We start from the raw sequence: 576,716 nt of genomic DNA on the forward strand, positions 1-576,716 counted from the left end.
TTGGAGCCAGAATATGAAGAAAACTTCAGCCCTTGACAAATTGAGAGTTATTCAGTGTATAACTGCTTCAGTTCAGTTCAGTCGCTCAGTCGTGTCCAACCCTTTGCGACCCCATGAATCGCAGCACGCCAGGCCTCCCTGTCCATCACCAACTCCCTGTGTTCACTCAGACTCATGTCCATCGAGTCAGTGTTGCCATCCAGCCATCTCATCCTCTCATCCCCTTCTCCTGCCCGCAATCCCTCCCAGCATCAAAGTATTTTCCAATGAGTCAACTCTTCGCATGAGGTGGCCAAAGCACTGGAGTTTCAGCTTTAGCATCATTCCTTCCAAAGAACACCCAAGGCTGATCTCCTTCAGAATGGACTGGTTGGATCTCCTTGCAGTCCAAGGGACTCTTAAGAGTCTTCTCCAACACCACAGTGCAAAAGCATCAATTCTTCGGTGCTCAGCCTTCTTCACAGTCCAACTCTCACATCCATACATGACTACAGGAAAAACCATAGCCTTGACTAGACGGACATTTGTTGGCAAAGTAATGTCTCTGCTTTTGAATATGCTATCTAGGTTGGTCATAACTTTTCTTCCAAGGAGTAGGCATCTTTTAATTTCATGGCTGCAGTCACCATCTGCAGTGATTTTGGAGCCCCAAAAAATAAAGTCTGATACTGTTTCCACTGTTTCCCCATCTATTTCTCATGAAGTGATGGGAACGGATGCCATGAACTTTGTTTTCTGAATGTTGAGCTTTAAGCCAACTTTTTCACTCTCCTCTTTCACTTTCATCAAGAGGCTTTTTAGTTCCTCTTCACTTTCTGCCATAAGGGTGGTGTCATCTGCATATCTGAGGTTATTGATATTTCTCCCAGCAATCTTAATTCCAGCTTGTGTTTCTTCCAGCCCAGCATTTCTCATGATGTACTCTGCATAGAAGTTAAATAAGCAGTGTGACAATATACAGCCTTGATGTACTCCTTTTCCTATTCGGAATCAGTCTGTTGTTCCACGTCCAGTTCTAACTGTTGCATCCTGACCTGCATACAGATTTCTCAAGAGGCAGGTCAGGTGGTCTGGTATTCCCATCTCTTTCAGAGTTTTCCACAGTTTATTTTGATCCACACAGTCAAAGGCTTTGGCATAGCCAATAAAGCAGAAATAGATGTTTTTCTGGAACTCCCTTTCTTTTTTGATGATCCAGCAGATATTGGCTATTTGATCTCTGGTTCCTCTGCCTTATCTAAAACCAGCTTGAACATCTGGAAGTTCACGGTTCATGTATTGCTGAAGCCTGGCTTGGAGAATTTTGAGCATTGCTTTGCTAGCATGTGAGATGAGTGCAATTGTGTGGTAGTTTGAGCATTCTTTGGCATTGCCTTTCTTTTAGATTGGAATGAAAATGGACCTTTTCCAGTCCTGTGGCCACTGCTGAGTTTTCCAAATTTGTTGGCATATCGACTGCAGCACTTTCAAAGCATCATCTTTCAGGATTTGAGATAGCTCAACTGGAATTCCATCACCTCCACTAGCTTTGTTTGTAGTGATGCTTTCTAAGGCCCACTTGACTTCACATTCCAGGGTGTCTGGCTCTAGATGAGTGATCACACCATCGTGATTATCTGGGTCGTGAAGGTCTTTTTTGTACTGTTCTTCTGTGTATTCTTGCCACCTCTTCTTAATATCTTCTGCTTCTGTTAGGTCCATACCATTTCTGTCCTTTATGGAGCCCATCTTTGCATGAAATGTTCTCTTGGTATCTCTAATTTACTTGAAGAGATCTCTAGTCTTTCCCATTCTGTTGTTTTCCTCTATTTCTTTGCATTGATCGCTGAAGAAGGCTTTCTTATTTCTTCTTGCTATTCTTTGGAACTCTGCATTCAGATGCTTATATCTTTCTTTTTCTCCTTTGCTTTTCACTTCTCTTCTTTTCACAGCTATTTGTAAGGCCTCCTCAGACAGCCATTTTGCTTTTTTGCATTTCTTTTCCATGGGGATGGTCTTGATCCCTGTCTCCTGTACCATGTCACAAACCTCTTTCCATAGTTCATCAGGCACTCTATCAGATCTAGGCCCTTAAATCCATTTCTCACTTCCACTGTATAATCATAAGGGATTTGATTTAGGTCATACCTGAATGGTCTAGCAGTTTTCCCTACTATCTTCAGTTTAAGTCTGAATTTGGTAATGAGGAGTTCATTATCTGAGCCCCAGTCAGCTCCTGGTCTTGTTTTTGTTGACTGTATAGAGCTTCTCCATCTTTGGCTGCAAAGAATATAATCAGTCTGATTTCAGTGTCATCCATCTGGTGATGTCCATGTGTAGAGTCTTCTCTTGTGTTTTTGGAAGAGGGTGTTTGCTATTACCAGTGCATTTTCTTGGCAAAACTCTATTAGTCTTTGCCCTGCTTCTTTCCACATTCTAAGGCCAAATTTGCCTGTTACTCCAGGTGTTTCTTGACTTCCTACTTTTCCATTCCAGTCCGCTCTAATGAAAAGGACATCTTTTTTGGGTGTTAGGTCTAAAAGGTCTTGTAGGTCTTCATAGAACCATTCAACTTCAGCTTCTTCAGCATCACTGGTTGGTATAACTGCTTAGTATAGCCAATAATATATCCTGGACTTGCCTGTGGGTGTCCAGAAGTCTCCAGTGGAGGCATGGGTCGGTGGTGGCCTGCTGCAGGGTTAGGGGCACTGATTGTAGCAGTACACGCATGGGATCTTTTGAGGGAGGTCACCATTATGTGCATTACCACAACCATAGTTTGGCTCCAGGTAGATAGCAGGGAGGGAGCACAGCTCCACCAGAGAAAACCCAGCTGCTCCATCAACAGAAAATTGGATTAATGATTTACTGAGCATGGCCCCACCAATCAGAACAAAACCCAGTTTCCCCTTCAGTCAGTCTCTCCCACCAGGAAGCTTCCATAAGCCTCTTATCATTTTACATCAGAGGGCAGACTGACTGAAAACCACAATCACAGAAAACTAACCAATCTAATCACATGGACCACAGCCTTGTCTAACTCAATGAAACTATGAGCCATGCCATGTAGGGCCACCCAAGATGGACAGGTCATGGTGGAGAGTTCTGACAAAATGTGGCCCACTGAAGAAGGGAATGGTAAACCACTTCAGTATTCTTGCCTTGAGAACCCCATGAAAAGTATGAAAAGGCAAAAAAATAGGACACTGAAAGGTGAACTCCCCAGGTCGCTAGGTGCCAAACATGCTACTGTAGAAGAGTAGAGAAATAGCTCCAGAAAGAATTAAGAGACGCAGCCAAAGCAAAAACAACACCCAGTTGTGGGTGTGACTGGTGATGGAAGCAAGGTCCGATGCTGTAAAGAGTAATACTGCATAGGAACCTGAAATGTTAGTTCCATGAATCAGGGCAAACTGGTAGTGGTCAAACAGGAGATGGCAAGCGTGAATGTCAACATTCAGGAATCAGCGAATTAAAATGGACTGGAATGGGTGAATTTAACTCAGATGACCATTATATCTATTTCTGTGGGCAAGAGTCCACAGAAGAAATGGAGTAGCCATCATAGTCAACAACAGCCTGAAATGCAGTACTTGGATGCAGTTGCAAGAACAACAGAATGATCCCTGTTCATTTCCAAGGCAAACCATTCAACATCACGGTAATCCAAGTCTATACCCCGACCAGTAATGCTGAAAAAGCTGAACGGTTCTACGAAGACTTACAAGACCTTCTAGAACTAACACCCAAAAAAGATGTCCTTTTCGTTATAGGGGACTGGAATGCAAAAGTAGGAAGTCAAGAAACTCCTAGAGTAACAGGCAAATTTGGCCTTGGAATACAGAATGAAGCAGGGCAAAGGCTAATAGAGTTCTGCCAAGAGAACGCACTGGTCATAGGAAACACCCTCCTCCAACAACACAAGACTCTACACATGGACATCACCAGATGGATGACACTGAAATCAGACTGATTATATTCTTTGCAGCCAAAGATGGAGCTCTATACAGTCAGCAAAAACAAGACCTGGAGCTGACTGTGGCTCAGATCATGAACTCTTTATTGCCAAATTCAGACTTAAATTGAAGAAAGTAGGAAAAATCACTAGACCATTCAAGTATGACCTAAAGCAAATCCTTAATGATTATACACTGGAAGTGAGAAATAGATTTAAGGGACTAGATCTGGTAGACAAGAATGCCTGATGAACTATGGATGGAGGTTCCTGACATTGTACAAGAGACAGGGACCAAGACCATCCCCCAAAAATAGAAATGCAAAAAAGCAAAATGGCTTTCTGAGGAGCTCTTACAAATAGCTGTGAAGAGAAGCAAAAGGCAAAGGAGAAAAGGAAAGATATACCCATTTGAATGCAGAGTTCCAAGGAACAGCAAGGAGAGATAAGAAAGCCGTCCTCAGTGATCAGTACAAAGAAATAGAGGAAAATAATAGAATAGGAAAGACTAGAGATCTCTTCAAGACAGTTAGAGATAGCAAGGGAACTTTTCATCCAAATATGGGCTCAATAAAGTACAGACATGGTATGGCCCTAACAGAAGCAGAAGATATGAAGAAGAGGTGGCAAGAATACACAGGAGAACTGTACAAAAAAGATCTTCACAGCCCAGATAATGACGGTGTGATCACTCACCTAGAGCCAGAAATCCTGAAATGTGAACTCAAGTGGGCCTTAGGAAGCATCACTATGAACAAAGCTAGTGGAGGTGATGGAATTCCAGTTGAGCTATTTCAAATCCTGAAAGATGATGCTGTGAAAGTGCTGCAGACAGTATGCCAGCAAATTTGGAAAACTCAGCAGTGGCCACAGGACTGGAAAAGGTCCATTTTCATTCCAATCCCAAAGAAAGGCAATGCCAAAGAATGTTTAAACTACCCACAGTTGCACTTATCTCACATGCTAGTAAAGCAATGCTCAAAATTTTCCAAGCCAGGTTTCAACAATACATGAACTGTGAACTTCCAGATGTTCAAGCTGGTTTTAGATAAGGCAGAGGAACCAGAGATCAAATAGCCAATATCTGCTAGGTCACCAAAAAATCAAGGGAGTTCCAGAAAAACATCTATTTCTGCTTTATTGACTATGCCAAAGCCGTTGACTGTGAAGATCACAAACTAAAAAATTCTTCAAGTGATGGCAATACCAGACCACCTGACCTGCCTGTTGAGAAATCTGTATGCAGGTCAGGAAGCAACAGTTAGAACTGGACGTGGAACAACAGACTGGTTCCAAATAGGAAAAGGAGTACGTCAAGGCTGTATATTGTCACCCTGCTTATTTAACTTACAAGCAGAATACATTGGCTGGAATTAGCACAAGTTGGAAACAAGACTGCTGGGAGAAATATCAATAACCTCAGATATGCAGATGACACCACTCTTATGGCAGAAAGGAAAGAAGAACTAAAGAGCCATATGATGAAAGTGAAAGAGGAGAGTGAAAATGTCAGCTTAAAGCTCAACATTCAGAAAATAAAGATTGTGGCATCCGGTCCCATCACTTCATGGCAAATGATGGAGAAACAGTAGAAACAGTGGCAGACTTATTTTGGGCTCCAGAATCACTGTAGATGGTGACTGCAGCCCTGAGATTAAAAAGACGCTTACTCCTTGGGAGAGAAGTTATGACTAACCTAGACAGCATATTAAAAAGCAGAGACATTACTTTGCAAACAAAGGTCCGTCTAGTCAAGGCTATGGTTTTGCCAGTAGTCGTGTATGGATGTGAGAGTTGGACTATAAAGAAAGCTGAGCACTGAAGAATTGATGCTTTTGAACTATGGTGTTGGAAAAGACTCTTGAGAGTCCCTTGGTCTACAAGGAGATCCAACTAGTCAATCCTGAAGGAAATCAGTTCTGAATATTCATTGGAAGGAGTGATGCTCAAGCTGAAACTCCAGTACTTTGGACACCTGATGTGAAGAGCTGACTCATGTGAAAAGACCCTGATGCTGGGAAAGGTTGAAGGTAAGAGGAGAAGGGGACGACAGAGGATGAGATAGTTGGATGGCATCACCGACACAATGGACATGGGTTTGGGAAGACTCTGGCAGTAGGTTATGGACAGGGAGGCTTGGCGTGTTGCAGTCTGTGGGGTTGCAAAGAGTCAGACACAACTGAGCGATTGAACTGAACTGATAGCCAATAAAAGGACAGAAAAAAACTCTTCTGAGAATATGTGTAGGGCATTCCTGAGATAGTTTAATTAAGAACATTTAGCATATTAACTAGAAGTTGTAATGTGTTTTAATTTTCACATTCCTCAAAATGCCACCTTGTTCATGTTATCATCTGTCTAGACAGCCCAGATTAGAGCAGTACAGAGGGTTTCCAGACAGACATGTCCATGGGGAAAAAAGGTGGGGATTATAGGTCTAATTATTTTAAAATGATGTCTAAATTTAATGTCTAAAACTGAAAAGCCAAGAAATCACAGCATAAACATGTTAGGTAGAAATTCAGAAATAATATCAGAGGAAACAAAATTTCTGAAAGTGCATATATCTGGGGAGCACGAATTAGGGATGCAGGAAGCTACTTGATGTTACATTTGTCTGCTCTGGAGATGGAGGGTATAACAGATTTAAACATCGCCACAGATTCTGAACACTCTTTGCACTGAGACATGAGCATTTATGTCCCCTCACTTTTGAGTCTCGGTTGGCTCAATGTCTGTTTTACCCTATAAAATATAGTGGAAATAACTCAGCCAGTTTCTGGGCTAGGACTGAAGACGTCTGCTTCCTGCTCCTAAAATAGGAACAGGAAGAAAATTAATTGCTATGAAACTGAAAGTTATGTGGCTATACTGTGAGAAAACTAATGGATAGGCACTGAGTGAACAGGCCATTTTAGAAGTGGATGCTTCAGTGCCAGCTGGGCCACTCCCATGACATACACGGAGTAGAGATGAGCAGGCCCCCGAGTCCTGAAAAAGTGGCTCATCTGTGAGGAAAGTGAACAAGTGTTAATAGGATGACTTGTTATGCAGCAATAGGTAAGATAGTACAAATATAATCAACAACAAGAAAAGGTGCAGTTATTTTTCCTGCTGAGAGGTGGCTGCCATTTTTCATGATGTCCGAAGCCTTGGAAACAGGAATTCTGAATGACTCTTCAGTTACTTAGCTCTTCAGACCCTGTTTACTGAGCACCCAGTTAAAGCCAGACATAGTTCTAGGTAGTACCAACCTAACAGTTAACAAATCAGGTGATATCCCAGCCTTCACAGAGTTTATATTTGATCAAGATGTAAATCAATAAATATGAAATTTCAGATACACCCACTATGGTTCAGTGATAATCCCCTGGGACTTTATTATATAAAGCATACTTTTGTACAGAACCCAGTTTGATAGGGGCTTATCTATCTTGAATCCTAGCCACATTAATTTAATGAGGTAGTAAATCTGTTTTCTTATCTGGACCCAGGGCACTGCCTCTTAACTGTGACTATGTTATCTTTCAGGCATTTCGATTTTTCAAAAGCTTCTAATCTACCTAGAATTTGGGATTGATGGGTCTGCCTCCATAAATTCCTGGAGGCTAAGGAAAGGAAAACTCTGCATTTAGCATTTTCTGGTCCTCACAGAACTCTCCCATGAAAGTTGGTCTGAAATGTCCTGCATTTCAGTTAGCTTATTCATTAGGACACAAATACAGAACTCAAAGTTGACTTGTATTCAACCTCTTAGAAAAAAACCACAAAATGGAGGTAAGGTATATTTAATACAATCAGAAATATTTCAAGTATAATTTACATGAAACATAACTTGGAAAATAAAAGTGCTCTGATACATATATTTTAAAACCTCATGTCAAGAAATGTCCACTAGTTATTGAAGATGGAGGGCAAATATATACAAAGTATTTTGAGGGACTATCTTCTGCTTCATTAAAACAAATGTTCAGGTTGTTTGAAGTAATTAGGTAAGAACAAATAGGAAATCTATAGAAAAAGAAAGCAATCAGAATGATATCCCCCAGATAAGATTTAGAATATTCCTTCATTCTGAATTCTTTGCCAGCTAAAATCATTTTCTAGATCATTCCAATTTCCATGGTGAGACTTCTTTACATTATCAAAACTAATGATGACGTTTATTATTTTGGCTTCACTCTCCTTTTGGCATCTTTATGTTTCTTCCGACAGTTCTAGAAAAACATAAAATCAAAAGCCCTTGTTAGGTGTGGCATGGCAGGTTTATAAATAAGACAGAGTGTGCATATTGTTATTTTGAGAGTACACTCTTCAGTCAAAGTCTCTAATAATTCCCTCATGTTGTTTATATTATTTCTTATACTTGCTCCATTTTTCAATAAATTATTGGAAATTTATGAAGCCATAAAATTAAAAAAAAAAGTCTTTGTTAAAAATAAAATAACTTTCACAGTGTTCAGTAACTATATAAAGTAAAATTTAGATTATTCAGTGACTGGGTTGTGGAAATCATTTTGGAAGTGCTCACTTGTATATGGAATGTTCAGACTTTTGGCTTTAAGTGCTTACAATGGAAACTGTAATTCAGTCTTTGAAATATTTCATCATTTCCTGTTACTTAATAAGCATGACGAGAACTCAGATCAGTCACTCAATGGGCACATGGGTGGATTGAACTAAACAATTAAAACTTCCCTTCCAGCAGTATTAATTGTGAGCATTTAAATCATGTTTTCAGTTATCTCAAGTTTCATGCCTTCCTATATTCCTACACCAGGCAAATATCAACACAAAGGTAACATCATATCTATTTCAGGAGACAATTAACATGGCGATACTCACCATACGCAAATTGTTTGTTCTGATCTCCCAAGAATTCCTGCTAATATTACTTCCCACTCCTCTCCAAAATAAGTCAGAACCTAGAAGGGAAAATAAAGGGCAAAGCGGCACAGTAATATTAAAACAGACAATATTTTAGTGCTGGCATTATCAAGGTCTTCAATTCGAGTTAACACAATTCCCCACCCCCAGTTTATGCTAATTTTCAAAAATATTTTATTCTTTTAGAAAATGAAAATGTAGAATTGCTAGGATTTTTACTGTTTATAAACCATTTACTATGATGTAACTTAGTTTCTGTTTTTGTTAGGCTTCAGAAATGAGTTCAACAGCCTCAGCATTTTCATGTGAACTTTTTTTTTCTATTTTTGTTTTACTGAAGTATAGTTAATTCACAATGTTGTGTTAGTTTCAAGTATACAGCAAAGTGATTCAGTTACACGCATACATTCTTTTCAGGTTCTCTCCCATTACAGTTTATTACAAGATATTGAGTATACTTATGTGAACTTTTTAGGGTACTAAAAACTTGCGAATTTTGTATGTCTAGCATCTCAGCAAGCCCCTGGAACAAAACAAGCCCTTGCTGAGGATAGCGAGTAAGTTGACGTGATGAATGGGAGCTTTCAGTTTTCCAGAGCTTCATAAATCAACAAGCTTCTGTCTAACAAGAGGGGGCTAAAGCATATCACATTGCAAAGGATCAGAATTTTTCCCAATCAGTTCTTACTTGGATGCATGTTAGTATTAATGTATCAGAACACATTATATGTAAGTAGAGATGTACTATATATACCATTTAATCAAAAAACTGACTTACCATGAAGTCTCTCATCATTCTTAGAGAAAAAGAAAAATCTAGTAGTCTCTTTCTCAGGTAATGATACTTCTCTGAAGTGAGAAAGACAAAATTGGCCACTTAATTTCAACATTTAAGAAATGTTCAACTGTAAATTTAAATGAACTATGCCTTAAATATCTGTGCTTTCTGTCTTGCTCATTTTTACCCTGAGTCACAGTAATATCACCCTTTCTCTATTCAACATTCTTTGCTTCTACCTGTAACTTTGGTAACAAAGATTTAAGTACAAGCTCTATCGTCCCTATGCTGATTGTTAATGCTCACACCCAACCACTGCTACCCATTTTGCCAGTTTCCTGTGGAGTAGCAGCCAGCTAGATGAAGCATCCTCTTCCAGACCAGGGACTTCAGCAGCAGGCTTTCTTTCCTATGCACAGCATATCCCCCACCCAGTGCTATCCAAATCTCAAGGAAAAGAAACACGCTCCCAATGACAAAAAGACTACAGAACTCTGTAAAGGAGCCAAAAAACGAAAACTGTCTTGAAAAGCTAAACTTAAGATAATTCTATAATATCTCTAAAGCATGTCTAACTCAGATTTTATAAATTATGAAATATATCTGGACAGAAACACATTACTTACTCAGGGCTCTGCTTTTTGTCATCTGTTTCTTCAGTAACATCTTCCTCTTCTGAACTGCTGTCTTGGAAACGAGGGTCTCCCTGCCAGGCGATCTTCCCAGGTTTTACTGCTTCAACTCTGTAGGTCTCTATGTCATCAAAACAATGAAAGATGACACAACGTAACCTAAAGCCCAAGTATTTATGGACACATTCAGTTGTTTACTTTCACCATGCATACATATTTCTACATTTTGAATATCTTAATCATTAATTCAAAATATATAGTATCTTTTTGATTTTCAAATATTGAGAGAAACTTTTATTTTTTGGCATTGCTACAGTGATCTCATAAGGAATACAGAAATACTATAAAAAGATATAAAAACTGAAGGTTTATAAATGAACAACACAATTTACAAGAAAGAGCAAAATAAGTGTGACACCTGTGCTAGCATTGAGCAGCCTAAGCTATAACATGATGCAGTGAAACCCGTTTGCCTTCCTGGTCATTCATAAAGGAGAAAAGGAACATATCTTTACGTTTTCAACTTCCCAAATTTCCTTCCAAAACTGCTGAAAAAGCTGCTGCTAAAAGATGTGGATGATCACCTCACAAGTCCTCATAATTTCCAAAGCACATAAAACACATGTCGCAGGTTGCTCAGGTGTCTTAGCAATCATTTCAAGGCCAATTTCTCACACTTGGCTCTCAAAGTTAGAAAAATTAAAATATCTGTATCATACCAACTCTATTCAACAGTTTAGGACTGACCTTGGTACTCAAATGGACAGCATAGGCAAGAGAATGAAATAAGCAGACCAATGATATAGTTTGTCTTATTTAGGACAATTTTGGAAAAACTACTTGATTGTTGTACCTCCTTCTGTAGTACCACAAAGCTGGAATCTAATATCTATCTGCTAAACACGAGGATGCTATTTTAACTGCTGATCTTTCAAGTAGAACTTATTGTTAGGTGTATTCTGTATAGGTATACCTTGCTTTTACAGTGAACTTTCAGAAAAACTACACTTACATCTTAAACACTAGGTGAGAAGCAATTTCCTAAGGAATAGGTGTTTCAAACTTTTAGACTCGTAGGACTTCAGAGGTAAACCTCCTGAAGTGGAATGGAAAATTGTATATACCAGTGCTATACTTTTCTCTAGGTTCTGGCAAATCTCTAAGGATAAAGTTTGAAACAGCTGGTATATTGATAGCACAGCTATCTGTTTAGAGCCAGGCTTGCATATCTCTTCTCCTAACAAATAACACTGGCTTTCCTGAAGTTATAGCTTCTTCAACTGCATCAAAGATGTAAAGCTATTTAAATATATGACTTCTTAAACATTTAAATATATGACTATTTCTACTCAACAGAAGAAGGAATGTTGCATATTTCTCTGGCTTGCCTTCATATGGCAGCTACCTAGAAGTTTGCTTCCAAATTCAAGAACAATTTCTTACTGTGTTGAACACAGCTCTAGGCACATTACATTTATGGTTATGTAATGCTGACTGAAATACTATTTAGATAGAGAAGAGAATACTGCCTTCAGCTAATGTTAAATCATCATACTTACAGTAGACTCAATTAAATTCAAACTGCATGAAATGAAAAAGTAAAAACAAACAAAAATGTACCTTCCTTTTCATCCTTGGCATCAGACTCAAAAAAGGAAAATGTGAACCCGCCAGTTTGCTCATCGCGAGTCATCAGAGCTGGAGCGTCCCGGAAAACCTCAGCTTTCTCTCCATCAGAGTCCTCATTCCAAGGTGTGTTATCTTCCTTTTCACTAGTATCTTTTACAGTTTGGAATATTTGTTTCAAATCCGTAGCAATGTTATAATACATTTCCTTAGACACCTCAGGTAGTTTCTCAGCTTCCTCCCTTTTCTTCTTTCGTTTTGCTTTACTGCATTGACATTATCAGAGATCACAAAAAAGTCAATGTTTGGAAAAATTCCAGAAATCAGGAAATAAAAATACCTTGGATAACATTAGTCCCATTGTTTCAATCACCAAGAGGATCCACACATACAACTCATAAGACAGAATCTTAATGAAAAAGCTTTTAATACACAAAATTATTTCAAACAGCTCCAAGTATTAAACATGAATCATATTGTCCTCTCTTTTATCCTCTGAACTACACTTCAGAAATTACACCTAAGATATCAGCTATGAGTAAGAAAATTACTTAACTGCAATGGGCCTCAGTATCCTCATTTACAAAATGAACCAGGTTAAACCACATGACTTTTAATACTCTATCAAATTGTAAAACGGTGAGTTTTATGATAGTGGCATTAAAGGATTTAGTCATAATTCTGTTGTAGAAATGCATTATAAATATGTCTGGGATGAAATGTTTCCATTTCCATCAAACCTGCTCTATATTTAGGAATATGTTTTTGTTTTTGGTCTTAACCAGAGTTACACAGCAGTCTCCAATACTGAGTTTTTAGACAGGAAAAGATTCCTCTTCCAACAACACAAGAGAAGACTCTACACATGGACATCACCAGATGGTCAACACTGAAATCAGATTGATTATATTCTTTGCAGCCAAAGATGGAGAAGCTCTATACAGTCAGGAAAACAAGACCAGGAGCTGACTGTGGCTCAGATCATGAACTCCTTATTGCCAAATTCAGACTTAAATTGAAGAAAGTAGGGAAAACCACTAGACCATTCAGGTATGACCTAAATCAAATCCCTTATGATTATACAGCGGAAGTGAGAAATAGATTTAACGGACTAGATCTGATAGACAAGAGTGCCTGATGAACTATGGAATGAGGCTCGTGACATTGTACAGGAGATAGGGATCAAGACTATCCCCATGGAAAAGAAATGCAAACTGGCAAAATGGCTGTCTGGGGAGGCCTTACAAATAGCTGTGAAAAGAAGAGAAGCCAAAAGGAAAGGAGAAAAGGAAAGATATAACCATCTGAATGCAGAGTTCCAAAGAACAGCAAGGAGAAATAAGAAAGCCTTCCTCAGCGATCAATGCAAAGAAACAGGAAAACCACAGAATGGGAAAGACAAGAGATCTCTTCAAGACAGTTAGAGATACCAAGAGAACATTTCATGCAAAGATGAGCTCGATAAAAGACAGAAATTGTATGGACCTAACAGAAGCAAAGGTATTAAGAAGAGGTGGCAAGAATACACAGAAGAACTGTACAAAAAAGATCTTCAAGACCAAGATAATCATGATGGTGTGATCACTCACCTAGAGCCAGACATCCTGGAATGTGAAGTCAAGTGTGCCTTAGAAAGCATCACTACAAACAAAGCTGGTGGAGGTGATGGAATTCCAGTTGAGCTATTTCAAATCCTGAAAGATGGATGCTGTGAAAGTGCTGTACTCAATATGCCAACAAATTTGGAAAACTCAGCAGTGGCCACAGGACTGGAAAAGGTCAGTATTCATTCCAATCCCAAAGAAAGGCAATGCCAAAGAATGTTCAAACTACTGCACAATTCCACTCATCTCACTTGCTAGCAAAGTAATGCTAAAAATTCTCCAAGCCAGGCTTCAGCAATACGCGAACCGTGAATTTCCAGATGTTCAAGCTGGTTTCAGAAAAGGCAGAGGAACCAGAGATCAAATTGCCAACATCTGCTGGATCATGGAAAAAGCAAGGGAGTTCCAGAAAAATATCTATTTCTGCTTTATTGGCTATGCCAAAGCCTTTGACTGTGTGGGTCACAATAAACTGTGGAAAATTCTGAAAGAGATGGGAATACCAGACCACCTGACCTGTCTCTTGAGAAACCTATATGCAGCTCAGGAAGCAACAGTTAGAAATGGACATGGAACAACAGACTGGTTCCAAATAGGAAAAGGAGTACATCAAGGCTGTATATTGTCACCACGCTTATTTAACTTCTATGCAGAGTACATCATGAGAAAGACTGGGCTGGAAGAAGCATAAGCTGGAATCAAGATTGCTGGGAGAAATATCAATAACCTCAGATATGCAGATGACACCATCCTTATGGCAGAAAGTGAAGAGGAACTAAAAAGCCTCTTCATGAAAGTCAAAGAGAAGAGTGAAAAGGTTGGCTTAAAGCTCAACATTCAGAAAACTAAGATCGTGGCACCTGGTCCCATCACTTCATGGGAAATAGACAGGAAACAGTGGAAACAGTGTCAGACTTTATTTTGGGGGGCTCCAAAATCCCTGCAGATGGTGACTGCAGCCATGAAATTCAAAGACGCTTACTCCTTGGAAGAAAAGTTATGACCAACCTAGATAGCATATTCAAAAGCAGAGACATTACTTTGCCGACTAAGGTCCGTCTAGTCAAGGCTATGGTTTTTCCAGTAGTCATGTATGGATGTGAGAGTTGGACTGTGAAGAAAGCTGAGTGCCGAAGAATTGATGCTTTTGAACTGTGGTGTTGGAGAAGACTCTTGAGAGTCCCTTGGACTGCAAGGAGATGCAACCAGTCCATCCTAAAGGAGATCAGTCCTGGGATTTCTTTGGAAGGAATGATACTAAAGCTGAAACTCCAATACTTTGGCCACTTGATGCGAAGAGTGGACTCATTGGAAAAGACTCTGATGCTGGAAGGGATTGGGGGCAGGAGGAGAAGGGGATGACAGAGGATGAGATGGCTGGATGGCATCACCAACTCAATGGACATGAGTTTGGGTGAGCTCCAGGAGTTGGTGATGGACAGGGAGGCCTGGCGTGCTGCAATTCACGGGGTTGCAGAGTCGGACACGACTGAGCGACTGAACTGAACATCCTTTTTTTCTATTAGAGTCTATTTTATTTATTAGGCCAAATATTCTGTTTTACCTAAAATAATAATGTCCTAAATGATCATCTTACTGGTGGAGACTATCTTATACAGAGAAACTTTTAATACTTCATTAAATAAACCATAGGCTATAAGACAAATAAGCCTCCTATGAAACTGAGCTCCATGATCAATGAAACACAAGGTAGTGGTTTTAAAAGTGGTCCAAAGGTCCTCTGATACTTCAAGAAGTGGAAGTTAATTCCTCCATCCCTTTCAGTGTGGGCTGTTCTTAATGACCTCTTCTAAGGAACAGAATAAGGCAGATGTGGATGTGTACAACTACTGAAACTAGGACTATAAAGTGTACTTGGCTTTCTCGTTGCTCTCTCCCCTTCCCTAATCACTGTCTTTGGGAAAAGTCAGACACCATGTTCTGAGAGCACCCAAACACCCAAAAGGAGAGGTTAACAAAGCAAGGAACTGAGGCCCCCTGCCAGCGGTCAAGTGTGTGAACCATCTTGCAGGCAGGTTGCAAACTTTCAGAGACTATTGCCCCAGGTGACATCTTGACTACAACCTCTCGAGAGCCCAAAAAAGAACTACCTGGTGAAGTGCTCTGAAATTCCTGACCAACAGAAATTGATATTTAATAAATTTTTAGTTTCAAGCTCTTTGTTTTGGGGCAATTTTTAACATAGCAATACCTAACTGATATATATTTTGGTACCTAGAAGTGGGGTACTACTATAAAAGCCCAAAATGTAGGAATGACTTCATAGCCCACACAATAAGCAGAAGTTGAAAGGTCAGTGAGGAGGGTGTTAGCAAAAGCATGAAAACTCCCTGAAGAAACTGTTAGTAGAAACAACATGCCAATTGAGTCTTCAGGTAAGGCCTTGCAGAAAAGTGAAGTAAACACTACTGGAAAATGGGGGAAAGGAGATCATTGTTATATAGTGGCAGGAGGCTTAGCAACACTGTCACCTTTATTAACTGGTAAGTAGAAAAGGCACCTAATGAATGGGTGATCTAGCAATGGAGATGTCCAGAAAAGTGTTGAAGGTATTTTATGATTTCTTCTTGCTGCTTACAGTAACATGTAAGCAGAGATGGGAGAAGGCAATGGCACCCCACTTCAGTACTCTTGCCTGGGAAATCCCATGGACGGAGGAGCCTGATAGGCTATAGTCCATGGAGCCACTAAGAGTCGGACACAACTGAGTGACTTCACTTTCATTTTTCACTTTCATGCACTGGAGAAGGAAATGGCAACCCACTCCAGTGTTCTTGCCTGGAGAATCCCAGGGACAGAGGAGCCTGGCAGGCTTCCGTCTATGGGGTCGCACAGAGTCGGACATGACTGATGCAATTTAGCAGCAGCAGCAGCAGCATAAGCAGAGATGGTGAAACTAAAGAAAGAAGTTTTTTTTAGTAAGGAACTAGGACCTCGTGGTTTTGAAGACTCCTATTCTCTAGAAGGCAAATAACATAAAATTTAAGAAATATCTTCTAAGCAAGAACAAATCTATTTTTTCAGGAAAATATAGTGTAAAGCAGGTTTTGGCAAAGTACACCCATGGATGAGATCCAAGCCGCTGCTTATTTATGTATGGAGTGCAAGGTAAGAATAATTTTTGAAGGTTGAAGTGACTGGACAAAACTATATAAAAAGATGGCTTCATAATATGTACAGATTACATGAAATGCAAATTTCAGTGTCCTGAATAGTTTTATTAGGACACAGCCTGCCTTATTCATTTTATGTATTATGTACGGCTCTGTTTCTGTTATAAGGACAGAGAAGAGTCACTGTAAGAGAGACCATCTGGACTGCAAAGGCTAATACATTTACATTTACTATTGTACTCTAAAGAGAAAAATTTGTACACGAGGCCAATTATTAATATAAAGCAAAATCCTTTGTTGGGAGCCTAGATATAGCTCAGAAACTCCAACTGTTCAAACAAGAGAGCTTCTTATGAGTTTAAAGGTATTATTCCTCAGCAGTCCCAGCTGAACACCATGGTGGAAAAAAAAAGTTTACCTTACACTGAATTTTGGCTTTTGTCTAATGAAGTGAACCCCAAAAAGATTCACAGGCGACCCAAATACTTTAAGACAATTAAAGGAACAGAAACACCACTAGATTTGACGGGTAGGTACAGAGACATTCCACAATGAGGAGGCTCGTATGGTCTGAATGTGATTCTTTTTAAAAGAAACTTTTAATTTTGGAATAATTTTAGATTTACAGAAAAACTAGAAATAACCTTCACCTAGTTTCCCCTCATAGTAGCATCTTACATAGATATGAAACAATTGCCAAATCTAAAAGATTAACACAGGTACCTTACTAGTAACTGTAGCAGTTTACCTTTCTTTTGGTTTATCATCCTGCTTTCTTTCGTAAGTGGCATGGTCATGCCTTGTTGGATCATAATGTATGATGTCCCTATTTAAAAAAGGAGAGTGATAAGTTGGAAGGGACAAATCAGAGTATAAATTTGAAAAACTAATAGCAAAACATAATGCAAAACCAGGACAATTCCACTTTTGAGCAAGACAAAGGAATAAATATCAAGTAAGTGTATTAGGAGCTCCTTATAAGCAATTATATTTAAAATTACCCAGTTCTGAGGGGATCTTTGAAAAATTTTCAAATATTATTTTAAAACAGGAAAAAATATATAGATAAAATGATATACTGTTGGGATTTGTATAAAATATTTCAGTGGGGAAAGTAGGGGGGAGTGAGTAAAAGTATAGAAGAGAAAACTGGTCACATGTTAGTGATTGGAGAAGTTGGGTGATGGTACACAGGGGTTTCATTATACTAGTCTTCCTAAATTATATATTTTCCATAATAAACTGTTACATTTATTAATATTTAAAGTTATCCATTTTTTCAGTAATAATAAATACAGAAAAAATTTTAGATTAGTTTCTTGAAGTGAATCACTAGGTAAGTATAATATTAAGAGTCTGATACATATTGCTAACAGCTCTCCCCAAGAAGTTGAAAATGGCCTAATTTTGTGGCAAAGGAAGAGAGAAGTGTGAGATGAAACAAGACATACTTAAATTTCTTAGCAGCTACTGATCCTTTGCTTGTAGAATTGCTTACGCTGATTTGCAAAACGCTCTGCACAACATTCAGGGCTTTCAATTTTTCTGCAGCAAGCTCTTCCTCCTCAGGAGTTTTCTTTTCATTTATTTCTTCGAGGGAAGAGGATAATTAGTAATCTTTTGGCAAACATAACTTGAGAAATCTCAATAATCAAACGTTTAGCAAGAACTTAAACATGTACAAAGCACATTAAGATAGGAGGAACAAAAGTTAAACCTTGTTTTGCTAACCTCTCTGTCCCTAAGCCCCTGACGTCACAGTGAATCCAGAAATTGCATGACCAGCAAACAAAATTCCCATTTCTACTTATAATTAAAAATAAAATATGAAATTAATGGCTTTCAGTGGCGTCTAAGTTTTTAAGGTAAACATTGACAAATGTAATAGAGCAAGATAGTAATTACAAAACTAAAGTGAATAGAGATTCTTTGATTTTTCGTAACAATATAGAAATTAATCTAAATTACATGTAAATCTAAAAATGAAAGACAGTGAAAGGTGGTAATTTTATTGACTATTAACATGATATGTTAGCAGACAGTTATTTAGCTTTTAAACTCAGTAATAAATATCACAGGAAGAGAGCCTACACACAGGGCACTGTGGAATCCTATAAGCTGGCTTTCTTATTTACTAAAAACAGACAAATATCAGTGAACAAAGTTAAACATTTAACAGCCAGTTTGGATTATAAGCGAAAACATAGAAGAAGTCTGAGCCTTAAAAGACCGTTTCAAGTTACTGTAGGATATACACAACTACATAACAGAAATTAACAGAATAAAACACTGATTTGCATAAGTTTTCTATAGAGATGGCCCCAAAGTGTCTAAGGGTTCAAAAGAGGTAGAGATTATGTTCAGCTGGAGTAAGAAATGTTTTACAAACCAGGTACAGTCTAAGGTAGGAAAGACAAAGTAGTCCCCTGAGGAAGGAAGAGAACATGCTAGGAAACAAAATGAACACGTACTGAAATAAGAAACTGCAAAGAGTTTACACTGCATTAGGCTAAACCATATGAAACTGCTCATATTCAATGATTTCTGACTTCAAAAAGTGGCAATTTTAATTTTATCCTAATATTGACAATTAGGAAGTAGAACAATGTTAGAAAGGGCTCAGTGTATTGGTAAGTTGCTTACCTGCAGGACAGTCTTTGAGCAACACACAAAAACTCAGTCTCAAAGGTTCCCAAGGAACCTCTGATACAGGCTCTTCCCAAGATTCTGTAACACCCTCTGGCTTTAGCCTTTTTTTATACATGAATATTTTCCAAATGTGGGTCATCTTTGCTCCTGACTATTCTGCTGAGCTCCCAGTTATTCTTTCCTCAATGCCTGGTGGATATTTCTCACAAGGGTATCTAAAGTTGACAAGCAGAATAGCCAGGACCAACGATGACCCAGATTTGGAATATATTCATGTAAAAATGAAGGCTAAAGCCACACAGACTACAGAATCTTGGGAAGAGCCTATATCTCAAAGCAAAGGGAAAATTTAGGAACCAAGAATTATGAAGAAAACAAGGAAGTTTAAGTGCAATAGAAGCAAAGGGAAGAGAACATTTCAAGAAGGATGATCAACAGTAACAAATGCTATAGGCAGGCTAAAGAGTGAAGCTTGAGAAGATGCCACTGCATTTGGTAAACCAGTTATTCACAGCTTTGAGGGAACCCACGCTAAAGAGTTGTAAATATGAGTCAGACAAAAGTGGCAGGAGTTAGAAAGCAACATCTATAACTTCTTGACTAATCCCAAGGTTCTATCCATTCCTATGTTATCAACATGGAATTCTGAGTGAAAAGTTCTGAAACAATAAGTTGGTATGGATCCTGGAGAATTTACTCTCGGAATACTTGTTTTCAGAAATGTATAATATACATAATAATCACCTCAAAGAATTGAAAGTATCATATCCAGAGACTGTACTTTCAATAAAATCAACTGCTTCTAAATTAGATGCAATTTATTTTTTCATTTCAGGCTTAGAACTGAAAAAAAAAATGGGAATGGCAACTTAAAAACTGGCAGGGTTGAAGAATGGCTTTTTGAACCTATGAGACTGAACTATGTCCATAGAAAGAACGAAGAGATAGAAGAAAGTTAAATGTGAAGATGCAAATGAGAAAGGAGGGAACAGGAGGTATAAATGGAGAAGATCAAGATACAGATTAGATAAACTCAGGAAAGAAGGAAAAAGAAAGGACAGAGTAGTTCTGAGATTGGAAAGGAAAGCAGGGAGCTACCTGAAGTGACCATCCTCTTGGTCAAGTAAGAGGTGAGGTCTTTTGCAAAGGATAAGAGTAGAAGATCTTGTAAAGAAAGTTTGGAACCACTGCCGATGCTTCCGATAGCATCAGTGCTGTTAAATATATTCAAATAAGAATGAATTTAAGTATAGTGACATTCAATGGTACATTGCTTTGAAAAATCTGCACCGAGCATGAACATTTTCTTTAAGTAAACCAAGTGGGATATATCTGTCTTACACAATCTCACGAGGACCTGTTGACCTTCTGCCAGGTAGGGTCCTTGACTTCTAACACCAGGAACGAGATGAGGGAAAATGGTACCTTTGGCAGATGCTACTTATTCCTGTCTTTTCTGGCAGCTTCAGGAAATTAAAATTTTATAAATAAATTAATACATACAAGTGTTACATGTACATATAACACACCATGTACACATAACACTGTATGTGTTATATATACATAAAACACTTCTCTATGTGTTAAGTCAAGATGCTAGACGAGTTGATTCCTCGAGGTATGCCAGCTCTAACATCAGGACTGTTTGTTTGGACAATGAGTCATTTACCTTCATGTTCATCTTCACTATCACTTTCTAGAAATCGGGAGTCCATGCGAAATCTGTCATCAGTGCCAAAGTGAGACTGCAAATTCATGAGCTAAGACAAAACACAAAGACAACTGACAGTCTCATTCCCAAGAAATTACTTATAAACAAGGCCCTCCAAGTATACTTCCCATGCTGTGAAATTTACTACATTAATGTTTGCATAACCTCACCTACCCATGAACCAAACAAAGAGGGCCATGGAGGACTCAATCTCAAAAACCTTAATGTTAAGAGTTTGGGCAAGGTCTGCCTTCATTAACCTAGATTTAAGGACTATGTTGAAAAAATAAGAGCGTGTTGCAAATTTTTTTACACTCAGTCTTCACTAACCTTCTGTCCAGCTCTGCCCTCAAACTGAGGTTTAATTCTGAACCTGTTGTTATCATCTTCGGAACAAGATTCCTCATCATCGCTGCTGTCAAAGAGCTTCCCAGAGGCTCTACCCATGGACTCCTGTTACATAAGGACAGAAATGTTTATTAATAACCAAGACAATCAGTATTCCCCTCATTATGCAATTTTCCTCCTTACACTTTAGAAATGACTCCAATGCATATCCCAGGAAACAGTGTAGTGGTTACAACGGAAACTCTTGATTCAGTGATATTTACGTGGCCCCTTGGGTCTCAGGAGGCTTCTAATGCAGCCTGAAAGGGGGGCAGTTATTGTATGTAAGAACATTTTCTGCATGGTTTCACTAATATTGATGTCACTTTGCAGAGGACAGATTTATGTGGGAGAAAATCTTTAAGGCACCTGTAGTATCCATGCTTGGTGGTCTGGGGAGTTTTGTGTTTCACTGTGGCTCCCAGAGCAAATTTTATGTTGAGCCCAGCAGTTGGGGGCAGGTTTTGGTATGCAATATGCAGAAATGGATCTGCACAAGTAGAGGCATGCCCATATGGACATCTTAAGTTTCTTACTTTTACCAGTTCCTCTCCTGGATGGCTTTGCTCCCGTGTGGATGTCTCCTCTGTTTCACTTTCACTATTGGAATCAAAGATGATGTGCGTCGGCTTGTCCTCTGGATGACCATCCTAGAGTGGTCATCAAAAGCATTACCTGTAAGACAACCTCTCATCTCCTTCCCCAAGTCTATTTCCCACCCTATTTTTTCTCTAGTGAATGCCGCCATCATCCCAAGATAGAAACTTCTCCCTTTCTATTTGCAGTTGATCACCCAGTCCCATCAGTTGGGCCTTCCTGCTATTTTAAAAATATATTCCCACAGTCACTGCCTTGGTTCTGGCTCAAAACCTCCCAAAGGCTGTCTATCCTTGTTCCCTTATTTGTCCCATTTGATTTATTGTTCTCACCACGTCCTGAACCATTTGCCCCAAACATAAGTTGGCAAACTTCCTCTGTCAAGGGCCAGAGAATAAATATTTTAGGCTTTGCAAGCCACATATAGTTTTAGTTCTACATTCTTCTTTTTCAAACTCTTTAAAAATGTAAAAACCATTCTTAGCTAAGAGGCTCTTTTAAAATAGGACATGGGCTCGTTTGCCAATTCCTGTTCCAACACAACTAGTCTTTACTCCCTTACTTTCAGTCCTTTAGACTTAAGAATAAACTCCAGCCCTGTAGCCTACTTATCTCTCTCACTCCTCACCACCTTGTACTCTATTTAGTCACTTATTACAAATATCCACTTTTGTACAAACTGCTACCTTATCTTATAATGCCTTTCCTCTCTCTTCCTACCCTTTTGCCTCTGCCAAACCAATTTCTACTGAGCCTTTCCCACTAGACTCAGGTCAGCTAGGGAAGTACCGACTCCCCGGCAATGCCAACAAACTGGTCTGCTTCCTGTCAGGGCACATAGGTATACTTGTTTCCCACTGCATGGAACTGAACTGTGACCCTCTGTTCACCACACTGTGAACCAATACTGCCTGATAGTGATCATTTCTATAAATCGAACACTTGCTGTGAAGGCCTGGAACTTTGTAGGAACTTAATAATTCTTGAAAAAATGAATAAGGTCCCATTATAGTAAATCTTCGTAAGACATGACTCATTTGACAGGTGATATATATGGCAATTGAGATGTATTAGTACACATCACTTAACTATATCAGTAATATCTTCTAAAGCAATATCCAGATATACTATATAGACACAAGGACATAAAACACATTCAGCTCTAAAGGGGCCTGCCTACATTTGTGGGAAAGAGACTAGACCTGGAGAGAGTTCTTGGTAAATTCCTAGACTGAAAATATACTCACCAAATTTGCCAGAGCATTGTGAACCAACTTCTTTTGGACTTCTTTGACTTTCTGCCTTGCCTCTAAGGCTGCCAAACGTTTCTGATTATCTTCAGCATGCTTATCCTTAGCATTAACATCTGATGAACTATTAATAGAAAGTGGGAAGTCAGTTTTACTTTCCTGGGAGTCTCTCCTTGAGAAAACCTCTGGTGATTTCTCAGGGGCCTTGGAGCTGCACAGATCAGGCCTCCTTTCAGAGCCCTCTCCTGACCTTCCAGTCTTGTGGCAACAGTCTTCATCAAGGCCTCTGCTGGGAGTCTTAGCACCACAACTTGAAGATTTCTTATCTTTCAGTGGCAATGGACTAGAAATAGGATTTCTATTTCTCTTTTCTGAACTGTTAGGGGACACCACTTTGTGACCCTGGCTCGCAAAAGGCTGTCTCTTTTGAGGCTGAATTTGGTTTGAGTCATTTGCCGCCTTTGCATGTTGGAAAGGAGTCTGTTCACTTGATAGGCCATTAGCACACAGGGACCAATTTCCTATGGAAACATTCCTCGGTTCCTCAAGTTTCAAGGAAATTTGATCTTTATTAATATTATTAGAGGCAACACTCTCTTGCAAGGATTTTTTCACTGATTCCTTTCCATAGAGACAGCCCACTCCTTTGAAAGCCTGAAATTTTGGCTTTAAGGTATTTTCCTTTGTTTTCTGTTTTCCACGTGGGTTCTCTCTCTCTTCTAAAAGAGAAGCCACAATCTCCTCAGGATGAATACACTGCTGGCCTCTGCGGAGGTCACCTGGGGTACTTTGGCTCTTGGAGGCCCTATCACACTTGGGAGTGGTTTCCTGGCCATTGCTTTCAGTCTCTTCTTTTGGAGCCTCCTGATTACCACCAGCCAACTGTTCCAAATCAGCCAAAGTCAGATTCACACGGAGACAGTTTTCCATCAAGGTGTTATACTCCTTATCTCCTTCACACTCAGTTGATTCTGATATAGAATCAGCATCTTCACTGCTACTGGACTCAATCAGAGATTTACAACTAAGAGGCTTAACTCTGTGACTGAGGGCTACCTCTACTTTGTTTTTTCTTTTTTGTTCTTTAATATAGTCATCAGAAAGATCATACTTTTTTCTGCTTTTCAAATAAGTCTTCTTGTACACAGACTTTTCTCTTTGTGAAAAATCTACACCATTTTCGATCTTACCAGAACTTTTTTTCATTGCAATGATCTCATCTGTATCTCCTGAATCAGAGTCACAACCATTTTCTGTAACATTACTTTCACCGTTGAGGAAAGAGACACTGTTTTTGAGGCCTAAACCTGTCGAAGTATGAAATTTGTGAAAATCAGATTTAAAATCATCCCTTACAACTTCAAAGGGATCATTTTCAAATTCATTTGAGGACCATGTAGTTTTCTCTAAGTTTTCCTCTCTTGCAATCATTAGTTTTAATTCATCTTCAGAATCAATATCATCGTCAGATATGCTATTTCTCTTTTTGGTAGTTTCTAAACCAGAAGTCTGAAAAAACACATTTTTTAATTTCTGATGATCAAATTCAGTTATATATGGTGATTTAGGAGTAATGGAATTATGAGGTGCTTTTTGTGCAACCTGTTGTATTAAATGTGGACTCTCCATTATGCTATTAGGTTTTGATCTCATAGAATCCTCATTCTTCTGTATTTTTATTATCTTCTTGGCAGGGGTGTGAAAGTCAGAGAATTCTCCTCGCCGTTTCTTACTCATGGGATCATTCCCTCCTTCCAGTTCCCAGGTGAGGTTGGATATAGGAACAGCATTTGTGAAATCCTCCCCTATCTTCTTTAAGTTGTGGCAGTATTTTGAGGGATCATACTTTATGATGTCACCAACAGTCAAGGAACAAAAAAAGGCACTAGGTTTTAGAAAAACCTATCAATCTGATTAAGCAAAAGAATACTGTTTATCTTAGCAAATCATTGACTCATTTTACCCTCAGTTTCCAATCAAACAGAAAAGGACTTCATTAGGTAACTGAAGGTCTTTGGAACTGACATGTCCATGGCATGTCCAGAGTGAAAACCAACGATCATCACTATTAACTGGAAGAAATTACTTGGGTTGTATATGTATATTACAACAAACTGATTTAAGATTATATTCTAGGTACTTTTCTGTATGTCTGAGAAACCTATTCACTAATAACATCATAAAGCAGAGTATAGAGGGGAAGTCAGAGGGGGAACAATTAGACACTGCGTTGGTTATCTCAAACCTGAGAATCAAAGATTCTCCAACATTTTGACCACGCCTGTCTTTTCAATGCTGGTTCATCCTAGACCTGATTCTCTTAGCTCAAACATCCACTTCACATTTCACTCACTCTCTGAATTTTTGCAGGTCTTTCTTAGAGGGCTAATACTTATCAGATCTGTTTTGTTGCTAACCCTGTCCAGAAAGATTCCAGTCAACGTCAATGGCATTGGCTGATTTCCTAAAACATACAAATAGCCAAGTATAAGTTGCTTGAATGGCTCACTCCTGAAAAGTTCCTTTGTTCACTTAGTAACTACTGAATACCTAGCTAATTATATGTGAAGTGTGTCAAATATTGTCTATTATCTCTTGGCTTTATACTGTCCTTCCAAATCCTCCTCTCTGCTATCAAAAGGCTACTTTTATGACTGCACTGTGTTCCCTTGTCCTTCCTTAGTTCCTCTGGAAATGGCTTTGAATCCATGTCAAACGAGAGGAATGATATATAAATTAGTAAGTAAAAGTGCTTGCCTAACAAGCATCATTTGTATCACTTACTTGTATAAAACGTCACTACATTTTCTTGTCCTCTAATTGTTTCATACATGTAGGTAAGTGGATCTTACCTTATAGAGAAATTGGGAACATAAAAACTCTTAAACATCTAAAGATTTACTGACAGCAGCAGTGAAACTCCAAAGATACGAAGTTAACTTCTGCAAGTATCCATCACTGTAGTCAACAATAATTTCTTTGAAAGGCCAACTGCTAAGGATATTTTACGTTTACGTTCATTCTTTAGATGAAGGACGGGTAAGACTCTTCCAAATTTACTCACAACCCAATTCTAAAAGAAAAAAAAAAGGATATATTTATTATACTTGTCACAAACCGAAAAGATTAACCATTCTGCATAAATATAACTTAAGAAAAAAAGAGTATAGAAAGAAGAAGGAAAATTGAGGCAGTTGTTGATCCCATATAAATCACATAGGATGGTACAGAAATAACAGCCATTAAAAAGGCAAACTTGGGACCTGATTGGACTCCTCACCACATCTATTTCCCTCAGGAGGCTTGCCTCCATGTGGGTTTTTATTTCTCTTTCTAAAATGGGGGAAACCTGTGCTTTCCCAAGAGCTGTAAATGCACTTGGAAGATCATAAGCACTATTCATGTTAACTGCTTCAAAGCAAGAGAGAAAAAGCAATTGCTTTAAACATGATGTTCATGGTCATTTGGTCTCAGGAATTGGTTCCTAGACTACTTAGGCTACCAGGGGTGACTTACTTTGTGCCCTGGTACTTCTGTTCCTGGCACAGCTTTCGCATGGAAATCCACTGTTTTCATCTTGTCTAACAAGCTGGTGTTGCCTGTTGTTGATTTCCCTTTCTTTGCTCTTGCTTCTTCTCTCTCTTGGGCCAATCTAAATCAAAGAAAAAATATAAATAAGAGAGTTAAAATAACCAATCACACTATTAACCATGCTTCTGTCTTGTTTTTTCATACTATAAAGCTGTTTAACTTCATAGGTTATCATTTGGGGTCTCTCAGCTTTTCCTTTCAACTTATGTACTTTTGGTATTTTAACTTATTCTTAATCCCTTCTCTTTGTTATGAGGAAAAGGTCTCTTCTTTCAGAGTCTAATCTGCTCAATCTTGAATATTACTACTCTTATAATGAAGAGAATGCAGAATAGAATGCCAGCTAAATCTCCCAATTCAAACGCCCTATCTGATTCAGGCCTGGTCACCTGTGCTGACCAATTCTCATTGGCCTCTTTGCTTCTGGTGTGGCTCTTTTCTGAGCACTGAAGAATTGATGCTTTTGAACTGCGGTGTTGGAGAAGACTCTTGAGAGTCCAACCAGTCCATTCTAAAGGAGATCAGCCCTGGGTGTTCTTTGGGAGGAATGATGCTAAAGCTGAAGCTCCAGTACTTTGGCCACCTCATGCGAAGAGTGAACTCACTGGAAAAGACTCTGATGCTGGGAGGAATTGGGGGCAGGAGAAGGGGATGACAGAGGATGAGATGGCTGGATGGCATCACCGACTCGATGCATGTGAGTCTGAGTGAACTCCGGGAGATGGTGATGGACAGGGAGGCCTGGTGTGCTGCGATTCATGGGGTCGCAAAGAGTCGGACACGACTGAGCTGAACTGAACTGTGGCTCTTTTACATTTCAGCTTCCAAGATTCATACTCCACAGGCAGATGTGCATAGGTACTCAAAGGCAGCAGCACTGTGTGCTCACCCTGCTCAGGATGAGAACCCCGGTTCTTGCCTATAATAGGCACAAAAGTACTGCTGAATGAAAATCTGATCACTACCCTGTTCACAGAGGCCCACAGCTGAAGAACAAACTCCTCACCTTTGTCTCCAGGCTATATCCACAAAATTTGATTTAGACCTTATTTTTCCTTGTGGCACTTCTTTGCTTGAGAACAGTCTTAAAACTCTCTTGGTCACTTCATCTGTACATTCTGAAAATGTCTCCTATTTTGAAAGCACCCAAACGCATACAATCTTTTCTCCCTAAGGATACTTTTAGGATCTTAAAATGCTTTAATAGTTTGTACATTGCCTTGTTCTTAAATCTTAAGCATAATTAATCTTATGCGTCTCTTACAGGGATCCCTATTATCTTTAAGTTTTTGTATGACACTTTCATTAACAGTTTAAAGTTAACATAAGCAATTTGGTATCATCTATTAAAATTTTAAGTGTGCTTAATTCCATGACATAGCAACTCCTTTTGTTGACATACACACCAGAGGGACCCTTGTACATATATAGAAGTTATCTTCAAGGGTCATCTTTTAGCAAGAGGAAGTGGAAATGGTCTAAACCATTTAGACCAACCAGTGGGGGATGATTAACTAGACTGTGGCACATTTTCTAAAATAGTACTAAATAGGTATTACAAAGAAGGGGGAAGACCTACATCATCATAAAAGGTTGTGTCTAAAAAGCTGCAAATAAGTACATATTTTTATAGGTTAAAGTATACATATATAAGAGCATTACATTATCTTCTTTGGTGGGGTCTGGGGTCATAGGGAGTTTCAGTTAAGAAGGATTTTAGCTCTACTTATAATGTATAAATTTGTTAAAACTGTAATAATATGATAGTTTCAAATCAATTAAATTAACATATAAAATCATGTACAATATTAAGAAATTAGTGTGTTAATGTTTGGATTAAATCAAATACAGCAAACCTTACCTGTGCAAAAAACTTTCCTTTGCTAGCTGAATTTGCAGTGTCCCACCTTTCCATTTTGTTTTATTTAAAACAGACATACCTATAAAGCAAAGAATTAGTACCCAAGTACATAGCAATACAAAAATATATTTCAGCATGTGCTTTTACTAATTAGTACCAAAAAAAGAAAACTTATTTATCACAAACACACAGAGGAAAGAGAATAAGGAAAGTGAGACCGGAAAGAGGAGGCTTAGGTCCCATTCTTATCTTGACCACTTATTAGATTCTTATATTCCCTATCGTCTCATGTAACTGGAAGATTTAAATGAGGTAAATGTGCAAAACTTTAAGCAAAATTTGTCATTTGTTTATAAAGTAATATCAGAAATCTCTGGCAAATGGTTGGTATTTATTTAACATATCACTGTTATTTATCATACTAAAACTATAGAATATTAATGTAATTTTCTTAGGGAGAATCAGAGGACACTGGAATCCTACAGCTACTCATTCTTATTTATCACCTCATACTAATTATCACTGCATAACTTGCAAACATATCAGCACAAGCAACTAAACTGTGTTTGAACTACTGTACTCTAGTAGCTGATTTTTCTCAGTATCTGCTATCAGCTTCCTTAATAATTATCACTAAGAGAAATTTCTATGAGACAGGTATTATGCTAAGTACAGAAGTATTATTCAACTTCATATTCACAGTAATGTTATGAGATAACCTATATCTTGGTCATATATCAGGTAAAGAAACTGGGTCTTCTACTTTAAATAAAACTGCTAGGTCACACAGCAGAACTGTGTTCTTAACTGCAATGTACTTGTCATATGTTTCCCAACAGGACAGTTGATATTACAAAAGGCCAATGGCCTTCCTTCTCTGTTAGCATGTTTCCTACTCAGTGTCTTTTGACTTTTCAGTCTCCAAATAATTAGAATGCATTTCTACATTAGTGGCAGTATGAATTACCTCTCACTCTTCACTGAAGGCCACAGCTGGTCCTCAGCTTTCTTAAACTTATTAATAGATATTTCATAATTTCAAGAATACGATCTTATAAGGGCATAATGTAAAGCCCTCTTCTAGTAGCATTTATTAACAAGAATTATTTACCTGAGAAATGAACACCCTGAGGAGTGAGGTATGGCATAATATCCAGTGGGATATAGGTAACATGCAGTTTCTATTAAAGCATGGTCCTTTGTCCACAATATTTGAGAATGCCACTTTTGAGCAAACTTATTGGTAATGTGCTACCATATGTCATGCATTATGGAATCAATCTAAATCTCAAACTGTAGAATATCAGAATTCTATTCATCATGGTTGTCCCTCTCAATGACATAAAAGAGATTTAGAATCAAAGTTATTCCAAATTACATAGTGACATGAAATGGTAAATAGTATAGAAAACATTCATTACATTTCTTCAGGTCTCCTTCTGTTACTCTGATGTTGATATATGCAAAGACTTTCTGTGGGTTTCCTAAAAAAAAAAAAAAATTTAAATTCTTACCCAGAGAATAATGTAAAAATGACTTCTAAATTTAAAAAAGACCTCTTAGAAACTTACTCTTTCAAAGAAAAACCTTGTTTATTTTTCACTGGATACAAAGATTGCAAATTTTTAAGCATGATTATCTAAATATTTTAAAAGAAAATATGTACGAGAAAAATGTCAAGCAGTCAGTTAAGGAAACATTTTGCATGTTTATATGTTAGTGGTATTCTAACAGGACACTTACTAATTATTAGAATTTTAGCTCTGAAAATTTAAAGCAACATGTTTCAGAAATTGGATGTTTGGGAATTCCCTGGAGGTCCAGTGTGAGACTTTGAGCTTTTACTGCAGAGGGCAGATTCAATCCCTGGTCAGGGAACTAAGATTCTGCAAGCCACATGTTCCCTCCCCTCTACAAGAAAGGGGAGAGGGGATGTTTGGGAATTTAGAATTTTTTGATTTCATACATAACACCTCCAGAGCATATGTGCTGGGATGGGGTTAGTACTATACTATCATAATGAAATAACATCGCTTTCAGTGTTCAGTGCTAACATTCATCTTTGGGGGTTCCTTTATTTTGTGATATTTGACTTGAGTTATATTTGCTTTAACTACCCATGAAGAACTCTAAATTTACCTTGATCATCTTTCCGAGTGATGATCTCCACATCAGAAACTTCTCCAAATCTGCCGAACTGATTCTGCAGGTCTGCCTCAGAAATATTCTGCCCAAGACCACCCACGAAAAGGCGTTTCATTTCTCTGTTGGCTTTCATCAAGGCTGGACAAACACTCAGGGTGTTCTAGTGGAAAAAAACTTCTACCTAGAGTTCTTTCCCTTAAATCTAAAACAAACAAACACAACAACAAAAATAAAACCAACCAACCAACAAACGAAAAAACCCTCAACTCCTTTCCCTGAACCTCCCATGCCAATTGGTTGCCTGGATTTGTGCTTCCCTTCCTATTGTACTGTTCCCAATTTTATTCCTGAAGACTCTGTTCACACACTACATGCTTGTTCTTCATGAATGCATTTTGGAACAGAACCGCTACAAACAGACACAGGTGCAAGTGGATATTTTTCCCTCTAAATGACCACAATATACACTCTACTCTCCCTGAGTTTACTAATCCATATTGTTAGGTGTTTCTCCTTTATTCACTCACTTTAATAAACTGACAGAAATGGGATGGGACATATTAACATCCACGGGATCTTCCCAACCCAAGGATGGAACCCAGGTCTCCCACACTGCAGGCAGATTCTTTAAGCTCTCCATCTTCAAGCTTCTCACAGTCAAATGAGAAGTAAGCAAATGCTGCAATTGCAATACTACCTTACAACAGAAATACATACAAAGTGGTTTTCAGGCACAAAAAGAGCAATGGATATCAAAACTAATACAGATTTTTTTTTTTCAACACTACGCGCCAGCATTTTACGTAGTTTCCAGGCACCTTTTTTTTTCAGATTAGCAGGAGAGGTGAAGTCACTTTCCCAGTGCCATTCAGGGAAATAGCGGTGAAGCTAAGATTATAACTCAAATCTAATTTCTGAACCCGTAATTCTAACACTGTACTAGGGAGGGTTTTGGAATATAAGGGACTCAGGAAAACTCTTCCAGAGATACTGGGATTTAAGGCCTATAATGCGTGTCTCACTTAGTGCCCAGCCAGTGCTCAGCTCCCAACAAGCCCCTCCCCCCAAGTTGACAGACTCCGCACATACGGAACCCCAACACAACGCCAAAACGCCGGAGCATGGGTCGAGATCTAGGGGTGAGCCACGGCCTATATCTTCCTGGTAGCTTCCTCAGTCCCAAACCTACCCTCTCCATCCTTCTTTCTCTGAGAAGACTTGAACACATGCACGGAGAAGGTAGGCCAATTAGCCCCTTCCCATCCCAGGCCCCAAGCCCCGGGCTCACCACTTCTTTTTCTACATCCAGCGCGGCGTACGGTCCTAAATTCTAGTCACGTGTCCCAACAAGTACCCTACCTCTTTCTTCCTACTGGATTTCCAACCCAGCCTCCTCAGGTTCCATTACTACTCTCAGTTTCCCAGTGTTCTTTATTTCGTTTCCAGTCTTAAGGCAATCGCGATGACCCCGTCCCCTGCCTCTAAGTCCGCAAAAGACCCCAAACAAAAATTCCCTAATTCATACAGAAGAGGGTTACGACCTTATATCCTGGATACGGTCGGCGGAAATGAGGAAGGGGAAGAAATACAAAGAAGCTCCCTCTTCAAGTGCTCGTGGAACCGCCTCTTCCGTGACTGGGGCTCCAAGCTGCCACCCGGTCGGGGTGGATAGCTGCTCCCTTGGGCTTCGAGAGGGATATCAGCTCTCTTGAAGCGTACGGACTGCTGGAGGACAGCTGTGGAAAAGTGCGCAGGGATGGCAACTAGCCGGAGACACTTGCGTGACCGAGTTATAGGCGCGGGAATTGCGCGTGTTTCCCTTGCCTCCCCCTCCCAGTTCCGGAATGGTTCGCTCCAGGAGCGCGCGAGGCTTGAAGAGCCAGACCTGGCGCGCCCAAATCAGGCAGCTAGCTTCGCGTTAGCACAGCTCCATGGATTCCCAGCGGGCGAAGGCCCGCGCCTTGGAAGCCGAGATCACTGCCTTGAGGCTGGCATGCATAGAGACACAGGCGCCTGGGGACGACGACTCTCAAATTCGGTACGTGGCATTCCTCAGACCTGGTGAGGTGGGTGACCCCCTGGACCTCCCCACAAACTTTTCCCGAGCACTTGACGTGTACTGGAACTTATCTGTAACAACAGGGGTGAAAGTGATAAGCCCACGCATGGACCCCGTTGTAAACATAGTACCATATATTAATTGATTAAATCTCAGTCATTTCATTTCAAAGTATTCTCTTTCTCTTACTAGTAACACTCAGGGTGAAAGTCTTCGTTGTCTCCTTAGAAATCTTTAATTTACTGATGATGAGCAGTATCTAGTTGTTGTTCAGCCCCTCAGTCGTGTCCGACTCTTTACAGCACGCCAGGCTTTCCTGTCCTTCATCAACTCCTGGAGTTGGTTCATACTCATGTCCACTGAGTCAGTGATGCCATCCAACCATCTCGTCCTCTGTCCTCCCCTTCTTCTCCTGCCTTCAGTCTTCCCCAGCATCACGGTCTTTTCTAGTGAGTCAGGTTTCTCATCAGGTGGCCAAAGTATTGGAGCTTCGGCCTCAGCATCAGTCCCTCCAGTGAATATTCAGGGTTGATTTCCTTTAAGATTGACTGGTTTGATCTTGCAGTCCAAGGGAGTCTCAAGAGTCTTCTCCAGCACTACAATTCAAAGACATCAGTTCTTCAGCGCTCAGCCTTTTTTATTGTCCAGCTCTCACATCCATACATGACTAGTGGAAAAACCATAGCTTTGACTATATGGATGTTTGTAAGCAAAGTGATGTCTCTGCCTTTTAATATGCTGTCTAGGTTTGTCATAGCTTTTCTTCCAAGAAGCAAGTGTCTTTTAATTCCATGGCTACAGTCACTGTGCGTAGTGATTTTGGAGCCTAAGAAAATAAAGTCTGTCACAGTTTCCACTGTTTCCCCATCTATTTGCCATGAAGTGATGGGACCGGATGCCAGGATCTTCATTTTCTGAATATTGAGTTTTAGGCCAGCTTTTTCACTCTTCTCTTTCACCTTCATCAAGAGGCTCTTCAGTTCCTCTTCACTTTCTGCTTTCAGGGTGGTGCCCTCTACATATCTGAGATAATTGATATTTCTCCTGGCATTCTTGATCCCAGCTTGTGCTTCATCCCACCTGGCATTTCGCATGATATACTCTGCATATAAGTTAAATAAGCAGGGTGACAATATACAGCCTTGACATACTCCTTTCCCAATTTTGAAAATTGCTATTTTCAAACAATAATCTGTTGTTCAGTGTCTCGTTTTAACTATTGCTTCTTGACCTGTACAGGTTTCTCAGAAGGCAAGTAAGGTGGTCTAGTGTTCCCATCTCTTGTGAACCACACAGTCAAAGGCTTTTGTGTAGCCAATCAAGCAGAAATAGATAGTTTTCCAGAATAAATAGTTTTTCTTGAATTTTCTTGCTTTGTGTATGATCCAATAGATGTTGGCAGTTTGATCTCTGATTCCTCTGCCTTTTCTAAATCCAGCTTGAACGTTTGGAAGTTCTCGGTTCACTTACTGTTGAAGCCTGGCTTGGAGAATTTTGAGCATTTCCTGGTCAGTGTGTGAAATGAGTGCAATTGTGTGGTAGTTTGAACATTCTTTGAATTGCCCTTCTTTGGAATTGGAATGAAAACTGACCTTTTCCTGTCCTGTGGGCTCTGCTGATTTTTCCATATTTGCTGACACATTGAGTTCAGCACTTTCACAGCATCATCTTTTAGGATTTGAAATAGCTCAACTGGAATTCCATCACCTCCACTAGCTTGGTTTGTAGTGATGCTTCCTAAGACTGACTTGACTTCACACTCCAAGATATATGGCTCTAGGTGACTGATCACACCTTTGTGGTTATCTGGGTCATGAAGATTTTTTTTGCATAGTTGAAGATTTTTTTTTTGCATAGTTTTGTGTATTCTTGTCACCTTTTCTTAATATCTTCTGCTTCTGTTAGGTCTATGCCATTTCTGACCTTTATTGAGCCCATCTTTATATGAAATGTTCCCTTGGTATCTCTAATTTTCTTGAAGAGATCTCTAGTCTTTCCCATTCTATTGTTTTCCTCTATTTCTTTGCATTGATCACTGAGGAAGGCTTTCTTATCTCTCCTTGCTATTCTTTGGAATTCTGCATTCATATGGACATATCTTTGCTTTTCTCCTTTGCCTTTAGCTTCTCTTCTTTTCTCAGCTATTTATAAGGCCTCCTCAGAAAACCATTTTGCCTTTTTACATTTCTTTTTCTTGGGAATGATTTTGATCATCACCTCTTATACAGTATTATAAACCTCCATCTATAGTTTTTTAGGCACTCTGTCTATTAGATCTAATCCCTTGAATCTATTTGTCCCTTCCACTGTGTAATCATAAGGGATTTGATTTAGGTAATACTTGAATGGCCTAGGGGTTTTCTCTACTGTTCAATGTAAGTCTGGATTTTGCAATAAGGAGTTCCTGATCTGAGCCACAGTCAGCTCCCCGGTCTTGTTTTTGCTGACTGTATAGAGCTTCTTCATCTTTGGCTGCAAAGAATATCATCAGTCTGATTTCAGTATTGACTAACTGGTGATGTCCATGTGTAGAGTCTTCTCTTGTGTCATTGAAAGAGGGTGTTTGCTATGACCAGTGTGTTCTCTTGGCAAAACTGTGTTAGCCTGTGCCCTGCTTCATTTTGTTCTCCAAGGCCAAACTTGCCTGTTATTCCAGGTATCTCGTGACTTCCTCCTTTTGCATTCCAGTTCCCTATGATGAAAAGGACATCTTTTTATGGTGTTAGTTCTAGAAGGTCTTGCATGTCTTCACAGAACTGTTAACTTCAGCTTCTTCAGCATTAGTGATTGGGGCATAGACTTGGATTACTGTGATACTGAATGCTTTGCCTTGGAAATGAACAGAGATCATTCTGTCATTTTTGAGATTGCACCTGAGTACTGCATTTCATTCTTGTGTTGACTATGAGGGCTACTCTATTTCTTCCAAGGTATTCTTACCCCACAGTAGTAGATATAGTGGTCATCTGAATTGAATTCAATCATTGCTGTCCATTTAGTTCACTGATTCCTAAATTGTTGATGTTTTCTCTTGCCACCTCCTCCTGTTTGACCACTTCCAATTTACCTTGATTCATGAACCTAACATTCCAGTTTCCTATGCGACATTGTTCTTTACAGCATTGAACCTTACTTCCACCACCAAACACATCCACAACTGACCATTGTTTCAGATTTGGCGCATCCTTTTTATTTCTTCTGGAGCTATTTCTCTGTTCTTCTCTAGTAGTGTATTGGGCACCTCTTGACCTGGGGAGTTCATCTTTCAGTGTTATATCTTTTTGCCTTTTCATACTGTTTGTGGGATTTTCAAGGCAAGAATACTGAAGTGGTCTGCCATTCCCTTCTCCAGTGGACCATGTTTTGTCAGAACTCTCCACCATGACTTGTCCATCTTGGGTGGCCCTACATAGCATGGCTCATAGTTTCATTGAGTTAGACAAGGTTGTGATCTATGTGATCAGTTTGGTTAGTCTTCTGTGATTTTGGTTGTTTTTCTCTTTATGACTTACTTCGCTCTGTATAACAGGTTCTAGGTTTATCCGCCTCACAAGAACTGACTCAAATTTTTCCCTTTATACTTGAGTAATGTTTCATTGTATATATGTATCATGTCTTCTTTATCCATTCATCTATTGATGGACATCTAGGTTGCTTCCATGTCCTAGCTATTGTAAACAGTGCTGCTCTGAACATTGGGATGCGTGTGTCTTTTTCAGTTATGGTTTTCTCAATATATATCCAGTAGGGAGATTGCTGGGTCATGATGGTTTCATTACTAGTTTTTAAGGAATCTCCATGTGCCTAGTCAAGGCTATGGTTTTTCCAGTGGTCATACATGGATGTGAGAGTTGGACTGTGAAGAAAGCTGAGCGCCGAAGAATTGATGCTTTTGAACTGCGATGTTGGAGAAGACTCTTGAGAGTCCCTTAGACTGCAAGGAGATCCAACCAGTCCATTCTGAAGGAGATCAGTCCTGGGATTTCTTTGGAAGAAATGATGCTGAAGCTGAAACTCCAGTGCTTTGGCCACCTCCTGCGAAGAGTTGACTCATTGGAAAAGACTCTGATGCTGGGAGGGATTGGGGGTAGGAGAAGAAGGGGACGACCGAGGATGAGATGGCTGGATGGCATCACTGATTCGATGGACGTGAGTCTGAGTGAACTCCGGGAGATGGTGATGGACAGGGAGGCCTGGCGTGCTGCGATTCATGGGGTCGCAAAGAGTCGGACACGACTGAGCGACTGAACTGAATTGAACTGATACTGTTCTCCATAGTGGCTGTATCGGATTACATTCCTACCAACTGTGTAAGAGGGTTCCCTTTACTCCACACTCTCTCTTGCATTTATTACTTGTAGATTTTTTGATGATGGCCATTCTGACTGATGTGAGGTAATACCTCCCCGTAGTTTTGATTTGCAGTTCTCTAATAATTAGTGATGTTGAACATCTTTTCATGTGTTTATTGGCCATCTGTATGTCTTCTTTGAAAAAGTTTGTTTAGGTCTCCTGCCCATTTTTTGATTGGGTTGTTTGTTTTTCTGATATTGAGCTATATGAGCTGCTTATATGCTTTTTGGAGATTAATCCTTTGTCAGTTGTTTCTTGTTTGCAATTAATTTCTCATATTCTAAAGATTGTCTTGTAATCTTGTTTATTGTTTCCTTTGCTGTGCAAAAGCTTTTAATTAGATCCCATTTGTTTATTTTTGGTTTGATTTACATTATTCTAGGAGGTGAGTCAAAGAGGATCTTCCTGTGATTTATGTCAAAGAGTATATTACCTATGTTTTCCTCTAAAAGCTTATAATTTCTAGCCTTACATTTAATTCTTTAATCCATTTTGAGTTTGTCTTTGTGTATGGTCTTAAGAAGTGTTGTAGTTTCATTCTTCCACTTGTAGCTGTCCAGTTTTCCTGGCACAAGTTATTGAAGAGGTTGTCTTTTCTTCATTGTATATTCTTGCCTCCTTTGTCAGAGATAAGGTGCCCATAGGTGCTTGGGTTTATCTCTGGACTTTCTGTCTTTTTCCATTGGTCTCTCTCTCTATTTTTGTGCCAGTACTAGACTGTCTTGATGAATGTTGCTTTGTAGTATAATGTGAAGTCAGCACGATTGATTACTGCAGCTCCATTTTACTTTCTGAAGATTGCTTTGGCTATTTGAGGCTTTTTGTGTTTCCATACAAATTGTGGAATTTTTTGTTCTAGTTTTGTGAAAAATAATTTTGTATTCTAGTTCTGTTGGTAGTTTGATGGGGATTGCGTTGAATCTATAGATTGGATTGGGTAGTATAGTCATTTTCACAATATTCATTCTTCCAGTCCAAGAATATGGTGTATCTCTCCCTCTATTTGTGTTGTCTTTGATTTCTTTCATCAGTGTTTTATAATTTTCTGCATACTGATCTCTTGTCTGTTTAGGTAGACTGATTTCTAGGTATTTTATACTTTTTGTTGCAGTGGTGAATGGGATTGTTTCCTTAATCTGTCTTTCTAATTTTTCATTGTTAGTTTATAGGGATGCTAGGAATTTCTGTGTGTATTAATTTTATATTCTGTGCTTTTACTAGTAGCTCTAATAATTCCAGTTGAGCTATTTAAAATTCTGAAAGATGATGCTGTGAAAGTGCTGCACTCAAGACAGGAGAAGGTCAGTTTCCATTCCAGTCCCAAAGAAGGGCAATTCAAAGAATGTTCAGACTACTGCACAGTTGCATTCATTTCACATGCTAGCAAGGTAATGCTCAAAATCTGCCAGGGTCCAGCCCCGGTGGATCCAGGGTGATTCGAAGGTGGGGACGGAGTCGGCGTTCTTGGAAAAATACATATTTAATTACAGATATATAGAGAGATTAGAAACGGATAGTGTAGTAGGAAAATTAGTGGAAAAAAAGAGGCTGAATAACTTGGTTTACGTGGAATAGCATCCATGCTCCAGATGGGAATTCAGCCAGAAAAACGGGGAGCAAGAAAGAAACGACATGGGGGAATCAGTCTTTCTGGAAACTGATCCAATTTCTTTATTTTGGGGTTTGCTTATATACCTTTTGTTACACGTAGGGATGAATACAGAGTCATGCGGGGGTCAGCAGTCCTGACCTTTATCAAAATCAGGTACTTCTCATAAAAAGGTCTTAGGGATTTTACATCATCTTCTGGACATGAGACCTGCTGACATTTTATGATCCTTTCTTTCTGATAACCAAAAAACTTATTTCTTCCAAGGGTGTTTTTTCTTAAGCCAGGCACCACCCTCCAAATAAAGTTGCATTCCTATAGGGTGAGGGTGTAGTGAGTTACAATCAAGAAAGGAATTTATTTAACCCAAGGTTAACATGATTAATCTTAAAGGTTTATACTTATTTCTCCTATATGCTTAAAGGTTAATACTTATTTCTCCTATATGCTAGTTATATTCATTATAAGAGCAGGGAATATGGAGATTTAGCAGCAGACATCAGCCCAACAAATGAAAATCCTTTCACCAATGCTCCCCTTAAGATCTATTTAGTCTTAAGATAGTGATAAAGTTACATTTTTATATAGCAGGGACACAGTGATTTATAACAAAGTACAGTGATCTATTACAAAAGAGAAAATTCATTAACTCAAAAAATCTAGTATTGCTAACCTTAAAAACTACTATATTTCCTTTTCTATGTTCCAAATACATTGATTAATATATTCCCAGGTGCCTAAGGATATGGAGGCCTAGCGGCAATCATTAACTCAACAATAAGAAAAGCCCTATGCTAATACTCCAAACTCACTGTGCTGTTTATGGTTGAGAGGTTGTCACACAAGCTAGTCTGTCTGTCAGCAGAGAGGTTTGACCTGAGACACCCTTGTCATACCCAGGGCAGGGAATTAGCAGTGATTATTGGCAGGACAAATGAAAAAACCCTTCACCAATATAATTTCTAATCAACTCACTATACTATACTAATAATTTTCTAACTTCTTAAAAGAGTCTGTATTTAGAAAGTTTTAAAGCATCTCGTGCCTCTCAAGGTTGGGAGGCTGTAAATAATCACATGTGGCCGGATGAACCTGATCAGGGAGGCTAGAGGACCTCCAGAGGAATTTCTAAGTTGAAACACTTGTCACGCCTAGGAATTTTTATTAACTTGGAGCTGCAAGTTAACTCCTTCTCCGAGAGAAATGGTTATGGGGGAGAGCCCCCCGTAAAGTACTCTGGTTTTGGGGATAGATGCTCGGGAACAGGGGGTTTCCTGAGGCCTGATCATGCCTTTGCATATGCCAAGCTTCCTTCCTCATGTCCTTTGCCATGGGCGGAGTTCCTCACGCTGGCCCCCCGGCAAAAATCCTTCAATCTAGACTTCCATTGTACACAAACCGAGAATGTCCAGATGTTCAAGCTGGATTTAGAAAAGGCAGAGGAGCCAGAAATCAAATTGCCAACATTCACTGGATCATAGAGAAAACAGAATTCTAGAAAAACATCTATTTCTGCTTCATTGACTACACTAAATCCTCTTACTGTGTAGATCACAACAAACTAGAAAATTCTTAAAGAGGTGGGAATAACTGACCGCCTTACCTGCCTCCTGAGAGAAGCAATAGTTAGAATGGGACATGGAACAACAGACTGGTTCAAACTTGGGAAAGGAATCAGTCAAGGCTGTGTACTGTCACCCTGCTTATTTAATTTCTATGCAGAGTACATCATGCAAAATGTAGTCTTGATGAAGCAGAAACTGGAATCAAGATTGCTGGGAGAAATATCAATAACCTCAGATGTGCAGATGATAGTACCCTTAAAACAAAAGAGGAACTACAGAGCCTCTTTATGAAAGTGAAAGAGGAGAGTGAAAAAGCTGGCATAAAACTCATTCCAATAGATGGGAAAAAAGTGGAAACAGTGACAGACTTTATTTTCTTGGGCTCCACAATCACTGTGGATGGTGCTTAGCTATGATATTAAAAGACACTTGCAAAAAAAAAAAGATCGAAAAGATACTTGCTCCTTGGAAGAAGAGATATGAGAGACCTAGACAGCATATTAAAAAGCAGAGACAGCTGTTTGCCTACAAAGGTTTGGACAGTCAAGGCTGTGATTTTTCCAGTAGTCATATATGGATGTGAGCATTGATCGTAAAGAAGACTGAGCACTGAAGAATCGATGTCTTCAAACTGTAGTGCTAGAGAAGGAAGACTTTTGAGAGTCCCTAGGACTACAAGATCAAACCAGTCAATCCTAAAGGAAATCAACTCTGAATATTCATTGGAAGGACTGATGCTGAAGCTTCAATACTTTGGCCACCTGATGTAAAGAACCAACTCATTGGAAAAGACCCTAATGCTGGGAAAGATTGAGGGCAGGAGAAGGGGGTGACAGGATGAGCTGGTTAGAAGGTATCATCAACTCAATGAACATGAGTTTGAGCAAACTCCAGGAGATGGTGAAGGACAGGGAAACCTGGTGTGCTGCAGTTCTTGGGGTCTCAGAGTTGGACATGACTGAGCAACTGAGCAGCAACTAGTAATTTTCTGGATCCTTAGAGTTCTCTATGTATAGTGTCATATCATCTGCAAACAGTGAAAGTTTAACTTCTTCTTTTCCAATCTGGACTCCTTTAATTTCTTTTTCTTTCCTGATTGCTGTGACTAGGACTTCCAAAACTATGTTGAATGATATTGACGAGAGTGGGCATCTCTGTTCCTGATCTTAGAGGAAATGCTTTCAGTTTTCACCTTTCAGAAAAATGTTCGCTGTGGGTTTGATGTGTATGGCCTTTATGATGTTGAGGTATGTCCTTCTGTGCCTATTATCTGTAGAATTTTTATCATAAATGGGTGTTTAATTTTTTCAAAACTGTCTCTGCATCTGTTGATGTAATCATACGGTTTTTATCTTTCAGTTTGTTAATATGGTGTATCACATTGATTGATTTATTGTGTATATTGATGAATTCTTGCATGCTCAGGATAAGGCCCTCTTGATCATGATATATAATCTTTTAATGTCTTGTTGGATTCTGTTCACTAGACTTTTCTTGAGGATTTTTGCATCTATGTTCATCAGTGATATTGGCCTTTAATTTTCTTGTGGTGTCTTTGTCTGGTTTTGGTATTAGGGTGATGGTAATGACACCCCACTCCAGCACTCTTGCCTGGAAAATCCCATGGACGGAGGAGCCTGGGAGCCGCAGTCTATGGGATCGCTAAGAGTTGGATATGACTGAGTGACTTCAATTTCACTTTTCACTTTCATGCATTGGAGAAGGAAATGGCAACCCACTCCAGTGTTCTTGTCTGGAGAATCCCAGGGACGGGGGAGCCTCGTGGGCTGCCGTCTCTGAGATCACAGAGTCAGACACGACAGAAGCGACGCAGCAGCAGCCTTGTAGAATGGTTTGGGAATTTTCCTTCTTCTGCAATTTTCTAGAGGGTTTAAGCAGGATACATGTTAGCTCTTCTCTAAACTTTTGGTAGAATTAGGTGAGATTTTTGAATTCATGTCACTCATCAAATATCAACATTTTTCACCATTATTTCTTCAAGTGGTCTCTCTTCCCCTTTTCCTCTTGCTTTTCCTACTGGTACTTCCACGATGCATACATTGGTCCTTATGGTTGTGTCCCCGCTAGTCCCTTGAGCTGTGTTCGCTTTTCTTCAGTGTTTTACTTCCTGTTCCTCAATCTCTATATCCATTATCCTCTCTTCAAGTTCACTGATTCATGCTTCTCTACTCTTAAATCTGCATTTGAATTCCTCTAGTGAATTTTTCATTTTGTTTATTATACTTTTCAGCTCCTGAAATTCTTTTGGTTTCTTTTTACACATCATTTTCTTAACTTTCTCCAGATCTTCCTCTATTTCTTTGAGTACCTTTAAGATTTCTATTTTAAAGTCTTTGTCTGGTATATCGGCCAATAAGTCTTTTAGGGACAGGTTCATTTGAATATTTTTTTTCCTTTGAGTGTGCCATCCTTTTTTTTTTTTTTGGAATGCTTTGTGATATTTTATTGAACACTGGACATTTTAATTTAATACTGTAGTATCTCTGGAAATCAGATTCTCCCCCCCTTCCCCAATATTTGTACTTTTTTGTTATTGTTTTAACTTTTTTTTATTTGTGCCTTATACTGTATTGAGCCATATCATTAAAAAACATAGAATGCCTCACAAATTTGTATGTCATCCTTGTGCAGGGGGATTACTAGTCTTCTCTGTTTTGTTCCAATTTTAGCATTTGTGCCACCGAAGTGAGCACTAATTACGTCTTTTCTGAGCTTTCCCTTCAGTATGTACATCATTTTCTAATTTTTCCCATATATTTAGTTGGATTTTTGCATGTCTTAGTCTTTAATGTCTGAATCCTAAAAAGGAGATAATGAAGATAGGAAACAAAAAGCAGCAGCTCTTTTAATATCCTTAAAGTTATCTCAGTCAGAGGGTAGGGGCTTGAAACAATAACTCGCCTCCTCTTTGTCTGCATCTCTGTGATCAGAAGCAGCAATCAGCAATTGGAGCACATGTACCCAATATTGGGGGGACAGTCCTTTTTGCCCACCATTGCTCCCCTAAGCTGTATGCAAACTGCTCCCAGAATATGTGCATAGCACCCTGCCATGTTTTTTGAGTAGGCATAGCTACTTACTGTACTAAGAGCTGAAATTGCCCCAAATTTACTGTATTTACATTTAAGCATTTTCTGTGACGTTGCAAGCATTCAGCAGTCTCCTGAGTTCTAAAAAAGTTATATTAGACAGATTCTGCCTTGCAGTTGCTGCCTAACTGGGGAGTAGATTCCTGGTTCTTCCTACTTTGCCATCTTCATAGAATCCTAGATCATTGACTTTTAAACTGAAGTCTTTGGGTAGATTTGCTTTGAAAGAAAAAAAGCTTCTTGTGAACACCTAGTTTTGGGCAAAAAATATATGCTACTAAGGCAAATATTGGAGAAGGCAGTGGCACCCCACTCCAGTACTCTTGCCTAGAAAATCCCATGGATGGAGAAGCCTGGTGGGCTGCAGTCCATGGGGTCGCTAAGAGTCGGACACAGCTGAGCAACTTCATTTTCACTTTTCACTTTCATGCATTGGAGAAGGAGATGGCAACCCACTCTAGTGTTCTTTCCTGGAGAATCCCAGGGATGGGGGAGCCTGGTGGGCTGCCCTCTCTGGGGTCGCACAGAGTAGGACACGACTGAAGCAACGCAGCAGCAGCAGCAGCAAGGCAAATATGCAAATAATAAATTACAAAACCATAAAGCCTATAACCCCAGTTCATTCAAAATAACATCATTAATTGCAATGGACCAATGATATTTTGTTCAAAACAAATTACTATTATGAATGAGTCTTTTTTCAGTTCAGTTGCTCACTTGTATCTGACGCTTTGCAACCCCATGGACTGCAGCACGCTAGGCTTCCCTGTACATCACGCTAGACTTCCCTGTACATCACCAACTGCCAGAGCTTGCTCAGATTCAATGTTTTGGATGGTGATGCCATCCAATCATCTCATCCTCTGTCGTCCCCTTCTCCTCCTGCCTTAAGTCTTTCCCAATATGAGGGTCTTTTCCAAGGAGTCAATTCTTCACATCAAGTGGCCAAAATATTGGAGCTTCAGCTTTCTCCTTTCACCACCTCTCCCACCTGCCTGCTCCTGTGTCCTTCTCACCAAACTGTCTCTGCCTCTCCCCAGAGATTCCAGTTGGGCTAGAGGCTGACCCCCTTTGGGAACAATGTTTAAGGGAATGTGAGCACAATGCAAAGTGTCTTTAAAAGCGTGTTGTGATGTACACATTTTGTAATTACCTTTTTTGTTGTTGATGTAACAACAATTTGTAAAAAAACATTCCAGATAATTCTGTAGTTCTGAAGCAGCAGTCTTATCCCGTTCTCACTTTTGGAAGGTAACGTTTTGGGTTAATGCATATTGCCTTCTCCAGAGAGAAAGGGAAAAGGTTTGGGCCTGCCTTACTGAAAGCCTAGCAGCCCAGAGAAACACTCCATTTGGGGAAACCTCATTGCTCTGTAAAAAGTACCTGCCAAACCAGAAAGATGATTCCAGGAGGAGTTAGCCCCCCCTCCCCCAAAAAAGAAAAAGTGCTATTTAGGTTTTCAGCTTTATGGTATCTTTGGACAACATTTTTTTTTTTTTTTTCATCAGAAGTGACCAAACAATTAAGATGGTGAAACCTCTGAGACCAAATCTTTGTCCCAGCTCTACCCTGTTCCCAACTGCTCACAGAATGGATCATGTGCTCCTTATGTTGAAGTGACCACTTATTTGCTCTCCTGCCTCCTTGGAAGAAAGGAAAGAAAATTATGTTTTGCCACTGATTTAGCCATATGAAATTCATCTCATCACCCTTTTCTTGGTCTGAAGCTGCTGTCTCTAAAAGTGCCATCTCATTGTGCTTTGTATCGGTTAGTGCTGGAGAAATCTTGAAAAGCTTATGTACAAAACTTTTAAAATTTCATATTATTTTGGAACTTTGCTTCTTTGGAGTTGAGGCACACTGGTCACCCCTCTGCCTATGAGAGCTCTGTACAGTCTGTGGGCTAGCAGTGTGCTGATCTTTTATAGTTTCTTTCCCTACCCAATCCCCCTTTTTTGATGAGGTTTCAGTGAGGTCTGTTAGGTGTGCATCCTGCAGCTTAATTGGCTTAAAATGTTCTCTCCTTTGGTGTGGTCTCTTTGGGGACCAACTGGGAGAAAAAAAAAAGCCAATAGTGTAACTGTTTTGATACTGAAAATTGATAAGTGTCTTTTTGAAATAAAGAACCAGTCCATCCATCAGCTTCACCATCAGTCCTTCCACTGAATATTGAGCACTGATTTCCTTGGACTCACTGGTTGGATCTCCTTGCAGTCCAAGGGACTTACAAGATTTTTCTCCCCACCACAGTGCAAGAGCATCAGTTCCTCAGAGCTCAGCTTTCTTATAGTCCAACTCTCACAACCATACATGACTACTGGAAAAACCATAGCTTTGACTGGACAGACCTTTGTTGGCAAAGTAATGTCTCTGCTTTTTAATATGCTGTCTAGGTTGGTCATAGTTTTTGTTCCAAGGAGTAAGCGTCTTTTATTTCATGGCTGTGGTTAACCATCTGCAGTGATTTTGGAGCAGTTTGCCATGGAATGATGAGACTGGATACCATGATCTTAGTTTTTTGAATGTTGAGTTTTAAGCCAGCTTTTTCACTCTTCTCTTTCACTTTCATCAAGACGCTCTTTAGTTGTTCTTTGCTTTCTGCCATAAGGGTGGTGTCATCTGTGTATCTGAGGTTATTGATATTTCTCCCAGCAATCTTGATTCCTGCTTGTGCTTCATCGAACCCGGCATTTTGCACGATGTACTCTGCATTAAGTTAAATAAGCAGGGTGACAATACACAGTCTTTACGTACACAATTCCCAATTTTGAAACAGTCTGTTGTTCCATGTCAGGTTCTAACTGTTGCTTCTTGACCTGCACCGATTTCTCAGGAGGCAGGTAAGGTGGTCTGGTATTCCCCATCTCTTAAAGGATTTTCCAAAGTTTGTTGTGATCTACACAAAGGCTTTGGTGTAATCCATAAGGCCAAAGTAGATGTTTTTCTGTAACTCACTTGCTTTTTCAGTGATCCAGCAGATGTTGGCACTTTGATCTCTGGTTCCTCTGCCTTTTCTAAATCCAGCTTGAACATTTGGAAGTTCATGGTTCACATACTATTGAAACCTGGCTTGGAGAATTTTGAGCCATTACTTTGCTAGCACGTGAGATGAATGCAATTGTGAGGTAGTTTGAGCATTCTTTGGCATTGGGATTGGAATGAAAACTCACCTTTTGCAATCCTGTGGCCATTGCTGAGTTTCCAAATTTGCTGGCATATTCAGAGCAGCACTTTCACAGCATCACCTTTTAGGATTTGAAATAGCTCAACAGGAATTCTGTCACCTCCTCTAGCTTTGTTGGTAGTGATGCTTCCTGATGCCCACTTGACTTCTCATTCCAGGATGTCTGGCTCTAGGTGATCACACCATCGTGGTTATCTGGGTCATGAAGATCTTTTTTGTGTAGTTCTTCTGTGTATTCTTGCCACCTCTTCTAATATCTTCAGCTTCTGTTAGGTCAGTAAGATTTCTTCCATGAAGATCTTTTTTGTATAATTCTTCTGTGTATTCTTGCCACCTCTTCTTAATATCTCCTGCTTCTGTTAGCTCCATACCATTTCTGTTTGGTCTTTTATTGTGCCCATCTTTGCATGAAATATTTCCTTGGTATCTCTAATTTTCTTGAAGAGATCTCTAGTCTTTCCCATTCTCTTATTTTCCTCTATTTCTTTGCATTGATCACTGAGGAAGACTTTCTTATCTCTCCTTGCTATTCTTTGGAATTCTGCATTTAGATGGATATATCTTTGCTTTTCTCCTTTGCTTTAGCTTCTCTTTTTTTCTCAGCTATTTATAAGGCCTCCTTAGACAACCATTTTGCCTTTTTGCGTTTCTTTTTCTTGGGTATGGAATTTATCACTGCCTCCTGTACAGTGTCATGAACCTCCATGCATAGCTCTTCAGGCCTTCCATCTTTCAGATCTAATCCCTTGAATCTATTTGTCACTTCCACTGTATAATTGTAAGGGATTTTATTTAGATCATACCTGACTAGTCTAGTGGTTTTCCCTCCTTTCTTCAATTTAAGTCTGAGTTTTTCAATAAGGAATTCATGATCTGGTCCATAGTCAACTCTTGGTCTTGTTTTGCTGACTATATAGAGCTTCTCCATATTCGGCTGCAAAGAATATAATCAATAAGATTTCAGTATTGACCATCTGATGATGTCCATGTGTAGTCTACTCTTGTGTCTTTGAAAGAGGGTGTTGAGAACCAGTGCGTTCTCTTGGCAAAACTCTGTTAGCCTTTGCCGTGCTTCATTTTCTATTCCAAGGCCAAATTTGCTTGTTACTCCAGATATCCCTTGACTTCCTCCTTTTGCATTCTAGTCCCCTATGATGAAAAGGACATCTTTTTGGGGTGTTCTACAAGGTCTAGAAGGTCTTGTAGATCTTTATAGATCCGTTCAACTTGAGGTTCTTCGGCAGTACTGGTTGGGGCGTAGACTTGGATTACTGTGATTTCCAATGTGATATCTTTTTTTTTTTCCTGGTATTATATATAATATAAAACTTGCCATTTTAACCCTTTTATTAAAGTATATAGTTTAGTTCATAGTATTATACAATCATCCATCTCTAACATGATTTCACTGTCCTGAAGAGAAACTTTGTACCCTTTAACCAATAACTCGCTAGTTTTCCTTTTCTCAGCTGCAGCTTCTTTCTGGAGTTCTGCATGTGTGTCCTTTAATGTGATTACTTAGTTCTTTTTATCAGTTTTCATTCATAGTTTGCTGTGATGTTGTTTAATATTCACTTGGAAGGAACTCATTTATATGCAGATTACCTCTCTTCTTTTTTCATTAGCTTTATCTATTTAATTTTTAGAAATCAAACAATGATAGTAAATACAAAAGAGAGTCATTTCAGTTCAGTCGCTCAGTCATGTCCGACTCTTTGCGACCCCATGGACTGCAGCACGCATAGCCCTCCTTGTCTATCACCAACTCCCGGAGCTTACTCAAACTCATGTCCATTGAGTCGGTGATACCATCCAACCATCTCACCGTCTGTCGTCCCCTTCTCCTCCCACCTTCAATCTTTCCCAACATCAGGGTCTTTTCAAATGAGTCAGTTCTTTGCATCAGATCGCCAAAGTATTGGAGTTTCAGCTTTAGCATCAGTCCTTCCAGTGAACACTTAGGACTGATTTGCTTCAGGATGGACTGGTTGGATCACCTTGCTGTCCAAGAGACTCTCAAGAGTCTTCTCCTGCACCACAGTTCAAAAGCATCAATTCTTCGGCACTTAGCTTTCTTTGTAGTCCAATTCTCACATCCATACATGACTACTGGAAAAACCATAGCTGTTACTAGACAGACTTTTTTTGCGAAGTAATGTCTCTGCTTTTTAATATGCTATCTAGGTTGGTCATAGCTTCTTTTCCAAGGAGCAAGGGTCTTTTAATTTCATGACTGAGTCACCATCTGCGGTGATTTTTGAGCCCAAGAAAATAAAGTCTCTCACTGTTTCCATTATTCCCATTCTATTATCTTCCACTATTTCTTTGCACTGATCACTGAGGAAGGCTTTCTTATCTTTTCTTGCTTTTTCTTTGGATCTCTGCATTCAAATGGGTATATCTTTCCTTTTCTCCTTTGCCTTTCACTTCTCTTCTTTTTTTCAGATATTTGTAAGGCCTCCTCAGACAATCATTTTGCCTTTTTGCATTTTTTTTTTTCTTTTGGATGGTCTTGGTCACTGCCTCCTGTACAATGCCATAAACCTCCATCCATAATTCTTCAGGGTCTCTGTCTATCAGATTAATCTCTTGAGTCTATTTGTCACTTCCACTGTATAATCATAAGGCATTTGATTTAGGGTATATCTGAATGATCTACTGGTTTTCCCTACTTTTTTCAATTTAAGTCTGAATTTTGCAATAGGAGTTCATGATCTGAGCCACAGTCAGCTCCCAGTCTTGTTTTTGATGACTGTATAGAGCTTCTCCATCTTTGACTGCAAAGAATATAATCAATCTGATTTTGGTATTGACCATCTGGTGATGTCCATGTATAGCTCTTAAGTTGTTGGAAGAGGGTGTTTGCTATGACAAGTGCATTCTCTTGGCAAAACCTTGTTAGAAGCGAAAAAGAACTAAAGAGCCTCTGGATGAAAGTGAAAGAGGAGAGTCAAAAAGTTGGCTTAAAACTCAACATTCAGAACAGTAAGATCATGGTGTCCAGTCCCATGACTTCATGGCAAATAGATAGGGAAACAATGAAAAAAAAAAGAGAGAGTATTCACTCTCAAATGACATAGTCCTGTTTTCCCTTAGAAAAGAAGAGAAGCCAAAGGCAAAGAATGGGAAAGATACACCCAACTGAATGCAGAGTTCTGGAGAATAGTAAGGAGAGATAAGAAAGCCTTCTTAGGTGAACAATGCAAATAAATAGAGGAAAACAATAGAATAGGAAAGCTAGAGCTCTCCAAGGAAATTGAACATTTCATGCAAAGGTGGGCCCCTTGAGCCAGACATCCTGGAATGTGAAGTCAGGGGGTCCTTAGGAAACATTACTATGAACAAAACTAATGGAGATGCTGGAATTCCAACTGAGCTATTTCAAATCCTATAAGTATGCTGTTAAAGTGCTGTATTCAACATGTCAGCAAATTTGGAAAACTCAGCAGTGGCACAGGACTGGTAAAAATCAGTTTGCTTTCCAATCCCAAAGAAACACAATGCCAAAGAGTGTTCAAACTACCATACAATTATGCTCATTTCGCATCCTAGCAAAGTGAAAGTCACTCAGTTGTCCAACTCTTTGCATCCCCCATGGACTGTAGCCCACCAATATCCTCTGTCTGTGGGATTCTCCAGAAAAGAATACTGAAGTGGGTAGCCATGTTCTTCTCTAGATTGGTTTCTTAAAAGGATCATTAACCTAAATTTCTGGTTAATTTCTCCAGGCCACATACTAGAGTAGTAACCATTCCCTTCTCCAGGAGATCTTCCCAACTCAAGGATCAAAACCAGGTCTCCTGTGTTGCTGGTGGATTCTTTTCCGTCTGAGTCACCACGGGAGCCCAAAAATACTGGAGAGGGTAGCCTATCCCTTCTCGAAGGGATCTTCCCAACCCAGGAATCAAATCAGAGTCTTCTGCATTGCAGGCAGATTCTTTACCAGCTGAGCTACCAAGGAAGGCCACATGCTAGTGAGGTAATGCTCAAAATCCTTCAAGCTAGGCTTCAGCAGTATGTGAACTGAGAACTTCCTGACATAATACTAGCTGGATTTAGAAAAGGCAGAGGAACCAGCGATCAAATTGTCAATATTCATTGGATCATAGATAAAGCAAGAGAATTCCAGAAAAACAGCTACTTCTGCTTGCCAGTACACATAGAAGTTTCACAGGTTTGATCCCTGGGTCCGGAAGATCCTTGGAGAAGAGTATGACAACACACTCCAATATTCTTGCCTGGATAATTCCATGGGCAGAGGAGCCTGGTGGTCTATAGTCCATAGAGTTGCAAAGAGTCAGACAGGACTGAAGCAACATAGAACTGGAGCACTCTGCTTCATTAAGTACACTAAAGCCTTTGACTGTGTGGATCACAAGAAACTGGAAAATTTTTAATGAGTTGGGAATACCAGACCACCTTTACCTGCCTCCTGAGAAACCTGTATGTAGGTCAAGAAGCAACAATTAGAACCAGACATGGAACAACAGACTGGTTCAGAATTGGGAAAGGAGTCTGTCAAGGTTGTGTATTGTCGCCCTGCTTATTTAACTTAGATGCAGGGTACCTCATGCAAAGTGCCAGTCTGGATGAAACGCAAGCTGGACTCAAGATTGCTAGGAGAAATATCAGTAACCTCAGATATGCAGATGATACCACCCTTATGACAGAAAGCAAAGAGGAACTGAAGACCCTCTTGATGAAAGTGAAAGAGGAGAGTGAAAAAGCTGATTTAAAAACTCAGCATTCTAAAAATGAAGATCCCAGCTTCTGGTCCCATCACTTCATGGCAAATAGATGGGGAAACAACGGAAACTGTAAGAGACTTTATTTTCTTGAGCTCCAAAGTCACTGTGAACATTGACTGCAACCATGAAATTAAAAGAGGCTTGTTCCTTGGAAGAAAAGGTATGACTAACCTAGACAGCATGTTTTAAAGCAGAGACATTACTTAAATCAGTCCTTAGTATTCATTGAAAGGACAGATTTTATTTTTTCTTGGACTCCAAAATGACTGTAAATGGTGATTGCAGCCATGAAATTAAAAGATGCTTGCTCTTACATAAATCATAGCAACATCCTTTATGACCCACATCCTAGAATAATGGAAATAAAAGCAAAAATATATAACTGGTAGCTAATTAAACTTAAAAGCTTCTGCACAACAAAGGAAACTATAAACAAAAAGGCAGCCCTCAGAATGGAAGAAAATAATCAATATGAAACAACTAACAAAGAATTAATTTCCAAAATATACAAGGAGCTCATACAACTCAGTAGCAGAAAAACAAACAACCCAATCAAAGAGTGGGCAAAAGACCTAAATAGGCATTTCTCCAAAAAAGACATACAGATGGCTAGTAAACATATGAAGAGGTGCTCAACATCACTCATTATTATAGAAATGCAAATCAAAACTACAATGACATATTAGTTCAACCCAACATTGGAAAAGACCTTGATGCTGGGAAAGATTGAGGGCAGAAGGAGAAGAGTCTATTAGAGTATGAGATGGTTGGATGACATCACCAGCTCAATGGCCATTAGTTTGAGCAAACTCTGGGAGATAGTGAAGGACAGGGAAACCTATTGTGCTACAGCCCATTGGGTCACAGAGAATTGAACATGACTGAGCAACTGAATGATAGCAAGTTCAATCTACCTTGCAGAGAGAAGAGAGATGATTGAAAGTCTGATTTACAAGTACTGGCCTGAAAGAGCTGAGATTAATCATCAAACATTCTTCTAGAATGAGAGGATGCATATTTCAAAGAGCAGAGGCAAGATTGTGAAGATTTTCTTCTGACATTGGAGACAAGGTGCATTGATAATGAGAGACCCAAGATGTAAAATGAGAATCAGGATAATCATGCCCCAGAAGGCAAGGAAAGTGTGTTGTAAGACAGTGGACGTCAACAGTGTAGAAATGTGGCTGATAAAGGATTACAAAAAATAAAATACAATTTAATGCAATTATTTGCTGAAATTTTACTCTTTTTCAAGGAAAATAGAGCTACATCTGATTACAGTGTTGTTTAGAGATCATGCTGTTACTCCTCTGGAATTTTACCCCCGTAATCTTCAATGTCCCAAGAATATCTTTCTTAGTATAAAATACCCTGTGATACTCCACTTGTTTAAGAAGCTAAAGATTTATTATTTCATCATATCTTTTTAAATAGTTTGAAATGTCCTGGGATAGCAGATACTTAGGTTAGAACACTTAAAATATTCCAACCTAAACAGACATTTTAATTCTGCAAAGTATTCCTATTATAATTTATTTTATCAGTTCAGTTCAGTTACTCAGTTGTGGCCGACTCTTTGCGATCCCATGGACTGCAGCACTCCAGGCTTCCCTGTCTATCACCAACTCCTGGAGGTTACTTAAACTCAAGTCCATCGAGTCGGTGATGCCATCTAACCATCTCATCCTCTGTCGTCCCTTTCTCCTCCTGCCTTCAATCTTTCCCAGCATTAGGGTCTTTTCCAGTGAGTCAGGTCTTCCCATCAAGTGGCCAAAGTTTGGCATTTCAGCTTCAGCATCAGTCCTTCCAATGAATATTTCCTTTAGGATGGACTGGATGGGTCTCCTTGCAGTCCAAGGGACTCTCAAGAGTCTTCTCCAGCACCACAATTCAATAGCACCAATTCTTTGGCACTCAGCCTTCTTTATGATCCAACTCTCACATCCATACATGACTGTTGTACAAACCATAGCCTTGACTAGATGGACCTTTGTTGGCAAGGTAATGTCTCTGCTTTTTAATATGCTGTCTAGGTTGGTGATAGTTTTTCTTCCAGGGAGCAAGCATCTTTTAATTTCATGGCTGTAGTCACTGTGCACAGTGATTTTGGAGCCCAAGAAAATAAAGTCTTTCACCATTTTCAATGTTTCCCCATCTCTTTGCCATGAAGTGATGGGACCAGATGCCATGATCTTAGTTTATTTTATAGCTTTAAAAATTTTCTTTAGTTTATTTTATAGTTGTTTCTAATATGTAGAAATATGGCATTATAACTTGGATCAGTTCAGTTCAGTCACTCAGTTGTGTCCAACTCTTTGCGAACCCATTAACTGCAGCATGCCAGGCCTCCCTGTCCATCACCAGCTCCTAGAGGTTACCTAAACTCATGTCCATTGAGTCAGTGATGCCATCCAACCATCTCATCCTCTGTCATCCCCTTCTCCTCTTGCCCTCAATCTTTCCCAGCATCAGGGTCTTTTTCAGTGAGTCAGCTCTTCACATGAGGTGGCCAAAGTATTGGAGTTTCAGCTTCAACATCAGTCCTTACAGTGAATACCCAGGACTGATCTCCTTTAGGATAGACTGGTTGGATCGCTTTGCAGTCCAAGGGACTCTCAAGAGTCTTCTCCAACACCACAGTTCAAAAGCATCAATTGTTCTGCATTCAGCTTTCTTTATACTCCAACTCTGACATCCATATATGACTACTGGAAAAACCATAGTCTTGACTAGATGGACTATAGTTGACAAAGTAATGTCTCTGCTTTTTAATATGCTGTCTAGATTGGTCATAACTTTCCTTCCAAAGAGTAAGCATCTTTTAATTTCATGGCTGCAGTACCATCTGCAGTGATTTTGGAGCCCCCCAAAATAAAATCAGCCACTGTTTCCACTGTTTCCCCATCTATTTGCCATGAAGTGATGGGACCGGATGCCATGATCTTAGTTTTCTGAATGTTGAGCTTTAAGCCAACTTTTTCACTGTCCTCTTTAATTAAGAGGCTTTTTATTCTTCTTCACCTTCTGCCATAAAGGTGGTGTCATCTGCATATCTGAGGTTATTGATATTCTCCCAGCCATCTTGATTCCAGCTTGCACTTCATCCAGCCCAGTTTTTCTCATTATGTATTCTGCATATAAGTTAAATAAGCAGGGTGACAATATAGAGTCTTGACGTACTCCTTTTCCTATTTGGAACCAGTCTGTTATTTCATGTCCAGTTCTAACTGTTGTTTCCTGACCTGCATACATATTTCTCAAGAGGCAGGTCAGGTGGTCTGGTATTCCCATCTCTTGAAGAATTTTCCACAGTTTATTGTGATCCACACAGTCAAAGGCTTTGGCATAGTCAATAAAGTAGAAATAGATGTTTTTCTGGAACTCTCTTGCTTTTTCCATGATCCAGCGGATGTTGACAATTTGATCTCTGGTTCCTCTGCCTTTTCTAAAACCAGCTTGAACATCTAGACATTCACGGTTCACAGATTGCTGAAGCCTTGTTTGGAGAATTTTGAACATTACTAGTGTGTGAGATGAGTGCAGTTGTGTGGTAGTTTGAGCATTCTTTGGCGTTGCCTTTCTTAGGGATTGGAATGAAAACTGACCTTTTGCAGTCCTGTGACCACTGCCGAGTTTTCCAAATTTGCTGGCATATTGATGGCAGCACTTTCACCGCATCATCTTTTAGGATTTGAAATAGCTCAACTCGAATTCTATTACCTCCTTTAGCTTTGTTCATAGTGATGCTTCCTAAGGCCCTCTTGAGTTTACATTCTAGGATGTCTGGCTCTAGGTGAGTGATCACACCATCGTGATTATCTGGGTCGTGAAGATCTTTCTTGTACAGTTCTTCTGTGTATTTTTGCCACCTCTAACTTTAGGATGTTTTATATTGAGATTAATGGCTGCAGTGTTAATAACCACACTGATTTTAAGAAAAATCCTACTAGTGTTTTAATGGGAAGAGAATAAGAAGGATAAAATGGGAATGATTTGAAGAAATTTATAGATGTTAGTTGAAACACTTGTTAGTAGTTTCTTCATTGGAGTAATTATCTGTGTTTTTTGCTTTTTAGGAAATCGTTTCAAGAAACACACCAGTCAGATTCTGAAGAATGGGGATTGTCAAAAGATCTGAGAAGTCATCTTGGAAGTTTAGAATCCGAACTTCAATTTCTAAGTAAACTTAGTGGTATCAGTATAAGAAATTACTGCAAGAACACAGAAGACCTAACTAGCACTGAGATGGCGGAAAAGAGTAAGCAGTTTTTTTTTTCTTTTGGCTTCACCAAATGGCTTTCAGAATCTTAATTTTAGTTTTCCAGCGAGGGATTGATCCTGATCTCACACCAGTGAAAGTGTTGAGTCTTAACCATTAGACTCCCAGGGAATTTCCAGAGTAAGCATTAATTTCAATCAGGAAGTAGTATTGAGGTTTACCTCATTATGCATAGAAAATTAGTTTTCTTATCATCGAAATAAATTCTCCAAGGTAACGATTTGAATGTGTGGTTGTGGTTAACTTGTTTGTCAGGTGTCTATTGAACTTTACAGTGTGTGTAATATTCTTAAAAGCTGCCTGACATAGATATTAAAGAAGACATGGTCTCTCATTATGTACCTGAGTAGTAAAGTAACAGATTTAAGTGATTTTAAGGAAAACAACACTACTAGTTTGTAAATCTTAGCTATTGTTCACTAGTGATATGAGAACTGTGTCATCTCTCATACTCAGATATTTCAAGAACTGGATCATTTGGCAGAGGAGGGTTTCTGGTCCCAGTGACTAATGCTATATTACTAAGAATCTGTGATACGCTAACAAATAAAGAGAAGCTAATTCAGCTCTACAGTTGTATGTTGGGATCTTTGTTTAGAAGAAGGAATCAGTTTAGGAAATGCTTCCTGATTCCTACGAAAATAACTCTCCTGACTGGGGAGAGGGAGAGTGATACTTCAAAGGTCATGGACAGCTCACTTCAGTGGAATTACATGTAGAAATGAGTGATCAAATTTAGACACATCAGGTACTTGAATAGTTGGAATACAGAGAGTATGGAGAGTGAAGTTTTACTGTGCGCAAGTCTGTCTTTCTATTTTGAGTCCCATGTTTACCCTAGAAGATACCTAAGTGGTGGTGCCCATTCAGAATGCCTTTAAAAAATTTTTTAAGCTCGTTTCTTTCTATATTTTTGACTACACTGGGTCTTTGTTGCTGCACGTGGGCTTTCTCCAGTTGTGACCAGCAGGGACTACTCTCCAGTTGTTGTACATGGACTTCTTATTGCAGTGGTTTCTCTTGTTGTGGAGCACAGGCTGTAGAGGGCATCAGCTTCAGTAGTTGAGGTACATGCACTTAGTTGCCCTGTGGCATATGGAATCTTCCTGGACAGGGATCAAACCTGTGTCCCCTGCATTAGCAGGTGAATTCTTTACTACTGGATCACTGGAGAATTCCCAGAATGTATTTAGAATGGGCTTATTTCACAGCTTTTCCCATTGCTGGCTTAGATTTCAATTTTCCTGGCTCTGCCAGGTTAGTTTCAATTTTTCACATAATATCTGGCTGATCCATCTGATTTTCAGCTTGTAAAATTACTTTACTCTCATCTTTTTTCTCTTTATCCTTGTAGAGTTGTACCCTCCTGGTAGAAAGGCCAATACAGGTAGATTAAGAGGTACAAACTATTAGGTATAAAATAAGCTATAAGGGTATATTGTACAACATGGGGAATATGGCAAATATTTTATAATAACTGTAAAGGAGTATAACCTTTAAATATTGTGAATCACTATATTATCTATCTGTGACATATATTGTATAGTACCTATACTCCAGTTTCAAAAAAGAGTGAATTGTGTCCTTCTAAAATAACTTCATTAAAAAATATAATAAAGTCAAAATCATGGTTATCTCCTTTCTGAGAGATATTATATAACTTGGAAAAGGCATGAAGGAACTTTATGCAATATGTTAAAATTTCTGTGTCTTGATCTTGGTGGTGGTTACTGGGAAACACTTGTAAACATATATATATATCTCTATATATATCCCATGCTGTATCGGAAAAGGCAATGGCAACCCACTCTAGTACTCTTGCCTGGAAAATCCCATGGACAGAAGAGCCTGGTAGGCTGCAGTCCATGGGGTCGCTAAGAGTCGGGCACGACTGAGCGACTTCACTTTCGCTTTTCACTTTCATGCATTGGAGAAGGAAATTGCAACCCACTTCAGTATTCTTGCCTGGAGAATCCCAGGGACAGAGGAGCCTGGTGGGCTGCCATCTATGGGGTCGCACAGGGTCGGACACGACTGAAGTGACGTAGCAGTAGCAGCATGCTATATACTTAAGAATAGAGCATTTTATGAGTGTATTCATGTTATACCTAAAAAGTACTTTTGCTATCATTTTAGTAATGTTTTGAGAGTTAGCTGAGATAATTGCATGGATTTAATTTATTGTCTAACTGGAACCAGCCAATGTTGAAAATATGAAAAATTCAAATTTGTCTTGGGTTATACTATCATATTTCTATTTCTTACCTTAATCTTTGGTATCATTGAGAACTAGAAAATACAAGTTATCTTTAATCATATTTCTCAAAGGTGCACATCCTTCCAGGTATTTTCAACGCAAATGCTAACACTCTCACACATAAACCCATATGTATTATAGATACCCACACAAAATTAAATGATTGATATTTAAAGAAAATTGTTATTTGCAAACAAAAATCTTTGTTTTTCTGATTTATAGGTATTAAAAAAGTTTTGCAGAAACACAGATTATCAGGAAATTGCCACATGATTACGTTTCAGCTTGAATTTCAGATTCTGGAAATCCAGGTAAATTAAGGAACATGTTGTGGTAGATAACAGATTCTGCTGCTATGAAATAAAAATACCCCACACCCCTGTCTTCAGTAGTGGCTGAGTTGAGGAGACATTCCTGAGCAGGACCCCTTGTAGCATGTTTGTACAAAGTGGTACCATAAAAATTTTTTTTTCTTCTAAATATGAATACCCTAGCAACTTCATATGGTAGTATTATTGATGAGAGCATAGTCTTTATTGGAATAGAGGTAATGAGATGTTTGTGGGATTCCAGCGTGAGCCCTGAGGTCATGTGAACCATCTTGGATGCCCTCAGTAGTCAACTAATATCTCAGTCATCAATCATCTGTTAGTTATTTATTGCTGCTTAACACTTTCTCCCAAATTGAACAGTTTAAAACAACAAAAACCATGTATTTACTCACCATTTTCTATGAGGCAGGAATTGTGAGTAGCACAGTTGGTGTTCTTCCTCTGGCCTCTCCTATAGTTGTGGTCATCTGGGATCACCACAATCTGAAGACTGTTCAGAGCTGAAGGATTAGACTTTAGGATGGTCATGGTTGTACCAGCAAGTTATACCGGACTACTGAGGCACAACACTGGAGGAAGATACTCTTGGCTAGGATTTTCACATAAAATCAGAAAGCAGACAGACAAAATGTTAACATGCAACCCCTGGCCAGAATAGGGAGAACAAGACTCAGACATCTTCAAAGTCTGGCTCCAAGAAGAGTTGGATCCAGGCATAATTTTGAGAACTAACCAAGTCTGGACATGTGCTGTGATAGCAAAAAAAACAATTTCAGTCAGTTTGTTTTATGAGTTTGGGCCTATAGGGAGAATGTATAGAGGAGAGAACAGATAAGGACAGGCAAGTTGCCTTGGGCTCAGTTCATCAGATAACTAAAGTGAATGTAGACCAGTTGTCACAGCCAAGTCACAGGGATAAGCTGCTTGCTTGCACTCACAGTACTGTGCCTGGATTCCTCATGCTTATCCTCAGCCACAGAAATAGCCTCAAGTTGTCCCTTTTTGTATGCGATAGGAATTGATGCCAGATATTAGAAGTTACCCCCAACTAGTCATGAGTGATTGGGTCTAGGTATCTGCACTAGAAGTTTTGCCTCTTGAGAACTCTTTGCAGTCTATGTCCCTGGTTGTCACCGCTGACCCTGGCAGGCTGAGAACTGACTAGGTCTCTCATCTGATGACAGAGTTTCCAACTTGCTTCCACCTCAGGGTATCTCTCTTTAGTTTGTCAAAGTGACCAAGAACATCCACAGTGTGGCATTACCAAAACCAGTTGAGCAGGATGTCAGGTACATGGGTGATGAGTATCCTTGGAAATACACTGCTGGCGGGTTGGCACCAGACCTTGAAGCCATGCAAAATTCTCAGGATGATACTATAGTTCTGCATGACCTCAAAGATCATCTGCTGAAGACTAGAATAAAATATGGACCCAATTGAGTTGATCTCGTTTATGGTGAACAGCCCGTTCCAGGACTCCAGATTCCTCAGAATTCCTGGATGTTGTCCCATTGCAGAAAGATGCATAGTTGGACCAACTGCCTTTTCTTTCTGGCTAGTGTGATCCTAAACTCAAGAGTGGTGATATACCAAATGCTTACTTGCTTTCTTGCCTCTATTAATGGTCAGGCCTATAGATTGTGTCAGGTTGGCAGAATCAGAGCTCTGAGATCTAGTTCTATGTCTTAAAACATCTGCACTGTCAGTGTATACATGTCCAGGAAACTGCTCAGAGACATCCTATTAGGTTGGTGCAAAAGTAATTGCAGTTTTGCATTGTTGAACTTTGCTGCTTGATATTGGAATGCATTCTTAAATATGGTTATTTTATACATCATTTTAATGTGCATTTCTCACTATGTTTCTTTGATAATTACTTATTACTTGCTGTTTATTTTATATTTATTTTAGACTATAGAAATGATATTAGACAAAAAGCAAATTTGAGGAGTTTTTTTATTTGCATTAAAAATGGTCTTAAAGCAGAAGAGGCAATTCATAACATCAGTAACACATTTGGCCCAGGAACTGCTAACGAGCATACAGTGCAGTGGTGGTTCAAGAAGTTTTGCAAAGGAGATGAGAGCCTTGAAAATGAGGAGCCTACTAGCTGGCCATCGTAGGTTGACAATGATCAACTGAGAGCAATCATCGAAGTTGACCCTCTTACAACTACATGAGAAGTTGACAAAGAACTCAGTGTCAACCATTCGGTGGTCATTTGGCATTCAAAGCAAATTGTAAAGGTGGAAAAGCTCAGTAAGTGAATGCCTCATGAGCTGACCAAAAATTTAAAAACCATTGGTTTGAAATGTCATCTTAGCTTATTCTGTGCAACAACAGTGAACCATTTTTCAATTAGATTGTGATGTGTGATTAAAAAGTGGATTTTATACAACAACCGACAGTGACCAGCTCAGTGGTTGGACTGAGAAGAAGCGCCAAAGCACTTCCCAAGGCAAACTTGCATCAGAAAAAAGTCATGGTCACTGTTTGGTGGTCTGTTGCCCATCTGATCAACTCCTGCTTTCTAAATCTCAGCAAAACCATTGCATCAGAGAAATATGCTCAGCAAATGGATGAGATGCACCAAAAACTGCAACACATGAAGCCAATATTGATCAACAGAATGGGTCCAATTCTGCTCCACAACAATGCCTGAATCCATGTTGTACAACCAATGCTTCAGAAGTTGAACGAATCAGACTACGAACTTTTGCCTCATCTGCCATATTCACCTGACCTCTTGTCAACTAACTACTACCTTCTCAAAGCATCTCAGCAACTTTTGGCAGGGAAAATGTTACCATACCCAGCGGGAGGCAGAAGACGCTTTCCAAGAGTTTGTTGAATCCCAAAGCGTGAATTTTTATGCTACAGGAATAAACAAGCTTATTTCTCATTGGTAAAAATGTTTTGATTGTAATGGTTCCTATTTTGATTAATAAAGATGTGGTTGAGCCTAGTTATAATGATTTAAAATTAGCGGTCCGGAACTTCAGTTACTTTTGTATCAACCTAATAAGCAGCCTTGGGCTTCTACAGGCTTTTTCTTCCATTGTTATTCACTTTTTTATAGTCACTTCCTGGGTTATCTGGAGAGAAGCCAGATTGCTGGTAAAATTAGGCTCATCCTTGGGAAGTTGTTGTTGTTCAGTCACTCAGTCATGTCTGACTCTTTGCAACCTTGTGGACTGCAGCGCACCAGGCTTCCCTGTCCTTCATCATCTCCTGGAGTTTGCTCAAACTCATGCCCATTGAGTTGGTAATGCCATCCAACCATCTCATCCTCTGTCATCCCCTTCTCCTCCTGCCTTCAACCTTTACCAGCATAAGGGTCTTTTCTAATGAGTAGGCTCTTCACCTCAAGTGGCCAACATATTGGAACTTCAGCTTCAGCATCAGTCCTTCCAGGGGATATTCAGGGTTGATTTCCTTTAGGATTGACTGGTTTGATCCCCTTGCAGTCCAAGGGACATGTATGGGAAGCTGTACATGAGTCCAGTTGGATAAAAGGCGATACTCTGAAGTTTGAGATGAACAACCCACTTGGTGCAGCTGTACATTCCAGGATAGGCTGTGGCCAAAAGTTGATTGGTGTACTCATTAGTGGGGCTTTAGTCTGAGAGAGAAAATAGAATAGAATGTTTTAATTTCATTTTGTTGAAGTTGCATACTTGTGGTGACTTTAATCCTTTGAAGGAAACCATCAAGTGGCAATTTGATCACATCAGAAGTCAGATCACACATAAGGTTTTAATTTAGGGACATTTTTAAAAATAATGTGATGTGCTTCTGAAGAATGGCTATTATTTGACCAGAGGCATTCCTAGCATGAACTGGTACTGCAGTTCCCATAGTGGCTTGACTTGAATGGTCCTGGGTATCCACCATGAAGTCACATAGACAGGACCAGAGCCATGTGGGGCCTGCCATACAGGGCCTGCTACCCATACTATAGTGACTACACTCCCTACCTCCTACCAGACAGTAGTGACACCAGCCCAGACCTCACCCCCCTATCAACAGTACTTTAAGCTAATATTCTGATCCTCATACTACCAAAGCATGAATGAAAATTTTGTAATCATTTTGTAATGACCTGCAGTTACACTGTTAGCTCATATGCTTAACGAATTAAAATTAGTTGTGCTCCATATAATAGAAAATTTAATAAAAAGGAAGATTCAGAATACTAGAAGTTTATTTCTCTGTTGCTTAAAAAAAATTGCAAGATCCGTTTTCAAGGGCTAATATGGTGGTTTTATGATCATCAGGCTCTGCCATCACCCACGTGGCTGCCACATTGTGGTGCAGTTATCACTTCAGCATTTCAGACATTGGGAAAGGGCTGGGCAAACAGGGACTCACCTTTTCCATTGAACAGCATTTTTTAGAAATTGTAATACCCATCATTTTCACCTGCATTCTAATGGCCAGTAAATAAGTGCAGGGGAGGCTGGAAATTTAGTCTTCGTTATGCATGGCCATGTGGCCAATGGAAAAATTGGAGCAAGAAAGAAGTCCACATATTGGGGACTACCAGGAGTTTCTGCCCCGTATACTTCAGGAGATGCAGGAAAAAAAAATCTAAGGAGAAGAACAATTTATACAATTTGAAAGACCTAGAACTCAGTAATCACTGAATCTCTAAAGGGACATAAGTTGTTATTATATACATTTCAAGTAGGTAGACGGAGGAGCCTGGTAGGCTTCAGTCCATAGGGTCACTAAGAGTTGGACACAACTGAGCGACTTCACTTTCACCTTTCACTTTCATGCATTGGAGAAGGAAATGGCAACCCACTCCAGTGTTCTTGCCTGCAGAATCCCAGGGACGGGGGAGCCTGGTGGGCTGCCGTCTATGGGGTTGCACAGAGTCAGACACGACTGAAGCGACTTAGCAGCAGCAGCAGCAGGTGCTTTTGAACTGCTTGGTTTTACGTAATTTGCTACAGAAAGAGCATGCTGTCCCAAGCTATGTTAAGAACACTCTGTTTCTCTCTATACCTTAGAACTGTATCTCTAGTGGAATCGCCAGGTTAAAGGAGATGTACATGTAAATTTTGACTGATAGTGCCAAATTGCCTTCTAAAATACTTTTACCATTTTACATGTTGGGCAGATTTTTATAGTTGAGACTGATAGAAAAAAGCAGTGGTAAAGAAATAGCTATATTTTATGTTCTAAAACATTTTTAAAAAACAAAATTTCCACTAGAGGGAGATGTTTAGCTATCAGAAAGTTTAAAAGTAATCTAACTAATAAATCTATCTTACTTACAGAATATTGTTATTATGAAATCATGGTAGTACAGTGTTAGAAACCACAGGTGACCTAAAATCGTATAAATAGGATGCTGGGACCAAAAGTAAACTGATATAGATTATCTGGCTCAACGCTCTTACTATATAGGGAAACACCCAGAGTGTTTGAATGATTACCCATGTTGGCACAGTTCTTCTTGTCATATGCAATTGGAGCATACAACTCTTTTCTCCAGGTTTACTGTCTGATGTTGTTAGTGTTGTTGTACTGTTTGTGAGGAGTTGCAAGAATATTAGAATTAACATGTATTAGCATTCATAGTCCATGTAGCACAATAAATCAAATGGGTGGCAGTTCATGGAGTAAGAGACAAATTGAATGTATTTTTGTAACTACTCTCCCTGGAACCCAACGAACTGGAAAAAATGATCCAAAAATAGGGAACTTTTTAAATTAAAAAGAATATTTGTATTGGTACAAGTTCAGCTACTGGGAGCTATAAAAAATAAAATTGACAACTTGGGTAATCACAAAGTTATGTGAGACAACCAAGAACAATGGCAGGGTTGAACAATAAGGTTCACTTCCCACACAGAGCCAGCCCTTCAAACCTGAAGAGGTGGCTGTTTCATCTAATGCATAGAAACAAAGACAATCAGGTAAAATGAAGAATGAGAGTAATAGTTTGAAACAAAAAAGAACAAGCTACACCCTCAGGAAAAAAACCTTAATGAAGCAGAGATAAGTAATTTACCTGATGAAGAGTTCAAAGTAATGGTCACAAAGATGCTAACCAAACTCAGAAAAGAATGCATGAAGACATTAAGAACTTCAACAAAGATATGGAAAATAAGGTCCAAACAGAAGTCCCAGAGCTGAAGAATACAATAACTGAATTGAAAAATACGTTAGAGAATTTCAACAGCTGACAACATGAGAGAGAATAAAAGATCAGTGAACTCAAACACAGAGCACAGAAACTCACCAGATCAAAGCAACAAGAGGGAAAAAGAGTGAAAATGAAGGTAGCTTAAGGGATTTACGGGATAAAATGAAGTATGCTAACCTTCACATTATAGGCATCCCAGAAGGAGAAGAGAAAGGTACAAAAACATACTTGAACGAATAATGGTGGCAATTTAACTTCCCTAAACTGTAAAACAGTTCTTCAGATCTAGGAACCCCGGAGAGTTCCATGTTAGAGAAACCCCCTAAAACCCCACATAGAGACACATTGAAATCAAAATACCAAAATTTGAAACCAAGAAGAGACTCTTAAAAGCAACAAACAAGAGAAAAACAATTGTTACATATAAGGGAACTCCCTAAAGACTTTCAGCAGGTTTTTTAGCAGAAACTTTGCAGGTCAGAGGAGAGTGGCGGGATGTATTCAACATGCTGAAAGAAAATAATTTCCAACCAAGATTAAACTTGGCAAAGTTATGATTCAGAATTGAAGGAAAAATAAGAGTTTTGCAGATAAGCAAAAGCTAAAGGAGTTTATCACCACTAAACCAGCCTTAAGAGAAATGTTAAAGGGATTTCTTTAAGCTGAAAAGAAAGGTCAGTAAATTGGTAACAGGAAAACATGAAAGTATAAATCTCACTGGTAAATGTAAATATATAATTGTTATTGTTCAGTTGTTCAGTTGCTAAGTTGTGTTTGACTCTTTGCGACCCCCATGGACTGCACAGGTCAGGATAGGTAGTGAATTAATCACTTATAAAGCTAGTATGAAGGTTAAAAGAAAAAAGTAGTAAAAACAACTGACTACAATAATTATTTATGGGAGTATGGCTGAGTCCCTTTGCTCTCCACCTGAAAATATCACAACATTGTTAATCGGCTGTATTCCAGTATCAAAGATATGAAACCCAAAGATAACAGAAGGAAGGGAATAAATAACATAGATCAGCAGAATTGCCTGGTGATCTAGTGGTTAGGACTCTGCACTCTCACTGCAAAGGGCCTGGGTTTGATCCCTGGGAACTAACCCCACAAGCCATGTGGTGTGGCCAAAACAAGGAAAACTCTGAACATAGATCAGAGCAGAAACAAATGAAATAGAAACTAAAAAGACATTAGAAAAGATCAATGAAACTAAGAGCCGGTAATTTGAAAGGATAGTCAAAACTGAATAAACATTGAGTTAGACTCACCAAGAAAAAAAAAAAAAAGAATTAAAAATCAGAAATGAAAGAGGAGTCATTAAAGCTGCTACCGCAGGAATACATAGGATCATAAGAGACTACTATGAACAATTATGCACCAACAAATGGATAAACAGCTAAAAACAATCTTCCAAGGCTGAATCAGGAAGAAATAGAAAATCTGAACAGACTAATTACTAATAGATTGAATCAATAATTTAAAACCGCCCAACTAACCGAAATGCAGGACCAGATGGTTTCACTGATGACTATACCAAACAATTAAAGAATTAATACCAGTGCTTCTAAAACTATTCCAAAAAGCAGAGGAAGAGCACTTTGAACTCACTGTATAAGGCCAGCATTACCCTGATACCCCAAACAGACAAGGGCACAAGGAAGAAAATCATAACCCAATGTCCCTGGTGAACATAGATGCAAAAATCATTAATAAAATATTAACAAATTAAATTCAACAATGCATTAAAAGGATCATACATGATGATCAAGTGAAATTTATTTCAGGGGTGCAGAAATTGTTAAAAATTTGCAAATCAATTGATGTGTACACCACATTAACAGAAAAAAATAAGGATAAAAATTAATATGATTATCTTAATACATGCAAAAAAGCATTTGATTAAAGTCAACAACCATTTAGCAAATTTAGCCATTTAATCATTTCAACAAAGTGAGTATAGAAGGAATATACCTCAAGATAATAAAGGATATATATGGTAAGCTCAACAGTGAAAATAACCCTTCCTGTAAGATCTCACCAGAGTAAGAAATGACAACCCACTCCAGTATTCTTGCCTAGAGAATCCCATGGACAGAGAAGCCTGGCGGGGCTACAGTCTGTGAGGCCACAAAGAGTCAGACATGACTGAAGTAACTTAGCAGTAAGATCTCAGATAAGACAAACGATGCCTACTCCTGCCATGTTTATCCAACACAGTATTGGAAGTCATAGCCAGATCAGTTATATTTTTTTAAACAAGGACTTTGCTAGTGGCACAGTGGCTAAGAATCCGCCTATAGTGGGCACAGGTTCTATCCTTGGTTCAGGAAGATTCCATACGCCACGGAACAACTAAACCCATGAGCCAAAACTACTGAGCCCATGTGCCCTAGGGCCAGTGCTCTGCAGCAGGAGGAGTCACTTCAATGAGAAGACCACCCAACACAACTAGAGAATAGCCCCCACTTGCTGCAACCAGAGAAAGTCCACACGCAGCAATGAAGACCCAGTGCAGCCAAAAAATAAATAAATAAAATTTAAATAATAATGAAAGGCATCCAAATCAGAAAGAAAGAAGTAACAATGCCACTATTTCATAGGTGATATATGTTATTATTTATAGAAAACCCTAAAGGCTTCCTCCCCACCAGAAAACCGTTAGAATAAATGAACAAATTCAGTTAAGTTGTGGGATACAAAATCAATTAATCTGTTGCATTTCTATACGCTAATAATGAGCTACCAGAGAAATTAAGGAAACAATTTCATTTACAGTAGCATCACAATGAATAAAATACCTACAATAAGTTTAACCAAGGAGATGAAAAGCCTATGCACAGAAAGCTATAAGACATTGATGAAAGAAAGTTTAGAACAGAAGTAAATAGAAGGATATTCCATGCTTGTAGATAGGAAGAATTAACATTGTTAAAATGTCCACACAGCCGAAAGCTATATACAGATTCAGTGCAATGCCGACCAGAGTTCCAATATGTTTTTCACAGAACTAGAAGAAACTCCTACAATTTGTTTGGAAGCACAGAATATCTCAAATAGCCAAGGCAGTCTTGGGAAAGAACAAACCTGGAACCATTACACATCTTGATTTCAAATTGTATTACAAAGCTATAGAGATCTAATCAATATTGTCTTGGCATAAAGCAGACGCATATGTCAATAGAACAGAATAAAGGATCCAAGAAATAAACTCATACATATGAGTTAATTTATGTCTGCTTACCTGATAACTCAGTTGGTGAAGAAGCCGCCTGCAATGCAGGAGAGCCTGGTTCAATTCCTGGGTCAGAAAGATCCACTGAAGAAGGGATAGGCTACCAACTCCAGTATTCTTGAGCTTCCTTGGTGGCTCAGCTGGTAAGGAATCCGCCTGCAATGAGGAAGACCTGGTTTTGATTCCTGAGTTGGGAAGATCCCCTGGAGAAGGGAAAGGCTACCCACTCCAGTATTCTGGCGTGGAGAATTCCATGGACTATAGAGTCCATGGGTTCACAAAGAGTCAGACACAACTGAGTGACTTTCACTTTCACTTTATGTCAAAAGAGCCAAGACTATAGAATGGGGAAAGGATAGTTTCTTCAATAAATGGTGTTGGGAAAACTGGATAGCCACATGCCAAAGAATGAAACTGGACCACTCTTACATCATACACAAAACCTAACTCTAATTAACAATTAACAATATTAACTCAAAATAGATTAAAGAGTTGAATGTAAGACCTGAGACCATAAAAATGCTAGAAGAGAACATAGGTGGTAAGCCTCTTGACATCACTCTGGCAATGACTTTTTAGATTTGACACCAAATGCAAAAATAAACAAGTGGAACTATATGAAACTAAAAAGTTTCTGCACAGCAAAGGAAACCATCAACAAAATGACAAGGCTGAATGAGAGAAAATAGTTGCAAATCATATCTAATAAGGTATTAATATCCAAAACATGTAAATCGTAGGCTTTATAATGACAAGATAATTTGCCTTTTCTAGTGGGTAAAAGGCCAAAATCCAACACACACACACACACATAGTCAAACAAAGACAAGATATTCCTCTGGGATTTTTTTCTTTCCTTTCTTTTTCTTTTGTCTGTGTGTGTTATCATAGCTTTATATGAGATGTAGTTCACATACAATATAATTCATCCATTTAAGGTATACATTTAGCAGTTTTTAATCTATTCAGATTTGTGCAACCATCACCACATCCAGTTTAGAACTTTGTTACCTCAAAGAGAAACTTCATGTTCTTTATCACTCCTCATTTGCCCTTCTGCCCAAACCTAACTTATCCGTATCTTCTGTCTCTATAGATGTGCCTGTTCTGGGCATTTCATAAAAAATGGAGTTACATAATTTTTGGTCTTTTTTTGGCCAATTTCTTTTACTTAGCACCATCATTTTCAGGATTCATTCATTCATATTACACATGTATTGTTACTTCATTCTTTTTTTCTAGCTGTGTTGTGAGGATATATCACATTTTGTTTCTTCATTCATCAGCTAAGAAACATTTGGCGGCTTGTTTTTTTCCTTTTGGTTATTATGAATCACACTTCTGAAACTACTCACATACAGGTTTTTTGGTGGACATATGCTTCATTTTTCTTGTGTATATCTAGGTAGAGAATTACTATGGGGCTTCCTTGGTGGCTCAGTGGTAAAGAATACACCTGCTAAGCAGGAGACTGCCTGCAATGCAGAAGACTTGGGTTCAATCCGTGGGTTGAGAAAATTCCCTGGAGAAGGAAATAGCAACTCAGTTTAGTATTCTAGCCTTGAAACCACATGGACAGAGGAGACTGGTGGGCTACAGTCCTTAGAATCACAAGAGTTGGACACAACTTTGCGACTAAACCACCACCACCAGAAAATTACTGGGTCAGATGGAAGTACCAGATATGACTAGTATGTTGAGCATTTTTTCATAAGTTTATTGGCCATTTGTATTATCATCTTTGATGAAATGTATGTTGAGATCCATTGCCCAGTTTTTAATTGGGTTATTTGTCTTTTTATTTTTGAGTTGTAAGAGTATTCTGGAAATTTGTTTCTGATTGGATATGGTAGTAGATGCCCACAGTCTACTTTAACTACAGCTGCTCCTAATAATTTCCACTATATTCTTGAGCAGCTGAAAAACTAAACAAAGATTATAGGCCATTAATACCCATTTCTACAGCAGCTGAAAATACTGAAAAGTCAGATACACCCAGACAAATGGGGAAGAGTCATTCATTTATCTGCTCATCCTGTATCCTTAGGAAATAGCAGAAACTGCTGGATCTACTCCTATAAACAAAAAAGATCCACAGAGTACACAGCACAAAGATGGTACAGAGTTTGTTCATCATCATTTAGGATTTTTGCCATGAAAGGAATTAGAAAATAGAGTTAAAGTCTCTTGGAAAGAATGAATCCAGGAAATGCAAGAACATGCTATATTGTAACTGTTTACATTCTCAAATGAAAACATTCAAAGAAAACTGAATAAAAGGGAAAGGCAGCTGAGAGAAAGGAAGGAAGGAAGAATAAAATGATTATAGTGCTGAAAGCTAAATTAGGAGTAGCTAGGAGCAGAATATAGGAGAAGGCGATGGCAACCCACTCCAGTACTCTTGCCTGGTGAATCCCATGGACAGAGGAGCCTGTTGGGCTGCAGTCCATGGGGTCGCTAGGAGTTGGACACGACTGAGCAACTTCACTTTCACTTTTCACTTTCATGCATTGGAGAAGGAAATGGCAAACCACTCCAGTATTGATGCCTGGAGGATCCCAGGGACGGGGGAGCCTGGTGGGCTACCATCTATGGGGTTGCACAGAGTTGGACACGACTGAAGCGACTTAGCAGCAGCAGGAATAGAATATGGAGGATAGGCTTGAGAAAAATCACAAGTACAACTGAAAAGAAGAAAAATCTGAAAAACAAAATGAAGATTTGTGTGACTTTCCCAAAAAACAACCAAAAAAATGAAACAGAAATGATAGGTAAATATATAGTATGAGAAAATTTACTAAAGAAGAAAACCTTGATTTTGCACATCAAAATATTTAAGTTTATTTAACAATCCTTATTATTGTATATAATAGTTTTGTTTTAGATTTTTGTAGTAAGGAGCTGTTAGGCTTTGTCTTCATTTCATATTTCTTTAAAATACAAATTGGTGCAGATGGTAAAGAATCTGCCTGCAATGCAGGAGACCAGGGTTTGATTCCTGGGTTGAGACTATCCCCTGGAGGAGGAAATAGCAACCCACTTCGGTATTCTTGCCTGGAAAATCCCATGGACAGAGAAACCTGGTGGGCTACAGTCCATGGGGTTGCAAAGAGTCAATGATATATTAGAATTCAAATTGCTGAGGCAGAGTATAAACTTTTTAAGTTATGCATTATCAAAATGATGTTATAGATTAACATGTCATCTCATTGTTTTATATTTATATTTATCCTGTCAGAGGGAACATTTTTTTTCCATGTAACTTGTCATTTACCTCTAAGTTTTTAGTTCATGTTCTTTGCCTTTTTCTTTTAAGTTTTCATATCTCCTTGTCATGTTTATAGAACAAATTTCCTTGTTTATTACTTTTCTTTTAGTTATATCATTTTATATCAATAGTTTATATTTTTATGTAATTGTATTTGCTATTTTGTTGTTGTTATTGAAAGTTCTTTCTCACTCAGTAATCAGTTAAATGTCTATATTTCTTCCTAATATTTTATGGCTTCAGTGTTTACATTGAAGTAAGTAATTCACTCAGCGTTCATTTTCATTTTGTTTAGGTTTGGAGTGAGGATCTGAGGCATTCTTTTAAGAAATACCCAGATCTTCCCTAGTAGCTCAGTGGCAAAGAATCTGCCTGCTAATGCAGGGGACACAGTGTTGATCCCTGGCCTGGGAAGATCCCACATGCTGCGGGACAGCTAAGGTTTATACCACAACTACTGAGTCTGTGCTCTAGAGCCGGGGAGCCACAACTGCTGAGCCCATGTGCCACAATTACTATAGCATGAATGCTCTAGAGCCTGTGCTCTGTAGTGAGAGAAGCCAACTCAGTGAGAAACCCATGCCCCCACTTACTGCAACTAGAGAGAAAGCCCATGCAGCAATGAAGACCCAGCACAGCCAAGTAACTAAATAAATAATATTAAAAAAAAATAAGTAACCCTTCTGCACAGTAAAGAAAATCATAAACGAAAAGATAACCCACAAAATGGGAGAAGATATTTGCCAATGAAGCAACTGGCAAGGGATCACTCTCTGAAATAAACATACAGCTCATACAACTCAATACCAAAACATGGAACAACCCAATCAAGAAGTAGGCAGAAGATGTAAATAGACATTTCTCCAAAGAAGACTTAGAGATAGCAAGAGGCATATGAAAAGATGTTCAACATCACTAATTATTAGAAAAATACAAATAAAAACTACAGTGAGGTATCACCTCACTGATGATTCTGGTGATGGTCAGAATGCCCATCACCAAAAAATCTACAAAAAACAAATGCTAGAGTGGGTAGAGAAAGGCAACCCTCTCACACTGTTGGTGGGAATGTAAATCAGTACAGCTGTTATAGAGAATAGTATAGAGATTGTTTGAAAGGATTTTTTATTGTTCAGTCACTAAATTATGTCCAACTCTTTGTTTTTTCACTCTTTCCACTTTTTCCCCATCTGTTTACCATGAAGTGAGAGGATGGAATGCCATGATCTTAGTTTTTTGCATGCTGGATTTTAAGCCAGCTTTTTCACTCTCCTTATTAACCATTTGAGAAGGCAATGGCAACCCAATCCAGTACTCTTGCCTGGAAAATCCCATGGGTGGAGGAGCCTGGTAGGCTGCAGTCCATGGGGTTGCTAAGAGTTAGACACGACTGAGCGACTTCACTTTCACTTTTCACTTTCCTGCATTGGAGAAGGAAATGGCAACCCACTCCAGTATTCTTGCCTGGAGAATCCCAGGGATGGGGGAGCCTGGTGGGCTGCTGTCTATGGGGTCGCACAGAGTTGGACACAACTGAAGCAACTTAGCAGCAGCAGCAGCAGCAGCAGCATTAACCCTCAGCAAGAATCTGTTTAGTTCGTCTTTGCTTTCTGCCATTAGAGTGGTATCCTTGAAAGGATAATGTACCCCAGTGTTCATTGCAGCACTGATTACAATAGCCAGAACAGCTTCACTGGAAGCAACTTCAGTGTCCATCGACAGAAGAATGGATCAAGCAGATGCAGTACAGTGGAACATTACTCAGCCATAAAAAGGGGGAATAATGTCATTTGCAGTTACATAGATGGACCTAGAGATTGTCATACTGAGTGAAATCAGATAGAGAAAGACAAATGTAGATCACTTATATGTGGAATCTTAAAAAAAATGGTACAAATGAAGTTATTTACAAAACATAAGTAGAGTCACAGATGTAAAAAACATATGGTTAATAAGAGGAAGGGGGAAAGGGATAAATTAGAAGATTGGGATTGACATGTTGTTGTTTAGTCACTAAGTTGTGTCCGACTCTTTGCAGGCCCATGGACTGCACACTAGGCTTCTCTGTCCTTCTCTATCTCCCAAAGTTTGCTTAAACACATGTCCATTGAATCAGTGATACCATCCAACCATCTCATTCTCTGTCGCCTTCTTCTGCCCTCAATCTTTCCCAGCATCAGGGTCTTTTCCAATGAGTCGGTTCTTTGCATCAGGTGGCCAAAGGATTGGAACTCCTACTTCAGCATCAGTCCTTCCAAAAAATATTCAGGATTGATTTCCTTAAAGATTGACTGGTTTAATCTCCTTGTTGTCCAAGGGACTCTTAGTCTTCTCCAGCACAACCTTTTGAAAGCATCAGTTCTTCAGCACTCAGCCTCCTTTTTGGTCCAGCTCTCACATCCATACATGACTACTGAAAAAAACATAGCTTTGGCTATATGGACCTTTGTTCGCAAAGGTCCTCTGCTTTTTAATACACTGTTTATGCTGTTAGATTTGTCATAAATTTTCTTCCAAGAAAAAGTGTCCTTTAATTTCATGGCTGCAGTCACTGTCCACAGTGAGTTTGGAGCCCAAGAAAATAAAGTCTTTCACTATTTCCATTTTTTCCCTGTCTATTTGCCATGAAGTGATGGGATCAGATGCCATGGTCTTAGTTTTTTGAATGTTGAATTTTAAGCCAGCTTTTTGACATGTATAGACATTTTACATATAAAATGGATAACTAATAAGGACTGTAGCACAGGGAATTCTACTCAGTACTCGGTAATGTTCTATATTGGGAAAGAATCTTAAAAAAAAAATGTGGATGTCTGTGTATGCATAACTGATTCACTTTGCTATGCATGTGAAATTAGCACAACATTATAAACCAACTGTACTCCAATAAAATTTTTTTTTTAAGTAACCCATATTTGCAGTACTTTTTATTGGTTACTTTTCCTATAACTTAGTGACATTTCATTTGGTGTATTTTGAAAGTAGTTTTTTCTCCTTATTTAAAAGTTGACTGTGCTTTGATACAAAAAAAAAAAAACCTTTATTTTTTTGTTCTTATTTTAGGATAAGGAGAGTTTATCTTCTGTTATTACTGACCTCAGCATAATAATGGAGCCCACTGAATATTCAGAATTAAGTGAATTTGTGTCGAGGTAAGATATTTACTTCTTTTTATAAAGATATTTCTTTCAGCTTACAATTTTAAGTTTACCTGTTCTTTTTCTTGATAAGTAAATATCAAACTATCTCTAAAAGCATAACACCAGTTTTGGTCCTGATACATAGGCACTGTGCTAAGGGGGAGCATAACATCTGTGAGCAACTGACAGGAGGGCAGAGTGACTGGGGGAGTGCGGGATAAGATGCAGTTAGCAATGTATGTAAGGTCCACATTATGGATTTTGGAGCTTGACCATAGTCCAATGACAAATGTGAAGGTATGGAAAGATTTTAAACAGAGCCTGAGTGAGGCAAAATTTTGACATCTGGGAAAGGATTGTTCTTGATGTTGCAGGGAGATGGGATTTAAGGGGTGCAAAATTGGATAAAGGAGGATCAGTGACTAGCCCATTAAAACAGTTCAGGGAAACAGAAGTTTGTAGTTTGGACTAGACTAATGGTGATTGGGATAGAGGACTGGGTAGATGGGGTATATTTAGGAAGCACCATTGAATAGGCATGATATTGGTTGAAAAAGAGGGGTCAGGAATCACTGACAAATGATAATTCCTTGATGATGGTGATTGCATTTGTTGAAATAGGAAAAGTTGCAAGAAGAGCATGTCAAATGAGATTGTGGCTTCAGTTTGGACATGGTGAACATAAGTGCCTTTGAAACACTAAAGTAAAAATAAGAAGTAGGCAGCTAAGAAGAGATGTAAGTAGTAGATATAAACACTGGGGTTTTCTACCAGTGGGTAAAGTTAAAACTTTGAGCAAGAATGAGATTGGCTGTGGAGAGAATATAGAAAATAGGGAAAGGGCTGAAACTGAACCTTGAAGAATTCTAAAATGTATGTTGAATAGATTTGAAGGATCCTACAAAGGATTTAGAAAACTGAAAGATGGGAGAGCAAACCAGGAATTTATTGTTGACCTTTGACAATTGGATTGACAATTTTTCTTACACATCTTTAAGGAAATCCTTCCAGTGTCTACTGGAGTACATAGGTTGTGAAAAGAAGTCTGCTATATTGTTTTTGTGTGTGCATGCATTTTTTGGGCTGCTTTCATATCTATTAATTTTTTCTTGACAGTTTGTGCTATTTCTAGGGAGTGTTTATGTGAACATTTCTAGCCATATCTTTTCAGGTACTTTTTCTGTCCTGTTCTCTTTCTTCTTCTCCAACTCTGATTACTTATATGTTAAAACATTTGATATGTTATCTTCAAGTTCTGAAGTCCAGTCTGCAATGAGCTCACTGAAGGGATTTGTCATCTCTAAAGTAATGTTTTTTTTTTTATTTCTAGTGTTTTCATTTGATTCTTAATTTTTTCTCTCTGCTTAAATTCCCTATTTTTTCATGAATATTATCTAGCTTTCTTACTAGGTTTTTTAATCTATTAATCATAGTTATTTTTCTTTAATGTCTTATTATGGAAATTTTCAAATATAGGTTCCTACTGCTTTCCAAAAATAGAGCATTCCTATGAAACTTTTTGTAAGCCAAATAGTGTAAAGCAAAGAAGCTGTTACCTCTGGACAGTTTTTGCTAATAGATGTGCAGAGTAAATCAAGATATAGCACAGATAGTCACAGACACAGTTCAGAGTTTGATGCTGAGATGCTGAGTGTGATTTCTGGGGAAGGAGCTTGATGGTACCAGTCTCGCTGCTCAGGGTGCATGTTGGCTTGCTGCAAAACAAACCCTGAATGCTGTTTTCACTTTTCACTGTTTTTCGTAAAAGTGAAGATTCTTTTCAGATTTTTTTTGATTAGCAAGAAGAGGTAATAATGTAGGTGTTTGGTAGAAGTAAAGTGGTGTGAGTCTTCCTTGCTGGCTCAGTGGTAAAGAATCTGCCTACCAAAGCAGAGACATGGGTTCTGGTTTGGGAAAATCCCACATGCTGTATAGCAGCTAAGCTCGTGCACCACAACTATTGAGCATGTGCTCTGGGGACCAGGAATCACACCTACTGAAACCCATGTGCCCTAGAGCCAGTACTCCACAAGAGAAGCCATTGCAATGAGAAGTTACACACTACAATGAAGAGTAGCCCTTGATCCCTGCAACTAGAGAAACGCCTTCAGAGCAAGGAAGACCCAGCACAGCCATAAATAAATGACAAGTGAAAGTGAAAGTCACTCTGTTGTGTCCGACTCTTTGCGACCACATGGTCTAGGCCAGAATACTGGAGTGGGTATCCATTCCATTTTCCAGGGGATCTTCCTGACCCAGGAATTGAACCGGGGTCTCCTGCATTGCAGGCAGATTCTTTACCAGTTGAGCTACCAGGGAAGCCCCATAATTAAATAAATAATTTAAAAATAAAAAGTAAAGTGGATTGACTCAAACTTTTGAGAATTGGAGGGATACATGGATCTATAAAAATAATAACATAATTAACCTGCAGCTACATTACTTTGCCAACAAAGGTCCGTCTAGTCAAGGCTATGGTTTTTCCAGTGGTCATGTATGGATGTGAGAGTTGGACTGTGATGAAAGCTGAGTGCCGAAGAATTGATGCTTTTGAACTGTGGCGTTGGAGAAGGCTCTTAAGAGTCCCTTGGACTGCAAGGAGATCCAACCAGTCCATCCTAAAGGAGATCAGTCCTGGGTGTTCATTGGAAGGACTGATGCTAAAGCTGAAACTCCAATGCTTTGACCACCTCATGCGAAGAGTTGACTCATTGGAAAAGACTCTGATGCTGGGAGGGATTGGGGGCAGGAGGAAAAGGGGACAACAGAGGATGAGATGGCTGGATGGCATCACTGACTCGATGAACGTGAGTGTGAGTGAACTCCGGGAGACGGTGATGGACAGGGAGGCCTGGGGTGCTGCAATTCATGGGGTCGCAGAGTTGGACATGACTGAGCAACTGAACTGAACTGAACCCATTAGGCACTTTCAGCAATTATAAATATTTTGTGACTCTTATTTTCATCTTTCTTACATGTTTTAAACTTTGAATTTAGAAATAATTATAGACTCACAAGAAGTTGCAGTGAGGGTAAGGAGACTGAGAGTCATAGCATCTTATATAATTGTAGTATATTATCAAAACCAGAAAATTGATATTAGTAAAATTCAGAGAGCTTTCGCAGATTTAAATCAACAGTTCAGTGGTATTAAATACATTCATAATGCTATACAGTCATCATCACTATCCATCTCCATGACTCTTTTCATCTTGTTAAATTGAAACTCCATACCCATTAAACATAGCTCCCCATTTCCTACTTTGCCCAACCCCTATCAGCCACTGTTCTTATTCTTTCTCTGTGATTTTAAGTCATAGTTATTTTAAAGCCTATATCTGATATTATCAACATTTGAGTCATCTTTGAGTTCAATTCTGATGACTACAAAACTATTACTATTAGTTACCATTAACTAATAATAATAATATTACTATCACTATGTTACTATTGTCACTATGAACTATTGTCTACAGTAGTTCATCTTTTCTTGAATTTGTCTCATAATTGTTTTACTGACTGATGGACATTTCAGTAGAGACTGAGACAAATAGTATTTATGCCCAGAAATGGGCACATTTCACTTATCAGGCTGTTAGTATGGGGTTTAATTCAAGGTAGTCAGCAGTTGAGCTGGTTTGGGATTTTTATTTCTTTTATTAACTTTAGTCACTAAAGATTTCAAATTCTTCCAACAGTGAATTCAAACTAAACTTCAAATTCAGTTCTTCTTATGTTCTTCTTATTTAGTTCTTCTTAGGTTTTCATCAGTGTTTTAGCCTCACTCTCAACTTTTAGTAATTCCTATACATCTGTATCTCAGAGGGGAATGTTTCTCCCTGCACTTGACACTCTCCAGCAGTAGGTGTTGATGCTTGTTACCTGGTGCTAGGCTCATGGTGGAAACAAAGGGAGATCTATATTAAATGGTTCATCCTTAGTATTGGGCAGATCCTATGGACCTGTACCTTCAGTTCAGTTCAGTTCAGTCGCTCAGTCATGTCTGACTCTTTGCAACCCCATGAATCACAGCACGCCAGGCCTCCCTGTCCATCACCAACTCCCAGAGTTCATTCAGACTCAGTCCATCGAGTCCATGAGATGCCATCCAGCCATCTCATCCTCAGTTGTCCCCTTCTCCTCCTGCCCCCAATCCCTCCCAGCATCAGAGTCTTTTCCAATGAGTCAACTCTTCGCATGAGGTGGCCAAAGTACTGGAGCTTCAGCTTTAGCATCATTCCTTCCAAAGAAATCCCAGGGCTGATCTCCTTCAGAATGAACTGGTTGGATCTCCTTGCAGTCCAAGGGACTCTCAAGAGTCTTCTCCAACACCACAGTTCAAACACATCAATTCTTCAGCGCTCAGCCTTCTTCACAGTCCAGCTCTCACATCCATACATGACCACAGGAAAAACCATAGCCTTGACTAGACGGACCTTAGTCTGCAAAGTAATGTCTCTGCTTTTGAATATACTATCTAGGTTGGTCATAACTTTCCTTCCAAGGAGTAAGCGTCTTTTAATTTCATGGCTGCAGTCACCATCTGCAGTGATTTGATTGGGAAAACTGGTTTTCCTGCTCTTCCCAGTGCAGCCAAACTCAGCCTGGGTCTGGGGTTGGTCTTGGGTGGGAGAGAGTTCCTTGTCCTCCCCACCCCCATTCCTGTGGTGACAGGATTATGCTTGGTTTTAGTGTAGGATCCTGTACCCCAAAGGTTTTGTACCCCTCCCATGGAACAGAGGTATTTAATTTCTGTCCTTCTTTACAAAGCAATGGATCTTTCTCTATGTAACCTGAGTGTTTTCTGCCCTTCCCCCAGGGTCAAATGGGTTTGACTTTTATTCCTCCCTTGGAAAAATGGATTTTTTTTTTTTTGCATTGCTTTCCTTCTCCTTCTTTAGCAATTTAGAGTTTTGGCTTCCTACCAGAGAAAAGTTCTGGCTTCATTTTGAACCCCAGCAGCAGCTGATCACCTCTTTGTGCCTGTGCCACTGAGGGCAGCTCTTGCTGAACTCCTGCCATGATCTTTCTGGTGGAGTCCTTTTGTGCCTGGGGTTCCCATCTGTTCCAAAATGACATCCACCCCACAATTGTCCTTTGAGAATTCACTGAATTTTTAGCTAATTTCTTGTTACCCACTTGTATGGTGGCTCCTTCCCTCCCCTGTGTTTAACCAAGGGTGAATAGTTTATGTGTCCTGCTTCTCCTTTGAGGAAGAAAAGTGTTAATTTATTTGGTTGCCTTGTGATTCAGGTCTTTGATGGGCTCAAGAAAGATTATGATTTTATAGATTATTCAGATTTTCCATGATTATGGACCTCTCTGCAACTTTTTACGTTTTTTGTAGAAGTGGTTCAGTTTTAATTTTCTCTGATTCTCAATCTGGAATTTGGGATATACTATGTTTTTATCTTCTGTATCCATCTTACTCTTTATATTTTCTGTCCCTTCATATCTTTCTGCTTATTTCTGATTGTTCCTCAGATATGCATTTTGGTGCAGTAATTATTTCTTCATTTTCTGACTAATCTTTTTTAAAAAACAATTATTGGAGTGTAGTTGATTTACAATACCAGGCTCTTCTGTCCATGGGAATCTCCAGGCAAGAATATTACAGTGGGTTACCGTGCCCTCCTCCAGGGAATCTCCCTGACCCAAGGATCAAACCCACATCTCTTACGTTTTCTGCATTGGCACTAGTATCACCTGGGAAGCCCATTTTATATATAGTCGTGTGTATCTCCTGAGAAGGCGATGACACCCTGCTCCAGTACTCTTGCCTGGAAAATCCCACGGATGGAGGAGCCTGGTAGGCTGCAGTCCATAGGGTCATGAAGAGTCAGACACGACTGAGCAACTTCACTTTCACTTTTCACTTTCATGCATTGGAGAAGGAAATGGCAACCCACTCCAGTGTTCTTGCTTGGAGAATCCCAGGGACGGGGGAGCCTGATGGGCTGCCATCTATGGGGTCGCACAGAGTCGGACATGACTGAAGCAACTTAGCAGCAGCAGCAGCAGCAGTGTGTATGTCAATCTCAGTTTCCCATAATCTGCTCTTAAACCCCTGTCCATTGAGTCTTTTTTAAAAATTGAAATATAGTTGATTTACAGTGTTAAGCCAATCTCTGCTGTATAGCAAAGTGACACATTATATACATATATACATTCTTTTTTATATTCTTTTCCATTATGGTTTATCATGGGGTATTGAATATAGTTCTCTGTGCTATGCATTAGGACCTTGTCGTTTGCATCTACTAACCAACTCCTAGTCCATTCCTTTCTGCCAGGGTCCTGCCCTGGTTGGATCCAGGGTATCCGAAGTGTGACGGCATTGGTGAATGAATGAGTGAATGAATGAGAGAGGAAAGAATAGAAGCTGATATTCTTTGGTTTACACAGAAAGCCAGTAAAGTCCCAGACAAGGGACTTGCTCTGTTCACACAGGCCGCAGGCGCCCTCCTGGTCTCCCGAGGGAGTGAAGACGCAGAGTGCCTTCCCGTTCAGATCTTAGAAGCCCAGGCAGGAAAGTGAACGCAGAGAGCCTCTGTGCTCCAAGGGATCAGCCTGAAAAAGAGAGTAAGAGAGAGAAAAAAGAAAGACATGGGGGAACCAGGCTTTCGTGGAAACTGGTCCTGGTCCGTCACTTTATTTTTCAGGGAAGCTTTTATACCTTGACTTGCACATAGAGGGAAATGAAAGATGCAAAGTCATACAGAGTCAGCCCAAACATTACATCTGTTTTGTCTTTATCGAATCCAGGATTTTTTCTGCATACCTTTCCCATAAACAATGCTGTGTACATTATCTTCTGACCTTGGAGGCCTGTGGACATTTTATGACCCTCTTTTGATAAAGCCTGCTCAACCAGAAAACTTATTTTCCCTTGAAATGTTTTTTCTTTATATTTCTAATCTATGTCAGCCTCAGAAAGTATTAAACAGAGTTACATTTCTCACGGAGCAAAGATGCAGTGAGTTATAACAAAGAAAGAACCAATTATCCCAAAGGTCTGATGTGGTTAATTCCAAGGCTATTGCTTGTTTTTCTTAAATTCCAACTACATTAACTATTGCACTCCCAGGTGCACAGTGGATAAGAGATATGGGAACTTAGCAGCAAGCATTGGCTAAACAGTGAAATCCTACACCAACACTACTCTAATAGCTTTTAACTCTTTGAAAGGCTCTATATTTTTAGAATGTTTTAGGCTTCCTGTGCCTCTCACAGTTGGGAGGCTGTGAATAATCACATGTGTAGCTTTAAGAGTCTGGATAAACCTGCCAGGCAAGCTAGAATGCTAACAGGGGGGTTTGAATTGAAATACTCCTTTCATGCCCAAGAGACTTATTAGCTAGAGCCCTAAGTTGATTTTCTCCAGAGAAAGGTGGTCAGGGATAGCCCCCTGTAAATGTCAGAAGAGTTGGTGAAAGGCACAAAATAGTAAGACAGACAGATTCTGGTTTTGGGGTAGATGCTTGAGCAGGTCCAGGGGGTCCCTCGAGTCCTGATCGGCCTTGCTCGTCAGGTCTCTTCCACATGACCTTGTCATGGGTGGGATCTCCTGTGCTGGCTGCCGGCGCCTTTCCCTCCCATCTCCCACTTGGCAACTGCAAGTCTGTTCTTTATGCTTGTGAGTCTGTTTCTGTTTTGTAGATAGGTCCACTTGTGCCATATTTTAGTTCCCACATATAAATGATATCGTGTGGTATTTGACTTTCTCGTTCTGACTTACTACACTTAGTATTATGATAATCTCTAGTTGCATCCATATTGCTGCAAATGGCATTATTTCATAATTTTTTGTGGCTGAGTGAAGCAAATGGCAACCCACTCCAGTGTTCTTGCCTGGAGAATCTCAGGGACGGGGGAGCCTGGTGGGCTGCCATCTATGGGATCACACAGAGTCAGACACGACTGAAGCGACTTAGCAGCAGCAGCAGCAGCAGTACTCCCTTGTATATATACATCGCATCTTTATCCATTCATCTGTTGATTGATATTTACATTGTTTCTGTGTTTTGGCTATTGTGAGTAGTGCTGCTATGAACATAGTGGTGCCTGTATCTTTTTTTTTTTAGATGCATTCTCATTTATTTATTTTTGGCTCTGCTGTGTCCTCACTGCTGTGTGCGCTTTTCTAGTTGCAGCATGCCAGTCAACTCTCTAGTTGTGGTGTGCGGGCTTCTCATTATGGTGGCCTCTCTTGTTGTGGAGCACAGACTCTAGGGTGTGCCAACTTCGGCAGTTTTGGCTCGCCCATTCTAGTGCACAGGCTCGATAGTTGTGGCACACAGGCTTAGCTGCTCCATGGCATGTGGGGTCTTCCCAGGTAAGGGATCAAACCCATGTCTCCTGCATTGGCAAGCAGATTCTTGACCACTGAGCCACCAGGGAAACCCACATGTATCTTTTTTGATTATAGTTTTGTCCAGGTATATGCCTAGGAATAGGATTGCTGGATCATATGGTAATTCTATTTTTTGTTTTCTGAGGAACCTCCATGCTGTTTTCCACAGTGGCTGTACCAACTTATATTGTCACCAACAGTGTAAGAAGGTTCCCTTTTCTCCACACCCTCTCTAAGTTCTGTTATTTGTAGACTTTTTAATGATGGCCATTCTGTCTGTTGTGAGATGGTACCTCTTTTAATTTTGATTTGCATTTCTCTAATAATTAATGATGTTTGAGCATCCCTTCATATGTATTTATCCATGTTGTTGTTTAGTCACTAAGTCATATCTGACTCTTGCAACTCTGTAGCCCACCAGGCTCCTCTGTCCATATTCTTGCTGGATTTCCCAGCAAGAATACTGGAGTGGGTTGCCATTCCATTTTCCAGGGGATCTTGCTGGACCCAGGGATTGAACCCACATCTCCTGCAGTGACAGACAGATTCTTTATCACTGAGCCACCAGGAAAGCTCTTTGCTTATTCATTGAGTCTATAATTTCATTGACAGTACTTGTCATTTGTAAAAGTTCTATGTGTCTGATTTTCAAATTTTCTTATCTTTTTTAAAAATAACCTTTTTTTAATTACTGCTTTTCCATGTAATTATTCTTGGTGATCTCCTCACTTGTATATTCCAGTAAAGGAGATAATTACTGTTTCAAATTGTCTAATCAAGTATTAAAGCTGTGCACTCACTGATCTTTTAACCTTACTGTCAGGACCAGTCATTCCTCAAAAGTTCTCTGTGTGACTTCTTTCATAATTTTTCTCTTTTCTCTTCTTTTCTTATTTCCTTTTCTGTCTTTCCTTTTTTCCTCTCCTTTTTGCTTCCTTCCTTCTTCCTTCACTCCCTCCCTCTCTCCTTCCTTCCCTCCTTTTTTCTCTTCTTTCGTAATTTTTTTAGTACATTTCAATTATCATGCAATAAAATTGACTTTCTGTCATAGAAGTCTTTTCAATTTAGCACAAATGTAAATTCATAAAACTGTCACTATAATCAGAATAAGGAACAATTCCATAATACTAAAACACTCCCATGCTGACCTTTTTAGATATGACCATTACTCCTCCTCCTAGGCATTGACTATCTTTGGTATGTTCTTCATCAGTAGAATTTAGCCTTTTCCAAGTGGAATCACATGGTATGTAAACTTTTGAGACTAGTTTATTTCACTAAAGCTAATTCCACTGAGATTAATTCATATTTTTGTGTGTATCAATAGCTTTTTCTTTTATTACTGAGTAGTATTGTATTACATGTATATTCCACAGTTTATCCATTTACTCACTGAAGGACATTTGGGTTGTTTCTAGATTTTGCTATTATGAATAGAGATGCTCTAAACGTTTGTGTGAAGGGTTTTGTGTGAGCATAAGTTTTCATTCCTCTTAGGCAAAGATGGGCAAACTTTGATTCACAGACCATTTGCTTATTCTTTTTTAATAGTCAGGTCAATTTTATTTTATTTGACTGTGCACTGTGCAGCTTGCAGGATCTTAGTTCCACAGCGAGGGGTCAGACCTGTCCCCCCTGCACCGGAAGTGTGGAATCTTAACCACTGGACCACCAGGGAAGTCCCCAGCTACCTATTTTTATAAAAGAAGTTTTATTGAAACTCAGCCATGTCCATATCTTAAGTATTGTCTGTAGTTGCTTTCATTGTAAAATATCAGAGTGAATTAATTTTACAGTGTTATAATACAGACCCCATTGTCTGCAAACTTGATGTATTTACTATCTGATGTTTTAAGGAAAGTTTACTGATTTCTGCTCTAGGATGAATACTTGAAAGTTGGACTCTTGGGTCACGTGATAAGCACATGTTTTGTTTGTTTTAAGAAATTGTCAAGCCATTTTCCAGAGGCTTTTACCATTTTGCATTTCCATCAGCAATATTTGAGAGTTCCTAGTGCTGTGCATGGTCTCCAGGACTTCGTATGCATGTGTTTTTTAATTTATCCATTCTAGTAGAAGTGTAGTAGAATCTCATTTTCCTGCACGTTTTTTTTTTTCTTATATTGCTTCTTTAGGTTGTTTCTCACTATTGTTTTGAGAGTTCTTCATATTTTCTGCATACCTGCATACAAGTCCTTTATCATTTATGAAATTTCTAAACATTTATCCCATTTCCATAACTTGTCTTTTCATTTTCTTAACAGGATCTTTCAAAGAGCACAATATTTTGGTTTCAAGATCACAGTTTGCCTTTATTTATTTATTTTTTTTGCTCATGTTTTGATATGATGTCAGAAAACTCTTTGCCTAACCTCAGGTCATGAAGGCTATCTTCAAAATCTTTAGAAATGTTTATATTTTTACCTTTTACATTTAAATCTTTGATTTATTTCCATTTAAGGTAATTGTTGATCTGTTTGGATTGGGCTCTACCCAGCAGTTTTTGTTCTCTTTGTTTTTTTCTTGTATTTTTCCCTTCTGTATCTTTTCTGGATTCTTTGAATACTTTTTAAAATTCCACTTTAATCTGACTTTTTTCTATATCTCTTACATATTATAATAATATATCTAAATGTGTATTATGTGTATAATATATATTATATATATATATAACTGGTTGATATAGGGATCACCATCTACTTAGAATTAATATTTTACTATTTCAAATAGAAATTTTGTACTAAATAGGTCCCTTTACGTGCCTATCTCTTCATATTATAGACATCATTTACTTCTACATACATTTTAACCCCATCAGATAATATAATTATTACTTTCTGGGTTTTAATATATTTTAGCAATCTGATATATCTAAGCAGATTTTTATGATTTGGGTTGTTTTTATTTATTTCTCTTATTACCAGTTTCCCTCTAGCATCATTTCCTTTTGAGTAGGTTGAGTTGGACAAATTCTTTTCATTTTCTAAGAATATCATTATTATACCTTCATTTATTAAAGATATTTGCACTAGATATTGAAATCTGAATTGACTTCCTTCTGGCCTCCATGGTTTCTGTTGAGAAATGTATTTTAATCTTTGCTACTCTATGTGGCATGTGTCTGTTTTCCTCTAACTGATTTATGAAGTTTTCTTTTTAATATTCGGTAGTTTGGTTATGATATATTTAAGTGTGGATTTCTTTGAGTTTATCCTCTCTGTGGTTTTTCTGAGCTTCTTGAATTTGTAAGTTTGTATCATTTTACCTAATTTGGCAAGTTTTCAGCCATTATTTTTCCAAATATTTTTTTCAATCAACGTTTTTTCTCATTTTCTTCTGGGTCTCTGTCAACATGAATATAAAATCTTTTGGTGTTGTCCTACATGTCCCTGTGGCTCCATTAATTTTATTTAATTTTTTCCTTCTGTATTATTATGATTAGATGGTTTCTGTGTACTCACTACAATCAGGATATTAAACACTTCTATTAATGCAAAAATTCCCTTATATTGTTAACCCATAGCAAAACTTGCTCTGATCTTCATTACTACAATTTTTCATTTTATGAAATGTCAAATAAATGAAGTCATGTAACCTTTTGAGATCAGCTTCTTTCCTTAGCAATGCCTTTTAGATTCATCTCTTTTTTCATTTCTGAGTAGTATTTTGTTGTATGGATAATATTTTATTTATACATTCATCTACTGGAGGACATTAAGGTTATTTCCAGTTTTGGTGATTATGAATAATACTGCTCAGTAGAGGTTTTTATGTGAATTTAAACTTTCTTTTTTCTAGAGTAAAAACCAGAAGTGAGGTGGGTGGGTCATATGATAAAAATATGTTTAAATTTCTAATAAACTGCCAAGTTGTTTACAAGAGTGACCATGCCAATTTGCATTCCCAACAGCAGTGAATGAGAGTAACTGATAGTATTTTAGTGAATTAATTTCTGATAATCATTTGATTTTAGACCTAGTATCGGGCACCCAAGATGGACGGGTCATGATGGAGAGTTCTGACAAAACGTGGTCCACTGGAGAAGGGAATGGCAAACCACTTCAGTATTTTTGCCTTGAGAACCCCATGAAAAGTATGAAAAGGCAAAAAGATAGGACCCTGAAAGATGAACTCCCCAGGTCAGTAGGTGCCCAATATGCTACTGGAGATCAGTGGAAAATAACTCCAAAAAGAACGAACAGACGGAGTCAAAGCAAAAACAAACCCAGCTGTGTGAATGTGACTGGTGATGGAAGTACAGTCCGATGCTGTAAAGAACAGTATTGCATAGGAATCTGGAATGTTAGGTCCATAAATCAAGGTAATATGGAAGTGGTCGAACAGGAGATAGCAAGAGCGAGCATCGACATTTTAGGAATCAGTGAACTAAAATGGACGGAAATGGGTGAATTTAACTCAGATGACCATTATATATACTGCTGTGGGCAGGAATCCCTTGGAAGAAATGGAGAAGCCATCACAGTCAACAAAAGAGTCTGAAATGCAGTACTTGGATGCAATCTCAAAAACGACAGAATGATCTCTGTCTGTTTCCAATGCAAACCATTCACTATCACAGTAATCCAAGTCTGTGCCCCGACCAGTAATGCTAAAAAAGCTGAAGCTGAACACTTCTATGAAGACCTGCAACGCATTCTAGAACTAACACCCCAAAAAGATGTCCTTTTCATTATAGAGGACTGGAATGCAAAAGTAGGAAGTCAAGAAATACCTGGAGTAATGGGGAAATTTGGCCTTGGAGTAAAGAATGAAGCAGGGCAAAGGCCAACAGAGTTTTGCCAAGAGAACACACTGGTCATAGCAAACACCCTCTTCCAACAACACAAGAGAAGACTCTACGCATGAACATCACCAGATGGTCAGTGTTGAAATCAGATTGATTATATTCTTTGCAGCCAAAGATGCTCTATACAGTCAGCAGTAACAAGACATGGAGCTGACTGTGGCTCAGATCATGAACTCTTTACTGCCAAATTCAGACTTAAGTTGAAAAAACTAGGGAAAACCACTAGACCATTCAGTGATTTGACCTAAATCAAATCCCCTACGAGTATACAGTGGAAGTGATGAATAGATTCAAGGGATTAGATCTGATGGAGAGAGTGCCTGAAAAACTATGGACAGAGTTTTGTGACATTGTACTGGAGGGAGTGATCAAGACCATCCCCAAGAAAAAGAAATGCAAAAAGGCAAAATGATTGTCTGAGGAGGACTTACAAACAGCTATGAAAAGAAGTGAAGCGAAAGGCAAAAGAGAAAAGGAAAGATATCAGCATCTGAATGCAGAGTTCCAAAGAATAACAAGGAGAGATAAGAAAGCTTTCCTAAGTAATCAATGCAAAGAAATAGAGGAAGACAATAGAATGGGAAAGACTAGAGATCTCTTTAAGAAAATTAGAGATACCAAGGGAGCACTTCATGCAAAGATGAGCACAATAAAGGACAGAAATGGTATGGACCTAACAGAAGCAGAAGATATTAATAAGAGGTGGCAAGAATACACAGGAAAACCATACAAAAAAGATCTTCATGACACAGATAACCACGATGGTGTGATCACTCACCTAGAGCCAGACATCCTAAAATGTGAAGTCAAGTGGGCCTTACGAAGCATCACTATGAACAAAGCTAGTGGAGGTGATGGAATTCCAGTTGAGTTATTTCAAATCCTAAAAGATGATGCTGTGAAAGTGCCACACTCAGTATGCCTGCAAATTTGGAAAACTCAGCAGTGGCCACAGGACTGGAAAAGGTCAGTTTTCATTCCAATCCCAAAGAAAGGCAATGCCAAAGAATGTTCAAACTACCACACAATTGCAGTCATCTCACACATTAGCAAAGTAATGCTCAAAATTCTCCAAGCCAGGCTTCAACAATACGGGAACCATGAACTTCCAGATGTTCAAGCTGGATTTGGAAAAGGCTGAGAAACCAGAAATCAAATTGCCAACATCCGTTGGATCATCGAAAAAGCAAGGGAGTTCCAGAAAAACATCTACTTCTGCTTTATTGACTTGCCAAAGCCTTTGACTTTGTGGATCACAACAAACTGTGAAAAATTCTTCAAGAGATGGGAATACCAGACCACCTTACCTGCCTCCTGAGAAATCTGGATGTGGGTCAAGAAGCTACAGTTAGAACTGGACATGGAACAATAGACTGATTCCTAATAGGAAAGGAAGTACATCAAGCCTGTATATTGTCACCCTGCTTATTTAACTTATACGCAGAGTACATCATGAGAAATGCTGGACTGGATGAAGCACAAGCTGAAATCAAGATTGCCAGGAGAAATATCAATAACCTCAGATATGCAGATGACACCACCCTTATGGCAGAAAGCAAAGAAGAACTAAAGAGCCTCTTGATGAAAATGAAAGAAGAGAGTGGAAAAGTTGGCTTAAAACACAACATTCAGAAAACTAAGATCATGGCATCTGGTCCCATTACTTCAGGTCAAATAGTGGGGACCAGTGGAAACAGTGACAGACTTTATTTTTTGGGCTCCAAAATCACTGCAGATGGTGACTGCAGCCATGAAATTAAAAGATGCTTGCTCCTTGGAAGATAAGTTATGACCAACCTAGACAGCTTATTAAAAAGCAGAGACATTACTTTGCCAACAAAGATCCCTGTAGTCAAAGCCGTGTTTTTTCCAGTAGTCCTGTATGGATGTCAGAGTTAGACTAGAAAGAAAGCTGAGCACCAAAGAACTGATGCTTTTGAACTGTGGTGTTGGAAAAGACTCTTGAGAGTCCCTTGGACAGCAAGGAGATCCATCCAGCCCATCCTAAAGGAAATCGGTCCTGAATACTCATTGGAAGGAATGATGCTGAAGCTGAAACTCCAGTACTTTGGCTAGCTGTTGTGACAAACTGACTCATTTGAAAAGACCCTGATGCTGGAAAAGATTGAAGGCGAGAGGAGAAGGGTATGACAGAGGATGAGATGATTGGATGGCATCACTGACTCAATGCACGTGAGTTTGAGTAAGCTCCAGGAGTTGGTGATGGACAGGGAGGCCTGGTGTGCTGCAGTTCACGGGGTCACAAAGAGTCTGACATGACTGAGCAACTAACTGATTTTTTTTAAGTTTAAAATTTTTATTCCAAATTTTTCTTTGTGCTTACTTTATCCTTGCTTGAGAAAGACACATTTGGAGTTACTTTACTTTTTTGACTATTGCAGTTGCAATTGAAATGCACCACTGCCAACATTTAGTGAAGGAAGTTCATAACATCTGTTTCACATTTAGTGAAGTTTTAACTGTGCTTGGGAAAAATAGATAAAACGCAATAATTCCTACAGCTATAAGAGCCAAAACATGCATGCTCTTTTTCTCTCTCTCTCTCTCACCCACACACACACACTTTCTAAAATAGTATACTATGGATATATAAAATGGGAGTGAGGGAATTGTGACTTAATCCACTTTAAATACAGTTCTTTTAAAAAGTTATGTAACAAAACTATCTTTTTCTTTTTCTCTCTTTCTCCAAGTGTCGTGTGTGTGTGTTTAAACTTTAGGCATTGTAGTTTTTATTTTTTATTTCTTGGCTCACTCCAGCATCACATGATTGAGTGCATATTTTCTCCCTTGCTTGATGAAGATCAAAATGTCTTACCAGTTTGGCCTTGTAAGCTCTAATGAAATAACTACTGCTTTTTATAGGTTTCCCTTGATGGTTCAATGGTAAAGAATCCGCCTGCCAATGCAGGAGATTCAAGAGACTCAAGTTTAATCCCTGGGTCAGGACGATCCCCTGGAGAAGGCAATGGCAACCCATTCCAGTATTCTTGCCTGGAAATTCCCATGGAGAGAGGAGCCTGACGGACTTCAGTCCATGGGGTCGCGAAAGAGTCAGACATGACTCTGTGACTGAACAACAACAAGCACTGTTTATAAGCCTTTGTTCTTTGGAGAGTAATTTCATCTCTCAGACATTAGAAAAGTATTAATAATATTATTATTTTTATTGTCTGTCTGATATATTTTAACTACATAAGGTAACTTTTAACAGTCTACTTAGATTTAATACTTCACCACTACAGGTACTGTCTGGAAATACTTATAGCCATATAGATCTCTTTCTCTCTCTTCATGTTATAGATTTTATATGAATTACATTCATATGTATGCACTGAAAACCCCATCAGACAACGTTATAGTTTTTTACTTTTCAACCATGATTATGACTTAAGGAACTAAAAAGTGGTAGATTGTTATATTTAACCAGGTTTTTACCATTTCATTGTTCTCATAGGTACTTTGGTGTGCAACCTACAAATAGAGGTGTTCTCTTCTGTACTCATAGTACAGTGATTGACTCTATAAATTGACGTTTTTAAAAGTAATTTCTGTTTTTTTGTATTTATTTATTTGGCTGCGTCGAGTCTTAGTTGTGGCACACAGGATCTTTGTTTCTTCACTTGGGATCTTCTGTTGCAGCGCACAGACTCTCTAGTTGTGGCGTGCAGACTCAGTAGTCGCAGTGCAGGAGTACCAGAGTGTCTGCGGGGTTGGTTGCTCCATGGCATGTGGGATCTTAATTTCCCAACCAGCGATCGAACCCACCTCCTCTGTATTGCAAGGTGAATTCTTAACCACTGGACCACCAGGGAAGTCCTCATAAACTGACATTGATATAATACTTTTATCTATTTTGCCATCCATATTTCAGTTTCGTTAGTTGATCTAATAATGTCCTCTCTTGTGTTTTCTTTTCCTCTGCAGTACCTGATCTAGTCTAGGGTCAAATATTCCATGTAGTTGTCATGTCTTATAGATTTATCGTCAGCCAAACTGTTACTCGATTCTCCGCTATATCATCACTGCTTTTTTTCACCTCACAACTAATAGGCAGTCTGTGGGGAGACACTTTATGACCATGCAGATGCTACTCTTCATTAAAATTTCTGCCTATATTTAGCACCACCTGGTGATTCTTACCTGATCTGCTCTTTACTATGATTGCAAACTGATGATTTTTCAACTCCAGCACTTCACTTTACATTTCTCAATAGACATTAGACCTTGCTTAAGAAATAAATCTCCCTTCACCCTGTGTATGTGTACATATGTGTACATATCTATTTATTATAGATATTTTATCATTCTTATTTTTTTAAAGATGTATAATTCCTTACTCCTATATTTTTGAACACTTCCTTACATTTTGGCATAAAAAGACTTTCCAGTCTTAAAATATACCTCTTCTGCCCCAGAATGAAAATTTAAAAATAAATAAATACATATGTGTTGAATGTGTATTATGTACTTTGTTCCATATTAGTCTCTCATAATACAGTTGAACAATATTAGACAATGATAAGTGGTATCAGGGATAATAAAACCATGCCCTCCTCCAAGTAATCTTCCCAACCCAGGGATTGAACCCAAGTATCCTGCATTGCAGGTGGATTCTTTACTGTCTGAGCCACCAAGAAAGCCAATAATAATATAATTGAACAATATTAGATAGCGATAAGTAGTATCGGGGAAAATAAAGTGGGATGGGAAATAGGGAGTATACATGATAAGTGAGAGCTATTCACTTTTAAATAACGTGGTCAGGGAAGGCCTTATTTAAAAGATGTTGTTTTTGTTGTTCAGTCACTTAGTCATATCCAACTCTTTGCGACCCCACGGACTGCAGTACACCTGGCTTCCCTGTCCACCATCTGTTGGAGTTTACTGAAACTCATGTCCGGTGATCCCATCCAGCCATCTCATCCTTTGTCATCTCCTTCTTCTGCCTTCAATCTTTCCCAGCATCAGGGTCTTTTCTAATGAGTTGGCTGTTAGCATCAGGTGGCCAAATTATTGGAGTTTCAGCATCAGTCCTTCCAATGAATATTCAGGGCTGATTTCCTTTAGGATTGACTGGTTTGATCTCCTTACAGTCTAAGGACTCTCAAGAGTCTTCTCCAACACCACAGTTTGAAAGCATCAATTCTTTTACAAGGTGACATATGAGTAAATCAGGGAGCTAACCTTGCCTTATTGTACCTCACTGGTTATCAACTCTAGGTACTCTCTAAAAATGAATCTTATGTTGCCTTGTATTATAATCACCTAGCATGTATATATGTGTGTGTATATATATATATATATGTTATCTTTAGTTTACAAATATGTGATAACAAGGACAGTGTACTGGTATATAACACATTTCGTTGGTTTTAAACTAATGACTAACACCTCTGAATTAGGAAAAATATTTAAACTCTGTGGAGCTCTTTCTTTATCTGCAAAATGAAGGAACTGGATAAAATTATTTGCAAGCTTCTGCCCCATTCCAGAAGTTTGTATGAAGGATAACAAATCAAAGAATAAAAATATTTCTGAGAAATAATGGAACTTATTCGAGTTGGAATAATAGAACTATGAGAAGACCATCCTTAAGCTATTAATAGGTCTCTCGTTTACAGCATGGAATGAGCCAATATTTGGGGAATGCATCTCAGCAAAACTAAAGCTACAGTTTTGTATTCCTCTGGGCCACCCACTCTGCATGGAATTACTTCATCTTACAGATTGCCTATTGTTTGATATTACTTGTGGCATGAATTCCTAAACTCCTTCAGTAAGAATATGTGCCCACCACTATTTACAATACACTCAACTGATCTAGTTACAGGGACTCTTTGAGAATGAAATCTATGTGCCAGATGCCTTCTTCACTTTTTTGCTGTTATTTTTGAAAAAAACAAAAACATAAAAAGTTCTAACTGGAAGAGATTTAGGATAAAACTACTCAGATTAATCATTTTACAGGTAAGCTGAATGGTTATTACATAAGCATGCTCTTTTTTCATATGCCTGAGACGATTTTAGGTCATTTTCCAAGAATCAATTCAGTTAATCCCCATGCTGATTTCCACAAGCTACTTGCTCTATGGAGTTACTTACTATTCCAAATTTTAATAAGTTCACCAAGATTACTTTAAAAGTAGTTTCAGTGATCATTTTTTACTCAGTGATCAAGAGGTGTCCCAAATTCATCACTTTCATAGACACATCACTAGCTTCCATGAAGACTAGTTTGGTGAGATCCCTCTGAGAAGCAGTTCCAGTGTGTTCTTTAACTCATGGTTACAGAGTTATTTGCCTGAATGACCAAGTATGGAGAGAATAAACCTCTCTACTGCTTTTTATATAGTCTCAGTTCAGTTCAGTCACTCAGTCCTGTCCGACTCTACGACCCCATGAATCGCAGCACGCCAGGCCTCCATCACCAACTCCTGGAGTTCACTCAGACTTGTGTCCATCAAGTCAGTGATGCCATCCAGCCATCTCATCCTCGGTCGTCCCCTTTTCCTCCTGCCCCCATCCCTCCCAGCATCAAAGTCTTTTCCAGTGAGTCAACTCTTCGCATGAGGTGGCCAAAGTATTGGAGTTTCAGCTTTAGTATCATTCCTTCCAAAGAAATCCCAGGGCTGATCTCCTTCAGAATGGATTAGTTGGATCTCCTTGAAGTCCAAGGGACTCTCAAGAATCTTCTCCAACACCACAGTTCAAAAGCATCAGTTCTTCAGCACTCAGCTTTCTTCACAGTCCAACTCTCACATCCATACATGACTACTGGAAAAACCATAGCCTTGACTAGACGGACCTTTGTTGGCAAAGTAATATCTCTGCTTTTCAATATACTATCTAGGTTGGTCATAACTTTCCTTCCAAGGAATAAGCGTCTTTTAATTTCATGGCTGCAGTCACCATCTGCAGTGATTTTGGAGCCCCCCAAAATAGTCTGACACTGTTTCCACTGTTTCCCCATCTATTTTCTATGAAGTGGAATCAAAATGTCATAGATTTTTTTAGTTAGGCGAAAATTTATAAGTTTTCTAAAATATGTATTATACATTTATATATATATGTATACAAAAACTTTTCTGCTATGCTTGATAAAGGCTTGAGAAAGAAGATCTGAAAAAAAAAAAGATGGAGAAATTGGAGAACATAAACTGAATGAAATGGGAGCACTGAATATGAAATAGAAAAAGTGAAATGAACTAGATGAAAGTAAAAGATCATCATATAGTCCAGTTGTTTTTAAACCTGACTGTTCATTAGAAACATATCTGGAGCTCTGGAGGAAAAAAGCAATACCTGAGCGTTTGTATTTTTCAAAAAATTTCAAGGTAATTCTGATATGCGTCTGGATTTTAAAAAGTGATTCAGGGTTTTCTATTAGATCCTAGTTTTGGCAGTCAAGACATGACTAAATGACTAAGCACAGCACTGGTGGTATAGAGTTCTATTATTTTTCTGTTGACCAAACATAATATAATGGTATTGAGTAGTAGTCACATAGTCACAATAGTAGAAGATGCTTATTAGTTTTCACAATCAATAGCCAGACAAAAAATAAAAGATAATTACAACTGCAAGCCATAATTGGAACATGATTAACTTAACAATATAAAATAATGAACATATAACTTGGGGTGAGGAGTCAAGCAGAGTGATGTGGTAGGTGGAAATGCATACATGCACATGTTTTCATCCGCTCAGCCAATCTACCCCTTCGGGATTTGCATTTAATCCATTTACGTTTAAGGTATTATCGATGTGTATGATCCTATTACCATTTTCTTCATTGTTTGGGGTTTATTTTCTGTAAGTCTTTTCCTTCTCTTGTGTTCCCTGCCTAGAAAAGTTCCTTTAGCATTTGTTGTAAAGCTGGTTTGGTGGTGCTGAATTCTCTTAACTTTTGCTTGTCTGGAAAGATTTTGATTTCTGCATCATATCTGAAAGAGAGTCTTCCTGGGTAGAGTATTCTTGGTTGTAGGTTCTTCTCTTTCATCACTTTAAATATATCATGCCATTCCCTTCCAGCTTGTAGAGTTTCTGTTGAGAAATCAGCTGATAGCCTAGGGAGAATTCCCTTGTATGATATTTGTCATTTTTCCCTTGTTGCTTTTAATGTTTTATCTCTTCTTTAATTGTCAGTTTGATTCTGTGTGTCTCAGTGTGTTCCTCCTTGGGTTTATCCTTTCTGGGAATCTCTGGACTTCTTGGACTTGGTTGACTATTTCCTTTCCCTTGTTAGAAAAGTTTTCAGCTATTATCTTTTCAAATTTTTTCTCAAGTCCTTCCTCTCTCTCTTTTTCTTCTGGGACCCCTATAATCAAATGTTCGTGCATTTAATGTTGTCCCAGAGTTCTGTTAGGCTATCTTCATCTCTTTTCATTCTTTTTTCTGTATTCTGTTCTGTGGCAGTGATTTCCACCATTCTGTCCTCCCGATTGTATAGCTGTTCCTCTGCCTCAGTTATTCTGCTGTTGATTCTTTCTAGTGTATTATTCATCCCTTTTTATTTGTTCTTTAGTTCTTCTAGGTCTTTGGTAAACATTTCTTGCATCTTCTCAATCTTTGCCTCCATTCTTTTCCTGAGATCCTGAATCATCTTCACTATCATTATTCTGAATTATTTTTCTAGAAGGTTGCCTATCTCCACTTCATTAATTGTTTTTCTGAGTTTTTATCTTGTCTTTTCATCTGGGACATTAACTTTCTGCTTTTTCACTGTGATTAACTTTCTGTAGTGGGGTTTTTGTTTTAACCTCTGTGAGACTGTGCTTGTTTCTTCTGTCTGTCCTCTGATGAATGAGGCTAAGAGGCTTATGTCAGCTTCTTGATGAGAGGGACTGGTGATGGGAATAACTGGGTTTTGCTCTGGTGGGCAGGGCCTTACTCAGTAAAGCTTTAATCCAATTATCTGCTAATGGATGGGGTTGCACTCCCTCCCTGGTAGTTGTCACTCTTTGTGATCCCAAGGACTACAGAGGGCCAGACCTCCTTGTCCCTCACCATCTCCTGGAATTTGCCCAAGTTCATGTCCATTGAATCAGTAATGCCATTCAATCATCTTACCTCTGCCACCCTCTTCTCCTTTTCCTTCAATCTTTCCTGGCATTGGGGTCTTTTCTAATGAGTCAGTTCATCTGCATATCTGACATTGTTGATGTTTCTCTTAGCAGTCTTGATTTCGACTTGTAATTCATCCAGCCCTGCATATCACATGATGTACTCTGCATAGACTCTTTTGTTGACCATGATGGCTACTCCATTTCTTCTAAGGGATTCCTGCCCACAGTAGTAGATATAATGGTCATCTGAGTTAAATTCACCCATTCCAGTCCATTTTAGTTCGCTGATTCCTAGAATATCAGTGTTCACTCTTGCCATCTCCTGTTTGACCACTTCCAATTTGCCTTGATTCATGGACCTGACATTCCAGGTTCCTATGCAATATTGCTCTTTACAGCATCAGACCTTGCTTCTATCACCAGTCACATCCACAGCTGGGTGTTGTTTTTGCTTTGGTTCCTTTTCTTCATTCTTTCTGGAGTTATTTCTCTACTGATCTCCAGTAGTATATTGGGCACCTATCGACCCAGGGAGTTCCTCTTTCAGTATCCTATCATTCTGCCTTTTCATACTGTTCATGGGGTTCTCAAGGCAAGAATACTGAAGTGGTTTGCCATTCCCTTCTCCAGTGGACCACATTCTGTCAGACCTCTCCACCATGACCCGTCAGTCTGAGTGGCCCCACATGGCATGGCTTAGTTTCATTGAGTTAGACAAGGCTGTGGTCCTTGTGATCAGATTGGCTAGTTTTCTTTGATTATGGTTTCAGTGTGTCTGCCCTCTGATGCTCTCTCACAACACTTACTTGGGTTTCTCTTACCTTGGACATGGGGTATCTCTTCACGGCTGCTCCAGCGAAGCGCAGCCGCTGCACCTTACCTTGGACAAGGGGTATGTCCTCACGGCTTGCCCCTCCTGACCTTAAACGTGGAGTAGCTCCTCTCGGCCCTCCTGCTACCATGCAGCCGCAGCTCCTTGGACGTGGGGTTGTTCCTCTCGGCCCCCTCCCCTGACCTCAAGCCTGTGGTAGCTTCTCTTGGCCGCCGCCCCTTACCTCAGGAGTGCAGGAGCTCCTCTCGGCCGCCACCCCTGACTTCAAACGTGGGGTAGCTCTTCTCGGCCACTGCCCCTGACTTCAGACCTGGGGTCGCTCCTCTTGGCCACCGCCCCTGACTTCGGACTTCAGTCTCAAAAACAACAGAATGATCTCTCTTCATTTCCAAGGCAAGCCATTCAATATCACAATAATCCAAGCCTATTCCCCAACCAGTAATGCTGAAGAAGCTGAAGTAGAATGGTTCTGTGAAGAACTACAAGAACTTTTAGAACTAACACCCAAAAAAGATGTCCTTTTCATTAGAGGGGACTGGAATGCAAAAGTAGGAAGTCAAGAAACACCTGGAGTAACAGGCAAATTTAGCTTTGGAGTACGAAATGAAGCAGGGCAAAGGCTAATAGCATTTTGCCAAGAGAATGCACTGGTCATAGCAAACACCCTCTTCCAACAACACAAGAGAAGACTCTACACATGAACATCACCAGATGGTCAACACCAAAATCAGACTAATTATATTCTTTGCAGCCAAAGATGGAGAAGCTCTATACAGTCAGCAAAAACAAGACCGGGAGCTGACTGTGGCTCAGATCATGAACTCCTTATTGCCAAATTCAGACTTAAATTGAAGAAAGGAGGGAAAACCAATAGACCATTCAGGTATGACCTAAATCAAATCCCTTATGATTATACAGTGGAAGTGAGAAATAGATTTAAGGGATTGGATCTGATAGAGTGCCTGATGAACTATGGATGGAGGTTCGTGACATTGTACAGGAGACAGGGATCAAGACCATCCCAATGGAAAAGAAGTGCAAAAGAGCAAAATGGCTGTCTGGGGAGGCCTTATGAATAGCTGTGAAAAGAAGAGAAATGAAAAGCAAAGGAGAAAAGGAAAGATCTAAGCATCTGAATGCAGAGTTCCAAAGAACAGGAAGGAGAGATAAGAAAGCCTTCTTCAGCGAACACTGCAAAGAAACAGAGGAAAACAACAGAATGAGAAAGACTAGAGATCTCTTCAAGAAAATGAGAGATACCAAGGGAACATTTTATACAAAGATGGGATTAATAAAGGACAGAAATGGTATGGACCTAACAGAAGCAGAAGATATTAAGAAGAGGTGGCAAGAATACACAGAAGAACTGTACAAAACTTCAAGACCAAGATAATCATGAGGTGTGATCACTCACCTAGAGCCAGACATCCTGGAATGTGAAGTCAAATGTGCCTTAGGAAGCATCACTGCAAACAAAGCTAGTGGAGGTGATGGAATTCCAGTTGAGCTATTTCACATCCTGAAAGATGATGCTGTGAAAGTGCTGCACTCAATATGCCAGCAAATTTGGAAAACTCAGCAGTGGCCACAGGACTGGAAAAGGTCAGTTTTCATTCCAATCGTGAAGAAAGGCAGTGCCAAAGAATGCTCAAACTACTACACAATTGCACTCATCTCACATGCTAGTAAAGTAATGCTCAAAATTCTCCAAGCCAGGCTTCAGCAATGTGTGAACTGTAAATTTCCAGATGTTCAAGCTGGAAAAGGCAGAGGAACCAGAGATCAAATTGTCAACATCTGCTGGATCATGGAAAAAGGAAGAGAGTTCCAGAAAAACATCTATTTCTGCTTTATTGACTATGCCAAAGCCTTTGACTGTGTGAATCACAATGAAGTGTGGAAAATTCTGAAAGACATGGGAATGCCAGACCACCTGACCTGCCTCTTGACAAACCTATATGCAGGACATGAAGCAACAGTTAGAACTGGACATGGAACAACAGAGTGGTTCTGAATAGGAAAAGGAGTACATCAAGGTTGTATATTGTCACCCTGCTTATATGCAGAGTACATCATGAGAAACGCTGGGCTGGAAGAAGCACAAGCTGGAATCAAGATTGCCGGGAGAAATATCAATAACCTCAGATATCCACATGATTCCACCCTTATGGCAGGAAGTGAAAAGAAACTAAAAATCCTCTTGATGAAAGTTAAAGAGGAGAGCAAAAAAGTTGGCTTAAAGCTCAACATTCAGAAAACGAAGATCATGGCATCTGGTCCCATCACTGCATGGGAAACAGATGGGGAAACAGTGGAAACAGTGTCAGACTTTATTTTTTTGGGTTCCAAAATCACTGCACATGGTGATTGCAGCCATGAAATTAAAAGATGCTTACTCCTTGGAAGAAAAGTTATGACCAACCTAGATAGCATATTGAAAGCAGAGACATTACTTTGCCAACAAAGTCTTTCTAGTCAAGGCTTTGGTTTTTCCAGTGGTCATGTATGAATGTGAGAGTTGGACTGTGAAGAAAGCTGAGCGCTGAAGAATCGATGCTTTTGAAATGTGGTGTTGGAAAAGACTCTTGAGAGTCCCTTGGATTGCATGGAGATCCAGCCAGTCCATTCTAAAGGAGATCAGTCCTGGGTGTTCACTGGAGGGACTGATGTTGAAGCTGAAACTCCTATACTTTGGCCACCTCATGCAAAGAGCTGACTTATTGGAAAAGACTCTGATGCTGGGAGGGATTGGGGGCAGGAGGAGGAGGGGATGACAGAGGATGAGATGGCTGGACGGCATCACCAACTCGATTGACATGAGTTTGAGTGAGCTCTGGAAGATGGTGATGGACAGGGAGGCCTGGCATGCTGGGATTCATGGGGTCATGGAGAGTCAGACACGGCTGAGCAACTGAACTGAACTTAATACAGTGGATGGTACATAGTAGGACTTCAGCCTAAGGAATAAATGAACAAGTGAATTGGCACTGTCCTAATCTCATCTCTGATCTTTTCCTCTTCACTTTTCTCCTCCTACTCCTCACTCTAGCCATTCTGAATACCTTGCAATTCTTTGAACACAGTGTTCTCTTAACGAGGACCAGTCTTTGCCTGTACACCTCTCCTGTGTGCTTCCCCAGTAATGGAAAGTAATGTCATGCCTACTGTGTAGTAGGTATTGTTGTACAACTGAATTCATGGGGTCGCAAAGAGTCAGACTCAACTGAGCGACTGAACTGAACTGAACTGATCTCTGCATAGAGTTAAATAAACAGGGTGCTAGTGTATAACCTTGTCATACTCCTTTCCCAGTTTGAACCAGTTGATTGTTCCATGTCTGGTTCTAACTGTTGCTTCTTGACTTGCATCATGTTTCTCAGGAAACAGGTAAGGTGGTCTTGTATTACTATCAGTTTAAGAGTTTTCTGTAGTTTGTTGAGATCTGCACAGTCAAAGGCTTTAGCATAGTCAATGAAGCAGAAGTAGATGTTTTTCTAGAATTCCCTTGTTTTCTCTGTGATCCAGTGGATGTTGGCAATTTGATCTCTGTTCCTCTGCCTTTTCTAAATCCAGCTTATACATCTGGAAGTTCTCAGTTCATGTACTGTTGAAGCCTAACTTGAATGATTTTGAGCATTACCTTGCTTAGCACATGGAATGAGCACAATTTGTGCTCATAAATGTCCTCACCATAGAAGTACTATACAGTAGTTTGAATATTCTTTGGCATTATGTCTCTTTGGGATTGGAGTGAAAACTGACCTGTTCCAGTCCTGTCGCCACTGCTGAGTTTTACATATTTGCTGGCATATTGAGTGCATCACTTTTACAGCATCATCTTTTAGGATTTGAAATAGCTCAGCTGGAATTCCATCACCTTCACTAGTTTTGTTTGCAGTAATGCTTCCTAAGGCCCACTTGACTTCACACCTCAGGATGTCCGGCTCTAGTTGAGTGACCGTGCCATAGAATTTTCCCAGTCGTTAAGACTTTTTTTGTATAGTTCTTCCGTGTATCCTTGCCACCTCTTCTTAATCTCTTCTTCTTCTGTTAGGTTCTTACCATTTCTGTCCTTTTTTGTGCCCGTCCTTGCATGAAATAATGACTAGGAACTAGTAACTAAGATCAGATATATTCTTTACTATACCACAGATCATCAAATGAGGTATCAAGGAGGATGTGCCATTTGTGTGATAGCTTGAAAGATGGGTAGAATTTAAATATTTAAAAATGGAGAAAAGTGAATTCCAGTCTGAGAAATCACACAGGGGGACATACTCAGAAATGCAGAGTTTGGTATATAGAAATATATCAAGCAAGTAGTGTCAGGTCTGTAAAAAGCAATAATAAGATAAAGCCAGATTGGGGGGGGGGTTCCTTTAATGATATTTATTAATCATAGAACCTTTTATTTCTACAGAGTAGAAGAAAAAAGAGATCTGCTTATGTTTTTCCAAAGCCTACGCTTCTTTGTGGAGTGGTGTGACTATCGTAAGCGCACATTTAAACATTTCAAGGTAGAGTCTAAAACCTTTCAATTTAAACATATATGGAAAGTGAAGCTGATGTCAATTTGGGGATTTAAGATAACATTGTTATAGTTTTCAAACAATAGAAAATATTTTTATTGGCTTCTGGAATTTGCATTTATTTGCAATAAATAGAGGAGGAATGCTTCTGTACAAGTCAGTGAACCATTTTCATTGAAAGAAAAATAATTACAATCATATTTATTTTATAATATACATTTTGAAAAATTAATCTGTCAAGGATACTTGAAGTAAAATGCCAAATGCTAGTAAAGAATATAAGCATAGAAGCCTTATAATGTCATAATGTAATCTTTACATCCTGAATCACTCTCTGAATTTAAGCTTCTTACTTATTATTTCACATTTAACTATTGAGGTCTGATTCTTATAAAGTAATGCTTTTTAGGTCTGATGCAGATACATTCAAAGATATTTTTAAAACTCCCTGTTTTTGTTTCTCATGGCTAGAATTATGTTTGGCTATGTTGTAATCCTCTGACTCATGCTTAGTTGGATAGGATCAAATTATTGACAGCAGGGATTCACACAGAAATCAGTTCTGAAAGAGTTCACATGAATAATATGGCAAGGTTCAGGCTTCCTCAAAATCCTGAGTCATGACTTTTGTCGTGACTATTGTTTTTATGACTGGTGCTAACACTTGTTTATTTTGGGTTCCTTTTTTAAATCTTAGTCATCATCATTTGCATTTTATTTGGTTGAGCTAATCTGTCAGGCACAGAATTTTCTTTAGAATGAAGCATGCCGGTATCTGTAGTGTGCTGTGGTCCCTTGAGGAGTTCTCAGGATTATGTTTACTTGCAGGTGCCCTTGAACAAGAACAGTTAAATAGCTCTTCTTCAGAATTGGTAAAATAGAGTAATGATTGAGGAGCATGCTGGCAGTTATAATAAATCATATCATATGGCCATTTACTTATACATTAGGATGAGTTGTGGGAAATGTGAGCACTAGTTCCATTTTTAAGCTGATTTTCCTCAATGTGTTTTTAAGGCAAGTGTAGAAGTATAATTGGTGTGCTTTTCCTGTAGCAGATAAAGTGCTTATTTGAGCTGGTCTTTGCTGGTGACAAAGTCGTTAGAATGGAAAGAAACAGTCACATGGTTGTGCAGTCATCACCAGTGTTTACAGAATGTTTTATTCATCCCAAACTGAAAACCTTGTCCCCATTAAACACTTAATTTGTCATTCTTCTGTTGCCCAGCTTCTGGGAACCATCATTCTATTTTCCATTTCTGTGAATTTGACTATGGATCTTGTTCAAGCAGAATCATAAAATTTGTTCTTTTTGCCAGATTATTTCACTTAACATACTGTCCTCAAGATTTATTTATATTGTACCATGTGTCAAAATTTCATTCCTTTTAACCCTGGATACTATTCTGTTATATGTACTTACCAAATTTTGTTTATTCATTCAGCTTTTAATAGACACTTAATTGTTTTCACCTTTTGGCTATTGTGAATAGTCCTTCTCAAGTCATTGGTGTACAAATATCTATGCAAGTCTCAATTTTAATTCTTTTAAGTATACATACCTATAAGTGGAATTGCTGGATTGTATGGTAATTCTTTCTTTCGGCTTGTACCACTTTACATCCCCAACAGCAGGGCATGAGGCGTCCAGTTTCTTCACATTTGCCAACATTCCTTATTTTCTGGGTTTTTGTTTTGTTTTTTGTAGCCAAACTGTTGGATGTGACTTAATATCTCTTTCTGGCTTTGATTTGCATTTCCTTCCCTAATGATTAGTGACCTTGAGTATCTTTTCATGTGCTAATTGTCCATTTGTATTTCTTCTTTGGAGCAATGCCTATTCAAATGCTTTGTCCCTTTTTGCATCAGGATTTTTGTTGTTGAGTTGTAGATATTTTTTATATATTTACCTCATCAAATATGATTGGCACATATTTTCTTCCATTCACTGAATTGTCTTTTCATTTTCTTGATAGTGTTCTTTGATGTATACAAATTTTTAATTTTGAAGTCCAATTTAGCTGTTTTCTTTTTTATCCTGTGCTTTTGGTATCATATCCAGGAAATTGTTGCCAAATTCAGAATCATACAGAATTTTCTCCTTATCTTTAGTAGGAGTTTTATAGATTAGCTCTTAAGTTTAGGTATTTAATTCAGTTTGAGTTAATTTTTGTGTATGTTGTAAGCCTGCAGTCCAACTTCATTCTTATACACGTGAATATATCCAGTTTTCCTAGCACCACTTGTTGAAGAGACTGTCTTTTCCTAACTGAGTGGTCTTGATGCCTTTTTCAAAAATCGTTTGATTGTACATGCAAAGTTTTGTTTCTGGTCTCACGATTCTTTTCCATTGATCTATATGTCTGTCCTTATGCCAGTATCACACTTTTAATTACTGTAGCTTTGTAGTTACATTTTGAAATGAGAAAGTGTAGAATCCTCCAGTCTTGTTCTTTCTTTCAAATTTCTTTTGACTATTTGGAATCCCTTGAGATTCCATATGAATTTTGGTGGGTTTTCCCAGTTCTTGAAAATATTACATTGAGATTTTGATAAGGATTGTTTTGAATCTATAAATTGTTTTGGATAGTGTTGACATACTAACTTTTCCATCTTTCATTCATGAACACAAGCTGTCCTTCTATTTATGCATATCTTCTTTAGTTTCTTTCAGGAATGTTTATAGGGTAAAATATTTAAAATTTTAATCCTCTGTTTCTTTCATTATCAGTGTCAAAAATAAAGCATTATCTATTTAAGATAATGGAAATGAGCATATTTTTTACTTTTATTACTTTATTATGAAATGAAAAAACACCAATAATATTTGTTCTGGAAATAGGATAGAGACCAACTTGATTCTAATTTATAATTGATGTTGGAAACAATGTTGGTAATTTTTATATACACACTTCAAACTTTTATTTCTAAAGCAGTGATAATTTTATATGCAACCACAAAAAAGTGTGGAAGCTAAGAATTTTGAATGGGGTTTGGACAAGAGGAAAGTAATTTCAGGAATTTCAGTCTGGCAGCAGTGCCATTATAAATCATCACTATTAGATTAGAGATTAATTCTTATCTTTAAACATATCAGTTAATCATGGATCTTTAGAAAATGTTGCTGAGATGCTTTCTTATGAATATGTGGCCTATTTTCATGAACATGAATATATCTGGGTGGTTGGGAAGGTGGTGTGCAATAGTAATGCCACAGAATTTGCTTTGTGTTCATATCTTATATTTGGATAAATTTATTGATAAGATTCATTCCTATAGTATAAAAAATATTTTGCAGGTATATCATAACTGAAAGACTTTACAGTGGAGAACTTTATGGTTATATTCTGAGAAACAGAGTGGACTTTCAGTTTTTTTAATAAGCATACTGATTTTGATGTGCTTAGCTTCCTAAAATGTTTTGTGGTAGACTTAGAATCTTGATTATTTAGAGTAAATAAATTTTTATACTACTTAACTAAAGCTTTTAATTGTGTAACCACAAAACAGAATAATTGAGCATTACTATATTAGCTGCTTGTTAAGAGAGTAAAATTATGCTTTATTTGGAAAGTTTTGCTTAGGTATAAGACTATACCCTATTTCTCAGGCTAAGTAAAAATATAGTAGCTGCCTTAAAAGAAAGAAAACAGAGTTCCTACTTCATAATGAATAATGTATAAATCATAAAAGAAAGAAAAGTGAGAGATCCTTAGAAATATTCAGCTTTCCAAAGTCTTTGGAACATATGCCTTAAAAGCTTTAGGGATCAAGTGGAAGCCAGGAAAGACAGTGGAAAGTTTCTTGGACTTATCTTTTAACTTTGTAACACTTCTTAATTTGGGGTATTTATATAAAAACATACCCCTACTCTATTACGAACTACAGGGATTTTGTAATTCTGTTCAAATATTTTCACATTTCTGTTTTGAACTTAGAGATTCAATCTTACTTTTTACTTGTTGTTATATATAAGACTATTTTTTAACATCCTGCTTAAAGCATAAGTTCCTTCAATAGTCAGATACAAAATTAATATTAAATATTTATGCTCCTTTAAACATTGTTGAGACAGATTATAAGTATGTGTGTACTTTAGCTATGCTGCATTGATGGTGGTTAAATGTATGACCCTACAGGCAATCTTTTTAAGCAGATAAAACTGTTGGGATGTTTTCCCAGGATGATGGGGTTGCCCTCCAAGCGTATCTCTTCAATGCGGTCCCGAATATAACTGGTGTCATTAGCCTTGCAGAATGTATCATCTGTAATTGAAGTTATGTTGTTAAACTGGAAAACAAAAGGGAAAAATTGTTCATAAACTCCAAATCATTCTTTTGTATGCTGTGTAATGAGGTCTGGCAGAATATTTTATCTGTCGATAAAAAGTGATTTTTTAAAATACTCTACATACTGTATATCCATCTTCATGGTGATAAAAAACCCAGTCTGAGCAATCTGAGCCTCCCTTTTTAAAGTCTACAGTATTACTTTGAAGGAACAGACTACTTGCTTTTTCTAAGAATAAAACTCATGTATGTAACAAATTTCTGAGTACAAATAAGATTATACTAGCTGGAAAATGTATCCTGTTGTAGAGTGTCAACTCAAAATGGGTACTGTGTCCTTGAATGTACTTTAAAAAAGTAAAAAGGACAAATAAGAATTCTTGTGATGGTGAAAGACCACTTTTAGTTTCTTTTTATTCCCTCTTCACTTTTCTATTACCTTTGATCTTGGACAATAAAGTCAGCTGGGAAGTCTCCAAAAGCAAGTGTTTACTGCTATTTGGAGAAAGAAACATAAACCACAGGTCTTAGTGTCCCCTAACTTCAAGTCCACATGTCAGATTAACTAGAAGATGCCAGGTACACACCTGGAGACAAGCCATTCTATAAGAGCAGACCTCATACCTGGTGTTACTACTGATCCTTTGGTTTTGCTCTGAATAGAATTGTGGTTTCTGGGCAAGAGAGAGCATTTGACTAAATATTAATTATTTTGATGGGCAACATTTACATATAAGGAAGTGAATTTCCTAATGAATTGTAAGATTGACCCATAGTAATTTGAATTAAAGTCTGATACTATGAAAGGAGCAATCATACCTGAAGATGAATTACACGCAGACTTTCTGGTAAATTAAGAGGCACAGATTCCAAAGCATTGTGATCCAAGTAGAGGAAGGAGAGGTTATTCAGTTTCTGTAAAAGAAAGGTGCTTTTGCTTGAGTTGACACCTGAGATCAGTGCATTTCTTCACGATTCAAGATATATACACATATATATAAGTATGCATATGTATAAATACATAGATATAGACATGTACCAATACTATTAATTATTGGTATGGTAGTTTTTGATTTGGTGGGATTTTTTGTTTGTTGTTTTGGTTTTACAAGTAGTGTATTTCGGTCCTTTACAAAGGGCAGTAGAACCCTAATGCATCCCCATGTCTGTCTACTCATCTCACATCTGAATATCCAGTCATAGCCAACCTCAGCCCTCATTTCAATTTGTGGGGCTCTTTAAATTTGTCTTTGGAATAGGTGATGATGTTAATGCTTATGCAGGGTTGTATTTGGATCCTGGTACTTCTATAACCCCTCTTGAACCTCCAGAATTTTCCATTTCAGCTCCACTAACTTGTAGTAGAATGAATATTCCTAAGAGATGTGTGTGCTTGTTAGTAAGATATCTTCCAAACCAATGTATTAAATACATGGCTGGGTATGGTGTTTTTTTACCCTCCTAAGGGGTCTACATTAGATTACTCTTCATAAATCAATAACCCATTATTGTGTATAATTCTGTAGTTTCAAGATACAGTTTCCCCTAACAGTAATGTTTTACCTTACTTTTTATATACATCCTGTGACAGAATTTGGATTCTTTTTTTTTTTTTGGATTATTTTGTTGTTATTTTAATCCTTTCTTAAGCATCCTACGTGTATGCTTGGTCACTCAGTCATGTCCAATTCTGTGTGACCCATGGAACCCACCAGGCTCCTCTGTCCATGGGATTTTCCGGCAAGAATACTGAAGTGAGTTGCCATTTCTTATACCAGGAGATCTTCCTGAACCAGGGATCCAACCCAAGTCTCCTGCTTTGGCGGGTAGATTCTTTACCACTGTGCCACCTAGGAAGCCCTGTTAAGTATCCTATGATCCATTATATAAGAATCAAATTCCTGTCTTCCCCAGTGGACCTCTTTACATGGATCAGAGTGACTTGATTTTACCAGCAGCTTTTGCAGCCTTGGGCATTAAGCAAAACTGGAAAATAACTGACTTTATCATTCTGATGCCAGTTTGTCATGAATCCCTTCTGTAATCCATGTGTAAAATATTCAAATACTTCTTTTGTAAATGTTGACCAGCTCCTGTAGGTCTTTAACAAATTGTGTATCTTCAAATTGCAAGCATTTTGTTTGTTTGTTTTTAAAGTAAGTCCAGTTTCTGAAAGTCCCCTAAGAATCCTTAACTTCTGAGGAACTGTTAGGAATTGTCAAAAGGAGCTACAATCCTGTATTTTGAGCAAGGTCTTCTGTTGCTAACCAGTAGCATGATTATCTCAGCCTTTTATCTGGGGCTTCTTCCAGGACTGGGAATGAGTACCTCAGATCTATGGAAGTCCTGGGCTGAGGTGATTACTTCTCTGTAGACTGCATTTTGAGACAACCTGGCTACCTAAATCAAAGTAAATCACCTTCCCCTTTTCCTGAGCATTTATTTTCTTGAATGACTAAATTAAGAAATATATTTAATTTTTACTACATACAGAATTTTGTATTAGGTGCCATCATGGAATTCAAAAGAATATCTCCCTACAGAATTCTATTGTCTAATACTTTTAAGTATTAAAAATAAAATTCAGTCTTTAGAGCATGATTTTTCTGGTGTTTATGAATTACTAATACTGTAGGGAAGAAAAAACACAGGAAAACTCCCATTTTGAGGTTTTGGAGACTCTTGGTACCATGAGTCTTTGTCTATGAAAGAAAGTGAAAATGAAGTCACTCAGTCGTGTCCGACTCTTTGCAACCCCATGGACTGTAGCCCACCAGGCTCCTCCGTCCATGGGATTCTCCAGGCAAGAATACTGGAGTGGGGTGCCATTTCCTTCTCCAGGGGAATCTTCCCAACCCAGGGATCAAACCTGGGTCTCCCGCATTGCAGGCAGACGCTTTAACCTCTGAACTACCAGGGAAGCCCGTCTTTGTCTGTATAAATAAATATTTGCTGTGTGAACAAAGGAAAGAGATGTGACACCAGGTAGTCCCATGAAACAAAGTAAAGTTATTTTAAGTGAGGTATACAGACATAAGCTAGACTTGAATAAGCCTAATAATATCACTATTTATTATGTAATAGTTTTAAAACAAAATTCTAGGCTATAGTTTCTTCTTCTTTTATCATGTTATTATTGGCTGTATAACAATGATGCTATATTGTGCTCAGTCATAGGATAAAATACTTACTTTGAATGTATTTGCTTTGATTCCTCTACTCTTGATTTTGTTATATTTTGCATTAAATAAAGTAAGCTTGGGAGGGAGAACTGGAAGCTTCAGTAGTTGATTTTCAGCTAGTGTAAGTTCTTCTAACAGAGAAAGTTTTGAAAAAGTACCATCTTCTATGTCTTCAATCAAATTTCCCGTAAAATCGAGTCGTCTTAAGTTAGCTTGAAGGAAAAATATACAAACAATACATAAAAAATTTTTTTTAAATACATGAAGTTAAATTCTTAATTGCGTGGACTGAGGAAAACCATTTATTTAACAGGTAATTCAAATTTCTTTTATTTTTAGTGCTTTGCAGAACATGTACAATTAATAGCTCAGTAAGTTTTATTGAATGAATACTCAGCATATACTCAGTGCTTGACACTGATGGCGTTTCTCACTGGAGTTCTAGAATTTCAGGTTTGGAAGGGAACTCTTAGTTAATAGAGTCCTTCCATCCTTTTTTGTTTGAATTCTCAGTATGCTCAAGTAATTTGAAAGAAATTCTTTGTTGCAAATTATGGAAAGCAAGCATTATGTTTGATTGAATAGAATCATGTAAATATTTTTTAATTTCTTGCCATCCTGTTGCATTGTGATTATGGGTTTGTTTTGTTTGTATTAGTTGCTCAGTTGTGTCTGACTCTTTGCAACTCTATAAACAAACTGTAGCCCACCAGGCTCCTCTCCTCTGTCCCTGGCATCCTGTCCAGGCAAGAATACTGGAATGGGTTGCCATTCCCTTCTCCAGGGGATCTTCCTGACCCAGGGATTGAACTCAGGTCCTCCTATGTTGCAGGCAGATACTTTACCATCTTAGCCACCAGGGAAGCCCCTGTGATTGTGGGTATGTTATCTTAATCTCTTCACGCCTTATTGCTTAAAAACAACAAAGGCAAAAATGTTCCCTTATTTGTTAACGTGGTACATATTGAGAGAGAAATTCAAGAAGTGTGTGTATGTATGCATCACTTTTGTTCTGTCTAGGATGATTAGGAGATATGGTCACTTCTCACTATTTAAGGTAGTCATCTATAAAGTCGACACAAATGCTGAATTAGTGAATATGGAACCATTGCTCCTAGGCAATATACGGATTCGAGCCTTTCATCACACATTTTCATCAGCCAATCAGAAAATTTTATGTGTGTTTCTTTTTTAAAGGCATCTTATTTAGTATATATTGTTGCTACATTAGTATTAAACTCACGGCCAACAGCACTGTAACTCACTTAAATGAAGACTACTTAACATGTATTTTCTCTGGAAGGCACATCACAGCTTCTTGCAGTTAGGAACAATATACAGCACTTCAGCACTATATTTAGTGTATGTTTCAAACCGCAAAAAAGCCAAAAAATGAAAAGTGAAAAATATTGCACTAAGTAGACTGTAAACGAGGTACTTGTTTAAAGCTGAAATAAAGGACAAAACATCTTGTTCTACCTCACCTGGATGACTCACATTTTTTGCCACTGTACACATGCCTGTGACTAACCCTGAAAGTGCCAGAAGTATTTATTTTGGGGTTACAAATAAATTTTATAAAGTAGGTGAGTTTGAAAACATAAAATCCACAAATAATGAGAAACAACTGTATTCAATCAGTTGGAAACTACCAGCGACAGCATGAATTCAGTATGGTTAATCTCGTAAATGTGTAGTGGAGCCAGTGTGCATTTCTTGGTATAATTTTCTTCAGAAGCCCTCGACAAGATTGGAATATAGAAAATTTTTCTGGGATGAGTGATCCAGGACTTGGACTTGACTGCAGAAGTAGTTGCTGTGTGTGGCGCTCACAGCAACACCCTCCTGACAGGATACTTGAAATACCCCAACAGTGACTATCCTACATGTGATAGGCCACAGGTACCTAGAAACTTGTGTTTATATGAGTTAAATAACTAACATGAGTTAACACTAATATTTTATTTAAAATTAGCTTACGTATGTCTGCAAAATCTTTGGCGGTCAGCTTTTTAATTTTGTTGAATCGTGCATAAAGATAGGCTGATTCCTTTGGCAAAGGTGGTACAGCATCAATGTCAACTTCTTCACAGTATACAGAGCCACTTAAACAAACACATAGCAGGCATGTGGGCATTTCTGAATTGGGAAACAAAATCATAAAAATCAATCATTTAAAAATATCTGACCTCTAGTATTAAAATTCTTGCTATCATGAATGTTATTACTAATTTAAAAAGATACTTTACACAATTATAGATGATAACAGGAAAGATGTTATGGCCATATTAGCTAGTGATCTATATTGTATCTGGTAACTCAGCATAATTTTATTTTAAATTCTGTAATATACAATCTCTTTTATTCTCCTGTTTTGGCAATGATCATTTAATTGCTGAATTGATTGACAGTTACATTTCTTCATTTGCATATCAAAAAATCATAAAGCTGGACTTAAGGTATTATCACCTGGGGTAGTGCAAACACATTTCTAATGAGTTTGTTGTTCAGTTGCTAAGTCATGTCCTCCTCTTTGCAACTCCATGCACTGCAGCATACCAGGCTCCTGTCTCCTTCACTGTCTCCCGTAGTTTGCTCAAATTCATGTCCATTGAGTTGGTGATGCTATCTAATCATCTCATCCTCGGCCACCCCTTCTCCTTTTTTTTTCCCTGCATCAGAATCTTTTCCAGTGAGTCAATTCTTTGCATTAGGTGGCCAAAGTATTAGAGGTTCAGCCTCAGCATCAGTCCTTCCAATGAAACTAATTAGTAAAATAAACAAAGTATGAACTTGGAATCATAGAGAATTTTGAGTTTTAGCTTCGTAATAATCTCCTCCAATCTCCCTTAAACTTAGATTTAAGTAAAAGTCATTTCCAGCAACAACAACAGCAACAAAAATTTGGAGTCATTGTGGGCACTTTTAGAATCCCATTGCACCCTGTATCATTCATTGCACTTACTTGTCAGGCCTTCAGCCTGGAAGAGTTCCTTAGTATTTGTTTTTCATATCTTTTTACTGTTTTGGAAATTTTTGAATTTTTAAAAAATTTATTTTCAGGGCATTTATTTTGCAGAATGTCTTTCAACTGGGGTTTATAAAAAAGGTTCCTCATTTTTGGCAGGAATACTACAGAAATCAAGTTTCGTTCTCTGTGTCATGTATCTGTCTCATTCCTCACAGTGCTGTCTTGGGTAACTTGGTTCAGTTGGTGTCTGCCATGGTTCTCACCCTGTAAAATTACTGTTTTCTGCTTTGTAATGAGTGTGTACCTTCTAGAGAAGTTCTTTGAGATTCTAAACATCAGGTTTGTTATCAAACTTCCATGTTTTAAAACTCTAGTTTTCATCTATTGAAGAGTCTTACCTGAATCATTTACCACTGGGATAGTTGCCAAATAATAGTTTTTCTGATTCCGTCATTTCTTCTACATTTGTTAGTTCACATTCTTCCATGAGGTGGAATGTTCCCTCCTTATTTATTTTTGTCAGTGTGAACTTATGAATTCCTTATCCCATGGGTCATATGTTACTGTCATATTTATTTTGATAATCAAATTGTCCCAGATTAGTCTGGGACAACTCCTAGATGTGTTTTATCATCCCATAGCTTTTTTGTGGTTCAGTGTTATACAATAAGTTGCACATATTTAACTTGTATAATTTATAAGTTGGCTGTCCATCACCACAATCAAGATAATTAACATATCCATCACTTTCTTCATGCTCTTTGGTAATTATCTCTCCCTCACAGTAACCACTAATATCCTTTCTGTCATTATCTTAATATGTTAATATTATGAGTATATTAAGGACCAGAAACTTAATATATTATTTCTGAAACTTTTATATCAAAAGAATGCAGTATATACTCTTTTGTCTGGCTTCTTTAACTCTGCATAATTATTTTGAGGGTTATCTATTTTTGCATTATCAGTAATTCATTTCTATTTATTATTGAGTTCATTCCAATTTATTCCATTCTGTCAATAGACACAGTTTATACAGTCATCTCTTACATATATTTGGGTTGTTTCCAGTTTGCGGCTATTTCAAAGAGAGCTGCTATGAACATTAATGTATGGACTTAATGCTTTCATTTCTCTTCTATAAATACCTAAGCATAGAAGAGCTGTGTCTTATTATACATATATATTTTACTTTTTGGAAAAAGTCCTAAACTGTTTCCCAAAGTCATTGTGCCATTTTACATTCTCATTAGCAGTACATCTAAGTTCCAGTTGCTCCGCATTCTTTCCAACATTTGGTATGTGTGGTTGGACTTTTTTATTTTAGCCTTTCAAATAAGATGTGTTGTGGTATCTCGTGTTTGAATTTACATTTTCCTAATGGCTAATGTGCTGAGCATCTTTTTATATACTTATTTGCCATCCACATTTTTTTGTGTGTGGTGAAGTGTCTGCTCATGTCTTTTGCCTGTTTTAAATGGATTTTGCATTAGTTTTGAATTATATATATTATATAGATATAAGTCATTTGTCAGTTTTATGTTTTGGAGAAAATGTTTTCTCCAGTTTCTGGCTTTTTTTTTTTTTTTTTAAATTTTCTAATCAATGTCTCTTAAAGAGCAAACATTTTTTATTTTAATGAATAATAATTGATTCCCTTACAGTTCATGCTTTTATGTCATGTTTCTTCTAGGTTCTTCTCATTTTTATATAAATTTTAAACTCAGCTTGTTAATTACTTAAAGCCTGCTAGAATTTTAATTGGGACTGCATTGAATCTACAGATGAATTTGGGGAAAATTGAAATTTTAATGATACTGAGTTTTCTGGTCCTTGAATACAGTGTATCTCTATATATTTAGGTTTTTAAAAATATCTCTCAGCATTATTGTCTGGATTTCAATAAATCTTATACATCTGTCATACATTTATACATATATATTTTTTATATTTTGATTAAAAAATTAAATGTCTCTACTGTTCTTTGAGAGCTTACTTATTTTCTGGCATGCTGAGATGTCCCATACCAGTCCTTGCCCTTTCCCTGCCCCAGGTCTGAAATCAGCTATTACTTCAAGAAGTACTGGTCCATTTCAGTGGAGAATGGTATTTAGAAACCAAGATTTGGGTGTGCATGTGCTCATTGCTACTGGGATCTCATTGTTTCTAGGATCTTTCAGCAGAGGATGGGGAAATGTATTTATTTTTATTTTGCTCTCTTTTCATATATAATACAGAGAAGGAAATGGCAACCCACTCCAGTATTCTTCCCTAGAGAATCCCGTGGACAGAGGAGCCTGGTGGGCTGCTGTCCATACGGTTGCACAGAGTAGGACATGACTGAAGTGACTTAGCATGCATGCATGCATGGGGGAAGGAAATGGCGACCCACTCCAGTATTCTTGCCTGGAGAATCCCAGGGACAGAGGAGCCTGGTGGGCTGCCATCTATGGGGTCGCACAGAGTCAGACACGACTGAAGCAACTTAGCAGCAGCATATATAATACATACATACACACGTATATGTCTTTATACATGGACATACTACACATGTACACACATGTAAACATATATAATATACATGTACTGTATGCTCATATAAAAACATAAACATACCATATGCATATATATACATATATACTCATACAGGGAAGCAAACATGTCTATGTCTTTTTCTGTATATCTGTATACAGACCAGAAGTTGATGCTGATACCTTTCATTCCAGTCCATTCCACTTCATCTCCATAGTGTTCCTTCTAGCCTTCCCCCTTACCATATCTTTTAATACCCTTCTCTGATTATGAGAAACCTGACTCTCCTGATCCACTTTATATTTACTTTACTCAATCCTAGAACACACGTTAAGTAGTTTCATTATTGTTAACCTAAAGCACTATGGAAAACAAACCTACTCATTGGAATTTTAGTATTTGTCTACTGAAAGTATACATTGAAATGCTGAGTTACTTCAGTTAGATTTCCCTTCCTGTAATGTGTTATGTTATTCATTTGAAATGCAATTAAGTTTGTATTTTTCTGTTTGTCAGTTTGGGTTCTTTTTATATTATCTTTGTTGATTTTATTTATGAATGTACTATATTTATTTGCTTATGTGAATATAGTATTGTTCTAAAATCAAATATGCACAGAAGGTGTGCTCAGAGAAGTTCTGCCACCTTTTCGCTGTACCCGTAGTTCCCGTCCCCTCCTTCCACCCCTAGTCCATCTGTAACCCATAGGTAACTAGTCTCAGCTTAATTGCCCTTCTTGAATTTCTTTCACACAAGTGTATCTTCTCTTATATCCCTTTCATTTTTAGAAGAGACAGCATACTGTAGATACTCTTTTGCACTTTGATTTTCTTCACATAATCTCTTCTAGAAATCAATCCATATTCATTATAGAAATCTTCCTCATTCATTTTTGCCACTGCATAAGAGCCTGGTAGGCTGCAGTCCATGGGGTCGCTAAGAATCAGGCACGACTGAGCGACTTCACTTTCACTTTTCACTTTCATGCATTGGAGAAGGAAATGGCAACCCACTCCAGTGTTCTTGCCTGGAGAATCCCAGGGACGGGGGAGCCTGGTGAGCTGCCGTCTATGGGGTCGCACAGAGTCGGACACGACTGAAGTGACTTAGCAGCAGCAGCAGTATTCCCTAGGTAGATGTACCATACTTTATTCAACCACTCTTCAATTTATGAATAATTAGATTGTTTCCAATATTTTGCTGTTGCAAGCAATCCTTCAGAGATTTTGCATATGTATTTTCTTACTTTTGAAGATATATCTTTAGGATAAATTCCTAGAGGTCAATTGCTATGTCACAAAGTAAATGCATATTAGGTTTCATCAGATATTACCAAATTCCTCTCCGTTCTACCAATTTGCATTACTGTCAGCAACATATGTCAGTGTCTGATACCCCACAGGTTTTACCAGTAGAATATATTAATATATTGTCACACTTTTGTCAGATAGGTTAAAAATTTTTATCTCAATTTAAATTTACATGTGAGATTGAACACCTTTTATGTGTTTAAGGGTCATTTTAATGTCATTTTGTGAATTGTCTGTTCAAACCTTTTGCCCATTTTACCCATGGATTTTTTTTTTATCAGTTTCTTTTTCCTGGATTTTCACTTGTTCTTTATAAATTAGAGATATTAACTCTTTACAGTGGTGTATATTGAAAGTATTTTTCTCAATTTTAAGTTGTCTTCGGCTTCATTTATGATGATTTTTGCCATGCAAATGTTTTTCATTTATGGAGTTAAACTTATTGGTCTTTTCTATTATCATCTCTGGATTTTGAGACATCCCACAGTCAAGTTATCTTCTACTATTTAAATGGTTTCACTTTTTACATTTAGACCCTAATTTATTTGAAGTTTATTTTTCTATCCAAGAGGGATATAATTGTATCCCTTTTCAAGGTTGTCCCAGACTCAGTTTTTAAAAATATCATCTTTGGAATTTCCCTGGTGGTCCAATGGTTAAGAATCCATCTGCCAATGCAAGGGACATGGGTTCGATCCCTGGTCTGGGATGATGCTGCATGGCACAGAGCAACTAAGCTCCTGAGCCACAGCTACTGAGCCCACATGCTACACCTGTCGAAGCCTGAGCACCTAGAGCCTGTGTACCTCAGCAAAGGGTAGCCCCATCTGCAACTGGAGAAAACTCACAGACAGCGATGGAGACCCAGAGCAGCCATGCATAGATGGGTAAATATTTTTAAAAATAAAAACATCATCTTTGCTTCAGTGATTAAAGAGGCTCCCTTTGTTATTTACTAAATTTCTATATGTATTTCTTTCTGTCTGTGGACATTCATTCATGCACCAGTATTATACTTATTTTAAGTATGGAGGCTTTAAAGTATGTTCTGATAGGTGATTTCATGCAGATCTGATCTTCTATCTGAACTTGAGGATCAACCTTACCCAACTGTTTAAAAAAGTTTATTGTTACAGATTTAGGGAGAACTACCATCTTTGTAATGTTAAATCATCCTATCCAAAAGCAAGAAATGTCTTTTAATTTCTTCCGGTCTATTTTCACTATGATGCTTTTCAAATTTCTTGAGATATATTTTCTGTTTTGTTTCATTTTAATTTTATTGTAGCACTATAGAAATTAGTGTGTTTTTTTTTATATTGTCACAAAATGATGGTCTGTGAGAGAGCAATAATAAACCAAATAGAAACTAATAAGTAGTACTTTGTAATTTGTTATTTTATGTTTGCTATTATTTTAATTGAAATGTACATTATAATTACTTATGTATATAACCACCTCTCCTGTGAATTTCTTAAAAGCAAAAATAATATTTTATTTACTTTATCCTCAGACTACATGTGAAAGTGAAAGTGAAAGTCACTCAGTTGTGTCCAGCTTTTTGCGACCCCATGGACTATACAATCCATGGAATCCTCCAGGCCAGAATACTGGACTGGGTAGCCATTCCCTTCTCCAGGGGATCTTCCCAACCCAGGGATTGAACCCAGGTCTCCTACATTGCAGGCAGATTCTTTACCAGCTGAGCCACCAGCGATTTGCAACTAATTGGAATTTAACAAGTATTTCTTGAATTTATTTTATATAGATAGAAGCACACACTTTATAGAGGTTAAACCTAAACTGAACTTTGGTTATTCTTGAATGTTCCTGTTCCATGTTTTTCACTCATAATGTGGAATGGCAAATGGTGAAAATTCACAATATATCTGTTTGACTTTATCGTTGGAGATAAAATTCTACTGTTTGGATTTACTGTATCCTGATGCAATTTTGAACAATAACAAATAAAGTTCCATTGTAAGCTACTTTTTAAAGCTCTTTTTAAAAATAGGATAATAGAGTATTCATACTTACCATCATTTTCTTTCTTGGGGGGTAATTGCGTTATACTCTCATCTTTTTGTAATTGAAAACTTTTCTCATCGGGTACTATTATCATAGTTTCTTTTTCCTATTGGAAAAATAAATGTTTATTTACAATTTGGTAATTTTGGTATTATTTACAATTTGGACTGTAAAACTGAGGGATTACAGACAGCATTCTTCCATAAATGTTCTGGTTGAACAGTCCCTCCACTCTCCATTTGTCTATTAAGTGCTGTTGAATTCTGTTCCACTTGACAAATATTTTGGTCCCTGTTTTCATATTTAGAGAGACTCCTAAAGCAATGTAAAGAGAAGCAGAGAACTTTTTTACTTACTACTTTTTAGGGACCAGGAGATTTTGAAAGTATTCTGTAAACAGATTGATAAGATTGAAATCAGCCATGTGAGCCAACAGCTTGTTATAATAGGCCTTTTTTTTTTTTCTAAGCACCTGGGAAGCATGACTATATATACATGTATTTTCAATATATACATATATGATAATAATAATACTAGCATATTAGCCAACTTCATTGAAAGAAATTGTAGTATTAACATTTGCTCATCTGTACTGAAAGAAAAGAATCTATTATAACTGTTCACTCTTAAAATACTTATCATCTTATTTATAGTAAGAACTTTTGAAGGAATCAACATTGTTAAGTATTTGGCTGCATCTCTCATTTTCCATTTTGCGTGTGTGTGTGAGAGACGCATACAGACACACTGTAGGCAGGCAACAGATCCTTATGCGTTGTATTAACTTTTTCTTTGTCCAGTGTTCATTTCTGTGTTCCAGTAAAACCACAAGTAATTACTTAGTCCCGGTACAAGCAGAATATGAAAAATGTGATAGGAAAGTCATCTCTGTAGACAATGACAGTGACAGTTACTTGGTAAAATGATAGAGCCTAAATTGTTGAAATTGATTGAAAATCATGCTCCATATTAGTAGTTTTAATTTTTTGATACTGTGTAGTTGACATAACGTGAATTATTATGAAATCCTGTAGATACGAAATAAGCAGTACTCTTCTATTTATGTACTTGAACTACTTCTTCCTAAAATAATAAACCTTAAGCTGGTAATCCATCTTTATTTCTCCTAATACACATTTCTCCTATTTTATTTTAATATGCAAATAAATGACACTATGTATCATGACTTAAATGTAAATCTCTGCTGATAAGAGATCATCTTTAAATTGAATTTTCCTTAAATTTTATATTTCAAATTTTAGTTTTCCTTAAATTTTATGTTTTGGTTGTTACAGATACTATTTGGTTATCACACAGTCTATTTATTAATTTGGGAAACATGCATACTTTAAAAATATAATTTAGGGACAGTTATTTTGAATTGTTTTGAATCATCTCAAGTGCTTTTCCTTTCTTCTTACCTTATCAGACACATTCAGAAAAAAACAAAAACATGCATTTAAATGGGTGACTATTTTAGAAATTAAATTTAGAGTAGAAATAAAATACCTTAGTACTTTTTCCATCCAGGTATTTATCCTCATAATCTTGGCTAAAAAAGGTTTCTTCAAGATTATCTGTTCCATAATCATAGATAATGCGTGAATCCTGCTGAGATGGTGGTGCTGGCTTTATCAGAGGCACAAACAGGAACAGGAGAAGTGTAGATTGCAGAGTCTTCATTTTAATAGAAATTAAGGTGACTGAAAACTAATAAGCTAGTGGCCTGCTGACTGTGGGACAATACTCTCTTTTTCCCTGGAAATAAAAATGCAGACCATCGAAGCAATATTTAAAAGCTTAGAGGACTTTTTGGCAGGGTATACGCAGCAGGGGCCAGCGAACAGTATTTAACCCTTTGTGATCTTTAATTAGATGCTAAAAGTTTTTATGTATCAGTGATATTCTGAAAAATAGTTTCAGAAATTGGTTTTAGTTCTTTTTCTATCAAAAATCCAAGCAATGTTGATAATTTCAGTTTTTTAATAATTAGGTACCTTGAACAAAGGTATGCAATTGAAGTCTTCTTAGAATACCTGTAATATAAACAGTTAAAATGAAGACCCATGATCCTGTCTCATGTGAGTTAAAAATATCATATTTCAGCTTTGCTACTTTATAAGAACTCCTGATTTGTATTGGTATGAGCAGAAACAAGTTCCAGGAACAGTTTTAAAACTTTAAATTTAACATTATGAAAAATGGTCATTAACACTTACTTTTAGGTGATACAGAATATTGAAAAAGCCATAATTTCAAATTCCTCAGGTTTATAATTTCCATAGATACCATTTTTAGTTAATAGCATTTCTTTAAAATTTAAGGTATGAAAAATGCAAAAATAGTATTGCAGACTAGAAAAATAATAGAACTTTAATCAGATTTCAAAGGAATGAAATGGGAAAGATTCTATAAGGCTCACCACAGGATTTTATCTGGTGGTACACATTTTCTACTTTTTCTTAAGTAACTTCAGACAGAATCACTCAGAATTGCTAGTGCTGCATTTTAGATACTAGTTTGTCAAAAAAGTCAGTGGTTGAAATTAAGCATAACATGGTTTTGTGACTTTTGCAGCACGCTGTTCTTGCCTGTATGGACATTCAAGTTATGCGGTGATATACTTAAGTGCTTGTTAAAAAATAATTGTCCGAGGTAACTGAGACTTAAAAAGATTAAAGATTGCCTTTATATTTACTAAGATTGTTAGATGTCACATTTTTAACAAACAATATTTAAAATAATATGTGAGAAAAGAGCCTACCGTTGTAGCTGTTTTGAAGTTTTTTGTGGTTTTCCTCAATAGATGGTCATGGCTTGCATTAGCCCCAAGTGGGAGGGTGAATGAGAAAAGCTGTGGAGTGATTTCAAACTGTTGAATAGAATTTCAGGGCCCAACAGCTTTAAAAGCAGTTTCCATGTGGTAGAGATCTTTGCCAACATTCTTTCTGCAGGGTGAAATGTAGTGTGTTGTACTAGAGAACTAAAATATTTGTAACTGCTGTACTCAGATTGCTTCCACTGATTATCATAAACTTATGTTATCTTTTACCTTGTGTAATAAATACTCATAGCACAAATTATTTTTTAGTTTAGTCATTTGAGGCCCACTTCCCCCTTTATTTTGTTATATGTAACAAAAACTCAACTGTCAGAATCAGCTTTTTAAATATAAATGTTACAATTTGGGGTTTGATTGTAAAATATGTTTTTGTTTGCTGAATGAAGAAAATAGTATTAATTACCTTAATATTATTTTTTTAGGTTGAAATGGTATTTAGATAACTATGTGAACATCTTTAAAGATTAATTTTATCACTGGTATTTTAGCAATCAAAGTAACCTTTCTTTCTCCTCTCAGCTGAAATTTCAGTAAGTGTGGATATGAATATTTTGTAAAAAAAAATGGAAAGTGAAAGAATTCTGGTTAGTTTTCTTTTCTATTCAAAACTGGCTTTGGAGTTTTTTGAGTTAAAGCTTAAATAAACCAAGACATGAATACTTACATTTTTACTTGAATGTAAATGTTTAAATTTAGTTGTGATATTCTCTGATTTGGGTTGATTTTTTTACTTTAAATTCTTTGAAAATATCAATTTTATGACTTTAAAGTCTTTGGAAATATCTAATAATGAAATAACAGATAGTGGTTTGTTTTCTGTTGTGTGGCAGGTTTAATGGGATGTTGAGAAGTGAACTGAATAGATGTTGAATAGATTTAGAGAATCTTAGAGGTTCATAGTTTACTATGGTATACACAGTTTTGTACTTTGTACTACAGAAAATTATTTTGTGGATTATAACTTTTTTTTCCTTGAAAAAGTATGACCAGTGTGTATAGTTTTATTGGCATTCATTCATTTGTTGTTATCATTCAGTCCCCAGTCATGTCTGACTCTCTGCAACCCCATGGACTGCACCACACCAGGCCTCCCTATCCCTTACCATCTTCTGAAGTTTGCCCAAGTTCATGTCCATTGCATCGGTGATACCATCCAGCCATCTCTTCCTCTGATGCCCTCTTCTCCTTCTGCCCTCAGTCTTTCCCCGTATCAGGGATGTTTCTAGGGAGTCGGCTGTTTGCATCAGGTGACCAAAATATTGCAGCTTCAGCTTCAGCATTAGTCTTTCTGATGAGTATTCAGGGTTGATTTCCTGTAAGATTGACTGGTTTGATCTCGCTGTCCAAGGGACTCTCAGGAGTCTTCTCCAGTACCACAGTTTTGAAGGCATCAATTCTTCGTCTCTCTGCCTTCTTTACTATCCAGCTCTCACAACCATATGTGACCACTGGGAAGACCATAGCCTTGATTATACGGACCTTTGTCAGCAGAGTAAATTCATTCATTTAGTAGAAGTTTATTGAGTGCCACTTCTCTGCCAGTCCTGTAGAAAAATAAACCCAGACAAGCAAAACTCGTTTTCTCCCTGCAAGGAGGAAGAGTTTGTAAGTAAGCAAGAACGGCAGCAAACAAGTAATAGAAGGCACAGTGAGCGACCTGCTACACAAAAATATTCTGCAGTAATCTGGAAAAGGGTAAAGCCACTGAGGCGGCAACAGACTTACTTCTGTAGAGAAAATGAGGGGGTAGTCATGGCAGGAGCAGACCAAGGTAGAATTGCTCTAGGAATAGGAACAGCACATAGGTGGGGAGGATAGATCATTAAGATAATTTATAATTAGTTGTATATGGCTGGAGCTTAGAGGGAGAAAGAGAAGAGGTTAGGGGGGTGGTACATATTAAGAGATCAGACAGGGTACTAGAGGTCAAATTAAGGAAAAGTCTTTTATACATTGCTGTGATGTTTGACTTTTATTTGTATTCAGTGAGAGACCACTTTGAGAAATTTTTTTAAGCCAGCGAGTGACATGATTCTATTTTCATTTTAGAGAGAGCCCTCTAATGTTACATTTCTGAAAAATACTACTAGTTACCTATTTTATTGGTTATTTATTACAGGTATAGTGATCTAAAATAACACACCTTTATTATCCCACAGTTTCTGTGGCTCAGGAGTCCAAGTATGGCTTTGCTTGTGCATGAGTGCCAAGTTGCTTCAGATGTATCTGACTCTTTGCAACCCTGTGGACTGTAGCCCTCCAGGTTCCTCTGTCCATGGCTTTGTTTATATCTCATCTGCAATCAAGGTGTTGGCTAGGGCTGTATCCTCTTTTCAAGGGTCAAGTAAGGTAAAGGTGTATGAGCCCATGTGGTTGTTGGCCACAACTCCACTCAGAATGTGGGACTAAGCCTCAGTCTTGCTTGATGTTGATTGAAGGCCACCCTCAGTTATTTGCAGCGTGGCCTCTACCATTGGGCAGCTCATATTATGGCAGATTTCTTCTTCACAGCCCAAAAGGAAGATTAGTGTTCCAACAAGACAAGCAGTACAGTTTTTGTAGCAATCATGTACCTGTAATCATATATGCCATCTTTGTAGTATTTTGAGGTCAGAGGTCATATCCACATTGAAGGGGAGATGACTGCACAAGAAAGATTCTAGAAATATTCAGAGTTACACCGAAAAATGTGTATGTTCCCTCCCAGAGTTAGCCAAACTAAAGTTTGAGAGCATAGTTCCAAAGACCATCCTCATTTCTTATACCAACTGCAAGTTTGAGAGTTTCCCAAAACCACCCTTACATTTAATAATTTGCTTACAAGACTCATGGAACTCACTGAAAGCCATTATTTCATGGTTATGGTTTATCACAGAGAAAACTAAAGTGAAATGAAGTCGCTTAGTTGTGTATGACTCTTTGCAACCCAATGGACTATAGCCTACAAGGCTCCTCTGTCCATGGAATTTTCCAGGCAAGAGTACTGGAGTGGGTTGCCATTTATACACATAAATAATCACCCAAAGGAAGAGAGGCAGTAGTCAGAGTCTGGGAGGGTTCCACATACAGAGCTTGTATTGTTCTCAGGATGTTCTCATCAATGCCTTCCCAGCATTGATGCATGACAAGGAACATGGGTATTGCCAACCAGGAAAGTGCTACTGAACCTCATGGTTCAGCTTTTACTGGGGCTTCATTACATAGGCCTGATCAACTGAGTATTCCTCATGTTTGAACTCTGCCCCCAGTTTAACTGATTCCACATGACCCATCCTAAACCACATGGTTGTCTTTCTGGCATGGCCAACCTAAGACTGTTGGGTTTGGCCTGTCCCATCCTAAAATCTGTTGTTGTTGTTGTTCAGTTGCTAAGCCTTGTCCAGCTCTTTGCACCCCCATGGACTACAGCAGTCCAGGCTTCCCTGTTCTTCACTATCTCCCAGAGTTGGCTCAAACTCATGTCCATTGAGTCAGTAATACCATCCATTCATCCCATCCTCTGTCGCTGCCTTCTCCTCCTGCCCTCAGTCTTTCCCAGCATCATGGTCTTTTTCCAGTGGCTGTTCATATCAGTTGGCCAAAGTATTGGAGCTTCAGCTTCAGCATCAGTCCTTCCAATGAATGTTCAGAGTTGATTTCCTTTAGGATTGACTGGTTTTATCTCCTTGCTATCCATGGGACTATCAAAAGAATTGTTATTGTTGTTCAGTCGCTAAGTCATTTTGTGACCCCATGAACTATAGTACACCAGGCTTCCCTGTTCTTCACTGTCTCCCGGAGTTTTCTCAAATTCATGTCCATTAAGTATAACCCTCATTTTAAACCAAGATATAGATTAATTCCTAGAAGCTGAACAAAGCACAGACTGCTCTTTGGAGTCAAATTCTTTCAGTGTAAAATATGTTTCAAACTTAGATTGTTTTCTACTCCAGAAAGAACTATTTAACTTTCACTGCACAGTAATGAAAGATGAATGCCATCAAGGCTCAAGAGCAGGTATTTATCCAAAATTGAGAGGGTTATCTCTGTGGAGTTTTTTTTGTTAACCCTACTACATTATCCTTGGTATCTTTGTAGGGTTTTATGTCTTTGAAGGTGTATCAGAATTTTACCTTGTGTAATCATTGCTCCTTCAGTATGGGAAAGCCCTCTGACTTGTTTCTAACCAACATTCTGGGCTTTTTGTGGGACGTCTGTGATTTGAATCTCCATCTCAAATACCTGCTTATACCTAAAGCCTAATCATTTGGTCAAATGAAATAAAGATGGGAACCCAAGTACTTTCTGGACTAGAAGGCTAAAACTTAAAGGGAGGGGAATCATGACTCAATATAAATAAGGGTTAATGTTTAAAATGGATCATATTTGTGATTTTTTCTGAGTAGTATACATGAGTCCCCGTATAATAAGTTTGTAACCTAAACATGCAATGACAGACATATCCAGAAATGCTGTGATATTTACTTGCTGGGCATAGCAGGTTATATTTACTTAGGAAATTGGAACATAAAAGAAACTGGATTTTTAGCTGTTATGATTTAATTTTGTTTCCAGCTGCTGTTATTCTTCATTTCCAAGATTTAGAAAAGATGGATTTGGAATCAGGAAATTGGAGTTTTAGTTCTGGCTTTCCTTGGACTTCTTTGCTACAGTAAAAGTATACAGAAGAAACAGATTTATTTTTTTCAGCTTTCATACCATGGAATTGGTTATGTGTGTTATATGATATGCATATATCTGCGTTTTGGTTTAGTGGTTCCAACTTGAGGAATAAAGTAAAAAATGTATAGTTTTCAGGTTATACTTAAATACATGCTAAACATTCTCAACCAGTATATTGTAATCAAATTTATTAAATATCCCTTATTTTTATTTCCTTTTTAATGTATTTGTTACGCTTGGGTTCATGGTGTCATTTGAATTTATTCATTAGTAGGCACAAAGACAGAAAGTTCAACCTCAGAACTAATATAGCTAATATTTTGAAGTGTAATGAGAAGATTGATGAATTTTCATCTTTTTCTTTCCTGATATATCAGCTAGTTTTTTCTGTAACTCTGGTAGGTAGAACTTTATTCTTCTGTTCTACAGAAAGCAGTGGTGGTTATTTGTTTTGTTTTCTTTTTACTGAGAACTACTTGGGGTATGAGTTCCTCTGCACGTTTTTGATTAATGTAAGATGGTTGTTCATCTGCCTCCCTCTGGGCCCTGCAGCTGGAGGACATTTTGTGACGCATTTATACGTACTTGCCTTTAAAGGGAGAGCAGAGTTGGCCCCTTTGACCTCTTCTACCTAATAGACAAGAAGAGTTTCACCTTACTCTGGCCAGAGGAGCCAGCCAGCCAAATGCCTCATGAAGGGTCTGGGAAACTCTGCTCCCCATCCTTCTAGGCTATCTAGAGGTGCTTTGGAAAGCTAAACCATCAAATAATGACTTGGAATATGTTTGTTGTGGATATATGATTTTAGATCTCTCTTCTCTCTCCCTAATGAAACCTTTAGTAAATTCTCTCTTGTTTACTAATCTTTTGTACAATAGAACCTTGGAAGGAACCTGAAAGATGCAAACTCCTTTCTAGAGGGTCCACTGAGGCATGTGAAGCACAGCTGACAGCTCGGGGCACATAGATCCAGTGGGAGGTTGGGCTGGACATGCTGCAATAATAGTTGCTGCTTGTAGGATACCTGTAACTGGCATGCATGTGTGTGCGTGCTCAGTCGCTCTTTGTGACCCCCTAGGCTGTAGCCTGCCAGCCTCCTCTGTCCATAGGATTGTCTCGACAAGAATACTGGAGTAGGTTGCCATTTCCTCCTCCAGGAGATCTTCCCTACTAGGGATCGAACCTGCATCTCCTTCGTCTCCTGCATTGCAGGCATTCTTTACTGCTGAGCCACAGGAAACCCTTGTAACTGGCATGTGCTTTGTTAAATGCTATGGTATGTATACTATCTCTACTTGTCCTTATAACAGCCCTGTGAGAACCACCTTCCTTACAGAAATGCAGAAAGAGAGACTTCAAGAAGTAACTCACTCAGAGTCATCTTGCTTAGTTACAAGAGTGAAGTCAGGCTTCTACCAAGGTATATCTGATTTCAAATTCCATGTTTCCATCAGGTTTTTTTCTTCGCTAAGCCTGTTCTTAAATATATTTTCTTTTGTCAGTTTAGGAGGAGATAAAAATAGGTGCTCCATAATTCTCAAAATTTGGAGTGTTTTAACTATACAAGAAGCGAAATAACTAATTACCTCATCTTTATGTTAATCTCACCGTGGGACCTTATTTTCTTCACTCCTGCCAGTCAGTCACTACTCACACATCAAAGTACCACCTCTTCCTTGAAGCCTTCAGTTGCTTCACCACATCCTGGCCAGAAGTAAAGTTAATATATCTGTTTTCATATCATTTTTCAGTTACTGCCACATTTTCTTTCTTTCTTTCTTTTGTTAGAATGAGTTATTACATCTTATTTTCTTTGTTAAATTTTTAAATAACAGCTTTATTGAAATAATTCACATCTCATACAACTCACTTTTTTAAAGGGTACAATTCAGTAGCTTTTGGTGTTTTCAAACTTGTACAGTCATCACTACAGTCAATTTTAGAATATTTTCATCACCCAAAAAGAAATTCTCTATCCATTATCAGTCACTGCCTACTTCCCCTGTTTCTCCTGCTCCCCAACCCCAGGCAACCAATAATCTTTCTGTGTCTATAGTTTTGCCTGTTTTAGACATTTCATATAAATGGAATCATGCGATACGTGTTCTGTGACTGACTTTTCACTAGCTAGCATAATGTTCTCATGGTTCATCTCTGTTATAACATGTATTAACATCCTTCCTTCTTTGACTGAATAATATTCCATTGTGTGGATATACCACATTTTGTTTATCCTTTCATTAGCTGAAGGACATTTGGGTGGTTTCTACTTTTTGGCTATAAATGGATAATGCTGCTGTGAACATTTGTGTGCATATTTTTGTGTGACCACATGTGCTCAGTTTTCTTAGGTATATATCTAGGAAGGGAATTCTTGGTTCATAGGTGACTAATTGAAGGACTGCCAGACTGCTTTCCAAAGCAGCTGTACAATTTGACTTCGTCACCAGTGGATTCCACTTTCTGCATCTCCTCATTAATACTTATTGTTTATTTGCCTTTTTGATTTCAGCCATCCAGGGAATGTAAACTGTCTGGTTGTAGTTTTTTATAGTTTGCATTTTCCTGACAGCGCTCATTAAATTTTAAATAGTCTTCTCTTTCTCGTCTCATAAAACATCCACAGTGTTTTCCATATGTTAGTTCATAATAAATGTTTACATTTGTAACCCTGTTTTTTAAAATGTCAGTAAAGGGGGAGATGGTCCTTAAAGTTTTTTACCTCTTTTGAAAATGTGCTTTACCCACATCACTAACATTTACCTCTTACCATCATAGCTGTTGCCTTACAGTGTCACAGATGCACATACCTATTCTGTTTGACGTCTCATTGCTAAGCCCTACATGCCAAATGACTTGATGAATGTTTATTAAGTGAATGAATGGAGTATTGTTCATATTCACTCTGGATTGTTGAGCTAACCCCTAGGACACACAGGTAGTCTGTTTCTGCTAAATGTTAATAACCTGCTCAAAGATATAAATGAGCATTAGAGGCTTCATTTTAAACTGTCATCTCCAAAAAGGTAGACTCATTGCTGGAAAACTGCTTCTAAAATATTGTTCTAATTGTCTGGTCTTTTTGAATACTGTTTAAAAAAAAATTTTTTTTTAGGAGTTTCCTATATAGGCAGTCCCAGATTTATGTTTATTCCTTACCTGAGGAATTCTATAAAATACTAACCTGGTAAATCAAGAAAGTTCATCATAGAAGTTATATTCCATTATAAGGCATACTTAAAATGCTTCAAAATGATATGTGATTATTAAGGTTTTAAAGAAGATATCAAAACCTGTTATTCAAATGTCAAAGGAACTCTATTCAACTTTAGCATATGTACATAAACATTGGCTGATATACATATATGTTTCTAATATATTGTGCTAGGAAAATAGAAGTGTTAATAATGCTGATATACTTTCTTGTGCTAACATTAACTTAATCTTATAAATAGAGCAATCATTTATTAGCAAAGTTTTATGTAACTGAAACCTTTCTCTAGTGAATTTATTATAAAAATATTTATCCCAATTAAAATGGAACATAGAAAAGATTGTGTTGTACAATAGCTGGAATTTGCTAAAATACAAATTATGCTGTTTTTCTGGCATCCAAATGGGCGTCCCAGGTGGTGCCAATGGTAAAGAACCCGTCTGCCAATGTGGGAGACATAAGAGATGCCGGTTCTATCCCTAGGTCAGGAAGATCCCATAGAAGAGAGCATGGCAACCCACTCCAGTATTCTTGCCTGGAGAATCTCCATGGACAGAGGAGCCTCAGTTCAGTTCAGTTCAGTCGCTCAGTCGTGTCCGACTCTTTGCGACCCCACCTGGCCGGCTACAATCCATAAGGTTGCAAAGAATCAGACATGGCTGAAGCATCTTAGCATGCATGCATGCAGACATCCAAATACAAGGTTTAAGTTTTTGTTGCTTTGGTGCTCTGAGAGAAAAGTAAGACGAGTTGATTTCAAAGGCACATGTATCCCATTTTTCACGGCAGCGCTGTTTACAATAGCTAGAACATAGAAGCAACCTAGATATCCACTGAGAGATGAATGGATAAAGAAGTTGTGGTACATATACACAACGGAATGTTACTCGGCCATTAAAAGGGACACCTTTGAGTCAGTTCTAATAAGGCGAATGAACCTAGAATCTATTATACAGAGTGAAGTAAGTCAGAAAGAGAAAGATAAATATTGTATTCTAATGCATATATATGGAATCTAGAAAAATGGTACTGAAGAATTTATTCACAGAGCAGCAGTAGAGAAACAGACACAGAGAATAGATTTATGGACATGGGGAGCGGGGAGGAGAGAGTGAGATGTATGGAAAGAGTAACATGGAAACTTACATTACCATGTGTAAAATAGATGGCTGGCGGGAATTTGCTATGTGATTCAGGAAACTCAGACAAGGGCTCTGTGTCAGGCTGGAGGGGTGGGATGGGGAGGGAGATGGAAAGGGGGTTCAGGAGGGAGAGGATATATGTATACCTATGGCTAATTCATGTTGAGGTTTGACAGAAAACTGTTAAATTCTTTAAAGCAATTATCCTTCAATAAAAAAATAAATAAATTTAAAACAACAAAAAAGTAAGACTAGTTGATTTCATAAATTTGTGTGCCTTGGATCCTTAGTTAAGATAACCTCTTTTGAAAATCAAAACTATCATTCTGTGCTCTAAGTGGTAGGACCAGGGTGGGTAGCTGTCATGGTGATGACAAATAAAAAATATGAAAGCTTTTCTGGAGATTAAATCAAAGGAAATCGTCTATTCCTTAAATGAGTTGCTGCCTATTACATTACTTAACCTCTTGGCATTTAAACACTATACTCATAGTGATTTAAATTACGTGGTTTACAGTTTTTAGTTTCTAATGCTACTTCTTTCATCATTTTTAGAAAAATTATTGTTAATATAAATGAGCATACTTGTTTTTTTTCTCAACATGATAATTTTATGTTCAAAGTGTAGTTTTTGATCCTACTTGTCATTCTAATTTATATTTCTACAAGATTTGTATCATTTTGAGGGAATTCTAATCCTATATAATGATGCAGATGTTATCAACAACCTTAATTCAATCTGATCTTAGTATGCTGAGTACTCAATTCTAACCATATTACTATGAGCTATGCATATTTAGCTAAATTTATATTGAATAATAAGATCTTATGAAGTTATAAATGTATACCTATTTAGTTTCTTGCCATTCTTGACTTCCATAATAGTGAGCATCAATGTTTTCTTCTGTTCCTTCTCCTTCTGGGCCTTCATGGTGATCATCATCATCTTCACTGTCACCATCATCTTGAAATCTCCTGAAAACTTGGGTCTTCAGTTGTATCGTTTGACCATTAGTACTTTGTTGTTCACCATAGTAAATAGTGTGTATATGAGGGAAGCAGGAGAAAATGTATGAGCTTATTGGTGCTTTCAGCTTATTTTGATCTACACGAATGTATGTTAAATGGTGGTAATGTAGTGGATCAACTGATGGACACATCACTGTGACATTGACATCTGAAAAATACAAATTAAAAATTAATCCTTCTGTATTATATCCATAATACTATAATGGATTTTATTAAAATATTTATTAGGTTTAATTATTTTTATAGTAATCAAATAATAAAATGAAACTATAAGTGAATTTTATATTATCTAAATAAATGATGGCTTCATTGGCTATTAAGTAATTATTTAATTATTAAATAAATTATTTAAGTAATAAATTCCTAGCAGAAACAATCTCAGAGAAAAAAAAGTGAAAATCACGTATAGTTCTACTATTCAAGATCTCATATTTCTTTGTATACTCTATAGTATTTCATATTTTTTCATATACTTGGTAGTACATATTCTCAAAGTTCAAAGTGATAACATTTAATAGAAAAGACTATAAACCTTGAAGTACAAATTTCTCTGGGGCCCATTTCTGCCATTTCCTTAGCCAGCTTCAAAGCAACCATTTGTAATTTGTAGTGCGATTTAAAGCATGGGCTTTTAAAGATCTGTTCTTTAAAAGAACAAAATAAGATTTTTTTTTTGTATCTTTAACAGACAATAATGGACTTCCCTGGTGGTCCAGTGGTTTGGAATCTGCCTGCCAGTGCTGGGAACACAGGTTCGATCCTGGTCTGGGAAGGTTCCACGTGTAGTGGGGCAACTAAGCCCCTGCACCACAGCTACTGAACCCACACTCGAAAGCCTGTGTGCTACAGCTAGAGAGTAGTTCCCGTTTGCAGCAGCAGAGACCCAGGACAGCCATAAATAAATAGATGAACAGAATAGGTAACCAACAAGGACCTAGAACAGGGAACATTGCTCAATATTTGGTAGTAACCTAAAAGAAAAGAATTGAAAAAAATAGATATTTATATATATATAACTGAATTCCTTTGCTATACGCCTGACCCTAACACAACAGTGTTATTCAACTATGCTCCAATATAAAATAAAAATTACAAATAAATAGTAAAACACAGACATACACAAAATGAAATTTTACATACTTTCAATTTCATTATTTTCTAGGTATAGGTGTTGTAAATTCCTTGGAATATAGAATGCTTGCTTCAGTTTGTTGTGTCCAACATTGAGCTCTATAAGGCTGGAAAGATTAAAAATATTATATGGAATGTCTTGTAGTTTGTTGTGTGATATTCTTAGCGCATGAAGTTTTGGAAGTTCGTTGAAGTAATTTTCTGGTATAGAAGATATTGAATTATTTTCTAAAGACAGATACATAAGTGAAGAAGGCAAACCAGGAGGCATTGATTCTAATCTATTATTACATAGATTGAGCTGCATTAATTTTTCCATTTTGGCAAGTGCTTTTTCTTGTAACATAGAATCATCAATTTTATTAAAACAGAGATCAAGCATGGTCAAGTTGACAAGCCCACTCACAGCATTTGTCTGCAGTCTGGAGATTTCATTGTAACCTAGAAAAATCCTTTCCAAAGACTTAGGAAGAGGAAACGGAAAGTCTTCTAAATTGTTGTGCTGTAGGTGAAGCTGTAGTAGATTTGACAGTTTAGCAAACACACCATGATCAATCTTTTGAGATTTAATTTTGTTGTGGCTGAGGTTGATTTCTTTAAGATGAGTGGCATTGATAAATGAATCTGCAGTCACAGCCTCAATTTCATTAAACTGAAGATAGACTTGCTGAATGTGTGCTGGAATATTTGGGATAGTCTTTAATTTGCGATTATCACAGTACATTGATGATGGAAAGTTAGGTGGACAGAAGCATTCACTGGCACAACCTAAAGTATGCTGATGAAATGGAGCTTCATAGTTTATATTTAATTGGAATTCTGTTTGGTAGACATCATCTGGTTCTTGGTCATAATCTTCATCCCACTGATAACTTTCATATTGGCAATATACTTTGACTCCAAGAAAGAAGAAAAGGACACATACTGAACTTGAAAAGCCCATGTTCCTTTTTTGTCCTATTACAAGACAAAGGGAAATATATAGTGGAAAAAGTGAGTGAAACATGTAATAATTCTTATATAAATGGACAGTTATCTAAAATGTACAATATCTATGTCTGATTTGAAATATGTAAAAGAACGTCCAGAATTAATGGCTGCTGCTCAGAACAAAATTAATGTTTAAGGTGATATTTTTTAAAAAGCCTCGTACTGCATTGAACCAGATTAAGTAATCATCTTTTTAGAGAATCTCGATTTGTCTTGCTTACTAAACTGTGGATTCACAATGATAGCATGACATCTTTCTACCCCAAAGCTAAGTGCTTTTTCCATATGGATATTAGATGGTCTCACTATTTGGCCCTGTCAGTGATGTTCACTACCTGTGAGAAGAAAGACCCTATGTTTTAGTTACTTAGGAGATTATTAATCCTGACCAAAATTTGCCCACTGTAACTCCTGTTTGCTGATGTTCTTTTCTGTTCTTTGGAAAAACATAGAACACTCCATTTTATGTGAAAGCTTGAGATATTAAAAGTAAATATCATGTTTCCTCTCAGTGTTTTCTGTCCAAGTCTGATTGTCACTTCAAATTTTCCCTGTGAAATCGTTTCCAGAATCCACTTATTTTGTCTCTGACTCTACTTGAATAACTGCATCAAATCCTAGATATACACAATATTTACATTCTACAAAGTTTTAGTTTCTAATTGGTTATTCTATACATTTTTCCTAATTACCCTCCTAGCTTTTTTCTTTCCACTATTTTTTTTTTTGAGTTAATTTCTAGATACACAGGTATTAAAAACACACTCCTTATTTCCAAGGAGTTTGGGTCTAGTGGAGAATCAGACGTGCAATACAGTGAAAAGGAGGGTATGTGTGGGGTAGGATTGTAAAAGAGGGAGGCCCAGCTTGTGAAAGAGAGACAAATGACAACAGTCATGCTGAAACTTGAAGTTGTAGTGAATGATGGGATATGTGAACTGGATGAGGAGCCTGAAAACCTTCATTTCAGTCCTATCACTTATGACAGTCGAGTCACTTATATCTGCCTCTTGCCTCATCAGTAAAATAAGAACTATAATCACTTGCCTGCTTATCTCACTTGGTAGTTGTTATTGTCATAAATGCATATGAGGTATGCATGTTAAAAGTACTTTCCAAATTAGAAAGTGATCCAGATGGAATAAGTATGTTATTTAGGAAAAGTTTTAAAAAAATCATACCTCTTTTATTATAAGGCCTTTTTTCTCTACCCTTCTCATCTAGGATTTCATGAGAAGATTAATATTCTCACAGAATTAATATCCTACATCATTGTATGTAATGAAATAGCTTATCTCCTGTTCATCTAGAATGGTATTATTTTTCATCATTGGATAAATGAAAAAATAGTTACTTAAATCATTTTCTCTGACAGAACCCTCTTTGAGAAAGGGTGCCCTAGATCCTAACAACTTAGTTTCTTAGTCTTTTTTCTTTTCTTGTCAGAATCTGAATAGTACAGAATGTAAATATTCCTCTAGTTTCCCAGGTGCCACTAGCAATGAAGAACCCTCCTGCCAGTGCAGGAGATGTAAGACATGCAGGCTTGATCCCTGGGTTGGGGAGATCCACCGGAGGAGGGCATACCAACCCACTCCAGTATTCTTGAGTGGAGAATCTTGTGGACAGAGGAGCCTGGCAGGCTACAGTCCATAGTCACAAAGAGTCAGACACAATTGAAGCGGCTGAGCTTGCCCTTGTGCACCCACAGTACCTTTGGGTCTTGTCAAAGACAAGGTACTGCAAGTCCTTTGCATGCTGACTGCTATCTCCTGTCTTTATAACTTACTTCATGTAGTAACTCCAACTGCAACAATTTTTACTTTCAATGGGACCTAAAAATTATTGATCCAACTGTTTTTCACTGCTCCTCATTCATACCTCTCAGTATACTCAGGTCCTACCAACCTAAACCCATAGTGCATCATGGCCATCGCTGCACATGCCCTCAGTTTGCTGGCTCCTTGAATCTTCATAGTCCAACCCTGGTTACTCCAGTTCTCCATCCTCCCATAGCCTGACTCATGCAGCTGACAGCAATAGGACTGTGCCAACTGGCTCACTTTAAAGTCATGACCGTTGAAGTGCTGCCTTTGTGACATCTCATTAGTCCATTCCTTTTCCCTTTCTCCTACACAAGCCTCTAAAACCTCACCATTGCTTTTGGATGATGACCCTGCTTCCTTTTTCACTCAGAAACTATAATAGATAATCATTTACTCTAATATATTGTCTTGTATTTAATCCTATCCCTTCCTACAGAAAATGCCAAACAGTAATGATTTGATCTTTTTAAACAGTTTTGCCTTTGAAATTTGTAGTTTCCTTTTGATAATCAGTTAGATTCCATCTGTTGTTCCTTCTTATCCATTTGATCCATGAAGGACATGGCATTTAAATTAGACTTTGAAGGAATATGAAGGTTCTCACAGAGGGAAGTAGAGAAGAAAATTTGCAGATAAAAGAAATGAGCAAAAAACATGTAAAGCAACAAAGGATGAGATGTTTGGGAAGTTGTGGTTAACTGTTGAAATAGCAAAATAAGATTGTACAGCTAATCTGGCCCAGAACCTTGAGGCCTAAATTGTGATCTTAGGAATTTGCATGTTGGGAATGAACACCTAGTTCATTAATATAGTTGAGCCATGATCTTCACACTGCAGTGTTCGTGCATCAAGTAAGAGTCCTGGGAGGGGAAGTGAAAGAGTATGGTCTTATCCCAAAGTAAAAAATATTACTAGTGATTTATTTAGTTTGATTTGGTTATTCAGTAATTGTCTTGAATTTTAGGGGTGAGGCATTGTGATCGGTGGGGAACACAGACTGAAAAAGACATGAAGACATGGCTCCTTCTATAAAGAGCATTCAATTTAGTGGACAAGAGAGTCACAACACAGTGAACCGATTCTCAGACAAAGGGAACTATGGCTTGCAGCAGAGATATCAGTGCTGTGGGAGCCAGTGGCTTAACTCTGCAAGAGTGAGACAGGGAAATCTTTGTAGACATCATTTGGCCAAGATTTGGGGAGATTAGCAGGAATGGATAATAGAACATTCTATACATATTACTCTCTGGTTGATAATATTTTACATATTAAATTTATAGTATTTTATATACTCATTATATCAGTACTATAGCATATCAACTTTTTAAAAAGTACTTGTCATACTTCATTTAAAGTACTGCTCCATGAAGTTGAGATGAAAGTAGAAGCAAAGAGGCAAAAACATACAACTACGCAGGATCAGGCCATGTAGAGGGTCTCAGAGGTTGACTGTTATACAGTTGAACTTCAAAAACAGCACTACTCATTAGAGCTCTGAATTTTACCCTTGTGTTAAGAACATCAGTAATTATCAATTAGTAACCTTATATTTGAAAATTAAAGTTGTGACTATTCGATAGTTACGAGAAATTTGGGGTTGGGGGGAGAGACCTGGATGATACTTTTTAGTTCAGCCTTTACCTTTGACTTGGCATCCAGACCTGAAGATGGTGGCCTTTCTGAAAATAAGGAGATTCTTAGTATTATCTGCTTTTGATCTTTTTGGCCAACTAAGAAGAAAGGTCCTTCCTTGAAGACAGTTTGTCTTCTGAATCTGAGCTCATCCATTGAGCCCTCATTCATGGAAGACCTTGGCTCTATAGCTCAACTTTGTCCCACTCCCTTTTGACTTACTGCAGTTTTCTGTTCAGAAATCCATTCCGTCTTCATGGATATAGCCGTTATTTTCTATTCCTCTTACTCCTCAACTTCACCCCTGATCATTTTACTTGTTACAGTGATCTTATTTCTTTTCATCCAAATTTTTCATTCAGCTAATTGTTTACCAGTCATTTGTTAAGCATATTGTTATTACTTCTACCTTTGATGTTCAGCAATTTATGCCATGTTTCCTATAGGATAAGTCATAGTGAAACATTATAACTCATTGTCAATCATCTCATATCCCAACTTCTAATTTTTGATAGGCTGGAGTACAATGAACATTGTGGAAGTGCTCAAAAATTTGCTAAATGAATGATTGATTGATTGATTATAGATTGCATCTTGTTGGTGATGTTTATTACTACTAATGTTGATTGTTTCTAGGCATTTATTTCACCGCAGTGATTTCTCTAAAAGAACATAGTCACAGAGAACATGGCTGTTTTCTTTTCTATTAAATATTTCTGTCACAATATATTATATTCACTTTTCTATTACCTGGTTTAGTAGAAAAATAACAAATGTGAAACAGAAAGTTTAAAGCAAAGTGAAACATGTTACCAGGCTTTTAAAATTATTTGTTAATGTGTATTTTTCATATTATAGCTAAAAAAGTTTCTATGTCATAACATTTCTCCTACCTGGAAAAAAACACTCATACTTTCATCAAGAAAGTTCTAACTTAAATTACTAATCAAATTGAGATGGAATTTTGTTCTGGAAAGTTTGAAATAATTTGAAAGCTTCATAGCGTTTAATTATTTTAAATACTTGTCTCATTGGTATGCCATAGAAGCTAAAATGTAATGAGACCAACTATTAGTATATAATTCAGAATTTTTTCCAAAGCAGTTTTAAATTTAAGTCTGTAAAATGAAAGTTGTATACGTCAGTATCACACCCAAGGCCTAAAGAAGTAAGATTCTTGCTATGAAAGAAAGTCTCAAGGTTATTTTTAGCCATAATACATTTGAATCTTAGTTAACTGAAACCCAAGAAACTAGATCCTTTAGAGCTACAGAACTTATATTTTCTCTTTGAGGAAGAGGCAAACACATTGTAATATTTGGTTAATAGAGAAATTTTGAGAAAATGTCCAGTGAAATTTATACAAATGCCCATTTCTTTACAACCAGAATCTCTAGCATTGCTCAGATGTATGACTAAAAGGTGTTTGCTGATTTTTTGTCAGCAACTTTTTTTGTCAAAGTTGAGAAAGAGAAAGAAAGAGAAACAGAAAACTACTGTATTAACCTGAAAGTCTTTCATTCAAAGTAAAAAAAAAATCTAAACAAAGATTATTTTATTGGGTAAACCTTAAGTTAGAAAATTAAATTTCCTGCATTACTTCTTTCCCTGAATATTTGGCTAATCAAAATTTAATGTAACTTTTACCAGATATTGCTTACCAAAATTATGCATTTATGGTGGCTATAATCTATTTTAATGTTAAATCAAATATACTTAACTTTTAACAGCAGGAATTTTTTAAAAAATTGAAAATTATTTTATCATCATACCTGTTGAATTTGCTTTAGTTTTCAGGGGCTGATGAATTTGCAAATCCTGTGAATGAATCAGAAATTCCTGAATTCTTAAACTGAGTCTCTTAAAAATCCACAGTAACTGTTGTGTTCAGGCAGGGCTGTCCCTTGAATTGCTATAGCAATTTAAGCAAATATAATCTGCTTGGAAAATACTTAGGTTGAATGAAAATTATGTATTTCTTTTCATTATCTGAAACTTTGTGGACTCTTAATTTAAATGCTTGTGTTCTTGGTCAGATTTATGTGGCTTACTTCTTTCTTTCCCCCTTAATTTTGGTTTGAGGAATGGCAAGAATTTCCTCTAATATGAAAGGCAAACAGAACTAAATGAAACAGCATGTACTGATTACTGTTTTTATTTTCATTTTCATGCCAAAGAATTCTTCAAATTAAGGTTCACAGTAACATGGAGTTCAGTGTCTGGCATTTTAAGGTGGAACTCAGAGTCATCTTGAGACTTTGGTTATCTGATAACCTTGTGTTCTCACCAGTGCTTTCCTTTATTAAGACAAGGAATCAGGATTAGAAATATACAGCATTTCACTTCTAGTTTATTTTTTAAATGAAATAGACTGTCATTTGTGACACAGATTAGATGGTATTTCCACAAAGCATGAGATTGCTTTTCCATAAAAAGAATTATACCTTCTTTTCTATCAGCTTTCTCACTTTCCCCTCAAATATAGCCACTAGCATACCTTCTAATAAAATATTTGAAATAGAATTATTCTCTTTGTTATGGAATTTACTCAGAAGGTATATCTCTGATTTGTCTATTTTTACTAGTACAAAAAATAATTTTATAATATTAAATAAGATGGAGTTAGAAACTTCTGTTGACCAACCATTTTTGCCTTTATTTTGCAGATGTAGGAAATTTACAAATTTCACTGAACAGTCTCTCCTGAAGAGTATCACTTAACTACTTAAATGCTATATTTTTATACTAATGTTCTCATATTTTAAACAGAGAGTTAACTTGTGTCTCTTGGCAGTGAATTTTGAGTTCATTCTTTTGGGAGATTCTTTCAAGCTTGTACAAACTAATAAGATAAAGTGATTCTTGAAATTTGTTTTTGTTTTCTCAAAATAGTATTTTCCATTAAGTTTTTACAAATAACTCACAAGATTTATTTGGTTATACTTCATACTTTTAAAACGTGTACAGTGTTTCAGGAGATGTTTTGGCAATATTATAAAAATCTTATCTGTTATTTGAGACACTGGTCTGTAAAACGTGGCTAATCGTGTTTGGGCCAAGATTTCATCCCGTTACTGATCTTTTCCATATGTTTCCTATTAGTGTTTGTTCTTAAACCTCAGGCTGCCACACTAAGGAAGAGAGAGCAAATCTGTGTACTTTATCCAAAAATTATTCTATATGCCCTGATAGTTCTTTTGGAAGATTAATTTAAAATTAGCAGCTTAATTTTTCTTTAATTCTTCATTTAACTGTGAGATTTGAACTTATGATAGTGATTTTGTTATTCATGTTCTTAACAAATGTGAAAATATTTATCAATAAGTAACTGGAACACTCAGAATTAAAAGTAGTATCTAGGAAATTTAAATAAGGTTGATGATTTCATCAAGTTTTAGTTTGGTAGGGGATGGGAGAGTTGGTTTGAGTCAGACCTTAGAGGAAAAATAGAAGCTGCAAGTAATTGTGATAGTTCACTGTTTTAGTTAGAGTTTATTTTATTTTATTTTTTAATTAGTTAATTTATTTTGGCCATGCTGTGCAGCTTGCAGTATCGTAGTTCCTTTACCAAGGATTGAACCCTTACTCTCAGCAGTGAAAGCACAGAGTCCTAACCACTAGACTGCCAGGGAATTCCCTCAGTTGATGGTTATAATTGTAGCAATTAGGGAGAAAAGTCAGTTGAATTGGTAAAAATCTAAATTACATTCTATGATTACAATTTGATTGAAGTAGATTCAATATCTCAGATCCAAATAATTAGTGCTGGCTAGGAAAGGTCTGACTGAGACTTAGTAATTATGGTAATAAACCATAATAAGCATTTTTAATTAATTTATTCATCCAGCTAATACTTGTTGAACACCTGCTTTATTAAAGGCACTTTTAGCTGCTGAGGACCTAGCAGCTAAAATAGTCTCTTTTTAATCATAGAAGAGGAAGATAGAAAATAAACATATATCAAGTGGTATAGAGTGCAATGGAAAAATGAATGAGCACAGAGGTATAAGTCAGTAGTTCTGACACTACTGTGATGTATGCTGGAAAGGTATGGTACTGCAGCTGTGGCAGAACTGCTGGAAGGAGCTTACAGACAGGCACGTTGAGGTGGTGGGAATGAAAGGCAACAGTTGTTTTAGACCTCATTAACACTTATCTGACTATTTCCCCAATTTATTTGGTATATGAAAGTATTACTTTTGATTTTAATTTCCATTTCCCTTATTACTAAACAGGTTGAACATTTTTTCGAATGTTTTTCAGCCATTTGAGTTTTTTCTTCTGAGATATGCCTGTTTTTTTTCTTTTTTTTTTTTTTTGCTCACTCTTCTATTATGTTATTTGTCTTTGTGATTGACTTTAAGGGTTTCTTTTTTAATATATTATGGCTACCTATCTTTTGTTATATGCATGACTGTTGTCATTTTTCAGTTGATTCTCCTGGGTTTTTCAGGTACATATGAGTCATATGCAAATGATATTGTACCTTCTTTTTTAATATTTTTGAAGGGATAGCTTGTATTTCAAGAAGACATTTTGCTAATCTTTACTATTCAGACAACTGGACTGTTGGTTTGTATTTCTCTTAGTTAACGCCTAACTAAACCACGTGAGATAAAAAATACAATTCAAATCAATAAACCACACAATAACAAAACTGGGAGACACCATAGAAACCTCATCATATAAGGAAGTATAAAGAGAAGAATTTTATTTTTCTTTTAAATTAATTTCTTTATTTTAATTGTAGGCTAATTACCATATTCTGATGGGTTTTGCCATACATTCACATGAATCAGCCATGGGTGTTCATGTGTCCCCCCATCCTGAACCCCCTGCCCCTGGCTCAGGGAATGTAAAATATGTATTTCCACAAAGCATGAGAAATCCAGAGACTAAACTGTTTAACTAGAAATTGAGGGTCAAAATAAACCAAATTCTCAGCAAAAAAAAAAATTTTAAAGGCCAGTATACTATTAGGCACAAATGGCAGAGAGTGCAAAAGAGCACTCAAAGGCTCATGGAGCATCCAGTACTCTCCACCCTCACACAAATTTCCAAAATTGGGTAGGTTCAAGAGGGAGGAGACGTGTATACCTATGGCTAATTCATATTGATGTATAACAGAAACAAAAGTAATGTTGCAAAGCCATTATCCTTCAGTTAAAAATAAATTGTTTAAAAGTCAGCTTGCCAATTCAGGAGAAGCAGAAAAATAAAGTTGTTTATATAATCCATTCAGTGTTTTGTTTTATTTTCACTGACTGCAAATAAAGTACAAAGCAATAGCATTTTCAGATTCAGGAAAAAGTGATAAGATGTGTTTCCCTTTGCCAAATTAATGAGAATTTTTTTTTTTTTTTTTTTTGTTGTTGTTGTTAAAGAGGATGGGATATATGGATCCAAGGAGCAGAATTCCTATTACTTATGTTTATTGAGTTCAGTTCGGTCACTCAGTCATGTCTGATTCTTGGCGACCCCATGGACTGCAAAACTGCAGGCTTCCCTGTCCTCACCAGTTCTTGGAGCCTACTCAAACTCGTGTCCATCAGGTTGGTGATGCCATCCAGCCATCTCTTCCTCTGTCGTCCCCTTCTCCTCCCACCTTCAATCTTTCCCAGCATCAGGGTCTTTTCCAGTGAGTCGGTTCTTCACATCAGGGGGCCAAAGTATTGGAGTTTCAGCTTCATCATCAGTCTTTCCAATGAATATTCAGGACTGATTTCCTTTAGGATTGACTAGTTTTATCTCCTTGCAGTCCAAGGGACTCTCAAGAGTCTTCTCCAACACCACAGTTCGAAAGCATCAGTTCTTCAGCACTCAGCTTTCCTTATAGTCCAACTCTCACATCCATACATGACTACTGGAAAAACCATAACTTTAACTACAGGGACCTTTGTTGGCAAAGTAATGGTCTCTGCTTTTTAATATGTTGTCTAGGTTGATCATAGCTTTTCTTCCAAGGAACAAGTGTCTTTTAATTTCATGGCTGCAGTCATCATTTGTGGTGATTTTGGAACTCCCAAAAATAAAGTGTCACTGTTTGCACTGTTTCCCCATCTTTTACCATGAAGTGATGGGACTGGATTCCATGATCTTAGTTTTCTGAATGTTAAATTTTAAGCCAACTTTTTCACTTTTCTCTTTCACTTTCATCAAGAGGCTCTTTAGTTCTTCTTCGCTTTTTGCCATAAGGGTGGTGTATCTGAGGTTATTGATATTTCTCCTGGCAATCTTGATTCTAGCTTGTGCTTCATCCAGCCTGACATGTCTCATGATGTACTCTGCATATAAGTTAAATAAGCACGGTGACAATATACAGCCTTGACGTACTCCTTTCCCGATTTGGACCCAGTCTGTTGTTCCATGTCCAGTTACAACTGTTGCTTCTTGACCTGCATACAGATTTCTCAGGAGGCAGGTCAAGTGGTCTGGTATTCCCATCACTTGAAGAATTTTCCACAGTTTGTTGTGATCCACACAGTCAAAGACTTTGGCATAGTCAATCAAGCAAAAGTAGATGTTTTTCTGGAACTCTCTTGCTTTTTTGATGATCCAGCGGATGTTGGCAATTTGATCTCTGGTTCTCTGCCTTTTCTAAATCCAGCTTGAACATCTGAAAGTTCACAGTTCACATACTGTTGCAACCTGGCTTGGAGAATTTTGAGCATTACTTGCTAGCGTGTGAGATTAGTGCAGTTGTGCAGTAGTTTGAACGTTCTTTGGTATTGCCTTTCTTTGGGATTGGAATGTTTACTCAGGTTAACAGTTATTAAGGAAATTTTTAGGAGATGGTTATATTGCCAGTGGTAAAGTTCTGGGATGGGTAGGTCTGCCGGTGCAGTGAGTGAATGAATGGATGTTTGCTGGATGAAGTGGGAGTATGAACTAGGAGGGAGCATGGAAGAACCTTCTGGAGTGATAGAAATCTTTTATATTTTGATCTCCTTTGAACAAATGGTGCTAAGACAATTGGGTCACATGCAAAAATTTAGTTAAAATGAAATAAAGATCTAAGTTTTAGAGCTAATACTATTACATTTCAGAAGAAAAATTAGTCATTATCACCTTGGGTTAGTTAGGCATCAGTTTCTTAGATGTGACCCTGAAAGCATAAGAAACGGAAGAAAAATATATAAATTGGGTACCATTAAAATTTAGATTTTTTTTTTCTGTACCAAAAGATACCACAAGAGTGGGGAGAAAAAAACAACACACGTGGGGAAAAAAGTTTGCAAATCATATATATGATTAAGAACTTGTGTCTAGAATAGTTAATAAACTCATACAAGTCAATAATAATGATAATGATGAATTTACAGTGACTGGAGAATCTAAATATATGTTTCTCCAAAGATAATAAATGACCAATAAATACATGAAAAGATGCTTAACATCCCTGATCATCAGGAAAATGTACATCAGAACCACAGTGAGGTGCTACTTCATGCTTTCTAGTAGCTGAAGTAAAATGTATGGACAACTGCGAGTATTCGTGATGGTGTGGAAAAATTAGAATCTATATATATTGCTGATGAAAATTTTAAATGGCACAGCCACTTTGGAAAGCAATCTACAGTTCCTCAAATAATTGAACGTAAAGTTTCCACTTGACCAATCAGTTTTACTCCTAAGTATATAGCCAGGAAAAGCGAAGATATATGTTCACACAAAAACTGTATGCATATATTTATAGCAGCATATTTGTAATAGCCAAAAAGTAAAAACAACTTAAATATCCATCAGCTGACGTATGAATGAATTAAAGTGGTTCTTTCATACAATGGAGTATTGCTGCTGCTGCTGCTGCTGCTGCTGCTGCTGCTGCTGCTGCTGCTGCTGCTGCTAAGTCACTTCAGTCATGTCCAACTCTGTGCAACCCCATAGACGGCAGCTCACCAGGCTCCCCTGTTCCTAGGATTCTCCAGGCAAGAACATTGGAGTGGGTTGCCATTTCCTTCTCCAATGCGTGAAAGTGAAATCGCTCAGTCGTGTCCGACTCTTAGCGACCCCATGGACTGCAGCCTACCAGGCTCCTCCATCCATGGGATTTTCCAGGTAAGAGTACTAGAGTGGGGTGCCATTGCCTTCTCCATATGAAATGTCCAGAATAGGCAAATTGATAAAAACAGTGGATTTGTGGTTACCTAAGGCTGGGAGTAAGTGAAGAGTGATTTTAATCAGGACAGGATTTCCTTTTGAAGTGACAAAAATGTTTTGAAATCAATTGTGTGATGCCTGCTAACCTTGAATATATTAAAAATCTTTGAGCGATATGCTGTTTTTTGAACTGTATGCTTTAAATGGTGAATTGTATGACATGTGAATTATACCTCAAATAATGCTGTTATTAAAAATAGTAATAATGATGAGAGTGTAAATGAATGTAATTAGCTATAAGGATTCCCAGATTGCTTAGTGGTAAAGAATCCACCTGCCAGTGTAGGAGCTGCAGGCGACGTGGGTTCGATTCCTGGGTCAGGAAGAGCCCTGGAGAAGGAAATGGCAGTCCACTCCAGTATTCTTGCCTGGAAAATCCCCTGGACAGAGGAGCCTGGCAGTCTACCATGCATGGGGTCACAAAGAGTTAGACATAACTGAACATCCTTACACACACGTAAGTTGGTCATTTTAAAAATTGAGTCAGAAGTACATGAAAGTTCATTTTAGTGTTTTTCAACTTTTGCTTCCATTATAAATTTTCCTTATTAAAAAAGAAATCTCCAAACCGTAATTCAAAAAGTCACACATATCCCAGTGTTCATTGCAGCACTGTTTATTAGGTTGGTGAAAAAGTAATTGCTGTTTCATATATGGCACCCCAGTCCAGTATTCTTGCCTGGAAAATCCCATGGATGGAGCAGCCTGGTAGGCTTCAGTCCATGGGGTCGCTAAGAGTTGGACACGATTGAGCAACTTCACTTTCACTTTTCACTTTCATGCATTGGAGAAGGAAATGGCAACCCACTCCATTGTTCTTGCCTAGAGAATCCCAGGGACAGGGGAGCCTGGTGGGCTGCCATCTCTGGGTTCGCACAGAGTTGGACATGACTGAAGCGACTTAGCAGCAGCAGCAGCAGCAAGGCTCAGACACGTCTTTATTAATCAAAATAGGAACCATTACAATCTACACATTTTTGCCAATAAAAAATAGTTTTTATGTAGTGTAAAAATCTGTGCTTTAGGATTTGCTGAACTTTTGGGAAGCATTTTCTGTATGCTGCCGGTTGTGGAAGCATTTTCCCTGCTAAAATTTTTTGAGAGGCTTGAAGAAGTAGTAGTCGGTTGGTGAGAGGTCAGGTGAATATGGAGGACGAGGCAAAACTCCTTAGCCCAGTTCAATCAACCAAAGTATTGATTGCGTGATGTGTGGTCGAGCGTTATCATGGAGCATTGAGCCCATTCTGTTGACCCATGCCGGCTGCAGGCATTGAAGTTTTCTGTATATCTCATTGATTTGCTGAGCATATTTCTCAAGTATAATGGTTTTGCCAGGATTTAGAAAGCTATAATGGACCACACTGACAGCAGATCACCAAACTTTGACCATGATCTTTTTCTAGCGCTGATTTGGCTTTGAGAAGTGCTTTGAAACTTCTCAGTTCAGCCACTGAACTAGTCATCACTGGTTGTCGTATAAAATCCACTTTTTGTCGAATGTCACAATCCAATCGAGAAATGGTTCATTGTTGCACAGAATAGGAGAAGCCAACACTTCAAAACAGCAATTTTTTATTATTTTCAATCAGTTCATGAGGCAACACTTCCTGAGTTTTTTCACCTTTCCAATTTGCTTCAAGTGCAGCCCACATGTTGACATTGAGTTCTTCAACAACTTCTCATGTAGTTATAAGAGGATAAGCTTTGGTGATTGCTCTCAACTGGTCATTGTCAACTTCTGATCCCAGTCACTGTGCTCCTCATCTTCAGGACTCTCGTCTCCTTTGCAAAACTTCTTGAACCACCACTGCACTGTACGTTCATTAGCAGTTCCTCGGCCAAATGTGTTGATATTGCAAGTTATCTCTGCTGCTTTATGACCCATTTTGAATGGAATAAGCAAATCACTTGAATGTGCTTTTTGTGTAACATCATTTCCCTAGTCTAAAATACATATAAAATACATTTAATTTATATTATGTGTAATATAAATATAAAGCAAGTAATAAGTAATTAGCAAAAAAACTTAAAGTAAGAAATGCACATTGAAATGATGCATAACATAACCACATTTACTTAAGAATGTATTCCAATATAAAACAGCAAAATTCAAAAATAGAATACCACAATTACTTGTGCACCAACCTAATACAGTAGTCAGGACATGAAGGCAACCTAGATGTCCATCCACAGATGAATGGATAAAGAAGTTGTGGTACATATATAAACAGTGGAATATTGCTCAGCCATAAAAAGGGATGAATTTGAGTTAGTTGAACTGAGGTGGATGAACCTGAAGCCTGTTATACAGAGTGAAGGAAGTCAGAAAGAGAAAGATAAATATCACATACTAATGCATATATATGGAATCTAGGAAAATGATACTGATGAAACTATTTGCAGAGCAGAAATAAAGACACAGGTGTAGAGTATGGACTTGCAGACAGAGCAAGGGAAGGAGAGGGTGGGACAAACAGAGAGTAGCATTGAAATATATGCATTGCCATATGTAAAATACATAGCTAGTGGGAAGTTGCTGCATAACACAGGGAGCTCAGCCTGGTGCTCTGTGATGACTTAGATGTGTGGGATTCCCCCCACTATGGAAGGGCTCATTTTCAAGCAGTTGTCTTTATTATCATATTATTATTTCACCAAGGGAGAGATGTTACTGCTGGAAATGCTTACCTTGTTACAGCACTGTTCAGAGCTACTTGGGTGGGAGGATCTGTTTCTTTTAGAGTTCTCCAGAGCCTGTGATAGACACTATAATAAATCCTTTTGAAAACACTGAATGCATTGATAGAAAATGCCATCTGCCCCTATTTCAGAGTAGTGTGGGACACACAATACATCTGCATCAGGTAAGTATATGTCTGTGAGAGAGCTGCAGGTGGCGGGGCAGGGCAGGGCGCATCTAGGATGAAAAGAAAGATATGTAGGATAAAAAGACATTGCTTTGTTAGAGTGAGGATAAAGGCTTTTTATTTCCTTTCAATAAACACCCTTTGTTGATTCCAGAAGTATGTTTTGAGATAACGAAGTGTGCTACCCTTTGGTGGGAGAGAGAAAAGGGATGCAAACCTAACTAAAACATAATACTGGGCCTTCCTTGGCAGTCCAGTGGTTAAGAGTTTGCCTTCCAACTCAGGGGTTGCTGGTTCGATCCCTGGTTGGGGAACTAAGATCCCATGTGCCTCTTGGCCAAAAAAACAGAACATAAAACAGAAGCAGTATTGTAACAAATTCAATAAAGACTTTAAAAATGGTCCATATTGAAAAAAAAAATCTTAAGAATACAGTGCTTACAATCAAGATATCTACAATTCTCTAGAGGATATGAAGGGGAAAAACCCATATTTAAATAGCCACAAGAAGTTAAGATTGTGATGAGTGCAAAAGAGAAGCATATTAAAATACTGGGAAGGTTCTGGAGATGGGATGTGAGAAACCACATCTGTTTGTGGGAGAATCAGGAAGATGAACTGAGAAGGGTGAACTTTGACACAGACAATTGAAGTTGGGAAAGATTTTGACAGATGCACGTGATGCTGTGTTAATAAAGTCACAGAAGCCAGAAGATACAGAGCATATTTGAGAAATAGTAAATAATTTTCAACTGGAGTATAAAAAGATGTAAACATGAAATAAAAATCTCAAAAATCATAGATAATCTTGAAAGGTGAATTAAGCAGTTTTTGTAATTCTGTGATCAATGGGAACGGTTATAGTCTTTTGATAAAGGACTGATAATCCAGATAGTATGTAAGTCTGTTTGGTTAGTCATAATAGAGTTGAATTGGCAAAATGAGGCCAGGAACTTATTTTGATACTACAAATAGAAAATAAAGTGATTTGTGGTATGGTGAATGAGAATAAAAAGGAAGGAATGGATGCAAGTAACATGGGAGGTAGAGCAGGAATGGCACTTGCTGAAGTTTAAAACCAGACAGACTGGGGGAAAGAAGAGTTCAAGAGGGGCTGTGTAGGTTTGAAAGAAATTGTTTTTGATGTTGATTTTTATTGAATGTTATATCTCCAACTATTTGGGTTTTGAGAGTTCGTTAATCCCCAGTACAATCCACTTTTGAGAGGTGAATTTCAGAGGCCTTACCTAAAACATTATGGCTAATGTTTAGAAATGCATGAGTTTATCAGGAGCAAAGTGAAGAGGCCAAAACAGTATTGAGGAGGAGCACTAGCCATTAAAGAGCAACCTGAAAGGCGTGGTGTGTGGAAGCCAATAGGCGTAGAATCTCCAGGAGGAAGCACTGTCCACTATTTTATAAGGTTGATCTCACTAACTAAAACATTAGTGTTTTATCATGGTTAAAAGCTTTGAGCTAGAGTGCTGGGATCAAATCCTAGATAGGTAAAGGTACCTGCCTCATAGGGCTGTTGTGAGGATTAAATGAATAAATTCAAGTAAGGCATTTGGAAGAATATCTGAAAATGTTCTTAACACACCTCCAAAATAAGACAATTCTTTTACCAAAAACTGGAATTAGAAAGGAAAGAAAAATAATGCTGTAGTTTAAGGAGAAACAAAATTGATTTTTAAAAAAAACTTTTAGCAACTTCAGGTGATTTTCTAAAAGTATTATATTTGTTTTGTGAATTCTGTGATCTTTTTTTACTGTAGTATTTGGAAGGAAATAAAGGTAGATAGTCTCTGAGATTTTTTTTCTACCTGGAAGCCCTTAGTAAACTCAGTAAGTTGCAGTAATTTATTTGCTTCCAAACTTTAACAGATTTTTAGTGGGTAATATTTTGTATTTACCATAAAATATGATTAAGAAAACTTTAATACAGTTTTGGGTGGTTATGCTTTTAGTACTGATTTGCTTTTTGCAAACTTACAACCAAAAATGGTTAACAGCTGTGGGATGAAAGACGTAGACATTAACTACAGGAAATTAATTTTAGTGATTTCAGGAATCGTTTCCAGTAGTTAGAAATTTTTGCTGCCTTTCCTTTTTAAAAAGAAAAGCTTCTTTCTTTTAAGATTTTCTATTCAGATCATAGGGCTCCCCAGGTGGCTAAGTGGTAGAGTCCTCCTGCCAATGCAGAAGCCACAGGAGACATGGGTTTGATCCCTGTGTTGGGAAGATCCCCTAGAGGAGGAAATGACAACCTGATCCAATATTCTTGCCAGAATAATAGCATGGTCAGAGGAGCTTGGTGAACTACAGTCTGTGGGGTCCCAAAGAATCAGACACGACTGAGTGACTGAACAAACATGTTCAGATCATAAACTAATTTATTTGTTTAGATGATTCTAACCTTAGCACTAACTTATAAATTTAATTATTAATTCCCAAAACTGGATTATTACAATTTCAATAAATTTCTACTTATGTTCTCATAAGTGGCATGATGTCACATCTTATTTTTATGATATATTGTAGAAAATGAATTGTATTTGTTAAAACTATTAGAACTTTAGAACATTTTAATTTTAAGATGATTGTCATTATTATATATCCTTTTTTAAAGATTTATTCATTTTTTGGCTCTGTTGGGTCTTTGTTGCATGCAGACTTTCTCTAGTTGCAGTGAACACAGCCTACTCCTTGTTGCAGTGTGCGGGCTTCTCATTGCTGTCGCTTCTCTTGTCGCAGAGCGCAGGCTCTAGGTGGGTGGACTCTAGAGCGTTGGCCCAGTAATTGTGGCGCATGGACTTAGTTGCTTCACAGCATGTGGGATCTTCCCCAGCCAGGGATTGAACCGTTGTCCACCGCATTGCAAAGCGAATTCTTAACCATTGTATCACCAGGGAGGCCCTGTTATGAATTTTTTTTTGCTTTTAAACCTCATAATCTTTCATTTTTCTTGTCAGTAAATTATTATCTGGTATAATAGTTAAGCATATTTCATGAATCTTTATGGTTTGCAGAGCATTTTTCATACACTTTTTTCATTCAGTTCTTACAGCAACCTATCAGATCAGTAGTGTGTGTCATCCCTACCCTTTTTAGATGAGAAGACAGGTTCAAAGAGATAGTGATTAGCTCAAGGCTGTAAATGGAACTGGATTTATGGGTATATATTCTCAACTCAGACCTCTGCATCCCTGGGCTCTTTCTGTTATATCACTACTGGTGGTATTATTTTAATCACACTTTGATCTTGCCCTTGCAGTTTTCAGTTCAGTTCAGTTCAGTCACTCAGTCGTGTCTGACTCTGCAACCCAATGGACTGCAGCATGCCAGGCTTCCCTGTCCATCACCAACTCTCAGAGCTTGTTCAAACTCATGTTCATAGAGTCGGTGATGCCATCCAACCATCTGATCCTCTGTCATCCCCTTCTCCTCCTGCCTTCAATCTTTCCCAGCATCAGGGTCTTTTCCAATGAGTCAGGTCTTTGCATCCGGTGGCCAAAGTATTGGAGTTTCAGCTTTAGCATTAGTCCTTCCAATTAATATTCAGGACTGATTTCCTTTAGGATTGACTGTTTTACCAAACAAAAATAACTATTTTATTTCAGGTTTGCAAACTTGTGCCAGAATTTAGAAATTAAGTAAATTTTCTATAAATCAGTGGTTCTCAACCAGCTACAGTTTGGCTCCACATGGCACATTGGCATGTTTTGGGGAAATAGTTGATTGTCACACTGTGGTGCAAGTGCTGCTGGCATCTAGTAAATACAGACCAAGGAGCTGCCAGACATTCTGGAAAGGACAGGATAGCACCCCTTCTCTGTCCCGCCCCGGCCCCATCCCACCCAGAATGATCTAGCTTACAGTGTCAGCAGTTGGGAAACCTCACTGTGAAGAACAGATCTATTTACTCTTTCTTCATCTGGATATCCCGACCCTCCACCCCTTTTTATGTGTTTGTAATGTACGGCTCTCCCCAGAATTATTTGAAGTCTAGTTTTTGAGGTGGTTTACTATAAAGATGATTAGCTCCCATAGCACAGGTATGATTTGGGTTGTTTCAATACTGTTATTAAGAATAAGCATTAACACTGTACTAAAAGTGTCATATATAAGAGTTTTATCAAAAATAGTTTATTTTTCTGGGTGGAGGAAGAAAAACCAAAGCACAAATATTTTATTTCAAGCCAATATTTTAATGTTTTCCTTATTTTTTTTAGTTTTATTTATGTTGAACACCAAAAAAATACATATGTAAGTATTGTTAATTTTTATACAGAGCTAGTTTCTATTTAATGATCTGCCTATTCAGTTATACAAGATGTGTTCTTCAGAGTTATCCAGTCTGTGCATATTTAAGGAGACAGTTTGGTATAGAGTTGATAATATCCAGTCTCTTCCAACCAAGGTCTTACAAAGGGACATCTTGAAAATATTCGTTAGCATTGAAGTGACAGTGTTATATAACCTAACAATTGACACACTGTTAAAAGCTTATAATAACTGTAATAATAAAAAAAAAAGTGAGATTTTATATAAACACTCACTATGCATTTCTATAGAGAGTTTATAATCAGGTAATAATAATTAAAAAGAAAAGTATGTGCTACAGCTTGAAAAACAGCTGTATGAATAGCATCTGTTTGAGTTGGTAATAAACACTTACTGAAGACTTTATTATAAAGAAGTTTTAAACATAAAGACAGTAAGTCTTGAAGATGTGAAAATTTGAATAAGATTATATCAAACCATACTTCAACATTATTAGAAATATTACAGTAATACCAAAGTTTTTAAAGACAGAATAAGAATAGTATAATGTACTCTTTATATAACCGTACTTGTCAATTTTCTTTTTCTAATAGCAAATGAAAGAACAAAAATTTTGCTAAGTCAAGCATTCCATTTACAGTACAGTTCTTTTTTAAATGCACTTGATAACAAAGTGTTAAATACTGAATGTCTTATTTTTTGTTACTGAGAATGTTCAAGCATGAAATTTATGCAAAATCATTTACATGTAAAAGGAAACTGCAGTATATGCCTATTTCCTTTAATCCTGATGTATCAATAGTTTTGCAAAATTCTGTTGAAATTTATTGTCATACAATAAGTCAGTGGACTTAACCACATGGGAATAGATTTTTGCATTGATGCATAGTACCACCATTATTAATAGAGTTCAAGTATTCCAAATGTAACAATTTTTGAATTTTATATTAAATGTATATCACTAATTACTAATTATCACTTCCTGAAGTTCCCAAGCTGAACACTCATTCTGCTCAAAACACAACGAAATGTTGCAGGTTGTACCTCCCAATACTTTACCGGGTTGTTGGATAAACTTATTGCACTGTATAAAGATTTCTTCATCTTTGGCACTGTTGGGCAGAAATCATTCACTCCCACTTTTGTAATTGAATTAGAATGAAGAAAGATTATCTGTTGTAATAAGGGGAAAGAATGGATTAAAAATTCTTGATAAATGTGAAAAAGAAATTCTGTTTGTAGTCAGCATTTGTTCATAGCTTTGTCTCTGTTTTGAACTGATTTGGATGTATTTTGCGTAAAACATATGTGCTCATTTATACCTGTTAAATATTTATTATAAAGACTCAAGCTCCTGTATTATACAGAAATTGCTGTATATATGAAGTGTGGTGTGTACTCATGCCAAAGCCAAGGTCAGCCTGGTCAGCACATGCCACTCTCCTGTCCCTGTCTCTACATACACACACACTCACACACATACATAGATGAAAGTTTTTTGTCGTACAGTAAAGTAGACTTACCACATGGGAATAGCCTTTTGCTTTTATGCATAGTAATACCCAACTTTTAGGATGTGTGTGTGTAGGGTTATTTCAGTACCATATGCAATAATGTGTTTTTAAAGTATTAGAAATGAGTGGAAGAATAAAATTTAATGCTCTAATAATTAGTTTTACAATATGAATGTGAAGAATTTTTAGCTAGCATTTTCTGTGTTCAAAGGAGAGAAGTGTAGATAGAGCTACTTTTTTGTTTTATAGAGAAATATGTCTATCGATATTTTAAATACATATCTGTAATATAGCATCAATAGTTGACTCTTTAGTTGCACCAATGGACAAAATACAATTTTATCGGCTGTGTATATGTCTTGTTAAATTACTCAGAAAAAAAATGGAAAATATAAGACCTTCCCTTCATTCCCTTTAATAGCCCTATAAATTCCTTCTTTGGACTCTTTTGGCAACTGAGATTTCTAGGAAATAAAAGCAATCTACTTAACTAACGATGTTTTGGCATATTATAAAGAAGGAGACTTTTGCTGGCAGGCTAGGATACCAGTTCTAGCTTTTGTTACCTCTTCATTTTGCTTTGGTAAGATTGATCTGAGCCAGTCCTGAGAACTGTTGGAGTCGCTGCTGCCCTCTATTAATCTTGGGGACTTCGTGGCAGATGCATTATATGGTTTCCTAGGAGCTCAGCAGCAGTGCAAGATGTAGTTTACCACAGCATTGACCTCACTGGGAATGGAAAACAGTGCTGGATATGGGTGTTTTTGCTTTGTGGATGTTCGTTGAATGTATCCTTATGACTATGTTTGTGTTATAATTCTGTTTAATTTTTTTAATGCTAGCAATAGTATGGATAGATTTAAGATGCTCAGAATCTAGGATCAGTATTGTGGAGTAAAGTACTTAAAGACTGGACAGCTTAAAGCAGGGAAGACCCCACTTGTGCCCACTGTTTAAAAAAACAAGATTATACACAACATTTGAAAAAAAATCAAAGCAGAAGTCGTAATCTTAATTGGCAGATTAGCACCTGCCAATGTCACATGCATTTTGATGGCTTCTAGGCCAAAGGGTTCTTTTTGTGTAGTGAACAAAACTTATTTAAAGAAAAATTAGAAAGAAATGTACAAGCAAGTGGCTCAAGACCCAGTTTTGTTCTCAATATGTTTTTCCTTAGACGATGAGGACTTTGTACAGTATATCAAGGAAAGCACATAAGAAAAATGGACTAAAGATGATTGAGATTAAGTAGGGCTGCTTAATTTGAGGTCCATAGATGTAAATCGGGAAGATCTGTGAAATTCCTAAAATTATGTGAAAAGATTTTCTTCATATTTTTCCTTAGAGTATCTAAAGCTTTATCAGATTCGTCAACAATTCTGTGGCCCCTTCTGGCTAGTCAAGAGTTGCCAGATTAGAAGGGAAAGTTTTTCTAATAATTAAGAACAAGAAATGTGAGCCCTTAATGCTCCAAACACTGACTTTTGAATATATATTCTGGCCTGAGGTTTTTGAAAAGCATCCACACTTTTAACTGGCACCACATTGATAGTGAAAACACCTCAGACTTTGTGCACATGCTCTTCCTTCATAAAATGTTTACAGAATGAAAGGTTATATAATCCTGCTTGATTTCCTCCTGACCAGTCCTGCCTTTACATAGTTATTGCCACCCCAGAAACCTGAAATTAGGTGTCAGCACCTTAACCACAATGACCTTGACAGTTTCAGCAGAAGAAGCTGAGGCTTAGAAATGGGTTCCTGAGTGTTCTGGCTGATACCTTAATAGAAACTGGCCTTCTAACACTCTTGCTGCATAAAACATGTTGGATAATCTGTAGGGTCATTAGGGTGTGAATTAGGAGGGTCATTAGGGTGTTAGAGGATGATTAGGGTGTGAAGCTACTTGCTTCTTTGCTTCAGATACTAATATATTTCATAAAAACAAAAGAAAGTATTAATGTCTACAAAACACAAATAGAATGTTTTACCTGGAGGTATTTCAACTCTTGTAATCCTGAAGGCACTTTTTTTAGTTTGTTGTTTTCTAGGTGTATTTCTCTCACACGTGGTATGTTAGCAAGACTTCCATTTTCAATATCTGTGATCCTGTTGTTTCCTAGACCCAGCCTAAGAGTGATATAAAATGCATCAACTCTTGAGTAGATGATATGATTCAGTTAGCTGAAAACACAACTAAGTTAGAAATATTTGTATATATGTTCAGAGAAAGGTATTCCATACTCTCTTTTAATAACCTATTTCAGGATGTAATAGCCCTCTCCTCTACTGTCAGAAAATTTTCTAACCTGTGTGCAACAAAAGGAACATTCGGAAAGTGTCCTTTTACTCATTCCTTCTTTCATTTCTGAGACAGAATGATAGCAATCCATTCTAGTTTTCCCTCAATTTTGATTGTGTCCCTCAACACATTCTCTAAGAAGTTTCATTAATATTGTCATCATATGGACTACCACCTACAAGTTGGATAGGATTTGAGAAATGTTTACCTTTGCAGATCTTTGTATCGTTTAAAATCCTCAAGTTCCACAACTGAAATTTTATTATAATCTAAATGTAGCTCCAGTAAAGTTGAAGGTAGTTCTAATGATAAGAAAAGAAATATGTATGTTAGATCAGGCTAAGACCAAGCCCTATTGATTATTTATTTACTCGTTAAGTTTCACATTATAGACTTAGGCAGTTTTAGGGGATTTGCTTTTTTAAATTATTATTATTATGGAAAATTTCAAACATAAAAAAATAGAAACTAGAAACCTTGCTGGTTGCTCGGCTTCAACAATTATCTCCATTTCTCCAATTTTGTTTCATCTACCTTAGTAGTTATTTATTATCTATTTGCTTTTATTAATTTATTTTTTTGCTAGAGTACTTAAAATCCAATTTCATATATAATGTCATTTCACTTGTAAAGACTAGACATCTCTAACCCCATAAGGTCATCTTTTTTTTCCCCTTACATAATCATCATGTCTGTATCACATCTAACAAAATTAGTAATAATTCTTTCCTATCTTCTAATAATCATTTCCCTAATAACCTCAAGTATATTATTTTACAGTTGATTTGTTCAGGTCAGGATCCAAATAAAGTGTACAGAATATATTTGAGTCTTGTATCTCTTTAAATCTCTTCTTCTGTTACATGCTACCTCCTCTTTCCTCTTCTATTGATTTGTTTCAGATATTAAATTGTTTGAGATACTCATTTGTAGATTGGGCTAATGGCCTCCATCTAGGCCCTTTATTTCTTATTACCTAGTAGAAGAGCTGACTCATTTGAAAAGACCCTGATGCTGGGAAAGATTGAGGGCAGGAGGAGAAGGGGATGACAGAGGATGAGATGGCTGGATGGCATCACTGACACAATGGACATGGGTTTGGGTGGACTCCGGGAGTTGGTGATGGACAGGGAGGCCTGGCGTGCTGCGGTTCATGGGGTCGCAAAGAGTTGGACACAACTGAGGGACTGAACTGAACTGAGTAGTTAGAACTAGAGACCAGATTAGATTCAGTAAATTATTCTTTCATCTGATAGTCTTCACACTCATTCATTGATTACTGCTACTTAGATTTATTATTTCATTAACAGTTGGAAAATGATGATATTCTGATTTCATCATTCATTACACATTTATTAGGTGAGATTCTTCTCTAAAAAATTTTTCTTCATTAATTATTTAGTTACTTTATAATACAGTTTTTATAGAAAAAGCAGCATAAATGTTTGATTTCATTAAAGTAATGAATTAATACAATACCCAGAGGTGTCCAATGAATTTTTTTTCTAATTTTTGGCCACATCCTTCAGCTAGTAATTGGGGACTTAGTTCCCCAACTAGGGATCAAACCTGTGCGTCCTGCATTGATTGGATGGTGGAGTCTTAACCACTGGACTGCTGGGGAAGTCCCGCTGAATTTTTTTTTTCTATATTATTTTTCTGGGCTCCAAAATCATAGTGGGCAGTTACTGAAGCCACAAAATGAAAAGATGCTTGCTCCTTAGAAGAAAAGCTATGACAGACCTAGATAGCATATTAAAAAGCAGAGATGTCACTTTGCCAACAAAGGTCCGTATATTCAAAGCTATGGTTTTTCCAGTAGTCAGGTACAGATGTGAAAGTTGGACCATAAAGAAGGCTGAGTGCCGAAGGATTGATGCTATTTAATTGTGGTACTGGAGGACCTCTTGAGAGTGCCTTGGACAGCAAGGAGATCAAACCAGTCAATCCTAAAGGAAATCAACCCTGAATATTCATTGAAAGGACTGATGCTGAAGCTGAAGCTCTAATACTTTGGCCACCTGATTTGAAGAGAGGATTCATTGGAAAAGACCCTAATGCCGGGAAAGACAGGGCAGCAGGAGAAGGGGACAACAGAGGTTGAGATGGTTGGATGGCATCACCAACTCAGTGGACATGAGTTTGAGCAAACTCTGGGTGATAGTGAAGGCAAAGGAAGCCTGGTGTACTGCAGTCCAGGGGTTGCAAAGAGTCGGACAAGACTTAGAGACTGAACAGCATAAACACAAGAATTTTTGTCCTCTGTTTGATATGTTTGATTCCCTGCAGTTCTGACCCTAGCTCTCTCCATATTAACTGAAGCTGGAATGAAAGAGACTAACCAGAACATTCAGTCAGACCTCATTTCATTAATCCTACACATAATGTATTAGTTTTCAATCAAAATTTCTTATTGCCTAGCTAGGAAATGCATTCTTTTTTTCAATTCTTGCTAAAACATTTCCTTCCTTTATTAGTATAAAGATAATTGTTAAATCCTGTTAAAGATAATTGACAAATCCTTATGAATAACAATATTCATCATGGCTGAATTTATATTGATTTTATAATGTACTTTTATTTTTAAAAATAAATAAATTAGAGAGCAGGAAAATAATTCTAAACTGAGAGCATCCTAATTTCTTGAATTCTGATCAATTGAGCTTACTCATATTTAAAGAATGACTATACTCACATGTAAAAAACATAAACCTGCTTTATGGTTTTTTGCTAATGACATACTTGTTTATTTTATATTTATTTTATAGTATGGAAATAATGTTAGACAAAAAGCAAATTCTCTTATTTGAGTTCAAAGTAGGTTGTAAAGCAGCGTAGACAACTTGCAACATCAACAACTCATTTGGCCGAGGAACTGCTAATAAAGGTAAAGTGCAGTGGTGGTTCAATAAGTTTTGCAAAGAAGACAAGAGCCTTGAAAATGAAAAGTGTAGTGGCTGGCCATCAAAAGTTGACAGCGACCAATTGAGAGCAATCCTCGAAACTGATCCTCTTACAACTAAAAGAGAAGTTGCCAAACAACTCAGCATTGACCATTCTGTGATCATTCGGCATTTGAAGCAAATTGGAAATGTGAAAAAGCTTAGTAAGCAGGTGCCTCATGAACTGACCGAAAATAAAAAAACTCATTGTTTTGAAATGTTGTCTTCTCTTATTCTGTGCAAAAATGATGAGTTGTTTCTCGATTAGATCGTGACATGTGATGAAAAATGGATTTTATATAACAACCAGCAACAACCAGCTCAGTGGTTGGACTGAGAAGAAGCTCCAAAGCTCTTCCCAAATCCAAACTTGCACCAGAAAAATGTCATGGTCACTATTGGGTGGTCTGCTGCCAGTCTGATTCACTATAGTTTTATGCAAAATCATTACATCTGAGAAGTATGCTCAGCAAATGGATGAGATGTATAGAAAACTGCCACACCTGCAGCTGGCCTGGGGCAATAGAATGGACCAAATTCTTCTCCATGACAATGCCCAACTGCATGTTGCACAACCATTACTTCAAAATGGATCGAATTGGGCTCCAAAGTTTTGCCTCATCTTCCATATTTACCTGACCTCTTGTCAATCGACTACCAATTCTTCAAGCATCTCGACAGCTTTTTGCAGGGAAAATGCTTCCACAACCAGCAGGATACAGAAAATGCTTTCCAAGAGTTCGTCGAATCCTAAAGAACGGATTTTTATACTACAGCCGTAAACAAACTTATTTTTCGTTGGTAAAAAATGTGTAGATTGTAATGGTTCCTATTTTGATTAATAAAGATGTGTTGACCCTAGTTATAATGATTTAAGATTAGCAATATGAAAGCACGATTACTTTTGTACCAACGTAGGATATTTCTGTATCTACTCTATAGTCAAACAGGTCTCTATTCCGCTCCACACAATTCCATTATGTAACAAAATTTTCCAATTGAATATGAAGGAAAAACAGTTTTCAGTCTACTTCTTTTTTTTTTTTTTTTTGGTATGGCTATTTTTATTTTAAAGTCTTTATAGTTAACATTACTTCTGTTTTATGTTTTGGTTTTTTGGATACAAGGCATGGGGCATCTTAGCTCCCCAACCAGGGATTGAACCTGCACCCCTTGCAGTGGAAGGTGAAATCTTAACCACTGTTGACAAGGAAAACCACTTTTCATTCATCTTACGTTGTACAGTCTAGTTAAGAATCTTCTGGACCTCTGCCTAATTCACCCTGTTGCAATGGGTAGTGATGATTGAATTATAACATTTAGGCAGTCAGCCTTAACATTTGAGCAAATAAGGCGTAGAAAGAAAAAACTGTCTTTTGAATGTCATAAGGATTTTAGTGTCATAAGCTTCCCTTGTGGCTCAGCTGGTAAAGAATCTACCTGCAATGCAGGAGACCTGGGTTCGATCCCTGGGTTGGGAAGATCCCCTGGAGAAGGGAAAGGCTACCCACTCCAGGATTCTGGCCTGGAGAATTCCATGGACTGTATAGTCTATGGGGTTGCAAAGAGTCGGACACGACTGAGAGACTCTCACTTATTAAGGATCTTAAAGAAGTAGTTATGTAAATTTAGAGATTTGAAATTTAAATTTCTAAATATATGAAATGTTCCTTTAGACTTTGGAAAAATCTTGAGAACTTCATAAGGAGTTAAAACTTCATTTAAAGATACGCTTTGAAATGTGAAGAGAATTACTCTCAGCATGTTTTGTAGTAAAGAAAACTGCTAATATAAATATAAAGATTGATGATAACTGTAAGACCTGTGAGCCACAGCTCTGGGGTGGTGCCCCGCTCTTCTGCTCTAGTACATCCTCTTACCGTCTGCGTCAACTTCCAGCTTATGAAAGTGATTTTATTTAACTTGTTAGGTAGAGTATGTATTTCTGTTGTTGTTATTCTAAAGATTAGATGGTAAATATAATATTTTAGCTTTCTTGTGGAAAAGCAGCCATCTCCTTGAAAACTAAATTAAGGCTGTTTTTAATTGTGTAAGTTCTGAACTAAACTGATTTTTCCTCTACTAATGAAATTGTCTTTCCACTGTAGATGAAATGAAAGATCAGTAATAGTAGCTTTGCTTGATTTTTTAAATTATCAGCCTATGTTTGTTTTGTTAATCTGGATCTACTGAGTAATATAGAAAAGGAGTTAATGATAAAATAGAAGAAAAAAAGATTATTGCTGATTTTACTGTGGATAATGAAAGACAGGGCTGTTTGAAAGGAAAATATGTTATTAATCATAGGGGTTATTTCTGATCCAGGTATTAGCATAGGAGAGAGACTTTGTCAAGGGGGAAGAAGGTGAGACTTTAAGCATGGGCTTGGAGAAAGGTAAATCCTATCTAGTTAGTCATCAGTCTGGGATCTTATAAGTAATACTTTAGAAAATTGGTCCTGGGGCAAACTTAAGAAACATTTTACTTTGAGGCACCAGCTTCAGGTCACATGATAAAGAGCATGGTGCTCATTCTGGTACTGGTTATGTCTATCTTGTAAGAGTTTTTGCATGTGCCCAACATTGTCTTCAGACCTTTCTGTGCATTAGCCTGTTAATGTACACAGCTCAGCTGTAAAAAAAAAAATGAGGTGTAGAGTTCCTTGCCCACCCCTGCCACGGCCAGCATCTGCCGGTCTCTCCTGACAATTCCCACCCTGAACTACTGCTAACAAGCCTGGAGAAAGGTCTCTGACCCTGTGCATCTCCCTCTGCTTTCTTCTCTACAGAATTGTCACCTCTCTGAGACACTTCACAGAATGACAGGTAAAGATGAGTAAATGTCCAGAAAGAGAAAATAAAAACTTTATTGCTTCTTAAGTTTTATTCTCCAGGAATAAAGATCCTGGTTTCAAACTGTCAAAAAAAAAAAAAAAAAACACCTCTACATATGGTTCTTTTTGTGTACATGAAAAAACACTAAATTTCATACTATACTGACCAGATATATTGGTAAAAAAGAATTCTGTGGTTTTGACAGTGTCTATAGCATTACATTTAATAGTCATTTTAAGATGACAGTTTAAAAAATACTATATAAATACAAACCTTTCGGAATTGAGGTCAGTTTTGCTTCTGCAATTCTGATATGGAACACTGTTACCCCTTCAAATGCCCCTGGTTCAATCCCATTGTTATCCAGAGGGTTTGCACTCATTTCTGTGGGGGGAGCGGAATTATATAATTTAGCACACATATGTTGTATATTGAAGGAAACTCAGAATACAGAGATGCATGTCCCTAGCAGTGTGAGCATTATTGTTTTTTGTTTGTTTGTTTGTTTGTTTTAATTTTTATTTTTACTTTATTTTGCTTTACAGTGCTGTATTGGTTTTGCCGTAGCATTATTGTTCAGACTCTTCTTTGCCCAGTGTATCTGTTTCTGTGTCTATCTACTCTCCTTTCTGTTAGTCTCAGATGACAGAATGCTTTGTATTACATAGGCTGGACTATATAAGAGCTTTACTCTTTTGCTTTGAATTACTAAATCAATAACTTATTTATTCTTTTCCAACCATGAGCATGATCAACATTTTGTTACAGTAATACTACATTAGGAAGAAAGACCATCATTCATATCATTCAAAACCTTTGTGTCTTGCAGTGTACATTTATTTGTCACCTAAACTTTAAAAATTGCAAATCAATTAAAATTATTTGTTAACAGAAATATAACTGAGGAAGTACCAGATTGTGAAGCTATTTGGTAAGTGTCTGGCACTTGGTTGAATTAAATGAGTAAATGAATGAGAATATTGGTTAGGAATTTTGAATAGATATTGTGGGGGAAGATAACATGGTTTTACCATGGGTGTTAGAAATAAAATAGTGTGTAAAATTTAAAATATATAGTAAAAATGCCATAGTTCAATAATCTTAAAGAAATAATGAAAAGTTAGCTGTACATTCTAAATAATAACTGAATTAATTTTGTAGGTTATATTTAAGTAGTTTTTACATTAAAAATGACATCTTTAAATTAAATGAGAATAACAAATATTCACCAGTTAAGGTACAGTCAGGAAACAGAAACCACATTAGGGAATTCTTGAGAGTACATGTGTATTTATGTACAAAAGGTGTATTTCTTTAAGTGCTATAAATTTTGTTTGATACTTTAATTGATTTTTGAATGGCTTATCTAGGTAAAGCTTATTAGATTTAAAAAATTAATTTTAGAAATTGTCAGTCCTAAATTTATTAATGATGATAAAGATCTCTATATCTGCATATTGCATATAATTTCAAAATGTCCCATTTATTTGCAAAAACTTACCTAGAACATGTAAAGCATTCATTCCTTTGAATGTTTCCTTTTGTATTTTCTTAACTTTATTGTCATGAATTCTGAGTTCTGCTAATGATTTGGGAAGATTAAGCGGTATTTCACTTAGTTGATTGTGGGACAAATATAGCCTTCGCAACTTCTTTGTGGTTAGAAAGGCTTTTGGGTGAATCTTTGTTAGCTTATTGTTGTTCAGAATCAAAGCCTAGATAAAGCATAAAAAGTTGTACCGAATCAGGAATTTAATTTACCAATATTTGATTATCAATATGCAGTAGTGATTGGAAATCATGAAAATCAATGCAAACTGTGTCATTTATATACTTTATTAACCATGTAAATAATTCTCCAGTCCAGTCTAAGCTAATACACACATGTGTATGCATGCACACACACACACACACACACATTTGCCACTGAGTTGAAACAGTTCAAAGCTTTAACAATTGGTTTCATGCCTTTGATTTATCTTGAGTAGGTGAAGTTTTCCTGTGTTTAAGGTTCCCCTCTCCTATTTCAGTTCATGGAAGTATGAATGGTATTATCTTTATCTTATCTTAAACCTGTTCACTCTACAAAGTTAAGTTCAGTACACACCAAATACATTTTTGCATGATTTTATCTACTCTTAAAACCTCATTTCTGTCTTGTTTACTAATGTATACTGTTTTCTCCAGTATAGAGACTTGTAAGAATAAATTCCTACAATGTGCCCTCAGCATTCTGGCATACTGTAGACACTGGGGAGGTGGTAGTAGGTTCTGAGGAATGACTCAACCCCTTCTCAGTTCTGTGGCTATTTCTTGGTGCAGCGTGACAACACTCTTCAGAAGAGACACAACCCCAGAAAGTAAAAGAACTTATACAGCCTGAATCTGCGTTCCCCACAGTCAAACCCTTTATGACACGTTGAGGGTCTGACTGCAGCCATCTAAGTCTACTGGGGTGCAGAACTTCAGAACCAAAACTGAGAAAGTTCTTGGTACCAGGGCTTGCCAGTCACCTAGTAACTATTTTCAAAACATGCCAGATTTTGTAGAAAGAATTTTCAGTGTTTCCCAAGGGCAATGGCAAGTGGTTTAGCATTCCTAGAATCTACTGGGGCACAGAACTTCAGAACCAAAACTGGAAAAGTCCTTGGTGCTAGGGCTTGCCAGTCAACTAGTAACTATTTTCAAAACATGCCAGATTTTGCAGAAAGAATTTTCAATGTTTCCCAAGGGCAATGGCAGGTGGGTTTAACTTTGCTAGAACTTTTTATTCCTCTCTGCTAATCTAGATCCTCTCATTCTTTTAGGAAGCAGATCTAGATTCTTTCCTTTTGACTTCTGTCTCTGGTACCATTCTACAATGATCTTCCTTGTTTATAGACTGACTTAATATGCCTTTATACTGTTATTTACGTTGTTGTTGTTTCACAGAAGAAATACAAATATTTTGGCAGGTAAAGTCCTTTTATTATCATGTTCACTGGTTTCACTGTAGGCCTTTACTGTCTCCTTTTTCTTACCCTTCTTTCAGACATCACTATTTTTAATAATTTTAACTAAAAAAGGTTAAACTGAGAAGAATTTAAACTAAATTTTGTTACCAGCTGGTGAAATATACTCCTTTCTGTGTGCTGCCAAATTTAGAATGTGTTCTCTTTTCCTTTGGTTATACTGAAAAAATGAGAGGACAGGGAAGATTGAACAACTTGGCCACGTCACTCAACCCCCATGAGGTAAATTTAACAGAAATTATTTCTGTCCTCTTAGTGATGAGGACATGAGCACAGTGAAGAAAAGTGATTTGCCCCCCTGCCTGCCCCCACCCTTCTGCCCTCCATACTTTGCTCTTCCTCTTGTGTGCACTTCCTGTGGGCTGCCACTGTCAGGAGCCCCAGTGGGAATATGGGCCTCAATTAGATCCAGCCATCACAAATGGGATTTTGTGTTTTTTTCCCTCTGGTTAAGACATGCAGTTGTCATACTGCATAAAAGGAAGGATAAGTAATACAAAATGGGGTAAGAATTTTTAACCCTCAAACGCTGCCCCAGCAAGTTGAGTTAGCACAGTGTCTCCATTTAAGCAGTACTTTCAATGTTGGCTTTCACATGAAAATTCCAAACATAGCAGTCACAGAGCCCCAAACAGTGTGGTTATATGTAAGGACAGAAGATGAGAAAAGTATAGTCTTTCAGTGGTAGGACAGTAAGTCTTCATGATGAATGTGTCTGTAATAGCGGGCTGTAAGTGAACTTGGAATATGTGTGTGTGTGTGTGTGTGTGTGTGTGTATAGTGATCTCACTTATTCTCTAATGCTTCATTGTTCTCTGTGCAAGAATCAGAATGCCAAACAAGCAGCTAAAACATAGAGAATTTATAGGATATCTAAAAAATAATTTTATTTCTCTTTAAAGACCAGTGCCATGTAGATGATACTATAATTAAATAAGTGTTTTGAGATATACAACATGCTAACAATTTAAGTATAAAGTGTGCTTTTAAAAGTACTTTACATTCATGCATTGACCAGTCTAGAAACACTAAGCTGGTAGCAGTAATAGCTGACAGTTGGACTCTGAGCACCTTATATGCATTTACTCGTCTAAATAACCATTCTGAATTCCATACTGTTATCACACTTCTTTTAAAACTGAGAGAAGTCAGACTTAGAGAAGTAAGTCACTTTCCCAATGTTTCTGATTCTGTTAGACCAAGATTTCAGCCTGGGACTGCTGAACTCCAGAACACTCCAGTACAATGCCATTTAAAAATTGACTAAAAGAAATTAAAGAGGCCTAAGACAGCTCCTGACACCTTTTCGATTCTCTTTTCTCAATGAATAACTGGAGTACTTTTAGGTTAAATCCCTGGAATACTCCTAAAATATAATAAAATAATGATGTGACAAAGACTTAATGATTCAGCGTTAAATATGGCATTAATGATTGTGGTCATATAGATAAATATAGGTTGAAGAAGTGGTAGAAGCATTCACTATATTTCCAACATCTGAGGGTAGAATAATGGCCTTGCTGTTCTATAAAAGTCTTTGTAGACTGGAGTTAGTGGGGTAGACTGGACAGATCCTGTTATGCTATTTCTGACTGTTTAAGTGAGGCCTCAGTTATAAGATATATATATATATGTTCTTCCATTTGCTCTTTTCTTTTTAACATGGAAACTTTATTATGTATGGAACCCAGAAAATCTGCACTGTATATTTGAAAGGGAAAAGAGCAGTCAAGGCCCCACAAGCCCAGCCATCAGGCAGTGCAAGGGAGAGTATGGCTTCACAGGGGGTTGACTGGGCTTTCTGGTGCCATCCGTGCCAGGCCTTCTCAAGGGGATTTAGCAAGAGAGTTGAGTAAAACACCCCACGTGGTGTCTAGAACACAATCTTCCAGCTGACATTTAAGCACTGGTTTCGTAATGGGATTTGGTAGTCTCCTTTCCCTGCCTGCTAGGGTGGTTCAGCAGGGTTCGTGTGGGTAGAGTGGCCTCAAGCCTTTCAGACACAGGAAGAGAACAGGGCTACATGGATGGCTACATAGCAGGAGACTGCTATGGTCATAATATCTCTCCCATCACCTCTTGGTGCCCTGCAGGTAACAGGTTTACTTTCTTCTCTCCAGCGTAGCATGAGAATGTGGAAAAACAGCCTGGAAGAGCAATATTGCCTTACCACCATAGCCTGGTGCAAAAAAGAGGCTGTTCCACTCTAATATTACTCTGAGGGGAAGAGATGACACCCCATGTCTGTGACAGTGTGGAATCAGGTTCTTCCCCCAAACCGAATTTCAAATAGCATTCAAAATTTTACCTGCTAAAATCTAGAGGCCCAAAATGTTAAATAGAGAAATAAGAATCTTTTAAATTTTAGAAAGCTAAAATATTAACCAATATGGTAAGAAAAGTTCTTTTTCATCTTCAGAAGTCTAGAAAAAAAGCCGTATAGATATATTTAATCAATTATGTATGTTGCACAATGCTGCTCTTAGAGCTTTGTGGTTTCTTAAGTCAGTGGGTTTGCATACTGCTTTTCTTACATTGTACATTAATAAGTTGCTATAAATAATCATAGTTTCATTATTTTAGTGTGCAATGACTGTGATTACTGAAATAATCGCATCTAAGGACCATTTACTTGAATTCTTAGCCCACTGCCTTTCAATGGCCTATTATTCAGTAAACGTCAGTTGAATCAAATTAATAATTAAATTAAATCTATCACTTTTCATTGACTAGAACAATGCAAAATAACAGGATTTTGTCATTCATCACACAGAGTAAATAAAGACTTGTTTATACAAACACAAATACAAGTAATCATTTTAGCAGTGATAGAGATTTTCACTTATATATTTGAAAATAGGAACATGTATTCTTACATAAAGTGAGGTGAGTCCTTTAAAGTCATTTTCTTTGATTTCCTTAATTTTATTGTTTTGAAGGTCAACCATTCGAGTATCAAATGGAATGTTGCTTGGGACGGAGGACAGACCTGAGAAATAAACACATTGCATACATATTATATACTAAAGATAAGATTGCTGATATTAGTGTGCTTTTTAAGAAATTTGTGATTGCCATTAAATAGTAGATGACTTAATGTGAAGCAGCTGACAAAAACATTGGTCTTTGGAATGGCCTAATGATCTTATCAAGTAACTTTATTTTTACAAGGTGTCTAGCTGGGTCTAGCCATCACTTCAGTCATAGTGACATTAAATGGAGCTAAGCTGAAGTGCTCTAATATGACTACAAGGAGGAGACCTACAGTGGAGGCACAGATTCTGCTCATGCACTTTTGACTAAAGAATGTTGATATTCTTTGCAGATTTTCAGGCAGTCATAGTGCTAAATTGGAGCCTGGGGTTTTGATCATTTTAAGAAGCATCAATATGTAGAAAGTTATGCTTAGCAAATAGATAAATAAGTTTATTTTCATGTATACTATTAAAAACCTTACCACCCATTTATTTTAATAATGAGCTTCTCTAATTAGTTGTAAATTATTTGATTTACAAAAATTTATTCAACTCTTTGTGACCCCATGGACTTTAGCCTGCCAGGCTCCTCTGTCCATGGACTTCTCCAGGCAAGAGTGGAGTGGGTAGCCATTCCCTTCTCCAGGGGATCTTCCTGACAGAAATATCAAAACTGGGTCTCCTGCATTGCAAATGGATTCTTTACCATCTGAGCCACTAGGGAAGCCCTAATTAAATTATTTAAAGACATAAATGTCTTTTTTCTTTCTTAAAGAAGCAAAAAATCAGCAGGAGTATATGGTACATTTTTTCCTTACTTTCCTTGTTTTTCTTAAATGGCTGAAAATGTGCACCCCTGATTGTTATCAGACATTCCGTATGATAGTTATGCTTGACGCGCATGGGGCCTTCTTCGTTTTCTTTTATATTTTATTATTAAAACAGTCAAATATACAAAAAAGTTTAAATAATTTTACAGTGAAAACTAATATTCGTTTTTCTCCCATCAACATTTTACTATACTATACTTACTGTCCATCCATACATCAGTTTATCTTTTTTATGTATTTTAAAATGAGTTTCAGATATTACTACACTTTTACTGGCGCCATCCTTACTCCTGAGGAGTGTTGTTTTTATTGAGTCGCTAACTCACATCTGACTCCTTTGTGACCCCATGGTCTGTAGCCCGCTAGGCTCCTGATAAGTAATATTAATACTGTATTTAATAGCCCCAAATTGAAGAATTCAATATTTAAAAATACTATGAATGTCAACATTCTACTTGACAGCCCTCGATACTTTCCCCTTTATACTTTAAAACTGACAATTCTTTGAAGAAGTTTGACATAGTTGGAAAGAGGGAAAAGGGGGTAACTTGATGAGTTACCAAGGTAGCAGCAGTTTTGTTAGGAGATTACTTTGATTTTAGAAAATAAGTGGAACGTCTTGTAGGAAGCTAGAAGTTCTGCAGACAGGACCTGTAACATACATTTTGACAAACCTTCCCTTACCCTACCCCTGATGAATTTGGAACCTTCATTTTCCATGGTCATGGGGTAGGTGACATTTATGCTGCTAACAGTGCCATGTCATTTTAAGATATGTGCTTCTATATTCCATTAAGACTTTCACAGTGATTCTAGCTGATAATAATATCCTCTTTTTCTGGATGGTTTTTGTTCACCTTTCTCATTGTATCCCATAATAACACATTTTTAAAGTCTCTGGAATTCACTGTAATTTGAATATTGCCACAAATGCTGTGACCATGGGAAATAAATCTAAAGCTTGCAGAGGCATTGTCTGCTCATATATACCCTCCAAGTGGCCTTGATGAGCTCCGGGTCCAGTATGGGAAATGTGAACTATACCTTTGGCTTCCCACAGTGGGTCAGGTCTGAGTCATTCTGGGTTTTGGAAACAGCTGACTAGTTTCAGTGTGCATTCCTGTTACACCTCTCCCTGAGTATGCCCTTCTGTTTGACAGCACTCTTATTAGAAGTATTAAAACAATAAAATACTCAGCAGAGAATTATACATTTTTAAGACTTTAGAAAGTGACTTGCATTTCAGCCACTTCTTTTCTAGATAGTTTTAAAACCAAATCATTCAAAACACATAGAGTATTGTCTTTAAAATGTCTAGATTAGAGATTTCACAAACTTTATAACCTATTCATTGTTCTGGACAGACAACTTACTTTGTTATTGTAGAATTTTGCTAGAAAGCACAATTTAAACCAGTTGACACTCTATAAGATGAAACCGCAGTGACATCCATTCTCTCTGAAGGAAATTAAAGTGAAGTACTGATTCAAATTTGGAGAGAGAAGGAAATATTCTGTACATGAAATTTTCAATGTTTTCTTCGGATTTTCTGGATTTTTAAAATAAGTTTGGATGGACTTTGGGGTTTGTTATACTTTTCAAAAATTTAAATGAAAAAATTTCTTTACAATTAGCTGATTTTTTAAATTTCAGTGAGATCTTTCCCTATCCTTTAAATTTTATCAGAACAACATAATTCTTCAAAACAAATTGATGTATGTTCTTACCTAGATCGGAACAGTGTACAACTCTCGAATAGCATTGGCATCCAAATGGACATGTTGAAAACAGATCAAATGGGAAGAAGGGGTTAATTGGCTCTCTTGTTGGGAAGAGAGAATTGTCAGCATCACTATCACCTTCGTCTTCCATGTCCTTCAGCATCAAATTCTTCAGTGTCATGTACGAAGGGTGAAATAATGGTTTAGCAGAGCACAAAGTCAAGAACACTAGAAGCACATACTCCTTCATGTCTTCCTATGTAGAGGACCAATCTAGAAGTAAGTAGACATTGAGGATTAAGTTCAGGTTTAAATAGATAGAGTTCCTGCTGCTATATATTTCTCAGGGCTGGCAAGAATACAACGATATTTGTTACTAATGTGAGAGTAAGTTTATTAAAAGTTTTTGGAAAGCAGTGCAACAATATGCATTGGATGCTTTATGAATATCTTTTTTTTTTCATCTAGTAATTCTACTTTTGGTGTCTAGTCTCAAGAAACAATTCTAATGTGCATAAAGGTGTTCATCACAGAATTATATAATAACAAAAGATAATTTAAGATTATACTAATAGTTAAAGGGAAATAGTAAAATAAAATAGGGTGTATTTATTCCTTGAAATACTTTGGAATTCACAAAATATTTGCAAATATATTTAAAAATAAGAAATGCTGTTTTTTGAAAGAAAATATTTTAAAAATCTATGTGTAGTATACTTACACACACACACAAATCCTGGCATAAATATACCTAATTGATGATATTATCTGGGTTGTAGAGTCATGTCTTTTTTTTCTTCAGTTTCTATACTGAACAATAAGAACTACATTTATACCTAGGAAACTAACGTTTTGTTTTGTTTAAAAAAAAAAACAAACAGGTTATCACATTCGTTTATTCCTAAAATCCTTGCATTGCCTTAATGTCTATGTCACTTTTAAAGTAAAATCCTTCATGTCCCATTAGTACATCTGGAAGTTTTCTTGAACTTCTATCCCACCAGCCTCCCTAGCCTCATTCTCAGAGTTAGTTACTTTTTCTACAGTGCTACTGGATTTCTTCCTTCCAATCTGTTCCATTATCCAAAACATCTGATGTCCAGGCTATTCTTTCTCAACTCATCATTCCACTGAGTTTCCTTTTGTTTAGTTTTTCGGGGGTGGGGGTGCTATCATTTGCATTTTTCTAAAGCCACACAGAACTGGAATGTACAAGTGAGAAACTTCTGAGAATTTATTGTCATATGATGGCAGATCTTCCCATAGGTATGTTTATATATCGTGGTTTCTTAATTATTAACTGTGAAACATACAGTTTTTTTGGTTAATTTTCAAAAAGTAAAACCATTATGATATCATCTAAAACAGACTTATGCCTGTCTTCCCTTTGGGGCGTTCAGCTGGCCGCACATAAATCCATTGGTGAGGCTGTAGCCTGGCAGGGGGTAGTCCACATGCAGCCGGGTCACCCAGCAGTGTGGCTGGACTGCTATGCCTGAACATCAAACAGCACCTTGGCCACAGAGGACTTCTAGAGTCACTTAGAATTTACCCAACCTCAGGAAGACCTGGCTCCCTCAATCCTTGAATTATGCCAGCTTCTTACAATTTTCCAGAATCAGGTTTAATGTCTCTCCACCACCTTGCTATTTCTAGACTTGAAAATCAGAAATGGATTAACTAATTTAATTAAAATATTCATATATGTGTGTATATGTTTTAATCATCAGAGGAAGATTTTTTAAAAAGCCCTACTGTCATCAGTGATTAACCTGATAATTAATATTATTTAACTCTTAGAAATCTATGACATCACCAGCCTTGTCAGATTTCCCTATGATAACTCACACTTAGTTGTGCTAGGTAAGGGAGAATATAGAACACAGAACAGTAAAAACTTTTTTATTTTTATAACCTTATTCTGAATCCCACTTCAGCAACAGTTCTGCCCTCCCATCTCTGCACTGCCTTGTGGAATTGTCAATTCAGTTTATTCTAGATACATCTCTCAGATTAATCAGGAGGAATAGGAAGTACAAAGAGCTTCAGTGGCTTCCGCAAGGCCATATGACCAAATTGAACGAACTTGAGTTAGAGCTCATGTGTTCTGACCCATCCTTGCATCTTCTGCTACAACCCACACAGGAGCACTCTCTTTTATCTTCTTTTAGCTAGTGGCTTCTGTCACCTCTTCCTTTCCAGCCAGTCCACACGTTGCTATCCAGTTTACATCTCTGCATAAAGGAGTGCACTCACAGCTTTCAGAGGGTGGAAATGGGGGTGGTTGGGTAGTCAGATTTGTATAGTACAGAGAGAAATTGTGCTGGCATCTCAAGGCAGCAGCCTGTCAGCAGGTTACCATTCCAGTCACCCTGGAATCCTGGCACCGGCACCTGGTTATGGTCAACTGGGCCTCATTTCCAACATCATTTTTTGGCACATCATTTCTGCTTCTTGGCTGCCTGCCTAACTTTGCTCCATTATGTTTCTTGACCACAGGTTTCTTTGTGGTTCCTGGCTCCTTAATGCTTGGTGCCTTGCCTTGTCTTGATTTCTAAAATTTTCATTCTTGAGCTGATTTAGCTTTTGGTTCTTATCAAAACCAAAGCTTGTCCCTAGTACCAATTTATTCTTTAAGATTGTTCTGCATTGCAGCTCTGTCTTCTAGGTCCATAGCTGCCCCAGCCTTGTTTGACCTTGGTGGAGAAGTTAGTGATGGTGAAGAATTAAATGTCATTTGATGTCCTGTCTCTAGCCTTCTTTGAGGTTGCTGGAGTTTTTCCTTGGGCATTTATCAGTACACAATATGTGCTAGGCACAAATGCGGAATCTGAAATAGAACGTATTTGGATGCTTTCAATAGACGTGTCTCTCCCTATGCACTTCTCCCACGCTTCCTTGCTCAAAAAGCAAAAACACACCTTCTAACCCCTACTCTCAGGTAAGTGTGGAATTATTGTAAAAGCTAATGCTTAAGTGGCAGGTGCACTAGAAAAAGTAAAAAATAAATGCTCAAGTTAGTAAATAGAACTAAACTGCAGGTGGTCAGTGCCAGCTGTGTACACTGTGACTCTAATGTTTTGGAAGAATCTCCAGATGTGTGGTTCACAGACTCTGAAAGTAAAATTCTTCACCGTAAGTCTCTGTACTCCTCATAACCTTCAGTTTACTATCTAAGACCAATAGAAATAAAGACATCAATAAAATATATATATATACAAAAAAATGGTTGAAATAGAATATACAAACCTAATAAAAGGGATAGTGGGATTATGAGTTAAAAGTTATTTTCTTGTCTCTGGTGCATATTTTGTAAATTATTATTGTGCTTTTAAAATATTTTAAATATCAGTCTGCAACAAAATTGTCTTTGCTCTGGTTCTCCATATACTTTTGCTTTTTCTTACCACTTCTATAGCATTAGTCAGTACAGTTAAAGGTTTCCCATATACTACCCCCTCAAAAGTCAACCAACAATGCTTCAAAATAGTTTGGAGCTACAATTTTTGGTAGGACTAGCACTATTTACTCTGGTCCATGGGAGGCAGAAGAATTTTAATAAGGTTATTTTTGAGTTAATTGGTTGTTTGAGTTTCATTGGTTTTTGGTTTTTGTGGGGTTTTTGGGTAGAAACTTAGAGATAAATAGGTTGTAGTTTCCCTGTCTAAACCAGAAAAATCTAACATATAATAGCCTGGAAATATAGACCTAAGAAAACCAGAAATTTTTTTTTAAAAAAAATACATGTAACAAGAGGAATATGTTAGAGATCCAAAGTGGGAAGCCATACCACATCTTGGCCTTTCCCTGTAACCTGGCAGCAGGCCAAGGACTTGCCTTCATTCCCGCAAACCCGATTTCCTGCTGCACTCATGTTGCCCTGTGACATAGAAGAGCCCTGGCGTGGGATGCAGGCTGGGATGAGGAAGAGAAAAGCAGTTGTGACAGACTTAGAGGGAAACTGATGTAAGGAGCAGAGCTGGATGGACACACAGAAGGGTGATGTACAGGTGAAGGAGAGGAAAGAAGCCAGGCATGAAGGGGAGTGGGGGGGCTTGTTTCTCTTTTATGTCTCTCCCAATGGGCTTTTGATCAGCCTACTTGTGGAGTCAGAAGGGGCATCAATCAGTTTCCTTTCCTCTCTTCTCATACTGACGCGCTACATGAGCGCCTCCCTGCCTTGGGTGAGATGGCAACTCTGGCTTGCCAGATGAGGCAGTGGCTCCTCTGTGGTAGTTGGGAAGCTTTCCTTTGGCTGGCTGGTGGGGGCAGCCACCTGTTATGCCTTCCTGGATCCTTCCCATGTGAGTGAGAGAGGAGACATGTGGAAGCAGGAAATGTCATTTAGTTGAATGAGTCCCTCCCAGTGTTGAAGTTTCCTCAGAACATTGTGGACCAGATGGCGTGTCCGCTCTCTGATTGCGTGACTCCAGTGAGAGGACTCAGGGAGCACACCTCCTCAAGAGACATCCAGTTCCACTGTTGTCCATCTGTGGTTGATAGGAAATTCTTTATAGAGACCAAAATTATCTGTTGTCACAGTCTTCTCTCTGTGCTATTTCTGTCTCCTATTTGTCATATGAAATTAATCTGATCTTTTTGCATTCTCTTATCCTGGTTACTTGAAAAGAGAAGTCAGGAGAACCTTGATTCCATGAGGAATTTACCAGTTATTCCCTTCATTTGAAACGACAAAGCCTTGATAAAAACAAGTGATTATAGACCCTAAACCTCTCCCTATTCTAGTTAAGCACTTTTTATCAGTAGGAAAATACTGGAATGTCCAAGAGGGAACACTAAACAGTAGTGTTTTTCTATTCAGTGTGGAGTGTAGAGAATATTGTTTCTCATTTAAATGATGCGCCTTTTAGTTATTTATCTTATTTTGAGATTTTGAGCTTATTAATATGGATCAAACTCTTACTTGTTTAGTTTTGGCAGTATTTAGGTTGTTATTTTTAAGACCTTTTAAAGTGTTTATGTCTTGTTCTCAAGAAAACTCAGTATTTCCCTGATTTAAACCAGTTTTGCCAGAGTTTCCTACTCATAGAAAGCTTTGAATTTTGGTTTCAGGTTTCTCTGAGTAGTATTTGAAATATTATTTCAATGCTACTGCAGTTATTACTAAGCCATGACATATTAGAGCCAGAAGAGGCCTTTGAGACTTTGCTACCGTGCCCTCTTTTAAAGTGGAAGAACCTGAAGCTGGCCTCCTCATTCCTGCATTGTCCACCCTTCTGCTTAGCCTCCTCTACATGGGTCTTACTCTCACAGTAACTTCCAGACAGTAACCAGACTCCCCTCAGAGAGAACGGGGCGAGAAGTTTGGCCACGTTCTTAGGATTGGAATTGTAGCTAAAAAGTGTCTTTCTGGATTTACATAAGCTCCTATTTTCTGCTTAAATGTTCCACAAACTTAGAATGGAAAATCTGTCTAAGTGAAATGGTATTTCCTCTCAGACACTATTATTAGGAAAATAAGTCACTGTGCTTTTAAATCCTATCCTTAAAGATCTGCTTGGCTGAAATGTTCCTATCAATAATAGTTTTCAGTATATAAATGTGATATACCATTCTTTGTGTATTCACAAAAGGAATCCAGACTAAATTCAGCTGTAATCAAGGTACTTGTAAGTGAACAAGTTAAGTCAAACATCCAAACATGCATTTGGAAACTTACACACAGTACCTTTTGGTCACGGAAACAGATACTTTTAAAGCCTATGATTTCCTTAAAGAAATAATTAACTTTACCTCAGAAGTATAAATAGCAGCTGATTGAAGAACTTGCTGGCTGCTTTTCCCTTTATATGTTTTGTCCTCCATCAGTTTTTCAATGCATCCAGCAACCTAGCTGCCTTTGAAAACAAAAAACTCCTACCTCTTCATTTTTCTAATTTTTTCCTATCCTTCCTTAAAACTTGTGCTTGTAAAGTTAATCTATTCTGTCTCAAACCTCAGGTCAGATATCTGAATATTCTTTTTTCATGTAGTAGTTGTAACAGAAGACTGCATATCCCCTCTTCTTTCCACCAGTATCCTATTTTTCTAAATGCTAAAAACATCAAAATGCTTTTATGTATGTGTGGGCTTTTTTTTTTTTAAAAAAAACAACTCAATTCTTAGTGGGATTTTTTAAGTCTTTATTTTTAAAGACATATAGACTCCCTCAGATTTCTTTGTAACTTAATCCTATACCATGTGGCTATTGTTTATGGTTGCCACACCTCCAAATAGATTGAACAAGAAAGAAAACTATGCTCTATTAGATTATGAGAGAGTAGGATATCAAATACATTGTTTAATCTTTTAAGAATTTACTTTGAGAGGGGATAAAGGAAATCTTTATTTTACATTCTGACTGGATTTTGTGAAGTCTCTAATCTTTCATATTGAATATAAAGCTTATTAAAGTTTGCTAATAAATATTCTTTCTTAGACTTATATGAATCTCCATTTTAACTGTCCAGTGCCATTTCATTACATAAGAATAAGGAAGACATTTATCAAGGAAAAACATGAATATTCAAATGTATAAGTAAAAACATTTGAATAACTCATATATTTTTTAAATGCCCTAGAAAATGACATAGTTTCACATTTTGGAAAAAAAAATTTTTACTATTTTCACTTAATGTATTTTTAATATCCCCAAGCTTTTTTTATCATTAATGTTATTTTTTAAAAGAACATATTCATAAACTATTTGTTTAAATGATTTAAGAAATCAGCCATGTTAACTTTTATGATAAAGCATAATGACAGGTTATCATCTAGCTGTTTTAAGCAGTCACAGTTATGTTGAAAGTAAATCCATTATATATAAAACAAAAGCTAGAGTAATATTACATATGTATCTAAGTGCTGTTTTTTAAGAAATTATACAGATAAACTTTATATTATATAATTTACAGGCATTTATGTTAATAATATTAATGTCCTCTTAGTATTGACTGAAATAATTGTACACTAGTGCATGAAAAAAAGACATGAAAACATACCTTGTAAGAAGAGAGTAAGTCCTCTTGAAAGTAGAATTTTCCACCATGTACTACAAATCTATAACGTGAATGTCTTCAGCTACTATTTAAGAAGAAAATATCAGAAGGTATTACATTTAAAAGAAAAACACCCTTCTACAGAGCCTGGTGTGGCTGCACCCTGGGTGACACTGGAATAAGCTGCTTCCACAGATTAGCCCATGTTAGTACTGAGAAGCGAGATTAAAACTTGTTACTGCTCATGTGTTTTCCATCACTGTTTGTATCATAGCCAAGACTTCTAGCTAAACTCTAGACGTCTACTGGAAGATTCTGAAGAAAAAAAAAAAAAAGAGTCTAATAATTCATGGCAACTGGCCATTGAGAGTACAGTCAAAGTCATCCAAGAAATACCTGATTAAAAAAAATACTTATGAAATTCTTAAATGAATGAATACTTAAACATTACAGATTTAAAACTCACTCTATATAGACTGAAAAAATATTTATCAATTTTAGAAAGAGGTACTGAAAGAGTACATTATTGAAATATAAACCCAATCTCCAGATATACCTAAGAAAGGAGCCATGCTGTTAATTTTCTTCTGATGACTGAAGCTATTACATCAAGCATATGTCTCAAGATTTTCTTTAAAAGCTTTTACTCCTGCCATAGGCATGTCAGTGGAACTGCAGACCAGGCCCTATATAATCCTTCTAGCCTTTATACTATGATACAAACATAGACTCAAGGATATAGGTGATGCCTGCTTGGACTTTCACTTTTCAAGAGAATATCACCTATGACCACATAGCGTTTAGGGAGGCTATGGGAGCAGGAAAGCAACATTCTCTGTTACCCTGAGAGAATGCCCAATTTACATCAGTTAAGAGACCATCCTTCAAGAGGACATTTTTCTAAGTCTGGTGAGAAAGACTCACCAGTACTAGGTAACACCAAACCAGCATCTTCATGATGTGCAGATTTGGGGACCAGCCTGTTTGCAAAGTGTGTTTCTAGTAGTTAGCAGAATTTCTTCTCTCCTCCCACAAAGAAAATCTGACTGTTGTTTGTTCCCAATTCCCAGAGAAATGGCACATGTTGAAGCAAGCCATAGCAAGAGTACTGTGCCTCCATTGTACAGGGCAGCCAACCATCAGTTAAATAAAATATCCTTCTGTGGCCCTCACATCAAAGAGTTCCATATGCTGGACCTCCCTCTGCAGAATTTTAGGCCTGTCCTCGGTGCAGCACCTGAGGTTTGGCAGGCCTCCTGTTTGGTTATAATGCTCATGTCCATATTTATTCAGTTATATTTAGTTTAAAACATTTGTCTGTTACCTTGATGAATTGGGACATTGTAAAGGTTGAACTGGATTTTATTAACCTGAGTTCCATCAATGCAGCAACCATAAATGGGAAGCTCCTTGGGCCGAAATCTGTGTCCTTCACAATGTTTTGTTTTTTTAACTTTAACCGGAGGTAAAGTTTACATTCCAGAAAAATAAACATCATAATGGTACAGCTCAATTAGTTTTCACAAACACCTAATCAAGAAATTCCAGCACTCCCAGACCTCCTTTCCGAATCACTCTCTCTTCAGAGGAGGCCGCTGCCTGACTTCAAACACTGTAGTTCCCTGAACTTTCCATGTATATGGGTCATACATTGCGTTCTCTTTTGAGCCTGGATTTCTTCATCCAGCGTTATGTTTTCGAGATCCATCAAGGCCATTGTGGTTAGCAATAGTTTGCTTATTCTCATTATAAGCATACCTTCTTGTGCTTCACTTCATTGCATTTCATAGATCTAGTGTTTTGTTTGTGTTTTTTCATGAACTGAAGGTTTGAGCCAACCCTGTGTCAAGCGAAACTATTGGCCAGTAGTTTCCAATATCATTTGCTCACTTCATGTCTCTGTCACATTTTGGTAGTTTTATCAATATTGCAAACTTTTCCATTGTTATTATATTTCTAATGGTGACCTATGGTCAGTGGTCTTTGCTGTTACTACACTTTACTGATGGCTCAGATGATGGTTACCATTTTTAGCAATAAAATCTTTTTAATTAGGTATATTCTTTTAAAGACATAATGATATCGCATGGTAACACTTGGCTGGGGCTGAGTGGCAGCTTCTCATTGCAATGAAACATGTGCTTCCCACCCTCTACCTTTGCCTCTGTGCACACAGTGCCCCTTTCCCATGTTACTCTTCCACCCTTTCCTCACCTCGCCTCTCCTCTCAGTCATGGCATCTGCCCTACCACCACCCTTCTAAGCTGGGTTCTGCCACCTTGTCTAGAGAACTGGGCGGCACATCATGTGAGATTGTTTTTCTAAAGGTATGTTGTTTCTCTCCCCACTTGTGAGCCCTGAGTTTGTCTTCCTCCAGCATGATGTTGTGATCTTTAATCAGAGGCTTAGGCAAAGAAATAGGCCTTGAAGTATAATGCCAAAATGTGAGTGGTCTTTTTGGCTTATTCACCCTATTCTGCTGACATGGTGACTACAGGTAGAGCCCAGGGCCCACAACCCCTCGCCATAGTCTTGAAGCTGCCAATGGGAAGATGTACCTCACAACTACATAGACAGCCCAGCATGCACAGACACACCGTTTGGATATAAACTGGAGTTTTTTCTCCACACCTTTGCACATTGTCATTCTAGACACATCAGTGTACTTCCTCTTCCCTAAAGAATTGTGAGGAGAATTTCTTCCATTCTTGGTTCCTATGAGGGTCCTCTGAAGGGGACCTATTTCTTTTCTACATGTCTGTTTTTTACTGTTTGGGTTTTGCCTTATTTAAATTTGTCTTGGTCTAAATATTGGAGAATTAGTGTTACTATTTATAGTCTTTAGGAATCGTGAATAATCTGCACATTATTATCTTGTAAACAAGATAAGTTTCAAAATTAGAAAAGCATTATTCACTTTACTTACATTTTATGAGAAGAAGCATTGGTTGCATGTATGTGTATATTCAGTTGCTTCAGTTATGTCCGACTCTTTGCAACCCCATGAACCGCAGCACGCCACGCCTCGCTGTGTCCATCACCAACTCCTGGAGTTTACCCAAACTCATGTCCATTGAGTCGGTGATGCCATCAAATCATCTCATCCTCTGTCGTCCCCTTCTCCTCCTGCCTTCAATCTTACCCAACATCAGGATCTTTTCAAATGACTCAGCTCTTTGCATCAGGTGGCCAAAATACTGGAGTTTCAGCTTAAACATCAGTCCTTTCAATGAACACCCAGGACTGATCTTTAGGATGGATTGGTTGGATCTCCTTGCAGTCCAAGGGACTCTCAAGAGTCTTTTCCAACACCACAGTTCAAAAGCATCAATTCTTCAGGACTCAGCTTTCTTTATAGTCCAACTGTCACGTCATACATGACTACTGGAAAAACCATAGCCTTAACTAGATGGACCTTTACATTAAGTATATTTTAATGGATTGTGTAACGGTCTCTTATAGGAAGGAAGAGACTTCACAAGGAACACTTTGGTCATCCATTTATTCAAAGAATGGTGTTAAACGCAGTGAAAAAAGGCAAAGTGGGGTGGAGTATTGTCAGGGAAGCCCTGAGGAATGTGAGAGGATGTGCCTTGTAAATACCTACTTTAAGAATGTTCTAGACCATCAAATACTAAGATGTAAATAATGTATGTTATTTATGCATAACCAAGTTTGTATATAGCTCTATTCAGTTCAGTCAGTCAGTCGTGTCCAGCTCTTTTCGACCCCATGGACTACAGCACACCAGGCTGCCCTGTCCATCACCAACTCCCAGAGCTTGCTGAGACATGAGTTTACCCAAACTCATGTCCATCGTGTTGGTGATGCCATCAAACCATCTCATCTTCTGTTGTCCCCTTCTCCTCCTGCCTTCAATCTTTCCCAGCATCAGGGTCTTCTCCAGTGAGTCAGTTCTTCGCATCAGGGGGCCAAAACATTGGAGTTTCAGCTTCAGGATCGATCCTTCCAATGAATATTCAAGACTGATTTCCTTGGACTGGTTGGATCTCCTTTCAGTCCAAGGGACTCTCAAGAGTCTTCTCCAGCACCACAGTTCAAAAGCATCAATTCTTCAGTGCTCCACCTTCTTTATGGTCCATACATGACTACTGGAGAAACCATACCTTTGACTAGATGGACCTTTGTTGGCAAAGTAATGTCTCTGCTTTTTAATATGCTGTATAGATTGATCATAGCTTTTCTTCCAAGAAGCAAGCATCTTAATTTCATGGCTGCAGTCACCATCTGCAGTGATTTGGGAGCCCCCAAAAATAAAGTCTGTCACTCTTTTCATTGTTTCCCCATCTATTTGCCATGAAGTGATGGGACCAGATGCCATGATCTTAGTTTTCTGAATGTTGAGTTTTAAGCCAACTTTTTCACTCTGCTCTTTCACTTTCATCAAGAGGCTCTTTAGTTCTTCTTCGCTTTTTGCCATAAGGGTGGATGTAGCTGAGGTTATTGATATATCTCCTGGCAATCTTGATTCCAGCTTGTGTTTCATCCAGCCTGGCACGTCTCATGATGTACTCTGCATATAAGTTAAATAAGCAGGGTGACAATATACAGCCTTGACGTACCCCTTTCCCAATTTGGAACCAGTGTGTTGTTCCATGTCCTGTTCTAACTGTTGCTTCTTGACCTGCATACAGATTTCTCAGGAGGCAAGTAAGGTGGTCTGGTATTCCTGTCTCTTTCAGAATTTTCCACAGTTTGTTGTGATCTACACAGTCAAAGGCTTTGGCATAGTCAATAAAGCAGAAGTAGATGTTTTTCTGGAACTCTCTTGCTTTTCCAGTGATCCAGCAGATGTTGGCAATTTGATCTGGTTCCTCTGTCTTTTCCAAATCCAGCTTGAACATCTGGAAGTTCATGGTTCACATACTGTTGAAATCTGGCTTGGAGAGTTTTGAGCATTACTTTACTAGCGTGTGAGATCAGTGCAATTGTGCAGTAGTTTGAACATTCTTTGGCATTGCCTTTCTTTGGGATTGAAATGAAACCTGACCTTTTCCAGTCCTGTGGCCACTGCTGAGTTTTCCAAATTTGCTGGCATATTGAGTACGGCACTTTCACAGCATCATCTTTCAGGATTTGAAATAGCTCAACTGGAATTTTATCACCTCCACCTGCTTTGTTCATAGTGATACTTCCTAAGGCCCACTTGACTTCGCATTCCAGAATGTCTGGCTCTAGCTGGATGATCACACCATGGTGGTTATCTGGGTCATGAAGATCTCTTTTGTATAGTTCTTCTGTGTATTCTTGCCACCTCTTCTTAATACCTTCTGCTTCTGTTACATCCATTCCTTTTCTGTATATAGTAGGCATTCCCAAAAACTTCTGAAAGATGTGAATTCATGGATTTGATATGACTTTATGGGCTGTTTTGAATGTTCAAGCATCTCTCATGGTGGACTAGGCTCTGTAGGTTATAATGAATTGACTTTATACAGTAGGTCATGACCCATGGGCAGTTTCTAGCCCACAGCTGTGGTTTGTTTGGAGCACATGTTATTTTTAAAAAACAGGAAATTTACATCAAAGGCCAGATTTACCATATTTTAAAAGTTCAATTTGGAAAAGACCTCACTGAATTTCTGTGCCATTCCAGCAAATGGGTGAGCTCTCGGCGGTGGTCTTCTTCAGATGAGTTTCTGGTCCCTGGCTCTCACCTGCCGTTCTTCTATACCCAGTGCTTCTAAGGACTCACTTCTACAACCTGCAAGTTGAGCTACTGTTTAATGTTTTCCTCTAAAAAGGAATTGATGCCATAAGTAGTCATTTTAAATGAATTGAGTTGGATTTATAAGACTATGGGTATCAAATATTTTCAGATAATGATTCATAGGTCAGTTTGCTTTCACGAATGAGTATAAGTAATGGTTTTCTTTTAAATAAATTTTGTGCTTCCTGATGTGATACAAAAGGAAGTACATGATATCACCTATGTGGGATTCTTGCCAAAAATATTCTGCCTAAATCTAAGCAATGAGACAAATGTATATTAGGGGACATTCTACATGGTAGCTGGCTTGGAATCCCTTCAAAAAGTGAAGGAGTGAAACACATAGACTGACAGTTGCTACTCTAGATTACTAGAGACTAAAGGCAAGTGAATTCTGATTGGATCTTGAGCCATGAGATCTACACCACACACAGCGATTTGGACATTGTTGGGACAGTTGGGGAACTCTGAATATGGACAGGATGTTGATACTGAATCAATATTAAATGTCTGGGGTTTGAGAATGTGAGAGAATGTGATCATTGTTTCATGGTTATGTAAGAAAATGTCCGTGTTCTTAGGAGACTCATACTGAAGCACTGGGGCAACATGTTATATCTGCAACTTACATTCAAATAGTCCAGCCCCTGGACCCCACAAATACATATATATGTATAGATATGAATGTGGAAAGAGTGAAAAAGATAGAATGAAGATGACAAAATATTAATTGGTGAATATAGGTGAAAATGTATAGATGTTCATTGTATTCTTTCAACTTTTCTGTGACCATTAAAAATATTGCTAAATAAATGGGGAATAAATGCTAAATATTTGTGGGAAATAAGGGAATAAGTTACCTTAAATTAATTTTAACTCTGATTTATCCTTAACTGCAGTGGAATATTTACATGAAAAATTTAAGCTAAATGATTAAGGTCTTATTCTACATTTAGGGTGGGTTTTATGAGTCTGTTGATACATGGGAAGTGTTTGTGTATTTTTCTGCATAGAAGAGCCATCAGAATCAGAGCTTCAATCATACCTTCAAAGGGTAGGTCCATTCTTCAGATAGTTTAGAACTACTGACCTAGAATAGATTTACAATTTTCAGTGCATTCTTTATTCTGAGTATCACACAGTAGTTAATATCTCAGACAGTTCATATATAAATTTGGTAATTGTGAATGTAATTCTCAACTTATGTAAAGCAAATGAATTTTCAGCAGTTTCCAATTTATAAAAAGATTTTCTTGTATCTTACATTAAGTTGTTCGTTTAATGTAAGTTTATTTGATCACAGAGATTCTGTTACTTAGAAACACACCATGACATTCTAGTAACATGATGTATTCCTTTTCTTTTCCAAACTAATATGTGTTTAGTGCAATCACATGTTATTTTTAATACAGTCTACTTTCCCTTGTGTGGATTCACATTCTTCACATTTTGTGCAAAGGGAGAGACTCTAAGTTTTTTTTAATCCATTTTCTTGTAGAAAAGGAAACAATGTCAAAGAAGAAAGAATCATGCCATTTATTCTTTAGTTGTGTAATCACTAAGCTCTATTGACCTAATTAGAAATAGTCACCTCTTTGCCAATAACAGGGTGTGACAGACCAAATTTCAATGTGACTTATAGGTTCAACTCTTCCTGTTCAGAATGTTGAAGCAAAGACATGTGAGTAATATGTTATAATATGCCAAAGTGTTGTTTAAGACATATAAGATGAAATGTACACTAACTCATAACTACACTATTTACGTAGATTATAGTTCCTCTAAAAATCTTTCACGAGTGCTTCTGGGTCTGTTGCAGTAGGTTTAATCAGAGCTGATGTTCAGAAGAAAAGTAAATACTTAAACACCCCAGAACCATCTGCCCAGAGCACGCTGCACCTGGCCAAGGCTTATACGCAGACTCTTACTATATCCCTGTAGACCAACTTGTGGATTATCACTATGGTAGAAACCCATCTGCAGGACAGATTTTTTGATCAAGTAGTCTTCTCGTTTGGCTATTTTAAATACAGTTTCTCTCTCTCTCTCTCTCTCTCTCTTTTTTTTTTTTTTTGGTTTTATGTTATTATAGTGAATCACACTTGTAAGTCACAATTACTTTTCTTTCCTATTATCAGGATTTTTAAAAATCTGCTTCTAATCTACTCCCATATCTATGACAATAAATAGTTTAGATTCTTTGAGTTCTGGTTTTACACTGCATTTATAACATGTTCTAAGCTGGTTTCATTCTGTTCTGTGCAATGGATGTGAGCATGCACTGACACAGCACAAAGGCCACCAAGCTCAAGAGAGCTACTGACATGGCTGCAGCGTCCCACGTGAGCCCAGCCCTCTACAGAGAGCGTTATCAGACCCCTGCTCTACTGTAACAGGCCCATTCCTTGCTCCAGTATATATCACAACCTAAGGAATCCTTTCCTTAAATTATTAATATCTACCATATTATGAGACTTGGCAGCCTTGAATAAGTCACTGAACTTTCCTACCTTCTGGTTTCCCAGCACCTATCCTTGAGGGAATGGAAAGTCATCTGACGTCCACCCTGTGCTCAGAACTGTCGTGGATGTCACCTTATTTAACCTTCGCAGACATCTTGGTAGGCAGATATTCTCCTCAATTTCATGGGCAAGGAAACTGGAAATCAGAGTCTAAGTAACTTGACCATGTCCACAGCTAATAAGGATTCCAGTTTCAGACCCAAGATACCCATTCTTGTTTTTTCATTGCAAGAGATGAACTTCATTTGTCATAGACTTCTAGGGTTTAAGGCCCCCTGGAATCATCTGGTATAGGTTAGAATTGGCCAGAAACATCTATTTTCATACATGTGTGTGTGTGTTACTCGCTCAGTCGTGTGCAATTCTTTGCAACCCCAAAATGCTTTTAATGTTTTTGAATTTTAAGTTGAATTCATATTCAACTATGGACAAATGAATAATTCAGTCATTACCAATTTGTAAATACTTCTCCTATGAGGACACTTTCTGTTTTCTAAATAAGGGAAAGAGGTGAAATAGATATCATAGAGGGTTTACCCAGTCCTTTGAGGTTTCACTTAAACAGCAGAACTTGAGTATTTTATTCTTTTATGTCAGCATCTATGAACCTAGTAATTCATGTTGTTTAAATGATGGCTTTGGAAAACATTGTCAGTGTTGCTGTTATAGAGAACAATCAGTTGTCAAAGCATGACTTATTTTTTTTATAAAATATACTCTGCCTTCTAATGTCCATGTCAGAAAATATTAATAAGAGAAATTATTCCTTACTAATTATATGACTGTATATAAATCTTTATCACTTTTCCTTTAAAAATCCTTAAATTTTGCACATTTCTCTTTGTTTTGTTTAGGGATAGTATTAATGTCAACTTTGGACAGCTCATGAGCTGATCGTTTAGACTGAGGGATCAACAATTATATTAGTACCTACTCTATACACAGAATATAGGGATTCAAGAAATGAATTGTCTCTTATTTTGTTTTACAATCTTTTAGGAAAACATGGTATACCTTCTACCAATCTACTGTACAACATCCTACATTGCAAATAAATAATCAATGCAGACCTAACTCATAAAACCAGACCTGTCTATCAAGAGGTTGGTGGAACAGATGCCAAGTACTGAAGGGAGGAGGCACTTGCTGAGGAGCTGGGCTTCTAGGCACCGCTTGCCTTGTGCCTTGGAAGCTCCTTGCGGTCAGATCATATGGCTCAAGTCAGATGCAGCCATATAGTAAACTTATTCCCCTTGAAATTGAAAGTCGGTACCCATTAGGCTTCTGCTTATGCCCTTCTCTTCATCCACCCCTCACTGTAACCTTTCCTTCGGATTCCCCTCCAGCTGAGTGCATTCCCGTCCTCCTGCCTAAATTCTATAGTGACACCTCCAAACTTCAGCATATTCTCACCCAAACTGTCTCTTTCTCTAAATTTCTCAGCAGCATCACTGAGACTCAGAGCAGTTTTCCTTTTTATCTGCTTTTCTCTTCTTTGTATCCCTTGCCTGGTAGATGACTATCCCTTTTCTTTTTTTCTTTGTATCCCTTGCATGGTAGATCACTACTTCCCTTTTCTGTTTTCTTTTCTTCTCTTCCTTTTTACAATCAATCAGTTCATTTTTTAAATTTTATTTATTTTTATTTGGAGGATAATTGTTTTATAATTTTGAATTGGTTTCTGCCATATATCAGCATAATCAGCAATAGGTATGCACATGTCCCCTCCCTTCTATCAGTTCATTTTATTTTTAATATATTCTCTATTGGACTTCCCTGTGGCTCAGTGGTAAAGAGTCTGCCTATGATGCAGGAGACACAGGTTGAATCCCTGGGTCAGGAAGATCCCCTGGAGGAGTGCAAGGCAAGACATTCCTGTATTCTTGTCTAGAGAATCCCATGGACAGAGGAGCCAGGCGGGCTACAGTCCATAGGGTCACAAAGAGTTGGACACGACTGAAGCAACTTACCATAAACACATGCATATTCTCAGTTATTCATGGTTCATAATGTCCTTCTGAGATTGAGCCCCTCAGAAGATGACAAATACGGCAAGCTTGCCTTCAGACTTAACCTCCAGCAATGAGAATGTAGGTTTGTTTTTTTTCTCTTTCTTTTTTTCAAAGTCTCTGTCATACGTATCCCTGTTTCTGCTTGTTCCTCCTGTCACCTATACTGAGTGGGTCCCTCTTATTCTGTTTCTAGATTATTAGAGTGGTGGCTCTTTTCCCTTCATTACTTTCATATACCTCTCTTCAGAGTTTTTTGGCGGTGTCCTATATTTCTCACTGCAGTTAAGTATGGTGTCCTCTTATGGGCCTTCCAGGCCACCCCAAGCCTCTTATTTCCTGTATGGTCTCTCCTCCACTGGTGAACCTCAACTATGCTTGGCTCATGCCTCTTTGCTTCAGTCAGTTATTCCCTCCCCTTCAACTGATTCAAATTTCAAGCCCCAGTTTAAGCCTAGGGATCTTCTCCCCCAAACTCAGTGCTAGTTATTTCCTTTACCATATATACCACAGACTTCGTTATTACTCCTGATCTAAATTTGTCAACTCAGGGAAACCATTTTTGCCTATAGCACACTGTGGCACCAGTAAAAATTTGGGATTTTATCCTAATTTAGCTATATACCCATCATCTGTGGCTAAATTTCCACATACCAAATCTAAAATTATCTTGAAACAAGAATTATAGTTAATTATTAACACTTTCCAGTGAACTTAAAGGTTTTGACTACACAGTTTGAGCAGTTGCTGAAATAATCACATTCTTCTGAGTGAATGAGGTGATCATCCTTACTGCTCTTAGTGGTGTCAGTGTGGACTAGAGGCACATTTCAACTCCCGTTGTGGGTGGTGTTTTCCATGTTAATAGAAGAAGTCATCCAACTTTAACCTCAAGCCCAACTCCTAAGGGATGTACGTAGAGTCAGTCACTTGACAGTGAAAGCCGAAGGAGACAGTGTTGTATCTTCTCAATCCTGTTGGCAGCACCTGCCAGATTTATGGGTGCACCTACCCACTCTCAAGTGTCCAGACTTTGCACTTTCGGGACTGCATTCAGCAGATGTATGTTAAGTCCAGGCTCAGTCACATACTCCCTGTTGTCCCCAAATGCCGCATATTCACCCTCAGGGTGTTGCCTGCTCCATAGGGAGTCACACAGTCTGGCAGAGACAAAGATGTGATCCCAATCTCTGCGTGCAGCAGCACTGCCATATTGTCCCCATCATATAGAACATGCACTCACGCTAACTGCCTTTCGGGGTGTTTTAGGTCAGAGGTCAGCAGTCTTTGGTTGTGACAGAGGTGCTCAGGGCTGATCCCCACTATGGTGCTGGAGCTCCAAAGGAACAGATACAGCTACTAAGCTTCCTTGTCCCGGCATACCCAGAGGTTGGCTCTGTTCAGGCAGCTGTAATCCTGGTAACTAAGAAATGTTTCTTCAGGCCAAAGGTCTCCAGTGAAGTTCTCTGAAAGTATAGGAGGTGCTGAGGAGAGGATAAGGACCCAGGACTTTGGCTGAGTGTTCTTTATGACTTTTAGAACTTGATGTGTGATTTATATAGTACCTTGTCTATTGGTTTCAAGAAATAAGGGGAGCTAGGGAGGCAGACAGGAACAGTGTCAGCTAACCCTTTCTGATGGTAGCAGAGCTGTTTTGTCTGAAGGGAGTACACAGACTCTGTGTACTTCCTCTCTCAAGGACGCTTCCTCCCCAGGGCACCATGAACTCCTGATGAGCCATGCTTGAAAACCATTGATGTGTTCCAAGAATGCTGTTTTGTAATTGAATCAAGTGATCTCAGAAAAGTAAAATGACTGCATAATTACTGGAGACCAAGATGGGTACCCAGATGTCCTGATTCTTGGTGTAATTATTTCCTCATAATTCTAGGCCATAGGTTTCTTTAACCACATCATATCTTTAATGCTTTTTATGAAATACCTTAATCTACAATAAGCCAAATCTTAAAATTGAAAATATAGTTAGTATTTCGTGTACATGTGTGCAAAGACGACACACTATTAAATATTTTCAGACCATGACTGGGCCAGGATTTCCTTAGTGTACATCTATGTTAGTAATTACAGTATACTTCTGAAGCCAAACAGAACACCTCTTTGTTATACATTATATAAACATTATATATCATGAACAGTGTTTGCTATATGGACATTTATTTTTAAAAATGAAATTAAAGCTTCTATCCAGAGCATTATAAAATTTCAAAGCAAACAAGTTCAATGCTAGATATATTTTATATTTTAAATTATATAATCAGTAAAAATAAAAGCATCTTCCAACTTAAGAACAAAGCTTCCATCAGTCATTCTGATTTTTTACCTTTCTAGAGATTCTTCTCCCAACAGGGTATCTCTCAGTGCACAGTAGTGTCTCAGTGTGTGCCTGGGTCTAGTGTTACTCCAAGCCTTCTGGGGGGTTGCAGTGTCTTATTGCGACTTTTCTATTTGCACACTCTAGAGACCCACAATCTGGGAATACCCCTAGGCCTAAGGCAGAGGGGCTTTGGGACCCCAACATACTTTATTACATCACCACCCTGTTGTACTGATTTCATCACACTTGACTTGTTAATTTGATTGTCTGTTTGATTTCCTGCTTATTGCCCCTAAAACACCACACATTCCCAGAGAGCAGAGACCTCATCTGATCTCTTCATCCCTTTCTCTCTAAAACAGCATCTGGGACACAGCTGATTAAAATCAGAATGACAAATTAATGCAAGAATGCTTCAGTATTCATCTCTGTTGTCTAGGATGCTAATTCTTTTTACTCACTTTATTTGGTTTGAGTCCCTCTGACAGTAATTTTTTTACTGTTTAAATTGCTTTAAATCATTTACATTGATGCATATATATTCAAACAGCACAAGGGTTCTTGTTAAACAAATACCCGTATCTTCTTGTTATTTGTCCCTTTCATTCAACTTGGCCAATTTAAATTAGTAATGCTTCTACATACCCAAACTGGTTCTAAATCTGAACTTTTTGTTCCATAGATTTTATTTCTCTTCTTAGACACCTGGCCTTTGATGCTTGATTCTAGCAGTCTGTATCATATTGTTATTCTTGTTCATTTTGTGATCTCGAAAGCCTATATGTTAAGAAGGGGGGCTTAGAAATAACGTTATCTTAAATGGAATAAATCAAACTTCTACATCTTGAAAGCTCCCCAGGTAATAATCAACTTTGATTGAATATGCTGTTTACTGTCAATTTTATATGAAAGGTTGGCAATATTAAGTGTACTCACTATGCATATCACACTTCCCAAATACTTTTTATTCTTCTCTGGTTCTCGTAAAAGCCCTGTGAAATGGGGCTGAAAGGCTCTGAGAAATGTGGGAGAACTATTAAAAGATTAAATAACTAAAGTTTGAAAAATTAGAGTAATCTGCCCAATGGGGCCAAGACTTGAAATTAATCTGGTGTTTTAATTAATTAAAAACACCTAATCTGGTGTTTGTCCAAGGTACAAAACTGGGGGTAACAAGAAAAATCAACATGGTTTCTATATGTGTCTTTTAAAAATTATTTTAGAAATAAAGATAAGATATCATTATATAATGAAAATTTTAATACATGATATGATTTTGTTAGGATCTACTACATAATGAATACTAATAGCTTTATGTTGTATTGAGTAAAAAGATACATTTGAGCAAATTAGGACAAAGACAAGAGATGTTAACAATGACCAGAGGAGCAAAAGTTTTTAAATGTATGCATTAGGTTTCTATTTACAAGGTTTAGTCAAGGGTAGTTAACATATATTTTAAGCAAACTCCACTGCTTTCCATAAATCTTTTGATCTTGAGCAAATAATTATGAGGGTGATCTTAAAATACTGTTAAACTTTTTAGACTTACAGAGAAATTGTAAAAATCATACAGAATTCACATATATCCTTCTCCCAGTGTTCCCTAATGTTAATAAGCACATACTTAACCATAGTATAATTCTCAAAACCAGGAAATTAACTTTATAGTAATTATATTTTAATTCTATTCATGTAATTAATAGAAGGAACTAAAGCTAAGCCAATGATTAAGTTTATTTATATCAATAATTATATTATAGGGTCTTAATTACTTACAGAAAATTAATAAATTTTTGCTTTAACAGAATAATAAACAGAACATTAGTTCATAAATTCTACCTATTATTTTTTCCAGCCGTCCACTTCTTGGTCTTGAACATACATACTTTTTTAAAGGACTTAGGGAGTTCTTAGCTAATAGAAATTCTATGGTCTGTTGTAAAGGGCGTATTTAGTTTCAGATTCTCTCAGTCTGCTTCAGCAGCACACAACATCCTATTCTTGTGAGAGAAGTTTGCAACAAGATCGCTTCTTTCTAGAGTGTGAAACTGAAAGCTTCACTAAAACTGTTAAAAGACTAAACCTTGTAGATATGTGTTTGGTTGTCCTGTGCATTGGTGAATCAGGTTGACTAGCATGATATTTTAATATGACATTGTATCTCTTATTGAGGAAAATGCTACTAAAACAGATATATGAGTATAATTTATAAGTGACAAAGAAAAACTTGGAACTACTTGATATTTTGTGGTTTAAGAACAATACTTGAATATGACCTTATGCATGAAAATGCATAGGATGATATTTCTCTTGTTTTAATGTAGTTGTTTTCAAGATGAAGATGTTCCAGATTCGAATCATCTTCTTCTTCAGCATTGCAAATTTGTTCTGGAAGAATATTCCTGAGGAAAAATAGACATGCAGGTCATAAAGGATTGAAGTAATATTCCACCTTCATAATTTAGGAGTTAAAATAAAATTAGATCCTTGTCTCATATACCAGAAAAAAATCCAAATATGTCAAGATCTACATATGAAAAAATGAAGTCATAGAAGTGATAGAATAAAGCATGGTTATACCCCAGGAGGGAGGGAGAAATCTTCCTATGTGTGACTCAAAAACCAGAAGCACTAGAAGAAAAGATTAAAAAATTGGCTACAGTTTTTTTTTTTTAATATAAAGTTAAAAGACAAATCACAAACTGGGAGAAAGTGTTTGCAACTTAAATAAAGGGCTAATATACAAAGACCTAAAAAAATCTAGGAGACGAGAGAAATCAGAAGGGGAAAAAAAAAAGATACCTGGTGACCAGTTTACAGAGGAGAAAATGAAATGACATGTGAACATAAAAGGATGCTTAATTTCATTTATGATAAGAAAAATTAAATTGAAATGATACTGGCATGCCACTCTAACTTATCAGGTTTTTCCACCTTTCCACAGAACAAATCAAAGCTCATTCACATGTTCTGATGATAGAGTTGTATAGGATCAAGCATCACTGAAGGGAATTCAAAACTGTTCAGCCCCATGGAAAGGAATCTGGCAGTATATAACAAAATTACATATTCATTTTATTCCTTTCACTCAGCAATTCCATTTCTAGGGATTTATCCCAAAGTTAGATTGGAAAATACAAAATTATATTTGAACAGAGTTACTTATACGCACAATTGCATTCATCTCACACGCTAGTAAAGTAATGCTCAGAATTCTCCAAGCCAGGCTTCAGCAATACGTGAACAGTGAACTTCCAGATGTTCAAGCTGGTTTTAGGAAAGGCAGAGGAACCAGAGAGCAAACTGCCAACATCCGTTGGATCAGGGAAAAAAAGCAAGAGAGTTCCAGAAAAACATCTATTTCTGCTTTATTGACTATGCCTTTGACTGTGTAGATCACCACAAACTGGAAAATTCTGAAAGAGATGGGAATACCAGACCACTTGACCTGCCTCTTGAGAAACCTGGATGCAGGTCAGGAAGCAACAGTTAGAACTGGACATGGAACAACAGACTGGTTCCAAATAGGAAAAGGAGTACGTCAAGGCTATATATTGTCACCCTGCTTATTTAACTTATATGCAGAGTGCATTATGAGAAATGCAGGGCTGGAGGAAGCACAAGCTGAAATCAAGATTGCTGGGAAAAATATCAATAACCTCAGATATGCAGATCACACCAGCCTTATGGCAGAAAGTGAAGAAGAATAAAGGGCCTCTTGATGAAAGTGAAAGAGGAGAGTGAAAAAGTTGGTTAAAGCTCAACATTCAGAAAACGAAGATCATGGCATCCTGTCCCATCACTTCATGGCAAATAGATGGGGAAACAGTGGAAACAGTGGCTGATTTTATTTTTCTGGGCTCCAAAATCACTGTGGATGATGATTGCAGCAATGAAATTAAAAGACGCTTAGTCCTTGGAAGGAAAGTTATGACCAACATAGATAGCATATTAAAGAGCAGAGACATTACTTTGCCAGCAAAGGTCCATCTAGTCAAGGCTATGATTTTTCCAGTGGTCATGTATGGATGTGAGAGTTGGACTGTGAAGAAAGCTGAGCGCTGAAGAATTGATGCTTTTGAACTGTGGTGTTGGAGAAGACTCTGGAGAGTCCCTTGGACTGCAAGGAGATCCAACCAGTCCATCCTAAAGGTGATCAGTCCTGGGTGTTCATTGGAGGGTCTGATGTTGAAGCTGAAACTCCAATACTTTGGCCACCTCATGCTAAGAGTTGACTCATTGGAAAAGACTCTGATGCTGGAGGGATTAGGGGCAGGAGGAGAAGGGGACAACAAAGTATGAGATGGTTGAATGGCATCACCAACTCAATGGACATGAGTTTGGGTGGGCTCCGGGAGATGATGTTGGAGAGGGAGGCCTGGTGTGCTGCGATTCATGGGGTCACAAAGAGTTGGACACGACTGAGCAACTTAACTGAACTGAACTAAACACGTTGTGGCATTATTTATAGTATAGAGAAGTGGAAACAATCAAAAGTCTATCAGTAAGAAACTGGTTGAATAAAGTCCCTACATAATAGTACTATTCAGTTATTAAAAGGAAAGAGGATATTTTCTACATACTGATATAGAGTGATATTCAGGATATACTGATAATTTTTCAAAGTAAAGACTAGAAAAAAGAGAAAAGAATAATACTTATTATTCTTATTCACAGATGAATAATACTTCTATGTGATAATGTATAATAATTATATACATTATATACATATAATGATATATGTATAATAATTCTGAGGGGTTATGGAATATGAATGTGTATGCTTACAGTTTCAAAAATAACACTGGAATCATCAACAGGAAATTAATTTAAAAAATTAATCAAAGAAGAAGGATGAAATACAGTATAAGGGACAGGCATAGAAAAATATTATGTAGAAAGTAGCAATTCCTAAAAAACTTTTGAACTGTAGCGTTGGAGAAGGCTCTTGAAAGTCCCTTGGACTGCAGGGAGATCAAACCAGTCAGTCTAAAGGAAATCAGTCCTGAATATTCATTGGAAGGACTGATGCTGAAGCTGAAGCTCCAATACTTTGGCCACCTGATATGAAGAACTGACTCATTAGAAAAGACCCTGAAGCTGGGAAGGATTGAAGGGAGGAGAGGAAGGGGACGACAGAGTATGAGATGGTTGGATGGCATCACTGACTTGATGGACATCAGTTTGAGCAAGCTCCGGGAGTTGGTCATGAACAGGGAAGCCTGGTATGCTGCAATCCATGGGGTCGCAAAGAGTTGGACACGACTGAGTGACTGAACTCTAAGCAAACTAAAGACCTATCTGAATATTAAATTGTTGACATACTGTTACAGAGAAAACTGTGCTTAAGCTATACATCCTCCATGGAACATATTCAAAGGACAAATTGAACTACCAAAAACATAATAAACTTAATTAAGTACTTTTGCTGTTAGTTGTAATAATGGTATGCATTTATTACCTTACAAAATAAGTTTATATATTGTAAGGTAGTGAATGTAAGTTATTGTTGGCTACGTAGATTTTCAGCTTAAGATAAGTCTACATCAGAAGGATTTCTCTATAGTGGTAATTTTTTTTGCTTTTGCTTTTTTTGTTCAATTGGAGGATTATTGCTTTACAATATTGTATTGGCCTCCACCATATACATCAGCCTATAATGGTAAATTTGATTTGGGAATATCAGTGTGACCTGTTTTTGTTCTTGTGTGTGTGTGTTTAACAAAAATGCATATTTCTGGCAGTCCACTGAAAGGCCTTGAGACTAAAAATACTTTTGAAAGAAAGATGCCTGGTGCCCAGACTGGGGCCTCTGAACACTATTCCCCAGTGAGAGGAGCTAGGGCTTTTTCAAAGGAGGCTGGCATTGGCCTGTAGTGGGGAATGTAAAAGTGAGCCATCCAAGATCTATGGAGGCCTGTCCAAGGACTTGGGATCCAGCTCAAAGGGCTCCATCAGCTGAAGATGAGACAGTTAAGAACAGTAATTGCAACTGATGGAAACATTCTTTACATAGAAACCCATAAGTTCATATTGAGTCTCCAGAGAAAGAAGGCCAGAAACAAAATAATAAAGCAAAAATATTGAGGCACCAACGTCTTTTTTTTTTCCTGAGACAGCCACTATTAAATTTTTAAAATCTTTTACAGTCTTTTTCATCCGTGGTTAATGCATATGTATATTTTTTTATAATTTTATAAGGATAAGATTGGCATAACATTGTATTAGTTTCAAGTATATAACATAATGATTAAATGTGTGTGTGTGTGTGTGTGTGTGTGTATGGTTGAAATGATCACCACCATAAGTTAATATGTATCACCTCACATAGTTACAAATTTGTAACCAACTTCTTACCATGATGGCAATTTAAAGGAAAGAACAGAGCATTTATCTTACCTTTCAGAGTAAGGAACTTGCCCTTGCTGATAAGAAAATATTATTTACAGAGGAATGTGCTTAGTCACTCAGTCATGTCTGACTCTTTGCAACCCCATGGATTGCAAAGAGCCCATCAAGCTCCTTTGTCCATGGGATTCTCCCAGCAAGAATACTGGAGTGGGTTGCCATTCCCTTCTCCAGGTTACAGAGGAATTCCATTTAACAAATGTGGAAAGAATGACAAAAATAGAAATTCATCATTTTGTTGTCCCTAAGGAAATAACAGATGCAAGCAAGAGTCATCATGAGTAAAATAAAAAACCATTGGTTCAGTGGTGGAGGAGAAAGGTTATGATGGAGATATCACACCATTGCCACCTATATCCCACCAAAAGTGGGATATTTTATGCCTCCTGATGAAACACAATAAGAACCATATGGCACAACCTAGAAATTATCTTAGCCACAAAAATTATACTCTGAATATTTTAAAGCCCTCCCCATCCCCACCACATCCCCTATAAACTTGACTCTTTGTTTTATTTTTTAGAAGTTTGTGTTTGGAATTTTAGAGATAGGTAAAAGAATGAAGAATATAATCTTCAAAGACAGGACCACAGAGCTCAAGGATCTGTTACCCTCATTGGCTGCACTAAGAAAGTGTCCCAGGTTAATCTTGAGACATTCATACTTTTTAGGCAGCGGGGATGACTCAGTCAGCAAACAGAACACACACAGAAAAATGTGTCCTCAGAAGTGAAGAAACTGAGTTTTAATAAATGTTTTCAGAATTTTGTTTTCAGAAAAATCTAGATAGACACAAGCAATTTTAATGTTTGCATACACTTAAGTTTTGTGCTCTACAGATCAGTGTGTTTGAAACCACATATGGAGGTAGGAACAGCACCATAACCTGTGGCCTTGAAGTCTCACTTGAAAGTGTCTCTAAGATTCTAGATATTATGTAATCATACTCTATTTTTTTAAAAATTTACATGGAAGTTTTCAAACATAGAAAAGTAGGGAAAAAACTATAATGAATCCTTAGTACTTATTATCATGCAACTTCAACAATCATTAACAATTGCCAGTGTTGTTTGATGCAACCTCTTGTCAGTTTTTCTTTAAATTCCAGACATTATGTCATGATCATTTAATCGTATTTTGTCACCCATGACAATTTAAATGGATACTTGAGAAAGTGAAAATTTACCGTATCTTGTTGTTGTTCAGTCTCAGGAAATGTAGTGCTTTCATTTCTTGTACCCCAGGTGGTATAGATTTTAATTCATTATGATCCAGAAACAGCTCTCGCAGAGAATGGTAAGCTCCATAGAAGGAGACTCGGTCTATGCCATCATCCACAAGCTTATTAAATGACAGGTACAGGTATTCCAAGCCTGGTTCCATGTGACCAAACACATAGCCAGGGATGCGTTCGATCTGGTTCCCGATGAGTACAAGGTGCAGCAGCGACTTGGGTAGATAGGAGGGGACATGGTAGAGCTTGTTGTACGAGAGGTCTATCGATTCTAGATTTCTAGGAGAGAGTAAACAATGTGGGTGCGTCAGGGCAGTGACTGTTAGCTCCAAGTTTTGACAAGCCAGTCAGGATGCTTGTCTGCTTTCGTGCCAGTGTTTAGTAATGATTCCCAGTAGAAGTGTGGCTATATGGTGGCTAGCTGCAAGGTTAGTGCTCTTACCTGGATAACAGCTGCTTGAGTTCTTGTCTTATGGAGAAGCACCAGAGTTGAGAGAGAAGAAGCTCATATCCTAGAGGTAATGCTGAGACCCAAAGAGGGCCCACAAATATCTCTGAGGCATAACTTATATTGGAAATAAAGTCCAAAGTTCTAGCTGACATCAAAACCCTATCCCTACAATCATCTTTGGTTCTAGCAAGGAAATAGCAGTAAGAGGTTTGTGCATTCTTCTTCCACATTGATCTGATAACTTGGGATCTGGGACTTGAGATAAGAATGAGGGATCTAGAAAAAGTTAATAACCAATAAGAAGATCTGGGAAATGTGGTGAACTCCCTAGCCTTTTTCAGAAGCCTCACCTGCAGCTTCTGCCCACCGCATGAAGATTTTTCACTTGCTGAAGACTCAGTTGCCCTGCCATTGCCACATCCTGCTAAACTTAAAGGGCCCTCAAGGTCTTTTTTCATCTCTGTCCTGCTTCTGAAACATGCCTATCCCCACGATGCTACTCAAATCCCTCATTCCCTCACGACATGACTTCAGATCTGCTCTGATGGCACCTGCTGCCGGGGCTTGACCCTGCTTCCCTGTGTAGCTAATCATCTCCCTCCTGACAGGCAAGGCCTCGACACTTTGCACTTCCCTGAGAGCTACAGCCTGAGACCATTGATTCCTCTCAAGGAAAGTGGGCTCTGTTTTTTGCTTCCTCTATCAGGTCATGCATTCTTCAGTCTCTTTTGTAAGACTTGAGATAGAGAAATAGTATCAAGGAATGAAGACAGTGTGGTATGGAATCTAATGGTGAGGGAGGAGAAAAAAGGAGAAGGGCAGCTTCCTTCCTTACTGTATTGTTATTGTTGTCTCTGAGTCATCTCTGACTCTTTGTGACTCCATGGACAGCAGCACACCAGGCTTCTCTGTCCTTCACAATCTCCCAGAGTTGGCTCAAATTCATGTCCATTGAGTCAGTGTTGCCATCCAGTCATCTTATTCTCTGTTGTCCCCTTCTCCTCTTTCCTTCAGTCTTTCCAATGAGTGGGCTCTTCACATCAGGTAGCCAAAGTATTAGAGCTTCAGCTTCAGCATCAGTCCTTCCAATGAATGTTCAGGGTTGATTTTCTTTAGGATTGACTGGTTTGATCTCCCTGCTGTACAAGCGACTCACAAAAGTCTTCTCTAGTACCATAATTTAAAGCATAAATTCTTTGGAGCTCAGCCTTCTTTATGGTCCATCTCTCACATCCCTACATGACTACTGGAAAAACCATAGCTTTGCCTATACAAATGTTGGTTGACAAAGTACTGTCTCTGCTTTTTAGTACGCTGTCTAGGTTTGTCATAACTTTCCTTCCAAAAAGTGTCTTTTAATTTTCTGGCTTCAGTCACAGTCTGCAGTAATTTTGGAGCCCAAGAAAATAAAATCTGTCATTGTTTCCACTTTTTACCCTTCTATTTACCTTGAAGTGATGGGACTAGATGCCATGATCTTAGTTTTTCAGTTAGAGCTTTAAGCCAGCTTTTTCACTCTGCTCTTTCACCTTCATCAAGAGGCTCTTTAGTTCCTCTTCACTTTCTGCAACTAGAGTTATATCATCTGCATATCTGAGGTTGTTATTTCTCCCAGCAATCTTGATTCCAGCTTGTGATCCATCCAGCCTGGCTTTTCACATGATATACTCTGCATGTAAGTTAAATAAGCAGGATGACAGTATACAGCCTTGACGTACTCTTTCCCAATTTGGAACCAGTGCATTTTTCCATGTTCAGTTCTAACTGTTGCTCCTTGATCTGCATCCAGGTTTCTCAGGAGGCAGGTAAGGTGGTCTGGTATTCCCATCTCTTTAAGAATTTTTCACAGTTTGGTGTGATCCACATAGCCAAAGGCTTTAGTGTAGTCAATGAAGCAGAAGTAGATGGGGTTTTTGGAATTCTCTTGAGTTTTCTAAGATCCAACAGATGTCGGCAATTTGATCTCTGATTACTCTTCCTTTTCTAAATCTAGTTTGTACATCTGGAAGTTCTCAGGTCACATACCGTTGAAGCCTAGCTTGAAGGATTTTGAGCATTACCTTGCTAGCATGTGAAATGAGCAAATTGTATGATAGTTTGAACATTCTTTGGTATTGGAATGAGAAACTGACCTTTTGCAGTCTTGAGGCCACTGCTGAGTTTTCCAATTTTGCTGGCGTATTGAGTTCAGCACTTTAACAGCATTCTCTTTTAGAATTTGAAATAGCTCAGCTGGGATTCCATCACATCCACTAGCTTTGTTTGTAGTAATGCTTCCTAAGGCCCACTTGATATCACACTCCATGATATCTAGCTCCAGGTGACTCACCACACCATCATGGTTATCTGAATTATTAAGACCTTTTTTGTACAGTTCTTTATATTCTTGGCATCTTCTAATTTCTTCTGCTTCTGTTAGGTCCTTGCTGTTTCTGTCATTTATTGTGCCCATCTTTGCTTCAAATGTTCCCTTGGTATCTCCAGTTTTCTTGAAGAGATCTCTAGTCTTTCCCATTCTGTTGTTTTCCTCTATTTTTTTGCTTTCCCATTCTGTTGTTTTCCTCTATTTTTTTGCATTGTTCACTTCAGAAGGCTTTCCTATCTCTCCTTTCTATTCTCTGGAACTCTGCATTCAGTTGGGTATATCTTTCCTTTTCTCCTTTGCCTTTTGCTTCTCTTCTCAGCCATTTGTAAGTCCTTTTCAGACAACCACTTTGCCTTCTTGCATTTCTTTTTGGGGGAATGGTTTTGGTCAACACTTCCTGTGCAGTGTTACAAACCTCTGTCCATAGTTCCTCAAGTACTCTGTCTATCAGATCTAATCCCTTGAATGTATTTGTCACCTCCACTGTATAATCATAAGGGATTTAATTTGCATCATACCCAAATGGCCTAGTGGTTTTCCCTACTTTCTTCAATGTAAGCCTAAATTTTGCAATAAGGAACTGATGATCTGAGCCATAGTCAGCTCCAGGTCTTGTTTTTGCTGACTGTATAGAGCAAAGACTATAATCTTCTCTGCGGGTAGAGGATTATCAAACAGTTCATGACTGCCTGTGAGGTCAACAGACCAGCACAGTGATCAGACCTTGGGTCATGCTGCTTGGGCTTGGCACTTGTATATTGTAGGTTATCCATAGCAGCAGTGACCATAGCTATCCTAACATCAGTTATATCCTGAACAGTTTGAACTCTGCAAATAACCAAGTTTTTGGTAGGGGGAGGTTCACTAAGAATGCTGTCATCTTCCTCACTCACTCATTTTCATACCCTGTTTAGTAATGGCAAAGGAAAAGAATTCATCTATGAACATCAAATTAGCATGTACTTACTCTTGATTTATCCAGGCTAAAGGAGCAATTCTATTTTCTTCAATTTTATTATAACGTAATCCAATGACATTTATCTTTCTGGTATGATTAAAAGAAATTTCAGTTATTTCTTCAATTTGGTTATTTTCTAGGTATAATTCCTATAATTAAAAGAAAATACTTATTTTTCTTCATATTACTTGATATGATAAATATATTCAATTTCACAGAATTAAAATATATTGTTTCACAGAATTAAAATCATATTATCAACTATTGTCATTAGTGTTAGTTAATGAGAGAGTCTTGCAGCTCTTCCAAATGAGTTAATTTTTTACATTGTCAGATTTTCTAGCTAGCAAAATAGTGTATTGTCTGTCCTGGTTATGGAATTAAATGAATTTAATTATTTTTAACTATAAAATGATATGATATAGCATATCATGATAATTGCATAAAGCTTTCTAACTTACAAAACTTATTCACATAAATTATTTCATTTGGGCTTCAAAGACCTAGAAACTAGAAAATAGGTAGAAATTACCCCCATCTAGTAGTGAAAAAACTCAGGCCTGGAGAGATGGCAAGGTGTTTGCAAAGTTAAACAGCTGATACATGAGAGAAATTCATGCTGGCTGGCCCCAGCTTAGAGTCATCCTGTTTCCTGCCAGTCCATGCTGTCTGTAATTTTTTTAGGCTCACATTTTTTAGGTTTGTTTGTATTATAATTTCTTTAATTAAAAGTTCGTTAAGAGCCTTCATTTAACATCAAGGTGAAGTTAGAACTATTAGTAAGTTGTCAATAGCTAGCTGCCTTCAAGTTAAATTCATTTGACTTTGCAAGGAATTTGTCACTCAGAGATCTTGTTGGAATTCAGAAGTATGATTTGTGTATATATATTTGGAGTAATTCCTATTGTAGTAATTTCCTCTCTTTGTCATTTAATTTTGGTGTTGTTGGAAGTGTGTAAAGTAAATTTTAGTGTTCTGCTTCATACCTATTTAGGGGTGAACTATATTAGTGGCTCCTAAACTTGATTGTAGGTTAGAATCACTCATCAGCTTTTTAAAGTATAAATTCCAACTTAAATTAACAGCACGCTCATTTATACATTGAAACTGCAGGTGTGAAGTGGTGCGTTGAAAGTGTTCAGAGTGTATGTACATGCATGGACAACAGCTCCCAAGAAGCTAGTAAGAGGGTCTCTGGAAAGAGAAACCAGGGATGGGAGTGTCAGACATGGAATGGAGACACACTGCTCTTTTGTACTATTCAAGTGTTGTGTGTGTGCATTTTACTGTGTGCATGCATTATCTATTTAAAATTTTATTTTTAAAAAACCCAATAAATTGTTGACCCCATTCTCCAAAGAACCTGATTTAGCATGTCTGGTATAGGCCCCAACATCTGTATTTGTTTAGAATCCAAGTAATTCTGAGATAAAGCTAGGTTATGAGTGCAACCGCAATTTTTACAGTTTTGGTAACTTCTAAATGCCTGTCTTAATCTACAAATAGGAGGAAGAGGAAGCGTGGTGGCTGTGTAGCAGCAGTATCAGATTGAGATTGATGGTCCTCTTTTGGCTCACTGGGTTCACAGCCATATGAAGCTTCGTCCTGCTGGCTGATTGTTTATGGGACAAATATTGAGCTCAGAGGAAGTAACCTAAGGGTCACCTTGATCTGCTAAACCTCAGTTCTTAATGTGGAAAGTCAGGGTGTACACTTAGCAGGGAAGTCCCCACCAGAGTACCCCCATAGTTAAGTGTGTTCTGTGTTGTAGCAAGGGAGACCACACACTTGGGCCGCAGGAAATCCATCCAGAGGGCACGGACACAGGACAGTGTTAGTCAAAACTAGTAAGCTGTGAGAAGTGAGTGAGGAGTGGACTACTGGCACAGTTAGCAGCCTTCTTTGCAATTCTTATCCATCCTTACAGGGTCACTGCTAGCCCAGGTGGGCCTCTGAGTGGAACAGACTGGGATGAACATCACATTTCCAGTTTGAGATAGTTTAAACTACTTTGCAAATCAAGGTGCTTTTTGCAAGTTGTACTTTCTGTTTGAACTTTCAGTTCATCTTCCCTATTCTCTCCCCAAGAGCTGTCAGTAAGACCAATTTTCACTTTACCAAGATTCTCTACTAGTAGTAATAATTCTGACTCATAATTTTGTATTGTTTGAAAACAGTGCCCAAATTTTATTTATAGCACCAGAACTACTCAGTTTAATATGCATCACGATAATCTTTTAAAATATATTGTTTGTTTTGTCATTGTGTGCTATATTTAAAATATAAAATATTATAAGGAAAATATTGGTACCTCAATAGAAACAGGAAGACCTTGTGGTATAATTCTAAATTTATTTCTTCCCAGACGCAGGTAGGATAGGCTCTTCAAAGGTTTGAAAGCTAAGGAATTGACATTGGTTTCACTGAGACTGTTTCCTTCCAATTCTAAAGTGACCAATTGATTTAAATCTATAAAAAAAAATTATTGTGATATTATGATTTAAAAACATGCAGTTTCTATAGGGTTTCAAAATTTCATGTGAGATGTTCACTTTATTTGGATGACTAATGTTATAGCTTCTTTCTTTGAATCCCTCCCATAGAGCCTTTTCCCAAGTACTCTTCACATTTGCACAACAAATGTTCAGTTCAGCCAGGACTCAGTGCTGAATGCATGGTCCAGAAGAGACAGGCCTGTCGAGAAATCACTGTTGTGTTGTATGATGAAAGTTTGTAACCCTCATACAAAAGCCAAAAAACACCACCAAAAAGAAAGAAAGAAAATTATAGGCAAATATCACTGAAAAACATATGCAAAATAACTTTAACAAAATACTGGGAAACCAAATTCAATAATATATTAAAAGGATCATATACTGTAATCAAGTGGGACTGTTTCAGAGATGCTAGAATGGCTTAATAGCCACAAATAAATCAGTGTGATACACCACATTAACAAATTGACAAATAAAAGTCATATGATCACCTCAATAGAGTCAAAAAAACTTTTGACAAAATTCAATATCCATTTATGATAGAGACTCAACAAAGTGGGTACAGAGGGAACATCCCTCAACATATATGACAAACCTACAGCCAATATCATACTCAACAGTGAAAAGCTCAAAGCATATCCTCTAAAATCAGGAATAAGACAAGGATGCTCAATCTTACTGCTTTTATTCAACATAATGCTGGAAGTCCCAGCCATAGCAAGCAGACAAGGAAAAGAAAGGAATCCAAGTTTGGAAGGAAGAAGTAAAATTGTCGCTGTAGACAACGTGATACTATATATATATAGAAAATTGTAAAGACTGCCTCCAAAAAACTATTACAACTAGTACGTGAATTCAGTAAAGATTCAGGATACAAAATTAATACACAGAAATCTGTCAAGCTTCTATACACTGACAATAAACTTTCAGAAAGAGAAATATTAAGAAGACAGCCCCATTTCCAGGTGCATCAAAAAGAATAAAAACTTAGGAATAAATGTAAACAAGGAGGTAAAAGACCTGTACTCAGAAAACTATGAGACACTGATGAAAAAAATGATTGAAGGCAACACAGACAAATGGAAAGATATGCCATGTGCATAAACTAGAAGAATTAATACTGTTAAAATTACTATACTGCCTGAAAAGACAGTCTACAGATTCAGTGCAATCCCTATCAAAATACCAATGGCATTTTTCACAAAACTAGAACAAATAAGTGTAATATTTGTATGGAAATGCAGAAGATCCCAAGTAGCCATAACAATCTTAAGAAAGAAGAACAAAGCTGGATATATCACACTCCCTGGTTTCAGGCTATAGTACAAAGCTACAGTAATTGAAACAGTGTGGTACTACCACAAAAACAGACCCATAGACCAATGGAACAGAATAGAGAGCCCAGAGATAAACCCACACATTTATGGTCAATTAATCTTTGAGAAAGAGAGTTAAGAATGTACAGTGTGGAAAGGAATGTTTGTATAATGAACAGAAGTCAAAAGAAGGAGGTGGGGGAACAGGACACCACTCAGAGGGCCAATGAAGTATTTGCAAAGACAGATAGGTATGAAATGGTGGCATAACCAGGGAGGTCCAGGGAGTGTAATGCACTGGGTGGTTCCTTTTTGCAGGACACAGAGGGAGCACTCTTGCCTGGTAAACCCTCAGTCTTTGAACAAGGGAGTTACAGCAGTGAATTCTCATTGCAGTGTTCACTTCCTGGCAGAGTGAAGCCAGATGGACATTTTGAAAGAATGACTAAAAATTCCACAACATTCAGATTGAGCTACCAAGAAAGGCCTTTGTACAAACAAGTTTCTTTCTAAATTGTTTCTTCAGGTCTCTGGAATGGTATGACCAAATCAATTGAAAACTTAGAGGAGAATGGACAGCTCAGCAGTGATGATACCCAGAGGCATCTGAGTCAGACACTCAGGGTGTAACTTTGGAGTTTGTTCAGTGGCCAAAATTTTCAGAATAGCGGATGTTTTCATATTTAATTTGGGTCATGGATATTGCACTGATACGCTCTGTGCAACTTAGATCCTACTCTTAGGCATACAGAGAAGTAAGACATAGTCTAAAGTGAAAACAAAAGACACTGCCATCACAAGTACCTCATAGGTTTTAGAACATGACAAGGAGAAGATGGCAGTGTAGACTTGAGGGGTACGGAGGTGTGAGTGGGGCTAGACTCTCAAGATAGCATAGGTAGAAATGGGAGGGTGAGGCACCCAGGTGAACACATGGAGGTATGAACCCACATGGTTGTGCTTAGGAGTAGGAAAGAGATCAGCTCTAGAGTGGCCCATCTGTAAGAGAGGATGAAGGTTGTGGAGAAGACAGAGGTAGGCTGGGCAGGGCCTTCATGCACCAGAAAATAAGGTCTGACTTTCCTTCTGGGCCACGAGAAGCGTCTGAACAGGGAACAGCATGACAGAATACTAATCTGCTGGTATTTAACATCAGCTGAAGGGCAGAGAGGAAGTATGGAGGCCAATTATTAAATTATGATACATGATTCTATTTCTTTATATAACCAATTCCACAACTAAAGATACTGAGAATCCAAGCATATTTATCTAGAACATAGCTGAGGTTTTGGAATGGAGAATTTTTTTCAGAGAAAAATAGGTAATAGAAGTAGACTTGTGGTTATTACGTGACCTCACAAGAGAGAGAAACACAATAATGCAAATTCATGATCTTATGCATTAATTTACAGTTATTCTGAGTGGATAGCCACACACCATCATTGCTAGAAATGACACCATGATCATGGATTTTGGTTTGTTGTCATCATTAATACAGATGGGAACATTTTTTAGCATGTCTTGTTTTCTTTTGCTCTCCCCCCCTTCTATCTTCACCTTCCCTTTTGATGTTGTTTAGTCACTAAGTCATGTCCAACTCTCTTGCGATTCCACAGACTGTAGCCCACCAGGCTCCTCTGTCCATAGGATTTCCCAAGCAAGAATACTAGAGTAGATTGCCATTTCCTTCTCGAGGGGATCTTCCCAACCCAAGGGTCAAAGCCATGTCCCCTACATTGGCAGGCAGATTCTTTACCACTGGGCTGCCAGGGAAGCCCCACCTTCCCTTTTAAGACCTTCCTTTCCTCTAGAATGGGTATGCAGGTCTCCCGGTGGATCCTGGATGGCCTCCTAGCACCTTGGCATAGCGTGTATAGCTCTCCGTTGTGTGGTTCCTTCTCATCTTTTCACATCATCTTTTGTTCTTCACTCCTTATCATAGCCTTGCATCTAAGATTTATGAAACTGAATGTTTTTCCCATAGCATCCAGATTGTTTTGTTTTTTACACTTTAACGTGTATTACTTTCCATGAATTGCTGTCTTTCCCACTTCCCTGGAACTATACATTAATATATAAAACCTGGAAAGGTCATGAGGGAGGTAACAGAAGTGCTGCAGGCCACTGATAGTCAAGCCAGGGGCTTCCAGCCAGGAAAGCAGTGTCACAGCGCTGGCAGTGGCCTTTGTTTTGGGCTTGCCTTGCTCACTGCCAGCCAGCCTGACCATCCACAACAGTGGAACTCACAGGAGCTGAGGAGCTGCAGTGGCTCCAGCAGTTGAAAGAGAACTCAGTACCAAAGGCGCCAACACTGGAACAGAACTAAGAAGCCAATACTGAAGGACCAGCACTGGAGTGGGGCTAAGAACGCAGGCTAAACAGAAGAGGAGCCTTCAAGATACAAAGCCTGCAGAGGCTTCTCTGGGCAAGATGACAGTGCAGAGCCTCCTCACTGGCCACTGCAAAGAGGTGAGGCATATGAGGTACTCAGACTGTGGAGATGGGCAGGGGAGGCCAGGCCACCCTGGACCACAGTTAGCCCTCTGGGAATACGGAAACTTTTTCATGAGGGAGAGGTGCATGTGAGTGGAGAAGCAGTTAGTTACAGGAATGTGAGAGAGTACTTTCCAAACAAGGACTTTTAGCATGCCATTTTGACAGCTCTGCTAGAAATACCATCTCACATGTCGTTCACATGTAGCCCATTAGTACACTTGTCCTAAATTGTGTTCCTTTGGTCTGTTTCACCTAGCAGCTAGAAGTTGAATTTTCTTATGTCTTTTCCATATGGAAAAAGCCCTTCAAATTTGGTTTGTTAATGTTTTTCATGTGTACCCTGAAATCCATCTGGAAATAGAATATTTCCATAACTCTGTCATCCTCAGATTTGGCAATTTTTGTTATTGTTTTTTTCCTATCACCAGAAGTGTTTTGTCCTTATGAATTTTTTTGAGGAGTAAATTCCCCATTTTAAAGGAATAAAGGTTGGGTGATCAACACTAACATCATAAGTATAGTTCAAATCAAATAAACAAAAAATGTTAAGCACTATACCTCTATACCTCAAGAGCTACACTAGATTGTTAGGAAGATAAAAAGAAAAATTAGACAGTCTTTGTCTTAAAGAAGCATATAATCTAATCAACAACATTAGCTAGAATTCTTGAAAAGGCAAATGCTACCTTATTTATCTTGAGTTCATAATATATGACATCCTCAGTTATCCAGCTCAGTCCAGAAATAGTCTTAAGAGTAAATTCCAGTTGTATCAAATGTACAAAATGTGGGGCACCTTCACTTCAGCCCATCCATGGGAAATCCAGGCTGACATGGCAGCCACATACCCATGCACATCATTTGTCTTGCCTTGTGTGGCACATGTACCTCGATAACACACAAGTGCCAGAAGTGACAGAGCAACTCTCAGGGGAACAAGACTATTAAAGCCAAAGTGACTGCCGTATATAGTGCATGTGCTAAAGTTTATGTTTACTTTGATTTTAGAATAGCCCCTCAAAACCTCACATAGTATCCCCATTTACTTATATTTTATATATGATTCTCATGTGCCAAACCATGACATGTTAAAATAGCAAAATGTTTGGATGTAGTGGAATTGTGGATGGGATATATTGAGCATCTAAGGGTGATAAAAGAGACCATTTAAACAAGCCATGGTATTATCACCATTAACACCATTGTGTTATCACCAATACCAAAAACTTTAGTACAAATACAGGATGAGAGCACATGGCTATTTGGGGAATGTTAGTATAACTCTTAGGATATTATGGATTTGTAGTTCAGTTATTGTATTATAAATGATGAAAACCTGAAATCATTGAAAGTTTATTTATAGAATACTTTTTAAAGGCAATAGGCAGTTTAAAATACATTTTTTAAAGTTTCACCAATCAATAGTAAAAATAAGTTTTATCAACTTAAATGGTAACATGAACTAAAAAATTATTAGCTATTCATTTAGCAATATTGCAAATAAAATTTCCATACAACTATAGAAGAAAGATTATAAGGACACATGTCATAAAGTCAAATGTTAAGTACCTGATAAACTTTCTTCATCAATAACCTGCAGCTTGTTCTCATTGATTTTGAGTTCTTCTAATGTAGACGGTAGTTCTGAAGGAATCGTTACCAAATTGTTTCCATCCATATTTAAGCGCATTAAATTCTTTAGAAACTTAAATAAAGGCAAATCTCAAAATTACTTTTTTATTTTGCCACAGAAATGCAGTCATATATATTATTTAATAGTCAGTTTGCAGTAGTTACTAAAGTGTCACAAACTTTCAGTTTATTCAGGCTTAGGCATGAATCCCCAATTTTCCCTTCCAGATAGATGTTGATCCTGTTAACAGCATTTATTCCCTGGTATTTTCAGCAAACCACATTTGGTGATTTTGTATCATACTCATCCATATTTTTACTATGACTTTAGTAATCAGGAGAAAGTTCCTATCACCACTGGACCAGCCATATTTTCCTAGATCTTATGTTTTCACCTTCTCAGCAGTAGAGTCAAAATTTATTAAATCATGCAATAATCTGAATCTATCATCAATACTAAAAAGATAGCAGTTTTAATCCTTTCAATGTGTTTGTAAACCTCAGTTTTCTATCTGTACTAAGCAGAAACAGTCATGAAATAGCACTAACTATTGTGGAAATTTATCAAAATTAAATGCCACAAATATCACAAACTATTTCTATATGGTACCCAAACTGTTTTGACAGTCTGGAGAGTGTATTTCCACATTTGTAGTTACATGTTTGTTGGCCAAACTAGCCTCCACTACCAAAGTTGCAGAGTGATTTACTTCAAAGTTGCTCAAAGTCAGTTTCAGCAGTTTGGAAATGAGGTAGAGAATCCCAAAACAAACAAAAAAAACAAGTTATTTCCTACAATGTCCTCTTTTTTGATCAAATAGAGAAAATGTACAAGTCCCAACTATTGTTCTATCAGAAGGACAACTAGCATGAAGCAGGACTCCAGGTCTTTCACATGAATGTGGACACCAAGTGTCTGGAACTCTCTCGTCTGCAGCCCAGAATGTAAATAAGAACCAGGACCTGAGCTTGTAAGAGGCCAGCGACTTATCCAAAGAGTGGAAGAAAACCATCCAAGGGGATAAAGTTTGACTTCCTGGCATGTAACATGTTTTACTTGGGCTTCTTTAACCACACACAATTTTGAGTATTTGTTTGCACATACAAATTCCTCCTTTCTTCTGCCTTTATTTTTCGGAAAGTCCTTGATACTCTCTTTTCTCCCTTTTAGAAAAAAAATTTAGTTAAATCTGATTCTTTCCAAAGTTTACTCTATGCTTTTCTCTTTCCCTCTCTGCCCAACCTATCCCCAAGCTAATTTTCTTCTGAGCCTCTTTGTTCTTGCAGAACCCCACCTGCTGAAGTATTCTTTTCCAGATTTTGCAGATTGCACAAAATAAGGAAGCTTTGTTTTGCTGGCCTGAAAAAGTTAACAGTTTCTAAATAAGCTCTCTTTTTCCCCCAGAAATACCTCGCGTACTAAGAGACCATATTTCAACATGTTTTCAGGTACTTGGGAAGAAACTCTTCCATAAATTCTAAACATTATTTTTGTCATTGATGCTACTGTGGGTGCGTTAAGGACAAAGCATAGAAAAAAACAGAAATTTGTAAAACAACCAAGTATATTCAAGATACAACTTGGATACAGTTTAGGGATATCAGAGAAGAAACTTTCTTTGACAAAAACTCCTTTAAAACATTTTACTGGGACTTCTTTGATGGTGCAGTGAATAAGAATCCACTTGCCAATACAGGGGATATAGGTTCAGTCCTGGTCCAGGGAGATCCCACATGCTGCATGGCAACTAAGCCCATGCAACCACTGAGCCTGTGTTCCAGAGCCCACAACTTCTGAGCCCATTGCTGCAGCTGCTGCAGTTGGCATGCCTACAGCCTGAGCTCTGCAACAAGAGAAGCCAGCACACCACACAGAGTAGCCCCTGCTCACTGCAACTAGAGAAAAGCCTACATGCAGCAACAAAGACCCAATATAACAACAAAAAAGAACATACATTTCTTTCCTTCTCCATCTCCACCCATTATCAGTGCAATTAATGAGAAAGCCATCCAAGTGGACTTTTAGAAATCATAGAACATATTTACCTTGAATGCTTTTGGACCTATGCCTGAAGAGGTGATATTATTTTTGCTCAGATCAAGCCTTTCCAAATTTGGTAATCCATTAAATGCTTCATCCGGAATGGAGGTGATGGAATTGCCTAGGACACACAGCAATTATGTATTAGGCCTACGTGCCTGTAAATACATATATACATGTACATTCATAGATAGCAAAAGAGAAAGCTTTATCTGGAGGAAAACACAGTCCTTATAGCAAGGACAATGTTATATAATAAATGAGGATTTAGGAAAAAAAAAAAAGACTGAGACTAGACTATTAGATACGGTCAAAATTTTCACTCTAAGGACCTGTCTTGCTCTAGTACATCATGTTTAGATGAAGCTGCTTAAAACAGCCAGAATGTGGTTTGCCAGACAATTCTGTTAGCAATATGCATTTTACAACAAAGATGTGTTATGGAAGGTACTATAGAAACTGAATTTTATAGTTCTTCATATTTTCCTATTGACACTTCTTAGACCCTGGACCAGAAATATTTTTTAATGAAATCTCGGGCAAGTAACTTACCTTCTCCAAGCATCAGTTTGCTCTAAATAAGAAGTTTGGGGAGATTATTTCTCAGATTGCTGCCAGATCTAATGTTAAAATTGTATGACTTCAATCTATAGAAGTACCTGCAATGCTTTAATTTATGGGGTTTTGTTTGACATTTAGTTAAGTATAGTAGTCAGTGACTTTAAACCCAGAGAATGAGCTTAACAGAAATGGTGGTGATTTAGTTGCTAAGTCATGTCCAACTCTTGTGACCCCATGGACTGTAACCTGCCAGGCCCTTCTGTCCATGGGATTCTCCAGGCAACAATACTAGAGTAGGTTGCCGTTTTCCTTCTCCAGGGGATCTTCCCAACCCAGGAATCGAACCCATGTCTCCTGTGGCTCTTGCATTGCAGGTGAATTCTTTACCACTGAGCCAATAGGGAAACCCAAGAAATGGTGAGTACTATAAAAACCATGTGGTAGCTTTCTTATAAAACCAGGACAGTGTAACTGAGCACACATCATCTTTCATAAGATTTTCAGCCTTCACAGATTGTTTGTCTAATGGCAGAACACACCTAGCAGGCAGGCTACAGAATGAGGGGGCGTTGCTGAAAAAGGAAGCTCTCGGCATAAGAGTAATTCCTTAGGAGATCATATAAGCCTGGCATCAGGAAGGCCATAATACCTGAGGTGTCCTATTGTAGACTGGCTGTCCTGACTAAGGAGTCAGGCTGTGTCAGTTGAGTATTTATATGATCATTTATTATTTCTGTGGTAGTTTATTTCTGTTACTTCTCCCAAGACACATCTGAAACCCCACTCAGATTCTCTCAGCCCTCCATCTTAAGAGCCATCCCCAGCATGGGCCTTATTGCCAAGACTCATTCACTGTCCCAGTCTCCACACCAGCCAGCCTCACACACATATCTGTCCTGCCAGTCCTGAGAGGTCCTCAGAGCTCTTCTTGACCCTTTAAGAACATGAGCAAATGGTCTGGATCACGTCCTGCCTACCAAGTAGCTAAAACCAGGGGGAAAGCAATAGGAACGCTGTGTTATTGCTGGAAGGAGTCTCACAGCCATTTTAAGGAAGTCTGGCCATTTCTTATAAAGGTAAACCTGCTTTTACTGTATCGTTCAGCAATCCACTCCTGGGTATATACCCTAGGAAAAAGAAAACTTAAGTCCACACAAGCATCCATATATGGATCTTTATAGCAACTGTTGCATAATTGCCCCAAACTGAAAATAATCCAGATGTCCTTCACTTGGTACATGTGGTCCATCCAGACAATGGAATACCATTCAGAAGTGAGGAGGAGCAAGTTGTTGTTAATAAATGCAACAACCTGAATATCCCTCAGGAGTTTTTAAGGTAAGTAAAAAAGTCCAACTGAAAAGGCTCCACACTGTATGCATTTCTGTGACATCCTAGAAAAGCTACTCTAGAGACAGAAAACATCAGGGCTGGTGAAAGAAGGGACATGAGAGAATTTGGTGAGGTGATGAAAATGTTATACCTTGAATGTGTGACTGTATGACTGTATGCATTTGCCAAAACTTAAAGAATAACACGCTAACAGTTTTTTTACTGAATATAACTTAGACTTCATAAAGCTGATTTTAGAAAAAAAGTCAACGGGACATCATGATTTGGAGGAATTTGCATTATACCTGATGGTGCTTTTCTGTAGTAAACACTTATCTCTTCTGCAAAGTTTTTATATTTGAAGATTGTGAAATTAATCTGTTGGGGTCCATTTATATTATGAAATTAAAATATCACATTCATAGGGCAATGAGAGGTAACCACAGAATCAAACAGACATCCACATCTTACCTATGAGCTCCAGACTTGTTATCTCTGGTGCTGTTAGCGGTGGTATTTGTGTGAGGTCAGCGCTGATACAGGAGATGGTTTTGTAGGACAGAGAGCAACTGCTTGGCAGAGACGGTATACCTCTAGGGGTAGCTGGGATTGGGAGTCGAGGGGGCATCCTGAACGTGTCTCCTCTGATGGTCTCATCCTCATCCTCATCTTCATCGTCTTCCTCATCTTCATCGTCTTCCTCATTCTCCCTTGCTGGGTTTCTGTGTTGATGGGCCGGCGTCCCCTCCTCTTCAGGCCTCTGCTCTTCCCCTTCTCTGCTCTGTCCCTCATTGGTAGGTCTCCCCAAGTCTCCAGGTCTAAAAGTCTGTTTCTTTTGCTCCCTATTTTCATCTTGTTTGACTTCTTCTTCATCCTCCTCAAATTGAAGTTCCTCTTTTCTCAGTGCTCGATTCATTTCCACCCAAGGAGGTGACTGTTGCTTATGAGGTAAATTGGTAGGTTCTCTTTGTTCTGAAGAATCACCAGAAAATTCAGTTCTATCATTTAATGCTGTACCACTGAGTAGCAAATAGGAGGCTACTGACCACAAGAGAACACAGCAAGGGCAAGTTGTGGTATTAATGAAAGGAAAAATCATAGTGAAAATTAGGTTAGTAAATATTATTCCCTCCAGGAATATGAGTGCAATTTAAACATGAAATGCATCTTGTAGTTTTTGCTTGAAAATTTTAGTAGAAATAAATAAACTTTCTTTGTGTTTTATAAGATGTTATAGGCAATTCTTGTTTGCTTTGTGAGCCTTATTTTACTAAGGTATCATGCTATCTGGTGAATAAAGAGGGAATAATATTACCATATGTTACAAAATGGTAAGCAGTCCTATTGTGATATTATAAAATAATCAGATGTAATACCTTTATAATAGATACTGTTCAGTTAATTGGGGTTATTAATAATGTAAGAATTTGTACACTGTCAGACATAAAAACATGAAGCAGGTGTATATTTTACTTGTTTATGATAATGAAACCAGCTTTTATTATATTTGTCTGATTTTCTTTCAGCTCCATGTGCCTAAAAGTATCCTCTGAAATTCAGAATTATAGAAAATCCTCCTCTCTTTTCCTCCCACTCTGTACTTAAATCATTTTTACTGCTTGAGATCTATGGAAGATGTCCTGTACTTAAATGATATTTTCTTAACCTAGACATATGCACAGAGTATTTTTAGTATTTCATGATGATAATATAATATATTATAGTAGAAAATTTATCTACATTTGTATTTAACTGTTATTATCTTTGGCAGAGAGCAGGGAAGACTCGACACAGACCAGACCCTCTGAATGAAGAGTTTTTTAGGGAAAAATAAGCTCAGTACATAGATTTTCTTTCATCAAAATATAAAAATTTACTTAATCATTTCCATGATTTTATTTAATACCATACATAAATCACCCCAAAAAAGAACTCAAAATATAATTATTTGAAATAATTACTTGAAGTTTCAATTCAGTATATATTATAAAGTCTGTGAGTTATTTTTTTCACATCTCTTGACAAACATGCAAAAGGAGAATAGGAAAAAATTAGCAAAAGGAAACTAAAGCTATCATATTGAAACATTTAAAATCTTTCCTGTGTATCCAAGTTTATTTTTCCAAAATAACCACAGTATTTCAAGAATAATAGTTCAAGTCCTTTGAAAAATATCTGAGAATTTCTGGATCTTGCTTTTATAAACCTTGTGTTTCGTCTCCCAAGGTGCCAGTTTCATTAAACACTTTTATTTTCTAACACCTTTTTTAAAGTTATATTATCTTAGTAAAACAGTTGGTGCTTAGTCACTCCATTGCATCCAACTCTTTGCAGCCCTTTGGACTGTAGCACACCAGGCTTCTCTGTCCATGGGATTTTCCAGGCAAGAGTACTGGAATGGGTTGCCATTTCCTCCTCCAGGGGAATCTTCCCAACTCAGGGATCAAACCTGCGTCTCCAATGTCTCCTGCATTGCAGACAGATTCTTTACCCAATGAGCCATCAGAGATTCTCAAAGCAGTTGGTATTCTACACCAAATACAGTTCCTAAATGTCCTGAAGTTCTTGGAAGGAGACTTCCGTGGATAGCTACCCTGTGATCATCCTGTGTGTGTGGAAACAGTCTACCTTAATCATAGGCAACAGAAAACATCCCTATTCCCTATCCCTTCCCATCAAATTATCTAACACACATTTATTTCATAAGCTACTGACCAGGCTTTTCTTGAAGGAATCCTGAGCCTCCCTCTTGAGAGTCCTCTATCCCATCAGTCTCATAGGATAAGGGACAGTGAGCTGCCAACAAAACCTCATAGCATAATCTTTCTCTGCACAGCAGTACCACAAAAGAAAGCCACTGCTCTTGGGCCATGGCCTTTATTTCCCAAGTATTACCTGAGCAGTCATAACTGCACATAGACTGAGAGAATTGGGCTTTATCCTCTCTAGATGCAAGCCCCTCCCCCCTTCCTTCACCTTGAGTTCTCTATTTGGGTTGATAACTGTAAGTGCATTGAGTTGAATTGAGACAACGCATATAAGGAACTAAACAGAGCTCTTCACACCTACTAAGAATGTGGGAGCTGTTTACTGTGTAAATTCTGTCACTCCATCTGTAATGCTGAGAGTCAAATGTGAAATGTGATCTGGGCTAAGTTCAAATTGAGCTAAAACTCTAAAACCACTGTCTTTTATTTCTCTCCTCTGATATAATCTCCCAAGTAATTTCCTTGTTTATCATCACTGTGCCAATATTTAAGTACCCTGCTGACTAGTTTATCATAATTTAAAATTTAAGATAAGGACTTTTGTGGTGGTCCAGTGGCTAAGACTGCACTCCCAGTGCAAGGGGCCCAGGTTTGATCCCTGGTCAGGGAATTAGGTCCCACACACTGCAACTAAGAGTTTGCATGCCATGACTAAAAAAGATCCCTCATTGCAGGAACAAAGACTAAAGAACCCACCTGCTGCACCTAAGACCTGGCGCAGCCAAATAAACAAGTACTTTTTTAAAAAAAGAAATATCCTTTAAAAAAATAAAATTTAAGGTAGTGATGAAATAAAAGCAAATGAAAGTTAAAGACTAAGTCACGTGTGATATTTTGTTTGGGCTAAATATTTGTACCAGTATCAGAGCAGACAGGGCAGCATTCTCCTTCAGGTATAATTGTTTGGGGGCACATCTGAGGGTGGCACTTGGTCTCATCACAAAGGACTTTTCCATTCAAGCAGAGACAGGTAGTACAGGGCTCTGGAGACCACACAGCTTTGTTATACATGATCATCCCATTTGCCAAACAGTGTCCTTTCTTTCCTAGAAGAGAACAGTAACATTTAAATTCCTTGTCTGATCACTAGCACCTTTGAATGGAAGTGAGCCCAACGTGAAGCCCAGAGTGATAGAGCCGCACAAGAATAACATTATATGTTCATTCATACATAGGGTAAAAGTATCTTACACATGTAACCCCTTGAAGTGCTTTTCACATGTACTCTCAAGCCCTCTTACTTCTCTGAGTGGACCTCCTCATGGTAACTTGACTCTAAATTGTACTTTCCATCCTGCATCTGTCAGGATGGCTGAGCTATATAATGGCAACAAATAACCCTCAAATCTCAGTTATTTCTTGTTCATGCTGGATATCCAATGTAGATATTGTTTGTCAAGACAAACGATAGGCTTTGTCTCCAAGCAGGCTACCCTGATGGCCACAGCAGTGGGAATGTGAGATTGCAAATAACACACAAGCTCTAAAAGTATCTAATTACATTGAACCAAGGCAAATTATATGGCTACATCTAACTTCAGAAGAGACAAAGCAGTATAGTTCCATCACATGCCAGACAGCGGAGAACCAGAGCAGCACTAATGATGAGCCAGCCCACACTGTACCCTTCCCAGTGTGCAGATGGAGAGGTGAAATTAGGCTATATGCTTGTGGTGCTTCTGGCATTGAAGTCTCAATGATACATTGCAGCTATCTCTGTTTTAAGAATTGTTGTGTTGTTGAAATACAGTTCTAATACCCTTTTAAAGTACACAGTACGGTGGGTTTTAGTATCTTATTCTCTCTTCATATGTGGATAAGTGTGTCAACTAAGCAGGCCATTAGACAGCCAGTTTGAATATTAGAGGTGATGTTTTCCTTCTAATCCTAATGTTAGTCCTGACAACTCTTCTCCATTTGATGAGTCACTGTCCCCTCAAGTGAGAGCTCACATCTCTCTCCTTCTCTCCCACACCACTGTGTTAGCCCTATTCATCTCTAGGTTTATATCCAAGGGAACAGGGATTCAGATAGAAACTTGTATACAAATATTCATAGCTGTTCTATTCACAGTAGCCAAACGGTGGAAACAGCACAGTTATCCATCAGTGGATGAAAGGATAAACAAAACATGGTGTTTCTCTGCAGTGAAATATTATTTGGCCATAAAAAAGAATGAAGTACATACTACATGAGTGAACCTTGAAAACACTAGGCCAACTGAAAGCAGTCAGACATAAAAAGCCATGTATTATAGGATTCCTTTCATATTAAATATATAGAATAGACAAACTCATAGAGACAGAAAGATTAGTGATTGCCAGGGACTTGCTGGGGAAGGGTGGGTAGGAGAAAATGGGGAGTACGTGCTTTATATGTATGCAGTTTTCTTTTAGGGTGAAGAAAATGTTCAGGAACTAGGTAGTGGTGATGGTTGTACAATATTGTGAATATACTAAATGTCACTGAATTGTACACTATATAATGGTTAAATGATAAGTTTTATGTTATGTGTATTTTATCACAATTTTTTAAAAGTCTGTTTTCTAGACTACTGAAAAACATTTTAGGACAATTTAGAAATGTTTAGTATACATTGTCTATACTTTATACGCATCACCCTATATTGTATATTTTCAAAACAGATTTGAGATCACATTATCCATACTGCTTTTCAATCTTTTTCTTTTCTGTTACTATAGCTTAGATATCTTTCCACATAATTAAAGAAATTGACTTCATCATTCTTTAAGAGTTATGGGTACACTATAATTATCATTTTAGATTCCCTGCCTTGAGACTCTTTCTTCTCTCCAATCATGTTGTAAATATGACCTAAATTGTCTATTTTCATCATAATTGTATGTTATTTCTCTTAGCTTCATGGAAATAACATCATTTAAAAGTATTTGGTTCTCTTGAGACAAATATGAAGTACTGGTCACAGAACATTATGTGGTAATATTTTCTTTTGTCTTCTGAGACTTTTATGTAATGATAACATACATATAATATAATTACTTTTTCCTTCCAAACCTGGAAAAATGCAGACCATTACATATTAGTGTTTAAAATGCCTAGTTGAAATCTTTGGAAGAATTTCCAATCTTTTCAAACTTTAAAAATTCAGGAAAAACATTCTGTAATTTGATCTATATAAAATAAATTCAATGGCTTAACTTCATATTTGGTTGAAAATATTTAATAGCCATGAGTTCATAGACTCATCTGAATCATTTATTTCTATATCCTAGATAACCTATCATGATAAATGACACATGTATTACTATAGTAGGATTGAAGTGAAGTGAAGTCACTCAGTCGTGTCCGACTCTTTGCGACCCCATGGACTGTAGTCTACCACACTCCTCCGCCCATGGGATTTTCCAGGCAAGGGTATTGGAGTGGGTTGCCATTTCCTTCTCCAGAGGATCGTCCCGACCCAGGGATTGAACCCAGGTCTCCCGCACTGTAGGCAGATGCTTTACCATCTGAGCCACCAGGGAAGTACAACTATTTAAAATACATGGCATAGTAAACAGACTGGAAATAATAAACCAAATAGTAAGTATGGTTTTATAAATATAGTTGTGGAATAAGTAATGTTTTTCTTTTTTCCAATAATTTTATAAGTATATTCTATAAATGATTTTTAATTACTTCAAAATTTATCTTTATAGATTAAATTAAAAGATAATAACTTTAGTTTTTAAAAATTTTCTTCACGGAGGTTCTCTGTCTCTTCCTCTCTTCTACTATTTTCTTACCTGGTAACACATTATAGCTTGATTCTACTCCAGGAACACTTAAAAAAGATTCAAATTTTTCCTCAATACTGTAATCCAAGTTAATTATGGGAAGTTTTGCTGCAGGTGTAACTGTCTTCATCTGTTGAATTCCAAGCTGTCTAGCAGATCTGTGGGTGGGCAAGGAACTTTTTCTCAGTCTTCTATAATACGTCTTCCTTCTTTGCCTCCTAGAAGTTTCTTCATTTTCTCCAAAGTCAGTTTGAAAAATGAGAAGCAGAAGAAAACAATACAAGCTTGAAAACTTCATGCTTTCTTTTTCACCATTTGATTCCTAGGATGAAAATGAAACAGGATTTTGGAGTTAGTGACTAAATTTTTTCCCTCTGAAAGTTGGCGTATAATTGCCTATATCCCTCAGCAACAAGTCTTTGAGAAATAAAACATAGATATATGGGCTCAATGCTATACTATTACTGCCAAGTCAGAATTTAGAATTTTTCTGTCAGAATCAAAGGCTTTTGTTTTTGTTTGGCTGCATTGGATCCTCGCTGCTGCATGGAGGCTTTCTCTAGTTGCAGGTGAGCGGGGGCTACTGCTCATTACAGTCGTGTAATGAGTCGCACAGGCTTATCATTGTGTTGGCTTCTCTTGTTGCGAAGCACAGGCTCTAGGTGCTCAGGCTTCAGTAGTTCCAACACACGGGCTCAGTAGTTGTGGTGTGCAGGCTCCAGGGAAGTTGTGGCTCGTAGGCTCTAGAGTGCCAGCCCAGCAGTTGTGGGATGCCGGGTTAGTTGCTCCTTGGCATGTGGAATGTTCCTGGTCTGGGGATCTAACCCATGTCCCCTGTATTGGCAGGCAAATTCTTACCCACCGTACCACTGTGGAAGTCCAAAGAAATTTTAGTATTTTATCTTTATCTTTATAGACCAGGCATGAGCAAACTTCTGTCTATAAAGAACCAAATAGTAAATATTTTAGGTTTTACAGGCCATGCATTCTTTGTCATAACTACTCCACTCAACTCTTGTAATATGGGAGTAGACAATATGTACGCAAGTGGGTGTGGCTGTGTTCCTATAGAACTCTATTTACGAAAACAGACAGTAGGTCAGACTTAGCCCCTAGGCAATAATTTGGCAGCCCCTTTCTGGACCCACTGTGTTGTAGGTTTCCAGAGGTTACTTGGGAGATTTCTCTCCACCTGTCTGCCAAGTCATTCTGTGACTAACGTCATCCACAACTTACTTTCCCAGCTCTTCTGTTCTATTCTTTTATTCTCTAGTGTTATAATTTTCTTTGTTGGGAAGGAAGCAGCATAATTTCATCATATGAGAATAATAGCAAACTAATACCAGTTATAAAGAGGTAAGAGAGACAAAGTAACTTTTAATCAACGGGTCTTAAGAGCAGCACAGGCATGATAAAGCTGAAAAACATGTTTGAGAAATGCACACTTTTTCAGACCATAAACATGGAGTAGCACAAAACAGAAATCTCTGAGAGGGGGAAAATCCAAATTAATCTCTTGCACACTGCCTAGAGGGAGTTCCTTCCCAAGCTGAAGCCAAAGGTGAAGACCCAAGCAGAGCTTCACAATCTCCCAGAGCTGAAGAAACAAAACCTGGGGCCCCAGAGAGGCAAGAATTTGCAGAGCAGAGTACAGAGAGGTGAGAGCAACCCTGAGAAAGCCTTCCAAAGATGCCAATTCTTCAGCTGAGTACTGATTAACACATTTGTTTGAGTAGACTACTCAACACTGAAGAAAGAACTACCACGAGTGACAAAAAAAAAATTCTTTGGGCTAGAAAAGACCAGGCAGACTCTGTGTGTCCACCAGTCATAGTGGAGAACCTGTACTGCAAAGGGCATCAGGCAGAATGCTCAGAAGGGCATTGGCACATCAAAGAAAACAATTTACTCTGGGCTAATGGCTGATCTGATCACATTTAACAGAACTGAACAGCAAGCCTTCTGGAAAGGATCAAACTATATGCAGTAACTTAACCATGTCCCAGAGCACCCAGCAAGGGTTGGGAAAGTCAGCAAAAATTTACCAGGCACAAAACAGGAATTGTTGACCCATAATGATGAGGAAAATCAATCTATTGAAACACATCCATAGCACAGCTGACATAATTATTAAATAGGTCATTAAAAGATATAAAAACTTTAATTTCAAAGTTGTTAAAACTATAATTTGTATGTTTAGGAAGGTAGAGGAAAGATATTTAAAGAAATCCAAATGAACTTATAAAGATATAAAATACAATGTGAGAGAATAAACTATACTGCAAGGGATGAATAGGACATTAGACACCACAGGAAAAAGTTAGTAAAGTGGAAAATATAGTCATAGAAATTACATAAAATGAAACAGACACACACACAAGACCAGTAAAAAACATGAGCGGAATATCATCAAATTGTTGGGCAACTTTAAGCAGATCAGTTTACATCCAGTTCCAACCCCCGAAGGACTATGTTTGAAGAAATAAAGCCTGGTCTTTTCCCAAATATGAAGAAAATTATAAAGCCACATATCCAATATCAATAAACCCCCAAAATAAGAAATATGAAGAAAATTATGTCAAATAATCTTCATAATCAAATTGCTTTTATACCAGTAATAAGAATATCTTAAAAGTAACCAGAGAAAAAAACATAAGAATAGGATAAAAGAATTCTCATTCAAAACAGTACAAGCCAGAAGACAATGGAGCAATAACTTTTAGGTACTGGGGGAAAAAATAAATTGACTTAGAGTTCTCTATTTTTTTTTTAAGTTTTTTTTTTTGATGTGGACCATTTTTAAAGTCATCATTGAATTTATTACAATATTGTTTCTCTTTTGTGTTTTGATTTTCTAGTCAAGAGACAGATAGTCTCTTAGCTCCCTGACCAGGATTTGGGCCAGCACCCCTTACATTGAAAGGCAAACTCTTAACCACTGGACTGCCAGGGAAGTCCCTACTTAGAGCTGTATACTCAGTGAAAATGTCTTTCAGAAACACAGGCAAAGTAAAGACTTTTTCAGACATAGAAAAGCTGAAGGAATTAATCACCAGCAGAAATGCACTATAAAAAATGCTAACATATAAGGAAAATTATATTAGATGGAATTATGGAGCTACACAAAGGAATGAAACCACAGGAAATGACATACAAATGGATAAGTACTCTTTTACTTTTAAATCTCTTTTAAAAATTATTGTTTAATACAGTCATCTGTTTAACAGTTGTGTTAATATAATACCATTTTGGGGATTTCTATCTTAAGTGAAAGTAAAATGTATGACAACAGAAGCAGAAAGGAGAAAGTGTAAATATACTGTTGTAATGTACTTATAAGTAAAGTGGAATATCAATTGAAGGTAAACTGTAATAAGTTAAAGATACATATTATATGCCCTGTAGCTTAGAGGATAAAGCGTCTGCCTGCAATGCAGGAGACCCGGGTTCGATCCCTGGGTCAGGAAGATCCCCTGGAGAAGGAAATGGCAACCCACTCCAGTACTCTTGCCTGGAAAATCCCATAGATGGAGGAGCCTCGTAGGCTACAGTCCATGGGGTCACAGAGTCAGACATGACTGAGTGACCACATGTTTTTTTTTTAACCACTAAACAAAAAGAGTTATAGCTAATAAGCCAATAAAGATGATAAAGTGGAATAATAAAAATAATCCAAAACATTACATGTGCTATGTGTTGTGCTCAGTCACTCGGTCGTGTCTTGACTCTTTGCAACCCTATGGATTATAGCCCACCAGGCTCCTCTATCCTTGGGATATTCCAGTTAAGAATACTAGAGTGAATTGCCATTCCCTTCTCCAGAGGATCTTCCCAACCCAGAGATAGAACCAGCGTTTCCTGCATTGACAAGCGGATTCTTTACCACTGAGCCACCTGTAAATCATATTGGATGTGGATTCATTAACTGCTACAATTAAAAGGAAGAGGCTATCCAAGTAGAATTTTCTAAGACCCAACTCTATGCTGCCTATAAGAAACTCATGCTAAATAAAAATACAAATAGGTTAAAATTACAAAGATGGGAAATATACCTTGGTAACACTAATGAAAGAAAAAGTGGATGGAATATTTTAGCAATAAAGTATTTTGCCACCAGGGCTTCCCTGCTGGCTCAGTGGTAAATAATTCGCCTGCTAATGCAGGAAACACAGGTTTGATCCCTGGGTCAGTAAGATCCCCTGGAGAAGAAAGTGGTAACCCACTCCAGTATTCTTTGCTGGGAAATCCCATGGACAGAGAAGCCTGGAGACAGTCCATGAGATCGCAAAGAGTTGTTTAGCAACTAAACAATAGCAATATTTTTTTTGACATAATGCTGTTTCACACTTAATAGACTACAGTGTACTGTGAATATAATTTTTATGCACTTGAAAACAAACAAAAGAAATGTGTGACTCCCCTTATTGGTGGTCTAATCAAATCCACAACATCTCTGTAATATGCTTGTATGCTCATTTAATCAGAATTGCATGTTCCTTTATTTATGATCCTACTTTCAGTTTTTGTTTTCATTGTGCTCAGGTGATGCTTCTGTTTCCTTGCAATCTGTATCATTTATAATGGTGCTTTACTCTATAGAACTTAGATTTTGAATGAATCTTTGAAGTCATCTGCTTTTCCATTAATGGGAAATTCTTTATCATCCGTGTTCAAACTGCTCTGCCAGAAAAGTCTTCCTTAGACTGAGCTACAATTTGTTGTTGGTCACATCATGGCTCATAAGAGGTTTAAAGATAAAAGCTACATTTACACAGTTATCTTTCCTCTGAGTTCTTAATCTTTTTTATCAATGCTTTTAAAGATGTGTTTAAGTTTCTAAAAATAGTACATAGTTTTTAAAAACTCAAAATGACATGTAGGCATAAAAGACAAGTTGCCTTAACCATAATTCATAGTTTATTACAAGGGTAGGCATAGTTTTTCTTCAGGGTCCAGAGAGTAAACATTTTCAGCTTTGCAGGATAACAATCTCTGTTGAAACTACTCAGCTCTGTTATTGTACCCCAAAATAGCAGTGGACAAGAAGTAAATGGATGGCCACAACTATGTTCTGATGGCACTTTGAAAAACAGGATTTGGCCTGTGGGCCATAGTTTCCCAACCACTAGTTTAAGAGTATCTTTCAAGATGCCTCCTAAATATGTATGAACATATATATTTAAATATAAATGAACTATTCTGTATGTGTTTTAATACAACCTGTTTTCTTTCCATTCAGTAATAAATTGTGGTCATATGGACATATATAGCAGTGTTTGTAAATGCTTATGGTCTGTGCACACTCTATTTTCATTCCATAAGTTATATAACAATTTGGTGATGGATGTTTAATTTTTTTTCATTTTTCTTTTATTTTATTTTTATTCTCACTCCTGTGAGAATTCCTTGGCAACCCAGTGGTTGTTACTCCACCCTTTCACTGCCAGTGGCCCATGTTCAATCCCTGGTTGGTTAATATATTTTTGCATTATTTTACTTTCAGCCTTTCATATTTTCAATATACTTTCTATTAGCATATCATTTTTAGTGTGATATGACAATTGTTATCTTTGATCTTTTAATTGAATATTTTGTCTATTTGTATTTGTTGTAACATTTGATATCTTTGGATTGAAATCTATTTTCCAACTATCTGTTTTCTAGTTGTCCTACATGTTCTGTGTTTTAAATTTTTTTTCATTCTTGCTTACTTGTGTTTTGCTGCTTTGTTTTTATTATTCCATTAGTAATTATATACTTTTTCCTTTTATATTCTGAGATTACCACATACATCCTTGACTTATCAAGTCTATTATAAATTAGTACCTTTATCTATTCCTGGACAACTTTAACTTTACTTATCTCATTCTGGCACATCTACTACTTTTGTTACATATGTTAGTTCTTTATTCAAAAGACGAAGATGATGATTTTATGCTCACAGTTCATTTAGATCAGGCTCTCTCAATCTTAGCACTATTAACATTTGTTTCAGATAATTCTTTTTTGTAGTGGAGAGGGGAGCTGGCCCTTGTATAGTTAGTAGCATCCCTGGCTTCTACCCAGATACCACTACCACCTTCCTCTCAGTTATAGCAACCAAAAATATCTTCAAATATTACCATATGTGTTTTGGGAGATGGAAAGAATCAGTCTACCTCCAGTTAAGAACCACTAGTTTAGATCTATGTAAATATTTATCCTTTTTCTTTCTCCTTATTTCTTCCTGCATCTCCAGTCTTCTATCAGGATTATTTTCTTCCTAATTGAAGAATACTTTTTAGTAATTCCTTTAGTGCAGGACAACTGGTGACCAGTTCCTTTGTATGTTTGTTTATATGAAAATACTCATATATTATGTTCATTCTGAAAGAATGTATTTACTACATACGGAATTCTAGGTTAACAAGTGTTTTAGCATTTTGAAGATTTCACTCCAATGTCTTCTTTTTTCCATATTTTGTATTGAGTAGTCATCTGTCAATCTAATTATTTTTCCTTTAAAGGTAACTTTTTTTTGGCTGCTTTTAAGATATTCTCTATTGGGATTCATAGCACTTTTTGAATCTGTGATCTTATATTCATCAACTTTGGAAACTTCTTAGCTCTTACCTCTTCAAATAATACTCTCCTGCTTCTCTCTCCTTTTTATTTTTAGGACTACAATGACATGTATGATGTCATGTTAGTCACTCAGTCGTGTCCACCTCTTTGTGATCCCGTGGACTGTAGCCCACCAGGCTCCTCAGTCCATGGAATTCTCTAGGCAAGAATACTGGAATGGGTTGCCATTTCCTTCTCCAACATGTATGATGAAGTGAAGTGAAGTCACTCAGTCGTGTCTAGCTCTTTGCAACCCCATGGACTGTAGCCCACCAGGCTTCTCCGTCCATGGAATTTTCCAGGCAAGAGTACTGGAGTGGGTTGCCATTTCCTACTCCAGGGGATCTTCCTGACCCAGGGATCAACTTGGGTCTCTCACATTGCAGGCAGATGCTTTACTGTCTGAGCCACCAGGGAAGCCCACGTGTATGATAGTCTTCTCATTGTCTTTAATGTCACTTTCTCTCATATTTTTCTTCCTCTGTCACCCTGTGATTGAGCCTGGTTATTCCACTAACCTCTTTTCCATTTACTATCTGTTCAGCTGTGGTTTGTCCACTATTGAATCCATCCATTGACTTCCTTGTTTCTGTTTTTGTGGTTTCTTAGCTTTTTGGGTTTTTTATGGGTTTTTATTCTTTCTGATTCTCTACTGAAATTTTTAATCTTTCATGTTTTCCACATGGTACTCACATTTAAGTCTGAGTCTGACAGTTCCATTTTGGGACCTTTTATATGTCTATTTCTATTGTCTATTATTTCTTTTTAGGTTTTTAGCCATTCTCTTCTGTTTCTTTTTATGCCTGATGGTATTTGACTGCCAGCCATTACGTATGAAAAATTATGAAAATACTTTGAAGCCTATAATGATGTATTATTTATCCTAAAAGATTTACATTCAAACATGAAATTAAGTATACTATCAATCATAAATTACATGATTTGAAGCTGAGTTTCACTATATCTAGTTAATAATTATATTTTAGATCCCAAACCAAAGCCTGGTGATTTCATCAGCCTCACTTTTCCCTACCACCCCTGCTATTTCCTGCTCCTTTCCTTGAGTTTTGTTTCTGTCATGACTTGAGCGGCCGCTTTAAAGCTATGCTAAGTTTCTCAGTCACCTCTTTTGGTTCCACAGATGCCTCCAGAAGAAGAGCTCTTTGGATTTTAGTTTTGTCCTAAATATTGGCCCTGTTATTTTTCCTACTTTTTTAAAAAATAATTCTCAGCAGTCCCAATTGCCTAGACCGCAATTATGAGAGTCAGAAGTCCCCTCAGATTAGTTTTATTTCGCTGAAAATATATCCTCTTTCTTTGAGCGAATGTTTTGGGTTGTAAATTTTAATTATTTTATGTCAGAAAATATCATTTTGTTTAGTTGGAAGTAGAATTATGATTTTAAAATCATTTTCCTTCAATGCTTTACATGTATTGTTCCATTTGTTTTTTATATCTGCTCTTATCGATGAAAAGTTTAACTTGAATCTGATTCTCATCTCTTTGTAATAAATCCTTTTTCCTCTCTCTGGAGAGGTTCTTTTCAGATCTTAAACTTATTTTTAATATTCAGCAGTTTTAACATAATGTACAGGGTTTTTTGTTTGTTTGTTTTTTCCTTCTTTATGTATCCTTCTTGGGATCTTTTACTCCCAAATAGAAGATATCTTTCTTTTCCACATACATTCTTTTAACTCAATTCTTTCCTATACCTATTCAAGGCTGTGTTTTTCCTTTTTAAATTCATTCATATCTTTGTATTTGAAGGATTCCTCACGGTTTCTGTCTCACCACAAGTTTCCCTTCTTATTTCCTACATAGCTATATATCCATGTGTGTATTTATTTGTAATATATCTTCTCTTATTTCTAGGTATTTGGTGAGAGGAAAGGAGTGGTATCTGCTTAGCTTGCCCTCTTGAATCTCGGTAGTTCTTTTTATAACTTCATCCACCAGAATTATCCTCCTCTAGTCAGGTTGTACTTGGGTCACATGCTGATTTGTCACCACTTTATGTTAGCTCAACAAATGGCAGCCTCTAAGGTATTTTCATGTTAACGAACCTCAGCATGCAATCTTTTTTTCAGGATATATGTACATTAATTACTGCATTTCAAACCCGTTACTGTAGGTTATTGAGATGAAACTATATTAGAACTATGTTTTGTAATCTACATTAGTTTTTTAAAAAACTAACTTGCAAAATGTGAGGGAGGAGCAAATTCTCTAGCTGACTGGCAGCTGAAATTGTAAAAGTCAGTTCAGAGAGCAAGCTAATATGTTGGGAAGGAATGATAACACCAGTAGGGGAAAGCAATATGAAAAGTTGTCACGTGAGACAGGGTAGAAATAGAATTTGCTAAGTGGCAAGGGAGATGAACTGTGATAGTGTAAATTCTGTGTTCTACATAAAATCTGTACATGGAGATTTTCTTGCTTTGACAGTTGACATTTGGGTATGTAACTCTCCATTCTGTGGTAGATGAGAGTTATGAGGAGTCAGGCCCTGGACCTAAGGGCTATGGAGGTAAACTTAATGAGTATCTCAGGCATCATGTTGTCCCTGAGCCTGTTAACTTAACAAGAGTATTGCCCAAGCTCACCCTTCTCTCCATTATCCCTACCTATCTCTCTTTGCCTCCCCCGCCCCAAATTGGCTCATTTTTTGCTTATATAGAAGCCTAAATAGATATATACAGAAATAAATTTACAGAGCTATCTTAATTTTAACAACATCAGACTCTAAATAGTCTCATTGAAATGTTTAAATAATTTTTATGAAATGACCTCTCAATACTAATTTTATCATTGATGCCTAGGTCTTTGTTATTTTCAGTGATTTATAAAATTTCACATTGCATTTAATATTTACTTTATAATTGAGTGAATATGTTTCTGGAGGTAAACTTTTATGAGACAGTAGGTCTAACCACTGTAGGCATTATTTTGATCAAGTAAAATTGTCTTTTTAGTATTTTTTGTGTTTATCCCAACATTAAATATCATCTGTAAATCTTGATTAACTTTTTTTTTCATTAAAGTTGTTCATCGGCTGTCTTAAATAAGCTTTAAAAGGGTTTAAATTCAATTTTAATGTTCTATACAAAGCCACAAGATACCTAATTATCCCTTTTAACTTCACTTAGTAGGCTTAAAATGAAAAACATTTTTAATTGATCCTTTGTGCTCTTTAGGACTGTAAAATAGAAAAGAATGAAATTTTCAAACCAACTTATACTTCTATTGAACAAGTAATTCTATTTAAACATATAAAAATATATTTAATCCTAATTTCATAAAGTTTTAAATACTTCAGAAGTAGTCATCCTGGAAAAAAAACAAGTAAACAAAATAATGTACACTTTAAACTTTAAAAGTCTTTTAGTAAGAGCTAATTTCCTCAAGTGCTAAACATATTTGCAACACAAAACACCCAAATATTAAAACGATTCCACACGCTTTAGTAGAAACTTAAAATTTAAAATATTTTACCTGGAAATCTAAACTAAGTAGGCTTTGCTTGGTGTCATTTAAGTCTCCAGATGAAAATGAAACAAAACCAGAGCTTTCTTTAAGACAAAGAAGGGAGTGTTGAAAAATGTTAACTGATTTCTTTGTGAAATCTAAAATAACTGCCTCCCTTGGGGTTACATGCCTTTCGGTTCTTTGTGAAGAAAATCAGCCAAGAGAGTAACTAGGGAAAATGGTTACCAAGGCAAATATTTGTTCTAAATCACGGGAAAATGGAAAGCAGCGGGCGGTGGGAGGAGGGCGGGAAACATTAGTCTGTAGGCTGAGAAAGTGGAGTTAGTAGCACAAAAGTGGGGCTTAAGAAATGTGTGATTTTCACAGACTAATTGCATTAAAAATGTTAACATGCATACTAGCCTGTCACTTGAGCTTTATCAGACTGCAGAGATGCTATTGTTGCCGAATTAGAGGACTATACATTCCTGGAATGCCTTAATTGGGTTAATGTTATTTAAAGCTTTAATCAGCTCCCTACCAGCCATACCAATCTCACACACAATATTGTTAACAAAACAGGGCTTCCCTGGTGGCTCAGTGGTAAAGAATTTGCCTGCAAGCAGACACGGGTTTGATCCCTGATCCAGGAAGACCCCACATGCTGCTGCTCACAGTAACAAAGACCAAGAACAGCCAGAAATAAATAAAGTTTTTAAAAGCTGTTATATATTAGTGTCACTTAAATTATATAACTTCCAACCTTAAACAATAATAAAATAGGCAAAAGAGCCATGAGGCTTCTGATTAGGGCAGATTGGTTATCTAGTTCAGCCTCAGTTTCTTCATCTGCAAATGAGCTGGTTACAGTCAGATCAAGGTTCCTGGCCCACAGTGCTGCTAATGGGGGACTTTGGATGAATTACTGCTGTTTGTAACTAATGTTTATTCTTTATACAGCTGGGATGGTAATACCTACCTTTCAAATTTTTGTGCAAGTAGAATGAATAGCATATACAAAATGCCTGCCATAGACTAGGTAATTTTAATATCTGTTTTTTTTAAATTCTTACTTTACCTCAGGGGTCTAAATTGCTTGACAGAGAAGAACTACATTTTTGTCTTTCCAAAATCTTAATGTGACTTGGATAGATCAAATCAAGATGATAGACTGAGCACATGGGCCACCCAAATTCCTAAAACTAAAAACTACATTTTCTTTTAAAAATGTAGTACTGCACCACAAAATTATTAGTACTATTAGAAGACAAAATTTTTGATAAATTCCTTAAAGACTGAAAGCACTTAGGCTCTGTCTGACAGATGACACTATAGCCCAAACAGGTGTAAGACAGGATAATTTTATGGGTGTTCCAAGTTTAAAAATTACAGATCTTAGGAATGGTGAGATTCATTGGGAAACCGCACTCAGCAGAAGCAGGGTATATGACCCCAATCCTCCTGATGTCTCCATCATTTGTTCCAAGTATTATGCATGTACCTCCATATTGAACCCATGTTCTCATCTACTTGGTCTTGCGTGCCTAATAGGAAAGGGATCCAAACTAGCTCAACCCAGTACAAACACTAAGTTGAATATCTCTACCCACACATTCTGAGCTTTTAGTCAGTGATTCTAACATAAGTAGATAGCCCAGGATTACCAAATATTTGGGAAGATACTAACATTAGAGATAGGAGTTCCCCTCGTCTCTTCCCCCAGAATACCTACACACAATCCGAAAGAGCTTTGGAAGTTAAATCAAGAATGAGATGCCACTAGACACCTATTAGAATTGCAAAAACCAAAACAGTGAGGATACAAAGTGCAAGTGAGAACGTGGGGCAGTAAGAATTCTCGTTCACTGCTGGTGGGAGTACTAAATGATACAGACTCTTTTGAAGGTAGTTTGGAGGTTTTCTAGAAAAATTCTGCAGTCAAGCTCCTTGATATTTACCCAAATGAGTTGAAACCACAAAAACCTGCACACAGATGTTGACAGCAGCTTTATTCATAATTGCCAAAACTTGGAAGCAGCCTTCAATAGGTGAATGGATAAACTGTGGTACATCCTACAATGGAATATTATTTAGTGCTAAAAAGAAATAGGCTATTAAGCCATGAAAAGACATGGAGGAACTTTAAATGCGTATTGATTAGTGATTCCAACTATGTGACATTCTGGAAAAGATAAATCTGTCAAGACAATGATAAGGTCAATGGTTGCCAGGGGTTGTTGCGGGGGCAGGTGGGGGGAGTGGGTCGGAGAGAAATGAATAGGTGAAATCACAGAGGATTTTTAAGGCAGTGGAAATACTGTATATGATATCATGATGAATACATGTCTTTGTACAGTTATCTAAACTCAGAATGTGCATACCAAGAGTGAACCCTAATGTAACTTATAAACCTGAGTGATTATGTTGTATATAGGTTCATCAGATGTAACAAATGCACCACTCTACTGGGAGATGTTAATCAGGGAGGCTGTGTGATGAGAGTACTAGGGATATATGGAAAACTTCTGTACCTTCCTCTCAGTTTTTCTGTGGATCTGAAACTGCTCTAAAAAAAAAAGAGAGTCTTTAGGCCTTCCCTAGGAACTTCCCTATAGCTCAGATGGTAAAGAATCTGCCTGTAATGCAAGAGATCCAGGTTCGATCCCTGGGTCAGGAAGATCCCCTGCAGAAGGAAATGGCAACCCACTCCAGTATTCTTGCCTGGAGAAGTCCATGGACACAGGAGCCTGCCACGCTACAGTCCATAGGGTCGCAAAGAGTCAGACATGCCTGAGCAACACACACACACACACACACCCAGGCCTTCCCTGGTGGTCCAGTGATTAAGAATCTCCCTGTCAATGCAGGAGACACGGGTTCAGTCCCTGGCCTGGGAAGCTTCCACATGCCGTGGTACAGGTAAGTCCTTGTGACACAACTACCACAGCCTCTGAGCCACAACTACCAAAGCCCACACACCTGGAACCCATGTTCTGCAAGGAAGAATAGCCCCTGCTTGCTGCAACTAGACAGCGTCCATGCATCAAAAATAATAAAATAAATTTTTAAAATAGTCTTTAAAAGAGAATGTGGCCTGATTTGAAATATATGCATTGTTTTCGGAAGAAAAAAATGTGAATAACATGCAGTATTAGACACATTGCTTAGAGCAAACAGAAACTCATTCTTTTGAGAACAACTTACCAATAGCTATATTCTGTCCCAGCCTTCCACTTCTAGGAATCCATTATAGAAACATGTCTTCCTCTGCACAAGTGTACCTTCAGGAAAGTACTTTGAAGCATTGTACCCAAGTGTGCTGCTACTGCTGCTAAGTCGCGTCAGTCGTGTCCGACACTGTGTGACCCCATAGACAGCAGCCCACCAGGCTCCCCTGTCCCTGGGATTCCCCAGGCAAGAACACTGGAGTGGGTTGCCATTTCCTTCTCCAGTGCATGAAAGTGAAGTGAAAGTGAAGTTGCTCAGTCATGTCCGACCCTCAGCGACCCCATGGACTGCAGCCTACCAGGCTCCTCCGTCCATGGGATTTTCCAGGCAGGAGTACTGGAGTGGGGTGCCATTGCCTTCTCCCATACCCAAGTGTAGAGGGTAGGAACAGTAGGCTGTTATAAAGTTATATCAAGAGACTGAAGTAACAATTTATTATACAGACATCATAGTTGTCCACAGTATTACCAAGAAGAAAGAAACTTTAAAGCAGCGCATGTGCTATTATGTTACCTTCTTTTAACTTACACAATTTAGTATCTTCCTAGAGAAAAAATTAGAAGAAATAAATAACTGTTAGTTATCTTTGGGTGATGGAATTATGAGAGGATTTTTAGTATGTAATTCTGTATTCTTATGATGTTTTGAGCTTTTCATAACCAGATCAGACAAAAGGAATCTTTAAAAAAATTTGTTTAAACAGTCAGGAAAGAAATAATTTAAATAGCAGCAAAGAGGAATAGCCAAGACTGGCAAAGTTGCAGAGAACCAGATAATACAGTTTCTGAGGTCCCTGCTTTAAAATCTTGTGAGTTAATGGACAGTTACATGAGTCCTTCTGCAGAAACTGTTTTAACCACACTAGTATCAACACATGGAAAATGCTGGTATTAGTGTTCTCCTCCCTTTTATTATTGCAGCCATAACTGTGTTCTAAAGCTTGGCTCTGATGGCTGCTCTGCAGTTTGGTGTTGGTCACCAAACAGGATGTTAACAGGTCCTTCAGCACAGCCAGTGCACGTTCCAACTCCAAAACATATTTTTGACTTACGTCTCCTTTTCGGTATTTTTACCTCTGTGGTAGAAAGTACCAATGAGTTAGTTTCTCTTTTAAGGTTGTAGTTCCTTATGACAACTTTGTAGATAACACTCAGATAACGCTAAATTTTGAAAATTTTAAGTAAGGGTTCTCTCAGAAATGGGAGTCTTATCTTACCTCAAGCCTATTCTATATCCATTCCTAGTGTCATAGTCAAATGCCTTTTCAGCTAACTCATACTGAAGTTGCTTCATCTTCCCATAAAGAATACTACACACATCTTTTGGCCACATCACATGTAGTAACATGTGCCCCAGGCATTCGAAGTCCAGAATCTCAACCAGTGGACCACCAGGGAAGTTCCTTCAGTTCAGTTCAGTCGCTCAGTCGTATCCAACTCTTTGCGACCCCATGAATCGCAGCACGCCAGGCCTCCCTGTCCATCACCAACCCCCGGAGTTCACTCAGACTCACGTCCGTCGAGTCGGTGATGCCATCCAGCCATCTCATCCTCTGTCGTCCCCTTCTCCTCCTGCCCCCAATCCCTCCCAGCATCAGAGTCTTTTCCAATGAGTCAACTCTTCGCATGAGGTGGCCAAAGTACTGGAGTTTCAGCTTTAGCATCAGTCCTTCCAAAGAAATCCCATGGCTGATCTCCTTCAGAATGGATTGGTTGGATCTCCTTTCAGTCCAAGGGACTCTCAAGAGTCTTCTCCAACACCACAGTTCAAAAGCATCAATTCTTCGGCACTCAGCCTTCTTCACAGTCCAACTCTCACATCCATACATGACCACAGGAAAAGCCATAGCTTTGACTAGACGGACCTTAGTCGGCGAAGTAATATCTCTGCTTTTGAATATGCTGTCTAGGTTGGTCATAACTTTTCTTCCAAGGAGTAAGCGTCTTTTAATTTCATGGCTGCAGTCACCATCTGCAGTGATTTTGGAGCCCCCAAAAATAAAATCTGACACTGTTTCCACTGTTTCCCCATCTATTTCCCATGAAGTGATGGGACCGGATTCCATGATCTTCATTTTCTGAATGTTGAGCTTTAAGCCAACTTTTTCACTCTCCACTTTCACTTTCATCAAGAGGCTTTTTAGTTCCTCTACACTTTCTGCCATAAGGCTGGTGTCATCTGAAGACCCTACTACAGGCTTATATTAATCAACACATTCTTCTAAACAGTTCTTTAAGATCAGCATAACCATACTATAACCTGACAAGGAAATTATAAAAAAGGGTAATTATAAATCAGTCTCACTAATGAACATAGATCTTAGAAAACTAAAATATTAGCAAACCAAATCTACTAGTATATAAATAGGATAATATATCATGACTATACTAGGTTTATTCAACAAATACCTGGTTGATTTAAGGATAAAATCCAAACATTATATGATCATCTTAATGTTTAAAGAAGGAAGAAGGAGGAAGAAAGCTTTTACATACTAGAAATAAAAGAGAACTCAGTCTCTCAGTGTATCTACAGAAAATAACTTGCTTCCACTCCTAGCTATATACCCAAGAGAAGTGGAAACATAAATCCACATAAAAACTGTACACCAATTTTGAAGCTACACTTTTCATAACAGCCAAAATGTGGGAACAACTCAAATATCCAGCCGATGACTGGAGAAAGTAAGTATATGCTGTTTCTACAGTGGGATATTATTCAGCAATGAAAAGGAATGGTATGATACATGGTACAACGTGGATGAACCTCAAACATATTATGTTCAGTGCAAGAAGCCAATCACAAGAGGCCACATATTGTATGCCTCTTTTATATGAAGTGTCCACAGTAGGTAGATCCACTAGGCAGAAAGTAGATGAGTGGTTGTTGGGGTGAGGAGACTTAGAGTGGGGTGACACAATGGGGAGTGACTGCTAATGAGTACAGTGTTTGTTCATAAAGTGACCCAAACATCCCAAAAATATATATTAGTGATATCACCCAAATATGAAAATACTAAAACCCACTAAATTGTTTACTCTAAAAGGGTGAATTTAATGATATGTAAATTATATCTCAGCAAAGCTATTATTAAAAAATATTCAATATTGTAATACTAAAACTTTTCCCTTTCTAGGAACGAGACAAGCAGGCTCACTGAAAGTTCTGGCCAGTGCAGTAAAACAAGAAAAAGGAAAAAAAAAAATTATGTAGAAAAGTAGGAAATTGGGTATAAGTAGAAAATTGGGTATTCTCTGGTGGTTCATTGGTTGGGACTTTTGCTGCCAGCCCCCCAAGTTCAATCCTTGGTCAGGAAACTTGAGATCCAGCAGGACATGTAATGCAGTCCCCCAAAAAGTGTAAGAAAATTAAAGAAGGAGAATACTCTTATTAGACAGGTGAAATGCTTTCTTTGCATAGGAAATCTAAAATGAGGGGGTGGTGAAATGAGTAAAGGGAGTCAACTGTATGGTGAGATATGGAAAATAAATTTTTTCTGATGAGCATATTACAAGTGCTTAGGAAGCATCACTACAAACAAAGATAGTGGAGGTGATGGAATTCCAGATGAGCTGTTTCATATCCTAAAAGATGATGCTATGAACGTGCTGCACTCAATATGCCAGCAAATTTGGAAAACTCAGCAGTGGCCACAGGACTGGAAAAGGTCAGTTTTCATTCCAATCCCAAAGAAAGGCAATGCCAAAGAATGTTCAAACTACCACACAATTGTACTCATCTCACACACTAGCAAGGGAATGCTCAAAATTCTCCAAGTTAGGGTTCAACAGTACATGAATCAAGAAATTCCAGATATTCAAGCTGTATTTAGAAAAGGCAGAGGAACCAGAGATCAAATTGTCAGCATCCTTTGGACTATAGAAAAAGCAAGAGAATTCCAGAAAAACATCTACTTCTGCTTCATTGCCTCTGCTAAAGCCTTTTTGTGGGTCACAACAAACTGTGGAAAATTCTTAAAGAGAAGGGAACACCAGACCACCTTACATGCCTCCTGAGAAATCTGTATGCAGGTCAAGAAGCAACAGTTAGAACCAGACCTGGAACAATGGACTGGTTCCAAAGTGGGAAAGGAGTACAGCAAGGATGCATATTGTCACCCAGCTTATTTTATTTATATGCAGAGTACATCATCAAAATTCTGGGCTGGATGAAGCACAAGCTGGAATCAAGATTGCCAGGAGAAATATCAATAACCTCAGATATGCAGATAATGCCACCCTTATATCAGAAAGCAAAGCAGAACTAAAGAGCCTCTTGATGAAAGTGAAAGATATAGCTAGTCAATCCTAAAGGAAATCAGTCTTGAATATTCATTGGAAGGACTGATGCTGAAACTGAAGCCCCAATACTTGGCCACCTGATGTGAAGAACTGACTCACTGGAAAAGACTCTGATGCTGAGAAAGATTGAGCAAAAGGAGAAGGCAACAGAGGATGAGATGGTTAGATAGATAGCATCACCAACTCAATGGACATGAATTTGAACAGACTCTGTGAGATAGTGAAGGACAGAGAAGCCTGACATGCCACAGTCCATGGGTTACAAAGAGTAGGAAACCACTTAGCAACTGAACAACAATATTCCATTGTATATATGTACACATGTTCTTTATTCATTCCTCTGTCAATGAACATTTATGTTGCTTCCATGTCTTGGCTCTTGTAAGCAGAACTGCAATGAATTCTGGGGTGCCTGTATCCTTTTGAACCATGGATTTCTCTGTATATATGCCCAGGGGTGGGATTGCTGGATCATATGATAACTATTTTTAGTTTCTTAAGGAACTTCCAGATTGTTCTCCACAGTGGGTGTACTATTTTATTTTACATTCCCACCCACAGTGTAGGAGGGCTCCCTTTTCTCCATACCCTCTCCAGCATTTATAGACTTTTTTATGATGGCCTTTCTGACTGGCATGAGGTGGTATTTCATTGTAGTTTTGATGTGCATTTTTCTAATAATTAGTGATGTTAAACATCTTTTTATACGTCTCTTGGCCATCTGCATGTCTTCTCTAGAGAAATGTCTATTTAGGTCTTCTGCCCATTTTTTGACAGGGTCGTTTGTTTTTTGGATGTTGAGCCACATGAGTTGTTTGTAAATTTTGCAGACTAATCCCCTATCAGTTGCAGTGTTTGCAAAAATTTTCTCCCATTCCATGGGTTGTCTTTTTGTTTTGTTTGTGATTTCCTTCGCTGTGCAAAAGCTTTCAAGTTTAATGAGGTCCCATTTGTTTATTTTGGTTTTATTTCCACAACTCTACTCAGAAAATGGCTCAGAAAAGATACTGCTGTGTTTTATGTCAAAGAGTGTTCTGCCTATGTTTTCCTCTAAGAGTTTTATCCAGTTTTCCCAGCACCATTTCTTGAAGACACTGTCTTTTCTCCATTGTACAGTCTAGCCTCCTTTGTCGTGTTAGTCACTTAGTCGTGTCTGACTCTTTATGATCCCATGGGCTATAGACCACCAGGCTCCTCTGTCCATGGGATGCTCCAAGCAAGAATACTGGAGTGTGTTGTCATTCCCTTCTCGAGGTAATCTTCCTGCCCCAGGGATTAAACCCAGGTCTCCCACATTGCAGGCAGATGCTTTACTGTCTGACCCACCTGAGAATGCCTTCTTGGTTGTAGATTTATTGACCATAGGTGTGTGAGTTTATTTCTTGGCTTTATATCCTGTTCCATTCATCTATATTTCTGTTTTTGTGCCAGTACTATACTATTTTGATGACAGTTGCTATGTAGTATAAAGTTAGGGAATGTGATTCCTCCAGCTCCATTTTCCTTTCTTAAGATTGCTTTGCCTATTCAGGGTCTTTTGCATCTCCTTACAAATTTTAAGGGTTTTTTTTTTTACCTTGTTCTAGTTCTGTGGGAAATGCCTTTGTTGATTTGATAGGGATTGCATTGAATCTGTAGATTGCCTTGGTCAGTATAGTCATTTTGATAGTATTGATTCTTGCAATCAAGAACATGGTAGGTCTTTCCAGCTGTTTGTGTCATCTTCAATTTCTTTCATCAGCATCTATAGCTTTCAGTGTACAGGTCTTTTGTCTCCTCTGGTATGTTTATTCCAAGACCAGGCTAACATCACTTAACACTTGGACTTGAATGTCACACTCTGGAGATAGCTGAGTCATTCAGGCTTAGGTCATGAACACAAAAGAATGGATAGCTGGGATAGCTTAATATTCACAGCTCCCAGCTATCCATTCTTTTGTGTTCATGATCTAAGCCTGAATGACTCAGTTATCTCCAGAGTGTGACATTCAAGTCCAAGTGTTAAGTGATGGCGCTGACTGTGTCTCAGTGGAATTGTGGGGCCATTGAATCAGCAGCATGGCATTGTGCATAACTGTGATTTGTTCTTCTTTGTTTACTAATATATTCAGCTTCTGTCAGTCAGAAAGAATCTTCCTATATCCTGTCTGGACGTCCTCAAACTACCATCTATTTCATCTTCCTAGTCTCTCCTTGATTTCTTGAAATAATATCTACAGAAAATACCTCCATGTGTTCGGCCTCCCATTTGTTCCTTAATCTTCTGTGATTCAGCTGTGGCATTTATGGTCGGTGTAAAAGTGCCCTCTCAAACATTCAGTGGCCCACAGAAGCCATCTATCAGCCTTCTTTTTTCTTATTGTCTTATTGATCGCCCTATTCTTGGAAATCTATCTACCCTTCCTTCTATCCATCTTTCTTTCTCTTCATCTTTTACTGACTTCATCCCACCCACTTCCACATCATAAATATTCATGTTCTCCATCCTCCATAGCCCTCTTCTGTATCTGTCCTTGCTTGCTCTCATAATATTGTTCATCCAGTAAGCAAACATAAAGGAGCACTAACCACATTGCTTTAACATACGCCAGTGAGCTACAGATCTATTCTAAGCTCTTAACTGTTTCCTGAGCTTTATATCCAAATTGCCAACTTTCATTTGTTCACCTTGGTTTGGATCTCTCCCACGCATTGTATCAGCACATACAGAAGAACAAGATGTACCGTCTACTCCAAAACTTGTTATTCCTCCTGTATTCCTTATTGTGATAACTCGTGGAAATTCAGAAATGCAAGATTTACCTAATTACTGGTTTTACTGCTCAGAGGGGTTTTAAATTTTGGTTCCATCTCTCCCTTTTATAGCTATTTATTTAAGTTTAGGCTTGAAAGGAGATGTGAGTTTATATCATGTCTTCACAGCCAGGATATAGTTTTGCTTATCCAAACCAACTTTTATTAACACTTGCAATATTCGGACAAGTGTTTCAAGAGGTTTAGGTTAAATTTTTTGGAGGAGAAATTTTGTGCAAAGAAAATAACATTTGATATTTATGGTTTAATTTCCATTCTTAAAAACTACAGTGATTTTTTTTTTTTTTGCCATAAGAATGTACATTCAAGGGTAAAAATATAATGCATGTTATTTTAGCAGTTGGTTTTATAGAGTCTTAAAAATAACCTAAGAACAGACATTTTTTGTATGTCCTTTGGCAGAATCAGGTCCTCACTTTTTCCTACATACCCTATACATGAAGGGGATAGAAGAGAAAGAAACTGGCAGCATTAACTAGCTCCACTATGTGCCAAATGCTCTCTGGCTAGGGACAGTACTCAATAAATCCTTCAACCCAATAATGTAGCTTGTTATACTCCAGTTTTCAGAGGAAGAACACTGAAGTATTACAGTCTAAATGAGGAAACTAAAGCTTCACAGAGTTAATTTGTCTGACTTGCTGAGAAATGGAAGAACTGAGCATAACTTCATTAGTCTGATTTCTTTCTTTTCACAACAGTCAGGCTACACACTTTTCAGCTCACCCCTACAGTGTTCCTTCTCCCAGCAGAAATGGAAGGATGGGTAGAATATATTCTGCAGCCCACATCAGCAGAAACTGACTCTCATTACCATTATGGCTCCACATGTCCATAAACCATAGGAGTCAGATGCCTTCAAGATGAAAACCAGATTGCCTGAGTGTTTGGGGAGCAGACATGATGAAAGTCACTGCAGAGGCATCAGGGCCAGAATTCATCTTGGCCTCTGGCCTGCCAGGGAGAACTGGATGAGTCCCACCCTCCCCTGGGACTAGGTTCTTATCTTTAAAAAAGACCACTGTTGACAACCCAGGTGTTTTTCTCTGGCATTCTGGATGTGTCATTCCCACTTTGGGATGAACCACCACAGCCACAGCCTCCAAAACTGCTCTTTCCCTGTAATTTTCCTCCTGCCAACTCTGAAACCTACACTTAGCATGAGGTTTGTGAGATGATTACACATATGGTAGTTTTAACGTTTGCTGGAAATGGGATTCTTTTCTACTGATACACTGTCTGAAGGCAGTGGCTATAAATCAGAGCAACCACAATATTTACAAAGGTATTTTGTGAAAAAGAAGACTTTGGCAACCGGTTAAGCCATCACTCATGGGGGATAAAGTGAAGCTCTCTTGCAGTTTAATAAATCAAAACATAGTGTGTTTGTCCATGGCCTCATTTTTTCCCCATTACTGGTGGGTGATATCATCTTTTTCATTTCCATTAGAATCTTTCAGCATCTGAGAGTAGGAAAAAATTAATGCTAACTTCATTTATTCCACTTTTTAAACAAATTTAATTTTAATTCTAGCAGATTTCTAAGTGCAATTTTCAAACTCTCCTAGGGTTTATGGAATTTTTATGAATAGTATTCTGGAAATAACTGACTTTTCTGTATGTGCAAGATATTGTTTTTGAATTAAGTTCTTTTCTCAATTTGCCCAGATGAAACTCTGATCTTAAAAAGAATAAAACTAAACTCCTCCCTCCAAATTACAGCAGAAGAGTAGATTTAGAAATTGCTAAAACAATGTGTAACAAAGACTAAAATATCCATGATCATACCCTGTTGACACAACTAATGCATAAATAATAGTATTTTTAAACACAGTGCTCATCTTTACTCTGCATTTCTCTACCAGAGTGAAAAGTTTGAATGTGGCCACTCACATGCATATAGGTATTGAAAGCAAACAGGTGTTATTGCTTTAAAAACTCAAGACTCCACCTTCTGATAGCCTGATCTTTTCTTCAGTCCCTAACTTTAATATCATCTTTTCCAAGAAACTGTCTCTAGTTCCACAGTTCACCCATAGTAGCACACTAGCTTTACTACTTTGCCAGGACTGATTAACTCTGTTTTATATTATAAATAGTGGTTTCCATACATTTTCCCCAAATGTATATAAATTCTTTCAGGACTTATACACATGTGTGCTGCTAATTAAGTCATTTAAGTTTTTTTTTTTTTTTTTCTTTACTGTGTGCATCTTCAGCTCATTGCTAAAATCTGTAAAAAAAAAAAAATAATAAGGATGACAAAGGTCTTACTTACACTTGATTAGAATCAGTTCTTGTGACTGTGTGGATGACAATAAACTGTGGAAAATTCTGAAAGAGATGGGAATACCAGACCACCTGACCTGCCTCTTGAGAAACCTATATGCAGGCCAGGAAGCAACAGTTAGAACTGGACATGGAACAACATACTGGGTCCAAATGGGAAAAGGAGTATGTCAAGGCTGTATGTTCTCACCCTGCTTATTTAACTTATATGCAGAGTACATCATGAGAAATGCTGGGCTGGATGAAGCACAAGCTGGAATCAAGATTGCCAGGAGAAATATCAATAACCTCAGATATGCAGATGACACCACCATTAAGCCAGAAAGTGAAAAAGAACTAAAGAGCCTTTTGATGAAAGTGAAAGAGGAGAGTGAAAAAGTTGGCTTAAAGCTCAACATTCAGAAAACTAAGATCATGGCATCTGGTCCCATCACTGCATGGGAAATAGATGGGGAAACAGTGGAAACAGTGTCAGACTTTATTTTGGGGGGCTCCAAAATCACTGCAGATGGTGATTGCAGCCATGGAATTAAAAGACGCTTACTCCTTGGAAGGAAAGTTATGACCAACCTAGATAGTATATTCAAAAGCAGAGACATTACTTTGCCAGCAAAGGTCCGTCTAGTCAAGGCTATGGTTTTTCCAGTGGTCATGTATGGATGTGAAAGGTGGACTGTGAAGAAAGCTGAGTACCAAAGAATTGATGCTTTTGAACTGTGGTGTTGGAGAAGACTCTTGAGAGTCCCTTGGACTGCAAGGAGATCCAACCAGTCCATTCTAAAGGAGATCAGTCCAGGGTGTTCTTTGGAAGGACTGATACTAAACCTGAAACTCCAATACTTTGACCACCTCATGGGAAGAGTTGACTCATTGGAAAAGACTCTGATGCTAGGAGGGATTGGGGGCAGGAGGAGAAGGGGATGACAGAGGATGAGGTGGCTGGATGGCGTCACTGACTCGATGGACATGAGTTTGGGTGAACTCTGAGAGTTGGTGATGTACAGGGAGGCCTGGCATGCTGCAATTCATGGGGTCCCAAAGAGTCGGACACAACTTAGCGACTGGACTGACTGAACTTAGTACTAAGTTCAGTCCAGTTCAGTCGCTCAGTCATATCCAAGTCTTTTCGACTCCATGGTCTGCAGTATGTCAGGCTTCCTTGTCCATCACCAACTCCCAGAGCTTAGCCAAACTCTTGTCCATTGAGTTGGTGATGCTATCCAACCATCTCATCTTCTGTCACCCCCTTCTCCTCCCGCCTTCAACATTCCCAGCATCAGGGTCTTTTCAAATGGGTCAGTTCTTAACATCAGGTGGCCACAGTATTGGAGTTTCAACTTCAGCATCAGTCCTTCCAGTGAATATTCTGGACTGAATTCGCCTAAGATGGACTGGTTGGATCTCCTTGCAGTCAAAGGGACTCTCAAGAGTCTTCTCCAACACCACAGTTCAAAACCATCAACTCTTCAGCTCTCAACTTGCTTTATAGTCCAACTCGCACATCCATACACAACTACTGAAAAAAACATCTATTGATTAGACAGACCTTCGTTGCCAAAGTAATGTCTCTGCTTTTTAATATGATGTCTAGGAGAAGGCAATGGCAACCCACTCCAGTATTCTTGCCTGGAAGATCCCATGGACAGGGGAGCCTGGTAGGCTGCAGTCCATGGGGTCGCTAGGAGTGGGGCACGACTGAGCAACTTCACTTTCACTTTTCACTTTCATGCATTGGAGAAGGAAATGGCAACCCACTCCAGTGTTCTTGCCTGGAGAATCCCACGGACGGGGGAGCCTGGTGGGCTGCCATCTCTGGGGTCGCACAGAGTTGGACACGACTGAAGTGACTTAGCAGCAGCACCAGCAGCTAGGTTGATCATAGCCTTCCTTCCAAGGAGCAAGCCTCTTTTAATTTCATGGCTGCTGTCACCATCTGCAGTGATTTTGAAGCCCAAAAGAATAAAGTCTGTCACTGTTTCCCATTGTTTCCCCATGTATTTGCCATGAAGTGATTGGACTGGATGTCATGATCTTAGTTTTCTGAATGTTGAGTTTAAGCCAACTTTTTCACTCTCCTCTTTCACTTTCACCAAGAGGCTCTTTAGCTTCTTCGCTTTCTGCCATAAGGGTGGTGTCGTCTGCATATCTGAGGTTATTGATATTTCTCCCGACAATCTTGATTCCAGCTTGTGCTTCGTGTAGTCTGGCATTTTGCATAATGTACTCTGCATATAAGTTAAATAAACAGGATGACAATATGCAGCCTTGACATGCTCCTTTCCCTATTTGAAACCAGTCTGTTGTTCCATGTCTGGTTCTAACTGTTGCTAACCCGCATACAGGTTTCTCAGGAGGCAGGTCAGGTGATCTGGTGTTCCTGTCTCTTTCAGAATTTTCCACAGTTTGTTGTGATCCACATAGTCAAAGGCTTTGGCATAGTCAATAAAGCAGAAATAGATGTCTTTCTGGAACTCTCTTGCTTTTTTGATGATCCAACAGATGTTGGCAATTTGATCTCTGGTTCCTCTGCCTTTTCTAAATCCAGCTTAAATATCTGGAAGTTCATGGTTCACATACTGTTGAAGCCTGGCTTGGAGAATTTTGAGCATTACTTTGCTAGTGTGTGAAATGAGAGCAGTTGTGTGGTAGTTTGGACATTCTTTGGCATTGCCTTTCTTTGGGATTGGAATGAAAGATGATCTTTTCCAGTCCTGTGGCCATTGCTGAGTTTTCCAAATTTGCTGGCATATTGAGTGCAGCACTTTCACAGCATCATCTTTTAGGATTTGAAATAGCCCAATTGGAATTCCATCACCTCTATTAGCTTTGTTCGTAGTGATGTTTCCTAAGGCCCGCTTGACTTCTGCATTCAAATGGGTATATCTTTCCTTATCTCCTGTGCCTTTTGCTTCTCTTCTTTTCTCAGCTTTTAGCAAGACCTCCTCAGACAACTGTTTTGCCTTTATGCATTTCTTTTTCTTGGGGATGATCTTGATCCCTGCCTCCTGTATAATGGCACGGACCTCCATCCATGGTTCATCAGGCACTCTATCAGCTCTAGTCCCTTAAATCTATTTCTCACTTCCACTGTATAATCGTAAGGGATTTGATTTAGGTCATACCTGAATGGTCTGGTGGTTTTCCCTACTCTCTTCAGTTTGAGTCTGAATTTAGCAATAAGGAGTTCATGATCTGAGCCACAGTCAGCTCCCAGTCTTGTTTTTGCTGACTGTATAGAGCTTCTTCATCTTTGGCTGCAAATATAATCAGATTTTGGTTTTGACCATCTGGTGATGTCCATGTGTAGAGTCTTCTCTTGTGTTGTTAGAAGACGATGTTTGCTATGACCAGTATGTTCTCTTGGAAAAACTCTGTTAGCCTTTGCCCTGCTTCATTTTGTACTAAAGGCCTAATTTGCCTGTTACTCCAGGTTATCTCTTGACTTCCTACTTTTGCATTCCTGTCTCCTGTAATGAAAAGGACATTTCTTTTAGGTGTTAGTCCTAGAAGGTCTTGTAGGTCTTCATAGAACCGTTCAATTTCAGCTTCTTCAACATTACTGATCAGGCAATAGGCTTGGATTACTGTGATATTGAATGGTTTGCCTTGGAAATGAACAGAGATCATTTTGTTGTTTTTGATATTGCATCCAAGTATGGCATTTCAGACTCTTTTGTTACCTATGATGGCTACTCCATTTCTTCTAAGGGATTCCTGCTCACAGTAGTCGATATAATGGTCATCTGAGTTAAATTCACCCATTCCAGTTCATTTTAGTTCACTGATTCCTAAAATGTTGATGTTCACTCTTGCCATCTCTTGTTTGACCAATTCCAATTTACCTTGATTCATGAACCTAACATTCCACGTTCCTATGCAGTCCATCACCAGTCACATCCACAACTGGGTGTTGTTTTTGCTTTGGCTCCATCTCTTCATTCTTTCTGGAGTTATTTCTCCACCAATCTCCAGTAACATATTGGGTACCTACTGACCTGGGGAGTTCATCTTTCAGTGTCCTATCTATCTTTTTGCCTTTTCATACTGTCCATGGGGTTCTCAAGGCTAGAATACTGAAGTGGATTGCCGTTCCCTTCTCCAGTGGACTATGTTTTGTCAGAGCTCTCCACCATGACCCGTCCATCTTGGGTGGCCCTACATAGCATGGCTCATAGTTTCACTGAGTTAGAAAAGACTGTGGTCCATGTGATCAGTTTGGTTAGTTTTCTGTGATTGTTGTTTTCATTCTGTCAGCCCTCTAATGGAGAAGGATAAGAGGCTTATGGAAACTTTCTGTTGGGAGAGACTGACTGAAGGGGAAACTGCATGGGACCTTTTGAAGGAGGTCCATTATCCTCATTACCTCCACCATAGTTTGGCCTCAGGTCAAACAACAGGGAGGGAACACAGCCCTGCCCATCAACAGAAAATTGGATTAAAGATTTTCTCAGCACGGCCCCGCCCATCAGAACAAGACCCAGTTTCCCCCACCTGTCAGAGCCTATTCAAACTCATGTCCATTGAGTCGGTGATGCCATCAAACCATCTCATCCTCTGTCATCCCCTTCTCCTCCCACCTTCAATCTTTCCCAGCATCAGGGTCTTTTCAAATGTGTCAGCTCTTCACATCAGTTGGCCAAAGTAATGTAGTTTCAGCTTCACCATCAGTCCTTCCAATGAATATTCAGGACTAATTTCCCTTAGGATGGACAGATTGGATCTCCTTGCAGTCCAAGGGACTCTAAAGAGCCTCCTCCAACACCACAGTTCAAAAGCATCAATTCTTTGGCGCTCAGCTTTCTTTATAGTCCAACTCTCACATCCATACATGACTACTGGAAAAACCATAGTCTTGACTAGATGGACCTTTGTTGGCAGAGTAATGTCTCTACTTTTTAACATGCTGTCTAGGTTGGTCATAGCTTTTCTTCCAAGGAGTAAGTGTCTTTTAATTTCATGGCTACAGTCACCATCTGCAGTGATTTTGGAGCCTAAAAAATAAAAGTCTGTCACTGTTTCCATTATTTCCCCATCTATTTACCATGAAGTGATGCAAAGGGATGCCATGATCTTAGTTTTCTGAATGTTGAGTTATAAGCCAACTTTTTCACTCTCCTCTTTCACTTTCATCAAGAGGCTGTTTAGTGCTTCTTCGCTTTCTGCCGTAAGGGTGGTGTCATCTGCATATCTGATGTTTTTTGCTTTTAAAACTAATTTCAAGCAGGCTTTAGTGAAACAAACAATATTTTCACTATGAAATCACCAGTACGATAGCAGGAGGAGCCATGCCGTCATCTATTTATGGTGGCATGCCATTTGGTATCTGTGATTCAGAGTAGTGAAAGTAAATTTTAAGTGTTTTCATGCTGAAAATGGTTTATTTATGTCTTTTGAAGGGAGAATTAGCAATGATCAAGCACTTAGCAATGATCATTTTTTCTGTCTACAATTTGATGGCTCCCCTTAGTTCAGTTTGTTTAATACAGTTTTTAAAGGTTACTTTCCATTTATAGTTATTACAAAATATTGGTTATATTCTCCATGTTGTCCAGTATGTCCTTGAGCCAATCTTACTTACATCCAAAAGTTCATACTTCCCACCCCCTACCCCTGTATTACCCCCTTCCCCCACCCTCACTGGTGACCCCTCGTTTGTTCTCTGCTTCTGTGAGTCTGCTTCTTTTTTGTTATATTCAATAGTCTGTTATTATTGTTTAGATTCTACATGTAAGTGATGTTATATAGTATTTGTCTTTCTCTGTCTGATTTCTTTCACTTAGTGTAATGCCTTCCAACTCCATCCATCTTACTGCAGTTTCTTGAACCATCACAAGACCTATGCAAGCATTATGCTCTGTGTCAAATAGGAATAAAAGACTAAATCAAACCACTGTAATTAATCTTGCTTCCTCATATTTTCTCAGAGACTCTTTCTCAGCACCCCATTGCCCCTCCCCAGTACCATCTTGGCCAATTTCATGACTGTAACACACAACTGGATGCTAGTTCCTTCTAAACAAGCTGCTAGCAGTGACTCCTAGCATGCATCTGCTTTGTTCCAATTACTCTTTGCCTCTCAAAATCACATGAGGGTCTTGCCTAAGTATGTGTTTCACATGCTTTTGGCACAGAGTTAGGTGCTCAGCATTTTATTTTTCAGTTTCTGTTTGTTTTAACCAACTAGTCATATTGTTTACCAGGCACTTATGTGCCAGGAATTACAGTAGTTGCTTCTGTCTTGGACCAAGTGTCTTTCCTGAAGTCCTTCAGATTTTATACGGAAACATCTATCTAAGAACTTCTCTGTATTTACTTTCTTATTTAAAGCTTTGTTTTCCAGTCATTCTCCTATAATTCTCAGTTTCACTAAATTACTTTTGTTTCCTTTAGCTTTTTTACTTGTAAGTCATGTGCCTTCAATGAATTCAACAAATGTTTGTTAAGCCTACTGTATGCCTTGATACATACCCTCTTGCAATGAATGGAGCCATCAGTGTCAACATCTGACCCGAAGTTTTGTGGGGGTGTCCATCGTATTCTGTGGAATGGTCCTAACACCATACTTACAGTATGTAGCTATGAGTGACTGGTAGAACATGGTGGTAGAGGGTGGACATCAGTTGTTCGGTGCCCAATAACTTCCCTTCCTTCTGCTAAAAGCATTTCTCTCCTTTGAGGAAATTTTCCCTCATGGGCTGACACACCCTTGAAAATTAATCCCAATGGAATACTGCACAGAGATTAAATACTACCCAGCAATTAAATATACAGTGGAATACTACACAGCGACCCCAGATAGAAACTCTATCTTCACTGAGAAAGCTCTTCAATACATTGCTGAGTGAAGAAAAGAAATGAGAAAACAATATGGTGTAATATGATTTTATTCACTAAATTTTCTCTATTGAGGTATTTTTCACTGAGATGTAATTTCATATCTTCTGTGGGTCTGTAGAGAACTGTAATATGGGAAGAGATCTGCAAGATACCTGGGGACAGAGGGGTGGAGACTAGAATTGGGGTTATGTCAAAGAAGACTTTAACTTAGCTTTTACCATTTTATATATATATATATATATATATATATATATATATATATATATATATATATATTTATGGCTGCACTGGGTCTTTGTTGCTGCAGACAGACTTTATTTAGTTGTGGCGAATGGGTGCTACTCCTTGCTGGGGTGCGCCAGCTTGTCAGTGTGATGATTTCTCTTGTGGAACAGAGACTGTAGGTGAGCAGATTTCAGTAGTTGTAGCACATGGGCTTAGTTGCACCACAGCATGTGGGACTTTCCTGGATCAGGGATCACACCTATATCCCCTGCTACGGTGGGCAGATTCTTAACCACTGGACCACCAAGAAAGTTCCTTTAACCATTTAATTTTCATAGTGAGAATGCACGTGTTAATTATTTGTATAAAGAGAAATGAAAATGTGATATTTCTCACCAAAAAGAAAGCAAGTGGAGACTTAAATATGTCAGGAACTTCCCTGGTGGTTAAGATTACACAATTCCACTGCTGGCGGTACAGGTTCCATCTCTGGTCAGAGAACTAAGATCCTGCATGCCTCACAGCTCAGCCAAAAAGAAAAGGAAAGTAAATATGGCAGGCTAAGATGACCATCTATACCCTTTCCCACCATTTTAATTGTTCAGAAATTCTGGATTGAGTACAACATGTCGTAAGTATTATAGTCAAGCTCAAAAGAAAGAGGTAGAAATGTCCCAAGAGCCATAAATAAGGAGACAAATCAAAGCAAGAACAGGAGCTAGTGCTGGGTAGAACACAGATTTGGGCCCTGGGTCTGGAAGACAGCCTGGACTGTATCAGATACTAGGGTAAATCCTCTTCCCAGAGCTGGGGCCTCAAGGATTTCTGTTAGTTGACAGAGGAAGAGGAAAACTGCCAGCCAGGCCAAAGAAACTGCAGGGAACTTAGGTGGAGAAACTCACGTCTCCAGATCCCTGGCATAGATATATACTGGATCTCAGTTTACACTGCTTGTGTGGTTTAGGTAGAAGCCCAAATCTGGAAAGGAATATAAATTGAACATACAGGGACTTCTCCGAGCTCTGGGAAAAGCCACCTTGAAACTGCCAGAGAGGGAAATTCTCACACAATTTCACAGAACTGTCACAGAAAAATATGACCCCAGATGAAAGAGTGTTAGTCACTCAGTCACGTCCAACTCTTTGCAACCCCATGGACTTGTAGCCTGCCAAGCTCCTCTGTCCATGGAATTCTCCAGGCAAGAATACTGGAATGGGGAGCCATTCCATTCTCCAGGATATCTTCCCAACCCAGGGATCAAACCCAGGTCTCCTGCTTTGCAGGCAGATTCTTTCCCATCTGAGCCACCAGGGAAGCTTGTAGATGAAGCAAGTATACATTTAAAACATTATGCTTAATTTCATAAAGCAAACTTCTATAAGTGAGAATTATAAAACAATCTAGACAAAAACTAGTCAATCTAGACAAAAAAAGTACAAGGTTAAAGATACCAAAGAAGTACCTAAAATATAAACCTAATTTAGAAATAAGGGACAGTTTCTTAAAATTTATTATTTTTGGTCGCACTGGCTCTTTGTTGCTGCATGCGGGCTTTCTCTAGTTATGGTGAGCGGGAGCTATTCTCGACTGTGGTGTGCAGGCCTCTACTGCAGTGGCTTTTCTTGTTGGGGAGCACAGGCTCTTGGAGCGCTGTTGTCATACCCGGGTTCAGTAATTGCAGTTCTCAGGCCCTAGAGTGCGGGCTTGGGCTCAGAAGTTATGGCACGTGGGCTTAGTTGCTCCACGTCATGTGGTATCTTCCTAGACCAGGTGATCCTTGCAATGGCAGGCAGATTCCTATCCACTGTGCCACCAGGCAAGCCCCAGAGCAATTTTTTTTTTTTTTTTTTTACAAAAACCTATTGGAAAAAGAAACAAATTTACATTTATACATTTTTTCTTTTTTTTTAATACATTTTTTCAATGTCGTTAGAATTTTTAAAATTTAGAAACCAGTGGATAAATGAAACAACGGTTAAATATTAGTAAAAAGAAAATTAGAAGATGTATTTGAAGAAGTCAGACAAAGAACTTCTAGAAAGATAATTAGATGGAACATAAAGGAGTTCAGTTAAGCATAGAATTAGGTGGTTTAATGTAATCCAATAAGAGTACCAGAAAGATAGAATGAAATAGATGCTATATTTAAAATAAAAGAATGTTGTTTTGTCAGATATCCTCAGGTGTTTGTCCCAGTGCAGAAAAATTTGAATGACAGGATCCTATGTGAAAATATGGACTAGATTTAAAGGGACAATTAAAACTTCATACATGAATGTATCATCTCAGAATTTATAAAGGACATTAAAAAGTGGGGGGTGGGGGGGAGGGAAACAGCCAAACTCTTAAGTGGCTATCCCATTTTATATCTCACCAACAATGTCTGAGGTCTGCATTTGTCACATTCTCACCAACATTTGTCTTTTTATTGTCTGTCTTTTTTACTATAGATATTCTAGTGGATCTGAAGTGGTTCTGTATTCTTTTAAAGTAGATTTCAAATTAAGCATCCTGCAAATCTATTTTTTACACTAAAGTATTACATTCAAGCTATTTATGATAGTTCAAATTGTTGTTGAATGCCTTTTTAAACTATCTTACAAAGTCTAGTTATAATTTAAATAGAAAATAATATGTTCACATTTCCTGTTTTTTCAGTCTTTTATAGTCTTCATCCAGTCTTTGATTATAATATTTTTAATGTGTTTTAAATACTGTATTTTTCTGATAAACACAAACCAGACAATATTACCATCACTACCCACCCTGCCACCCCACCCTCAGTACCCACCCAAAAGAAAAGACTGATTATATTTTTGCCTCAAGAACTTAAAGATTGGTTACTTAGGGAAAGCATGAGGTAATAATCACCTTCCTCTTATAAATAGTTAAATGATTTCAGACATCCATAATCATGTTTGCATAAATCAGGGTCTCCAGGCCACTCATTTAGGAGCATCTTACCTGAACCTCTCTGGTGGCTTAGAGGATAAAGCATCCGCCTGCAATGCGGGAGACCTGGGTTCAGTCCCTGAGTTGGGAAGATCTTCTGGAGAAGGAAATGGCAACCCACTCCAGTACTCTTGCCTGGAAAATCCCATAGACGGAGGAGCCTGGTAGGCTGCAAAGAGTGAGGTTGCAAAGAGTTGGACACTTCACTTCACTTCACTTACCTGAACATTATTATCACTTTCAGGTAGAAGGGTGTGGCAGAAAAGCCCAGCTATTTGCAAGTGCTCTTGGAAGAAACAGGAGGGCCCTGCTTAAGCAAGTTCACTAGTAGTATTTCAGTGGAGGCTTTCAGCTACTCAATTCTGTTAGTAGGACAAATTGTTTTAATTGTTTTAAGATTTTTTTTTTTTAAGTCCAACTGTCATTTCTTCTCATTTCTTGCTTTGTAAGAGGCAGAAAACCACATCTGGTTAGTATTCACTGCTTTTGGCACTTATAAGTAAAGGACCCTCTTTCTGTTGCAAATGTATAAATACTGTGCTTACAGTTTTTGATATTTAAAACAGGATGGAATTTACATTTATATGAGGCTGAAGTATGACCTTTAGGAAAATGGAATCTGTCCTTAGACTGTCTTGTCTTTAAAAAAAAAAAAAGCTTGACTGTGTTGGCTCACATCCTCTGTTTCCATTTTCTTTTGTTGCTGGGCCACGTAATCCACCTTGGACTGTTGTTGGGCAAGCCTCTGGAGTCCTGGGGCCTGAGTTCCCCTCCAGACCTTCATCATGATGTCTTTCTGTTCTCAAATAAAGTTTGTACAGGCATTTCTTTGGTCAGCCTCAGCCTCTGGAAATTAGTATGTTTCTTCGAGTATTATTTAAATATGCAAATTGGCTGAACTTTAATATAAGGAGATTAGGAAAGATAAGTAGAAAGTTTACAAACATTCAGGACTTCCCTGGTGGTCCAGTAGTTGAGAATCTACCTGCCAGTACAGGGGACACGGGTTCTATCCCTGGTCCAGGAAGATTCCACATGCTGCGGGGCAACTAAGCCCATGCAGCACAACTACTGAGCCTAGGCTCTAGAGCCCGTGCTCGGCAAGAGAAGGCACTGCCATGAGAAGCCTGGGCACCACAACTAGAGAGCAGCCCCGCTTGCCGCAACTAGAGAAAGCCCACGCACAGCAACAGAGCCCCAGTGCAGCCAGAAAGAAAGTTTACAAACATTCAAAGAAATGTTTTTACAAGTAAAATTTTCATGTAACAAAAAATTTTAAGCTGCAGCTTTTGGCCCACTTATCTCAAATGTGGTTCAACTAATTCCAGTTTAACAAAGTCACGTGGACCATATTTTCAGAATAGAGAAGTGTTAAGCAATTGAACTGTTATATAAATGAGCCAAGAAAAAGTCAACAGTGAAATCTCCATATTTTCGGACAACTTTAAGCCTTTCCACATATTGAAATACCGAGAGAATGGGAATGCAGTGAAAACATTAGTTAGAGGACACAAAAAAATAATAAAAATTTATTGTGCATAAGATAAGACCTTCAGGGAAAAAGAAATCCAGAAAATACCTATCAAAAGATGGGCCCTTGGGGACTTCCCTGGCAGTCCAGTGGTTAGGACTCCATGCTTCCACTGCAAAGGGTGTGGATTTGATCTCTGGTCAGAGAATAAGATCCCACATTGCAGTGCAGCATGGCCGGGGGGAAAAAATGCACCTTTGGTTATCAGTAGTGACCCAAAAAAAGGCATATTCAGTTCAGTTCAGTCGCTCAGTCGTGTCCGACTCTTTGCGACCCCATGAATCGCAGCATGCCAGGCCTCCCTGTTCATTCTCAAAACAGTATTTCAGATACCTCAACATCAAGAAAGGCTTGCAGATTGTTAGCCTTAATTCAGGATGATCAGGTAAAAGAAAATAGGTTTTATGTTCTTGGTCCCAAATCCTAGAATATCTGTACATATTTCATGCAGTTAGGGTTGGCTCTTCAAGACAGAAATGATAGAGCTGGAGAAGACCCAAAAAAAGATAGCAAAGTAATTGAGATGGGCTTCTGGATGAGAAAAAGAACAAGCATTCTCCACCCTGGATGGCAGAGGGGAAGCTTTTCTGTGTTTACTTGCTTATTGTCTGTCTTCACTGGGTTGTATACTTCATGGGCTGAGGGGAGCTATCTTTTGTATTTTAATTTTTTGTTGAAATATATAGATACAGGAAAGGGCACACATGTCATAAATGCACAGTTGGATGATTTTTCACAAAATTACAGAACCATTCACTGGAAGAGGAACCAGAGCAGGAGCAGCCCCCAGGGCCCACCCACCTGCCACAGGTACTACAAGATGGGGTTAGTGCTTGTCACTGCATACACTATCCCTGAGGTCCATCCATGTGGAGTGTAACTGGTGATCATTCATTTCACAGCCCTTGAGCCTTCTGTCACATGGATGAGCCACAAAGCATTCACCCAGGGTTCTGTCCCTGGCCCTCTCCAGGTCCTGGCAGTTGTAAACAGTGCTGCTGTGTGCATGCCTTTTGGTGATACAGGTACATGTTTATGTTGGGTATAATTGGTGAATCTTAGGGTAGATGTATGTTCAGCTTTTGGAGGTGTTGTCAAAATAACTGTGCCCATTTACACTCTCACCCACAGGGTGTGAGGGTAACAGTTGCTTGTATCAGTTTCAACACTGGTTTTGTCAGTTGTTTGTAGCCATTCAGGTGTGTATGTTGTGGTATTCCATTTGTAGTTTTTATTTTTACTTTCCTGATGCTTAGTGTTATTTTGTTCCAGGACATACCCAGCATTTAACAAAGTACCCAGTGTTTTGATTGGAGCTCTTTCAACAGGGACAGAAATGTAAAGTCACATTGGCTTAACAAAAAGGAAAGTTTGTAGCAGAGAGCTGGAGTAGTTCAGACAATTAAAGAAAGGGTAGCCTGCATGTGGGGATCACATCAAGATAGAGGATTTTCCCTCCTGTTGTGAGGCCCTCATTTCTGCACGATTCTCTGCTGGTTGTCTATCAGGGCAACACACAGGCCTCCCACAGCCTGGAAGAGGCTGCCCACTGAACAGCCCCTGCTGGAAAAGGTTTTGTCCTCCCAGCATCTGCCATTTGGCCCAGGGTACATTATATGCTGTTCATGAGGAGCTAATAGTCTGTGATGACCTGAGCCAATCCTATGAAAGGGACAGGTCTGTTGCCAGAGTAAGGGTAATAAGAAAGCTTGCCAGGCAAAGAAAAACAGGTCTGACAGTCCACAATAGTTCCACACAATAGCCATGCTGCAAATCATTTTGAGTGATGAATTAGTCAATCCAAGTTCATCACGTGTGTACGTCTCATTGTGTGTGAGAGGATGAATTTGAAATACTTTTACTTAAGAATTTCTCTAGTAAAATAAAGCAGTTTCAGGACAAAGCAGCAAAGAAAATCCTCTGCCCTCAATCAATTCAAGAGCTAGTCCATGCTGAAAATTTGAATTATTATAAGATGCATTTTGCCAGTTCATGGATGGTCTGTAGACAGATGCATATGTGAAAGCGTTTTCATGTTTGCTCCTCTCTTATTACCTGGTTTGAATCTCAAGTCAAGCCCAGGATCAGCTGACCCCTTCTTCCGGCCTGGTCCTAAGGGCGCTGCCAGATGGCAAGATGTGTTACTCTAAGACCCAAAGAACAAATGTGCATTTTCTCTTAAGAGTCCTTAGGTAAAAAAAATGGGAGCCCCTTATTAGAATAAGCCTAATACTTAAACCCATGGCAGAACATAAGAAGGTGTATATAGAGTAAGGATCTAGGTGAATTTTCCTACCTCTCACAGAAATGTCACGTGGGATCCTGAGTGGGAATTCTGAAACAGAAAACAGACATTAAGTAAAAACTAAGATAACTAAATAAAATATAGACTTCAGTTATAAAAGTGATATCTCAATATTGGTGCATTGATTGTAACAAATATACCACACCAATATTAGATGTTAATAATATAGGAACTCTGTACTATCCTTCCAATTTTTCTGTCAATCTAGAACTGTTCTAAAAAATTATTTGTTTTAAATTCAGTAGAGGGGCTTGAAAGGAGCCCATGTACAGGGAGGGAATTATTGGTCCCTGAAGCATAAGCCTTATTGGTTTCAAGGTGAGTCTACTCTCAGCTGGACTGTGGGTCACCTGAAATTTGCTTCGAGAAAGGCATTGGAGTTAGGAAGCCAGCTCAGCTTGGCTTCTTTACTTTGGGCTCAGGGTCATTAGAACAGCCTTGCAAATCTCTGAGCCTTTTTTCCCTTATTTTTAAAGTGTGCATAATTTTATATCCCCAGTTCATAAAGGTATCCTGTGAATAAATATGTAAAGATCTGGCAAAGTTAGAACTATTGTGCAAATAGAATACATTATTATTGTCATTTGGATTATTTCATCAAGACTTGTTTCCTTTCTCACATTTTAATTCTCTTGCCTAATATTCATTTTGGTTTATGAAAATAAAGTTATCAGGACTTGATATAGTACATGATTTGAACCATTTAAAATTTTAGTTACAAACATTATTTATGCCCTCTTTTATTTTGTCCCAGGGTGGGGGATTTCCTCTATTTCTAAGGACATGGGTTGACTTAATTATTTATTTTCTTTCCATTTTAAAAAACTGAAATTAATTTTATTAATTTTTTTAGTTGGAGGCTAATTACTTTACAATATTGTAGTGGTTTTTGCCATACATTGATATGAATCAGCCATGGGTTTACATGTGTTCCCCATCCTGAAACCCCCTCCCATTTCCTTCTCCATTCCCATCCCTCTGGGTCATCCCAGTGCTCCAGCCTTGAAAGCATTTTAACATAGGACTCTAGAATACAAATTTGGACATATATCACTACCTTTATATATATAATAATTTAAATACTATTTAAACCTTAAATTCTATACCCAAACTATTCATCAAGTACGAGGAAAAATTGAAAATATAAATGTAAAAGGGCTCAAAAGTGGACCATTGAAACATACTACCTTCATCAGCCACTCTGCTAAAATTCTTCACGAATGACAGTAGAGAGAGTTTGAAAAGACGTAATACACAAAGATGAAGAATAGGCCAGAGGAAGGCAGCAGTACATTCAGGAAGCAGATAATTATAGTTTGATGAGGCCCAGACAAAGCTGAGACCTAACCCCTGAAGGCAACATGCCCGAACAGTCGTTTGGAGGTTGCTTTGACTTTCCCTGGGAGTATGGGAACCATCCCTGGGGGCAGGGCCTCAGGGGCCATTGCCACTGAAAAATGACCTCCAAGTCAAGGGTTTCCAGCCGAGTGTGACTCTCAGCACGCAGGAGACTGGGAAAGCTATCTTCCTTGGAGGAAGGAACAAATCAACCGATTTGTTCTCTGGAACCTCTGAAAAAGGGACTGTGGGTAGGAGGAGAATTAGTAGAAAGTCTATATGAGAGGCAGTCCATCCTCGCCCTGACGGAAGGCCTGTGTTTTGAAAAAGCTTGGCACTACTAAAAGGGGCCTGGACTCAGCAATACAACCTCACTCCTCTGGAGAGAAAACTAAGAACCTCTAATAAAAAATAGGCACAGGGGAGTTCCTTGGTAGCCTAGTGGACAGGACTCTGGGCTTTCACTCCATGGCCTGGGTTCAATCCCTGGTCCAGGAATGAGACCTAGCAAGCCACACAGTGCAGCCAAAAAATATACGCACACCAAGTTGCTTGCACTAGATCACGAGCCCGTTACCGTTCAGTTCAGTTCAGTTCAGTCGCTCAGTCATGCCCAACTCTTTGTGACCCCATGAATAGCAACATGCCAGGCCTCCCTGTCCATCACCAACTCCCGGAGTTCACTCAGACTCACGTCCATCAAGTCGGTGATGCCATCCAGCCATCTCATCCTCTGTCATCCCCTTCTCCTCCTGCCCCCAATCCCTCCCAGCATCAGAGTCTTTTCCAATGAGTCAACTCTTTGCATGAGGTGACCAAAGTATTGGAGTTTCAGCTTTAGCATCATTCCTTCCAAAGAACACCCAGGGCTCATCTCCTTAGAATGGACTGGTTGGATCTCCTTGCAGTCCAAGGGACTCTCAAGAGTCTTCTCCAACACCACAGTTCAAAGCATCAATTTTTCGGTGCTCAGCTTTCTTCACAGTCCAACTCTCACATCCATAGATGACCACTGGAAAAACCATAGCCTTGACTACATGGAACTTTGTTGGCAAAGTAATGTCTCTGCTTTTCAATATGCTATCTAGGTTGGTCATAACTTTCCTTCCAAGGAGTAAGCGTCTTTTAATTTCATGGCTGCAATCACCATCTGCAGTGATTTTGGAGCCCCCCAAAAATAAAGTCTTGACACTGTTTCCCCATCTGTTTCCCATGAAGTGATGGGACCAGATGCCATGATCTTAGTTTTCTGAATGTTGAGCTTTAAGCCAACTTTTTCACTCGCCTCTTTCACTTTCATCAAGAGTCTTTTTAGTTCCTCTTCACTTTCTGCCATAAGGGTGGTGTCATCTGCATATCTGAGGTTATTGATATTTCTCCCGGCAATCTTGACTCCAGCTTGTGCTTCTTTCAGCCCAGCGTTTCTCATGATGTACTCTGCATATGTTAAATAAGCAGTGTGACAATATACAGCCTTGACGTACTCCTTTTCCTGTTTGGAACCAATCTGTTGTTCCATGTCCAGTTCTAGCTGTTGCTTCCTGACCTGCATACAGATTTCTCAGGTCAGGTGGTCTGGTATTCCCATCTCTTTCAGAATTTTCCACAGTTTATTGTGATCCACACAGTCAAAGGCTTTAGCTGTTAAATTGTATGTGGCATTGTGGATGTGTAATTTGTCTTTTGAAAGAGAAAACATCTTAAAAGCTCAAAATGTCTGTGAATCTATGAAAAAATTCAAATTAGATCATAATAACTTCTCTTTTTTTAACGTTTAAAAAAGTATTTTTTATTTGGCAGTGCTGGCTCTTAGCTGTGGCATGTGCAGTCTTTAATTGTAGCATATGGGATCTAGTTTCCTGACCAGGGATTGAACCCAAGCCCCTTTCATTGGGATCACAGAGTCTCAGCCACTGCACCATTAGGGAAGTGCCCAGACCATAGTAACTTTAAATTACAATCAGTTTCAATGGTTTGCACGTTACTTTGAGATATATAAAATAGTGAGAGTTTTATTAGTAACAATAAAATTGCCAGTGAATATCTGAATATTACTTTCATCATCTGCCTGCATTTCATTATTTTGCTGGCACAATTACATATTAAAAATTGTATATGAAGAGAAAGTTGTGAAATTTAGAGTTTTTAGCACTGATTATTACATGTATGTGTATGTGTTCAGCTTCTTAATTATCATTTCTGACTATTGTAAAAGAAACCAACTTGCCTTGCTTTTTAATTATTAGTCTAGAAGGGAACAGACTACATAAAAAAGTGTACAATTGCTACCCAATTAATTAGAATGAAAATGACAATCTTAAAAATCTTAAGAACTACTTCTTGGACTTGTATCCTCACCTGAAGTGATGTTTATTGTTTAGTACTCTTAATGGAGTAGAGCTTTTACGGGTACACTTGCCTTCAGATTTATTGCAGGGTATATGTTTCTTGGCTATATATTTGACTGATTTTGCTTGCCTAAATTTCCCCTTTCCATTCTAAACAGGGAAGGTATAAAGGGATTATTTGTGTAAGCTCTCTTCCTTCCTAGGAACAGAGTGATTTTATAGCTGCAGAAGGAAGAAGGCTAGAAAATTCTAGGAGGTGGATAGAGGTATTGAGGTCATCGCTTGTTGGTTAGTATGTGTGTGCAGAAGGATTCCCAAGGGGCTGTGTTATGTGCATCCTCACACATGTGTCACGCCAACCTCTCTTACCAAGTTCTTCCCCCTGAGAGAGCCTGTAAGCCACCAAAGCCCCAGGAGCAATGAGCCTAGGTCTTGGTTTCTAAATACCATCAGCTTCCTAAAGAAACACTGATATACGTTGAATAAATCAGTGACTTGTGAGTCAATGGCGATAGAAAATAAATAAGGGAGAAGTGAAGCTCGTTTTTCTGGTGAAAATCTACTTGCCAGTGTGGAAGGAATGATGGAGACAGTCACCCTTTGGCACCCCTCGTGTGGTTGACTCAGCTTTGAGGCACCAGCAGGCCCAGGCTGATGAGTGGATGTCTGACTGAGGAGCCAGACAGTAGCCTGGTCTCATGATGTCCCCTTGGAAAATTCCAATAACAGAGGGGAAAGGGTGGCTTTTGGGTCACCCCAGAAGCACAGCAGCATTTCTGGAGCCCTCCCAATGTGGCATCATGGGGAGACATCAGACCTGGACTGAGGCCCAAGAGGCCTCATTTTCCAAACTGCCAAAACTGCCTGGGGCAGTTGGGGCGGGGAGGATGTGATGGTCACAGGAGGGAGCTGGGAACAACTGAAAATTTCTGGTTGAAATGTTATGTTTTTGTAAAGCAGGAAGATGGCCCTGTTTGGGGAAATGCCACTGAGTATCCAGGGATGAAGGGTATCATGACTACCACTCGCTCTAGATATCTGTGAACACTCAAGGATACATTTAAACTCAAGATTCAAGGTTTCCCATTCATTTAAGTGGCAGGGGGAGTGAACTGGGATAGAATGACTGATCCGTAATACATGGTTGGTTTTCTCTAAAGTTCTGTTTAAAATTCTCTTCCCTTTGGACCAGCAGCCATTCCAAATGGGTCTCAGGTAGAAAACTGGGACGAATAACAAATTCCCAGCTTTCTCGAAGCTACCATTTTTTCTATCATAAACACCAGGAGAGTTCTTGACTGCAGACTCCAGGCACATGGCAAGCAGCTAAATACACACACAACCCCCACCCCTTTTTTTTTGGCTGCATTGTGTATCATGTGGCTTCCCTGGTGGTTCAGATGGTAAAGCATCTGCCTGCAATGCGAAAGGCCTGGGTTCGATCCCTAGGTCAGGAAGATCCCCTGGAGAAGGAAATGGCAACCCACTCCAGTAGTCTTGCCTGGAAAATTCCATGGACAGAGGAGCCTGGTATCATACAGGATCTTAATTTGACCAGGGATCGAACTCATGCCCCCAGCACTGGGAACATGGAGTCTAATCACTGGACCACCAGGAAAGTTCTAAACATCCATTTTTGAATCACCACTTAGGACAAACTTCCTGTGAAAGACTGACAGGCCCAGTGTACGCACAGGATCAGCACAACACAGCCTGTTCCCAGCCTTCCCAACAACACTGTGAAGCACAAAGCTCCCATTTGCTCCCTTTAGGTTCCAGGCCTGGACCTTAGTTTTACTAGTGGCAGAATGTGAAGTGTCCAAGGCGATTTCCAAGTCAGGGTGATAACTTTCCTGTCAACCTTTTTTTTGTGTGTGTAGCTATTTTTTCATGTTAAATATTCTAAAACATTGGCCCGATGGCTGCCTTATCTGAGTACATCATCTTAATCCTTTCTTGGTGATTCTGTTGTCTTTTTTGAATGTCAAATACAGTAATATGTAGAACTTTTAATTGCTTTTGAAATGTACTGATATTTGGCTGTGACCTCAGACCCACTTTGCATTTAGTTGTATCACTTTTTCCAACTTTTCTGTCTTTTCCCTCCAGGCCACTTGTATGTGTACACTCTGTCAGTGAGACCCACGTTTTATATTTCTAACTATCAGCAATGGTATCTAGACTTTGCTGTTTATGTTGTGTCTCTGGGCTCCTCTTCAACCTTTAGTTGCTTTCTTCCTGTCAGCTTTGAATATTTGAGGTCACCAGGCAAGTGAATGAAGCTGGATAAACGGGGCAATATTATTAACTTGTATAAAAGGAAACTTTCCACACAAGTCCCTAAGAGCTCTCCAGAAATGCCCGATCTCTTCCTAATGTCAGCATTTCTACTTTTGGTTTTTATTTTAAAAACTAAAAGGAGTACATTTTATTTTTTTTAGTGAAAGCTTCTAATCTAAACCCTCCTTTTGCTCATGAGAAGAAGGCCTAGAGAGGCTGAGGTCTGCTTGGAGGCAGACCAAGCCCTTGGGCCTCAAGCTGGAACTGGCCCAGGCCACGTGCTTTCAGCTCAGCCTGGAAGTTACACTGCCAGTCACATGTTCTCCTTTACATTCCTCATACAGTTGTTATTAATTTAGAAGAGCCTGAGGTTTAAAAACCAGCCAGCACTTTCCATTTAAAAAATTTAGGTATACATTTTCTCATAAAAACTGCTTCCCTGAAATTAGAAATCATCTGTAAGTTTAAACCAGGCCCACCCCAGCCTTTGGTCAGAATGGCTTGGTGTTTGGATGTGTTCTTGCTCCATCAGCATCTTTCACACACGGGTCTGAGAGCACTGGCCTCACACGCTGGCAACAAGCTCACTGATATGTGGGCTGGTCCTTTAAAAGTTGTGACACAACTTTGTCCCCACAAGACCTCATTTGAGGGAGCTTATTTTGTTCAGCCCATCAAGTACCTGTGGCCTCAGGAAGGCCCCATCCTCTGAAGCTCATAGGTTCTGCCCACACAGCCCCAGCCCTGTGCCTTGTCTTGCAGGGGGACGGGGGCTGTCTGCCTGGCTGCTAGACCAAGCATTTCTCAGATGAAGCTGCACCTCACTGTCCTTCCATGAGGCTTAGGGTGGCCCTCAGGGCAGGGTGTAGGTTTGGATTTGGGACGTGGCAGGGCTTACATCTGATTTCAGCATCAGCCCAGGTGTCCATTTCAATAGCAAGAGCTGTAAGAAGAGGGATTTCAAAAGCTGTCCCTTGCGGAACTTGAAATCTCACTGTGGAGCCTACTTTAAGTCTCTGTCATATCACCCCAACCCCACAATCTATTCTTATAAGAACAAACAAAAGGTTTTCCAAGAACTGAAGACAGAGCCACTCATTACTCTGTTGTAAACATTCTGTTCGGATTCCTGCAAAGCTTTGTTGTTCTAATGACCTACAAGTCAAGTCTAATGCTGGAGGTTCCCAGGGCCCACTACAGATAACAGAAAGAAGCAGACAATTCCAAAACTGTTACACGGGGCTGGGGAAGGGGGAGTCAACCCCTAGAAATTTGTGAAATTCTACTTCATTTTCGTTTAAGAGAGAATACTTTTGACTCTAAAACGGTACGTGATCTCATCATGAAGCTGACCTCTAGCAGAGCATGCTTTCTGAAAACCTATTACCCAGAATAGCCAGACACCATGCCTGGGGAGATCCGTAGGTCACTAGGAGAGCTCAGGTGGCCCCACGCTGGCTGTGCAGGAGCCGTCTGCATGCAGTTACCAGTGTGCAGGCCAGGGCCATTCAGCAGCAAGTGTGAAGACAGGGTGGAAGCACCCACTGGTGGAGCGGCAAGCCCACGGACCTCAGCTTGAAAGGCTTTTGGGCCAAATGCTAAAGCTCTGAAGAACAACATTTGCTTTACAATGAGAAACCTGGCATATAGCAACTCACTTCAGTCATCAGGATCAGCATCACCTTCATGAGTCAGCTGGCCAGCATGTGTGACCAGCCTCCTCAAGCTGTCCAGGTCACGAGACAAGACAGAAAAAGTATGTTGGGCAAATGCTGCAGGGCCCTGGGTAGACAAGCCAGGAAAATCAGAATGGAGTCGTGTAACTTGTTAATATGGGTAGTTGTTAGTGTGGAATCCAGGAGGCTGTGTGGCAGCAGAGATCTAGAACAGGCAGGGCTGATGAGCACAGAAGCCAGGAGCGGGGGTGGTCATGGCTAGGATGCCATGATGCCTAGATGAGAAAGTGGCACGCCTGATAATTAAGATTTTCAGAGAATGCAAGACACACCCCACAGATTTCTCTGTTTCTTCTCCCCATAGGAAAAGTACCCAGAAGCTGTGCAGCTCTCAGAGGGGGCCTCCTCCAGCTGCATGGGCATTAGGAACCCCAGTCAACCCAGGTGAGTGCACAGGCCCCACCAAGTCCCTCCCCAACCCAGACGGTTCTTTCCTGTTAAAAACGATTACAAATAGTAGAAAACAAATGTAAACCACCTAACTGACATCTTGAGATGTGTCTTTGGAGTTATAACAGATAGCAGCGATGGCAGGAGAGCACCAGGGGATCTATAAGGAAATCTATAAGGAAAACACAAATGGGATCTATAAGGAAAAGTCCAGCAGGTGCCGGTCTCACTGCTGGAGTCCTTAGGGAAGGGAAGCCACGCAGGGGAGGCCAGAGGGGTGGAGTTCTATTTTCAACTTATTTCAAGAAAGGTGGGGAGTCTGCAAGTACTGAGTGAGGGGAGAAGTCGTCCAGGTCTCCTTCCGCCCACTGTGGGTACCTTTATGTGCACGTGGGCAGGATGTGCTTCTGTGACCTGCACCTAAAGATGTTTTGTTCCAAGCCTTAAAATGGTGTAGTTATGTAAGCCTCTGGAACATGCCTTTTTATTCAACATTATTTCCAAAATCCACCTGTGGTGGTGCCTATAGCTGTAGCTATTCATTTTCACTGCTTACACTCCATGAGGTGAATATATGTATCTCTGCATTCTTCAAGTCTTGGGCCTTTGGGTTATCATTATCTTCCACTATTTTTAACATTTCCTGTTTATGTCCTTGGGCACACAAGTACACAGGCTTCTCTTGAGCATATACTTAGAAATGAAATTCCTGGGTCATAGGGCAGATTCAGGTATCACTGCCAAATTCCTTTTAAAGTATTTCCCACCAGTAATCTTTTAAGTTCTCGTTGCTGGATATCCTGTACTTCACTTGTATGGTCAACTAACATGTAGTGGGCACAAAACAGTATCTCACTATGGTCATTTTCCTGTATGTTAATGATGTTGAATATCTTCTCATGTTTAACTGGCCATACTCCCTCTTCACTTGTGGGTTTTTAAGATCAAGGGAGTCTGAGCGCAGCCTTGGGGAAGGGCAGCAACTCCAAGGGTGATTAGGCAGACAGCAGCGTTCCTGCCCATGTAGGCATCCTCTCCTCTAGAGAGAGAGTCAAATGCTGCATACAGTTTAGTCTGATTTTAAAAGCACTCAGCAATGCATCTTACCTCTTTCAGATTTGAACTAGTCATTGTTTGGAGGATACAGATAAATGAAGAAGGGAAGGTTTTGCCAAAGCTGGATCTTCTCACCGAAGTGCCGTTGCGAGGTAGGGATGTTCTGGTGATTTCTCACTGTATTCAACACAGACACCTACTCGTTTCATCTAGTTTTATATGGCAAGAATCAAAAGTAAAAAATCTCACTGATGCACTTTTAAAATAGGTTTTCAAAATATTTTTTTTTTATAATCACTCAAAAAGCACATGGAAGTAGGGTTGCCCCGTAAGGCCCTCCCAGACTATAGCCTGATGTCTCTGCCTCAGGAACGTGGGGAGGGGCTTGGGTCAAGGTGATTCAGTCGTCCTGACTTCCCTTCAGTGCAGCCAGTTGAGAATGAGGGAAGTGTCTTGGTGAAGTGTCTTACCTGATTTGTTTTCTTTACAGCCCTGGAACTGGACAAGAACGGAGTCATAGAAACTGCTCCTCTCAGCTTCCGAACCCTACTGGGCGTGCTAGGCATTGAAGCCACTCTAGAAAGCCTGATTAAATCACTCTGTACAGAGGAAAGCAGCTAATTCCCAAACAGTGAACAACTACACATAGGAGTAAGATGCTGCACCTGGAGGTGTGTGATTTTATTGAATATAAACATTTGCTCTTTTCCACTTAGAAACCTTACCTTTAGAACATGTTTATGCAATTATGGCACATTATATATCAGTTGTCAGGACATGAAAAATAAATACAGTTATTTAAATTCAAAATACCAAACAAGTGACACATATAGTGTATTTTTAAAAGTAAACTCAACATCCAAGAAAGTACAGAAGTGGCTGTCCATCCTGGGATATGGGGAGCCACCATGCCCCTACCTTGGTATGAATCTAAGGGCAGAGGCGGCACCAGCCCATCTCAAAGGTTGGCCCTCCTCCTACCATCCACCACTGAGGGACTCCTGGAGGGCTTACCAGTGCAGCCCCATTCTTTTACATTCCTCAGACGCCCCAGGGGAGCCACACCACCCTCCTCACCTCCTGGCTCTAGAAGCAGCACTGGAGGCTTTCACAGCACCTCTCAGCAGCAAGTCCTCTGACGTTCACTCTTCATGGTCTTTCACAAAAAAGTAGAGTGGTTAACATTAACAGATGCAGTAAGACAGCAAACATGGCATTGTCCCTTCACCCAGGGCCTTAGCCACCCGGCCCCTCTGCACAGAAGAAACAGTGTTTTCATTAAAGTCCCCCAGAGTCCTAAGTGCTGCACTGACCTGAGTCGCCAGTTTAAAGTAGAATGGGTGAAAACACTGTTTCTATCAAATGAAAGCCTCAGGGAAGGGGTTGAGGTGGAGTGTGAGAAGTGCAAAGGGTTGAGTCAAGACCCTCTAGCAGGAGATACTGATCTTTAATTTTTTTCCCCCAAATAGAGGGTGATTGTTTTCAGACCGTTCACTCCAGTCAGAATAGGCAACAGGAGGCTGCCCAGCCTACCTCCTTGAGGGGCTGGGGCTTCAGAGCTCCACACACGAGATTCAGGGTCCCCTGCATACCCTGGTGCTGGGCAAGACCATCCTCACCCCAGGCCAGCAACCTCAGGACAAAACAACTCTGGCAGCTACCTACTTCCATGTACTCTGGAGCCTGCAGCTTGACCATGACAACAGGGCTCCATGCACACCCCTATGTGTGGAATCTCCAAAGCCCTGTACCCCAGCATCCCACATGAATGAGAGGCATGTGTTATTTGAGTATCTTTTTGAACCTCTGAGTGAAGAAGTAAGAAGTAAATGATAGGACAGGACTGAAGAATAAATTCTAGAAGAGCTGGCTTGATTCAAATAAGCATAATTCTCAATTTATCACAAAATTCCCCACAAAAATTATAATCAGCAAAATATTCTTATTTTTTGTGTAGTATTTTCATACAATCTCATGGTTTCACTATTATATTACAATAAGCCTTCATTAGTCCCTCAAAATGATGATATAAATAATCTATACAACCTATCATAGAATAAAAAACTGAAGCCAAGTTTCCCAACAGTTTTCATAGCAGCTGGGCACACTTTTGGTGACCCCAACAAGAACTCTCTTGGCGCCAGCCAGGAGTCGCTCATCATGCAGAAGCAGGGCCTTGGGCAGCCCCGATGGGGAGGCGGTCCAGAATTACTCAAGGCCACCAACACCACACATCTTAGTGAAACCCGAATCAGGATGCTGGCCCTGGCAGAAGTAGCTGAGGTTTCCCAAACATCCAAAAGTGTCAGAACACAGAACCGGCAGATGCACAGGCACCCCATGACACCCACCCTGGGCATAGCAGCTCAGAGTTACAGCTCTGCTTTCAGCTTCCACAGCAGCAATTTCAGGTGGGAAAGAATACCTTGTTTCCCCTAAAGTTAAAGATAAAATCATTCAACACAAAATAGAAAGTCAGTGCTCGCATGAGTGGTGTCTACCCCTGCCCTGAGTCCCACGCTCCCTGCTGACCCTGAGCAGAGCAGTGGGTACGGCACCTCCACACAGACTGTGAGTCCGCTGCTCAGAACTGACGCCCACATCAGCAACTTAGCGCTCTCCACAGCAGGGAACTACTAAAGCTGCGCTGACACACGGCTTGTGTTGGAAGAGTGACCAGGTAACTCTGCTGGGAACGTTCCAGTAGTATCTGTGTTTTCTTCAAAGTCCAAACTGTAAGGTGTATGTGACAATTCAAGTTTTCTATGTTAGGATTCTGGTGGTAGGAGATCCAAACCTTGAGTCTTATAAGGCTTTTTAGAGATTAGATGTGAACCGTGGGTGGGAAGGGAGAACTGCCCAGGGGCCTCCAGGGAGACAGCACACTGCTGGGCTCAACGTCCAACATTCCTTGTCCTGGAAGCTGTCTCTAAGGGTATTCCATGTCTCCCAGAGGCAGTCCCACCTGAACAGGGGTTGAAAAGCAAAAACATTCACAGCCAGAAGTCACCCAACACAACAGAAAATAGCTCTATCATTCAACCTTCACATTCTGTGTTCAAGTTTCAAAGCCATTACAAGAAAAAGGTTAGACCTTATGGAGAACTAACGTGCAATCTTCACTTTCCTTGAACCTTGTCGACATCACGGTGGCATCTTTGGCATGTACGGTCTTTAAATAGTAGTTGACTATCTTGCCATCCAGTTTATACTGATGAGGAATGCTCTCGTAGGGCTTGAGGTCAAGATCCAGCACAGACACAGAGAAGGCAAACCTAGATCTTGATGAAGGGACAACAGGCCTTTGATCGGAGCTGGAAGCAAAAGAGCAATTTCAGAATACACAAACCTCCCAAATCCTCTCAATGCAACTCACAAAGAGCACCCATTCTGTGCATCTATATGCATTCCATCTCTATCTGTGCCAGCTGTATGCCTCATGCTTGAAGCTTCTGCAAGAGAGGCACCTACTGTGATACCTACCAGCACACCAGATAAGAAAGAGTTAAAAGTGCAGAAAGATGGAAAAGCAATTAAGTAGACTATGCAACTGATATTCCCCATATCCCAGTAGTATAAACAAATGCTAAAAATGTTACTTATCATGAGCCAAGTATTACAAAACCTAAGAAAAAGAAAGTAGATCTAGCCATACAACAGCCAAATGCATAAAATGTTAAGAATAGACTTCTCTTTACGTATCTTTTCCCATGTCTGGTGAGAAACTCTTGCTCCTCTATGCTTTTTCACATTAGGAGAGAAATCTGGTTTCATGTTTTGTTCTCACATTGTGTCTGTAGTGTTTTCTATTTTGTTTCTTAGGGTTTTGCTTTGTGGTTTTCCTAAATATTGGAATAGTTGTATGCTTATAACAAAACATAAACAATTACTTGTACTTAAAAACACTTGATGTGAAGAGCTGACTCACTGGGAAAAAACCCTGATGCTGGAAAAGATTGAGGGCAGAAGGAGAAGGGGATGACAGGATGAGATGGCTGGATAGCATCACTGACTGAATGGACATGAATTTGAGCAAATTCCAGGAGATAGTGAAGGACCAGGAAGCCTGGCGTGCTGCAGTCCATAGGGTCACCAAGAGTCGGACGTGACTTAGAAAAACAGCAACAACCAAAACACTTTCAGGCTAGTTCTGAATTTTGTACCAACATTTCTGTCTATACCACTTAGCTCTCAAAGTGCTCTCGGTATGCATCCAAATGACTGGTTAAATACATTACATGAGCTCAGTTTAGCCCAAGAGAGAAGTATTAAGGAGTTCTGGTTTCTCTATGCATGCTATTCTAGATTTAGACATTATTAAAAACAAATAAAATACCAATTTCTAAAGGTCCTGCCTGGGAGAGGGAAGGCAGATAAAAACATTCCTATCTAATAACCTAATTAAGGCCTAGACTCTCATTCAGTTCCTGCTCAGAAATACTGTTTATAGGAAAAATGAATCCCTGGCTCAGTTGCTGGGGTCTTAGCTACTCCCTCTTGAACAGCAGAGAACATGTATACAAATTAAGGTCTTGCTTCTGAGTCTCACTCTCAGGGCCTGACACCCAAGCTTCATGCAGCTGGGCTAGGACAGTGAACATCTCTGGCCCTCACCAGGGCTGCACATTTCATAGGAAACCACACATCACATCAGAACCAACACCCAACAAGATGACATGATCAAGAAAGGAATCCATCACACAGAGTCTGGTGAGAGCACGGTGCAGGCCACTCCTGAGGAGCCTACTGGTCAGCCTCTGAGTCTTCTGATACCTAAAATGCTTCTCTACTCTGTGGATGACACAGGTGCCCACATGGTTCAGAAGTTTCTGGACACACGTCCTCACTCCTCTCCCAACATGTCAATTTCTGTTGAGCAGCTGTGGTCAAGGGTGTCAGGACTCCTGGCCCCCACCCCATCACACATCTGTATCCTGACTACATCCTTCCTTCAGGAAGGGTGATAGATAGTAACATTTGTGTGCTTTCCTCTCACCTAACAACACTAGCTTAATCCAAATGGATTCCTGCTGCTAAGCACTGGGAGCATTTTCTTAGGGGATAATGAGAGATTTCAACTAAACAACTCTTTTTAAAAATATTTCAGTTATGCCCTATAAATGTCCCTCCGTGTTTCCTATCAGAAAGTGGACAATCCTATGCCTGCCAAGAAGCAGGACTCTTAGGAATGTTTAGTTCAAAAGCATCAGAAAACCGAGTGGCTGGCAGCCAGTTACAAGGTCATCTTGACCCGGGAACACACATCAGAAGATTATGGAACATTCCACAAAACCATGTGTGGGGTTTGGCACCCTGAAGATTAATGCTAAAGATGCCATCTAATCAATGAGAAAAGATTATCAGGTTCATCCTGAATTCCTAGGCAGAGATAGGATTGGATAATGATGTCCTGGGAGAGATGCTGCAAAGAGGAAACAGAACAATGAAATGCTGTTTTAAAGGTTTTGAAATGACTATAAAGGTTGGCACATCAGGACCTGGAAAAAGGAAGGAAAATAAGGCCTAGAGTAACCTACAGCTTCTTGGGCCTCTGAGCCATGATGGAAACTTGGGGTTTTCTTTGACAGAAAGGTATTTGCACCACAGCATCTAAACTGCTTCTAAAGTCCTTGAGGTATTTTCTTAGAAAACAGCAGTAATCTTGAATTTAATAGAACAAGCTTCTAAAATTATTCTCAAAAATGTCTTTTTGACTTGTTACAAACTTGTAAAGAGCAAGAGTTAATAATCCCCATTGTATTAAGTAGGCCTTGGAAATTGGCCTTTGTTCATAGACATGATCCTTCAAGGGCCTCTCTAAATATAAGGACACCAACTCTCTTGCCACGCCACAAAACCTTACTAGACCAAGGACACGTGACACAGCAGAAGGTGCCTCACCTTGCATCCTGCAGACAGGGAGAGAGTGCAATCATGATGGAGCAGTCCTTCGCTGTCATGGCAACCCGGTACTGCTGAACCTGCAGGGAAGGAGAAGTCAGTTCCACAGCACCCCCACACATACCTTTCCCAACTGGAGAGGTCCGGGAACTGGTCCCAGATCAGGGGTGGGTTAGGAAGACCCAGGCCCAAAGAGCTCATTAGAGGCCAGTCCCGTCCTCTGACCTCTCACTGTAGGCAATGTATGGACCCTGATTCCGGAGACCTTGGACTTCAGCAAGAAATCACAGTCCGCCTTGTAAGAAAAAGCAATAGCCACACTGACAGCACTGAGTATCACCCTGGGTCTTTGTTGCTGCACATGGGCTTTCTCTAGGTGCAAACAGTAGAGGCTACTCTCTAGTTGTAATGCACAGACTTCAGTAGTTACAGCACAGGGGCTCATTAGTTGTGGCTTGTGAGTCCTAGAGTGTGCAGGCTTTAGTAACTGGCACGTAGGCTCAGCAGTTGCAAGTCTCGGGCACTAGATCATGGGTTTAGTTGCTCCATGGCAGGTGGAATCTTCCTGGACCAAGGATCGAACCCATGCTCTCTGCACTGGCAGGAGGATTCTTACCCACTGCACCACCAGGGAAGTCTCATTTGAATTTTTTAGACTGAACAGCTCTCACTTTTACAGAAAAAAACTAGTTACAAAAAAGTGGGCCCTACACATTATCACTAGCTTCAACATCTGTGTGATGGCAGATTGTAACTTCTTGTCTCCCTTTCAGTCATTTCCTTCAATGAAACACATCAAGAGGACTGCCCTGAGACAACACTCAAGCTTCATTCCACAAGGCAGGAATGTGTGGGAAAGAGGGGAGAACCCCAAGTGCGGGTTACAGAAGTGTGGCCCCAAGTTTGGCCTACAAAAATCTTTACAGTAGGAGGAAAAAGAAGCTCTTCTACTATTCATTTAGCTAAGAAATCAAGTATTTTACAATATATACACACACAAAAATCCAGTCTAAAATTACAGAGATAAATATTAAAATTATTGCATCCTAATCTGCAAGACTTAAAACATAAAAGCCATGAAAGACAAAGACATCTGAATACCTAAAAATAAAAAGCTTTTATTTGATACAGTTATAATCCAAATATAAAAGAGTTGTTGAAGAATAGGAGAAAATATATGCAGCATATAATAATCAACATCAAGAATATATGCAAGATCTCCCTGGTGGTTCAGTAGTTAAGAATCCACCGTCCAATGCAGGAGGTTTGACCCCTGGTCGGGGAACTAACAGCCCACTTGCTGAGGGTCAGCTACTGAGCCTGTGCTCTCTGGAGCCTGCGTATAACAAGTAGAGAGCCCGTGAACCATGATGAAGACCTCTGTGCTGCAACTAAGACCCTACACAGCCAAGTAAATACATATAAAATATATAAAGTGCGACTAAGGTCCGTCTAGTCAAGGCTATGGTTTTTCCTGTGGTCATGTATGGATGTGAGAGTTGGACTGTGATGCAGGCTCAGCGCTGAAGAATTGATGCTTTTGAACTGTGGTGTTGGAGAAGACTCTTGAGAGTCCCTTGGACTGCAAGGAGATCCAACCAGTCCATTCTAAAGGAGATCAGCCCTGGGATTTCTTTGGAAGGAATGATGCTAAAGCTGAAGCTCCAGTACTCTGGCCACCTCATGCGAAGAGTTGACTCATTGGAAAAGACTCTGATGCTGGGAGGGATTGGGGGCAGGAGGAGAGGGGGACAACAGAGGATGAGATGGCTGGATGGCATCACGGACTCAATGGACGTGAGTCTGAGTGAACTCCGGGAAATGGTGATGGACAGGGAGGCCTGGCGTGCTGCAATTCATGGGGTCACAAAGAGTCGGACATGACTGAGCGACTGAACTGAACTGAACTATTCACAGTACCTAAGACATGGAAACAACCTAAAAGTCCATTGACAGATGAATGGATAAAGATGTGGTACGTATATACAGTGGAGTACTACTCGGTCATAAAAAAAGGATGAATGAAATAATTCCATTTGCAACAACATGGATGCAGCTGGAGATTATCATACTAAGTCAAGTAAATCAGAAAGAGACAAATACCATACGGTTTATTACTTAACACATGGAGTCTAAACTATGACACAAATTTATCTATAAAACAAACAGATTCCCAGATATACTGAAGAGACTGCTGTTGCTAAAGGAGTGGGGGTTAGGGGAAGGATGGATTGACAGTTTGGGATTAGCAGATGCAAACTATTATTAAAGAATGGATAAACAACAATGTATATCACAGAGAACTATATTCAATATCCTTAATAAGCCATAATGGAAAAAAATATGGAAAGAACCTATGTACATTTATAACTGAATCACTTTGCTATATAGCAGAAATTAACACTATATAAATCAACTATACTTCAATAAAATTTTTTAATACATAAAATGCTAGATCAATATGTAAAAAGAAAACTAATCAAAAAAGATATGGACCAAAGAAATTGACAAAAAATAGCCAATACATATATAAGATGTTCAAATGTACTACTCATCAAGGAAATGCAAATTATAACTGAAAATCTTTGCTTTCATCACAAAACTGTGTTTTATATATATATGAAAGGGCTAGACTTTCACTTCCAGCAATGCTGGAGTATAATCAGGGCCAACCCAACTGCTGAAGTAGAAAAAGCTAAACAAAATATCAAAAACACCTGCTTGAAGGCAGAGGTCACAAGACCGGGGAGAACTGCTTAACCAGGGGGAGGACAAAGACCTTTTCTGCCTAGGGAGTGGATGACAACTCTGGAAGGCCAGCCAAGAGACACTTTAACCTTCAGGGCTACGGGTCAGGAACCATGATGAATCCCTGCTCTGGGTTAGTATCCAAATGTTGCAGCTTTAGACAGGGTGAGCCAGAAGTCAACAGGCCTTATCAGGAACTGCAACTCTGCTTCAAAGAGAATAGTCACCAAAGCTGGATTAAGATGGCCCCAGCTTGCTAATGCTTCCCAGGTCCCTGACAGAAGCAAACCTAAAATTCTGTCTAGAAGATAACATCCTAGGCCTCAGATTATCTCTAAACTAATTATACAAATACAGTTTCTGACACACAAGCAAAACTACCCAGGCACAAAAAGATGATGCCGTGAGAGAAAACCAGCCAAAAAAAAAAAAAAAAAAACCACAAATGAACCCGCCCCAAAACCCACAATGGTAGAAAGAGGTATCAGGTATCATGGACTCCAGGTATCAGAGGTACCACACACACATGCTGCTTGGCTCAAAGAAAAACAAAATTAAGAGCTTCAGAGAACTGGAGACTATGGGGTTTCCCTTGTATATTACTTGTCGCTTGTCCCTTGCTGCTTTTAATATTCTTTCTTTGTGTTTAGTCTTTGTTAGTTTGATTAGTATGTGTCTTGGCATGTTTCTCCTTCGGTTTATCCTGAATGGGACTCTTTGGGCCTCTTGGACTTGATTGACTTTCCTTTTCCATGTTGGGGAAATTTTCAACTATAATCTCTTCAAAAATTTTCTCATTGCCTTTCTTTTTCTTTTCTTCTTCTGGGACCCCTATAATTTGAATATTGGTGCATTTGATTTTGTCCCAGAGGTCTGTGAGACTATCCTCAGTTCTTTTCATTCTTTTTACTTTATTCTGCTCTTCAGAAGTTATTTCCACCATTTTATCTTCCAGCTCACTGATTCATTCTTCTGCTTCAGATATTCTGCTATTGCTTCCTTCTAGAGTATTTTTCATTTCAGTACTTGTGTTGTTTGTATGTTTATTCTTTAATTCTTCTAGGTCTTTGTTAATTGACTCTTGCATTTTCTCCATTTTGTTTTCAAGGTTTTTGCTCATCTTTACTATCATTATTCTGAATTCTTTTTCAGATACTTTGTCTATTTCCTCTTCATTTATTCCTCTTCTGTGTTTCTAGTTTGTTTCTTCATTTGTATTGTATTTTTCTGCCTTTTTATTATTATTTTTTTAACTTACTGTGTTTGAGGTCTCCTTTTCTCAGGCTTCAAGGTTGAATTCTTTCTTCCTTTTGGTTTCTGCCCTTCTAAGGTTGGTCCAGTGGTTTGTTGTAAGCTTTGTATAGGGTGAGATTTGTGCTGAGTTTTTGTTTTTCCTCTGATGAAGGCTGAGTGAGGTGGTAATCCTGTCTGCTAATGACTGGGTTTGTATTTTTGTTTTGTTTGTTGTTTAGATGAGGCATCCTGCACAGGGTGCTACTGGTGGCGGGTGATGCTGGGTCTTGTATTCAAGTGCTTTCCTTTGTGATACTCCCCAGGGTTAGTTCTCTGGTAGCCTAGGATCTTGGAGTCAGTGTTCCCACTTCAAAGGCTCAGGGCTTGATCTCCACCGCTGGCACTGCACCAGAGCTGGAGCCAGAGGGAGCCGGGAAAGGGCCAGGAGGAGCTGGGAGCCAGTGAGCAAGCCTGAGGGGCAGGACGCAGGGCACAGATGTGTTTTTTCACAAATTGGTTTGTGGCAACCCTTCATCAAGCAAGTCCATTGGCACCATTTTGCCAATAGCATTTGTTCACTCCATGTCTCTGTGTTACACGTTGGTAATTCTCACACTATTTCAAACTTCATTATATTATATTTGTTATAATGATCTGTAATTAGTGACCTTTGATGTTATTATTATAATTGTTTTGGAGCACCAGGAACTGGAACCACATAAAATGACAATCAACAAATGTGTGTTCTGACTGCAAATACCAACTGGCCATCCCCCCATCTCTCTTTCTTCCTCAGGCTCCCCATTCCCTTAGGTCAAATTAGGCCAATTAATAACCCTACAAATGGCTTCTAAGTGTTCAAGTGATAGGAAGAGTCACAGGTCTCTTACTTTTAAATCAAAGGCTGGAAATAATCAAGCTTAGTGAGGAAGGCATGTTGAAAGCTGTAATAGGCTAAAAGCTAAGCCTCTTGTAACAGACAGCCAAGTTGTGAAAGCACAGGAAATGTTCTTGAAGGAAATTAAATGTATTGCTCCAGTGAACACACAAATGCTAACAAAACAACTTACTGCTGATATAAAGTTTTAGTGGTCTAGATAGAAGATCAAACCAATCACAAAGCATGAAAGCATTAGTCGCTCAGTCATGTCCAACTCTGCCATGACTGTACCCTGCGAGGCTCCTCCATCCATGGAGTTCTCCAGACAAGAATACTGAAGCGGGTTCCCATTTCCTTCTCTAGGGGATCTTCCCAACCCAGAGATCGAACCTGCATCTCTTATGTCTCCTGCATTAGTAGGCAGGATCTTTACCACTAGTGCCACCTGGGAAGCCCAAACCAATTACAACATTTCCTTAAACCAAAGTCTAAGCCAGAGCAAGGTCATAACTCTCTTCAGTTCCATTAAGGATGAGAGAGGTAAGGAAGCTGCAAGAAAAATTTGAAGCTACCAGAGATTAGTTCATGAGGTTTAAGGAAAGAAGCCATCTCTATAACATAAAAGTGAAAGATGAAGCAGTAAGGGCTGATGTAGAAGCTGCAGCTAGTTATCCAAAAGATATTGCTAAGATAATCCATGAAAGTTAGGCAACACTAAACAACAGATTTTCATTGTGGATGAAACAGACATATCAGAAGAAAATACCATCTAGGAATTTAATAGCTAGAGAGAAGTCCACGTCTGGCTTCAAAGGACAGGTTGACTCTTGTTAGGTGCTAATGCCACTGGTGACTTTAAATTGAAGCCAGTGTTCATTTACTATTCCAAAATTCCTAGGGCCCTTGAGAATTATGCTCCATCTACTCTGCCTTTGCTCTATAAATGGAACAACAAAGCCGGGATAACAGCACATCTGTTTACAACATAGTTTACTAAATATTTTAAGCCCACTGTTGGGGACTATTTTTCTGCTTAGAAAAAAAAGATTCCTTTCAAAATTACTGCTCACTGACATCCAAGAGCTCTGATGGGAGATGTACAATGAGATTACAATGTTTTCATGCCAGCTAACAAAACATCCACTGTTTCCCCATCTATTTCCCATGAAGTGATGGGCCCAGATGCCATGATCTTAGTTTTCTGAATGTTGAGCTTTAAACCAACTTTTTCACTCTCCTCTTTCACTTTAATCAAGAGGCTTTTTTTGGGCTCCAAAATCACTGCACATGGTGACTACAGCCATGAAATTAAAAGATGCTTACTCCTTGGAAGGAAAGTTATGACCAACCTAGATAGCATATTAAAAAGCAGAGATATTACTATGCTAACAAAGGTCCATCTAGTCAAGGTTATGGTTTTTCCAGTGGTCATGTATGGATGTGAGAGTTGGACTGTGAAGAAGGCTGAGCGCCGAAGAAGAATTGATGCTTTTGAACTGTGGTGTTGGAGAAGACTCTTCAGAGTCCCTTGGACTGCGAGGATATCCAACCAGTCCATCCTAAAGGAGACCAGTCCTGGTTGTTCACTGGAAGGACTGATGCTGAGGCTGAAACTCCAATACTTTGGCCACCTCATGCGAAGAGCTGACTCATTGGAAAAGACTCTGATGCTGGGAGGGATTGGGGGCAGGAGAAGGGGACGACAGAGGATGAGATGGCTGGATGGCATCACCAACTCGATGCACTAGAGTTTGGGTGAACTCTGGGAGATGGTGATGGACAGGGAGGCCTGGCATGGTGCGATTCATGGGGTCGCAAAGAGTCGGACACAACTGAGCAACTGAACTGAACTGAATACAACATCCATTCCATAGCCCATGAATCAAGGAGTGATCTCAGCTTTTAAGTCTTACCAGTTACATTTTGTAAGGCTGTAGCTGCTACAGATAGTGAATTCTTCTGATGGATCTGGGCAGTCAACTGAAAACCTTCTGGAAAGGATTCCCCATTCTAGATACCATTAAGAACATTCATGATTAATGAGACGAAGTGAAAAGATCAACAATAACAGTTTAGAAGAAGCTGATTCCAGCCCTCATGGATGTCTTTGAGAGTTCAAGACTTCAGTGGAAGAAGTAACTGTCGATGTGGTAGAAACAGCAAGAGATCTAGAATTAGAAATGAAGCCTCAAGATGTGACTGCACTGCACATCATAAAAATTTTATTTTTATGATAAAATTTTACTGGATAAGGATTTGTTTCTTATGGATGAGCAAAAAGAAACTCTTCTTGAGACGGAATCTACAAGTAAAGATGCAGTGAAGATTGCTGAAACAAGAGACTATTTAGACTATGACATAAATTTAGTTGGTAAAGCAGTGGCAGAGTTTGAGAGGACTGACTCCAAGTTTTGAAAGAAGTTCTACTGTGGTAAAGTGCTTTCAAAGAGCATTTCATGCTTCAGATAAATCATTCATGAAAGAAAGAATCAACCAATGCATCAAACTTCATTGTTATCTATCTTATTTTAAGAAATTGCCACAGCTACCCCAACCTCCAGCACCCACTACCCTGATCAGTAATTAGCCATGAACACAGAGGCAAGGCCCTCCACCAACAAAAAGATTACCTGCTATAGGCTTAGGTAATGATCAACATTTTTTAGCAATAATGTATTTTTTAATTAATTATGTTCTTTAGACATAATGCTATCGTGCACTTAATAGAGTATAATATAGTATAAACATAACTTTAATATGCACTAGAAAGCCAAAAATTCATATAACTCACTTTATTAAGATATTTGCTTTATTGTAGTGGTCTGGAACCAAACCCACAATATCTCTGAGGTATACCTGTAACCACATTAACAGAAAATAGAAAAGTCACATGGTTTTCTCAATAGAAATAGAAAAGGCATTGAATAACTCAACACCCATTCCTAAAAAATCTCCTAACAAATCAGGAATAGAAGGGAACTTCCTCAATTTGATAAAGGTTATTTATTTTAAAGTAAATCAGGGCTTCCCTGGTGTTTCAGTGATAAAGAATCTTCATGCCAATGCAGGAGACATAGGTATGATCCCTGATCCAGGCAGATCTGACATGGTGCAGGGCAGTTAAGCCCATGCACCACAACTCTTGTTGAGCCCGTGCTCCAGGGCCTGGCAACCAAAACTACTAAGCCCATGTGCTGCAACTACTGAAGCCCATGCACCCTGGAGCCCATGCTCAGCAACAAGCGAAGCTACCGCAATGAGAAACCCATGCATTTCAACAAAAAGTAACCCCTGCTCGCTGCAACTAGAGAAAGCCTGTGCAGCAACAAAGACACAACATAGCCAAAAGTAAAAGAAATAAATAACATTATTTTTTTTTTTAAATAAACCAAACAACATCAAAAAAGCCTACAGTAAACAATTTAATGGTAAATGCTTTCTCTTTAAGACTGGGAACAAAACTAGAATTTCCACTATCAGAAATTAACTACATGCAGTTAGGCAAAACAAAATAAATAAGTAAAACGTATACATATCAGAAAGGGGAAAAAAATCAAATTCACAAACAATATTTTGTGTAGTTAGAATTAGTGGCTTCAACAAGTCTGAGCGATAAAGAACACCTCAAGGTAGAAAAATCAATTGCATATCTATATATCCACAATAAACACTTAAAGTGAAATAGTAAGATACAATCTATATCTAAAACCATCAAATATCTAGAAATATATCTAGTAAAATATATGATCTCTCTAAAAAAACTATAAAATGTTTTTATCAGATTTTAAATAATACCTATTAAAAAGAAAATGCCTATGTTGGGAATTCAATCTTGTATCAACTCTTTTCATCATTTTAGTACCAAATCAATCAAAATCCCAACAGGTTTGTTGTTGCTTTCCCTTACAGAACTGAACAAGTTGACTTTTTTTTTTTTTTTGAGGTACAGTTGATATACATTGTAAGCTGATGTAAATTTCAGGTATACAACCTAGTGAGTCACAAACAACTGACAAATAATTGATCTTCCAAGTATACAAGCAGCTCATGCAGCTCAATACCAGAAAAAGAAACAACCTAATGAAAAAGTGGGCAGAAGACCTAAACAGACATTTCTCCAAAGACATACAAATGGCTAATAAACACATGAAAAGATGCTTAACATCACTCATTATTAGAGAAATGCGAATCAAAACTACATCTCACACTGGTCAGAATGGCCGCCATCAAAAAGTCTGCAAAGCATAAATGCTGGAGAGGGTGTGGAGAAAAGGGAACCCTATTGAACTGCAGATGGGAATGTAAATTGATACAGTCACTAGGGAAGATCGTATGCCTATGGCCGACTCATGTTGATGTATGGCAAAAACCATCAAAATACTGTAATTATCCTTCGATTAAATTAAAAAAATTATACCCCATTTATAGCTATTTTATAGCTATTATTAATTATCAGCTATATAACCTGTGTTGTACAATATATCCTTGTAGCTTATTTTATACATAGTAGTCTGTACCTCTTAATCCCCACCCGTACCTTGCCCATCCCTCATCTCTCTCCCCCCAGGTAACTACTCATTTGTTCTCTGTATCTGTGGGAAGTGTTTCTTTTTTGAACAAGTTGATTCTAAAATTTATATAGATAAGCAAAAGGTCAAGAAGAGCCAGGCATTAATTAAAGCAAAGACATTATTGAAGAAAGTATAGAAGAATTTACCCTGTTGGGTATCAAGATTTATTGTGACTCTATAGTGATCAGGACAATTCCTATGACTCTAGGACAATTTCGTATGAAAATAAAACCTTACCTCATGCCACACCAAAAATCAACTACAAAAGGTGTCTACCAAATACAATAAGGTTTTTCAAATATCTGTAGGACCTTAAGGTAGATAAAACACAAAGACTACTAAAGAAAGAAAGATATAAATTAATCTTAAAATTATGACCTTCCCTTCTGAAAGGGACAAACTTCATTAAGAGAGTAAAATGGCTAGGGGAAGAAGATATTTGTAACACATGTATCTGACAATGGACTTCTTTCCAGAACACATAAAGAATTCCTTCAAACCAATAAGAAAAAGACAACCCTACCAAAAAAAAAACAAAACAAAAAAAAACTGGGGAAGAGACTTAAGTAGGTGCCTCATGGAAAAAGAAATAAAAAGGCCAATAAGCATATGAAAAGGTGCTGAATCTCATTGCCCAATAAACCACTATTACCAACCACTATTATCCACTCACCAGAATGACTAAAATTAAAAAGACCCACAAACAAGTGGCAGAGAGGGTATGGGGCTACAGGAACTACCCTAGCCTGTCAAACTACCTTAGCCACTTGTAGGGAATATAAGCTGTTTCACAGTATCTTCTAAAGCTGAATATGCTCACATCTCTGGCCCAGAAATTGGACTCCTAAGAATATACCCAAGAGAAATGTATGTACATGTTCACTAAGAGATCTGTACAAGAATGTTTTGCAAAACCTTTATTTGTAACAGTCAAACTGGGAGCAACTCAAATATCTGTCCACCCCAGAATGGGTGAACTGTAGCATATCCATTTAAATACATCACTATAAAACAATGAAAATATGGAAATGAATGCAATAATATTAGTAAATTTCATACATGTCATATAGAACTTCAAAAAAGAGATATACTTGATTCTGTAATTATGAAGTTCAAACACATAAACTAAAATATAGGTATGGAAGCCAATACAATAGTTAACTTGAGGGAAAAATGCAAGAGAAATAACTTACAGGAAACCAACAAGTATTCTGATTAGCTGCAAGTATTCCATATTCAAACCTAACTTGTAGTTCTCCAAGAGTCTTCTTTATGACAAATAATTGAGCTGTACATCTTTTGCTGTGCAGTTTTATATGTTGCTGTATTCCACAATACAAGTGGTTAATGAATAAAAAGCTTAAAAAATTAAAATTTTAAATACTAAAAATATAAATTATTTTTGAGGGCATGTGGAAAACAGGGCCCTCGACTATTACAAGAAGGAACATAAATTGGCAAAGTCTTTTGATCTATCAAAAATAAACCTAGCATTTTAACTTCTAAAAATCTCACTGGCAGATAAGATTAAGTGCACAAGGGTTAAAGTACAAAAATGTAAACATTATTTTTACTACTAACAAAGATAACACTCAAAAAAATTACAATTAGTCATATGACCACACTAACAAGAACACTTTGGGGAGTATGGAGAACTTCCAAGGCCCCTCCGACAAAACAATGGTATCCCTATTAACACTGTTAATGCACTGGTAGGCTTGCAGAAGGTAAGGGAAATCCCCAACCCAATCCCCTCTTCTTTCTGTCACTCCCAAGAGAGTTGAAACTAGAGGTTTGAGCAAAGAGCAATGGAGAAGGCTGAGCTGCCCTGTAGGCAACATCAGTGTAGGCATGGTTTCTAGGAATAAGCCATAGAGTACAGCATCTAAACCTGAGACTTCTCCCTTAAGCCAAAGATCCATATTTTCTCTGGAGAAAAGCATTCCCTATTTAGGTCCCCAGGATTCTCATAGATTAGTGTTAGTGTTAGTCGCTCAGTCGTGCCCAACTCTTTGCGACCCCATGGACTGCAGCCCTCTGTCCATGAGATTTTCCAGGCAAGGATACTGGAGTGGGTTGCCATTTCCTTCTCCAGGGGATCTTCCCAACCCAGGAATCGAACCTGGGTCTCCTGCACTGCAGGCAGATTCTTTACCAACTGAGCTACAATTAAGGTCAAACAAACATGAGCTCATGATCATACAACTTTGAAAACCCAAGCAGCATGGATGAGCCGGCCAAAATAACAAGAGATTGTTTGTTTTAACCTCCAATGTTTTATTGTATCTTTTAAGATACAGAATATAAAATATCTATTCATAAACTGTTTAAAGAAATAAAAGATGGAGTTTAAAAATGGGCAAGCAACAATCAAAAATACCAAGCAGATGTGAAAATCAACCAAACAGAACTCTGAGAAATTAAAAGTATAATTACTGAAATGGAAAACTCAATGATCAAATAAATTAACTGATTAGACAAAAGTGAAGACAAAATCAGTGAACCGGAAGGCAGAACTAAAGAAAATGATAAAATGAGGTCTGCTATATATAGAGTCTAGGAAGAAAAGAACAGGATAATGGAGAAGAGAGAATATCTGATGAGAAAATGGCTGAGAATCTCCCGGAACTAATAAAAGACATATCCACAAATAGAGAAAGCACAACACAAACCAAGCAAAGTAAATTAAAAGTACACCACACTGAATCACACTGCACTAAAATGGCAAATTAAATACATAGACTTTAAAAGCAACTATAGAGGGAAAAAATCACCTCCTGAGAAAGGGCAGTTAGACAAACAGAAAACATCTTAGCAACAACATCCACAGTCAGATAATGTTGCAAAAAAATGATTAAATGCTAAGAGAAAAACAATCAAGCCTTCTTTACACCCAGAAGAAACTACCTTTTAAAACTATGACAAAATATAAATACTGTATACCCAGATAAACAGATACAAAGATAACTTACTAAAAGATATTCACTAATGTAACTTCTAAAGGATATACTTCAAGAGGAAAACTGTAAACTATATGCCAATAAATTAGACAACTTAGACAAAATGGAAAAATTCCTTAAAAGATATGAAATAACAAAACTGACTCAAGAAGAAATAGATAGCAAAATTATACCTATAAGAAGTAAAGAGACTCAACTGGGTATCAAAACATTAACGACAAACAAAAGCCCAGACCCAGATGGCTTCACTGGTGAATTCCATCAAATAAAGAATTACCATCAATCCTTCTCAAATCCCCCTGACCCCCAGAAAAAAACAGGCTGAAAAACTACTTCCCAATTCATTCGACAAGGCCAGTATTACAGATCCATACCTCTTATGAGTACGAACACAAAAAGCCTCAACAAAATAATAGCAAACTGAATCCAGCAATACACAAGAAGACTTATATGCCATGACCAAGTGGGGTTTATCCCAGGAATGCAAGGTTGGTTTTAATATCCAAAAATGAATATGTCATATCTACAGAATAAAAAACAAAAACCACATGATAATATCATAATAAATAACAACTGATGCAGAAAAAACATTTGACAAAATACAATGTCCTTTCATGATAAAATCATTCAACAAATTAATAAGGGAACTTCTCCAACCTGATCAATATACATAAAGCCCAAAGTTAACAATATACATAATGATGAAAGACTGAACACTATCCCCAAAAACAGGAACAAATCAGACAGGGATGTCTGTTCTTGCATTTAACACTGCACTAAAACTTCTAGCCAAGTGCTATTATCCAGGAAAAAGACGTAAAAGGCCACCAAACTGGAAAGAAAGTAGAAAAACTATCTCTAAATGATCTTACATAGAGAAAATCCTAAGGAATTCACTAAAAACAACTTATTTAAAACCTAATGAATTCAGCAAGGTTGTAAGCTACAAAATCAATACAAAAAAACAAACAACTTCATTTACAACAGCATCAAAAAGAAAACATTCAGGAATAATCTTAATAAACTACAAAATGTATCTCTGAAAAGATTGTTGAAATAAAAACAAAGATCTAAATAAATGGAACAGCATCCCGTGTTAACAAACTGGAAGATTTACTGTTGTGAAGATGGCCATACATACTATGCAAGCAAACTGCAGACTCACCACAATCCCTATCACAATCACAGCTGGTTTCTTTGTAGAACTTGGCAAGCTGATTCTAAAATTCATAATGGAATTACAAGGGACTCCAAATAGCCACAACAATATTGGAAAAGAGCAACTTCAAAACTTACTAAAAAGCAACAGTAATCAAGGGACGTACAAGCATAAGTATAGATATAGATAGATATAGATATAGATATCAATGGCACACAAATGAATATCCAGAAATAAACCCATACATTTAGGGGGAAAAAAAATTAGTCTCTCAACAAATGGTGCTGAGATAACCGAATATCCACATACCAAGAATGAAGGTAGATCCCTACCACAAATCATATATAAAATCAACTCAAAATGTAGCTAAGAACAGAATTTAAGAGCTAAACTCTTTGAAGAAACAGAAAAATAATCATGACCTTTGATTTAGCAATGAATTCTTAAATATGACACGAATAGCATGAACAACAACAACAACCAACAGATCAACTGGACCTCATCAAAGTTAAAAACTTTCTCATTTCCTACTCCAGGAGATCTTCCAAACCCAGGGATCAAACTCGCATCTCCTACATCTAGTGCATTGGCAGGTGGATTCTTTACTGCTGAGCTACCTGGGAAGCTCACTGGGCAGTATACTTAAAACTAACATAATATTGTATGTCAAATACAAATAAAAAATTTTAATTGCAAATATTTTGTAACAAGGAACATGATCAAAAAACTGAAAAGGACTCTGACAGAAACTTCATATATTTGCAAATCATATAATAAGGGCCTACAATCCACAATGGACAGAATTCTTACAACTCAACAATGAGACAACACAATTAAAAAGTGAGCAAAGGATTTGAATAGACATTTCTCCAAAGAAAAATACAAATGGGCAATAAGCACAAGAAAAAATGCTTAGTCTTCAAGGAAATGCAAATCTAAACCACAGTGAGATACCCTTTCATACCCATCAGGGTGGCTAAAAACAAAAGGGCAGATAATAGGTGCTGTCAGAGATAGAAAGAAGCCGGAACCGTGTATACTGCTGGTGGGGATGTAAAATGGTACAGCCATTTTGAAAAAAAGTCTGGCAGTTCCTAAGAAGTTAAACATAAGTTACCACTTGACTTAAGTATATGCGCAGAAAAATAAAAATATGCCCACACAAAAATTTATACACACATATTTATAGCAACATTATTCATAATAGCCAAAAAGTGGAAATGTCCAAATGCTCATCAAACTGATGAATGCTCATCAAACAAAATGTAGTAGCTCTATAGAACTGAATACTGTTCAGTCTCAGAAAGAAATAAAGAACTGATACCTGCCACAACAACAGAAGCAGAAGATATTAAGAAGAGGTGGCAAGAATACACAGAAGAACTGTACAAAAAAGATCTTCACGACCCAGATAATCATGATGGTGTGATCACTCACCTAGAGCCAGACATTCTGGAATGTGAAGTCAAGTGGGCCTTAGGAAGCTTCACTACAAACAAAGCTAGTGGAGGTGATGGAATTCCAGTGGAGCTATTTCAAATCCTGAAGGATGATGCTGTGAAAGTGCTGCACTCAATATGCCAGCAAATTTGGAACACTCAGCAGTGGCCACAGGACTAGAAAAGGTCAGTATTCACTCCAATCCCAGAGAAAGGCAATGCCAAAGAATGCTCAAACTACTGCACAATTGCACTCATCTCATATGCTAGTAAAGTAATGCTCAAAATTCTCCAAGCCAGACTTCAGCAATACGTGAACTGTGAACTTCCAGATGTTCAAGCTGGTTTTAGAAAAGGCAGGGGAACCAGAGATCAAATTGCCAACATCTGCTGGATCATGGAAAAAGCCAGAGAGTTCCAGAAAAACATCTATTTCTGCTTTACTGACTATGCCAAAGCCTTTGACTCTGTGGATCACAATAAACTGTGGAAAATTCTGAAAGAGATGCTTCTTGAGAAACCTATATACAGGTCAGGAAGCAACAGCTAGAACAGGACATAAAACAACAGACTGGTTCCAAATAGGAAAAGCGACTGAACTGAACTCAACAATACACACGAACTCTGAAAATATTATTTTCAAGTGCAAGAAGCGAGTCATAAATGACCACCTATTAAATGATTCCATTCATATACACTATCTAGAATAGCAAATCTAATAGAGATAAAAAGTAGATTCAGTTCAGTCGCTCAGTCATGTCCGACTCTTTGCGACCCCATGAACTGCAGCACGCAAGGCCTCCCTATCCATCACCAACTGTCGGGGTCCATCCAAACCCATGTCCATTGAGTCAGTGATGCCATCCAACCCATCTCATCCTCTGCCATCCCCTTCTCCTCCTGCCCTCAATCATTCCCAGCATCAGGGTCTTCTCAAATGAGTCAGCTCTTTCCATCAGGTGGCCAAAGTATTGGAGTTTCAGCTTCAACATCAGTCCTTCCAATGAACACCCAGGACTGATCTCCTTTATGATGGACTAGTTGGATCTCCTTGCTGTCCAAGGGACTCCTAAGAGTCTTCTCCAACACCACAGTTCAAAAGCATCAATTCTTTGGCGCTCAACTTTCTTTATAGTCCAACTCTCACATCCATACATGACTACTAGAAAAACCATAGCCTTGACTACACGGAACTTGGTTAGCAAAGTAATGCCTCTGCTTTTTAATATGTTGTCTAGGTTGGTCATAACTTTCCTTCCAAGGAGCTAAAGTCTTTTAATTTCATGGCTGCAGTCACCATCTGCAGTGATTCTGGAGCCCAAAAAAATAAACTCCGACACTGTTTCCACTGTTTCCCCATCTATTTCCCATGAAGTGATGGGACCAGATGCCATGATCTTCGTTTTCTGAATGTTGAGCTTTAAGCCAACTTTTTCACTCTCCTCTTTCACTTTCGTCAAGAGGCTCTTTAGTTCCTCTTCACTTTCTGCCATAAGGGTGGTGTCATCTGCATATCTGAGGTTATTGATATTTCTCCCGGCAATCTCGATTCCAGCTTGTGCTTCCTCCAGTCCAGCGTTTCTCATGATGTACTCTGCATAGAAGTTAAATAAGCAGGGTGACAATATACAGCCTTGACGTACTCCTTTTCCTATTTGGAACCAGTCTGTTGTTCCATGTCCAGTTCTAACTGTTGCCTCCTAACCTGCATACAGATTTCTCAAGAGGCAGGTCAGGTGGTCTGGTATTCCCATCTGTTTCAGAATTTTTCAGTTTATTGTGATCCACATAGTGAAGAAAGTGAAAGAGGAGAGTGAAAAAGTTGGCTTAAAGCTCAACATTCAGAAAACGAAGGTCATGAAATCCGGTCCCATCACTTCATGGCAGATAGATGGGGAAACAGTGGATACAGTGTCAGACTTTATTTTTTGGGGCTCCAAAATCACTGCAGATGGTGATTGCAGCCATGAAATTAAAAGACACTTACTCCTTGGAAGGAAAGCTATGATCAACCTAGACAGCACATTAAAAAGCAGAGACATTACTTTGCCAACAAAGTTCCGTGTAGTCAAGGCTATGGTTTTTCCAGTAGTCGTGTATGGATGTGAGAGTTGGACTATAAAGAAAGCTGAGTGCCAAAGATTTGATGCTTTTGAACTGTGGTGTTGGAGAAGACTCTTGAGAGTCCCTTGGACAGCAAGGAGATCCAACCAATACATCCTAAAGGGAATCAGTCCTGAATATTCATTGGAAGGACTGATGTTGAAGCTGAAACTCCAATACTTTGGCCACCTGATGTGAAGAGCTGACTCATTGGAAAAGACCCTGATGCTGGGAAAGATTGAGGGCAGGAGAAGGGGACAACAGAGGATGAGATGGTTGGATGGCATCATTGACTCAATGTCCATGGGTTTGGGTGGATTCCAAGTGTTGGTGATGGACAGGGAGGCCTGGCGTGCTGCGGTCCATGGGGTCACAAAGAGTCAGACACAGCTGACCGACTGAACTGAACTGAACACAGTCAAAGGCTTTGGCATAGTTAATAAAGCAGAAATAGATGGTTTTGTGAAACTCTCTTGTTTTTTGATGATCCAACAGGTGTTGGCAATTTGATCTCTAGTTCCTCTGCCTTTTCTAAAACCAGCTTGAATATCCGGAAGTTCACAGTTCACGTATTGCTGAAGCCTGGCTTGGAAAATTTTGAGCATTACTTTACTAGCATGTGAGATGAGGCAACTGTGCAGTAGTTTGAGCATTCTTTGGCCTTGCCTTTCTTTGGGATTGGAATGAAAACTGACCTTTTCTAGTCCTGTGGCCACTGCTGAGTGTTCCAAATTTGCTGGCATATTGAGTGCAGCACTTTCACAGCATCATCTTTCAGGATTTGAAATAGCTCAACTGGAATTCCATCACCTCTACTAGCTTTGTTTCTGGTGAGCTTCCTAAAGCCCACTTGACTTCACATTCCAGGATGTCTGGCTCTCGGTGAGTGATCACACCATCGTGATTATCTGGGTCGTGAAGATCTTTTTTGTACAGTTCTTCTGTGTATTCTTGCCACCTCTTCTTAATATCTTCTGCTTCTGTTAGGTCCCTACCATTTCTGTCCTTTATTGAGCCCATCTTTGCACGAAATGTTCCCTTGGTAGTTCTAATTTTCTTGAAGAGATCTCTAGTCTTTCCCATTCTATTGTTTTCCTCTATTTCTTTGCATTGCTCACTGAGGAAGACTTTCTTAAAAGTAGATTAGTAGTTGCTTAGTGGGGTGAGGAGATAAGATATTGGCTAATGGGTACAGAATTCTAAAACTAAGTATGATACTGCTTATGCATCTGTGAGCATAGTAAAAACCATTAAATTGAATACTTTAAGTGGGTAAATTGTATGGTATGTAAATTATATCACAATAAAACTTTTAGAGAAAAAGGAAAGTGCGGAGATGTCAGAATATTCAGCAAAGATATAGGAACATGTGACAGATCAAATATCTGTATAAAATAATACTATATTGTGATTTTTTTAATTGTGATTTTTTTTAATTAAAAAAAAAGAACGTGACAAATAGAATACCTGGCAAAAACTATATACAAGTTGGGAACATAAATGGAATTAAAGTAACCCAATTCCTGGGACTGAGGTGGGTGTAGGAGTTAAAGTATCAATTTTAGTCTTTAAATATGCATGATCAAATTGGACAAGTAACCAGAAAAATGTAGTAGCAGAATGTCTAACTTCTAAACCAACAGGAAAAAAGGAATATTAAAACTAGCAAACAAAAATGAACAGAAGTCAGCAAAATATGGGCCAAGGGCCCAGTCTAGCCCACCACCTGTTTTTGTAAATAAAGTTTTACTGGAGCACAGCCATGCTCATTTACATTTGTCTCTGGCTGCTTCTGAGCTATAATGGCAGTGTTGAGCAGATGCAACAGAGACCAGATGGCCTACAAAGCCTAAAGCACTTACTGTCTGGCTCTTTATAGAAAAAGTTGCTGACACCTACAATGGAATACTAAACAACAGTCAGAAAGCAAGAATTACTCTCAGCTGCAGCTTCCTGAGCTTTGAAATAAATACAATATTCTCTCCTCTCTCATTTCATCAGAGGTACAAAACTCAATAAGATAAACAATATTTGTGAAAGAACTTTTTAATCATCTGTGGCCTAGGAATGTTTTCAACCTGTTCTCCAGCTTCAGCTTCACATACACCCTCTTCAGATTCCAACTAACAGAACCTAAATCTCTAAAACAACAACAAAAAGATAGACCCTTATATTCCAACACAGAGAGATGTCAAGACACATTAGTTTAAAGGCAAGCTAGTAACACATTAATGTGAATAACTCCTCAAATAGGATGAGTTAGTGAGTGAGTGTTTGTATATGTGTTACTGTGAAGTTCTGAAAAGATAACAGTGGATATCTATTTCTTGGGCAGAAATAACACTCTATGAAGTATACTCACCTCTTGAATCCTTTTCATTAAATTATTCGTTTGGAGATAATCGTGGGTTCTGAATACACTTTACCCAGTCTCCCTCAATGGTGACATCTTACAAAACTATATAGTACAATATCACAGCCAGGATAGTGACATTAATACACTCCATGATTTTATTCCAGTCTGCCCTGGACCCCGTGATACAGCTGTCCTGGTCCTGACAATGTGTCTGTGGTTCTCTCTCATTAAGAGTCCTCACTCCTGTCTCCAGCCAGGGCTGAGTGTACCCTCTTCTGTGGCTGTGTTGTGTATGTGTACGTATTTCATCACACGTAGGTTCATGCATCATCTACCACCACAGTTAAAATACAGAGCAGCTGCATCAGCACATGATTCCACTTGTTGACCTTTTATAACCACAGCCCCTTCCTTCCATCTCCTCCTCATCCCACAGCAACCATTCATTCATCTTTGTCATTTCAAGAATGTCATATAAACAGAATCATGGTGTGTGATCTTTTGAGATTGACTTTTGTCATTCAGCACATTTCTCTGGAGATTCACTCAGGCTGTTGTGTGTATCCAGACTTTGCTCAACAGTTCCAGCTTGTGTAACCTATAGTAGGTCACCTGCTGACAGGCACTTGAGTTGTGCCCAGTTTCCAACAATTACAACAATTCCAAACCAGGCTGCTGCGAACACCTCTGTACAGGGTTTTGGGTGAGCCTGAGTCTTCCCTTCTCTGCAACAAACGCCCAGGAGCACAGGTGCTGGGTCACAGGGCATGGGCATGATTAGCTCTGCGAATCTAGTTTCTTGGCACCAGCATTCAGCGTTGTCTCAGTGTACTTAGTTTACTCATTCTGAGAGTTGTGTAATGATTGCTTGAACCTAAGATTCCATTTACATATGAAGTAAGAAATTGCAATAAAGTTAAAGAGTAATCCATCCTTATTACAATTTTGAAAAATACAGAAATGTGTACAAAAGGAAGTAAACTTCTATGCTTCTTCTCTCGATAAAAGGAATAATGATACTTATTCCAAATCAATGTACCCAATTTGCAGACAATGTAGGGCAGTCCATCACTGTATTCTGATAGAGGCTCCCTTTTGGATTTCTCCCCACCATGAGGACAACTCCACCCCAAGATACCTCAGTTAATTCCCTCTGGGCTCTTAGATTTGGAGGGGACCTCCTCAAAAACTGAATGGCCACAGAGGAGGGTACACACAGCCTTGGCCAGAGACAGGAATGAGGACTCTTAACAAGAGAGAACCACAGACACATTGTCAGGACCAGGACAGCTTAATCAAGGGCTCCAGGGCAGCTGCCCAGAGGAGGCAGAGGAGGTCATTCTGTTTTGTTCCTTTCTTTTCATCACTTCACTCCCACTAAAACAGTGTTCCTTAACCATTTCAGCATCTAGCAAAACCTCTGACAGCCTAGTGAAGCCTATGGATCCTTCTGAGAAAAACATTCTCAGGAGTGACAAATATTAAGATATCATGAGCTATCTATAGCAACTACAGTGTGAAATCAAAAGGTCAGATTTCTCTTAATGGCCAAGTTGGGGGTCGTGTTGACCCTACAGTGGTTGCAGCCACATTCTTAATGGAAGGAAAACACTAAACTCAGTCAGAGATTATGAAAACAAACATGTAAGTTTTTTTCCTATCCAAGCTCAAGGAGCCCCTGAATGCCCTGATTTCACAGAATCAGAAAGAACAGGATCAGGCCTCTTCCCTAAGAGATTCTCTCAGGGTGCTGCTTGGCCTGAAGTAGAGGAAGGAAGGAAGCCAGCCACATACAACCACAGGCGGTGGTCTGGGCCCAGAATCCCCCCTGAGGGCTATAGGAGAGATGGTCAGCACAGGTCTGCTCTATGGCTGCTAAGAAGGAAGCACAGACCCAGCAAAGGGAGGGTGGAGAGAAGGCTGAGCTCAGGGTGGCCTGGAGCCAACTAAATAAAGGGAGCTCCTCCCTAGAAGCTAAAGTAACATGCCGTCACCTGGCCCAGTCTATCTGGGGGAAACTTTAGCCACTTTAAAAAAAATTTTTTTAATTGGAGAATAATTGCTTTACACTGGTTTCTGCTGTACAACAATGCCAATCAGTCATAATTATGTATCTCCCCTCTCTGGGGAGCCTCCCTACCCTCCCCACATCCCACCCCTCTGAGCTGTCATAGAGTGCCTGCTGGGCTCCGTGTATTATAAAGTAGCTTCCCACTAGCTATCTGTGTTACACATGGCAGTATATATATGTAAACTGGCTCCAGGCCACCCTGGGCCTCCCCTCCCTGCTACCTTCTCAATTTGTCCCACCTTCTCCACCCCCAGCCCTGTCCACAAGCCCGTTCTCTATATTTGCGTCTTCATTCTTTTCCTGCAAATAGGTTCATCAGTACCATTTTTCTAGATTTCATATACTGCATTAATACATAATATTTGTCTTTCTCTTTCTGACTTACTTCACTCTGTATAACAGGCTACAGGTTCATCCACCTCACTACAACTAACTCAAATCTGTTCCTTTTCATTCAGTTCAGTTCAGTCGCTCAGTCGTGTCCGACTCTTTGCGATCCCATGAATCACAGCACGCCAGGCCTCTCTGTCCATCACCAACTCCCGGAGTTCACCCAAACTCCTGTGCATTGAGTCGGTGATGCCATCCAGCCAACTCATCCTCTGTCATCCCCTTCTCCTCCTGCCCCCAATCCCTCCCAGCATCAAGGTCTTTTCCAATGAGTCAACTCTTCGCATGAGGTGGCCAAAGTATTGGAGTTTCAGCTTCAGCATCAGTCCTTCCAGTGAACACCCAGGACTGATCTCCTTTAGGATGGACTGGTTGGATCTCCTTGCAGTCCAAGGGACTCTCCAGAGTCTTCTCCAACACCACAGTTCAAAAGCATCAATTCTTTGGCGTTCAGCCTTCTTCACAGTCCAACTCTCACATCCATACATGACCACTGGAAAAACCATAGCCTTGACTAGACGGACCTTTGTTGGCAAAGGAGTGTCTCTACTTTTTAACATGTTACCTAGGTTGGTCATAACTTTCCTTCCAGGGAGTAAGCGTCTTTTAATTTCATGGCTGCAGTCACCATCTGCAGTGATTTTGGAGCCCCAAAATATAAAGTCTGACACTGTTTCCCCATCTATTTCCCATGAAGTGATGGGACCAGATGCCATGATCTTCGTTTTCTGAATGTTGAGCTTTAAGCCAACTTTTTCACTCTCTTCCTTCACTTTCATCAAGAGGCTCTTTAGTTCTTCTTCCCTTTCTGCCATAAGAGTAGTGTCATCTGCATATCTGAGGTTACTGGTATTTCTTCCAGCTTGTGCTTCCTCCAGCCCAGCGTTTCTCATGATGTACTCTGCATAGAAGTTTAATAAGCAGGGTGACAATATACAGCCTTGACCTACTCCTTTTCCTATTTGGAACCAGTCTGTTGTTCCATGTCCAGTTCTAACTGTTGCTTCCTGACCTGCATATAGGTTTCTCAAGAGGTAGGTCAGGTGGTCTGGTATTCCCATCTCTTTCAGAATTTTCCACAGTTTATTGTGATCCACACAGTCAAAGGCTTCAGCATAGTCAATAAAGCAGAAATAGATGCTTTTCTGGAACTCTCTTGCTTTTTCCATGATCCAGCAGATGTTGGCAATTCTCAGGTTCCTCTGCCTTTTCTAAAACCAGCTTGAACATCTGGGTTTAATCCATAATTCTTCTGCTTTAACCATCAGAAGTAGGTACTGGGAAACACTTCTTATGAAAATTCTGAGTTAGTGTTAAGACCCTAAGGAGCACATAGTATGTTTCTGGAAGAGTCTACCCACCTTTGTCAATGCAAAAGCCACTGTACCATCATCCTCAGTGGAAAGATCGAGCAGCCTCTGGTAAAATGCTTCATCATAAGGCCCATCTATTTGCAATGTTTTTCTGAAGAACAAAGCACAAAAAAACAGGATAGCAAAGCTGCCTGGAAATCATCTGTTAAACTGTTTGCAGTTTAAGAATCATACATCTGTTTTTAAAGAACATTAGTGGATTTATCTCTTCCTAATGCTAAACTGTTATGAAGCATGAAAGTTTTAAACACAGCTTGCAAGACCAGACACCAGGAGAGCCTGAATGTCTCCTGTTTATGACAAGTGGTGTCGAGGTCAGAGAGTCTAATGAAGGGGTGATAGGGAGGAAGCCAGGCCAGGCAACAGCTGCACCCCCCACCACATGCCACAGGTGTGGATCCTTGCAACCCACATCAAGACGGTCAGGAAATGGACAAGGAAGCGCCTGAAGGCCAAAGCCCAGCTGGGGCTGAGTGAAAGCGGCTCACTGGCTGTGGAGCAGCACTGCCCCCTGCAGGCTCAGCTCCAACTCAGAACATGGAACTGACTAACAGGGTTGTCAGGACATACTCTCCTTTCTAGAGATGGGAAAGCGGTCTCTGATCTGACAGGACCTTGGTCCTCCTTCACATGGCACTGAATCCCCGGGCTGGCCCTGCATCTGGGTGCAGGGAGCGGGTAGCTGGGGTGAGTCATCCTCCTGGGAGGCCTATGCAGTGCTCCCACGGGGTCAACCTGCTACCCTCATCCCCATCTTGCCCTCAGGGCTGCTCGGGGCCCCAAACAGGCCCAGAAAGGGCAGGGGAGCACTGGGTCTATGCCTCACCTCTCCTCAGGAAACTCCTCCAGGTACCGCTCAACCCGCCGGTACAGAGGATAGAGGCCTTCGATGTCCAGCAGGTCCAACATCTGCACCTGGAGGGTTTTGTACAGAAGACAGCCCTTCGGTAACCCTGAGCGCTCCGGGGTGTTTTTTCCTACCAAGAACATCAGGGGAAAACGAGAAGTTTACTGTCAAGGACTGAAGAAGGTGGCGGGCACAGGCCGCACCCTGCCTCACGGAGCTGCTGGGGCTGGACGAGTGCACGTTCTGGGTTAGGCACGAATGAGAGGCAGGCCCCACAGCTCACTGTGCTCATCTCCCTCCTCTCAATATCCTTCAGTCTCCATCACACCAGCGGAGTCTAGAGAGAGAACCCTCAGTCTACAGAAGACTAGGCACAAAATGTAAAATGACCACAGTAACATCCTCACATCTGCAATATGGCATCTGCAGAGCCCAGGGCCACAGCCTGCGTGGAGAGGTGTGACCACACTGAGCAGGGAGCCATGGGGGCAGGGACAGTGCAGAAATGAGGTCCATTCCACACTCAAGTGTTCTCAGGGGCCTGAAGGGCTGGGGAGACAGAGTCCTAGCTCATGTATCCCATCCTTTGAGGAAACAGCCATGTCCGATGAACGAACAAACATCACTGAGGCCGAGCCACAGGGAGCAGCTGTGGCCATGTCCAGTTCTGACACTCTGACCTCCCACTTCTGGCAAAACATGCTCAGTCATGCAAGACAGAGTGAAAATGCACAGGTCCAGCTAGAAGGGATTTGTTACAGTTACATTTTATTCATATAGTAGAGTATCTACCTTATGGTCAAAAAATGTTTAAAAAATAGCCATGTAGAATACATTGTACCTCCCATGGGTCAGACTTGTGTCTGTGTACATATGCAGGGAAGGTCTGGAAGAAAAGTCCACAGGGGTCTCAGTGACCAGTGTCCACCTGTGTGTTCTTCCAAACAAGTCTGTCTACTTACAAGCAGTTAAGTACCCAAACCCGGGCATGAGTTTACAAAAATTGTCTGAAATGAGTAGGCATCACTTTTGCAACAAGAAAAATACCCACAAAATTCATCTGTGCCAAGAATAACAAGGCATGGGGGACAAAAGAAGGGTGACTTGTGCCCAGGTAGCTGCATGGGGAAACCACCGCACCTAAAGTCCATGCAGGAGCAAAGCTGCCGTCTCCCTCCCTGTGTCACACCCCACGGCATCCTCAGAGGCTCCAAGAGACTACAGGAACCGTCAGTACAAAAACGGCATAATCTGAATCCTAGTCAGCCCCTCAAAATAAGATCCTGGTTATGGCTCCACACGCTACATGCTTGAACGTGTTGGCGAGCCTGCCAGCAGATGACAAAGGTGGCGAATGAGGAGCCCGTGAACATTCATGGCAAAACCCAAATCAGTCACAAAGCCACCTTGAAGTTTGGATGCCCACTGAGTCAAGCCAGCCCATGGCAAGTCTGTAAGGAATGGGGCCTGGAGTAGGAGACACCCAGAGTCACGGGTCTCACACATCTGTGTTCACAGCCTGTCTGCAAACTGCCACCCACGGAGGCCACCCACCCGCCCTCAAGGGCCTTGCACTGTGGGAGTCCAATATTCTGGGCCTCAGTCCTCTCCATCTAAGAGAAAGGCCAAGGAAAACCTACCTCCAGGGTTGCAATGAGATGGAACCGTGTAGAGAAACCACAGAGGATGTGCAGACATGTTGAACGACATTTAGAGAAAATCTTACAGCCCAAATGTATGCTCCAGTTTATAAACCCAGACAGGAGATGAGAACGGTAATGTCCCCACCTGGGGCTGAGAGGATAGAGAGGCCCAGCTTTGGGGAGCCCTGACGGGACCAAGGCTGCTCCCACAGAAGCTCCGTGAGGCCAGGCAGGACCCTCGCAGGCCATGCCACAGGCTCTGCTTCCCCTGCGCCCAGCCCGCCCACCAGGCCTACCTTGGCAGCGCAGGCTCCTGCTGAAAGGGCTGGCTTCACAGACGGGTGGGCCCCGCAGCCCAGGCCCCGACCTGAGGGCACCCGCCCGGCCCTTGTCCGAGCCACTCAGTAGCACCCGTGTGATGACACGCACCAGCTCCCGGATCACAGCCCTTGTGCAGTGGGGTCCACTGGCCAGGCCATTGGATGGGAAGAAGAACGGCTTCAGGTGGTGCGCGAGCTCACTCCAGTCAGCCATGGGGCTGCGGGCATCTCTGCAGCCATAAATCAGCTCACCATTCTTCAAGAAGGGAAAGAGACAGGGAAACATCAACTCCACAGGTTGATAGAAAAACACCTCCATCCCCACCCATTGGACAGGCAAAGGTACTTGACATTTACACGTGCCCCCTCTTAGGATCTCTACCCACCCTCATGTACCACATTAACTGACAAAGTGGAAAAGCCCACTGGAACATGAAAAAGAAGAAAAGTTCTCAAAAACCAAAGACCAGAAAGGCCCCAGACCTGAGACTCAAACCCTCAGACAGGAACACATGGTATGCTGGCAACCTCAAACAAACTCAGCCCAAAGCACAAACTCCCAAAGATCCTAGCCTGTTACTGAAGAGGCCAAGTGACACTGTGCTGCTGAGGGACACAAGAGTGTCAGTCTGGCCCTAAGCAGACAAATTGCTCAACCACTGTGGATGTACATTGGCAGCCAGCATCCCAGAGCCTTCTGTCCTCTGTGAAAGACTAAGCCAGGCTCCAGCCAGAGTGGTAAAGGCCACCAGCATCGCTAATACAGAAGTCTTCATTCTGGAGGCCAGTCCTGCCTTTTAAAACAAAGTCCAGCAAAGAAACTCCTCATGGCACCAATGATCCCAGGGCTACAGAAAGGGATGCTCAGTAGTTGCAACCCCATGACTTTTTACAGGGGTCTGCAATGTCCAGGAAAAAGCCCCTGATCAGCAGCCAGTCCCAGGGGAGAGACATTTTCTAGTCTGTGAGAGTGTGGTCAGCACCCTCCAGTAGGTCCCCAACGGCCTTCATCCCTTGATACTCACACCCCGTAGTTCTCTCTCCAAACAGTGGAGGTTTAGTCTGTGTGACTGACAGAATACAACTAAAGCCAACAGCATACCCCTGGCAAGATTAAGATGCTGTGGATTCTGTCCTGATGATTCTCTTCTCAGATCACAGCAGCCACACGGAGCTGCCATGGAGCTGTGGGGCCTCCTGCCAATGGCTGTGGAGGCACCGTTCGAGCAGCAGAGCCTCTGCCCCCACAGCTGAGCCCTCAGATAAGATGCAGCCTTGAGGGGCCCGGAGCCAGAACCAGCTATGCTGCTCCTTCTGGCCACAGAAACTGAGAGGATAAGTGGCTGTTATGCAGTAGTAGATGATACCACGAGGACGATCCCAGCTCTGCCCCCAGGTTGCAGATGGGGATCAGTTCAGTCCACTAAGAAGCGTGGATGGGGATTCAGCAGTGTGATGCCTCCCTAGGAGTCCCCTGTCAGCACTGTCAGAGGCCACAGATGCGGGTGCCCAGGGAGATGGGAACACAGCTGAGGCCGCTGCTGACCAAAGGACCAGGAGAAACCAACAAGAGATGCTGCCCCTTGAGATGGGCCTTACAGAGGTGGGGTGGGGAGGTGAAAGGAAAAGCAGGAGCTTCTGGGAGGAAAGCAGGCCAAGACGAAGTATGGAGCCAAAACCACTCAACATGGGTTGTGGCCGGAAGGTAGGGCCAGGGCTCAGCCTGCTGTCCAGTGCGGGGGCAGCCTTGGCCCACCATGAAGCTCTCTCTTCCAGGCCCATGAGCAGCTGAGTGACCCTGCACAGTAGAAGGCCTTCTCTCCCCACTGCCTGGAATCCAGGCAGACAGGCATCTTACATACACACATAGAGTTGTTCAAGAACCTCATGTGACATGTGCAGAGAGCTATCGTCCCAGTCTCTATGACAGTCCCACGTGGCCCCCATCACATCTCACAGGGGTCCAGTATTAGGGTGAACAGAGCCACAGGCTTGGAGTCTGTGAACAACATTCAGACAGACAAGGAGAAGGCGCCAACGGCAGAGAACACAGTGGCAGCACGGATCGTGATCCAGGAGACCTCTCCACACCTGGAACTTGACAGAGAGAGCTTGCCAGCACTTGCAAAACGTACTGCATTGCTCCTGGTGTTATTTTAAAAAGCCATTCCATGTCACTTCTTCTAATCCATCTCTTTTGAAACTATTATCTCAATCTCTGGATTTTCCCCCTAGCTGAGTTCAACAGAAGCAGCAGAGAGCCAGGGTTCTCAGTCCCAGGTCCCAGGTCAACTGATCCAGGGGCCAAGTCAGACCCACCACTCAGCTTATGTTGGCCTGACAGGCCAGCCTAAGTGAGGACAGTCAGAAAAGGGTCCACTTGAGACAAAATGCCAGCCTTACTATATGTTCCAAATAAATCCCCAGAAGACAGGGAACTTATCTTTGGCATTTAAACATAAAATTCCTAAAGTCTTTGCAAGAGTTAAAAACAAAACTGATTTTAAACTATGTCCTCTTTTTCTTGACTTGGAAAGGCAGAAGGAGACAAGGTAAAGCTGATTCAACATGACCAGGTTTCTGAACCATAGGGGGAGAAGTGAGCCAAGAACAGGCTTCACGCCCACACCCCCCAGGCTCACTTCTGAGGGCCATCCAGTATGCAGAGCGGCACTATCCACACGGAGCAGGATGCAGAGGGCACCAGGCTGTCCAGACCCAGCAGCCCTGCTACGCCACACAGATCCACCGCCTGTAAACCTGGAGCCTGTCACGAGCTCTTGCGTATGTGTCACACCTAGTATGAACATGACCAGGACTGGGAGCAGTCAGTGCTAACCAGAAAAGCAGATGACAAGGGGGACCCCAGGGGACATATTTCTAACACAAACCCTTCCCCAGATCTGGGCCAGCCCTGCCCTGTCTTCCTGCACCCCCTCTCCCCACTCCTCTGCCCCTCAGCATCTCCCCCATGTATGCCTGACAGCAGCAGGTCAGGGACCACAGGGCCTGAGCAAGTCCAGTCAGGGTGCCAGAAGCAGGTGGTCATGAGGAAGCAGAAGGTGCCAGTGCCAGATGGTGAGTATGCTGCGTGCAGAACCCTTCCCCTACACAATCAGGAAGCAGGACAGTCACAGCTGCAGGACTCTGAGAACTCACTCACTGACAAGGATGTCCCCTAATTGTAAGTTCCCTAAGTTAACCGGGAGGAAAGGCACAGGTGTGGCCACCCTTTAGGTTGCCCCGCCCCAGGTCCTACTCCCATCTCAACCACAGAGGACACCTGAGACACAGTCAGGGCCATCTTTACCCAAGAACCAGAGTCAGAGTCTGTGCCTCGAGCCCGAGGCCACCCAGTGGGCAAGGAGTTACCATTACACACCCCAGGAGTCCCAGGATGGCATGTGCTCATGAAATAAGGCTTGGAAAAAGGACCCAAAGGATCATACTGAGGCAGCCCCAGTGCAGATGCCCTTGTCTGCAGGTCACAGAGCCCTGTTAGGGACCATAGCACCAGGGCTTCATCCAGCTCAGTTCAGACACCCACTGGACCTACCCAAAAGCCATAAAATAGAAGCAACTTTTACCTTAAAGATCTTTAAGTTGTTCTGTGCCTCCTGTAACAAGCTTTTCAAAGCAAAGTACATTCTCTGTTTATTTCTAAAAAGAGAAAGTATTATTGACAATTAGAGCAGATTTTGCATTTACCTGCCTGTGGCTCAGGGGACATGCCCAAGAGTTGCCACTTGAGATCTCCAAGCTTTGCAGATTAAGGAGCTGTATTCTCCCCAGCCCTCTTCAGAGAGGCACCCACATCACCGCCCCTAATCCCCACCCTTCTCTCTGCCCCTTCCTCTGCCAGCCACTGGTGATCTGCAGGAACCTATTAAGGCAATGCTGACCCCAGGCAAGAAACCTGAGCCCTGCCCTGCAGGCAAATAGCCCCTAACTGCAGAATGCACCCTCCACCCCCCACTGCAGAGAATGCCACACACCCCACCACCCCACCACCACCAAGAAGAAAGGCAGCACTAGGGACAAAGGAGAAGTATTCTCTTACCCTGAGTAGAGATCGAGAGGACAGTATTTACTTATCTGCTTCCACTTCCCAGTTGCTACCTGTTAAGAAATCACCACAGAGTGTCAGTGATGGGATTGGGGAAGCACACTGGGCTAACTCTAACACACAAAAGAGCTCAAGGGACTGTGAGATAACCAAGGCAGCTGAAGGGCCCAGCAGATGACACCACCTCCAGGTGCATATCACTAGCTGGCGCAGGGAGCTTGACTCTGACTCCAAGAAACCTCGGCCCTCCCCTGAGAGCCTCATGAAGCTGCCAGCCCCTCCACGTGAGCAGAGAAATGGCAGCCAGCACCTTTGTAAGATGCCATGGCTAAATTTTGGTAATCAGATGAACAAATCTTTACAATCATAATATCCAGGAAAGGTAGGTTGCACCCAACTAGCAATTTCATGTTGTCAGTGAGAAGACAAATTGGCACAACCTTTGAAAGGCAACTTGCTGGTTTCCATCAAAGTTTTAAAGACGGATACCCCCTGATTTGGCAAATCTATGAGGAATCGCTGGGTCAAGGATGTTCACTGCGACATGTGAAACAACCTGTGAAACACAGCAAGACCTAGAAACAATGAAATAAATCAAAGCACATCTGCTCTTATGGACTAGGACACAGCAAGACGCATGTTGAATGAAAGAATCAGTAAACAATATGCAGCCACTAACAGACAGAGGCAAAATCACAAATATTTATTCAAAGAGAAAAGCCAACTGGCAGAACAATGTGTATGAAATAACTTGCTTTAAAAAGAAAAAAGGATATGTGCATCTATACATGCATTATCTAAATACGCAACAAAAAAGCCTTGACAGATACATGACAATCTTCAAAGATTATTTAAGTGAAAAAAATCATTTAGCAGAATAATTGCTTATGGCAAGAAAAAAAAAAAAAGAACTTAAATGACTCAGAATGAAAGAAAATACAGTACTATCTATCTTGCAGGAATAAAGATAAGTTTAGAGGAATGCTGTGAACAATTATATGCCAACAAATTATGTGAAATGAACAAATTCTTTAGAAACATACAGCTACCAAAACTGACTCAAGAAGAAATAGAGAATCTAAACAGACATAACAAAAGACTGACTCAGTAATCAAAAATCTTTCAACAAAGAAAATCCCAGGACCAGATGGCTTTGCTACTGAATTCCACTAAATGTTTAAAGAAAAATCAATACCAATACTCAAACTCTTCCAAAAACTGAAGAGTAAAAGATGGAAAATCTTCCGAATTCATTCTATCAAGCCAATTATCATCCTGGTACCAAAACTAGACAAAAACATCACTAGAAAAGAAAACTACAAATATCCCTCAAGAAAAAAATCCTCAACAAAAACTAACAAACCAAAATAAGTAGCATACTAAAGAGATTACACACCTTCATCAAGTGGCATTTATCTATCAAACACAAGGGTAGTTCAACATATGAAAATCAATCAACATAATATACTATATTAATAGAAAGAAGAAAATACCTCATAATCATCTCAACAGATGCAAGACAAGCATGTGACAAAATCTAACATTGTTTCACGATTTAAAAAACAAAACTCTAAAAATAAAAAAAAATTTGACAAACTTACAGTGAGAACATTACATTCTACAGTGAAAAACCAAAAGCTTTACCCCTCAAGACCAGGAACAAGATAAGGATAGCCACTCTTACTACTTCTATATAATATTGTACTTAAAATCAGAATTACCATGACTCAGCACTACTACTTCTAGGTTTATACCCAAAAAAGCTGGAAGCAGAGCCTCAAATAGCTGCACAACCATGTTCACAGAAGTATTATTCACAATAGGCAAAAAATGGGAGCAGCCCAGTGACCATCAGTGGATGAATGGGATGAACCAAATAGATTATACACGTTCAATGGATGTTACGCAGCCTTAAAAAAGGAAGAAACTTCTGATACAAGCTACGGTATGGATGAATCTTGAGGACATTATGGTATGTGAAATAAGTCAGTCACAAAAGGACAAAAACTGTATGATTCCACATATATGAAGTACCTACAGTAGTCAAATTCACAGAGATAGAAACTACAACGGTGGGTGCTAGGGGCCTGAGAAAGGAAGAAATGTGCTATTTTATGGATGTAGAGTTTCAGTTTTACAAAACAAAAAACATTCTGGAAATGGATGGTAATGATAGAGTTGTACAACAATGTAAACGTACTTAATACCTCTTAATTGTACACTTAACGGTTAAGATGGTAAATTTCATGTCATGTATATCTCATCACAATTAAATACATATATTTATTTCAAAAAATTAATTGTATTTCTATGCAATAAACAACTTGAAAATGACATTTTTAAAAATTCTATTTACAATGCTTAGTCGCTCAGTCATGTCCAACTCTTTGCGACCCCATGGACTATCACCCATCCGGCTCCTCTGTCCATGGGATTCTCCAGGTAAGAATACTGGAGTGGGTTGCCATTTCCTTCTCCAGGGGATCTTCCTGACCCAGGGATCAAACCCAGGTCTCCTGCATTGCAGGCTGCTTTCCTACCATCTGAGCCACCAGGAAAGCCCCTACTTACAATGGCATCTCCAAGAACAAAGCATTTAGGATAAGCTCAACAAAGGAAATATAAAACCTATATGCTGAAAACTTTATAACATTTCTGAAAGAAATTAAAGATCTAAATAAATGAAAAACCCTGCATTCACAGAGTACTAATACTGTTGAGGGGGTAGCACTTCCCACACAAATGTGCAGCACAATGATTCCCTGTCAAAATCTCAGCTGGTTTCTTGGAAATCATGAAGCTTAAAGACATCTATATTGGAAAGGAAGAAGTAAAACTCTATTCACAGATGACAAAATTCTGTACATAGAAGATTCCAAAGAATATACAAAGAAAGCTACCAGAGCTAATAAATAAATGCAGCAAAGTTGTAGGGTACAACACACATACGAGTTGTGTCTCTACACTCCAGCAATAAACAAACCAGAAAGGAAATTAAGGGAGCAGTTCCATTTACAACATTTACAACATTCCAAAAGAATAAAATACCTACATATAAATTTAACCGAAGTGGCAAAAGACTGGTACACTGAAAACTATAAAATGTTGCTGAAAGAAATTAAAGAAAACCTAAATGAGTGGAAAGACAGCTGTGTTCATGGATTATAAGACTTAATATTATTAAGATGGCAGGGCGTCCCTGGTGGCTCAGATGGTAAGAATCTGCCTGCAATGCAGGAGGCACAGATTTGATCCCTGGGTTGGGAAGATCCCCTGGAGAAGGGAATGGCCACCCAGTCCAGTATTCTTGCCTAGAGAATTCCACGGACAGAGGTTCCTGGCAGGCTATACAGTCCACGGGGTTGTAATGAGTTGGACGCAACTGAGTGACTAACACTTATACACTATCCAAAGTGATCTACACCTTCCTGTAGTTTCTGTCAAAATTCCAACAAAATTCCAACTGCAATTTTTTGCAGTTACAAAAAATCCAACTCTCAAAATCATATGTAAGGAGCCTCAAATAGCCAAAACAATCTTGAAAAAGAAAAACAAACCTAGAAGACTAATACTTCCTGATTTTAACAAGAGTGGCATAAGGACAGACAGACAGAAAGAAGGTCAGAATTAAGACCTCACATATAAGGCCAATAAATCCACCAACACCAATCAATGGAGAAATGATAAGTCTTTTCACAAGTGGTGCTGGAAAAACTGGATATCACATGTAAAAGAATGAAGCTGGACCCTTATCTAACACCAAATATAAAAACTAACTCAAAACAGATCAAAGACCAAAACATAAGAGCTAAAACTATAAAACTCTTAGAAGAAAACATATAGGAAAAGCATATGACCTTAGTTTAGGTAACGATTTCTTGAATATGAAAGCAAAGGCATAGGCAACAAGAGTAAAAGAAAGACAAATCAGACTTTTTCAAAATTTAAAACTTTTTTGCAACACTGTCAACAGAGTAAAAAGGCAACTGACAGAATGGGAGAAAATATTTGCAAATCACATATCTGATAAAGAGATTAATACCTAAAATATACAAAGAACCCCTAAAACAACTAAAAAAATCACAACTCATTTCAATAATGGGTGAGGAATTTGAATAGACAGTTCTCCAAGAAAGACATACAAATGGCCAATAAGCAAACCAACAGATGTTCAACATCAGTAACCTTTGCAATGAAATGCAAATGAAAATCACTTGAGATACTACTTCGTATCCATTAGGATGACTATGATCACGAACAGGGATGATAATCAGTGCTGGGGGAGCGAGGATGCAGAAACTGGAGCCCTTGCACATCTGCTGCTGCTGTTGTCCAGTTGCTACGTCACGTCCGGCTCTTTTGAGACCCTCTGAGCTACGCATGCCAAGTTTCCCTGTCCTGCGCTATCTCCCAAAATTTGCATTTATGGTCTTTCTTTATGATCCACCTCTCACGTCTGTTCACTGCTGGGGGAAATACAGAATTGTGCTATAGCTACGCAAAACAGTCTGCCATTTCCTCAAAACTTTAAACAGAATTTCCCCCAAGATCCAGCAATTCCACTCCTAGGAATATACCCAAGAAAATTGAAAAAAGCGACTCAAACATGTACATGTACACATACGTTTATAGCAACGGTATTCACAGTAGCCAAAATGAAAAAGCCATGTGTCCCTCAACAGATGAATGGGTAAACAAGATGTTCCCGTACAATGGAGGATTATTATTCAGTCATAAAAAGAATGCAGTGCTGATAAATGCCACAGCATGTATCAACCTCAAAAATATTATATTAACTAAAAGAGGGCAGTCACGAAATGCCATAATTTGTGTGATTCCATTTGTATGAAATGTCCAGAATAAGCAGATCCACAGATTCAGTAGTTGCCAAGGGTTGGCAGGACTACAGATGTCTGCTAATGGGCACAGGACTTCTTTTTGAGGTGATGAAATGTTCTGGAATTCGATAGTGGTGATGGTTGCACAATCTTACAACTAGACTAAAATCTGCTGGATTATACACTTTAAAAGGGTAAACCTTAGGATATGTATAACCATCTCAATTAAGAAGAAAAAGATGAACTAGTTTTGAAATAAAAAGTAAACAGTATCTCCGTTTTATTTTACTCCTCTGAAAACTCCAGATGACCCAGCCAGTCAGCCCAAGGCCCTGAGCAGTGAGAGCAGCTGGCCGGCTCTTCCTACCTTGAGGTGCTGGTGCATGCAGTAGCGACACACCCTGTGCTTCATGTCATGGGTGACGTCACTGGAGAAGGGAATGAAGCCACATTTGGGCTGCAAAACAGACACGGAAGGAAACACGCTTAGGGAGAAAACAGACACCTTCAGGGAGACACATAACCACAGGAAAACGAAGTGCAACTCCCAGGAGAATCAGGAAGTGTTGGCTACAAACATTCCCAAAAGTTGCTTTTATCTTCAGTCCCCAGAGGGGATTGATGCCGCCCTCACTGTATCGTATAAATATCTCTTTGCCACTGGAGAATCCACCCAGAACTCTCACTGGAGAAGAACAACGAGGCCTCAGTTGCTCGCTTGACAAGGTGCAACACAGAGTAACCCTGTGTTTTCATTACAGAACAAGACTGGAAAGCCTCCAGGAGTGCAGATCTGTCCCACACTCAGCTCCTAGAAGCAGAACCCTCGGTCTCTCTGATAAGACTGCGTGAACAGAATGGTGCTCATCAGATGGTTCCCAGGACCCCACAATGTCTGAAATTCTGGTTGTCTTTTAAAATCCAGAGTTTTCACAAATAATATGTAAGACCACTGCCTAGTGTCAGGGCACCAAATCATTTGTGACGCCTGAGACACTCGCCTCTGTTTAGAGAAGCAGAACACCATCCACACTGAACATCCAGAGTGTGAGCGCTCAGGGCCAAGAGCGTGACCCAGAAGTCACCAGCAGAGGTTTGGAGAAAGGAAACAACGAGATACCTGGGAGGCTTCCTGAGGGAGACTCAGGTGGCCACGCTGGACAGGGAGCCACAGAGCTGAAGCCGGGGAGTGACCCTGATCCAGTAATCACTGACCTCCTCTAGACCTCAAGGTGGGGAAAGTGCACTCCAGGCAGATGACCCATGGACTTACAATTCCTCCTTTTTCCCCAACATCATTCCCCTTTAACAAATACTCACCTTGATCTCCACACACAGAATTGGCCGGCGCTCTACAAACTGGTAGGTCTGCAGTCTGGCTAGGTTGGGGAGGCACAGGGCATAGCCACTGAGCGTGTCCAGGTCCTTGTCGCAGCGAGATTCTGAGAAACAGAGCGAGGAAGATAACTGAGGGTCAGCGAGAGCGACAAGACAACTCCAGGGCAGCCTGGGCTCCTGCTGGGGAAGGACCAACTCAGCCTCTGCTTTGGGGAGGCCACCTCTAACGCTTGGGTTATCCTGCCTGAGGAGTCTCCGTAAGGACCTAGAGTCACACGAGGATAACGCTGTGATTCCTGGTAGGAGCTTGGACCTTGTAGTACCAGCTTCACCTCCGGAGGGGCTGGAGGCTAAGGGCAGCCACACAGGCGGCCAGCTGTGTCTACATGCCCTGTTGCTGCTGCTGCTAAGTCACTTCAGTCGTGTCCGACTCTGTGCGACCCACGGACGGCAGCCCACCAGGCTCCCCCGTCCCTGGGACTCTCAAGGCAAGAACACTGGAGTGGGTTGCCATTTCCTTCTCCAATGCATGAAGGTGAAAAGTGAAAGGGAAGTCACTCAGTCGTGTCCGACTCTTCATGACCCCATGGACTGCGGCCCACCAGGCTCCTCCGTCCATGGGATTTTCCAGGAGTGGGGTGCCTTTGCCTTCTCCAGTCTACATGCCCAAGCCCCAGCAAAAATCTTGACCCCTCTTCTCTCAGCTGGTTTTAATCTGTGTCCCTAAGCCATAACCATGAGAATAACAGTGAGTTCTGTGGGTCCTCCTAGCAAATTATCAGACCTGAGGTTGATTCTGGGGACCCTCAAATATGCAGCTGCCATCAAAAGTGAGAGTGATCTCGGAAACTGCCCCTCAATTCTGTTGACTCCCTTAACCCAGGAGTTCAGAGAGGAAGGCGGCAACAGCCACTACCTTCCTTTTAAAGCTTCCTGCAGAATATTCAAACACTAATATTTCCTCAGCACTGACTACTAGAAGTTATACTGTAGACAATCACATAAGATATGGCCTCTAGATCCCAAGAGAAGTCGCCTTTCCTCCTTCCACACAACAAGGCTGAGTATGAGTCACTGTTACAACAGGGGACAGTCTTATTACTGTTAAGTAGTATTAACTGCTGATTATAAAACTAATGATGCCACGTGGCGCTAATAACTAGAAGGCAGAATCACAGCAGGCCTCAGTCTGTCTACATGAGGAAAACAGAGCCAAGACACAATCCAGGTTTTGAACAGGGCTGCTGCCTCCTCCCTCTTCGTCGGCCGTTTCCACCCATGAAGCCCTGCTCCTCAGTGCTCCCCAAAGCAGGGGCTCCAGGGCACAGTACCCTGTTCTCTTTCATTTTCCTAATCAAATACAGAAAAAATTTCATATTGGCTTACTACACACTCTGACCACCTGGCTGTGATTTAGGGGGAGACATTTCACTCCTTAACAACATAAATTTTAGATCTCTGTCTCTGACTGTGAAAAGAAAAGCTTTAACATGGTTAGTATCATTACTGTGACAAATAAGTATAGGGAAAGTACCTGAGGTATGGAGGGAAAATATCTGAGCTGATGGGGGAGAAATTACGTGAAGTGATGGGCAGGGGGCGTTATGAGAGGTGACAGGGGTGATATATGAGGTGATGGGAGGGAGGGTATGTGAGGTAATGAGGGAAGATATGTGAGGTGATGGGGTAGGTGTATGAGGAGATGGGGGTATGTAAGGTGATAGGGAGAGGGTAGGGGAGATGGTCGGATGGTAGGAGAGGATGTGAGGTGATAGGGGAAAGGATGGAAGGTGATGGGGGGTTGTGGGGAGGTGGGGGGAGGATATTTGAGGTGATGAGGGAAGGTATGGGAGGTGATGGAGGAGAGTCTGTGAGGGGATGGGGGAAAATACATGAGGTGATAGGGGATGTATGTGAGGAGATGGGAAGCATGTGAGGTGACGGGGAGAGGGTATGGGAGATAATGGGCAGAGAACACGTAAGGTAATAGGGCAAGGTTTGGGAGGTGATGGGGGGTATGTGAGGTGATGGGGATGGTATGTGAGGTGATGGGGAGAGTATATGGGAGATGATGGTGGGAGGTATACCAGGTGATGGGTGAAGGAATGGGAGGTGATGGGGGTAGGTGAGGTGATGAGGGAAGGTATGGGAAGTGATAGGGGAGGCATGGGAGGTGATGCGGGGAAGTATGAGGAAATGGGGGGCATGTGATATGATGGGGAGAGGGTATGGGAGATGATGAGGGGAGGGTATGGGAAGTGATGGGGGAAGGTATGAGAGATGAGATAGAGTATGGGACGTGATGAGGGAAGATATGTGAGGTGATGGGGGAAGATAGGTAATTGGGGGAAGGTATGGGAGGTGATGCAGGAGGTATGTGAGGTGACTGGGGAAGGTGATCGGGGTGGTCTGTGAGATGATGGGGGGCATGTGAGGTGATGGAGGAAGGTACTGGAGGTGATGGGGGCTGCTATTTGTGGTACTTGGTTTGGTGGAGGAACATATTAGTGGTGATGGGGAAGGTATGGCCAGCGGGGAAAGGTGCAGAAGGTGAAGGGGGAAAGTCTGGGAGGTGAGGAGGAGCAAGTATATATTGAGGAGGGCGGGGTACATTTCTACTGCTGGGTAGAAGCCATGTGTGGTGATGGGGGAAGCTATGTATGGTAATCCAGTTCCAGTTCAGTCGCTCAGTTGTGTCTGACTCTTTATGACCCCATGAACCGCAGCACGCCAGGCCTCCCTGTCCGTCACCAACTCCCAGAGTTCAGGGAAGTAAGTGAGGTGTGGTGGGAAGTACAAAAACTCAAGTCTCCCAGCTTACCTCAAGAGGATAAGCAGGCTGGGTGGTGCTGGCTTCTGAAAGAAGGGCCTCAAGACTGCCCTCCTCTAGGGCCTGGCCCACCCTCCACAGCTTAGGTCTGCTCTGGTTTTCTTTTGGACTCCTCCAGACCACCCTAGAGCCCACCTTCCCTTCCCTAACTCTCCTCCAACTCCTTCAGCTACCTTTTGCCCCTCAAAAGCATTATTTTTATGAATTAGTTCTTGGTCATATATTCCCTGCAGTGATCTACATATATGACACCCAGAATTGTATTCACAAACTCCTAGGATTTCTACCCCTGATAATGAAGTTCTTGGCAAAAAAGTTGCTAAAAACTGTATCTGCCTAACATCAAACACTTCAAATGGAATATTATAAATTTTGTAACTTAGAAACCCTTACCTGGTCTTTCACATTGTATCTTTAAACAAAGCTGTTTCACAAAATCTAAAGGCAGCTGAACAACTTCCTGTAAGAACAAATAAGAAATACTCAGTGTGTGTTACACAACAAGGCAAACGTACTTAATGCCACAGAACCGCAGACTTTAAAATGCTTAAAACGGTAAACTTTATGTTCTGTATATTTTACCACATTAAAAAACACTCAGCATATGAGTTTTGGGAAAAAAAGCTGCTCTGTTATTTTAAGGACATGTCCAGATTATGTCCAACTCTTTGGGATCCCATGGACTATAGCCCACCAGGCTCCTCTGTGCATGGAATTTTCCAGGCAAGAAATACTGGAGTGGGCTGCCATTTCCTTCTCCAGAGGATCCTCCTGACCCAAGGATCGAACCTATATCTCCTGTGTCTCCTGCGCTGACTGGTGGATTCCTCACCACTAACGTCTCTGTGCACTAAGAGGAACAGGCCCTCCTCAGGGTGGCTGGTGTCCACAATGGCCGTGGCTAGCAGCGTGCCCAATGTCACCCACAATCAGTCTCCAGAGAACACTCCTCAGGCAGCTCCTGTGTTCTCAAGGTGACCTCATCCTCATTCTCCAGGGGTCTGTGGATGGCAGAGCAGGAGCCTGAGACAGCCCTCTGCCTGTAAAAACTTCCTCACCAACTGTCTCCTCAGGCAACATGAGGCTTCTCACATTCCCATCTGAGAAGCAGCTCAAGGAACAGGGTCTGATCAAATAGTAATCTCTGAGTAAGGGATTTCCCTCATGGCCCAGTGGCTAAGCCTCCGCACTCCCACAGGCAGCGGGCCAGGGTTTGAGCCCTGGTCAGGAAACTAGATCCCACATGCCACAACTGAGAAGATCCTGCAAGGTGCAGCTAAGGATCCCGCGTGCCACAGCAAAGATCGAAGATCCCATGTGCTACAACTACATCCCAGCACAGCCTGATAAAATAAATAATCTTTAAAAAAACAAATCCCCAGGTGGACATCCTGTGCCCCCATCAGCTACAGGATAGCTAATATTTGGTGCATTTGGGCAAGAAACGAAGAAGCAACTCCTTTCTGCTTTGCTGTTTCTTTGCAATCTCCCAAACTAAGAGTTTCTATTTAATACACATTGCTCACCATCTTCCCTGTATTTCCAGGGTGGGAGAATTCTGACTTAAAAAGAATCCTAAGGGGATGGAAGAGACTGGCCTAGAAAGAGGATGCTGGGATCCTGTCCATTTACATGCCACACCTTCTCCATCACACCCTTTGCGTGATGGAATTTTCCCCATGTCTGGGACAGTCATTCCCAGACTGTCCTAACCTCCAACTCACATGAAGACAGGCCCAGATCAGTCCCCAAACCAGCCAGGCAGGATTGGAGGCAGCATGGCACAAGGGGTGTGTCGGTCTCTCTGTCTGAGCCTTGCTCTCACTGGGCTAGTCATTTCTCATCTCAGGACACAGAAGAGGGAAATGCTCTTAACAGGGCTCCCCTCTAACCTAGCTCATGTCATCAGGAGGAGAAAACCATATCGTTTTCAGGCAAAAATGCTGATTTTGCCTGAATATGGTCTTATTTGGACCAGAGATGTGCTCTGTATCCCACATTCAACAGTGCTGGGCCTGAGTGGCAGTCCTCTTAACCACCTGGAGGAAAAGCAGATTGTGTTTCACTCAGGCAGTGTCTTCATGCGAAGGAGGTATGTCAACAGGGTGAATATCCCCACAATGTGACCTTGTGGATCCACCTCACAGGCCCAGAGCCTTGCCCACTGTGGACACACAGAATCAAACTTGGAGTTAGAGCATGCCCTAGGCCCTGAAGGGACAGCCCAGTGTCATTCCCACCTGCCAGGCTGGAACCGCAAGCTCCTCACCACTCTTCTTCACCACTGGCCCCTCCTGGAAGAAAGGCCTAGAGCTCCTGAGCCAGAGTAACACTCCCACTCGGCCAGATGAGCATGCTCTCGCCCCAAGAAGGACTGACAGTCGGCACAGCTGCGTTCTCTCAGACAGCGTCCAGGCCGAGGAGGAGGCGGCCAGCACACAGTTACTTAGGCTCTCACAGGAGGTGGGTCTCAGGCTTCCACAATTTAACAGGACAGCTGGGGAGGGGTGGTGCCAGCCCCCAGGATGGCCTCAGTGGCCTTTACCTCTGTGTAGTCCCATACTGCCTAGAATTGATCTGTGAAGACTCCAGGATGCTGTGGAAATGACAGACACAACTTCTTGACAGGTCATCTCTCAGACTGCGCACTGGAAGAGCCAGGCCCGAGTCACAAGGATGCTCAGAGCCCTGCAGAGAGTCCACACGGGGAGCTGCTGAGCCCCCGTCAGCAGGTCAACAGCCAGCACCACACTGCAGGCTCGATGGTTCTGGGCCACCCTGGAAGAGGATCCTTAGCCCCAGTCCTCAGATAAGATCACAGCCCTAAGGAACCCAGAGAAGCGCCACCCACAGTACATCCTAAGCTGGCAAAGGAGGACATTTTGCTGTCAGAGCCACTTAAAAGTCTACTTTGCCAGGCGATCCTTAAGCTTCACAGAAACTTTCACTGAACTTTCTTGGCAGCATTTTTCTCAAGATGCACACAAGGTACAGAACTTGCGAAACAGGCAGTACTGCTCGCTCTGTTCAAAACGGCAAATCTGATCATCTGTTCAGGGTTCTGGTCTAAGACAAGCAGTAAGGCCAGCAGAAGCAGAGGCGCAGCGGGGATCAAAGCCAAGGCGTAGGAATGACTGTCCCAGACATGGACCACGGCCATCTGCTCTGAGGTGGCCAGGGGCACAGGGCCACTCCACTGAGGCTTCTTATGCTGCCCGCTCCATGAGCATCCAAACAGCAGACCTTCCTGTAACAAGTACTCCTCTCCGTAACTGAGACCAGAAGAAGCCAGCAACAGAGACCACCTGCAGGCAGGCAGAGCCACCAGCCCACGTGAGCTTCCGCTGAGCACACCACCCCTCGTGAGCACACCACCCCTCATGAGCCACCACCCCTCGTGAGCCACCACCCCTCGTGAGCCACCACCCCTCGTGAGCCACCACCCCTCGTGAGCCACCACCCCTCGTGAGCACACCACCCCTCGTGAGCCACCACCCCTCGTGAGCCACCACCCCTCGTGAGCACACCACCCCTCGTGAGCCACCACCCCTTGTGAGCCACCACCCCTCGTGACCCACCACCCCTCGTGAGCCACCACCCCTCGTGAGCCACCACCCCTCGTGAGCACACCACCCCTCGTGAGCCACCACCCCTCGTGTGACCTCCCACGAGACCAGATCACACTTCCCAGTATGGGGGCCCACTCTCCTCCCTACCTTGCTCTAAGGTGCCCATCAAAGATCCAGGCTGCTGCCTGGACCTCACTCAAGAGCTCTCACCAACTTGAATGCCCCCCCGAGGGTGGAGTGGTGGAGTCCCAGGGGTCCCGGCAAGTTAAGGGCTGACAAAGCATCTCAGAATCCCAGGCTTCTCAGCTAGCAAATGAGAATAACAGGATCTGCTCTGCTACCTCGTGGGGCAAAAATGAGAAAAGCGCTTGGAAACCCTGTAACTAACACCAGGGGTTATTGTGAAGCACAAACTTTCAAACTATAATTGAGGAGTTGGTACTTTGATACAGAATGTGCCCATGAATTTAGACTACGTTGAAAAAAGATCACTTACCCCACAGTGAACATAGTTCTCACCCAAAAACTCTTTCATAACATTTTTGCCAAAGTCCACTATGTTCTGCAGGTGCTGAAATATCTCTTCCGAGGTCTGTAAAAGAGAAGGACGAGAAGGCCTCAATGCCCGGGAGCTCCTAGAAGGCGGACTCCGACACCACCACAAGCCTCTGTTACACACAGGGCCGCCAGGTACGTGGCCACAAAAACCACCAGTGGCCCTGGACCCGGAGGAAGGTAAGCCCCACCATGAAGACTGCCACTCTCAACGGAGTTTCTGTCCCCAAGGGCCCCTGGACCACCTCTGCATTCTACTCGGGGCCCCATGTGATTCCCAAGCTGCAAGTTTAAGAACCATATCTGTGGCCCTGCCTTCCTCACACAGGTGGAATCCACCTGTGGCCCGTGCACACCTTCTGAGAAATTTGACTTTAAAAATCTTTCCCATCCAAAAATTTCTAGATATTTAGATTTTATTCTTCGGCCTCTAAATGTAGAAATAAAGCACTTTTACCCTGGAGGTTCTTAAAGAGTCGATAAGCTGTGAGATTTAGGTGAGACAGAAAATCAATGTCGTATCCCTCACTCTGACCCAAGGCAAGAAGGACAAAGGGTTGAACACAGGTCTCACTCAGGATCGAGAGGGCTGTCTTCTTCAACAGAGGGCTCAGAGGTGCCTGACACACGACTCAGGCTCTGAGAAGGTCTTGGTCTGAGCTGCTAGGCATGCACCATAACACAGGCAGACCACAACCTGCACCCCAAGGCACTACTGCGTTAGGATGAAGCCTGGCAAAAAACTCCAGAACACACCCAGTGCTTCTGTAGAGCTGTGGCCACAGGCTTCTGACATAAAGGTCTTATTACTGACAGAATTAACAGACACAATTCCCCACAAATAATGCAGCTGGCATCACATACAGCCATTTATATAACAAACAAACAAACAACAGCAAACTGTTGCCTTGAAAGACATTACCCCAGTAAATGTAAACAGAAAGAACTGAAAACAGAGGCATCCAGAGGACTCTGACCCTTCACCAAGGCTAGGCTCCAGAGACCCCGAGTGGGGGACAGGGGGAGGGGAGAGGACTAGAGGCAGCCTCTGAAATGTTTCTGGATTCCACAGAAACAGAACCTCCCCCCACGATTCTCTTCAGCAGCTGCACCTCCCCCCTATCCTGAGCCATCTTTCTCTGCACCGACCACACCGGCCCCAGACTTCACTGCCGCCAGTCCCACTGTGACCACGGGCTCAGCTTTCTCCCCTGGGCCCCTCTTCTCATTCTTTGAAACTAACCCCCAAGGGTGCCTTTCATTTGCACAATCAGCCACCGTTGGCACCCATAAGCCATCCACCTCACCATCTTTTCTGGCTGTTTCACCATAATTCAAATGAGGTGAGATGGTGACTCATGTCTCCATCACCCTGATCTTGAGCCCAATTTCCACTCACCATCCAGCACCACGGCCCTGCCCCACTGTGTGGGTGTGACCTGCAACTCCGGCCTTTTCTCCCCTTTTCAGATAGAGTCTATGCTCATAGCATGCCCTCCCCACTGGCCATGAAAGACGAAAGGCTCCCACAGGGCTAGTGCATCTTGACCTCTGTGGCCACTTAGATAAACACCACGGCAACATCACACCTCAAGGCAGACAGACACTGCATCTCGGGGGTCAGCAGGCACGCAGCAGACAACAGTGGTTTTCTAAGGGTGCCCACAGTACTTTGCTCGGGTGACTCAGAGAACAGAAACCCAGCGCGCCATCTGAACTGCCAGCTGTGACTTGTAACACTGTCTACCACAGCATTACAGACTTCATTTTCATGGCTAGCCTTCCACAGATAGGGAAACTGAGGCAGTGGGGTGCAAGGAAATCGCCATGGCAAAGCGGAGCCGTGGGCTTCCCAGTCATAAGCAGAGCTCTCTGAACTAGTCTGGGAGGCTCCTGACTCACTACCCAGGGACTAACTGTGATGACCCAGCAGGTCAAAGCACTGGGTCCTGCAGGAATGATGGGCACACTGCTTTCAGCACTGAATGCTTGTATCATATTCAAATTTCTAAAATTAGCATTAATACTTTTTTGCATCAGAAAAAAATCAAAGTTTTCTTAAATAATTATTTTAATGATGGGGTGGCAAATCCACTGATCTTACCTTCTTCCTATTAGGAGGAAACTTCAGAAAACGAAGCACCACACAGCGCTATTGGAAAATAAAACAGAGTCTGATTAGTACCCACACAAAGCCTGGGGATAAAGGTAGACGGCTGTGAAGAAAAAGCTGTCCTCACCAGGGCCTGGGACACCCAGTGCCACAGGGAGGAAGTGAGGGCCATTACTGGGCCACATGTCTGAGGACACAGAGCAACTAGGAAAATGTATGCTCTCTGACCTAGTCAGGCCACTCCCAGTGATTTAAGGAAAAAAAGATGCACAGAAGATTTTAGCTACTGCATCTAAAAGGACTGTTTACAATTCCAAATAAAATGTAAACAACCTAAATGTCCAGCAACAGTAGGATGGGTAAATACAGGGGGACGTATTCCAGACCATGGAATACTATGTAGCCATTTACCAGAAAGTATGGAAGATCCATATTTACAGACACAGAGGTATAGCCATCATCACTGATGAGTGAAAAAGATTACAGGATGGGGCTGTCAGAGTGAAACTATTTTTATAAATATGTGCATATATATGTGTGTGTGTGATCGAGAATGATGTATGGGTACAGTGCTATTTATATAAAGCTCAAAAACAGGTAAGACTAAGATCTCTGGCACCTGGGATGGTCCCTGAGAAAGGTTCTAGAAGGAGCTGGTCGTGAGAATACAGGTCCATGTACTTTGTCATAATCAAGCTGTATACCCACATATGATGTTATCCCTTGTTTAAGATAAAGTATGTGCATGCTGAGTTTGTATGAACTGTCTGAAAAAGCTTCAGAACAGATAACCATGTGTCCAGGTAGCAACAATTGGGGAACTTAATTTTTTCAAGTCCTGTTTATTTGGGTTTTCCAATTTTTTACAATGGTAATATAACATACATTTCAAAAAATACATACAAAAAATATAACGTACATTTCAAAAATTTTTTACAATGCTAACATACATGTCAACAATGTGAAAAAAAATCAGTTTTTAAACAAGCACAGCCTTTGAAAACAGCCATTCTTCAAGGAAATAACCTGGATGTGTCACAGAGTCTTGGTAATGGGGGAGATTAATTCCATTTGGACAACTTCAGAAACCATTCCCATGGAGACAGAGAGTTCCAGGCAGAAGGGCTTGGGTGGGAACCCAGCCTGTAAAGCAGTGGCCAGGAGGAGGAGGGGGAGGCACAGCAGTCTGGGTATTGTCTAGAGCACTGGGGTCCAGGTCGGGCAGGAGGGGCTGGTGACTGAAGAGACTCAGGAAGTACAGGTTTAGCTCTCAAAACATGGCGGAGAGCAAGCAAGGCCCATAGAGACCAGATCCATTTCCCCAGCCCACAACCCCCAACATTTCCTATCCCACTCTGCCAACACATACTCCTCTCAAAACCCCAGACAACCATCACCTCCCTGAGCCCCAAGCCCAGACTTGGGGAAGCTAAGGTCAAGGGCATGTGCCCGCCCCTCAGTTCACTTCAGTCACTCAGTTGTGTCCCACTCTTTGCGACCCCATGGACTGAAGCACACCAGGCTTCCCTGTCCATCACCAACTCCTGGAGCTTGCTCAAACTCATGTCCATTGAGTCCAGTGATGCCATCCAGCCATCTCTAACCCCTCCCAAATCCAGGCAGACATTAGTATTCAATCATTGGAATCAACTAGCCAAGGATTCCATCAAAATTTAAGGGAAAACAAAAGTTGATAATGCAGAAACCCTAATTCTAGGCAACTTCCCAGAAACTCGGGCCCCTAAAAGTCACTCACTTTTTACCTGGACTCCACTATTTCTCAAGACCTACTAAGAAATTCTGAGTGTTGTGTTGTGTCTGCTTCAAGGAAAACTGCTCTCTCTTCTGACCTGTTCATCATTTAAAACTGTCACCAGAAACTGCCCCACAGGAGCTGCAGTGTCAGCCTTGAAGGCCAGTCTCCACAAACGCAAGCACTCAGTGGGCACACCTGTTTTGGACAGCAAGCACTAACTGCCCCCTGTGAGGGTCTGACTGGGCTGAGTTGGTGGCCCTGTGACATGCCCCAAGGCCAGCCATGGGACCAGGCGACACCCATTCAAGTGGACAGAAGTGAAAAGATGAGAAATCAACCTTACCAGCCCTCGTTGGAATAAAGACATAGTTAGTTCAAGGGCCACCCATGGTGTGTAGCAAGGCTGATGCAACCGCCCACAGGGAGATTCCCATGAAGGAGCCCAAATTAACACCTAATCTGGTAAGCACCAGGGCCCTGCCAGCTCACAGAGTTCTAACCAGTTGTGAAGCAAACAACTCCTTTCCTTTTAAACATCTGAATCTAGATGTTTAAAATATATCTCCTTCATAGTGTCTAGGATAAATGTTAAGAACATGAAAAGAAAGGAATGAGACTAAGAAGAGGGGCTGAAGAAGAGTTTTTGCATGGTCCGGGGCAGAGGCAGCTCTTCCCTGTTGCAAAGTAGGACAGGGAACCTTAGGTGGGGCCCACACCTCTTCTGTCCTTTAGGATAGAAAAGTGTGGTGTGCTCTCTTGTGCCTTGAAACACTAGATGAAAACCAAAGATTTCAACAAGACTGAAAAGTCAGTGAATGGAGAAATGACACATATAAATACACACACACACATGAAACAATCTCAAAATGTATATAACACTCTACTTATAAAAGAAGGAGATGGACTTGCCAGGTGGTCCTGCCAATGCAGGGGAAACAGGTTTGATCCCTGCTCGGGGAAGATCCCACATGCAAAGGGGCAAATAAGCCCATGAGCCACAACTATGGAGCCTGTGCTCTAGAACTTGCTAAGGAACCCAGGAGCCGCCACTACTGAGCCTGTGTGCTGCCAACAACTGAAGCCTGCAGGCCCCAGAGCCTGCATTCTGCAAGGAAGAGTAGGCCCCACTCCTTACTACTAGAGAAAGCTCACACACAGCAAAAAAGACCCAGTGCAACCAAATATAAATAAATTTAAAAAGAGTAGAAAGCATTCAGTGAGGGTCCCAGGTCGTGGTGGGGAAGGACCGGCATGTTACGTGCCAGGACCTAGGACATGCTCTTTGATCCCCACTGCAAACCCATCCAAGTCATCCGAATATCAAGACATCAGCAAAGCCTGGCTCCTAACAGCTCTAAAAGCACAACCATGTGAACGTCTGACAGCACAGGAACTCTGGCTGCCCGGTGCTCTGCAGCCTTGTGTGTGTGTGTGAAAAAGTATCTACATATTTATGCTGCAGGGTTGAGAGAAAAGGCAGAAAACAAAAACAGACAGATACCATTCTTAAGTATTCAATACAAACGTGTTATAGAAGGAAGTGCATCAAATGTTAACAAAAATTATTTTTACTAGTAGGGAAATGCTGGATGCTTTTTGCTTTCTTCCTTCTAATATTCTGTATTTTCTAGGGTGGTGAGAGGAACTAATGATTGGCATTAAACAGAAATAAAAGAATACAAAAACAAAATAGTAAGAGGGTCACCTACCCATGTGAAGCCCAAAGGAGGAAATTTGTGGGTGGAATTAAGACTCCAGGACCTCTTGGCAAAGGTAAGGTATGATGTGATGAGCTGCTGAAGCCTCGCTGCTGAAGGACAAGCTTGTCAAGTCTTCCTCCAGAGTGAGGATATTACCCAGGACAGGACCCCAAGAAAACCCCAGGGAAGCAGAGATCAGGCAACTTTCAAGGGAAAAGGAGACAGATAAACACAGCAACAGAAGAATAGAGCCTCAGGGTGCTGCCCCAGGCACCCCAAAATGGCTCAGCTCTGCTTCTTGGTGAGGCCACCACTCACAGACACCCCACCCAGCCACTGTCCAGATCTTCCAGCAGAATACCTGGGACAGAATATCAGGCCAGGTCACTTGCGCCCACTGAAACAACCAGAAGCACACCGCAGTTCCAGAAGAGGGATAAGAGGGACAAGGGGTCGGACAGTGTGGGGCTGACAGCTTCAGACAGAACAGATGGAGGGTGAGGTGAGACATTTCACAGGCAGGAGCCCAAGACTCTGAAGGGAGGCCAGACAGGAAGTGGGGACAGCAGGTGCCTGGACTAGGAAGGGCACTTTCCTTCCCAAGTTGCATCTGTGTACGGACCCACAGCTGCCACAGGCCTGAAGCAGACACAGACCCGAGTTATGAGGTGGGAGACAGGCCAGTGGAGGTGTAAGCCCAGTGGCATTTACAGGCAGGACACGCAGGGACTGCGGCAGAAGAGGTGCTCTGAAGGTTTCTAGAGGATGGAAAATCCAACAGCAAGAAGAGAAGCAGAATGTTTTGTAAAGACAAACCACAAGTGCATGCGGAGTACAGTGAGGGTGAGAGAGAAGTGTGCAAGTCCCAGGGGAGGCTTTAAAGTCCCAGGCCCTCCAAGGCCACACGATGGCCACAGGGCAGGTGTCCAAACAAACCAAGGGGTGGGTGACCCAGTGCTGGGGTCTCGTCCTCCTGCAGCACAGAGAAACCTTGCTTGCCTTCCTGGTAAAAGGGGCAGCTGCTGTCCTGACTGAGTTCTGACTGAGGAGGAAGAAGATTACCATCAGGGTGGGGGAAGTGACCATGCCACCTTAGGATACCAGGCCTAGACTGGCACACCTCCAAATGCCAGGAAGGCAGAGCTCAGCACTCACCAAGGCCAGGACTGAAAACCACCAAAGAGAGAATGTCTTGGAAGAACCAAATCCTAACCATTCAACTGCAGGTGATCCCAGGAATAAAGACAGAGCTACGTGCAGAGTTCTTCAGTGAGACGTCACCAAGAAGAAGTCTCATCAGCTTTATGAACCTGTATGAATACCATTAAAAACCTCAAATACAGAATAAGTTACTTGTTAAAAAAATACTATAGGCAACAGAGCATTAAAATATCTAACTTTCTACTAGATTCAGGAGAAAATTAAGCCCAGGATTTGGGAATATGTCTTTAAAAAAAAAAAAAAAGAACAACTCTTATTTGCTTCCAGTATCTCCATTAAGAAGTATGATCTACAAATCAGAACTCCTAAAACACAAAAGAGAAACACACAGCCCCTGACTGCTTGAACCCCACATCTTCGGGGCCCACACAAATATCCCAGGGCATCAAAACAATTGCAGAAACAATCTGAAGCCCAATCAGAATCTAAGAAAGGACATAAACCCTGACAGATCAGGAACAAACTTTTGATAAAAGATCTCAGATGCCAAGTCTTTCATGTTACCTCTCTCAATAAGAAGAAAAACATCACAACAGCTTAGTGTGATAAAGGGAGTGGGCCCCTACTTCCTCTGCATCCCAGAGGTGAGGGGAGCTGGGGGGCAGCTCAGCGCCTGGGGAGGAACCTCTGCCTGGCCTGCCATGGGTGACTTGCCCCACTGAAGGCACTTAAGAGATCAAGTGACAAACAGTCTTACAGTGACCTTCACAGGACAGGCCACCAAGCCAAAGCCAACAAGACCAAGCTGAAGAAGGGTCACTGCACATGTAAAAGCAACACCACCCGGAGAGAAATCCAACGTGGCAGCAGCACACTTGAGGGCTGCCCTGGGCTTCACGACCACAGCTCAGCATGAGCAGAGGTACAGTGCACTCTCCAGAACAAGTGACAGCACCCTCAGGCTGCAGTGAGGAAAGGAAAGTATGTGCCCACAATGGAAATGCTCTTGCCCGAGGCCCCCCACAGGGTCAGTGCTGGGGACTCCAGGCACCAGCATACAGAGCCAAGTTGGCCATAGCCTTTGAGCACTGCAGAAGGCTGGTGCCAGGGCCAAGGGCCAGTGCCTGGGAAAAGGTTACATTGCACAGCCGGTCCCAAGGATGCTGAGCACTGGGCCATTGGAAAGTTGACAGCAACCTGTCAAGAACTGGCCTACTGTTCAGTCATCTCTTACTGCCCAACCCTGAACACATCTGCACACTACAGCCCTCCTTGGGCCTGCACTTAACTTTTCCATATCCAGATCTCATTTTCTGCAAGTCCTGTGCTCCCAGAAGCCTCCCAACCCACCAAGCTGGAAGACACTATTTCATCCTATGTTCCTCCAGTACAGATGCCAGACCTTAGGACTGGCTGGCTGAAGGTATGTCAGGCTTTGACACTGGAAGGGACAGGGGATGGACTCATCACTTTTTAGTTCAGTTCAGTCACTCAGTCGTGTCTGACTCTTTGCGACCCCATGGACCGCAGAACGCCAGGCTTCCCTGTTCATCACCAAGTCACGCAGCTTGCTCAAACTCATGTCCATTGAGTCTGTGACGCCATCCAACTATCTCATCCTCTGTCGCCCCCTTCTCCTCTTGCCTTCAGTCTTGCCCAGCTTCAGGGTCTTTTCCAAGGAGCCAGTTCTTCGCATCAGGTGGCCAAAGTCTTGGAGCTTCAGCTTCAGCATCAGTCCTTCCAATGAACACCCAGGACTGCCTCAACACTTTTTAAGGATCTTTCAATCCTGAAAGTAGATGATGCCCTCTCTGAGGAAGTGACCATCTCCCAGTCTGAATGAAGCCTGGTAAGGGTCACACTCTACTTCAGAATGAATGAGGTGGGTCTGGAGAGTCCACCCATGGGAGCAGGAATACATGTTCTCACTCATCCACCTTCTTCTATTCCACTCACACACACACACCCTCTCCTTGGGCACAGTGGACCCTGAAAGCTGCCTTCCAGGGCTCCCTCTTCCTTCCTGGTCCTCAAGCCCCAAGCAAAGCCTAAAGGTTTCTCAATACACAAGGGGCATAATTCTCCCTTTATTCAGTGCGTTCACTTGGTGGGAACATTTTCTTACAAGACCGCTTGTGATTATAATCTTCAAATGATAACAACCACCAAGCAGGAATGAGCACAGTAACAAAGATTTAGATTTAAAATAAAGAATGAAGAGAACAGGTAACAGAGTAGCCTGATGACTCAGTCTAAAGAAATAAGAAACAAGACTTTAACAACTGAAGCTGGGCAACAAGGGAAGGGGCAGCTGCCCTACAGAGTGGACACATGCTTGTCAGGGACAATGGAGAAGGCATCTGAGTGCCCAAGGCCTGGTGTCCTTTTACTCTGAGTCTGGAAATTGCTCCTTCATCTGATGCTATTTTTGAAACTCAGTTCATTAGCTAAAAGAAGTCTTAATTAGCTTTACATAAAATGAAGATACTGGAATATGAGTATTTGAATTGTGAAAGGATGCAGGGGGTCACACAATATTCAAACAACAAAAGGGACTCATGCTGGACTATCCGGGGCTTTGACCAACCCTGAAACACAATGAGGCCCAGCAGACTGACAGAGAAGAGCGGCTTCAGGTTAAGCCTTGTCAATTATTAATTATCCTAAAGATCTTGAGCAAAGCCTGCAGTCTCACTTCTTCAGTTTCCCAATAGTGCTAATGGGTAACAAAACGCAGAACACAGGGGCCACCTCGGTGACTGCAGCTTACCCTACAGCTGCCCCAGGGCACCCAGGAACAACAGAGCCGGACATCACTCAGCTCCTGCGCCAATCACCCTGTAGGAGCTGTTGGGCTGGGTCAGAGCTCCTAACCACTGAGCCAAGTGGGGATGATAGTTATCACTTGCATAACTTGTCCAGCTCATCTTTCTAGTAATTCCGCAAAGGGGATTCTGTTAACCAGTTCCACTCGGCAAATGCAAAAACTGAACCTAAGCCAGGCAGTGGCAGAACCGGGATTCCGCCCAGCTCTGTGTAAATGCAACTCCCATCCTCTTAAGCCCTCAGTAACACCTATTGGTTCCTCCCCCAGCCCATCACATTCCTGCCTGGCTGAATCAGACAGCAAGATGTCAGAGAGATCCGGGCCTTTACACAAACCCACAAGCTTCTCTTCCTGGGATTCAACTCACTGAGAGTCCTTACTGCATTCTCTGAAACTCTCATCCTTACTGAATAAAGAAAGGGAAATTCTTTAAATTCTAGAAGATTCTGGAGAAGCACCTGTAGACAATGCTCCACTAATATTAACAACAGCAGTAGGAGAAAAGCAATTCCCTGCATTTCAGAGGCGGAACTCCCTCGGTGCTTGCGGAGTTCACGCACCCCAAGCACTTCGCTTCTTCCTCCGGAGTTTGCCCGTAACCTCTATCTTGCCTAAGATTACACCGGGCGTCCTCACCGCGGCTGGGCAGTCGGAGGCGGTCCCGTGTGAGACTAGGATGGGGGTCGTTGGGAGGACACGAAACAGACCCAGGGGGAGGAGATAACACTAGAGGAACAGGGAACCGATCTGGATGGAGGGGAATGCTGGGGAGACACGGCACCAACCTAGGGGGAGGAGGAAGAGCGCTGGGGAGACGCGGAACTGATCTGGGGGAAGGCGGTGACACAAAGCGGAGGCAGAACCGACCCGACAGGGTAGTGATGCTGCGGGGAGGCGAAACTTCTCTATCCGAGAGGCAGTGACACTCGGGGAACGCGCAACCGATCGGGAGAAGGGCTGCTGGGGAACCGATCCGGGGTAGTAGATGCTGAGGGGATGCAGAACCGACCTGAGCTGAAGGAGCTCTTGGGGGACGCGTAACCCCCCGGGAGTAGGGTGAGGACCCTGAACCTCGCCGACAGGCCACCGCTCACCTGCGCATGGGCCACCACTAGGCTCTTGTTTCCTTCACCGTGGTACCGCCATTCATTCTCGTCCATCTTCCCCTCGTCCATCCCACGGTGCGGCCGTGGAGCCTTGCGGGGCCGCGAGCTGGAGGCCGCTGGTTTGCCTGGGCACCAGCCGCCGCCGACCGGGCAGCAGAGCCTGTCACCCGCCACCTCCACTAGATTCAGCGCGGGGACTCGCAGGCGCGGGCCACCGGAAGCTACGCCCCCGAAGCTACCACTGCCTAGCCGGGCAACTTCTGGGTACACGCCGGCTTCTCATCTATCGTCCACTGAAACCGATGGGCTGGCGGCCATCTTAGGTACTGGCACAGTGACTCACTTCCGGAGCGCGATCTTAAGAATCTGAAGGTTTCCGGGCTGGGCGCCGGAAGTGAGGCAAGCGGGAGGAGCCGGCGGCTCACGGGCGTCCAGAAGTGGCCGGCTGGTGAACGGTAGTCCAGGCGGGTTGTGGGTGGAGTTGTACTGGCGGCCTAGCAGCCAAGGGGGTCCCAGCAGGGGTAGGAGCTGGGGAGGGGGCGGTCCAGGTGGGCCTGGGGTGGGTGGTCTCTAAAGCTGGAGACCACTGGATCATGAGCCTCAGCCTTCTTTTCTGTAGAATGGGATAAATTTCTCACTCATCGGGTTGTTAATATCATCTGATGCAGAACCACACCAGTAATCCCAGGAAGCAGAAACATTGTGGTCCACACCTTACAAATAAGGATACATGGTTTAAAGAGGCAAATGGACTCCTAAATGGCGCTCTTGCCAGAGTTACCTGAAAACCTGGGTTTGCCTTTTGGTGGGTGTCAACACAAAAAGTGGGAGAAGGAAGGATTCATTGCTTGCAACAAGTTAAGGAGATCCACGGAGATCTTTCCCAAACCAGTGTCTCCCCAAATCGGACAACTGAGGAAGTTTCAAGCGTAAAGGAGCTTTGGGCAGTAAGAGTGCAAACTTCCGCTGGATGAACTCATGAGAGGCAGAAAAGGTCTACATCATCTCGTTATCCAGTCACTAAGTCGCGTCCTACTCTTTGTGACCCCGTGAACAGCAGCATGCCAGGCTTCCCTCTCCTTCATTATCTCCCACGGTTCGTTCAAACTCATGTCCATTGAGTCAGTGATGCCATCCAACCATCTCATCCTCTGTTGCCCCCTTCTCCTCTTGCCCTCAATCTTTCCCAGCATCAAGTTCTTTTCCAATGAGCCTTTGCATGAGGTGACAAAAATATTGGAGCTCCGGCATCAGTCCTTCTGGTGAATATTCAGGACTGACTTCCTTTAGGATTGACTGGTTTGATATCCTTGCTGTCCAAAGGACTCTCGGGAGGCTTCTCCAGCACCACCGTTCGAAACCATCAGTCCTTCAGCATCCAGTCTTCTTTATGGCCCAACTCTCATGTCAGTACATGGCTACTGGAAAAACCATAGCTTTCACTATATGGACCTCTGTCAGGAAAGTGATGTCAAGGCTGTATATTATCACCCTGCTTATTTAACTTATATGCAGAGTACATCGTGTGAAATGCAGGGCTGGATGACTCATATCATCCCTTTGGTCCCAACTTAATGGCACTTCAGACTAATCTTTACCACTGAAACAGAAGTGAGAGTCTTTACTACTCATAAAGTGTCTTTCCTATTGTTACTTTTCATGCCTGATGACATTATTACCTTAAGATCATTATTACTGAGACCTGTTCAAGGGCAAGAGTTGTGGTCAGGCTTAGATAAAGAAATGGCTTACGCCAAAAATGGTTTCTGTGTCAAGAAAGCCATGCTTGGTTTTCTTTCTTTGGGGACCCCCTACCCCATCTGCCCACAGGAGGAGTAGGTTTCACTGAACCTTGAGGTATACACTTTAAGGAGGTTTGAATTCTGCCCTTGCCACTTAATGGCAGTGAAACAAAAGGCAGATCTCTTCCCTCTCCAGGCCTCAGTTTATTCCCTGTTGACGTGGGACTGATGATCTCATAGAGGTGCTGCTGCTGCTGCTAAGTTGCTTCAGTCGTGTTCGACTCTGCAACCCCATAGGTGGCAGCCCACCAGGCTCCCCCGTCCCTGGGATTCTCCAGGCAAGAACACTGGAATAGGTTGCCATTTCCTTCTCCAGTGCATGAAAGTGAAAAGTGAAAGTGAAGTTGCTCAGTCGTGCTATGAGGATTAAATTAGATAAGTGAGTCTCAAACTCTTACTCTCAAGACCATTTTAAATTCTAAAAAAATGATTGACAAGAATTCCCTGGTATGGTGCAGTAGTTAGGATTCTACACTCTCACTGCCAAGGGCTGAAGTATAATTCCTGGCCAGGGAACTAAGTCCCACAAGCCATGTTTTGTTGTTCAGTTGCCCAATTGTGTCCAACTCTTTGGGACCCCATGGACTGCAGCACGTCAGGTCTCCCTGTCCATCACCATCTCCTGAAGTTTGCCCAAGTTCATGTCCATTGCATCAGTGATGCCATCCAGCCATCTCATCCTCTGATGCCCTCTTCTCCTTCTGCCCTCAATCTTTCTCAGCATCAGGGACTTTTCCAATGAGTCAGCTGTTCGCATCAGGTGACCAAAATACTGGAGCTTCAGCTTCAGCATCAGTCCTTCCAGTGAATATTCAGGGTCAATTTCCCTTAACATTGACTGGTTTGATCTCTATGCTGTCCAAGGGACTCTCAGGAGTCTTCTCCAGCACCACAGTTTACCATATTACAAATTTATATTATAATATGATGTGTATCATAAATTAAAGCTCTAAAAATCATTTTCATTTTAAAGCAATAAATAGTACCTTTTTATTTATTTTTTATGGAGAAAGTGTGGCTTTATTACTTTGCCAGGGAAAGGGGGAACACAGTAGGCTAGCACCTCCAGAACTGTGCCCTATCCCCTGGTTAGCAGGGAGAGGTTGCATAGTCAGGTAAGGCTATGCCATAGGGATCAAGGAACATTAGCTTTTTAAAAAGTGATAGTTCCCCAAAATACAGAGAAGAGTGGCAACTGTTGTACAATTTTGTTGCAAATCTCTTTCAAGTATAGCTCCCTGGAGGATAGCCATAGTCTCACATCTGCTTCTGCACTGAATCTGTTGCTAGAGTAGAAGTGAAGTGAGGGGAAGATCCCCTGGAGGAGGGCATATCAACCGACTCCAGTACCCTTGCCTGGAGAATCCTGTAGACAGAGGAGCCTGGCGGGCTATAGTCCATGGGTCACAAAGAGCTGGACATGACTGAAGCAACCTAGCACTAGCAAGCATGAGGTGAAGTGAAAGTCGCTCAGTCGTGTCCAACTTTTTTCGACCCCATGCACAACTTTTGAAAGAAGGACATAGCCCAAGGACACAAACCAATTAGAATCAAATGGGTCCAAGATGGCAGACAAGCCAACTAGACCTTGATCCTCAATCAGCAAGCTAAATGACACACACAGAGGGGCTCTGACAGTTCCAAGGCACTGTCAAAAGACCAAGGAGTGGGCAGTGGCTCAATTCCTGGAAATCTCCAACCCTTCCTCAAAATGGATGGAATAAACCAAACCTCCCACTCATCAGCATATGAAATTCAATTCAGTCACTCAGTCATGTCCAACTCTTTGTGACCCCATGGACTGCAGCACGCCAGGCTTCCCTGTCCATCACCAACTTCCGGAGTTGCTCAAACTGAAGTCCATCGAGTCGGTGATGCCATCCAACCATCTCATCCTCTGTCGCCCTCTTCTCAACCTGCCTTCAATGTTTCCCAGCATCAGGTTCTTTTCTAATAAGTTGGCTTTTCACATCAGGTGGCCAAAGTATTGGAGCTTCAGCAGCAGACCTTCCAACGAATATTCAGGACTAATTTCCTTTACAATTGACTGGTTTGATCTCCTTGCAGTCCAAGGGACTCTCAAGAGTCTTCTCCAACACCACATTTTGAAAGCATCAATTCTTTCAAAAGTATCAATCCACTGCTGAGTTTTCCGAATTTGCTAGCATACTGAGTGTAACACTTTAACAGCATCATCTTTTAGGACTTGAAATAGCTCAGCTGGAATTCCATCACCTCCACTAGCTTTATTTGTAGTGATGTTTCCTAAGGCCCACTTCACTTTGGATTCCAGGATGTCTGGTCTAGGTGAGTGATCACACCATGTGTTTATCTGGGTCATTAAGATCTTTTTGTATAGTTCTTCTGTGTTCTTGTCACCTTAATATCTTCTGCTCCTGTTAGGTCCATGCCATTTCTGTCCTTTATTGTGTCCATCTTTCCATGAAATGTTCCCTTGGTATCTCTGACTTTCTTGAAGAGATCTCTAGTCTTTCCCATTCTGTTGTTTCCCTCTATTTCTTTGCATTGATCACTGAGGAACTTAGGAAGGCTTTTGTATCTCTCCTTGCTGTTCTTTGGAACTCTGTATTCAGATGGATATATTCTTCCTTTTCTCCTTTGCCTTTTGATTCTCTTATTTGCTCATCTATTTGTAAGGCCTCCTCAGACAACCATTTTCTATTTTGCATTTCTTTTTCTTGGAGATGGCTTTGACCACATCCTGTACAATGTTACAAACCTCCGTCCATAGTTCTTCAGGCATTCTATCAAATTTAATCCCTTGAATGTATTTATAACTTCCACTGTATAGTCATAAGGGATTTGATTTAGGTCATACCTGAATGGTCTAGAGGTTTTCCCTACTTTCTTCACTTTAAGTCTGAATTTGACAATAAGGAGTTCATGATTTGAGCCACAGTCAGCTCCTGGTCTTGTTTTTGCTGACTGTATAGAGCTTCTCCATCTTTGGCTGCAAAGAATGTAATCAATCTGATTTCGGTGTTGACCATCTGGTGATGTCTGTGTGTAGTTGTCTCTTGTGTTGTTAGAAGAGGGTGTTTGCTATGACTGGTACATTCTCTTGACAAAACTGTTAGCCTTTGCCCTGCTTCATTTCATACTCCAAGGCCAAACTTGCCTGTTACTCCAGGTGTTTCTTGACTTCCTCCTTTTCATTCCAGTCCCCTATGATAAAAAGGACACCTTTTCTTGGTGTTAGTTCTAAGTCTTGTAGGTCCTCACAGAACCGTTCAACTTCAGCTTATTCTACATTAGTGGTTGGGCATAGTGGTTGGATGACTGTGATACTGAATGGTTTGCCTTGGAAAGAGAGATCAATCTGTCATTTTTGAGACTGCACCCAAGTACTGCATTTCAGACTCTTCTGTTGACTGTGAGGGCTATTCCATTTCTTCTAAGGGATTCTTGCCTACAGTAGTAGATATAATGGTCATCTGAATTAAATTCACCCATTCCAGTCCATTTTAGTTCACTGATTCCTAAAATGTTGATGTTCATTCTGGCCATCTCCTGTGTAACCACTTCCAATTTACCTTGATTCATGGACCTAACATTCCAGGTTCCTATGCAATTCTGTTATTTACAGCATCAGACTTTACTTCCATCACCAGTCACATCCACAACTGGGCATTTTTTTTCACTTTTGCTCAGCCTCTTCATTCTTTCTGGAGCTATTTGTCCACTCTTCTTCAGGATCATATCGGGCACTTACCAAGCTAGGGAATTCATCTTTCAGTGCCATATCTTTTTGACACTGTGGATTTTCTAATGAAACAGAGTTCCATTGATCAGTGTGTTTTTATGACAGAAGCATATTGATTTTTTGTTTCTTCTTGTGCCATGCTGCACAGCAGGTGGCATCTTAGTTCTCCAACCAGGGATCAAACCCGCATCCCTCACAGTGGAAGTGTGCAGTCTTAACCACTGGATCACCAGAGAAGTCCTAGTATCATGTCATTTTATCTTTGTAACGTAGTTTGAAATCAGGAAGTGTTGGTCCTCCAGCTTTTTCTTTCTCAAAAATTCTTTGGGTATACAGGGTTTATTGTGGTTCAATACAAATTTCAGATTTTGTGTGTGCACGTGTGTATATGTGTGTGTGCGCATGTGTATGTGTGTGAAAAATGGACGAACTTTAATAAGAGATTTCACTGAACCTATGGTCTGCTGTGAGTAGTATGGATACTTTAAGAATAATTATTGCAATCATAAAACAGGATTTTCTTTCCACTTATTTGTGACTTCTTCAATTTCTTTCATCGGTGATTTATAGTTTTTAGTATGCAGGTCTTTTGCCTCCTTGGTTAAGTTTATTTGTGGGCATTTATTTTTGTAATTTTGCTGTTTTGGGGGGTGTGCTGGGGCTTCGTGGCTGCACGTTGGTCTTCTCTAGTTGTGGCAAGTGAGGTATACGCTCTAGATGTGGTGTGTGGGCTTCTCATTGTGGTGGTTTCTTGTTGCAGAGCATGGGTTCTAGGGCGTGTGGGCTCAGTATTTGTGGCACTCAGGCTCCAGAGCACGGGCTCAGTAATTGTGGCTCACAGGCTTAGTTGCCCCCATGGCATGTGGAATCTCCCGAGACCAGGGATCGAACCTGTGTCTCCTGCATTACCAGGCAGATTCTTAACCACTGGACCACCAGGAAAGTCCAATATTTATTATTTTTGATGCTACTGTAAATGGGATTTCTTTCTCAATTTCCTTTTCATATTATTCATTGTTAGTGTATGGAAACAAAACTGATTTTTGTGTATTGACTTTGTATCCTTCTATTTTGCTGAATTTATTAACTATAACAATATTTTCTGTGAAAAATTTCAGAGTTTTACATATGAGATCTGCAGAGAAAACTTTACTTTATCCTTTCCAATCTGGATGACTTTTCTTCTGCTGGAACTTCCAATTCTGTTGCATAAAAGTGGTGAAAGCAGGCTTCCTTGCCTTGTTCCTGCTCTTAGAGGAAAAGCTTTCAAGTCTTACACCACTGCATATATTTGCTGTGGATTTCACATGTCTTTTTATTATGATGAGGTAGTTCCCTTGTGTTCCAGGTTGGATGTTTTTATTGTGAAAGGATGTTGAATTTTGTCAGAAAGCTTTTTCTGCCTCAACTGAGATGATCGTGTGTTCTTTACCTTCATCCTGTTAATGTGGTATACCACATTTACTGATTATGTAAGCTGAACGGTTCTTACTTTCCAGGGATAAATCCCAATTGAACTTGATGAACTTTTAATGCACCCTTGAATTTGGTTTGCTAGCATTCTGTTGAGAATTTTTGCATCTATCTTCATCAGGGGTATTGGCTTTTAATTTTCTTTTATAGTGTCCTTGTTCGGCTTTACTATCAGGGTAATGCTGGCCCTTAAGAATGTGTGCCACAAAGGAAGTCTTAAGTTGACTCTTTGATCATTACATGTTCTTCTTTGTCTCCTGTAATAATCTGTCTTAATTAGTCTATTTGGTCTGATATTGGTAGAGTCACTCTTCTTTTACAGCTACTGTTTGCATGGAATGTATTTTCCCATTATTTTAAATAAACCAATATTTATCTAATTTGGCTGTGTCGGGTCTTAATTGTGACATGCAGGATCTTCACAGTGGCACACAAGCTTCTCTCTAGTTGATGCATGTGCTCAGTAGTTGCAGCACACACACTTAATTGCACCTCAGCATGTGGGATCTTAGTTCTCCAATCAGGGGTTGAACCCATGTCCCCTGGGTTGGAAGGCAAATTCTTAGCCACTGGACAACCAGGGAAGACCCTTTTCCCATTATTTTACATTCAACTGATTTTATATCTTTGATGATGGTGGGAGAAATCAATGCAGTTTGGTAAACAAGTATATTATAGGTCTGGGTCTCTATTGTATGCTTCCATTTATATAAAGTGGGCTTCCCTGGTGGCTCAGATGGTAAAGAATCTCCCTGCAATGCAGGAGACCCAGGCTCAATCCCTGGGTCAGGAAGATCCCCTGGAGAAGAGAATTGCTACCCACTCTAGTATTCTCACATGGAGAGTTCCATGGACTGAGGAGCCTAGTGGGCTACAGTCCACGGGGTAGCAAAGAGTCAAACACAACTGAGCGACTAATGCTTTCAATTTCATTTATGTAAAGTACAGAAAAAGGCACAAGTGACCTGCACTGACAGACTCAGGAAGTTATCCCTGGGAGTGGGAGCAGAAAGCAGGAGGGCTTTGGGAGACTGCCTGCCTGCATTTGTTTCTCATCTGGACGGTGGCTGCACAGTGTGAACATTTTGGAAATACGCAGCCAATGGACACTTGCTTCACTCTTCTGTATGTATACTGTACTTCACAAACACTTTAGGGTAAATAAAACAAACTTGATTCCTTAAGAGTGAGATGAACAAACGGAACCCTGGTGTGTGTGTGTGAGATCAGTGATTCCTACTGTTCTCACGGAGGCCCATGAGGTGGTGTGCTCACAGAGTCCATGCAGGGAGCCTTTTCTGTGGATAAGGTCCCATGGCATTGCCTTTCACCTAGAAGGAGGAGCTCTGTTTACGTTTCAGGGAAAGGGGGGGGCTCCACTCCAGGGACCTGAGCTTATAAAGGATCCAGTTCATGGATGACTGAGGTGAATTCACAAGAGCCAGTTTACTTTCCCACAAAATGGTAACACACAGCTCTTCCAGCTCTGCTGTTTGAACACAACTGAAAGGTAAGCACAGAGGCAAACCTGATGGCATCTGGTCCCTGTCAAAACTTTACACCAAGAGATGTCAGAACGGAGGCATCTCTATTTTCCCAGGAGGCTCCCAAACATAGGAGGCAAGGTCTCAAAGCTGGTGCTGTTGTTTACAGCTGTGGTAACATGCTGGGTTTGAGGGTGAAAACCACTGTAGGGAGCCGGAGGAGGTGGCGGCAACAGGGACATTCCCTCGTGGAAAACACAACCAAACGGGAAGCCTTTCAGCTCCAACTGACCTCTCCCACAGGCTCCGCGGGACCCCCACCCACTCAGGAGGCTGCCACTCCACCTGTGAAATGAAGAAGCACATATGCAAGGACCCAAGCACGCTGAGGGGTAGGGAAGACCTCAACATCTGCACTTGTGCAAATGAAACACCCCAACAAGCAAGACTGGACCAAGCGCCAAGTGAAAGGACTTGCTCTGCTTAGCCCAGTGTCAATACCCTCTCCTCCAGATCTGCGGCAGGCTTTCTTCACAACCTCTTCCAGAGGCCTGTTGGGATGACAGGCCAGGAGGGAAAGAAGATTTCTTCTAGCTACTGAGTTAGAAAAACAAGTCTCTTTTGAAAGAAAGTTTCAAACTGAACATGGGTTCACACTACCCAAGTAGGATGGATGGGGACTGTCAAAGGGAGGGGCCTCTCAGTGACCATGAGGCCAAGGGAGACTTCAGGTGGAGGGTGGGGTCATGGGGAGATGCCAGGGCAGCAGGACCCTGATTTCAGACAGCTTCCCTGAGGGAAACCCTGAAGTTTGGGTGAAATCACTTAGGTCTGACTAAGACTGGAGAGGCGGCAAAGTGTCCTAAGACTTTCTGTGTCTTCAGACATGATTTGTACCCTACTCACAGTCACAAGCAACCGCTGGGACGGCTCAGTGTACCTTGAACACATTCCTGCAGATGAACGTGGTTCTGTGTTGACAAACAAGTAACCTCTGTTGCCTGTACCCATTCATTCCTGGGGTACAAAGACCAAGAGTTTGGACGGCAGAGGACCCCGCTGTCATGTAAATCTCTTTGCTTCCTGATCAGGACAGTACAAAGGCAATGTGCTCTCACTGCCACACTGCTGGGCACTCACAGCACGTGAGGCCCATCACAAGAGGCAAGCCAGGTCTTCCCTCCCTCCCACGCCTCCTGAGATGGGTCTCCGGGTGCCTCCAGTTCCCATCACCAGGGCTACTGCCGGCCCTAGTTTTCTTGTTTTAGGTGCTAGAATTACAGCGCACTGCTGCATGCACAGTCATCTGGAGCAGGGGTCAGAGCAGCCACAAAGAACAAGTCTTGTGCTTTGTCTTTTTATTATTTTTTATTTATTGGTCCTGCCAAAATGACCCTTTACCCAGGCCCACTGTTCCTATATGCACTGGCTTTATAGACGCTTGTGCCATATGTCTGTGTCCCAACTGGTAACTGATTTCCCCTTCCTATTCCTTTTCCATGCAGTGCCTCATTTTCAAAATCTGCAGGCATTTTTGTTTGTTTGGGTCTGTGTAAAAGATCCTTGGCAGGAGAACATGCATATGATCTTAAAATAAAGACAACATTCTGACACTAAGGTAATGCACAGAAAAATACAGTACTCAGACATCATTGCAAATAAATACCCCATACAGATGAAGTTTTTGTAAATGTAACATTATTTCTTATGAATCAACACTGTAAGAGAAGGTAAAAATAGGGGTCCCTACAACTAGGAATAAAAATGCTTATTCCAGGAAACAGAATTCTTTCATTCTTGCTACTTATATTATTATAATTTGTCCTGTATTTTGGAGAAGACACTTTTTCTCATTCCTCCTCCTCGAGTACCAATTTGACCATTTGCACAACCTCACTTAGCAAATCAGGACAGGACAAAAATCTGGTTTGCTAAGGAGCTTCAGTGACTTCTGTTTCCTGAAATTAACAGTGATTAGTTACACCAAGCAAGAGAATATATAATGTCTCTTTCTCACATTTGCAAAGAATACTATGGCTAACCCTCACCCCAATGCATGGGGCCGACAGTGCCGGCTCCCCTGCCACCTACCCCACTCTTCACAAACGTGGTGTGTTGTTCACATAGCTTGCTTAGCTTGTCCCATAAAGTCCATTTGGTTCCCAAACCACACTCAAGGTTTGTATTCACTTTCGTTTTTTCAGCCCCTGAATTTGCAAGGATCTGCACAGTAAAGAATCACTGACTAACAGAATTTTGCACAATTGCTGTTTTCTTTCCCTCAATGAAGATGCCCAGATTTAGGTTCAAAGGTGTGTGCCTATTCACACCAACTGGTCCATACCAGCCTTCAACATTTCTGAATAGCTCTTTACTGTCTGTTTTAGAGAACAGACTACGCTGGGCCACCTCCCTCAACTGATGAAGGCACTACTGGCAATGATTACTAATGAAAAGGCGCTGAAATAGAACACCCTAAAAATCGAAGACTGTAGGATTTTCTAAGTGTACCACAATTTGGCACAACAACCAGAGTAACAAAACAATTCCAATTTGGAATTTCACTGGTACAGTTGTATAAAATTCTGTTAATCAGTCATGCTTCACAATGTCCTAAAACCCAGAAAATTCTGGAATCTGTAGGTAATACTACTCTTTCAATAATTTATCTTTTTGTTTTCAAGTGCCTTTTACTGTTTAACCAGAGCAAAGGTCAAGTTTTCTTCTTGTTACACTGAACTATTCCTAAGAATAATAATAATACAATATGAAAAACCCCAGAATTGGAATACCCTGGATTTCTTAATGAACATGGCATTTAAAATCTGTAATTTCAAACATGAACCACAATGCCGTATAATCTAAAAGGCTGCCGAACCACAGTGTGGATACATTTAGCCGGGCTCCTTCCCGGGTTGAAGCCTTCACCTAAACAGTCTAGAGCTACACGCTAGGAGGACACATCTGTGCCATGTGCTGATATCAGACCAACACACTGTTGGGAGCTACAGGACCACAAGACAGACTACGGCACCTGAGACCATCTCTATGCCAGGGGTTAAGGAAGCAAATATAATATCAAAATATCAAAAGTGCACAGATTGATTGGGTAAAAAAGGAGTATCTGTAATAGGGAGACCCCAGTGGTGAGTGTTTCTAGAGGGTTCCTAAGCAAGCCTGGTGGTCGCTGTCCAAGCAGGTTCTTCAGCGCCTGTACAAAGGCCTTTCCAAGCAGCAGCTGGCGGTATTCTCAACATTAAAGCTTTTATTTCCTCTGCCATTAAAAACTTGGGGAATGCTATTTTGAAAAGAATTGCAGTGGCATATCCAAAAACGTTTCTAAGTGGACTTTTAGGCTGCCCTTCCTTCCTCTGCGTGGGCCCATGGGAGAGGAAGGGAGGGGGCTGCAGTGTGACAGGGCCGGCGGCCGAGTCCTCCCAGCAGCTACTCTACAGCTGAAAATGGGAGAAAACAAGACAGCGTTAGAACTGGTCACCTGTCAGACAACTAAGCTCTCACCGAGCTGTGAGGGCATGGGTGTGTTAGCTGGCAGCAGAGAAGACCTGCATGTGTTAGGGGGGCCGCTGTCCCCGAGTGCCTCATGAAAACCATTTACAAGTATGGAGAAGCTGTGTGCCAGATTCGGCAAGAAGGCAGAAGCAGTATGCAGGGCCAGCAGGCAGTCATGCCCCTGGGAGTCCAGCTTGCAGAGGGCAGATGGCCTGACATCTTCTCAAGTGGGAGGAGCATCAAGACCTGACATCCCCTCTGCAAAGCAGCCTGGTGCTAAAGACAGGCACACAGAAGGGACAGGTGTGGTCTATCCTGTGTATCTTCAATCCGGCAGTTTGGAAAACAAATACTGGCATCTGGTGGGAACTGAGACATGCCTGGGACCTAAGGGAAAGAGCGGAATGGGGCAGACAGAAGTGTGCAGGGGAAATGCAAACTCCCCCTCCTGGCCACAGAGAGAAAAGCAAGGAGCTATTCATGGTCTGCAGCCTCATGGCTGGTGGCCCCATGGATGACAGGGAGAGAAACACTGAGAGAAATCCAGCTGCCAAAGCTCTGGTGTGGATGCAGCTCCTGAGAACGGGGGAAGTCCTATGACTGCCCTTCTGGTCTGTTACCACCCCTGCAACTGCACTGACAATCAAGAACCATATTCCTCCTACTGTGAATCCTGAAACTTGCCCTGTCTCCACACAAAGCTCGTTGCCCACACCAGGCAGGGCTTCAGCTATAGCTGTGGGACCGAGTCCCACTGTTCAGCCTGGTCTGCTGGTGACTCAGACTCAGCTTAGGGGTTTCCATAGCCCTGTTTCTTAGAGTCTGAAGCCCTGTGGGAGGAAGGCCTGATAATGGGCAGAGGGTGAAAAAAATCCACTTGAAAGCTGGGGACTCCGTTAAGTTAAAAAAGATGGGCTTCCTGTGAGGACAGAAGTCCAGCCAGGCACTTGGGAAGTTTTTCTTACTGGAAAAAACCCAAGCCTTTGGCCCACCAATTTGTCACCTTGCAGGCCACCAGACAAGCATACAAATCTCAGAGAGAAAAGCTGAGATGCTGAGCTCTGGTCTGGGATGTGGCTAGGCATGCCTGTGCCTCTTGGGCATGACTGGTCCCTGGGCTGGAGAATGTGGGGCTGCTCTTTCCTCTGTTTAGGGGAAGGAATTCTGTAACTCTGTCCCAAATATAAACTGCAACGAGATGCTGCACTAACTTCATAATCTGCCAAGTGCAGAGTGTCTTCCAAGACTGCACCTGGGACTCAGGCTGGAACCTTTAACACTGGTTTCTGGATGCTGGGACAGTATAACTGCATTAGACACATGCAGGGAACATGCAAGTTTCAATGCAAGTTCTGCCCCTCCCAGTGGGAGCCAACAGCAACTGGGCCCTGAAGAGCCACATTTTTGCAAGGACATGTGGCTCCAACCCCACCTTTACCACCCAACCAAGAGAGCAGCTGCTGTGAAGGGTGGTCCCGAGGGATGTGAAACAGACACAAAGCTTGCAGCGTCCAGGTGGAGTGGCAGGCTGCCTCTGCTAAATTCTTCCCTCTGTGCATTAGTCAAAGTTAAGACCAGCCTAGCACCACAGTCCCGCTGCTGCCAGGTTAGTTGAGGTGAAGCGACAGGTGACGTGCGGCAGGTTAGCTGCAGCGTGTGCCCTTGCGGCCCTAATCGCAGTAAATGTTATACTTCTCACCACAGAGCACATGGGCAGCAAGCCCAGCACCCTCAGCCCTGTCACTAGCACAGGCGCAGGTATGACTTACACTCGGGGGGCCAGGCTTGGCCTTGGAGGTGGCCTTGGCGCGGCCCCTCCGGGTCTGCTCGTGGTCCAGCTCGAGCAGCTCCAGCCGCTGGGTCAGTGCCAGCTTCTGCTGGATGGCCATGCGCAGCAGTGAGTTGAGTGTCTTCTTCTCATCCTCGGCAGCTGCTAGCTGCCGCTGCATCTCATCCAACTGTGTGATGTATTCGTCACATCTGTGGGGAGGCAAGAGGCAGAGCGTGGCTGAAGGACCTGGGAGAGCCAGCAGAGCACGTGACCATGGTACCCACGCTGAGAGCTCCAGGTGCAGGCGTGCTAAGTAGTTTCAGTTGTGTCCAACTCTGTGCGGCCCTATGGACTATAGCCCATCAGGCTCCTCTGTCCAAGGGATTCTCCAGGTAAAAATACAGGAGTGGGTTGCCATGCCCTCCTCCAGGGGGATCTTTCCGACCCAGGGATCGAACTAGCGTCTCTTAAGTCTCCTGCGTTGGCAGGAGGGTTCTTTACCACCAGTGCAACCTGGGAAGCCAAGCTCCAAGTGAGGAGACTATGATAATATTCATCAGCTTACTGAGCTACAAATGAAGAGGATGTGCCTTTCTGAGGTTTGGTTTTCTCCGAGAGGGACTCTCTAAAGCCAGTTTTCACTAAAGGAGGCAGTGGATGGTGCCCTTGAAGACCTCCAGCTGGCCCAGGGGAGCAAGTTAGGGGTGTGATGTCACTTGGCTCTCAGGATGTGGGGATAAACCAGAGGACAGGAATCTGTTTGTTCTTGGAATAGCCCAGGCACACAGCAGGTGCTTAGTAAGTCTGGGACAAACAGCCAAGTAGGGCCTAGGAAAAGCACACGTGGGTGCCATAAACAGACCCATTTGAGCATCTGCCAACTGACACGGGCCCTCTACCTGGGTAAGAATCTGGGCGAGAAATGCCCACTCTGGTCTGCCCCTGAGGGAGGGAGTGGCTGAAAGGTGGGGGTGGGCACACCCACCCTACACCCCCATCCACCAAGGCCAAGGACCATCAGCAAGTTTCAACCTTTGCCCAGAGGTTTGCCATCTTGGCTCCATCTGAGAAGTCACAATTTTAAATAATATAAGTTATGGGAGCAAAGGTCAACATACCATGCGCTACAGGACTAACTAAAATCTTTCCCAAACACTTTGCCCAGAAGGAGGGAGCTTTGTCCCTCTCCTCCCACATCGCTGAAATGCAGGGAGTGCTCAGCACCTTGACACAGGCGAAGCAGACCCTGAGCTCAGTTCCAACCTATTTAACCAGGAGTCTCAGCCTCCCAGCCCTGAGGACACACCAGGCCTATCCAGAGAACGCCCCTGGTGCTTGACTGACTGTGGCCAGCAGATGGCACCAAGCCTCTCTGAATAGGGAGACACCCAGAACCAGGCCCCAAAGCAGCCTCCAGCTCCGCACTTGCCCAGGGTTGCTGGCCACAGGACTGGCCTAAACAAAGATGCTGCCCACCACCCCCAACAAACTCCAACTGGTAGGGTCAGAGTGGGAGCACTATGACCTCACCACTCCTGGGAGGGGAACCTTTCTTCTAAAATATACGAACTTTCCACCAAGTTCTGGAAAGCAAGCTCCTCATTTGTTATCAGTGGCTTGCCCACTTGCCTGCTTCTCCTTCAAAGCTCAAGCCTCCAGCCTGGCCACTAAGGACGCACCCTCATAGCCTTTTGCTTCCAACTTCCTCATTTTACACCAAGTGGAGACAAAACTTGGGCCCCTGGGTTCTCACAAATAGCAGAAATGGAAATTTCCCACAGGGCCAGGTTCCTGGGCTGCCGAGCAGCGACAACAGAGAGCCGTACCTGGTGGCAAACATAGCACGCAGCGAGGAGAAGGTGGCCGCATCCTCCTTGAGAGCCTTGAGCTCGTTGCGCAGCTTCATCATGGTCTCAGTCACCATCGCCTTCTCGTTCTCGTACTTGCTCTTTAGGTTGGCAAGGGCCACCTCTGCCGTCTGGGGGGTCAGAGTTGTAAAAGACAGGCAGACGAGGTGTCAGGAGGGGTCCGCTGCCTTGGTGAGCACCACAGATCAAGGCCCCAACCAGCACTGGGCCCCTGAGACCCAGCCCCTCCCCACAGCACTGAGGTGAGGTTTTCCCCCATCTTTTCTTCGAGCTGGGACAGGACAAGATGGGAAGCCAGGGAGGCTGAGAAAGCCCCCACCCACCTACCCACCCACTGCTGGACCCGAGCGCCATGCACACCTGCTTATTGGCCTTGAGCACCGTGCGCAGGGTGGTGATCTGCTCCCGCTTGGTGCTGAGCAGCGACTTCAGCTTCAGGATCTCCTCCATGAGTGCCTCCCGGTCCTTGTCGGCAGCTGGGCCCAGCTCCTGTGAGGCCAGGCGCTGCCGTGACAGCTCTGTGGTGCGGTCCACGGCTGCCTGCAGGTGCCTGATCTGATCGCGGATGATGGCAATCAGGTTGTAGATGTTCATGGGCTCTCGGCGTGGGTCACTCAGGGGTGAGGGCAGAGAGGAGCCAGGCGAGGGGCTGCTGTCCCTGGCCCTACCCTCTGCGGGGGGTGGGCCCTTGGGCAGGACAGGTGAGCGGCGCTCACGGGTCTCAGGGCTGCAGCTGCCAGTGCCAGCCGGGCCCTCACGGTAGTAGTCTAGCACCACACGCGTGGGTGTCTCATTGTTGCACATGCATACATGGTGGTAGAGATTGGCCAGTTCCTCGCTGAAGGTCACCAGCTCATCCTGGGCCGCGCTCAAGCTGCCTTGTGTCTCGCCGGCAACATCGCTCACCTTCTTCAGCTCTGTCTGCAGCCGCGCCAGGAGCTCACGGTCCTGGCAACTGGCTTTCTCCAACAGGGAGACCTTCTCAGTGAGCGCCTGGCTCTCGGCCTCATGCCGGCCCTTCTCCTCGGCGTGCTGGGCCTCACTGGCTTCGTGTGCACTGCGCAGGGCCTTCAGCTGCTCCCGGAGCTCACCCGCCTCTGCCACAGCCACACGGTACTTGCAGGCCAAGATCTCAGGCCCGTTGATGTCCACCTCGTAGTAGTCACCGTCTTCATGGCTGTCTCGCTCCTTCTCGCTGTCCAGCGCGGTCCGCCGCTCCTTGCTGGCCTGCAGGCGTCGCAGAGCACTCAGGTTCTCTGTGAGGCGGCTCACCTCTGCGTGCTGCTCGGACAGGGCCCCTCGCGCCTGCTCCAGCTGCTTCTGTGTGTCCTGCAGTGTTGCCAGCAAGCCCACCTTCTCCCGCTCCACCTGCAAAGGCAGAGAAAGGGACCGTCAACAGCCCTCTGCGCTCAGAGAACCCCTGGTCAGTCCCATGAAGACCCTGTCCGTACCACATTCATCACCCTGCTGAGCTCTCTGTGATAAATCTGGGTCGAGGTGTCATGTGTGGGGCCATGATGGCTCCTCCCCCTGCCCAGCTGTTTGTGGGGCCAAGTGAGTCCCTCCTTAGAGACATGCAGCAAACCAAGAGGCTGTGATGCAGAGCCTGGGGTTCTGTTCTGTCGGGGCAGGAAACCTGACGTGTCTAAAGGACACCGCATGGGAAACCATATGTGGAGACCTCAGAGAGGTGTTAAACCTCTGGTGGTGCCCAAACTCATAACCAGAAAACTATTTCTCTGGGCACCTTCCACCTATAATGCTGCAGTTCCACTTAGGTAACAATACAGAATTACCTATGTAAAAGAAATGTAAGTAAAAGACTGCATAGCATTTTAAAAATTCACAAAGTGTCAGGCAAGCACTGTCCTGCTGAACAGCAGGTCTGGCCAACACCATCGGGGACACCAGTGGAGGTGGGGATGGCGCACGGGGGCCCAAGGCCCAGGGCTGTGGCACAAACCTGACAAGGTGGGGTCCCAGGACCATCCACCCGCTCACCTGCATTAGCTGCTGCTTAAGCTTCTGGATCTCAGAGATGTTGAGCTCACTGAGCAGGTCAGAAACGAGGCTGGGAGGGGGTGGGGTGAGGCCGTCCTTGGTGGGCGTGGAGGTCTTGTTGTCCAGCGGCACCTTGCCCAGGCCACCATGCTCGAAGCCATTGGCCAGGGCCTCAGCGTCGTCACCAAGCTTGAGGCCATCCAAGGAGACATGCAGGTGGCTGGTGTAGAGGGAGTCGTTGATGCTCATGTAGTGTGACAGCTCCTTGCGCAGGCTGTTCTTCTGCTCCCGCTCTGTCTTCAGAGTCTCCAGAGCCTCCTCCAGCTGCCGCTCCGAGATCTCCTTGAGCCGAATGGCGTCCTCCAGCTGGCTGTTGAGGTATTCGGTCTCCTCCTCCAAACGCTTGATCTCATGCTTGAGCCCCTCAAACTCCACCTGTAAAAGAGAGGTCGGCACTCTTCTATCCCCGTGGGATGGGGAAGAAGCACCATCGTGGTGACTGAACAACTGGGAGAACATGGATACTCAGAGGGTTGCAGGCATGAGGTGCACATGGGAAATGCTGAGCCCGCGCCTGGGACATGTGTGCACATATGAGCAGTGCAAAAGCACACGAAAGGCTCAGCACCAGAGACGCCCTCTGCTGGAATTCAGAACACACCACAATGCCAACTTGTTAGGTGACTTAAAATGCTACCGAGGATATATTGGCTTTAAATTCTACAAAACTTCTTCATTATCGCTAAGAGTTGATTAAATACTTTTAAGATACAAAAAAATATGTATCTAGATATGCAATGTGACCATCACTTCTAATCACATTTCAAAATGAAGGAACTAAAGCTCCCACTGAAGTGGGATGGGCCTTCACTGTACACACCACCCTGACTGAGAGGCCCGGGTACAAGTAGGGGAGGCGGAGCCCAAAGCTGTACATGCAGAAACAGTATTTGCAGGCGGACAAGGAAAGAACAGACAGAAACCAATGCTTGGTGTGGGTACTCAGGGTCTGTGAGCAACTTTAAAAAAAATTGGTATTATTCTGCAATATTTGTGCAAGAAACGAGGAGTAAACCACTCAAAGGCAGGTCGATGAGGGTCTCTGTGGGCTGAGGACTAGAGTAGGGGAACCCCAGGGAGAGGCCAGACTCCACCGTGTGCCACTCATGGTCTGGTTTCCCACTCCTTGGGATGCTTGACCCACAGATGAGCACAGCGTCACAGAGGGTCTGCCGAGTTCCTGGGAGGAGATCCACTTCCTCCGGCTCCAAGGGTCAGAAGTTCTGCTACCAGCGTAAACATACAGGCCCACGCTTCCTTATGCTGGAGTTAAATACCCGGGTCCCCAATTTGGGGATTTCTGGGATAAAGGTCCCCCTAGTCCCCAACCTGTGAAGCTGTGGTTCTTGGACAGTTAGGTGACAAGGGCAGGCCGTGAAGGGCCTGGGTGTCCTGTCCCAAGTAGAAGTGACCCTCTTGTCCTCTCACAGGTGGAGGCAACCCTTCTGTCCCCGTCCTGTCACAGGTGGGGAGAGGAGACCTCCTGTCCCTGACCTGTCCCAGGTGGAAGTGTTCCTACTCGTCCCACCCATTTTTATGTTACTTGAGAACATCATATGACAGCCTGGACATCTCCACACTGCTCAAGGGTCACCGGGCTTCACCACAAGGTCCAGGACCACATGGATTCAAAGGAGTCTAGAAAACACGATACAGTGGGAAGAGTGGGTACACTGATAGCTCTAGGGTTCCAGAGGGCATATGGACATCTCTGGTCTCCTGTTGGCATCTGAAATGAGATAGAGCCAGACACCCAGCCTCTGGGGTCTTTTGGTATCACATCTTCATCACCTCCATTCTTCCTCCCACTTTTGCTGACTGGAACACCTTGGTTAGTCCAACTGCCAGCCAACAATACAGCTGGAGGCTTTGTTTTTCTGGTGTTGAAGGGCCTGGGCCCTGCTGCCAAACCCTCGAACATGTAACACCCAGCCTGAGTGTGGAAGGAGGGAGGGAATGTCTTCTGACCATGGAGACAGCAAAGTGAGAGTCAGGCCAGGGCTACGGCTCAGAGCTAACCTACCTGTCCCACCTGCACAGCCCAGATACTTGCCTGATTCTGCCTCAGCACAGACACCTGCTTCTGCAGGCTGATATTTTCCTCCTCCAACTCCGAGTAGTCCTGTAGCAGGCGTGCCTCCCGGAACTTGTACTCCTTGATGTCATCCCGCAGGCGGCCACGTTGTATCTCTACGTTCTGATTGATCTGCCCGGAAGAAGGTGGATGTGAGAAGCCTGCTCTAGTTGGTCTCACCACTCCTCAGGCAAGAGGAGCTCAGTGCAGCCAGGCTCACCATGGTAGCCACACAGCCAGAACTTGGAATCCCAGGCTTGCCGTGGTGTCCAATGTAGCCACCTGACAAGGAGCTGGGACCATGAGCCGTGTGGTATGGGGTGAATGGCATAGAGTCTATGCAGCTCTGACCTTGGTTTCTTCATATGTAAAATGGGGTTAACAGTAGTTCCTCTGTCTCGTGCTGCTGGTAGCATGTACTGGTACAGTGCTGTGGAAACAGTCTGCAGATACTCAACAGTTCAGCACGGAGTTAAAGCTGACCCAGCAGTGGGCCTCAGCACGCACTCCAAAGAAAGGAAACACATGTCCACACAAAATCTTGTGAGTGAATGTTCAGACACCATCATAACACCAAAGGCAGAAACAACCCAAATGTCCACCAACTGAAGAGATAAACAATATACAGTATATTTATACAACTGGATGTTACTACACATGCTAACACAAATGGACCCTGAAAACAACATGAGTAAAAGAGGTGTTAAGTGTTCATGTACCTTATGACTTCACTTAAATGAAATATTGAGAATAAGCAAACCCACAGAGACTGAAAGAGCAGATAGGTGGTTGCTGGGGCAGGGGCAAGGGGAAGATGGGAAAGAGAGTGACTGTTAATGGGGTTTCTTCTTGGACTGATGAAATATTCTAAAATTGATTTGGGATGGTGCATGAATGTGTAAATATACTAAAATCCACTGACTGCATATTTTCAAATGGGTGATTTGTAAGGGATATGAATTATCTCAATAATTCTATTTAAAAAGTCCCTGCCTCCAAGTTGTCTGGGGGATTCAAACATGCACGGAGAGGCAAGTGCAGACCTGGCATGAACTGTGCAATCAAGACCGTTGGGGATTCTCAACCGGCTACTACTCTGTGCCAAAGGCCAGGACCTGGGTCCCTTGGCCAACATTCTGGAGTCATTGTATACATTGTAGGATGTTTAGCTGCAGCCCCCACACCTGCTGTAACCACAGAAACTGCCTCGAGACAGGGTTGGTGTCCCCAGAGGCAGAATCGTCTCTGAGGCGAACTCTCCCTCTCTCCCCACATTCTTGGTCCCAACATTCTACGCAGCCTCCCCGACATACCTGCAAAGATCTAATGCCCAGCCCCTTGGCTAGAAGCACCATCACCCACTGGGCCCCAGAGCTCACTCCGTCCTTCTCTCCCAACACAGCAGCCTCTCTGCTGGTGCTGAGGTTTCTTGTGATCACATTGATGCATACACTCTGTAGACAAGATTCCATGATTCCACACAGGTACACATGGAAAAGCAATGCTGGATTGATAAAATGAAATAGGACCAATAAGAAAAGAAGAACACAACAAAAAGGGGAACAAGTTATTACATATATCAAGTACTCCTCACAAATGCTTACTACCAAAATCTCCAGCAAATGGACCAACGCAGTCCCCTCATTAAGTGACCCAAGGAGGTACCCAACAGATGACATGGGGCGCAGGCAGAGCAGCGGCTGTGCAGCGCTGGCATCTGAGGAGGCCTTACAAATAGCAGTGAAAAGAGAAGCGAAAAGCAAAGGAGAAAAGGAAAGGTATACCCATTTGAATGCAGAGTTCCAAAGAATAGCATGGAGAGATAAGAAAACCTTCAGTGATCAGTGCAAAGAAAACAGAGGAAAACAATAGAATGGAAAAGACTAGAGATTTCAAGTAAATTAGAGATACCAAGGGAATATTTCATGCAAAGATGGCTTCAAAAGGACAGAAATAGTATGGACCTAACAGAAGCAGAAAACATTAAGAGGTGGCAAGAGTACACAGAAGAACTACACAAAAAAGACCTTCATGACCCAAATAATCACGATGGTATAATCACTCACTTAGAGCCAGTCATCCTGGAATGTGAAGTCAAGTGGGCCTTAGAAAGCATCACTACGAACAAAGCTAGTAGAGGTGATGGAATTCCAGTTGAGCTGTTTCAAATCCTGAAAGATGGTGCTGTGAAAGTGCTGCACTCAATATGCCAGCAAACTTGGAAAACTCAGCAGTGGCCACAGGACTGGAAAAGGTCAGTTTTCATTCCAATCTCAAAGAAAGGCAATGCTAAAGAATGCTCAAACTACCACACAATTGCACTCATCTCACACGCTAGTAAGATAATGCTCAAAATTCTCTAAGCCAGGCTTCAACAGTATGTGAACCGCGAACTTCCAGATGTTCAAGCTGGATTTAGAAAAGGCAGAAGAACCAGAGATCAAATTGCCAACATCTGCTGGATCATGGAAAAAGCAAAAGAATTCCAGAAAAACACCTATTTCTGCTTTATTGACTATGCCAAAGTTTTTGATTGTGTGGATCATCACAAACTGTGGAAAATTCTTAAAGAGATGGGAATACCAGACCACCTGATCTGCCTCTTGAGAAATCTGTATGCAGGTCAGGAAGCAAGTTACAATTGGACATGGAACAACAGACTGATTCCAAATAGGAAAAGGAGTACGTCAAGGCTGTATATTGTCACCCTGCTTATTTAACTTATATGCAGAGTACATCATGAGAAATGCTGAGCAGGAGGAAGCACAAGCTGGAATCAAGATTGCCAGGAGAAAGATTAATAACTTCAGATATGTAGAAGACACCACCTTTATGGCAGAAAGCAAAGAACTAAAGAACTTCTTGATGAAAGTGAAAGAGGAGAGTGAAAAACTTGGCTTAAAACTCAACATTCAGAAAACGAAGGTCATGGCATCTGGTCCCATCACTTCATGGGAAATAGATGGAGAAACAGTGGAAACAGTGGCTGACTTTATTTTTGGGGGCTCCAAAATCACTGCAGATGGTGACTGCAGCCATGAAATAAAAAGACGCTTACTCCTTGGAAGAAAAGTTATGACCAACCTAGATAGTATATTGAAAAGCAGAGACATTACTTTGCCAACAGAGGTCCATCTAGTCAAGGCTATGGTTTTTCCAGTAGTCATGTATGCATGTGAGAGTTCGACTATAAAGAAAGCGGAGCGCTGAAGAATTGATGCTTTTGAACTGTGGTGTTGGAGAAGACTCTTGAGAGTCCCTTGGACTGCAAGGAGATCCAACCAGTCCATCCTAAAGGAAATCAGTCCTGAATATTCATTGGAAGGATTGATGTTGAAGCTGAAACTCCAATACTTTGGCCACCTGATGCAAAGAACTGACTCACTTGAAAAAACCCTGATGCTGGGAAAGATTAAAGGCAGGAGGAGAAGGGGTCAACAGAGGATGAGATGGTTGGATGGATCACCAACTCAATGGACATGAGTTTGAGGAAACTCCGGGAAGTGGTGATGGACAGGGAAGGCTTGCGTGCTGCAGTTCATGGGGTCGCAAAGAGTCAGACATGACTGAGCGACTGAACTGAACTGAAATTACTGATTGGTGAAATGCAAGGCTTGTCAGCAAAGCAAAATTCCTGAGAGGCAATAAATAAATAAATAAATAAAGTAACACAGTGTGAGTGGCAATCTGAGGAAACATATACTTACTTGCTTCCTAACAAAGTTCTACATACACCTTGACTCTGGCCATTTCCCTTGCTTACCACCCAACTGATTGTTATAGTTAATTTTAATGTCAGCTTATCTAGGCCCTGGCCTCCAGATATTTGGTCAAACACCAGTCTAGATGTCACCATTCAGGTATATTTTTAGATGAGATTAACATTTACATTCAAAGACCCACTGAGTAAAAATGTGGATCCAGTCAGTCGAAAGACTTTCAAAAAATAAAAAGAGACAGCCTTCAGACTTAAGCTGCGACATCAGCTCTTTACTGGGTCTCCAGCCAGGTGGCATAACCTGCAGATTTTGGATCTGCCAGCCACCACAACTGAGTGAGCCAATTCCCTACAATAAATCTCTGCCCCTCAACCCCCGACCCAGCACCATGCAAAACACATACCCCTATCAATCTGCTTCTCTAAAGAGTCCTCGTTAACTCAATGATTGATACATAAGAACTGTGCTTTGCATATCAGAGAAGAAAAATAAATAAAAGGAATCCAGATTGGAAAAGAAGTAAAACTCTCCCTGTTTGCAGATGACAGGATCATACCATACACAGAAAATCCAAAAGATGCTACCAGAAAATTACTAGAGCTAATCAAAGAGACACAAGACCTGTATGCAGAAAACAATAAGACACTGATGAAAGAAATTAAAGACCACACAAATAGATGGAGAGATATACTATGTTCTTGGATTGGAAGAATCAATACTATGAAAACGACTATACTACCCAAAGCAATATACAGATTCAATACAGTCCCTGTCAAACTACCAACAGTATTTTTCATAGAACTAGGACAAAAAATTTCACAATTTGTATGGAAACACAAAAGACCCCAAATAGCCAAAGCAATCTTGAGAAAGAATAATGGAGCTGGATGAATCAATCTTCCTGCCCTCAGACTATACTGCTGCTGCTGCTAAGTCGTTTCAGTCGTGTCCGACTCTGTGCAACCCCACAGACGGCAGCCCACCAGGCTCCCCTGTCCCTGGGATTCTCCAGGCAAGAACTGGAGTGGGTTGCCATTTCCTTTTCCAATGCATGAAAGTGAAAGTCAAAGTGAAGTGATGTCTGACTCTTAGCAACCCCATGGACTGCAGCCTACCAGGCTCCTCCGTCCATGGGATTTTCCAAGCAAGAGTACTGGAGTGGGGTGCCATTGCCTTCTCTGCAGACTATACTATAAACCTACAATCATCAAGACAGAAATACAGAAATATATTTCCATATATAGAAAACAGAAATATAGGCCAATGGAACAGGTTGAAAGCCCAGAGATTAACCCATGCACTTATGGGCATCTTATCCTCAACAAAGGAGGCAAGACTATACAATGGAGAAAAGACAGCCTCTTCAGTAAGTGGTGCTGGGAAAACTGGACAGCTACGCATAAAAGAATAAAATGAGAACACTTCCTAACACCATACACAAACATAAATTCAAAACGGATTAAAGAACTTAAATATAAAGCTCTCAGAGGAAAACACAGGCAGTATAATCTTTGACATAAATCACAGCAAGATCCTCTTTGACCCACCTCCTAGGGTAATGGAAACAGAAAGAGAAGTAAACAGATAGGACCTAAATAAACTTAAAAGCAACTGACAAAGGATTAATCTCTAAAATATATAAGTAGCTCATACAGCTCAATATCAGAAAAACAAACAGCCCAATCAAAAAAAAGGGCAGAAGACCTAAACAGACATTTCTCCAAAAGAGACATTCTCCAAGTTGTTCAGTTGCCAAGTTGTGTCCGACTTCTTGCAATCCCATGAACTGCAGCACGCCAGGCTCCCCTGTCCTTCACAGCATCCCTGAGAGTGATGCTATCTGACCATCTCATCCTCTGCTGCCCCCTCTTCTTCTTTGTCCATCAGTTTTTCCCAGCATCAGGGTCTTTCCCATTAAGTTAGCTATTCACATCAGGTGGCCGAAGTATTGTAGCTTCAGCTTCAGCACCAGTCCTTCCAATGACTATTCAGGACTGATTTCCTTTAAGATTGACTGGTTTGATCTCCCTGCTGATGGCCAATAATGAAAAGATGTTGAACACCGCTTACCATTAGAGAAATGCAAATGACAACTATAATGATGTATATCACCTCATACCAATCAGAACAGCCATCAGCAGAAAACCTGCAAACAATAAATGCTGGAGAGGATGTGGAGAAAAAGGAACCCTACTGCACTGCTGGGAATGGAAACTGCTACAGCCACTATGGAGAACAGCGCGGAGATTCCTTAACAAACTAGGAATAAGACTACCCTATGACCCAGCAATCCCACTACTGGGCATATACTCTGAGAAAAACACAATTCAAAAAGACACATGTACCCCAACGGTCACTGCAGCACTATTTATAACAGCCAGGACATGGAAGCAACCTACATGTCCATCAACAGATGAATGAACAGAGAAGAGGTGGTGCTTATATACATGCAATGGAATATTACTGGCCATAAAAAGGAACACATTTGGGTAAGTTGTAGAGAGGTAGCTGAGCCTAGAACCTGTTACACAGAGTGAAGTCAATCAGAAAGAGAAAAACAAATATTGTCTATTAATACATATACACGGAATCTAGAAAAATAATGATGAACCTATTTACAGAGAAGAAATGGAGAGGGAGACGCCGAGAACAGACTCGTGGACACAGCAGGGGAAGTAGAGGGTAAGACAGACTGAGAAAGCAGCACTGACATACATACAACAGCACGTGTGAAACAGGCCACTGCTGGGGAAGAGGCTGCACATCACAAGGAGCCCAGCCTGGCCTCTGTGACAACCTAGAAGAGTGGGATGGGGAGGCAGGCTCACCAGGAAGGGGAGATATATATATAATTATGACTGATTCAGGTTTTTGTACAGCAGAGACCAGTACAGCACTGTAAAGCAATTATGCTCCAATTAAAAAAAAAAACTACCCACTCAGTATGGGAATTAACAGAGGAGTTAAGATGGTGAAACAGGGGCAGCAAGTGGGAGCTGTTGGTAAATGAAAAAGGTAAACGGACTTTACTTAAAACGTAACAGCTCTCCTCAATGAAACAAGTGGTCCTAAAGTGGACAGAAAAAGGACAGAGGGAGACAAGACCACGGGCCAGCTTGACTGCCTAGTCGAAGCCCTCTGCACTCCAGAACCCGTGTGCCCAGGCTGTGCCAGAAGCCTCTGCTGAACTGCACCCTAGCACAGTCTGACTGCACAGGGGAACCAGTTTTGCTTTTTATTAAGATATGATTCACGTCCCATGAAGTTCACCCACTGACAGTGTACAATTCAGAGGTTATAGTTTATTCATAGTTGTGCGCATTACCTATTCTAGAACTTTTTCATTACCCTAGAAAGAAGCCACACACCAATCAGCAACCACCAATATGCTTTCAGTCTGTGAAGCTACCGTTTCTTGACATTCACAGAAATGAACCTGGACAACATGTGGTTTCTCTGCATGGCTCAAAAAACCTTTCACTGGCGCTGTCTCCATACTGGCACCGCTCTGGCAACCCTAGGGGCATGATCCATTCCTTTACTACTGAGTACTGACTGTGCTGGGTGCTGCTCTAGGCTCTGTTTTGCTCACTGAGGCTCCCTAACATTGCCCACGTACAGCACACACATTGCCAGCTGGTGTCAGCTGCTGCTGAGGGAGGCCCTGATGAGGCAAGGCGGGGTGCTATACTAAAGTCAGGTCTGGGAACCTGGACTGCAGAGAAGTCAGCACTCTACACTGCCGAAGCCCCATCACAGTGTGGCTGGACCTCAGCCACAGGGAGGGAGCACCACCCTGCACAGGAGTGCTCCAAAGCTGGTCTATATTGTTCCCCAGAGGAATGGGCAAGACATTTAGCCAGGAGGTCGCAGCCCAATCCCCAGGAAAGGCCTGCAGCCCCAAGGAAGGCCAGGGTGGACATGGGAGTAATGCCCGTCCTGTCACCTGCAGAGCCTGCACAGGAGGAGGTGATGGCAGAGGCAGAGCCTGGAGCAACGTGGACACAAAACAAGGGTCTGCGGGTTGCTGCCACCCAGAAGCTGGAGGAGGTTCCACGTGGAACATGGTCCTGACAGCATCTTTATTTCAGATACAGAAAATTTAAGAGAATAAAATCTTGTTGCTTGTGGCAATCTACTATGGTGGCCCCCAAAACCAAATATACAAATTTGGTGTAATACCGGGAAAAAGACACCGCTGCAACAAATACCTGAAAATGTGGAAGTGGCCATGGAGTTGGGGATGGCCACAGGCTGGAAGAGCTTAGAGGAGCAGGACAGGAAAAGGCCAGACTGCCTTGAGGCTATTGGTAAAAAAAAAGTAAATGTTTCAGGTGACTCTGGTGAGGGTCAGAGAAGAGTCAGAGAGAAGTATTCCATTGTCTCAGGGAATGCATGGACTGTCATGAAATAACACTAGGAGAGACGTGAATGCTAGCGGTGCTCCCAGTAAGGCCTTAGGAGGGAATGAGGACTGGCAGAAAGGCTTGCGATAACGTGGCAGAAAACCCAGCTGAGCTGTATTCCAGTGCTGGGTGGAAAGCAGAAATTAGTAAGCGAGGAAGGTGGATGAACAGCCTGGGAGATTTTGAAGCAGAATGTTAGAAGTACAGCCTGGTTTCTCCTTGTTGCTTATAGCAAAGTGGAAGAGGAGATAGAAACCAAAGAAATAATTGTAAGCAAAACAGAACTAAAACTTGAAGGTTTAGAAAGTGCTCCGCTTGTCCTTATTGTAAAAAAATGAGAAAGTGTTTTTCTGGAGACAGCAACAAGGGCATGGCTTACAACCTCAGCCACCTCAGCAGGCCTACTGCTCCCTGGGTGCCAACGAAGACTGTCCTCAGGCCTTGAAATGCGGAGCTTCTTACTTTCTGAGACCTGCAGCCCCTTTATTTTTTCCTCTTCTCCCTTCTGGAATGAGAGGAACTCTCCTTTGCCTATCCTAACATTGTATTCTGGAAGCACATAATTTGCACAGGGAGGAATTTCACCCCAGGATGGACCATTGCAAAGTGTCAGCCTTTCCTAATTAAGCGAATTTGAGATGTGATAAGGGATTTAAAGAGTTGATGCTGGAATGGGCTAAGACTTCTGGGAATGAGACGAATATATTTCACATGGAAAATATATGAATTCTGAAGGCCAGAGGGTAGAATGTTATGGGTTTTAACTGTGTTCCCTCAAAAGATATGCTGAAGTGACAAGCCCTGGAAGGGGTGAATGGGATCTGACTTGGAAATATGGTCTTTGCAGATATATCCAAGTCAAGACGAGGTAATAGGGGATTAGAGTGAGCACAAACCCAAGGGCTGGTGTCCTTCCAAGATGGAGAGTTGGAGACACCCAGGGAGAAGGCCACAGGAAGACGGAGGCAAAGACTGGAACACGAGGACTGCCAGAGGCTGCCAGGTGCTGACAGAGGCACAGGAAGGACTCTCTTGCACAGCCTCCTGAAGAAGCCATCCCTGCTGACACCTTGATTTTCTGTTGTCTTCAGCCCTCAGTTTGCGGTAATCTGTCACAGCAGTCACAGGAAATGAACGCAGGTTTTGGTCTTATCCCACTGAAAGCGGGGGTCGGGGATGGGAGGATGAACCCAGAAGACACAGGGAAAGCCCAGAGCACCAGGACAGAGCTAAGTGAAGTGGAAGAGGAGCCCCCAGCGCTGTGAATACCGTGCCAGGTGACCCACCTCTCATGGGAGGGTGCTGTGGCTGCCCCCACCGGAAAGCCGCCAAGGGGCAGGGGATGTGTCCAGACAGGTGACTTCACTCACTTGGCGCGTATGCTCCTGGTGAGCCACCAACCATCTGTACTGCAAGTGTGCTCTCACCCAGACAGAACCACACCTGGAGAAGCAGCAAGGAATCAGCAGTGAAGATGGCTCAGACTGGTTCAGGCAGGGGCAGGGCTGAGGGGCCCAGGTGGGAGGCTGCGCTGAGGAAGCAGTGCCTCAGCCTTGCCTCCACATGGAGGCGCTGCGTGAGGTGCTCAGGAAAGCGAATGCCCTCGAGGGGGAGCCATACCTCGGCTCACCTCCCAGGGCCTCGTCTCCCCTCTGAGAATGGAAGGGATGGTGACTGGAGGAGAAGCTGTGGCCCCTGTGCATCCATCCACAGCACCAACCCACCCTGCTGCAGGTCACACAGGCTGGCCACAACTAACCAGTCTACCTAACTGGTCTCCCTGCCTCCAGGAAGGAAGGCAGCCTGTTGTGGGATAGGCTCCCACAACAATTAGCTTTTGCTCTCTCGTCTTTCCCCTGCTTAAACACTGAACTGTATCCCCTCGCTGGCTCCCGCTGCTCTTGGTGTGCTGTGGCTATGAGCCCCCAGCCTTGCCCAAGCCCCTGTCCCAGTGCTTCCAGCTGCTGTGCACAGCACCTTCTCACCCTCTGTGAATACACTAGTGGGCGCATGCTCACTCCTCTGCCAGAATGCTCTGCTACTCCTCCCTCTTTCCCTGCTAAGTCACGGTGCTTTGGGGAGGTGCTCAAACATGTGCGGCTTGATTTCATGTGACCACCCAACAGACTGGAGCCAAGAGGAGGGTCTAAAACTCACCAGCTCCCCACAGGTTTGCACAGCAGGACTAACAAACCTAGAAAGCCTCCAGGCTGCAGTGGAGAAACTCAGGTCAGCTTCTCCCACAGCCTGGGCAGATTCCACCTTCTCAACTCAGAACTGGAACACAGCCTCCTGTCATAGCAGTGGAGCTGACAAACGAAGTATGGGCCCTTACAGGTCTGCAGGAGAGCTTCTGGACAGCAAGGCGAGGTGCACCCAGATTACAAGCTGACCTGGCAGGTGAGGGCACTGCCGTTGCCCTCAGAGGAACCTCTGCCTGGCACACACCCAACTACCAAGGGCTCAAACAAGCTCCCACTGGCCACTGCAGGGTTTGATTTCCCCCAGGTAAGCACCTTCTTTCAGGTGAGCCTGACAAGAGCAGCCTTGATGATACACAGCAACCAGGGACACAGAGGGCCTTGGTCCAACAGGGTATAAGCCAGATAGCATGTGGGGTACCATCTTAGCACCCCCTGTAGGCCCTCCCTCACCAATCTGACCTCCCAGGGGGCTGCTGGATGCCACACCTGAACCAGCTGGATCCAGCTCTGCTCCCTGGGAGGAATCTCCACTTCCTTGTGGAGTCCATTCCCTTGGGACTCATCTGGGTGCCCCCTCCAGCTCCTCCTCAGCTGTGGGGCTCGCCCCTGAGTTTACCCCTTACCTTTGCTGCTTTCTCTACACACCCAGGGCCCTTTCTCTTGACTCTGGACTGCCAACGTGACTTTCTCCACTCAATCCCCTGGATCTGGAGCACAGGGGTCCTTCTGAACAGGCCTGTCCACACTACAATGGAGAGCCCCCCTGGTGCCTGGGGCTGCTGCTCCTGATCTAGCACCCACCACTTCAGCTTGTGGCCAAAAACCTGGCTTCCTTTCAGCCGTTCCTAGGGGCCCAGATGTCACCATAGCAAGAAACAAGTATTTCTGGCTCCTAGCCAGGACAGAGGAGCTGACAACAGATAAGATTTCTCCTGGCACATCTCTGTCACTCACTCTTAGGCTTGTGAAGGGCCTGATACACACAGAGTCCACCAGGAGAGCAAGGCTAGGGTCCACTGGGACGGTAATTTTACCTAAGGGGGTCACCCCCTGGGCAGATGATGCCCACCCCCTCAACTCACAGTTCTGCTTCTCAAGGCAGCCCTCACCACCCCTCTCAACCCCTTCCCAAGGCAAATCTGAGGAATGTGCAAAAGACGACTCTGTCATCAGTCAGCTGGGTCTGATCCATGGGTCTCTCTCTGCTTTTCTATGTGCAAAACGGGCCCTCAGGGCATGTCCCAGGGCAGAAGCTGGAAGGGCCCATTCACACACAGTGCCGAGGTCAGGACCCAGTGACCCTGGGTGTACAGTCAAACCTTCTTCACCTTGATCTCCCAACCTGTGAGATGAAGGAAGTAACTGGATGCCCACAGGATCACCCAAAAGACAAGTCACAGGGTAGCTGGAACTGTCCCACATGCTGAGCATGTTTGCCATACGTGTCACATGACGGAGGCCTCAAGTTCCTCTTGGAGAGCTGGGCATGGAATGAACCCCTAAGCCAGACATCACAGGGTAGAAGGACGGGGGTGGGTCAGAGGGCACAGCACAGCTGGCCCATCAGTCACTGAACTGGACAGCAGCAGGACCAGGCACCAGCAGGGAAAGGCCCACGTGGGGAAGAGGCATTTCCTGTGGAGACTGTGCAAAGCCTGCTTGCCCGGATCACACCAAGACAGGCACAGGCTGGTGCTCCTCAGGGGCAGTGCTCAGTGCTGGGCTCTCAGATAGGCTGCTCAGCCTCAGTACAGGCCTCCTGGAGGAGCGGGCCTCCAGGGCACAGCCACGGAGGAGCTCCGCACCGCAGCTCAGGCAGAAGCAGCAGGACCAGGACGAGCAGAAGAATAACTGGAGAGGGATGGCAGCAGAGCCAGCAATGGTGGGGACACTGACCAGGGCTCTAGTCCGAGTAGGCGGTGACGGAGAGCCTCCACTCCAACCAAGAACCCGGCATGGCTCCAAGTGCCTGCCGGACCGTGATCAGGGGCACACAGGCAGGGCCTCAGGAGAAAATGTACTGAGGATGTGTGGGGGTGGGGAGGTGAAGGCTTCCTCCAGAAGCACTAACAGGAACGGCAGGAAACCTGCCCCCACCAGACCTGTTCTTCAACAGCAGCATGTGCGACTGGCTTAGTTCATTTCCTGGAGCCAAAGCCAGTAGTCAGCAGGTCCCCTGCCACTCCTCTGAGGAAGAGGGAAGCTGCAGAAGGAGTCTGGGCTGGGGGAGCATCTCACTGACTCTTTCGGAAAAGGGCTCTTAGCTGGTCGTGAGGCTAGCCTCCCCCTTAGGTGGTCAAATCTACAGTTCTGATAGTCCCTTCTCCCCACCTTAACCAGAGAGCTCCTGTGTGAAGATGTGAGATCACGCACTTCTCCTGGATCCAAGCCAAGTTCCTCCCCAGCCCACAAGTCTTGGTGATCTCTGATCCCAAACCAGGATGGATGACCACTTCCCACTGCTGCCAGTTCCTGGGCTGTCCCAAACCTTGCCAGTGTCCCTCCCACCCCTGTGGAACCCTTGCCATATACCATCCCATCTGAGATATCGACCTCAGAGCTGACCACCACTCAGAACCATCTGCTGTTCTGGTCAACCCCTCCCCACCCCTATGGAGAACAAAGGCTAACAAGGCCCTTCCTGATGAGAACTTGGGAATTCTGACAATAAGGTCCCCTAAAGCCACGGCCAGGACTACAGCTCAGGTAGACCTCTGGCCATGCCTGCTCCCCTGCTGCTGCCCCACCCCATCTTGGGAACACTGGCCCTGCCTCCCACCTCTCTCAGAGGGTACTGGCTGCCCTCCCCCTCCACCTGCCCAGGCCTCTGATGGCCAGGCCCCTGTTAGGGCCAAACTGATCCTCAAAGCTGTTTGTGGTGGCCTCTCTCTGACTTTATTGTCCCAAGCTGGCAGGCAGACACTATAATTACACTGCTCACATGAGGAACCCAGGATTCACATCACCCCAAGTGCAGAGATGGGATCCTGCCATCCCCAGACCTTTCTGGACCACCATGGACCACATGAAGTTGGGGTAAAACAATCTGTGGGTGGCCCTGACCCCCACCCCCACCCCCACCCACCTCCCCCCGCCAAAGGAAGCACTTATTTGTTTTCCCACCACCCACCTAGAGTCAAGCAAACTGCCCCAGTTTCACTGGTTACCTCCTTCAGCTCCTGAGCCACTGAGGCCAGACGCTCATTCTCTGACTGCGTGTTGGCAAGCACGTTGCGCAGTTGCTTCAGCTCTGTCTGTAGCTCTAGCACCTTGCGTACATAGTACTGCTCCTTGGAAGCTGACTCCTGGATCAGACTCTCCTCTCGGCTCTCGCCATCTGCAGCCACCTTCTTATGGTTCGTGTGGGCCTGTCCAAATGCCTGTAGAGGATGAGATTCTCTTGAGAGAGAGCCTGGAGGTAATCCTGTGGCCAGACATGCAGGGGAAAGTGGGGGGGACTTTTCCCACAGGAAAAGCAAGATACCTAAGTGCAACATGAGGGCTGTGAAGTTACAGAAATCTGGGGATGGAGCTAATGAGGAGCCCTGGTGGGACAGGTTGGTGGGAGTGGCTGGAAGAACTGGGGCAGGGCAAGGATAGGAGGTCCCAGCCATTGTCTCTGCCAGTGTGGCCCCCATCAGCAAACAGACCCCTGTCCTGGGTCCCGGCAGGGAAGCCCCCAGCACTAGGGTGGGTCTGAGGTTCTCTTCCAGATATGGAAACCAAGGTTCAGGGCAGTGTCCTTCCCTTGATTGATCCTGATTCACTCACCTGGAAGACACCTGTACCAGAGGAGGCCTGAGAAGGTGAGAGCCCAAGCCTGGTACAAGTGAAGCTTGTGCCAACTGATCCCCACGTGTGTCCTAGTTGGGAGTCCCTGCCCACCTGCCCAGGACCTGGGCACAGAGCTGAAAATACCCGAGGGGAGAGGCCCTACCATCCCCAGACCCAGCAAGGGCTTTGGGCTCTAAGAGCAAAGGATCTTGCAGTGGCTCAGGGAGAAGCCCACATGAGCAAGTGCAACTAGAACTGGTGCTGGCCTGCCCAAGTCCATGCCGCAGGTCCCGGCCAGCGTGGACACACCATCATGTCCTGCTCATCCAGGTGTCACAGCCCCAAGCGAGCACCTTTGCTTCTCTTTCCCTCCCACCCTGCATCATCATAGTAGCCAGGACTCGACCCATATAGGCCTTTAGTGTGCATCCTCCCCAGGGACCCCCTCCTCACCGGCCACCCCATGCAGACCTCTGAGGGGGAGACCCTGTCTCTTTACAGGGCTCCTGGCTCACAGAAGGAAAATAAAAGAGAGAGGGCTATTAAAGAGCAAGGAAAATGATGCCTTTATTTCTTGAGAGAAATACAAACATTTTCATTAATTTATTATTTAATATGAAGTCTAGAAATCCAGTCTAAGAAAACAATTGGGAAAACATGCAAAGCTATGTATATGAGCAAAGCTCATACGTATATGAGCAGGACTATTTGTAATATAAAAAATAAAAATGTAGAAAGCAGCTTGATTCTCTATCTAAATAAAGTACGGTAGGGTCAGGTCAGGGTAACTGCTCTCCCTCCCAAGAGTGGGCCTTGTTCATCTGCTCCCAGCCACTGACAACTTGCCTTGTGAAGACACAGGTTCCTTTTTAAATCAAGTCAGCTCAGCTCTCTCTCTGATTTCTGTTGCTGTCCTCTACTTCCTCCATCCTTGTCCCAGGGAAAGACCAAAGCACAAATCTGTGTCTAGGCAGGACCTGCCGAATCCTGGGTGGCAGCCCCGACCACCAGTTCACATGCCACAACTAAAGATCCTGGATGCCACAGCAAAGACTGAAGATTCTGCATGCCTCAACTAAATCCCGGTGCAGCTAAGCAAATACATAAGTGATTAGGGGGGCAAAAACAGAAAAAAAGGAATAGGTTTTCAACAAATTGTGCTAGAACCGATAGAAACCCACATGCAAAAGAATGAAGTTGAATCCCTTTCTTACACCATATGTAACAATTAACTCAAAATGGATGAGATCTAAATGGAAGACTTAAAACTACAACTCTCAAAAGAAAATGTGGATAAATCCTCATCACCTTGTTGCCAATGGGATCTTCCTTGTGACACCAAAAGCACAAGTAACATAAGAAAAAAACAGATAAACTGTACTTCATCAAAATTCTAAAATTTGTGTATCAAAGAATACTATCACATGAAAAGACAACCTACACAACAGTAGGAAATATTTTTAAATTTTGTATTTGATAAGCATCTAGTATCCAGAACATATAAAGAACTCTTATAACTCAATGATAAAAAGATAAACAAATCAATTTAAAAAATGGACAATGGACCTGAATATGCGTCTCCAAAGATTTTTAAAAAATGGCCAATCAGCTCATTAAAAGACACTCACCATCAGTAGATATGGAAATGAAAGTCAAAATCACAGTAAGATAGCACCTCACACCCACTAGGATGGGTATAATTAAAAATTTTTTTTAAAGGAAAATAACAAGTGCTGGTGAAGGTATGGCAAAACTGAAACCCACTGCTAGTGGGAGTATAAAATGGTATTGTGGAAAACAGCCTGGTAGATCCTCAGAGAGTTAAACATAGAATCACCATGTGACTCTGCAATTTCACTCCTAGGTACAGACTCAAGAAAAATGATAATATACATTCACAAAAAAACTTGTACACAAATCTTCATAATAGCCAGTAAGTAAAAAAAAAACCCAAATGGCCACCAACTGATGAAGGGATGAATAAAACTGGTTTACACATACAATGCAGTATTATCTGGTAATAAAAAGAAATGAATTACTGACACATGGAGCAACATACATGAACCTTGAAAATATTCTGCTCTGTGAGAAGAGCAAGTCACAAAGGGCCACTTATTGTATGATTCCATGTATATGATATATCCAAAACAGGGAAATCTATAGAAATAGAAAGCATATGAATGGTTGCTCATGGCAGCAGGTGGAGTTGGGAGGTTGGAGGGGGTGACAGTTTAAGGGGTATCTTTTGGGGCTAACGAAAATATTCTAAAATTAGTTGTGGAGACAGACGCACAACTCTGAATATACTGAAAGCCAATGAACTGTACATTTTGAGTGAATTGTATAGTAAATAGAACTATACTAATAAATTGTTACAGTTGTTTTAAGTTAAAGAATGGAAGAAGATAAAGCACACTGCTGCTGCTGCTAAGTCGCTTCAGTTGTGTCCGACTCTGTGCGACCTCACAGACGGCAGCCCACTAGGCTCCTCTGTCCCTGGGATTCTCCAGGCAAGAACACTGGAGTGGGTTGCCATTTCCTTCTCCAATGCATGAAAGTGAAAAGTGAAAGTGAAGTCACTCAGTCGTGCCCGACTCTTACCAACCCCATGGACTGCAGCCTAACAGGCTCCTCCATCCATGGGATTTTCCAGGCAAGAGTACTGGAGTGGGGTGCCATTGCCTTCTCCTAAAGCACACTAACACACCTCAAAAGAAAGCTAGAATGTCTCTATTAATATCAGATAAAGTAGGTATTTTATATATCTTTTATATATTTTTCAATGCAAAGAATATCACCAGAGACAAAGAGGATCATTTCATAATAATGAGTCTAAGTCACAAACAGAACTTTACAATTCTAAACATTTATCCACTTAATAATAGAGCTTCAAAATATATGAATAAAAAACTGATAGAACTACAAACAAAAATAAGACAAATCCAAAATTATAGTTGGGAGAGTTCAACACCCAACTCTCGTTATTCCTCTCAATATTTCATAGGACAAGTAGACAGGACATCAATAAGGACACAGTAGACAAGAACAGCACAATTAACTAACTTGACCTAACTGCATGTCTAGAATCTCCCGCCCAACAGCAGCAGCACATTCATTCTTTACGAGGACACATGGAACATTTACCCAGACAGACCAGATTCTGGGTAAATGAAACACACCCCGAAAGGATTCAGGCCATACAAAGATTTGTTTTGACCACAAGAAATTAAATAAGAAATCAATAATGGAAAGATTTCTAGAAAATCTCCAAACGTTTGGCAACTAACCAACACATCAAAGAAGAAACCAAAGTGAAACGAAGTGTTTTTAACTCCATGAAAATGAAATGAGTATGAGAATTGGTGGGATGCCATTATGGCAAGGACTTAGGAGAATATTTATAGTACTAAATGACTATGTTTAAAAAAAAAAAAAAAACTACCAATCTAATCAAGAACCTCAGCTTCCATCTTAAAGATTACACCAGGTATTGGGCACAAAGCTCATGGAGCCGCTAAAAGCCCTGTGAGACTAAGCCCCTCCTTAGGCCCCATGTATACAGTTGGCAAGAAACCCATGTTCACCCCAGCTCGCCATGCCATGGTCTTCTCCAGACAACACTCCTCCAGGCCTCTGCCCCAATGGTCTCTGGGCATTCTACAGGCCAAGGGACGAAGGCCTTCAAGTCCTGCCTGAGGGCTACCGTGTTTCTCACCTCCCAGACACAAGTTCTGCACTGAACACAGACCCTATAAACCCCACTGCGGCATGGTTTTAAACCCTCCTTATAGGTTGTGTGTTACTTAAGGAAGGAGCTGTTTCTTGTATTTGGCTAGTCTTGGGCCCACACGGTATCTGATTAGAGTTCAGTCAACCCCAGTGAGAACTGCCTCTCTTTTCAGCTGTGTGCTTGTGTATTCACTCACTCAGCTGCTCAACAAACATCAGACAGCACGATGGTGGTCTGGAACACATACAGTTTACACCCTGCCTGAAACCCTCAGGAACTCTGATCTTCTGGTAGCAAGAGCATAACTGGTACAACCACTTAGGAAAACCATTATCCACTAACACTAAGCTCACATCTGTTCCACAACCCTGCATGTTTATAGGAACATCATTTACAAAAAGACTCAAGCCAGAAAGTTCTCCAGTTCTGTCAACAGAAGGAAAAATTATGATATAGTCACATTACAAATACTACACAGAAATGAAAATGAGTAAATTGCTGTTATTTAAACAACACAGACGAGTCTCATACAGTATTGGGTGAAAGAAGTCAGACACAAGAGATATACTATATGGTTCCATTTATATATACAACTCAGCTGGTAAAAAGGCAGTGGTGATCCCTTGGGTTGGGGGAGGGCCCTTGAAAGAGGCTTCTAGAGCTGAAGATGTTTCGATTCTTGATCTGGGTGCTCATTACGTGGGTGTGCTCAGCATGTGAAAGTTCACACTTATGATTTCTGCTCTATATGTTTCTCCTCAGTAAAAAGTAAAAGCAGAAACAAGAAACAAGGAGCATGTGAAATTCAAAGGAAAAAACAGAAATAATAATGATCAGAGTAGAAATCAATGAAACAGAAAAAAAAATAGATAAATTAAATCAAAAGCAAGTTCTTTAAAAACATTAATCAAATGGATACACTTCCAGCCAGAATAACTGAGGTAGGGGTAGGTGGAGGGAGCACCATAGGTATTGAGAAGAATAAGGGATATCATGAATAGTTTCATGCCAATAAATATGACAGATGAAATGGACAAATTCCTTGAAAGATAAAAATTACCAAAGCCCACTCAAGAAGAAATGGATAACCTGAATAGTCCCAAATCTACTAAGGCAAGTGAATTTGCAGTTTAAAACCACAGAGAGAACATTCTGGGCTGCACTCATGAATTCTACCAAACGTTTAAGAAAGACATAAATCCAACTGTACACAGATTCATCCAGAAAACTGAAAAGCAAGGAAAACTTCCCACCTAATTTTATGAGACCACCATTAAACCAAAGACAGTACAAAAATCCACCAATATATAAAAAAGGTAAGGAATTATGATACAGAGGGGCTTATCCAAAGAATAATATTGATTGACAATCATTAGAAGAAAAAAAAAAAACAATGTACTTGAGTATACTAAGACAAAAAAAAAAAATCTATGGGATTATCTCAAAAGATGCAGGAAAATTTGACAAAATTCGACATTCATCCCTGTAAGCACTCTCAGCAAACAGAAGGGAGCATCCTCAACCTGATGACATCTTCTAAACATCTGTCAACTAACATTATTTAATGATGAAAAACAGTCACCTTGCTTCTGGTCAACACTGCACTTTTTAAGTTCTCAGCCTACAGTGCAATGAAATAAGAAAAATCAAAGGCACCTAGCCTGGAAAGGAAGAAGTAAAACTGTCTTTACTTATACATCACACAACAGTCTATATAGAAAATCCAAAGAAATCTACAAAGTCACTAGAACTAATAAGTGAATTCAGCTAGGCTGCAAGACACAAGATTACTATACAAAAATCAAACCTTATTTCTGTATTTGTTTAGGACTAAACAATTGGAAAATGAAAAAAATTTAAATACTACTTACAATAGCATCAACTATATTAAATGTTAATACTTAAGTCTGACAGAAGATATGCAAGACCTATACATTAAAAGCCACAGAATACTGCTGAGAGAAATTAAAAAATAGAGATATATCTATTCATGGGCCAAAAGACTCTCTCATTCTCTAATGCCCTCTTCTCCTTCTGCCCTCAATCTTTCCCAGCATCAGGGACTTTTCCAGTGACTCGCGGTTCACATCAGATGACCAAAATACCGGGCATACTACCAACATAAAGACAGACAAACAGAGGTACTGAACAGAATAGAGAATCCAGAAATAGACTCTTATGTATGGCCAACTGACTCAACAAAGGTACAAAGGCAATTTGGTGGAGAAGGGATAATCTTTTAATACATGGTGCTAAAATAAATGAATATCCTTATATTAAAAAAATAAACTACCACCCATACCTTACAGCATATAGGAAAATTAATTTAAAACGGATCATAGGTTTAAACATTAAAAGTATAAGATTTCCAGGGAAAAACAAAAGAAAATGTCTGTGACTTTGGACATGACCCACAGAAGGAGAAACTGGTAATCTGGACTCTAAAACTATAAGCTTATGCTGTTAGACAAGGTAAGAGAATGACATGATAGACTGGGGAGAAGTGTTTGCAAATTATACATCTTTTATAAAAGACTTATATCCAGAATATAAGCTCAGTAAGAAAAATAATCCAATTAAAACTGGGCAACAGAAAGTTTATGCGTCTTGTCTTAACATGACAGAATAGTTCAGTTCAGTTCAGTTCAGTCATTCAGTCGTGCCCGACTCTTTGCGACCCCATGAACCGCAGCACGCCAGGCCTCCCTGTCCATCACCATCTCCCAGAGTTCACTCAAACTCACGTGCATTGAGTCGGTGATGCCATCCAGCCGTCTCATCCTCTGTCATCCCCTTCTCCTCCTGCCCCCAATCCCTCCCAGCATCAGGGTCTTTTCCAATGAGTTAACACTTCGCATGAGGTGGCCAAAGTACTGGAGTTTCAGCTTCAGCATCAGTCCTTCCAATGAACACCCAGGACTGATCTCCTTTAGAATGGACTGGTTGGATCTCCTTGCAGTCCAAGGGACTCTCAAGAGTCTTCTCCAACATCACAGTTCAAAAGCATCAATTCTTCGGCGCTCAGCTTTCTTCACAGTCCAACTCTCACATCCATACATGACCAGTGGAAAAACTGTAGCCTTGACTAGACAGACCTTTGTTGGCAAAGTAATATCTCTGCTTTTCAATATACTATCTAGGTTGTCATAACTTTCCTTCCAAGGAGTAAGTGTCTTTTAATTTCACGGCTGCAATCACCATCTGCAATGATTTTGGAACCCAAAAAAATAAAGTCTGACAGTTTCATCTATTTCCCATGAAGTGACGGGACCAGATGTCATGATCTTTGTTTTCTGAATGGTGAGCTTTAAGCCAACTTTTTCACTCTTCTCTTTCACTTTCAACAAGAGGCTTTTTAGTTCCTCTTCACTTTCTGCCATAAGGACGGTGTCATTTGCATATCTGAGGGGTTGCTGATAAATGAGTGGGTCACAAATCTCATGACAGGGAGATTTGTCCTAATAGTCCTATATTCCTCTACTCATTAAAAATGTTACATTCCAAATATTAACCACATTTATTTAAGCCACTTATGACAGAAGTACTTAATAAACTGTACAATAAACTCTGATGCTTAAAAATATAACTGATTTTTCTTTCAAAAAAATTGGCAAACAACTATACTCCAATGAAAATTAATTTTTAAAAATGGGCAGAAGAACTGAACAAATACATCACCTGAGAAGATACACTTATGAGAAAGAATCACATGAAAAGGTGCTGAACATATTAAGTGACAGTTCAGTTCAGTTGCTCAGTCGTGTCGACTCTTTGCAGCCCCATGAACTGCAGCTCGCCAGGCCTCCCTGTTCCTCCTGGAGTTCACCCAAACTCATGTCCATTGAGTCGGTGATGCCATCCAACCATCTCATCCTGTTGGCCCCTTCTCCTCCTGCCTTCAATCTTTCCCAGCATCAGGGTCTTTTCAAATGAGTCAGCTCTTCACATCAGGTGGCCAAAGTATTGGAGTTTCAGCTTCAACATCAGTCCCTCCAATGAACACCCAGGACTGATCTCAAGAGAAATGCAAATGATAATTAAATGAGTTAACCACTATGTATCTACTAGAACACTGAAGATTAGAATGTCTGATCCTACCTACCAAGGTTGGCATGAGTGGGAAGCAATTAGAATTCTCCTACACTGCTGATGGGGAATGTAAATGGTACAACCACTTTGGCAAAGAATCTGGCAGATTATTAAAAAGTTAAGCATATATCTGACATATGGCACAGCCATCCACTCTTAGGTATTTACCCAAGAGAAATGCAAGTATGTATCTTTGTATAGATACATACAGGAATCTATATATCTGTAACAACCAAAACAAAACAAACTCAAAACAGCCCAATGACCATCAATAGGAAAGTAGATTTTTTTTAAATGTGGTGTAGCCACACAATGGAATACTACTCCACAACCAAAAGGGACAGCTATTGATAACGCACATTAACACAGACACCTCTCAGGCCAAAAACACAGTATGTGTTGTATAATTGCATTTATGTAAAACTAGAAAATGCAAACAAATGTATATATCATTGTCGCCTGCAGATGAGGAAAGAAATTACAAATAGGGATGAGGAAACGTACGGATGACGAATACCGTCATTATTTCAATTACACTGTCTACTTCATGAGTATGCACCCATATGAAAACTTGTCTAGAGCACAGATTCAAGAGTTGGGGCACACAGGCTTAGTTGCTCTGTGGTACGTCGGATCTTCCTGGACCAGGGGCTGAACCTCTGTCTCCTGCATTAGCAGGCAAATTTCTTTACCAGTGAGCCACCAGAGAAAACTTGAATACTTTAAATATATTCAACTTATTGTATTTCACTTATACTTCAATAAAGCTAAGAAAACAACTTGGATGATTCTGAAGCATTCAACCTGGAGACCTCACCCTTGTGCTCACTGGCCCAGCTCACAGGCCAGGAAGCTGACAGCTGGAGAAGTGGAGACAATCTATGCCCCTGGTCACTCAGCCCACCTGTCTTCCTTCTGACCAAAGCATCCTTACACACCTCGCAACATCCTGTGTGGCTTGAGTCTATCTCAAAACCTGCCCCCCAACTAAGGAAGTCCTCAGAGCAGGTAAATGTACCACCTGACTGCAGTGTCCAGCTGTGGATATGCTTGTCTTTGCCTCCCTGCACACCTCCCAGGCTGGTGCTTTCTGGAGGGCCTCAGAAGTTCCCAGGCAGCTTGGGGACCCAGCTTTGGTCTCCACCCCAGGCATGCCCACAACATTCCCTGACCACTGACCTCCTGGGGTGCCTGTACGGGCCCTGAGGTGGCAGTGGCAGTGCCTTTGTGATGTCCCCACAGGGCTGCGCCAGCTGTAAGCAGGCTAACGCTGTTTTGACACAGGATTGCAGACCACACCCTGCCCACTGCTGTGTATCTTCCCAGGTCCAGTGAATACAGATGTGAGGTCATGCCTGGCCTTGCTTCAAGTACATCTGCACTCACGTGGACACTTGGAGCCAGAAGCAGACATAGTGGGGGAGGTTACATGTGCCAAATGGGGAGCGTGCCCAGGGCAAGCTTCAGGCCAGGAAGGGAAGCCGCAGGCCTCCAGAGGCAGATTTCAAAGCCAAACCTGGTGGGAAGAGAAGTCACAGCTCAGGAAGTAGTGTGAGCACATGCCAGGCAGGAGGTCCCAGGCTCTCCGGCTAGCATCAAGGGCCGCTTTCTGAAAAGGGGGCAGCTGGGAGATTCAGAGACCAGCAGCAGACCCTGGGCAGGAAGACCCAAGTGAGAAGCAGAGGAGCTGGGTGGGGATGGGAGTCAGGTCTGGGGGCTTCCCCAAATGACCTGGCAGACCACCTAGCTTCTGTGGAGTAGGAACAGCAGTGAGAGCTCAGAGATCAGGGCACCTGCACACTTGGGTAAATGCGACCTGGGTCACCCTGACCCTCAACGTCCTCAGGCCTGAAGTCTCACTGCAGGAGGCCTCAGAGACAAGACAGGATGAGTTCCTGTCACAAAGTTCTGGCTCTGGGTCGGCCCGTCTTGCTGCCCAGTGCAGCCACCCACCTCAGTGTGTTGAGGGCAGCATGGTTCAGAACACAGGCACCCAAAGAGTAGGACACAGAGGGGGCAGAACAGGTGCAGGGCCCCTGAGCTGCAGTTCCAACTAGGGGCATGCCGGGAGTGAGGCAACTAGGGGAGCATTTATGAGGGTGGTATCCTGGCAGGGATGAGACTCCCATGAGGACATTCAAGCAACAAGCCAAATCCTTGCTTCCACTAAGGGCTGGGATGCACCAGTGGACAGGTAGCCCCCCGCTCCTGCCTCAAGAGGAACCAACGCCTCCAGAGCCAGCACTTCTGACTAGCGTCAACATGCTTAGATGCCCGACAACCCCTGGCCCCATGCTATGCTATCCAGGACCAGGTCCAAGTCTCCACCAGATACTCAGGCCCCCACTACCCCGACAAGGCCAAGATTCAGAGACAAAAGCAGGACAAAGAAGCAGAAATAACAATTACAGATAACAGGCTTCCTCTGACCACCTGATGAGAAGAATGGAGGTCAGCACAATGTAGCCCTGTGGCCCATGTCTGGTCCAAGTCTCGTTCTGCTACTAAAGTTGTCTTGGAACAGAGCTAAATGGGAAAGCTGAAGCAGGCTAGCATGATGCTGGGGCCTCTGCCTCGAGTCCACGGGTCTGGGGTCCACACAGCTAGCAGCCTTCATGGCCTACACTAGGGTCAGCAACTAACGCAGACTGAGAAGCTGGTGCCTATAGGGAGTTCACGGACTTTCCAGGCAAAAGGCTCCATCTGCCTCTCCCTAACCTGTCTGGCTGGAGGAGGCAATGGCACCCCACTCCAGCACTCTTGCCTGGAAAATCCCATGGACAGAGGAGCCTGGTAGGCTGCAGTCCATGGGGCCGTGAAGAGTCGGACACCAATGAGCGACTTCACTTTCACTTTTCACCTTCATGCATTGGAGAAGGAAATGGCAACCCACTCCAATGTTGTTGCCTGGAGAATCCCAGGGACGGGGGAGCCTGATGGGCTGCCGTCTATGGGTCGCACAGAATTGGACACGACTGACGTAACTTAGCAGCAGCAGCCTGCCTGGCTAAGGGCACAGATCCCACAACACTGCTTTGGGAAAGATCTATGGTGTTCTCCTTAAGTTACCGGGAGGGATAAGCCCTTCCTTTCCCATTCTTTGGCTTGGCCGAGTCTTCTGGCCCAACATCCACCAAGAGTCACCAGCTTTTCAGGCGACAATCTGATGTAGCAGATGCAACACATGCCAAGCCAGGAGAACCAGACTGAGCACTTCCAGGATGGTAGGTGTGCTTCCAGGAAGCAGTTTTCACAATGAAGCTGGGGTTTGGGATTCTCAACTTCCTTGTTATTGGAATTCCTGGGCTGATCCAGCCCCACCCTCCCATAGCAGTTCCCACAGCTTCCTGAAGGGCTACCCGCTGCAACAGGGTGGGGGCATCCCAGAAATTCCCAACTCCTATCAGCTGCCCATCCTGGCCCCTCCGCTGGGCTTCCTGCCTAATCCTTTTCCTGGGATCAGGGGCTGGGGACCGTCACTATGTGCCCACCCCATCATGTCTCCCTGTGCCACCAGCAGTTTCACAAGGACCTTTCAAGAGCATGCTTCCTGAGTGTCTGGCCTCGGGAGGGTGCCGCTGGTACCTGGAGAGCCCACACTGTCAGGCCCTCAGGACCCAATTCTGTCCCGGCTAGGACTACAAACCCTGACATCCTTAGGAACCACATGGACAGAATCATCTCCTACCCTCAGCTCACCAATGGTCTTGGTTACTGTAACCAGTGATTGTCAGCACAACATCCTCTCTATTCCCCAACCAGAATCAGGGGCCCCTAAAACATCCCTCACTTCTTTTCTGGTTCAAAGTGGTGTCCCTACCAGAACCTCACCCTGGGAAGCAGCTCCTCAGAGCGAGTATGTGCTGAGTACCCCACGGGGCAGAATGCCAGCCTGGGCCAAAGCTGGGCCACCAGCAGCTGGTGCTCAGGGAAGGAGGAGTCCCTCCAGTCATCACTCTACATGGTTACCATCTGCTGGCACACTTGGGCCTGCTGAACCTGTCAGCCCAGGCTCAGCCCCACCTCACCCACAGAGCACTTACTAACCAGCTGAAAGCTGTAATTGTCTGCTGATCTGAGGAAGGGAAGAGCAGCCTTGGGATCTGGCCTCTCCCCCAAACCTTATTCAGGGAGCTAGGTAGGGAAGAGGAACCAGTAACTCAAGTTCAATGCAGGCTGTCACAGACAATATTCAACAGATATCAACTGCTGATGTCTTCCTCTCTACCCCAAAACTAGTACATGCAAACCACAGGGTTTAAGCCCTTGCTAGAGTTAAAAGGGCATCTGGCAACCCTGAGGCCTGGAAAGAAGACATGATGGGGAGACCTGTGAGACGGGGCCACAGGTAGGCATTACCCTATGGCCAGCTCCCTCTGTGAGGCTGTCAGCCCCAAGAAACCACATCAGCCTCACTCATCAACCTCAAGATGGGACTCAAGTCTGGGAATTGTATACAGATAACAAGTCCAATACTTTGGCCACCTCATGCAAAGAGCTGACTCATTGGAAAAGACCCTGATGCTGGGAGGAATTGAGGGCAGGAGGAGAAGGGGACGACTGAGGATGAGATGGCTGGATGGCATCACCAACTCGATGGACATGAGTTTGGGGAAACTCCGGGAGTTGGTGATGGACAGGGAGGCCTGGCATGCTGCAGTTCATGGGGTCACAAAGAGTCGACATGACTGAGCGACTGAACTGAACTGAACAAGCTCTACGATAACATGAGATAAAGATTTTACAGCACCAACCAAAAAACACAGACTGGCTGGACAGATGAAAACAGATGAAAAATGCTTGTGCTCCAGTTACCACATCACTCTGCTCGACCCCCTCAAATTGTATGTAATTATGTCATATTGTTAGGTTAATCATGCTCCCACGATTGCTTGCAATTGTAATTATCTTTTATTTTTTGTCTGGCGATAGATTGTGAAAACTGATAAACATCTTTTACTACTGTGATTATGTAACTATTACTTAACACCATTGAATCATGACTGGTCAACAGAAAAAACCAGAACTCTCTATTACCAAAACTATGACTTAACAGAAAAACCTGTAATCACTTTTTAAAATCCAGATGCACATTAGAGTTATCTTGAAAATTTTTGAAAAATACAAATGCCCAAGTATTGCGTTTTTTCTTCCAGAGCTCCAGATAAGTCTCTAATGAGCAGCCATGTTTAAAAACAACTCAACTATATGAGGTTCTTTTACTTTTATCTAGTTTTTCACTTTTTTTCTATTTCATATTCAGTGCTCCTATTTCATTTAGCTTTTGTTTTCCAATTTCTCCATCTCGTCTTTTTTTTAATGTTCTATCTCAAGCCTTTATCATATGTAGTAGAAAAACTCTTGCATACATATATATAAGTAATATGTATATGTATTTTAGAAAACTTATGAATTTTCACCCAACTAAAAAACATATGACATTTTGATTCTACTTGTCTTAGTATGAATAGAATGCTAGATTCCTAATTTTAAAAAATAGGTATGCCAACAAGCAACAAAGGCTTACTGTATAGCACAGGGAAATAATAGTCAATATCTTTTAATAATCTATAATGGAAAATAATTTCAAAATAATATACATGTATATCTGAATCACCTTGCAGTGCATCTGAAACACTGTAAGTCAACTATATTTCAATAAAATACATGTATTAGTTCAGTTCAGTTGCTCAGTCGTGTCCGACTCTTTGCGACCCATGAATCGCAGCACGCCAGGCCTCCCCGTCCATCACCATCTCCCGAGTTCACTCAGACTCACGTCCATTGAGTCCGTGATGCCATCCAGCCATCTCATCCTCAGTCATCCCCTTCTCCTCCTGTCCCCAATCCCTCCCAGCATCAGAGTCTTTTCCAATGAGTCAACTCTTCGCATCAGGTGGCCAAAGTACTGGAGCTTCAGCTTTAGCATCATTCCTTCAATAAAATACATGTATTAAGAAAAAAATATATATCAGTATGCACCCAAACACATGGAATATGATCTCTTAAAATAATGTCTGTATCAGAGAGGGTATACAAAACAAACAACAGGAAACCAAGTAAACAAAAAATAGAAACATTTCATATCAGAACTTGGGGATCACTGCCAAAGCATTACTGTGTTGGGGGAGGGATTATACTATAAATACATATTAATGATAAAAACAGAAACTGAACAAAGAGATGAGGCAAAAGTCTCACAAAGAGGAAGTGACATAACAAAAACCCCAAACAAAAGAAAAAAAGCCACTAAGTTATTTTATTTTCTCAGTCTGATGATGATTATATTCATATGCAAAAGCACAAGCCCCTAAACCCAGGAGCTGCAAGCCATCACCACCACCATCATCACTGCAACCTCCCCCACCCCCCAGGACTTTGCACTGTGGCAGGGCTGGAAATCAGAACTTCTCTGTCCACTCACAGCACAAGACAGGATGTGGGGAGGGAAGGGTGGCTCAACAGACACCCTGTAACTCACAAATTCTTCCTTCAAAAGCCGGGGGTGAGGGAGTATCCCAGGTCACCTGGGCTGACTATGCATGCAGAAACCTGGGTGAGATCTCAGCAAACAGAAGTCAAGAGTTCACCTGGAGAAGCATTCACTTGCCCCAGGAACACAAAACCAAAGGCATTAACTTAACTCAACTTAAAAATATTGATTTTGCATCTACCTGCATAGTAAGTAAACAATACAGTATGTCAGAAAGTGAACTATCAACATTTCTGCTGCAAACTAATGTTAAGAGCACCTACAGCTACAGTAAATCTACCTAAACAGACTTAAAATGAGAGCCAACTTAACAAAGAACAGCATGCATTAATAAAAAATGGACAAGCACTGGAGTCAGTCCACTTAAAAGGACAAGGCAAGATAACCTTAACTTCTTACCACACTTCAGAGACTGGAAGAAAGAGAAGAAAGGATTAATTCCATATTGTCTGTAGGTGATGATTTTATCCAGGGGACTTACCTGGCGGTCCAGTAGTTAGGACATCGCCTTTCAATGCAGGAGGTGCAGGTTTGATCCTTGGGCAGGGAGCTAAGATCCTAACATGCCTTGTGGCCAAAAAACACAAAACAGAGCAATACTGCAACCACTTAAAGACTTTAACCTTGAATACTAATTTAACCAGAAACCCAAGACTTATTCAAAGAAAATGATAAATAAGCTAATGAAAAGGGCGGAACCCAAGTAGGAGGGTAAGGTGCCTGAGCTGTCACTTGTAGCTCACGTTAGGGACTGCACAGCTATCAAGCTAAAGGAACCTGCCCCAAATCCTCTGGGATTACCCCAGAGCAATAGTGCAGTTTATCCAGATGATTTAGCAAGCAAAGAGATTCTCCCCTTTGCTTCCACTGAAAAAACCTTAAGATATAATTTACATGCCATAACATTCACCCATTTAACATACAATTCCATTCAGTAGTTTTTAATAGATTCACAAGATTGAGCAACCATTATCATCATCTAATTTCACATTTTCGTAACCCCCACTTTCATTCCCCATCAGTACTCACTCCCCAGCTCCCTTTCTCCAGACCCTAAAAACCACCAGTGTACTTTCTATCTCTGTGGCTTTGTCTACTCAGGATATTTCATCTAAAGGGAACCACACAGTGTTACCTTCCGTGACTTGCTTCTCTCACTAATCATAATGCCTCCAGGGTCCATCCATGTTACAGTGTGTACCAGCACTTCACTTCTTTTTATTGCCAAATACTACCCCATTGTATGCACGGACCACATGTGTTTATCCATTCATCAGCTGATGGACATTTGGGTTGTTCCCCCTTTTGGGTTGTCATGAATAATACTACTATGAACTCGTATGCACAAATTGTGTGGACACATATTTTCAATTCCCTGGGTATGTATGTAGGAATGAACCAATGGTACATATATATGATAACTTTATGTTTGACACTGAGAAATTGCCAAATGATTTGCCAAAGCAGCATACCATTTTCCATTCAAGTGTGGGTTTTGATTTCTCCACATCCTTGTCAATATCGCTGGTCTTTCAATTTTAGCCATCATAGTAGTATAAGGTCTCCTAATATTTAAAATAATTTAGTATTAGTAACGATAGCTACCACTTCTAAAATTCTCCTTAAATCGATTATTTCACTTACTGCCTAGCTCAAAGTTCTCTGGAGAATTCTGGTTCCCAGTCGATGAAGGAAGAAACTGAGTCCAAGAGGCCAAAGCCATGTCAAGGCCTCCTCTATCCTGGGTAGAGCCACAGCTCTAACTCCGGGCCATCCCTCTCACGCCAGCTCCTCCTATTCCACCAGTGGTAGACCTACTGCTGAAGGGCAGGAGGATCCACATCCAAACTACATCACGAACCCTGACACATCAGGAGGAAAGAAGTAGGCACCCCAGAGAAAAACTGGCAAAGATCCTGAATGGGCTCCTCACAAAGAGAGGGTCAACACAGGAGAGGTCCACTGGTAAATGAAAGCTAGCACCAGGTTGGCAACTAGCACACATGGACGAGAAAGGCTGGAATTTAAGGTGGACACCACCAGTGCCTACTCGGGGTGCACCTACATGCATGTGCGGAGGCTCAGAATCTATCCCCAAACCTGCGGAAGCCAGCATGGTGTGTGCACATGCAACCCTACCAGCAATGAGTGCTATCAATCTGCAAATCCATGTCTCTAGATACAAAATTCAGAGTGAACACACAAAACCCAAAGTCTGTGGGACTGCCTACGGTAAGTTGAAAATGGGTATGATCAATTCATGGGGCAGAGTGTAAACAACTACCTCTGGACAAGCATCAGAGAACAGTCCCTGGGATGCTGACAACATGCTCTTTGCTCCATCTGTGGAGCTGCATGGGGACATCGAGCTATATAAATATGATCTGCGTAGTTTCTGTACTTTAATAAAACTAATTTTAATTTTAAAAGAATATTGTATGACCATTATCAAAACTATGATAAACAGAGTTTACTGGGTTGGCCAAAAGGTTCCATCAGTTTCTTAACATTCTATGGAAAAACCCAAATGAATCTTTTGGCCAACCCAACGGAATCAAACCACTGAAAAGGAAGCAGTATCTGAAATGTTATCTAAATGTACAATGCTAGAGGTGAAATGCTCAGTACCTTAGCTACCACCACTCTTGGTGATGAGAAATTACCAGAAGCAGGGTGCAAATGTGCCCAGGGATGGTGTGGACACACACTTAAAAGTCTGTGTTTTACTGATTACAGTTATAAGATTAACAACTGGTGCTCAGTTGCTCAGTTGTGTCCGACTCTTTGTGACCCCTGGACTGTAGCCTGCCAGGCTCCTCTGTTCATGGATCTTCCAGGCAAGAATACTGCAGTGGGTTTCCATTTCTTCCTCCAGGGGATCTTCCTGACCCAGGGATTGGACCCACGGTACCTGCATTGGTGGGTGGATTCCTTATCAACTGTGCCACCTGGGAAGCCCCATACAATACCCAAACCAAATACACCCCAGATCTGAATATAACCCAGGGAGATCAATTACTCTTTCCGAATGAAACAGAAGTTATCAGAGACACAATGAGAGATCAACTTGCCATAACTGCACTTCAGCAAAAACCTGATATCAGAATGTAAGGTCCAGCCAGAAAATGGAACCCAAAAAAATGGACTGCAGGCTCACTCTGGGCCATATGCTTCCAATCACCCCATACAAGCACACAGCCTTGTTGGTAACTAGAGAGAAACAAGTTACAACAGCTACAAACTATAGATTGGACCAGGGATGGGGTAAGGAGAGAGGAGCATAAAAAGGGCTAGAGATGGCAATCAATGAGGATACATCCAGGACAGATGTCCTTGGAGAAAGATGCTGAGGCTCACATAGCACTCAGAAACAGAGTGGCTCCAAGGCCCATCTTCTCGGGCCCTGCTTTCCAGCTTTGATGGGGGCCCAGCGAAGAGACAAAACAGTTGGGAGAGGCCCGGAGGGTTAGCAATAACATGAGGCCATGTGCACTTCACAGTCTGTACCAACATGAGCCGATTAGCTTCTCTCACAGGAGGCATCTTCTTTCCCAGGTGAGAAACTGAACTCTGGGAAAAAGCAACTCCATCTGACTTCCCAGGTGGAACTGCCACAGAAGGCAGGAAAGAAGTGTAACAGGTTGGAAGGCAGAACCAGCATGGGACCCACAACCCTGTTGTTCCGTTGCTCACACCTAAGAATCACACCAGGAGCCAGAACTGTCCCTTCACAGGTGCAGGCCCACCTGCCTGCCAGTCATTCCTGTGGTCTCAGGCCTAGAATCTGAAATGTTTAGCTTACTGGGGCAGTGCTTATTAATTCCCAGGTCTGGCTGAGACTGGTTATGCTGGTTCCTGCTCCTACTTCACATGACTTATGGAGATTATCTCCCTCCTGGCAGAGCCTGGCCACCCTCAAGAATTAGGGTGAAGCGCAGAAGGGGCAGAGGCTGCAGAGGAGCTGGCCTTTTAGCCAGGGGACCAGGGTGGCTATCTGTGCGTATCTGTCCCGGACAAAGGGAGATGAGTTCTGTTCATGGGTATCACCGAGGAACCCGAGAATACAGGTCCACACAGAGCCTGGAACAGGTGACTCTGGCATCCTCCAAGGGGAGGTGTTGGTGACTCAGGCACTACTGCTCAGAGAGAAAAGCAAGCACCAACACTCACAGCTCTGATGCCTCCTCTGGCTCACAGGAGCCAGACAAAAAGGCCACCTGGGTGTAGCCCATCAACATGTAAGTCTAAAACAGAACCTGCAGTAGCAGGCCAGCAGGGCTGTACTGGATGATGTGAGCTGGAAGGTATGTGAGGATGACCCTCAGGCAAGACAGCCACAGGAGTGCAAACAACTGTGTCTTGTAATAAGTAAATTATGCCTGAATTTTAAAATGAGAGCTAATTATAGATAGAATCATCTGGACAACAGCCAAATTTGTTGCTCCAGAAGCATCTGTCAGAGGTGGACCTGAACAATACCTTCTGCCACTAGAAGAGAAGCTCAGCTTTAACTTACGGTGAATCAGCCAAATTCCAACAGGTGGGTAAGACCTAACTGGCCAGGAGGAGCAACCTCTAGGAAAAGAAACCATGGGTGGAGGGGACACACGCCCAAACTCCCACACAAGGACAGAACCCTCTGGAAGGCTGGACAGAGCCCTGTGACATCTCTGCTGGGTCCTCATCAAGCCACATCTCAGACCGAGGTGTCACCAGCAGTCAAGGGAGGCTGGATTGAGGCAGGGCATGAACTCAGGGCAATCAGTCCCAGGAACAGTAGGGAACAGGTAGGAAAATAAAAGTGCTGGGGCTACCCTTGGACTTGCCACCTTCCCTACAGAAAGCCACCCTAGGGCTGGTGCTCTATCATTTCAGTTCACAGATGCAGAGCTGGGCTGCGGGAAGGCAGGGTTCAAACCCCTTGGATACATTAGTACAGGCCAGGGTGGTGGGGGTGAGGTGGCTTCTCATACAGGGAAAGTGGGTGAGGCAAGTGCAAATGCCAGCAGTGGTGCACACAGGGCACCCCATGCCTGGCAACTGAGTCTCTGCCTCCTCAATGGGGTAGAGGCCTAGAGCCGGCAAGCCCAAGCCTGGCAAATGACTGGTACTCAGTAAATATATGTGGACTGACTGGAGATCAGGGAGGATGTGGGGGCGCTGCAGAGGGGTGACAAGCCCACATCAGCAATGACTGGACAGGGACAGCAGGTCCAGTGAATGGACAGGTAGCAGGGATGCTGGGTGAGGCTTGGTGCTTGCGGGAGCTGGGAAATGGGCCTTGCAGGCATCTCCTCTCCATCTCCTCTCCCCAGCCAGCAGGAGATACAGCCCCAGTGACTTGGCAGCAGGAATCGCTCTGAAGCTCACCCCTCTCCCTGGGTCTGCCTGTGGCTTTTGCACACTTTCCAGGACCAGCCCAGGGTAGCTGGTGGCCCACCACCTGGCCATGGGAAGCAAAGAGGAAGGCTTTCCCACCAGCACAGGAACACAGCCAAGGGCATTCCTGGGCCCTGACTGTGTACCAAGGTAGAGAGATGCAATTAAATTCTGTAACCATAAAAGTGCTGAATGACAGTCCACCCATGTGACCAGGGAAAGTTCAGATCCCTAACATAAGCTGCAGTGACGTGACAGGTTTCTTAAACTCATCTTCCCACTGGGATCCTTCCAGAGTATGAAAACTTCTGATGCCATGTCCAACCCTGTTTTGATCCTTCAACTGTTTTGATCCTTCTGGGTGTGGCCAATGCTTTGGAATTTCTGAACATTCCCAGGTGACCCTGGCATGTAGGAAATTCAATACACCACACCAGCTCCACATGAGCCTCCACTGGAACCAAGTCAGCTGAGAAACCAGAAACAGACGCATTCCCTACACAGGCCCTCACAGATCTGCAAACCTGCACCAAAGGACCCCATGTGCACTCCATGAGAGACCTCAGCTCACCTCCCTCAGCCAGCTTATCCTACCCGCTCTTGCCTTCCACTCCAAGAAGGACCTATCCCAGACCCACTCCCTCTTCCCTGGCTCACAGGTTTCCTGAACAGACAGGTGGTGGCAGGCATGGCCCCAGGCCCCTAAGCATTTTGGGAGGCAGCTTGGGAAGGCCTGGCTACCACCCAAGAGAGACAGAGATGGGTGTGAATCTCATTCGATCTTCACAAAGCCATGCAAAATATAAACTTAACACTCCCATCTCACAGGTGAGCAAACCATGGTTATGCTAAGTCAGATGATTCCCCCAACTGGCACCACAGGGTTTCTCACTCCAAAAACCAGTTTACTTCTTTGCAGCAAAGCAGTTCCTAGAGCTGGGGTGTCCAGGGAAAGGCAAGATATGTTGGAGAAGGGGTGGCGTGAGGGTGGAGCTGGGTTCCAAACTGGCCCAACAGCCTCATCTGGCAGGAAGGCAGGGAGGCACCTGGGAAGGCTGCACAAATCCCCCTGCAGGAAGAGGGTGGGGGCCTCCTGGAGATGGGGGCTCCACCTGGGAACTGCAGTGGAACAATGCTGCAAGCACACCTGTATACACCCTGTCTGGCAGACAATCCTCATCCATCAGATCAGCATGCCAAGGCCCACCCTTGTCCTAGATCCCCTCCAAAGGGCTAGGAGGGGCACGTGGGTGACAGCTGTTCTCCACTGGCCTGCCCTTCCCACTGTGTGACTTCCCGTCTCAGTTTCTCATCAGAGCATCTGCACACTGGCTGCAGGGATCAGAAGAACTGGACTCAAGGACTGGTGCCCACATAGGAACACCCCCACTCCCCACGTCCGTCCCACCGGCCCACATCCATCCCATCACCAACCACAAACCCCAGCTGCCCTGGGCAGTGTCCAAACACTAAGCTGCTTTTAGAAAACTGAGAATCCACTCCTGGGCAGGAGGGATTTAGCCAGAATTGGGTGTCATTTAGAGAAGATTACACCCTAATTGCCCCAATGTCAGCATACAGGCTTCTGGCCAGCTGAGCCCTGTAGTTCGTGGCAATCCCTATAGACCCTGGTTCATCTGCCAATCCTGGGTGCTGGGACAAGCTCTTGTGTTCCACGGCAGCTGGCTGCCAGATACAAACCTCTATTGAATGGCCTGCAGTTGGGGGGAGCTGTTCAGCTGCCATCTGTCCCAGGCCTCAGAAGACACCCAGCGGGCAGCACAGCCAGGACTATACTGGGCTGGAAACACCAGGAGAGTTAACTGGGGTTTCTTACCTCATCTCTAATCTCAACACGTCTTCATGTTATTAGCGCCATTTAAGAAGGGACATCCAACAAGGCTCAGTCAGCAAGTAGCCAGAGACCCTGTAACTGAAGTCGTGTTCCTGCCAAGAACCCAGAGGTCTGCAGCTCTGGGGACGAGAGTGGAGCCTATGGAACCGTGGGCATGGCTGTAATGACGATTCGATGCTCACATCTGCCCTGGAAGGTAGACGGGCCTGTTAGTAGCTGCAGCAAGGTAAGATGAAAGGTCTTGGCCAAGTGTCCCCCATGTCCAGCATTCCATCACAATCACTCTTGCAGGGTAAACCTTGGATACTCTGACGGCCAATTCCACTACGGACTGACACACCCTAAGGAACCGAGGATGCTGACTGCTCATGAAAAGAGGTGAGAACCTGAGGCTCAGAGTGGGCAGCTGAGACCCTATACTGAAGCCAGGTACCTTTTCCCTCAGCCTTGCCCCTCCACCCTCCACATATCAAGGTCACCCAAAGAGTGAGGCTGCCAAGATCCTTCCTGTGCTGTGACACACACACACACGTGAACACATGCACACACAGGCACACACAGTTGACTTCATCATAGTTCAGGCACGAGAGCCCACTGCCTAACACAAGTGACTCATCCGGACACCATCCAGTACATTTCCTGGGGCCATTTCTCAGACCAATCACAACAGCACCAACATTGTTTCAGGTTGCAGCAGCCACTGTGCAAACCACAGCCAAAGAGAGTGCCATGTCAGGCCCTGACCCTCTGCCTGGTGCCTTTGGCCCAGGCATGCTCCCTTCTCCAAAGCCTCACAGCCTTCTGTAGGTCCTGAAAACAAGAGATGTGATCCAGACTTCAACCAACACGGGCACAAAGGGGCATCCCACAGTGGAGGTGAGACTGATGCTTGAGAGAACAGGAGGGAAAAGAGGTGTGCTTGGCAGTGAGGGTCTGCGGGAGATGTGGACTTGGCAGCCTGGCATGTGGAGCACCACCCACACCAACCATAAATCTATCATGGGTCCCAAAAACCTGTCCTAAAGATGGTGAAGAGGGCGAGCAGGCATGGGAAAAGGCTGGCATCTTGAGGGTGGAGTCTGGCCCTAGCACCACCAGAAGGGCCAGACCTAGAGGCCTGGCAGGCTGGAAAGGGGCTTACACAGGTGGTGAGCACGTGAGATAACAGAGAAGGCATCTGAAGCCCAGAAAGGAACACGTCTGTCACACTTTTGGAGGGACCTGGCAGCCAGCTTCTGCCTGTGGGGCAAGCAGCTAGTAAATGCCCAAGCAGGACTCAATCCCAGGTCTGAGCAGTGGCTGAGTCCACACCTCTCCCCTAACTCCTGAGTCAAATGCATAAGGCTAGTAGGTTAAGCAACTCTCCAGGTGGATTCTCAGGGGTAAAGACAACCCTAACTGAGCTGCTCAAACAGAAGTTCCCATGGACCATCTTAAAAAGACACAGAGAAGTCTCACTTCTGATCTTCTATCAAAAATCTAACCAACTGTACTAGTGATTTTTGTTTTTAACAATTTGCACTCTATTGCTTTTCCTCAAGATTAAAAAAAAAAAATGACTATTGATTGATGATGACCAGGACCAACCCTGCCAACGCAGGGCTGAAGACCCAGGCCAGCAGACACCATTCAGTTGTGCTGAGTCACACAACAAAAACACAGGCCTTAAGGGGAAGATTCACCACTAACACATAAAAAGGACACAAACCTAATAAAATCAGCAACATACGATCAAGAGAGTAGAGTATTGGAAAAAGGATAATTGCACAGATCAATAGACCCGAACTACACACATAATAGGCAGCTGATCTTTGACAAAGGAGCAAAAGCAACTTCATAAAGAAAGTACAATCTCATCAACAATGGTGTTGGAACTTGTACATCCATGTGCAAAAAAAAAAAGAATCCTGGACACAGACTATATACTTCTCACAAAAACCAACCTGAAATGAAGCAGAGATCTAAGATCTAAATATAAAAGGCAAAATTTAACAAACCTCTAGACAGAAACATAGGAAAAGATCTACATGACCTTAGGTTTGGTGATGACAATCTTAATATGAAAGCAAAATGGCACTAAAGTTAAAAACCGCTCTGTGAAAGACACTGTTAAGGGAATGAAAAGCCAAATCACTAGGTGACAAATGTGAAAAGTAGGACTTGTATCCAAAATCGATAAAGAATTCTTAAAATCTATAATAAGAAAACAAATATTTCAATTTTAAAATCAGCAAAAGATCAGAACAGACACCTCAACAAAGAAGATATACAAACAGCAAGCAAACACATGAAAACATGTTCTACATCATATGTTAGCAGAGAAATGTAAATGAGAACTATGAGATGCCCCCATAACCTACTCTAGTAGATAAAAGCCAAAATACAGGCAATGCCACATGCAGGTGAGGAGATAGAACAACAGGAGCTCTCATCCACTGCAGGCAGGAATACAGCCTCGTGCAGCATTTGCAAGGTGATTTCTTACAAAATTAAACATACTCTTAGCCTATGATCCAAAAAGTTGCATACTCTTTGGTGTTCACCTGAAAGAGTTGATAATTTATGTCCACACAAAACCTCCACATGGATGCTTTATGACAGCTTTGTCAGGAAACACCCCCAACTGGAAGTAACCAAGATGCCCAGTTTGGATGGATAAACAAACTATGGTACATCTAAACAATTCTGTGATTTTTTTAAATAAAAATAGCTATCAGGCCATGAAAACACATGGATCAATCTTAAACACATGTCGCTAAGTGAAAGAAGCCAACATGAAAAGGCTACATACTGTATGATTTCAATTATATGACATTCTAGAAAAAGGAAAAAGCTACAGAAAAAGTAAAGGATCAATGGTTGCCATGGGTTCTTTTGGGGGGTGGAGCAGTGTTGAATAGGTAGAGTACAGGGATTTTATAATGCAGTACAATTCAGTAAAGCAACTATGAACTGAACAGGGAAATCCAAACGCCGACCAGATAAAAGACAACATTAAGGAATCACTGTTAATCTTGTGAGGTGTAAAAATTAATCTGTGATTATGTTTTATTTTTTTTAAAAAGTTACCTTCTCAGCACAACACATCAATGTACTTACAGAAGAAGTGAGGCACAGAATAGAGGCTGCCAAAGCTGGAGCAGCCAAAGTGGGTAGGAAAACATGCAGGCCAATGTCTCTGCTCTGGTTGTGCATAAAACATCCCCTAAAGATGGAAACCCTTTAGGAGGGGAACTGCTTTCAAAAAGCAAACCCATAGAACTCAAACCACAACCATTATTTCACATGATACAATAGACTAGACGTGCACAGCAGCTTCCAAACCCATAGAAATCTTCATTATCTTCATCCAGTTGAATGAAACCTACTTTTCTGCAACTCAGAGAGTAACCCCAAACCCTGTGTCTCCTTAAAAACAACTGTTCTGGATGCTCAAAGCACTTTCTGGTTTTTATAATACCATACGTATCTCACACACACATAAAGGAAGAAAAAGCTGGCAAGCAGAAATACCCAGTAGTCCTCCATACATGTTCCGTAATTTCTACAGAGACATGCTCATTTCTACTTTTTGATCTTGATGAAAGTGAAAGAGGATGTATCATGTGAAACTGATGCTTTCGAGTGAAAAAGCTGGCTTAAAACTCAACATTCAAAAAACTAAGACCATGGCATCTAGTCCCATCACTTCATGGCAAATAGATGGGGAGAAAATCAAAACACTGACAGAGTTTATTTTCTTGGGCTCCAAAATCACTGCAGACAGTGACTGCAGCCATGAAATTAGAAGACCCTTGCTCCTTAGAAGAAAAGCTATGACCAACCTAGACAGCATATTAAAAAGCAGAGACATCACTGCCAACAAAGGTCCGTCTAGTCAAAGATATGGTTTTTCCAGTAGTCATGTACGGATGTGAGAGTTGGACCATAAAGATGGCTGAGCATTGAAGAACTGATGCTTTCAAATTATGGTGCTGGAGAAGACTCTTTAGAGTCCCATAGACAACAAGGAGATCAAACCAGTCAATCTTAAAGGAAATCAACCCTGAATATTCATTGGAAGGAGGAATGCTGAAGTTGAAGCTCCAATATTTTGGCCACCTAATGGGAAGAGCCAACTCACTGGAAAAGACCTTGATGCTGGGAAAAATTGAAGGCAGGAGAAGAAGGGGGCAACAGAGGATGAGATGGTTGGATGGCATCACCAACTTAACAGACATGAGTTTGAGCAAACTCCAGGAGACAGCAAAGGACAGGGAAGCCTGGCGTGCTACAGTCCATGGTGTCGCAAAGAGTCAGTCACAACTGAGGGACTGAACAACAGCAAAAGTAAATGAATAACTTTCTGAGTGAACTCCAGGAGTTGGTGATGGACAGGGAGGCCTGGCATGCTGCGAATCATGGGGTCGCAAGAGTCGGACATGACTGAGTGACTGAACTGAACTGACTCTCTAAAGAAGAAAGCAGTCTTCTCCTCCTCAGTGCCATCAACTACCTGACGCTGGACTGTCCATTCAGCCACAAGTCCCTGACGCCCACCCTGCTCCTACAGCCCCATCTGTCAGCCCACCTCCCTGGGCAGGGCAGAGCCAGAACCAAAAGGTTTGATGCCCAGGACAGCAGCTAGAAGGTCACACTGGGCACTTCTGGCTCTAGGGAATAGCTCAAGGGGCCACACTCCAAACATTAGACAATATGGGGCCTGAGGCCCAGGAGGGTCTCATTTAGCCTCTGCCCACTAGCCACTTTCACTTCACTAAGAAACCAAATCTTTCTTTACCTGCAATGTGTGTACCGGCCCTTTATCCAGTGCACAAATGTGGAGAAGCGGGTCTGACTGAGGAGTGGCTGCCCCAGGCTGACAAGGGTAAATTGAGCTCCCACTTCACAGGAAGGGGTTGGGCTCCCTGAGCAGGGAAGGCCCAGCGGGAGTCTTTGTCTGCCTTGCCACAGCTCTCTCTGAGGCAGCTGCTCAAACATAAGGAGCCTCAGCCACTACCTGCCTAAGTGCCCCAGGCACACTGGCCTGAGGGCAGAGCCATTCCTCTGGGGCCACATAATTCCTGAGGGCCCAGGCAGGGTCCAGTCGACCCCTTGGAGCCAGAGTGTGCAAACCACAGCCCTTGACAGAACATGTAGCACCTCCTCGCCTGCCCAGCCAGAGCCACTCTCAGGCCTGGCCTCCCTCCTGCACCAGTTATGGAAAAGCAGCTCCTTCTAAGTGTGTCCATCCACCTGTCCAGAGCCACGCCCCCAAAACACTGCGGTACACAGCTGCTCACCAGCCATGGCCTGAAGGAAAACAGAATGCCAGGTGACATGAGAGTCTCTGGAGTTTTCAAAAGTGGAAGAGCCCTCAAGATTGCTTCACAATGCCACACCAGATACAAGCTCTACAGGCAGGAAAGTGGGGAGTGCCCAGCAACGTGGACACAATGGGCTACATGGTCACTGCCTTTGGATGCTGGAAGCTGCCTCTCCCAACTATCAGATCCCTGGGAGCAGGGCCACCTCAGCACCTCCAGGGCTTCCTGGAACTTAACCTCTATCCCAAGTCAGGCTTCTTCACGCTAACAGCAGACTACCACACAGCTGGCCCTGAGAGGCCCAAAGGACTCCCAGAGCCTCCCAATCCCCAATGGCTCTCTGCTCCAAGTTTGAGGGTGGATTCAGGTAAGTGGGATCCTCACAGGGTTTGGCCCAAATCAGGACTTTTCCTGTCCCAAGACAAACACTTGAGGAGGCTGAGCCTTGCACAGAGGATTCCCATTACCTTCCCTCCTCCGCAGGTATCCGCTCTCTTGGGGACGGGTTGCCTGGGCTCACAGTCTTGAGTCAAAGTCAACTTCTTGGTGCCTTGGTTTCCACAGCAGTACAACAGACATAACAGGGTAGTGACCCCAAAAATCAGAATGAGGACTGCAGGAGTTGGTGGGGCACAGGGAGGCTAGAGCCACTCATCAATAGTGGTGAAGCCTGGGCAACAGCCCTCACATCACCCTCCTCTGGAGCCAGCTCATGGTGGGAACTTCTACAGACTTGGACAGGAACCTGGTGCCCAAGGACCACTTCCAACTTGGTCTGAGCTACTGGACCTTCCTCAGACACTCACACCCATCCCTACCTTGGTTTCCCCATCCTCTGAGAGAGGAAATTATGATACAAGAGAGATGGGAAGGAGGAAGCAAAGAGAACAAAGCAGCTGCTCTCACCAGCTTTGCCACAGTTCTTCATGCGGCTGCTGAGCCTACAGGATGAGAGGAATACCCAGGTGGGCTCACCTGGGAGCTAGGTTCAGACAAGTCCAGAGGAGGCTTTGAAAAGCATCCAGGCCTTGAAGGGCAGGCAGGACTTCCAAGATCCAAGACTGGGAAGAGGCAGGGATGGTGAGGGCCATGAAGGCAATCAGGAAGCAGGGCAGCAGTGCAGGCTGAGCCAGGCCAGAGGCTCAGGCTGCACTCTAGGAGACGCAGTGGGGCCACTCCAGACCGCGCAAGGAGTAGAGATAAGGCGATGACAGGGACAGCAGGAAGGGTATCCAGGCTTGGGTGAGCTAGAGGGAAGGAAGAAGCTGAAGATACCAGCCAGCACACACTTACTGTGTGTGCTTACTGAGTAAGCACTTACTGTGTGCCAGGCACCAGTCCCAGCCTGTGACAGGTTGCAGCTCACAAAATTCCACCCCTGGTTCCCTGGGATGTAAGTATACTGCACAGCCAAGATCCTGAGGTAGCACAGAAGCCAGCAAGGACGTCCAGACCTTGTCTTCCTGCTCTCTGGAAGCCGAACGAGGATGGGGCTGCGTCTGCACTAGGACCCCCACCACTGGCCCTCACATTCCAAAGAGCTACCCACTCCCGGTACCTAACTGAGCCCTGCAGGCAGCAACTGTCAGCCCAGCACCCCTGCCCTCCTCAAACTGCAGCTGAGAACACAGAGCAAGATGTTCCATGGCCACTAAGGACAGGAAACACCACATGGCTGACCAAACTTTATCTGATTCTCTTCCTCACCATGGTGGGGAAGGGACACAGCAGAACTTGGGACAGACAGGGCCCTTACTAAGCCAGGCTCAATCACTAGCAAAATGGGCCATTAGTACCCCTCCTCCCTAATACCATGGTGTCAGCAGGACATAGACACACACACACTTACCAAGCGAGAAAGGCTGCAGGGCCAGCACCACTGCCCTGCACAGGACACTCTTCAGGTCTGGTTGCAAACCAAGTCACCTGCGATAGGCCAGTCAGCTTTCCTCCCTCAAGACAATATTATCTACAAATGCTAAACAGGAATACAGGTACCTCTGTGGCACAACTTATGAATAACTGAACTCACTTTAGTTAAAGAAACAAAGCTTTAAAAAGAATGAAGATGGCTCATCTCTCTACAGGAGAAAAAAATTTTAAAAAGATCCAATAGATATTGTCTCCTTAAATCTTGATTTTTTTTTTCAAATTATTTTTATTTATTTAGCTGCACTGGCTCTTTTTGAAGCAGCATTTGGGATCTAGTTCCCTCATCAGGGATCAAACCTATGCCCCCTGCGTTGAGGGAGAGGAGTCTTAGCCACTGGATCACCAAGGAAGTCCCTAAATCTTTATTTTTTAAAATAAGCGTTAATACTTTGAAGTATAACAATACAAAGGTTTAGAGAGGCTGACTGACTTTGAGTAAACTGATGTGAGCTTTCTGACAATACCTACTGAGGCTCTGAGGCACCTTCCTCTTGCTTCTGCTGAGACTTCCATCTGAACAGATTGAGGGGAGGGGCTGGGGAAGGCCAAGCTCCCTTCTGAAGTGTAGAGAAGGTGAACCTAAGATGCTCCCACTTCATTTTCTCAAGGCCCCTAAGCCTCCCTCCGTCATTCCCCTGCCCCATATAGTAAGATGAGGCTTTTGCCAGAGGGATCACATATCACCCCTCTAGTAGATTTAGTGCCAGATAAGGCTGGCTTGGAGGAGGTATCAATACCTGCTGACATATACAAGACCTCAAGTTGAAGGAGCTACACAGCCATCCTCCTCGGGCACCCTTATCTGTCTTCTATAGGTACTAACAGGGAACTTGTTCCACCAAGCACAGATTTAAGTACCTTCATGCATAAACTCCCTTCACTATCAGAAGGGGACCTGACTGGTCTGCCGAGTGAGGCATGGAGGCTCAAAACACTCCAGGGACCTGCCTGAGGCCACCGGGAGCGGGCTGCTGGGAGGTGGGCAGCTGGAGAAGCAGCAAATGTGGCGGATCCTGAGACCAAGGGCCAAGAGCCCACCTGGACAAGGGAAGAACCAAGTAGGGAAGGAGAAGACAGGCTGACAGACACTGACAGGCTAAATACAGACACTGACAGGCTAAATATCTGACACCTTCTCTAGCCTTTTAAAATATATCCCAGATGAACCCCTTCCGGGTGAGATGGTGCGGTGGGAGAAGGTTCATGCCCACAGCCCCATCACCAGTAAGGGGAAAGACCTGGGTCCAAACCTGAGTGTCAATTTCTCCCTCCCCACCTCTACAACAAGGCTGGGGAGTCAAGGACTGAGATAGGAAATGGTGTTTAAAATCATCTAAGAGAACTACTTCAGGGAAGGACTGCCCAGTTTTACCACTGCAAGATTTCTTGGTAGCCAAGTGGTCCAACCTGTTCATCCCAGAGTAAAAATATCACAGGAGAGATAAGGCTTCACCTGTGACAAAAATCCACAGACGTGTCCCTCAACTTTGGCAAAGGGCCTGGATGGGCAACTAAGACAGGAAGCGGACAGAACACTGTATCCATGAGAAGTAACCATCAGGGTGGTCAGAGAGCCGAGCATGGGCAGGCCTGTGGGATACCCTGGCCAGCTGTGATGGCCACATGCAAGCCAAGTCCCCAACTTGACCCTTTCCTGGTGTCCCGGCGCTCACAAAAGACGCTGAAACCGCTGAAGGCAGCTGCGCCCAGAGACAGGAGATGCTGTACATAGAAATGATGGAGACACATGCCTGGTGTTTCCCAGCCGGCCACCTGCATGCATCCCACGTCCCCATCCCCCCTACCCGAAAAGTCAAACACCGCAGAGGACACCATCCCCACCACGCCCGAGACCTGCCATCAAGAGCAGAAAGGCTGACCACCAGGCTCCACCGCAGCCCTTGACGCGGAGGCCAGGCATTCTAGAACCCAAATCGCCCACAGCACCTAAGGCCCGTCATCCACCGCAGGGCCGCCTCCGGGACGGCCAAGCAACACTGACTCCGGGTGCCCCGGTGCAGGTCTGGTCGGCGCGGGGTCAGCAGTCGGCTGGTGGTCGACCTAACTCGGGGTAAGGGGTCAGTTTGGCCTGGGTCGGCGGCTGCCTCGAGGGTCGCCTTCTTGGCTCGAGTCAAGGGCCGATTCTGGGGTCGGCGCGGAGGTCAGTTCGATGGGATGAGGGATCCGGGTCCGGAGTCGGAAACGGCCGGGGGGCGCGGAGGGCGTGGCGCCAGCCGCCCTTGCTCCTTACCTCCTTGAGCTGCTCCATCTCGCCGCGGATGGCCTCGTAGTCCACCTCGAGTTCTTCGAACTGCAGTTTGAGTTGGTGCTTCTCTTCGAGGACTGCCAGCCCGTACTCGGCCGCCTGGATCTTCTCACGCGTGGTCTCGGCCAGCTCGTGCGACAGCCGCTTCACCTCCGCTCGCAGCCACTCCGGCTGCGCCTCCATCACGAGCCGCGCGTACTCTTCTTCCTCGGACGGCGCGGACATGGTGGCCATGGCCCGAGTCGCACCACTCGCTCCGTCGGAGGCTCAGACCAGACTCCTGTCCGCCGCCGCCGCCGCCGCCCCGCCCGACAGCAACCCGGCCGCAGCCGCCGCCACCGCCGCCGCCGCCGTCGCCGCCGCGCAGCCGCAGTGAGCCCGCGGTCGCGCGGGGCACTCTGGGGGCCATAGTCCCGCCCGCGGCAACTACAAGGCCGGTCGTGCCCCGCCCCCGTCTTCCCCCGCCCGTGATTGGCCCGGGCCCCGTTCCGGGCGGCCCCTTCCAATTCCGTAGCCTTCGCCGCCGCCGCGCGGAGCATTGTGGGTGTCGTGGTCCAGTCGCCGCGCCGACTACAAGGCCCGTAGTTCCCCACGCCCTCCCGCCCCCGCCGGTGATTGGCCGGCGCGTCCGCCGTCGCGGAGCCGGAAACTGGTGTTTTCCGCTGCCAGCCCCCGGGCGTGGGAGGCGGGGGTCGGTGCTTAGGTGGGTCGCCGGGGAGGGTACACACTGCTCTGGGCAGGGGATGGGTGGAGCGGCCCACCGGTATATACCAGAGGTGGAGCGCCCGGAGCGTCGGGAGAACCGCGGGACGGGTGGCGGTGAGGATTGTAACCTGCTGGTTCGGGCCTTATCCAGTGGGAGAAATGGTCAAACCACTAGCAGAAGAGGCGCCTTGCATCCAGCTAAATACGAAATGCCGCGTGCGTTTTTCCTAAGAATTAGGCATCTCCATTCGCTCTACAGTGATCCAATTCAGGACCGTCGACACGGACGCGGCCTCGACTCCAGCATAGCGCCCCTGTGCTTGTAGCACGGTTCCAGCCCAGGACCTGGTCCTGGGTCACTCAAACGGCAGTCCTGTCTTTACTCTGCTCTTTGTCTTCATGACCTTGACCTTTCTGAGGCGTGCAAGCCAGAGATTTACACACGGATGCATCCCCCAGGGTTAGAGTAGGTTATGCACTATGGCTGGAATATCATGAGATGGTGCTAAATTTTCACAGAATTCTATCAGGAAGCTCGCAAACCCATCGCCCAGATGCTGCTGGGCACTCCTTTGTAATCACTATCCTCTGAGAAGACAATTTACACTTTACAGATAGTCCATCACTCCTCAAGCTTTTTTAATATTTTGTTGCGGTAGATTTGATTTATAATGTTTCAGGTGTACAAAATAGTGATTAACAATTTTTAAAAATTATACTCCATTTTAGTTATACAATATTGGCTATATTCCTTGTGCTCTACAATATATTGTAGCTTTATTTTATACATAGTGGTTTATATCTCTTGATCCCTTACCCCTATCCTGCCCCTCCCCATTTCCTTTTCCCCACTAGTAACCACTGCTGCTGCTGCTAAGTCACATCAGTCCTATCCGACTCTGTGCGACCCCACAGACGGCAGCCCACCAGGCTCCTCTGTCCCTGGGATTCTCCAGGCAAGAACCACTAGTTTGTTCTCTTTATCTGTGAGTGTTTTCTTTGTTGTTGTCATATTCACTAGTTTGTTTTGTTTTTTAGTTTCCACAGAAAAGTTATACAGTATTTGTCTTTCTTTGTGTCATTTCACTTAGCATAATATCTTATAGGTCTATCCATGTTGTTGCAGGTGGCAAAATTTATTTTTTTTTTAATGACAGTACTGTTTCATACCACATAGTCTTTATCCATTTATCTGTTGTTAGATATTTATGCTGTTTCCATATCTTGGCTACTGTAAATAATGCTGCTATGAACATTGGGTGGAGAAGGAAATGGCAACCCACTCCAGTACTCTTGCCTAGAGAATTCCGTGGAGAGAGGAGCCTGGTCAGCTGCTGTCCATGGGGTTGCACAGAGTCAGACACGACTGAAGCGACTTAACATGTATGCATGCATGCATTGTAGAAGGAAATGGCAACCCACTCCAGTATCCTTCCCTGGAGAATCCCAGGGACAGAGGAGCCTAGTGGGCTGCCGTCTGTGGGGTCGCACAGAGTTGGACACGACTGAAGCAACTTAGCAGCGGCGGCGGCATGAACATTGGGGTGAATTGTATCTTTTTGAGTTAGTGTTTTCACTTTCTTTGGATATAAAACCAGGAGTGGAATTAATGGATCATATACTAGTTCTTTTTATTTTTTGGTTTTTTGAAGAACCTCCATACTGTTTTTCCACAGGGGCTGCACCAATTTACATTCCCACCAACAATTTACAAGAGTTCCCTTTTCTCTATATACTGACCAACATTTGTTGTTTGTAGTCTTGATGATAGCGACTCTTTGCAACCCTGTGGCCTGTAGCCTGCCAGGCTTCTCTGTCCATGGGATTCTCCAGGCAAGAATACCGGAGTGGGTTGCCTCCTGGGGATCTTCCTAACCCAGGGATCTAAATCCACATTTTTTAATCTCTCCTATATTGGAAGGTGGGTTCTTTACCACTAGTGCCACCTGGGAAGCCCATTCTTACAGGTGTGAGATGATAGCTTATTAAGGTTTTGATTTGCATTTCTCTAATAATTAACAGTGTTGAGCATCTTTTCATGTGCCTATTAGCCATCCACATGTCTTTCTTGAAAAAATATCTGTTCAGGTTTCCAGCGCATTTTTTAATCGTATTGTTTGGTTTTTTGATATTGACTTATATGAGCTCCTCAAACTTTTAGCTGACTAGTTTTCATTGATATTTCTTGCCTAAAGAAATTAGATTATTAACCAAACTATTCTATTTCCCTCATTCCTGTTCCACTTACTAACTTTGTACTTTAGAGAAGATATTTCATTCGTTAATGGTATGAATCTGTGGATTCTCATTTTACTTAATGAGTTATAATCCATTATCCTCCATATTCACTTAGATGCTCAGATGTGGCAGATCTGACTAGTGGAAGCTGCTCAGTTGAGTCTGTATCCTTTCAACATGTCATGATTTTTGAGAATTTTCTTTGATTATAGCAAAGTTGTTTCAGGATCATCTTATACTCTGTGTCCCAGACCTGGAATCAGCCATTTCTCTAAGGAGCCCTTATTCCTTTTAGTGGTTTAGTGGTTTATTTGTCTGAGGAGAATATGTCATAATTTTACTCATGAAATTAAAAAATTACTTTTACGGCATTCAACCACAGTAGCAGTATGATGCCCAAACAGCCAGTCTGTCCTGGTCTTAGGAGTCCCAAGTCCTGAAAAGCCCTAAGGCCTGTGCTCACCAGTCAGTCTAAGTGGGAGAGATGATTGGGAAGAGAAGTGAGGAGGAACAAGCCTTGTTTGAGTGAGATTAACATAAGATGAAAGACTGATACCCTGGTGGCTCAGAGGTTACTCGGGCTCAATCCCTGGGTGGGGAAGATCCCCTGGAGAAGGAAATGGCAACCCACTCCAGTACTCTTGCCTGGAGATCTCATGGAGGGAGGAGCCTGGTAGGCTACAGTCCAAGGGGTCGCAAAGAGTTGGACACGACTGAGTGACTTCACTTTCACTTCACTTTGACCCAAGCTGTCCAAACTCCAAACCCCTACCCAACTCCACACTTTCATATGAGGCTGGCCTGAGGGAGGGAGAGAATAAAAGGTGGGAATCTGGTGCAGGCATTGACAACAAAGCTTAGGGTGGCAGTAGAAGGGGACAGGCAAAGACTCTTACAGGTATTGGGGACAGAGTGCCTGTCCCTGGAAGAGTCATGATATGTAACAATATCGGGGGTTAGGCATCAGAAGAAGATTCCCTGCAGAGGTGACACTCAGGTGGAGACCCAGAAAGTACACAGGAAGTGGCCTGTCAGGCTGGTGGAATAGGGGATTGGCAAAGATAAGAGAGGTGGGGCCACTGCTTGTTGGGCTCCAACTGGGTCTCCAGCATTGCCAGATACTTTATCTCCATTATCTCTCTGAATGCTCCCAACACCCCAGGGTGTGGGATTTTGCTCCCCTAGTAGCTCAGACGGTAAAGCGTCTGTCTGCACTGCAGGAGACCCGGGTTCGATCCCTGGGTTGGGAAGATCCCCTGTAGAAGGAAATGACAGCCCACTCCAGTATTCTTGCCTGGAAAATCCCATGGATCGTGGAGCCTGGTAGGCTACCGTCCATGAGGTCACAAAGACTAGGACTGAGCTACTTCACTTACAAATGAGAAACGAAGCTCAGGGTAAAAGCCTCAGTGTCACCTTTGATGATTTGTCAAGCTCTAAGCAAAAGACAGACCCAGAACTTGCCTTGCCCTCCTACCTTCCTGACTGTTTCCTCTCTGAGCACTAGCATGAATCTCTGGATGAGCTTCTCTGCTTTCTTTAATCTAGCCTCAGGTGATCTCCTCTGGAATCCTAACATCTACTTGTTGGAGGTTTTAGTTCTTCAAAGAACTCAAATATATTGTCATGTGTATCTGCCTTGAGGTAGAACCAGGAACCTGCTCAAGGCAAAACTGTTGTTTCTTGGCTGCTCCTCTCTCATCTCTGTATCTCCTCCTTTCCCTGGTTAGCAGATGTTCAAATCTGAAGGAAGATCTATTCCCTACAAGAAGTGGAGGATTCAAAATGTTCTGTGCCCAGGAGCCCCATGGGGTCAGCAAATCGTGGAACTCAGATTGGAACTTGAACCCATAGTTTTTTAATTGAGATCACACACAAGACTTAATGAAGTTCAGGTTTCTGACATCTTATCACAGGAAAAATTCAGTGAGAGACAAAGTGATAGATAAGAAGTGGTTTTATTTAGAGAGAAATACACTCCAGAGACAGAGTGTGGGCCATCTCAGAAGGCAAGAGTGGCACCAGGGTATGGGGGTTATCAGTTTTTGTAGGGTGGGTAAATTCATAAGCTCATAAGTGGGAAGAGTATTCCAGCTATTTTGGGGAAAGGGTGGGTATTTCCAGGTTGTGGGCCTTGACACTTATTTTTAACTTTCTGGTCAGTCTTGGAACTGTCATGGTGCGTTTGTGTGTGTTCTTTAGCTTGCTAATGTATAAACAGTTGAGAGATGGAGTCAGTTCAGTTGCTCAATCATGTACAACTCTGCGACCCCATGGACTGCAGTATGCCAGGCCTCCCTGTCCATCACCAATTCCCAGAGTTTACTCAAACTTATGTCCATTGAGTCAGTGATGCCATCCAACCATCTCATCCTGTGTCGTCCTCTGCTGCCTTCAATTTTTCGCAGCGTCAGGGTCTTTTCAAACAAGTCAGTTCTTCGCATCATGTGGCTAAAGTATTGGAATTTCAGCTTTAATATCAGTCCTTCCAATGAATATTCAGGACTGATTTCCTTTAGGATGGACTGGTTGGATCTCCTTGCTGTCCAAGGGACTCTCAAGAGTCTCCTCCAACACCACAGTTCAAAAGCATCAATTCTTCGGTGCTCAGTTTTCTTTAGAGTCCAACTCTCACATCCATACGTGACCACTGGAAGAACCATAGCCTTGACGAGACAGACCTTTGTTGACAGGGTAATGTCTCTGCTTTTTAATGTGCTGTCTAGGTTGGTCATAACTTTTCTTCCAAGGAGTAAGCGTCTTTTAATTTCATGGCTGCAATCACCATCTACAGTGATTTTGGAAAGAAGGAGTATTTCCTGCCATATCTGTAAAGAAAGATGTCCAGCCCTCCAAATGTGGACTTCTGAGCCCTGAGGGCACTCAGGAAGGAGAACAATACTTGTGACCTGGCAGCCATTAGACTGCAGTACTCCCTACAGTAAACACTGAGGAACTTAGACTGCAAAAACGGCTTAGATGCGCATGAAAGGAAAGGTTTCAGTGAGCCCAGACTCTTGCATCTTCCCACATATAGAAAAGTGCTAAACTTCTTAACTTGAGATATTTGGTTTTCTTTAATTCACAAAAATACTTTCCACGTTCAGACTACCTGTCCTTTGTTGCAAACTTCTAAATAACCTGACTCCCCCTCTCCTCAACCCCACTCCACCCCTACCTCCTTAGAGCAGTTCTCTCAGGGTTACTTGAGATGCTGTCTCCCAGGCCTGAAGTCCTAAAAATTCCCACCAAACAAAACATGTCTCAGCTTTTAGGTTGTGGTTATTTTTTAAGTGCACACAATGAGTATATAATGAGCCTCAAGATCTAGTGGAATTCAACTTGTCCACCATCTTGGATCTTTTGGTTCTAATCAGTTTATGTTGTACGCTCAGGCTATAGCATTCTTCTATTTAAAAAAAATGTTTATTTGGCTACATTGGGTCTTCGTGTTGTGGCATACAGGATTTTCATCACAGCATGCAGACTCTTCGTTGTGGTTTGTGGGCATCTCTAGTTATGGCACATAGGTTTCTCTAGTTGTGGCATGTGGCCTTCATTGCCCCATGACATATGGGACCTTAGTTCCCTGACCATGGATCAAGCCCATGTCCCCTGCATTGGAAGGCAGATTCTTAACCACTGGACAAACAGGGAGGTCCCTGTGTCATTCTTTTAAAGGTCATACCCTGCTCTCTTCTCTATTGGTTCAGGTACTGCCTTCTTTAAAAAGTATTTGGTGATTTTCTTTTTAGATATCTTTCTAATATTTATTTCTAATGTAATTCTGTTGTAGTCTGAGAATATACTTTGTATTATATAAATTATTTGAAATATAAATTGTTTTATAGCCCAGATGTGGTCTGTCTTGGTAATCATTCCACGTGCACTTGAAAAAAATACATATTCTGCTCTTCTTGGGTGGAGTATTTTCTTAATAGCAATTAGGTCATTGATAATATTGTTCAAGTCTTGTTCAAGTCTTCTCTGTCTTTCCTGATTTTTCTGCCTACTCATCCTTTCAGTTGTTCAGAGGAGTGTTGGAATCTCTTGTGATTTGTCTATTTCTCCTTGCAGATTTCAACCTGGTATAATTTATTCCTGAAGAACTTTAAAAAAATATGTCCTATACTACAAATCTACTGAAGGTGAATTCTTCACTATGTCTAACAAAGTGTTTTGCCTTAGTTTTCTAAAAATTTTCTGACTAGATTTCTGTATATGTAGGTTTACAGCCCCACACTTAGACCCCAGTCCTTTTAAAACGTTATTGCACTACTTACATTGCTGGCTTACATTGCTCCTGAGGAGAAGTTCATTATCATTCTTATCATTGTTGCTGTGACATAACATGCCTCTTGAGAAACCTGTATGCAGGTCAGGAAGCAACAGTTAGAACTAGACACGAAACAACAGACTGGTTCCAAATAGGAAAAGGAGTACGTCAAGGCTGTATATTGTCACCCTGCTTATTTAACTTCTATGCAGAGTACATCATGAGAAACGCTGGGCTGAAAGAAGCACAAGCTGGAATCAAGATTGCCAGGAGAAATATCAATAACCTCAGATATGCAGATGACACCACCCTCATGGCAGAAAGTAAAAAGGAACTAAAAAGCCTCTTGATGAAAGGGAAAGAGGAGAGTGAAAAAGTTGGCTTAAAGCTCACCATTTAGAAAACGAAGATCATGGCATCTGGTCCCATCACTTCATGGGAAATAGATGGAGAAACAGTGGAAACAGTGTCAGACTTTATTTTTTGGGGCTCCAAAATCACTGCAGATGGTGATTGCAGCCCTGAAATTAAAAGACGCTTACTCCTTGGAAGATAAGTTATGACCAACCTAGACAGCATAATGAAAAGCAGAGGCATTACTTTGCCAGCAAAGGTCCATCTAGTCAAGGCTATGGTTTTTCCAGTAGTCATGGATGGCTGTGAGAGTTGGACTATGAAGAAGGCTGAGCGCAAAAGAATTGATACTTTTGAACTGTGGTGTTGGAGGCAACTCTTGAGAGTCCCTTGGACTGCAAGGAGATCCAACCAGTCCATTCTAAAGGAGATCAGTCTTGGGTGTTCTTTGGAGGGACTGATGCTAAAGCTGAAATTCCAGTACTTTGGCCACCTCATGCGAAGAGTTGACTCATTGGAAAAGACTCTGATGCTGGGAGGGGTTGGGGACAGGAGGAGAAGGGGACAATAGAGGATGAGATGGCTGGATGGCATCACGGACTCAATGGACGTGAGTTTCAGTGAACTCCGGGAGTTGATGATGGACAGGGAGGCTGGCGTGCTGCAATTCATGGGGTCACAAAGAGTCGACAGGACTGAGTGACTGAACTGAACTGAACATGCTTTTTTGTTCTGGCTACTTTGAAGATTACTCTTTATCATAGATTGAGGCAATCCAATTATAACATGCCTTGGAGCTGTTTTTCCCTTCTCTCTCTCTTTCTATCTTTGTGCTTGGAGCTGATTTGGTTTCTTGGGCTTGCATGTTTAGAGCTGAGTTTCTCAGTCTCACAACTATGGGGTCTGGTGGAGGCTGGGTATGCATATAGGATGTTTTGCAGTATTCCTGGCTTCTACCCACCAGATTCCAGTATAACTCTACTCTTGTGACAAGCAAAATGACTCCAGACATTGCCATATTTCCTCAAGGGCAGAATCATCCCCAGCTGAGCACTACTGGTTTAGATTTTTTTTTATTAGGATTTGGGGAATTGAGGGATGTTATTTTTTCAATAACGTTCCCCTTCTCTCTTTCTCCCACAGGGATTCCCATTACATCTGTTTTAGTCTAACTGAATTTGTCCCACAGCTCACTGGTGATTCATTAGTTTTTTCAATCTTTGTTCTTTGTGTTTCACTTTGGATAGTTTCTGTTGCTGTTTCTTCAAGTTGACCCATCTTTTCTTCTTCATTGTCTAATCTGCTATTAATCTTATCCAGTATTTTTAATTTCAGAAATTGTATTTGCATTTCAGTAGCTTGATTTTGGTGTTTTTCATATTCTCCTTATCCCTAATAACCTGTGCAATCTTTCTTGAACAGTGAACATGAAATACAGCTGTGATAATTATTCCAATTTCCTTATCTGATAATCCTAATGACTGTATTATTTCTGGGTTTATTTGTATTAGTTGATTTTTTTCTTCTCATTATGGGTCAGATTTTCCTAACATTTTGCCTGCCAGACACTCTGAGTTTTACCTTTTGGGTGCTGGCTAATTTGGATTCTTGTGAACATTAGTGAGTCCCTTGTACTGCAAGGAGATCCAACCAGTCCATCCTAAAGGAAATCAGTCCTGAATATTCATTGGAAGGACTGAAGTTAAAGCTGAAACTCCAATACTTTGGCCACCTGATGCGAAGAACTGACTCATGTGAAAAGATCCTGATGCTAGGAAAGATTGAAGGCAGGAGGAAAAGGGAACGACAGAGGATGACATAGTTGGATGGCATCACCGACTCAATGGACATGAGTTTGAGTAAACTCTGGGAGTTAGTGATGGACAGGGAGGCCTGGCGTGCTGCAGTTCATGGGGTCGCAGAGTCGGACACAACTGAGCGACTGAACTGAACTGAACATGAGTGAACATTGTTTTGGCATACAGCTAAATTACTTGGAAACAGATCTTTCAAGGCTTGCTTTTGAGAGGTGTTATGTAGGACCATGAAATGGAGCAAGACTGTGTGGGACTCTCCCTGGTACAAATACCTTATATGTCCCCCATTTGTTATTTGATTAAAAAAGGCTTCAGCCTTCTTTCCTCATTAATTCTGAAGAGCAGATTCAAATAGATTCAAAGCTAATCAGGCAAGGGAGATAATGCAGAAAGAAAGGTGGAGCAGTCAGGAATCAATAGTGTAGCCTTGGGGTAGGTTCTGGTTCCTCACAATGAATATACATAATAATATCTTTGAGTTCTTCAGAAGAACTAAGGCCCCCACCCAGGTGGAGCATGGTAGTTTAGTTCAGTTGCTCAGTCATGTCAGACTCTGTAACTGCAACACGCCAGGCTTCCCTGTCCATCAAAAACTCCCGGAGCTTGCTCAAACTCATGTCCATAGAGTTGGTGATGCCATCCAACCATTCCATCCTATGTGATACCCTTCTCTTCCTGCCTTCCATCTTTCCCAGCATCAGGGTCTTTTCCAAGGAGTCAATTCTTCCTACCAGGTGGCCAAAGTATTGCAGTTTCAGCTTCAGCATCAGACCTTCCAGTGAATATTTAGGACTGACTAGTTTGATCTCCTTAAGATGGGCTCGATAAAGGACAGAAATGGTCTGGACCTAACAGAAGCAGAAGATATTAAGAAGAGGTGGCAAGAATACATGGAAGAACTGTACAAAAAAGATCTTCACAACCCAGATAATCATGATGATGTGATCACTAATCTAGCGCCAGACATCTTGGAATGTTAAGTCAAGTGGGCCTTAGAAAGCATCACTACGAACAAAGCTAGTGGAGGTGATGGAATTCCAGTAGAGCTGTTTCAAATCCTGAGAGATGATGCTATGAAAGTGCTGCACTCAATATGCCAGCAAATTTGGAAAACTCAGCAGTGGCCACAGGACTGGAAAAGGTCAGTTTTCATTCCAATCCCAGAGAAAGGCAATGCCAAAGAATGCTCAAACTATTGCACAATTGCACTCATCTCACATGCTAGTAAAGTAATACTCAAAATTCTCCAAGCCAGACTTCAGCAATACGTGAACCGTGAACTCCCTGATGTTCAAGCTGGTTTTAGAAAAGGCAGAGGAACCAGAGATCAAATTGCCAACATCCGCTGGATCATTGAAAAAGCAAGAGAGTTCCAGAAAAACATCTATTTCTGCTTTATTGACTATGCCAAAGCCTTTGACTGTGTGGATCACAATAAACTGTGGAAAATTCTGAGAGAGATGGGAATACCAGACCACCTGACCTGCCTCTTGAGAAACCTATATGCAGGTCAGGAAGCAACAGTTAGAAATGGACATGGAACAACAGACTGGTTCCAAATAGGAAAAGGAGTACATCAAGGCTGTATATTGTCACCCTGCTTATTTAACTTATATGCAGAGTACATCATGAGAAATGCTGGGCTGGAAGAAACACAAGCTGGAATCAAGATTGCCAGGAGAAATCTCAATAACCTCAGATATGCAGATGACACCACCCTTATGACAGAAAGTGAAGAGGAACTAAAGAGCCTCTTGATGAAAGTGAAAGTGGAGAGTGAAAAAGTTGGCTTAAAGCTCAACATTCAGAAAACGAAGATCATGGCATCTGGTCCCATTACTTCATGGGAAATAGATGGGGAAACAGTGGAAACAGTGTCAGACTTTATATTTTTGGGCTCCAAAATCACTGCAGATGGTGATTGCAGCCCTGAAATTAAAAGACGCTTACTCCTTGGAAGAAAAGTTATGACCTACCTAGACATAATAATGAAAAGCAGAGATGTTACTTTGCCAACAAAGGTCCGTCTAGTCAAGGCTATGGTTTTTCCAGTAGTCATGTATGCCTGTGAGAGTTGGACTGTGAAGAAAGCTGAGCACTGAAGAATTGATGCTTTTGAACTGTGGTGTTGGAGAAGACTCTTGAAAGTCCCTTAGACTTCAAGGAGATCAGCCCTGGGATTTCTTTGGAAGGAATGATGCTAAAGCTGAAGCTCCAGTACTTTGGCCACCTCATGCAAAGAGTTGACTCATTGGAAAAGACTCTGATGCTGGGAGGGATTTGGGGCAGGAGGAAAAGGGGATGACAGAGGATGAGGTGGCTGGCTGGCATCACGGACTCGATGGACGTGAGTCTGAGTGAATTCTGGGAGATGGTGACGGACAGGGAGGCCTGGCATGCTGTGATTCATGGGGTCTCAAAGAGTCGGACACGACTGAGCAACTGAACTGAACTGAGTGCAGGAGCAGCAGCAGTATAGGAGATAAGCTGCAAGTATTTATAGGTTGAATAATCTTTTTACAGATTAATATATCCCAATTTCAATGTCTCACTTCCATAATAAATGAATTCTGTGGTAATGTGCACCTTCTTTCTGAGATGCACACATTTAACTTACTTCTGTTTCTTTAACATTCTGATAATTAAAATTGTTTTCCTATTACCTGACCTCACACAGAAGCTAACACATCATATTTGGCTTTGAAGTGGATCATGAAGGGAGAATATCTGACTTGGTTCTGTTTTAGTTTAAAACTCCAAACCACATGTTTACTTTCAAGCTAAAATGTAGTGTCTTTGTGTGGGTTTTAATATGTATGGCTGAAGTATGACTCACTTTTGAGGACCACAGAAATTATAAAGAAACAAAAATAAAGGAAAAGGCCTGGTCAGATCATTCTAGGATGGTTGGTAGTGTTCACTCTTTCTCTTCCTCCTCCCCTCTTCCCTGTCTCTCTCTTCCAGTTACTTAGTTCTTTTTACAAGTTATCTTTTCTGCTTAGATTTTGAGTAGTAGAGAAAAGAGTAAAGTTTCTAATTGGGAAGAAACTCTCAAGATGTTCCATTTGCTGAATATTGATAAAAATAATAATGTACAACATGGGCCAAAAACAAACTTTAATTCAGATGCTGGATATTTTGTTTAATAAGAGCTGTTGACAGACCTTAACAGAAAAATAGTCTTTGAGTTGGTAGTATGACTAGTCTTAAGAGTGCCATCTGAATGGCCAGGTGTTGTAAGTAAAACCTGGAGGACTGCCCCTCATGGGGGTGCTGTCTCCCAAAATTCAGATGTAAGAACTTTAGGAGTTTAGGCTTTTTCTGACACATAATGAAGCAGGATTTTTTGAATGCACCCCTAAGAGTTAAGTCATCAAGGTATTTAGATTTTATACTCTGCTTTTTCTCCCCGCTTAGTTCCAACTGGTGGATTTGTTATTATGGAGTCAACAAAAACCTCCATTGAATGTTTATAAAATAAATCAAGTTATTGGAGTTCTTTCTCAGATTCACTAAGAAAATAGGTTCTGTTTTATAAATACAGTATTTTAGTCAGTAAACCTTCTAAAGGGAGAGCAAGATCTCATTTACTTTGTACATTGTGCGTAGTTCACATTCAGTGAATGTGTGTTGAGAGCAAGTAAGCATTATGCAAATACTCTGCTTTCCACATGAGTGATCCCTCTCCACCTTTCTATATAGTATCAGTGTTCTCTGTCTTTGACCTCTGTCCTATCCCTCATCACTTATTAATTACTTTTCCAACTTTAACACTAAATTCTTTCACTTTGCTATTGTTATTCAGTTGCTCAGTTGTGTCTCTTTGCAACCGCAGGGACTGCAGCACACCAAGCTTCCCAGTCCTTCATTTTCTCCTGGAGTTTGCGCAAACTCATGTCCATTGAGTCGATTATGCCATCCAACCAGTTCATCCTCTGTCACCCCTTTCTCCTTCTGTCCTCAATCTTTCCCAGCATTAGTCTTTTCCAGTGAGTTGGCTCTTCACATCAGGTAGCCAAAGGATTTCAGCTTCAGCATCAATCCTTCCGCTGAATATTCAGGGTTGATTTCCTTTAGGATTGATTGGTTTGATCTTGCTGTCCAAGGGGCTCTCAAGAGTCTTATCCAGCACGACAGTTCAAAACCATCAATTCTTCAGTGTTCAGCCTTCTTTATGGTCCAACTCTCATAACCATACCTGACTACTGGAAAAACCATAGCTTTGACTATATGGACCTTTGTCAGCAAAGTGATGTTTCTGCTTTTTAATATGCTGTCTAGGTTTGTCATAGCTTTCCTTCCAAGGAGTAAGCATCTTTTAATTTCATGGCTGTAATCACTGTCCACAGTGATTTTGGAGCCCAGGGAAATAAAATCTATCACTGTTTCCATTTTTTCTCCATCTATTTGCTATGAAGTGATGGAACAGCATGCCATGATTTAGTTTTTTGAACACCAGAGTTTTAAGCCAGCTTTTTCACTCTCCTCTTTCACCTTTATCAAGAGGCTGTTTAGTTCCTTTTCACTTTCTGCCATTAGGGTGGTGTCATTGCACATCGGAGAAGGCAATGGCACCCCACTTCAGTACTCTTGCCTGGAAAATCCATGGACGGAGGAGTCTGGTGGGCTGCGGTCCATGGGGTCACTACAAGTTGGGCACAACTGAGTGACTTCACTTTCACTTTTCACTTTCCCTCATTGGAGAATGAAATGGCAACCCACTCCAGTGTTCTTGCCTGAAAAATCCCAGAGACGGGGGAGCCTGGTGGGCTTCCGTTTATGGGGTCACACAGAGTCGGACACGACTGAAGTGACTTAGCAGCAGCAGCAGCATCTGTATATCTGAGGTTATTGATATTCTCCCGGCAATCTTGATTCCAGCTTGTGCTTCATCCAGCCCAGCATTTCACATTATGTACTCTGCATATAGGTGAATATAATTTAAGATTACCCTGTTTGATTTGAAAACTTTAGGGAAAAAAGTAATAAACCTGGTATATGTTTTATTTATTCATCTTAGGTCTAGTAAAATTGGATTCTTAATTAGTGTTCAACTTTCATTTCTTTCAGTTATTTTCTTATGAAAGTCTAAAATTTGTTATAGCATGACTTTAATCTTTTTCATAGTGACAAAGGCTCTAATCTCTTGTTTTTCTCCTCTGCTGTGAGATATTAGACTACAACTTTAACTCTTCACTTATTTACCTTTAACATTCCTTTCACACACATACATTCATGTTGGTGATTTCCCCCTTACTCTCCTCCCTGCGCCTCATGGGTCATGACAGTCTGCTTCCATATTTTATGGTCTGCCTCCTCACACTTACTGCAAGGTGTTGACAGGAATTCTTCCCTGTGGGATGCCTTCTGCCCTCTACAGAGAGTCCGTCTAGCCCTTTCTTGAGGGTCTCTGCCTCTGTGGTGTGGTAATGTCCAGATTCTGCTCTCTGCTGCTTCTCTTTCCTCCCATGGTTTTTCCCTCTAACCCCCTAACAGAAGCAAGGGCCAGTTCTGTGGCTTTCCTTGCTTCGAGTTCTTGCCCTGGAGACTGCATTTGTTTCTGAATTGATGGCTGCCTAACATTTTTTCTGGACTCTTTGTCTTGACTTATAGTTCATGTCTGCCTAAAGGACTTTTTAAATCATCTCACTGTTATCTCACATCTCCCCTGTGACCAAACCAGATTTATTTCTCCTCTCTGGTACATTCTTTTTGCCCAGTTCAAATTTTCGAAACTGGAGTCAGTTTTGTCTCAATGCTTTCTTTCCCTTTATCCAGTTAGTTACCAACTCATGGCTTCCACTTCACATCTTTCATCTGCCCCGTTAGGATCTCACAGCTTGCTGGAATGACACATAGCCCTCCTGAAAGTTTTTGTGGCTTGGCTTCCACTTTAAGCCTGTAGTTCAGATTGCAAATGGTACCACAACATTGCCTTCTTTTGCCCATTCCTGACAAGACACGGCCCACTCACCCCTCTACTCTCGTTCCCTCCTCCATAGGAGCCTTTCTTACAGAGCGGGCTCTTGGCGTGTGTGGACGCTGACCTCATACCCATATGCTTGCCTTTGTGCGTGTTGCCCTCTGCACCACTGTGTTATGTTCCCCTGTGGTTGTTACTAAGGGAGAAGTAAAGATTCGCCTTCTCTCAGGGTTTTAGACCAGTATGGACAAACTCTCTGTAAAGGACCAGGTAGTAAACAATTAGGATTTGTGGACCACAAATTACTCTACTTGTCCTTTCAGCACAAAGTGGCATAGACAACATGTCTGTGAATGGGTGTGGCTTTGTTCGAATAAAACTTCAGTTTTTTCAATCATTCTATAATGTAAGAATCATGTTACATCACAGGTAGAACCAAAACAAGTGGCAGGCTGGCTCTGATCCTGGACTGTACTTTGTTAACCCCTATTTTGGAGGAAGAAGCATCTGAGAGAGTACTGAAAATAGGAATATATAACTACCGGCCCAGCTTAGAAAGAAAGTCTACCCAGAGAGAAAAACTTGACAGCTCTGGCCTACTGCAGTCCACGAGTACTTGTGGCACACACAGTGTGCTAACCACAGGATTCCTTCTCCTTCTTCAGTCTCCAGTGCCACCTCTTCTGCCAGCTCACCATCAGGGTCTTCTTCCCTGGGCCTCCACGCTTTCCCCACCGGGAGCTGCCATGATCCAGCACAAATACAGCAGGGAGAGAGCCTGCAGCCTCACATCCCTCAGAGTCCTCACTGCTCTTAGAGGAGCTCCAGGGTCTCGCCCTCACACAGAGGTCCTGCCTGGCCCAGGCAGGGGCCCGCTCCTTCTGAACGCCCCACTTCACCAGTTGCCACTCACTTAGACTAGCAGGATGTTCATCCCAACCCTTCTGATGGCTTCTTCTCTCTGTCCTCTTGACCCAGCTTCATGGGACCCTTTGCTGCTGCCTTGTTCTCCCCTCCCCCTGCATGGTTTAGCAAGAGGGAGCATTTACTATGCTTTCTTGTTTATTGATTTTCTTTCCTCTCTTCTTCTCATTGACCTCCAGCTGGCCCCTAGAGAACACAGGCCCTGTGAAAGCAGGACCTTCATCATCTTGCTGACTGCTGCGTGCCCATACCTAGCACAGTGCCTGGCTCATGAAGGGAAGGACAGGGCCAGACCCACAGAGGAGCCCACTTAGGGGACACATCTCTTGCCAAACAGAACAAGTCTGGAGAGGGCTTGGGTGCACAGCCAAAGGAGCCAAGTGGAGGGTATGATGTAAGCAGGTGATGGCTACAGCTAGGTAAACTGGGCTTTGGGGACTGCCTGAGAGCCACTTCAGGCAGAACTTACTTTAAACACAAAACTTGCCTCAAATGCAGAAGACAGCGTCTTCAGGAAAGCACCAATGACCTAGCAGTCCTATAATTATGCTTTCTTATCTGTGCTACTTCACCCACACTGGCCAACCACTTAGCTAAAAATGATGGCATGGAAGGAAAGGGGAAGACAGGGCAACCCACAGATGCTTTTTTAAAAGTTTTCCCTCACTCACTAGAAAGATGAAGGTGTTGACAGAAAGTGAGTATATCAAGAAGTGAAATAAAAACAGTTGGCCTAGCTTCATGCAGCATTTCCTCTGCCCAAGTAAGAATGGAATCTCTATACATGTATGAGCAATGAATTGTGCAATTTCAGTGTTTCTACATATAAGCTGAATGTTCTTATGTTTGCATTTAAAATTGGCATCATGGTCTTCCCAGATGGGGCTAGTGGTTAAGAATTTGCCTGCCATTGCAGGAGACACAAGAGATTCAGGTTCAATCCCTGGGTCAGGAAGATGCCCTGGAGGAGGGCATGGCAGCCCACTCCAGTATTTTTGCCTGGAGAATCCCATGGACAGAGGAGCCTGGAAGGCTACAGTCCATGGGGTCGCAAAGAGTTAGACATGACTGAAGCAACTGAGCACGCAATATAAAGGTAAATGGTAAAATTCATATGATAATTAAAATTTTTTTTAATTATTTTTTTTATCTGTGCCAGGTCTTAGTTGTGGCACATGAGATCTTCAATCTTTGTTGAGGCATGTGATATCTTTAGCTGTGGCATGTGGGAGCTAGTTCCCTGACCAGGGATTGAACCTGGCACCCTGCATTGGGAATGTGGATTCCTAGCCACTGGACTACCAGGGAAGTCCCTATAATTTTAAATTTTAATTTTTCTTTCCTCAGAATTACTTTAAGTAGCAAATAAAAGCAAGAGAGAGAAAGCAGAAGAAAGAAAAACTCTTTTTGTATTAGAACCTTTCACAGCACTTTTTTGCTGCTTGCTGAGTAAAACGTCTTGCATTTTCATTTGTACTGGGCCACAGTTATGTTGCAGATCATGTACGTGGGGGAGGAATAATACAGTTAGGAAAGCTACATTGTGGAGGTAACATTTGACCTGGGTCTTGAAAATGAATAGGAATTTCCAGGCAGAAGTAAGCAGAAGAAACAGCAAAAACTCCTCCCAGGGGATATAAACATGTCCTGGTCAGTTTCAACTGTGCACTATTGTGATTTATAAGAAAAGAAAAAAGCCAATGGCCAACAATTTAATCAATAATGCCTATATAAAGAAGATTTCATATAAACCCAAAAGGAGGGGGTTTGGAGAATTGAGTTTGGGGAACCAGAATGATTGCGTATGCCACCATGCTGGATCCCACACTCCATAGGGACAGAAGCTCCCTTATTCAAGATTTCACCTTATGTATCTCTTCATTTGGCTATTGATTTATATCCTTTAATATCCTTCATAATAGGCTGGTAATTCAGTGAGTAAGCAGGTTTGTTGAGTTCTGTGAACTACTCCAGCAAATTAATCAAACCTTACCAGGGAGTCATAGGAACCTCCAATCTGTACCCAGATGGTCAGAAGTATGGGTGACAACATGGGCTTGTAATTGACATCTTAACTAGAGGGCAGTCTTGTGGGGCTGAACTCCTAAACTGTGGAATCTGATGCTATCTCCAGGTACTATTTACCTGACAGTATTTGTCAGAATTGGGTTGAGTTGTAGGTTACCCAGTTGGTGTCCGAGATTTGCTTGTTGGTGGGGAAACCTCTCTTCCCTCCACACACATACTCATTGGAACTGTTTCAAAATTGTTAGGCTCTCATAACAAAATACCATATACCAGATGGCTTAAACAGCAGAAATTTATTTCTTTATGGTTCTGAAGGCTACAAGTCCAATATCAAAGTACAACATGGTTACTCTCTGGTGAGACCTCTGTTCCTGCTTTGTAAGTGGTTGCCTTTTCACTGGCAGAGAGAGAATGCTCTGGTGTCTCTTTTTGTAAAGGCACTAATTCCATTATGAGGGTCCTACTTATGAGCTCATCTAAATTTACTTATTTCTCAAAGGCCCCATCTCCAAAACCATCATTTTGGAGGTTAGGGTGTCAATATATGAATATGGAAGAAGGCACAATCTAGTTATAGCAACATGCATGAAATGTTTGGGGAATATCAAATAGGTTTTTCCAGTAAGAGTAGGTACTGGATATAGGTAGAAGCTGGGACAAAGCTAGTATCAGGTTTCAAAATTCTTCTGTATTATGCTAAGAGTTAAACTTTACATAGGAAATGGGGAATTTGGAGCATAAACAGATGTGTGTTTTAGAATGATGCTCTGGCAATGCATGTAGGATACAACTTTGTTGTTGTTCAGTTGCTCAGTTGTGTCCAACTCTGTGACTCCATGGTCCGCAGCACACCAGGCTTCTCTGTCCTTCACCAACTCCCAGAGCTTGCTCAAATTCATGTCCATTGAGTTGGTGATGCCATCCAACCATCTCTCCATCTGTCATCCCCTTCTCCTGCCTTCAATCTTTCCCAGCATCAGGGTCTTTTCTAATGAGTCAGCTCTTCGCATCAGGTGGCCAGAGAATTGTAGCTTCAGCTTCCGCATCAGTCCTTCCAATGAATGTTCAAGATCGATTTCCTTTAGGATTGACTTGTTTGATCTCCTTGCAGTCCAAAGGTCTCTCAAGAGTTTTCCCCAGTACCACATTTCAAAAGCATCAATTTGAAGAAGAAAATGGCAACCCACTCAAATATTCTTGCCTGGAAAAGTCCATGGACAGGGGAACCTGACGGGCTGTAGTCCATAGGGTTACATGACTGAGCACGCTTGCATGAGGGTGGAGGGAGATGAGTTGGAGCAGTGAAATGGTAGAACTTAAAAAAAAATAAACAAATTATTCAGTGCTTAGCTTTCTTAATGGTCCAACTCTCATATCTATACATGACTATTGGAAAACCCATAGCTTTGGCTTGACGGACCTTTGCCGGGAAAGTAATATCTCTGATTTTTAATACACTGTCTATGTTGGTCATAGCTTTTCTTCCAAGGAGTAAGCGTCTTTTAATTTCATGGCTGCAGTCACCATCTGCAGTGATTTGGGAGCCCAAGAAAATAGTCTCTCACTGTTTCCATTGTTTCCCCATCTATTTGCCATGAAGTGATGGGACCAGATGCCATGATCTTTGTTTTTTGAATGCTGAGTTTTAAGCCAGCTTTTTCACCCTCCTCTTTCACCTTTGTTAAGAAACTCTTTAGTTCCTCTTCACTTTCTGCTATAAGAGTGGTGTCATCTGCATATCTGAAGTTATTGGTATTTCTCCTGGCAGTCTTGCTTCCAGCTTGTGCTTCATTTAGTCCGGCATTGTGCATGATGTACTCTGCATATAAGTTAAATGAGCAGGGTAACAATATACAGCCTTGACATACTCCTTTCCTAATTTTGAACCAGTCTGTTGTTCCATGTCTGTTTCTAATTGTTGCTTTTTGACCTGTATACAGGTATTGCAGGAAGCAGGTAAAGTGGTCTGGTAGTCCCCTCTTTTAAGAATTTTCCAGTTTTTTGTGATCCACACAGTCAAAGGCTTTGGTGTAGTCAGTGAAGCAGAAGTAAATGTTTTTCTGGAATTCTCTTGCTTTTTCTAGGATACAGCATAATGTGCATTCTTTAACTGTAAAGGCTCAGAGAAATAGAGGCAGCAAAGGCTACGATTTGGTTTCCTGGAAGAGGGGGAGCCAAAATATTGGAGAAGGACACAAGGATCCAGATGGCATGGTCAAATCATCTGTGTATTTTAAATATTCTTCTGTAATTTAGATTTTATTATTTTCAAGATAATCTAAAGGCTTGTTTTTATCCATCAGACATTCAATATTACTGACTCTGATTGAACTTGAAAGCAGCAAAAGTGTTGCTCACACAGGAGCTAACGGTAGTGAACACGCATGGACTGTGTTGGTCTTGATGTTTTCCTGTGCTTTTGAAGAATGAAGATGATATCTGGCATTCTAGAAACTGATAGAATATCAATGATTAGAAAATAATCTTATGATAAAAATCTTTAACATAAATATCAGGAGCTATACATGCTTGATTGTTTCCTTTAAGCTATGGCAACAATCAGAAAACTGGACTATAAGCATTTGGAAGTGACAGAATTGTATACCTGGAAAACCCATGAAAATCAGATTCAACAATCAGTAAGGAAATTCTGGAAGGTAGTGTGTTATGTTAATATATTTGCACCAATAGCTTTCATAATATAACTAGTAGAATTAGCAGATAAAAGGTATAACAACTAGTAGGAAGCTAAACAAAAGAATTCAAGACTGATATTAGAAGTTAACTCAGAAGTCTTGGGATGCTTAAACCTAGCTTGTTCCAAGAAAAGAGAGGTCTTTGACTGGATCTTGGCATATAAGGTCTAAGCACTTGGATTATCCTGTCTGATAAGAATGTCTTTGTTTACCTGGGGTCTTGGGCCATGCTAGATAGTTTATGCTGCTGCTAAGTCTCTTCAGTCGTGTCCAACTCTGTGCGACCCCATAGACGGCAGCCCACGAGGCTCCCCCGTCCCTGGGATTCTCCAGGCAAGAACACTGGAGTGGATTGCCATTTCCTTCTCCAAGTTTATGCTAACAGTGTGGTTTATAGTGAATGCCTATTTTTGTTTGCCTGGGGCTCTGGGTTATGCTATGTCAGTCAGATCTCTGGAGGGGCTGATGACTCAAGTGCTCTGTGCTTATGTGACAGGCATTCAGTAGAATTCCTGGACACGAGGCTCTGGTGAGCTTGCCTGATTGGCGACACTTCACACATGTTGTTACTCATTATTGCAGGGGTAATTAAGTGCTATCTGTGCACTTCCACTGAGAGAGGATGACTGGAAGTTAGCACCTGGTTTTTCCTGGTCTCTACCTATGAACATATTTCTTCTGCTGATTTTAGTCTGTACCTATCTGCTGTAATAATACATAACTGTGAGTATATCAACTTTTCTGGGTCTTATAAGCCCATCTAGAAAATCATCAAACCTGAAGGTGATCTTGGGGAATTCCAGAAATGGGACTTGGGCTATAGTGATCCTGACATACTAAAACACTGTGAAAGCATTCTTTTGAGAAAAGGAGTAATGAAGGAGTGGGGTTGATGAAACTGATACCCATGGTATGAAACAGTAGCTATGCTGTGATCAGTTACTAGAGGTAACATTTACCAATGGAATTTAGAACTGATACGCCCAATCCCTCAGACACTGGTTTACTAAATACACAAGAAAATGAAAGATAATGAGAAAAACAAGTATATAATTCCTTGGTTATTGCTGAGTGAATAGCTAAAATGAAAATAAAGGAGAGTGTTGAATGGGAAACCTGAGGCCATTTGTCAAGCTTGTATTTCAGCTGATCTGAGCTATGGGTAGCTTTAGGAACATGACCAAAGGGAAAAATTATGTTGGAACAACAAATAAAATAACAAGTACCTCTAAGAGACTTCTGGTCACCAAGAAGTAGTTCAGGTGGCTGCTGCTGCTGCTGCTAAGTCGCTTCAGTCGTGTCCGACTCTGTGCGACTCCATAGACGGCAGCCCACCAGGCTCCCCCATCCCTGGGATTCTCCAGGCAAGAACACTGGAGTAGGTAGTTCAGGTGGCAGGGGGACAAAACTGAGAAACTATTGAAATAAGGGGAGTCGTCTCATTGTGTGTGATGGAGTTGTCCCATGATGTGCCATCAGCTTCCCCTTATGCGTCTTAGAGAAACTAACAAATTAGAATAATTCACAAGGGAATGGGAAAGACAAAGAGGATAGTCAGGGGACTTTTCCAAGAAGCATATAAGTCTTTAAACAGTTAAGAAATAGGATGAATAAAATGGACATTGATGGAGCTGAAATAAAAGTCTTAATGCAGCACTAACGGAGATTGGCTGGGGGAACCCCAGCTACTCCCTCAACTTTGAAGAGATCTAAACAAATATGCTCTATTTATCTTAGTTTGGAGGAATTAAAACAGAAGGCAGAAATGACTGAGAAATTTAATCTTGACTCACTGATGATGATGGTCCAGAAAATTATTCTGAATCTGTATTGAGGAAGGAGTCAGTGTCTTTTGGCCCAATCCCCAGTCAGGGACTTAAGGTCATATGGATATATGGGAGCAAATTGGCCAGGCATTGAGAAGAAACTTTTCTGGGACATCCTGACATTGGGACCCCAATGCACTGTGGTACTTGGTGGTAAGGTCCTGATGAGGATTACAGTTAGACTGGGAAGATAGAGGAAGAAACGTTTGATAGTTTGATAGATGAAAATTTGGAGGACAATTGGAATGTTTGAATAGATTTTATATGAAGTGGATACATCTCTTTTACCTAAATGCATTAATCAATGGATATTATGTCTGACTGGAAGTCATTTCTCCTACCTAGTATTGTAAAGCAGAAGGCATAAAATTGTGTTAATGGGAAATACAGAGGGCTCAATTCTATCTGAGCCCATACAGGTTGTTAATTTGAAACAGTATTGGATATCTGGTAGTCAAAGAGATGACCATTTTAATGACATATTAGGAGTTAGAGTTCTGGCACCTACAAATTCTCTGTACAATAGCTTTATGTGGCCCATGAAAAAGGAGGATGGCTTGCATGCCCATGAATAGTTGCACAGACTGGAGTTCATGGCAAAAGCCCATGAGTGCCACCCAGTGGTGACCGCTGGGATTTTGGGCTGGAAAATTTCTAGCCATGGAAGTACCCTCTATCCTGTGTGAGACACAATTACTAGCTTTTGATTATTAATCGAAACTGACCCTATGAGTGAAGGTATAAAATGATTTTGAAACCTGAAATACCAATAATGCTTCTTCTGCTGCTGCTGCTAAGTCGTTTCAGTCGTGTCCGACTCTGTGCGACCACGTGGACGGCAGCCCACCAGGCTCCCCCATCCCTGGGTTTCTCCAGGCAAGAACACTGGAGTGGGTTGCCATTTCCTTCTCCAATGCGTGAAAATGAAAAGTGAAAGTGAAGCCGCTCAGTCGTGTCCGACTCCTAGCAACCCCATGGACTGCAGCCTACCAGGCTCCTCCGTCCATGGGATTTTCCAGGCAAGAGTACTGCAGTGGCTTGCCATTGCCTTCTCCGAATACCCATAATATGTTGGGTTAAATCAGAGACACATTGTGATATAAGGAAGTTAGTGCCAAGAAGACTTCCATAGTAATACGGAAATAGTTTTTCCAGGAACATGCTATTGGGGAATGGAAGGAAGTACTCATCATATTCATGTGTAGGTGGCCTTCTTTCCTGTAAGGCAGCTTTGAGGATCTGCTGAATCCACAGGTCTCTATTGACTAGGAAACAGTCATTTAGTTTACAAAAGGCAGTGCCTAGGTAGACAGACAACATCTTGGCTGGAAGGTCAGCATAATATGAGTGACTGATGGAAAAACTAGTTGAAGAACAAGTCAGCTCAGTGGGCTGGGTTGCATACTGTTCTCTTGCTGTAATGAAATAATTAAAAAACAAATGATACGAGCCCTTCTATGTCGGTTTTTAATGACTCATGGATAGTGGCCATAACTTACCATACGGTCAGGCAGAAGGGCCATGGAAAACCAGACTATTAAAGGGATGTTCATGTAGGGCATGCGTGTGTGTGCTCAGTCACTCAACCAGGTCCAACTCCTTGAGACCCCATGGACTACAGCCCGCCAGGCTCCTCTGTCCATGGAATTTTCCAGGCAAGAATACTGGAATGGGTTGCCATTTCCTTCTCCAGGGGATCTTTCTGACCCAGGGATCAAACCCAGGTCTCCTGCCTTGCAGGCAGATTCTTTAACATCTGATCCACCAGGGAGAGCTGAAAGGAATGAATAAACAGATCATGCAATGAGAGAAAGTCAACTTTACACTGGTGTCTTGAGATAATCTCAGTGCAAGAGAATTATAGTATCTTTGAGCACAATTATACCAGACATCCAGAAGGGTAAACTCATATGTTTGCTCTAGGAACATGAAAAGATCACACGGCAGTCTGCAAACATAGTTGACGTCACTATGGGAGACATTGTAGTCATATGAATAGGACTGATTCTTGACAGCCCAGTGAAATTCTAGTGATGTCCCAGTATCTTAACTCCTTTCAGATTGTATCTACTACAGAGGATATCACTGGGGAAGGAATTTTTGGAGACTACTACCTACCAGGCCTTCAGAATGTGTGACGTACAGCTCCCAGTAGACTGATTACTGTATAACTACAAACCTTAGTAGCTAAATCTTAGCAAGGCCCCTGGTTATCATGGACAAATTACAGCAGTGGCACACTGCTGCCTGTAATCCAGCCCTGCCAAATAGCAGCCAGCAGCCTCTGCACAAGGCAAGGCCTAGCAACCAGCTAGACCAAGGGCCAATCAAGCCTACCAAACTGCCCATAGTAGTCAGCCCACAATAAAAGGACCCACACAGTCCACATAAAGGACACCTCTAGAGCATATGGCTCTGGTGATGAGAGGGGAGCCTACTGCTGGGATATATAGAATGTCCCCTACAAGAGGCTATTTCTCCAAGATTGGGAAACATAACCAACCTTCCACATATATAGAATTAAAAATGAGCTGACAAGGGTATATGTTCCAAACAAAGTAGCAAGATAAAAATCTCAGAAGAAGAGCTAAGTGAAGTGGATATAGGCAGTCTACCCAAGAAAGAGTTCAGGGTAATGATCACAAAGATGGTCAAATAACTCAAGAGAATGGATACACGGAGCAAGAAGTTAGAAGTTTTAAACAACTAGTCAGAAAATATGAAGAACAACCAAATGGAAATAAAGAATACAATAACAGAAATGAAAAATACAGTGGATAGAGTTAACAGTAGATTAAATGATACAGAGGAACAAAGCAGTGAGCTGGAAGACAGAGTAGGGAAAATCACTGATGCTGAACAGAAAAAAAAGAAAAGAAATGAGGACAGTTTATATGATCGAAAGTCTCCCCCAAAACAAAAGCCCAGAGCCAGATGGCTTCACAGGGGAATTCAATCAAGCATTTAGAGAAGAGCTAATGCCTATCCTTCTGAAACTCTTCCCAAAGATTGCAGAGGAAGGAACACTTCCAGACTCATTCTATGAGGGCACAATCACCCTGTTACCAAAACTAGACAAAGATATCACAAAAAAAGAAAATTACAGACCAATATTACTGATGAACATATATACAAAAATCCTTAACAAAATTCTAGCAAACAGAATTCAACAACACACCATGATCAAGTTGTATTTATCCCAAGGATGCAAGGATTCTTCAGTATACACAAACTAATCAATGTGATGCACCAAATTAACAAACTGAAAGATAAAAACCAAATGATAATCTCAATAGATGCAGAAAAAGCTTTTAACAAAATTGAGAACCCATTTATGATAAAAAAAAAATCTTCAAAAAATGGGCATAAATCCCTATCAAGCTACCAACAGTATTTTTCAGAAAACTAGAACAAATAATTTCACAATTTATATGGAAATACAAAAAAACCTCGAATAGCCAAAGCAATCTTGAGAAAGAAGAATGGAACTGGAGGAATCAACCTGCCTGACTTCAGACTATACTACAAAGCAACAGTCATCAAGACAGTATGGTACTGGCACAAAGACAGAAATATAGATCAATAGAACAAAATAGAAACCCCAGACATAGATCCATGTACCTATGGATACATTATCTTTGACAAAGGAGGCAAGAATATACAATGGAGAAAAAACAATCTCTTCAACAAGTAGTCCTGGGAAAACTGATCAACCACTTGCCAAAGAATGAAACTCAAAAACTTTCTAACACCATACACAAAAATAAACTCAAAATGGAATAAAGATCTAAACGTAAGACCAGAAACTATAAAACTCTTAGAGGGAAACATAGGCATAAAACTCTCTGACATAAATCACAGCAGGATCCTCTATGACCAACCTTCCAAAGTAATGGAAATACAAGCAAAAATAAACAAATGGGACCTAATTAAACTTAAAAGCTTTTGCACAATGAAGGAAACTATAAGCAAGACTGAAAAGACAGTCTTCAGAATGGGAGAAAATAGTAGCAAATGAAGCAACTGACAAAGAATTAATCTCAAAAATATACAAGCAGCTCCTGCAGCTCAATTCCAGAAAAATAAATGACCCATTCAAAAAATGGGCCAAAGAACTAAACAGACGTTTCTCCAAAGAAGACATACAGATGACTAACAAACACGTGAAAAGATGCTCAACACCATTCATTATCAGAGAAATGCAAATCAAAACCATAATAACCATCTCATGCTGGTCAGAATGCTGCTATCAAAAAGTCTACAAACAATAAATGCTGGAGAGGGTGTGGAGAAAAGGGAACCCTCCTACACTGTTGGTGGGAATGCAAACTAGTACAGCCACTATGGAGAACAGTGTGGAGATTCCTTAGAAAACTGGAAATAGAACTGCCATATGACCCAGCAATCCCACTGCTGGGCATACACACCGAGGTAACCGGAATTGAAAGAGACACGTGTACCCCAATATTCATCGCAACACTGTTTATAATAGCCAGGACATCCATCAGCAGATGAATGGATAAGAAAGCTATGGTACACATACACAATGGAATATTACTCAGCCATTAAAAATAATGTATTTGAATCAGTTCTAATGAGGTGGATGAAACTAGAGCCTATTATACAGAGTGAAGTAAGTCATAAGGAAAAACACCAATACAGTATACTAACACACATATGTGGAATTTAGAAAGATGGTAATGATGACCTTATGTGTGAGACAGCAAAAGAGACACAGATGTAAAGAACAGTCTTTTGGACTCTGTGGGAAAAGGCAAGGGTGGGATGATTTGAGAGAATAGCATTGAAACACGTATATTATCTTATGTGAAACAGATCGCCAGTCAAGGTTTGATGCATGAGACAGGATGCTCAGGGCTGGTGCACTGGGATGACCCTAAGGGATGGGGTGGGGAGGGAGGCGGGAGGGGGGTTCAGGATGGGGAACACGTGTACACCCATGGCCGATTCATCCCAATGTATGGCAAAAACTACTATAATATTGTAAAGCAATTAACCTCCAGTTAAAATAAATTAATTAATTTAAAAGAAAAAAATGTGCATAAAAGGAAACTACCTTAACATAATAAAGGCCATATGCAACAAACCCACAGCAAACATTATTCTCAATGGTGAGAAACTGAAAGCATTCCCTCTAAGATCAGGAGCAAGACAAGGATGTCCACTCTTGCCATTTGTATTCAACATAGTTCTGGAAGTCCTAGCTATGGCAATCAGAGGAGAGAAAGAAATAAAAGGAATCCAGCTTGGAAAGGAAGAAGTAAAACTCTCACTATTTGTAGATGACATGATACTATACATAGAAAACCCTAAAGATACTATCAGAAAATCACTAGAACTAATCAGTGAATTTAGTAAAGGCACAGGATACAAAATCAATACACAGAAATCACTTGCATTCCTATATACTGACAATGAGAAATCAGAGAAATAAAGGAATCAATTCCATTTACCATTGCAACTAAAAGAATAAAATACCTAGGAATAAACCTGCCTAAGGAGACAAGTCCATTCTAAAGGAGATCAGCCCTGGGTGTTCTTTGGAAGGAATGGTGCTAAAGCTGAAACTCTAGTACTTGGCCACCTCATGTGAAGAGTTGACTCATTGGAAAGATTCTGATGCTGGGAGGGATTCGGGGCAGGAGGAGAAGGGGATGACAGAGGATGAGATGGCTGGATGGCATCACCGACTCAATGGAAGTGAGTTTGAGTGAACTCTGGAAGTTGATGATGGACAGGGAGGCCTGGTGTGCTGCGATTCATGGGGTTGCAAAGAGTCAGACATGACTGAGCGACTGAACTGAACTGAACCAAGCTGAAGGAGACAAAAGAGCTATATGCAGAAGAAAACTGTAAGACACTGATGAACGAAATCAAAGATGACATAAACAGATGGAGGGATATTCCATGCTCCTGGGTTGGAAGAATCAATATTGTGAAAATGACTATACTACCAAAAGCAATATACAGATTCAATGTAATCCCTATCAAATTACCAATGGCATTTTTCACAGAACTGAAACAAAAAAATTCACAATTCGTATTGAAACACAAAAGCAATCTTGAGAAAGAAGGATGGAGCTGGAAGAATCAACTCACCTGATTTCAATACTACAAAGCTACAGTCATCAAGACAGTATGGTACTGTCACAAAAATAGAAGTATAGACCAATAGAACAGGATAGAGATTCTGGAGATAAACCCACACACATATGGGCACCTTATCTTTGACAAAGGAGGCAAGAATATACAATGAGAAAAAAAAAATCTCTTCAATAAGTCGTGTTTGAAGAACTGGACAACTAAGTGCAAAAGAATGAACTTAGAACACCTCCTAACACTATCCAGAAAGATAAAATCACGATGGATTAAAGACCTAAATGTCATTTATTTTGTTGCTCAAATTATTCCAGCTGTGGCAAGTAGGAGCTCCTCCACGTCAAGTCCTGATTTCTATTGACAATCTATTTTGTTTGTTGGAGCATTTCCTTTCTTTCTGGTGCCACAACTTCAGGCACATTTTGTATTTTCAGGACAAGGAAGGTGTGCTCAGGGATCTGTGCTGGATTTAGCTGCCCTGGGCTGCGGGGGTGAAAGGCTGGCAGCTGGAAATCAGGTGGAATTGGCAGCCCTCGGGTTCAAGTCCCCAGACCATCTGCAGGTACAGATGAAATCTGGAGCGTGGGTACATCAGGGCAGGGTCTAAGTTGGATTCTTTGTCCACAGGTGCTCTTCTTGGCTAAGTGAAGGAAGAGTCAAAAATTGAGATTTGGAATCTGTTTTTTCCAAGGAAGGGTTGTTCCAGGTTTTAAACATCATATTCTCAGAGGATTGAATTTCAATAGCTGAAGCTGAAATTGCACTTGTCATCATTTAAGTTCATAATGATAACGTGTCACCAGAATTCCAAATTTTGCCAAACTGCTCACTAACGCTTTTTTCCTTTTGGGAACCCCACACTTTTGTTATTTCTTGTGAATCTCCCCCAGATTGTCATGATGTCTGGGTCTTTCCTTGACTTTCTGATCTAGATTAAAGTATATCTCTCTGGATAAGATAAAGCAGTACACTGAGTCCCTTGGACTTCAAGAACAAATCAGTCAATCATAATATATATTCATTGGAAGGACTGGTGCTGAAGCTGAAGCTCCAATACCTTGGCCACCTAATACAAAGAGCCAACTCATTAGAAAAGACCCTGATGCTGGGAAAGATTGAAGGCAGGAGGAGAAGGGGATGACAGAGGACAAGACTGTTGGATGGCATCACCGACTCAATGGACAAGAGTTCGAGCAAGCTCCAGGAGATGGTGAAGGACAGGGAAACCTGGCATGCTGCACTCCATGGGGTTGCAAAGAGTTGGATGTGACTGAGCGACTGAACAATATCATATCAAATTACTCTAGTAAGTATACTCTATGAATTACCTTATTAAAGTGATGTAACAATTTTAAAGTTCTAGTATTTACAGCATGCTAAAAAATTATTCTTTGCCTCTCCTTGAACTTCCAATGAGGAATTATGTATCAACCAAAAAATTTTCATTATCAATAACTAAACCTTTTTTTTTCTGAAGTATCATTCTATTGGTGATGACAATACACATAAAACATAACTGCTCCTGAGTAACTAATAATTATCAAAGATTATAATTGTACAATATTGAGAACTTTAGCACAAAATATAATTATTGGAGGACAATTCCTCTACAATATTCTGTGGCCTCTGCCACACATCATCACGAATCTGCCACAGGTATACATATGTCCCCTCCTTCCTGAACGCCCTAACGAACATATTAGCACATTCTGTTTGCAAGTTGTTTTAATGCTACCACAAGTGTACATGTATAAATAAATTCATAGAGTGAGAAGTGAAGACTTTGAGGTTTCAAACCCTCTGTGTCCTCCCAGGCCCCTCACCAAGGGGACTTCAGTGGGCATTTGTAGGCTTGCAGACATTGAATTATGAAGATGTTTAATGAGGTCCTGGGCAGGGGAATGAAAGACACTCAGGTCCGGTGGGAAGCTGAGACACCACTGCTCAAGGCGTTGGCATACTGGGCCAGGAAAGATGGCTGGCCTGGGCAGTTTTCTGCTTCACACCTGTGCCCTAGGTCTGCTCAGTGCTGGCCAGTTGTGGTTTTCAAAAGTATGTGGCACACCATTCAGTCCAGGCTTATCACTTACAGAGGAAGTGACCCTAGCGGGGCACATATCTCCTTGGTGATCTTGGCAGAAAACTCCATGATAACCATATTCACCTTACTCACCTTACAGGTGCACAGCGGGAAACAAATGAGTAAGTCTGTGTCACAGTCACAGACAGGGCTCGGGAGCTGACATACCCTGAGGATCCAGGCTTCAGTTAGCATTCTCCAAATGAGGGGTGCAGGCAAGCATGAGCGTAAAATGTGAGTGTGGAGGCAAGCCTGAATGTGAGAGACACACAGCACCCCCTACACCCATAGTCTCCAAACAAAGGACTCTTTAAGCAGATGAGTATTCCTTGTAGGCATGTGTTAAGTGTCCACACACTACATCATTGTGGTGATGAAGCATTTTAAATGCCCTGTTGCCACAGAATCTTCTAAAAAAGTCTGCAAGAGAGAAGGTGGGTGGCAGAGGTGTTCAGAACAAGAAACAAGGCCCCTCACAGCCTGCCAGGGCCTCCTCCTTGGCCCATGGTTGTAGAGACTCCCTGGCCCTACAGGTCCCACCAGCTTGTCGCCCACCCTCCCCCACCCTTCCTGTTGCCATGGTGACAGTCGGCATCCCAGGCTGCGGGCTGCGGGCTGCGGGCTGCACTCCCCTCACCCCTCCTGCTGGCTCTGGAGGAGCAGGCGGGCTTTGTCAGGGCTCAGCGTCTCCTTGCAGCTGTGAGATTAGACAGAAAAGAAAAGAGGCTGCCGTGGGTGCCACTGGGGCCCCTTGAGGCCTGGAACAGGGAGGCAGGGCCACTGCAGACCACCAGCCCTGAGCTCGTGGGGTTCCTGCCAGCCTCACCCTGGACTAACTGCCCACAGTACAGCGTGCCCAGAGAGAGGAGGCCTGCGGCGCCCCAGCGTGGGAGACTGGGGTGGCTTCCTGCTCTTTGGTGACCCGCCTGGGGTCTCAGGCAGCAAGCTGTCCCAGGCAGGAGTGGCCAGTGGGGCTGCCCAGGCCTGTGGGTACCCCCTGTCTCTGCTTGTTTGTGAGTTTCATGGGTTTCCTCTCCAAGGGAAGGCGGTGAGTAAACCAATGCCTGAAAAGGGGAGAGTTTTTCTCGTTTCGGGTGGCGTTGAAATCCTGGGTGTCACTTCCCTGGGTTCCTTGGGTGCTGTTTATTCTCCGGGGTTGTCGGGCTGGGGTTGGAGTGCTCCTGCTGTGTAACTTGAGGAGGGGGTCTATCTCCATTTGAGCATACCAGAGTCTAGGCTTGACAACCTGGGCTGACTTTGCTGAGCGGTCCCTGGCTCTTGAACAAAATTGTCCAGAATATTTTTTGAACAAATGCAGGATGTTGGGTTCTGTGATGGGGTCTGGTTTAATTCTGGATTTCCCTCACCCTCACCCCACTCTTTCTTTTTTTCCCCCCCTTTTTAAATGGATGGGAAGGGAGTAGACTGGGTGCTTTAGAAATACCCCTGCGTGAGGTTGCCAGGATAACAGGGATTTCATATGTCAGGATTGTCTCTTTTTTTTTAAGTAGACTTTATTACCGTTATTTTAGTTTTAGGTTCACAGCAAAGCTGAGGGGCAGGTAGAGAGATTTCTCATATAACTCCCCAGCCGCTTCTCCCTGCCTCCCCCATTGTCAGCATCCCTCACCAGGGCAGTGTGTCTGTCAAACAACTGATGAACCTGCTTCGACACATCATAATCACCCAGAGTCCACGTTTTACATTAGGGTTCACTCTAGGTGTGTACGTTCTGCGGGCTTGGACAAATAGCAGGTATCCACCTTTCATAGTATTGTACACTGTAGTTTCACTGCTCTAAAAATCCTTTGTACTCCACCTAGTCATCCCTCCTCCCTTAAACCCCGGCAAGTCCTCACTCAGTAATTTTTCCAGAATATCACACTGTTGGAATCATACAGTGTGTAACCTTTTCAGATTGCCTTCTGTCACTTAGTAACCTGCATTTTAGGTTCCAGAGTTGTCTTATTATTTCTCTTTCTCACTTACTTTCTTTTATATTAAGAAAACCAGCCCTTCAGATAAATGTGGATAAGGGGATTTTTTTCTCTAAAGAGAGTGTAAAGTGCTTATTCCCAGGTTCTTGGTGACCCCAGGCTGTCCCTGGCTCTTTGGTGGTGGGTTCCCTGTCTACATCTATGAATCAGAACAGTGAGAAGGTCCAGGCTGTCGTTGTGGGTTTCTAGGGTGACTGGGGGATGCAGCGTCACTGCTTGAATTAGCTTGAAGTAAAAAGAATGAGTCGGTGTGGGGGGTCTGTGCACACATGTGCTCAGACTCAATTCAAATGACAGCAGCTCACCTCAACCCCAGATAGGCTGTTCACGAGAGGTGATATTGTGCAGGCTTATTTTGTGGCTTTTCCTTCCCTGTGTCTAGCCAGTTGGTCAGCTGAAGGCCAGCTGTCTTTGGATGCAGGGCCTGCTCTGTGTAGACAAGAGGGTGATGGGCAAGCCAGGTTGGGCTGGATCCCACTGGCACAAAGAACCCATCAAGCAGAGCTTGGGTTGGGCCTTAGTTTCCTCATCTGCACTTTGGGGGATCTTGACAGCTCGTCCTCCGGCCCTTAGTGGCTCACTCGGTGACCTCAGTTAGGACTGTGGGGGGCCTGGCCCTGCCCTAGGCACCAGGAACAGACCAGCTCACATAGGTCTGGGGGGCTCAGAGCAGGACACCTCTGCCTGCCATGTGGGCTGGGGGGAGCACACGCCATCAGTGCTTCAGTTCTCCCAGGTGTCCAGTGGTGCTTAGTGTGTGTGAAAGGAGCTGAGGGGTGCACTCTGTGACAGATGCAGCCTGTCTGAACTGAAGCATCTGCCAGGACTGAGGGGACACCCTACCCAAGCTCTTGGGTACCAGTTCTGCCTCAGTCCTATAGCTTCAGGCCAGCTTTGGGGGCATCCACCTTCTCCAGGACATCCAGACATCCGGGACAGCCACAGCTCAGCATGCCCAGCCCACCCGAGGCCACCAGGTGTCTACGTGGTCCAACTGTGTCCAGTGAGAGGTGAGGCGCCTGTGTTTGCAGCAGTCTGTCTGGGAAGAACCGAGAAGCCATCCCTTCTGGGCCAGAACCCACCCCCTGTGTACACTGCTGCACCCATGCCCTCCACGTGCTACCAAGGAATGTGGTCCTCCTGTCCTCGCTCGATGCTCACTGAGAGGCTGTCAGCCATCTGCTGCCCCGGGGCCACAGGCAAGATCCCTGTTAGAGTTCAACTAACTGACCAGCCAGTCACTGTGCGGACATGTGTATGCTCAGTCGCTCAGTCGTGTCTGACTGTTTGTGACCCTGTGGACTGTAGCCCACCAGGCTCCTCTGTCCATGGGATTCTCCAGGCAAGAATACTGGAGTGGGTTGCCATGCCCTCCTCCAGGGGATCTTCCCGACCCAGGGATCGAACCCACATCTCTTATGTCTCCTGCATTGGCGGGCAGGTTCTATACCACTAGCAGCACCTGGGAAGCCCCCAGGCAGTCACTACCCAACTACGAACCAACTAGTTGACTTCCCTCCTTCTCCGTTCTCTCCCTTTCCCTCCTTCCTCCTTTTCTTCTCTCCTTCTCTCCCACCTTTCATAAGAGCTGGTTGTATTTGCAGACAGAACTTGTGAGTGTGTCAGAGGGTGGAGTGTGAAGCCGCATGATCGAGTTGTGTGGGAGTTCTGGACTTGGGCCCACCCTTCCAAGAACCTGGGTGTTGAAAGAAGGCATGGGAGAGCGGAGGGCTCAGCACCGGTGAGCTCAACTTGGCCAGTTTAGTCTGAGTCCTCTCCCCACTTCCAGGTCAGGTTCTTATGACTTATTAGAACCTGTGAGCCTTCTTTAGTCTAAAGAGTGGAACCCAGAAACACACCCAAGGAGCCCACTCAGAGGGGGTCTGAGGAGTGGGAGCCCTTAGATGACCATCCTCCTGGCTGCCCCTCCCAGCTTTCTGCCCCCTGCAGGAACAAGGAGAGGAGACAGCATGGGAGCGGATGGCTCACTCCGCCTTGGCCTGGCTCAGCGGTGAGAGCTCTGTCGAGTGTGTTTTGAGAGAATTCCAATGGACTTGCTAGAGATCCAATTGGGGATTTCTAAAATGAAAAGTTACTAGTGATATATGCTTGAACAGATGAATAGGGAATGCCTTGTGTTCTCCTGGTACATAATTTTATATCTCAGAATATTCCAGGAAGACTGTGCTGGATGAGGCTAGAATTTTTTGTTGAATGCATCTTATGCTGAATTTAGAGTCTCCTAAAATAAACCGGCATCCCATGCAGATGTGGGATTATAGTTGTCTACTCCCATGTTTTTAACATCACGTCTAAAGGATCCCTCATAGCTGCTGCTCTGGCTACAAATTGGATAAAACTGCGGGCCTCTAGATATAAGCTTGGGGCCTCCTGGTCAGCAGGCTGTGACTTTTCAGCAGCCTGTGCTGCTTCTCCAAAAATGGGTGCAGGAGAGCGTGGCTGTTACTGTTTTGTCCTAGGAACCCTGGTGTGGGTGGGGGTCTGGCCGGTGTCCTCCTGTGGGTGTACATCATGTGCAGGGAGTATCCTCGGGAACCCCTGAAATGGTAGCCTTTCTTTCTAAAGTCAGGAGCTGCTGCAGAGAAGCTCCTCCCTCCCTTCCCCACTCCCTACATATATGAGGAGCCTAAGAGCTTCTGTAGCAAAGTGGGCAACTATTCTCTATTCTCCCCATCATCCTCTGTTCTTCAAAAAACCAAGCTTCAAAAAATTTTGTCTGCAAAATAAACTATGCTGCCTAAAAAATAATTAATTGCAGGGGTGGGCCGATGCTCCCAGCCCGATATTGCTTCTTGAGACTGTCCCTCAGCTTCATGCTGTGCTTAGTCGCTCAGTGGTGTCCAACCCCATGAACTGTAGCTCACCAAGCTCCTCTGTCCATGGGAATTCTCCAGGCAAGAATACTAGAGTGGGTTGCCATGTCCTCCTCCAGAGGATCTTCCCAACCCGGGAACTGAACCCAGGTCTCCTACATTGCGGGCAGAGTCTTCACCATCTGAGCCACCAGGGAAGGCCCGTCCCTCTGCTTTAGACCCCTGCTAAGGGACACTTAGGTCCTCTCCCCTTTCCCTCCCCTCATTCTTCCCTCCCTTCACTCCTTTTTTTTTTTCACTAGGACAGTGGTGCTGTGAGTAGATTCCAGTTCTCTCTAGCTATCTTCTCCCAGAGCTGCCAGCACATCAGTGCCCTGAAAGGAAGCCCTCTAAATAAGCAGAGCTGTTGAATTCTGAACTGCCTTTGGTTGATCAGGGGCAAAGACAAAGGAACTGAATAAGAAAGGAAGAGTCCAAGTGACCGGGCGTATGCCACCAGGCCAACTCTAATGTGGGTGGAGCCTGAGCATGCAGGGGAGACCCGAATCTCCCTGGGCTCAGCCATGTTCTGCTTGAGGCTGTGCAGTTGCCAGAACAATGTTGGAATCACTCTGTATCCAGACACCTGGACCTGAAGAGTGGGGCAAGGCCACTCATTGCCTTATTCCTTCATGTAGCTCTTTATTTACACAATGACATTTTTTTTTCTTACAGGGTTAAAAAAATAAAAAAGCTTTCCAGACACAGCACTTTCCTTTCAGCGTCGATCATCAGAGCTCTTTGTTAAAGATAAGAGGTTGCTCCACTTGAGGCTTGAATGTCACAGCAGCCTATGCCAGCGCCTCTCTGTAATTATCCTGTCCTGTCTGGATAGCTCTTAAATGGCACTTCATCTAAGCGCTTGAGGCCGAGATTGCTTCTCCAGTGCGATGCCAAAGGCTCCGCTTGGCTGAGATGACTAAACTGTCAAATATTTTTAGAGCAAGTCTTCTTTTAAAAAATAAGAAAGTAAAGTGAGTGATGATTAATCAGCTCCTCACTGCCTCCACCTTGGCATCTGACATACAGTTTTCCCAGGGACTCCCTGTAGCCTCGTGTTGGGGTGAAGGGGCTCTCCCACTGTCACCTGGCCAGGATGTGGCCTCTCAGGACCTATGAACAGGTCCTGGCCTGTTCACCCTCCTAGCTGCCTGATTGATGGAGAAAATGGGTGAGGTTCAAGGCAGTACTCAAGTTTAGGAAAAATTTTCTGCCTTTGAACAAAACATACTTTCAGTTTAGAGCAATCGAGAAAGCTTTTTGCAAAAACATGTTCTCAGAAAGCAGAATTACATTCAGAGTCCCTTCTTTTGGGATTTCTTGACCACATTTTTCCTCAGAGAGATTTAGGACAGCTAAGTAGAAATTAAAATTTCCATACGTAAACAGACATGGAGACAGCTGGCTCTGACTCTGTAATGACTGGAAGTTTTGAATCTTGAAAGATCATGGAGAAGATTTTATTAGCTTATTTTTAAATAGGTTGGTTTTTCTCTCAATTGCAAATACAATAAACATTCTTCATAGAAATTTAGATATTACTGAGAAGCACTGAAAAGAGGAAACTCCCAGAAGCTCACCACCCCAAAGTGGCGAGATTTATGTGGGCCTGGAAAGATTTCCCTCCTCCTTTCCTGGGTCTTGTCTACTGATAAGTGGAATATTCATCAGAATTTGTCATTGGGGCCTGAAAGCTGACAAAGTTGCCCCCCCTATCCAAAGCCTCTTGGATTCTCATCCCAGCCTCCCGTCCAGCTGTTTTGGCAAAGTTGCCCAACTTGTTGAAAGAAGTACAGTGTTGGACACTTTGTCCCATCCTTGGGGCCTGGCAGGTGCCCCCAATGCCTGCTGCCTGTGTGTCCCGTGTGACCAGTGAGGGGAAGAGGCACAGGCACAGGGCCCACTTGTGCCAGTGTTTCTCTCCTTTAAAATGATTTTACTTAGCATAATACCCGGAAAGTCCAAACATGTTATTGGAAATGGCAAGATTTCATCTTTTTTATGGTGAGTAACATTCCATTCATGGTAACTCCAGCCATGAAATTAAAAGATGTTTGCTCCTTGGAGGAATAGCTATGACAAACCTAGATAGCATATTAAAAAGCAGAGATATCACTTTGCCAACAAAGGTCCATATAGTCAAAGCTGTGGTTTTTCCAGTAGTCGTGTATGGATGTGAGAGTTGGACCATAAAGAAGGCTGAGCACTAAAGAACTGATGCTTTTGAATTGTGGTGCTGGAGAAGACATTTGAGAGTCCCTTGGACAGCAAGGAGTTCACACCAGTCAATTCTAAAAGCAATCAACCCTGAATATTCATTGGAAAGACTGATGCTATAGCTGAAGCTCCAATGCTTTGGCCACCTGATGTAAAGAGCCAACTAATTGAAAAAGACCCTGATGCTGATAAAGATTGAAGGCAAAAGGAGAATAGGGTAGCAAAGGATGAGATGGTTAGATAACATCACCAACTCAATGGACATGAATTTGAACAGATTCTAGGAGATAGTAAAGGACAGGGAAGCCTGGTGAGATGCAGTCCATGATGCAGACATGACTTAGTGATTGAAAAAAATTTTTCATTTTGTGTGTGTATGTATGTATGTTGGTATGATATATATATGGAGAAGGCAATGGCAACCCACTCCGGTACTGTTGCCTGGAAAATCCCATGGACAGGGGAGCCTGGTAGGCTGCAGTCCATAGGGTCGCTAGGAGTCGAACACGACTGAGCGACTTCACTTTCACTTTTCACTTTCATGCATTGGAGAGGGAAATGTCAACCCACTCCAGTGTTCTTGCCTGGAGAATCCCAGAGATGGGGGAGCCTAGTGGGCTGCTATCTATGGGGTCACACAGAGTCGGACATGACTGAAGTGACTTAGCAGTATATATATATTTATATTCCATTGTGTATATAACTCTATCTGTGTATATATCTCTATCTATCTATATCATATCTTCTTTATCCATTCATCTATCATGGAATACTTAGTTTGCTTTCATATCTTGGCTATTATAAATAATGCTGCAGTTTATATGCAGCAATGCTCCTATGTTTATAGGAGTGTCCAAATTAGTGTTTTTGTTTTTCCCAGAAAAATGCCCAGGAGTAGAATTGCTGGATGATATGGCAGTTCTATATTTAATTTTTTGAGTTGTATATTTAATTTTTTTACTGTTTTCCATAGTGGCTGCACAAGTTTACTTTCTCACCAACAGAGCATGAGGGTTCCCTTTTCTCCACATCCTCCCCAAAACACTTGTTATTTGTTATCTTTTTGATAACAGCCATTATTACAGATGTGAGGTAATATCTCTTTATGGTTTTTACTCGCATTTCCCTGATGATTAGTAATGTTGACCATCTTTTCATGTGTCTGTTGACCATCTATATGTCTTCTTTGGAGAAAAAAAGTCTATTCAGGTCTTCTTCCCATTTTTTAAAATCAGCGTGATGTTGAGTTTTGAGTTTTTTTGTATGTTTTGGATATTAACCCCTTATCAGATATATGGTTTACAAATATCTTCTCCCATTCAGTAGGCAAGATTTTCGTTTTGTGGATAGCTTCCTTCACTGTGCAAAAGCTTTTAAATTTAATGCAACTTCCTTTGCTTATTTTTGCTTTTGTTTCTCTTGCTTGAGGAGACATGTCCAATAAATATTTCTAAGACTGATGTCAAAGAGGATATTGTCTATGTTTTCTTCTAAGAATTTTATGGTTTCAGGTCTTACATTTAAACCTTTAGACTATTTTGCATTTATTTTACTATATGGTGTAACATGGTTCACTTTGGTTCTTTTGTACTTAACTGTCCAGTTTTCATAACATCATTTATTGGGCTATCTTTTACCCATTGTATATTCTTGCTTCCTTTGTCATAGATTAATCGATCATTTAAGTGTGGGTTCATTTCTGGGCTCTCTATTCTGTTCCATTGATCTATGTGTCTGTTTTTGTGCCTGTACCATACAGCTTTGATTACTGTAGCTTTGTAGTATAGTCTGAAGTCAGGGAACTTGATAATTTCAACTATGTTCTTTCTCAAGATTGTTTTTGCTATTCAAGGTCTTTTGTGTTTCCATACAAACTTTAGAATTATTTGTTCTTTTTCTGTGAAAAATACCATTGATATTTTGATAGAGATTGCAGTGAATGTGTAGATTGCCCTGGGCAGAATGACTATTTTAACAATATTAATTCTTCTAGTCCATGAGCACAGTATATCTTTCCATTTGTGTTGCCTTCAATTTCTTTCATCAGTGTCTAGCATACTGGGTCTGGCATCAAGTGAACAGACAAGGACTGACTGGAGGAGGTAGAGGAGGTGGGAGATGGTAGGGCTGAAGGATCACCAGCAATAGGAGATGGAGGGCAAGTTTCACTTTAATTCACCCCTGATGTCAAGGGAATGCACTTCATATCTTTGAAAGTTTGCAGCTTGACTATTTGTATGTAGGGGACTTACTATATATAGTATCATGTCATCTGTAAACACTAACAGCTTTACTTCTTTATTTCTAGTTTGGATTCATTTATTTTTCTTGTCTAGTTGCTGTGGCTAGGACTTCCAATACTGTGTTGCCCAAAAGTAGTGAGAATGGGCATCCTGGTCTTGTTCCTGATTTTAGAGTAAATGCTTTCAGCTTTTCACCATTGAGTATGATGTAGCTTCTTGGAATTTTCTTTGTAGACAATCATGTCATCTGTAAATATGGACATTTTTATTTCTTCCATTCTGTTATGTATACATTTTAGTTCCTTTCCTCTATTGTGCTAGCTAAGGAATCTTCTGCCACTCTGATGAATAAGAATGGTAAAAGCAGATATCCTTGCCTCATTCTCATTCTTAAGGAGGATTATGGGCTGTATTGTGTCCCACAAAATTTACATGTTAAAATCCTAATCTTCAGTACCTTGAATGTTACTGTATTTGGAGATTGAGCCTTTATAGAGGTATAATTAAATTAAAATGAGGTCTTACAAGTGGTAACCTTAATCCAGTATGACTGGTGTGTTTATAAGAAGAAGAGATTAGGATATAGACACACACAAATAGATGAAACAACATGTAAGGATGCAGAGAGAAGACTGTCATCTCCTAGCCATGGAAAAGGCCTCAGGAGAAACCAGTCCTGCTGACATATGAATCTCAGACTTTAACCTCCAAAACTATGAGATAATAAATATTTTTGTTGTTTCTATGATATTTTCTCATGACAGCTCAAGCAAACTAATACCCACCCTCTCAACCCAGAGCCCCAGAGATTATCACTACTTCAACTTCATAGACTAGTTCTGCCTGTTCATGAACTTCATCAAAAGCAGCCTTTTCTGCTTGGCTTATTTTGAGATATATCCATATCATTGGTTATGTCAGTAATTCATTCCTTTTTGTTTCATTTTATGGCTATACCACTGGGGAAGGCAATGGCAGTCCACTCCAGTTCTCTTGCCTGGCAAATCCCGTGGACGGAGGAGCCTGGTAGCCTGCAGTCCATGGGGTTGCTAAGAGTCAGACATGACTGAGTGACTTCACTTTCACTTTTCACTTTGATGCATTGGAGAAGGCAATGGCAACCCACTCCAGTGTTCTTGCCTGGAGAATCCCAGGGATGGGGGAGCCTGGTGAGCTGCCGTCTCTGGGGTTGCACAGAGTCGGACACGACTGAAGCGACTTAGCAGCAGCAGCAGGGCTATACCACACTTCACTGATTCATTCCCCTGTTGATGGCCACTTGGGTATTTTTCCAGTTTTGAAATTTTATAAACAGGGCTTCTATAGACTTTTGTGACCAAATCTTTGTGTGGACAAATGTTTTCTCTTGTGTAGACCCCCTAGGAGTGCCATTGTTGGGTCATAGGGCAAATGTGTGTTTAACTTCATAAGAAAATGCCAAGAAGTTTTCCAAAGCAGTTGTAAAATTTTATGCTTCCACCAACACTATATGAGATTTGTTTGCTCAGCATTCTTGTCAACAGTATTGTCAGTCTTTTACATTGTAGCCCTTCTGGTGGGGCATGGTGATATCTCACTGTGAAATTAATTTGCATTTCCCTGATGACAGGTGACGTTGAGCACTTTCCCATGTGTTTTTTGTCTATTTAAAATAACTTAATTGAGTACTTACTTTAGTCTTTCCTCAAAAAATTGTTTTTATTAGATCACTTGCCCTTTTTTCTTATTTGATTTGTAGGAATTCTTTTAGGGCTTCCCTGATGGCTCAGACGGTAAAGCGTCTGTCTACAATGCAGGAGACCTGGGTTTGATCCCTGGGTTGGGAAGAGCCCCTGGAGAAGGAAATGGCAATCCACTCCAGGACTATTGCCTGGAAAATCCCATGGACAGAGGAGCCTGGTAGGCTACAGCCCATGGGGTCGCAAAGAGTCGGACACAACTGAGAGACTTCACTTTCACTTTTTTTTCTTTTTAACTTATCTTTAATTGAAGGAAAATTGCTTCACAATATTGTGTTGACCTCTGCCATACATCAACATGAGTCAGTCATAGGTATACATGTGACCCCTCCCTCTTTAACCTCCTTCCCACCTCCTCTCCCCCTCTTCCCACTCCTCTAGGTTGTTACAGAGCTCCAGTTTGAGCTCCCTGAGTCATACAGTAAATTCCCATTGGTTATCTGTTTTACACATAGTAGTATATATGCTTCCATGTTACTCTCTCCATTTGTCCCAACCTCCCCTTCCTCCCCCACTGCTGACCTGTGTCCGTAAGTCTGTTCTCTATGTCTGTGTCTCCATTGTTGCCCTGTAAATAGGTTCATCTGTACCATCTTTCTAGATTCCATATATATGTGTTACTATACAATATTTGTTTTTCTCTTTCTGACTGACTTCACTCTGTATAATAGACTCTAGGTTCATCCTCCTCACTAGAACTGACTCAAATACATTCCTTTTTATGGCTGAGTAATATTCCATGGTATACACATACCACAGCTTCTTTATCCATTCATCTGATGATGGACATCTAGGTTGCTTCCATGTCCTAGCTATTGTAAATAGTGCTGTAGTGAACACTGGGGTATGTGTGCCTTTTTCAATTTTGGTTTCCTCAGGATGTATGCTAAGTAGTGGGATTTCTGGGTCATATGGTAGTTCCACTCCCAGTTTTTTGAGGAATCTCCATGTCTTTGTAGGAATTCTTTATATAGTCCGGATACAAGTCATTTGTCAGATAGATGTATTACAAATGTTTTCTTTCTTTTTATGACTTGCCTTTTCATTTTCTTAAGAGAGCCTTTTGAGCACAGGTTGTGCATGTTCATGAAGTTCATTTGCCAAGTTTTTATTGTATGGCTAGTGTCTTTTATGGGCTTCCCTGGTGGCTCAGAGGTTAAAGCATCTGCCTCCAATGCGGGAAACCCGGGTTCGATCTCTGGGTCAGGAAGATCCCCTGGAGAAGGAAATGGCAACCCACTCCAGTATTCTTGCCTGGAGAATCCTATGGATGGAGGAGCTTGGTAGGCTACAGTCCACGGGGTTGCAAAGAGTCAGACACGACTTCATGACTTCACTTCACTAGCATCTTTTATAGCCTAAGATATTGTTGCTTATTTCGAATGCATGAATGTTTTCACCTATTTAGTTTTAGTTTTGGTGTTTGCAGTTAAGACTGTGATTCACTTCTAGTTATTTTCACCTGTGTGGTGTGAGTGGTGAATCAAGGTTCATTTTTCCATATAGATAACCAATTATTCCAGCTTGTTGAGAGGGTTTTCCTTTCTCATTGACAGCTGTTGGCACTTTTACTGAAAATCAACTGACTAAGTGAACGTAAGTCCATTTCTGGACTCTATTCTGTCCCGTTGATCTATTTCTCTATCTGTATGCCAATATGCTGGGAGATGGTGGAGGACGGAGAAACCCAGCATGCTGTAGCCCATGGGGTCGCGAAGAGTCAAGCAGCTCTTTTGCTGTTGACTGAACAACAACAATGCCAATATCATCGCAGTGTCTTGATTTTGTATTTATTATTATAGTAATCATTTTACTTAATAAATTAAATCATTTTATATTTTATAGTAAGACCTGTGCTGTGGTAATCTATTGAACTAGCTCTCTGTTGGTGGATATCCACAACACCTCCAATTTTCACCTATTACCATTATGACTGTATTGCATGTCCTTTCTCATCTGTGTGAGCATGAAGGATTGACACCTGGAGTGGGCACAGCTGGGTGGGAGGAGGTATAAGCTGTATGTTGCCATCCTTGTTTTGGTCGAGGCTCCAGACTGCTCTCCACAAGATGGTGCAGAGCAGGGGAATGGTGCACCCCAGGCACTATGCTGCCCCTTTCCAAGTCAACCTCCAGTGTTTGGTGCCTCTGGAGTGCTCTCTCATGTCTTGCTTCTGTGCTTTGACATGGAGACGAACCATATGAGGAAGTAGAATTTTTTGCTTGCTTAAATTATCTTATTCTAAGAAAATGATTACATTAAAACAATGGCTACAATGATTATATGGCTAGAAAAATAAAATGATACAAGAGAATCTCACTCCTACCCCTATCTTCATCCATCCCTTTCCTCTTGTTCTGTATAGATAACTCATTTTAAACTGCTTTTAAACATTTTCAAACTTACAGAAAAATTATAAGAATTGATTCAGCAAGTGTCAACATTTTCCCATATTTACTCCCTCTTTCTCTCTGTATATATAGGCAGACTTTTTTGGTCAGAACCATCTTAAAAAAAAAAAACAACTCTCAGAGCTCACAGACAGAACATTTTGTGGCTAGATACTTCCTATTGTGTCACTCGGGCTCTGGTCATTCCATTTTAGTGACTAGCTGTGTCGTCCTTTAAGGCAGTTTTGCCAGATGCCCCTCATTCTGCAAATTTCCCTCTGCAGTTAGCAGGTGGCCATGTGGTTTACCAGCAGGTCCCTCCTAGGTGGGTCTTGTTGTTTCCAGCCTTGCTCTTAGCAGCCTGATGCAGGCTGTTGTTGTATACTTGTGCAGGTGTGCCAGCAGAATGCCCGCATTCACCAGAGACATGACTGCCGGGTCAAAGGGCAGATGTGCTGTTTCACTCTCCCATCAGCCATGTGGAAAGAGCCTCTTCCCATGCCTCACCTTCCTCCTCCCTCAGTCTTTCCCAGTCTGACTGGGAGGAAAATTATCTCAGGGTAGCTGTAATCTGTAGTTCCCTCATTACGTGTGAAGTGGAGCCACTTCTCCTTTTCTGTGATTATCTGTTCCTGACCTTTGCCCAGAGCTATTGGGTTCTGGATCATTTCGCAGTTCCACTCAGCAGCATCCCCATCTGGCCCAAATGATAGTGGCTCATCTGATGGCAGATCGGATCAGCCATCAGAATCTTTCATCTTTAAGCCCTCTGAATCTTAAAAAAATTTAAAAACTGAACCATTTTGCAACAAAACCAAATTTAGGTTGAGTCAAATTAACAGTAAATAAATTGCTTTACATTTGGTAGCTGTTTTTTATCCTTTTGTCTTTCATGTGGCCTCACTGACACATGGACCAGACAGTTATTTAGAATGCGAAATGTCATAAGGGACAAGATTTTGAGAGAAAGCTAACTTGCTCATGGCCTTACAACAGGATTGTTCCATCTCATTAAAATATTCAGTACTGAATTTATAATCCCTAGATTATGGAGTAGTTTTAGATGTACAGACAAGCTGCAAAGATAATATAAATTCCTACACCCTTCCCCAGCTTGCCACAACATGGGCATCTACAAAACTAGATTCCAATTGGCATTGGGAGAATACCACTAACTACAGTTTGCAATCAGATTTCACCAGCATCCAATCATATTTTATTTACTATATTGGATTTTTAAATTTAAAAAAATGTAGAGTGGTTTTACTTTCACAGAAATGTTAAGAGGGAAAAGGGATATTCCAATATATTCCCCACCCCTGAACATATATAGCTTTCTCATTAACAACATCTCCCACCAGAGTGGTACATTTGTTACAACAGAGCAATTGTAACAGATTGAACAATTGAAGAGAGAATTCGTTTCTCTTTGTATAAGTTTTTTTTTTTTAACAATGTAAGGTTTTATATGAAGCAATAAAGCACCTTAATTCTAATGTTTTTAATGTCTTGTCACAACATAATGAATGAATGCTGGTTTTACTATTTTTCATCTGTCTTTATTTATAGCAACAGTGAGAGATTTTCAATATTCTGACAAAATTTCTAAAGGTACTGGAACAGTGGTACTTCCCCCTGTTGGTCAGAATTACTTTGCAGGCCCTTTCCTTGGTTTTGCACTGCTGTGCAGTAGGGGCTGCCTGCTGCCTGGCTGGTTAGAAGGGATTTGCTGATGCCCACTCTGGGTCACTGTGATGGCAGAGGATACCCCATCAGGGACGCTGAAGTGGTATTGACTGTGTGGTTCTGATCCCCAAGGACACAGGGGGACTGTGGGGCGGAGGTCGGGGGCACATGCAGGGGCCAGTAGCAATGCTGAGATTAGGGTCTCTGATGGGAGAACAGTGGAGCTGACAGCTCTTGGACCATCCAGAAGAGTGGCTGCCCCAGGTGTATTCCAAGTTGCCCGGTACCAAAGCAGTGATTGCTCAATGCCCATGGTCCAGAATGGACATCTGATAGCTCACAAGAGTGTCCCAGGAGAGGTTGCTTACACCTACAGTACTGCAGGACAGCAAGAGCTAGTTCAGCTCTGATCAGTACAGGCGAGAGGATGGAGCTACTCCCAGCCCTGCCACTTCCTGGTGACAAGGAAACTGGAGCCTCTGTTCTCTACCCTGCTATGGTCAGAGGATTTGAGACCTTTGACTGCCCACTCAGAATGTATGTGGGTGGGCTAGGCCTCCCCTTTTCTAGCAGGCACTTTTCTATTGCTGGCAACCGTGAGTAAAATCTGAATTTGTTCCCACGGGAAAGTGTCTTAAACATCTTCAGAATCTCATATCGGCTTAGTTACGATCTCAAAGCTCAATGCCACATACAATACAGATGAGAGGTGATTTTTGCCCAGAGCCAGTGCTTTTGTTGTCCCCTGTCTGCAGGAAAACCTCAGTGAAGCTTGACCACATGTTTGATGCTGCATGCTCTGGGGCCATCAGATATCCACAGCCAGTGAAACGTCTGCATGATCAGAGGACCCTGGCAGTTTATCTGATTCTGAGCAGCATTTGGGGTGGGCCAATGGGTGTCAGGTTACCTCACAAATCCAGTCCAGGTGGAGTCTGGCCCAGGTATGTGCTTAGTAAATACCAGCTAGGAAAGAAGGGTCTGCTGGCAGGTGTACCAGCAGTCAAGAACCATGAAGGGGCACTGGTGATTGCTTGGGAGATGTAGAGCTGGACAGAGAGCAGAGAGGAATGGGATGAACTGGAATCTTCTAGGGCTCTTGTTTGGGTCTCTCTCATCTAATCACAGTGACCTTCAGAAAGGGAGGCATTGCTTCACTTTCATCTCCCAGATATTGTGCGAATTTCCCCTGTGACCATCCCTGACTCACGTCCCCATAGAGAAGGAGTTATGGGAGACACAGTCCAGCTCAGCTCGTCAACAGTCTGGAGTCCAGTCCCCTTCATCTGATGGCTATTGGCCCGACTTCTTTGCATTTACCTCGCAGATGGGGAAGAGCAAACTGGAAGATCTTGAGAACATTTTTTGAGAGGCCAAGCCTGAAGGGAGCATGTCATTCCCATTGCCCAGGGCTGGCAACATGGCCCACCATCCACAGGGGAGGTTGGGAGTAATAAGATGTGGTCACTTCACTCTCTGTACTGGTCCATATTCCTCATGCTCAAATAAGTGCGGATAAGACACAACTATATGTGGCCATTTTATGTTTAATATTTTATATGATAAAAATATCTGTTTTGGATGACCTCTGTGTCCCCTGAGCTGGGACACAACAGGTGTTGTATACACTCCTGAAGTAAACAGTGAATCAGGGAGTTCAGCTTTGAGCAGGAAACTAATGTACAAAGAGACAAACACATATATAGAGAGACTCCATAAACCCTGGATTTTACCACCCATGGTCTCTTTCTTCACTCTTTCCACTGTTCTTCGTGCAGACCTGTTTGTTGAGGGCACACCAGTAAGACCGGGTAACAATCACAGGACTAGAGGCGCACAAAATGCAACCAACACTCACCTCACAAGTCACTCAGCTTATTGCACACCATCAGGTCACAACACAGCTTAGTCAAAGTAGGGAGAAAATAGGAAAGGGGGTAACAAACTACTCCAGGAGAAAGTCCCGGAAGGAAGTATCTCGGCATGAGCATCAGTCTCTGGTCCAGCAGTGGATCCCTTGACCAAGCGTGAGTGGGAAGTGGCTTGCTCCTGCAGAACCCCTGGCAGGGCCATCTGGAACAGCACTCAGCAGTGTGGAGTTGGGTCCTCCAGCAAAGAGGCATTAAGTCATTTGGCTCAGTGGTCTGAGCTTTTAAGAAGTCAGTCAGTAGGTGTAGCAGTTACTCCGGGGGTCTTGTCTCTATCAGTCACCCCTTCTGTTCCCAGTCTTTCCTAGGACTCTGCCAAACAAGTGCCTTATCTCTGCTGACACTCTCAATGTATTACACTTAGACACTCAGAGTCCTATGTTGTACATTTCAAAACAACTAATACACAAATTCACATTTGCCACTGTGACTGCATCTTGAGTTATTTAGTGTAGCTTAAGTCCTATGAGTTTCACACAAGATGAGTAGGAATCATAACACAGAAGAAGTCAAATCATGAGATCTTCCTGGGTTGCTCTCTGACCAGTCCCTTATTCCAACAGACTGTCATATCCTCCTCTGTGTGGGCTTGGGTGCACCCCCACGTCAGGATATGGGCTGGGCCCCATTCACCATCCCCCAGACCAGTTTCTCTTGGCTGGTTCTCTCCCTTTGGATCACCCCTTGAGTGAAATGAATGGATATTCCCCTGGTAGGAAGGTCTCTGCTCAACTACTCTTCCCAGCCTTTGATTCCACAAGTTCCCTTTTAGTGACAGCTTGCAGGGTTCCTCTGCCTTCCTCAGATGGGCGGTCCCTCAGTCTTTGCCAGCTGTCATGCTAGGTGGGGCTGGGAGTTTCTGGGGCAAAGCAGGGACCATGTGGGAGAGCCCTCATGATCAGCGCTGCTTCCTGTGTGCCGAGCAGCTTGGGGGAGGAGTGAGCATCCCCTTTGGAGGATGGATGGGCAGAGGGATGCAGTTTGGGGAACCTGGCCTTCCGCTGAAGAGCCTCTGACTCATGAAGCTATTCAGGGTCATGAAGAGTGAATGACAGAGCCTTCACCATTGTTACCAGAGAACCCTTCAGGGATGAGGACACAGTTTGAACCACTGGGTCATTAATGGAATAATTGGATAGAGAAATAGGACTGTGTGCTGTTAATACCCTGTAGTCATCTCCTCACTTTGGGCAGATGCCCCCTGACCATAAGTCACCCTTCGTGCATTTCCTAATGACCATTTTATATCATTGCATAATGGATCTATTGCATAATGATAGCAGCATTATGCAACTCAGCAGTGGCCACAGGACTGGAAAAGGTCAGTTTTCATTCCAATCCCAAAGAAAGGCAATACCAAAGAATGTTCAAACTACCGCACAATTGCACTCATCTCACACACTAGTAAAGTAATGCTCAAAATTCTCCAAGTCAGGCTTAAGCAATACATGAACCATGAACTTCCAGATGTTCAAGCTGGTTTTAGAAAAGGGAGAGGAACCAGAGATCAAATTACCAACATCCGCTGGATCATCAAAAAAGCAAGAGAGTTCCAGAAAAACATCTATTTCTGCTTTATTGACTATGCCAAAGCCTTTGACTGTGTGGATCACAATAAACTGTGGAAAATTCTGAAAGAGATGGGAATACCAGACCACCTTACCTGCCTCTTGAGAAACCTATATGCAGGTCAGGAAGCAACAGTTCTAACTGGACATGGAACAACAGACTGGTTCCAAATAGGAGAAGGAGTACGTCAAGGCTGTATACTGTCACCCTGCTTATTTAACTTATATGCAGAGTACACCATGAGAAATGCTGGACTGGAAGAAGCACAAGCTGGAATCAAGATTAGCAGGAGAAATCTCAATAACCTCAGATATGCAGATGACACCACCGTTATGGCAGAAAGTTAAGAGGAACTAAAAAGCCTCTTGATGAAAGTGAAAGAAGAGAGTGAAAAAGTTGGCTTAAAGCTCAACATTCAGAAAACAAAGATCATGGCATCTGGTCCCATCACTTCATGGAAAATAGATGGGGAAACAGTGGAAACGGTGTCAGACTTTATTTTGGGGGGCTCCAAAATCACTGCAGATGGTGACTGCAGCCATGAAATTAAAAGACGCTTACTCCTTGGAAGAAAAGTTATGACCAACCTAGATAGCATATTCAAAAGCAGAGACATTACTTTGCCAACAAATGTCCGTCTAGTCAAGGCTATGGTTTTTCCAGTGGTCATGTATGAATGTGAGAGTTAGACTGTGAAGAAAGCTGAGCACCGAAGAATTGACGCTTTTGAACTGTGGTGCTGGAGAAGACTCTTGAGAGTCCCTTGGACTGCAAGGAGATCCAACCAGTCCATTCTAAAGATCAACCCTGGGTCTTCTTTGAAAGGAATGATGAAACTCCAATACTTTGGCCACCTCATATGAAGAGTTGATTCATTGGAAAAGACTGATGCTGGGAGGGATTCGGGGCAGGAGGAGAAGGGGATGACAGAGGATGAGATGGCTGGATGGCACCACCGACTCGATGGATGTAAGTTTGAGTGAACTCCGGGAGTTGGTGATGGACAGGGAGGCCCGGCATGCTGCAATTCATGGGGTTGCAGAGTCAGACACAACTGAGCGACTGAACTGAGCTGATTGCATAATGAAATGTCCAAAACTGAGTGACATAAGACAACACTTACCAACTCAGTTTTGGTGAGTCAGAAATTTTGGTACAGTTTGTCTCTGGCTTGGAGACTTTAGTGAGGTTGTAGTCTTACCCAGAGGCTTGACTGGGGCTGGGGGTGCCCTTCCATGTCATTCACTACCTCATGGCAAGTTGGTGCTGGCTGCTGGCTGAGGGCCCAGCTCCTCCCCACATGGGGCTCTCCTTAGAGAGCAACTTGAGCACCATCATGACATGGTGGCTGGCTCCCCCAGAGCAAGTGTCCCAAGAGAAAAAGGCAGAAGCTGCAATGTGCTGACTGACCTGGCCTCAGAAGTTACCCTTGATATTTCTGCAGTGTCCTATTGACTGCATTACTGCATCAACCCTATTCACATTGGGCACAGCTGCAGCAGAGTGGGGTCACCAAGATTCCTCTTGGGGCATGGCTGCCACAAACATGCTTCTTGTTGGAGGGTGTCACCCACCTCCCAGTGGAGAATCCCCCCCTCCCTCACCTGAGGATGAGAGGGCACTTTACCCCAGTTCTTCTTTTCAGCATACTCCATCACCACATGACCCATGGATCATTACACCTGGTCTGCTGCTATGCTGCCAGGGTTCATCTCTGCCTTCTTGGGCCATTTCTGTACAGCATAGATCTGAGCTTGGGTCTCCAGGTCCTGATGAGGTCCCCTTGCCAGTCTTCTGCCTTAGGGATGTCAACAAGGGGAAGGGCTGTGCTGGGTGATGGTGGCAGGCACTGTCCTTGTCACCCTGGGCTGGAAGCACTCGGATGGTTGATCTACCCCAGGCCAGGCTCTCTTTCCTCACAAAACTCCAACCACGCATCCTGTATTATCTCCATTTTATGAGAAGAATTGGGGCTCCAAGGGGCTTAGTGATGTGTGGAGGTGACACACACCATCAGCCAGGATGTGAAACCAGGTACCCCTGAGACATAGGCTGCCCTCTCTTCCATCACCTGCTGATTGAGCTGCTCTGAGTCCACAGTAATGGCTGGGGGCCAGGTGCAACTCATCTTAATGTTGGTCTTCAGATTCCTGGAGAAGAGGCACTCATGTATCCCGGAGCTGGACCTGGGTCCAAGGTGGTCCTGTCCATAGGGCCTGGCACATGGTGGATTTCACTGCAATGAGTCATGGAGGTGAGCAAGAGCTTATCAGTGTCTTAGTCATAGAATTCTTCAAGTCTGTGGTTGAAAGGAAGAATATCTGGAGGTGAAAGTGGGTAGCATCTCTCAACTACTCCCTCCCAAACAGCTGGTAAATATTTAGAAGAACGGAGGGTGGAAGCAAATCCCCTCTCCAGCTGGTGTGGGCATCCCTTGGGAACCCATGGAGAAACATGGCTGTGTGGTCTCCCAAGGCAGGTCAGTGTGGACTGGAGAAATTATCTCATTAACTGGCCCCTTCAATGGTTTCATTCGTTATACTCACATGATCCCTGTGTGTGAGGTACTGCCTCTGAGAGGGCTCTATGATGACCCCCATACAACAAGGAAACCAAGGTCCAGAGAAATCTCTTTGCTTTTTAAAAAACATGTAAGGCTGGATGAAGAATCCATCATTTAAATTTGTGGTCTAAGCCTTGTAGCAATCTTGTATCTTCACTCTAAAAGTACTTCTCTCTAAAAGTCATGAAGCCCTCTCTGTGGGTGCTAGGAAAGGCTGAATCTGGTTGGAGCAGCCAGATCATCAAATATGGGACAGATCTCAGGAAATTGGGGTAGGGGTGGCGACTGGCTTCACCCCTGGGAGCACCTTGAAACAATCCATTTTCAATTTTCCAACAGTCTATGGCCATATTCACTGTTCCCACTCAAGAAAATTCAAGAAAGCCTCTGGTGACCCATTGGGCCATTTCTTTGATCTACGAGCCACAGCCTGTATGGTTGGAGCCAGCCCCACTGCTCAGGCACTGGATGCCCCTTCTCTGAAGGTCTGAGAGACAGGCACCTGGAAGTCTGCTTAGAAAAACCGATAGAGGCAGAGGCAGGATGACTGTAGCCTCCACACCCGGAACCACTTGGGGCACCCAGAGCAGTCTGTTAAACTTTAAACCACCACAGGCCACCTTGCGGCCAGCATCGCCTGGTCCTCGGACAGCATTCCAGCCGGTTGGGGCTGTATCTTGGCATGTGAGGCAAGGGAAGAACCAGTGAGCTTGAGTGTGTGATAGTGCGGAAATGCAAATGCTCTGTCGTTTAGTGACCCATATTGCGAAAACAGGCAAAAGGAAGTTGTGTTTTGCTGCGGCCTGAAGTCAGCCCTGGAGAGAAGTACGTCCGCCACAGGAGACAGGTGAGTGGTGCTGGCTCTGGGGTCTTCGCCAGCCCAGAGAGCCTCTGCTGGCCCCATAAGGGGCACTTCTGGGGTCAGGGAAAGTTCAGAGCAGTAGTCATCTGGGGTCGGATGTCTCTAAGGCAGGAAGCTGCCGTGGTGGCGCCGAGCGGTGTCTTGTGTCCCTTTTGTCTTCCTGTGGTGCCTCTGGCATGATTTGTAGCAAGTCGTTGAGCAGTGAGTGAGCACACTGTTGAGTGTCCTGTGGCAGTTTAGACCCAAGCAAAGAAGAACTTGAGGGCCGGGGTCCTTGAATAGACTGGACCTATGGAGGAGGGATAAGTGGTCCCAAACACAGTCCCTAGAGACTGTGGGGCTTCAGAAGCCTCTGCAATCTGCATTTTAGGTCCTGACAGGGCCTGTCCATGATGGGCTGCTAGGAGGGAAGGCTGAGCCTGTCAGGGCCTCTTCAGAACCTCATGCTGTGCCCAGAGAGTGCAGGGTGGTGGCCAGGCCACCTCGACCTCGGGGAGGGTGATGGGCAGCCATGGGGTACCAGAAACAGCTGTATTTGTGCTGGTTGTACTGAGGGGGCATGTTCTAGGGCACAACTGTACCCAGAGCACTTGGCTCCCAGGACGCTGTGCCGTTTGCAGTGGGGAGTTCCTGTGATTGCAGACCATCAGCCCGTTTATAGTTTCTTGGGGTCAGTGTGGGTTCCCCTTGGGAGGTGGAAAGATGGGTCTAGGGTTTTCACTGGAGGAGGGAACCTGAGTATGCAGCAGTAGGTAGCTGGTATCCTGGTGATGTTCATGGCCCACTGGGACATTTGGCTTGCAGTCCCTCCCCCAGCTCTGTGACTATGGGCCACTGATTCTACCATCCAGCTTTCCCATATGTGAAGTGGGATCTGAGTGGTGCCAGGCTCCAGAGGTGAGCACAGCCCTGGGAGGCTGGGTGTGCTCAGGGAAGCTCTCCTGTTACTCACATCAGTCCTCAGACAAATCCCATGGTGACTTTGCTCCACCATTCTTTTAGGAGAGGAAACTGAGGGCCACAGAGAAACTGACGCCCATCCCTTGCCCCAGACCATGGACAGTAAGCTGACAAGCTGGGCCCAAACTCAAGCCTTTGGAGCCTGGAAATTTGATTGGCAAGTGGCCCTGGGGCTGGGTGGGGCTGGGTGCTGAGGGGAGGAAGTGGTTTGTCTTTGGCTGGGTAGTTGCAGGAGGCCAAGGCCCTGGTTCCGCAACTTGCGCTGACGTCTGTTTCCACACAAAACCAGCACCTCCAAATATGCAGTGGCCCCCAAAGCTGGACAGGACTGTATGTTCTGCACACACAGAAGCCTAGACTGCAGCAGGTCTGTTGAGGTTAGAGCTGAGATGAGATGTTGAGCAAGGCCCCAGAGGAAGGTTGAGGCCTTGCTGCCCTGAGCCCCTTGAGAGCCTAGGGTGGGGGTTGTTGCTGGACTCAGAACAGTGATCACAGAAGAGTCTCCAGGGGCACGCCAGGGTCACAGTCAATTGCCAGGAGCACTTGCCTTGCTGCCTCCTTGCCACCTGCTCCAGGTGGGCTCTGATGACCTCACTGACAGGTGAGGAAACAGGTCCATGGAAAAGTGGATGAGCCTGGGAGTAAAAGTGTAACCTTGGAGCAGTATTGACCATAGCACAGATGTGAAACCCAAACCTGAATGGGGTGTCACTTTCATGCATGACCCCCTGGCTGCCTACAGCTATGAGATCCATCCTGGCTCCAACCCCCAGATCCTGTCCCCTCCCCTCCGGGCTCACACACCTAGGCACACTGCCAGCTCTTCAGAGGGCATGGCTCGCTCTTGTTTGCTTTGAGCCCTTCCGTCTGTCTGGGACACTGGTCCCTCTGCCTGGGATGCTGTTCCCTCTGTCTGGGTTGCTGTCCCCTGTCTGAGCCCCTGTGTGTGGTAGCAATGACTGGTTGCCTAGGTTCCCACTGAAGTGGATGGTAACCTACCTTGTACATCAGTTCTGGGGGGTTTGGTGGGGGCTACTTGGAGCCCCTTGGTGCCCAAGACACAGAGCTCTTGCTGGTGCAGCCATGCGGCTTTGGCGGGGGTGAATCCACCCTCTAGGCCTCCATTTCACTGTAATTACCTGACAGGGTCACTGTGCAGTTAGATAAGATGATGTGAGGCTATCAAGTGACGGATGGTAGGAAATGGGGTTTGACCCCCTGTAATCTTGATTTGCATTTTGTATTTTCAAAAATTTGGACTTGACCAGAGCATATTTTTGTAGGGCTATGTAAAAGTACATATTAGAAGGAAATAAAACTGAGATGTTGATTCAAATTCATCTATTCACTTAACTCACTGAACATGCTTACTGAGTGAGCCCTGCTGTCTGCCAGGTGGCGGACCACATGAAGGAGGTAAGATTTCCACCTGTGTGGTCTGCAGCCGGTGGAGAGTGGAGTGGGGAGGTGTGGGTGAGCCTGGCGGGTAGGAGCTATGGAGGAGGCGGTTCTCTTCTGAGGAAGGCCTATCATGGAGCAGGGAATGATCGCGGGGAGCTGGGCTAGGCTGTTCCTCTAGAGGGAGGGCCTTGCAAAGGCCCCTGAAGTGGCTCAGTGTGGAGGGAGAGGCAGAGTCATATCTGTGTTAGGGTTTTCAGTGTCAACTGGAAGCTGTTGGAAAGTTCTTATCTGTTTTGATTCATTGCTTTTTTAAATAAAAATTTTAAACACAATCAAAAGTAGAGAGGAATATTTAGTGAGCCCAGGGTGCCCCATGGGAGAGGTCAGAATGGAACAAGGAGCCCCTGTTGCCTCACCCTGAGTGCGGGCCTAGGGATCTTGGATGCTGTGGGGATAAACTCTTTTCACAAAAAACTTTATTACAATACATTTAAAAAATACAGCAAAGCTCCAATAATTTTGCAGTGCTCACTCCTGAGATTCTACTTGCTTTATCATACATCCAGCTGCTTATGCAAGAAAGGATTTTACTTTTTTTTTTTTCCAAGGTTGTGATTTTATTTCTGTAGTTGCTTTTGATGTATGGCAATGCATAGTCTGTAGTATTTATACTTAATTCTCCTTCTAGAAAAAATAAAATAAAAACAGAAACAAAATATGAATCAGAAATAAGCATAAAAAATTTAAAAATAGAAAAAAAAGGAAATAAAGAGGAATAGTAAATATATACATAAGCAAAAAAATGAAGTTGAAGCAGTACAGGGACTTTCCTGGCAGTCCAGTGGTGAAGACTCCACGCTTTCACTGCAGGGGGCATGGTTTGGAGCCTGGGTTGGTGAACTAAAATCCCACATGCCATGCAGCACGGCCGAAGAAGAGAGAAAGAAAGAAACATCACAGTGATCTCTTTCCCAGACGCACCTGCCTGCTTACAGTGCAGCTCTGCTTGTGGGCCTTCTAGTCATAGCTCCTTACACTGTACCCAGTGCATTCTTGGACTTGCTTTCCCTGAACTTCTGTCATCTCAGCTCTGGGCACATGTCATCACTACTGGGCTCACTGTGTAATTTTACCAACTCCTACTGTAGGTGAGCAAGCCCTGTGATGGGGAACTAGGAGCTTCAGGTGATGCTAATGGCCGACGCTTATCAGCCTGGTGAGGTGTCCTGCCCGTCTTTGTCTGTTAGAACCACTAAAAAGCAATGATATAGCCAGTTGGAGGTAGAGTGTTGTGTGCTGCCTCAGGCTTTAAGAACCTTTATGGGACTGTTGTTGGGTCCAATGCTGTTGACCAGTCTCCTTTCCTCCTCGCTCTGCTAGCCCCATCCTGCCTTGAAGTCCCATTGACTCCCACTGAATTTTGAAGCATATGGCAGCCCAGTGTCTGTGTCCATCTCTGGGTTCTCAGCACACAGGATGGAGACCACAGACTGTACCAGCCAGAACACTTCCTAGGCTGAGGCCCCAAGACAAGTATTGTGCTTCTGGATCCTAACACTGGAGTGCAGGCACCTCTGGGTCATAGAGCAGCTTTGCAGACATGCCATCAATTGTTGCATCTGGCAGGGCCTGCACAACCAGACCTTTGTTGTGCCTCGTAGGTTTCTGCAGCCTTATCCCCCAGCCTGCAACCTGCATGGAGGTGTGTGCAGCATAGCAGTTTCTGGTATTGCCCCATGGTGCTGTCAGTACTGTTTGGATTCCCTCCTTCACGTAACCAACCACCCCACTGAGCACTATCATCTCTCATGATTCTGGGACTGGTGGGGTGCATTCCAGTCGCTCTCATTCAGGGCTTCTCTGGGACTGCAGCCAGTCAAGGGTAGAACTGTTTCAAAGGCTTCCTTTCAGGCTCACACCTCTGATGGCAGCTGATAGCTGTCAGCTGGGGCCCCATGTTCCGGGGCTACTAAGCCATGTCAGTGACACACCTGTGGAGATCCCTGCCCACTTGGGGCCTCCAAGGTACCAGGTGACAGGCAGCAAGAGAGAAAGGCATAGTGTTGATTTTAGTGGGAGCTCCTGCACTGCATCCATAGTGGGGACGTCCAGAGTCAGGTGGAGCAGAATCGTGGCCCATCTGCAGGACTATCCCTGCCTGTCTCAGGCAGCTGCCAAGCAGTTTGGGGACTCCAGGGCAGGGACCACACCCCTCCTGCCACCCTATCCACTGGCTGCACGATGCACTTGGTAGTGGGGCACATTTAATTTCTCTGTACTTCTCCAGTCCCCACGCCTCCCCTGGTCCCAGGTTTGGGGCCTTTGATACTGGCTGGTGGCAGCCTTGGGTGTCAGGGGCCCTGGGCCCTGGCTGAGTTCAGTAGCAGGCTCAATTCACCTAAGGGTGGGCTCTCTCAGCTCAGAGAGCTCAGGGCTTCGAAGAGAGAGGTGAGTGGCTGGGAAGATAGAAATGACAAATGCTGCTTGGCTCCTGCATGGTTTTACATCTTTGGCCTTGGGCATGTCAGAGTGAGCCTGGAACCCAGTCCAGGGGGTTCAGAGAAGCATGTCTGCTGCAGCCTCCCCAGGCTCTGGGCCTGCCACACCCCTTACCACCGTCCTCTACATAGTTCATTGTCCCTTCTGTAACAAGGAAAATGACACTGGTGAATGTTAGCAACTCACCAAATCTATGTAACTCAGAGGTATCACCTTCCTTGAAGTATAGTCAACATACAATTAACTGCATATGTTTAAGATGTATGATTGGATGTTTCAGCATACACACACGTACACACACACATGTGATGAGCGCATCTGTCAACTCTGTAAGGCTTCCTTGTGTTCCATTGAAACCCCCACACCACACGTACCCCTCCTTCCAGGCAACATCCTGGTCTGCTTTCTGGCATCACATGTTAGGGTACATTTCCTAGAATTCTAAATGGAAAAACAAGTAGGCACCTTTTCCTTTGTCTTTTTTTCACTTGAAATAATTTTTTCTAGATTTATCCTTATTAGTGAGAAGCATTCCCTTTTCCCCTCAGTGATCAAAAGGTTTGTGTAGAATTGATATCAACTTTGGTCATTTTTTTCTCAAGTATTTTTCAAGCTCACTCCTTTTTAACACTCCACATATGTATTCTGGTTACACACATATTATGCTGCTCATAGTTTTTCTGCATCTCACAATTCATTCTCTCTCTTTCATTTTAGAAAGCTTCTATAGTCTCTCCAAACTCACTAATTTTTCTTCTTTAATGTCTAATCTGCCATCAGTCCCTTCCAGTGGGTTTTGATCTCACACCTTGTGTTTTCCATCTTTAGAAATTGGGTATGCATCTTTTTTTATTTTCCGTGTCTCTGCTGACCTTTTGAATATAAAGCAGGTACTGCTGCTGCCTTAAAGACCTTGTCTGCTAATTCTAGTATCTGTATCAGATATGGGTCAATTGCAATTCATTGACTTTTCCTTCTCACCGTGGGCTGTGTATTCCTGCCCTCTGTGTCTGGTAATTTTTGGTTGGATGCCAGACACTGTAAATTTCACCTTACTGGATTCTGAATATGTCTGTGCTTCTATAATTGTCCTGGAGCATTGTTTAGAAATGCTATTAAGTTGCTTGTAAACAGAGAGAGTTTCCTGCTAAAATTCATCTGTATTCATTAGGTGGGACCTGAGTAGAGCTCGCTGTGGGGCTAATTATGCCCCCACACTGAGGCAAGACCCTTCCAAGTTATCTAAGTCCCTGTGGATATTGGGCTTTTCAATCTGGCTGGTGGAAACAGGCTTGTTCCCTGCCTTGTGTGAGCCTGAGGTGATGTTCCCTTTGATCCTCGCAGGTAGTTCTTTCTCAAGTCTTGTAGTTTCCTTGCACCTGCACTGAGCTATCCCGAGGGCCCTCGTTGGTTCTCTGTGCTCCCTCTGTGCAGCTCTCTCTCTAGCCCTCTACCCTGTGAGGTCCAGCTGCTTTGGTGTTTCTGGATGCCCAGCTCTGTCTCCTCACTCAGGGGTCGACTTGGGATCCCCTTCTCCAGGCAGGAAGTTGGGGTGACAGAGGGCTCACTGCACATGTTTCCACCTTCAGAAGCACTGCGCTTTGCTGCCTGGTGTAAGGTGTCTCTCAAACTGCTGTTTCGTATGCTTTATCCATGATTAGTTGTTTCAGGTGAGAGAGTAGCTCCAGCTAATTCAGTCTTGACCAGAAGCAGGAGGCCCTGAGGTGTGACTGCAGCAGGCTCAACCTGGCACCGGATGGCTGCAGTAGACATGCCAAAGCTGAGTGTGTGGCCTGAATTCCATCTGGCATATTTTTACTGCTGTGTCATGTCTGATTTCTGGAAACTGGAGATTATCTCCTGTGCTATGAGAAGAATGCGGCAAAGCATGCATTTTCTGTTTAGAAATATTGATATTCCTCCCCATTAAGTTCTTGAAGAATGTGGCAGTAGCAATACTAAATATGCACCCTGCACTGATTTTGGCGTCACTTGACTCAAGAAATCTGATTACACTGGGAGACAAGAGGGCAGGAGACTCACAGGGGCTGGATCTCTGCTTGGCTCCCGAGGCCTCACCTCAAGGCCATGTGCGTGCAGAGGTGGGTCACACTTCTCTTCCGAGCACACTCTGCCAGGAGGCCCTTCTGTTGCGTGGGTGGCCAAGGGTCAGGGTTCAGGACACCTTTTTGATTGTGTGTCTTGAGTGGACGGGGACCTGTGCCTCCACTGATGGTTCTTTATTTTGTTTAGTGAGAGAGGAAGGGAATGTGTGAAGAAGCCACTGACAGCAGAGCTGATTGTGACTGTGAGCAAAGGGAGTGCATGTGTCTGGGAGGGCCTGCTGGGTCCCCTCAGTCATGATGGGCACTGCACACTCTAAGGGACCCTTTCTTCCTGAGTCATGGCATGACTGGGGACAAGCTCAATTCTGGCCCCAGTTTTAAGCCAGCCCTAGAAGCTGCTACATGCCACAGCCGTTGTCATACATGCTCCCCTGGGCTAGGGGCCAGGGAATCAGCCGTGCTCCATCTACCCCTAGGCCTCTACGACCTGCTCAGGGGTCCCCTGCACTGAGTGGTGGCCTGAAGCCACCCTTCCATCTTCTCCCTGGAGAACTAGGTCTGTCACCCAGGTTGCTCTAAGTGCCAGTGGAGGAGGTGGTTAACATTCTCTTTTCACCATTTTTTTTTAGAACCTCCTGAACTGCTCCACTTCAAAACTGCTGGGCAAGAAAAAGATTTTCAGCAAATCCCTCACCCCCCACCCCCCGTCTCGTGCAAGGCCTCGGCTGGCCAACCCAAAGGACCCAGAAAGCAGCCGGCAGGGATCCTGGCACCCGCCCTTCACCTCAGTGCCCTGTGGAGTCTGCCAGCCTCAGGTAACCCACCTGCTGCTCAGGAATCAGTGGCTGCTGTTCCTGGCCCCTGCCTCCTCTGCAGCCCCACTGTGGCTTCAAGTAGAAGATTTGGGGGCATGTCGGTCTCCTGCAGTCTAGTCTCACCTTTGACCCTCTGTGCAGGTCTGACACTTGACTGACTGACACTTGAAGGGACGTTTCCTCCACAAGGTTTTCCAGAAGAGGCACCATGTGAGAGCATGGAACAGCCCCAGTAAACGCAGCAGCAGGAGGAATTCGGGACCAAGGTCCAGGCTCCTCAGCCCCTGGGTCTCTGGAAAGTGTCAGGTCACCTGTCAGACAGAATATCTACAGTGATATTGAGGGAGGGTCTTGATGGGGATCCTGCCTCACCTCAGAGCTACCGTGCAGGATAGAGTGTCATGGATGCCAGAGCAGGGTGCAGACCAGATCCACTGTGCTCAAGATGGTTATTGGTATTATTTTATGCATTTATTTCTAATTCATTGAGGAGCAGGTAGCTTCATGCTACAGGATTCATTCCTCCCTCTCCTGTCTTTTTCTTTCACCCTCTTTTTTCTTTCTTTCTTCCTTCCTTTCTCTCTTTTTCTCTCTCTTTCTTTCTCCCTCTCTCCCTCCCTCCACCCCTCTCTCTCTTCCTTCTTTCTTTATGAAGAAATTAACTTTTAAATAAAATGCTTTGTATTTGCCATTGCCCGAAAACCAGCTGAGGCTGACAGGGGTGCTCAAGTACAGCCCCATGTTGACTTTCTCCAGAGGGCCCTATCTGGGGGCTTGTCCACACCCCAGCTGGCACTGACTTCACTCATTTCTCCCTGACAGGAAGCCCCCAGCCAGCCCCTCACAGAGATCAGAGAACTCAGCTTTGAGGATGGAGCCAGGAGGGGGCTCCTCAACACCCCCAGCCCCCAATGCCATCATGGAGGAGCCAGATGCTGGGCGTAATAACTCCTCCCTGGAGCAACCAAGCACAGACCCAGGGAAGCTCCCAGCGCTCCCTGTCGGGCCTGGAACTCACTACAGGGAGCCTGCCTCTGGGAACCCTGGCAGCCAGGCCTCTGCTGGGGACATGAGCTCAGTGGGTGAGGCCAGCAGCTCTAAGATCCCTAACCGGGACAGCGGGATAGACAGCCCATCCTGCAGCGTGGTCGGCGAGCACTTCTGTGAGGACAGCGGTGAGGCGGGCCCAGGTACCATCATCAAAGGGCCACACCTGGGGACAGCCCTGGGCGGCAAGTCTCCACAGGAGGAGGCTGATAGCGATGCAGGCGAGGGCAGCTGTGAGGAGCCAGACCCCGAGAACAACCCTTCTAAGGTTGACACGGATCCAGCCAAGGTAGGTCACCTTCCTGCACCAGGTGTCAGGGGCTGCAGGGCCCTCCTCTGAGGGTATTGGAGGTCTACAGGGCCATCACTTAGCCTGGTGCCAGTAGCAGGGTGCACACTCAAACACCACTCTCAAAGAAGCCCCTGCAATGGGTTGGTGGGCAGGCCCGACGGCAGGACCACACAAGCAGGGGTCTCCCCGACACATCAGGCGATGATCTCACTCCTGAGCCTCAGTTCCATGGCCACACAGTGGCCCAGTCTTAATGGAAACAGCGCTGCCACCAGCTCTGTTCACCAGTGCTTGCTGCCTGCCTTGCAGAAGCCTCATGAAGAAGGCAGCGTGGTTATCATGTTGTTTTATAAATGGGAAAACACTACTGTTGCGCACGGGGTGTACAGAGGCAGGAAGGGAGCCCAGGCATGGGAGTAGAGCCCCATGCAGATGGGCCAGGGAAGCAGGTATGCTCATGCACTGTGGCTCAGTGTTAGAGAAAGCTCATCTGTGTCCCTTTAGCATTTTGGGCTCTGGGCTCTGCACTGGGACTCATGGGGACATAGGAGTAAAGCTGATAGCCCTGGCTTACAGGGACCGCAAGTGCATGGGAGAACAGCATAGGTAAGCTGCAAGTGACTAGGTCTCAAGAGAAGCACAGGTGGCCTTTGGTTGGAGATGGTATTGACAAACATGGCTGCATCAAGAGGCAGGTTTGTGGGCAAACGGCAGCCACAGGCCTATGCTGTTGTAGTCTCAGCGAGTGGGCTGGGGGCATATTTTAAAATAGGTTTTATTATTATTCAGGAATGGTGAAGCCAACAAATCAGGAGATGACTCCTGTGTAAAGACAGTTTATTACTCATAGCACATGAAAAGACGGGCGCATCATACCAAGGAGAACCAGAGAGAAACTCACCAGGGTGGGTCAGGAGACAGAGGGGGTGGAAATTGTGAGCAAGAATCTTTTTTTAATCACTTAATGATTGTTTTTAAAATTGAAGTATAATTGATGTACAAGTACTATTTAAGTTGCAGTAGAGTCTTTATTGTGATTTCTGAAGAGATGGATGGGTGAGACAGAGTAAGCAGGCTTAAGATTGGCCAGTCTGAATAATTTCAGTGCGCTCCGCGTACAGAGGGTATCCCTGGATACCTCACACCTGGTCCTGTGTGATTCAGGAAGGAAGATGGGCTCTGGATGGGTTGGTTTGCACTTGAAAGACATTTTTTGTCTTGCTGGTAAATCCTTTGTATCTCTAGGAATCAGTGCATGGGAGGGACCATATCTCCAGGGTCAGCAAGGCCCCAAATCTTTGGTATTGAGATAATATTGGTCTCGTAGAATGAGTTAGTCCGTGTTCCTCATTCTTTGAATTTTTTGGAAAAATTTGAGAACAATTGGTGTTAATTTCCCAGTGAAACCATCTGTTCCTGGGGTTTTCTTTGTTGGGAAGTTTCTTTATTTTTTATTTAACCTCCTTATTTGTTATTGGTCCGTGCATGTTTTCTGTTTCTTTATGATTCAATCTTGGTAGGTTGTGTTTCTAGGAATTTATCTGTGTCTTCTAATTTATTCAACTGTTTCATTGTCCATCTCTATGACTCCTTGTATTCTGTGGTATCGGTTGTAATGTTTCCTCTTTCATTTTATTTATTTGATTTCTCTCTCATTTTTTTTGGTTTGTCAATTTTGTTCATCTTTTCAAAAAACAACTCTTAGTTTTGTTGTTTTGTTTAAATGTATTTCTACTCTCTGTTTTATCTCTGCTCTAATCGGTTAGTTCCTTCCTCCTGATTCCTTTGGGTTTAGTGTGGTATTTTTCTAATCTTGAGGTACAAAGTTAGGTTGTTGATTTGAGATCTTTCCTCCTTATACATGTATGCATTTACAGCTATAAATGCCCCTCTTAGCACGGCTTTTACCACGTTCCGTAAGTTTTTGTATGTTGTGTTTTCACTTTCATCTGTCTCAAGCCATTTTCTAATTTCCTCTGTGACTTCTTTGACTGTTGTTTACTATTACTACTACTAAGTCACTTCAGTCGTGTCCGACTCTGTGCGACCCCATAGACAGCAGCCCACGAGTCTCCCCCATCCCTGGGATTCTCCAGGCAAGAACACTGGAGTGGGTTGCCATTTCCTTCTCCAATGTATGAAAGTGAAAAGTGAAAGTGAAGTTGCTCAGTCGTGTCCGACCCTCAGCAACCCCATGGACTGTTGTTTAAGAGTGTACTATCTAATTTCCAGAAATCTGTGGATTTTCCAGGTTTTCCTGTGCTGTTGATTTCTAGTTTCATTCTGATGTGATTGGAAAAGATATTTCATATGATTTCAATCTTCTTCAATTTGTTAATATTTGTTTTGTGGCCTAACACATGGTCTGATCTTGAGGGTTTCCATGTGCACTTGAGAAGAATGTATGTTCTGCCATTACTAGATAGAGTGCTCTATATATGTCTGTTAGGTTCATTCAGACACTGTTGTTCAAATCCCTTGCTTCTTTATTGATATTCTGCATGTCCTATCCAGTATTGAATATAGAGTACTGAAGTCTCCTACAGTTATTTTGTTGTAATCAGCTTCTTTCTTCTAATCTGTCGAAGTTTGCTTCATATATTTAGGTATTATGAGGTAAAGAACCTGCCTACAATTCAGGAGACCCAGGTTCGATTCCTGGTTTGGGAAGATCCCCTGGAGAAGGAAATGGCAACCCACTCCAGTATTCTTGCCTGGAGAATCCAATGGACAGAGGAGCCTGATAGGCTACAGTCCATGGGGTTGCAAGAGTTGGACACGACTTAGCAAGTAAACCACCACCATCGTGAGGTTTGATGCATATTTATAATTTTTATATCTTCTTGGTGAATTGATCCTTTTATTATTATATAATGTCTTTGTATTGTGTAAGGTTTTTTATTTAAAGTCCATTTTGTCTGATGTAAGTAGGCCACTCAATCTATCTGTTGACTGTTTCCAGAAACTATCTTTTTACGTCTTTCACTTACAGCCCATGTATATCCTTGAGTCTGAAGTGAGTTTCTTCTCTGTGCTCAGTCACTCAGTTATGTTTGACTCTCTGTGACCCAATGGACTGTAGCCTGCCAGGTTCCTCTGTCCATGGAATTTCCCAGGCAAGAATATTGGAGTGGGTTGCCATTTCCTCCTCCAGATCTTCCCAACCCAGGGATCAAACTCTCATCTCCTGCATCTGCTGCTTTGGCAGGTTGATTTTTTACCACTGAGCCACCTTGGAAGCCTGACTTTCTTGTGGGCAGCATATAACTGAATGCTGTTTTTTTTTTTTTAATATGTTCAACCAATCCATATCTTTTGATTGGGGAGTTTAAATCATTTACATTTAAACAAGTTACTGATATGGAAGAACTCACTATTGCTTTTTTCATTGTTTTCTATATGTTTTGTAACTTTTTTGTCCATCTCTTACTGCTTTCCTCTTTTAAGTTTAACTGATTTTTTTGTAATAATATGCCTTGATTCCCTTCTCATTGACCCTTGTGTATATTCTATATATTTTTTCTATTGCAATTACATAAAATATTTAAAGTTATAGCATTGTATTTTAAGCTGGTAAAAACTTACTTCAATGGTAAACAAAAACTCTGCTTTACAGCTGTCCCTACCAGATGATCTATGTAATATCACAAATTACATGTTTATATGAACAGTATGCCCTTTTACATAGATTTATAGTTTTTAAATGTTTTTGTCCTTTTTGTGTTATTTTGTACCAAAAATTATGGTAGTATAGGTTACTATATTTGTTTATGCATTTATTTTTATTGAAGAACTTTATATTCTTGTAAACTTCATGTTGCTATCTACTATCTTTTCACAACTTAAAGGACTTCCTTCAGCATTTCTTGTATAGCAAGTCTAGTGATAATGAACTCTTTATCTTTTGCTTATTTGGGAAAGTCTTTATTCTTCATTTTTGAAGAACCACTTTGTTGAACAAGGTATTCTTGGTTGACAGCTGTTTCATTTTTTTTTTTTTCTTCTTCAGCCTTTTAAATATAGTATCCCACTGCCCCCCTTCCCACCTTTTAAAATAATAGGTCCCAGTGTGGTTCTTTGGATTCGTCCTAGTTGGAGTTCCATGAGATTCTTGAATTTGCATGTCCATTTCATTTGGGAGACATTTTCAGCCAATAATTTATCAAGTAAACTCTCTGCTCCTTTCACTCTCTTCTTCTGGGACTCCCATAATGCATATATGGTCAATTTGATAGTATTCCATGAACTTCTTAGGCTCTCTTTGCTTTTCTTCATTGTATTTCTTTTTGTTTCTCTGACTTTCAAATGACCTAGATTGAATTTTTTAGTCTAGTTATTGAAATTTTCAGCTCTAGAATTTCTGTTTGGCTCTTTTTTATAGTTTCTATATCTTTAATTCGGAGAAGGCAATGGCACCCCACTCCAGTACTCTTGCCTGGAAAATCCCATGGACGAAGGAGCCTGATAGGCTGCAGTCCATGGGGTTGCTGAGGGTCGGACATGACTGAGTGACTTCACTTTCACTTTTCACTTTCATGCATTGGAGAAGGAAATGGCAACCCACTCCAGTATTCTTGCCTAGAGAATCCCAGGGATGGGGGATCCTGGTGGGCTGCCGTCTATGGGGTCGCACAGAGTCGGACACAACTGAAGCGACTTAGCAGCAGCATATCTTTAATTATATTTTCATTTAGTTAATGCATCACTTTCCCGATTTCACTAAGTTGTCTATTTGTGTTCCCTTTTTTTTTTTTGGCTCATTGAGCATCTATATGACACTTATTTAATATTTTTTTATAGGCAGCTCATAGATCTATGCTTCTTTAGGGTTTGTTTCTGGAATTTTATTTTGTTCCTTTAATCACACCACGTTTCCCTATTTCTTTGTAATATTTTGCTGGAATTTGGCATCTGGAAAACAACCATCTCTCCAGTCTTCACATTCTGGCTTTGTGCAGGGAAAAATCTTAGCCAGTCAGGCTAGAAGTTCTAAAACTTAGTAAACTTTGTCTGATCTCTTGCTCCTCTGGCATCTCTCTGCAGATCATCAGCTCTAACATGCTTCTTGCCTCAGTTTTCAGTGTCTTTCAAACTCTGGCACTTGTCATGATAGCGTTCCAAGTCTGGCAAGACAGAAACCATCCCTCAGGCAACTTCCAGATGAGACAGAACCCGGGATGTACAGTTCATTCCTTTGTTTTCATCCTGAGGGAGGAGTATCATGGGGAGGGGGAGTTCCTCCCAGTCATGCCATGCTATTTTGCTTGGAGGAGGAACGTAAAAGGGTGTACCAAACACCAGTTGTCATTCACTGCTTGATAGAATCTCTTCTTAGTTTTAAAATGGCTTGGAAGCCATAGTTTCTCAGCTGTCTTGAGATTTCACAAAGGTATTCTTGTTTGTATATTGTTAACTCCATGTCTATGTAGGAGAAGGAAGGCCTAGAGCTTTCTTTTTTGTAAATTTATTTTCTTGAAGCATAGTTGATTTCCAATGTTATGTTAATTTTTACTGTATAGTAAAGTGATTCAGTTATACATTCTTTTTCATATGTTTTCCACTATGGTTTATCACAGGAATTGGATATAGTTCCTTATGCTATACACTAGGACCTTGTTTATCCATTCTATATACTATATATAGTAGTTTGCATTTGCTAATCCCAGACTCCCAGTTCATCCCTCCTACACCTCACCCTTCTCCTTGGCAATCACAAGTCTGTTCACTATATCTGTGAGCCTGTTTTTGTTTCATAGATAAGTTCATTTGTGTCATATTTCATATTCCACATATAAGCAATATCCCTGGAGGAGGGCATGGCAACCCACTCCAGTATTCTTGCTTGGAGAATCCTCATGGACAGGGAGCCTGGTGGGCTACAGTCCATAAGGCTGCAAAGAGTCGGACACAACTGAGCAACTAAGCATATAAGTGATATCACATGGTCTTTCTCTGTCCGACTTACTTCACTTAGTATGATAATATCTAGTCCATGTTGCTGCCAATGGCATTATGTCACTCTTTTTACTGGCTGAGCAATATTCCCTTGTATATATGCACCACCTCTTCTTTATCCATTTATCTGCTAATGAACATTTAGGTTGTTTCTGTGTCTTGGCTATTATAAACAGTGCTGCAATAAACACTGGGGTACATGTACCTTTTTAAATTATAGTTTTCTCTGGACATATGCCCAGGAGTGGGATTATAAGATCATATGGCAACTCTAGTTTTACTTTTTTGAGGAATCTCCATATTGGCTACATCAATTTATATCCTCACCAATAGTGTAGGAGAGTTTCCTTTTCTCCACACCCTCTCTAATATTCTTATTTGTTGACTTTTTAATGACTGATGACCACTCTGACCAGTGTGAGGTGATACCCTCATTATAGTTTTGATTTGCTTTTCTGTAACAATTAATGATGTTGAGCATCTTTTCATGCCTCTGTTGGGAGGGCTGGTAGCTTTCTAATTTGCCATCTTGGTGATGTCATTCCACAGTATATTTTGATGTGGCTATTGTAGCTGCTCTGCAGTCAAAGCCCTGGGAAGATAAAGTTTTCTCTCGGCTGCAGAAGATTTGAGGGGATTGGTAAAAACTGTTCTGTCTCCCCCAGAAACCTCCCTGGAAATTCCATCTGTGAGCACTGAGCCTCACATCCCAGTTCCAGCAGCTTCCTCTGATCTCTGGGGGCCTGTCGTCATCCCTGGTATGCAGTGTCAGATGCTGCCTCCCCCAAACTCACCATCCCTAGGTGAGTTACAGCTCTTTTCTTCACAGTGCTCTGAGCCTCAGAAGTTGCTCCACATTGCCCAGGAGCTCCTGCACACGGAGGAGACCTATGTGAAGCGGCTGCACCTGCTAGACCAGGTAACCCTCCCAGCTTGGAGCCTGCCTTTGTCTACTTCCAGAGTTTCAGTGGGCAGTTTCAGAGGCAAACTTTCTATCTTAGCATTGGCTAGGCCTTGCAGTTGGAATATGACTGACATGAATACTGAAACTTGGATATATTTAAATCTCCTCCAGAAATTTTTAGTTTTTGCTTTCACAGCTTGTGGCTCTGGGGCAAAGGTCTTGTCTGGTCACCTTGGGGGTTTTTCTTCATGGCAGTTAAATTATCTGAGCATGTAGATGCCCTATGACAGTGGGTGGCACCCTCCCTCTTCACCTGGCAACATGGGGTTTATGAGCACAGGAAGTAAAACTCCCATAGAAACCAGGTTTTGACAGGTACTGCTTCTGTTTGTGGCTCACAAAGCAGAGACAGGAAATCAGGACCATCCATTTCCCATGAAAGGCAGATGGAAGAAAGATGGTCTGTCTCTCTCTAGAGGGGACTGTCCCTGCCTCACTCCCAATTCTTGGCCATCAGTAAGCTTGCTATAAGACCATAAGGTTCTTTAAGGCAGTTTGATGAAGCAGAAGTTTCATTAAGAAAACATAAGGCAATGGCAGCCTCCCCTGAGCTCCCACATCTGAAGCAGAAGCATGATTGTAGCCGTTTGCAGTGACCCACATTTAGTGACCGCTGCAAGGGCTTCTCCATGCCCAGGTTTTCTACACCCGGCTGACGGAAGCGGGGATCCCTTCGGAAGTCACCACAGGCATCTTTTCTAATATCTCCTCCATCTATCGCTTCCACGGGCAGTTCCTCCTGCCTGAGCTGCAGGCGCGGATCACGAATGAGTGGTAAGTGCAACTCAGGGTGCCTGGGAAAGTGGAGGGGCCGACATTTCCCCGGGAGTTTGGTTCCTATGCCTTTGGAGATTGAAGTTCATGGTGATCCTGTTGCAGTGTTTTGTTGTACATTCCCTGCCAAATAGCCTTTAAATCTGGGGTTTGCATGCCCCCAAACCAGGAGCTACCTGGGAAACATGTCTCCTAGGGTCCTAGGCTCTCTTTTGCAGGGTCCTGGGCCAACTCTGACCCCATGGCCTCTCAGTGTCTTAGCTTCTTCATCTGCAAATTGGTGGTGGTGGTTTAGTCGCTAAGTCATGTCCGACTCTTGTGACCCCATGGACTGTAGCCCACCAGGCTCCTCTGTCCATGGGATTTTCCAGGCAAGAGTACTGGAGTGGATTGCCATTTCCTTCTCCAGGGGGTCTTCCCAACCCAGGAATCGAACCCAGATCTCCTGCATTGCAGTCAGATTTTTTACTGACTGAGCTATGAAAGAGACTTTAATACCTGCTCAGGGCTTTGTTAGTTGCTCAGTTGTGTCCAGCTGTTTGCAAACCTGTGGCCTATAGCCCACCAGGCTTCTCTGTCCATGGAATTCCCCAGGCAAGAATACTGGAGTGGATTGCCATTCCCTTCAGGACTTCCCTGATTGCTCAGCTGTAAAGAATTTGCCTGCAATGCAGGAGGCCCGGGTTCAATCCCTGGGTCAGGAAGATCCCCTGGAGAAGGGATTGGCTACCCACGCCAGTATTCTTGCCTCGAGAATTCCATGAACAGGGGAGCCTGGCAGGCTAGAGTCCACGGGGTCGCAAAAGAGTCAGATGTGACTGAGCACCTTGAGCAGGTGCTACTGTAAATAGAATTCTCTGGGCTTCCCTTGTGTCTCAGTCAGTGAAAAGTCTGCCTGCAATTCAGGAGACTGCAGTGCATGAGATGTGGATTTGACCGATAGGTCAGAAAGAGCCCCTGGAGAAGGAACTGGCAAAACACTCCAGTATTCTTGTCCGGGAAATCCCATGGACAGAGAAGCCTGGTGGGCTACAGTCCATGGGGTCGCAAGAGTCAAACATGACTTAACAACTAAAACCACCAAACCAGGGCTTTGTGGAATTTAAATGTGGTTTGATGTCTGCAAACACCAGTGAATAGACCATGCTTATGGGTTTATTTTCCCTCCTAGTATATATTGCACCTCTGCTTTTAAAAATGAGATGTTTTTCTCTCTCGTGAGTGTCCCCAGAGGGCTGTCCCTCTGTCCCTCTGCTGCTTCCACTTATTTGTAGCAGAGGGACAGCTCAGCTGCAAGGCCTGTAGTGTCCCCAAGAGTCCATTCTCTAAGCTAGAACCAGGCCAGAGAGAACACAGAGGCCAGGGGCCAGGGGCTTGACTGGGGGATGTCCCTGCATCTGCAAGGCTCAGCAAGCATCCAAGTCAATTTGTAAATATTTAGAAGGACATGCTCCACTTGCAGAGCAGGTTATACTGTGTACAAGGGCATGAGGTTAAAGCTCAGGGCTGGATTGCCTTTCTGGCTAATGCAGTGCACACCTGCTAGAAATGACTTTCCCCTCAAGGCCCTGAAGAGACTGTCAGTACACAGACAGTCCTTGTGTAATAATGGTGCAAGAGTCCAGGGGCTTCTCCTCTGCGTTTGAAAGCCCATTCCTAGTAATGCTGCAGAGGATGACTTTTTGCCTGTGTCTTTTTTTCTTCTTTTGGATTATTTCTTTAGGATAAATCCCCCACAGTTCTAAAGTCTAATATATGAATATATTTTTGGTTCCTTTAAATTTATTTCTAAATCCCTGTCCAAACCATTCATTATTACACAGTGTTGCTTTCCCATGATATTGCCAGAATTAGATCATCCTATCGTTCCTAATCATTGCTCATATAGAAGTATAATGGGGTTTTCTTGGTTCTCTTCGATAACTGTGGCTCATCAAGTGGTCCCATTATTACTAACAGCTCCTGGTTTTGAGCAATGGCTCTGTGACTGCACTGTTGGAGTACTTCATATGATCCCCTAGGCAACACACTATTTTCCATCCCATGTGATATAGGAGAGGAAAGTAAGGCTTGGAGAGGGTGACCAGTTTGCCCACCATCACACAGACTTGGAAGTCAGGCCATTGTCCCATAGCTCCCTGTGAAGTCCCTGTCCCACCCTGGCCCTTCACCGGAAGTATGTGTGTAATGACTTCATTCCCTGGTGAAGGGATGCGAACCCCCGACTTGGAGACATCCTGCAGAAGCTGGCCCCGTTCCTCAAGATGTATGGTGAATATGTCAAGAACTTTGATCGGGCTATGGAGCTGGTGAGCACCTGGACCCAGCGCTCACCGGTATTTAAAGACATTGTCCAAAACATCCAGGTAGGTGGCCCCACCTCTGCTTCATGGGCATAGTGATGGGTTTGTGTTTCAACATGAAGGAAATCAGTAAAATTGTGGGATGTGTCCAGATGCTCTATTAATGCTTTGATCTTTAAAATAACTCCAAGAGACAAATCATTTTCATTTCATGGAAGAGGAAACTGTGGCTCAAAAAATTTGTGTGATCGTGTCATCACAAACGATTATTCAATAGGACCAGGATCCAAATGCCAGTCTCCCTCCAGAGCATTCCTCAGTGGCTGGTGCAAACACTTAGAAAAATGTTGCATCAATATTTTCTTTCTCTTTTTCTGCAAAGAGACTGTTCACAGCTCTGGTTGCTGTTGTCTACTGCCCTGTTGGTCTTTTTCTTGCTAATTCATGCAGATTTTACATGTTAAGAATGTCAGTTGTTAACTGTCAAATGTGTTGCAAATTATTTTTCCCCATTGATGTTTTATTTTTTAACTTTATTTATGATTTTGTTTTCCATACAAAATTTGAGGGTTTTAATTGGGCACATTCATCAATTTTAAATAAAGTAATTCTTTTAAAAATATTTTAAGTATGAGCCACCTGCACCCACATGCATATATGCACATAAGTAACACGTGTGCACATGTGTACACACATGTTCACACATGCATACATGCACCTACATTCCTCACTGTACCCTGGAGAGTTCGTGGGCACTGAGCCCTCTGTGCTAAGGCTTTGAAGGACAGGTTCAGATTTGGGGTGGCCCCTTGATAACTTTCTGGGTTTTCCTCAGATCCCACTGTAATCAGATCACTCATGACTTCTTAGTATAGAGTCCTGGATCTGCCTGGATCTCTCAGCATCCCCTCTGATTCTGAGGGCTTCTTTCTCCCCTTTTACCTGCCACCTCTACACCCTCACCCGCTCACTTACAACTGGGCCCTCCCAGCTGTCTGCACAGAACAGTCTCCAACGAGGATGTATATAAAAATGCCAACACTGGAGCAGGCCTGCCTGGGGTGCAGCTCCTCACTCCATTGTTCAACCTCTCCAAGCCTCAGTTTCCTCTCTGTAAGATGTGGCCTGCAGTCAGTCGATTGTGGGTACTCCAGGCAGCCTTCTGGGGCTGCAAAAGCTGGAAGTGTGGAGTGTGCCTGGCAGCCACATGCCTGCCCATGGGTGCCCCACACCTCCTCTCTCTACCCCACAGAAGCAGGAGATGTGTGGAAACCTGACCCTGCAGCACCACATGCTGGAGCCCGTGCAGAGGGTCCCCCGCTATGAGCTGCTGCTCAAGGACTATCTGAAGAGGCTCCCAGAGGATGCCCCAGACTGGAAGGATGCAGAGAGTGAGCTGGCCTGGGCGGTGGGAGTTGGGGCTCCTGCTGAAAATCCACATTGAGAGAGACCAACAGGCAGAAAGATAAAGACAAAGAGGCAGAGACAGAGAGACAGAGACAGAGAGAAGGAAAGAGTTCCAACTGACCCCCAATAGGAAGTGACCGAGTGTGAGGGAAAACCTCCCCTGCCCCCACTGCAGTTGAGGAGAGGATGATATTCCTGTGGAGGGAACTGCTAAGTGCTGGCAGAGCTTAGGGCTCATGGAGGACCTTGTGGGACTGGCAAGGCGGCGCCTGGTGCACGGGCAGTAGCTGGTGGGCATTAGGGGGCAGGATCTGCACAGGGGAATGGGACGTCAGCCTTGGCAGACCCCCAGCAAATGGGACACGTCTGCAAGTTTGCACTGCCCCACCCTGGGCCAGTTCTCATGAGCACCTGGTACAGCCATGGGAAAGGACAGGCGCAGGGCAGAGCCTGGCGCTCAGCCTCATGGGGTGAAGACCTGCGGAGCCACCCGGTGCCCTGTAACTAGATTCTGGGGTCTTTCTGCAGGGTCCTTGGAGCTCATCTCCACAGCTGCCAACCACTCCAACGCTGCCATTCGGAAAATGGTGAGTGTGGGCATTCCCAGAAGATGCCTGAGGAACCAGCAGTTTAGGGCGGGGCAAGCACAGGGTGGGCCAAGCATCATCACTATGCACTCTCACCCACCTGCCCCCAGGAAGACAGAGGCTCTGCTGAGAGCTATACAGGCCTGCCCCTTACTAGCTTGATGATTGCTAGTTAATAGTACCCTGTGCCTCAGTTTCCCCACTTGTAAAATGAGGTCACTGACAAAACTTGTCTCCTTGGGGATCATGGGGATCAAATCACACTACATAAAGTACTCAGAACAAGACCTAGTACAGTTCAGTGTTACTTCTCAGTGTTAGCATCACTCATTTGATTGTTCATTCATTCATTCAAGCTCTGTCAGCTGGGGCTGCTATAACAAAGTATTGTAGACTAGACAGCTTAAACAGCAGACATTTACCCTAACCATTCTGGAGGCTGGAAGTCCAAGATCAAGGTGCTGATGGATCTGATTCCTGGCTTGTAGACAGCCACCTTCTCACTGTCCTCACATGGCAAAAAGAAAGAGCAAGTTCTCTGCTGTCTCTCTTATTAGGGCTGTAATCTCATCATGATCCCCTCTCCCACCCCATGACCATGACCTCATCTAAACTTAATCATCTACCAAAGGCCCCATCTCCAAATACAGCCTGAAGGTGTCCTCTTGTTGATCTAACACCTCTGAGCAATGGGGTCTGCAGATGGGGAGGCCTCCTAGCTCATACCAACACCTTTTGACCCAGCTGGCATTGTTTCATTCCAGCCCTTGTTTGGTCTGCACACTGCCTGGACATGGTGTAAGAATTTCTAAGTCCTTACCCAGAATTTTAGATCAGAGCATTTCACAGGAGAATCCAAATTCTTGGCTTTACCAGAAAACTCTGAAAGCCCCAGGGCCACATTTCAACCTGGGATGAGATGAGGTATCTTCTCAGTGAGCCGGCTCTCCAGGCTGCCACAGTCTCTATCCAGCCCTGGTTCCCTCAGTCATGGGATCTATTTACTTTCACATGGGCACTGATGTTTTTTGAGAGAAGAAAGAAAGGGAAATATTTCTTTGACCCCACATCTCTCAACAGCGAGAAATGAGAGATGGGCAGCCTATTTTGGGGCAGCTCTTGTTGTGTGGGATCCATGTCCTATGTCCTATGTCCTCCTCCCTGACTTGGGGGTACCCACAGCAACCGAAACAGGCAACATTTCACTCTAGATCCTTTTAAATCTAATTTCCCGTCTCTTTCTCCCCAATACTAAATCTAATGGAGGAGAAAGAACTGCTTCATGGAACTCCATGGTCATGAGGTCACATAGAGCCCGTGGACCTTTGGAGGAGCCGCTGTGGGCCTACATCTCTGAGGGGCATGGGGGGGACTCCTGTCACACTATACCATATTCACCACATGCCAGTCCTCACTCCAAGTCTGGTGAGGCCTCTGTGACAGTCTGGGGGCTCTTCTCAGGCGCAGGGGACGGTTTATCAGTGTGTGCTCACAGGAGCCTCTTCAGGCTTCCCCATTTATCTGTAATCTCCTCATCTTGGACCACCACTGCAGCCTCCCCACCAGTCTCCCTGGACTCTGATCCACCTTTCTCTGCTCAGAGCCTTCTACGGGTTGCTTATTTTGTCACTCTCTGTTCAGAGCCCTCCTGACCTGCCATTCCCTCCCAGGTATACACACAAGCTCTCCAACAGGCCATCTGCCTGCCCAACCTCCAGGACACACAGGCCCTTTGGTCCTGCCTTGTCTGTTCCTGCTTAATCTCTATGCTGGGGTCCCCTTTCTGCTCCCATGTCCATATCTACCACCTGTTTCCATACCAGAGACAGAAGGGCCAACTAAACCAGCCTGCTTCCAGGGCGTGCAGATTTAGACTGGTCAGATCCAAGGGCAGTGGCTGCTGTAGCATCGTGGATCCATTCTCCTTGTTTCTGGGTTAATGTTCCTTAGGCTCAGCTCTGCCTTTTGCTGCGTTCATTCCTTCACTCCTGGCTTAGGCGCCTCTCAGCCCAGAGCTGGAACAATGAACTGCCTATCCTCTCCCCTCATACCCCAGGGGAGCTGGTTGATCATATGACCACACAACCAGTCTTGAGGCCAGAGGGAGATGATCTGAGGCTAGGCAGAGGTCTGGTCTTATCATGGCCCTGGGCCATCTGAGGGTGGACCAAGAAAGCCAGTAAGGCTAAGACACAAGAGGGGCCCAACATATCTCCTCTGACCCAAGGCCTTCACTGCCTCCCCACAGAAGGCGCTGGCATGCAGTGTGGAGGCCAAGAGAGCCAGTCCCAGTTCTCTAGCTGAAGCACCTCCAGCAATTTACTTAATTTCTCTGTGTCTCAGTTTCTCTGTCTAAAGGTTGAGCATAATAATGGGATCTGCCTCATAGAACCCGTGCTAGAATTAGGTTAAATACACCATGTGTATTAAATACACTATGTGTAGAACAGGGCAGGGCCCATAGCAATGGTGCTAGCAGCTGTTATAATTGAATAGTTATTAATAATATGCGAGGTGAACTTATGTTCTTCAGTGCCCAACTTGAGTGTCACCCGTGTTTCCCCTCACATCTGGTTGTACACAGGCTCATGGTACCATCTTGGTTCTGGTCCACACTTGCAGGCCAGGGTTCCACTCATCTCTGGGTCCCCAGCCCTGGCAGGCCTCCAGTCCCTGTGGTTGTGCAGCTGCCTGAGCCCTGTGTCTCTCTTAGGAGAAAATGCACAAGCTTTTGGAAGTGTACGAGAGACTGGGTGGGGAGGAGGACATCGTCAACCCTGCGAACGAGCTGATCAAGGAGGGCCACATCCAGAAGCTGTCGGCCAAGAATGGCACCACCCAGGACCGCCACCTCTTCCTGGTGAGCCCCCATCCAATCACACCAGCCCTGCCCACTCCTGCCCAACCCAGCTGCACGCCTCACCCTTCCCAGACGCAGAGTCCGGGCCCACCAGGTCACTCAGCCACACCCTCACCCAGCCCAGACCCAACCAGCGGCAAAGCCACGCCCAGCAGCTAAGCCACACCCTCACCCCACCCCCTAGCATGCCCTCGCCACGCCCACATTCAGCCCAGCCCCACCCAACCCTGTCCACCACCGCCAGGGCCACGCCCCACCTCCTCCCTAGGGTGCTCCTCTCTGGGGTCAGACACCCCTCATCGCGTGCCTGCCCGTCCCTATCGCAGTTCAACAGCATGATCCTTTACTGTGTGCCCAAACTGCGGCTTATGGGCCAGAAGTTCAGTGTCCGGGAGAAGATGGACATTTCCGGCCTCCAGGTGGGTGAGCCCCTCCCACACAATCTGTTTCTGGGAAAGCACGGAGCAGGTGTAGGGACACAGGGTGCTACCCACTCACTGCTGTGCGACTGGTCATCTGCCTGTTTCTCTGAGCCTTGCTTCTGTCCTGATCCAGGCATGCAGGAACATCTCTTGAGTCCTGGCATCCTGGACTGAGTGGGCAGGATCCCAGCCCCTCCTCTTGGCCTACCTGCCAGCACGTGTAGGCTTCATGTTGGCAGGCTGAAGAGCCATGGCAGGACCAGGCTGTCTCCTGTCCCCAGCACTCAGGGCCCCCTTTACAGACTCTAAGGGAAGCTTGAGGTGAATACAGATGGGGTGCCCATCCTGTCTGTTCTTTGGTCCTTGGTCCTATGCTCCCTCCACTCCTGCACCAATCTGGAACCCGGATGAGGTTCTGCTGACATCTGTACCCCAAATCCAGACAGCCTGTTGTTCTTGCCGTCCCTCTTCCTTGAGTCCAACTGTCTTATGCTGTGGGGCTACTGGAGCTGGAATCAGTGCCCCTTCTCCTGTGGGGGAGTACTTTGAATTAACAGGCACTCCAAAAATGCTAGCTAAATAAAAGTACTTAGTTATTCTGAAAAGTAAAGATTTGCTAGTGATACCAAAAAAAAAAAAAATCACTTCTGATAGTGGCCTGCCTGTGGGCCACATCCAGCTGAAGGAATGAGGGGTCTAGGAGATGAAGGATGGCTCCTTGTTGCAGATGCCCCTCGATCCAAGGTACCTGCCCATTCAGTTCAGTTCAGTCGCTCAGTCATGTCCGACTCTCTGCGACCCCATGAATCGCAGCACGCCAGGCCTTCCTGTCCATCACCAACTCCCGGAGTTCACTCAGACTCGCGTCCATCGAGTCAGTGATGCCATCCAGCCATCTCATCCGCTGTCGTCCCCTTCTCCTCCTGCCCCCAATCCCTCCCAGCATCAAAGTCTTTTCCAATGAGTCAACTCTTCACATGAGGTGGCCAAAGTACTGGAGTTTCAGCTTTAGAATCATTCCTTCCAAAGAAATCCTAGGGTTGATCTCTTTCAGAATGGACTGGTTGGATCTCCTTGCAGTCCAAGGGACTCTCAAGAGTCTTCTCCAACACCGCATTTCAAAAGCATCAATTCTTCGGCGCTCAGCCTTCTTCACAGTCCAACTCTCACATCCATACATGACCACAGGAAAAACCATAGCCTTGACTAGACGGACCTTAGTTGGCAAAGTAATGTCTCTGCTTTTGAATATGCTATCTAGGTTGGTCATAACTTTTCTTCCAAGGAGTAAGCGTCTTTTAATTTCATGGCTGCAGTCACCATTTGTAGTGATTTTGGAGCCCCCCAAAATAAAGTCTGACACTGTTTCCACTGTTTCTCCATCTATTTCCTATGGGGCCTCAGAAACCCCTGCAGAGAAGTGGGGATCCTCCTGGCTCTTCTAAGATTTCCATCCTGTGTGTCAGGAGTGTTTGGGGGAACCCTGTGGGGAAAGGCACTGGCACGGACTTCCTGGGAAACCCCAAGAACAGACACATTTGGCCGGCACAGTTCCAAGAACAGTGGATGAGTGGTCCTAGCCCTGCCTGGGCAGGTCAGTGGTCCATCCACCCCCATGGACTGACTCATACAGTCTCCAGCAGCAACCATGACCCTAAGCTGGACGCCTTCCCTGCAGACCCTCTGGGTCCCCTCTGCCCCCTTCTCAGGGAAAACCCTCCAAGTCTGAGTGACAGTGTGAGCCCACAGTCCAGGACCTGCTAAGTGACACACTGTTTTTGTTTTGTCCTTGGTTGTATGCCTTTAGGTGCAGGATATCGTCAAGTCAAGTGCAGCCCACACATTCATCCTAACTGGAAAGAAAAGATCCCTGGAGCTACAAACTCGGTAGGGTCAGCTGCCTCGGTATCTGCTGCTGTGTGAATGTGTTTGACCTGAAATTTTAGCAGATGGCTTCCCTTTCTAAACTGGATAACCTTTTGATGTGTTTTTATTTATTCATTTAATTGGCTTATTTGTGGTTTAAAATGTTAACAGTACTAAGGGGAAGTCAGTGAAAATTAGACCTCTACCCACCTCCTGTATCCCACCCCAGCAGACATTTTTAACCATCTCTAAAGTATCCTTCTGGAATTTTTGTCCCCATACATACATACATGTATCTATTTTTTTTTTTTATCACAGATGACCATTTTCTGTCTAGTTTGTTCTGCATCTTGCTTTTTTCACTTAATTTATCAGAAATCATCCCATATATGATGATCATTTTCTAAAGTAGGATAATTTTCCAGTATGGTCATTGGCTGGTTCCCACTGATGGGCATCTAGGCTCCTCTGGGGTCTTGTTGTTGCAAATGGTGCTGCAAGCAGTGTCCATGAACCAAGCTTTGTACAGATGTGTTGTTATGTACATCTGACAGGTTCTTGAAGTGGAATTGCTGGCCAAAGGGTAGCACACCCACTTTAAATTTTGGTGGCTATTATCACACTACCTTGTAAGATGGTGCCAGGCTCTCTCTGACTTGCAGCAGTACATGGGAAAGCCCATCTATGACCCACTGTGGCCCAGGGAGGTGTTGATTTATATCCACTGCAGAGGGCTCTGCATACCAAGCTTAACCTCATATAGTCACACCTGACTTCGTCTGGGCTCACCTGAACCGTCCTGAACCCACATGGCCATACCTAACTCCACTTGGCCACACTCAACCTGACTGCACTTGGTGATACTGGCCTCATTGTCCCAGAGCCACTCTTCCAAGCCTTGAATTGTACTTCCAGGCAGTGAGCAGCTCAGGCATTTGCTGCAGAGCTGAGAGGAGTCGATGGTTTATAGTCAGTATCTAAGACAAAATTAGGACTTCCCTGGTGGCTCAGATGGTAAAGCGTCTGCCTACAATGTGGGTAGACCCAGGTTCGATCCCTGGGTCAGGAAGCTCCCCTGGAGAAGGAAATGGCAACCCACTCCAGTGTTCTTGCCTGGAAAATCCCATGGATGGAGGAGCCTGGTAGGCTATAGCCCATGGGGTTGCAAAGAGTTTGACAAGACTGAGTCTTTCACTTTCAAGACAAAATTAATAAAATACTGTTTTGGCTTTTTTAGGACGGAAGAGGAGAAGAAAGAATGGATTCAGGTAAAGCTCCTAAAGTTTTAAAGTCACCAAATGACCAAATTCTTGAGCAGCATAGTCATTTCATTCTGGAGCAAGGGATGGGATGGCCCTGTGGCCCTTCAGGTGTTGCCCATCCATCTATCCACCTTGAAGTGATGGATTGACCAAGCTTCTAAGTACCTTCAGACTCCACAAAACTTTGAATCCATTCTCTTATTTGGGGCTCCTCCTCAGTAAACAAATGAACGTAAAGGCCTGGAAGTAGGAATGCAGGGAGGTGCCTTCACCCTGGGGAGAATCTCTACTGGCTGGCAGTTTGAAGGTGGGTCTGTGCCACCTTTCTCTCCATGGCTGGCAGGAGCGATGCATTGTGTGGAAAGAGCAGTTTGACTTCCAGGATGGAGTCTGCACTTCCAGTGACAGGCCAGGGAGCATCATGGGGCAGCCAGAGCAGGCTCAGCTCAGAGCTGGCCATGGAGGGGACATTGGTCAGGAGGGCCAAGGCAGTGTGAAGACCAAGGCAGTGAGCAGGGTGGGCAGACCACCACCAGGCCAAATGCTAACCATTAGTGAACTGTGGCTCACAAAATTCATAGAAGAGAAATCTGAGTGAGAAGAGAAAAAGGAAATTCAAACAGATACTAGATGGTAATGCAGTTTCAGGAAATGGGAACACAGCCTCAGATCCATACAAAATGTTCCCAGAGAGTGTCTGCTTTTGGCTTGGAGTGCTGCATGTGGGGTGGCATTGGGATCCATGGGAACTGGAGTCACTGGTTACCTCCCTGAGCCTTGTTTCCTCACCTTATGGGGGGGCTATTGCCGAAATGTGAGGCTGTTGGTCAGGGGAAAAGGCAATGCCCATAGTGCCCTGTCCTGACCTTCCTGGAATGCTCTCTGAAGGCCCTTGTTCTTTGTGGTTTTGTTTCAGGTCATTCAAGCCACCATTGAGAAGCACAAGCAGAACAGCCAGACTTTCAAGGCCTTCAGTGGCTCCTTCAGCCAGGATGAGAATTCCCCCCTCACTCCAGAATCCCCTGTGAGAGCTAGCACCAGCTGGGTGACCTAGACCCTTTCCACAAGGACTGGTATCTGGGAGGGAAGCTGGTCCCCACACTCTCCTCGTGCTCACCTTTACTGAGCATCCATGTGAGGACCCCTGCTCCCTGCAGGTGTGGTCAGCACTCAGAATGGAGGGAGGGGAAGACAGCGCTGGATGAAGCTTCTACATGATCCGCTGTCCTCTCACGTGCACTAGGGGCTGTGGTCGTATCAGCAGGGGTGGCTTCCTCCCAATGGGGAGTCATCCCCAGGCCTGGGGGGAGCAGGGAAGCAGGATCCCCACCCACGGCCAGATAGGTGGCCCTAGGCCTTGGCCATCCCCTCTGTGTTCAGTTCAGTTCAGTTCAGTCACTCAGTCGTGTCCGACTCTTTGCGACCCCATGAATTGCAGCACGCCAGGCCTCTGTCCATCACCAACTCCCGGAGTTCACTCAAACTCATGTCCATCGAGTCGGTGATGCCATCCAGCCATCTCATCCTCTGTCATCCCCTTCTCCTCCTGTCCCCAATCCCTCCCAGCATCAGAGTCTTTTCCAATGAATCAACTCTTTGCATGAGGTGGCCAAAGTATTGGAGTTTCAGCTCTAGCATCAGTCCTTCCAATGAACACCCAGGACTGATCTCCTTCAGAATGGACTGGTTGGATCTCCTTGCAGTCCAAGGGACTCTCTGTGTGGGCACAACCAAACATGACTTCATGGTGAGGGTCCTCAGAGACATCCCTGATGCCCAGCCCAGACTGGCTCAACAGCTCTGAGTCCCAGACACCAGGCCTGGTTGGTCCTCCCTGTGGCCCACAGGCCACCTCATTATCCACTTTAATATTTGCATCAAATCTCCATTTTGTCTGCTTTTTGGACTATTTTGGAAGAAAACTTTGTGTCATACCCAGGCAAGAAAAGCGCTGTCTCCTAGCTTGAAGAGAGGTGACCTGAAAACAGGATCCCCTTGCCCCACCCCATACCTGCTATTAAAGTCAATGCAGAGGCAGAGCCCGACCACAGGGCACTGAGCTCTCCATGGATGCCGAGGGAGGAGCTAGAACCCAGCGCCCCTCACGTGGTGTGATGCAGCCAGCCAGGCCCAATGGGCCTTGAGAAGCTTCATACCTGCCCACCTTCCCCCACCCCCAGCTGGGAGATGATAACTCTCCTGGGACGCCTTCAGTCCTCAGCCAGGCCAGGGAGGGGCTGATTGTCAAAATCACAGCAAATGCTAGGCCCCAACAGTCTTTCTCCTGATGCTGTGATCAGATGGAAGAATTGGTGGTGTTCCAATATCACACTGGATGTCAGCATGTGGCCATGGGACCTCTGCTCATGCCAGCTGTCTCTGTCCCTTCCAGATGATGAGCCCCAGCTCTGAGGTGCCCGCAGTGCCAGCCAACAGTGGAGGGGGAGCTTCAGGGGTGAGTGACCCCCTCAGCTGTTGGCATGGGTGGGAGGTGGAAGTTGGGGTCAGATCAGGGTGACCTGAGGGTGAGTCCTTAGGAGTAAGCCTTTCCCCTACTCCATGAGACCTGGGTCCTTACAGTGATGGCCTCTGGGGCCTGTCGGGAGAGGGCTGGGGTAAGCCTGCTGGGACCCAAATGTCCATTTTTTGGGTGGGTGGAGGTTACACAGCTAAGATCTTCTGAAGATTTGTGCTCTTTACTGTGAATAGAATAGCCCTGGATGAATGTGCATCAAGGTGGTGCCTGGCCCTCGGGATGCTCAATCAGTGCGGGCAAAGATGCTGTGTCCAGGGACAGCCTGTGTCCTTGTCCCCACTCTGACAGGGCCAGGCCATGGGACTATGCCTGAGTCCCGCCCACTCTGTTGGTTGGGAGATTAAGCAGGAGGGCAAATGTGTGTGCCTCGAATGCGGTGAGTATGCAGTACAAGGGAGCGTCATTATTAACCACTGGGCCTAATTGTCATGAAGTCTGATGACAGTTATAACCCTAGACTACCAGGAAGGTCTGTACCCCACATCCTGAGAGGGGATTCTCCTGGGCACCCTCGCTTTGCCCTTGTGTGTGCATGCTCAGTCGTGTCTGACTCTTTGTGACCCTATGGATGGTAGCCCGCCAGGCTCCTCTGTCCATAGAATTTTCCAGGCAAGAATACTGGAGTGGGTGGCCCTTTCCTTCTCCAGGGGATCTTCCCAACCCAAGGATTGAACCAGAATCTCCAGGCAGATTCTTTACCACTAGCCCCACCTGGCCCTATTCCTCAGTTTTCCAGGCTCAAAAGAATGAGTGGGGGCCTGAGGCCCAGCCTGACACCTAACAGGGTGTTTGCTCCTAGAAAGGAACATCTCCTGTGGGTGGGTCAGTACTGTCCCCACCTTCTCTCCCCCATGCCTGCCTCTCCTTCCCTCCCCCACTTCTCTTTCTCACACCCTTATAGGGACCATTCCCTTGGGGGCAGGTGCACCCCAGTCAGACAGCAAAGTCTGCCTGAATGTAGCACCAGCTTCTAGAGCTCCTCTTTCCTGGCTACAAGGGCCACCCTGCTGGTCATTACCGCCATCCTGGGTTGGCGGTTGTGAAGGACAGCTCATTTTAGGAAGCGGAAATGGGCTTGACAGGTGAGGAGACCTAGCCTTCGACTCCACACTTCGTGGTGTGACTGGACTTGCTTGGGACAGCAGCAGAGGGAGGGACAGCTGCCTAGCTTGTCATGGGGAGTAAGTGTTCCTGTCCTGACTTAGATTTTCAGTAAGAAAACTAATCTCCTCCTCCCACAACATCCATGCATTGATAGCACTGAGCCCCTGCTGAGGCCCCAGAACAGAAGGGGTGACCCCCGGCTCTGTTACAAGAGCAGAGGCTTTGCCAGGTCACACATGACCCCTGACCTGACATGTCTTGGATTGCAGGCACTGGGAAAACCTTGAGAAGTTCTTGGGCTCTGAGGGAAAGATATAGTTTTTCTAGAGCAGGATGGGGTTCAGGGACCAATCGAGAGGAAGGGAACCCCCTTATCTGAGTGATACTTCTGCCACACAGTATGCTGTGGGGGTCAAAAGCAGCCTGTGCTAATTTGTTTGAACTCAAAATCAGGAAATCTAAAAGCCACATGGTCAGTAGGGGAGAGATGGTCTTATCACAGCCCTTCAAACTCCCTGAGGGGCTTCCTGCATCGTGACCCTGTCTCGCCTTGCCTTCTTTCCAGCCCACCCTCCCCGACCATGCCCTGGTCTCCCTCACTTAGCCATGTCCCAGGGCCTGTGTACCTGCTGCCCCCTCTGTACAGAATGCCTCAATTATGTCCCCTCTTCCCCAAGATCTCATCTGTGAGGCCTTTACAGCTGACCCCAGGATTACTGACAAGTGTTTCCCTCATGAAGCAGCCCATTATCAGCTTTATGAATCACGAAACTATACATGTAAGGCTTGCACTGTGCTACTGGGCTCCTTTCAGTAACGTCTAGGAATGTCATGAAAAGCAGTCCGCACATTCAGGCTTCCTCTGTGTAACTGACCAGAGAGAACTGACAGATGGGGCCTCTGCAGTTTTCCAGTTGGCCCCTGGGTCCCTTGGCCAGGGGTCTCTGACAGCCTCTGTGCGGCCCTTTGCATAAAGCGCTGCCTCTCCCTGCCTCCACAGGGGAGCTGAGCTGGACCCCATGCAGGGCCCTCTGGCATCTAACCCTCGGCCTGGGGTGGGCTACAGGGCATCAGGAGCCATGAGCAACCCCCATTCTTTGTTGGGCGAGTCCATAGCAGGCCTCAGCCCTGGGATGCAAGGAGAAGTGGAATGGCTGCAGGCTGCATGGTCAGGGAGGGGCACTGAGGAGGATCCAGTGCCAAGGCAGGGAGAGAGAAGCAGGAGGTGTGGCTGGCACACAGGGCAGGGAGTGCCCACTGGAGAAGCTTCTAGCTGGAAGGACCTGAATGCCACATGTTTAAGGTTTTAACCTGTGAGTGGGTCCTGACATGAGGCCTTGGGCAATTCCTCAGCCTCCACCCTTACCTTCTCCTGGATGGAAAGAAGAGAGAGAGAAACTACGTCAGATGCCTGTTGGCCACTTGGGTGCCCCTCCAACTGGTAGCCCAACTCCTTTTATAGGTGAAGAGGTAACTGGGAGCCCCTGAGGGTCAGGGCCTCAGCCCAGTCCAGGGGTCCGTCTAGGCCAGGCTGCAGACCTGCTGGGCAGTGACAGCGACACTCAGTCAGTGGATGAGCAGGCCGCCCCTTTCTCCCACCTGGGGGCTCAGCCTTCTCAGGGCTCTGCAGCATCTCTGATTCGCAGACGCTTGAGATCACAGTTCAAGTTCAGGCCTCCTTATCCCAGTCCGTTTACCCACCCCAAGCCAGGCCGGGGCCCTACAATAGACAGACATCTGTTAGCAACAGACTCGTAGCTCTGGCCCCAGCACAGGTGGTCTGGCCATGGTTTTTCTCATTTGTGTCTCCGGAGAGCACAGATTTTAGTGGACCCAGGGCAACTCAGTGAAACTCCTGTTATATAAGGCGAGTCTAAGACATACTCAGTGGATATTTGCAGAAAGCACCCAAAAGTGGGTTTTAATTCTGACACTAGAAAGAGCGATCTTTGCTACAACATGCCGAATGTCAGCTTTTGGAGAGGAAATGTAACTTCACTCTTGGTGTGCTGGTTTGATTTCCTGGTGTTGTCCTCAGACACACAGTTTCCACAAGCCATCTTTCCTAAGAGAAGCTAAACCAGGAAGTTTTGCAAGGGGGCCTTGCAGAAGCCCAAGACTTCCCTGTTCTGTAAAAGTTACATCTCTCTTCTCAGAAGCACAGAAATGTCAGAGTCCCCGACCCACCGTGACCACACATAGACCCCTCCACGATGCCAAGGAAGGCCCCACCCCTGCCACCCTCTCCTCAGCATGCACAGATTTAGTGCAACCCATCCTCCAGGGCCCTGGGACAGAGCTGCCCACAAGAGGAAGAGGGGCTGGGCCTCACTGGGCAGGGCCTAAGACGTAGGCCTATGTCCACACCCTTCAGGACAGATGATAACTGTGTGGCTCTGTCTTCCGGTTCTGGTTGTCAGGACCACTGTTTGGGACCCACTTCTTAACCTGAATTTTCCTCCTGCTTCCCTGCTTTATGATTGAATCTGCTGAAGAGAAAATGCTTAGTGAAACAGGCCCTGGCACATACCTCCTCCCAGGCCCACGCTTGCTTGTTTGGAGTGCTGCGGGTGGAGTCACTTGGCTGTTACTGGAGAAAGCCACAGTTCCACATCTCCCCGGTTAGACTTGGCCCAGCCTTTCCAATGTCTCCACACCCAGAGAGAAAATCTAAGCCTCTCCCTTTTGTTGGCCTATTCTGTATCCTCATCCAAACAGGAAGTATGGTTGGCCAAGAAGACCTGTCCCCAACAACACAGGTAGGCTCATCCCAGCCACCTGGTCACCAACTTTCGGTATTGGGAACTGCGTGGGGTAGTGTATCAGTGGTGGGCCACAGTGGCTTATAGTCCTCAGCATGGAGGGAGCTGGTACCTAGCCTGAACCCTGTCTGAGCACTGAGCTGCTGCCTGACAAAGGAAGCCAGGAGGGTTGCTCAGCCGAGCCACAGCCCCAAGATGCCCTGCTCTGGGAACTGCCCTCTGTCCCTTTGGCCAGGACAGGGTCCCTGCTGTCCTGGTGACCTTCACAGGCCAAGCTCATGGCCACACACCTCTGGCCCACTACAGCCTCTCCTCCATCTTGTGGGCCAGCCCTGCCCCTCCAGCCCCCTGCCTACCCCCTGGCCCTCAGGGATACCCCGGAAGCCCCTTTGGTCCTCTGGTGTTCTCTGCAATTGTGCAGTGCTGTTTTCAGGGTCTGGAGAGCCGAGGTTCTATGGCACACGTCAGGACTTGAAGGCAAGCCAGTGGATCCAGCCACCCTACCTCTGACCACTCCCATCCCAAGTGCCCTTGGTGTCCTCACCTGGAAAATGGGAATGACAGGGTCGCCAGGAAGATTGGTGGAGGGCTGGGGCTGCTGGAGCTGCTGCAGACCCGGGGATGGCCCCTCCCTTCTCTCCTCTTGTCTGAGCCCTAGCAGTTCTGGAGATGGTCTCCAAGGAAAGAACCCCGAGTGGGGCAGACAAATGTGTCTCAGGGCTACAGTGTGGCTGGCAGCCCGTGTTGGATGGCAGGGTCCACCCACAGAGCTCTGAGGTCCTGAGCTGCATGGAATAAACTGAGAGGGGGACATCTTAAACCCAGTGTCCATGGGGCCAGGGGTCATGAGATGGAGGAGAAGCGGGGAGGTCTTGGTGGAATAAGTGTTCCTGTGACCCTCAGAGGCACCAGCTGTCTCAGGGCTCCTACTACCAGGTGGCCGGAGCTGGCCTCACGGTGGTGGGGCCCACAGTGGGGACTATGAGCAGAGGCAGCAGAGCTGGGGAGCATAGGCCGGTGCTCAGGCTGCTTAACAAAGCACCGCAGACACTTATTCGCTCACAGTTCTGAGGGCTGCAAATCCAGGATCAAGGTGTTGGCAGGGCTGGTTTCTCCTGAGGCCTGTAGACTTAAAGAAAAACATACAACTTAAGAGTTGAATTTAAGTTTTATTAAGAGTCTTACTGAAGACTGTAGCCCAGCAGACAACTCTGAGAAACTGATTCTAAGAGGGGGGGGAGGAGCTAGGATATGAATGGATTTTTTTTTGGCTAGGACATACAGGTAGTCAGACATCCATCTTAGTAAAAGATGACTGCTAATCGTAAAGAACACATATCTCAAGTTACACTTTTGGTGTTTTTCTGTGCATGGGAAGATACAAGAATCTGGGGTCTTAGAAATTCTGAGACGTGCATCTATCTTGGGGCCTGTTTATCCAGCACACAGAATGTCTCCTCTTGTATTTTCATTCTGGCCGCACTGTCATGACTGCAGTGGTTGTGTCTAACCCTTATATAACTGGATAATGAGTGACAGTCTTTGTTCTTTTCTTGTTTACAGGCATCTCTCTTTGGCATGTAGATAGCCATCTTTCCTCTGTGTCTTCACATAGTCTTGCCTCTGAGCGTGTCCATGTCCTAATCTCCTCTTCTTATAAGGACACCAGTTATGTTGGATTAAGGCCTACCCAAGTGACCTCATTTTACTTTAATCACCTTTTTCAAGGCCCTCTCTCCAACTACAGTCACATTCCAAGGTGCTGGGGATTAGAACTGCAAACTATGACTTCTGGGGGACACAATTCAGCACAAGCCCCTCCTTTCTGTCTCCTCACCCCTGACCAGTGCATCTCTTTCTCCTTCAGTTTGTAGAGTTTATATTAAATCTATTTCTAGCTTATTTTGTTCAGATGTTTATTATAGAAGTTTCGGACACACCGAAGTAAATAACAGGCAGTGAGCCCCGCCTCAGCCGTCTGGAGCAACTTCAGCTCTGTGCTTTTGTCACTTATTCCACTCTACAGATGAGGAAGCCAGGCTTGGAGAGGAAAAGTGACTCATGCAGGGTCCCACGGCTGAGGAGGGGCGGGGCAGGGCTCTGGGAGTTTCCCCTAACTTGCACTCCTGCTAACCAGCTGGGGAAACCTAATCAGACAACCCTTCTGAGCCCCCATCCCAGCCTCACTGCATGGTCAGTGCCCCTCCCTCCCTCACTCCTGCCTGCCTCCCACTCGCCTCCCAAGCCATTGCATCAGATGGGGCTGGGGTCCTAGACACAACTGATGTCACTGTGGCTAGAGGGTAGGTGGCCAGAGCAGACCACACCAGCTCTCAAGCTTCTGTTCATAGTGCAGAGGGGACACAGTCCTCGATGGGAATGTGAGGTGGGGGGTGGGGGTGTTGGGGGTGCTGGTCAGTGAGTGACTGATTTGCTTTCTATATGTTTTTTGGTTTTCTTCTTCTTTCACAAGCTGTTCTGGTGAACAATTGAAACAATCCAGATGAGAGAGTCAGATAAGAGTAACTCTACCCCAAACAGCCAATAGGATCATCAGGGTGTGCTTCCTTCCAGTCTGTTTTTCATGCATGTACCCTTTTTGCTATAAACATCATATGCTACTGTGTGTTATTTTGCTATTTGCTTGTTTCCCTTAGCTATAGACCTCAACACCTTTAATCTTCTGATATGTCACCTTGACATCTACCTCCCAGGCATGATTTATGTACCTGTTCCTTAGTTTTAAACTGCATCAGATTCTTGAAAATTTGTAAATATATGCATACCATAAAAGGTATAAATACTTTTAATAAAAAAGTAAAGTGATAGAAGAAAATGAAAACCTCTCTCCCACTGCTGCCTGCCACTCCCAATTCCTCTTGGCTCCAAGGACTTTGATGTGGTTCTTAGAAATCTTTTTGAGAAACCTTACACAAAACAGCTTGTTTATACGTTAAACAAAACAAAAGTAAAAGGATTTTATAGTGTGTTCTTGTGACTCGTCTTAAAGGTATTTTAACCTCTCTGAACACACACCACATTATGTTTCATGACTTCCTGTTGTTTCTCTTCTCTTGCTGAAAAGACTCATCAGTGCCCTCCTTTGTAGGAAATTCAGGCAGCATCAGAGGAGACAGAGAGGGGAGCCCAGCCCCCTGACCCTACTCCTCCACCCCAGGAGAGCGCTCTCACACGTGTTGGGTGGGTGAGTGCAGGCATCACACTCTGGGGCCCAGTGAAAGATAAGAGTGTGGAAGCAAGGGCCACCTGGCCGGATGCTGGGTGCAGACACCCGGGTCCTCGGCGTCTGGACTTTGGTGCAGATCAGCCACCATTTCCCCTGGTGTGGGTTCCGGTTGTTATCTCTGCAGACACAGCAGGGTTACATCACTGACCTTTGTGGAGGGCCAAGTCATTCCAAGCATAGAGTTCCTGATCCTCTTGGAATTTCACTCTGTGTGATAGCAGGGCAGCTTCTGAGGAGCGAGGCTGAACAGGGGGCCATGGCCAACGTGGCTCCTGCTTAATTCCCTTCTGCACGTCCAGCTTTCTTGCCCCGCATGTGCGTTGCCTGTGTGTCACACAGCTGCCACTCCACACGTGCTGGGAAGCTGACTGCAGTGGTTTGCCTCCAACAGTCTGAGCCCAGGAGAGGGTCCTCTAAGACCAGACGTGACAAGGAGAAGCAGGGCTGCAGCAGCTGTGGTGAGACCTTCAACTCCATCACCAAAAGGAAACACCACTGCAAGCTGTGTGGGGCGGTGAGTCCAGGCGGGAGGAGGCCAACTGTTGGGACCTCCATGTGCTTCATTCCTCCTCCCAATCTTCTTTCCATGCACACAGACCCCCTGGATTCTGGACCTCTGAGTAAGAAGGCAGGGCCTGGAGGCCCAAAGGGGTCCAGCCTCGGGGCCTCTGCCTGCTGGACAAGGCTCCTGATCCCCCTGGCTCATGGGCAAACCCTTCCCCTCCACATGATGTCACATCTCTCTTGGTCACTGTGGCCCTTCCAGCCTCCTTCTGGACAGTCTTCTGTCCCTAGGTGGTAGGGTCACAGGTGCCCTTGTCTTGTAGGTCATCTGTGCGAAGTGCTCTGAGTTCAAGGCTGAGAATGGCAGGCAGAGCCGTGTCTGCAAAGAGTGTTTCCTGACCCAGCCAGTGGCCCACTTGAGCCTCAGCCTTGAGGAGCCCCTGGAGCCCAAGCAGAGCACAGAGGTAGGTGGGCTGGATCTGGTGAGCCTTCCAGACACAAGGCCCCAGGAGCCTTGACAGATGGTGCCCCCAGGGCTGGTTGGCTTCCCTGGGACCAGGACTGATGAGGCTCAGTTGGATCCATAGGCCACTGCAGGCAGCTAGCAACTGAATGCCAAATATCTCCTGTGTGCTTGTTGAGCTTCATAGGGTCTAGTCATGGTTGAGAGCTTGGGAATCATTTGCACCCTGGAGTTAGATGGTGCATTAGTCAGCTCAGGCTGAATAACAAATACCACAGGCTGGGCAGCTTAAACAACAGAAACTTATTTCATCATAGTCCTTAAGGCTGGAATTCTGAAATCAAGGGATCAGCAAGCTGGTTTCAATTGCGGTCTCTTTCTTTGGTTTGTTGATGGACTTATTCTCCGTGTCTTCACATGGTGCTCTCTCTATGGGTATCCTAATCTCACCTGTGAGGACACTGGTCATATTGGATTGGAGCCCATACATATAACCTCATTTTAACTTAATTACCTCCTTAGAAGCCTCATCTCCAAACACAGTCTCACTGTGTGTGTGTGTGTGTGGGGGGGGGCGCGGGGTTGGCACTTAGGGCTTCAACATACGGGTTTAAGGGGAGACAGTTCAGTCCACAGCAGATGGGAACACATTTCATCTTCACTCACGGTCACCCTCATTGTAGGCCTGGAGACCCTGCTGAAGTGAGATGTTGCTCCCACCTTGACCAAGCCATCAGGGTGGCAGGGACAGTGAGGACACCCGCCCCCTTCTCACCTCCTGTTCTCTGGAGATGGCTGCTGCCCTCCAGGCCCTCCTTGAAGGTCACTGTCCCTATTTGATGAAGTAACAGGAAAGTTGGAAAAAAAGAGAATATGGCTTTCCAAAAAAGTACATTTTTCCATTCTCTCCACATAACATAGTCCATGATTCTCAAGGCCAGCTGCACATTGGGGTCTTCTGGGAAGCTATTTATAATGTTCATTTCCCTTCATAAAGGTTCTAGGGAAGGTTATCCGGGTGGGTCAGGACTCTGATTGGCGCCCTAGTTAGAGTCTCTGGTTGTCTTAGAGGTTAAGTGCATCGGTGTATTAGAACTGAGTGAAGTATTATCTCGACAGAGGAGAGAGGGGCCCCTTGCACAGCTCCCTCGGCCTTCTCATCCATGCATTTTAAACGCTGTGTCTGGGAGACCCGTGTCCCAGGTCCAAGCAGGAACCGGTTTTATCAGGTGTGTCTGAGGGATTTTCTGATGACCTAGGGGTTGTGTCCATGACTGCTCTAAACACGTCAGAAGAGAGAGAAGGGTGTGTATGATGCATGATGTGTATGTGAATGAATGTGTGTGTGTGGTGTGTGAGGTGTGTGTGGGTGTTGGGGGGTGGTATGGGTGTGTGTGTGTGGTATGTGTGAGGGGTGTGTACCTGTGTGTGTGTGTGTGTGTGTGTGTGTGTGTACAGATAAATCACCGAAAGCCACCACATTCTGGTTTCCTGCAGTTCCAGTGTTTTCTGCTCTGCCTTTATTTCTGTCTTTGACCTTTCTTGTGGTCTCAGTCCCTAGAGGGTCCAGCCCAACCCCAAGTGGCCTTGCAGTGACCCTGGGCAAAGTCAGGTGGGCCTAGGCCTTTGTCCAGTCTGTCTTCCCGTCCTGCCTCTCTCCCCCCAGAGCCTTGGCCCTGATGCTTCCCCAGGAGAGTAGCTCTTACAAGTGAGACTCACTTGACTTGTTCTCTGCGTTCCCAGAAGCCAGTCGCTGCGGACCCCCCACCCAGCCTGCTCTGCGGCCCCCTGCAGGTGTCAGATGGCGGCACAGCATGGAGCAAGGCGTGGGCTGCCATCTCTGAGTCGGACTCCCTGGAGTTGGTGCTGCACCTCCACGGAGGCAGCCAGGTGTGTGCTCTGTCCACTGGGCTGTGCTGGGGGTGGGGGTTCACCCTGCTCCGGCAACCAGAAGCTCAGACCCGGGGCCTCAGGCCTGTGCCCACATAGGCCTGGGCCATGCTGCCTGGGACCAGCTTCACTTGGATGGTGGCTCACGTGACCCTAGGGCCTGTTTCCCCGACTGTCCAGAATCACCCTTCTGCTGCCCACTTGTGGGAGGTGGTATTTAGTGATGCCAGGACTCTAGAGGCTAGAGTGCTGACGCTCCTCTACTTTTCAGCAGGATGGCCAGCTGCTCCATGCCATCCCCCTCTCCGGCTGCAGGGTGAGTGTGCTGGAGCCTTCAGAGAGACTGGATGCCAGGCACGTGTGGCAGCTGCAGCAGGCCCAGCAGTCTTTGTACCTGAGCGCCCCGTCTGCCGAGCTGCAGCAGCAGTGGCTGGAGGCTCTCAGCTCAGCAGCCCATGGGCGTTCATCCCAGGCTCCAGCTACCCCATGAGCTGAGTCTCTGCCATCTTTCCTAACTGTACAGCCACCACAGCAGGGCCTATGCTCTTCTGAGAGGTGGTGTCAAGGCCCCACATGGGCGTGAAGAGAACCTGGACCTCTGAGGGGCCAACGGGCCACACAGCACTTTGCTCTGGAGAGTTCCTCCATGTCAGAGAGGAGAAAAATGAGGCCCAGAGAAGGGCAGCCAACTGCCTAGGTCATGCAGCATGTCTCTCAAAGACCTGGGCTTCTGCCTGCAGGCCCCGTCATGTGGCCCAGAGTAGGGCGTAGGGTGACTGTCAAGAAAAGTCTGTCTGAGTGGGCCATGAGCAGTCACCTGTGCCAGAAGACAGAAGGAGCTCATGGGCGGTGCCCAGGGACACCTGGTGGATGTCTGCAGTCATGCCATCCCTCCCACTGATTGCCCACCATCTACACCATCTACATCCATGCGAGCTGAACCAGACCTGGCCCCTGGACTCCACCTCTCTTCTCTTTCCCCTCCCAGCGACTGGGCACAGGATTGTAGTTTTCCACTTCATTTGGAGATGCCCGAGGGGGCGAGTGGTACGTTCCTAAATAACCATGCTGCAAAACTACAGGGGGACCACACAGGCATTGTGTGGGGCCCCGAGATTTGTGCCTGCCTCCCCTGGTGGGTGGTGGACAGTGCTTATCTGCATAAATAAATAAATGCTGGCAGCCAACAGGTGGATATAGCCTTGGGGCAGGGTCTCTGCACAGTGGGCCTGCTGGTGGTTGGATGGAGAATGAGGGTAACAGGGGCACAGCCAGTAATCGGGGCCTGGACCCCCATACAGGCCTTCAGGGTGCAAGTCACACGCCTGTGGGTGCCCCAGGATGCAGCAGCATCCGATGGTGAGGCCTCAGGCAAGGTGCCATGCCTGGACAATTGCGGTGTCGCTGTTCATGCTAGCGGGGTGGACAGGACTGTTTGCCCCTGTAGCAAGTGGAGCCAGACTTAGCTATGCGATCACGGGGTGCTGGGCACTCACAAAGTCAACAGGAAAGTCTATTTGGACCAGAGCCTTGGGAGAGAGCTGAGGGACTTAGGGAGTGATGACTGAGGGGCATCCAGTCCCTTGGGACCTCCATCTCTCCAGCATCCACAAGGCACCCTGCAGGGATGTCTGTCACTGCCCAGTTGTGGGCAGAGTTGCAGGGCACCTACCTGGAGGCTGAGAGGGCCATTGTGAGAGCCAGAAATGGATGACTGGTCGTGGGTGAAGTGGGGGTTGGGCTCCGGTGAGGAATGGCAGGGCCCAGGTGAGGTGAGTAGAGTCCAAGTGAGACAGTGGGCCATAGGTAAGGTAGACAGGGTCGGTGAGGTACAGGTGAGGTAGGAGAGAGCACAGGTAGAGACAGAGGTGAGGCGGGCAGGGCACGGGGGAGCTTATGCATGAGTCAGCGCCATCCCCTGCATGCCCACCCTGCGATGCCTGCATGATGCAGCAGCTGTATACCTGGGCCTCAGTCCTGTGACAGCCCACCCGCCCTGCAGTGGGTGTTCTGACGCTGCTTGATAACAGCAACCTGCCCACTGGGAAGGGGAGGCCAGGACCTTCCAACTGTGCTCTTATTTAAGGAAACACAGCAAAGTCCTATCCAGGGAGCCAAGGCGGGTGTCAGAGGCAGTGAAGGGACCAGCCAGCCCCTCCCCACTGGTCCTGCCCCTTCTCCCTCGGAGCGAGGGGGCCTAGTGGGGCTCCTTCTCAGGGTCAACTCTGTATCACTCCCATCTTACCTGAATCCCAGAATGTTCCCACTTGATAGCTGAGGAAACTGAGTCACAGAAAGGACTCCTCCAAGAGTCTCACAGCTCCAGACCAAGTGCACAGCCAGAATTGACCCACTGGACATGGTGCCACTCTGCCAGTCTGCGGGGTCAAGACTGGGCCCCCTATTCAGGGTCCTCACCCAGGGCTGCCACTGTGGATTCTGCCATTGTGGCCAGTTCCCCAGTAAGCTCTTGGGCACCAGGGCAGGCCTGAGCCCTATCCTCTCTGACCCAACAGCTTGGGGGGCCTGGCATACAGGTATCCATGGTAATTTCAGGAGGGTCCTGTCCTCATTCAGCACATGGAAAGCCTGGTGAGGTGGCCATTCTGTCCCTAGCAGCTCGGGGTCCACCAGGACATTGCATTCCATCACAGTCCATCGGAGAGTGTCCCGGGGCCAACTGCAAGGGTGAAAGCAGGAGGCATTCCATTGGCTGTGGCTGCAGCAGGACTGGGGAAAATGTCCTCGCTGTCCAGTTTGGACACTGCTGGGCCCTGAGGATGCAGAGGAAAGGAAATCCCTGTTTGGAGTGGCTATTGCCATTGAGACACTGAGAAGAAAACGTGCAGCCATGGAAGAGAGAAGCAGGGTGTGTGTGTGTCGGCGGGGGGCGGGGAGTGGTGGCACGAGGTACCTGGAAGCCTCACTCCTGACCAGGACATGGGGAGGGGTTACAGAGAGGGTGCCTAAGTTGAGGGCAGGGCCACCAAGATCTGGAGGAGCCAGTGAGACACAGTGAGAAGAAGGAACCTGGGGGAGAAAAGGCCTAGTCATGGGGTCTCCACAGGGTCTTTTTTGGTGATGCTCCAGGAGGCGAGAGCCAAGGGGCAGGCCTGGCGAGTCTTAATAGACCCAGTTGGCTGCAATAGGGATGACCAGGGCAGAGATGGAGACAGGGCCAGGTATCTCAACACAGACCCCCATGATGGGCACACCAGCAGTCATGGTTATATAGGGACACTTCTGCCAACTGTGCCCATGCAGGCATGGACCTATGTGGCCAGAGCTACCAGCTTTTCAGGAGATGAAAGAAACTTGTTCTTATGAAACATCCCAATAAATGTTAACTATTGTAGAGTTTGAAGTCATGGGGTGGGTGGCCAGTGGATGGCTCCAGGGATCTCTCCGGCTAGGGGCATCTGGCCTGCCCTGAGCCCTCTGGATGCCCCAGTAAGGACTGGGAAAAGGAGGCTGCCTGCCTGAGTCTCCACACCGTATGTCTGGGTGACTTTGAGACTGGGCTTCTTCCCACGCACACATTGCCAACATCTGTCCACCCTCTTCTTGTCCCAATAACCCAGGGCCTGCCCACACCACACTGCCCACCCACAGAGCGGGGAGGTGGATGCACACTGGCTTTTAGCTCCTTCACTGTCCTTCCTTTTCAATCATCTCCTCCTCCCCAAGTCCAGCTCCCAATCCTGCAGGACAGGAGGCCATCCCCCTGTCCTAAAGAATGCCAGTTAGGGCAGGAAAAGGTCTGAAGTACCCAACTGCCACAGGAGTTAAAGGCCTGAGCTGAAAGTCTTCTGTGCCTCCAGGGGCTGCTGCCTGCAGTGTGAGGAACACACGTCCCCACTAAGGCCACGGGGGATGTTGGCTGTGTCCCTCATAGTCATGGGAAGAGGAAGGAGCCACCATACACAAGGGCCTGCTGCAGCCAGGCACCCAGCCCAGCCATTAGCTGAAAAGAATTATAACTCAGGGAGTGTCTTAGTAGTAATGAAACAAAGACCCAGAGAGGGAAATACACTTGCCCAAGGTCACACAGTAAATCAGGGCCACCCATTCACTCTCTGTCCATTTCTTCATGCAGCAAGCACTGACGGCATGCCTGTGTGCTGGGCACTAGGGCGCCAGCCACTCGGATCTCTGGGACTCAGGGATTGAATAATGCCCTTTAGCCTCTGACCCTGCCACATTTCCAGCCTCATTTTCTCCTGCCCTCCCTTGCTCCCCTGCTGCTTCATCCTGACCTCAGATTACCAGGCTCCAGTCACTGGGTCTTCAGAACATACTAGTCTCCCTCCCATCTCAGGAAATTTGCACATGCTGTTCCTCTGCCTGGGGGTTCTTCCTTCATGACTTTGCAAGAGTCTGCTCCATGAACCTCAGCAGAGCCCTTGCCCTAATCTCTCTAGTTTTTGTTTGGGTATTTGCCTTCTTGTTTAATCTCTGTCTCCTCATCTAGAGCAGAAGCTCTGAGGGCAGAATGAAGCACCTATGATAGCACCTGGCAGAGAATAAGTGCTCAGTTAATATCTGCCAACAGCATTAGTGAAAGTTCAGGGATTTTGCTCTTGCCATGCAGCCCCAGAGCCCTTTGGGCCTGGAATCCTCTTTTAACAGATCTTCTCTAGTGGCTCAGATGGTAAAACATCTGCCTAAAATGCAGGAAACCTGGGTTTGATCCCTGGGTCGGGAAGATCCCCTGGAGAAGGAAATGGCAACCCACTCCAGTATTCTTGCCTGGAAAATCCCTTGGACGGAGGAGCCTGGTAGGTTACAGTCCATGGGGTCGCAGAGTCAGACATGACTGAGCGACTTCACTCACTTTAACAGATCAGGAAACAGAGCCAATGGCTGCCTGGGATCATAAAGGCCCAGTGGCTCTCCTGCCCGCTCCGAGGTCCCCAGGTATCCGGGACATAGCCAGGTTCTCCTCAGACATCTGGTCCCCATTGCAGAGAATAGCACGAGACCAAGAGAGCTGCCACGCCCCCAGAAAATCACCAGAGGGGCTGCTGCTGGTGCTGGTGCTGCTGCTGGTGCTGCTGCTGCTGCTGCTGCTGCTGCTGCTAAGTCGTTTCAATCGTGTCCGACTCTGTGCGACCCCATAGATGGCAGCCCACCAGGCTTCCCCGTCCTTGGGATTCTCCAGGCAAGAACAATGGAGCGGGTTGCCATTTCCTTCTCCAATGCATGAAAGTGAAAAGTGAAAGTGAAGACGCTCAGTCGTGTCTGACTCTAGCGACCCCATGGACTGCAGCCTACCAGGCTCCTCCGTCCATGGGATTTTCCAGGCAAGAGTACTGAGTGGGGTGCCACTGCCTTCTCCGACCAGAGGGGCATTGGGACCCAAATGGGTCTGACTTACACCTGTGCCCATCCCTCACTGCCCTCCCAGGAGATAGTGGACCCCTGTACACATGGAGGTGGTAGGATCAGTCCCTGAAGCCCCGGCTGACATTCCCAGGCCTTGGGGGGCTCTAATCCGCATCCCCTAGATGCTCACAGGGCCTTCCCACCTCCTGGGGTCTGATAGAGCCCTGGAATCCAAGCCCTTCCTAGCAGCTGGCCCAGGTGCTGGGCATCCAGGAAGGAGGGTGGGCTCACCTCTTCAAGAGCCACTGCAATGTGTCTGTAGACCAGATCTCTCTGAACGATCCTTCTGTGAGCCCAGCTGGCAACTGAGAGTGGCTGTTCTGTGGACTCCCATTGCCCATTCCTACTAGTCACCTCCCCTTCCTCGTGGGGTTCCCAGGGGGCCGTGGATGGTCCTAGAGGACTTCAGGTGGTCACAGGGGATTCAGGTGGTCCTGAGGGGCTCCAGGTGTTTCTGAGGGCCCAAGATGGGTCTCTAGTTGGTCTCGGGGGACCCCAGGTGGTCCTCAGGAACTCGAGATGGTCCCTGTGAGGCTCCAGGTCTCCCCAGGGAGCTCAGGTATTCCTAAGTACTCCAAGTGATCCGAGGAGCTCCAGGTGGTCCCAAGGCAACCAGTTGTGACAGGAGGCCTGGCTGCTCCCTAGTCACATACCCTCCTACATCCACCCCTGCCCCCCAATTGTAAGAGAGAAAATGGAGGGCCAGAGAGGTGGGCCGGACGAGGGCAAGCCATGGGGAGCAGCCAGGAACCCACCCCAGCAGGATGGCAAGTACCAGGTGGTGCCAGGGAGAAGAGCTGGTGGCTCAGGTGGGCCATCTGGCCCCAAGGTCATAGAAAGGGAAGGTGTGCAGGAGAAGGGAAGGTGTGCAGGAGAAGGGAAGGTGTGCAGGAGAAGGGAAGGTGTGCAGGAGAAGGGAAGGTGTGCAGGAGAAGGCCTCCATCTGGGCCCCTATACCACAGGCTCACTGGCCGGCTCTCCACTCCCTCTGCCGGGGTTGGTCCAAGATGGCCATGTGACCCAAGACAGTCAGTCCCCCTTTGAGGGTGGAGGGGGACCATCCTAGAACGAGATGGGAGGGCCTCCCAGCGAGCCCAGACTAGGATAGGAGAAAAGAGGGAAGAAACACATCTCTGACTTTTGCCTGAAGCAGCAGCGGCGAGCGAATAAAGTTCATCTGGAGCCCTATTTCCTCTACGGCCCTGCCCCACCCCACAGCACCCACAGACAGGGACCAGCCTGCATCCTCCAAAACGTCCTGCCTTGACCCTATATTCCCAGCAGGATCCAGGCTGGCAGTATCCCTGAGAGGGACAAAACCCTCCCCTTTCCTGCCAGGGCCAGGCCTGCCCCTGGGGGGTCTGGTCATCAGCACTCCAGTTCTGCCTGCTGAAAATGCGCTTGCCACATCTCATGAATCTATCTTCATCTTGGAGGGCCACTTCCCTGTGCTCTATCCAAACTCAGAGAGCAAATCATAGCCCCCCCGGAACATCTGCCCCCAAGGGGCACTGGAAAACTGACACCAGAGCAGCCCATCTCCAGAGAAAAATACTGGAGTAATTCCCAAAGCATCCCCACTTCCCAGAGGCAGGGCGTGGCCATTCTCTGTGTGTGGTCCTAAACCCAGAGTCCTCCAGCATTCCCTCCTTCCTCCCAAAACCTCGGGGAAGAGACCATCATCTTCACTCCATTCACAGAGGGGGACACTGCAGCTCATCACTGAGAGTCATGCCCTAAGTGGGTTCCCAGTAGCTCCCAGAGGAGGGGAACACGTCTTAGGTGGAGCCCCACTGGCTCCCAGCAGGGGGCCTGTGTCTTATGTAACTTTCTCTCAGTAGCAGATCCTGCTACACAGATCGAATGCAAGGAGTTTATTTGGGAGGCAACCCAGGAAGAATAGTAGCGGAATGGAGAATGAGGCAGAAAAGGGAAGAAAGCCAACACAAGTTGGCTTCCTGAGTTGAATAGTGTCCCTCATCCCAAATCCATGTTCACCTGAAACCTCAGAATGTGATTTTACCTGCAAGTATATTTTTCACAGATGAAGTTAGTTAAAACGAGGATTGAGTGGACCGTAAACCCAATGATTGGTGTCCTTATAAGAAGAGGACAGGACGCATAAGGAAGGCCTTGTGAGGACGGAGGCAGAGACTGGCATGTCACAACCATGAGCCAAGGAACAGCAAAGTTCACCTGGAGTGACCAGAAGCTCACTCTGGTGTGTGTGGCATAGAAGGATCCTTTCCTAGAGCTTCCAGAGGGTACACAGCCCTGACAATATCTTTATTTCAGATTACTGGCCTCCAGAACTTTGAAAGGATAAATTTCTGTGGTGTTAAGCCACTAAATTTGTACAACAGCTCTAGCAAACTAACACAGATTTTGTACCAGGAAGGGGATGCTGCTATAACAGATATCTAAAAATGCAGCTGCGGAACTGGGTAATGTGTAGATGCTGGAAGAGTTTTGAGGCACATGATAGAAAATGCCTACATTTCCTTGAAGACATTGTTGGTAGAGATATGGACAACAAAGGTGATTCTGGTGAGACCGAGGTCAGAAAGAAGTGAGGACTTTGGGGCATATACCTGAAGAAAACCATAATTCAAAAAGATACACACACCTCAATGTTTATCACAGCACTGTTTACAATAGCAAAGACATGGAAGCAATCTAAATGGATAAAGTAGGCATGATAGCAGCAACATGGATAGACCCAGAGATATCTCACACTAAGTGAAATAAGCCAGACAGAAAAAGACAAACATTGTAGAATCAAAAAACAAACAAAAACCACACAAATGAACCCATATACAAAACAGAAATAAATGCACAGACATAGAAAACAAATTTATGGTTACCAAAGGGGAGAGTGGGAGAGAGGAATACATTAGGAGTTTGGGATTAACATATATATACTATATATAAAACATATAACTGATGAGGACCTACTGTATAGAACAGAGAGCTATACTCAATATTTTGCAATAACCTATAAGGGGAAATGATCTGAAAAAAATATATATGTATGTATAACTGGACCACTTTTCTGTACTGGTGTACGACATTGTAAATTTTTACTTCAATTAAAAAAAAAAGAAAAACCTCCAAAAAGGAAAAGAAAAGAAAGAAGTGAGGAAAATGTAGAGAAACTTTCTATTGTCTCCAAGAATACATACACATCATCATGAACACATTTTTGATATAAGTATGAACATGAGAGGTTCTTCCAGTGAGATCTCAGATGGAAGTGAAGAACTGGTTATTGGAAAAGCCATGAAGTAGCAGAAACTTGGCTGAATTATGTTCTAATGTTGAGTGGAAAGTAGAAATTGTAAGGAATGAACTTGACTATTTAGCTGAGGAAATTTCCAAGTAAAATGTGGATGATACGGCCTGGTCTCTCCTTGCTGTTTACAGTAAAATCTGAGACGAAAGAAAGAAATTGGGGAAGGAACTGATAAGCCAAAAGGAATCAGCGCTTGATGATTCGGGAAGTCCTCAGACAGTAAAGAATCTGCCTGCAACATGAGAGACCCAGTTTGATCCCTAGGTCGAGAAGATCCCCTGGGGAAGGAAACGGCTACCCACTCCAGTATTCTTGCCTGGAGAATCCCATGGACAGAGGAGCCTCACGGGCTACAGCCCATGGGGTTGCAGAAAGTCAGACACAACTGAGCAACTTTCAATTCACTGCACTTCAGTTTGTTAAATTTAGGAAATTCACTGTTCAGAAAGTGTGGTCTAAAGACAGCACCAAAGGTGTGGGAGAGCCTACTGCTGAAGAGATTAGGCACATGACTTGCAGGCCTACTCCACCATCTCAGGGGAATGAAGGAACAGAGATGGGGTTACTCAGGAAAGATCTGTGGAGCCTCTTATCTGATGGTGTGGCTCCCTGTGAATTATACAGAAGACCGGCAAGGTTTTTGAGACTATTACATCAGTTACATCTGCCAGTCTAGACTGAGAGGCCCAGGGATGGAATGAAGTGAAGAATGGCTTGGAGGCAGAGCCATGAGGCAGAGGCAGAGAAAAGAGAAGGTGGGGCTACAGCTACTGCCAAAGCCACAGAAAGCAGGGCCACCATCATGCACCCAGAGCATCAAGACACAAAGGGTTATTTACAGGCCGTGAAATCACTGAACTGGCACTGCTGGGCTTCTGACTTGCACCAGTGGCTCCTTTGCGCCTTCCTTTCTCTCCCTCTAGGACTGATTTAAGACTCTGGGAGATGTTGGGATGGGGTGCATGTATTTTGTACATGGGGGACCAAAGTGACTTTTGAGGGGGTTAGAAGGCAGATGATGATGGGTTAAAATTCATGTGACTAAAATTCATGTCCACTTGGAATGTCAGAATGTGACATTATTTGGAAGTAAGGTCTTTGTAGATGTAACTAGTTAAGATGAGGTCCATCCAATCACTGGTGTCCTTATAAAAAGAGGGAGTGAACACACAGAGAGACGAGCTGGTGGAGGCAGACTGCAGCGGTGCACCTACAAGCCAAGGCACACCAAGGATGCATCTGTCGTTTTAAGCTTCCTGATGTGTGGTACTTCCTTGTCGTGGGCCCAGGACACTGATACACAGAGGCTATTAGCAAGCAACTGAGGTCTGGAGCAACTGAAGCCTGGCTGCAGGGGAAGCCTGTGTGCCAGTCACCCATTCCTCCCAGCAGAGACCCCAGGACAACGTTGGGGTTTTTAGATCTTCCGCAGTGAGATGAGATGAAGTGCTCGCAATGGGAACGTGTGAGCCATCTCAGTACAATGATGTTAGGGAGGGCCTGAATAGGGTTTGGGCTTATGTGAGGCAATTTTGATGAGGGTTCAAGGAAGCAGAGCTGGGTTGGATGCTGTTAGGAAGTGGGACTTGTTCTATGCTTGAGTATCAGTAAATTTTATTGGAAAGTGTGAGGAATGAAGGGAAGCAAAGGCTGTGGCTGGTAACAAAGCAGCGGTCACTTATATCACCAGGATGGGGATGGTTAGTTATGTCTCTATCCTGGTGATATATGGTGTTGCCTGTCTCACAGAGTGACCTTGTTTGATGCTGATGTTCTGTGACAGTTTCTGTTCACCAGGACAGCCCCAGCTTTCTCATAGTGCAGAACCATCGCCTCGGAGCTAACCTGCCCCTGGGGCTGGGGGCTGGGAGCTGGCAGCACACTGCACCATGCAGGGCTATACAAGGAAGCACCACTGTTGCTTAGGAAGCAGAGGGGGAGGGGGACCTGTGGCGAGAACCTTTACCATGGTTTCTACAGGAAGGAATGAGTGAGCAGGCTTTACTCCCGGGCCCTGGGAACCCAAGAGATCACAGAGGCTGGCAGCATGGGGCACAGAGTCAGGTAGGAGCAGGTATTTAATGATTCGATTGAAAAGAGGGAGTCAAGAAGAGCTGGGCAGGGACCTTTTAACTAATCACACTGTGAGTCTGGTTTTGAGAGGTGGTGGCCATCAGCAAGGCAAGGCAGGACCTGTGCACCCCCCAGTCCTCTGAAGGCTGAAGGAGCATGTTCCCCACCGAGGATCACTGTCTTCTTTCCACACATTGTCTCTGCACAGGGGCCCCAGTGAGCACCAAGATACAAAGACATTTAGCCCATGCACCACCCTCGAGGATCTTGGCCTTCACCAAACGGGCTGGCCTCAGCCTCCCCTGGCCCACCTTGAGCCTCTCAGAGGAGCTGAAAACAAGGCAGTTTCCAGGTGGACTGGGACCATGGGGGGACAGGGGAGAAACGTGTATGGCAATATGCATGATTCACATGAGCTTGGACCCACCTGGGCTGAGCTGGGCCTCGACAGGAAGGAAAACTCGAGGGCACCATCACTGGGACTCCACAAGTGGGTATGTGAGAGATGACCTTGTCTCTGGTTATGGTCTCTGCCCGCCTGCCCTCAGATAGCATCTTTACAGCCCAAGGCCAGACGAATAAAGTGTACATTCCCCTGAACAGTTCAGAAAATGTGGACAAACATCAAAAACATAGACATTACCCATATTTCCTATCAGCATTTAACGCCATGTCCTCCAGCCCTCCTGTGTTTGCATCTGCTTGTGCGTGTTTTATCAGAACTCAGACTACACCTACACTTAGGGTCTGAATTTGATCCTAGCTCTCTAACATGGAGTGGCCTGCCAGTGTGCAGGTGCCCATCAGATACTCAGGAGAAGTCTTGCCTAGTGCTTGTGCTCCCATGGGGGCCCTCAGATTTGCTGAAGGTGAGATCTGAGTTCCATGGCAGCTTGATAAACAGAATACAATGGAAGTGAAGGCGAAGACCTGGATAAACAGGCAGTTTCCACTCCCTGTCTTCAGGAATGCTTGCTCCTAGAAGACAGCACCATGTCAGAAGGAAGCTCAAGCAGCCCTGTGGAGAGGTGATGATGCCCTGGGATGAGCCCTGTCTAGTGGAGTCTCACCGTGGAGCACAGCCAAGGTGCTGAGCCCTGCCTGGACTGCAGATTTATGAGAAGAAATGACTGTTGCTGTAATAAACAGTATCTGTTCTAAACAGTATCTGTGGTTATGCAGTCACAGGTTCACATAACCCTGGTCCATCGAGTGACTCTACCTGACACAGCTCTTTGTCCAGGGATGAACACATGGTCCAGCCCACCTCTGGGATGAGGTGTTGGGATGCTGAAAGAGTGGCTCCCCTCCTCTGGGATCCTTAGCCTCAAGGGCTTCCCTAAAAACTTTGAAACTGCCAACAGCTATCTCTTCTGGGTCGATATTGGGTTTCTATTCCTTGAAGATGACTAATGCAGCTATTTAGCAAATGTATGACTCATAGGCCTGAGCCTCAGTTTCTCACTTGTAAAATGGGGACAGCAAAGCGCTCATGCTGATTACTGGAAAATCAGTAATCATCAGACTGAATGATAGAAAAGCAGCTGTCAGCACAGGGAGTGAGGAGGTGAGTAGGTACGCAGGCTGCAGGGCTCAGAACAGCCCCTTCCTGCTCTCTGCTGTCCCAACCTTCCTTCTGGCCCTGACTATGGGGCTCGGATCCTGGGCATACTTGGACTTGCGATGTACATCTTGTCCTTCCTTTGGCCCTGGCACGAGGAGTGTTAACATGCCCATCTCAGGGAAACTGAGAGGCAGAGAGAGCCAGAAAGTCAGGCCCCAGAGGCTGGGCCTTGGGGGTAAGCGCTGTTGCTATGGACAGGTCCTTTCCCCAGGCCTCAGATTCCACATCTGTGAAATGGGAGCCCTCCAAGCACCTGTTCCATGCAGGTCTCTCCAATCTGTTCATTTGGATGGCCTTGGCCAGCCTTCCAGACCTTGTGAAAGACCACTCCCTAGGAGGCCCAGGAAGTGCCTTCCCACAAGGAGTGTGCCAGGCCACAAGCCTGGGCCTCAGTGCCCCTGAGCCACAGCCTTGGTAGATGTGGCTTGGGAGAGGTGGGGAGGAGACAGGAGCCCAGAGACAGGGCAGAGCTTACCCAAAGTCGACCAGCAGGGTGCAGAAGTAGTTAAAATGCCCTGTGAGGGGCTGATGAGGGCCAAGAGGTCACAGGGTCTGTGTTAGGCAGGGGGAAGCAGGCAGGGAGCACGGAAGGCAGGCTCCCATACCTCTCCTGTAACTGGGGAATCGGGCTCCCACCATGCTGGCTGTGCAGGTATACAGCCTCAAAGAAGCTTAACTGGGGCTCAAAACCACCAACCCTCTGGATTACCCTGGACTCTCCAATGCACATTTTACCCCAGGCTTACCTAGGAAAAACTTCTGTCTGTGAAAACATACCTCTTCCCCCTGGCAGAGCACACCCAAGCCCTATGAGTGAGCCCTCAGACCACAGTCATGAGGCATCATTCGAGCGGGCAAATGGCCACAGGTGGGATCATTCTACCTCCCTGAGTCTCCGCCTCCCCATCTGTAAATGAGGGGCCACTGACAGGTAGAATTCAGAACTGTCCAGTGAATGTGTGTAATCATTTACATGTATTCCACCTTTAAAATCTTTATTAATAGTTTCCTGTTTTCTGAAGAGAGAATAGATTCATGCCTGTTGCAAAAAATTCAGACAATGCAGAGAAGCGTCAAGAGGCAGGAGAAATGAGCCACAATCTGGCCACCCAGAGGTGAAGGAGGAGCCCCGGAAGCAGCCCATCAGGCTTTGTCCCTCCTGGGCACCCTGTGTCCTGGCTCTCAAGTGGGCCTGGCATTCAGGAGGGGCTGGTCCTCTCTGTTCCGTGACTCCGTCATCTGCTTTTGCCCTCCCTGGGAAAGCACACAGCCCATAGGCCTGCCTCCTCCCAGCTGCCTTGCTACATGTCTCTAAGCCATCACTGTGAACCTGTGGGTGGTGGCTCAGATGTCACCGGGGGTAACTCACCTTTCTCCCTCCTGAAAGTCGAGGAATGCCTCACTTGTGCACACTCAGGGCTAGGGAAGGCAACCCAGCAGTCAGAGCCTGGACCCTAGCGGGGAGTGGGCTCCGGGCAGGCGTTCCCTACAGAAGAGGACCAGCTCTGGCCTGCCTTTGGAGCAGCCAGAGGACTAGTGTGTGTGGAGGATGCCAAACAGCCTGGCAGAAAATATTTCGGGGGAGAATTCTTCTCTCCCCAGATACCCAGCTCATTGGAGCTACAAGTTTAGATTACTTTTTAAAATAATTGCTCTTAATTTAAAAATGTAATTTTTTAAAAAAGAGGCAAAGCCCATAAGTGCTTAGTTACTTTGCTCATTCAGGTCCAACTCTCTGCGGCCCCATGGACTGTAGCCCGCCAGGCTCCTCTGTGCGTGGGATTTTCCAGGCAAGAATACTGGAGTGGATTGCCAATTCCTACTTCAGGGGATCTTGACCCAGGGATAGAAGCCGCAGCTCTCACATTTCCTGCACTGGCAGGCGGGTTGCCACCTGGGAAGCCCTTAAGCCCATGAGACCAACCTGCTTCCCTGACTCTTATTTTGGGATGCAATTTTCTAGCCTTGGTCCATTATGAGAAGTTTTTAAGATAAAAATCTTATTTTTATACTGAGTGAGAGAAAAAATGAAGAATATTTAAAGAAAAACAAAAAGCATTTTACATTTCCAAAGTTATTACACAATTTGTGGAAAACAAACACACACAAAATGACCACCCCCTGGGGTACCATGGTCTATGGATGCTGTGTCAGGAGAATCAGGTTGAGGTAGGCTCCCCGGGACAGGCAACACTCCAGCTAAGTCTTGAGGGAAGAGAAGATGCCCAGACGAGATTTTCACATCCCCTCAAAATCTCTGGTAGCATGTGTGTAAGACCATTTCACAGAGCAGAATATTGAGACCCAGAGCTCCCAGAACCCTCCCCTTTCACCAGTCTCCCTGGTTCCTTCCTGCCAGTTCATTTATTCAACAAATGTTTGTCTGGGCATACTCTGTGGTCCCAGATGCCAATGAAGATGGGGAAGAAGTAATGGGGTAGGGGCTAAATCCCCAAATGCAGAGAGGCCAAGGCTTGGGTCAGCTTCTTAAGAGCCTCTGCTGGCTTTTTCTTGCCTCTTTGCCAGCTGCCCACATGCTGCCTTCCGCAGGGGAGCCATATGTCTTGTCTGCTTCCTAGAACTTGGGGTCATGCAGCACGGAACAGCTTTGTCTGGGAAGGGCATCAGGGAGGGCTCCCTTAAGGAGGTGACCAAGGCCTGGGGGCCTGGGGACACCATCCTGGCATAGCACAGGCATTGCTCCCCATCTGGGCCAGGTCTTGGAGAGGTCGTGGGGAGGTAGGATTGGCCCAGCTTTCAGATGATGGTCCATTCCTGATCATGTCACAGTCTCCCTTCCCTTGGGAGGGTGGCAAGATCTTTTCTATCCCTTAGATGAGACTTTTAAGGCTCAGGCATCAGGTGCCTGTCAGAACTATGATCCCTGACATGAATGGGGCAGGGGGCGAGGTGGTGGCCCAAGCAGTCTGAGTCTGTGGTGAGCTACTGCCTCAGTTTCCCTCCCTACCCATGGTAGGTGTTGCTGGTGTTCCAGGAGCATGCCATTCCAAGAAGCCCCAGAAAAGGTGGATGGGGTCTAGATTGAGTTCATATTGGCCAGGAACCCACTGTTTCCCACTGCTCCTGAAGATGTCTTTGACACAAGTGGGCATTCTGAGGCATAACAAGATGTATGGTTTCTTGTACAGAAGTCTCAGGCCACTCCCAGTTCCCTAACAGGACGAATGGAGGCCAGCACCACATGCTTGAATACCCAGAACATGTAAGTGTGCTGCAGATGGCCAAGAAAACACATTGTCTCATTCCCGACATGTTACAGGCTGTTATGGGCTGCACTGTAACCCTGAGTACCTCAGAACATGACCTTATTTTGAAATACGATCTTTATAGAAGCAATCAAGTTAAAACAAGGTCCTCAGGGTGGCCCTGTTCCAACAGAACTGGCACCCCTAGAAAAAGGGGGAAATTGGACACAGAGACAGGCATGCACAAAGGGACAGAACAGCTGTGTAAAAACCGGAATGATGCTGCCACAGCCAGGGAATTATCTGAGGAGAAGTGTGGGAGAGGCGTGGAAAAGACCACTTCTAGTGCCTTCACAGGGAGCAGAGCCCTGCCAGCACCTTCACCTCAGACTTCTAGCCTCCAGAACCCTGAGATTACACACTTCTGAAGTCCCAAGGTACCCAGTCAGTGGTACCTTGTTATAGCAGCCCCGGGAAGCACATACATTCTAAATAACCAGGCCCTGGGCCAGCGTGTGGTAGTGTAGGCAGCCCGCAGGCAGCTCCTACCAGCTCTATCCTGTGATTTCAAGGGCCACACCAGACCTCCCCTCCCAACCCTGCTAATGCATCTTCAGACAGCTGTCCTGGGTACAGTGTTGTACACAAAAGATCAGAACCAACAGGAAGGCCACAAGACCCCAGAGGTGGACATGGAGCCATCTGTAGGGAATTCTGGGGTCCCATGTCCCTGAGGGCTTCCCTTTGGGGCTCAAAGGAAGACATGACTTGGTTCAGCTGGTAAAGAATCTGCCCGCAATGCGGGAGACCTGGGGTCGATCCCTGGGTTGGGAAGGTCCCCTGGAGAAGGGAAAGGTTATGCACTCCAGTATTCTGGCCTGGAGAATACCATGGCCTGTGTAGTCCCTGGGCTTGCAAAGAGTCAGACATGACTGAGCCACTGTCACATGTCCCTGAGTGTGGTCTGGAGGAGGCAGATCACAGTGGGACCTGCAGACACCCCTGGATTCTCATTGTGGCAGACAGGACGTACATGCTTGGTTCATATCAAGGGAAATGAAGAAAGTCATTATGTGTGACCCACAAGTCTGAAGTGGGAATTAGATAGTATGGGGAAAACAACTCTGACTCAGGAAAGAGGAGGGCCCTTATGTATTACACTGAACATGAATGTCTACCAGACTAAGAAAGCAAAGGCAGGGAGGGGCTGGCCTGCTGGGACCCTGCCCTACTGTCCCACAAGACACCAACCTCTTTGCTGCTGCCTGCCAGGCACTCCGGAGCCAGTTCTGTCCACCTGGGCCATCTCAGAGACTTCCAGTGGTGGCCACACTGAACTTCTGGTTGTACCTCGAGCTTCCAAAGAATTAAGATCGTAAGGCCTTTGCATCAGCTGTTCTGTCACTGACTGTCTTATGGTGGTTCTCTGGATTTATCTTGGTATTTACTCCTGGTCTAACGGTGGATCCTGTGTCTGTTTTGCTCTCCATTGCTTAGTTCAGTGTTGGGTCCCAGATCTATCTGGGTCTAATGGAGGTCCCTGTTTCTACCTGGGTCCCCATTTCTAGTCAAACGGGGCATTCCTGGATATGTCTTAGTCTGCATTCCTAATCTAATGGTGGAGCCCTGTATTTGTCTGGTGTCTGTATTTGTCTCCACTACTTAGTAATGGAGGATTCTGAGGTCTGTAGGTGGACCCCTGGATAGACCATGGTGTCCACTACCTAGTCTAATGGAAGATCCTCGACCATGGTGTCCACTACCTAGTCTAATGGAAGATCCCTGTGTCTATCATTGTCTGTACTGCTACCCGAATGTTGTCTATCTTGTTCTCCACTACCTATTTAAGGGTGTGTTTAGTCACTCCAGTCGTGTCCAACTCTTTGTGATCCCATGGACTGCAGGCATCAGATTCCTCTGTCCATGGGGATTCTCCATGGAAGAATACTTAGTATGTTGCCATGCCCTTCCCAACCCAGGGATTGAACCCAGGTCTTCCTCATTGCAGACAGATTCTATACCAACTGAGCCACCTGGGAAGCCCAAGAATACTGGAATAGGTAGCTTATCCCTTCTCCAGGGGATCTTTCCAACCCAGGAATCGAACCGGGGTCTCCTGCATTGCAGGTGGATTCTTCACCAGCTGAGCTACCAGGGAAGCCCTATGTTAAGGGCGGATCTCTGGATTTACCGTGGTCTGCACCCCTAAAGGATGGATCTGTAAGTCTATCTTGGTCACCGCTACGTAGTTGGATAAACTTAGTGATCCACCATTAAACCAGGACTGCGGTCCAAGACAGACCCAGAATCTTCCACACACCTTCCTCCAGCTTTGCAGGACTGGTCACCAGGAGCTGCCTTGGGAAGACCCCGCTGTGGATTCGGTAATCTTAGAGCTTCCTCAGCATTTCCTGGGCCTGGGCGGGGTGCTGCGCCTGGGCTGGGCGGGGTCCTAGAGAGAGGAAGGGGCGGGCCGCAGCTCTGAGCCTAGCCAGGGGCCCCCTCTAAGGGGGCTGGGCAGGAGGAGTCAGGAGAGCGCAGGACCCCTCAGTGTGGTGTGTGAGCCTAGGGCCAGACCCTGGAGGGCTGAATCCTGCCCCCACGACCCGGGGGTCCTCACTGAAGAAGCACAACATCGTCACCCACCACAGAGGGCCTGACCCAGTGACACAGATGGGGATCACATGTGCTACTCACCGAGGACACCTGGGCTGGGGAGGACCCTGGTGGTCGGAGGGGCAGGGACTGAGAGCAACGCCTGCGCAAGTCCCTGGAGCGAGACTTTCCGCTCCGCGACTTTCGCCCCCTCGGGGCCGACGGCTCCTGCGAGGTCGGCCCCGCCCTCTGCCCTGCGAGGGCGCGTCCCGGCCGCCCCGCCCACGCTGGCCCCTGCGCGGCAGTCCGGCCCAGCGCCGCGGAGGGCGCGGGGATGCGCGGGGCGGCGGCGACCCTCCGCCGCAGGGCGAGGCCCGGGGGGCGCAAGGGGAACGCCATGCCCACCCCCGGGAACGGCACAGGTAAGGGCAGAGGCTGCGGGCCTCGGGTGGGGTTCTGCGCCCATTACACAGACGGGAAAGGTGAGGGGCTGCGTGCACAGCTTTGGGCGGGAGCGGGGGGCGGTGGGCTGCACTCTGCCGCTGGGAGGTGCACACCCGGCGGTTAACGCCCCCCCGCCCCGGCCCTCTCCGCAGCCCAGCGGGCGCCCCAGCGGGCGCCCCAGCGGAGCTGAAGCCCGGCAGCGAGTGCCCAGAAGCTAGGCGGCTGCGTTTAGCCGCGCGCCAGCCCAGGTGTGCGCCCTTTCCCAATGGGGGCCGCCTCGGGGTGATGCGAGGGCTGGCTGCGCGACGGACGTGGGGAAACCGAAAGCGGCCTTACCTCGGGGAGATGCTCGGGTTCCTCGGCTAGCTCCTCAGCCCCACTTTACAGGTGGGGAAACTGAGCTTGAGAGAGAAGAACGACAGTCGAGCCTGGTGTGTGGCTCCGGGGTCTCCGAAGGCTGACTGTTATCGTAAATGTTTGATTTCTGGATTGTTCTGTAGGAGGTTCGTCTTTCTGCCCGCCGTCGGTGTGGGGAAAGCGTCCGAAGCCAGGGGTTCGAATGTCCGCTTTAAATTTAATCCTTTTAGAAACACAGATAAACCCAGACGTTGAGCCCCAGATGTTCCCGGAGGCTCATTGAGGGCACACCGTCAGCTCCCCTCTAAGCCTGAGGGTCTCTGCACACCTGTGCCCCAGGCCAGGCGCTGAATTGTACGGGTGGAAGCCGGGCCTAGAGGAGCAGCCTGGCACAGGACACACCCCATTGGGCATGCAGCCACTCAAGCTTAAAACAGTGACACCTGCCACCTTGGGAGGAATGACGGCTCTGTCTCAGATGGGAAAACAGGCCCAGCGAAGTCATTCTCTGAGCAGAGGCGTGTGGCTTGGTGGTGTGAAAGCCAAGACCTGAGACTTGCACCTGGCCTGGTGGGGTGGGTTTTTCTTTTAACTCCCTCTGGTAGCCTGATGTCCCGTCCCGAATTTAGTGTTTCAGTGCGTGTGAAAAGAGGATAATGTGTGTGCGAGTTGTGCAGCACTGCCTGGGGAGGTGAGTGTCCACTGTGAGGCACAAGGACTTGCCCAAGATCAGCCAAGGAGAGCGAGGGGGAGACTCTGGCTGCATACAAAAGACTGTTTTCAGAGAACTGTCCTGGGAGAAAGGGGGTCTCAGAGTCCAGTTCTTGCCGTCTATCTAGCCTGCCAGGCCTGGCCCCAGCCCTGCTACCCTGGGGGTCCCAGCCTGTGAATCTTTCCCAGGAATTTGGGGCTGGAGCCCCCCAACTTGGGGTACGTCACTATCTGTGTGCCTCAGTTTCTCCATATGCTAAGTGGTGGGCCTTGTATACCTGCCCAGGCGTGTGGGAGCCAGGGAGGTCCCAATGCACCCACCCTCACCATGGTTCTGTCCCAGGATATCATGGTTGTCTGGGCTCCTCCACTGCTCTGCTCCATAGCCCCAGTATCTTGGGCTGTGAAATGGGCACGCACCTCTCATGGGGCAGGAAATGATGGGTATGGGGGTCTTTAGAGACAGTTTGACACTATCTAAAACACAGGAATGGGATGGGTGTTTTTCTTGCAATCTGTACAATGGGTACATTATTCTGCTCTTCCTAGAGGAGCTATACAAATCCAACCAGACAGACACAGAGTCCTAGGATTCTCTCCTCATCTCCCATGCACAGCAGGGAGGGGCAGACAGGGGGAGGCTGAATTGGAACAAGGCCTTAAATCTTTGTTGAATGGCTGACTGGGAGGCTGCCCTCCCACTGGCCTTGTTCCCAGGGCAGCTCCAGCACTCCTTGATGGAGGAGATTGTCCAGGAACATGGCCCTGCAAGAGGAATAACTCGGGGTTTCAGTGGCCGGAGATGATCCATACCCCTGAGAGCGGGCAGTAGAAGGGCTGCAGGGGTGGATGAGGACGTGCTCTGTGGGCGTCCCCTTGGCTTCACTCCTGCAGGCCAGCCCCACAGCCAGCCTGGGCCCGTTTCATGAAAAGACCAAAACCTGGAGGGAGTGGGTGGGCATTGGTCTCTAAACAGGGCCTCTGTGCCCCTGAGGCCTGGCTCTGGTCTCCCACCAGGGTACACACAGAGCTGCTGGATGAAAGAGGCTCTCTGGAGCCTCAGTGTTCTCCCCTGAGAGATTCAGAGTGGAGGGGATGGGGGCACAGGGCTTGCGCTCTTACTGGATTGGAATTAACTTGGTCATATGCTGGAGGAGGATGTACATTTCTCATGTGTAAGCTGACCTGCTGTCAGTGGACTGCCTGGGAGCCCCAGGTCTGAACTGGAGCCAAGGACCAGAACTGCAGTAGTTCTGAACCCTGTGCCTGCTTTAGGACACGCAGCCAGGGCGTGGGCCTCCTGCACGTGGCTGTCCCCGCTGCTGGGGTCTTGTGGGTGGGAGTGAGGGGCAGTTGACTCTCCATAGAGTACCTGTGCACCCGTACCCCTCATCCATTTTGATTTCTCTTTGAGAAATCCCTCCTGTGGGTTCCTCTTTCCACTTGAGGATACTGAGACTCAGAACAAGGAAGTGACTTTCCAGTCCCACAGTGACCCAGCCCCACAGTGGGTGAGTCCAGGAGCCTGCTTCCCCCATCTCCTCATTGTCCCTGTTGTCCGCAGCCATGGCCAGCATAAAAGGTTAACTTATTTACCTCCCAGTGGATGAGGTCAGGCTGTGTTGGCTCCAGGAAGGAGGATAGGAGGGATGGTCCTGTGGTCCAAGGTTCCAGATAAAAGATTAACAAGCAAGGATTGTTCTTATCCCCACTGGCCAGGCAGGCTGGGGGAGGCATGGGCTGGAAGGACAGGGTGTGCAGGCCAGGCCGTACACCCACTGTGTGTTTGAGGGTGGGAGAGAGCGTTGCCTGGCGCTGGGGAGTGAGTCGGGGGAGTTGGATGCACACCGGATGGGCAGATCTGCCTCTCCACTGTCCAGTGAGTTTATAGGGTTTGCTTTTGTTTTGTATCTTGCCTGCATCAAATCCATTCCTTTTGGTTTTTTTTCTGTTGTTTTTCCTCTTCTTTGAGATTTATTTGTACATAACGAAAAAAAGATGAGTTCATATAGGGTGCAGAGAAAAAAATGCACCAAAGATTGAGGAGTGCAGGGGTCCAGCCAGAGGAGGGCTGGGGGAATGCAGCGTCCAGTGTGTGAGTTGGGCCGCAAGTGGGCAGGGCCAGGCTCCAGGGCTGAGTGGGGCTGGAAGGGAAGGACAGCTGGGAGTTGAGGGTAGGGTGGAGACCAGGCCTAGGAAGGATATACAGGGGCAGCTGGGTGTCGGTGAGGATTTTCAGCAGGGGATGGGGGAAGTGGGATTTGCCTCTTAAACACCATGTGTAGGGTGGGACTATTGGGGCCCCAACTAGAGAGTCTGGGTGTCTCCAGGCAGTGGAGGGTGTAGCGAGGAATGTGAGAAAAGGCTGGGTTTGCAGTGGTTAGGGGATGCCTCTGGAATGTCTCTGGAGCCAGCTGGTGGTTTCTTGGAATATCTTTAGAAGATGGGTAGACTGAAGCCCTCATTGTCCTCTGACGCTGTGCCACCTTCCTGCCCCATCTGGCCTGTGTGTCACAAGTTGGGTAGAAAGGTCTGGTGGGGGGTACTGCCAGTGTGTACCTGGGGCCTTCAACAGGTCTGTGGACCTCAGTTTCCTCATCTGGAAAATGGGCCCAGCCCAAAGTGTTTGCTAGCCTTCCAGGCCCAGAGAAGGGATACAGGACATCCCGTTGGAGTAACGGGATGGCAGATAAAGGTGTCTTGGCAGAGTGTCGTGGTCTTGGGGAAGACTTGGGTCTGAGTCTGGGGGTAGCAGGTGTAGGTATCCTGGATACTGTGGACTTAGGATGGGGGATAGGAGCAGGTATTAAGCCTCCTCCTAGGGGCATTCCTGAGCTCCCAGGCACAGGTTTAAAGTCTCCAACAGGTGGCCCCACTCTTCCTATCACTGACCTGAAGAGTAGGTCACCCTATTTTGCAGGTTGGGAAACTGAATCTGACCAAGTCTAGGACCTAAGCCTAGAGGTGGTGGAGCAGGGTCAGACCTGGTGGAGAGGGGCTGGGGCTGAGAGGGTGGTCCTAGCAGACCAGGCCCACTTGGCTTCTCTGCCTTTGCCTCTCTGCTTGATTGGGCTCTCAGATTACTGGAGTTGAGCTCCTTGCCTCCCAGGTAGGGGAAGGTTCCATGATGTACTCACTGCAGGGAGGGGCCTTGGGCAAGGCTCATCTTCTCCCTGCTCTTATCAGAGTTATTTCCTCAGACCTTTCATTTTCATTTTTAAAAGAGGACCTGTTTTAACAATACACTTGTGCTTGAAGCAGGGGCTCCCTGCCTCTGATGGGTGTGAGACACCTGTATTGGCTGGCCAGAAATGCAGAGTGTGAAGCCACAGGTCTGGGGAGAGAGGCCATGACTTCTTTTAAAGTCCCCATTCTGAGTCTCTCGGTGGCCCTCCTGTCCCCAGCCGCGCAACATGTGTGGTAATGGGCAGTGGCATTTTCACTGGGCCTGGGCTGCGAATTCTCTTGGACCTTTCCCTTGAGTCTTCAGTTTGACGCAACCCTGGAGGCATCCACATGTCAGGCTTGTTCCCTTTCTGTGGCATCAGCCCTCACCCTCCCTCCTTGGTGAGATTCCAGGAGGCAGGACAGGCTCTGGGCCTCTTGTGGGGAGGGCTTATTTCTGTCACTGAAGCTATGTGAGCCCCTTGGGTGATGAAACAGCGGCAGTGCTTGTCTCAGGATTGGCATGTCACCATAGCGGAACCCAGCAGCTGTACAGGATGTGGCTGTTGACAGCCGGGCCCTTTCCCCACAACAGTGGTGGTTTCCTTGCTGGGTTGGGGTTGCATGTCATCTCAGTCAGACCCCGCCCAGTCTTGCCCACTGCAACCTTTACGGGTGAGTTGAGGACTGAATTGGTAACCTGCTCACCCCGCAGGTTGAGTGTGTCTGTAGAACCAGCCTGCTGCCTCAGTTTTTGAAACTTTTTCTTCTGTCTGTGACTCCCCATGCCAGGGCCATCTAAGCTGGTAGTGCAGGATGTGGCCTGGGCTCTGGGTAGGGAGATGGGCAGCTACCCCCTGGGGGATATGAGACAGATAAATTCAACAGTGATGCCTAAGACTTTCTCTCCACATTAAAAATTTTTTTAAACATACCACAGAGGAAAGAATTTATATCCACACATCCCTCAGCTCTATCCTACCCTTAACTTTTCACCAGGCCTGCTTCATCTCTTGCCATCTCTTTGTCCCTCCCTCAAAGCATCTTATTTTTTTGATAAAGTTCTAGTTGCATCTTTAAAGGATAAACACAGGTTTACCCCTTCCTCCTTTTATTTGCCAGGTGTTGGGAAGACAAGTGCCCACGAAGCTCCTACCCCTGCTGATCCCTTCCAAAAGGCCCTCCCTTCTCCAAGGGCCTCATGGGGCTGGGGAGAAAGAAGGTGCTTAGCCACAGAAGAATGGAGAAGTGGCAGCTCTAAATTGGGGACTGGGAAGTGTTGGTTTCCGGTGACCCTGGGGAAGGGGCCATGTGGCTGGCCTGTGGCCGCCCTGCTATGTCTGCCCAGTTCCAAACCCCCCGTCCACTTCCCTGGCTGGAAGGACCACACATGTCCAAGTCCGCAGATCCTGAAAAAGAAAAGAGATTTCTCCTGGAGGAGTGCTGATCACAACTTTCAGATGTTAGGTTGTCTGTTCACGCATTTGTACATTCATTTCTCCTTTGGCACCTGTGGAAACACAGTGTGATGATTAAGGGCCTATATGCTGGAATCAAGAGTACTACTGTACTACTCTGTACAGTACTGAGTACTCTGTAGTACTGAACCTCTGTACTACTGAGAACTGGGTGACCCAAGGCCAGTGAGGGTAATCAGGAAATGTCTGACTGGCGGCTCGAAGTCGATGCTGTGTCCTCCTTGCGCTGCCTCCCTGGGACTCCCAGCTCAGCCTGCTTACCCCTTCCTTCCTGCAAGCACCTGCCTGCCCCTGCTGCAGGGGAGGACTGCCTCTTAGGTCTTCCGGGCTGTGCCCTCTGCCCCGCCCCTTTTCCCACACTCTCACTAACCTGGTGGGCTGGTTTTTCTGAACTAGACCAAGCCAAAAGTAATAAGCTTCAAATTCACACTTCTTTGATTGAGATAAATATTTCCCCTGAATTTTTCTAACAGGCTTTATTGAGGTATTATTCATGTGCCATACAATTCACACGCTTAAATTGTATATTAAAAGTGTACAACTCGATGGGTTTTAGTCCATTCAGATACGTACAACTATCACCACAGTCAATTTTAGGACATTTTCCTCACCCCAAAAGGAAGCCCCGCATACCTTAGAGTTCACCTCCCAACTTTCCCTCTCCCTTGCCCCAGACAACCACTGACCTGCTTTCTGTCTCTATAGATTTGCCTGTTGTAGACATTTCATATGAATGGAGTTATACACTATGTGGGTTTTGTGTGACTGGCTAGTTTTGAAGGTTCATCCGTGTTGTAGCACGTCAGTTCTTCAGATAATATTCCGTGGTAAGGGTGGAGCATACTTTAGCTCACCGTTTACCAGTTGATGAACACTTAGGTGGGTTCTACTTTTTGGCTATTATGAATAATGCTGCTAATGAACATTTGTGTTCAGGTTTTTATATAGACGTGTTTTCCTTTCCCTTGGGTATATTGCTGGGAGGAGCATTGCCGCATCATTTGGGAGTGCTCTGAAAACTGTTAGAGAAACTGAGAAGTGGCTGCCCCATTGACATTCCCAGCTGCAGTGTGTGAGGGCGCCAGTTTCTTTACATTCTTGGTACACCTGTTATTTTTCTCATGTGTCTTTTTCATGGTATACATGAAAAAGTACCTCCCGGTGGATTTGGTTTGCATTTCCCTGGAGCTAGTGATGTTGAGCATCTTTTCATGTGTTTGTTCGTGGCCACTGGTTTATCTTTATAGAGAAATGTCTGTTCATATCTTTTGCCCATTTATAAATTAGGCTGTCTTTTTATAAGTCAGTATAATAATTTATACACTCTAAATGCAATCCCTTTTCAGACAAATGCTTTTGTAAATATTTTCTCCCACTCTGAGGGTTGTCTTTTCACTTTCTTGATAGTATCCTATAAAGCACAAATTTTTTCATTTTAGTGAAGTCCAATTTATCTGTTTGTTTTGTTGTTTGTCTTTTGGTAATCATTGAGAAACCATTGCCATTGGAAGGTCAGGAAGATTTACCCTTATGTTTTCTTTTAAGAGTTTTTATGGTTTTTATCTGTTATATTGAGATCTTTGATTCATGTTAATTTTTTTATATGATATAAGGAGAGGTCCAACTTTCTCCTTTTGCATGTAAGTATTGTTTTCGTGGCACCAAATTGTTGAAAGACTATTCTCGTCCCATTTGATTGTCTTGGCATCCATGTTGAAAATCAGCTGATTGTAAATAGGAGTTTATGTCTTGAGTTTAAGCTCTTGCATTGGCCTGTATGTCTGTCTGTATAGCAGTGTCCTCTGTTTTCATCACCATAGCTTTGTGATAAAATTTGAACTAAGGAAGTACAAATCCTCCAACTTTGTTCTCCTTTTTCAAGATTGTTCTGTTTGTGCTATTCTAGGTCTTTTTGCCTTTCCTTATGAATTTTGGATCAGTTTGTCAGTTTCTGTGAAGGTAGCAGCTAGGACTCTGATAAGGGTTATGCTGAATTTGGGTTATGCTGAATAAGGGTTAAGCTGTTAAGTGAGCAGAGGAGCATTGCCATCTTAAACCATACTAAGTCTTCTGACCCCCTAGTATGTCATGTATTTCTGTTTTTTTAGGTCTTCTTTAATTTCTCTAAACATGCTTTGTAATTTTTAATTTCAGTTTTACCTGAACTTCTTTAGTTAAATTTTGTTCCTAAGTAGTTTATTCTTTTTGATGCTCTTGTAAATGGAATTTTTTTCTTAATTGCATTTTTAGTTTGCTCATTGACACTGTACTGAAATACAATGGATTTTTGTGTATTGATCTTGTATACTGTAATCTTGATGGACTCATTTATTAGTTCCTATAGATTTTTTTATCAGATTCCTAGGGATTTTCTAGATATAGGATCATGCCATCTAATAGAGAAGCTTTGCTTCTTCCTTCCTAATGTGGATACTGTTTAATTTTCTTAATTAATTGCTCTGCTCACTAGTTTGGGACCATTTCCACTTTTTTCTTCCTAATGTAACCATTTTTTCTGTTGTGACTTCTCCAGCACCACAATTCAGAAGCATCAATTCTTCAGCGATCAGCTATGCAATATTGTTCTTTACAGCATTGGACTTTACTTTCACCACCGGACGGATCCACAGCTGAGTGGCGTTTCTGCTTTGGCCCAGCCTCTTCATTCTTTCTGGAGTTTTTAGTAATTGCCCTCTGCTTTTCCCCAGTAGCATATTGGACACCTTCTAGTCTTGTGGGCTCATCTTCCGGTGTCATACCTTTATGCCTTTTCATACTGTTTTTGGGGTTCTTGAGGCAAGAATACTGGAGTGGTTTGCCATTTCCTCCTCCAGTGACCCACTTTTGTCAGAACCCTTCACTATGATCCAAGTGTGTAAGTGCTGTTTATGTAAGAAAGATGCTCTGTTACGTGTATGTTGCAAATACCCACACTCCTTTGTTCTGCTGTTGATTAGGACTCTTGAGCTGTGTGTCAATCCTGTCTGTGGGTTCCCTCTCTATCTGTGGGTGCTGGGCGGGTCAGCCACCTCTCCAAGCTTGGTTGCTCATGTTAAAATGATATAATGACTGTTGTCCTCTGCAGATAGTTGAGTGCCATATGAGGGCAGGAATTGGGGTCCTTCTTGACCAGATGTTTCTACCAGCTATTGTGAGTGTGACACCAACGGTGGACCTCTCAGACAGGGAAGCCCAAATCTTCCCAGACGTGTGGTTTACATGACAGCCATGGGCTAGCACCCTTCCACCCCGTCACCCTCAGCATGTCATCCAGCCTTGCTGTGCTTCAGTTTCCCCATCTGTGAGGTGGAGATGGGTGGTCTTCTCATATGGCTCCAATATAGTGAACCATCCATTAAGTGCCCAGTGTTGTTTGTGTTCCAGTGGTCAGTCCCCACTCCCACAAGGACCCCTCAGGCACAGAGTCCTCCCTCCAGCCTTTTAGCCTGATTAGGCACCCGCCAGATTCTAGGGAGGGTGGGGCTAGGGGGTGGACGAAATGCAGCTTGGCCAACCTCACCCAAATGATGTCTCTGAGTGTTTCTGCCCCACACCATGGGTCTCAGACAGCCTTGGCCTCCTTGAGGGCAGAATGCAGGCCTGAGGCTGAAGCCTCTCTGTCACTAACACCCTCACCCTAAGTGGGGCGGGGCCAGCAGGTTCATGCAAGAGGCGGCCTGACCTTCTTGAGCCTCGATTTCCCTTCTGGACAGGGCTGGTTGTGTGCAGACATGTGAGGTGCTATCACGAGGCATATGAGTGCATGTGTGTGACCCTCCTGAGTGACAGCCATGGCCCTTTGGGCAGTCGCAGGCATGCTTTGTCCCCACAACCTGTATGACACAGTGTCCCATGAGTTCCACAGTGGACCCCCTGTGGGGCTGCTTCCAGGTGGGTGTGGATTTTGGAGGACTCTCCAGCCTACTACATATGTCCTGGGTATGTATTTTGAAAACAGAACTCACAGAGTTTGCTGGTGAATTGGTTATGGACTGAGAAAAGGAAGTCCAGGTCGGTTCTAAATGTGAGGGCTAGAGCAAGTAAAGGATTGAGGAACTGGTGGCTAACATCATAGTTAGAATAGGGGAGCCAGGTGATGAGCAGGTTGGCCAGGGCAGGAGCTTGGCTGGGTGTGGCAGGCTGAGTGGGCTTTAGGACACCTATGCCTGGTGCCCAGGGCACGGTCCTAGCTGGAGGCATCCCATGGGGGTCAGGTGCAGCATTGTCTTAGGTTGGTGTGGAATAACAGGGTCCTCAGTCTGGGCAGTGCTAGCCCCTGTCCCAGTCCCCACCCTTGCTCCCACCTAGCAAGGGAGTTGAACATGGATGCTGCCTCTGGTCAGTGTTGCCACAGACACAGGCCAGACAACCAGCTCAACCAGTCTCCCTTTTGTCTGAGGCTAACCACTTTATACACCAGCAGTACAATCAGATGGAGAAGGAAACGGCACCCCACTCCAGTGTTCTTGCCTGGAGAATCCCAGGATGGTGGAGCTTGGTGGGCTGCCATCTATGGGGTCGCACAGAGTCGGACACGACTGAAGCAACTTAGCAGCAGCAGCAGTACAGTCAGAAAGTTCCAGAAAAGCAGAAGGAAGAGCCTCTTGCACCTCAAGCACGAGTAGGCATGCTCTGGAACATCAGTAGCCACTTCATTCCATATTCTTGAAGGCCAGAAGCAACACACACATCCATCTGTCAGCAGGAACAGGGAAGCACGCAGGGCATCCACACCGTGGTGCCCTGCTCCACTGTAAATGCGGACAGCTTGCCAACACACGCAGCACAACACCTCTCTCGTGCTAAGCAAGGGAAGCCAGACACGAAGGACACATGATCACACGTGTATATTGAGAGGGTAGGCCCAGAGCCTCCTGTGTGCTTCAGAGTCTCTGCCCTACAGCATAGGAACTGTGCTACTTCAGGAAATGGTTAAACCACTGTGTGCCTCAGTTTGCTCCCCTGTCAAATGGGGAGGTATTTTGTGGATTGATGAGTTAATGCATGTAAAGCATTTAGAACAGCGCACAGTAAATTCTGAATATGTCCTTATATAAGGACCTCATTGTAACACTTGAGGATATCATTGCTGGCATTCATGTCAGATGTACTTTGATTAACTGCACCGATGCCCACAGCTGGAGATGTGGGTGTAGACAGATATCTTGTTATAGAAATCCCAGCAGCAGATCATAAGTACTTACTTTGGCTAAATCTCAGATTTATATACAAGCATAAAGCTCTTAATACACTTTACCAAACTCTGTCCAGAAAGATTTGGGTCTGCACCCCCATCAGCAAGTCAGAGAGGAGTTGTTCCCAGGCCCTTGCTAAGTTCACATGTGGTTTTGTTTGTTTGTTTGTTTTTACGTTTTGCAAGTGGAGGAGTGAAAGATTAGCTCTCATTTGAATTAGTGTTTCTTCAGTTACTATGAGGGCTTCCCAGCTGGTGCTAGTGGTAAAGAACCCGCCAATGCAGGAGATACAAGAGACTTGGGTTCTATCCCTGGGTCAGGAAACTCCCCTGGAGAAGGGCATGGCAACCCACTCCAGTATTCTTGCCTGGAGGATCCCATGGACAAAGAAGCCTAGTGGGCTACAGTCCATAGGGTCACAAAGAGTCGGACGCAACTGAAGCGACTTAGCACACAGTTACTATGAAGGCAGGCATTTTCTCGTGTCTGTTAGCTCCTTGTTTCTTACGAGTAGCTTGCTCACCCATCAGTTCATTCTGTTTTACTTGGATGTTCAACTTTTACTGATGTGTTAAGATCTCTTTATAAATTATGGGTGTTGAACTTCTGTCCTGTGTTCTCCAAATATCTTTTCCTAATTTTTTCATCTGAATTTGCTTTTCAGTTATTGTTGTTGTTCAGTTGCTAAGTCGTGTCCAAAGCTTTGTGACCCCGTGGAGTGCAGCACGTTAGGTTCCCCTGTCCTTCTCCCAGAGTTTGCTCAAATTCTTGTCTATTGAATCAGTGATGGTGTCTAACCATCTGATCCTCTGCCATCTCCTTCTCCTTTTGCCTTCAATATTTCCAAACATCAGAGTCTTTGCCAACGAGTTGACTCTTTGCATCAGGTGGCCAAAGTTATTGGAGCTTCAGCATCAGTCCTTCCGATGAATATTCAGGGTTGATTTCCCTTAGGACTGAGTGGTTTGATCTCCTTGCAATCCAGGGGACTCTCAAGAGTCTTCTCCAGCACCACAATTCAGAAGCATCAATTCTTCAGTGATCAGCTATGCAATATTGTTCTTTACAGCACTGGACTTTACTTTCACCACCAGATGCATCCACAGCTGAGTGGCGTTTCTGCTTTGGCCCAGCCTCTTGATTCTTTCTGGAGTTTTTAGTAATTGCCCTCCACTTTTCTCCAGTAACATATTGAATGCCTTCTAACCTTGGGGGTTCCTCTTCCGGTGTCATACCTTTTTGCCCTTCATACTGTTCTTGAGGTTCTTGCAGTAAGAATACTGGAGTAGTTTGCCATTTCCTCCTCCAGTGACCCACTTTTGTTAGAATGCTTCACAATGACCTCCGTCTTAGGTAGCCCTGCACGGCCTGGCTCATAGCTTCATTGAGTTATGCAAGCCCCTTCTTCATGACAAGGTTGTGATCCATGAAGGGGTTTTCAGTTATTAGGGAATAACAAAAGTTTTATTTTTCTTTTCATGAAATCACATCTGTCAATCTCTCTCCTTCCTTTTTTTCCCTTTGATTCTGCCTTTCGAGCTGCACTTGGATAATAGTTGTCCTTTTGCTTTTATTGTCTTTAGATATGTGTTTCTTTTATCAACACCATGGTCTTCAGCACCTCTCAGTCCAGTTCAGTTCAGTCGCTCAGTTGTGTCTGACTCTTTGCAACCCCAGGAATCACAGCACGCCAGGCTTCCCTGTCCATCACCATCTCCTGGAGTTCACTCAAACTCACATCCTTCAAGTCGGTGATGCCATCCAGCCGTCTCATCCTCTGTCATCCCCTTTTCCTCCTGCCCCCAATCCCTCCCAGCATCAGAGTCTTTTCCAATGAGTCAGCTCTTCACATGAGATGGCCAAAGTACTGGAGTTTCAGCTTTAGCATCATTCCTTCCAAAGAATGCCCAGGGCTGATCTCCTTTAGAATGGACTGGTTGGATCTCCTTGCAGTCCAAGGGACTCTCAAGAGACTTCTCCAACATCACAGTTCAAAAGCATCAATTCTTCGGCACTCAGCCTTCTTCACAGTCCAACTCTCACATTCATACATGACCACTGGAAAAACCATAGCCTTGACTAGACAGACCTTTGTTGGCAAAGTAATGTCTCTGCTTTTGAATATGCTGTCTAGGTTGGTCATAACTTTTCTTCCAAGGAGTAAGCGTCTTTTAATTTCATGGCTGCAGTCACCATCTGCAGTGATTTTGGAGCCCCCCAAAATAGTCTGACACTGTTTGCACTGTTTCCCCATCTATTTCCCATGAAGTGATGGGACCAGATGCCATGATCTTCGTTATCTGAATGTTGAGCTTTAAGCCAACTTTTTCACTCTCCTCTTTCACTTTCATCAAGAGGCTTTTTAGTTCCTCTTCACTTTCTGCCATAAGGGTGGTGTCATCTGCATATCTGAGGTTATTGATATTTCTCCCGGCAATCTTGATTCCAGCTTGTGCTTCTTCCAGCCCAGTCTTTCTCATGATGTACTCTGCATATAGGTTAAATAAGCAGGGTCATAATATACAGCCTTGACGTATTCCATTTTCTATTTGGAACCAGTCTGTTGTTCCATGTCCAGTTCTAACTGATGCTTCCTGACCTGCATACAGCTTTCTTGAGAAGCAGGTCAGGTGGTCTGGTATTCCCATCTCTTTCAGAATTTTCCACAGTTTATTGTGATCCACACAATCAAAGGCTTTGGCATAGTCAATAAAGCAGAAGTAGATGTTTTTCTGGAACTCTCTTGCTTTTTCAATGATCCAGCGGATGTTGGCAATTTAATCTCTGGTTCCTCTGCCTTTTCTAAAACCAGCTTGAACATCAGGAAGTTCACGGTTCACGTATTGCTGAAGCCTGGCTTGGAGAATTTTGAGCATTACTTTACTAGCATGTGAGATGAGTGCAATTGTGCAGTCGTTTGAGCATTCTTTGGCATTGCCTTTCTTTGGGATTGGAATAAAACCTGACCTTTTGCAGTCCTGTGGCCAGTGCTGAGTTTTCCAAATTTGCTGGCATATTGAGTGCAGCACTTTCACAGCATCATCTTCCAGGATTTGAAATAGCTCCACTGGAATTCCATCACCTCCACTAGCTTTGCTCATAGTGATGCTTTCTAAGGCCCACTTGACCTCACATTCCAAGATGTCTGGCTCTAGGTGAGTGATCACACCATCATGATTATCTTGGTCGTGAAGATCTTTTTTGTACAGTTCTCCTGTGTATTCTTGCCACCTCTTCTTAATATCTTCTGCTTCTGTTAGGGCCATACCATTTCTGTCCTTTATCAAGCCCATCTTTGCATGAAATGTTCCCTTGGTATCTCTAATTTTCTTGAAGAGATCTGTAGTCTTTCTCATTCTGTTGTTTTCCTCTATTTCTTTGCATTGATCGCTGAGGAAGGCTTTCTTATCTCTTCTTGCTGTTCTTTGGAACTCTGCATTCAGATGCTTGTATCTTTCCTTTTCTTCTTCGCTTTTCGCTTCTCTTCTCTTCACAGCTATTTGTAAGACCTCCCCAGACAGCCATTTTGCTTTTTTGCATTTCTTTTCCACAGGGATGGTCTTGATCCCTGTCTCCTGTATAGTGTCATGAACCTCAGTCCATAGTTCATCAGGCACTCTATCTATCAGATCTAGGCCCTTAAATCTATTTCTCACTTCCACTGTATAATCATAAAAGATTTGATTTAGGTCATATCTGAATGGTCTAGTGGTTTTCCCTACTTTCTTCAATTTAAGTCTGAATTTGGCAATAAGGAGCTCATGATCTGAGCCACAGTCAGCTCTCAGTCTTGTTTTTGCTGACTGTATAGAGCTTCTCCATCTTTGGCTGCAAAGAATATAATCAATCTGATTTCAGTGTTGACCATCTGGTGATGCCCATCCATGTGTAGAGTCTTCTCTTGTGTTGTTGGAAGAGGGTGTTTGCTGTGACCAGTGTGTTCTCTTGGCAAAATTCTATTAGCCTTTGCCCTGCTTCATTCCATATTCCAAGGCCAAATTTGCTTGTTACTCCAGGTGTTTCTTGACTTCCTACTTTTGCATTCCAGTCCCCTATAATGAAATGGACATCTTTTTTGGATGTTAGTTCTAAAAGGTCTTGTAGGTCTTCATAGAACCATTCAACTTCATCTTCTTCAGCGTTACTGGTTGGGCCATAGACTTAGATTACTGTGATATTGAATGGTTTGCCTTGGAAACGAACAGAGATCATTCTGTCGTTTTTGAGATTGCATCCAAGTACTGCATTTTGGACTCTTTTGTTGGCCATGATGGCTACTCCATTTCTTCTGAGGGATTCCTGCCCATAGTAGTAGATATAATGGTCATCTGTGTTAAATTCACCCATTTCAGTCCATTTTAGTTCGCTGATTCCTAGAATGTCGACGTTCACCCTTGCCATCTCCTGTTTGACCACTTCCAATTTGCCTTGATTCAGGGACCTAACATTCCAGGTTCCTATGCAATATTGCTCTTTATAGCATCGGACCTTGCTTCTATCACCAGTCACATCCACAACTGGGTATTGTTTTTGCTTTGGCTCCATCCCTTCATTCTTTCTGGAGTTATTTCTCCACTGATCTCTAGTAGCATATTGGGCACCTACTGACCTGGGGAGTTCCTCTTTCAGTATCCTATCATTTTGCCTTTTCATACTGTTCATGGGGTTCTCAAGGCAAGAATAGAATACTGAAGTGGTTTGCCATTCCCTTCTCCAGTGGACCACATTCTGTCAGACCTCTCCACCATGACCCGCCTGTCTTGGGTAGCCCCACAGGGCATGGCTTAGTTTCATTAAGTTAGACAAGGCTGTGGTCCTAGTGTGATTAGATTGACTAGTTTTCTTTGAGTATGGTTTCGGTGTGTCTGCACTCTGATGCACTCTTGCAACACCTACCATCTTACTTGGGTTTCTCTTACCTTGGACTGGGGTACCTCTTCACGGCTGCGCCAGCAAAGCGCAGCCGCTGCTCCTTACCTTGGACGAGGGATATCTCCTCACCGCCGCCCCTCCTGACCTTGAACGTGCAGTAGCTCCTCTTGGCCCTCCTGCACCCACGCAGGCACCACTCCTTGGACCTGGGGAGCACCTCTGGACCTCAGCGCCTCTAGATTTCACTTAATGTAGGGATTACACTTCAGCCACGTGGATGCCACTGTCCCTTGTCTGGGTAGCTGTGTGACCTTCTCCAGAGCACACATGGTCGTTGGGTCAGGTGAGGTCTCCGGCCAAGCCCCTGCCCCAAGGGTGGGGTCTCACGTTGTCTCCCCTCTCTTCTCTCCTAGGCATGTGTGTGCAACTGCAGCAGCCCCTGCAGGGCACCTTCCAAGTACTTCGTGGGGACGGCACTTCTGTGGGGACTGTCATCGTGTTCCACTGCCCCTCAGGCCACCAGATGGTGGGGTCTGGCCTCCTCACCTGTGCCTGGAAGGGGAACATCGCTGAGTGGTCTTCAGGGACCCCCATGTGCAAGAGTGAGGCCCATTCTGCCTGAGCTGCACCCAACTCAGCAGTGCCCCCTGGGGGGAGTGCTGATTTTGTCACATGGGTGGCATGGGTGTCCACAGAGAAGGTTCCATGGGTGTCTGTGTAAGGTCCTGTTCCCAGGGCTGGTGGTCCCTTGGGGCTCCATGTCTGCAGTGTAGACTCAAGTTCTAGTAGCTGCTTCAAATTCTAGCGCTGCCACTGACTTGGCCTGTCATCTCCAAGAGGTGACTCATGCGTCTGAGTTAGCATTTTATTTTATCTGTTAAGCAGAAAACTGCATTCATCCATGTGTTATTTCATGCACAGATGCAGCAAACCTTAATAGGATATTCCATGTGCCAAGAATTCTAGGCTTGGCCGTGGTGCTCAGTTGGAAGAGGAGATGGTTTTCTGTATTTGCTATACAGGGTGTTGAAGGATAATACCTAGCACAGCATTTTCCAAAGTGAGGCTACATATGTTGTGTTAATGTGTATTGTGCATTGAAAAGGGCTCTATAGTCAATATAATTCAGGAAAGACTGGGTTAACAGGCAGCAGGAATTCTCAGAGCCTTTAAAATACTCATGTGATGGTTGAATCTCTGAGGAGAGTGTCTCTTAGGATTAGACTCCAACAAGAGATAGAAACCCAAGATAATGAGGGTTACCAAAGTAATGGGGGATTATGAGAGGTTTTTCTTGCCTCTGGTCCTCAGCATGGGCAGTCGAAGGCTTGTGTAGTGCCCCGTGGTGGGGACCCAGGCCTCTTCCATAGTGTGGCTCTGTTGGGCATGACCTCAACTGCATGATCCATGTAGTTGTTAGAGGATTAGTTGCAGGGCAAGAAAGGCTCTTAGAAGTTGTCCCACACCCCTGCGCCTCTGTTCACCACTGGCCAGAATGTGGTCATGTGAAGGGAAGCTGTGAAATGTAGTCTTCAGTTGGGATGGCCAGGGTCCAGGCAGGGCAGAGGGACTCGGAAATGGAAAGTGTGATCTATCTATACTACACGGGAAAATATGCAGTGTTGTTCAAATTCGGATTCTCGGCCTCAATTTCAAGAACATCCTTTAGAACCTGATAGAACTAGTTCTTGGCACGTAACTAGTTCTTTGGCACATAGCTGATAATGTGCCAAAGGCCCTTTGACCCCAAACACTGAAAGTGAAGTCGCTCAGTCGTGTCCGACTCTTTGTGACCCTGTGGACTGTAGCCTCCCAGGCTCCTCTGTCCATGGGATTTTCCAGGCAAGAGTACTGGAGTGGGGTGCCATTTCCTTCTCCAGAGGATCTTCCCAACCCAGGGATTGAACCTGGGTCTCCCGCATTGTAGGCAGACGCTTTACCATCTGAGCCACCACTGTTTTCCTTTCTTCCACACCTTCCTAGAAAGTGACCTAAGAAGGCACTTAGGCCCGCAAAGGGTTTTGCCAGCTTGAGGCATTGTGAAAATAGACCATGTGTTGTCTACCGTTCTCTGTTCTCAGGAGTCTAGTCTACAGGGGATGGAGCCAAAGAGACCATCACTGAACTCCCTGTCAGAGCTTCCCCTAGTATGCCACCAAAAACTCCTACACACTCACCAAAACCCTGCTCAAATACCCGCTTCTTGGGGGCAGTCTTACCTGGCAGCCCTACCCCTACAACAGTTTTCACAGACCTTCATCTCGTCTGTCAGAAGCTCCCTGGCTTCCCCATGGAACAGGGCTCCCTGATGCCAGGCTGGGCCCAAGAGCTGGTCTCGTCTCCCTCACAGCTGTGCCCCTCTACGAAACCTTTGGCTTCAAGGTGGCCGTGATCTCCTCAATCGTCAGCTGCGCCATCATCATGCTCATGTCCATGGCCTTCCTCACCTGCTGCTTCGTGAAGTGTGTGAAGAGGAGTGAGCAGCGGCGATCCGACAGGTACGGTGACCTGTCACTGCTGTGGGCACCTGCTAGTCACGTCGGGACCCCTGGGGTGTCAGGGAATGGGGCTGCTGAGGTCTTGGCATCTTGCTGTTCACAGAGCATCTAGGCTGTGCAGGGCGCATGGCTCACTTGTTTGGTCTTTTGTAAGAGAGGTGACAGGTACACGCGGGATTTTCTCATTCTGCAGACTGTGCACACCCCCAGCGTATGCTCTGCTGTGTGTGGACGTGCAAGGCTGACCACACGATGGTTAACTAGGGCCTGCAGGTGGAGTCTGGCTCACCTCTACTTTTCTTCACAGAAATTTATCCTGTTTTTTTTGTGTGTGTATGGCGGGGTGGGGGTGGTATTTTTTTAAAAAAACAGTGGTAAAATATTTGCTACTGCTGCTAAGTCACTTCAGTCATGTCCGACTCTGTGCGACCCCATAGACGGCAGCCCACCAGGGTCCCCCATCCCTGGGATTCTCCAGGCAAGAACACTGGAGTGGGTTGCCATTTCCTTCTCCAATGCATGAAAGTGAGAAGTGAAAGTGAAGTCGCTCAGTCGTGTCCAACTCTTAGCGACCCCATGGACTGCAGCCTACCAGGCTCCTCCGTCCATGGGATTTTCCAGGCAAGAGTACTGGAGTGGGGTGCCATTGCCTTCTCCGGGTAAAATATTTACAACATAATAAAAGTTACCACACGAGCCATCTTTCAGTGCACAATTCGGGGGCATTAGTTATATTCACAGTGTTATACCATCTCTGGCTTGATTCATCACAAGAACTTTCCACCACCTGTCTTTGTAAGTAGTTTTTCTGGCACTTACTCATCATCCATGACTGCCTTCTCCCTACAGCAGCAGAACGGTACAGCCCTAAAATACTCACTCTTGGCCTTGCAGAGGCTTGCAGGTAGTGTCCTGGACACGCTCACACCTGAATGTCTTTCCCTCATCTCTCCCCAGGGCAAACCAACTGTGGCTCCAGCTGAGAAGGGAGGATTTGGAGACGGTACAGGCTCCCTACCTCGGCCTTAAGGGCCTCAACAGTGACAGCAGCATCAGTGGAGTGTCCAGGATCCAACCTGTCCAAGTGCACGACAATCACAGCTTCACCACGTGGGCATGGGCAGGGCAAGGAGGGCGGTAGGGCAGTGATAAGGGCAGGGGAGTGTCTGGCTTGGCCAGAGAACCTGGACACCAAGGGCACTCACAGTCCGCACATGCTGTGAGTCCAGGCCCACCAAGGCCCCAGCTCCCATCTGTAGGACAAGCTGATGGTCCTTCTGCAACCTGTGCCTGACCTGTACCCTAGTACCTGGAGCTGCCCTCCACTCCATGTCTTTATCTTGTCACCCCTTGTCCAGAGAAGGAAGCTTCTGGAAATGAGTATTACCCTTCACCAGGACCCACCGTGCCCTGTCAGTTTGCTCTGTCCTCCCGTCTGTCTCTCTGCTCCTCTGTCTCTCCGTTTCTGTCTCTCCTTGTCTCTTTCAAAATACACACACTTTTTATGAACCAGTACAAGGACATTTTTTACGTACTTTTTTTTTGACTCAAGGAGTCTAATCTTGGCTGAACATGGAGTGCAGATAGAACATCTCCCAGTGTTGTTACCAGCTTTGAGTGAGCACCCTCTGTCCCAGGGCCTCCCGGTCTCTGAGCTCCTTGCATCGGGTGGGATATTTGTCTTCAGTGGTGTTTCCCTTGGCACACTCGAGGCCAGTGGTCTCCTACAGACTCTGTATTCTGGACTGTCTTGGCGTTCCTGCATGACTCACTTGGGCAGCATTTCTGGTGCAGGTGCCCCATGGGTGGTGCTGGTGTGAATCACGGATGTAGGCTGGGCTATCACCCTGCAGGCATGAGGTCTGGGCCCTCTTGGCTGAGATGAGCCCGTTGTCAAGTGACAAAGACAGGATTCTGCTAAGGGTCACTCTGCTGCCCCTGTAACCCCTGACCTGTAGCCTTAGCATCCAGAGATGATTCAGCCAGAATCAGTTTTGGCCCTGGGGATTATGGAATAATGATTTTAATTCCATTGTGATTCTGCTGTTCCCTCTATGAGGAATGAAGATGGATTTTGTCTTATCCTTCCTTTCCTTTTCATTTTGTTTTGTTATTTTTTGTATCACTCTGAACTCATGGGTATTCTTTTCTCAAACTTAAAAAAAATTTTTTTATTTATGGCTGTGCTGGGTCTTCGTTGCTGCGCGGGAGCTTTCTCTAGTTGTAGCAGGAGGGGGCTACTCTCTGTTGCAGTACTCATGCTTCTCTTTGTGATGGCTTCTCTTATTCCGGAGCGTGGGCTCTCGGCTTGCTGGCGTCAGTCGTCGCAGCACCTCCTCTCTCGCACAGGATGTTCTGGCCCACTGAGTGCTTTCTCTGCCCTGCCCTGGCATCACAAGGGCAGTTTCTGCTCATTTCCTCAGGCCATCCCCACAGGAACCTCCCAGGGAGCCAGTTGCTTGAGCCTGACACCTCTCTGTGTGACAACTGCTCACGCCTCATTTTCCACCCATGTACAGTGAGGATTATGGTGGGCCTCACTTCTTGGCCCTGTTGAGGTGATACGAGTCAGTGGGTCGACTGGGCCCAGAGTATAGTTTCAGTGAGTGCCAGCCGTTGTTGTTAATTCTGCTCTTCTCCCTGGTACACACGTGAGGAAACTAAGGTGCTGGAGGTGGTGGCCTGTGCAGGAGTAGCAAGGGCCTGTCTGATCCCACGTCCATACTCAAAGTGCTGGGGCTGGCTGACTCCTGGAGTGGTAAGGCCTCTGGGAAGGAACTGACTTCCTAGCTCCTTCCCTTGAACTTCAGACACACATTAGGCCTACATCGTGGTGGCCATGGCAGGAATGCCACCTTGCACCCTTTCCACCTGACCTGACACGTTGTGTTGCCATGGTGGTCTGAGGCCCTGGAGCTTCACTCCGAATACTTCAAGTGCTGTGCTCAGATTTAGGTAAATGCCTGTACTTAGAGCTGTTTTTCTTTTTTGAGATGGCATTTTGGGACGATCCTAGGAACAGATTGTTTAGGTCAAATAAGTCTGAATATTTTTATTACCAAATTCTTTCTCCAGGAACCCAGCACCAGTTGAGCCATTTTTATAGCTAACCATTGCCAAACATTAATGATTTGTTTTCCATCACTTCCTTAGCAAGTGGGAGTTACATCGATGGTTTTCATCAGCATTTATTTGATTAACATTGAGAAAGAGCATTTTCTCCTGCCTTTGCTTACCAGTAGCATTGCTGGTTTTAGTCATTTTGGGTTTGCTCTGCTGAATTGCCTGATGTTTTTTCTCATCAATACTGGAAGCTTCGTGTACATTGTAGAAGAGATTCTTACCCATCAGCCAGCTGCAAGTACTTTCCTTTTTATTTTAGTTATTTTCAGATTATGTGCAGGATATGTTGGTAGTGCATATCCTTTTCATATAGTCATATTTGCTTGGCAGGTTTTGGAGCTTCTCCATTGCCCCCTGCCCTGTGACACCCTCTCCCCATTATAGACCTGTGACACACTGTCTATAGTTGGGAAGAGCCCCAATGGAATAGGGGAAGGACTTACTGCATTTCAGGATGTACCATTCTAGGCAAGGCCTAGATGCCCCAGTTCTCCCACTGATTGGTGGTGAAATCATCTTTAGTAAGGTGAGGTTTGCCCCTTGACCTTACTTTTCTTTCATAAATGCTTCCCAGCACTCACATTGTGCCAGGCACTTTTCTGAGCTTTTCCAGACATTACTTGTTCTAACCATAGGAGTAGGAACTATTTTTTTTATCCCATTTTGAGAAACTTGTCCAGAACAACACACTGCTAAGCATGAAGCTAGGTTTGAGGTCAGCTCCAAAGTCTAGCTCCAGAGTCAGTGGACTTGCTTACTAAGCTGATATTCCTTTCTGCTAATTAATTAATTTATTCACTCATTTATTGAACCAACGTAATTCCTACTACTTCCTAGAGCTTTCCTGAGGACTAGATGTGGGTGGGAACAGAAATCTGGGGAAGCTTCCTGGAAGAAGTGGTGCCTGAGGTGAATAGATTGGGAGAGCCTGTATTGGAGAGAAGCAAAGAGAGCATCTTAAGGGGAAGAAGTAGCCAGGCAGCCTCAGGCAGCAGAATCCAGTGTAAGTGGGTAAGAGCAGGACCAGGTGGACAAAGGCGGGGGCCAGGGTTTGCTCAGCTTGGAAATTGGGTGGGTTTGTGGCTTGGGGGCCCCACAAGGGAACTGAAGATCTAGAAGGTAGGAGATCTGGCCCCAGAGTGCCAGAGGAGAGCCTGGCAAGACCAAGGGTGTCCTCCAGAATGTTCCTGGGGCCCCAGTGTCCCTTCTCTGCCTAGGGCATGCTGTTTCCACATAGTTCACACTCTGATTAGCTTCCTTCCTCTAGAAAGCCCTAGGAAGGTAGGTGCGCTGCTCCTTGAGTCATCCCTCTTGTATGAAGGAGGGACCTGAGGCTCAGAGAGAGGCACCTATGGAGGGGCTCCTTGGGTGCAAGGCAGGAGGAAACAGCGGCCCCCACCTTGGGGCAACAATCTATCCCAGACCCATTGGAGACCAGGGCCTGGGTACCCAGCATGGGCGCAAAGTTGGAGTTAATTGGAGTCCTCACTCTTCCTCCAAGCTCACCCTTCCTCTTCCTGCAGAGACCTTGGCGAGGGTACCAGAGAGCTGGCCAGCATGGCCCGAGGTGTGGACAAGGACTTCTGGACCGCCAGTGGCCCCACCAGCTCACCCCGCGCCCAGGTGATGGTGCATACAGCAAGCCCAGGGCAGATCCCGCCTCCCTCCAGGCCAACTGTGATGCTCAGACAGCCTGCAGCCTATGTCCCAGGGTGACCAAAGCAGAGGCCCCAGCCTACCCTCCACAGCGGGAAGGCCAGGACGACCTACCAGCTGACACCTGCATCTAGACATGTGTCCAGCTCAAGATTGGTCAGTGAAACCAGTCTCCGGGCTTAGAGATCCCTCAAGGCATTGAGTTGGGGACCCTTTCAGGGGGTGACCTGTCCCAGGGGAGCCCAGGCATAGTTGTTTTTATAGACAGGGCTCCTTGAAACCACCACTGAGGTTCACAAACCCAGCTGCAGCCTCCCTGTAGTGAGGCCCCTTTGAAGAGACTGGAGGACATTTTAGGCACGTCTAGTTTTGCATAGCAGAGTGGAGGAGATGGCAGCAGACTCCTCACAGTTACAGCTGGCTGCCTTGTACCTACAAGCAGAGACCCAGCTGGGATGCTGCGTCCATTATCTGTAGAGTTGTGGTAAGGGGTATGAAATAAACAATTCTTTGAAAAACAATAAAGGTAAGAATTACTGTCTCAGGTTTCAATCCCTGTGTCTCAGAGCCTCAAGTGTAGCAGCATAAAACTGGAGTTTCTCGTTATTACAGCTGGGGATTCCAGGACCGCTGGGCTCTGCTGGCCACTGCTCACAGCGGCTCCTCCCATGTGCTTATGGTCGGCTGGGTTGCTGCCAGGAGTCAGCAGAGACCCATGACGTGGTGACCACCTCGAGTGGCCAGGCCCCCTCACATCATGGCAGCTGGTTTCCACAGTGCGAGTCCCAGGTACAAACCTTACCTTTCAGGGCCTCCGAAGTCATCCTCGGTCACTACTTCTGTGTTTCATTCAATGAGGGGAGGTACCTGGACTCCACTTCTCTCCTGAACCAGTTGAAATCTGACTTCTAGCTTTCTGAGATTTGGGGTGTGATTTGTCTGGCCATTGAGGAACCTCACTGGTGTTTGCTGTCTGAACTCTCCTGCTTCCTGGAGGCCCTGCAGTCACGCTTAGGCTGTAAGGAGAAGAGCCTGATGGAGAGCTGGTGGTCCTGAAAGAGCCTGTGCTACCCTGAAGCCACATTTGTCATGGTTTCCGTTACTAACAAATACATCTTGATACAGGTTACACAGGGCAGTCCATCTGTCCTGATTCATGTGGAAAGCCTCCAGCAGGGGGCACTTGGGTGGTTCCACATTTTCAGCTGCTACATTGGTGCCAACATCCTTTCTGGTCTGTGATGCTATTCCATCAAGTGGGTTCCAGTGAGGAATTCCGAGGCCAGAAGGTGTGTGTGGTTCTCCAGTGAGGGGAAGGTCATGCAGGGGCCACTGGGGGGCAAGCCCAGATCCCGCCCTCAACCAGATAGTGCAGCATTCATGCTGTGAGGTCCCTGGTAGACTCAGGCCCTCTCCAGCTTTTCCGGGAGGGGCAAGTAGTCGCCCTTGGCTGTGTGCCTCCAAGGGTCCTGTGGGCTCAACTTTGTGGGGCCAGGCAGGGGTGGAGGGTCCACCCTGATCCTGCAGAGTGTGATATCAGGGCACATGGATGCTGTCTGAAACCACAGGCCCTTCATGGGGGGCTTCAGCAGCTCTGTGCAAGGCTCGGAGTTCAGTCACAAATGCTAACTCCACCAGGCCCTCTCCATGTCCTTATCAGAGTGAGGTGGTGAGAAGCTGCCATGAGGGTTTGAGGGGGTGCCTTCAACAGGAAGTGGGTGCTTTGTCCCCAGTGCCTGGACCCTGGGCTACTGGAGCAGAGGACAGGAGGGATGGGGTGAAGTGGAGCCAGGAGGATGGCGCCACCCTGCTCCAGCTCTCAACAGCTGAGAGTTACGGGAATAGGTGTCTAGATGGCCCCGGGGTGCTGCAGGGGTGGGAAGGAAGTGACATGGTGCCCAGCTGGAGAGTGCTGACTGGACATCAGAGCCATTGCTCAGGAGAGCTAGAGGGCACAAGGCCTTTGTGGTGCAGCACGCGGGGCCCTGACCCGTCTACACCGTGGCCAGGAGTCTCAGCTGGATTGGGAGACAAGCTTGCCCAGGAGCAGGAAGAGAGCAGCATTTTTTCACAGGTGTTTTAGAGCAGAGGGCTTCACTCAGCACCAGAGGAGAAGCGGAAGGGGGAGCCAGCCCCAAATCTCCAACTTTTACTGGGAAGAAAGAGGAGTGAACACCATTTCTTGCTTACCAGGCTTACCCCCATGGACGGGCCTTAGTACCTGCTGTCCCCTCTGCCTGCAACACTGCCCTTACAGGCCACATGGCCCATTGCCACACTTGCCTTCTTGGCTCAAGAAACATTAGCCACTTTTTATATCAGGATGGACCGGACTATGCTGCTGAAACTGACAGCCCCTGATTCAGTCAGCTCGGGCAGCTCCCAACAAATACCACAGAATGGGCGATTTAAACAATAGATTTATATCACACGGTCTTGGAGGCGAGAACTAAGTCCTGGCTGATTTGTTTTCTGTTGAGGGCTCTCAGTGGCTTGCAGGTGGCCCCCTTCTTGCTATGTCCTCACGTAGACTTGGAGTGTTTCCAAAGAGAGGGAGAGAGTACTTTCTGATGTCTTCTTAGGACACTCATCCTATGGGGTCAGAACCACACCGTTAAGACCCTGTTTTACCCTAAGTGCCTCCTTAAAGGCCCACCTGTGATGCATAGCCACAGTGGGAATTAGAGCTTCAGTATATGGATTGAAGGGAAAAAACACTCAGTTCATAACAACCCCCTAAGTCTCAGGGGCTCAAACAACATCACTTACTCCTTGTTCAGATTGTGTGTCCAGTTCAATCAGCAGGGGCTGTGCTCAGCAGAGTTGTAGGGCCCTCACCTAGTGGAGCAGCCCCTTTCTGACTTTCACCTCCACAGTCTTCAGGAACGAGAAGGGATGGTAGAGCCTCTTTCACCAGCAGGGGAGGGGAGACACCTCACTTCTGTGTAGGACACGTCCACCAGACTGACCTCAGGGGCCAGCAGGGTGACTCTCCTGGGTGTGCAGAAGGAGAGGGAACAGGTACAGACTGGAGTCCCACCAGGGTTACCATGTCATCCTGCATCAGCTCTTTAACATTTGGTGCCAACGAGATCCATTGTGTTCAGTTGCTGTGACAGGTACTTTATCAGAGAAACACCAGCCAGCCCTAAATCCTGGAGCAGTACCATTCTTGTCACCAGAAGTAGCTGTGAAGAATCAGGCTATGATGACCCAAGGGAGACTTCATTCCCCAGCAGTTGGGGAAAAAAACAAAACTGTGCCTCATGTTGATTCCTCAATAATTTGGTTAGCTGCGTGTCACATTTATGCACTGTTGGATGATGAGTCATCCCCAAACTCGGTGGCTGTAGACCGCAGCTGCCAAGCTGTCATCTCTGTTAGCGCTGTGGGTTCTTGCAGGCGTGCCTCCCCGACTGCTGCAGTTAGCAGAGTCCAGGGCTGAGATCTCCTAAAGGTGTTCACTCACAGTTTAGTCGACACTAGTTGTTAGGGACCTCAGCTGGGGCTCTGGGTAGAAACACCACATATGGCCTGAGTATTCTTTAGGGGTGGGGGCTGGGATTCAAGGGTAGATGTCCCAGAAGTGGGAAGTGGGGGCTGCTGGTTTCCTACGGCGTGGGCCCAGAGCATTGCCAAGCAGTCCTGAGGCAGGAGGTGGGCTCCAGGATAGGTGTTTATAACTGGCCCCCTATTTGCACCTCCTGGGGTGAGAAGAAGATGAGTTCCAGGTAGGATATTCATAACCAGCCCCCTGTTTACATTTGCTAAAGCAAGAGACAAATGGGCTCCAGGATGACATATTTATGACTGGATTCCTGCCTATATTTTGAGATCTATAGCTCAATATAAAAACCAGCACAGGAATAGAGTAAATAACCAGACATTGGGCATTTTTATGGCAGGGACAGTGGGATTAAAACCTCTTAAAAGGTCAGGACATCATGAATTTCCCATCCTTGGGGCAAGGGAGACATTTCACATGCAGAAAGGCTCCTTGGGGTCAAAAGGAGGGGGCATCACCCCATAATATGTGATGCTAATATGTGGATCACATAGACTGCTGGGCTGGAACCCATCTTGGAAAAAAAGTTGCACATACATCTTGGGGAGGGTCCTAAGATTGGTCAGGTGTGGAAAAACCAGATGATTGGTTAAAGGTAAACAAAACGCTGGAAGAACTGTCCTATATAAATGACTTAACCACCTCTTTTCTGTGCTCCTCCTCACTAGGGGGAATGCCCACACACTTTTTCTCTGGGTGTGTGTCTCTGCCTGGCTTCTATTGTAACTAAACAGTTTCTCTACGTGCTCTCCTACTTGTTGTTGTGCTATGTCTCTAAATAAACTTTTTATCTGCATTTACAATTCTTCCTTCAATGAGAAATGCAGTTTTCACTGGGGGCAAAGATCCAGGGAAAAATAGCTTCTAGCCTCTAGCCCTTGCTGGTCTGGTGGCTAGGATTCCTGGTTTTCATCCAGACTCGGTTCAGTTGAGTTCAATCGCTCAGTCATGTCTGACTCTTTGCGACTCCATGAACCGCAGCACGCCAGGCCTCCCTGTCCATCACCATCTCCCGGAGTCCACCCAAACCCATGTCCGTGATGCCATCCAACCATCTCATCCTCTGTCATCCCCTCCTGCCCTCAATCTTTCCCAGCATCAGGGTCTTTTCAAATGAGTCAACTCTTTGCATCAGGTGGCCAAAGTATTTGAGTTTCAGTTTCAACATCAGTCCTTCCAAATGAACACCCAGGACTGATCTCCTTTAGGATGGACTGGTTGGATCACCTTGCAGTCCAAGGGACTCTCAAGAGTCTTCTCCAACAACACAGTTCAAAAGCATCAATTTGTTGGCGCTCAGCTTTCTTGACAGTCCAACTCTCACATCCATACATGACCACTGGAAAAACCATAGCCTTGACTAGACGGACCTTACTCCTTGGAAGGAAAGTTATGACCAACCTAGACAGCATATTAAAAAGCAGAGACATTACTTTGCCAACAAAGGTCCGTCTAGTCAAGGCTATGGTTTTTCCAGTGGTCATCCAGACTACCCAGTTTTCAATTCCCGGGCGTGGAATTCAGATCTCACTTTGAGCCACCGTTCACTGCTACATGGCCGAGATCATCCTGACATTTAGATATACTCACACTTCTTGAACTCAGTGTGCCAAGGAACCGTCCCTTCTACCCTTCTACCTCTCTCCATCCCCTTCCCCAGCCCAAAACCCTGGTTCCACTTTCTCTCAGACCCCGTATCCAATCCTACAGCAGTTCTTTTGCTTCAACCTCAAATTTTAACTGGAACATACCCCATCTCCCTACCTCCACACCCACCACCCTGGCTCCAGCCTCCTCCCCTCTCACTTGGACCATCACAGTAGCACCCTCCTGGCCACCGCTTGGTCTCCCTCCATTCATGCCCCATCGCCTGCCCCCAGGGTCAGTTCCCATAACCAGAGGGTTACTCTGCTTTTTAAAGTTTTAATTGTGGTAAACGACACATAACATAAAATTTACTGTCTAAACGATTTTTAAGTGTAGTCAGTAGCATTAAGCACATTCACATTGTGCTGCTGTCAACACCATCCATACACAGAACTCTTCGTCTTCCCAAACAGAAACTCTGTTCCTGTTAAACACTAACTCCCCCTTCACCTCCCTCAACCCCTGGCACCCACGATTCTCCTCTATGTTTTTATGAATTTGACTACTCTCAGTTCAGTTTAGTTCAGTTCAGTCGCTCAGTCGTGTCTGACTCTTTGCGACCCCATAAATTGCAGCTTACCAGGCCTCTCTGTCCATCACCAACTCCCAGAGTCCACCCAAACTCATGGACATTGAGTCAATGATGCCATCCAACCATCTCATCCTCTGTCATCCCCTTCTCCTCCTGCCCCCAATCTTTCCCAACATCAGGGTCTTTTCAAATGAGTCAGCTCTCCACATCAGATCCCAAAGTACTGGAGTTTCAGCTTCAACATCAGTCCCTCCAATGAACACCCAGGACTGATCTCCTTTAGGATGGACTGGTTGGATCTCCTTGCAGTCCAAGTGACTATCAAGAGTCTTCTCCAACACCACAGTTCAAAAGCATCAATTCTTTGGCACTCAGCTTTCTTTACAGTCCAACTCTCACATCCATACATGACTACTGGAAAAACCATGCCTTGACTAGACGGACCTTTGTTGGAAAAGTAATGTCTCTGCTCTAGGGACGCCACATAAGTTTAATCACACATTATTTGTTCTTGTGTGACTAGCTTATTTTGAAATAGGAGGTAGATGGGTCTCTGAGCTGAGCAGCTGGAGTTTGTCAAGTGGAACAAATTGAAGCTTTGTTTGCCCTAGAAACTCTAGTGAAAGTGTTAGTAGCTCAGTCATGACTGACTCTTTGCAACCCCATGGACTGTAGCCCGCCAAGCTCCTTGGTCCATGGAATTCTCCAGGCAAGAATATTGGAGTGGGTTGCCTTTCCCTTCTCCAGAGGACAAAGTTAATGGCAAGAGCTGGGCTCTGCTAAAGAGATAAGACGACCACATGAGGTCAAGGAAACCTCCCTGAATGAATCTGCACAGGGAAGGTCCTTAGGGGTTAAAAGAGAAGGGGCATTATCCCACAGTGGGTGTTGCCAAACCTTCCTTTAGCCTTTGCGCTAGAATCCATCTTGGCAAAAAGCTGTGCGTGCATGACAGGGAGGGTTCTAAGAAAGGTCAGCTATGGGAAAAGAGATGAGATAATTGGCCGGAGGAGAACAAAGACTTAGGAAGGACTGTCCTATATATTGATTTAACCACCTCTAACCAAAGGCTTTAACTGTGTGGATCACAACAAACTGTGGAGAATTCTTCAAAAGAAAGGAATACCAGATCACCTTACCTACCTCCTGAGAAACCTGTATGCAGATCAGGAGGCAACAGTTAGAACCAGACATGGAACAATGGACTGGTTTAAAATTGGGAAAGGAGTACATCAAGGCTGTATATTGTCACCCTGGCTTATTTAACTTCTATGCAGAATCAGTTCAGTTCAGTTCAGTCGCTCAGTTGTGTCCGACTCTTTGCGACCCCATGAATCCCAGCACGCCAGGCCTCCCTGTCCATCACCATCTCCCAGAGTTCACTCAGACTCACGTCCATCGAGTCTGTGATGCCATCGAGTCTGTGATGCCATCCAGCCATCTCATCCTTGATCATCCCCTTCTTCTCCTGTCCCCAATCCCTCCCAGCATCAGAGTCTTTGCCAATGAGTCAACTCTTCGCATGAGGTGGCCAAAGTACTGGAGCTTCAGCTTTAGCATCATTCCTTCCAAAGAAATCCCAGGGTTGATCTCCTTCAGAATGGACTGGTTGGATCTCCTTGCAGTCCAAGGGACTCTCAAGAGTCTTCTCCAACACCACAGTTCAAAAGCATCAATTCTTCGGTGCTCAGCCTTCTTCACAGTCCAACTCTCACATCCATACATGACCACAGGAAAAACCATAGCCTTGACTAAATGGACCTTAGTCAGTAAAGTAATGTCTCTGCTTTTGAATATACTATCTAGGTTGGTCATCACTTTTCTTCCAAGGAGTAAGCATCTTTTAATTTCATGGCTGCAGTCACCATCTGCAGTGATTTTGGAGCCCAAAAAAATAACGTCTGACCCTGTTTCTACTGTTTCCCCATCTACTTCCCATGAAGTGATGGGACTGGATGCCATGATCTTCGTTTTGAGTACATCATGTGAAATGCTGGGCTGGATGAATCACAAGCTGGAATCAAGATTGGTGGGAGAAATATCAACAATCTCAGATATGCAGATGATATCACCCTAATGGCAGAAAGTGAAGAGGAACTAAAGAACTTCTTGATGAAGGTGAAAGAGAGTGAGAAAGCTGGCTTGAAACTCAACATTCAAAAAACTAAGATCATGGCATCTGGTCCCATCACTTCATGGCAAATAAATGGGGGCGGGGAATGAAAACAGTAGCAGATTTTATTTTCTTGGGCTCCAAAATTACTGTGGATGGTGACTGCAGTCACGAAATTAAAAGATGGTTGCTCCCTGAAAGAAAAGCTATGACAAACCTAGACAGCATATTAAAAAGCAGAGATATCACTTTGCTGACAAAGGTCTGTATTGGTGGTTTAGTTGCTCAGTCGTGTCCAACTCTTGCAACCCCATGGACTTAGCCCACCAGGCTCCTCTGCCCATGGGATTTTCCAGGCAAAATATTGGAGTGGGTTACTATTTTCTTCTCCAGGGGATCTTCCCTACCTAGGGATTGAACTCGGGTCTCCTGCACTGCAGGCAGATTCTTTATCCACTGAGCTACCAAAGCTATAGTTTTTCTAGTAGTCCTGTTAGATTTGGACCATAAACAAGGCTGAATGCTGAAGAATCGATGCTTTTGAACTGTGGTGCTGGAGAAGTCTCTTGAGAGTCCCTAGGACAGCAAGGAGGTCAAATCAGTCAATCTGAAAGGAAATCAACCCTGAATATTCATTGTAAGGACCGATGCTGAAGCTCCAATACTTTGGCTACCTGATGTGATGAGCTGACTCATTGGGAAAGACCCTGATGCTGGGAAAGATTAAAGGCAGGAGGAGAAGGGGACAGCAGAGGATGAGATGGTTGGGTGGCATCACTGACCCAATGGACATGAGTTTGAACAAATTCTGGGAGATAGTGAAGGACAGGGAAGCCTGGCGTGCAGCAGTCCTTGGGGTCTCCAAGAGTTGGATAATTACTTAGCGACTCAACAATGACAACAGTTACAATGTTGGTCCCCCTGGCAACCAACCTCCATTCTTCAGTGACCTAGGGGCTTTTCAGAAGTTACCTAAATATAACAATATAAAATATAAAAATATAATAAAAAGGTTTCTCTTACTGAACCAAGCAGGACCCTGTGGGGTTCTTGGGCACATAAGTTTTTCTGTATCCCTCATTACTTGCTTACAAGAAAATAGGCTTTGTTCAGCCTCCATGACCTTCCCTGCATTCCAAAGGGCAGATTCAAAGAATTGCTAATCAGGGAAGGGAGGGTTTGTGGAGACAAAGGAGGACCAGTCAAGAACCAATGATCCTGGTTCCCCCTCCATGGATATATACAATATGTTTGAGCTGCTTTGCAGATACTGAAACCCCCACCAAGTGGGATAAGTTAAATCTATACTGCCCCAAAGCACATAGACTTGTGGTTAAACCGGTTAGAATCAGAAGGTTAGTAATGCTGACTTCCAGTTGCTTCACTACCAACCAGTCAGAATAATGTCCGTGAACTGATCCTGCCCTCTTCTTTGAACCATTACTGTAAGACTCTCTGTCCCCTCCAGGTTCAGGCATAGTTTTGAGGGCATTAACTTGCTGTGGCTCCTTTTGCCTGGCAAAGTAATAAAGCTATTCTTTTCTACTTCACCCAAAACTCTGTTTCTGATATTCAGTTCAGTACCAGGATACAGAGGCTGAATTTTGGCTACCTAACCACTTGGGAAATTTCAAAGGTTTTTAGAAACTCTGTGGAGGGAAGCAGGATGAAAATCAAATATATATATTTCTCATTATAAATTGTAGTATCACTCTTAGCATAATGTCTTTAAGGTTCATCTGTGCTGTAGCATGTGTCAGAATCTCCTCCTTTTTAAGGCTGGATAGTACTCCCATCTTAGGCATATGCCATATTTGCTTATCTATTTATCCCTCAGTGGACACTTGGGTTGCTTCCACCTTTTGGCTACAGTGAATAATGCTGCTTTGAACAGCGTTCAAAGTCTCTTTGAGACTCTTCTTTCAATACTTTTGTGTGTTGTTGCTAAGTCACTAAGTCAAGTCCGACTCTTTGCAACCCCATGAACTGCAGCGCACCAGTCTTTCCCATCCTTCACCATCTCCCAGAGTTTGCTCAAACTCATGTCTATTGAGTCAGTAGCCATCTCATCCTCTATCACCCCCTTCTCCTCCTGCCTTCAATCTTTCCCATCATCTGGGTCTTTCCCAATGAGTTAGCTTTTGTGCATGCAGGCAGTTATTCTTAAAATTTATAAATCAGAGCAGATCTCCATTCTCCCCGCCCTAGCTCACAACTCTCATACTGTCAGCTCTCAGCTACCTGGCCTGCCTGACCCTTGTGATTTGCCTGTCACCACCTGACCTTCCCCTTCTGCTCAAAACAATAATCATCACTTGGTATCTCTCACAGTTTCAGGTGAGGCTTGGCAGGGTGGCTCTGTCTCTGGATTTCTCTCTTTTTCTTTCTTTTTTTAAAAAAGTATTTTTTTCACTGGGCCAGGTCTTAGTTGCAGCACATGGGGTCTTCCATCTTTGTTGTGACATTCAAACTTTTAGTTGTGTCATGTGGGATCTAGTTCCCTGACCAGGGATCACGCCTGGGCCCCCAGCATTGGGAGCATGGAGTCAAGACATTCAACGACCAGGGAAGTCCTTCTGGGTCTCTCTTGAGGCTGCAGTCAGATATTGCCAGGCCTTCACCTGGAGCCAGGGACTTCTTCATGGTGAGGCAGGAGACAGAAGGGCTCCAGGTTAGACATTTACAACTGGCCTCCTGTTTGCATTTCATGGGGCATGACGAGGTGGGCTTCAGGCTGGATACGTAAAACTGTTAGCATTTCCTGAGACAAGAGATAGATGGGCTCCAGTTAAGACATTAACAATCAGCCTCCTGTTGCCCCTCTGAAATGGAAGTAGCAATGTAAACAGGGTAAACAGCCAGTCTTTGTCTCTTGTAAACCCTTTAAGGTAATAGTCATGGCAAGGACAAAGAGGGGCAAAATCCTGTTTGAGATCTCTCCTCCCCCTTTTTGGGACAAGGGAGACACTACACATGCACAGAAAGGCTCCTTGGGGGTCAAAAGTCAGGGGGTAAGGCCAGGCATAATGAGTCTTGCTCCTTCCAGAAGCCTTCACTTTGAGATCCATCTTGGCTTAGAGCTGTGTGCTCACCCAGGGAGGGTTCCAGCCTAGGGCAGGTAATTGACCTGAAGGAAGATAAAAACTTGGAAGAACTGACCCATATAAATGACATCTGCCTCTTTACTGTGGCCCTCCTCACTGGGGAGGAGACCCACACCCTTTCTCTCTGGGTGTGCATCTCTGCCTTGCTTCTATCTTAACTAAACACTTTCTTTGTGTGCTCTCCCCCTTGTTTTGCTATGTCTCAAATAATTAACTTTGTACCTACACTTACAGTTTTTGCCTCTGTGATAAAAGTATTTTTTTTTCACCAGGTTCAAAGATCCAGGGAAAAATAGCTTCTAACCTCTAGCCCTTGCTGGTCTGATGGCTAGGATTCCTGGTTTTCATTCAGACTGCTGCTGCTGCTGCTGCTAAGTCGCTTCAGTTGCATCCGACTCTGTGCGACCCCATAGATGGCAGCCCACCAGGCTCCCCCATCCCTGGGATTCTCCAGGCAAGAACACTGGAGTGGGTTGCCATTTCCTTCTCCAATGCATGAAGGTGAAAAGTGAAAATGAAGTCACTCAGTCGTGTCTGACTCTTAGCGACCCCATGGACTGTAGCCTTCCAGGCTCCTCCACCCATGGGATTTTCCAGGCAAGAGTACTGGAGTAGGGTGCCATTGCCCTGGGTTCAATTCCCAGGCAGGGAATTAAGATCTTGCTTCACACCACCACTCACTGCTGCCTTGCTGAGATCAATGGCAAGCTGATGCTGGCTGTTGTCTGGGGGCCCAACTCTTCAGCACGCTCCTCAGCACTGCTTGCTCATCCTCATGACATGGCAGCTGTCTCCCCCACAGAGAGTGATCCAAGAGAGTAAGGCAGAAACCACAATCCCCTTTATGATTCAAGCCCCAGAAGTCATCATCACTTCTGCCATGTTTCACCAGTCATAAAGATTGGCCTGATTTGCTGTGGAGGAGACCGCACAGGAATGTGACCCGGGATGGTGCAAGCAGCTCTTCCGCCCCGTTGGTTTCCACTCGTTCATCCCTGTTTTCCTCAGACCTTAACCATAAACATGAGATCGCTAGACAACGTTTAAGCTACTTCCTGATTTTTGCTTTACTGGATGTACACAATGTTTTGCCTAACCTGTTGATTCCTTTCCTTAATTAAAAGGAGTAAGAGTGAAGAATTAAGTATTAGTACTTAAAGAATGACCGACTCTACCTTATCTTGCCCTTGGTACCTCTGCAGGCAGACCACGGGCAAGAGAACATCCAATTCCAGGGGGACCATGTGAGCAAGACAGCGTCCAAATGAAGATCAGAAATCAGCAGATCTGCACTCAATGGAAAAATGACAAAGAATCTGATTTCCTACATTAATGATTAACTGAGATTGTTTCCCCCTTTTCCCTTTAAAGATTGTCACGACTGAGCAGAATCTTTGGAGTTGGTCTCCAGACAAGAGTTCCCTTTCTCCCCAGATTGTCAGTTTTTCTGAATAAAATACCTTTCCTTTCTACTGACTCTTGGTCCTCAATTATTGACTTTTGAGCAGTAAGCAGGTGATCCTGAGTTCAGTAGCAATATGAGGGGCCAATTTGGAGGCTGGCAGGCTCCCCAGGCAGCCTCTGTCTAGCCTCTTGCTCTTCACAACACTCAGCACCTGCACTCAGATGTGTTTTGTTGCTGTTGGTGGAAGCTCCATGTGAGCAGGGCTCCTCTGCTCTCCCCAAAATAGTATACCTCTTTTTTGGGCTTATCAGAGGTGTTTAGGAAACATTTATTAAATAAATTAATGAGTAAATGAATGAATTGTGGCCTTTGGCCATATGGGAATGTGGAGGAGAATGTCCTTGCTCGTCCACAGTGGTCAGGCCCTTCATCACCCACCGCACTCCTTTGCACGGTCAGCTCTAGCCAGGCAGGCTGCCCCTCGGTCCATGGGCACAGTTCATTCCTCTTGCCGACTCTTTTTTCAACTCATCTTTTTAGGTTCTAAGTGCATTTACAGAGCACCTGCTGTATGTCTGGCACTGTGCCCAAGGTAGATGTGGCCCTGTCCTTGGGAACTGACATTCTAGTTGGGAGATGGGTAGCAGAAAGTGCCCAGGGGGCAGAATGGGGAGCCTATGGTGGTGCCCTGTGGTGAAGTGTTCCATGACCTGGCCCACAAGTCTGATCAGGAACTTGAATTTGTGCCAGTTGTATGCGTGGAACACAATGTTATTATAAATGAAATTGAGCAGCTCCTTAAGTGTTTCCTGTTTCTCTGATGATAGCAATATTGACCTCTAGGGTTGATTTCTAGCCAAGAAAATGCACTGGTCATACCAAACACCCTCTTCCAACAACACAAGAGAAGACTCTACACATGGACATCACCAGATGGTCAACACCGAAATCAGATTGATTATATTCTCTGCAGCAAAAGATTGGAGAAGCTCTATACAGTCAACAAAAACAAAACGAGGAGCTGACTGTGGCTCAGATCATGAACTCCTTATTACCAAATTCAGACTTAAATTGAAGAAAGCAGGAAAAACTGCTAGACCATTTAGGTACGACCTAAATCAAATCCCTTATGATTATACAGTGGAAGTGAGAAATGGATTCAAGGGAAGCCCTGAGGAGATCAGATGAGTGGCAAGTGCAGACTCTGTGTGGGGTGAACTCTCCCTGCCTGATTTAAACTTGTATTTACTTTCTGGTTAGATAAAGCATACCAGGATTACAAAATTCTAAGAGAGCATAAGTCAGAAGTGAAAGCCATGGGGGTTGGGGTGAGGGGCAGGGCCAGTGCTTCCTGGACATTTAGGGACACTGTCAGTTTGGACCAGTAAGTCCACACAAGGTGATCTGTTTCCGTCTGCATATAGGACCCCCCAGTGTTCAGCAGATGGAGGAAGGTCCCCAGGAGTCCTGCCCTCCCACCTTGGATGGCCCAACCTCCTACCCAAGTGCTCACTTTTTTTTTTGGCTTGTTTCTGCATTCTCTTTATTACTCCATGTTTACACTACATGCAGCTATAATTTGTCATTATTTCATATTATACTGTTCTTTATCAATTTACCTTTTTTAGGAGAGGGTCATCAGAGGTTCTATATATCACAGTAAGTACTCTTGCCTGGAAAATCTCATGGACGGAGGAGCCTGGTGGGCTGCAGTCCATGGGGTCGCTAAGAGTTGGACACAACTGAGCGACTTCACTTTCACTTTTTACTTTCATGCATTGGAGAAGGAAATGGCAACCCACTCCAGTGTTCTTGCCTGGAGAATCCCAGGGATGGGGGAGCCTGGTAGGCTGCTGTCTATGGGGTCGCACAGAGTCGGACACGACTGAAGCGACTTAGCAGCAGCAGCAGCAACAGCAACATCTAGCAAAACTTACATATTAAGCGATGGAAGTTAACTTTGGTTGAATGCCTTAACAATGACCAAATCTGTTTTCTTCCCATGGAAAAACTGTCTTGTTTATTTGATTAAACAAAAATTAAAATAAGCTCCAAGTGCTCACTTTTGCTTTGCATCATGCAGCATATCAGTGGGGGCAATGGGCAAGGAGGGAAACATTGCACCTGACCCCCAACTGGGCAGGGGAGTACCCAGGGTCCACCCTTTGAGTGTCCACCTGCCACTCACAGGGTGGGGATCTGCTGCCCTTGCTTGCCTGGAGCACATATCCCAAGGGGCACAGGATTCATCTGCCAGGGAGTGGAGCCCCCATAGCAAATCCTGCACTTGGGAGAACCTGTCCTTGTTGTACAAGGGCAAGGTCCAGAAATCTGCTGCTCTTGATCTCGGAGGGAAAGCAGTGAGCAGTCCTGAAGAGAGATCTTAGTTCCTTGTCCAGGGGTTGAACCTGGCCATTATCCTTGCCTGGAGAATCCCATGGATAGAAGAGCCTGGTGGGCTACAGTTCATGGGGTCGCAAAGAGTTGGACACGACTGAGCGAACTCATTTCACTTCAACCTGGGTGAAAACCAGGAACCCCAGCAGTTTGACCACCAGGGCTAGAGACTAGAAGCAAAGTGGCCATGGATCTTTCCCCTGTTTGAAAGCAAGCATGTTTCAAGGAGGCAAAAACTAAAAAATACGTACAAAGTATATTATTAGAGACACAGTACCATGTATGGGAGAGCACACAGGAAAACAGTTTAAGTCAGAAGCAGGGCAGAGATACACAAACCCAAAGAGAAAAGGTTATGAGTGTCCTCTCGGTGAGTCAGAAACTAGGCAGAGAGAGGGGACATGGGTATCCTGAAGGAGGAAGAGTGCAGTAAAGAGGGGATGTAAATCACCTACATAGGACAGTCCTTCCGGGTCTCTGTGCATGTGAGCTCAGTCGCTTCAGTCGTGTCCAACTCTGCCATCTCACAGACTGTAGCCCGCCAGGCTCCTCTGTCCATGAGATTCTACTGGCAAGAATGCTGGAGTGGGTTGCCATTTCCTTCTTCAGGGGATCTTCCCGACCCAGGGACCGAACCCATGTCTTTTATGTCTCCTGCATTGGCAGGTAAGTTCTTTACCACTAGCACAACCTGGGAATGAATGTTAATCACTTATATAGGACAATCCTACCTTTGGCCAATTATCTTGTTCCTTTCTTCACACCTAACTGAGACTTGGATCCTCCCCAAGATGCTTGTGCAACTTTTTTCTAAGCTGGATCCCACTTCAGAGGCTTATGGGTGCATGTCCACACTTATATTGGGTTGAAGCCTCTCCCTTTTCAGCTCCCAAGAACCCTTCCTGCACATGTACAGAAAAGTCTTCCTTGACCTCAGGAGAGGGCACCTTATCTCTCTGTTTCAGCAGAGCTCAGCTTTCGCCACTAGTTTTATCCTTGGAATGTCTGAGAACAAAGCTTGAATTTTACTTCACTTGACAAGTACCAGGTGTCCAGCCCAGAGGCCCATTTATCTCCTACCTCATTCTGAGCCTCAGTTTCTGCATCTGTCCCTTGGCGTCAGTGGCATAGAATGCTGGCCACCCAGGAAGGACTCGGGCCTGGGAGACCCCCTTCCTGTCCATCTAGACCCCAGGCTTATGGCACTGATATTACTTCTGAAACTGAGCAGCATCTTGTGAGGCTCCTGGGTCCACTGGGAGCTTTTGGTCTGCCATTTCTTGTAGGCAAGACTCCAGCTTCTCTGAGTTCAAAGGGCAGATCTGAACAGTTGCTAATCAGGAAGGAGTACTTGAGACAAGATTAAAGGGACCAGAGCAGTTCATCATGATTAGGAGGCCAGACCACCTGAGAGCCTGCCCACACCCTAATCTTGTCAGCAACTTAACCCTTTGAAACTTTGCAGAAGAAAGAACGACTGTTACTACCTTGATCCTACTACAATCATGTATCTCTGCCTGACTATAAGAGCTCTCCCCATCCCCCAGAGAGGGCGGCACAGTTCTTGAGGCCCTAGACTACTGTGTTCAGTCTTTGCAAAGAAATAAAGCCACTCTTTCTTTCTCCTCCATAACTCTGTCTCCGTATTTCTGTTCAGCATGGGTACACAGAGAGTTAAGATTTTTACATCACTCTTAGAGAGGAACTGAGAGACGTAAAAGCTAGGAGCCATTGACTTTTGAAAAACCACAGGACTTGCCTGGTGGTCCAGAGGTTAAGAATCTGCCTGCCAATGTAGGGGACATGGGTTCCATCCCTGGTCCAAGAAGATTCCACATGCCAAGGGGCAACTAAGTCCATGATCCACAACTATTGAGCCTGTGCTCTAGAGCCCAAGAGCTGCAGATTCTGAGCCCGTGTGCCACAACCACTGAAGCCTGCAAGCCCCAGAACCAGTGCTCTGGCACAAGAGAAGCCACTGCAATGAGAAGCCTCTGTACCACAACCAAAGAGTAGCCCCTGCTCACCATAACTAGAGAAAGCCCCCTTGCAGCCAAAAATAAATAAATAAATAACAACATACAGTCTTAAAGTTCCCAGTTATGCTTTATTCAGAGAACTTAGTGAAGACTATAGGCTCTCAGCTCTGAGACATTGTCCTGTGAATGAATAATGTTGCCTGCCATATCAGTAAACATAAAAAGATGCTGTAGCCATCAGTCTTCACCACTGCCCCTTATGGTGAGAACTGGGAACTCAGGATGCAGACAAATGGGCTGCCCCTCCCCCAAGCCCTCAGCAACTGCAGCCACTCCCATCAGTATAAAGTAACGGGACTCAGAATGGGAAAGTAAAGGATCATAGCCATAGATAGCTAAGGTGCATATAAAGGGGATGGTTTCAATGAACCCAAACTCTTGCATATTCCCATACAAAGAAAAGTGATAAATTCATCAACTTGAGATATCTGGTTTTATTTATTAAACAGTGAACTTTTGATGTTTCAACTATCTGGTCCTTGCAAAACTTCTGTATATCCTGGCTCTTTCCTTACCTCTTTGGAGCAGTACCTCCGAGCTATCTGAGAGGCTACTTCCCAGTATTGAAGTCTTCAGAAAAAGTTTGGCAGATAAAACAGAGCTCAGTTTTCAGTTGACTGTTTCAAAGTTAAGAAAGAACCAGGATACACAGGAATTTTGCTAAAAGAAAAAAAAACCCACAAAGAAACTAAAAAACCCATGCAGTTGAACATCAGAAGATTACTAATTACAAAAACAGACACTTCAAGTTAATGATCTTAGTGCTTTATTTTCTCCATCCTAAATTCCCCTCAGAGCGAGTGGTACAGAGGCAGACGGCTTAACAGTGGGTATCATTTACCTTTACTGGCATGGCAGGCAACATTTTTTGTCTGCAGAGTGCATGACCCAGCAAGAATGATGCAGAGTAATGCGGGGGTCAGGCCAGCTCCACTGGTGGGCAGGATGCCCCCTCCCTCTGGGAGGATGGCGCCCTAGGACCTGGAGCAGGGCTGGACTGCCTCTATAACCCCCAGGTTATGTTACACAATCTTCCTGTCCAAGGTAGGTGCTGTCCCCCCAGCTTAGGATAGGCCCCGCTTGGACTGCAAGGAGATCCAACCAGTCAATCCTAAAGGAAATCAGTCCTGAATATTCATTGGAAGGACTGATGCTGAAGCTGAAACTCCAATACTCTGGCCACCTGATGCGAAGAACTGACTCACTAGAAGACCCTGATGCTGGGAAAGATTGAAGGCCAGAGGAGAAGGGGCCGACAGAGATGAGATGGTTGGATGGCGTCACTGACTTGATGGACATGAGTTTGAGTAAGCTCTGGGAGTTGGTGATGGACAGGGAAGCCTGGCGTGCTGCAGTCCATGGGGTCGCAAAGTCCGACACGACTGAGCGACTGAACTGAACTGAACCCCTCCAATAAGCATCCTCCAGTTCCCTCATGGGAGAAGGGAACGCGCTAGTGGTTGGCGGGGTGGGGGGCGGCGCGGAAAGCAGAAGCACCGCTGACTGTGCTGCGAAGAGCTCAACCATGTCTACAGTCTGGCCGGCTCGCCAGGCCAAGACAGGGCGGAACCAGAGCAGACCCAAGGTGGAGCCAGGACTGGGAGAAGAGCGTGGGCTACAAACGAAGTTGAGCCAGAGTTGGGGTGAGGCTCGAGTGAGGGGAGGGGCTCAGGACGGCTCAGCGACGTAGCTAGCGCCGAGGGGGCGGAGCTAGAGTGGTGGCGGTGTTTAGAGTCAGGATCCGGCGGCGATTTAGCCCAGAGCAGCGGGGGCGGAGCTCAGTGAGGGGCGGAGCTGAGGGCACCTCCTGTGGGCGGGAGTCAGGCTCAAGGCTTTCGGAGGCGCGGTAACTAATGAGGACCGAGCGAGGGGCGGGGTTCAGGGTTGTGGTCGCGACCTAGTTAAGGTCTGCAAGGGTGGGGCTCAGGGAGGGCTGGGTTTAGAGCCCTAGCGTTGACAAAGACTAGACCCTGGATTCCCGGAAGGGCGGACCCAGCGAGGGGCGGGGCTAAGGGCTCAGCGGCGTCTGTCGCCCACGCGTTAGGAAGCTGGACTGTAGGGAAGACTGGGGGTTTTAGCCCCTGCCGCAGCGCCGACGACGCCATGGGCGGGGCCTAGCGGGAAGGGGCGGGCTCAGTGAGGGCGGGGTTAAAGCTTAGCCGAGAGGATACCAGGGGCGGGGCCCACCGGGAAAAAGCGGGCCAGAGCTGGAGGCGGTCAACCCGGCCCACGGGCAACGCGCGGACAACCACACGGGCTCACAGCGGCAGGGGGACGGGTCGGGTCGGCCGAATGCACGGTGTGCCGCCGCCATGACAGGTGAGCGCGGTCCGGAGTCGTGCCTGCCATGCGGAGACAGGCACGCGGCTACGGTGGCGCGTAGGATCCGAGTGTCCCGATGCCACTGCTCGCTGCGACGGCGGGTGACCTTGCCCGTGACTGCGTGCCCTGTCGACAGGACGACGGCAGAGCGGCGCGCGGCCCAGGGCTGGGTTCTATGGGGGCGAGGCCAGGCCGGGTCTAGGAGGGTGCTTGGGGGCGGGGGCCATGGACAACCTCTGGAGAGTTGTGGTGGGCAAAGCCACGTCATGCCCTGGAGGCTTCTGAGCGTTAGGGGCCGAGCCTTGGCGTGTTCTGTGCTGTGAGGCCAGGTCAAGCCATGGAAGGCTCTAGTGGGCGGGGACCAGGTCTTGGGTGATTCCAGGAGGGCAGGGGCCAACGTTTGTCTGCAGGTGGGGAACTGCTGGTGTGAGGATCTGTGGCCTGGCACTGGGAGGTGAAAGTAAAATTGGTGGTAAGGAATAATCTCTGGGGTTCTACTGTGCTTCTATCAGGAGATACAGAAACTCCTGACAGAAGGCTGTGTCTTCTGTTAGGAATCCCCTGAGGAGTCTGCCCAACAGGTGGTGCCTTCCTGGGCAGTGTGTGGTACCTGTGGGACTCTGGTATCTCCCAGGCTGCACCCCTTGTCCAGGGACAGGCCCGAGGGAATCTTGCACACAGACTCTGTCTCCCAAGGCCTTGTGCCCCATCTGGAGTGCCCCAGCCCTTCCAGCTTTTTTTTCCCCCCAGAATGCAGTCCCCAGCCCAGCCATCCTCCAAGGGCCTCTCTTGAATGGGGACCACCCACCACCTTCCTGATCCTGAGCAGAGTGACCCTACTCTGTGGACCTTTCCCTGTAGGAGAAGCTCCATGAGAGTAACAGGCTGATGAGAGTCCATGCCAGTGTAATCAGGGAGTGTGGTGGCTTCCAGAAGCCATACCTTATTTCAGGGAATGCTTCTGAGGTAAAAGTCACCTAGGGTGACCCACAGGGTCTGGGAGGCCCCTGAAGTCCCCATTCTCTCCATAGCTGTCACTGGAGTCCCAGCCTAAGTCCCACATACAAGAAAGATTTGATGGGCAGGAACCTGGTGATTTCCAGGACACCAGTGTACCAGCCTAAGCCAGAAGAGACCCCTGGTACTACTCACTCCCCTTTCGTTTCTCTGAACTGTTTTTAATCTGTGGCTGCTATTTCTGAGTAAAGTTGATCCTCTGACCTAGGGTGTCAAATGTGATGGTTTCAAATACGTGGATTTTTTTCAGTGCATCCATACTACTACCTGACCTGAGGTTGGCTGAATTCTCAGATGCAAAATTATGGATATGGAGGACTGACTGTAAAGTAATGTGTGGATTTTTGACTCCCCAGGGTCTGTCCCCCAACCCCCTACTGTTCAAAGGTCTGTTGTACCTACTGTGCATCTGGCCCTGCATCAGGTCCTTGCTACTCAGGCCTGCTGTATGGGGAAATATGGAACATCTCTGTGTGTGAATGAGGAAACAAAGGCTGAGCTTGGGCAGGTGCCCTAGACTGCTGGGGCAGTCAGTGGTGGATCCAGGACTAGACCTTGCCCATGCCCACCAGTCCCCCTTCTCCCTGCTGTCTCAGTGTCCTGGGCCTCTAGAGACCTCTTCCCTCAGAGCCCTTCATTTTGGGGATGGGGAACTAGGGCCCAGAGAGTACAGGCCTGGGAGGGCCAAATGAACAGGCCTGCAAGGCTGTAGGTCCCAAGTTCCTGGCTTACTGTCTCCATGCACCAATAGCAACCTGTCTCGTTCTGGGGCCTTTACGAAGGGTCGCAGAGTGAGCGTGTGGAGCCCGATGCATCTGTGCAGGGCCCACACTGACCAAGTATCACTGTAGCAATTACTGTTGCTGCAGAACCAGCCCCTTGCTTGTGGTGTGCTGGGGAGTGGGCTTCGCAGCTCCATGCCTGGTTGGACACTGGGACAGGAGGGGATTCTGGGAGAATCAGTTTGCGAGGGGAGGTTGAGGCCCAAGCATCTGGACTTTGTTGGGGGTGGTGGTAGGTGGGGAACTCAGGAAACTCTCTTGAGGGGAGGACAGTGAGTGTGAGTTAGCCAGGTGGAAACCATAGGGAGAGGTGTTCTGGTCCCTGGGAATCCGAGGCAGAATGCTGCAGTTGGGCATTGCTGTGCAGGCTTGGCTCAGGGGCTGGGAGACCTGGTCAGGGCAAGTGAGGCCAGCTCCCACAGGGCCTCCAGTGCCAGATCAGGCTAACAGGTTGGCCAGCCTAACCATGCTTGTGGTGCCAGTAGGGCAAGATGATGGGGGAGGAGGACTTCTGTGGTCACACAGTGGATAAGAATCCACCTGCCGATGCAGGGCACACGGGTTTGATCTTTGGTCTGGGAGGATTCAACATGCCACGGAGCTTCTAAGCCCGTGCAGTGCAACTACTGAGCCTGTGCTCTGGAGCCCGTGAGCCTCAACTACTGAGCCCGTGTGCCACAGCTGCTGAGTCCACCTGCCCTAGAGCCCACACGCTGCAACTGCTGAGCCTGTGTGCCTAGAGCCTGTATTCTGCGACAAGAGAAGCCACTACAAAGAAGAGTAGCCCCTGCTTGCCGCAACTACAGAAAGCCCGCATGCAGCAGTGAAGACCCAGCGCAACCAAAGGAAAAAACAACGATGGGGGAGGTAGGGCTTAGCAAAGGTTGCTGGCGAAGGTCTGGTGAGTTTTTATGCCAGAGCATTCCTCTTCCTCCTTCCTGTAAAACCTATCTGGGACTGTCACTTGGGACCACACTGGTTTCCTTTCTTGTGCTTTGTTATGCCTGTGAATGGCCGCCCGGGTGTGGTTTGTGTGCACAGTTCACAACGGCCACAGGAAGCACAGGGCACGGCAGAGCCCAGAGCTGTGGTCCCCAGGCTATGCCATTATGCCAAGTGACTCACAGCTCCAGCCAGTGGAGGCACCCCTGGCTAGCAGCCTGCAGGGTGGGAAGAGCCACTGCAGAAGTGCTGGTCACTGTCCACTGACAGCCCTTGCCCTGTGCCTTGGACCTATGTCCATTCGTTCCCAACCTCTTTAGTGAGTGCTTAGTGTGTGCCAGTGTACACACTGGCAGCACTGGGCAGGACAGCCCATGGTTTGGTCAGAAGCAGACATGATGCAGCTAAATTGCATGATTAATTAGTAGATTGATCAGAGAGGCAGAAATGGGCCCCAACACTGTGCCTGGGTCCTGAACTCAATCCATCACTCTCCAGCTGATTAAGGTCTTAAGCAGGTACCTTATCTACTTATTGTGCCTCAGTTTCTCCTTCTGAAAATGAGGGTAGTGGTCATGCTTGTGTAGCAGAGCTGATGGAAGAATGATGATGCACAGAGCTCCCAGAATGCCCAAGCATGGGTCCCAGTCCATGAACTATGGCCAATATTATTAACTCTTTAATCAGAGAGGCTACAGGTGATGAAGCCAGGTGGCCAGGAGGGTCCTGCCACGTGCTGGTGACAGATGTCTCTGCATCCCTGTCCATGGCTTCTTTACCATGTTAGAGCTGCTGACAAGTCTGTCTTCAAAATATACTTTCAGAGACTGGGAGAATCAAAAGTTAGAAATTCTCATTCTAGGGGGAATAGACCATCCAGGAGGAGGTAGCATCAGGAGAGAGAGGTGAGAAGGTAAACGGTCTATTGAGTTGGGCCCATGGAAGAAATCGGGAGGAGGCCCCACTTGTTCCAACTCAGTGACCCTATTTTTTAAAAATCAACTTGATTGAGGTATTGTTTACTTATAAATACACTCATTTTTAGTGAAAAAATTATCTTAAGTTTCGACAAACGTATATACTCATGGAACAACTGGTCCAGGCCAAATCAAGATAGAATGTTTCTGTCACTCCAGAAAATCCTTCATGCTCCTTTCCAGTGAACACCACCCAATCCAAGAATCCATCTCCTTTCTGTGACTGTTTTTTTCATCTTTAAAATTCAACAGTGGAGAGTTTCCCTGGTTGCTTAGTGGTAAAGAATCTTCCTGTCAATGCAGGAGACATGGGTTTTATCCCAGATTTGGGAAGATCCCACACACTGCAGAGCAGCTCAGCCCTTGTGCCACAACTGTTGAACCTGTGCTGTAGAGCCTGGGAGCTGCAACAGCTGAGCCCCATGTACCCTAAAGCCCATACTCTGCAACAGGAGAAGCTATTGCAGTGAGAAACCTGTGCACCGCAACTAGAGAGTCACCCCTGCTCACCACAACTGGAGGAAAGCCCGCACAGCAATGAAGACATAGCAGAGCCAAAAATAAAGTAAATAAAATTTTAAAAGAAAAAAAAAATTCAACAATGGAATTTCCAAATAGTGTTTCTTATTAATTACTAGAATTTATTTTTGGAGCATTTTTAGTTTATAGACAATCGAGCAGATAGCACAGAGGGCTCCCCCCACCCCATTTCCTCTATTATTAATATCTTGCATTTGTATGGGTGTTACCTTAATAAGCCAATAGTGATACAGTATTATTAATTTCAGTTACTAACTAAAGTCCATATTAATATGATGGTTCATTCCTTGTGTTGTACACTGTATGAGTTTTTTGAAAAATTCATGATGTCCTGTATCTGCTATTACAGTATCATACAAGAAGTTTTAGTGGGTTAAACATCTTCTGTGCTCCATCTACTTATCCCTCCCTCTTCCATAACCCTTGGCAACCACTGATCTTTTTACTGTCTCCATTGTTTTGCATTTTCTAAAATATATACTTGGGATCATATAGTATATAGCCTTTTCAAATTGGCTTCTTTAACCTTTAACAAAATGCATTTGTTTCCTCAATGTCTTTTTGTAACTTCGTAGGTCTTTTTTATCACTGGGTTATATTCCATTGTAACTTATTAAACTGAACCACAGTTTCATATATTATCCACTTACCTTGATATGTATTTTATTGTTCAGTCGCTGAGTCATGGCCGACTGCAAGCTTGCTCAGGCTCCTCTGTCCTCAGCTGTCTCCTGGAGTTTGCTCAGATTCATGTCCATTTATATGTATATGTGTGGTAAAATACACAGAACATAAAATTTACCATTTTAACCATTTCATTGGGATTAAATACATCCACAGTGCTGTGAAACTGTGCATTTCAAGAACTTTTTCATCATCCCAAAGAGAAACTGTGTACTCATTAAACAAAAACTCCCCTTTCACCCCTACCTGCAGCTCCTGTTAATCACTATGGTACTTTCTCTGTTTTAGAATTTGCTTATTCTAGATAGTTCATATAGTGGAATAATACATTTGTCCTTTTGTATGGGCTTCCCTGGTGGCTCAAATGATAAAGCGTCTGCCTGCAATGCAGGAGACCTGGGTTTGATCCCTGGGTCAGGAAGATCCCCTGGAGAAGGAAATGGCAACCCACTCCGCTATTCTTGCCTGGAAATTCCCATGGACGGAGGAGCTTGTAGGTTACAGTCCATGGGGTCGCAAAAGTCAGACATGACTGAGCAACTAAGATAACACTTCACTTCATTTGTCCTTTTGTGTCTAATTTATTTCACTTAGCATATTGTTTTCATGGTCCGTCCATGTTTTTGAACCCATGTATTAGAATTCCGTTCCTTCTTAAGATTGTATAGTATTCCATTGTATGTATACCATATTTTGTCTATCTGTTCATCTGTCTGTGGACACTTGGGTTGTTTTTACCTTTGGGCTTTTATGAATAAACGCTACTCTGAACTTGACATGCATATATCTATTTGAGTCTCTGCTTTGAATTCTTTTGAGTGTATACCCAGGAATGGAATTGCGGATGTATTTAACTTTTTGAGGAATAGCTATACCCTTTTCCATAGTAGCTGCACCGTTTTACCTGCCCACCAGGAGTGCATGAGAGTTCCAGTTTCTCATCCTCATATTCATATTCCCTCTCTCCATATATTTATTTTACCCTAATGAGTATGAAATGATATCTTATTGTATTTTGATTTGCTTTTTGCTAATGACTAGTGATGTTGAGCATCTTTTCATGTACTTAGCAGTAATTTGTCCACCTTTGGAAAAATACCTGTTCAAGTATTTTGCTCATCATTGTATTGGTTATTTTGTAGGATTTTTTGTTGTGTTGAGTTGTAGGAGTTCTTTTTATATTCTCTCTCTTTCTATATATATTAATCCCTAATCAGATATATGCTTTGCAGATATTTTCTCCCATTCTATGGATTGTCTTTTCACTCTTTTTTTTTTTCCCTCAAAATAGGGTTAATTTCTGGACGGTCTAGTCTATTACATTGGTCTGTATATCAGTACCACAGTTTTGATTCCTGTAGCTTTGTAGTAAATTTTGAAATGAGGAAGTATGAATCATCCACTTTGTTCTTTTTTCAGGATTGTTTTGGCTGTACAAGTCCCTTGAGATCCCATATGAACATTAGGATGAAAAAAAGACAAAAAAAGATTTACTGCAGTTTGGATAGGGGTTACATTGAATTCCTGGATCACTTTGGGTAATACTGTCATCTTCACAATATTAAGTCTTCCAAACCATGGACATGGAACGTCTTTCCATTTATTTGTATCTTTTAGCATTTCTTTGAGTAGTGTTTTGTAGATCAGTGTACAAGTCTTCCATCTCCTTGGTTAAATTTATTTCTAAGTGTTTTATTCCTTTTCTAAGTTTTTTTTAAGAGTTCAGCTTTTTATTGAATGTGTTACTGAAGAGGTTTAGTCAAAAAGACCAAACCCCATGTCATCATTAGACTTTTCAGATTCTTATTTCTTTGCCTCTGCTTTCTTCTCCTCAGCTAGGGCAGCAGTGGCGAAGAGGATTGGACCTACTGCTGGTGCCACGCCAGCTGCTAGGGGCAGACCCTCCAGCCCCCCATGTGGCAGATGAGGCTCCCGATGTTGACACTGGCCTGGCCAGAAAGGGTCAACACTTATAGGGCTGCTTTAAGGAGGGCGCTGATTTTGTTGTTGTTGGCTGCACTGGGTCTTCATGGCTGCATGTGGGCCTTCTCAATATGTTGTTGTTGAGTTGCTAAATCATGTCCAACTCTTTTCGACCTCATGGACTGTAGCACGCCAAGCTCCCCTGTCCTCCGTTCTCTCCCAGAGTTTGCTCAAACCCATGTGCATTGAGTCAATGATCCTGTCTAACCATCTCATCCTCTGCCAGCCCCTTCTCCTTTGCCTTCAGTCTTTCCCAGCATCAGTACCTTTTCCAGTGAGTCAGCTCTTTGTGTCAGGTGGGCAAAGTATTGGAGCTTAAGCATCAGTCCTTCCAATGAACTTTCAGGGTTTATTTCCTTTAGGATTGGCTGATTTAATCTCCTCGCAGTCCAAGGAACTCTCAAGAGTCTTCTCCAGTACCAAATTTGAAAACATCAGATCAACACTTAGCCTTCTTTATGGTCCAATTCTCACATCCATACATGACTGCTGGAAAAACCATAGCTTTAACTAGGCAGACCTTTGTTGGCAAATGATGTCTCTGCTTTTTAATACGCTGTCTAGGTTTCTCATAGGAGACGGCAGTGGCAACCCACTCCAGTACTCTTGCCTGGAAAATCCCATAGATGAAGGAGCCTGGTGGACTGCAGTCCATGGGGTCGCTAAGAGTCAGACACGACTGAGCAACTTCACTTTCACTTTTCACTTTCATGCATTGGAGAAGGAAATGGCAACCCACTCCAGTGTTCTTGCCTGGAGAATCTCAGGGACGAGGGAGCCTGGTGGGCTGCTGTCTATGGGGTCACACAGAGTCGGACACGACTGAAGTGACTTAGCAGCAGCAGGTTTCTCATAGCTTTTCTTCCAGGGAGTAAGGATGTTTAAATTTCATGGCTACAGTCACCATCCACAGTGATTTTAGAGCCCAAGAAAATTAAATCTGTCATTGCTCCCACTTTGTCCCCCTTCTGTTTGCTGTGAAGTGATGGACCAGGATGCCATGATCTTAGTTTTTTGAATGTTGAGTTTCAAGCCAGCTTTTTCACTCTCCTCTTTCACCCTCATCAAGAGGCTCTTTAGTTCCTCTTCGCTGTCTGCCACTAGAGTGGTATTATTTTCATATCTGAGGTTGTTGATATCTCTCCCAGCAATCTTGATTCCAGCTTGTGATTCATCCAGCCCAGTATTTTACATTATGTACTCTGCATTTAAGTTAAATAAGTATTTAAGTTAAATAAGGGTGACAATATACAGCCTTGTCGCACTCCTTTCCCAGTTGTGAACCAGTCAGTTGTTCTATGTCCTGTTTTAATTGCTGTTTTTTAACTCACATACAGGTTTCTCAGGAGACAGGTAAAGTGGTCTGATATTCCCATTTCTTTTAAGAATTTTCCACAGTGTGTTGTGATCCACACAGTCAAAGGCTTTAGCATAGTCAATGAAACAGAAGTAGATGTTTTTCTGGAATTCCCTTGCTTTCTCTGTGAGCCAGTGAATGTTAACAATTTGATCTCTGATTGCTCTGCTTTTTTCTAAACCCAGCTTGTACATCTGAAGGTTCTCAGTTCACATACTGCTGAAGCCTAGCTTCAAGGATTTTGAGCATAACCGTGCTAGCATGTGAAATGAGCGCAATAGTGCAGTAGATTACATGTTCTTTGGCCTTGCTCTTCTTTCGGATTGAATTGAAATCTGACCTTTTCCAGTCCCGTGGTCACTGCTGAGTTTTCCAAATTTGCTGACATATTGAATGCAGCACTTTAAAATCCTTTAGGATTTGAAATAACTCAGCTGGACGTCTGTCACCTCCACTAGCTTTGTTTGTAGTAATGCTGCTGCTTTTTTTTTTTTTTTTTTTACAATGTTTCCTCTGACAGGTTACAAGACAAACACCCAGTTTGCCTGAGTTTTAAAAGGTTATTTCCTTTGCCCCATTTGAATGACCAATAAAGACATAAGTCCAGTTGGCAGAGTGAAAGGAGGTGTGTAGTAATGCTTCTTAAGACCCACTTGACTTCACACTCCACAATGTCTGGCTCTAGATGAGTGACCATACCATCGTGATTATCTGGGTCATTAAAACCTTTTTTGTATAGTTCTTCTGTGTATTCTTGCCACTTCTTCTTAATCTCTTCTGCTTCTGTTAGGTCCTTGTACCGTTTCTGTCCCTTACCGTGTCCATCTTTGCATGAAATGCTCCCTTGATATCTCCGATTTTCTTGAAGAAATCTCTAGTCTTCCCATTCTATTTGTTTTCCTCTATTACTTTGCACTGTTCATTTAAGAAGTCCTTCTTATCTCTCCTTGCTATTCTCTGGCACCCTGCATTTCGCTTCTCTTCTTTCCTCAGCTATTTGTAAGGTCTCCTCAGACAACCACTTCGCCTTCTTGGATTTCTTTTCTCGATGCATATTTCTCAACACTTTTATTTCTGACACTTTTGGTTGCCAAATGTATGGGGGGTTTTCCTCTGTCAATCAGCTTTCCAGTTCTTTGGTGGACACCAACTGGGTGTCCTATAAATTTAACTCAATTCTTACACCATCCATCTGGAGAGTGTCAGACCCCATAGGTTCACTTTAGACTCAGTCCCACAAGATTGCCCCCACTTGAAATGCCAGTCACCGGTCCAGGCTGCCACCTGTGCTTCTAACTGACTGGCTATAAATCAGAGTTCCCCTGACTGTCATTTGCTAGAGCAGTTCACAGAACTCAAGAAAACACTTACTATTCACAGTTTGTTACAAAGGATATTTCAAGGATACAAGTGAACATCCAGGTGGAAGAGATGCACAGGGCAAAACACGTGAGAAGGGGCATGGAGCTTCCGTGCTCCTCCCAGGCACCTCCAAGCATTTAGTAACTGGGAGGTGCTCCACACCCCGCTTTGATGGGGGGAAGGTTATGGAGGCTTCCTTAGGTAGGCATGAGCTTCCCTGGTGGCTCAGCTAGTAAAGAGTCTGTCTGCAATGCGGGAGACCTAGGTTCAATCCCTGGGTTGGGAAGATCCCCTGGAGAAGGAAAGGCTACCCACTCCAGTATCCTGGTCTGGAGAATTCCATGGACTGCATAGTCCATGGGGTTGCAAAGAGTCGGACACGACTGAGTGAATATATCTTACTGTAAATCACAGTATCACAAATCTATTCTGTCAATCTGTGTCTTTTGATTAGAGAGTTTAATCCATTTACATTTAACTACTGATAAGGGACAACTTGTTTCTACCTTTCTGCTGTTTGTTTTCTGTATGTCTTGTAGCTTCTTTGTCCTTCATTTATTCCATTACTTCCTTCAGTGTTGATTTTCTGTAGTAACACATTTTGATGTTCTTTTGTGTATATTCCATGGACATTTTCTTTGTGGTTACCAGGGGGCTTATGTTTAATATTGTAAAGTTACAGCTATCTAATCTGGATTGATACCAGCTTAACTTCAGTCACATACAGAAACTCCTCCTATACAGCTCTGCCTGCCTGCACACCAACCCCCCCCCCATCCCCTGGGTCCATCAGGAAAGAGGACAAGCTGCCTCACATAGATAAGGTGGTGCACTTGTTCAGGTAGCTAGGGCTGCAGGCACTTGGGACCCTCCCTCAGAGATTCTTTGCCATCTGCCCACCAACTTCTCCCCATCCACTCCCTGCCTTTAAAGGCTTGTCATTCTAAGGGACATTCTTAATGGGAAAGATAGCGTAACAGTGATGTTTTAATGATGATTCTGAAAGAAAAAAGACAAAAGGAAAAGCATTTCCCAGCCTCCTGGGTAGCAGGCATGTTGGTCTGCTGTTTGGGGCAGCTTCCCAAGGCCTTGCAGATACTATGTCCGGTGGCCATGCCAGCTAAAAGTGGCCAGGCCACTCTAAACCCTGTGCTTCTGTCTGTGTGTCTCCTGTCCCCATGACAACAGTGGCTGTAGGAGCTTTGGAGTTGGGCCTTCTCTGTGCTGCTGTGTCCTTCCTCAGGCTGCTATTTCCAGAGAGCACTGGGGGACCCCACAGACAGCAGACTCTTCACCCTCCTGAGTTTTTTGGTGATAAGCTCTCAGGCATAGAAGAGAGGAGGAGCCGGAGGCTCTGCTCTGCTTTTGAGCTCTGTACCTTTATCACTGCACCCCCCCCCCACTGTTTTGCAAGGGGATTGGCATGACATGGGGGAATCCTGGGCTGTGCATGAGTTGGGATGTCAGCAGTTGTCCAGATGCTTACAGCTGGTACACCTCTTGGTGGGCACGGGACCTTACTGTGCGGAGTCCCTGCCGTGGCTGTGTCATGGTGTGTGGGACTCGACACCCCCTCCTTGGGCTGTGCTGGCTTATGTCCTTCTGTGTTCTCTGCTTCTGTTTCAGAGCAAACCTACTGTGATCGCCTAGTCCAGGACACTCCTTTCCTCACCAGCCTCGGACGCCTGAGTGAGCAGCAGGTGGACAGGATCATCCTCCAGCTAAACCGCTACTATCCCCAGATCCTCAGCAACAAGGACGCGGAAAAGGTGCCAGTGAATTTGAGGCTGCTCTCCCATCCCTTCCTCTCTGGGCTGGGAGAAGCCGGGGGCAGGACAGCTTGGAGGTGAAAACTTATCTCCTTGGGGTGACCTTGGGCCTAGAACATCATTTTTTTGAGCTTTAGTCTCTTTAGATGTCATCAGAACTTCTAGCCCCTTTCAGAAATGCTGGAGGGTCACAGGAGATGTGTGACAACATGAGACAGACCTGGGAGGGGGAACGGGGGTGTACCAGGGTGGGAGGGGAGCAGGGATGCCAGATTCACTCTACCTAGTGCTGCAGAACTCTTCACTCAGCATCTTCCAGAAGTTCAAAATGGACAATCATTTTGGGTGTGATCTGGCCCGTCCTGTTCGGGGACACTGGATGAGAGTGGGTGCTCCTTGCGCACCCCACCCACTTCTCTGGCTCCCCTGTGGCACTGGGGGTGGGTGCCAGAGACTAGCTGGGGCTCTGGGACACATGGCCTGCCTCCCAGCCGGGTGACAGAGCAAGCCCTTCTCCTCTTGGGGCCACGTGCAGGGCTCTCTGGAGGGTTGGGGCCTCTCCAGGGGACAGATGATATTGATCCTCAACAGAGCTAGAATCCACCCACACCCTGCTACTGGCTCAGATGCTTGTTGTGTTATAAAAGTAGTCCAGTAAGTTAAAAAGTAGGGGCTCAATTTTCCGTCTTGTAATTAAAAGTCGAATATGCATTCACTATTTAAAAAAAACTTTGAAAAGCTTCAGATGTTCACATGAGAAAAAGGAAACTACACACACACACACACACACACACACACACACACACACACACGCCCACGGTTCCATTCCTCATAGGTACCCATGGTTTCTGCTGCACACCTGCTTTTGCTTTGCAGTTTCTGTCCTTTTGTGGGTCAACTCTAGTTTCTTGTAGAATGGTCCACCACCACCAGGTGGCAGCACCGGGCCATAGCCTCCATGTTCTGGGAGTCAGTGCAGGTACCTTGTCCATTGACCTTTACAACCACGTATTTCTCAATCAGCCACATCGAAAAAGCCACCTGTTTTTTCTCCTTAACCCTTGATATATTTTTTAAAACTCGAATCACATTCCCATAGACTGTGAACTACTAGAAGTTATCATTTATGCCATTACCTTGAAGGGTCCCTATAATGATCATATTGTGTGGGTTTATTATTATTTCCTTTTTTACACGTGGGAAAACCAAGTTAGCAAGCCGCTAAGTTTCCACACTTGGAATAATGTCACCACCACCTTTCTTGGTGACCTGTCTAGGCCTCCAATGGGAATGCAAGGATTAGTGGCCGTATGGCACCCCACTCCAGTACTCTTGTCTGGAAAATCCTATGGACGGGGGAGCCTGGTGGGCTGCAGTCCATGGGGTCACTAGGAGTTGGACACGACTGAGCGACTTCACTTTCACTTTTCACTTTCATGTATTGGAGAAGGAAATGGCAACCCACTCCAGTGTTCTTGCCTGGAGAATCCCAGGAACGGGAGAGCCTGGTGGGCTGCCGTCTATGGGGTCGCACAGAGTCGGACATGACTGAAGCGACTCAGCAGTGGCAGCGGCAGCAGCACGGTCTTGGGCACTGCATGGGAGTGGTTGAGACTTTGGTAGCAATTGCTACCTCTCCATGGGTGTTCCAGCCACGAAGGTGGCATCACAGCCATTGAGAAGGCTGGGGCTGGGGGGTGAGTCCAGAGTCCTCCAGCCTGATCTCTCTGTGCCCCTTCCTCCTCCAGTTCCGGAACCCCAAGGTGTCTCTGCGAGTGCGTCTCTGCAACCTCTTAGGCCACTTGCAGCGGAGCGGTGAGCGGGATTGCCAGGAGTTCTACCGGGCCCTGTACATCCACGCCCAGCCCCTGCACAGCTGCTTGCCTAGCCGGCACGCCCTGCGTAAGTGCGTGCCCCAGCCCCCTGGCCTTGGCATCTTCTTGTTCAGCCCTTCGCCAGAGACAACCCTCTGGTTGTGTCTTGTATGTCCCTCAGAGAGCGGAGAGAGTATTTCAGACAACACAGATATCTGTCTCCAAGGCTCCCTGTCTCTGTCTTTCCATGTCACTGTGTGTGTCTGTCTACTTCTCTCTGTTTCCCTTTTTCTTGTGCTTTTTATTTCTTACACGAAAGTATCTTGTGCGTGTGGTCCTGCCCTTTCCTCTATAATCTAATGAACCTGGGAATCCTTACCCTTCTGATCAGAACTAGCGCCCAGCTGTAGGCCATACCAGCCTTGAGTGAACTGCCTCCCACGACAGAGGTTGTATCTACTTTCACCCAGGTAGATCCTCACGGTGTGGATGTTTCTGCACAACAGTCTCTGGCACAGATGGCTGGTCCAGGACAGTGTGTTTGGGTTTAGAAGTGCCATCCCGTGGTCCAGGAGGCTTGAGAGGGATCCTCTGAGCTGCCAGGATGGGTACAGGGAAGGCACACGTAGGGATGGCAGCTCAGTCTTGAGGCCTCTGCACCCAGGTCCCCAGGGGGAGTGGCTACTGTCCCTCAATCCTCACATGAAAGGCTGGAGGCCGTGAGGGAAGAGGTGGCTCACCTCAGGCCACTCAGCTGGACCGGGGCCCCCAAGGACGGGCTGGCAGGTCTGGGCCCTGAGCTGCGGCATGGAACGGTCCTGTCACCCCAGCTGTCAGGACCACACAGCCCTGCCTGGAGTCAGGGACCTTCCAGGGTGCCCTCGGGGTTATCAAGGAGCTGGTTGACTGGGGAGCCCCAGAGGGGTCTGGGGAAAGAGAAAGGGCGCCCTGCCCTCACTCAGCACCATCAGACTTGGAACAGAAAGGTGTTTGCACTGTTGGGTGCCTTGTGGTTGCCAGGGAACAATGAAATCCCCATCCCATGGTCCTCAAGTTCCCATGAAGTGGACAAAAGGAGAAGACCCCAGACTGTGCAGGGGTCCTTGCCTGGTGCTGACTGCTCCCCTCCCCGCACTGCCCCAGACACAGCCTGGAGGGCTCAGCACCCACACAACCCAAGGGGCCTGGGTGGTCTGCGGGGAGGGGCCTTGGCAGCCCCCTTGGTTTCTCGATGGCAGGAGACCACCTTACTCTCCAGCTCCCCCGTGACTAACCACGCCCTGTGATTTTGTTTCCAGAGAACTCAGATTGCACAGAGCTAGACTCGGGCACCGCAAGCTGTGAGCTCAGTGACAGGGGTAACCGCCTCATCCCTTTTCTCTGTCCCCTGACCCAGGGCTCCACCTCTGTCTCGGGGGCTTCTCATTCCAAGTTGGGTTCCAGTCCTGGCTGTCCATTGGACAGACCCACTTAGGGTGCTCGCTAGGGGTATCCCTGCCTGGCTGACCCTAGCACAGGGTGTGAGCCTGTCCTCAAGGCCTCCGGACCCCTCCCCGCCCTTCAGGGCTCGGGGAGCTGCTCACGCGCATTTCTCCCCAGGACCTGTGGCCTTCCTGACCTGCCTCGGCCTGGCCGCAGGCCTGGCGCTTCTCATCTACTGCTGCCCTCCAGGTGGGTGCTGCCAGGCCAGGCCCCGGCCAGTCCTCCCCATGCCCTGGGGCTGAGCCCTGCCAGATGGACGGGGGCCTGCACCTGAGGCCCCCTTTGTGGCCCAGCGCGGCATGCCTGCCGTCGCTTCCCTGCCATGCTGACCGTGCCCAGGTCCTGGGTGGGAGCAGCTCATGGGGACCCACATCACTCAGGTGTGGGCTGTGACGCTGCGAGGATGAGAGAAGGTGCCTTCTTGAGGAGTTCTGAGACCCCCTTGTCTTCCAGACCCCAAGGTGCTTCCAGGGGCCCGGCGTGTCCTGGGCTTCTCCCCGGTCATCATTGACAGGCACGCCAGCCGCTTCCTGCTGGCCTTTCTCACAGATGACCTGGGGGGTCTCTGACTGACCCCAGCCCTGCCCGTCTGCGTGTTTGCTCTCCAGGGGCTTTCTTCTTTCCTAAGTGTTTATTTCTTGCTATTTATAATTTGTGTAATAAGCACTTTGCTTTCATTGTACAAAGGTGTTCAACAATATTAAATGTTTGAGTCTCATCCCTTCTTCTCAGGAGTGTTTTCTAGATGATTCCAATTCAAGACATGACAGCGTCTCTAGCTAAGGTTGATCCTGTGGGTTCTTCACTTCCTGAGTCCAACCCAAGACCCAGGTCCTGCTCAGGCTGCCTTCCCAGACTCCTCTGGGCCTGGGTCTCACCCCTGCATGTGGACTACCCACCTCAAATGTCCCCGGCTGTCCCCCAGTGCCCACTTCCAGATGGAACCCTGCCGTGTGTCCTGTCCCTTCCTTCTGGGGCCTCCTTCCACTGCTTCTGTCCAGAACTCCCTACCTTGAGCCCTTCTTGCCATCCCCACCCTGGAGCACTGTTGGTCCCGATATCTGCCCCTGCCCATCTGCTCTCTGTCCCAGTCCTCAGCCGCGGGCCCGGAGGATGGACAGGCAGGCCCTCTGGACTCCTCTGTTACCCTCCCTCGGCTCACAGGGCCGCCAGGGCCAAAGGCGGAGCACCGAGCCCTCTTGGATGTGTACACTCGCCCTTCTGTGTTCTCAGGGACGTTTCCATGACAACATCCGGAGCCTGAGGCCAGGAGGTGAGACAGATGGGTACAAGCTCCCTGGCTGAGGGGCCAGGTCTTGCCCCCAAGGCAGTTACAGGGCTTGGCTCAGAACAAGGGGCTTGCGTGTGGCCAGACCCCAGGCCGTTGGTGGAGGGCCACGGAGGGCACCAGCCAAATGCCTTGTGATGCTCGATGCTTGCAAGTGTTGCCTTGACTCCTCCCAGCAGCCCCAGAAGGCGGGGGCTGCTGCCCTTGTTCTCCTGATGAAGAAGCTGAGACTGAAAGGAGAGGTCACTGAGCCAAGAAAGGACAACCCGGCACATGAGGGGCTCGACCACCAATTCGTTCCCTTCCTATGACATGTCCCAGGGAGATACCCCCCATCAGCCCTCTTGTCTCTGTCTAGTCACCAGAGCCAACACCCAGTTCCTGGGCCCTGTGCGGCTCCTCAGACCCCACTATCCGGGAGATGGATCCCCTCCCTCCTGGGGAAGCAATGACCTTGGCTTTGGGGGTCAGGGACACATGTATGGTCAGAGCCTAGAAATGAACACAAAATCTTATCCCTGATCCCAGGTGGAGGGGAGGTTAAGATAGAAAGAGTCCACAGAACCTTCTAGGACTTTTAGAGATGAAAAGTGTAATTGTGCCATTTGAAGTCTTGGGCTCTGGCTCCTCACGCCCTCCCCTAATGGCCTGGGGGAGCCCCTTGTTGGCCCCACACAGCCCTTTGTTCTCAGAGCCGAGCCCTGTAATTGCCTTGGGGAGATGGGCCTGTCTCCTCAGCCAGGGAGTTTGTACCCATCTGTCTCACCTCCTGGCCTCAGGCTTAGGATCTTGTCATAGGAAAGTCCCTGTGGACACAGAAGGGTGAGTGTACACATCCAAGAGGGCTTGGTGCTCTACCTTTGGCCCTGGGGGCCCCATGAGCCGAGTCCCCACTCCTGGCCCATGGGTGCCCACTGCCCTCCAGGCTATGGCTGCATGGCCCCTGTCCTCTGTGGAGCCCTGTCACCACCCTCATTACCAGTGAGGGAGCCGAACTCAGCGCCCAGGACCACACAGCACCCGAGAGTGCCCTCCCCACGTGTGCACACACACACACATGCACACAGATGTGAGAAGTGTGCACAGTGCTCAGATTCACATGTGTGTGTGCACAAGGCATGGGCCGCTGGGGCCTGGGCCGGGCCCTGATGGATCCCTCTCGCCGTTGCCTCCCTCTGTCATCTCCTTCCCCTCCAGCCTCTTTCTGGGGAAACAGAAGTATGCCAACCCGAGAATCGTCATGTGCTTGCATTTTCCATAGGGGGTTTCCAGAGGCACCGCAGGCTGACACTAGGAATGATGCTGCCATTGGGCCGGCCCTCGGGGGTTCCACTCCCGTGTCTCTCAGTCTCTTGAAGCATGTGGGAGGGAAACAAGATGGGAAGCAGAGGGATTAGCTGCACGATGTGGTCTCTGGCCCTCATTCAGTCAGCCTGCGGGTTCATTCACTCGTTTGCATGCCCAGTCATTAAAGTGAGGGCCAGGGCATGGGAGAGCCAGGCAGAGGGGCCCTCCCGCCCGCCCTGAAGCCCAGGATAGCACGGCTTACCACTAGCTCTGCCGTCCCTGCCCTGCCGGTCCTGAGGGGCTGTCTCCAGACTCTGAGCCTTGGTTGACCCATCTATTCAGAGACAAGACCCCTCCTTGAGCATGGATATCCTGAGCTAGATAGCACTGCTCCGAGTGCCGTTTTCTGGAAACGGCTTCCTGAATTTACTGCTAAAGCTGTGCTAACGGTGCAGCCAGTGCATGTTCCTCTGGAACAGACCCTCATTGGGGGAAGTGAGCACCCTGAGCCATGTGAGCTGAACAGAACCCTCAAGGCTGGGCCCCATGGGAAGGTTCCTCACTCAGGGTCTAGGGGGAGCGATGCTGTGAACATATCCACTCCCCTCCCTCCCCAGAGCCGTAAACAGGCACTGCACTCTAGGTCTCTTGCCCCATGTAAACTGCTCTTACTGCTAGCAGAGAGTGGCCGCCGTACTGGCTAGCCATACAGACCAAGGAACTAGTTTCTAGATTCCGAGCTCAGAGGTAGGTCAGCAGAACCCTGAGGCCAGCCCAGCACATCCTGTCCAGTCTGCAGCCCTTCCACCCGCTAATCAGGTAAGATTCCGATTCCCAGGGAAAGTTGCTTCCTGGGCAGATGCCAAGGCATTACTGATGTTTGTCCTTCTCTCTGACAGACGTGCTTGGGTGGAAGTGACACACGGCCAGTGGGAGTGACAGAACTGGGTAAAGGGCACCGCCGGGGAAAGGTGCCAGATGCCTGGCTGCAGGTGACACAGACATCTGGGTAAACGAGGTCGCTGTGTGTAGGGTGTAGGCAAAGCAGACGCCAAGCCAGTGCCTTGACCTCAGTCTTCCAGCCTCCTGAAATAAATGTGACTTACATACCCCCCGGAATACAGTCCTTTGCTATTAGCAATCCTGAACTATTAAGTAGAAGTGCCTTTGAGGGGACATCCCAGAAACAGGCTGTGGCAGGGAAGGTCCTCGTACTTACCTGTGAGGCCCTGTGGCAGGGTCCGTCCTCAGAGTGAGGGGCAGCTAGTGCCGGTCCCGGGTCTCAGGGGAGCTGGTGAGCCGTGGCGGTCCAGGGCATCTATTCCCTTGGCTCCAGCTGGGCCGCTCCTTGTGACTGCTGACTTTCTCCTTCCAGCCATGACCCACCCAAGGCCTTGCCCTTGTCCAAAGCAGCCCCTGAGTTCAGGCTGTTCTTGGACCCCCTCCGTGGATCCCAGCCTCAATGGCCTCTTCTCCAACTGTGCCTGGACCTAGTGACCGCAGCTGAAGTCTGTGGCAACAGCCCAGACCACCAGCCAGGCCCCTCTCCCATCTGCTTGCCCCTGGCTTGTGCCAGCCATACAATGACCACACTCCTAGGCTGGGACTGGGCGAGGTGGAACAATGGGGCATCCATATCTAGGCACAGCCCCTCTCCCCATGAGGGCCCCCTGCCAACTACTTGCTCAGTCAGTAACCGTGACCTGTGATGAATTAAGTCCATCAAGGTGTGAAAGATGCCAAGGGCCACAGTCTTACTTCCTGGCCCCCTGGGACAGGCCCTTACCTTCTGTCCTCTGTCCCTACCTCCATAGCTCAACAACTGGAACTGCTCATGATCCATACCCCCCACCTTTGCACATGCTATTCCCTCATCTGAAAGACTACTAACCACTCCCCCCTCTACTGAACCTTCAGATCTTTGGTAAAATGCCACCTCAACTGGGAAAGTCCCCCCACCAAAGTCTAGTAAGAATAGTTTCTCTATCACAGTACCTCAGCTACCGCAGCGCTGGGATGACTGTCCCATCTCCAGTCTGCCTGGGTGGGGAAGAGCTCCCAGGTGTTGGGAGGGGAGTGAGGGGGGATGTGAGGAGGGTGGGAGGGGCGGAAGTGATGGGGGCGTTCAGGAGAAGTGTGTCTGTGAAGGGGGTGTGTATGTGAAGAGCAGAGGTCCTGTTGTGGAGGCAGTTAGCCCTAGATGCTCTCAGGGATGCGGTTTCAGGCCCAGTGAAGTAACAGGCTGCTGCTTGTGGAGCCGGAAACGCAACTGGAGCTTGCACAAGGCAGGGTTCCCCTCTGGGAGAAGGCACAAGGTATGGGTGGGGGTGCTGACACTGCTGGAATCTGGGGTGGTTATTTTCAACCCACCAGGTCAGCGCTCTGAGAGCTATCTCACAGTGCCCACCCCACACCCAGGAACCTCTGCACAAACCCCAGGCCTGACCAAGTTGCATGTCAGGTCCTTGCTGGATGGGCCATGGGGCCCCAATCTTGTAGACTGTGGGGGGTGGGGTGGGGGTGGGAGTGTGGAGCCGCTGCCCTTCCTCAGCGCTGGCTTGGTGGCAGCTGGCACCTCAATTCTTATCCCACTTGGAGGCAGGGCTGGAGCCCCATATCCCCTCAGAGGGCATTGAGGCCTAGGGTAGGGTCTGGGGGGCACTGCTGCCATGAGGCATCTTCCCTGGGCCACACGCAGATCCAGCAGCTTAGTTAGCTTAGTTTTCCCTGAAATAAATACTTGAGAGAGAGAAGAAAAATGTTAGAACATTCTGCTCGTGGATTCTTAAAAGTAATGTAGTGAGAAAAGAGGAATTAAATTCCATTAAAGGAAGGTGGGAGAAAAGGTGCCTGAGAGAGAGGGAAGTGGGTGGGTGGGTGTGGCAGGTGTGGAAGGAAGGAACCACTCAATCCTGCAGCGGAAGTCCACCTTCTCGCTCCACGGGCCCCATCCCAGCTCATCTCATCCTGGCCTACCTTTCTCAGAGCTCCCTGCTTCACCCTGTCCTTCCCTCTCTCAGATCAAGTGGGCCTGGGCCTTGAAGGGTGGACACTGGGGATGGAGAGTCAGGGGAGGAAAACCCCAGGGTGACCTGGGATGACTCATCTATCCCTACCCCTATCTGTCATCTATCTGTACCTATTTATCTATCATCTATCTGTCTGTCTGCCGTCCATCTGTCCATCAGTCTATAATCTTTTTGTCCTCCATCCTTCATCATCTCTCTATATTGTAAAACAAGGAAGTTAAGCGCAAAATCCTCCCAGCTCCCTCAGTCGCCCCAATTCCTAGCTCTTCGTGACTTCCCCCTCCCCAACACTGACCATCCTACACTCCTTTAAGGCCAGCCCCAGCTCATGTGGCCTTGGGGCTTGTGCACCACATGCTTGTCCTTCCACAGGGCTCCCTCCTGGTCCTGGGTCCCGGAGCATCAGCCTTGAGAGCTCCCTCCGTCTTGACTTCCCTGTGTGTACCCCTCTGTGGAGCACATACATTTCCTTGCTTCTTACTCCTCGAGCCCCTTGCTTACTCTCAGGGTCTCTGCCGTCCCCCGGGATGGCAGAGTGGGGTCCCCAGATGGGGCAGCTACACAGCAGGGCTTGGCCCTGACTGACTCTCTGGGCCCTGTTGTTGTTGTTGCTGTTGTTTTTCTGTCTATCCCTTGGCCACTGTAACACATGTGCAGAGCTTGGAACTTGAGGAGTAGATCTATTGTAGACATTTACTAAGTACCTAGACTAAGTATGCCAGACACAGTGCTGAGCACAGGCTTTGAGTGGTTGCATCAAGTGGAAGGGCCAGGGCAGATCAAACAGAACTACAAGTATGATTAAAGGTCCACCTCCTTCCCCAGCTCAGGCAGAGCTCCCGGAGCCTTCAGGGAGATGGTGAGCAGGAGCCTCCTTCTCAGGCAACAGCCCTGATCGTGGGCCAGATGACGTGGGGGTAGTCAGGGCTCAGATGAGGGCCCCAGGGGGACGCTGTGGGCAGTGACATGACCAATGACATCAAAGGCAGAGCAAACCCAAATGGCCCACCGTGACAGTGACCAGAAGTAGGGGTCAGGAGGGCCAGCGGGGAAGACCTCCGGGCACAGCCCTGACCCTAGAGAGCTGCAGCACAAGCCAAGGCCCTGAGACGGGTGCATCCAGAGTGAGGGTCAGGGGGCCGACTCTGTTGACATGAGCCTGGGTGCTGGTGGGTGGCGAGATCAGGGGCTGTCAGGTGTACCTGTGGGGGAGCAGCTGGGGCAGAGGCTGTCAGGGGCTGAATGCACGTGCCCACCCTCTGTCATGCCCTGTTCCCAATGCCCCTAGTGCCTATAGAGGCCAGCCTGATTTGGTGACCTAGGACCCATCCAGCCATCTAGGGTTTACCCTGTCTGGTCAGGTCTGGGCAAACTTCCTGTCCTGGCCAAAGGAGGAACTCAGCTATCTGCTGGCCATGTCCATGGTCCACACAGGGTGGCATCCCCCCTGGTGTGGCTCAGCCCACACCACAGGCCACAGCTTCAGGCTACCCCAGGGCTATGGTGCTGGGCAGCCTCCACTTGTGCAGAGCCCTGAGTGGGGCTGGACCTGGGAGCATGGGCCCAGATACCACCTTGGATCCACCACGAGGGCCAGGTAGTGGGGCAGGTTCACAGCCAGGAGACTGACCCCTGCTGCTTCCTGGCAATGAGACAGCCAAGGTGCTCGCGGTGACCAGCCGCAGAGACTGGCCTCTCTACTGCTTGCTCCCAGGGCCCAGCCCCCTGACAGCTGTACATCTGCCCGCCTCTGACCAGGTTGGCCCCAGGCTCATTGGCTCCTCTGGGAACACGTGTCCACCCACTGCCCACCCGCTGGTCTTGCTTCTTCAGGGATCTCATCCCACGTGTGAATCACCTTTAGTAGCCTTCTTTATGGGACATTCAGACACTCAGAAGAGCAGAGAGGTGGCTCTGGGGCCCCAGCTCTGCAGTCCCAGCACTTCCAATCTTGCTTCATCCATTTCCCTGTACCTTTTTCCTGAGTTATTCATTTTAAAGCAAAGCTCAGATTAGATCATCTCACCCATAAGCACTCTTGTTTATCAATCACTCTGTGCTTATCTTTCAGGCCCACAGAAGACTCTGTGGGGTCATTTGAATGTCTGTTGGAGCTGTCCCAGGCTGAGTGGGGAGGGCGAGAGAAGTGATGGGGGAGGGGCCTTGGGAGCTCCTGGGGGCTGCATCGCCTCCCCGGGCTCCAGTTGCTTGGAGGGAGTTCTCAGGTATCCCACCTGGAGAGGCCCAGGTGAGGGCATTGCTGACTTGAGATGAAGGATGGGGCCAGCAAGGGTCAGAAAGGAGATGACAGGGGGGCTGAGAGTGAGGGTTCAGGCCCTAGTGGTCATGGGGTGGACTGAGGGAGCTGGGGGTCCCAGCCAGGTGAGAGGTGGCTCCGTGAGCCCTCAGAGACAGCACCTGGCTCTCATTGGTGTCTCTGCAGGGTCAAAGCTGGCTTGGCATCAGCCCCACTCTCCTTGATCCAGTACTGTGGGTATAGAAGGGAGCTAGCTGGGCATGTAAACTGCAGGAAATGTGGGAGTGTTGGAACTTTTCACGGGGGTCTGCTCAGGGATCATTGAGCTGACTGCCCCGAGGACATGCATGTGGGGGTGATGTCTGGAGATGCCAACAAAGGCTGCTCCTCCCATAGACCACAGGCTTAGAGGGAGGGACAGAGGAGGGCTGTACAGGCTGGGGACTCTGAGGGGCACGGTGCAGCACCCAGGCCTGGGTGGCAGGGAGGGTGGTGCTGGGAGCCACACGAAGAGAAGAATCAGCTTTATTGGTTACTTATATATAGAAAAGTGGGGGCTCAGATCCCCAAGGAGGGGCTAAAGCCCTGCCCAGTCACTGCTGGTGGAAGGTGTGAGGTCTGAGTCAGTGGCCACGGTGGGGGCCCACAGTGTCACTGATGATCTATAGTCCTGGGTCAGAAAGTGCAGAGGTCACAGGTCACCCAGGGTGGGCAGCGCACAAGGCCAGGATGCTGCTGCACTGGCATCGCCTCGTCTCTCTGGAAATGTCCCTGGATGGGGCCAGCCCCTTGACCCCCATCCTTGGGCCTGCTGCATGTCCACGGCAGCAATAACCCTTGTTGAAGGCTCACCAGTTCCATCTTCTGGGCCTGGCTACTCCATGCTCCAGGAGGAGGAGCAGCTGAGGACGGGGCAGGCCCTGTGTGGCCAGAGTGGCCTGAGCACGTGTGGCTTATTTGGATGCAGTCCGGTGGGGCCAGCCTGGGCTCCGGCGGTTTAGGGGAATCCCGTGCACAGGAGGATGGGCCTCAAGGGTGAGGCGCCTCCTGCGTCTAGGCAGCTGTGGCCAGGCACAATCCAGGGGCACCTGCAGAGAAGGAGAGGAGAGGCATGGAGTCACTAAGGCCAGAGGAGCCTCCAGCTCTGTTCTGGTGACCCTGCCTCAGCGTGGTGTCTGCTAACCAGCCCATAAATGTCGGGGCCACTATGACTCCAGAGTCAGCCCAATTCTGACCTGGGAGAGCCACGGTGTCCCCCCGTGGGACACTGTCAGGGTCTAAAAGCCTGGCCCAGCACGCTCTGACAGGGCACCCCTGAGAGCAGGGGCTGGTGGGTGGGCATGTGCCGTGGGGACCTTGAAGTCTCCTCACTAGGCTGATGCTTGGGGAACTCAAGACTGTTTGGGGCACACAGCAGGTGATTAATAAATGGCCCAGTTGTCATGCAATGAGTGAGGGAGCAGGCTGGCATCCAGAGGATTCCACGGGGGACAGACTGAACAATAATCTGGGGCCAACAGCTGGGCAGTGAGTTGATGCCAGGTGGGGCCAACAGTGATGGCGGGGGCAAGTAAAAGCCAGATGCTCACACTGGGGCCACACAAAGGCCCTGCTCCCAGCATCTTGCTTCACTGTCCACTTGGTCAATCTGGAAGGTTTCCTCCTATGTCCCTGACACACAGGTGTTTGCTGTCTGTCTATAGCACCCGCCTTGCCTCTGTGGCAGGCCTGAGGACTGCTGGGTCCAGGGCCCCGTGGACCTGCGTTGTGTGACCCTGGCCAGGACACATGCCAGACCTGCCAGCCTTCTGTATCTGTCCTCGTGACAATCTGGGTTGCCTGCATCTGAGCCCCCACAACCTCCCTATAGGAGGGGCTTGTTGAGTGTGTTACGAGGCTCACTTGACTTCCTTGTGGCTTCTGCTCCCAAGTGGGGTCACCTTGAGTAGGCACGGGGTCTCTCTGAGCAAGGACAGTGGGCTGAGTATGGTGTAGGGGGTGCACATGCCCAGGGGCACCCACCCTGCAAGGCCCAGGCAAGGACACATGCAGTCACGGGAGGTCTGCACAAAAGACCCTGAGTTTCCCACGCTGAGTCAGCAGCCCAGTGGGGTGAGCGGGTGGGTTCGTGAAGGAATAGACCCTGCTGGGGACGGCCCTGCCAGCTCACCTGAGCCCCTACTGCCGGGGTGCCGTGTCCATGGTAGGCTTCTGGACGCCAAAGGCAGTGATGAAGATGTTGACCACGACGATGATGAAGACCAGACCAGTGGCCAGGTTGTTGAGGAAGTCCAGCTTCGCATGCTTGGCAGGGTTATTGAGGTCATACCTAACTGTGAGAGGGAGCAGGCACTGTGAGATATGGGGCCCTCTTCTGCGCCCCCAGAGAGAGACATGCCTGTTTTAAAACACTGCCAAAAATGGGGCCTGGCCCAGGCAGGCTGCTATCTCTGGCTTGACTGCTGCAGCCCCGCTTGCTCTGTGAAAAGAAACTCAGAGGGGCCTGGCACCTCATCATGAAGGGGAAGGCGTGGAGGCCCGAGGCCCAGGCTTGCATTCTAAGGCACAAGGGACTGCACATACATAGGCAAGCACCATTCTGAGCACTGGTGCGTGATAATCAAGCCATTCCCACACATACCCAAGGCTGTCCTTACGCCCACTTTCTAGGCAAGGAAACAGGCCCACCTGCCTGAGGTCACACAGCCAGGTGGAGGGGAACCCAAACTCTTGCTGCTTCTACACCTGACCCTCACCTGGGGGTGCAGGACCATCACCTGGTCCCTATAGACCACCTAAGACTAGTGGGTACATAGTAGGTGCCCAATACACGTCAACTCTGTGTGGTTTTGATGTTCTCCTGTGTCCTCAGCTTGAGTGAGTGGAAGGATAGAGACGTGACGGGCCCTCTGGGGGCCACAGTGGGAGCTGTTAATACATTTTGGACCACCTGGCCTAGCGAGGCGGGCTGGGCTCCCATGCGGCTCATGAGGGCCTGCAAAATGTTGTGACCCATCCCAGAGTGTGTGCGGGCAGAATCAGCTGGCTGTAGGGCAGGGGTACCCCAGGGCCCTCCCGCTGCTGCAGCCCCCTGCCCAGGCACGCACCGAGGAAGATGAGCAGCACGCCCACACCGATCTGCAGCACGAGGGAGATGGAGATGAGGACCACCAGGGGGATGAAGAAGGCGAAGCCAGTGCCCTGCTCAATGACAGCCTTCAGCTGGGAGGCGTTGGCCATCAGCAGTGCGATGTCCAGCATGCTCTCAGCTGCGCTCTTCTTGTTGGCATAATGGTTCATGTTGATGGGCTGGTTCCTGCCCCAGCGGCTAGGCTGCAGGGAGCGGGGTGGTCAGGCCAGGCTCTGCAGCAGGGGACTGTAGGCCCGGGCCCACCCTGGTGTCCCCTACTTTGAGCCTGGTCTCCTTCCTAGGTACTGGCAAGAAGGTGGGGGTAGATCGGGTCAGCAGATGAGGCTTGAAAGGGATGTGCTGGTTAACAGAACAATAGGCCCAGAGAAGAGACTGTACAGCCCTGCAAGACCCACCCTAGGAATCAAGTCCTGGAAGAGAAAGGAGACAAAACACAGCCTCAGCGCACACTCTGGTTTTAGACGGGAAAATGCTGCCAGCCATCTGCCTGCCATGGGTGGGGCCGTCTGGCAGCCTCCCCTGCGTGCCCCTGCCCGCCCTTCCCTTCAGGAGGTGACTGGTGCCAGGGAGGTGACGTGACAGCAGCTGGATCCCAGATTTCCACACACTTGCCCACCTGTGAAATAAGCCTTCCTGGGACGGCTGATCTACCCAGGCCATCTCTCAGCTGTGCGGGCACACAGCAGGTGCTCAAGAGATGCCTCAGTAGTCTAATCTACAGCTAAACTTAGCTTCTGCCTTACTTTTTTATTAAAAACAATTTTAAACCACTTTACTGAGTGAGATGTGATCAACACACAAAAAGCTGTACATAATAGACATGAGCAACCTGAGGAGTGTGGAGCTGAGTGTGCACCGTGACACCATCACCACACCCAGGCCGCCACACGTCTGTGCCTCCAGAGTCTCCTCCTGACCCATCATTACTAGTATTTGTGATAGGAAGCACGAGGTCACCCTTAGAGTGCCCTACTGGTCCTGACGTGTGGCGCTCTGGAGCTTATCCTGCTTCATGTTTGTGTTGATAAAATGCGACACAAGTTCAGCTACCTCCTCCCTCACTTCTGCCTGAGAACGTCCCCAGTCCTCAAGGCCAGGCCCCTGTCACTCCCGAGCGCCCTCCGTGCCTCCAGGCCCCACCCAGAACTGACCTTCTCTGCAGGCTAGGTTCTCTGCAGAGGCAGGAGCAGGGAGGGGAGCTAGGCGGAAGAAGGCTGGCCTCAGAAGCTGGAGTCCAGGCCACAAAGGCCCCTCCCGAGAGGCACTGGAATTTGCCTCTTGCAACGGCTGTTTCACTTGAAGGCAACTGGAGGCCGCCTGGCCTCCTCTTGGAGGCCAGGCCATCCGCCCTCTTCAAGCTGCCCCGGCCAGGCCCCTCCCCAACCTCCCAGAACTAACCTGTACCCCTCAGCCCTGGCCACTTGTCCACAGGCCTCCCTGAGCCTAGGCCTCCTGGGGCCATTGGGGAGATCTTATTTCTAGACTCATGAAAGATGCAGGGATGGGAGGTGGGGGTTCTGGGGAGGGCAAACTTCTACTTTCTGCAGTTGGAGAAAGCATAGAGATTACAGAACTATACAATGGAAATTACAGAAATACAGAAGTTTTACAGAAGTAAAACTACTTTTACATTATATCTTCTTTTTTAAATTGGAGTATAACTGCTTTACAATATTGTGTTAGCTTCTGCGGTCCAACAAAGTGAACAGCTGTGTGTATACACACATCCCCTCCCTCTTGAACCTTCCTCCCAACCTCCCCACCCACCCCTCTAGGTCATCACTACATTGTATCTTTTAAAGTTTAAATTGAATCTAGAATAACAGGCACAGGAGGGTGAACATGGGAACAGACTCCGTGTCCTGTGTTCCCTCAGTCTCAGTTGTTCTTAAGCAGCAAATCCTCTTGGTTTAAAATTCTAGACCCAAGAGCTCGCTGGGAAAACCTTCTCTGTCCAACCCAGCGCCCCGGCCCTGCTCTCCGGGAAATTCCATGTGCAGCCTCTTTCTTTCTTCAAGTGGGGTCTCTCCTTTGACTCTCCATGCCAGGCCTACAACTGCACTCACAGCTGGGTGGGCCACCCACCTAGGCCAAGAATACCCAGGGCACACCACTCCTCCCCAGGGTCTGTGCCCTGCCTCAAAAGCACCCAGGCTGTCTCCCAGCTCTGCTCTTGCGAAGTGGCACAGCTGGCCATGCTCCATCATGTATGTGCTCCACTGGGTGCAGGCATCCTTGAGGCCCTGGCCTGCTGGCCATGTGCCCCTAAGTTTCATAGACCAGAAATATCAAAACGTCCTCCCTTGAGGCCACCCCAGGGCTCATCCCAATCCCCAATCCCAGAGGAAAAGCCAGGTGCAGGTCTTCCAAGGAGCTTCCACCTTCTGGGGGCAGGGGAGCTATACACACACAAATACACGCATTCATGAGCATATACACACATACATGCCATACACACACAGAAGCACAATACATATATGTGTGTAAGCACACACTAACATGTATACATGGTACACACGCACAAACGTGTGGATACATGTACACATACATGTACACACATACATACAATGTATATGTATGTATGCATTAGCAAACACACACATGGCTAACTGTGGAGGCTTCTGGGCAGGAGGGAGAATTCCTCTTTTACTTTGAACTCTCTTGAGCTGTAAAAATATTTTACGCCTCTGCAACCACACGCACATTCAAATCCACAATGCCAGCAGCAGCAGCAGTGCCCCAGCACAGGGACCCCGTGCCCCACTGTCCTCCACCTTGGGTGCCCAGGGCACAGCCCATCATCCTATTCACCCTTCAGCTCAGTGCTTTCCTCCAGGGAGGCCCTGTCTTCACAACCATTTACCAGGGGTAAACTGAGGCTGTACGTGGAGGAAACGTCCAAAGTCAATAGGAAGTGAGGGCTGCACTGGGATTTGAACCCAGGTCCCAGGGCTCAGAAGCTCTGAGAGCTGACACCACAGTCTCCTCCGGCCCTGCAGAGCGGCACTGGGGTCACGGTCACCTGTGAGGCTGAGTGCTTGAAGTCCCCAGCCCCCTCTGCGGTTGAGCTCCCTAGGTGTGCAACAGGGCCAGGGAGCAAACATGCCAGGAGGTTCTGGGGAGTCTGGTCACTGTCTCAGGGCCCCGGGTAGCAAGCAAGAGCCTCAGCCCATATGTCCCTCCTAGCCAGGTCATTTCCTGCCCACAGAGCCATCTGCTTCCCATTCAACCCATGCAGTGATAAGGAGCACTGGCCAGAGGGTGCAGGCCAGACGGCTGGTGGGGAGGGGACTCTGGTCAAGCCCTAGCTGACTACAGGCTTGCAGTGTAGCCTCGACAACATGTTCCCTTCCCTGGGCTTCAGTTTTCCCATCTGTACACCCCAGGCCACAGTCTGGGAAGTTCTACCACCCACCAAGTACCCTAACAGTGAGAAAGAGCACCGCTCTCCCATTCTACAGAGTGGAAGGCTAAAGCTCAAGGGGGCTTACTCAGGGTCACTGTGAGGGAGAGGCAGATCAGAATTTGAACCCAGCTTGAAGCTAAGGGCCACCCAGGACATGGCACAGCCTCATGTCTACACTGGGGAGGAGGCCCAGGAAGTTTTATGTGGTAGGGCCTTGGGTGGGGGGTGGATTTCAGGGTTGATTTATTTCCCTCATGCCTGACTTTGGTACCCCAGGCCTTCTGGGGAGGGGCTTTGAGCTGTGGGGAGAGCTCTGGGCCCGAGAGGTGACCCCTGTACAGGTGAATCCCAGGGAAGGCGCTATCCTGAGGAGGTCACCCAAGTTGGGGGGAAGTCAGAGCCCATTTTGCACAGGTGCGGAGCTTCACCTCCCCACCCAGCTGCTAGGAGCCATGCTTGGGACCCTCCCACTGAGACCTCTGCCCATGACTTGGGCAGTGCAGGGAACAAACGGCCAGTTTAATGTGTCCCTGGGGCCAAAAGGAATTCACTGAAACCCCAGTGGCATCTCAGAAGCTGAGTGAGCTCAGGGCTGCACCCCCCCCCCCTTTTTTTTTTCTTCTAAAAGCCAGGAAGGAGCCTGTAGAGGAGGAGCTGGTTTTGGCAGGGGTGCCCACAAGGCTGGCTCCTTGAGCCTACTTTCTGTGGACAGAGTGCATCATCCCAGTCATTTGTACATAGGCAGCTCGCAGGGACCCAGGCCACCTGGCCGGCCCAGGGTCACACTGCACTGAGCAACCTCAGCTTGGACAGGGAGGCAAGTTGGAACAGAAGCAAGATTCAAAACAGGTCTGCGGTACTCAGAGTACCCAGTTTCAACACAGCGCATCCTCCAGTTCACCCTGGGCTTGGGGAGGCTGCCTAGGCCTCCAGCTGGGCCCACGAGGTCTGGCCCATCCTCAGCCTCTTGCCAGTAAACCCTCTGTTTCCTTGGGAGATGAAGGCAGGCCAGGGCCGTGGCTGACTGAATTTCTGCAGGACCTCAAGGTTTGGGTTATGGACTTCCTCCAATCCTGCCTGCCCACAATTCTGCCACTGACTCAAAATCCCAGGTACAAGCATGGAACAAGATGCCTTCATGGGAATTCCTGCCCCCCTTCCCAGAGCCCAATTTCACATCTAAAGAATGAGAGTCCAAGGCCCTCATAGACCCAAAATCTATGAGGCTCATCAGCTGCTCTGGGAAGAGGTGGGATGTGGATGTGGGCCTTCCCTTTATTATCTCCACATCCTGCCACACCACAGACCAGCAGAGTGGCTGGTCTGTGCTCAGTTTCCTCAGCTATAAAATGGGCAGGCAGGCATATGATGGGGAGTGAAGGAAGCGCTCAGAAGCCTAGTGGCTGGTTAGAGCACAGCTGGGGCAGGGCAGGACTGGATATTCCTCTTCCTCACCATCCAGCCTCATGGCTTTGAAACGCTGCCTCCCAAATGAACTGTAACAATTTGTAATTAATTCTATTGTAGAAGTCCATAACAAGGAAGAGAGAGGACTAGCCTGAGAAACTGCATGAGCTGAGTGAAGCCCAGCTCCAGAGGGGCCCTCCTGCATAGGGCCCCTCCCCTTGGGCTCAGTGGGCAACAGTGGATGTGGGGGTTCTGGAGTCCTCACTTCTGGGCTGGGACCTGAGAACCGACCAAGCAGGATCTGCTGGGGCCGAGTAGGATCTGTCTGATCCATCAGTGTGAAGCATAAGCTGCTACTGTGCCCACTGCCTGGGCTCAGCGTGAAGGCACCCACCCCAGGTCACACTAGCTCACTCCTGCACTGTCCCCACACCATCTGTGCCCAGCCAGCCTCGGGAGGTCTCTTGCTCCATGTCTGAGTTCCTGGCAGGAAGTTTCCCGGGGTGGGGGTGGGAGGTCCTCGCAGCAGCTGAGTGGGGTTGGGCAGTCCTGCTTCCTGTGGGCTCAACACTGACCAGGAGTAACCGCGCGGCCACGTCAGGGTTGCCTTTTGGAACATGGCCAAGACCCTGCCAGCCTCAGGATCTGCCAGAAGAGCAGAAATGAGAAAAAGAGCAAACTTGGAACTTCCCTGGTGATCCCATGATTAAGACTCCACAATTCCAAGGCAGGGGGCACAGGCTCAATCCCTGATCGGGGAACTAAAATTCCACATGCCAGCTCAGCAAGGCCAAAAAAAGAGTTTAAGAGAAAAAGAGCAAACCTCTCCCAGCAGCTGAGGCTATGCAAGCAACTCTCCCTCCCAGGACTTGGTTTCCAAGCCCAAATTTTGCCCTACGAGCCTCACTCCACCCTGTCCTGCCAGCGCCCTGCTGTGTCCTCAGCTGGCTATAGCCCCAGAGTCTGCTGCAGTGTCCAAGGCAGCTGCCCCCTCAGATAAACCCTGGGCATGGCCACATTTATTTTCACAATATAACTAAGGCTTCTTATTTCTTCTGCTGCCATCCAAAAGTGAGTTAATTGACTAAAGACACCAACTCACTCCAGCAGAGGCCCTAAGCAGACTGGCCTTGCATGGAGGCCACAGGGGTAGGCAGCACGTGGAGGGGGACATCTGTGGAGGTGGACATCTGTGGAGCTCCCTCACTGCCCTGGCCTGACAGATTATCTGCCCTTGGATTACACATATAACTCTCCTCTGAGCCCAGTCACTTTGGGAGGTGAGTGATTCTTCCCCACTCTACAGAAGAGGAAACAGGTTCACAGAGAGAGTCCGTACTTGCCCAAGGCCATGCAGCAGGGCATCTTGAGACCGATGGGGCTCTGGGCTTGGGCTCCCAGTCAGTCCTCCCCTTAGCCAGGGGCACATTGACGACATCGTGGTGACTCAGCCCACTCATCCTGCTGTCTGGGGGCTCTTGCTCAAGTGGGAACATATCTGAAGATCCTGGGATTTTCCCCTCCTCCCAGTAAGCCTTTCTACCCCTCAAGCAGGACCTTGGGACTAGGATTCAGGCAGGGGCCACTGGGAGGGAAGGCTGTGGAAGAGCCAGGTGAGGTGCAGGGGGAGGGCTGTGCCTATGGTGGGGTAGGGGGAGGGCAGATTGCGCCTGGGGGAAGGTGCTGCCCTTCCTAAACCCTGCCAGGATGTCATCTTTGAAAGAGGATCTAGTTTGGCAGGCAGGAATGTTAATACTATGTGTCCAGTTTACCCCAGCACCGCACACACATTAGCCCATTTAGTCCTCACCACAAGCCTCTGAGGGCTTCCCTGGTGGCTCAGACAGTAATGGATCTGCCTGCAGTGCAAGAGATGTGGGTTCAGTCCTTGGGTTGGGAAGATCCCCTGGAGAAGGGAATGGTCACCCACTCCAGTATTCCTGCCTGGAGAATCCCATGGACAGAGGAGCCTGGCGGAGGGGAGCCTAGCGGACCACAGTCCAAGGGGTCGCAAAGAGTCAGACACGACTGAGTGACTAGCACTTTTACTTTCTTTCATAACCCTCTGTTGGAGGTGCTGCTCTTACCCCATTTCACAAATAAGACACTGAGACACAGAGTAATGTGCCTAAGAGCACAGTGAGGCAGGTCCTGAGGGGGGGAAGCGGAAGGCAGAGGCTGGAGAGAGAGCAGTGTTGGGTGGGCCTGGACCCCAGGCTGGATGAGCAGAGCAGCTGTCAGTCCTGACTTTCTCTCCCAGAGCCTCCTTGCCTGTGACTGGAGCCCCCTGGAAGAATGTGTCCACTCTCACATGAGCGTCCAGAGCCTCCATGGCCTCCGCAGCTGGCAAGGTCTGACCTCTTACCCCCAGCCCCGATGTACTTGGTGGTCCAGCCCCTGGGCCCTTCTCCCACTGTTCTTCCTGCCTAGGATGCCCTTCCACACATACTCACACCCCAGGGTTCAGTGCCAAGGTCCCCATTGGTCAGGAAGTCTTCCTACCCGCCTTTGTGTTCAGCACTCTGCCCATGGTTTCTCCGTGAGGCCT

At 43.3% G+C, this 576,716-nt stretch overlaps 12 protein-coding genes and 2 non-coding genes across 19 annotated transcripts in view; 4 read left to right on the forward strand and 10 right to left on the reverse strand.

Annotated features, from left to right (window-relative positions):
• Positions 1–7,797: 7,797 nt before the first annotated feature.
• Positions 7,798–32,100, reverse strand: NOL8 (nucleolar protein 8). Its single transcript, XM_068974153.1, has 17 exons — positions 32,075–32,100; positions 30,781–30,988; positions 30,063–30,125; positions 28,642–28,720; positions 26,706–26,841; positions 26,194–26,262; positions 23,187–25,043; positions 21,879–21,992; positions 21,286–21,408; positions 20,914–21,004; positions 18,047–18,185; positions 17,344–17,421; positions 11,852–12,123; positions 10,226–10,352; positions 9,600–9,670; positions 8,780–8,859; positions 7,798–8,151 (listed from the first exon to the last, which is right to left on the reverse strand). The coding sequence occupies exons 2-17, from the start codon at positions 30,917–30,919 to the stop codon at positions 8,101–8,103; spliced, it is 3,489 nt and encodes a 1,162-aa protein (XP_068830254.1). The 5' UTR covers positions 30,920–30,988; positions 32,075–32,100; the 3' UTR covers positions 7,798–8,100.
• Positions 32,101–32,699: 599 nt separating this feature from the next.
• On the forward strand, positions 32,700–265,732 carry CENPP (centromere protein P). The gene is made up of 8 exons (XM_068973744.1): positions 32,700–32,824; positions 55,491–55,672; positions 58,173–58,261; positions 74,006–74,094; positions 101,584–101,680; positions 263,882–263,961; positions 265,084–265,175; positions 265,514–265,732. Exons 1-8 carry the CDS (start codon positions 32,718–32,720, stop codon positions 265,642–265,644), a joined length of 867 nt encoding a protein of 288 aa, XP_068829845.1. The 5' UTR covers positions 32,700–32,717; the 3' UTR covers positions 265,645–265,732.
• On the reverse strand, positions 42,980–43,086 carry LOC138081609 (U6 spliceosomal RNA). Its single transcript, XR_011145056.1, has one exon. It is a non-coding gene; the product is annotated as a U6 spliceosomal RNA (small nuclear RNA).
• Positions 104,537–120,852, reverse strand: OGN (osteoglycin). 2 transcript variants are annotated; one of them, XM_068974149.1, is made up of 7 exons: positions 120,769–120,852; positions 119,514–120,040; positions 118,014–118,110; positions 111,144–111,302; positions 109,173–109,375; positions 106,801–106,896; positions 104,537–105,957 (listed from the first exon to the last, which is right to left on the reverse strand). In XM_068974149.1, the coding sequence occupies exons 2-7, from the start codon at positions 119,685–119,687 to the stop codon at positions 105,841–105,843; spliced, it is 846 nt and encodes a 281-aa protein (XP_068830250.1). In that variant the 5' UTR covers positions 119,688–120,040; positions 120,769–120,852; the 3' UTR covers positions 104,537–105,840. The 2 variants fall into 2 exon arrangements, with proteins under 2 accessions (XP_068830250.1, XP_068830249.1); XM_068974148.1 differs by having other exon boundaries at positions 104,537–105,982.
• On the reverse strand, positions 130,713–132,967 carry OMD (osteomodulin). Its single transcript, XM_068974339.1, has 2 exons — positions 132,034–132,967; positions 130,713–131,041 (listed from the first exon to the last, which is right to left on the reverse strand). Exons 1-2 carry the CDS (start codon positions 132,965–132,967, stop codon positions 130,713–130,715), a joined length of 1,263 nt encoding a protein of 420 aa, XP_068830440.1.
• On the reverse strand, positions 151,713–177,127 carry ASPN (asporin). The gene is made up of 8 exons (XM_068973742.1): positions 176,914–177,127; positions 169,919–170,185; positions 167,263–167,375; positions 162,877–163,090; positions 161,649–161,759; positions 155,808–155,901; positions 155,289–155,427; positions 151,713–152,956 (listed from the first exon to the last, which is right to left on the reverse strand). Exons 2-8 carry the CDS (start codon positions 170,160–170,162, stop codon positions 152,759–152,761), a joined length of 1,113 nt encoding a protein of 370 aa, XP_068829843.1. The 5' UTR covers positions 170,163–170,185; positions 176,914–177,127; the 3' UTR covers positions 151,713–152,758.
• Positions 189,568–229,517, reverse strand: ECM2 (extracellular matrix protein 2). 3 transcript variants are annotated; one of them, XM_068974044.1, is made up of 10 exons: positions 229,421–229,517; positions 219,335–219,647; positions 216,425–216,613; positions 213,271–213,771; positions 210,912–211,027; positions 208,803–208,938; positions 203,238–203,395; positions 200,936–201,075; positions 197,105–197,431; positions 189,568–191,912 (listed from the first exon to the last, which is right to left on the reverse strand). In XM_068974044.1, exons 2-10 carry the CDS (start codon positions 219,621–219,623, stop codon positions 191,744–191,746), a joined length of 2,025 nt encoding a protein of 674 aa, XP_068830145.1. In that variant the 5' UTR covers positions 219,624–219,647; positions 229,421–229,517; the 3' UTR covers positions 189,568–191,743. The 3 variants fall into 3 exon arrangements, with proteins under 3 accessions (XP_068830145.1, XP_068830144.1, XP_068830143.1); XM_068974043.1 differs by having other exon boundaries at positions 213,271–213,837; XM_068974042.1 differs by having other exon boundaries at positions 213,271–213,840.
• A 1,788-nt stretch (positions 265,733–267,520) lies between the features above and the next one.
• IPPK (inositol-pentakisphosphate 2-kinase) lies at positions 267,521–324,945 on the reverse strand. The gene is made up of 13 exons (XM_068973741.1): positions 324,865–324,945; positions 316,318–316,365; positions 314,155–314,250; positions 310,483–310,549; positions 307,242–307,363; positions 306,289–306,378; positions 301,078–301,136; positions 300,605–300,677; positions 296,994–297,273; positions 295,034–295,184; positions 294,196–294,298; positions 270,925–271,004; positions 267,521–268,337 (listed from the first exon to the last, which is right to left on the reverse strand). Exons 1-13 carry the CDS (start codon positions 324,943–324,945, stop codon positions 268,112–268,114), a joined length of 1,476 nt encoding a protein of 491 aa, XP_068829842.1. The 3' UTR covers positions 267,521–268,111.
• Positions 324,946–334,752: 9,807 nt separating this feature from the next.
• Positions 334,753–390,021, reverse strand: BICD2 (BICD cargo adaptor 2). 2 transcript variants are annotated; one of them, XM_068974713.1, is made up of 8 exons: positions 389,782–390,021; positions 358,140–358,352; positions 344,623–344,775; positions 342,510–342,944; positions 340,869–341,876; positions 340,467–340,618; positions 338,639–338,849; positions 334,753–336,814 (listed from the first exon to the last, which is right to left on the reverse strand). In XM_068974713.1, exons 1-8 carry the CDS (start codon positions 390,019–390,021, stop codon positions 336,809–336,811), a joined length of 2,418 nt encoding a protein of 805 aa, XP_068830814.1. In that variant the 3' UTR covers positions 334,753–336,808. The 2 variants fall into 2 exon arrangements, with proteins under 2 accessions (XP_068830814.1, XP_068830813.1); XM_068974712.1 differs by lacking the exon at positions 334,753–336,814 and having other exon boundaries at positions 338,540–338,849.
• A 52,747-nt stretch (positions 390,022–442,768) lies between these two features.
• FGD3 (FYVE, RhoGEF and PH domain containing 3) lies at positions 442,769–483,964 on the forward strand. 2 transcript variants are annotated; one of them, XM_068973853.1, is made up of 18 exons: positions 442,769–442,835; positions 450,406–450,591; positions 451,414–451,927; positions 458,715–458,804; positions 459,487–459,623; positions 461,833–461,989; positions 463,179–463,317; positions 463,862–463,920; positions 466,634–466,780; positions 467,107–467,199; positions 469,010–469,089; positions 470,306–470,336; positions 471,247–471,354; positions 472,723–472,785; positions 480,371–480,493; positions 480,807–480,947; positions 482,690–482,836; positions 483,108–483,964. In XM_068973853.1, the coding sequence occupies exons 3-18, from the start codon at positions 451,463–451,465 to the stop codon at positions 483,324–483,326; spliced, it is 2,199 nt and encodes a 732-aa protein (XP_068829954.1). In that variant the 5' UTR covers positions 442,769–442,835; positions 450,406–450,591; positions 451,414–451,462; the 3' UTR covers positions 483,327–483,964. The 2 variants fall into 2 exon arrangements, with proteins under 2 accessions (XP_068829954.1, XP_068829955.1); XM_068973854.1 differs by having other exon boundaries at positions 483,111–483,964.
• A 17,366-nt stretch (positions 483,965–501,330) lies between these two features.
• Positions 501,331–524,979, forward strand: SUSD3 (sushi domain containing 3). The gene is made up of 5 exons (XM_068974298.1): positions 501,331–501,433; positions 517,647–517,835; positions 519,584–519,731; positions 520,689–520,841; positions 524,378–524,979. Exons 1-5 carry the CDS (start codon positions 501,346–501,348, stop codon positions 524,568–524,570), a joined length of 771 nt encoding a protein of 256 aa, XP_068830399.1. The 5' UTR covers positions 501,331–501,345; the 3' UTR covers positions 524,571–524,979.
• An 18,532-nt stretch (positions 524,980–543,511) lies between these two features.
• Positions 543,512–559,018, forward strand: CARD19 (caspase recruitment domain family member 19). The gene is made up of 6 exons (XM_068974302.1): positions 543,512–543,631; positions 554,905–555,047; positions 556,796–556,949; positions 558,160–558,219; positions 558,461–558,532; positions 558,797–559,018. Exons 1-6 carry the CDS (start codon positions 543,625–543,627, stop codon positions 558,910–558,912), a joined length of 552 nt encoding a protein of 183 aa, XP_068830403.1. The 5' UTR covers positions 543,512–543,624; the 3' UTR covers positions 558,913–559,018.
• On the reverse strand, positions 552,419–552,545 carry LOC138081575 (small nucleolar RNA SNORA27). The gene has a single exon (XR_011145030.1). It is a non-coding gene; the product is annotated as a small nucleolar RNA SNORA27 (small nucleolar RNA).
• A 7,731-nt stretch (positions 559,019–566,749) lies between the features above and the next one.
• Positions 566,750–576,716, reverse strand: part of NINJ1 (ninjurin 1) — an 11,215-nt gene continuing 1,248 nt past the window's right edge. Inside the window, exons 2-4 of the mRNA XM_068974337.1 lie at positions 569,312–569,537; positions 568,375–568,537; positions 566,750–567,292 (exon numbers count right to left, since the gene is read on the reverse strand). Coding sequence (XP_068830438.1) covers positions 568,383–568,537; positions 569,312–569,537 — 381 coding nt within the window. The 3' untranslated portion in view covers positions 566,750–567,292; positions 568,375–568,382. The remainder of the gene's footprint in view (positions 567,293–568,374; positions 568,538–569,311; positions 569,538–576,716) is intronic.

The sequence above is a fragment of the Capricornis sumatraensis genome, chromosome 6 (assembly GCF_032405125.1).
Source record: "Capricornis sumatraensis isolate serow.1 chromosome 6, serow.2, whole genome shotgun sequence".
NCBI classification, from domain to species: domain Eukaryota; kingdom Metazoa; phylum Chordata; class Mammalia; order Artiodactyla; family Bovidae; genus Capricornis; species Capricornis sumatraensis.

Coding starts and splice junctions, on each gene's coding strand:
- NOL8 (XM_068974153.1), bottom strand. CDS start 30,919: ATGAAAGCCAACAGAGAAATGAAACGCCTTTTCGTGGGTGGTCTTGGG. Junction 18,186..20,913: donor TAGTGAAGATGAACATGAAG/GTAAATGACTCA, acceptor CTTCCCTCGAAG/AAATAAATGAAAAGAAAACT. Junction 12,124..17,343: donor GATGATAAACCAAAAGAAAG/GTAAACTGCTAC, acceptor ATGTCAATGCAG/TAAAGCAAAACGAAAGAAGA.
- CENPP (XM_068973744.1), top strand. CDS start 32,718: ATGGATTCCCAGCGGGCGAAGGCCCGCGCCTTGGAAGCCGAGATCACT. Junction 74,095..101,583: donor TTAAGTGAATTTGTGTCGAG/GTAAGATATTTA, acceptor TTATTTCTACAG/AGTAGAAGAAAAAAGAGATC. Junction 101,681..263,881: donor GCACATTTAAACATTTCAAG/GTAGAGTCTAAA, acceptor TTCTCCCCATAG/GAAAAGTACCCAGAAGCTGT.
- OGN (XM_068974148.1), bottom strand. CDS start 119,687: ATGAAGACTCTGCAATCTACACTTCTCCTGTTCCTGTTTGTGCCTCTG. Junction 118,111..119,513: donor TGGATGGAAAAAGTACTAAG/GTATTTTATTTC, acceptor TTTTTCCAATAG/GAAAAAGAAACTATGATAAT. Junction 106,897..109,172: donor TCAAAGCAAATACATTCAAA/GTAAGTATTTTA, acceptor TTTCTTTTACAG/AAACTGAATAACCTCTCCTT.
- OMD (XM_068974339.1), bottom strand. CDS start 132,967: ATGGGCTTTTCAAGTTCAGTATGTGTCCTTTTCTTCTTTCTTGGAGTC. Junction 131,042..132,033: donor AGAAAATAATGAAATTGAAA/GTATGTAAAATT, acceptor TGTATTTTTCAG/ATGTCAATGTCACAGTGATG.
- ASPN (XM_068973742.1), bottom strand. CDS start 170,162: ATGAAGGAGTATGTGCTTCTAGTGTTCTTGACTTTGTGCTCTGCTAAA. Junction 167,376..169,918: donor TGTACACTGTTCCGATCTAG/GTAAGAACATAC, acceptor TTTATTTCTCAG/GTCTGTCCTCCGTCCCAAGC. Junction 155,428..155,807: donor CGATACAAAGATCTGCAAAG/GTAAACATTTCT, acceptor TATCACTCTTAG/GCTGGGTCTAGGAAACAACA.
- ECM2 (XM_068974042.1), bottom strand. CDS start 219,623: ATGAAGTTTTCAAGCTTGTATTGTTTTCTTCTGCTTCTCATTTTTCAA. Junction 208,939..210,911: donor TAGGTCCAAAAGCATTCAAG/GTAAATATGTTC, acceptor CCTTTATTTAAG/TTTCTAAAGAATTTAATGCG. Junction 191,913..197,104: donor CTGAACAACAACAAGATACG/GTAAATTTTCAC, acceptor ATTTTTCCTCAG/GAATATTCTTCCAGAACAAA.
- IPPK (XM_068973741.1), bottom strand. CDS start 324,945: ATGGACGAGGGGAAGATGGACGAGAATGAATGGCGGTACCACGGTGAA. Junction 306,379..307,241: donor TTCTGTGTGTGGAGATCAAG/GTGAGTATTTGT, acceptor TCTGTTTTGCAG/CCCAAATGTGGCTTCATTCC. Junction 294,299..295,033: donor GAGGAGTTTCCTGAGGAGAG/GTGAGGCATAGA, acceptor TTTGTTCTTCAG/AAAAACATTGCAAATAGATG.
- BICD2 (XM_068974712.1), bottom strand. CDS start 390,021: ATGTCCGCGCCGTCCGAGGAAGAAGAGTACGCGCGGCTCGTGATGGAG. Junction 344,776..358,139: donor TGGCTCAGGAGCTGAAGGAG/GTAACCAGTGAA, acceptor TCTTCCGGGCAG/ATCAATCAGAACGTAGAGAT. Junction 340,619..340,868: donor TGCTCAAGGCCAATAAGCAG/GTGTGCATGGCG, acceptor CTGACCCCCCAG/ACGGCAGAGGTGGCCCTTGC.
- FGD3 (XM_068973853.1), top strand. CDS start 451,463: ATGGAGCCAGGAGGGGGCTCCTCAACACCCCCAGCCCCCAATGCCATC. Junction 466,781..467,106: donor AGGACCGCCACCTCTTCCTG/GTGAGCCCCCAT, acceptor TCCCTATCGCAG/TTCAACAGCATGATCCTTTA. Junction 467,200..469,009: donor TGGACATTTCCGGCCTCCAG/GTGGGTGAGCCC, acceptor GTATGCCTTTAG/GTGCAGGATATCGTCAAGTC.
- SUSD3 (XM_068974298.1), top strand. CDS start 501,346: ATGCGCGGGGCGGCGGCGACCCTCCGCCGCAGGGCGAGGCCCGGGGGG. Junction 517,836..519,583: donor AGGGACCCCCATGTGCAAGA/GTGAGGCCCATT, acceptor TCTCCCTCACAG/CTGTGCCCCTCTACGAAACC. Junction 520,842..524,377: donor GACAATCACAGCTTCACCAC/GTGGGCATGGGC, acceptor CTCTTCCTGCAG/AGACCTTGGCGAGGGTACCA.
- CARD19 (XM_068974302.1), top strand. Junction 556,950..558,159: donor GCCTAGCCGGCACGCCCTGC/GTAAGTGCGTGC, acceptor TTTTGTTTCCAG/AGAACTCAGATTGCACAGAG. Junction 558,533..558,796: donor CATCTACTGCTGCCCTCCAG/GTGGGTGCTGCC, acceptor CTTGTCTTCCAG/ACCCCAAGGTGCTTCCAGGG.